The following is a 429,697-nucleotide window of genomic DNA, read 5'->3' as shown; positions in this document are numbered from 1 at the left end:
GAAAGATGGCAATGTCTTACATGCCCCTTACACAATGGCCTTCACTCTTCCAGGATCTTGTACACCATAGTGTACCCTGGGCTTCCTGTGGCTCTGTGAAGGGGTGTTTCAAAGATGAGGAGACAGAAGCACAGAGAGGTTGAGAAGCTTGCTGAGGGTCTGAGCTGGTGTCAGAGTCAAGACCAGGATTTCCGACTCCCAGTTGTCACTCACTCCTTACAGCAAGCTTCCGGTGTGAGGGGGACTTCTCCCTGCCAAGTCACCCCAGGGGCTAGCAGGTGGATGGGAGTGAGGAGGGGCTGGGAACAGCGGCCAGTTCACCCTGCTATGGGGAGTGGGGGGAGGACAGTTGGGCCTTTGGCTTCTTCCCTGATATGAGGCCTCAGGAAAAAAGCGTCCAGCAAACTTAGTGATAAACACGGAAGACAGGAATGTGGAGGCACCTGGTCAACGGGAGCGGGTCCGGCAGAGAGGAAATGGGCTGTGACAAAGAGCCACAGATTCCTGGGGAGGCCATGCTGACCTTGAGCCTCCTGGGCTGCTCAGCCTCCACGGCTCAGTCTCTGAGGCCCTTTTGTGCAAAGCAACACGGGGACTTACAAGCCCCTTTGAAAAGCAAGGCAGGTATTATTAGTATTAATTAGGTACCAGGATTATATCCCGGCCACTTAACCACGGAACCATCCAGCCCTTTTTATTTTTCTATTTTGAGATGGGGTCTCACGATATTGCTTAGGGCCTTACTAAATTGCTGAGGCTGGCTATAAACTCACAGTCCTCCTGCATCAGCCTCCCGAGCCGCTGGGATTATAGGCATGCACCATCGCACCCAGCTAGCAGATGTTGCACCCTATTGTGGCATCAGTAGGGATTGAACTATAGCTCAGAGCACAGCCCTGTAGCTCAGTGCAGACCCAAAGGTCCAATCCAGTCATCAGAGGCCAGAGCCTCAACACAGGAGGCCCCAGTGAGTGACAGGAAATCAGCCCTGGGGTGTCAGTGCTGTGCCCCAGGCTGCCCAGAGTCCTTGGACCTCTTAGTGAGTCCTGCTATGGTCAGTGGATGCTGTGGGGAAGGAGAAAGTGCACCCCTAAGAAGCCAGGCCCCATCCCAGCCCCCCAGCTACAGGGTCACCTGGTGCTGGGCCCAGGTGCACACATCTCTGCGGGGGAGGTGCACAGCAGCACTTCCGGGCTCTCCTGTGAGGTGGGGCTGAAACATATTCACAGCAGATGGTGCTGTCGCCCTCACTCCGGGATTCTCAGTCCTAATTATCTGTGCTGTCAGCCAAACAATTAGCTCTCGAAGAAAAATTGCACGGTCCATTCCCAACCATATGAAAAGGCAATTTTCCCAAGGACGAGGGACACGCAGGGCAGCCTTGCATTCGTTTCCGGATCTCGAATCCTCTGACCTAGGTCCTCTGTGGATGGCATTGGGGCGACACCACTCCTCCCGGCAGGTGGGCTCTTTCCTGTAAAGAGGAGGGGTTGGCCCATCCCCAGGAGCCCCTTCACCACGCTGTGCCACTCGGTCCCACATGCACATCCTCTTTCATCCAAACTTTAAGTTCCCTTGGAGCAGAGATTCCGTTTCCTTTTGTACCTTTGTCTATTCGCTTGTTTATTTGTCCATCATCCCTTCACTTCATTCTCACGGCTCCCAGAAGATACAAAGGAAATACTTGCTCAGGGCTGGGGACTGGCTCAGTGACAGAGTGGTTGCTTTCTGGGCTCAATCCCCAGCACAAAGGGAAGGGAGAGTCTTTTTTTTTTCTTTTTTTTTTTTTTTGGTGCCAGGGATTGAACAGGGGCACTCAACCACTGAGTCACATCCCCAGCCCTATTTTGAATTTTATTTAGAGATGGGTCTCACTGAGTTGCTTAGCACCTCACTTTTGCTGAGGCTGGCTTTGAACTCGAGATCTTCCTGCCTCAGCCTCTGGAGCCACTAGGATTACAGGCATGAGCCACTGTGCTCAGTTCTGTTCAATCTTCATGACCACTTCTGGGAGCTCTTCTGCCCTGATGTGGGGAGAGGAGGGGAGGATGGGCGGGCGAGGAGGTATCGCCAGGGGTTTGAGGACATGCACTGCCTTGGTACCAGTCTGCAGGCCTGTCTTGATGCCGCATTTCGGTTTTCTCTGCTATCTGGCTACAGGAAGGGAGCCTCCTCCGCTCCAGATAGTTGACTTTGGTGAGCAAGCCACTTGGGTTCCCGAGGCCGACCAGTAGAGAGGTGGAGCCCCCACCCATCTCCAGCAGGGTCTCCTGGGACACTGTAGAGCTGATGAGCACAGTTGTTCAGGAAAGATCTGAGGCATGAGCCAATGAACCACCACGACGCCTTCCTTAAGGGAATTGTTTTAAAAAAAAAGAGTTTTCACAGGGCTAAGGCATGGCATTTGTCACCTAGAAGGGCGACGATTTAAAGCCTGGCTCCGTGGTTCTGGTTCATCCATCACCGCACACTGTCTTGGAGAAGAAAGCAGGTGAGCTGGGCGGGGAGCTGTGTGATGGCGGTGTTGAAAGACCCTTCGGGATGACGTCACCCTTGGCCACCTTCGACAGATGGATGTGATCTCAGAGGCTGCTCAGAAAGGGGAGAGGTGGAGCGGGCCCTGCAGCAGTGGCCTCTCTCTTGTCCCACGGGTGGGAACTCACAAATCGAAAAGGAAAGGGCCGGATTGGGGCACTGTCTGGCCCATGGAGGGGCCACGAGCCTCCTTTAGAGGCAGGGGCAGAGTCTGGGGCACCTGGGGAGGAAGCCAAGAACCTGAGCAGGGGCTGGTGGGGCAGGGAGCTGGGCCTCCTCTGCCACCACCTTCCTTCCCAGGCCACGCCTCCTGTCACCTTTCCTCCCCCTTCCTCCACCCACCTGTCCTGGACACAGGCTCCCTCCGTGCCCTGAGCACTGCTCTGCTGCCAGCTCCTTGGCACAAGGGATCGTGTTTACCCTCCAAGTGGCTGGTGCCCACTCCGACTCTGCCCGCTTGACGGCAGCCCCTGCCCAGGGCCCAAGTGGGACTGGCGCCAGCGTCTGGCAGGAGACATTTCTAAATATGAGGTTGGCCCCGAGAGTCGGGTTCCCAGGCCTCCTCTGCCCTCGGAGACCCAGCCAGGATCTCCTCCAGGCGGCCAGGGAGAGGGCTGGGGGCGGCGGGATCAGGAGGCAGCCAGCTGGGGCCGCCAGCAGCCGGAAACCGGCCTGAACCCGTGGCCCTCCAGCCTCGTTAGGGGAAGAGAAAGGATTACCCAGCGCCCGAGTCTCATCAATTGCCCACAACCCTGGCAGCGGGGACAGGAAAGCCACTGCCTGCCCAAATGTGCACGGATTAAAAATACACAAATGGAATATTTTTTCTTCCCCTCTCCTCAACCCCCCGAAGCCTGGGATGCTTGTTAAAAATAGCCTTGCTGTGGCATGGATCCTCCACGACCCAGTGGCTGGCAGGAAAATTAAGGAGCCATGGGAGACAGCACTGTTAAGTGGCTACCCCTGGGGAGGGGGTGGGGAGGGCCCCGAGGGGAGGGGGTGCTTTCAAGCATCTCTGGACACACTTCCACACTGCTTGGAGATACACACACACACACACACACACATTTATGTATGTGTATATATATGTATGTATGTATATATAAGTATATATATGTAAGTATGTATTTTTAATAGATGTTCATTCATTGCATCCTCCAGTCTGAGCTTAAGGCTGAATTTATTCCAATTTAGCAACAATACAATCCAGTGTCAACAATACAATCCAGTGTCACCCAAAGAGTGCTGCATCCAGAATCGCTGTTTCCTGTCTGTAACTAGTTGGCTGTGTGACCTCAGACAAGGTGCCTGAGCTCTCTGGGCCTGTTTTCTTAACTGTAATGTGAAGCAGTGAGGTTAAATACTAAGCCGGGTCCAGTTATGGACTGTCGGGTCTTAACCTTTCATCGTCTTAAGAGCTGAGGAAAGACGTCTAAGATTTGTCCCTTGTTTCTCCCCACCGTGAAGAGATGAAGGGGATCTGTCTTTGGGTGAAGGCAGGGGTTTTCAAATCTGGAAACAGGAAGGAGAGAAGCAGTTAAGAGATGGAGACCAGCTGCACACCTTGTTGATGACGTGAACCACGGAGGAGGAGGATCGGTTTCACGTTTAAAATGTCCTGGGCTCAAATCCTTTCTTGGGCTGTCGGTAACTATGTGAACTCAGGTTATTCACTAATCATCCCTGCAAGTTGGTCCCCTCACCTGCTGTTTAGCCCACCCTCTAGAGGTCACATCTCATGGTGGTGAAGGCTTGCAACCTCTGGAATCAGGCTTGTATCTCAGCTCCACCATCTATTAGTTGTGTGGCTTTGGGTCAGCAACTTACCTTCTCTGTGCCTCAGCTTTTCATCTATAAAGTGGGAGTAAGTGGGAGGGGTGGTCGTGCTGCCTGAGCCCGCAATCCTGCCCCAACAGCCAGCTGGGCTCAGACGGTTCAGTCTGGCTTCTTCTGTGGATTTGGCTCCTGACCCTTCCTTAAGCCCCCCCACAACCCCGCAAAGTTCCTGACCTCGGCTGTCCATCATTTGTGAGCCACCCCACTGGCCTGGAGCCCTCCCCACTCACTCCCCTCTGGTCCTTATCCAGCAGCCGGGTACCTGCTAGGGCTATCTCTTCTATCCCAGGGGGATGATGTTGGGGACCAGGGACTGTCATGTATCCACATGCTCCTAATCACCTGGGGACCTCGTCCAACATGACCATCGAACTCCCAGGGACCAGGAAGGCTGTGCCACAGCAGTGGAGCTACATCTGGTTTTGTTTGTCCTTTCCTAGCTTTTCCCGATGACGTTTTATCGTCTTTGTCATTGAAGACGCACCTTCTCCTTCTTTCTCCGATGCCTGCGCCCCAGAACGGCCCGTTGTTCCCTGTTACTGAGGTTCTGTGCGGTTTGAGCGTGAGCTGCCTTTGTTGCCTTAAATCCTCTCGGTCAATCCTCCAAAATAAAGCAAGCTGGCTTGTGTTTTCCCTCTGAGCGAGGGTCCAGCGCTTTGGAAGGCTGGCGCCATCACCTCACTATAGCAACAGGATGACCTTGGTAACCCCAGCGTTCAGCGATTAAGAGTAAAAATAGGAAGCAAGTGGGTAGATGTCAGGGAGAAGCTGCCGCGGGTTTGCGCTGGACAGGCTGGGAGGGCTTGGCGCCCCCGCAGCCTCTCCTGCAGGCAACAGCGAAAACCAGCCCCTGGGAGCTGGTTCCCGTGAGCTGACAAGGAGCAGTGGGCACTTTCTTCTTTGTTTCCTGTCTCAGGGCCACTGCCACCTTTCAGACCAGCCCCAGACGTGCTGGAGGGTGGGTCCCTCGAGAACCACAGTCATAGGACACTCCAGCCAGGGGAGGCCTGCAGCTCCTGGAGGTACGGAGCACGCTCACACCACTCTCAACTCCTGCCCCAGGTGACCCTGACCCCTGACCCACACCCCACCTGCACAGGGTCTTGCCAACTTGTTCCTGGGCGGAGGTCTCAGGCCCCCCAGGATCCCACCCAGGCCTTGGTGCTGATCTGGAGAGATGGCAGGGAGGCCCAGTTCAGCTGATTCCACCCGGGGCACAGCCTATGAACCCAGGTCCTAAATCCACTGTGCACTACAGAGCCAAGTTCAAGGCCCAGCTCTGCCATCATCTGGCTGTAGGACCTTGGGTGAATCACCTCCTATCTCTGAGCCTCTGTTACATCATCTATAACATTTTTTAAATGAGTTTATGAGATCTCTTGATCCCATTTCCCTTTCGCACTCTATGCTGCCAATGGAAATAACTAGTCATCTAGCAAAACAGGTAATATATCTCACCTACGAGGACTTTTCCAGCCAACTACAAGACCCCTTCCAGGGAATGCCGACTGAATGAGGCTTTTTTTTTTTTTAATGTTTGCACGTTTCTCTTCCATTTGTGGCAAAGGATCTAAACCTGAATTTAAAAAAGAAAGAAAGAACACCTTGCACACCCCCGTCCCCAGCCTTGTTCCCCAAAACACTCTATAGGTTGAAATGCTGGACGTCATTTAACCTTGGCCGATGCCCCTGGGCCATCACCGCAGCCTCTGTCTGGGCTGAGTGCTGGTTCCTGCCCCTCAGCTTCCTCTCCTCTCTATCCCATAGACAGGCTCCCACCCGGGTTGGCACACCTGCCCAAAGCAGCTGTCCTGTCTCTGATATACAACCGGGGTGCCCTGGGCCTGGCACCCTTGGGCCTGAGTCAGAGCTGGAGGGGGTGCTACCGAGGAGGGCAGGCTTTAGCCATTTCCGCTGGTCAGAGGACTGGCCCCTTGCTTTGACCTCTGCGGCTGAGCTCTGTCTGGATGGGGGAGGTGGGGGGTCTGCTTCGGGCCCCTCCCGGCTGACACTTGTTGCATCTTAGCCCCTGGGTTTTCCCAGAGCTTTATAGACCATCCACATCACCGCAGGGGCTGGTCGAGAAAGCAAGCTCAGATTTAGGACTTCCCCCCAACTCTGTGCATCCCTGTTGTCCTCCCTTTTCCAAAAACCAGTCCCCAGTGTCACTCTGCCCTTGCCTTTTGCTGCAACCAGGCTTCCTTGTCCCTGCCTTGGGGGAGCCTCAGAGGCCTGAGGTGCCAGCAGCTCCTCTGGAGCCCAGGGACACTGGCAGAGCACCGTGTGGGCATGCACCACCTCTCCCTGCAGGTGTCAACCTCTGCCTCACTCGCCCCATCTGGGGACAAGCCAGCGTCCACCTACGCCCCTTCCACACCAGGCCCTCAGCCGCCTCTCCCCTTACCTGCCCCAGTCAGCTGCCACATTTGTCAACAACCCTGCCACCATCCCGTGGGGACGTGGGAACTTGCTGCTCAGCAATGCAGCCAGCAGAGCCTGGGGGCTGGGTCAGAGAAAAGAATTCCCGAGTTTCCCCACGGGGAGGTGGGTGGTTCTGGTAATAGTAACATCTGTGGAAAAGCCAGCTTCCAGCCACGGGAGGGCGAGGGTTCTGGAGAGGAAATGTAAAGTCACTTAGAGACCCTGTGAGGCCTGTAAGGGAGACCCTGAGGTTGACAAGAAAAAAGGCAGAAAGGGGCAGCAGAGCACAGGAGCAGGCGGGAGAATGGGCAGGGAGGCTGAGGAGGGAGGCTGAGGAGGGAGGCTGAGGAGGGAGGGGTCGGACAGCCTTCTGAGAAGCAGCTGCGGAGCCTGGAAGGGGCGGTGGTGAGGTGATGGAGCAGCTCTGCTGGACAGACGGACTTGAAATTCCCCCCAGAGGGCTGGTGGCCTCTGCAAACCACAACCCTACCTATCTCTGGGAGCAGCAGAGTGGCTCAGAAAGGAGCCAGGACTGTCGGCAAAACAGCATGAACCTAGCAAAACAAGAGCAGCCGCCGCTGCCAGGCATGTTCCGTGGGTACGTCAAAGCGGCTGTCGCAACCTCTTACCCCGTGGGGCACCTTCTTCTGCTCTGCTGTCTGGTTTTCCCGAGAGGCCGAGGGTCACACACTGTCCAGAGTTGACATCACTGCAGGAGCCAGACCAGAGGTGTGCTCAGATCTAACGTCAATGCACGGGGGTGCGGAGCCCAGGAGGATGGTGGAGGGCGGAGCCCAGACTGTCGAGGGGTGAGATTCTGCCATCTGGAGGTCCTCAGGCTGCGGACAGGCCTTAACAGGGGAATGAGGTCCAAGTGGTCCATCAGAGTGCAAGATGGCAAAGGACCTAGCAACGCCATGCCCAGCAGAGGCCGTGGTGGGATGGTGGGTGGGGGCACATCCTGGAGGCCAGTTATTATTATTTTTAGTTGTAATTGGGCACAATACCTTTGTTTTATTTATTTATTTATTTTTATGTGGTGCTAAGAATTGCACGTGCTAGGCAAGCGCTCTACCGCTGAGCCTCAACCCCTGCCCCTGGAGGCCCGTTTTAAGGGAAAGTTGAGAGAGCCTGCAAAGCTACCAGGAGGTCCCCCATGTCTTTTCTATTTTGTGGCCCCTGCAGCTGGCACAACACCTGGCCTGCAGCGGACACTCCAACCATCCTTGGTGGAACACGCTGGGTTCCCTGTGTTGGGGGCTCTGACTCCCTGTGTCTCTGGTGCGTGTGCCCCGAGTGCTTCCCTGACGTCACTGAGGGCATCTTCCAAAGGCAGCTTCCTTCCTGTTCTGTTCTACCACAGAATCCATCACAACTGCCACACGGGGTGGCTTGAGCAAGAGTTCTGGAGGTCAGAGCGGCTCAGCGGAAATCCCTTGTTCCTTCTGTCCTCCCCGAGGCTCTGTGGGAGGGACATTTCCTTGCCTCCTCAGGCTGTGAGAGGCCGCCTGGGTCCCTTGGCTCCCTCCCTCCATCCTCACGGCCAGCAGCACAGCGACTCTCTGGGGCCATCCGTAGTGACACCTCTGATCATGGCCTGGAAAGGTTCTTAGCTGTTAAGGGCTCGTGTGAGGGGGACCAGGCCACCTGGACAAGCCGGGATGATTCTCCCATCTCAAACTCCATGACTCTGAATCCCATCTGTAAAGCCCCTTTGGTCACAGAAGGCAACGTATCGTACTCACTAGTCAGGGCCACTGAGTGTGGATGTCTTTGGGGACCATTATTCTCCGCACAGCAGGAAACACATTACATTGTTCAAAATCAAATGGCACACATGGTTATAGAGCCAAAAGTTGCCTCCTGTCCCTGCCATCCACAACCTAGCTCCTTGTTAACATTTCCCGATGTTTCTAACCCAAAAGACTTTATGCCTAAACAAAAATCAATATGTATTAGTTTTCCACTTTTTAACATAACTGACCATACCATCATAGTGATCTGCACCCTGCTTTTATCAAGATACTTTTGAGATTGTCCTAGTTCAGTGTACAGAAGCATCTTTGTTCTTTTTTATGGCCGCATACTATTCTACCTTGTGGCTGTATTATAACTGATGAATCTAGTCTCCTACTAATGGGCATTAGGTTGTTTCTAATCTTGTGCCCTTACAAACAACCCTGCAATGAACAACTCTGTACCCAGCCATTTCCTGGATGTTTGTAGTATGGATTCATAAGAGTGCAAGTTCTGGGTCAAAAGATATGTGCATTACAATTTCCCAGATTTTGTTGAATTACCCTCCAAAGAGCTGAATCACTTGACACATACTCTCCCCTCCCCAGCCCTGTGTGGGTGCGAGATGTCAGTTCACTTTAACCAAAAAGCCATTTCTCGTGTCTTCCCCATCTCCCACCATGCTTATTCTGGGGTGTACCTAGCAAACCCTGTGATCTCCACTGCTTCCCATTCCCTGGGCTCTGGATAGCGAGGGGGACGAGGACTGGAGAGGAGGCTGCAGCCAGCAGCCAGCAAAGGGGCCCCCAATCAAAGACTTTACTGGGGCAGTGGCTTTGAGCACGTCCATCAGCCCAACTGTTCCTCCAACCACCCGGGCCGCTGCAGGCTTGCAAACTCACTGGTCCCTGCGCGGAGAGCACTGCACGGCTGTCTAAAGGAGGGACTGTCACCACCGACGTGTGACAAGCCCAAAGTCCACAATACGCATGCCTCATCCTCTCCTGGTGGAGCTGCTGGTGCAAACCCAGGAGCCTTCACAGGCAGGCGCAGCCAGGTGACTCAGCCACTTATTCCGGGAGACCAGGAACCCTGATGGCAGCAGCGGGTTAAGCGCTCACAAAGCCACGAGCTGCCAGGGAGCCCAAAGGTCGCCTCTCACCCAGGCACCTCCCAGCCCCACCAGGCCAGGCCCCCGGGTATCTATGCAACATGTTCCCAGAGCAAGACACTGTCCCCCTCCCTGCACCCTGGACCCTGAAATATAACCTGCCGTCACTTGACCTGGCTTCCTCTGGCCTGTGAGCACTCCAGGGCCAGAATGCGGCCCAGGGCTTGCTGCGCACCGAGAGCTCAGTAATGTGTGTTGGGTGGGTGACACTGAGGCCCAGGAGCAGCAGGGACAGCACTCCGCCTGATCAGTGGCACCCACTGACTTACCTGGGTGTTCCTAGTCCGCTAGGTGCTACCCCCTGAGTTAAGATGCTTGGGGACAGCAACACGTTCAACAGGGCTTCTTGTCCTAAATTGCTGCCCTGTTCCCAAAAGCCCACCGTTTGGAGCCACCGGTTTGGGGTCTTTCTGATACCAGGGATTGAACCCAGGATGCTTAACCACTGAGCCACATCCCCAGCCCTTTTTAAAATATTTTATTTAAAGACAGGGTCTTGCTGAGTTGCCAAGTGCCTGGCTAAGTTGCTGAGGCTATTTTGATCTCACAATCCTCCTTTCTCAGCCTCCCGAGCCCCTGGGTTACAGGCATGCGCCATTACCTGGCTGAGCCACTCATTTTAGTGAAAGCATCAACCTAGAAAGTCCCTGCCCCGCAAAGAGACGCTCCAGCTCAGTGGTCCTCTATCCCCTGGTCTGGGGTGGGGTACGGAGTGGGAAGGACGGATCCTGGCTGATGCTGACCAGGGAGGCCAGGCCAGGGGCACCGGCCCCAGAGGATGAAAACAATGGCTCAAGGGTGTCAAGATCCCAATTTTACAAATGAACCAAAACCCAGAGAGGAGCAGAAGTGACAGGGTTAAGGACAGAGAGACGAGCGAGCAGGTGAGCGAGGGAGTCCCTACTGGAGACCCAGAGGTGGTGACTCACAGGAGGCACGGGGTTCTCTGCGCAGGAGTGTCAGGGCCCAGGTCACCTCCCGGTAGCCGTAGGCAAGCTGTCCACCCGAGGCATCTGGACCAGCTGCCGTGGGTTTGCTCAGAGAGAAGCCGAGCAACGTCCTCCAGACAGCAGACGGCAGCGGGAAAACGGAAACAGCCATGAAGACGACCCTCGGCTTTTGCACAGGGCTGGCCAAGGCTCTTACAGCTTCCTCGCCGGCGCTCCTGACCCTCCAAGCCACCCTGGTAAGGACAGTCACACCCAGTCTCCTGATGTGGACACTGAGGTGCTGAGAGCTGCAGCCCAGGGTCACACGGATAACCAGGACTGCAGCTGCGTGCAGGTCTTGTGACTCCAAACTGAGTGCTGGTCACCACGCCAGGACATACCCTGCACTGCCTCAAGCCGCAGCCTCTGGCTGTGCAGAAAGCTCTCCTCCCTCACTGATTCCCTCATCAATCCTTCATGGCTTTGCTGATTGGCAGGTGGTTTTCCCGGTTTCAAAGCCAGGAGCAGAGAGCAGGAGGTGGGCGGAGTCGCTGTCTCAAAACACAGCCACAGGTTCAGCTCAGCCTCTGACCTGCTGTGGAGCTGAGAGAGGTCCCACCCCAGGGTCCTCCAATTCCACCTACCACGGATGTTAAGACCACGAATGACCTTGATGTAGGCGTTTCCCGGAAATGCACGCCAGGCCTTTCTTGAGAAGCCACAGTCCTTTGTGACAACAGAGAGCAGGGCGGAGCTGGCCTGTACTGAGGCACTCCACGAACCGTCCTCAAGATAACTCTGGGCCTCTACTGTATACAGGAGGAGCAGAAGGGTTGCATGACCTGCCCACAATCCTCACAGCTTGGCAGCAGTGGTTTCAGAATTGAGGCCAGGAAGTGAGGCCCACAGGGCATTTCTGCATTTTGCATCAAAACATGGGCAGGAACAAAAGGGAGTTGGGGACACAGTGTCGTCCCCCTACTAAGAGGCTTTATTATCTCCACTTCAAACCACCTCCTGGGCCTTCCCAGTTTTCCTTCTGAGTTTTCCTTCCTGAATTATGTGGAATGGGGGACACTCAATTGCTAGCAGCAACCAGCCTCCAGCATCTCCGTCACATCCTTCTACGAGAGCCACATCTGCGGGGGTGGCCCGTGAGGACACCTGTGTAGCACACCTGTGGGAAACACTTTGCCTGCCCACGAGGCCCACAGAAGCCACGGCTACTCCAGCTGACATCCCGTCCTCAACCTGAACATAATTAATGAACTTGCTCGTAATGGCTTCCTGTCGGAGGCTGGCTGTGCACCGTATCTGAGCGCGGTTCTCACGTACAGACCATCCGGCCTGGAGAAAATTGACTTGGAAACCGGAAAATAGGGAGGTGATTAATTGCCGGAGAAGGGACTCACTGGCAATCTCCTTTTCAGACCCTCATCCTCAAATACAATTAGAATGGAGTTTCTCTTCCCTGATGGTTTTCGGGACATGTCAATCTAATGGACTCGGGAACAGGACTTGAGACAGGCACTGTGTCCTGCCTGCCCCCTGCAAATCTCCCGGTCACTCAGCCCCTCCCGGCCATTCAGCAGGGGAGGAGCAGGCTGGCATCTCAGGGTGGCCTCCCTCCTCGGTGTCTGCAGAGAGAAGGGCAGAAGAGGGGCTAACTACCCGGGCGGGGCTCTGGTGTGTCTGCCAGGCTCACTGACGGCCTCGGCTTCCCTCGGCACCCGGCCCCTGGTCTCATGCACTCAAACCTTCTTAATGCCCAGGTCTCAGCAGGGGGCTCCCCTTTATCAACTCTGTCTTCCTGCTGCCTCTCTGACCCCCAAATGGGGGTACCGGCCTCTGCCACACTAGCCTTTCCTGTCTCCAGGTTTGTCAACATGTACCTGTCCTACACCGCCCACCAGACCCCGGGAAAATTCCCCTGAGGCTGACCTGGTAGATAGAGCACGTCAAGGCTCCGTTCCTTTCTGGGCAGCTCTGGTTCATAAAGTGAGCCTCAGGAGAGGAGGGAAAGGAAGTCATCTGTAATTGTGAAATTTCAAAAACCACGGGGGAGACCTGGAGTGAGGCTCGGGGGAAGGAATCGGGGGCAGAGGAAGCTCTGGGATGCAGCCTTGAAATGACGTCGCACAGAGAGTCAGGAGCTCCTACTGAAAAATCTGTTTTTCAAAATGCAGAAGAGTCCATTTCCAGATGTGTGCTCCAGAGAGCCCAGCCACCGTAGACCAGCCTGAACTCGTGGCTCCATACAGCCTTCTCTACTTCCTGCCCTGCCCAGGAACTCCGCGCTGTGGCTGGCCTCTCCACTCCCCATGGGCCTGCTCTGGCCTCCTGACCTGGGCTCCCACACACTGGCCAGCAGCACTGACTGCATGGCAGACTCTGGGGGGACCCATGCCCACAGTAGGCTATGTGCTCGGTGCCCAGGACAGCAAGCCAGGTGCTGCCCACCCTCCACAGCCTCTCTGCTTTGAGAAGCCCCCCCACCCCACTCTGTGCACGGCCTCTCCCCAAGTTCCCTGGTGCAACTCTGACCCTTCAAGTCTCTTCTCTTACCACCTCATAGTCTCTTGATTGGGCTGGGTGGAGGTAAGTCCCCATCTGAGACTGCAGACACCCCACCCACAGGCCAGAGGGCTAAGTCAGCAGGGCCTTCAAGGTGTGTGACTGGGACCCGCAGTAGCAGCACCTCCTGAGCCCCACCCCAGAGCTCTTGAGTGGACACCTGGTGGCGGAGCCCAGCACCCTGCTTTAGCCAGCTCACCGGGCAGCTCTGATGAAGTCTGAGAGCCACTGAGGTCCGGTGTCCTTGATGCACCCCGGCCGGGTCTGCTGAACCGAGGAACAGTTGTCCAACTAGGAAAGGAGCCGGCACCCCCACAGCTGCCCATTCTATTCTGTTGGACTCTTGGGGACCAAGAGGGTTCTAAAGAATCTCAAAGTGATCGAGAAGGAAAGTCTTCATGGCAACCTGATGTCCAGGCTGCGGGCGAGCAGCACAGAGCAGCCGGCCGCCTCTGGGTCCCTCGCCCGTCCTGCTAACTGGGTGGTTAAATTATTCAGCAACCAATTTGAGCTCAACAATGTCCCTGCCTCCCAACCAAATGATCTGCCCCTGTGTGGTAAGTGCTTTTCCAACTCAAAGCGGGCAGCGTGTCGGGATTTAGTCTGGGGAGCTCCTCCACGCCCCCCATGCCTTGAACAGCCCAGGCTCAACCCGCATCTCACCTCTGGGGCACATCTAGGGGAGGCCAGATCAAGACAGGAACGAAGAGCCAGATCCCAGCACCAACACAGACGTAGAAAATCAGATTTGCTGGGAGCAGCCCGGGAGTTCAGACGTTGAACTAGTCTCCCCAGCCATCAGCATCACTGGGTGTCTGAGAAACAAGGGACAGCCCGCCCACCTTATCCAACAGATGGGGAGGACCCTGAGGCTCACAGGGGTGACCTGGCAGTCACTGACCACCCACACCACATGGCACCCTAGCCACCCTGGCGGCCCCACAACACTCACGGCCTGGGTCTCACCCCAGCTCCCAACATGCAAGATCCTACATGACCCTCCTGAAGGCTCCCCAGCCAGCCCCACTGAGCTGGAAGCAGCTGGTGAGGCAGGGCCAGCCCCTGGTCAGCAGCCCCCCTCTACCCCTCAGCACTGTGTTCAGAGCTGGGCACAGGAGAGCCCTGGGCAAGCCTCAGGCCCCTCACTCTCAGGAGCGTAGGGTCTCTGGGGCCCCAGGGGCAGGTCCGTTGCAGAGGGGCAGGGAGCGCACCCTCTGACAGAAGCAGACGGTGCCAGGGAACAGGAGGGGGAGGTCAGGCCCTGGGCAGCGGCAGAGCTGGGCCAGGGCTTGGAGACAGGCAAAGACAAGCCAGAGCTCCCTGTTGATCTTGCTCAGAGACAGCCCCGGGAGAAACACCTGGGGGCTGGGAAATGGGTCACCGGCTCTCCCTCCTCCACTCCACCTCTCCAGAGCCCTTCTGCTGACACACAGAAAAGGTGACAATGAAACAGAGAGCTCAGAGTGCCAAGGACAAAACAAACCTGCCCACCCAGAGGGTCCAGGGGATTCTCACCAAGTGCCCGGGAAGTGTAGGACAGGAACAGACTTCCCCGAGGACACAGAAGGGGACTGCCAAGCGGAGGAGCTACCTGGGGCTCCAGGACTGCGCTGGCCATTCAAACCCAGCCCCACCCAACCTGGTCACCCTTCCCACCCCCGCATCAGTCAGAGGGGTCCCTAACAAGAAAGAACCACATTCCCGGGGGGGTCCGGGACAGAAAGCGTACTGCATGCTTGCCTGACACGTCCACCCTCCTGCTCTTCACTCCGACCTCTGCATTGCTGGACTTGTCCTAAGGTAATGGCCGCGGGTAAGTGTCTGTCATGTGACACACCTCTTCTAGGCCTGGCACCCGTTCCTGTGCCAGGCACGGTGGCGCACGCCTGTAATCCTAGCGGCTCGGGAGGCAGAGGCAGGAGGATCACAAGTTCAAAGCCAGCCTCAGCAACAGTGAGGCACTGAGCAACTCGGTGAGACCCTGTCTCTAAATAAAATACAAAAATAGCACTGGGGATATAGCTCAGTGGTTGAGTGCCCCTGAGTTCAATCCCTGGTACCAAAAATAAAACAATTAAAAAACAGGCAGTGGTGACAGGGACCCAATTCCATGAATATACTAAAAACCAGTAAATTGCACACTTGAAAAGTGTGAACCTCATCTCCGTGAGGCTGTTAAGAACACGCCCAGTTTGCTCTGTTCCTCAAGCCTGGCTCCTCTGGCTGCAGGACCACATGGCTGTGGCCTATGGAGTCGCCCAGGGCACTGGGCTAGCGCAATGGCCCCATCTCCAGTGCTGTCCAGCTATCCTGTGAGCTCTGGAGGGTTTGTGCTGCAACCTGGAAGTGGAACTCACATTCCACTCAACACCTTGCTAGGCAGAACTGCCCCCAGGTCCCCATCCCGTGACAAGGAGTGCGGGAAGGGCATTTCTGCCAAGGGTGGGAGACAGATGATGAATGCCGTGAAGATCTCTACCCACAGACACATGCAGTCCCCAGATCTGGGGCCTCTCCCCATCAATGCTGCCCCTTCCCCTCTCCCAGGAGAAGCCAAACTGTCTCCTCTTATTGGTCATTTGCTCCTGGGTACGGAGAAGAACTCCCAGGGCAGTCTCAGAAAGAAGAAACTACAAAGATTTCCAAAACATTGTTCAAAAAAAAAAAAAAAAAGATAGGGAACATTATTAGAATATATAACATGACCACCTTACACTACCTAACAGAACTCCACTAGGTGACAGGATGTGATACATGTGTGATAGGAAGTTAAAGTCTTTACAGTAGTGACAACAAGACAGATCCCACCTGCCACTCTGGGAGAGAGACGGAGGTAGAACAGGCAGAATGCACAAAGGACACTTTTAGGAGATGAGTGTAACAACCGCGGGGCCTTCCAGGAGATCAGAACCTACAAGGCGGATGGAGAAGGCTTTCCCCACCAGCCCAGCCCCGGAACGCCCACCACAAAGCTGGACATGTCAGCTTTGTGACTTCAGCCAGCTGTCCTTTTCCTCTGGCCCAAAAAGAGAAGGGAGGGAGAGAACCTGGAAAAGAAGCCTCGGGGCTACACAACAGGAACAAGAAGTCAATTGCTGAGGCCAGGGCGGGGTGGAGGGAGGGAGGGGTACAGGAGAGAGAAGAGGCCAAGTCCAGGGGTGCTCACCAGGGCTAGGGACCTGGGGGAACTCAGACCCAGGAAAAGAATCCAGAGAACCTTCCAGAGCATTGGGGTCTCAGCCTGCTGTGCTCCGGCCACTCCCACAGGCCCTGCCACAGCATTCCAGGATGTGCGAGAACCTAGAATGTTCATGAATGGCGCCGTCAGGAAGGAGGCTGCCTGATGTCATCTGCCAAGGTAAGAACACCGTGGGAGTCTGGGAAAACCAGCCCGCACTGTGCCTCGGCAATGGACCCCAGAGCTACTCCATGGGCACCGGACCCCTGAAACCCTGTGAAGCTACGGGGATCGTTCCTTCAAGTCTCACTTGCAGGCGGATGGATGCAATCCGACTCTGCAAACGTCTGTTGAGTTCCCACTCTGCAGACTGGAGAGCAAGAGCATGAAGGACAGAGCTCCAGGCCTGGACCTTCTCTCTGCGAGCTCCCAGGTCCTGGGAGGCAAACGTGGAACCCGGAGCCAAGGCAGCTATAAAGCAGCATGTCCCGGAGCAGCGGTGGCACAGGGCCAGGCGCGCGAGATGAACCTCCTGGGGACGGAGCCCAGGCGTGATGGGGAAGCTCCTGGGGGAGGTGACCCTTGAGCTGGGATTTATAAAATGACATTTCTCCAGCATGAGGTTGGGGGGCTGGCGTCAAAGAGGGCTGTAGGGAGAAGCTATGTCCTGTGGAAAGTCGTAGAGCACGACACGCGTGACAGAGCCCAGGAATGACGCGAAGGCCAGGGGAGACGTTGGAGATGAGCCTAGAGGTGCCGGCAGGGGCCAGGGCAACAAGGGCTTTGCACTGGACTTGACCCTGGGGGACGGGGGAGCCAGAGGTCGGCTCAGGACACCTTAAGAAGCTGGCTCCGCAGCCTGAGCGAGAGATGAAGGGCTGAACCAAGTTGGGGGTACAGTGGGCACTGAGGGGAGCCCACAGCCTTGGGAAGAATTTAGGATGTAGGATCCCTAAGACCAGGTGACTGGTCAAGGAGAGAAGGATGTGGAGGACCTGAGGGAGTGGCCCAGGGGGCCCAGAGCAGAGACCCACGTAGACATGACAGGGCAGCCGGTGACCGTGGGTGATAGTGGGAGGAGTGACGACAGAGGACTCCACACAGGTCCCAGGAGCCTGTGAGGCACAGGCAGGAGGATGGGAACCAGAGGGGCCACGGGAGCATGGTTTCTCCTGGGGCTGCCGTGGGCTGTTCCGCCCTAGGGGAAGGAGCCAGTGGAGAGAGACAGGCTTCAAGATGGGTGATACCAGGGTGGATAAAGTCTGGAATGTACACAGTGGGGAGCCTGGGCAGGGGACCAGGAACTGGGATGTCTGGTCTCCCTGTGCCTTATAAAACTCATAGGAGACGGTCTCCAGAGAATCCCAGCTGACAGAATTCAGGATGGCTTTTGTTTTTGTTTGTTTGTTTGTTTTTGGTACTGGGGATTGAACCCAGGGTGCTCAACCACTGAGCCGCATCCCTCCCTTTTTTTTAATAGATATACATTTATTTTATTTAGACACAGGGTCTTGCTCCGTTGCTAAGTGCCTCACTAAGTTGCTGAGGCTGGCTTTGAATTCACAATCCTCCCGCCTCAGCCTCCTGAGCCACTGGGATTACAGACGTGTGCTACCACACCTGGCCAGGATGGTTTTTGTGCAACCATTTTCATGAGGACAGAAGGCTTGGTTTCTCAAAACGTTCCCATACCTGATCTCACTGGTGCCTCTCAGTGGTTCCAATTTGACAGATCAGGAAGTTGGGTTCAGGGAGCGTGAGAGCCTCCCCAGAGGCACAGAGGGAGTGCGGCTGGGGCCAGTCCTGACCCCCAGTCTCCCGGGCTCAGGGTCTGCGGTCACCCTGCCTCCTGGCTCCCCAGTGGGACTCAATTCTCAGATCCCAGAGGACGTCCACGCTAACTCACCGCACAGTCTACTGCTAAGCATAGACTCTAATGCCCGCCTCGAATCTTCTTTAACATTGCCAGATACACTGGGTACCATGCCTAAAACAATCAGCAGGATAAACACGCTTCTTAAATATCTTTCCAGGCACACACGCTGCCCTGGGATTCTGAGGGACCTTCTCTCCTAGCTGCAGATGTCCTGTGGAGTAGAGCGGGGCTCCACCTCGGGCGCACTGGAATCCCTTGGGAAGCTCTTAGTGACACCCTAGGACAGGCTGTGCCCCACCCACAAGTCGGTACCTTGGGGTAGGCTCCCAGTGTCAGGGGCATCGGAAGCATTTGGCTCCACAGGGGGGGGCTCAAAGCCCAGTGTGGAGGGAAAGAGCCCCCCCGAGGCTCCTGGGGCAGGCCAGGGAGAGCAAGGAGGGGGAGCAGAATTCCACAGGGCTGTGAACTGAAGAAGCCCGTGGCCCGTGCGGCAGGAGGAGGGCACAAGGAGGGGCTGCTGCCCCTCCTGGAACGGCAGGTGACCTGCCCGGAACCCTGTCTCCCTCCCAGCAGCTCCGCCTTCGCAAGGCGTCCTGGACGTCCCTCCTCCTCTTGCAGAGGAAGTGATGGGGCTTGCAGGTGTGAAACGCCAGCCCCACGGTTCAGTCATCTTTAGGGAAGGGAGGACCAGATTCCCCTGCCAGAGAGGAACACCTGCGACAGAGTCACCTCTGGTCTCTCCCATGGCCAAGCCCTGCCACGGCTGGGCATCTCTTACTTTCCAGCAGCTTGCCTGCTCCCAGGGCCACAGCGTGCTCCTAGATAGGAGTGTGCCTGTTTCTCCCAGGAGACTTTGGGCGGGTATGGTCTGGGTGTCTGTGGTCACCCTAACCCCACTGTGGTGGCGTTAGGAGGCGCGGACACCAGAGGTGCCCTCGTGAGTGGGTGAGCACCTGCATTAGAGGCTGATGAGACCCAAGTTCCCCCTTCCACTGTGTGAGGGCAGTGAGAAGGCACCATCTATGGATCCAAAAGCAGGCCCTCACCAGACACCAACTCTGCCTCGGTCTTAACCTCCCACTCTCCAGAACTCTGAAAAAGAAATTTCTGGTGCTGATAAGCCACCCAGTCTCTGGTATTTTGTTACAGCAAGCCGAAACAGATGAAGTTGGAGCCCAAGGTGCCTGAGAGACAGCTAGGCCCAGGAAGGCTGGTCACTGTTGCTGCTGCTGTGCTGGTTGCTGCAGCCTAGAACATTCTGAGGGTGTCTCAGCAGAAGGCTGGCCCTTTAAGAACTGATATGGTGGAGAAGGGCGGGTGCTATCCACAAGGAGGACAGAAGGTGAGAGTCCCCAGAGTTGGAATTTGGACATTAATTTACTGTCGGGGAGACGCGAAACGCAAGGCCCAGCCCCAGCCCCGACCCCCCTGGATGCCTGTGGCTGCCGCAGGATGGACCACGTTATTAAAGACAATACCCCACAGGAACCTAAACCAAACAACCCCGGGCAACACGGGTTCAGGGAACCTTTGGCTCTATCTCCAAGGCAATTGAAAAGAGCTCAAAACAGATTAAAATATGAGATGAATTTTGAAGCCTGGGAATGAGATAAAATGAATCCTGTGACTGAGGGGCCAATATGATTATTTCATTATTTGGTTAGAAAGTTAAAATGTGCAGGAAATGTCAGATGCCTTCCCGAGACAGAGGGAGGTGAGGGACGGCGCGGGCGGCCATCCGGGGCCTGTGCTTCTAATATTAAAAAACAGATTCACCCCTGACTTGGTTTTAATCAGAAGCCCCCCTGGGGGGCCACCTGCCCGCCTGCAGGAGATCTTTTTAGGTCACACATCCCTCCCCACCACCCCTCCCCACACATCTGCCTTTTTAAAGAAGACCCTCCCCCACAACATGAAATGCCATGGCCACCCAGGTGAAGGGTCTTCCCCCCCGTCCCCCCCCCCCCCCCCCGCCAGCAGCCCCAAACTCAAACCAGAGAAGCCCCGCCTCCAGCTGCCCCCACCCCCAGCCTCTCCCTTCCTTTCCTGCCCGGCTCATTCTCGTCCCCTCTCCTGCCTGCCCAGTGTCCACACTGCCCTGCGCCCGAGTCCCACCCCCATGTCCACATGCATGTGGCTGCTCAGTTATTTATGACAAGGGTCTTATGTGCCAGCTTGCAGGCTACCAGGGCTGCTGGAGACCCAGAGGCTGCAGGTCCAGTCTGTGCCCCCAGAGAGCTGACCCCCCGTGGACGCACAGGCACGCGGGCGTGAGAAGCGGGAAGTCCGGTGTCCGTGTTCGGAATGTGGTATTTAGCCTTGAACGGATAATGGGATGAAAGAAAGGCAGCGGTGGAGAGGGCCGAGGGGAAAGTTCCGAGCAGGTAACACCCAGGGTGGCAAAGTCACAGCCCCTGGACCAACAGGAGGTGGAGGGAGGGGCCCAACCTGACCCACTGCCCGTGTGCCCAAAGCCGCAATCCAAGAAGAGAACAGAGGGGGTGGGAACAGACAAAGGTACATTTCTTAAAATAACCCAATAGGAGACAGGAAGACCCAGGAACCCGGCACCCGAGCACGCAGCCAGTGAGGAGCGGGAGGGCCTTGCAGTCTAGGGGACAAGATGGTGACTGGAACCCCTCTGGCTGCCTGCTCACCCGACACCCAGCTTGCAAGACCCTCAGTAAAGGCTCCCTTTCTCTCTACCTCTGCCTCTCAGTCCATTCTTTGGGGTTGGGGGAGGCCAGGGGGTTTGTCACACAGGAACAAGGGAATGAGGCAGGGGAGCAGGAAGGCTGCGGGCCGGAGGGCCTAGGGCACGTCTTCCCGGAGGAGGGGCCTGCCATGCGCCTGACCTCAGAGCGCTGGGGCTGGGGAAAGTACAGGAAGCCCAGGAGGGAGCATCGAAGTAAGCAAAGGTCCCTGCCAGGAAGTGCCACCCAGACCCAAGGACCCTGACGAGACAGGTCATACTCGTGTGAAGAGGCCAGACAGGAGGTGAGGGAGAAAGTTGATGCGGAGGCTGGAGATCAGACATTCCCCTGCGCCCGAGTCCCCACATTTAATTTTCTCAATAAACACAACTCTAAATGTGCAAGAATATCCAAAGGCCAGATGGTGAAAGGTCAGGGTGTGGGTGCAGCTCAGTGGTGGAGGGCTGGCCCAGCTCATGCAGGGCCCTGGATTTGACCAACCCCAGCCCCACAAAAGAGTCACCATCTCCCCCTCGCTCCCCAACTGCCCTATTTCCCACCTCAAAGGAAACCAGTGTGATGTGACTTTCCTTTATCCTTTCAAAACAATTTATTCATGTATGAGTAAATACGTATCTCTTCTATCTTTCATGAACAAACAGTAGCATACCAAATACACTGTTCTGCCATTTCCCATTTAATTATAAGTACTGTAAATCAACAGTTCTCAAAATGGAGTATGCATGAGAAGTGACCTGGCCAGCTTGCTAAAACAAGGATTGCTGGGTCCATCCCACAGTCTCTGAGTCAGGAGGTCTGAGGTGGGGCCAAGGATATACACTCCCAACAAGTTTTCAGGTGATGTGGATGCTGCTGGTCCAGGGACCACACTGTGGGAACCACTGACATAGATCATGCTACACAGATCTAGAAGGAGCTGTGTTTATTCCTGTTCAAGGCTGTGTAGTATTCCAACGTGTGGGTATACAGTCGTGTGTTTAACCAGCCCCTCCATTTTCAAACTGCTTCCAACTTTTTGCTGTTTCAAACAGTTCTGCAGGGTCTACACTTGAGCATTTGTTGTTTCACTCAGAGGAGGGAGGATTCTGGGAGAAAGCTGGGCCAAAGGGAATGTGCCCAGTTTTGACAGATACCCCCAGACCATTCTTGGAGGAAGCCTTGAATACTTATATAAGGAATTTTGAATTTTAACTAATGCAGGCTTTTGAGCAGAAGACTGATCAGAGATGTGTTTTAGGAAAACTAATCTAGCTCCATGGTGATGCCTGGTGATGTCTAAGGGGCGATGACCTCCACAGTGGAGACCCTAAGGGTGCCCCCTGAACCCTGCCCCTGGTAACCACACCTAGGGATCCCCTCCCTTGAGGGCAAAGGTGCGGAGGGTCACTCCTGTAGACTGACTCCAGAGGCTCCGTTCTGCCTTTGAAGAAGCAAACGGCCATGCGTCCTGCAGCACAAGGAGCCTAATGCTGCTGATGACCACTGACCAGGAAGGCAGGTCCTGCCCACTCTGAACCTTTGGATGAGAACTGGCTCTGGCTGGCACTGGGGCTGCAGCCTCATGAAAGACCCTGAAGCTCAGGGCCCAGCCATGCCCCACCGGGACTCCGGTCCAAAGAAATCAGAATTCTGTGACAATAAATGAAGATCATTTCAAGCAACTGAGTTTGCGGTGACTGGAGGTGTCACAGATAATGAAAACAACGTTTAGGAGAATGCTCCAAAATAGAGGTCATAACAATGAAGGTCTGAAATGAACAAGGGTCGAGGGCAGGAGAGAGGAAGGAGGATTCAGAGATATTTCAGAAGGCTCCGGCAAGCTCCTGGGGCCAAACCACGGAGCAGTCAGGGAACAGGGAGGAACAGACGCCCTTGCTCCTCATCCCCCTCTGAAAGCAGCACTTCCCTTGCACGTGGCTCTGAAATTACCTCAACACAGCCTCCCCAGGCCACCAGCTGCCACCTGCCATCTCTGGCAAGTCAGATAAGTTCCCTAATATACGTATGACATTGTTGAAATTTTTTAAAAAAAGGAAGTAGAGAGGATTTCCAATTCTAGGGAAATGGAGTAGAGTCACTTTTCCCAATTCCTTCCCCTAAGTACAACCAACCCCTCTGAACATTATACATAAAACAAACTAATAAGACTGTAAAGGGTTAAAAAAAAGTCGAGCATCAAGGAACCTTGGACTCTGAGGAATGACAGGGTGCTAAGTGTCCTGAACCTTCCTTTGGCTCCATGTATCCCAGACTTGGAGTTGAGACAGACCTCAGAGAAAAGAAACGGACATTACGTAATAATTAAAGAGTGACTCCACCAAGAAGACATAGTAATCCTAAATGTGTATGCACCAAACAACATAGCTGCAAAATGTGATGCAGATGTGATAGAACTGACAGGAGAAAGAGATAAATCCACGATTATATCCTCGTTCAACAACTGATCAAACAACTGGACAACTAGCAAGGATATAAAATCCTCCATGAAATCATCAACCAATAGAATCTAATCAACATTTATAAAGCAGTTGACCAACAATGGTAGAAGACAAGTTATTCTCGAGTGCCTGAAGATCACATGTTAAAGTAGACCATATCCTGGCCATAATACAAACCTCGATGAATTGAAAAGAATTTCAATCACACAGTTTTCTGATAACAGGAAAATCTCCAAACATTTGGAAATCGATCAACAAATTTCTAAGTAATCCCGGAGTCAAAGAGGGATCCAGATGTCCTGCAATGGTTGAATGGTTCATCTGACTATGGTATATCCATACCATGGAATAATACTTAACAATAAAAAGGGACAACTTATTGATACATGCTTCCCCCAGATGAATCTCCAGAGAATTATGCCAAGAGGAAAAACAATCCAATCCCAAAAATAGTTACTGTCCAATTCCCTTTGTGAACCATTCTTGAAGTGACAGAAGTACAGAATAATGGCTTGCAAGGGTTAAGGAGAAATTGAAGGCAAAGGAAGGAGGTGCAGGTACAGAAGGGTAACAGGAGGAAGTCCTTGTGGTGATGGAAATGTTCTGTATCTTGATTACATTTGTGTCAATACACACAGTCCCACATGGAGGATGGTTCAACTCACAATTTTCCTGCTTTGTGACAGAGTAAAAGTAGTATATATTCAGTAGAAACTGAAGCTCACGTTTTGAATTTCTATCATTTCCTGAGCTAGCCATATGCCACCCGACACTCTCTTGAGACACTGGGCAAAGGCAATGAGTCACAGTTCCCAGTGAGCCACACAATCACCAGTGGGAACATCGGACACCACAGTGCATTGTGTTACCAACCCAAGGTGTCTTCTCAGTTATGGATTAAATGTACCATCAACTACAATATTTTCAGCTTATGGTGGGTTTGTCACTGTATAGCCCCATCATCAGTCTGTATCCAGATAGTAACACTGTGCTATAAATTTACAAGATATTGCCATGGAAGGAAACTTTGACGGGGATACAGGAGCCCTCTGTATTGTTTGTCACAATTGCCTGAAAATCTGATCATCTTAAAATAAAGGGGTTAATTAAGAAAAAATACAGAATCCTTCTGAGAAGCATTGATCAAGATAACAGTGCCAACACACACACACACACATACACACACACACACACACTCCACACACCACCTGGTGTGTATCACCATTTAAGTTTGTACTCATTTTTTACGCCTGATGTAATTTTCTGCCTCTCTCAGGAGAGGCCTCCTCCAGCTCCTGTGAAGTCAGAGAGAACACCTCTGACACTCTTCCTTTGGCCCTTGAGACTCTTTCAAGGTTTGGCTCAGGAACAAGAACTGCATTTGTCATAGGCATTCAGAACCCACCAGGAAGGGAGGAGCAGGCAAGCCGCAGGAGGTGACTCAAGCTACACCAGAGGGAGGCCATGGTGTAGCTTAACCTCCTGCACCTTGCCTGCTTTTCCCCTCCTGGTGGGTTCTGAATTCATATTACAAATGCAGTGTGTTCCTATATGGGCATAGGAAAGTTATGTCCGATTCATTCTCCTGTCTTTCCCATTCCCATCCCCCTTCCCTTCTCCCCACTCCCTGTCCAATCTGGTGAACCTCCACCACACACACCCCTCCCCCACCTATTGTGAATCAGCATCCACATATCAGAGAGAACATTCGGCTTCTGGGTTTTGGGGATTTGCTTATTTCACTTAATATGATAGCCTCAGGTCCACCCATTTACCGGCAAATGCCATAATTTCATTTTTATTTATGGCTAAGTAATATTCTATTGTGTATATATACCACATTTTCTTTATCCATTCATATGTTGAAGGACATCTAGGTTTGTTCCATAGCTCAGCTATTGTGAATTGAGCTGCTATAAAAATTGATGTGGCTGTGTCACTATAGTCTGTTGATTTTAAGTCCTTTGGGTATATGCCAAAGAGTGGGAGAACTGGTCAAATGGTGGTTCCATTCCAAGTTTTCTGATAGGAATATCCACACTGCTTTTCAGAGTGGTTGCACCAATTTGAAGTCCCACCAGCAATGTATGAGTGAACCTTTTCCCCCACATCCTTGCCAACATTTATTGTTACTTGTATTCTTGATAATTGCCATTCTGACTGGAGTGAGATGGATTCTCAGTGTAGTTTTGAATTTCTCTAGTTGTGAGAGATGTTGAACATTTTTTCATATATTTGTTGACCATTCCTATCTCTTCTTTCATGAAGTGTCTGTTCGGTTCCTTTGCCCACTTATTGACAGGGTTATCTGTTTTCTGGGTGTTAAATTGGGAACACACTGCTCCTCACTGGATGCGAAGCTGTCTGTTTCCATCCTGTGGAGGTGGAAATGTCAGGGCTGCATGGGCCTGGGGACATGTCAAGTGAAACCCCTGCTCACGGAACTCCTGGCTTACAGAAAGGGAAACTGAGGCCCAAGGACAGAAGAGGACCTTCTGAGACAGCAGCAAAATTCAAATTAGATCTCAGGTCTTCTCTCAGCGTCATTCCTTAGCTTGGCTTCAGGGCCTAACATGGGGCAGGGCCACCGGAGGGCAAGCTGGGCAGGAGAACGTCCCTCCCCACACCGTTACCAGTGGAAGGTGGCAGTGGGAGCCAAGTCAGACCCAGGAATAACAGGAGCACAGACATGCAGCAGTTAGGGAGCAAGAACCTCCTCTGAAGACGCCCGACTGTCCCAATGTGGCAGCTTTCACTACTCCTAAGACACACAGATAGGTGACAATGAGTGTAGGAACCCTAGAGAGATTTTACTACCTTGGAAGACAGGCCATTAAATGCCACTATTTCTGAGGACGTTTCCATCTGTCCCCTTCTTCCACTGAGCCCCTTCATTCCCACTGTGATTTATCTACCAGCTGGCCACAGGCACCACAAGGGTTAACTGAGGGCCTACTGAATGCGAAGATCACAGAGTTCACGAGACAAGGTCCCCACCTTGGCAGGGCTCGACCCCTGATGGACCTGTGACATCTACCATCCCAGCCCAGGCTCACGGGAGCCCCTGACTACCTACTGGGTGCATCGACACACCTTCCTCACCTCCCTTGAGGTGTCCCCTTCACCTGTTGTGCCTGGAGAAAATCTGGAGCAGGAAGAGTGCTCCCCATGGGCACGTGGGAGCCTCCACCTGGCCTCTCTACCTCTACTCTCAAGCCCTTTAGTGAATTCATCAGCCACTACCTAAGCGAGCATCTGAATCCCACCCGACAACATCATCCCTCTTTGGCCAGTCTCCTGGCCCTGGCCCTCAGCTCTTCTGTAAACTATTGACAACCACAATGCCTCCATATCTGCAGGTCTTGGAAGGCCCACACTCCCTCCCCCACCTGAGAGTCCCTCTCCACTTGGGATGTCCTTGCCCTCTCCACTCTCATCTCCTCCATCCTCTCAGCAAAAGGTTCGTGGTTCTATACCCAGCTCAAATGTCTCCCTGCACTAGCTGGGGCCCTTCCTCCTGACCAGAGGCACCCGTCTATGGCTCTAGGAGCACCTCGTCACACTACATCTTATCACTTTGGGATTTTACTTTTCTGTGTCATCCACTGGATCGGGAGCTCCCCAGGAGCAAGGGCGGTGCTTTCCTCTGCCTCCCCAGAACCCCCCTCACACCTGGCTCCTAAGGAGGTTGTCATGGGATGTTTCATGACCACACGATCAGAGCCCACTCTAAAATCTTTCAGAGGAAACCACATCACCTTGAAAGACAGCAGCAGTCAAGTTGCAGGGACTCTTTGCAAAAAGAGGAGGCTTGGGGTGAAGAACTGAACAACCCATCGTCACACTGGATGGTGCAAAGAGCTCTGTGTCGGAGCCCGCGGGCCAAAGCTGCCCAGCTTTGTTCCCATCAGCAGCACGGTCCTGGGTGAGGCAGTCCCCCCACCACCACCACCTCTGGGGTCATTTGCAGCACCACTGGACATGGCTCTGAGCATTGGCAAGGCACTCTGCCATCCCCTCTGCTCTTCTGTCATCTCCACTCAGGATTATTGGCCCCTTTCCTGGAGCCCCCATTTGCATAACTAAAATCTGAAAAGGTGTCACCAATCAAGGACGGCCATTACCGCCATTCCACCTTAATATGGGACCACTGCAGCCCCATGGGGAAGTGTGCTCATGGGGGGAGTTCAGGCACATGATGGGCAGTAGGTAGACATCGGGTCAGTGGTAAGGGGCTCCTTGGAGACACGCCTTCCCTGCACTGCCCCCTTCACATGGCAGGGGCGAGGGCTGCTCGACCAGCTAGACCCCAGCAGACAGCAGGGCGGGCGCCGGCCTGCAAGAGTTAACGTTGGTGGACTATCCCGAGGGTGAGACTCAGCTCCTCTTCCTCATTCCGTGGTTCCTTTTATCTGGTATTTCTGGGCAGGACAATGAGCAGGCCGACTGGAAAGTTACAGGCCAGGGTTGCCAATCCCTGCCAAAAATGCATCAGAGTGGGCTGGAAGGAAGCTGGAGGGAGACTTGAGCCTCTTTAATTTCCTCTTCTGTTTTGCTCTGCGTGCACTCCCCAGCCCACCCCATTTGCTGTCTTTTGGCCCTTACAGCAAAGGAGCACCCTTTCCATCTCAGTGTACAGGAGCCCGGGGGCAGTCTCTCCCTCCTCCCTGGTGTGCAAGCCACATTTGGTAAAGCTCCAGCCCTGCCTTGAGAAGTAGGGGCTGCTGCTAGCCCAGGATCAACCAGGAAACCAATCCCCAGGCCCAGTGGAAAGACAGGGGCAAGCAAGGGTGGCGGATCTCTCCTTCTCTCCCTGTACACTGGAGTCGGGACACAACAGGAAGCAAAACTGGGAAGATGGTGGGTGGAAGAGAACTTCCAAACTCCCTGCCCTCCCTCAGAGAAGGGTGCTCTCAGAATGCTCCATGACCACTCACAGGGCCCCACCCTTGCCCAGAAGCTTGTGGACGTCTGCTCTCCAGGGTCTCCCTGGGCAATGCATGTATGTGACACATGCAGGTAAGTGCGGAGGAGGAAAAAGAGATCCGAATTGAAATCCTGCCAGTTACTTGACCACACTGAGCCTCAACCCCCTCCTCTTCCTGGGGACAATGTACAGGACCCGAGGAGGATCAAATCAGCCCAAGGCCAGTCCCTGCTCCAGGACTTGCATGCAGAAAATTCCTTCCTGGATCCTGGCAACTAGTTGTCATTTAGAAATGACAGACTAGGGAGCAGAAGGCTTGGCTTTGGGTCCCAGTTCTGCCATCAACCAGCTTTGTGGACTTAGGCAAGTCCGGCACCCTCTGAGATTGTCTCTCTGCCTCCCCATCTTTAGGAACAGAGCTCCTCACACTGCAGCAAGTATCAGGATCACCTGGAAGGCTTGAAGAACACAGCGGGGTGGGGCCACCCCAGAGTCCCTGTGTCAGGGAGTCAGGCTGGGCCTGGAGAAGGTGCATTCTCAATGAATTCCCAGCAGATGTTGCTGCTGCTGGCCCCGGCATCCTTGGGAAGGTGAGGCAGTCTAAGAATCTTTCCAGCTCTAACAGCTTAATGAATATTTTAAACTGATCCAATGAAGTTGTTAGTGACTGAGAGTTGTTTAATGTGTTCTTCTTGTGGCTATTTGCATTTTAAATAGAATAATGTATCCTACTGCTAAGTTGGATTTTAAAAAAAAAACCAGCACTAGAGTCTACTCAAGGAAACCACTGGGAGGGGAGAGCTTTCTGGGCCTCTCCAGCCAGCCCACGTCCAGGAGGTGTTCCCTAAAGGACAGACTTCTGGAAAACTCTAGCTTCCCACGTGATCCCAGCACTTGGTTAATTACTGTTTCAGGCACAATGTCGGAGCTGAGGACAGCCCTTGGTTGCCTGAAATCAGCCCAAGGCCAGTCCCTATTGCTGGAAGCAGAGCTGTCAGTCAGCCGATGACATTGTGGGTCCCCCCCACTCCTATCAGGGCCCTGGAGAGCAGCCTCCTGCCCAGGGTGGGAGATGGAGCCCAAGGCCTGCACCCCGGGGCAGTCACTCAGGACCGTCTTTGCAGTGTGGAGTATGTAGCCCCTCTCAGTTTCACTCCCTGCTTTTGTGTCACAGAAAGACCTGTCCAGCCAGGTGGCCAGGCTCTGTAAACGCTGCTGTCATTCTGCTAATGCTCTGGGCTTGCCTCGGGGAAGAAAACTGGCCTGCTCGTCAATTACAGAATAATGACACCCTCCTCCTGGGCCTCCCACCCGTCCCCACTCACCAGGGCCCTCCTGCCTTTGGTGCACAGAAACATGAAGAGGGCAGACATTGTTGTCTAGTGACACTCCCCATCCCCACCATGTCTCCATGTCCTTAATCTAATCTCAAACATATGAATAATGTCTTTAGGGAAAGGCCTAGACTGAGGAAAATTTTTTTAAAAAAGATTCCCAGAAAGCATCGAGGGGCCTTAGTCCCAGCCTCACCCTATATGCAGGTCACAGATGGTGGAGGAAGGGCTGCCTTGGGCAAGCCCATTCCACCAGAGCATCCCACAAAGCCCTTGGTTTTGCTAAACTGCTTACAACTGCCAAAGCCCAAGCCCAACCCCATCAGGACAGATGCTGATTAAACATGGCTGGCTAGACACGTGCATCTACTTTTACCTCCTCCCCAACCCTACTAGAATGACAATTCCAAAAAAAAAAAAATTTAGTACAAATATGCATGAATGAGAAGTACTGGACAAGAGACAAAAGCAACACAATTTTGGAAGCTAGATATCAAATGAACAAGTGGTAAATGGCTCAGGAATTCCAAAAAGCTGAATTCAAAGTCAGCAGTAGGGGAAGCTGAGAACCAACCCAATTTACACTGCAAAGCTCTCTTTACAGCTTAGAAAGTGCTGGTACCAATTCCTCTTGCAAGCAGGAGTGAAGAGGAGAGAGGTAAAATAAGGCAAATTGATTGGCATTCTGTTTGTGAAGCTGTCAGAGCCTCAGATTCTTTCCCTGATCAGCGATTGCCCCCTGTCCAGCCTGGCAAAAGACAGAGGTTATTCTTTGAAAAGGGTAAATAAAGGCTTTCTGGACCAAGAGACAACAGGCAGAGTTGAGGACAGACCTATCATGATGAAAAACAGGAGGACTCAAGAGCATTTATTTGCATCTGGCTCCAGTCCTCATCACCTGGACTCTCAGAGCACCAACTCTTAGCGCTTGCCCCTCCAGGTGGGAGGTGGGTGAACCCTTTCTGAGGACCCTCCCAAATAAGCAGACAGACTTCAAGATACTGAAGATTCCACAAGAAAAAAAAAAAGGGCCAAGAAATCATTCTCCAGTGAAGCCCCCAGTCATCAATCCCCACTGCACTCAGGAATTCTTAAATATGTGCAGATAAACAGGAATAACCAGACAACAGACGAGAACATCGAGGTTGAACATCAGAGACCAAAGCAAACAACTTGGAAGAAAAAGACACAGAGATTATGCAGGAAAAAGAAAAGTTGAAAGAAATGTATCATTAATTTCTTCAGAGAGAAAATACACAATCATAAAACAAGAACCAGAAAACCAAATCCTGTATAAAGGAAACGTCAAAGGGAATAAAAAGGATTCTTGTAAATTAAAATATGATAATGAAGCACTTGATAGTGGGATGGAAGTTAAAATAGAGGAAATCTTCCAAAAAGATGAAAAAGAGGAGGGAAAAGTCTATAAAACTAGTCCAGAAGGTCTACTGTTTAAATGAGAGTCCTAGAAAGAGGGCACAGGAAAAAGAAATAAATAACAAGAGAAAGAAAACATCTCCACGTTCCTGGAACTGAAAGACTACACTTTACATGTTGAAAATATCTGCCAAGAGCAATTATATCCCATCTATATGTGAAAAATTATATTCCATCTATATATGATATATCAAAGTATATAAGTGCATCCTACTGTCATGTATAACTAATTAAAACAAATAAGGAATTTTTTTTAAAAAAAGAAAGAAAATATCTGCCCAAGTGGGACCTTAGGAAAAAAAATATAAGCATAGCTGGGCTGGGGATGAAGGTCAATGGTAGAGCACATGCTTGGCATACACAAGGCCCTACGTTCCATCTCCAGCACCAAAAAAAACAAACAAGAAAAAAGAGAAGCAAAATGATGATGAAAATAGATCCAAAAAGTATACCATGTTCATGGATTGGGAGACTCAGTATTGAAGATATCAGTTCATTCTGACTTTATAGATTCAACTCAATTGCAACCAAAATCCCAGAAAGGAGTTTTGAATATATTGGCAAATTAATTCTAAAGTTTTTTATAGAAAAGCAAAAGATCTAGAATAGTCAATATAAGACTGAAAAAGAACATAGTTAAAGGACTCACATTGTCTAACTTCCAGACTGCCTATAAAGCTATCGTAATCAAGACAAAATAGAATTAGCAAAGCATAGACACTGCGCCACTATAACAGAATACAGAGCCAGAAACAGGTCCACAAGAAGGTATTGAACTCATCTTTGTCAGAGCAGAGATAATTTAATGAAAAAAGGATAGTCTTGTTAACAAATGATGCTAGAACCATTGAACAGCTATCTATTTGTATCTGCCTATCCATCTACCTACCTACCTATATATCTATAAATGCCCCTAGACATATACTTTATATCTTACACAAAAATAAAAATGGATCTAGGGCTTAAATTAAAATTAAAAATTAACACTTTGATGAAAACAATATAGAAAATATCTATGAACTTGGGTTTGGTGGTGAGTTTTTAAATATATCACCAATAGTGTTGAAAAAGCACAGGTGTTTAAATGAAAAAATAAGTAGGGTTTTTATTTTACAACTAAAAACTCCTGATCCATGAATGATGTTGTTAAGAGAAGGAAAAAACAAACACCAAACTGGAAGAATAGATAAATAGGATTTGTCAAAGAAAGAATATGTATCCAAAATACACAAACAAGCCTTAAGGCACAACATTGAGAAAACAAACAACCCAATTAAGAAATGAGCAAGCCAAATGCAGTGGTACACACCCATAATCCCAGTGGCTTGGGAGCTGAGGCAAGAGGATCCTGAGCCCAAAGCCATCCTCAGCAACAGCGAGGCACTAAGCAACTCAGTGAGACCCTGTCTCTAAATTTAAAAAATACAAAAATAGGGATGGGGATGTGGCTTAGTGGTTGAGTGCCCCTGAGTTCAATCCCCAGTACTGAAAGAAAGGAAGAAAGAGAGAGAGGGAAAGAAAGAGAGAGAGAGAGAGAGAGAGAGAGAGAGAGAGAAATGAGCAAGATGCCAAAAAGATATACAGATGGCAAAAAGTATAAAAAGATATTTAGCATAATTTATTACTGGAAAGTTTCAATTTAAACAACAATGAAGTACAACTACACACCTGTTGGAATGGCTAAAATCCCAAAACTAACAATACCAACTACTGTCAAGGCTATAGCACAATAAGAACTCTTAGTCATTGCTGGTGAAGGTAAAAAATAGTACAGCAACTCTGAAAGCCAAGGTAGCAAAATTTTTAAGTAAAACTAAATATAGTCTTATCCTATGACCGAACAATCATGCCCCTAGGTATGTACCCAACTGACATGAAAACTTATGCCCATATAAAACCCTATGTGTGAATGCTGATAGCAGCTTTAGTCATGAAATTTCCAAAAGTTGAAAACAACCAAGATGTTCTTCAGTAGCAAACTGGATAAACAAACTGTAGTACATCTATATAATGGTGTATTATTCAATGACAAAAAAAGAATTGATCTACCAAGCCACAAGAAGATGTGGATGAATCTTACATGTATATTGCAAAATGAAATAAGACAATTCGAAAAGGCTACATACTAAACTATTCTGATTATATTATATTCTCAAAAATGCAAAATGATAGAGATTTGTAGACCATTGGTTACCAAGGGTTCAGGAAAGGGAAGAAGATTGGATAGGTAGAGGGGTGTTTAGGTTGATGAAACTATTCTGTAGGATATTGAAATGGTGAGTAAAGACATTAGCATTTGTCAAAACGCAGAGAGTTTTATAGCACAGAATTAAACATTAATGTGTGAAAATATTTTTTAAAATCATTTAGAAGGCAGAGGAATCCCAGGATGGTACACTGAATGTGACCAAAAAATGTATTACAAATATACTAAACAAACTCTCTGAAAAGGCTGAGAATAAGGCATTGACCTTAACAGCTTTGGAAATGTGGAGTGTATAAGACTAAAGGCAAAAGGAACCGCACACAGCACTCCACTCTAGTTGATAAAGTTGCTTTCCATGAGGACATAGGCTAACGATTCCCAAATGACTACACAATTACTGGAGTTGGACAGTAAGTCATTGGATGCCCAAGGGTGGGAGCCAATTTCTTACTGTGTGAATTTTAGAAATATGTACAGATATGTGTATATACAAGAGTTAGTACATACACTCATATATCCTCATCCTACAATCTGAAAGGATCTAGAAGCAATGACACATCAATAGCAACAAGCACACACAGTGCCCAAATCCTTTTAGCATCATTCTCTAATAAAAGAAATGAGGGCTCCTTGGAGAAATGTCTGACTCAGGACCAGGGCAGAAAACATACAACAAGAGCCTGGAGCATCTTGAACTGCCAGAAAATTTTTAAATGCATACTCCCCCATACCAGTGTTGAGGATATGCCAAGGGAATAAAGGAGCCAACCAAAAAGAGCTACTAGTGGCCACAGGTAGGGCAACTTAACAACGAAGTAAATACAGTAATATGGGAGTATAATCCAAAGCATGCAATGAATATTCATGAGTCTACAGCAAAATAAATAAATAGCTGTGTGAATAAAACAAATAATAAGGAATAGATAAATCTTCAGCACAGAAGAATTGCAAATAAGGTAGGTAGATACTCCAACCTTAAGGTTGTAGAGCAAAACTCCCATTTCTTAAGTGTGAGCTATGCATGTGATTTTCTTTCAAACAGAAAATTATAGAAAGGGATGGGGATAAAAGAGTAAGTTAAAAGTGCAGAAACAGGGGCTGGGGTTATGGCTCAGCAGTAGAGCACTCACCTAGTATGTGCAAGGCCCTGGGTTCGATCCTTAGCACCACAGAAAAATAAATAAATAAAACAAAGGTATTGTGTCCAATTACAACTAAAAAAAAAAAGTGCAAAACATTATCCCAAGTCAGGTGATCAAGGTGAAATGCACAATGACAAGCACATGGCAATGTCAGAATGGAACCTTGACACGGGGTGCTGATTATGCACGACTCCTTTACCCCGTGATCACCTTCCCCAAAATGCATTCCCCCAGTGAAACACCAAATATATCTCAGTTGAGCAACGTTCTACAAAATACTTGACTGGTGCTCCTCAAAACCACCAAAGTCAGTAAAAACAAGGAAAGTCTGAAAAACTGTCAGAACCAAGAGGAGTTGAGGGAGACATTATGACTAAATGTCAGTGGTCTCCTGGAGGAGATCCTGAAACAGGAAAGAACACCAGGGGAAAACTAAGGAAATCTGAGTAACAAGTTAAATTTAGTTAATGATAATATGCCAATATTGGGTCATTTAGTGTGAAAACGTATCATACTGATGTAAGATGTTAGTAACAGGAACAAGCAGATACGAAATGAGAATGCTCTGAATAATCTTCACAATGATTCTGTAAGTTGTAACTGTTTTAAAATAAATAGTCTATTTTTTTCTTTTTTAATTCCTTTCTGGTAGCAAAAGCTAGGCATGTACAGAGGATCAAGTATTGGAATAGTTTCAGACTTCTCAAAACTAGTGAAATCTAAAAGACAATGGAAAATGCCTTCAAAACTCCCATTTCTTAAGTGTGAGCTATGAGAGAAAGGGGAAAAGAAAGAGAGAGAGAGAAATGAGCAAACTAGAATTCTCTACCCAGCCAAACTAGCAAATATGATGGTAGAATAAAGATACCTGTGGACATTCAAAATTTCAAATAGTTTATGTCGCATTTACCCCCATTTAGGAAGCTCCTGGAGGATCTGCTCCAGCAATACCTGGGGATAACCGAAAGAAAAAAGAAGGAGAAGGAGAAGAAGAAGAAGGCTTGGAATGTAGGAAATAGAAAAATTCAACACAGGAGAGAGTCAAATAATCCCAAGGATGATGATGAAAGATGATCCCAAATGACACATACGCACCAGGTATAGAGGTCAAATGGTACAGACTAGAGCACATCAGAGACAAAGAGAGATTTCTCCAAGAAATCTGAACATTTTGAGAAGATGTGTAGAGGACAGGTAGAGATTTGGCAATTGGGTTCGTAGTTATGAAATCATAAACAAAAATAATGCAAAGATCAATTCTAGGAAAAACAGTGATTCAAGAAAGGAAGAGCATCCCAGACATGCTCATGTGAGAAGAGCATTAGGTAATTATAACAAGGTAGACATTCAATATTTATCTCACCAAAATTATAAGATGAATATGTTAGGAGTTGTGTCGGGGGGTAAGTGTCAATCAGCTTTTGTTAGTTACACTGCAGTAACAAAAACGTCCCAATGGTTAACAAGAACAAAAGCTGTTTCTCACTCATGTGACACAGAAGCACAGCCATGGGCCAGTTGTGGCTGCACTGCATGTCTTGTTCATTCTAGGATCTAGGCTGAAGGATCAGATCCTCTTTGGGGACATCTCCATTTTGTCAGAAAAGGAAAAGAGTACCTCAACCAGATCACACAATGGCTCTTAAACTTCTGATCAGAAGTGGCACACGTCCCTCCACTCACATGCCACTGACCAAGCCAATCAAACAGTCACATGTAACGTCAATTCCTCCCACAGGCATGCAAGTCCAAGGGCAGTGGAAAGAGGCGTTCTATGCGTTCACAGGCAGGGGAGGATCAACAGGAACCACAGTCCAGTTACTGAATGGCTGGGTACTGCAATGCGGGGTAGAGGGCAGGTGCAATAAAAGAACTCAACTTTCACTTCCACTAGTGGGAAACCAACAGATCACGCCTAAAACTGAAAAATCGGGAAGTTGCCATGTGGGTTTGTTATTTAGAATATGGACGTAAGGATCTAAATTCAGGAGCAAGAACTGAAGATGGCTCCTTCTGAAGAGGTAAATTCGGGGGTTAGAAGATTATTTTTTTCATAAGTTGATAAACCTTTTGCTAAAACTTGTTAAAAGATGACAAGCAGTGACAGAGGGGCCAAGCGGCTCTTACTGCCTCGCTTCACTGTGCCATGGTTACTTTTCACTGTCTTTGATAGTGAGAGAGTACAGGAATCTCTTTAAAACAAAGAAAGCAAAACCACTGACCGCTCCTATTATATAACAGCACCCCTTCAAACCCCACCACCTAGCCCCACATCCTCAATAATGACACTCCTTCCTACATAAGAAAAACCTAGATTTTCCATGCTCTTTTTTTTACTCAATTCCATATACTCCAAGCCACAAAGAAAAAAGATAAGTAATAGAGAATCTGATAACAATATAATTTAAAGCCACATGATCGACTTCAGTGGCATCAATGTTATGGCTAAGGAGGAGATTCCCTCACCAGCTAACATTTAAATTCTCTCCCCACATACAGATGAGGTTAGGAGAAACTACACTAGAAGCCCTCCAAAGAAGGAGAAAACATTTACCTAAAATTTAAAGTTAAGGAATAAAGAATAGGGAGGTTCAAATTTACCAGCAAGTAAAAATCTACCTAACATGATACAGCATAAACAGCAGATCAAGAGTTCACTTTATCATTTTTTTCCCCTCTACATTCTCAAAGTGCACCTGGCACCTTGAAGGATGTGAAAATAGGAGACAGTAAACATTTTGATCATTGCCTAATAGAAAAGGCAGTTGGCTCTAGCATTTTCTTCTTAACTTAGCCAGGCCACACATGAACTTCACTGACAGGCATTTCACCACCACCGACTTCCGAAACCTGAGCAAAACCGGAGGCAACAGCATCTCCGTCTCTGACACCCAGGAATCAAATCATCAGCCTGTCAACCTTCCACTCTCCAGGCTCAAGTCAACGTAGAAGTCCCCTTCATGCATAACCCCTTATAGAATCCTCCAAAACAAAAACTGTCATAGAAAACTAATCTGATTGCAATCTTTTTTAAACCGATGGAGCTCAAGAGTGGGAGAAGCCGGGCATGTAGTGCATGCCTATAATCCCAGTGGCTGGGCTGGGGAGGCTGAGGCAGAAATATTAAAAGTTCGAAGCCAGCCTCAGCAACTTCGTGAGGCCCTAAGCAACTCAGCAAGACCCTGTTTTAAAATAGAAAATAAAAAGGGCTGGAGATGTGGCTCAGTGGTTAAGCACCCCTGGGTTCTAGGAGAACACATTGATGTCATTTTTTTTACAGTTTCAGGCATTTGGATTTTCTAAAGTTTTTTTTTTTTTTAAGAGAGAGAGAGAGAGAGAAGGAGAGAATTTTTTAATATTTTTAGTTTTCGGCAAATACAACATCTTTGTTCGTATGTGGTGCTGAGGATCGAACCCAGGCCGCACGCATGCCAGGCGAGCGCGCTACCGCTTGAGCCACATCCCCAGCCCTGGATTTTCTAAAGTTTTAAAATACATAAAGTATAGGGGAAAGAGCATGTGTAGGAATCTAGCATATTGTGTAAGCAGCAAACAGCGGAGTCTGCTCAGGGTTGTAGAGCTTGGCATATTGGAAGCCAGGCAGGAAAGCGACTCATGACTGATAAAGTCTGGACTTTAAATGTAAATATTTGAAAGGTAATTTGGAGTGGGCTCAGTGCTGGCCTGTCATGCCTTGAGGTCCTGGGTTCCACCCCAGCCCTACAGATTCTTCTTCATCATCATCGTCATCATCACCATAACCATCATCATCATCATCCTGGAGGCTGAATAATTTTAGGGGTCAGAACCGGTGGGAGGGAGGGACTCCACCTGTGTCCTTAAGGAGCTTTACATCACAAGATCCCCAATTAGAGCAGAAAAATGGAGCCAATGGGATGAAGTCAGAGAGTCTGGTGGAGGACACAGACTGGGGGACTGTTTCAATGGGGTGGTGAAGGGAGGAGGGATAGAAATAAGGAACAAAGCTCCAGCAAGGGTAAGAGTGAGCCCCACCTGGGCCTGGGTGGGGCAGCAGGCATTTACTCCATGTCCCTCCCAGGGAGTGAGCTGGGTGAGCACAGCACAGTCTTACTACAAATTGGCCTGCACTAGGACCAGCCTGGTAACCCCTGCCACTCCCACCACGCTGCAAACTGGGGGCCGGAGGACGTGAGTGGCCAGGAGACAGAAAGGCAGGGAGAGGATCATTTTTGATGGGTCAGTTTTCCCCAGCCCACTGTCACTACCCCTCACAGCTGGAGTGGTTGGACTTGGTTAGAATGCAGAGACAGACCGGGAGAGATGCCCCAGGTGGCAATGTGGGGTACAAGTCTCAGGCATGGTCGGGGGTGTGCCTCACCTCATAGCGTCATACTCACATGTACCCACATCCTTCACTGAATGGGGCTAAGGTGACAAACTTGGAGTTGACACAAGTCACAGGGGACCTGATATTATTTTGTAGGTACTTAGCTCAGTGCTAACTTCTTTCCGGTTTGCACATCTCTTTTAGTTTGAAGTCAATATTTTGGGGGGGGGTCTCAAGGATTTCGTAAGTCAATGAAACCCCTGGCAGTTCCTACCCTGGCCTGTGGTGTGTGGCTATCAGGAAGCCATCGGTGACCTCTGATGTGGCTGATTGGGATCACTGGACTCAAACACCACGGTGAGGAGCTACGGTCAGGGTTTCAGTTCCCAGTCCGGCCCGTGGGCTTGGCATAGCTCAGCAAATACAGATCCCATTTGGGGGGATGGCTAGAGACAGGGGAATGACGCCATATGAAGTCTACGTGCTCTTGCTAGTGGGAAGCTGATAACACACCCTGTGTGAGGACAGGCCTGCCCAGAAGGCATGAAGCAGCAGGAGTGGGAGGCAGTGGGGCAGGGGCAGATGTGCACAGAGAAGTAAGTGAAGCACACAAAAAGTCCCTTTAACCTCTTCCAGCCAGCAGTCCAAAAACACACAGGAAACCCTCGGTATCTGCAGAGTCGTGATTTGTGGTTTCAAACAGGCACAGCTCTGCTGGCTGCCGCCTCCTCCCTCCTCGCCAACCCGCATGGTGATCCTGCAGGCAGCCAGTGTGGCGGACACATTCCTGGGACCTCAGAGCTCTTCTCAGAGTGGCCTTTTCAGCTGCCCCGATTCTCCCCCACAGACCCTCAGCTGCACTGTTTAACCCCTTATGGCGTAGTCACTAGTCACAGCCGCCTGAACTAGGAGCAGCAACCTAACTCCGCCCTGCCTCCACCTGCCTGCAATCAGGAAGCGCTGTCCGCCTACAGGGCTTCCCACCTGCTTAACCCACTGAAGGCCCAACTCTGATCTGGGAGGCTCCACAGACCACCAGTGCTATTGTGCTGGCCTCCGGAAAACCCGTCCTTCTCACTGTCTCTACCAGTTGCCAGAATCTTCAAGGCTAGATGTTTAAAGGTGGAAAGAACAGAGGGGGGAAGCAGAGGGCAAATCCTGAGACTCCCCAGGGGAAGAACATCACCAACCCAATGTCCACTTCCTTCCATCCGTGGAAAAGGCCCTTACCCTTGCCAGTGCAATGGGTGCCGGATATCCAAGACCTGATACCTGTCAAAGGGGGATTCAAACTCAGCTACAGAGGCTGGATTTACCCACAGTGAACATAGTTTCAAACCACTAATCAGCTTGTTGTGGCTTAGATAGTAGGTGTTCCCCAAAAGCTCGAATGTGAAACAATGCAAAAAGGTTTAGAGGTGAAATGACTGAGTTATGGGAGTTTTAACCTGATCAGTGCATTAATCCGCTTATAAGGATTAGCTGATGGTAACTGTAGGCAGGTAGGGTGTGGCTGGAAGAGGTGGGTTCTTGGGGCATGACTTTGGGATTTATATCTTGTCCTTGCTGAGCAGAGTGCTCTCTCTCTCTCTCTCTCTCTCTCTCTCTCTCTCTCTCTCTCTCTCCTCCTTAGTGGCCATATCCCCCTAGCTACTTTCCTCATTCACACTCTTCCGCCATTTTGTTATGCTCACCTCAAGCCCCAAAAGAATGAAACCCACCTTCCACGGACTGAGAACTCTGCAACTGTGAGCCCCAAAATAAACTTTTCCTCCTCTAAAATTATTCTTGCTGGGTCTTTCGGTCACAGTGACGAAAAAGATGACTAAAACACAGCTGTTCTGCAAAGTCCAAGTCATAGAATGGTGGGGAATATATACAAACAACTTTGGGTGAGGGATGATGGATACAGCCTGGGTGCAGATGTGCTGGGAGAATGTCATTGGTAACCCTAATAAATCCAAGGGCTCCATGTCACCCAGTCTCTGCAAGAATGCAGGGTCCAGCAACTCACACAACTGTAAGGAAAAGTCTTACGGAATGTCATCAGATGCAGGAACCAAGTCTCCCCTGCCTCTCTGTAGCTTCAAATCTTTTTGAATCTCCCAACCCTTCATGCCCAGCATGCCCATTCTCTCTCCTTTCTCAGCCCACAGCACAGTAGAAGCCCTTAGTTCCAGCAGGACAATTCGGAAGGACTCCTTGGAGCATGAGGCTGGTATGGTGAACTTCAGCAGATGAGGTGGATTTTAATAGAAGTGAAACAAAGAATCATTCCAGATTGAGGGGCTATAATAAGCACACAGGAGGGTGAAATGTCATTTTGTGTTCAAGAACAGCATGGTAGCTGGGGTCGAGCTATGCACAGATGCACAGGGAACAAGACTGGAGACGTGATTGGAGGGTGGGCACGAAGGTCAGAAGGCTGGACGCACAGGAGGGTTTTGGTAACAAGACAAAGTGTGCCAAACAGTGATCCAGGAAGACTCACGGAGTGAATTAGAGAAGAGGCCAGGGACGGATGCCCTGCATTCCCCAGCAGGCAAGGCTCCATCTTAATAGATTCCCAAAATGAACAGGGCTTTATTTCTAGCAGACAGTTGATATGGACACTACCAGAAAACTTGGACACCTGAAAGTTAACTGTCCCATTTTAGCATCACTCAGGCTGGCTGCCCTCTCCAGCGAGTCTCTTCCCTGAACTTGGAGAAGTTGTCCAACATAAGTTTACGGGCACATCTCTTTGCTTCTATCTTTCCTCAAGCCAGAGAAACCAGAGCTGCCATGGGTCAGGGAAAGAGGGGCCTGGAGAGAGGGCTGGGCCCCTGTCACCTGCACACACACAAGGGTTAACTTGATCAGAAGTGGCAACCAGCTGGCAATGGAGTATAATAAATAATGCGGTGTGGCCAAAAGCATCGTTGCCACCCTGCACGCTGCTCTAATTGGCTGTGCAGGCTTGATTGACAGAGTTGCTTCCCTCCGCCCAATTGCAATCCCAGCCACCTGTCAAAACACCTCAGTCGCCACCCTCTCCACCCACCTCTCTGCTGAGTATCTCCACCCCCACCTCCTGAGTATCTTCACAACCAAATGATTGTGACCACTTAATCCCAATGCTACCTGGTTTTTATTTTTTTTTCCAATGAATATTCAAATCATTTCCCCAGTAAGGGAATATGTTTCTTGGGGTCAAAAATTGAGTCTGGCATTTTCACATGGACTTTCCCACAGCACCCATCCTTACTTATACTGGGCCTACAGAAAGGATGGAAGAAACTGTCGCTGAGTAAAGGATTGCTTAAAAACTCTGTAAAATACAGCAGTGCTGTGTCTGCCTTCTTCTTTTATAATGGGAATCCAAGAGAGACATTGGCTTCTTATTTTAAAAGCAAACTGATTTTAAAAGATCTGATTGCATTTAAACTGATAAACACTAGTACCAAGGAAGTGGGAGCTGGAAAAGAGATTTGTGCAACACAGTCCATCTCACAGAAGCAGCTGGGGCCTGACTGATCTGGAATGGGGAGGGGTGAAAGGGGTCTTTAGATGTGCACATGGGTGCTGAAGCCATGTTCTCTAACAGAGCTCGAAGGCTGTGCTCTCACCTATTGTTTACGGTATTAATTTGGCCTCCTGCCCCCCCCCACACACACACACACAGAGTCCTTACTGGGACTATGTCACTACTTCAACTCAACCAAGACATCAGACTTTCTAAATAATTATCCTGAAGTCTGACTGATGTGGAGGCTTCAGGCTGAAAGTAGCAGGGTAACTTCGAAGCTTCCCAAAACTGCATTTTGCCACTTATTTAGAGAGTGATATTTAGAACACTTTAAGCTTTTCTCTGTGTGTATGTGTGTGTGTGGGTTACTATGTGTATGTCTATGTGTATATCTATGTTGTCTGTGTGTCTATGTGTATCTCTGCATTGTCTGTGTGTTTGTGTGTGTCCGTATGTATGTGTGTATCTGTATTGCACGTGTACGTGTGTATGCATGTGTATGTGGGTATGTATGTGTGTGCATATTTCTCTGTGTGAATTGGGGCTGTCCATGGACCTTGTGAACACTTGAAGGCCCACACCAGCCCAGATACGTGCTTGTTGATGAGCAGGTAGAAACAGTGGACCTCAGAAACAGAAAGAGGTGGATTCAATTTCCGCCTCTGCTCCCCCCAGATGCATGACCCAGAGCTGAGCCCTTTATTTTCATGACTCTCGATTTTCTTGCCTTTAAAAGGTTTTTTGCAGAGATTAAAATAGGTATAAGCAATTATCCCAGTGTCTGGTGCAGGAAAACATCAGTCAACAGCTGTGACAGGCAGGATTTCCGTGGGGTACTCCCTGGGGTGGACGCCCCCTCACCCTCCACCAGGCCAGCTGAGGCCCCAACCTCAGCCTGCCTGTGACTGAAGAGTCCAGCTGAGGCTACTTTCTTGTTCAGTGAGGCTCTCCCCTGGTGAAAGAATTGGATCAATATGGAAAAGAAGATAACTCAAAGCAAAAGTGATCAACCATCCTCTGTAATTCTCTGTGGAACTGTACCTGGTACAGAGGCACTTGCTACATATTTATGAATGAATGAATGAATGAATGAACGAACGAACGAACTATCTGCAATTTATCTAGAGTCCCATCTCCCCCTTAGGAGATGCCCTATTCTCACCAAACTGGAGTCAGACGATTTCCCACAGAAAACATATTTCCTGTTCTTAAAGATGCCACTGCTGATGTCATATGAAGCTATGGCCACCCACTTGGGGGGAGAAGGCTGGACCGGGACCCCTGGATGAAGGAGTCTGCTGAGTTGCCCAAGCTCTTTTCTGCTTTATTTAAAATCAATAATTATTTCTAACTACAAATGGAATAGTTGTTCACATTAGAAAAAACAAAATATGTCTAGATAGGTCAAACAAGAAAATGTCAATTTCAGTATTGTTTTAATATACATTATGTTTTCACATATAGATATATTTTTATAAAAATGGATTTATTCAAAAAAGTGTCCTTTTTACTTAGTAATTGACATTGATCATCTTCCCAGAATATCCCACGTCTCCACAGAATTGATTTCCTTAGTCAGAAAAAGACCTTCATTTTTCAAAACAGCTTTTTAACACACATAACAAAAGCAAGACATAGACAAAACCCAAACAGTATTGAAGAGGTAAGTAAAGTGGACAGAGAAAGCCCTGCCCTCATGCCCAGCTGGTCCCAAGAGGCAACACAACACTTAAAGCCAATTTGGGGGATTGTTTAAAAAACTGTAATCACATCTCAGGACTCACCCACGTGAACCTTCCAACAGCTTCCTGGGGTGTGCAAATCCCCACCCACCAGGCCTGCCCTCTCTGCACCCACTTCCCCGCTGGGTGCTGTATTCTACTCTCACCAGGAGCCCTGGTTTTGCCCTCCCATACCTGACTCCAGAAGTGACAGCTTCTTCCTCCCTCCAGAGCCTGTGCCCTCCACGTGGGGAAACCCAGGCGCTGAGAGGCAATGACAGCGGCAACCCAGTAAGAGCCACACAGACCCTCGAGTCCTCTTGCTGCCCGAGGCCTTTGCACTTGACCATGAACCCTGTCGCCTGCCCTGGCGAGGGGCTCTCACATCGGCCTTCACGTGCTCCAGGGCCCAAATGCTCAAGGACACAAGGCCTGGGCAGGGAAGCTGCTGAGCCACGGCAGACACCGGGGCTCCCTCCGACTCTTCCTCTGCCAACAGCTAACTGTGTAACTAAAACCCCCAAGTTTCCCTTCCTCGACCATTAAATAAAGCGAGTGGACTGGAGCCTCAGGTCTCTCTTTATTCAGTTCCAGAAGCAAAACGATGGCCTCTGGGTGGCCGCCAGCAGGTGACAGCAGGACCCCCAGAACAGAGCTGGCTATTGAAGAAACGCCCTCTCAGTACTGCCTCTGGGCAGAAGCCCCCGCGAGATGCTGCCCATAGATGTCTCCCAGTCTCCGTCCTCCCAAAAAACCCCACGTGGTGAGAACTGCCACCCTCAGAGAGAAAAATGGGGCCTGGGAATCTGAAGGAACCACGGCTGGTAAGTGGCGTGGCCAGGACGAAAAGCCCAGGCAGTGTGACTCTCCGAACCTCCTCTGTGCAGTCTTGGGTTTTTGCTATGCGAGTCAGTCGGTGACATTTTGTATGGAATAATAAAACTATTAAATCACCCAGACGTGACTTAATGAATTCACAAGTTCACAGACATAGTACAGAAGCAGGATCTGCTCCTCGGCCTTTATCTGTCACTGCTTCATGTACCCTCCTTTCTACAGCAGCGATTCTCAAACTAGAGAGTTCCAGGGAACCTCCCGAGGCGGCTTGTTCTACTACAGATCTCCGGTGCACCCTAAGAGTTTCTGATCCAGGCGGTTTGGGTAGGATGAGGCCCGATGGTGGGCATCTCTCCTAAGTCCCAGGAGACGCTGAGGTTGCTGGTCTAGGGTGGGCCCTGCTTGGAGGGAGCCGCTGCTATAAAACCCTCTGGCTGCCTGGCTGCCCTGCCTGGAGAGGCTCGGGTGCGTAGCCAGCTCCTTTCGGTGCTAAACCCGCACAGCCTGCCAGTGGCCGGGCTGTGACCGCCTTGGTGCTCCTCTGCTCAGGGTCTGCCGCCTACCTCCCTCTCCCCTCTGCGGCTCTCAGCTCAAGGGAGAGCTTGGTCTTCTGCCCCATGAGTTGGCTTTCTGCTCCACACCAGCTGGCAAGGCTGAAAGGAAGGACGTCTAAGCAGGCACCCCTGTGGGACGAATTCCCTGGGACAGTCCTTGGACTCAGAGGGCAAGCCTGTCCCCCTTTCAAAGCACGAGACCTTCCCTTTCCACCATTTATGAGAAGGTCAAATACATACGTGCATCTACATACGATCAGTTTCTTTACTAACTTTTTAGAAAAAAAAAATTGAATTCTTATAGATGAAATGCCCTTTTTTACCCTAAAATATGGTCTTTTACAGAACTTTTTTGGTTTTGTTTTTCAAAACAACACACTGGCACACCCCCATAGAATGCAGAAGAGGATTTAAAACAGAAGTCCAGGTGCAAGCTATGGCTGTATTTCTCTGTGTGGCCTAATTCCGTGCTTGGAGTGACCAGGTATAATCAAAGGATTGCTACTTTTGGAATGAAGGCCTAAGTTAGGAGGTCTTCCACTTGAACTCTACTCCTTTCAGGGCTGCAAAAGGAGAGAACTGGTAAGAACCAGACCGCAATAGCACAGTGTCCTCACTGAGAGACTTCAAGGAGCAAAAGATAGCTCTGGAGCTGAGCCAGGTGCTGGTACACCAGAAACCCGCAAAGGAGATGAATGGGTCTTGGTGACCTCCTCGTCACCCTTCTGCTCTCTTCCTCCGTTGCCTGCATCAGGTGGTCCCAGCAGGGAAATGCAGCCAGAAGGCCACTCCACCACCTGGAAAGTCGGGAGGCCAAGGTCTGGTCTCCACTCACCTGCGGACCAGTAAGTGTGCTCCTGGCCCCTCACCTCAGCTCCAGGGATAATATTTGTTTCTGTGGACACAGAGGGAACTGGCCTGGGTGCCTGAAGAAATCACTTCAGCAAAATCTGTGAGAACCGGAAAGAGCTGGGGGCCAAATGTGCCAATGAATACGCTTCTGACGTGACAGTACCTTGGAACTTGCAAATGTTAATGACTGGGGAAGAGCTGGTATTGCCCATACACCGAGAAGCCCCTTATTCCCCGCTAGGGTGGGAGGGAATAAGACCAGAGGGGCCTGCTCAGAGTGTGGCTGCCCCTCTCCAGCTTCCTTCTGCAGAGAAAGTGAATCGGGTTGTGTACCCACACAGGCATAGAACAAAAGGGTTCCTTTCTCTTTCTTCCACGGTCCCTGTTCACTAATACCCTCTCTCTCTCTGATGATGTATATATATAAATATATTAATGTTGGAATTATGTACCTAAAGCAAAGTCTGTGGCATGTAAATTATACTTCAATAAAGCTATTAAAATATTTAAAATACTTTTATAAATGTAAAAATGTCCTTTGATTCTTCTCTAATGAAGTTCTGAATCGAAATGGAAGGAAGTTTGGTCAGGACACCTTTAAGATGATCACACACTCACACACACACACACACACACACACACACACGACTAATGCAAATGCCCCTAATTAAAAATAAATCACAAAGAGCAGAAGCTAAGAGGCACCAGGACAATCACAACCAACCCGACGTCAGTAACCTCAGACACGTGAACCAGGAACATCGGCCTCTTGAACAGCTAGGAAATGGTGTTCTTCCCAGTCCAGGGACCAGGACTCTCCCACATACCAGGAGAGGTGCAGAGCTGCCAATCTGCAGGGAGCTCTTCAACCCGCACACCTTCTGATTGAGAATTATTGAACAAAGCAGACCACAAAAAAAAAAAAAAAAAAAAAGGTGCCACTGGTGTCCCTCCCCAGCCCTGGCCTGTCTCCAGTCCCAGCAGTCCCCAGGTTGGCAAGGCCACAGTGGATTTCTGCAGCATTGCCATCACACTTGAAACGTCCTATAGGCCAGCTATTTAATTCTTGCTACACTGAAATAGGGTAGAATAGACTTCAACTTGGCATCCTTTTTTCCCTGAACTTCAAAAAGAAAAACTCCACGTGATGGTTTTTAAAATTCAGGTGCCTTGTACCTGCAAAGCCTTAAAAAAAAAAAAAAATGTCTCAGAAGTTTCTTCTCTTCCTGCTGCTCTATTTTGTTTGGTTAAATCAAGTGCTGCCAATGGCAAATGCTCTAATGACTGATTAGAGAGTGAGGTGTGGGTAGCTGGATTTTACTGGTGATTTTAGCTTGAAAGAGCAATTTCTGGAGAGCTCTCTGCCTCGTCACGGAACTCAGTGAAGCCAGAGACCAGCACATGACTCAAGCTGGAGGTGGGGGTGAGGGTGAGGGTGGGAGGCCAGGGAGGCCATCCAGGGAAGATCACATGCAGATTCAATGGGTTCATTTATTTTGATGAATCTTTTCTTTTTAATCATCCGTAATAAGACCATACTACGTTTTGCCATGCATATGATATATTTTGGAAAGGTAATGAAGTCTGGGGATAGGCAATCCAGCTCAGTTCCCAGCTATTCAATCTTTGCTTAGGTATTGCCCAAGCACTGAGCCGCCCCTCAATGTGTGTGTGTGTGTGTGTGTGTGTGTAAAAATTATGGGGCTGGCACATTAGCAAGGACAAAAATTAGCCAGGTTCTACTACTATATTGAGATTTAGAACATCAGAGTACAGTGACTACATTTTTCGTGGAGATCTTTACAGCTATTTGGAGTTATGAACCCATAATATGCAAATGCATGGGGCTAAGAAATACACATTCTTGGCAGAGACCGAAGATGTTATAATGTGTGCTGTAAACGGCGACGCGTATGTGTATAAAATCAGAGCGCACATACTAACTGGTCGATTATCCCCTCTAAAACCACGCATAAATTCTCCTGACAGGAATTGGAATTTTGCACACATCCCAAGAACGCACAGACTCTTAATGTGCTGTATGTGTGTGAAGGATGGAGTATAAAAATCAACCAAAGGGTCACTAAGCTAAGTAAGGGAGCTTTCTGATTCCCGAGCGTGACAACAAAGGGTTCCAGGGCTACATTTTCCTCCTGAGCATGATAATTATAAAATTAGGAGTAGTCGATAATATTTATTGAGTTCTGGGCTCCATGACAATCACTGTGCTGGGTGCTTTCCATCCATGATCCCATTAAAGCTAGAGGATGTGCGTGCATGGGGCCGGGGGGTAGGAGGTAGAAGTGAGTCTGTATGCATGTGTGCGTGTATGCATATGTGTGTGTGCGTGCATGTGTGCATGTGTGCGTGTGTTTTCCATTCAAAGACTTTAACGCCCTGGCCACTGAGTACTTTCCCAGGAAATGTAACACTTTGCAATGGTGAAATTGTCAGTTTGTCCATGCGATAGCATGAAGGAGAATTCAGTCCCCAGGTAACTGGTGGCAGGGGGCAGAATACCAGCACAATGATGTATCCTTTTGAAGGGGGACTACTTCAGGCCGGGAGTCCATATCCAGGTAATTGTCATTTCTCAGCAAAGAACTGAAAATTAGGGAGCTGTAGCCCAGAAGCTGAGAGGAGGTAACTAATGCCCAAAATAGAATGTTGCTGAGTCAGGTCCGCGCAGACACAGGGGCTTGGGAAATGGGAGGGAAGGAAATGAAAAGCCTTTAGTTAAACAATAGCTTTTAATGACTTCCGCACACAGGTGACTCTGCAAGGTGGCTGAATCCGGTGCATCAGAACCTCAAGGAATGAGGAATTCCTGGCAAAGCCACGGAGGGAGCACAGGGCAGGATTTCGTTTTCTATCCTGTAAGCAGAAATGTTGCTTTACCAAATAATTCACTTTTACAACCTCTCTCTGCATCTCTACCCACTGTGGCAATGCAGTCGAGGATACATCTCAGGACTCCGGGTAGACAAAGGCCAGCACATGCTTACCTCTCTTCCAGTGGCTAGAAAGCACAGGACCTGGGATTTTGCCCTCTGCCTTCTCATCTGTACTGCCCAGCTCGTGAGCAAGATATCTGTGTTCTTGGAAACTTGCTGAAATCTGAATCAGAAGATGATTTGCAAAGTGGGCACAAGCACATCTACCATCAGAGCTAACCCAGACGTAGGAAGCATTTCCCCTGCTCTTCATAAACATTCTGCAAGGCTCAAGGCTAGGAGTCTGAGATGAGCTTAACTTCATCAGGTGAAATTCTGATCTGCCACCTGCTATTCTTTCATTAAGGCACAGACTCTCAAGTGCTAGAGACAGTCGGAAAACTAACAGGCAGGATTTTCTGTGTCAATGGTTTGTATTTATTTGTAAGTTAGAACTAGGGCAGAGAAACCTTGAGATTACAAAGATGGATATAAATCCACTGGAGGAAGCTTATGCAAACTGGGGCCTTGGAGTGGGGTCCTTGGGTCTCTTCACCACATCTCACAGCCTGATCCTGACACAGGATTTACTAGCCCTCAAATCATTTCCTGTGACCTGTCCACTCACCACCCCATACACAGCAGATACAATGAAAGAGAATTTTATCCTCCACCATGGGGCACAACGATAGTCTATAGCACGTCATGTGGCCCTCATAGAAGGACAAAAATAGAACGATCCATCTGCAGAATTATAAAATATGCATAAATGCACATTTATGTAAAGACCTCTGGGAGGCCTTTACACCTGAATACAGTGACCTGGTGTGGGGTTTGTCTTTGTGTTTTTTGTTTGTTTTTGTTTCTGGGGATTGAACCCAAGGTTTCACACATACAAGTCAGGTACTCCATCCCCAGACCTTAACCTGGTAATTTCTTTGTGCTGGTAGTTGCATTTTTACAACAGTACTTAAGTGGCTCCAAAAGCAATTTCCTAAAATGCATATGAAAGAGATATTGGCCAATGAATAAAAATCCTACTTGTTTGGTGCTAGACTGAAATACATGTGCTTACTACCTGGTGAGTATACATGGTCTCTGGAATCAGAGCACTGTCATTTCCTGGCAGGTGGTACCACCTCAAGCAAATTAACTTAAACATCCCAAGCCTCAGCTCTTCATCCACTAAATGGGAATAATCACGTGGAATTGAGAGTTGCCATGAGGATTAATGGATGCCACACCCGGGAAGTGCCTGCCCGGCCCAGTTGCTCATAACATGTTCTCATCCTCCTACCCGCTCCCTTCCGGAGGGTCATCTCCAGCCTCTCATCTGCCCACTCGAGCACGCTCAGGACAGGAGAGCACCCACTACTCTTTCCCTAGCCCTCCAGCCTCCCAAGCCCCACTGCACCACGCAGCCCTCCAGCACAAGGCCTGCACACGCCCTGTGTGGATCATCATCTTCCAAACAATTTTTGATTCCTTGAAGGCAAGACCATGTCTTGGGCTTCTCCTGACCCTGTGAGGAACCCCACCCATGACAGAAGACCCCATGGGACCCCCAGTGCACCCTGTGCTCCCTGTGAGATCCCTGTTTTCCTACCTGCACACACACACAAAGCAGCAAAGATTCTTAGTGACCAGACAGTGTTCAGGGCCATCGGCCACTCTTCAGCAACTGGAGCCCTCACCTTGAAGCCCACTGAGGACTATCTACTTTCTTGGCCTGGGGGCTGCTTCAGGACGCATGCTGAGCCCCCAAGAGGGCAGGCTTCCAGGACTGTGTTCATGGGAGGCAGATCTCTGTCAGCACAAGAGGGGGACAAGGAGCGGCATACACACAGGGACAAGCGCTGGAACCTGCAGACCAGGCAGGGAGTATGTGTCTCCTTTGATCCAGCCAGGGTCCTCTCTCTGTGATGACCACCCCCCAACCCCCGTCACTGGGCTGCTCCCCCATGACTGCCCATTGTGCAAAGGGATTGCCCTGAGGGTGGGCCCTGCTCTGAACTCTGAACCCAGCCCTGATTCCCAGGGATAAAGAGGGCTTCAAAGGTCCTCAAGGTCAGAAGGCACACACCAAGGACAGATAGAGTCCTCCTAGCTGAGCCGGGGCCCCACAGGAGGACCCTGCAGAAACGCAGTGACCTTGAGAGGCAGCTGAGGGGGAACAAGGGCACAAGCTGTGGTCAGAAAACAGCCAACCAGCCCAGGGCCCCTCCCTGGCACCCTACACCCCACCTCCAATTCAAGTGGCCCAGCACTGCCCCTGGGGACTTCCCTTTTCCTTCACTGGGATTGCACCCAAGTGAACCTCCCTTCCCCAGAATGAAGTGTCTGTCCTTTGCTCCTATCAGAGTGGCCATCTGAGACCCTTACCCCCAAAGTGTGAGCGCTACCCTGCAAGCCTTTCTCTCTTTTGCACCCATCTCCACCCAGCACATAGTAGGAGCTCAAGAAACACTGGGTTAATGAGTCGAGGTTGACTGTATGATTTTTTTTTTCTAGGAAGATCATCTGAAAGTTGTTTATTATACTCTTAATCCTTAAACAACCAAGCAATTTTATTCCTTGAAGAGAACAATAACTCAGAGAACTTATTCCTGGAGTGCTAAAAATTTGCCTGTATTCAGAAAAATCAAGGATTGCTTTCATTTAAAAAATCACTGAGTGCTGCAGCAACAAAAGACTGGAAACAACCAAAATATTCATGCATAAAGGCATCAAATAGTCAAGGTAAAACAGGCAGATTGTAGTAGGTATCTCCAAGATACATTAAATAGAAAGTGGGCCAGGTGCAGTGGCACACGCCTGTAATCCCAGCAGCTCAGGAGGCTGAGGAAGGAGGATAGCGAGTTCAAAGCCAGCCTCAGTGAAAGTGAGGCGCTAAGCAACTCAGTGAGACCCTGTCTCTAAAATACAAAGTAGGGCTGGGGATGTGGCTCAGTAGTTGAGTGACCCTGAGTTCAATCCCCAGCACCTGCCCCCCCCAAAAAGTATAAAGTGGAATAAAATGTGTATGAGGTGTATGTTCTGCTTCCATTTGGTAAAAAATTAGGAACACGCACACACATGTCCACACGCACATATACACGTTTTATTGTGTTCTCGTCAAATGTCTTCAAGCCAAAGAAACCATCGGTGGCCTTGGGTAAGAGAACTCACAGCGGTGAGAAAAAGATGTTTCACTTTAAGTACCCTTTTGTACCTTTTGAATTTTAAACCCTGGAAGTGTTGACCTATTCGAAAAAATTAAATTAAAAATTCAAAGCAAACAATGTGAGGGAAAGTAATAAAAAAAAAATCTAGTTTAGGAAAACATGAAAGAGAAATTCTCATTTAAAAACAGTTCAAGGCAGACTGTTGAGTCATCTGTGAACCAGGAAGGAGACAAAACCCAGGAGCACACCCCAGGAAGGCAGGGGGCTTCCCGGGGCCTGGCATTTCTCCCCGCTGCCTCCTAGGGTGACCTTTGAAAGCGGTGTGGCCCTTCTGAGCCTCAGTTTCCTCATTTGGGGACAGCAGCCCAAGCCTGGCCCTTAGAGCACTAAGGCCCCTTTCCTGTTTGGGAGGTGGGGTCCCCAGGTGGGCACAGCCAAGTACTTGGTGACAGTGTGACTTTAAAAGGATGCATCTTAAAAAGGAGGGACAGTTTCCTTCCCCCTCTAGAAGGCTGTGGTGGGGAGATAAAACCCAATTCCCTGCTCATCTGAGCGCAGGAAGACCAGCGCCTGTGACTTCAGTTGCTGAAAATACACTGGGACACGCCCTTCCCTCCAAACACACCTGCTGCCCTGTCCCTCCCTCTTCCCACATCCTCTCTGAACAGGCCCAGTGCCCATTTATGACAGAGCTGAAAAAGTTCCTTTTTGGTGCTAATATTTCCTGTAGGGCCCCTCCTGTCTTTTATAGCTGCCAGTCCCAGCCCTCTGAGATGGCCAGGGACAAGAGGAAGTCCAGGGCTTCAACACAATGAAAACCTGTCACCGTTTTAAAGTCACAACACTCCTGCCCCATCTCCAAAGCACACTTCACAAAAGGCGGTTCCACGGTGACATCTGGACGCTGTCCATTCTCGGAGAGGCTTACTGTAGGAACTGTCCAGACACGGCTCTGAAACCGTCTGCTTTAAAACGGGAGCCCAGGTCCTCTCTGCCGCCCAAGCCTCCACTCCACACCCCACCTGCACCCTCTGCTTGTTAGCAGGTGGCTAAGGTGCCTTTCCACGTCTTTCTCTCAGGAAGGAGAGAGCACCAGAGCACAAATGGCTCTTAGAGATAACAGGACCTCAGGCCACAGATGAGGAAACTGGGGCCTTCCGTAGAATGGAATGGCTGCCCGGAAATAAACCATATACCCACTGCTGGGCTAGGACAAAAGGCAGCTCTCACAGTCCTTCAATTCCTCCCAAATTGGCTTACAATTAATACATTCCCTCCAGGGGTGGACAGCTGCTTTTCCCTGGCAATGCACTGTCCCCCCAAACAGCCCCAGCCCTCTCAACCTGTGCCCCAGGCTCCCCCTGATGTCCACTATGGCCACCACTACCCCAGGGTCCTACTAAGCACTTGAAATGTGACAAGGGTCGCATGTTGACATTACAATATTTTCAATAAGATATATTACTAAAATTCATTTTATCCGATCTTTTTTTTCACTCTTTTAAAATATGGCTACTAGAAAAAAATTATGAAGAGGGCTCACTGGCATTCCTACTAGGCCACACTGCTCTAGATCTCATTCAGCCCCTCATCAGCTGAACGGACCTGGCCACTCCTGTCTCCATGGGCAGACTTCCTCTATTCTAAAGGCCATTCGGTGTCCAGGAGAAGTACCACGCTCTCATCAGTGACCTTTCAATTAAGCTCCTAATTTCAATAAATGTGCTCCCTCCATACAAAGTGGGGAAGGGAGGGGCCCCGGCACCCCATGATGTCAGTTCTACCTACAGGTGTGCCATTGTCCCCACAGACATCATCCGTATAGACTGGGTTTTTATCCCCTGAAACCGGAGCAGCTTGGGAAGAAGGAGGGAGTCAACGAAGTCCTAGCTTTTTTTGGTATCAATTTTCTCCCTTTTCCTTGGATTCAGGAATAAAAATCGATAAAATGCATGAGTAACAGTGGCTTCCACGCAGGGATCCCTTGATCTTTATCTAAGTGACTCCCGTGTGCTAGCTCGTCTCGTTCCCTCGTCACCCTACCAAGTAGGTATCATTGCCACCACACCGACAAGGAAGCCCGGGCTGAGATGGGAAAGTGAGCAAGCCCAGGGGTCGAGTCTGGGAGTTCATCCAAACTCGCCAGACCTCACCGGCCCTTCTCAGCCTCAGTTTCCCCACACGGCACCTGCCTTTAGGCAGAAGGTGCCTCACAGTCCCAAGGAGCCACCCTCTGCTGGGATCAAAGGTACCAGTTTGAAGAGTCTTTTGCCAGCTTCTGGCTTGGGCTGCACAGGCTCAGTCCTGTGAGGTCCGCCCCTGCCCATCCCCTGCCCGGGTTCCTCTACTTGCCTCCAGGACACCAAGTGCTGCTAGCCCCTTCTACCAAGCTCCCGCCTGAGCCTCACCTCCTCGGAAAGCCACTAAAATCAGTCAGTGCCTTGTTTCTGGGGTGGGCCTCCCTGGGGTGGGCCTCCCTGCGCTGCCCTTTCTGCTCTTCTTCCTGCCCTTTGAGCCCTGGAGCCTTGGAACCCACCTCCAGCCAAGCACCCTCTCAAAGGAGACCCTGACATCCCTTAACTGAATCAGGAACAGCTCTGTGTTTTATTCATTCAGCAAAGGAGTCCCCAAGTCCCCACTACGCGCCACGCACTCTTCCAGGCCCTAGAACAAGGCAGCAAAGAGAAAAAGTAGCCGGACTCCTGAAGAAATGAGGGCTTTCCACAACAGTGATGTCCTCAACGCCATAACGGAAGGACACAGGTTCCTACTTCTACAGTTTCTCCTGCATCTCTTATTTTTAGGTCAAAGAGTGATTAGTTAATGGGGATCAATCTTTTTTTTTTATATAATGGATAAATAAAGTATGGTGCATGCTTGAAAGGATGCTACACAAACACGTTTCCAAAGAACATGAAGACATCCTTCAGTATGGTAGAGGACACTTGCAACACCATGGGCTCCCGGTCCATAACATGATGGTGCAGAGGTTAGCAGGAAGAAGCACTTCCCCCAGGGGAAACACAGTGTGCTAGGGAACAGGGAAGGACAACGGTTTTCCTTGAAGAATCAAAGGTAAAGCTATCTGGAATCTTACTATTGGATCAGGAGACTTGACGTCTTCTTTCAGAATCAGTGATTCACAGTGGGAATGTGAGTGTCAGGTCCCAAGGGAAAGGAAACCTTAGGTTAAGAAGACCACATGGGTTTTAAAAGTTTGGGGAAACAATGTCTATTGCGAGTCATATTTCATATTTATGTTTCTATGTGTTAATGAGCATAGGAACAAAAAAAGACTGGAAGGAAATACCCCAAAACCGAGGTGTTGGAGCCGTTTTTCATCTTAATTGTATACTTTTCCATATTTTCTAAATTTTCTATCATGACTCTTATTCCCTTTACAATCAGAAAATAAGCAGTAAACTGAATGCTAATAGTTTTTTAATTTCCTCATGAATCTGTTTTTATGGGCACTGTTTCAGTGGGGTTTGGAAATCATCAGGGTGTGAAGCGCGAATGAAATTCCCTGCTCCTGCAGGGCTGAGCGTGCCCCTTGGCCCTGGAGAGGAACCCTCCCTACAGCCATGCTGGCAGACAGCTGCCCACAGCTGTTCGGAGGAGGCTGCCAATGAATGGCGCTGGTGGAAAAACACAACATTCCTGACTCTCCAAGGATGGCATTATGCTTGGAACTCTTGCCCACCAAAGAAGTAAATAAACAGAGTGAGAGCGAGAGTGAGAGAGTAAGAGAGAGAAGGAGAGAGTGAGAGAGAAAGAGAGCGCACACACCAGCCTAACAAGCGAGGGGAATTTCAGCCCTGGAGGTGGGTCAGCCTGCAGAGCTCCTGAGCACATCCTATATCATCTGACAGACAGACAACCCCTGCACTAAGCCAGCCTTGACTGGGGCCCTTCTGGGCTGTGCCCCTTGAATGCCACCTCCCTTCCTGCCACGCATCAGGATGGACACACACACACACACACACACACACACACACACACTTTAATTGTGCCTCAAGGCCAAAGAGACCCAGAGGGCAAGGCCCTGGCAGCCTCTTCTTCACACAGCCTAGAGCAGTGATTAGCATCTCCACTCACCAGCTATTTACTCTGCCACGGGCCAGCCGCCACTCCAGTATTGAGGGAATAACAGGGAGCAAAACTAACAAGGCCCCTGCCCTCAGGGAGCTTACAGTCCAGTGAGAAGTCAGGCAATAGCAAGAGGAGAACCCAGATACATCCCAGATGGCACTGGGAGCTGTAAAGAATAGAGTGCAAATGATGTTTCCGTGGAGACCTAACTGACCAGGAGAGGCCAGCTGGGAGGATCTGAGGGAAGGGCAATTGGGGCAGAGAACAGTCACACCAGACACACAGGAGCTCTGTGGCACTCAGAAGTGCTCAGAAACAACAAGGGGTAGGGTGGGGCAGGGGAGTGGGGGGAGGCCAGAGGGGCAGGCAGAGGCCAGATCGGGAGTGGTCACAGAGAGTCACAGAAGACAGTGGCCTAATCTGCTTTCCAAAAGGCACCTCCCTCTGCCTGCCCCCATGTGAGCCTGGGCTGGACACAGAGAGAGCTTTTAGCTGTTGGATCCATGCTGGGTGCTCCTGGCACTCCTGGTAGAAGCCTGGCCCAAGGGCTCTCACAATGCCTGTGAAACCCTCTCTCCTCATGCACACTGCCACTACATCCTTGCCCTCCAGACATCGGCCACAGTGTCACAGAGCACAGCCAATGGCAACCAAGACGCCAATCAGACTGCTGTCCACCCGAATACCGATGCTCAACCTATGACCTTGGGTCAGCAAACACTTTGTGCCCAGGCCTTGTGCTGGACACTGGGTACATGGAAAGGAGTAGCACATAAACCCTGCCCTGAAAAGCACGAGCACATGTGCCTGTGCCAAGCTTGCCAGGCCACCCCTGTCCATGCTGCCCACCCCTGACTCCTCCTTGACATCCAGGAGTCTTCTCCCCAGGTGAAACCCTGAAATGGTTGTGATGGGCAAATCAATTCTCACCAAGAGGTGCAGGTAAGACCAGCTCAGAGGTGGGCTTGATCCACCCAGCCCCACAACCATCTCTCCCTCTGATGGGGGAGGGGATTCAGTCTCAGGAATGAAGTTGTGGCCAGCACCATGCAGACAGAGGAGGACTTGGGTACTGGTTTAAAGAGTGGGTGAGCAAGGAGGACCATTGGGACTGGCCTGGGGAGGGCTGAGGAAGATGTGAGTCCTCAACCCTCCTCCGCCAACCCTGCACAGAAGGGCCTCAGCTTTCTGTCAGGGGAAGCCACATCTAATCTGCCACTTTCAGAATCTCCTGCATAAAATTCATTGTTGTCATTATTCAGAAAAGCCAACTACCCTTCCTTTAGCAGGTTCTCAGTTCTGCCCTGGAGAACTTCACTGTGCAGAGGGGACAGTGCTGGAGAAAAGGTGCCCACCCTGGTGTCCTAAATTCCCCAGGCCTGCAGATGTCCCAAGAAACCCTGAGGGCTCACTCCACACAGGTGGGGGCTCACTAAAATATGGTGGGTATTTTTCCAGTAGAACATCATCCCAGAGAGAAGTCAGTGCTGCAAATGGTTCCAGACCCTTGAGTCTCTTCTTCCCAGGAGGGGAGGAGGGGATATAAATAGCCTGGACTCCTTCAGCCCTACACAGGCACGGATCCCACACCCCCGCCCCAGCCTCAGCCAGCTGGTCCCTCTGCACCCAAGTTCCCACAGCCTGCTAGGAGAGGGAGGACAACTGCCCACACCCGGTGGGGGTGGGGGGAAATGCCCTGATGACTGGTCTTTGGCCTTCAATGAACTACAACTGTAACCCCACCTCTCCATGCCCCTCTGTAACTGCAGTGCTGGAAAGAGACAAGGGTCCAGAAACATAACTAGGGAGTCTCTTACATCCTGGTCAACCCAGGAAGCTTGAAGTATGTTAATGCAGTGGGAGGAGTTATAGGAAGGACACTGTTCTGTCACTGTGACTTGGTTTCTCCATCTGTAAGATGAACACATAGCCAAACTATCTAGCTCATGGGGATGCAAAGAAAGTGAATGATGCTGTCAAAATGTAACACAAGATGCTGCCAAATCTTGGTTTCTTCTACAGGAGTCCTCAGCATAGCTATGGGGATATTGATTCTAATCTATTCAAGAAAGCAAAAGAATTATACTCAGTGGCACTGCATTAGCCTTGAATTCTTGATACTGCATGTCCTTGAAAGCAATAAAACTTCCAAAATGTTCTCTCTTACAAGTCATTGCTGACTAATACAGATTGACACACACCACACCCAGACCTATTTTGATTTAATAAGGTTCTGCCAGACCATACATAACATTATAGACTGAAGGCTAAGCACTGCACTAGATCATTTTGGATTGAGGGGTAAAAGCTCTCTTAGCCATTCTGTTTATCATTCTATTCCTTCCCGGCCCCTCCCTATACACACTGGTAAGAAACAAGTGGCTAAAATCTAAGGGGCCAACTCGCAGCTCTTTTTAATTAAGACACTTTGTTTGCTCAATAAAATGCAGAGTAAAAAACATTTACTGAAAACCAACTCATTGATGCTTAATAGCTGTGTCAAATACTCATAACAACATTAATTCCAACACCCCCAGATAATTGCTCATCTTTCTCATTTGGTATCCACAACAGCACAGTATTTGTGTCCAAGTGTAATTGATCCGAAATTGGGCTCCCTTTCAAAAATATCTGTAAAACCTAATTACCAGGAAAACAGAGTTCTGGCATCCTATAGAAGTGGGTGCTTCCGTGAGACAAGCTGCAAACCATCTCAGCTAATCAAGCCACATTATCTTCCCAAAGGAGTCTGAGGAATTTGGGGTAATGAGGGAGCAGGAAAAGTTGGGATAGTGTCAGACTGGACTCTGCAGTGATATCCGGATTTTGTTAAGCTGAGAACCAGGGAGGGGAAATACACCCCATTAGCTGGTGAGCAGAGATTTAGAAAACACAGATAATAAGCCCACCATGGGCCTGGGGTCTGGGGGGTGGCATTTCTGATCTCAGGCCCTACAAGGTCTTGTGAAGGGACTCTCTTCCCCCTGACCTGATACTGATATCACCTCTAGGGCTCCCGGCCTCTTACCACTGTGCAGGTCAATTTCCTTCCTTAGGCATAAGGTTGCTCATTTGTACAATGTGTGCTCCTCATAACTAGGGACTTTTTCAGTCCCCAAATTCTGTGAGCTTCTTTAAAGCAAAGAGCACCCTTTCTGCTTAGGTACTCGTGGGGGAGGGGTATAGGGAGTGGGCACCGGACCAAGGAGAATGAAGGACCAAGTGTTTCTAGCTCTCACGCAGTTTTGTACCTACTTGCAACACCCAGGTATCAGACCCGCTCTGGGAATAATGATTTCTTTCAGCCCAGGATGGACCTACCGGGGTGGTTCTACCTCGCTGCCCTGGATTAGTCAACCCGGCCAGTAAGGAATGGGGCCAAGCCACCCGACCTCAGAACCTCTTTCCCAAAGCTAGAAGTCTTAAAAGACTTCCTCTTTTACGGGGTCTTCTCTTCCCAGACCACCCCTCTTTCAGTCCCAGAAGCCTCTGAAACTCCAACCCTAGCTTTTGCCAACGGTTCAGCCAGGATCGCTGGGCAGACAGCACACTCCGCTGACCCAGCTCCCCTCGCCCTGCGCCATAGTTGCTGAGGCTTGGGTACCAGCCTCCATAGCTCTATAGATTTCAACCGTAAAAGAGCTGCCACTTCGCTTTTCTTTGGCTCCCTCCTGGACTTCCTTCTGCTGAAACCAGAATAACAAGGCAGCACAGCGTCCGGGGACAATTCGCTTTCAACCGAGCAGGAGGCAAGCACACCATTAGAAAAGACGCGCACGGTACCCACGCGTGTCGCTAAGAAGGAACCCTGAGCTGCCCCGCGCAGGCGACAGATACACTGCCAGGCTTGGCTTAACTTGACCGAGGCTTTGAGGAATTGTGTTCGTGCACCCATTTTCCCTAACTTCCCAATTTGACAGCAGCAAGGATAGTAGATCCCATCTGAACGACTCCTGGGTCCAGGACCACCACGCAGCACTCAGGCCTCAAGGCGAGGTGCGGGATCCCGCATTTCCAGCCCTTTTCTAATATTCCAGGAAAGACCGTGTGAGGTGTGGGTGCCCAACTCGCAGAAAACCGTCACTCCCCAGAATGCTTCCGCGCCTTCGCGGCAGAAGTGCGATAAAACTTTTGGCAGAAACCACCTGTGGCTGCCGACAGGCCCGCCCTGCCCGGGCCCGGAGGCGCCGCCGAGCCCGGGGCCGCACGCACCCGCAGAAGTTCCCTTCCAGCCCCGCGCGCCACTTCGCTCCGGGCCGCGGTGCCAGCCAGGAGGCGCGGCGCCCGCTTGCTGGCTGACTCTCCGCTGGCTCTCCCCTCCCTCCTTCCCTCCCTCTCTCCCTCCTCCCGCCTCCTCCGGTTGCATGGCTGCCGCACGGAGCCCCTGAATAGCCACCGCAGCCCCCCGCCTCCTGCCCAGCGAGAGCAGGGCGCCCCTGCCCCCGCCGGCGCCCTGGGGCTTGCGGACCGCTTGCCTCCTAGCAACGGCCTCGGTGACCGCTTTCGGGCGCTGGTGATGCACAGCCACCCTTCTCCGCGCCCCGCGACCTCGGCAGCTGAGGTGCGGGAGAGACCCCTGGCAGCGGTGCCCAAGACCGGCGCGCGAAGCTGCTCACCTCTGCGCGCAGCCGGCCCCGCGCGCCTCCCGCACTTGGCGCCGGGCCGCGGTGCTCGCGTCCTCCTTCGGCGCCGCTGTCCGTCCGTCCCTGCGCTCGGGAGCAGCGCCGGCCGCACCGCTGTCAGAGTCTCGTGGCGGGGCTACGCCGGCGGGTGTGGAGTCGAGCGGCGGCGGGCGCGCGGGCAGCTCCTCCCTCCCGGTGCCGCGCCTCCGCCCTCCTCGCGCCCCGCCTCCCGCTCCGCGGCTGTCAGCCCCGCGCCCCGCGCCCGGCGCCCGCGCCGCCAGCTCGGGGGGCGCACGGGGCTAAAGGGCCCGGATGTCTGCGGTCGCCTGGCGCTCGCGCCAGCCCCCTCCGCGGCGCCCCCTCCCCGCCCTGCCACACATGCACTTGCTGCGTCCCAGCCTCCTCTCCAGCTCCGTTAATTTCTATTTTGACAGTAACTGTGGCGAGTGGGCGGCCCTGCGGGGGGGCGCTCAGGACCCGCGGAGGCGGCGGGCGGGAGTCCGGCCCCAGCGCGGGGGAGGAGAAGGGGGCCAGGCAGAGCCACCAGCCGCTGGGGCTCCACCGCGTCTTTTTTCTTTCTTTCCTTTTTTCTCTTTGCCTCCTCCAGGATTTAAAGGGACAGCCCAGGCCGAGGCTAGGGGCCAGGTGGCCGCCGTTTCTCCGGTCTCCAGACGCCCTCTGCGGCCCGGCCGGACCCGCCCGCACCCGGAGCGCAGGCTAGGAACTGTCGGGTATTTTTAGGTGCACACCCGGCCCGGGACAGTGGTGCTGCAGAGCTTGGCTCAGTTGCCTGGCGCACAGCTATTTTTACAGAGTCCGATTGGGGGAGGAAATCAAACAACACAGCAACCGCTTTCCCACCCAAAAGTGGGGAGCAAGGAGTGGAGGCGAGAAGTTTCCTAAATGCTCTCGGAATTCCAGTGAGCGCAACAAGACGCTTCGCCGAAAGCGCTGGTTTGCAGCACTCCGGGGCGTCCAAATCCCTACAGGCAAACCCACCCTGAAGATCACTCGGGCCCTGGACCCCCAGCACTCTGGATCCCGCGCATAGCCACGGGCCGAGGGCCACCCGTCACGCCCCAGGACAGTCTAGGAGGCGATTTTCCGAAGCATCCAATTCCTACGCTACACCGCCTAGGGGAGGGCAGAGGGGGTCTTGGCTCCGCCCCATTTCACAAAGCTCCGCCCCCGCGGGTCCTATCTGGAGTTGAAAACCTTGGTGGGACACGCTGAGCGGTGTGGTGTAGTACATTTGGAAGGACCCATCCGAGCGAAGAGAAGAAGATCTCAGACTGACTGCAGGAGCTTGCACGTGTTCTAGCCACCAACAGGCCAGAGCACATTCGAGCTGCCTAAACCCTCTACTTTTTTGCTATCCACCACTTGGTGCTTCTGAGGATATAAAAACTTTTGGCTTGCCTGGCTGGACACCCACGGCTGCATACCTGATGCCATCGGGTCCTTTACGGACTCCCCCCTCCGACATGGGAAAGTCTGCTGTTCTCAAACTCCTACAGAGCTTGTTGATCTTAGTTGTGCGCAGGGCTCCCAGAAGAGGCCATCTCAGTGCCCGAACTCAGGCCACCTACCATTAAAAGGGCAGTGGTACTGCAAACGTCTAGTAGTGTCTTTTAATGCTGAAGACACTAGATGAAATCCTTCACGGAATTCACACAAATACACTGGTGGACCTCTTGCTTAGTACTTCTTCCTAGTCGCTGGGATTCTTTTTATCCTTTCGTTCGTGGAGTAACAACAAATGCGCTTTGCAAGGCACTATGTTGGAAGTAGAAAAGACAAAGACAAGCCTGGAATAGAATGTAAAAACAGAGAGTCAGGTAGATTATGAAAGGGGTCTGGAAGATAGAGTTTACACAATTGCATGGCTTTTAATGTGCCAGAGAGGCCTGGCTTTTCCTACTAAACAAATGTCACTCAATGGAGTTAGGACACCATCTCATCCAAACTGTTCAAAGGCCGGTAGAAGCCTTCTGTCGAAACTAAGAGATTTTCAGACTTGGGATGTGAGGTTTCCACGTTGCTAGAGATTCTAGAGTGGCAAAATAATATTTCCTGCTTTAAGCAGCCCTGGGATCCACTGCCCTCCCCAATTAAGCTGTCTCCCTGCTAAATTAGGTTGTCTGTCTCGCTTCCTTTCATTCAATGTGGAGTGCTGCTGGCCCAGCCATAAATCTGGCTGTGGCCCATACCAAGCATGGGCATATATTTAGGGAGCACCTGGAGGATTGGAACCCTGGAATGCCAAGACATCTGCAGGCCATGGGAATGTAGTTCTGGCAGTGAGGGCAGCTACAGCCCTGGAAAGGGTGTATTGTTTGAGAAAAGGGGACATGGGCACTAGGGTAAAAATGACTCTGAATTGGAAAATTTCTTCTCCTCTGTCTCAGAGTAGAGGTTCCTTGGCTGTAGATCACTGAACAGCTTGACATGTCCTGAGCTATGGATGGAGGTTTACCTTGTGTTTTAGACAAAAGTCTCAGGGTTAGTGAATTGAAGCACAATAGACAAAACTTGTATAAATTTAAGCATAGACAAGATGAAAATGGTCTGCAGCAGTGAATATGATGGAGTATTTTTAAAGAAAGCAACTACACACTGCACTTATAATTTTTGTTCAGTTGTATATCTCCCACAAGATTTAGAGCACCTTATCCATCTTGTTATCTTGAGTGCCCAACTCATGCTCAGCCCCTAACAGGTCTTTGTCAAAAGTTTAGATAAACTGAATGAGCAGAAAGTCATTTCAGAATGTTGGGATGTGGTTACACATAAGGGCCAGAGATCCAATGAACTTTGTACGGCTCATTTGTAGGTTACTTGTTCAGATATAAGTGCAACAGTAAATTTTAGTTTGCTATAGTTAATGGGATTCAACAACCAGACTCTACCACTTACCAGGCAACCTAGAAAACAGCACCTCATCCAACTCCTCAGTGCTTCCATTAGCAAATCTATAAAAAGGGCATAATAATGGGGCCCTTTTTACTTCATAAGGATGCTAGGATGGTCAGGCAAGAAAAGGTCTGGTCAAGTGTCACCCCATAGAAAACATTCATGAAGGGACCACTGTGCATCAAGTACTATGGAAAATATTATAAATCAATAGTAGATAACTGTAATAAATTTTAAAGAAATTTTCTGAGAATTGGGCTCAAATTATTTGTAGCACAAGTAGGTTGAGAGACTGCTTATGAAAAGAAAAAAAGAGATGGCGAGGAAAATTAACATTTACTGAACTCCTTCTAGAAGTAGAACTTATGATATGCATTGCTGTATGTTCCCATGAGAGCTGTGTGCAATACATTTTGCTGTGACCATGTGTAGATGAGAAATCTAATATCAACGGCAATGGGAATGACCAGGGTGCCAAGGCTGGGTGGTGACAGAGGCAGCGCTTGGACCCAGGTTTGTGAATTCAGAAGTTCAAAAGCATCTTACCTTGTGACACTGCCTCTAGGGATGAAAGAGAGTATAGACTTTAAGGAAATGGAACTGAAGAGAATTCAAGGACACCATTGTCCATGTTACACTCAGGTTGGGCGAGGTGCAGTTTATATTGAGGGCCACCTTCTGGAAAAATCCCCCCTCCCTTCCTCTCTCTCTGTTCTCTTGGTTTTTTCATTTTCATGAAATAATTTCATGAAAATTTGAAATAATTTTATATGTATAGAAAAGTTGCAAAGATGGTGTAAAGAATACCCATATACCTTCACCCAGATTCCCCAGATATTAACATTTGCCTATGTTTGCTTCTTTCTGCTGTCTAGGTACATATGATTTCTTCCTGAATCATTCGAGAATAAGCTGAAGATATGATGATCCTCCACCCACAAATTCTCCAGTGAGTATTTTCTAAGAAGAAAGACATTCCCTACCATAATAATCAAAATCAGAACATAACCAGCAACACACTATTATCTGATCTAAACAGATTTTACCAACCGAGTCACTAATGGCAAAAATGAAAATAAATACTGGCCAGGGTCCAGTGGAGGATTATAAATTGCATTCTCTTGGGAGCATATTTTCTATTGGTAAATATAATTATCATTTTTTGTTTCTTATTTTAATGGCTTTGTATTTATAGCCCATAGGGGGTCACAAAGACTCTCTCCTTGACTAAACTTCAGACAGACTTTTTGAGTCCTTTCTTTTCAAGTGGGCCCTCACCCTGGGTCCTTCTCTTGAGCCTGCCTGGTCCAGATGCAGCAAGAATCCTGCCAAGTCAGTTTAATGAGAATCTCCAACCCCTGCTATCTGATCACCTCAATATCTGCTCAAATTCCTTATCCCTGACCCTTGATATCTGCCATACATATCTGTCATATACTCTTGATGTCATCTCTTAGTAATTTTCCATCTATCCCTCCAACCCTCTTTCTTTCCTCCTTGACTTTAATACCTACATGTTTTTGTTCAGACCTATCTCTCTCACCTGTTAAAATACACTTCATTGAATAGTCTTGACCCATAACCTTTGTTACCATTTTAATAAGTGCCAGATTTTTATTTTATTATTTATTTATTTATTTTGGTACAGGGGATCAAACCCAGGGGCACTTAACCACTAAGTCACATCCCCAGCCCTTTTTATCTTTTTATTTTTCATTCTGAGATAGGGTCTCACTTCTTGCTTAGGACCTTGCTAAGTTGCTGAGGCTGGCCTTGAACTCATGATCCTCCTGCTTCATCCTCTTGAGCCACTAGGATTACAGGAGTGTACCATTGCACCTGACTCATCAGAACTATTTTTTTAACAGGGCAAAAAAAATTAAAAATACAAATAAAAGCCACTCATAATTGTCCACCAGCTATAACCAGTGTTATTGTTGAATTTTTTAAAATATGCATGTGCTATCCTAGCAATACAACTTCCTCTGTCTCCCAGAGAAGCATCCCCAGCATCCCCTAGAAAATGCTGTGGACATGGCTCTTCTACTTCCGGTCTCCCCTGCGTTCTTCTCCAGTGTCCAGTATAGCTCTTGCTACTCCCAGTTTGACCATAACCCACCTTGGCCATTTGCCCTTCACCACAGACTCTAGTTATTGTCTCCCTACATGCCCTGAAGCACCCATGAAGAAGCTTGTGTGGGCAGGCCATTCTCCTGTGCCTCCACCCTGTTCTTTTGTTTGCCACACCAGGTAGGGCCTACAAAGACTATGAATGACAGATTAAATAAAGGGTTGGAGTAGCTCAAGGGAGTCAGAATGTACACCTGGACAACATGAGTGGTGCATGAGCTGCAACTTCCTCCACATTCCATGGAAGATTGACCAGGGTTTATCCTTCCCAATGGGTCCTTTCATGGCTCACCTCTGCTTCTAATCTGGCTCCCCAACTTTCAGGAACCCTTATCCCACATGTGGTTTGATGTGATTCCACAGAAGAACCAACCCCTAACCTCAGAGAAGGACTTTCCCTGGGATCCTTTCTTTTTCCCCTGCATTTCCCCAAGCTTTGGTCAGTCAAGTTACCTTAAGTACCATGCTGGGGGTTGGGTGGTCACCAACAGACTGATCAGTGATGACCATTGGCCTCCTAAATATAGCTGAACAGCTAAGCCAGCCAGATGAGGTCCGCAGGTAAGCCCAGCCCTCAAGATCTCACAGCAGTCTGAGTTGCAGGTGTAACTCTGGATTCTTCCAGCTGTTCCACAAGTAATTGTTGAATCAAGTGTATACATGTGCATAATTCACCCCACATCCCAAGGACAATTCTCAGAGATGATTCCATCGACATCAATGAGGAGCAGAGAAACAATTGCTAAATGCCTCAAATTTTTGCAAAATATTATATAGTATTAGCTCCTTTCCTTCACCCTTCTCCAAATTATATCGTCTCATTGTCCCATGCCCCTCCTGCATGAGAATGTAGAATGAGAATCACTGAGCTACAGCTGCCCCTGGGATTTCCCTTGCTTAGTCAAGCACCAGGGCAGCGCTGTGTAATTACAAGGATGTGATTAGACCTTCAGTGGAGAGCTCTTACCCTATTCAGAGGCTGGTGGATGGAGAAGAGGAAAGCTTTTATTCAGGATATGCTGGGCACCAGGCAAATATTTGTTGCAGAGCGTCTGCCTATATACACAGTTTGATTTAAAAGTGCATTATGAAATTTATGATCCATGTGAAGTATAGTGATTTAATGATGAAGATTTAGAATAATGGTTAGAGAAGAGGTATTTACATATTTATTTATGTAAATACTATCAGTATGTGGTAAAGATTCTTCATAGTGCCCAGATTACCATCTCTTTCTGTTCAAGTTCAAAAGCCATCTTTTCAATTTCTTTCTTTCTTACTATTGTTAAACGCGCTGTTCTTCATTCATTTCACATCTGTTCATCTCCACCTTGAGAAAAGGTAGCAACTCTGTTATGCTCTTAATACCATGGTTCTTCAGAACCTGCTTGTACTGAAACAATTTAGCCCCTCTTGTTTCTGTAGTTCCCAAATACCATGTCGATGTTGTACCATCTGATCATGAATCTTGGCTTCCAAGGACTTTCTCACAGGTCGTCACTGTTTTTTGTTGACAAGGACCTCAAACGCAAGTCCTGCCCAGAGCATGCAGGAAAATGTGAGCAATCATCCAGTTTCCAGTGGTGTTAAATTTAACATTTGGAATTTTATTGTGTAATTGCAAAACAGCACATATTCCACCCATGTCTCCTCTAAACTCTTAAGGCTGTAATTACTGCATCTTAGAATGTGATCTCTTTCAGTGTTGACCAAATCCCTGGGTTCCCTATTAAATAGTATCTTTCCAAAATTCATGGCCGCCTAGAACTTGTAAATGTGACCTTATTTGTAAAGATTTGGTTTTACAGATGCTATCAAGTTAAGAGCATACTGGATTCTAGGGGTCTCTAATCAAATGATTGGTGTCCTTGTAAGGAGAGAAAAATTTGGAGACACAGAAACACACAAGGGTGAAGGCCACGTGAAGATAGAGACAGAGACTGGAGTGATGCATCTACAAGTTAAGGAACACCAAGAATTGCCAGGAACCAGGAGACAGCCATGGGAGATTCTTGCTCAGAGCCTCCCACAGGAACTAGCCCTGCTGATACCCTGATTTGAGACTCTGGTCTCCAGAACTATGAGAGAATAAATTTCTGTTAAGACACCACATTTGTGGTATTTTGTTATAGCAGCCCTCAGAAACTAATACACTTTCTACAGACTGTCACCAGTGGGAAGGATGGGCAAGAAGCCTGGGGCTAGAGTGAGAAGAAATGTCCATCTTTGATCCAGCATGGTAAGAGACCAAGCTGGAAAACATCATCAACATATCAGTTGAAGCCTTGGAAGTGGGGAGGACATTAATGAGAAAAACCCGTAGGCATATGGAGCAGCCATCTCAAAAGCCACCAGCAGAAATAGTCAATGCCACTCCCAAGGACTGCCTGGACAATGACATAAAACCTAGAGAGGGCATGGGGTGACAGCCAAGCATTGGCATATATATTCACCAAACTTCTTGTTTTACTTTACATTTTAAAATTATTAACAAGGCTGACATTTTTTTCATAAGCTCTCTGGCCATTGATGTGTGTGTGTGTGTGTGTGTGTGTGTGTGTGTACATATACATTGTAATTGCTTGTGACCTTTGCCCAATTTTGTTTGGGTGGTCCATCTTGTTTCTTCCTTATTTGTGAGAGCTCTGCACATAAGGAAGGTATGACTCTTACCTGTCATATATGTTTCAAATATGTTTCCACTTTATCATCAGCTTTTAAATTTTGTGTTTATTAATTTTCAAATATATTAATCAGACACACAATATGATATCTACATAAACTTCTCATAATACATAGTATATTTGGTTTTTAAAAGTTAAATTCCCTTTAAAACACAAGCATGTTCCTCTCCTCCCCAGGGCTAGCCACTTTTAACCTCCTTCCAAATCCTGTCCTGTGCATCTCTGTAACAATTCCTTTTGATGTACCCAGGTTTTCAATTTTGCTTAGTTCAATTTTTCATCCCTTCAAGGTGGGTGGAGAGGTTATCCAACCCGTGACGAGTGTCACATTAGAAACATCTTCTTGGCCCCCAAGATCTATAAATACTCACCCCTATTTTCTTCCAATGTATTCATGCTTTCATTTGTTTTTCCACATTGACATTCAGAAGTAACCTGGAATTTAGGTAGAGTATGTCTCAAGTATTCCTCAAGTCGGGAACTTCATCATTTTTCAAAATAAGTGAACATTAAAAATGCACATTCCAGAAGAAAGAAAAAGAATAGACCCATGCACAAAGGTCAGACTGTCTTCAAAGTTAGTCAAGAAACAGTGACTAGAGCACAGGAGAGTGGTTTGGGGAAAACAGAAGACAGGACCTCGAAGACAGGAAGTTCAGACCAGAGAGGAGATCAAGGGAGAGCCATTTCTATCTGTAGGCAAGGGGAAGAGCAGAGGGTTCGAGGAGAGTTTCTGTGCACCAGCAAGTTGCCCAAGAGTGGCAGGAGAGCTGGGTCCCCTCCTGCAGGTGCAGTGATAGGAATGTAGGTGGCAGGGCTCTGGCTCAACTCACCTGTGTGCACACGGGGTGGGGGGCAGCAGGACAGGTGGCAAGTGCACTCACTGGATTCCTCTTCAGGGGTCGTGATGGGCACCGCTGCTCCCTGGGTGGCTTCCTCTTCCCAAATAAACAATCCTATGACACAATGTCTGAAAGCCCAGAATATTTCCTGTCTCCTCTGGCCTGGCGCCCTGCTGCTGCAAACCTGGGGCCATTAGAGCCAGCCCTTCACTTCCTCTACCTTGGTCCCCAGCGCCAGGGCCCATGGAGCTCTGGGAGCTCACTGAGCCTGCCTGCTTGGCACCAGCTATACAAGACACTGAATCTTCTTCTGCCAAAGAAAACCCAGTGGCTGGGCCAGTGCCCTGGACTCACTCCAACAGGCTGGCTCAACCATGCTACCCACCTACAGGCTCTGTCCCTTCCAGGGGTCTGTTACTCCCTTTGGGGCCCTGATCTGAAGTCCTGAATAGGATCCACTGATACCAACAAGGAAGTTGTTTCCGAGGAACCATGATCTTTATTCCAAGTTGCCAATCAACAAGCAACTATGCAGAGAGAGAAAGAGGACGTGGAATTTCCCAGCCTTCAGAAATCTATCCTTTAGGGTCTCATTGATAGATCATCTGCTCTGTGACTCTTTACCAAGATTCCATGAAAACTCACCGGCCAATTGCTTTCCTGTGCTTCCGTAGGGAATGTGTATAGTGTTCTTGTAACCCCTGTTGCTTGGGAAGCAAAGAGGTTGTATTTCCGAGCCAGGCTTGGTTGATGGGTGCTGATCGCCTGATAACTATCTCAAGAAGGATGCTGAGCTGGGTGCCGTGGCACATGCCTTTAATCCCAGTGTCTAGAGAGGCTGAGGCAGGACAATCGTGAGTTCAAAGCCAGCCTCAGCAATGGCGAGGCGCTAAGCAACTCAGTGAGACCCTGTCTCTAAATAAAATACAAAATAGGGCTGGGGATGTGGTTCAGTGGTTGAGTGATTCTGAATTCAACCCCTGGTACCCCCCCCCCCAAAAAAAAAGAAAGATGCTGAGACACAGAGAACACATCAGTTGGATCCCTGTCACCAGTTAGGAAAGACAGCCCCAGTGGGTTGTGGCCAGGCACCATGCAGCTGCATCTACCAGCCCAGACTGCCATGCTGCACTGCCCTTGGTTACCCCACCTGCCTCTGATCACCACATGAACAATCTGGGTGATTTGCTCACCTTTGTTATCTTCAGTACCTTGCACAGAGCTTGCCACTGAGTAGGTGTTTAAGAAATTTTTTGTTGAATGAATGATTGTTAAGACTTCTAATCCTTCCCATAGGGTGAGAAGCAGATGCAATCTGCCTGGCCTTAGACACATAGGAGTTAGGCAACCTCATGCTCGCTCCAGCCCAGACTCCCAGAGCCCTCCACACAGGGAGACTACTCCTTCTCTGGGCACTTATGGTCTCTACGGAAATCTTATTCCTGATGACATCTTGTTTGATGATTTTTTTTTATAGCTTTATCTGTGTATCTCCAAATTAATAACATGAGGTTAAGAATTGGTAACTTCTACTTTAACTCAAACCATGCCCAGCCCACTGGTACCTGTTGGTACCCCTTGGCATTGAAAAATTTCTACTTAAATGAATGAAGCATCGTCTTCTGATTCTCTAGTACCATTTTATCTTCTGTTTTTTTACACATCATTTGTCCAGATTAATATCTGATAGTAAATAGATTTCTGTGTTATTTAAATGTATCTGATTTCCTCTTATCAAGTAGTGATCATTTTAATTGAATTTATGCATATTAATTGAATCATAGAATTCAATTTGGAATGCACCACACCACGCCAAACTTCCAGCCAAGGGTACTGACAGAGTTGCTGTCTCCTCTCTCCACTTACACATACTTATTCCTTAAGTTGATGGTAATTTTTAGAGTGAAATATTTAATACAAACAAGTTATGAAAGATCTTTTGGGGGGTAACACAGAGCAAACTATGCTCTGATATCTACTTTATATCTACTTTATGTGAGCTCTTAGACAAAACCAGCCATAAATGTGGGCAGAATTAGCAGGGCCACCCAGCCAGATTCAGGGGACTTCAAGAAGCCCATCCCCAGTGCACACACAGCCCTTCAAGGCTGGGGGTAAAGCTCAGTGCAGTGGAAGAGCACTTGCCTAGCATGCTTGAGGCCCAGGGTTTGATTCCCAGCACAAACAAGAAAAAAAAAAAAAAAAATCACCTGCAACCTAACACATGTGCCTTAGCCAAGCGTCACCAACACTACAAACAAAATAGTAAACATAGTCCATGTTCTCTCAGCAGCACTTATACTAAAATTAGAAGGATAGAGAAAAGATTCATTAATATGGCCCCTGGGCAAGGATGGTGTGCAGATTTGTGAAGCACTCCATATTAAAAGAAGAAGAAGAGGAAGACACAGTCCATGCCCTTCAACTACTTCTCTCCATGATGATCCAGAGCTTTAAACATTTTCTTGGGCTGCTGAAGCTGCAGCAAACCCTCACTGGCGTGGCATGCCATGAAACAGATTTTTCTAGAGGTTTCAAGTTTAGTCCTCCAGAGAACAGGACTTAAGATAGATTCGTGCTATTGTGTATGTTACAAAGAAAACCTCCTAAAGCATATTACATACCCATTTTTAAAACAGAAAGCCCTCAGGAGAACCTACCTCCCCTGGAGGCTGAGAGGCCTCCGTGCTTCCCACCCCCAGCACATGTTCTCACCTTCTCCATCTTGCTTCTCCTTCTTTCAAGCTCTCCCCTCCTACCTTTCCTTTTTCTAAAAGCAAGATGGTAGCAGTTGCATCTGTCCCCTCCCCCCTGCAGCCACAGCAGCTGAGAGCCACCCCCCTCCCTGCCTGCTCTGCGCCCTCTCCACTCGCCCCTGCCTCCCAGCCCTCCCTCTCCCCCTTCTCCTCTTACATCCTGCAGCCCCCAGATGCTCCCGATGCCCCTGCTTCCTGTAGCTGTCTCCATCGCTCCTGCGCTGGGAGGCTCCCAAGAGACCCAGCCACTTGGAGATCTGACGCATGTTCTTGCTCTTGGCTCCCCAGATCCCACACGGCTTATCCAGAAACACCTTTCTTTAAAAAGAACAGGAGGGCAGCCCGAAGGTCCATCAACAGATGGATGGACATGGGCTTTCGGTTGGCGGTGGGATGGGGGGACTAGAACTTCTGATCTGGAAGGCTCAGGGAGAGGAGTGCTCGGGAATGTCCCTCCCAGCCAGTGGGGGGCAAGGGTGATACTGGGAGGGCGACTCCCCAACCCGCCTCCTGCTTCTCCACTCAGAGCGATTGCAGCTAGTGGGGGAGAACGGCCATGTGACCAGGGGTGACAATGCCATGAAGCAGCGACTGCAAGGAAGATAGATACAAACGAGCAGTGAGCTCTGCTTCCAGGGCTGCACCGAGGGGCTCTCGGCTGAGTAACTGGGGCGCGCCTGCCAATTGGCAGCTGCTGACAATTTCAGAATGAGAGATGCTTCAGAGGTGCTGTCCGTCATTATGGTGATTAGGAGTTCATGTGCTGCTCGCGACCAACCCGGAGCCACCAGGTCCTGCCGCTTCTGCTTCTGTCAACAGAGGCAGTAGCTCTGATGGTGCTCTGTCGACAACATCAAAACCATTTTGGAGTTTCCTGAATGAAATATTTGAGACCTACAGAGGTTCTCCCCTACCGGCCATGAAGTGTTTCATAAAATGAATCGTCAGCTGAATTTCCAATCTGAATTCGCTGCTTGTTTAAGGTGGGGATCAACATCGTCATCTACGAGGACAGCTGGCTCTGGGGAGACCCTCCTCGCCCTCACACTCTCCAGAAATCAGCTCTTCTCCTCTCACCAGCTCATGGTGCCCAATCTAGCCTTGTTCACCTGAATAAATAAGGGTCCCGTCCCCTGACGTCACTGATGTGCTGGAGAAATACAGTGTGCAGCCCGTCCTTACTTCCTTTCTTCCTGTCTCCCTTTGGCCAGCCACCTCCACCTCCACCTCCACCTCCACCTCCAATTGTTCCACATCTTTTTCCTTAAAAACTTCCCCCACCGCCCTTCACTCTCCCTTCTGAACACTGCACACCCCCCATTTGTCCATGGTGGCTGTTTCCTTTAAGTAGAGGAACAGACAGTAATCTCTCTCTCTGATCCACCCTGTCCCCAGGGTCACAGCCAAGTTCCCCAAAGGCTCCTCTCTGCTGCTGACTCTTCCTCACTGCCCAGCCTCTGCCCAGTCACTGACCAGTCTACTGCCATCTGCCTCTACAGTGACTGTTTCCACTGGAGACATGTGACCACACCTTCCTCAGCCCCTGGAGGGCAGGAGGCTCCTACCTCTCCCTCCTCTCTCTTCCTGCCTCTCTGATCCCTCCCCGGCCCCTGCCCTCTGTACCACTCACCACTGTCCCCCTGGCCTTAATTGTGCTCCATCCTGCGTCCACACTTTCCTGCGCTGCACACTTTCCCTGGGTACCATGACACCCCCGAGTCTGCCCTTCCATCCCTAACTGACTCTTGTTACTGAGGTCCCAGAGGTCACCCTTGGATGGCCCACAGCATCTCAAACACAGCCGTCCCCTAAAGGTTATACCTGGGTCCATTTTTATTTACAAATAAAGTGTATTAGCCATTCTTAGTTTGGTTTACCCCAGAATCAGACCTCCGGATGCGGATCTAACTCCAAGGAGATTAATTGGAAGGTGACTTGTCAGTGAGGCCTCACGTGACCACTGCTCCTAAAAATCCATTCTCCGGGCTGGGGCTGGGACTCAGCGGTAGAGCACTTGCCTAGCATGAGTGAGGCCCTGGGATCGATCCTCAGCACCACATAGAAATAAATAAATAAAGATATCGTGTTCATGTACAACTAAAAAACAACAAAAAATAAAATCCATTCTCCACCCTCCACTCTGCCTCTGGTCCCACCAGAACCAGGCTCTTTTCTTGGGGTCTTTACCAGCTTCTAGCAGACTCTGTAAATTACTCATTGATGAGGTCCGTCTATGTGGTCTGTCTGCCCGACTAGGGTGCCCAGCCACAGTGCAGGCCTCATCATCTATTTTGTTTGTCAAATGTCCTGAACACTGGGCAGGAAGCCTCCCACGCCCACGTGATCAAAAGAGTGCACAGGTGAACTGCGGTGGCCTCTTTCCTGGCCCCTCGTCACACAGGTACCACATCCCGGCAGACACTGCTCCCTTCTCGTCTGAATCTCACCCAGCACGGTGCAAGTCACATGCCAGACATGAAGGAGTGTTTCCCAATCAGGTCTGAATATAAGACGGTGTGACTTCATCGCAGGTGACAGTTCCTGAGATAACGCACCCCTGAGATAAGAGCATGAACCCACACCCCCGACCCTCGTGGTCTGTCACCTCTCCCTGGGCCCCACCTCCCAGCATGTGGCCCTGAGGACTCCGTCTCTAACACGTGCTGCCCAAGTCACATATTCAGACCACAGCATTTTGTGATAGTTTTTATTTTTCTCTTCTGTCATTGAGCCATTCTAAAGATAAGTGTTGAAGAGTCATCTTGGAGTTGTAACAGAGGCACTCACTCCCTTGGAGGTTCTGGTGATGTGCTGGATGATTGGACAGTTTTTGGTGGCAGGTGGCCTCTTGGGGAACTTCTGGACTCCACACACAGCTCTGCTTCTGATGCCCACTTTGCTTCGTCATGCTTCTGTGTAGATTATTGAAGAAGAAGATGCTGGTGGCCTAACTTCCTGCCCCAGGGACCCAGCACCCCATCCCCTTCTACAAAGTCCACTGGAAGCTCCTGACTTTCCTTGTGAGCCAAGCCGAGGGACCATGCCCAGGTGGCCAGGAGTCAGAAAATAAATTCTCCAACACATCCAGGCCTCCACGGGACCCCGGGCATGTTTGGGTTCTGGCTGCCAGAGTTCTCCAGGGGACTGGAGCCCCATTTGCTGTCCCAGGTAACTGCCCGTGACCCCTCATTGGTTTCCTTCTCTTCCCTATCTTGCTTCCCTGACTCCCAACAGTGATCCTGGGAATGTCTCTGAACCACTCCTGTACTGAAATCTTTCTCTCCGCATCTGCTTCTAGAAAAACCCAACCTAAGACAAATACCCCATCACTATGTGCTACTTCTCCAAAAATGGCTCCTGGTGGATGTTTTTTACTTTATATTGGGGATTCTAATACATCTAAAACTCACACATTAGGTACCTTCGGGCCAGCGGATTACTGCAAAGTGAGGCTCCAGACAAGCAATGAGATGGTGCCAATACCCCAGAAATCTCTCTCTGGCTCCCTCCCTTTCCAATGCCTCACCTTCCCTGGACACTATCCCAATTTCTAACACCTGTGATAACCTTGCCTACCTTTGAAATCTACATAAAATGCCCTCGTTCAGTATGGACTCCTTTGGTCTGACTTCTGACACTCGACACTGTGTGTGTGGGATGCATCTCCATGAGGCTGATGGGGGCTGCAGTTCCTTCGTTTGTGCTGGATCATATTCTGTTGTGTGAAGAGACCACGGTGCGTCTTTCCATTCTACTCTTGCTTATCATTCAGGGCTATTCCAGAAAATGCTGCTGTGAACGTGCTCGCAGGCGCACCTGTGTCCACGATTCTGTTGGCCCTGTGCACTGGGGCGGTGTCATTGTTGATCTGAGGATACTTGTGATAGTAGGTAGGGGAAACAACTTTTAAGCAGAGAACCTTTCTGGGTGCCTATGGTGTGTTTCCATGCAGGCGGCAGAGCTGTAATTGTTCCTATATTACAGATGGTGAAATGAAAAGGAGACTTGTAGAGGTCTCTTGTGGCCACCAGAGCAAATGAAGACCAAACAGAAACTTGTCGTCTCATGGTTCTGGAGACCAGAAGTCCAAAATCAAGCTCTCAGCAACATTGGGTTCTTCTAGAAGCTTGGCGGGAGAATCCTGCCATGGCCCTCTCCAAGCTCCTGGTAGCCCCCGCCATCCCGGTCCGTTCTTCGGCTTATAGATGTTTCGCTCCAATCCCCGCCTCTGTCTCCAGGTCCCCTTTGCCTGTGGGTTTCTCCCCTTCTCTCCTCTTATGAGGATGCTCGTTATTGGATTTTGGGTCTTCTTAATCCCCCTAATTCTTCCTAACTTCACTTTGAGGTCCTAACCTTAGTTATGTGTACGAAGACCCTTTTCCCAGTAGGATCCTATCTCTGGGCCATTGTTCAACCCACAACAGGACCCAAGAAGCTGGAGCCCTCTGTTCCATCAGAGCTAAACTCTTGAAATCAGTAACAGTGAAGGAGCTGAGTTCGCTGAGCAGGCACCTTGGCCCAGCCAGGGAGTCTCCCAAATCAAAGCAGAAATTAACCAAACTCTTCCTAAAGGATCAGCAAAGTTTTTTTTTCATTTTGTGAACATTCCGAATGCTCCTGATCAGCTCATGCTGACCTTGTTATCATCTAAGGACTTGATCCCTACCACCCCCATTGTCCCAGGCAGTCTTCCCAAAGAAAAGTGGAGGTGGTAGAAGGAACCCCCAGGCACAGAGTGAAAATCAGGCCACTAAATGAAAAAAGAAACCCCAAAGACAAATTTGAGGACTGGGGCCTTTCTTGAAAACACACACACACACACACACAGGAATAATTGTTGCTTTACAAAATATTCTTTACTGAGGCACCTGCCCCCATCCTTCTGTCCAGACTCCTCCAGAACTCAAGATCTTTTCCTACCTTTAAAACCACATTCCCTTTGCTAACACTGGGTTTGCTCACAGCTTTTGAGGACCACAGCGACTGCCCAAAGCCAGGTCTCCTTGTCCCAGTGAGAAAGCTCCGGCGGTTCACCCATTCCTTTGCCGTGGTCTCATGAGCCACTTGCCATGGGCTCTGGTGAATACGCTGATCTCATGGCCATCCTCATCTGGAAAAAAGCAGAGCTTTTTCCTTACAAAACAAGCCTCATTCTGTCCAACCATCCTGAATCAGAAGCCTTCTGTTCTGTAACGGCAGGGACCGGGGCAGCGCGTATCCTCTCTCTTTCCCCCTCTCTCTCCAACTTTTAAATAGAACTAACTAGTTCCAACATAGTGGGAAGTCTTTCTTTGAGAGTCTTTGTGTAAATCTAAATTTATTCAGGAAGAAATCTCTATTTCTCTTGCACAACAGTGTCCGAGACTTTGATCGACTCCGGGGTTTTCATGGGCTGGAGCGTGGGATGTCCAGGCAGGGCTGGTCACAAAGGGACCACGGGACCACACAGCCACCAGCACTGACCACACCGGTAGTGTTGGGAGCTGGGTCTGACTTTAGTGACCTTCTCATCCCCCCAGTCACATCATGTCACCAGGGTCCAACCCGGCCACAGCAGCAGCAGACCCCTTCCCAGCCTGCTTTCCCATCTCTCCACTCCCCTCTGCATGGCCCCATGACCCGCCCGGGTTTCCACACCTCACGGAGCTGAAGAAGAACCTGCACATGATTGGGACATAGTTTGAGTCTCGTGGTTGGAAACCTGGCCCCCAGTCAGTGATATGACAGGGGGTGGAAACTGCCAGAGGTGGGGACTGGTGGGAGGTAATTAAGTCACTGTGGGTGCTGTCTTCGGTGGGAAGTAATGTAGTTTCCACGAGTGCTGCTTCTCATGAGAAATTACTATTGTAAAAAAGCAAATGGCTCTTTTTCACTTTCTGGCTTCCTGTCCAGCTGTGTGATCTTTTGTTCTCTCGTGTGCTCCCACCAATGTGATGCCATCTACCGTGAGGTCCTCACCACAGCTGATGCCAGTGAAAGGCCTTTAAACCCCAGAAACATGAGTGAAACAGATCTCTTTTCCTTATAAAGTATCCAGCCTCCGGTGTTTTGTTATAGCATTGGGGAAAGGACAAGAACAGGCTGTCTGGTACGGCTACACTGCACCCCCTCCTCCTGGCTATGGTGGGATGAGAAGGAAAGGAAGGAGCTCAGCCCATAAAGATCAGGTGAACCCCAGTTCTGGTGCCAACTAACTATGGGGCCTCGATCAAGTTCCCCTGCCATTCCACACTCAATTACCACCTTCTCTGCCAATCACTCCACAGTGTGGTAGTTGTGGGGCTTCAGGCAGACCTTCTGGGTTTCAAATTCTGACTATCCAACTTTCTGTCTGTGTGACTTTGGACAAGTGGCTCAACTTCTCTGTTTCTTAAACTATAAAATGGGGATGACAAAAGGCCTGCCTCACAGGGTGACTGAGGTGGAGATGAACTAACATGGTTGAGGCGTGTTGAACAGGGCCTGCCCCTGAGCAGTGCTCCATTGGCTGTGGGACGCCTGTAAAATGCTGGGTGTGGAGAAACGTGGAGAGGTGCAGAGTCAGGGGGAGAGGTACGGGGTCATTGCCTGGTGCCCACCCCCTGACATGTCTTATTTCTTGGCTTTTCCAATTCCTTTCTCTAGGGAATGCCCACTCCCCTGTGAAGTGAAGGAGGGGCCTGGCCTGGTGGGCTGTGCCAAGCCTCCGGCCCGGGACCTGAGCATGTCCTCCTCTGAGATGTTGGAACCCTCCACTTAGAACTAGGAGACCCAGGTTCCCTCCCTGAGCCTCCTGCCCGCCAGGACGTGACCTTGAGTGCGTTACTTGCTTTCCTCATCTGCCACGGGATGAACCAGAGCTTCCCTGCTCTCCCAGGGATGCTGTGAGGTTGGGTGGGAAGAAAAAAGTTCCCTACACTCAGGAGAACATCTGTGACCCTCTGGGGAGGGCCAGGGAGACTTGGAAGGTGAGACTGGATCTCTATCCAACCCCTTCCTCCCCAGCCGCCTGCCAGCGATGGATGGATGGACGGACGGACGGACGGCACCTCCACACACTGAATCAAATGCTTGCAGAGACAGCTGGAGGCTGGGAGCAGGAAGAGAATCCATAACACTCGAAGGTTTCCATCCCCAAGGGCCCTGACACCCATCCCTCAGCACTAGTGGGCTGCGAGGAGCTGGCCAGACACGTCACCAGAGAAATCATAGGGCCACCAGGAGGGTGGCCTGGGGCGGGACAGGGAATTGACTAATTCTGTGCGCTGCACTGTGCCATCGTGCACACGCCCATGGGTGGTGGTGAGGCAAAGCAGGGCAGGGAGGGACAGGGCCGATTTCCTGGGATAGAACCACAAGTCCTGCCAGATGGCTCACAGGCCTGGGGCTGGCCCCGGGGAAAACTGCAGTAGGAAAGTTTGTCTTCATGACATCCCTCCCTCCAGGCCATCGTCGTCACCATCCCCACCCCCACACCCCAACATCCTCCTCTTGCACTCTCCCCTGACAAGTCCTCTCTTCCCTCTGGAAGCCCACCTTCCCGACCTGATGGACCAGGACCTGAGCCTTTGCCTACTCCCCTGTCCTGAGGTCCAACCGTCTCTCACCAACATGCGCCATTCCAGGGTCCAGCGGTCCACCAGTCAGGTCCTCCCTTATCACAGTGGCACTGAGTGGCTCCCCCCAGGTAACAGAGTTTGAACTCCACCTGTATCAGCACTCTCTGGCCCAGGTCTGTCTTCCAAGGACAGAGCAGGTCCCTCAGAATTGGAGACTGTGCCTGGTCCTCTGTGGCCTGCACAGAGCCCAGTGGCAGCTGGACTGTGGAAGATGCTCCGTGAACACAGGAACGTGCTGGGGTTTTGTTTGTTATTTTTTACCAGTTACCTGAATGTTAGGTACCAGCAGCCATGCGGTCAAAATCTCTAAGGTTGGGTGGAATCAAGAAATTCCTGAGAATGGAGGGAATGAGATCCCTAAGGGACCTCACTCCCTCAGGCAGGGTCATGGGACCCTAGTGTTCCAGAAACAAAGCCCAGTTCAGACTGGGTCAAGGGTCTATGGGAACTCCCTGTAATATTCTGTGACTTTTCCATTAGTCTAAGAATTATTTCAAAATAACAAAGGAAGAGGAGAGGACAGACCCAGATGGTTTTACATAATTTTTATCAAAGTTGGTGGAACAAAGTGTTCCTATTGTATACAAATTCTTTCAGAGCATGGAAAAAATTTTAAGAACCAACTAACTCACCATGTGAGTTTAACATCACCTTCATTCCAAAAGCAGAAAACATCTGTACAAGTAAAGAAAAGCAAAGATCAGACTCATGCATGAACTTGCATGTAATAGTCCTGACTTAACTAAGCAAGAAATTGAATGTCCATATATGTGGTGTATGTTCGTGGTGTGTATATATACATGTTCTGCATGTGTACGTACAGGGCATAAAGACAAATATGTCAAAACTAAATAGGCTCTAATTCAGGAATGGAAGGATGGTTTAACATCAGAAAACCTTTCAATGTATGACACCATGTTAATTAATTACAGGAGAAAGTTGGTATGCTCACATCAATGCAGAAAGATCATTCAGGAAAACTAAATATACTTTAGCAGTCATTCAGGAACAAGTAGTCTTAGAAAACTAAGAACTGTAGATAATTTTTTAACAGAACAAATAGAATCTATCATGTTATTAGAATAAGAAAGCTGAATAAGTTTTGGGTAAAGGAGTTATATGATAAAAAAAAATTTGGCATTAAGAATAATATTGTAAAAGAACATTAATTATGTGTAATTTAAAATGATTTTATGTGTTTTAAAAATATTAACATGATCCTATATTTATAGAACATGTGTATTGATATGTATAGAAAACAGTTTAGAAGGCTATGTATTAGATGTTACGAGTAGTTATCTATGGACAGTAGAATTTTTGGAGATTTTTATGTATACTTGATTTTTTTGATCAATATAAACTAGTCAATATAATTTAATGTTATACCCAAACATGAGACAGACAAGTCAAGAGAACTTCTAACCCTTTCTTGAGGGAAGGTGTTAAAACATTTTTATATCGCATATTGGTACCCTATAAATAAGCTAATTATCTTTTAAAAATATAGCTAAGTTTACTTCTCAGAGAGTAACATAAAAGTTTTATAATATATTTATGTACTTATAAAAGATTTAATGATATAATTAAATTTCCAATTACTTTGTTATTATTGTATAAGTTTGTAAGAGACCATAATATAAAACTTTAGTTTGGAGATGCATCAGCTTAGTAAAATGTTCTCTTAAATCTTATATTTTAGGGCTTGGGTTGTAGCTCATTGGTGGAGCGCTTGCCTCCCAGATATGAGGCACTGGGTTCCATCCTCAGCAACACAAAAAAATAAATAAACAAAATAAAAATATTGTGTCCACCTATAACTAAAAAATAAATATTTTTAAAAATTTTATACTTTAAAGACTTATATATTTAGGAAACAGAGACACAATTGATATATAAAAATTAGAAATAATTATCATAATTACATTGATGTTTTCAAGTCAATCAAGTTTAGCTTTTAAAGAAAAGTTTGAAATTTGGAATTTAACTTAAAGTGGTATTTAAAAATAATAGTTATTGTATAATTTTGATTAGACATTAATTATTAGTAAATTTGAATTTCTTTAAAATTAGCTCTTTTTTAAATAATAAAACTTACCAGCTTAAGAAATTGATCTATATTTTGATTTACATTAGCATATTAATATTTGATCTTAGGGAAAGGCTTAAATATTTTTAATTGATTGTCCCATGTATTCATAACCAACTTAGTTACATATCAATTTGTTCTCTACCTACTCAAACTTTCCTTATCACTTACTCAGACCTTCCTGTAGATTACTATATAAAGGTTTTCCCATCCAGAAAAACCTTTTCCTTCCTAGCATCAAAGTCTCCAATATATAGACTCTTTTACCCAGAAACATTTTCTTTCTTTCCTTCTACAATTCTCCAATCTTTCTTCCCTCTCTGTAGAATCCTTTTTTTCGTTACATTCTGGAACAATCCCTGTAAATCTTTGAATCTAGACAAATTATTGTATTTTAATAAGACAAAATACTTTTTTAAAAAAGAATAAGAAAGTTGAGAGAAATTGCTATATATAAGAACAACATATAAAAGTTGATGCACTTTTATAAGTCAGTAATGAATAACTAGAAGATATGATAGAGGAAAAAGACAAGTAAAATACAGAATCTATATAGAGCTATTTTTTTTTTTTTTTTGCAAAAGAAACACATGCAAAAGCTTCAGAAAAAAATGTCCACCTTCTGGCAGTCATCTGTGGATGTGGAACAAACTTCCCTAGCCCTTAGCAACCTACAGTGGCAGTCATTTTCCTTGCCCATGTCCCTGGTGTGGGCTCAGCTGTGTCACTGTAGTATGCTGATTTTAAGTCCTTTGTATATAAATCGAGGAGTGGGATAACAGGGTCAAATGGTGGTACAGAGAGGTGTATCTTATTCATAGACATGAAGAGTTCAAATAATTTTTTTAAAATGCCAATTCTCCAAATAATCCATAATTTTAAAATTTGTTCTGAAAATGCCAAAGATGTGGTTTTATTTTATTTTCATTTTGTATATGTGCACATGCATGGAATGATGACTCCAGTCTAAAATGCATAGGAAAAAGCTAAGGAGTTAGGAATCCCATTACAGGTGAAGAGGGGGTGTGAGCACAGGCTGCCTCCTCCCCACCCCCAATCCCACTCTGTTGCAAATAACAGCAAAGGAATTTTTAAAATTTATAAACACATACTGGGAGAACAAGAGAGAATTTGGCAACAAAATTTTGGGAAGATAAAAAGCAGAGGAAAGAGTGGTAAATAATTTAGCAGTTTGCAGGTACAAGAAAACCAAGTTCTAGGTCAACAGTGGGGAGGGGGGACAATGAGATTAAATGGCAGGACGGTCAAAGGCACAGGAACCAGTTATCTCTGGAAATGAAGGTGAAGGCAGACAGGGCTCAAAGAAGTATTGGTTGAGTATGTGCAAGACCCCCACCCCCACCACCACCAGCTGTTCTCTGGAGGGATCTGCCAGGAGTTTCCAGAACAGGGACCGCCAAGCCGACTTGAGGGGAGGAGTCTCCCCCTGAAACCCAGAGTGTTGGTGAGAGTGTGCCCCACCCCAGCAACTCAGCTCCCCGCCCCTCCAGGCCGCTATTGAAAGCTGAAGGTTAGGGTGAACGCCTTCCAAATTCTGACCCTGAAGTTCTTCCAGTCTAGAATTCCATTAGCACATATCAGCTGGGGAAGAGGAATGAAGACATTTTCAGACGTGGAAGGTCTCTAAGTATTTACCTCCCTAGGAACTTACTAGGGGACACAAGGCCCTGGGACAGGAGAGAAACCAGAACTAGAGAGGCCTGGGGCACAGGGGCTCCAACAGGAAAGAGAGACCTGGTGGTGAAGGAAGGGCCGGGAGGCAGTCCACAGGCTCGGGGCTTCCAGTCCACACCGGAGCTCATCAGGAATCTCAGCCTTCCCAGAAGGTGAAATTGGGCCCTGATCACTGTGAAGGGGAACGGCAACTGGTGGTGTTGAGTTAGATGTGTGTAAATGGAAAACCAGCCAACACAAAAGCAAGATAATTATGGCCTCTAGGAACAAAAAGTTGATGGAAAAAGAAAAGTCATTGTGGTTTACTCCATGGTTCATCTAAAACAGTGTTTTTGAGAATTTTTTATTTGTTCTTTTTAGTTATACATGACAGTAGATGTATTTTGACATACTATACATACATGGAGTAAAACTTCCCATTTTGTGGCTGTACATGATGTGGAGTTACACTGGTCGTGTCTTCATATATGAACATAGGAAAGTCATGTCTGATTCATTCTATTGTCTTTCCCACCCCAAACCCCCTCCCTTATCCCCACTTCCCCCCAACCAATCTGGTGAACCTCCACTTCTCCCTCCCCACCATCTATTGTGAATCATCATACGCATATCAGAGAGAACATTTGGACTTTGGTTTTTTGGGACTGGCTTATTTCACTCACCATGATGGTCTCCAGTTCCATTCATTTACCACCAAGTACCATAATTTCATTCTTCTTTATGGCTGAGTAATATTCCATTGTATGTATGTATGTATATATATATCACATTTCCTTTATCCATTCATCTGTTGAAGGGCACCCAGATTGTTCCATAGCTTAGCTGTTGTGAATTAAGCTGCTATAAACACTGATGTGACCACATCACCATAGTAGGCTGATTTTCAGTCCTTTGGGTATATGCTGAGGAGTGGGATAACTTGTTCAAATGGTGGTTCCATTCCAAGTTTTCTGAGGACTCTCTGTACTGCTTTCCAGAGTGTTGGCATCAATTTGCAGTCTCACCAACAATGTACAAGTGTACCTTTTCCCCACGTCCTTGCCAACATTTAGTTTTACTTGTATTCCTGATAATTGCCATTCTGACTGGAGTGAGATGGAATCTCAGTGTAGTTTTAATTTGCATTTCTCTCAGTGCTAGTGATGTTGAACATTTTTTTCATATATTTGTTGACTGATCATATTTCTTCTTCTATGAAGTGTCTATTCAGTTCCTTTGCTCATTTATTGATTGGGTTATTTGTTTGGTAGTAAACAGAGTTTTTATACAGCCATATTAAATTCAAAACATAACTAACCAAAATTATAATACAACCAGATTGGAAGGAGGAGGTAAGGCAGGCTGCACACGGGTGGAAGGGGCAGAGGGGCTAATAGAATGGCGTTTAAGATCTAATGATTGCAAATGAAAAATGAATAGGCAGCAAGCAAGGTAAGTTTAGATGTATTATGCACACTTGGAAATGAGTTCTGAAAACAATCAGAGTTGAAAACAGTTGCCCCTTAGGAGGGATACATGGAAGGGGAGCTAGGGGCTATTTTTCATATCAAAACATGTAAAACGATTTAACTCTTTAAATTATGCAGATGTATAACTTCGATGAAAACAGAAACTTTTAGCACAAAATTCTTAAACTAATTGAATGATGGCAATAATATAGCCTCTTAACACACTATCAGGTTTGAAAAATTGCAAAGTGCCACGTGAGTAGAGGTATTTGATGGCTAATGAGGCACAGAAACAATTGTGCAGGTCAGTATTTATAACCCAGTTGATATTTTGAAATGTCACCGATCTGTCATTTGTGCTCAATCTTCCAAATTGTTCGTGCTTATTTAGCATAAGTTGCTCCAAAATAGAGAAAACTTTCATGCTACACACACACACACACACACACACACACACGCACACAGAGCCGAGAATAGCCAAGGCAAATGAATAATAAGATGTCAGGGGGCTTGCTTGCTCAGATATCAAGATTTCCTCGCTGAGGGCAAGGAAAGCTTTTGAAAGAGAAGAAGCAGTTATGTGAGATGAAACGCAGGAAATACATAGATATGCAGATGTTGGTGGCCTGTGCTAGACAGGCCGAGGCAGGAGCTATTTCCTTTGTGTCCCCCAGGCCCAAGGGGAAAGGGGGTAGCCCCTCAGCCTTTAGTCTCAACATGAGAAGGTTGCTCTTAATTTTAGAGGGGCCCCCAACCTCAATCTGTTGCTTTAACATTTTGCAATGTTTATTTTTCTTTGTAAGTGTTATGGGTTAAGTAAGAGGTGTCCCCAAAAAAACTCTTATGTGAGACAATGCAAGAAAGTTTAGAGCTGAAATATTGGGTTTTGAGAACCTCAATCAGTGCATTAATCCCCTGATAGGATTTAGCCGGGTGGTAACTATAGGCAGGTAGGGTGTGCCTGGAGATGGGTATTGAGGAGGGCCTTCGGGGTTAATGCTTTGTCCCTTGGTGAGGAGAGTTCTCCCACTGCTTCCTGATTGTCATGTCCTGAGCTGTTAGTGTTCCAAGGTGGGGCCTTTGACAGAGAACAGATCTCGAGGTCTCATGATTAGGAACAGCGCCCTTCCATAAAGACTCCAGAGAGTTAGCTAGTCTCTTCCACCCTATGGGGACATAACAAGAAGGCCATGAACAAGGAAGTAGGCCCTCACCAGACACAGAATCTGCCAGACCACTGACCTTGAACTTCTTCACTTCCAGAACAGCCCGAGAAGTAAATTTCTGCTGCTTCTATGCCACCCAGTTGATGGTATTTTATCACAGCAGCCCAAACAGACTTAAGAATATATAAACACAGAAAAGCAAATTGTGATGTTTTGATATAATAAGAAATATATATTTGGCCTCTGGTCCTAGTTCCTGGCACACAGATCCTCAAATCCTTGTACACTATAAAAATCTTTTGTTCTAATATTTGGTCGTTGCCCTGGTTTCTGACACAGCGCTCCTAAGACCTTTGTCATTTCCTGAGTGATAGGAGAATCTGACATGGGGCTTCTGAACCTCTTGACATTTCCTGGTGATAGGAGTATCTTTTGTCCTAATGAGGTGGTTCTTGGAGAGCCTCCGGATGGGGACTGGGAGCAGGAAAATCAACCCTGTGATTAGAGGGGTGGAACATGCAGCCCCACCCCCCAACCAGCAAGGAAGGAGGTGGAGGTGAAGGTCAAGCTGATCACCAACCAAGTCCACTGATTCCATCAGTCGTGTCAATGTAATGAAGTCTCCATTAAGCCCCAAAAGGATGGGGTTCAGAGGGATTCCAGAGAGCTCAGATGCCTGGAGGGTGGCCGGAGGGTGGCCGTAGAAGGCATGGAGGCTCCCAGCCTCTTCCCACGTCCCCTGCCCAATGTACCTCTTCCATTGGCCGTCAATCTGTATCTTTTGTAATAGATGCATAAATGGGAGTGTTTGCCTGAGTCCTGTCAGCTGTCCTAGCAAGTCCACTCAACTCAAGGAGAGGGTAGTAGGGTTTAAGCCAGTCCATAACCTGGGATTTGAAATGGGTGTCTGAAGGGCAGGGGAAGAAAACACGGGACCCAGCCCTTAGCCTGTGAGATCAAACACCATCTCCAGGGAGATAGTGTCAGAACTGAACTGGATACTGGGACACTTAGCTGGTGTCTGTGGAAGAGCAGATAGGTTGTTGGTGGGGGAACCTCACACTCAGTGTGGCCACAGGCAAGGCGCTCTGTGTCCTGAGAGTATAGTAGGTAAAAAAGTTTGTTTTTTCCTGAGACAATTAAAACTTCACAGTAGGTACCTGATATGGTTTGGATGTGAGGTATCCCCCAAAAGCTCATTGTGTGAAACAAATCAAGAAGGTTTACAGGAGAGATGATTGGATTATAAGAGCCTTGATTCAGTGAATTAATCCCCTGGTGGGAATTAACTAAGTGGTAACTGGAGGCAGGTGGGGTATGGCTGGAGGAGGTGGAGCATTGGGGGTGTGGCTATAGGGTATTCATGGGGTATAAATTTTTTGTGGTGGGTAAAGTCTCTCTCTCTGCTCTCTGATCACCATGTGAGCTGCTTCCCTCCACCACACTCTTCCATCATGATGTGCTGCCTCACCTTGAGCCCCAAGGAATGGAGAATGCTGTTTATGGATTGAGACCTCTGAAACTGTGAGCCCCCCTAGTAAACTTTTCCTCCTTTATGATGGTTCTGGTCAGATCTCTTAGTGGCAGCTGCAAAAAAGCTGATGAAAACAGTATCTTGTGTTTGATAGGCGGAGGAGGGAGGAAGAGGGAATAGGCCAGTTAGACACTACAGGTTCAGAGTCCCTGGAGCCAGGCATAGAGAGCTTCCTGGAGCTCTGGAGCGGGCGCCAAGTGGTCTCCTGTCTCAGTCCTGGAGGGGTTTCTCACCTGCCCCATCCCAGCCCTTTCTAAAGAACCCGCCCACCCACAGGCCAGATGCCACAGTTATCCTGTCCTACAGAGACTAATCAGAACACAAGTGGACACCTACTCAGGGCCACGCCCATCAGTAGAGAGGTGTCAAGGGAAAGTAGACAAGCCAAAGCCATGTGACATTTGTGAGTGAGCAGGGACTCCAAGGAAGCAGAGGGGTCTCCACTCCCCCAGGATGTTCTAGTTCCAGCCCAGCCCTGACCTTAGGTTTTAAGGGACTCGGTAAACCCCCTTTGTCTCGAGCGTGTTGGAGTGGATTTCTGTCTTTTCTACCTGGCCAGGTTCAGCTAGAACCGTCTTGGAACTCATCTATTATTTAGAGAACCACTTTGAGGAAAATCAAATGCCTGTGGACTCACGGAACTCTCTCCCTTAGCTGGAGATTGTCAGTTACCCTCTACTCATTAAAAACATAATGGCACTTGGAACGCTGTCAATTAGAATTTTGGAGCTGGAATCTGCCAGCCAGAGAGGCCATGGATTGCCAGCAGCCATAGTTATTTAGTGGCCTGGAAAGGAGACCATTTGGTTCAGACCCCCTGGCTCTCAATCCAGGCACTTTGACACATGCTTCCCCAGGGAAATGAATGTCAATCACTGCACAGTGGAGAGGTGCCCCACCAGTCCACCCTCAGGTCTAACCACATGAGGGGACACCCCAAGCCCTTGTCCTACCTCTTCACAGTCAGATGCCTCTGTCAGGAAGGAACCTGCCTAGGTTGGCCTGTGATGAGGGCTCCCTCCAAGCAGGACTCGGGTTCTTGAAATCCTACTTGCTTTCGTGCATTTAAAGTCTCAGCTGTTGCTGACCTTAGAACCCACACTTCAGTACTGAATGAAGGGGTGTGGCTGTGTGAGCTGGGGGTGGAGGACTTCTCTGAAGGGCGCTCCCACCCCTCCCAAACTGGCACAGGATGTCCGGCCGGCCGTGGTCGGCTTCCTCCACCCTGGCAGAGAATGCCAATTGAAACACCGCCAGCCTCCTGCCAAGGCTCTGGGACCACGCTCAGATCCCAGGCCCTGGGGGCAAAAGGCAGAATCGTGCCAAGTTCTCCAAAACCCAGCTCCTCCTGGGCTCTCATCCTGGAAGGGTCCTGGCCTCCTCTTTGGAAAGGGGGCATCAATCTTTGGAGGACTCCTGACAGCTGCGGAGCCTGGAAGCTGCGGTCCCGGCTCGGGCTGTCAGTCCTGCTGGCGCTCTGCGGTGGGCAGGGCGGTTCGCAGCGTCTGGAAAAGCACTTACTGGTTTGGTTGTGGTCGGTCTTTGCAGCTGAGCGGGCTCCAAGTGCCACGTCTCCGAGTGCCACTTTCTCCACCAGCTTCTGCATCCAGAACACACTTAGGAAAGGTGACCAGGTGTGCCCGCTTGCACACTTGTCTGGGTGCTGCTTTTTTGGAACTCATTGTCTGAAGCCCCTCCTCCAGCAGTCGGGGCAGATGTGATTGACAGGACGAAGGCTAATACCACAGCTTGAATGAAACTCTGCTTCAGAGAGAGATTTCACGGGTTTGTGCCGCATGGATCTGCTCTGGGGCGCCATGGGACTCCACCGCCTTCTTGGGAGAAGCGGGAAAACAAATCTCCTCTCTTATTTTGCACATGGGGAAACTGAGGCTAAGAGAAACCAGGAAGCGAATCAGGGCCAAGCTGAGAAAAGGCGCGCTGACAAGATCGTCTTCCTGACCTGGGGATTCGTACAGTCCTCAGGACACCGTGGCCATGAGCAGGGTAGAGGACTTGAGGAAACTGTGGGAATTGATTTGGGTGACCTCAAACTTAAAAATGCACCCACCTTTCATCCTGGTGGCCCCAAATCCTGGCACTAGAGACCTGAGCCCTCCCATCCCCACCCACCCCTCCCATCTAAGGCTGTGAGTCCCATTGAGAACCTTTACTGTCCCTAAATTCTCTTTGTCTTTCCTCACTCAACCAGTTTGCTAGATGCTTCTCAAGGGCAGGGATGATGACCTAGATCTGGGAAACCCCAACCCTACTGGCTTTTTCATTGTTTGCCAAACAGTGGTGTCACGTACATAGCCTCAGGGGCAGGATCAAAGAAGGCAGTCATTTGGGACTAGGGGAAAGCCTCTTGTTTTCCATAAGAACCAACCAGGGAAAAACCATTCGAGGGCTGGGGAATGAAGTGGGGCTTTCTCTCCAAGTCCCAGGAGGCGGCTCTGAGGTTAGCTTCATGCCATCAAAATGGACCCAGGGCGAGCCCGGGTCAGCTGACCCAGGTTGGCTCACCCACAGGGAGCTGCCCGGCACGTCCAGCAAGGGGATGTCCCAGCAGCTCCCTACCTGGAAGCTGCTATGTGTGCCCACCCAGAGCCCTGGCTCCCTGTGCTACCCGTCCATGTTAAATGCCGTGACTGAGACTCCAAAGCAGGGGCCACAAATCGGCCCCATCTCGGACCTTCCGTGAAGGATTTTTTCATGCTCTGTGTCCCAGAGTTTATGTCCTTGTAAAACAAAGGAATTGGACCACCTGGCCTCTGAGGGACCCTCCACCTGGTCTAGAATGACAGGGGATGTGTGGGTTTGTTTCTCCTTTGACTGCTTTTCTTTGGCCCCTTCATTGCCATTTTGCCTGGGACAGATGAGGTAATTCGCTACATCAATACCCACAAACCATCTCACCCTCCATGGGGTGGCCTCCATGCCCAAAGTCATGGGAAATCTTTGAACCCTCCAATTTCCCTTAGAAAATCAAGTAAATTTTGCACTTTTTTTCTATATTATCCTTGAGTTGCTTAAGACAGAAATTTTGATTCATAAATCTTAAAGCAACGTGGCCTTCCAGGAGTGTGCTTCATGGTCACACAACTTGAGGCTCCTGTCGTAACCTGCTGCATACATAGGAAGCATCAGTCTCCAGGTGTCTGCAGGGTCACCAGAGCTTCCAGAGCTAAACATTTGTCCTTCCATCCAACCAGAAATCCTTCATCAGATATTCTTTTCTGTTCAAATGCAAATTCCTTGGGAAGGGGCTAAAACTTGGACCAATCTGAAACAAATATAGGATTCTATGCTTGGCTCCGAGAAGCCAATTGCAGCAGGCCAGTCTGGGGCGGTTTGGGTTAGTAGGAGCTGCTGAGAACCACTGAGGACCTTGATGAACTTCAATTGAGTCAACACAGCAGTCGGACTGTGTCCTCCAGAACAAGAAGGACATGGTCTCAACACTAGACAGTCCCCCTAAGAACTGCATGCAGAGCTGGAACTGCATCCCAGAGGCACTTGGGCGAACCCAGACAGAGATCAGGATTGTTCACCGCATGAGGAATGAATGAAAGACCAGAGGGGATACCAGTGGGGATACCCAATAGTTGCTGTGAGGACGGGTTTGGATTTGTGTAGCTCCAGGGAACAGAACCAAATAATGGTCCCATGTTTTAGGAGTGCAGAGGGAAGCCCAGTACCCTGTGAGACGGAGACAGGCTGCCTTGGGAGGTAGTAAGCACTCTGGGCCTGGGAGAGTCAGGGAGGAGCTGGAGGGCCACTGGGATCCAATAAAAGAGTGCGGACCTAGATCCCCACTTCCTAGATCCCCTTCCAGCAAGGACAGCAATGGAGAATGTGGTCGGCATACAACCACCATGGTCAGCTCTTTGGGTCTGTCTCTGTCGCAAAGTGCCTCCTCCCCTGGGCACTTGCAACTCGGGTTGGGAGACACCTGACCATCAGGGCCTGTTGCAGGGGACCCTGATGGGCAGCACTTGCTTCAGAGCAGGGCTGGCCAAGGTTTTCTTGGGTTGCCACACTGGCTGCCATTTTTTCCTGAACGTCAGACTCCATCGCAGTGTCTGCATCTGAAAAACTCCTTCTGAGACAAAAGGATACTGCAAAGATGGGTCATCCCCAGACTCCAGGTGATCTTACTGTAATCATTAGCTTATACTTTACAATGAATGAATTTCCGTGAATATGAATGAATCTTAAGAAATCTTTACAGAGAACAAGTTGTTACATAGGGACCTTAAGACAGTATGGAGGGGGGAAGGCATAAGACAAGGAGGGTAAGAGATGATGGATATTTTTTTAAAAAAAGACATAATAAATTGAATTGTACACTTAAAAGGGGCAAAGTGTGTGGTATTTGAATTACATCTCAATAAAACTGTTTGTAAGATATTGAGAGAGAAAATGGAGTTGATCTAAGTTGTCCAGACCCTCCCAGGCTGTTTCAGAAAACTCCAGTACCACAGAGCAACATTAGGAACTGGCGAAACCCATCCAAGACCCTTGGCACCTCAGCAAAGCTGCCCATCCCCTTAGAGGAGGTTGAGCAGGTCGAAGGGATGGGTAAGCTGCCTGGGGGGCTCTGCTGGCCCCTCCTTCATTCCTGTGCCCTAGAATACACAGGGAGGAGCCCTCCTGCCAGACATCTCCTCAGGCCGCCATTTTGTTCTCTAAGAACTGAGGTCAGCAGACTTTCCCATGAAGGGCCCTGGAGCAGTGTGGTATCTGTTGTAAGGACCTAACCCTGCCACTAGAGTGCAAAAGCAGACCTAGACAACTCACTATGAATGGACACAACTGTGTTTCCATTAAACCTTACTTAGAAAAATAGGCAGTGGACCAGAGGTAACCCATGTATTCTAGTTTGCTGACCTCTGTGCTAGAATCCTGGGTCAACCTACTTGGAAGGTTTTCCCTATTTGTTACCCAACCAGGCATCATGTTCTCTGTCTTCCAGGCCCCGCTGGAGCAGTGGTCTATACATATTTGACATATATTTTAGTTCAACTGGGAGCAGAGATTCATAGATATGGTCCCTGCTCTCAAGAGGCCCAGCCTAGCTCAGGAGATGCCAGGTTTCTATTGTCATAACTAAAAGGCTCAGGGGTCACTCCAGGTAAACTGGGCTAACTGAGCTGCACGAAATAACCACACAAGAGACACAAATACCTTTTTCTTTGGGGTCACTGTGACAGCTCCTCTGACCTTAAGGGTCCTCAGGAAGAGAGAGAGCGAGAGCACACGCTGACCCCTTTTATTGAGGAGAAGCTATTCAAATGAGGCAAGGGGTCAGGTTTCAGGGGGCTGAGTCTATCTTCATGATGTCCACTGTCAGCAGGTTGACTGACACCTGGGTAGGCCACACCCAAGGGCACAGTAAGAGAAGGGGACACACACAAGGCACTTCCATGGAAGATTCTATCCCTAAACAGGGCAAGGGGTTATATTACAAAGGAACAGGTGAGCATAGCTTCACCCATGGGGCTGTAGCAAGACACACCCATGCACGACACACGGACTCTCGAACCCAAGAAGGGTGGGGAAAGCTCTGCCACATTTCTGTGACTGAGCGCCTCAGCACCCAGCCGAGGAGTGTGACTCAGTCACGTGAAAGGTTGGTCTCCCACAAGAAGATACGTCAAAAAGCAGGTAGTTCTCATTCAGTGGGAAAGCAGGTGCGAGATGTAGGTTCTCAGGTGTATGTTTGGGCCAAAAGCATCCCTGGCAACCTCACCAGGATTCCGATCCTTAACTCTGAGGGCACTCATGCTGGGCTAACCAACTGCCATCTATGGTCCCTTCCTGCCGTGTTGTCTTACACGTGTGCAGAGGATTTGCCTTTTTCAAGTTAATCTTGGAAACAAGGACAGATATAATCCCAGCTTGCCCCTGTGCCAGATCCAACAGGTATTGCTTTGGCTCAAAGTCACAGGAGCATGCACGAGGAAGAGTGTTGTATGGCAAAGCCTTGGCTGCGTGTGGGTTCAGACACCATGCTCCTGTGTCCCCCGCCTGCTCAGTCTATTTCAGCTTTTCCCTCGCTGGGCCTGGACATCCAAGCAAGGCTCTCTCAGCTGGGATAACCAGCCTGCCCTCCCAGTCTCGTACCTTCCCAGGCTCTGTCTGTGCGCGCCCTCTGGTGGCTCCTTGGCTGAGAAGCCAGGGAGAGCAGGCAGGGAGGAACTGCCAGGGCTTGGGCTGTGGACGTTTCTACCAGGCTCCTTCTCGCCCACAGGAACTCCAGCCTCCCCTGGGGGTTCTGGAATGCATTCAGAGCTTGCAGAAGGAGCCAAGTTCATTCCTAATCCGATACCTTTCTTTCTTTCAACTGGGATGGTTCATTCAATCCAACTGCATGAGACACCTGGCATTCCGGGTTACTTAGATAGGCTGCGGTAGTGCCCCAGGCACTTAAGATCCTCTAAGGGCACTGGGGACCCCCCAGGTGAAGAGGGAGCTGTGAATTTTCCTTTGGGGGAGTCATCCTTTGTAGCTGTCCCTGCCCCCAGTTCCTGCACCTTCAGGGTCTTCCACAGCAGGGTCTCCTGGGGAAAGGACAATCTGCTCACTGAAGGTCTCAGGATGTGTGCTACACACACCAAGAAGCGCCATCTCTCCGACTTGTGTTCTAGCTGAGAGCCACATGCCCATCAGTCTCAATGAAGGTGGCCTCAGCCAGAGGGCAGGGGCCGTGGCCCTTTCCTCTCAGCGCTGCTCTTGATGCCCACAGTGTTGGCTGTGCCACCCTTGGTCATGCTGAGATGTTGCTGAAGCCCACCTTCAATTCCAGGGCCCTGCCTTCCCAATGCCCTTTCTTTGCCACCCCCGCCCCCACGGCCCACTCTTCCGCGGGCTCCATCCTTCCTCCCCCCCGCCCACTCTCAGAATGTACTCTCTCACCTGAAAATCACGCGCTGATGCTCTTCTCCAGGACAACCTGCCTTTTCCAACCCGTGTCTTTTGCAAACGATCATTGGTCTAGGAGCCAAAGGCCGGTGCTTTCATTCCAAGCCAGCCCTCAAGGCCAGGTGACATTGGACAAGCCACTCTCCCTCAGCAACTAGGGGACTGGCTGTGGCCAGTATTTTGAAATGGCCTGCTCATTAGAATCATCCAGGAAACCTTTTAAAGTGCCATTTGTTGCTGGGAGCTGACCACAGACAGTCTGATTCATCTGGTGTGGTGAAGGACCCAGCCATCAGGGTTTGTAACAAAGTCTTGAGATGATGCTCAAGTACAGCCAAGTGGAGTTCCTGTTCAAGGCACCAGCCAACAGAGGGGTCAAGTTTGTCAGTCAGACCCTGTCCCTCCTCTGCTTAAACCTGCCAATGACTCCCTCTGCTACTCAGGGTAAAACCCAAGGTCCTTTGCACAGCCTGCCAGGCACAACAGTTGGGCCTCAGCTCCCACCTCTTCCCTCTCAACCAAAGCTGTTTCCAGGCTGCTCCTGCCTCAGGGCCTTGGCACATACTGTTGCCTCCACCTGGAACACTTTCTCAGAGAGCCAAGGCTCAATCTCGCCTCCTTCAGGTCTCTACCCAAGTGACTCCTTGTGAAAGAAGCCTCCTGGGACCACCCTGCCTCCGCCAGCAAGCCGTCCTCCCTCTCCCTGGCCCCCACCCTGCTCTGTTTCTTAGTGGTTTAGCTGCACCTGATCTGTTCTGTTTGCTGACTCTCTCTCCATGCACAGAGTAAGCTTCAGGACAGCAGGGACTCCGTTTTGCTCATGGCTGTGTCCCCAGCTCCCAAAATCATGCTGTCAAATGACAAATGATGCAGGCTTGCCTAAAAGGAAGCTGTGTTCTTAACAAAAACACCGGGGGAGTCACAGCTTCAAGCACTCAGCCTCTTTATAGGTGACGTCCAACATGGCCACAGCATATGGGGAAGTTGTCCTAAGGGGCAGTGGGAACATTCCCTGCCAGAGGCTCTCGGGGACCAGGACGCTCAGGCAACACCCGCTGCCTCTGCACCCCTGCAGCAAGAGGCCTCCGAGAGCCATCAGGAAAGCCCCCATCTCACAGGAGCACCAGCCCCAAGCTTGGGCCCAATGTCCCCTCCCTCTGAAGGTTTCCCAGAGAGGAGAGAGCACCCAGGCCCCAGCCACCGCTGCTGCCACCGCACCTGGGCAGGGGGCAGTGCCAGGAGAGCACTTCTCATTTCTGCATCTCACCGCTGGAACACTCAGTGGCTGCCCAAATGAAGTCACGTGGTTTGATGGCAGCTCTCTGGGTGTAAATGCCACCCTATCATTGTCCTCGAGACTCTTCTGAAAATAGAGCCCTTTTTTACCCAAAGCCTAATTCCGTTAATGTTCCCAAAACAAACGAAGAGTAGAAAGTATTAGTGGTGTCTGGGCTCCTCTCTGTTTAAAGACCCTTCCGCTTTGCTCCCCTGGAACCCATCAAAACCCCCAACCCCAGGAACCACACTGGGTTTACCCCTGGGAGGGGTGAAAAGGGGCGCCCAAGGGCATCTACTCATGTACCCAGGGTCCCAGCACCAAACTGGTCCCAAGGGACACAAGAGAAGCTGTGATCCTGGAGGCTAACTAGGGTCTATGACCTTGAGGGGTGGGTCAAGGACACCCATAAACAGGACAAAGCAAGATGGAGCATAATTATTAATCTCAGCATCAATGAGCGAGTTCATCCCATGAGACAGCCTGGAAGTGCTTCATCCGTTCTGGAAGAGAGAGATCAGGCTGGGCTGGGATTGTTCTGGAAGCCTGATGGCCCCACCCCAAGCCCACTTCCTCCAGGAAGCCTTCCCCACTCCACAGCTGCTCTGGCGCAGGTCTGCAGCTCTCAGGTGGCACTGAGCCATCGTCACCACAACTGCTAATGTAGGCCCACGTGGGGTCACTCCCGCGGGGCACCTGCTCTGGTTATGCGGGTGGGATTGGCTGGTTGCACGTTGGTGTCCCTCACCAAACCTCACACCCTGGAAATGGAGGACCCGTGTTGGTGTGGGCGTGGACCTCGATGGGGCCTCAGTGGGTATGGGTTCACTGAAGGACTGTCTCCTATGAGGGTACAGTGTCCTAGATGTGTGGGGCCACACTTCCTACTCCTTTGTGCCCTTACCAGTACCTCTCACAGTATCCATACCCTGCAAACACGTTGGCTAAACTAATGGAGGAAAGGAAGGTATCCGCAGAGTTGGGATCTGACTTGAGCCTTCAAGGACAAGGCAATCCAAAAAGTCCCAGAAGGAGGGGTGTTGGCCAGGACTCCAGCAGCATCTTTCTGTGATCAACCCCCCTGCTGGGGTCTCACAGATCACTCCTGGTTACAGCAGGGAGGGCCACCAGAGGCCCGATGGAGATGGTTTGCCAACTACCTCCATTCTGCATCTGCACTAGCTGTATGCACACCAAGGTCATCTTTATACCCCAGGAGGCCAGCACGGTGCCTGGCACATGGTGGTCTCCACATGGCATGCACTGAGGGGAACTGAATACCCATTGGTCTTTCCCATTGGTAAGACTGCAGCAGCCAAGACCCTGGGTTTTGGAGAAGTGTATGCAGGGGCAGGAGCCTAAGGAAAATGCCTCCTTCTGCTGGGCTCCACTCTGCAGCCTGAGGTTCTGCAGAAGCAAAAGGATTCCAAGGCTCACACAGCCACCGAGCCCTGCTGAGTACAAGCTCTAACGTCTGTTCTGAAGGCCTGTCACATATAAGACCACGAGGCCAGAGGCGTCCCCCTGCAGCTGAGCTGGGAGGAGCATAGCCCAGAGCCTCACAGCCAGCACGTGACCGAAATGAGGTGGCTGGCAGAGTGGCATCTGGGTGGGAGGCAGCATCCTAAGGACAGGAGGATGCAGACTTCAGAGTCAGGACCAGGGTGGCTAGGGTCCTCACAAAGCCTGTCCTTCGTGAGCACTAGGTTCCCAAATTTGCGAAATCTCCTGTCTGCAGGAGACTTGAATCCATGAGGAGTGTGGACTGGGAAAATCCTAAATGCAACGCAGCAGCTGCAGAAGGAGACATTAGGGTACCCCTTCCTCCTGTCCACGCCCCTCCGTCCAACAAAATGAAGAGAGACAGAGACAGAGAGAGAGAGAGAGAGACTGAAGAAAATGTCACGGCAGCAGGCCCAGTTCCTGTCTCCCCAGCCTCCCTTCTGCACTCTGCAGGAAAGTCCCTTTTGGTTCACCAGATGATGTAGGTGCTGCTGGCAAGAGACTCCTGGGAACTGGCTGCCAAGCTCCTCCAGCCCAGAAAGAGCTGTGAGCTCCTCTGGAGCAAAGCTTGTGAGCCATTTACCTCCTGCACCCCACGCACAGCAGTGGGGCCACTGGGTAGACTGTGGGGTGGAAGATCGGGCGGGCCAACCTTCATTCCAGCCTTATGGCTCAGTCACCGCTATTTCTCTCCTCTTCCGGGGTGTTCTAGTGGACGCCAGGAAGCCCCACATGGCCAGTCCAGGCCCCAGGCCACGTCCCTGCTTCTTTCCTTACTCAGAACCTCTGTTCCCTTGGGTGTGCAACGGGAACCCTAATCGTGCCCTCCTCTCACTAACTGGGGACTATTAGCATGGCACAGGGGACACTGGGCATGAAGTCCTGGAGGAAACTCCAAGGGCTCCAGGTTGATTATTGTCACTGCCTCTGCGTGGCTAGTGAAGGAGAGGGAGGGTCTGCCAGGCTGCCTGGGGCAGGGTGAGGCCTGGCTGGGATCCGCTCCTCCTCTTAACAGGACTGCAGTAAGGAGGCGGGAAGCAAGACCAGGAAGGCCACACAGCACAGGGGAGAGGGTGCACCTGGCCAGGGGAGGGCCATGGGGGACGGAGGGGACCATCTGTATTCAGGCTCAGGCCTGCAGAGTGGCTGGGGCCCAGGGGGGCAGGACAAACAGAAAGCTGTAGAACCACAAGGCTATTGGGGAGCCTCCCCCCTTGTTCCCAGATTGGGGGTGGGACAGCCCTAGAAAGGGCACTCAGTGTGGCCCAGGCTGGACTGGGGCATCATGAGCTTCCCAGAGACCTCCTGGGTCCTCAGAGGCCTGACTGCCTCCGCCTTTCTGCTAGACTCCCCCTTGCAGAGCGTGAGTGCCCTCTTTAGAGGCAGGAAGTCTGCCAAACTGAATTGAAATACTTGGTGGGGCCCCCGGGGGCTGGCTCCCCGCCTGGCACTGCTGGGAACCCAAAGGGAAGCTGGAGAGCCTTCTTGCTATCTAGGTGACCCCAGCCCCTTGTGAACATTTCAAGAAGAAATGTGGCAGGGACCGGGCAGCCACCGTGGGTGCCGCCCAGGGCAGAGTGCAAGGACCCAGAAGATCAGGAAAGTGCTTGGAGCCAGAGAAATGGGACACTGCCATGTGTTGGGGGGTGATCAGGAAAGCCTCCTAGGTGGGGGGCTGGGTGGCAGCTCTCGTGGGATGGCTCTTCGTGGTGATTCGTCCCTTGGTGGGTTTTGACTATTACCTCCCCAAACCTGTGCTTTTCTCATCTGTAAAATGGGGAAAATACACGTGGCCATGAGCGGTCCCTATGATCCAGTGAGGTCACTCGCCCAGCACTTTAAGTAGAGTGTCCGTCACAGAGCAAGCCTCAGCAACATTCGCTGTGATTAAGGATGGATGCCTTGAACTTACCAAAACAAGGGGAAGAAGGACAGGACAGGGGTGGCCCCGGGGGACAGGAGAGGTCAATCCAGTCCATCAATTTAGGTCTGAGCTACTCAAATGAACCTACCCAAGAAGTCTCTATGTCCAGGCTTCAGAGGAGAAGTGTGCTGTGGAACCAGCATCGCTCTTCAGAAAGCAAAGGGCCTGGCCCTGTCCTCCTGCTCTCAGGTCAGAGTTTCACCTGATTCTTTCAGGGTGTATTTAAGTGTGTCCTCGTCCAGGATGCTGTGCTGGGGGTTGCGGCCATCCGGAGTGCTCAGAGGATCTTCACCTTCAAGGAGTTTGCAGGTGACAAGTGGATGCACACAGATCCTATGGGGAGAGGTGGCTTCAGGGGGCCACATCTTAAATGTGGCCAGGGCACTGCTAAGGATGGGACCCCTCCACCATCCCCACCCCCACCCCCCAGGCTCTGCAGTGCTCGGGCAGGCCTGTTGCTGCTGCCGAGGTCAAGGGCAAACAGGCCACTGCTCACCCAAGTGGAAACGAGCGGTAGAGGTCTGCCGAGAAATTCCAGCACCAGGGCAGAACGTCCCCCGTCAGCCTCCCTTTACAGAATTTAAAATCCTCAGCTCAGTGGTAGAGGATTTGTTCTGTGTTCACAGAGAAGTGGTCTGTGAAGATCTGACCTTGGCTTTGACTTTCTCCCTGCTTTCCTTGAAGATCAGAGCCACAGGGGCCTTAACTCTCAATCCACTAAAAAAAAAAAAAAAAACCCCAGCTCCCTGTGGGGTTAGTGAGAGGGTGCAGTGTGTTATAGTGACAGTCGATTGAGTTATGTCTGCTATGGGAGGTACCTCAGTGACGCTGTAAGAAGGAGTCTTAGGGGTCGGGGTTGTAGTTCAGGGGTAGAGCCCTTGCCTAGCATATGTGAGACCATGGGTTCAACCACTAGCACTACCAAAAAAAAAAAAAAAAGATGGAGTCTTTTATCATCCCCATTTTACAGATGAGAAAACGGAGGCTTAGCAAGGATTAGTAACCTACCCAACACTCATATAGCTAGAAGGGAACAGAACAGGGGTATTCATCAGAGTTGTGCATCAGCATCTGGTTGTAACCACTACTGTCTGCCAGTTCCCAGCTTAGAGAAGTTATTTTAGGAAGCCCTTACAGGACTCTAAAACTTTTCTTACTGACCCTTTCTGTGTTAGAATATAGAATATAACTGGACAACTGTGATTTGTATAGAAAAGGACAAAGGTTTGTACACAGCCAAGAACTGTATCTGGTGGGGAAATATGTTTTATTTGGCTAAAATGATGTTTTTGATATTTGAATTTTTAATTTAATTGCTTTTAAAATTAAAGAAAAAAAATTGCCTCCCTTACATCCTGTTTTTACACCTTTCCCTCTTTAATTGCCTGCTTGTCCACAGAAAGTATTTGAAACTGCGGCCCCTGGTAGAGCCCACGTCCCTGTGCCCTGTGACTTCAGGGTTGGTGCCTGGGAGGCTTGTTTTAAAAGCACTCCACCTTCTGTCCCTCCGGAGATACTCTGGGGCCACCTCACCTGCACTGAGAATTTAGACCAAGTGCCCAGCAAAACCAACACACTCTCCTCCCTTCCCTACTCCAACTTGGCCTCCCCCGTTGGCCCTGCAAAGGACTCCACGATCCCAAACCAAAAACTCCTGTGTTCCCAAGGCCCAAAGTCCAGCACTAGCCCGTGGTCTTGGCCAGACCGAGGCAGCCCACGAGGCCTGGCACTGACGGAGGCCTAGTGAGCTCAGCCTGGGCTGAAGGAGGCTGCAAACCCTGGACAGTCCCTTCCCATCTCTAGAGCCTTGCGCAGCTGAGGCGGGACTCCAAGCCCAAGAGAGACGACTGGCTGATCCCCTGGGCGTCCCAAGGTCTGTGGGCACCCCTGTGTCTACATGTTCCTGGGCCCAATCTCCAGCAACCTTGTCTCACGAAACCAGGAAACAGCCTTCTAATGGGAAAACTACCATGGAGAGAGAGAGAGAGAGAGAGAGAGAGAGAGAGAGAGAGAGAGAGAAAGGGAACAAGAAAGCAAGGGAGAAATGCAGAACAAACCAGTTCAAAAGATGTGGTTTTCTTCTTGTGGCTAAATGCAAGGGCTGGGTGGTTTAAGGAAAGCTCTGAGCCGAGATTGTGGGGCAGTTAAAGACTGGGTGGGGCTGGGCAGAGTCCTGAGAACAGAGCCCGTCTGTGGAGGGTGCCCTGCCCAGGGGAGAGGCAGCAGTCGGAGGGCGGGCGTCTCCCCTCACCTGGGTGGCTGCCCTGGGCTCGGGCTTCTGGTCTCCCTGAAAAAAAGCCTTTACAAGGACAACTCACCCAGGAACTGGGCTCCGTCTGGGAGGGCAGCTGCCAGAGCCAATGCTTTGCCAGAGAAAATCCAGATACAACGTGAGCCTGCGCAGGAGCCAGAGCAGAGGCTCAGCAAACAAACGTGCATAGGAAGAGCCCTGAGATGAGGAATCAGGTTTTAATTCTGGGGCGAGGCCTCAGGGCTTGGACGGGGTCATGCGCAGCTCCAACTAGCTAAGGTTCCAGACCCCTTCTAGAGGCTGCCTTTCTGCCTGCTCCTTGGGTGCAGCAACATCAAGAGGCCTAAGAGACGGCCTGAGAATAGCTAGATCCATATGACACTATATTTGCCATACATGGGTCTAAATTCTCTCTATCATTTCATCCCCACATGTCTATAACAGTCCATGACTGCTGCTGTTTTGCAGACGGAAAGGAAATAGACACAGAAGGCTGAGTGACTGGAGGGATTGGGGGCGGGGGGGGGGCAGGCAGTGAGCGCTGTGTCTTCATCATTGATGACAGGCTGGCTCATTACAGAAAGTGAGAGGGCCCAGGACAAGGCCAATATGAGATTCCTCCCTATTCAGCCCCAACACACACACATACACAGGAGAAGCACCTCACCCTCCAGGAGGCCAATGCCCTGGCTTCCTGATCTAGAGGAGGGCGAGGGGCGTGGGGCCACCTGGTCCCTTCTACTCTGAGAGATGAGGTTCAGCACTGTCACAACCAGGTCAGACCTCAGTGCAGAGCAGCCTTTGACTACAGCCTCCACTGTGACTATAGTACCCAGGAATTGGAATTTTCTGGTAAATTGCAATTTCTGGGTATTACAAATCTTAGTGGCTTTCATTATTGTTGCTGGAAACCTCCTTAGAATGGCTGTGTGCCATCCAGGGAGGTCCCCAACAGGTCCAGAAGGTGGCCATGGGTCGGAACGCCAACGCATGTTGATTGGATATCTTTTCAGCCAGACCTCCTGGTTCCTATGGGAACTGAACAGCTGCCCCAGCTCCTGGCCCTCACCCCTGCCTCCACTCCAGGAGCCTCGAGCCTTCTCTCCTCCCAAATCACCGAGCCTACCAAAGCCAGCAGAGACATCAGAGATCACAGAAGATGCTGCAAAGTGGCATTGTTGGCACAAAGAGAACTTGGGAACCCCAGAGACCAGTGATTTGAAGCCCTTCATTTAAGCCCTCTGGAAAAAAAAAATACCTCCTAAGTGGCTTCTGTGAGGATTAAAAGGGAGTTCCACTCACATGGCCCTGAGCACAGTGTCCAGCCCAGAGATGCTGTCCATGGATGGTGTTGACCATCAATTTCCTAGACCAGCACCTGAGTTTACTGATAGAGAAATTGAGGCTAGAGAAGTGGTATTGAATAAAAAAATGTGTACCTGGCATTTCTTATTAGCCTTTGAGAGGCATTTCCTTATTTATTTTATGAAATCAGATGAAGAATCATTAGGGACCCACAGAGGTTAAGAAGTTTACTCAAGGTCATCCAAGATAGTAAGTGGTTAAGGTCAGATTCACTGGAAAATGGCCCAGAGGAGTGGCCCACAGAGGGTCTCTGCCTGCCCGGCACCCAGTAGACTCAAAAATGTGGTGAATGAATGAAAGAAGGAGTGGAGAGATGCACATGGAAGATCTGAGTTCAGACACACCATCAAAAATCTTATGGAAATGGCATCACTGATGAGTCATTCACCATCACCAAGGAGATTGGCACTAATTTTCATGGGACTATGGTAGGTCAAAGGAACTTGACCCACCAACGAAGTGTTTCTGGAGGGATCAAGGGTGTTTGCATTACAGAGGGGACCTCCCGTATTGCAGGGTACACTCAAGTCTGCTATGCTGTAGCCAGACACAAAGTCCCCTCCAGCATGCTGTCTATTCTGGGACATAAGACCACTTAGTCTTGTTTTTATCATCCCACAAGGAAGAAAGGAAAGGAGATAAGATAAGAGTAAGTTCTGGATTTGGAGGGGGAGGAGGTTGTGTCCTTGCAGGGCGTGAGTGCTGAGTGAGGGAGTGAGCAAGTGAGGGCTGGCAGAGGGAGGTTCTGGGGTGGGACTGGGCTCCATAGCTGGACCGCCCTGTCTATCTACTGACCACCTCTCTCCTCAGTGACTGGGCCACAGGAGCATTGCTCATGGAGTCTCCAGCCCCAAGGGTCCCTCTACATCTTGTCCAAAGTCTGAACCCCCCATATAAAGACAGTTAAGTTCTTAGGTATGGGACCTTCCTGAAGTCTAAAATTTGAGGTAGGCCTGACAGCACCTGCCCAGTCTTCCCCTGTGAGATACCAGAAAGAGGGATTGGGAAGTAAAGGGATCAAAAAGAAGGGGACCCAACAATGGCAAGACCCCAAAGACCAAAAAAAAAAAAAAAAGGCAGAGAAGACCGAAAAGCAGATATGAAAGCAACTGTCATGACTGACTGGGTCCTGAGCGAAAGAAAGAAAGAAGAAAAGAGAAAAAGGAAGAGGTCGGGAGAGACTTTAAAGACCTTACAAAGGTTAATCAGAATTATCATACTTTCTTTTCTTATGTTGGTAGGTTTCACCAGTGAACCTGTTTGAGCCTGGTGCTTTCTATTTTAGAAGGTCATTAATTATTGATTCAATTTATTTAAGAGATATAGGCTTATTCAAATTGTCTTTCTCTTGTGCGAGTTTCAGTAAATGGTATCTTTCAGAGAATTTATTCATTTCACTTAGGTCATAAAATTGATGAGCATAGAGTTGTTCATAATATTCTTTTTTATTAATTTTAATATCCACGGGATCTGTAGTGGTATCCCTTCTTTCATATATATTAGGAATTTGAGTCTTCTTTCTTTTTTTCTTAGCCTAGATAGAAGTGTATCAACTTTACCGATCTTTATATAGAGACAGCTTTTTTGTTCATTTTCTCTACTGATTTCCAGTTCTCAATTTCATTGATTTTTGCTCTAATTCTTATTAATTATTTTCTTCTGTTCACTTTGGATTGGATTGGATTGGATTTTCTTTTTTTTTTTAAGAGAGAGAGAGAGAGAGAATTTTAATATTTATTTCTTAGTTTTCGGCGGACACAATATCTTTGTTTGTATGTGGTGCTGAGGATGGAACCTGGCCGCACGCATGCCAGGCGAGCGCGCTACCGCTTGAGCCACATCCCCAGCCCGGATTGGATTTTCTTTTTCTGATTTCCTAAGGTGAAAGCTTAAATTGTTGATTTTAATCTTTCTTATTTTCAAGAAGCACATTCAATGCTATTAATTTTCCTCTAAGTACTGCTTTTACTGCATCCCACAAAGAATCTGAGGTGCTAAGAGGTCATCAGAGCAGAATGGCACACCCCCAACCCCACCCCCAGGGAAGTAAGCAACTACATTCTAATCTACATTCTCATCTAACTACATGACAATAGAGAAAACCATGATTCCCTCTGACCTCTGCAAGCCCACTGTCATCCAACGATTAATAAAAACTGTCATTAAAAGGAGTGTTCTAACTGCAAAAGTAACTGTGAACATAGTGATTTCCTGATCTGGCCCCCATCCCTACCTTCTACGACCTTGTCAATTGGGTTTTCTGGGGAAGCTGCAGAGATAAGAGCATGAATGATCTCAGGGACTTACTCATTAATATGATCTACTTTATTCTTCACTTGTTGGAAAATACAGAGCTTCTCCTAGACCTTCTACAGAACCAGGTATTCAAGAGGTAGGCATATTGTCCAAAGAGAGACCTTTTCCTTCCAAGAAACTTTCAGACTCCATGGCCTTCTGGATGAGATGATGCCTCAGTCTCTAGATTCTAAATCATCATTCATTTCTACAAGACTGTCTTCCACATCCTTCAAATCAGGCCTCACTCTGTCCTCTGCCCTCAGTCAAAGTCAGACCAAGTCCATATAGTGCAAGCTGGGCAGCTTGGCCAGTGTCCATCACCAAAAATTCGTCAACTTTGAGACACATCATACCTGCTAGAAAAAGGAGATAGGCTATTCTTCTAGAATAAAATGCACCCCATTTTATCTCAATTAAAATTTTTCACTCCAATAGTTCCTTTTGTCCACATCTACCTTTCTTGCATATCCCACGTACTCCTGTGACATATCCTGACTTTTAGACTGCAAGTAAATGTCTTAAAGCTTCCCGATGCCCACACTCATAAGCCATGGGCCTTGGCAAGACACGGTGACACTTCTGTATCATTAGCATGCTGGATCAGATAGGGGACAGGATTTTGTAAGTATTTTCATTTATTTGAGTAATCAAAAAAAAAATCAAGCATTTCCCACATTTCTGACATGAAATAGTTACTCAAAACACAACCATGTAAAGCGAGATGATCTCTGGCTTCAAGAAAATCACAGACCAGCAGAGACTTAGCAACTGATATAGAGTCCCACACAGTTAAGGCTCGAGGAATCCTATTTCAGCCACTCCTTGTGGTAGGCATACAACAAATATGCATTTGTTCACTAGAGGGAAGGATAGAGAGACAGGTAGACAGGTGCATACATACTTACATACACAGAGTTGGATTTATGGATAAATGGTCCTTCCTCTATTAAAACCATTAGGATCCCAAACATAAACCAAGGAGACATCTAGATGGGGCATCAAAATTTGAATTCAGAAAGTAGCCTCAAGGAATCCACCCAGGTGAAGACAAGCGATTACTAACCATTACCTCCTAAGGGGACTACAGCATTAATATTACATAAGGAGTTTTCAAAATTACAAATGATTCTCAGGCTCCATCCTTAGAGATTTTGATTCAGTGAGGGTAGTTAATTCCTGGGCACCTGGATGTTTCTTAAAGCTTTCAGTATTATTCTGATGCATCATTGAATTTGAGAGCCTTTGGGACAGAGCCCCAGAAACAAGGGTCACTTCAGCAGGAGAGAGTCAGGTAAGTACAATGGATTCAGGTAAAGAGAGAGCACCAGGAAGATAGTAAGCTTCTTGGCTCAGCTAGGGCAGAAAATAAGGCTCCCTGCACCCCTTGAACTAGACCTAAATCTGCTGGTGGGTGCCAAGAGGGTTGCACATGGTTCATATTAAAGTAACATTAAATACACTAAAAAGTGTATTTAATGCTAACATTGAAATGCTCACCTAGGTGTTCCCATCAAATCTTATAGGATAATTCTCTGCAAAGGAAAGAATCTATGGAAAAAAGAGAAAGCATCTTAATATTTTCACAGTGTAAAGTATTATTTTTCAACAGTAGAAATGTGAACGGTGATTATCTCCTTCATTAAACCCTAAAAAGTCAACACTGTGGACTCAATCAGCTTAACTCATTCTCATCTTGTCATCAGCATGTCCTGAGGCCACCAAAAAGTGGCTGATGAAGGCCTCACTTGTACTTCTCTACCAGTATCTGTCACTTTCCTGGCCTGAATAGCTCCACAAAACCCAGTTCAGAATTGCAATCCAGGAACCATCTCATGAGACACATACAAGCCTTTGAGCTTCACTTGAGAATGGACTCTATCTGGAAGCCACTGGCTTTACCCCTGGTGAGCAGAAATTCAATCCCGTCTAGGCAAACAATGAATTAGAATTCTGCAATCAGGACACAGCATTGAGCTGTGTGAGCCTTTAAGAAAATCTATTATGTGAACACTAAATTCTCCTTCATTGCTTAAATTAGAAAACTATTGTTCAGAGAAATCCACACTCTACCAAAGGGTTTTCTACCAAGCTCTTGGAAATAGGGGGCTTTTCCATGTTTTTCAGGACCAGAGCTGTAGTGTGAAATGAGGCACACCTGGGCGCTTCCAGAGACAACATTAGCATACTTACATCTTCATTTAGAATGGGCAGAGCCCTTGCAAGATAACAAAATCGCATCTGGCTAAATAGTCTCCAAGGTAAGAATCATTGAGCAACACGAACCTAATTTGTCCCTGTCATCCCAAAGCAGAGCATATCTGACACCGACGTCAGCCCTCCTTGGATCACCATCCCTGGCTTCTTTCCCAAGCTTCTGTCTGTCTCCTGAACATGCTGCTACCACTGCTTGTGACAACCTCTGTAAGCTGGCAAGAATCCAAGTTAGGCCCTGCATGGCTTACGTGTAATAGGTACCAAACGGAGATGTGCTTAGAATGCTACGCTCAGATTATGCCAGGGAACGTGGAGCCAGGTCATATAACATCAGGACGTTTGCTCCCATTAGGAAATGGAAGGTGAGAGGGGGCTGCACAATAAAAGTCTCCCCATTTCTCCTTTCAATAGACTATTCTGAAAGCAGGCTTCTTCTCAAAATTCCTCTGGAGAAAATTCAGTGTGCAGCTGGAACACATGTGTCAACTGCCACGCCTGTCTCCTTGGCTCACTGAGAAGTGACGCCTGCATGGTACCACGCTGCACAGCTCCATATATTTCTTTACCTCTCTTCCCATTTTTCTTAACCCTCCTATCCCTGGTCTTATACCTTGCAAATATAATATCAGCATATTAATTCTTGCTTAAATCTCTGCCTTCTAGAAGGTATGAGCTAAAGAAATTGACCAAGAGTGGTTCTAGAAAATAATTTTCAGGATGAATTTGAGAAGTTGAATGGCCTACCTTTCTTAAAGTAATAGGTACTTTCTTTCTGGTGGGACATGGCTGGTTATCATTCTTTAGCATTTGGTAGACTTGTGATTATTTCTATTTTCAATGTTGTTAATTGGGATAATGTGCAGGTGGAGGAATTGGAAGGTTAAGTGCCCACACCCTCCACCAATATAGAGGAAATGTTACTTATGAGGATTGTGAACTAGAGTAATTACTTATGACAGCATTAAAAAAATCATTTGAATAGCTAGGATGAGGAAGCTGGCTTATGGCTCCAAAAATCAGGTTACTTCTTTAGAATATTAAAGAAGGATTTTTATTTCGTGCAACCTCAGGGAAAATTGTATTGAAAATGAGACCCAGGATCTGATTGTAAGAGTTTCAGAACTACCATGAAGATGAAATACATAATTTTGGCAAATATTCTATGTGAAGAAATCAAAGTGCTGATAGGTAATATATAGGTATCTGAGACTAGAAGAGGAGGTATTAAGGTAGATGTTGAACTTGAACATCTAGAAACTCCAAACTCCATCAAATGCCTCCTTCACCTTTCTCAGAGAAGACTGGACTCTTCTTTGCCAAGAGAAAGCATGCTGATCTCACTTGAAGCATTTGCTTCACTAGATGATGCTTGTCCTACTCAAGACAAGACAGCTTCCAGCATCCTCACTGTCTCCAGACTGGTAGCCAGGTCAGGTCTAGGAACTCAGATGGAGATAGAACATCCCTGATCCAGGAAAAAATGGCCCAAATAAATTATTTGGGTTTTGAAAGCAACAGAAGTATAAAGACATAAAACTTCTGTTTTAATGTCTCTCTTACCTTAGAAAACCACCAGTCTTGATTATGGACAACAAATCCAAGTTGTTTGAGGAATAGAATATGTTCTATATTCCAGGAACATAGAACATATCCCAATTAACTACATTGAAAATTGAAATAATCACAAGTCTATCAAACACTATTCTGTTTCTTGGTCCATGTGATGGACAGACCCAATGGTGGTGGAGGTGTCTGTCATGTATAGGGATGTGGCCTACGAGGTGGGATCATCTGCATGGATAGACCTTCAGTCTCACATTAATGCTCACCAGATAGCCTCTGTGCATTTGGGACTCTTCACCACCATCTAGACAGGATGGCCCATTTTTCGTCTGTCATCAAATCCCTCTCCTCAGATATCTCAGTATTTGTTCAACGTGTCTATGAACAGAGCAATCAAGGTGACAAGGTCACATCAAAGTCCCAAAACAAGGACTTCTGTTCATTTACTAAATATTCAACCACAAACAAAACAAGACCAATGCTTTTTTTTAGAAAATAATTTTAAAACTAAGAAATAAAAAGTTGAAAAAATTTACATTAAAAAATATTTAAAAGACCAACGTTGGGACCTTGAAATGGCATCATTCACCACAGAGAGCAGCTCGTCACCTGGTGGCAGGTCAAGTACAGAGGAACACTTTCACTTCAGAGCAGGCAGCAACTTGTCTTTCCCAGAATTGACCCCAACCCCCAGGAGAATTTTCTTCAGCTGGAGGAGGCAGTACACACACACACACACACACACACACACACACCACAACATATGGCACAATGACAAGGCCTGGAGCATTATAACAATTTGTTGGAGAATCAGCAAAGCATGAATAGATGAATGAACACTAGTAAGTGTGTAAACCAGAGAGTGAAGGGCTTGTGTGGTGGCAAGGCCTCTCCAGCCTCTTTTCCCTAGTCCTCAACCCGGGCCAGAGGGCAGGTTCTTTCCGGAACCATCATAATCCCCCTCCGACATTTGCACATCTGCATCTCTCTGACACTCACCCCCCACTTTCAGATGTAAGCCCCTCAAATTTCTCATATTAGTAAAACACCCCGACCAATATTTTATTTTATCCTCATGTGATCTCTTATTTTATCTCGTGTGTGTGAGACACCAATGGCTCACCAGTATTCTCCCCCTCTTCCTGGGCACATGGCTGAACTTCGTTGCCCTGCCCTCTGCAATTTGGTTAGGATCAAGTGACCTAGTTCAGACAAATGGAAAATGTTGTCTTCTACCTCTGGACCCCGCACATACAAATCTCTCATGTGTGATTCTCCATTCTCATCTGACCTGTGGAGACCTTGGAGGCCCACCGTGGAGACGGCAGCTTCATAAGATGGACCGAGGCTGGAGCTCTGAGTGACCGCGTGGAGCAGGGACTCCTGCCTGACTTGCACTGGACTTGTACATAAACTTGAAAGGCTTTTATCTTGTTAAACCACCGAGGATTCATGATTAGTTGTGACAATAGCCTATCCTGAATAAAACAGGAAGACAGGTGTGTATTTGATTCAAAAGGAAATCCAAAGCCAAATCAGAAGGAGAGAAACGAATAGGCAATGTCATCTGGTTTGTAGTCAAACACATCAAGAGATTATTTCATGGATCAATGGCTTGCTGTCTATGGAACTCTAAGCATGTCATTTAACATCTCTGTGCATCCATTTTTACATCTGTTAAATGAAGGGTAAAAGAACTATCTTGCAAGTTTGTCACGGGATGAGAGATCATCTTCGTGATATGCCAGGCACAGATGCTGGCAGACAGTAGGTGCTCAGCAAACATCCCCTCTCATTGTCATTAAGTCATGGATTCACATAGGATGAAATCTCAGAGGCTGTCAGAACTGACTCTCTGCAGGCCAGCCTAGGACAGCCCCTGCCGCACGTTCTGTTTGCCTCAACCCTGCTGTGTGTTCCTGCCACAAAGACACCTTTTCATTATTAAAAGCACTTGTTAGAATTGATGTCTCTGAAATCAAGACTGACAAACCTCTTCTGAGCACTTTTTGTCAGTACATCCTTTAAGGGCTGGAGTTAGGCCCCGGGTACGATTGAACTGACACGGCCTGTTTTGTATCCCAGTAATCTACTGCACTTGGAATAAAGGCGCTGGAGGTCACACACAGTGACCAAAGCCAGCTGCCCAGTCTGCAGTTTTCAGATTCAAACTTCGCCTATTTCCAAGACAGCATGAGCTGCACAGACAGAATAAAGCATTTCAGGAAAGAGTTTTTGTGGTCTCTATTCAGGCCTGCGTCTCACTACGCCCTCTGGTGGCTGTGAATTTAATTGGGTTTGTTTGTTCCTAGCCTCCAGAATGATGGAAATTCTTACTCTGGAGCATTGGAACCTCCCCTTTGTGAAAGATGAATGGAATTTCTACCCACCAGCTCTGGGAGGAAGATCTGGGCAGCACCTGGGGAGCCTGAGGGCAGAGACCCACTTGGGGCCTCCAGAAAGGCGCACAGGGATGGAGAGGAGTGCCCCTGCAAGGAGGGAAGCCTCGGGGTTTGGGAGTGAATGCAACACCAAAGAAAGGAAGGAAGAGAAACTCAGGCTAGGAAATCTCTCCTGGCTGCAGACCACCAGCTACACCCTGGCCACTGCAGGCCACTCTTGTCTCAGAAAATACCGCCTACAAAACACGGGCAATTTGGAAACAGCACCATCTACTGTTACCACGCTGCTATTGCACTCTGCCATCTTCATGCTGCCCTGCAGGAGGCAGGGGAGGGGTGGGGTGGTCACCAACCAAGGCCCAGGCAAAGGAAATGGAGCAGGGTGGATGCCTGAAACCCTTTCCCGCTGTTGCAATGTATGATTCCCTGTGCAGAGATTCGGCTCCTTGATGGAAGCTTTTCTGGGCTCCAAAGCAGAGTGCCAATAGACCTAAAAAAGGTAACATCTTTTTATTTTTTGAAAAGATTTTTGGAAAAACTGAATTAAGCAAAAGTGAATAGCATTCTATACTGCAGAACTTAGACTCATAAGGACCCCAGGGTGCTATGAGAGCTAGCACGGGGGACTATAGGATGGCATTTCCAAACCTGACTTGAACATTATAACTTACAGATGTCCCCCAGAACCCACCTGATAAACACTTCTTTAAACAGCTGGTTACGTCAGGCCTGCTAAGTCCTGCTAGGAGGGGCAGCCTTGTGATGGGTGTCTAGTACCAGCCATACCCCGGGATCCTCCATTCTGCCTGTTCCTTTCTTTGCTTTGGGTTCCATTTCCTTTTCTGCAAAGTGAGGACTGGAGAGATCCATGGCTTCCAAACTGTTTCAAAACTTGAGCTCCACAGAGGTACTCCATTGATTCCACAACGGTCATCTAATGTCCATAAGTTAAGAAGATGTGAACATCTGATTTATTAATTTCTATATGCCTGTTTTATATTCAAAATTTACTAGCTGGGCGCAGTGGTGCACACCGGTAATCCCAGCGGCTCGGGAGGTTGAGACAGGAGGATTGCAAGTTCAAAGCCAGCCTCAGCAACAGCAAGGCGTTAAGCAACTGTCTCTAAATAAAATACAAAATAGGGCTGGGGATGTGGCTCAGTGGTCAAGTACCAAAAATGATAATAATTTACTAAAGATTTTATTTGAATAAAATAGTTTATTGGCTAAATCTGGCTCAATACCCAAAACCTCTAGGGTATTTGACCTCTCTGAACACATTTCCAGGCATCTGTGATTCCAAGCATATGAACTAGAATCCAGAGAGAACAACCTGGAATCACAAGATTCACCAGCGTGGACAGTCACCAGGCATGTCATGTGACCAAATCACAAGACCTCAGGGGAATTTTTGGACTTACACCATGTAGCCATTCAGAATAACAAGAGCAGGAATGGTGTGACTACACTGGAAATTGTTAAAGGACACATTTGGGGGACATAGGACAGGAGAAAGTGACACCTGAAAGTTGACTGTAAAAGGAAGAAGATGTTAATCCCCAAGCCCAGGTCAAAGGAACCCAAAGCCCAGGCTGGGCCAGCTCTGAGTTCAGCTGTGTCCCCCATGGCCGCCTCCACCCCACCAAATTCATATGTCGATGTCCAGATCCCAGAAGCTCAGAATATGCCCTTGTTTGGAGATGAGGTCTTCACAGAGGCAATCAAGTTAAAGTGAATTTATTATGGTGGACCCTAACCCAATATGACCAGTGTCCTTGTAAAAAGGGGAAACCTGGATACAGACATAGAGAGAAGATGACGTGAAGAGAGCCCAAGAGAGAGCGCGGCCACCCACAGGCCAGGGAGAGAGGCCGGGAAAGAGCTTCCCTCGGCCCCTTGGAGGGAACAATCCTGCTGTCCCAACTCCAGCTTCCTGCCGTCCAAGCCACCCCGTTTGTGGGGCTTAGTCACGATGGTCCTACCCCAGCCCTGAGGACAGGGGAGGCAGGGGCTGTGCTTGATTGACAGCAGGGAGTTAGATTGGCACCAGGGCGGAGGCCAGGGGCTGAGGTCACTTGTCCTTGGGTTACACACAGCTTCCTCCCCTCCTGCAGGTCCATTCTTTCCTCCTGCCCCATCCACAGTGTCACCAGGTAAGCTTCCTCAAACAGCCCTTTCCTAACCAGGCACAGTGGCACACAGCTGTAATCCCAGGGACTCAGGAGACAGAAGGATGGCAAGTTCAAAGCCAGCCTCGGCAACTTAGCAACTTAGCGAGGCCCTCAGCCATGAGACCCTCTCTCAAAATTAAAAAAATTAAAAAAGGGGGCTGGGGTTGCAGCTCAGTGGTAGAGGGCTTGCCTCACATGTGTGAGGCACTGGGTTCAATTCTCAGCACCGCATATAAATAAATGAATAAAATAAAGGTCCATCAACACTAAAAAATATTTTTAAAAAATTAAAAAGGGCTGGGGATGTGGCTCAGTGGTAAAGCACCCCTGGGTTCAGTCCTCCAGTACACACCCCCCACCACCACCAAAAAAAAAAAAAAAAAACCTTTTCTTGCTCCTTGGTTGCCCAGGGACCTATATGAATGCTTTGTCACCTGTGCAGAAGTTCAGCTACAGAGACAATGGCAATCTCTATGACTATTTCTGGAAAAAAAAGAAAATGCAAAATGGATAAACTTGAGTCTTTTTGACTCTCCCAGAAGCTGCACCGACCTCCTTTATTCCATTTCCTCTACTATGACTGGCTGGAGTTACCCAGGTCAGTGAGGACCTCCTAGGAGGGCGTCAGGACCAGCATGCCCCACGTATCTTCAAAGCTCCCTCTTCCACCAAAGGCTCCTCATGAGCAGTCAGCAGAAGAAACACTTCTAGACTCTACTGCTTCTCAAGTCAGCTCTCCCCGGCTGTGAACTTTGCTCCAGAGATATTTCTTCTTCATTCCTTCTGTGAAGTTTAGCTAAAAGGAAGGCAGACTGATTAATTAATGCCCACAGAAACTTACAACATATGTCCCAACTGAACTTCTGGGGAACACTTACCATTAAAAGGGATAATGCTTAGCCAAATGATCCCCTGGTAGATTCTTATTTCCAAATAAGAACCCATAAAGCTAAATATTGTCTCTTTCCTGCTCTGTCTCATTTGTATGCCTCAGCAGATGGAGAAAAGAAATTTATAAGTCTAGTTTCATTCCCCTTCAATAAAAAAAAAAATCAAACATTCCCCACATTTCCAACTCAAACAGTAACAAAGACACAAAGGTGTTGAGATGTGGTTGCTGCTCCAATCAAATGACAAAATAGGGTTTAAAAAGAGGTGCCATGGGTAACCCAAACTGAAACTTCCCCATCTTTAAAAATAAGCAGCATAAGAACCTTACTTATCAAAGTCTGTGGGCTTCAACCAAAGCAGAACTTGGAGGAAAATTCATAACTTTAAAATCCAAATATTAAGGAATTCCAAGGAAAATCTATTAAGTAAGAATATAACTCAGGGCAATGTGGTCAGTTTAGTTCACCATCTCTCTATACCCTCTTCTGACAACCAAGTAGACCAGCTAGGATCTCCTTCACCACAGTAAACCAATAAAACAACAACAAAATAACCTCCAACTTCTTCAATCACTTTAGGTGACAACCTATCACACCCTCAGATACGGGACAAACCCATCCAACCAGCAACAGCAGGGCTTGGTCACAAAAATGAACAAGGTCCCCCACAAATCCTCGGTCCCCTGCGCCAGCCCGTTGGAGAGCATCCTGCGCAGGAAGTGAAGTCCCCCAGCTGGACAGTGGGAGGAGGCAAAAATAACCCAGCAAGGAGGTGGGCGGGGCAAAGAGGGTGGAGCAATTTAAGTCCCTGGGAAGGCCCAGAAATAGCCGCAGAAGGACGCGCGTTCCAGCAGGAACGAGCCTCGCTCAGAGGGAAAATTACTGGAAACAGAAACCAAGGCGAGCGAGCTGAGCAGAGCGTTAGGAATAAGGGAAAGGGCTTGGATGGTGGGGAAGGAGGAGCAGGGGAGAAGGTCTTTGAAAATACCACCCACCAAAGTTCACCTGGGAGGCCCGCTGGGGTGGCGCAGGCCTGCAGTCCCAGCCCCTAGGGAAGCTGAGGCTGGAGGATCGCAGGTTCAAGGCCAACCTGGGCAACATGACCCTGTCACAAAATAAAAACTAAGAAGTGCTGGGATGCAGCTCAGTGGTAGAGCACTTGCCTCTAATGCCAGAGGGAAGGCAAGACCCACAGACTCAAGGACAGAGGGTGGAAGGTGGAGTGGGAGGCAGAAAATCTCCCTGAACCAGACTTGCAGGTTTCAAGTCATTTGAGGTTCCAACATGGGAGGTGGCCCAGCCCATCTTCTCCCATACCTGTCCAGCCAAACCTCCCAGAAGGAACCGTCTCTAAAACCTGCTTTTAGCATGAGGGAAAAAAAAAAAATTCCACCTGCTTTCTGCCAGGCACAGTGGAGCATGCCTGTAATTCCGATGGCTTGGGAGGCTGAGGCAGGAGGATTGCAAGTTTGAGGCCAACCTCAGCAACATAGCGAGACCCTATCTCAAAATAACAAAATAAAGGGGGCTGGGGATATGGCTCAGTAGTAAAGCAATCCCCAGTACAAAGGAAGGAAGAAAGGGAGGGAGGAAGGAAAAAAGGAAGGAATAGAAAGAAAACAAATCCCACCTGCTTTGTGGGTCTTGAAGAGAAAGAATGGCAGGTCTGGTGTTTTAACTCAGGAAAGCAAGAAAACCTCCACAGCCTGTCAGAGACCCTTGGACTCTGCAGCTAGAGGGAGCGCCAGGATTTAGGGTAAAGGCACAGAGCTGCGCAGTCGAGTGAGAAGCCCTGTCTGCTAACCCTTTGGCTCTGGTGGGGAAGGAGATGGGTGTGAGCCTGGGCTGGGACACTGCAGAGGTGCTCCAGGAACCTCTGGGCGGGCACAGATGGCCTTCTCCCCCATGCTGGAGGACACCAGGCTTCCCCTGCTGGGAGGCTATTCAAGGATGAACCTGAAATGGCAGCCTCAGGAGAAGAGGTGCCTCCTGCCCCAGATCTGCCTCTTCGCCACCCGACGGCTCCAGAACAATAATGAAGTCACATTGCTTCGCGGCTTGAGTGGGTGTCCAGATATTGGACACACTTTATTCTGGCATTCCTGTGGGGGCGTTTCTGGATTTGATTGGCCTCCCTGATGTGGGTGGGCCTCGCCCAACCCTCTGAAGAGCCCACAGGACAAAAGGCTCAGTAAGACAGAGCTCTGCCCACCCGACCCTGCTCGCTAGGTCACCTGCCTTTCCTGCCTTCAGACCCTCCTCGGGTTTCAAACCCACGGCTGTTGGACTGAAACCGCACCAGGGCTCCCTTGGGTACCCAGCTTGTGACTGCAGATCTGGGGACTGGTCAGTCTCCATGACCCTGTGAGCCCATTCCGTGCACTAAGTGTCTTTCTCTCCACATACACAGCCATCTCTGTTTCTCTGGAACCCCGACTGGTACAGGGAGAATAAGGATAAGTGAAGGGAGTACTCACTTCCTTGGGACTTAATGACCTGGCGAGGTGCGATGGTTGATTGGAATCATCAACTTGATTGGACTAAGAGAGGCCGATGATGGAGAGGTTTATGGGTGTGTCAGTGAAGGTGTGTCTAGGAAGGACTGGCATGTGGGACAGCCATCTGAAATGGAGACCCTCCCTAAGCATGGACAGCACCATCCAATAGGATGGAGGCTCAATTCTTGAACGGGGTCTTTGTTTTTTTTTTAATATGGTTTTTGGTTGTAGATGGACACAATACCTTATGTGGTGCCGGGGATGGAACCCAGTGCCTCCCACATGCTAGGCAAGCGCTCTACCACGAGCCACCACCTGGCCCTTGAACGGCTTCTTGATTGCTGCTGTGATCCTCTGAGGATATCGGACTCTCGCTTCTTCACTCTTCCAAAGTGGACTCTGCCAGCGAGTCTCCAGGGAGTTTCCAGAAGCCTTCCGTCTGGGACTAGGGTGGCCCCGCTGTTCCCTCTTGTTCTTCAGCCTCTCGGACTGTGCAGCTACTGGTTCTCCTAACTCTCCAGCCTGCCGACGGCCATGGTGGACTATCCACTTCTGGTCGCATAAGCCAACCCAGTACGTCCCCTCTTATAATTATACTTCCTGCTGATTCTGTTCCTCTAGAGAACCCTGGACAATACACAAGGACACTAGAGCAAGTGGCAATGTGCAGCCACATATGAAAGCTGCAAAGGCTTGGAGCTTGGACATGTCGATGGCAGATGAGATGAGGATCCTGGGGCTGCCTTGTCAGGAAGGTGAGAACGGATTTATTACGTGAGGCCAGAGACAGACGGTGAGGCAGCAGGAGCCTCGCAGCCCAGCGAGCAAATGCATACCCAGAAGCCGGGTCCTCCACGGGGAGCCCACGCTCCGCCCACTCCATGACTGGGGCCATCCATTAGGAGGCTGACTGGCTTCCTCGGGGATGGGATCATAGCTGGGGTGGGTGTTCGTCTCTGCCCTTGGCAAATGAAGCACTCAGTGGCAGCCACTGCCCGGCCAGTGAGGGGAGATTCATGTTGCTCGGTGTCCACAGCCTCCTTCTCCACCGTCATGGCCACTTTATTCACGGCTCCATTCATGGGTGGCTGGGGAGAGATGGTGACTGATGTTCACAGAGCATCTTGTTGAGTCACCTAACTATTAAGAACCTCCTCCGCAAAGAGTGCTTTCTAAGAGCGACCAGGTGGGACATGAGCGTCCTCGTCTGTGCCCATTCCCGAGGTCTACCCACATAACCTCCCCAGACTTCCTCCTCCCAATTCTTCAGTCCTGTTCTGTCTGAGTCCTTGACGTTTGACCAAACCATTTGCAACTGCTCCTGTATCAGGACAGATCCATATCATGGACTGAGTGTTTATGGCCCTCCCAAAGCTCATGTGTTGCAAGACCTCACTTTTATTGTGACCATCTTTGGAGATGGGACCTCTAAGAAATGAATGCTAAATGACATCATAAGGGTGGGGCCCCCATCCGATAGAATTATTGTTTTTTAAAAGGTCACCAAAGAGCATGTGTTCTCTCTCTCTCTCCTCCCCACCCCCCGCCCTTCCATGTACACACACCAAAGAAAAGTCCATGTAAAGACATAGGGAGGGGCTGGGGTTGTGGCTCAGCGGTAGCGTGCTTGCCTAGCATGTGTGAGGCCCTGGGTTCAAGTCTCAGCACTACATACAAATAAGTGAAAATAAAAGCCCATCAACAACTAAAAAATATTAAAAAAAAAAAGACATAGGGAGTAAGTGGCCATCTGCTAGGAAAGAAGAAAGCCTTCACCGAAACCTAAGACAACTGGCATCCTTGTCTTAGAATCCTATCCTCCAGAACTGTGGGAAAAGTGATTGCTGTTGTTTACGCCACTCAGGCTGTGGCATTTTGTTATGGCAACCCAAGTAGAAAAATACAGATACACACCCTGTGATATATTTATATAAAGGTTTAAAATATGCAATTCGACCGTATGTTGTTTAGAATACATCCATATGTAGTAATAATGTAAATGCATGCACGGGAAGGATAAACACCAAATTGAGGACAGCGGTTCCTTTGGCTGGGTAGGGTGTCAGGGGAAAAGCAATTGAGGAAGATCCAGGAAGCCTCCACTGTATTTGTTATTTTGTTTCCTAAAGAAAATGCTGCATTATTTTTTAAAGATCTTGTTGTATGTTTCACATGTATCACAATAATTTATTTTAAGGCGAGAAATGAATCCAGTGTGACCAAGGTATAGGAAGGGCCAACCTGTCACCATGATGGTGTCAGCCAGTTGGAGGATGGCGATTTGGTTACGGTGGCTTCGTTTCCCTCCGAGGGCTCATCTAAGCTCTGCAGCTCGCGGACAAGCGGGTCTTAGCTTCTATAAGCTCCGACAGCTTCCGCCTGGCCCAGAGTTTGTTCCCTGATTACTTCATGTGCCCATATCCACCATGAAAGAATACCTACAGTTACCGTAGCTACTAGGTCTTGGGTGCCTTCTGTGGGCCGACGTGGTTTTGCTTTCTACATCCATCCTTCCAAACCAGGCTCACTATTACTAATTGCATTTTGCAAACTGGGAAACTGGAGCTCAGGGATGCTCAATGATTCACTCGAGATCACACGGAAAAAAGAAAACTAAGCCCATCTACTTCCTGCCAGTTCCTTGAAGGCAGGGCCCTGACTACTCTCCTGGGGATCCCATGGCAACCAGAGGCAGTGTGAGATGAAATCACCGCAGACCCTCTGCCCTGGGCTGGGTGGTTTGGAATAGAGCCTTCCACGACAAGGCCTAGCTGCAGGGTGGCTGGGTAGGACATTCCTCTGGTGATGGCTGCACTGACGTGGCTCCCGAGAGCCCTATAAGTGCCATGGGCACCCCAGGCATAGCATTATGGCCCTGGACCACCTCTTAGCCCTGGGCCCTGACTCCCCTGAGCACTTCCCACCATCCTCCACTAGATGTCAGTGTTAGATTATTTTTCTGGTGCCTGAAGGCGACCCACTTCAAACTGTGTAAAGCCAAATAGTGCGCTGCCTAGAATTCTGTGGTGGCTTCAGAAAAAAACAAACAAACAAACTCCTGTCATCAAGGCTGTGGCATGGGAAGGAGGAGAAATAAGAACTCACACTTAATGTAGGACTTCTGCACCTCCAACAGTTCATAGGCCATCAGTAATAGCCAATGAGCCGGGAATGGTGGATCACGCCTGTAATCCCTGACACTTGGGAGGCTGAGGCAGGAGGATAGTGAGTTCAAAGCCAGCCTCAGCAACTTAGCGAGGCCCTAAGCAACTCAGCGAGACCCTGTCTGTATGTAAAATTTTTAGAAAGGGCTGGGGATGTGGATCAGTCATTAAGCACCCTGGATTCACTCCCCAGTACCTCCCCCAAAAAAATACCCAATGGTAACAACTGCACGTGCAAGACACTATTGTATGCTACTTATAAATACTAACTCACTTATTCCTCATACCAAGCTGTGAGATAAATAAAGAAGCACAGAAAGGTTAACAAAGTTACCTAATGTCACAGAGCTAGTGAATGGTGTGGTCATTTTTTTTTATCTTTCTGTCCTATTGCCATCCCTATTTTGCAGACATGGAAATCAGACCCAGAACTAGATAGCAGCAGAAGCAGAATTCAAACCTACATCTACTTGACTCTATTTGTCCTTTCTTCAAGATGTTGAGAAAACTAGTTGGAAGGTGGGGTCCTGTGTCCTTGACCTTCTGGGGGTTGCCTCGTAGACCCCATAAAGGAGGTGCAGGAGACAAGGCTGAGCTGTCCTGAACTCCCTCAAAGGAGAGGAGGAGCAGCCAAGTCTGTCATCCTTGCATGCAGTAAGGATGTCCTTTCCCTGGAGTGGACAATGGCGTGTGAGCAGCATGATGTGGGTCACATCCCGCTGGGTGTGTTGGAAGCGGTTTGTCATTCGTCACGTATTCTCCGTTCCCTCTTCTGCATCCTGCATCTGCATCACAGGTAGAGATGCCCCCCTCCATGGCCACGAGGTGTGAGCAGGAAATAAGCCCGTGGCCTCAGACCCCCAAGATGTTGGTGCTGTTTGCAATGATGCACAAACTGACCCATCCCTTCAGACTCAGCCCAAGGCACCGAGTCGAATCATTAGTCTTTAACATCTTGGTGTGATTTTGCATACAGCCAGGAATTGGGAGACATGGGAGCTTTCCTGGGGTTGGGTAACCTCCAAAGATAATGGAGGTTCCCTCCTGTGTGTGAAAGTTGCTCCTCAGGTTAGGTGAAGTCTGACTTTCTCTACTTTCAATCAGAGCTGATGTTAGTAACTTGTTTGACCAACAGAGTGGGGTGAGGTGACATTCCGGGACATCTAAGACTAAGTTGAAGGCTCTCATGCTCTTGGAACGATCACTGTTGGGAAAGCAGCTGTCATACACAAGAAGCCCAAGCTGCCACTGGTGACCGAGCACTGGGCCTTGATTTTCAGGGGAGGGGAACACAAGTCCCTCTGAGAATTTAACGAGAATCATGTATATTCTTCCAATAAAAATGCACACAGGAATTTCCATATTAAGTTTTGGGCATGATTTCAGGGGATATGGACACCCTGAAGCCCTCCGTGGCCCCCTGAGAATCTGCCTGGGACTGAGCTGGTCTTGGGGGAATAAATGAATGAATGACGTATAAAGTTGAACCTGAGGGCGGTGGAGTCATAAAGGAATGTCAGAGTTTCTCAGACCTGGGCGTGGCACAAACAAATTTTCAGTTTCTAAAGGTGGCAGTGACTGTGAAGTGGAGAATGGATGAGAACTGGGAGACCGTTGGGAAAGTACCATGATCATCCAGGGAGGGGTAGAGAAGCCCTTCTGGCTCGGCATATTCGTTCGTTCATTCATTCATTCATTCATTCAGCAAACGTTGATCAAGCCCTGAATATGGGTCCGGCAATATTTTAAGCCTTAGGAATTATTGCGGAGAACAGAGGGGTGTCAATCATGTTGTTTTGTTATCTAACTATTCTAATTAATTTACCCCTTGGCCAAATTAGGGTTCCCTTTACATTGTATTCCAAAAACAGTAATTTAATTAAATCCAAATAGCACAAGGATTTTTATAAGTCCCATCATTCCCCAGAAAGACGGTTAGGCCTTGGATGGAAGAAATAGATATCAGATGGCAGCATGAAAAGCTCCCATATTCCAGTTACACACACACACACACACACACACACACACACACACGTGCTTGCACACTGTCAAGGGAAGGAACCAAGTTCACTCCACCTGTGTTCTCCCTCGCAAGCTCCAGGCACAGGCCCGGCCCTGCAGAAGCCCCGTCGGGGGGACTCTCTGGGTCCCCCCATTTTCAGACAATCTACTCCCTACAGAAGCTCCCAGTAGCATTTAGGTCAAGATTTAGGTAGAGATTTCCAGAGAAGGTGGAGGAGAGAGGAAGCCTGGTTTAACAGCAGAGTGGAGAAAGGGAAGAGGAAGCCTTCTTCTTAGCATTTCTAAACACAGCCCCAGGCAAGACACCTCTTCAAAGTCATTCAAATACAAAAAGAAAATAGAAATCTTGTGTCGACCTTATTCCGGAGCTTATCCAAAGATGGAACTCGTCACCTTGATTCGTTCCACGTGCAGACAGCAGGTGACCTCTCCTCATCTTGTGCATGGAAAAGCTGTTCAGGACGGCAGCTGCCCCTGGTGTGGGGGTGGGTGACCTGGGGACCTGTGCTTACCTGCAAGAGGAGGAGTCGGTACCAAACCAGCAACATAAATGGCAGCACTGTGGTCAACGGCTCTGGCTTTGGCCTTCATTTCCGTCTGTAAGCGCCGGCTCTTCATCTCTACTTCCAGAGAACGTGGGGACTGTCCCACCTGCCACTGACCAGCTCTAGGACGTAGGCACTCAACCTGTCTGGGTCTTGATTTCTTTACCTGCCACAGGGGATTCGCAGCCCTGTTTCCCAACTTGTAAGCATCTCAAATAAGAATAAGGTTGTGAGTTTGAAAACTTAAAGGTATTTCTAAATGCAGGATCTGATCATGCTTCCCTCATCCTCCATGCCTCTTGTAAACCATGAATGGGGGGCTGGAGTGGAGCTCAGTGGTAGAGCGCTTGCCTACCATGTGTGAGGCACTGGGTTCAATTCTCAGCAACACACATCTATAAATAAATAGAATAAAGGTCCATCAACAACTAAAAACATATTTAAAAAAGAAAACCATGAATGAATGGTTCCCACCCCGACCCCGACACAGCACATACAATTCATTCACTCATTCAACAAACGCTTCGCGAGTATTCATTATGTGCCAGGAAGTATTCTAGGCACTGGGGAGACATCGGGAACAAAATGTTCCTCCTGGAGCTTTATATTTTAGTGAGACAAGGCAAATAAATAGAAAATATGTCAGGAGGCAAGTAATATAGAGAAAATAAGTAGATGTTGAAAGCCTGAAGTCTGAATTCTACTCTTGTAAGAGATAGATGGGGTGTGTGTGTGTGTCTGTGTGTCTGTGTGTGTCTGTGTGTGTGACAGAGGGAAAGGAGTGGGCGGGAGGAGGGGAAGAGGAGGGGAAGGCACACATAAGTATATGTGTGTGTGTGTGATTCTGGAGGTAAGAATTAGGATGGAATTGTTTTGACTTTTGGAGGAACACAGAGTCCAAGACCTACTTAGTCTATGATTCATGGGTCTGGTTTTGCCCGGACTGGGGCAGAGCGTCCAGACAAGGTGTCCTGTGGGCTTAGTCGCAGATGGCCCAGTTTGGGGACGCTGAATGAGACAGTGGCTGGAAGTTGTACCTGTCTGGGTCCCTTCCCTCTCAGAGAGGGTGAAGAGGCCCCTCTGGTGTTCCTCGTGCTCCTTCCTGTTCTCAGGATCAGCTCCTGAGAGAACGCTGGCCTGGAAGCTCCTGGGTCCCCGATCTCCCTGTCCTCTCCAGGAGGTGGGAGAGCAGACTTCTCCCAACCGGGGCCTTAGCCTGGCCTCAGCTCACCTAGGATCACCTGGGCTGGGCTGCACCCACAGATCCTGTTTCTCTGATTCTGGAAGAAGCAGCTTTTGAAAGCTTCAGGACAGAATGGACCCTCCATGTGCGATGACCATTATCTAGTCAGCTTTCTGAGGCTTATCTCCTCAGATGCAGAATGGGTATAACAGTTGCAAACTTGTAAGATGGATCGTGGGTTTCATTCATAAATAATACACTGCACTCAGAAAGATTTACTGTGTGCCAGGCACTGTGCTAACAACTTTACATGCATGATTCACAATTATTATCATTAAGCCCATTTTACTTAGTTTATTTTCTGCTGCTATAACAGAATACCAGAGGCTGGGTAATTTATAAAGGAAAGAAGTTATTTAACTCACAGTTTTGAAGGCAGAAAGTCCATAACTGGACAGCAGTGACTGGCAATGGACTCATGTGGCCTCCGTCCATGGTGGAAAAGCAGAAGGGTTAGGAGGTGCACATGGAAGACATGAGGGGTGGCTTTGCTTCATAGCAACCCACTCTCATAGTAGCTAATCCAGTCCCGTGAGAAAGTTATGAAGCCCTCTTAATGACATAATCACCTCCTAATGGCCAGCTCCAAACAGCATCACAATGGCAATCAGCTTTCAACGGGAGTTTCAGGGGGGACACACCATATTCAAACCATGGCACCATTTTACAGATAAGAAAGCTGAAGCAACAGTTTTAAGAAATTGCCCAAGGTCATGGCGCTACTATGTTGCAGAGCCAGGACTCCTAATCAGATCTGTCTCCAAAACTAGTGCGCTTAATAAATGTCTATCTAGTACATCAGTTGTAATAAGACTCTCAGTTAATAACTGCTAGGAACCAGATCATCCAAAACCTCACAGCTTAAGACAATCACCAAATTTTCACCCACAATTCCACAGGTCAACAGCAGGTCAGGCTCAGCGGACAGTCCTTCCAGTCTTTGCTGGAGTCCCTCATGCATCAGTGGTCAGTGGAAGGTTGGCCAGTGGCTCTCCTGGCATGACCATCTGTGGTCTGGGGGTCTCAGCTCTCCTCCCTGCGGGGGCTCATGCTGTGCAGGTCAGCTGGGACTTTATCCCAAAGCTGTGACATCAGCTTAAAACTCGTACACGGTGACTTTTGCTGTGTTCTCCTGTCCAAAATAAGTCAGCAGCCCAACTTGAAGAAGTGGGGAAACAGGCTCCCCTTCTTATTAGCAGGAGATGCAAAAGACACTCTCAGAGGAGAAGATACGGGGAGATGACGATGGAGTCCTGGTTGAGATCAATCCACTGCAAGGGAATTTAACAAGTAGCAGCTGGTGGCACTAATGGCTGTTAGTGGACAATGTCCACCACAGAGGCTCAAGTAATGGCTCGCTGTGTTCCCTGGAGAGTGTCTTCTAGTAATCAAGACCCTCAGCTCCAGAGCTCATCAGGAATCTGTGTCCATCTTTGGCTTGTATTGCTCTGGGATGGCATCCTTGTCCCCTGTCCCCAAGAGGTGACCAAGATGACCAGCAGCAGCTCCAGACTTCCACGTCCTGATTCAGCTCGCCCAGCTGGAGGGGAAAGTCTCTACCCACACCTCTGGGAAAGCCCTGGATCACACCACCTGCTCAGGTGGTGTCCCCAGCCCCATCCCATAGGACCTCGCCGTCACCGATGGGCCAGGTCTGACATAGGAGGGTGCCCTCCCCTGAGGAAGCTGAGGGTGCTGTGAGCAAGAGGAGGAGGAGAGGCCCTGAGAAAGCCACGTCAGTGATGTCCACTGCCGGCCTTCTCTCACCTCCCAGAGGAGCCCCTCCCTATTCCTCCAGAGCTCCTGCATCAACTGACCTGAAAGTCCTCTACTGAGGTTCAAGAGCACGTCTTTGACCTTGAGCAACATCACCTTTAAACGCCACGGTGATGTCTTAAATGACAGTATTGTGGAAGCCACTGAAAGAGAAAGATCCAGATCAGAAACTGCAGGGGGTAAAAAACCAAAAGAGAACAAAACAGGACAGACAAGTCGATCAGAGAGGAGGCTCTGCATGCAGAACACACTGGGCGCTTTCTTCCAGGCCTGGGGAACATCCGGGAATGAAGCCGCACAGAGGGCTAAAGAGAAAAGAGAACTCCTGGCCCGGCCCGGGAGGATGTCCTTACTGTTCACCTCGCGATTCCCATCTTCTGAGTCAGAGTGACCTGCCTTCACGTCCTGTTACCCCAGCGTCTCGGCTGTGCCATCTTGGCAGGGTGGCATACGAGCTCCTGTCCAACCAGGGCACTTCTGGAAGTGAGAGGGGATGCCAGTCACGACTTCCCCAGGAGCAGGGAGTGAGACTGTGGTCATTCTCTGTGTGACGATCACACGTCTAGAAGAAAACATGGAGGGGAAAACATTTGTGATGGAAGATTACTTAAGACATCAAAAGCAGGATTAGAACCGAAAGTTTTGGTAAATGAGACTTCAGCAAAAACTGGGAACTGCTCTTGAAGAGCCACAGAGGAAGAGTTTACACATCACATATGGCAAATCCAATTTTGGTTATTTTGAATCAAGTTTCTGTGAGCCTTTGGTGAGAGTCATTTGTAGAGTATGTGTATATGTGTATGGCCATATATTTTGATTTCTTTCTTCTATTTTCTTTCTTTCTTTTCTTTTTTTTTCTAGAACCAGGGATTGAACACAGGGATGCTCAACAACTGAGCCACATCCTCAGCCCCCTTTATTTTCTATTTTGAGACAGGGTCTTACTAAGTTGCTGAGGCTGGCCTCAAACTTGTGATCCTCCTGCCTCAGCCTCCCAAGTCGCTGGGATTACAGATGTATGCTGAAACACCCAGCTACTTTGATTTCTTTTGGACAGTAGTGCTACTGCAGGATCACCAAGTAGCATTATTAATCAGGATTCTCCAGAGAAATAAAACCAATAGGAGATGGCAGGAAGTATGAGTGGGTGGATAAATTGATTTTTTATATGAACTGGCTCACACAAGTATGACCCAGAAGTCCTGTAGCCCCCATCTGCAAGCTGGAAGTACTGTGAGGCTAAAGGTGGAATTCAGTCTGAGTCCAGAAACCTGAGAGCCAGGAGTTCTGATGTCTAAAGGCAGAAGATGAATGTCCCAGCTCAAAAGGGAAACAAATTTGCCCTTCCTCTGCTTTTTTGTTCCATCAGACCCTCAACAGATTGGACGAGGCCCACCTGCACTGGGGAAGGCAATCTTCTTTACTGTCTACTGACCCAGCTGCGAACTCTTACAAAACCACCCACACAGATGCTTTCAGAAATAATATTTTTCCTATCTGGGTATCTTTTAGCCCAGTCCAGCTGACACCCAAAATTCACCATTGAAGGCAGGTATTATGCTTAGCTTGTAAAAACTGCCAAGCCAGTTTTCAAATGGCTTTATCACATAACTCTCCCATCAGAGACGCACGAGGGTTCCAGTTACTCCCTATCGTCACCACTGGGACTGATGGACTTTTCTAAAAATATTTTTTTAGTTGTAGATGGACACAATATCTTTATTTATTTTTTTATGTGGTGCTGAGGATCGAACCCAGGGCCTCACACGTGCTAGACGAGCGCTCTACCACTGAGCTATGGTCCCAGCCCCGACTGATAGTGTTTTTCATTTTAGACATTCTTGTAGGTGAGCATGTTGCATTCCGTTTTTATTGTGCATTTCTCTGATGACTAAGGATGAACTTTTTCATGTGCTTATTGGCCGTTTATTTGTGGTGCTCTGTTAAAACCTTTGCAGTCTTATAATCTGGTTGCTTGCCCTTATTGAATGTGCTAGCTTTTTTTGGTATACTGTGGACACAGATCCTTTGTTCTTTGTTTAGAGAATATTTTCTCCCAGTTTGTGGCTTGTCCATTCATTTTCTTAATGGTGTCTTTTTCCTTTGATGGGTATAGGTTTTAATTTTGATAAAGCCCACCTTATCCATTTTCTATTTTTATGGTTCCTGCTTTCTGTGTTCCACTCAAATTTTTTTTTAACTATCCACAAACAGTAAAAATAGTCTCTTATAAGAAACTTCATGATTTTAGCTATTATGTTTAGGTCTATGATCCACCTTGAATTAAATCTTGAATATGGAGTGAGGTCGGGCTGAAGTCCATTTTTTTCCTATAGGAATATACGGATGTTTCAGCGCCATTTGTTGAAAACATTTTCTTTTCCCTCATTGAATGGCCTCGATGATTTAGTTTAAAAAAATCACTGGATGGTACAGGCTTAGATATATTTCTGCTCTCTGTGTTTTATTTCATTGATCTTAGTTGTCTCTGGGCCAAGATCACACTATCCTTCAGTATCGCAGCTTTATAAGTCCTGAGAACCACGTGGTTTAAGCATCCTAACTTCAGTCTTTTTCAGATTATTTAAGCTATCCTGTGTTCTTTGTGTTTCCATACAATTTTACAGTAAACCTGTCCATTTCTAACAAAATCCTGTCATGGGGTTCAGTCTCCAGAGCAACTTGGGGAAATGGATATCTTTACAATATTGAGCACCCCAATATATTTTCCTTAGCATGTCTTATATGTTTCATAATTTTTAGAATATGTGTCTTTCACTATAAGGTTTTGAGTTTTTCAAAAAATGGATATACGACTGTAAAATATGATTTCTATTTTTACTAGGGGTAAATTTTCAATCAAATAAAGAAATAAACTTTACTCATTCATTTTATCAACAAATAAAATAACCACATAACCACAAGAGATAAGGCTTTGTTAACTGCTGTTTATCCAACAGGCAGATCCGATTAGCTCCTGATCAGAGTGTCTCTTTGGCTGGATTTAAACATCCCTTAACAGGTTTCCATACCCATGTGGGACTCTCATAACATCTTTAAAAACTCATTATATCTCTCAGCCAAATTTCTCTTGCTCTCCAGGACTCCCAAGTGCACCTTCTCTAAGAAATTCCCTTTGTCAGCAGCCTGCGGCCAATGCCCAGTTAGTTAGTGCCATGCTGCCTCCCGGAGAGCCCTGTGTTTACCTGTGATTAGGTGGGCAGCGAGTAGACGTCAAAGCTCACGGGTTTACTCCCTCATAGAAACAACTGTCTGGAAGGAGGTGGCCTGGGGCTGGCAGTTCCATAAGGTCACCAGGGACCTTTCCCTCACTTACTTCTTCAACATCCTCACTTGATGATTCTCATCCTCAAGGTCACCCCTTAATCCAAAATGGCAGCTGTACATGCAACCATTTGGTCCCCACTGCACACACCAGGAAAGGCAAAAGATGAAGACTCCCTTTACGTGCTCTTCCAGATGTCCCACAGGCACTTCTACTTGGAACTCCAGGGCTGTCACCTTTATCTGGGTAGCAGATAGGCCTCCCAGCTAAGCCTCAGTCTTCAGTTACTCCTGGAGGAGGAATTGACATAGACAGGCAACCTGGGCTTCCTGATGAGATGCCCTTAAGACACCATCCTAGAATTGCCTGATTGTCTGCGTCACAAAATGTGTTTTCTGCATACTTAGTACAGTGCCCAGGGGGCGGGGGAGACTCCGAAAATGTTATTCTTTTGTATTGAGGTTTCTTACACACACATGAATATATTAATCTTAAGTGTATATCCCGATGAATCTCCACATATAAATATATCTATATAGCCACCACCCACATCAAGATATAGAACATTTCTAGAAGGCTCCTTCATGTCCCTTCCCAGCGAACTCCTCTCAGAGGTAACCACTGTTCTGATTTCTCTTGCCTCCATTACTTTTGCCTCTTGTTGAACTTCATTTGAAAGAAATCATGACACTCCACATTTTAGCTAAATCAATTAATGGGTTCTAGGATCAGGGACCACTCATTGGAGATTTTCTGTATTAGTTTTCACTTCAAATTGGTTGTTATATAAACTTCCTTTTAGAACACAGGCATGTGCCACCGAAGGGTGTTTCCATCAATGATGGACCACATGTACAGCGGAGCTCTCATAAGATCATGTCACCTGGTGATGTCATCATCATCTTGATTTGTGGAATTACTCTACAACTGCACACAACGATATTGCCTAGGAACGCCTTTCTTAGGACGTATCCCTGTGGTTAAGAAATGCATGAATGGTACTGTGGCTCATGCCTGTCATCCCAGCAGCTCGGGAGGCTGAGGCAGGAGGATCTCAAGTTCAAAGCCAGCCTCAGCAAAAGGGAGGCACTACGCAACTCAGTGAGACCCTGTCTCTAAATATAATACAAGACAGGGCTGGGGATGTGGCTCAGTGGTTGAGTGCTCCTGAGTTCAATCCCTGGTACCAAAAAAAAAAAGGAAGAAAGAAATGCGCGCATGTCAAGAGTTCATAACTGACATTCCAGAACTGTCATACAGTCCAGTTTCCTCTCCTCTGAATCCCTTTCCACAGTAATGTCCTCTCATCTGTCCTCCTTTCCAAAAGAAATATGCCTTAGACCACAGCTGCAGCCAGCCGTCTGCTGCGGTTCTAGGTGTGCCTGCACGGGGACAGTGAGGGCGGTGGAACATAAACAAAGCTGGCGACGAGATGAGCAGACTCAGGCGGCCATCTGGAACACCTGCCGCCGGCCCAGCGTGAGGCCGCGTGCCAGTCCAAACTGCCCGGCTGAAGACTCCTGCCTCTGCCACCCCCACCATTGGCAGGGAAGCAGCGCCCTGGTTGCCGGCAGTCGGCTCTTTCTCTATTGGCCAGAAACAGAAAAGTGGGCCCCGGCTTTGTTAATCAGGCGCAGCAGGATGTGGCCAGGGCTTGGCAGAGTGCGAGCTGCAGACAAAGGGCTGTCAGAGCAGGTCGGACTGACGGAGGGGTTGTCTTTGTAGCAGAAGCAGAGCTGTCCCTCCCCGATCAACATGACCCCGTTCTTCCCGGGAACCACCCCAGAAAGTCTGTCCTGCCACGTGTCAGGCTTTGGCCCCTATCAGGAAGTTGACAGGCACAAGGGGGAGGTAGGGGAGGAGCGAGGGGAGGTCCGGAGGGGCCACCACAGCCAGGATGCCATCCCACCCACGGGGAACGCAGACGTGTGGGAATGGTGGCATTGGAACCAGGTGCCATTGTCCCTCTCCCCATCAGCTTGAGGCACAGCACCCCACCCAACAGGTCCCCAGGGAATGGGGCTCAAGGCCAGTGCCAGAGGATCCAGGTGATTGTTGGACATCTGAAAATGTCCCCTGCGAGCCCTCTCAGAAAGTTCTAGCCACACACTCCCATAGGAACAGCGACTCCCTGTAAGGAACGACCCCCTCCCCGCTGTGAGTCCAATCTCGGATCTGGGAGAGGGACCGACCTCCAGGTGGACTGGATTCACAGCCTCCAAGTCGAAAATCACACAGCTCAGAGCAGACCGCGAAGCTCTCGGGATGTACTTCTTTGCCGTCTGTCCTGTTTGGGTCTACCTGTCCTGGGGTCTCCCTAGTGCCCAGAAAGCAGAGCCGAGGACCAATGCTTACATGCAAGTACCCTATGGGAGGAGGTGATTTCAGGAAGTGAAAGCCGGGTCAGGGGAGAAAAGCAGAGCAGGAGGAAGCATGGACACCAGGGTCCACTATGGATTTGGTCTAGGTAACTTGGCTGGCCGCACGGGTCCTCTGGGAATCCTATGAAACACACCCAGGATGGTCCCTCTGGGAGACGGGGGACAGCACCCGTTTACTGGTGTCTGGCCCCATAAATCAGTTTTGCCTTGTGGGGGTGGGTGTTGGCTCACCTGCACTTCCCAACTGCATAGGCAGGAGGGCACTGGGTGAGTTGCCAGGAGCCCCACAGGGCAGCACCGAGCAACCTCGGGATGGAATGTGAGAGGGTCAAGCAGGACCATCCTGCAGAGCCCCAGCTTTATACACAATGTCACTTAAAAATGTGCCTGTGGAATGTACAGATTTCACAGGTCCACCCAGTGATCCCTCGATGACATTCTGGAGTGGACAATAGATAAGTGCCTACTGTCCTATCAATACACGGGAAGAATTTTTGCAGTGTCTTCCTGTTCATTCCTGTGGAACCTGCCTTTCCTGACTAATCATCTCTCTCACTGAGCAAAAGTAGCAACGCTGTTATTACCCACAGTGCCACAGCTCCTCAGATCCGGGTGTATCCAGACACTGTAGACCTAGCGCCAGCACTTAACGCCCGTGATGGTGACATCACAGCTCAGGATGCTGCGTCATCTTTTCAGTTGCCTGCGGATCTTGGCTTCCGGTGATCCAGAGGCTGTTAGTGGCTTCACTGATGATGGATGACCACAAACTCGAGTCTTGCCAGGGTGTGCAGGAGACTGTGACCGTGACCCATTTTCAGGACATACATGTGAAACTTACCCTTTTGAACTTTATAAACTCAGAACAGCGCGTCTTCCAGCCAGGAGTTCCTTGCACTCTTGGGCTACAATCACTGCATCCTAGAAGGTGGTCTCTCTCAGGGGGGGTTTCACCCCCGCCTGCCACATCCAGCCATCAAAAGGGCCGGTAGGCAAAAGGCCTGCAGGGAGAGCCAGAGAGCAGAGTTTCCACAAGGAGGCCCGAGCAGGGAGACCAGGATGTCACCATGTGGATCAGAAGGACCTCTTGGAGGCAAGGGCGTGATGGTCCTTGGGTGACATCTCCATAGGCCATCTCCACAGGGTTGCCTTGACCTCAGTGGAATTAGGCCCTGGGTCAACCCACACAGGTTCAAGAGGTGGAACTCCTTCTGACGTCCAGTTGACCCTTGCATGGTGTGTGTTTATGCACGTGTGTGTGTGTGTGTGTGTGTGTGTGTGTGCATACACCTTGGGAGAAACTAGGCCCAGGTCCAGGCAGGTCACAGTTCATGTTTAGCAGTTCTTAGAAACTTCCAAAGAAGGAGTGGGGAGGGGTTGGCAGATCTCGAGATCCAGCTTAGCTGTGGGGGTCCCACCTGCTTTGACCCAGGACCCTGGGTATTCAGTACAGGTCTGAGGTGACACACTGTTGGTTGGGCCCTGTCACAAGCCGGTTGGAGCCCCTTTCTCTTCACCCCAGAAATGGCTAGAAGTGAGGCATAGAAGACCTGTAATGGCACGTAAGAGGGTCTGACTCACTTTCCAGCAAGTCTGCGGACTCCTGAGGATAGGGCTGCGTCTTCTGAGCACAAAGAACTCGGCTGAGAGGGTTGAACAAGCCCTTGGTCAATGAGCTGAATATCCTTCTCCCTACTGTTGCTTCCGATTGGGAACTTTTCCCCCACATATTTTATTGGTGCCTTGTAGTTGTGCATATGGTGGGGTTTGTTGTTACACATTTTGTACATGCACACGATATAACAATATAATTTGTCTGATATCATTTCCCATTATTTCCCCTTCCCTCCCCTCCTCCCTCCCCCTCGTTCCTTTGCTCTGCTCTACTGATCACCCATCGATCCTCATGAGATCCCCCACCTCCAACTCCTACCTTTCCTTTTTCCTCTCTGGCTTCCACATAGGAGAGAAAACACACCACCCCTGACCTTCTGAGTTTGGCTTATTTTGCTTAACATAATGTTCTCAAGTCCCATCTATTTTGCTGCAAATGACATAATTTTATTCTTCTTTATGGCTGAATAAAACTCCATTGTGTATACACACCACATTTTCTTTATTCATTTGTTCATTGATGGACCTGGGCTGGTTCCACAGTGGCTGCTGTGACCTGTGCTGCTATAAAGGTGTGAGTGCAGGTATCACTGTAGGATGGTGGCTTTGATTCTTCGGGACAAATGCTGAGGAGTGGCATAGCTGGGTCATCACAGGGTCTGGAACTTTTACAGTAGGTGAGGCTGATGGCAGTTAAAGCCACTCTGAAAGGGAGACTCAGGATGTCACACTACTTTGGTGTCTAGAAAGACTCTTGAGAAAAATGACAGCACTTTTTCCTGTGTTTACGAGAAAAGAAAATCAGTAAGTTGATTTCGCCAACTGAAATGAGATATAAAATGCCAATACTACTGATAAGGCTAATGCAGAGGTCTATCATCTAAGAATCATCTCTAATCACAGTGTTGGAGATCTCCAGCTCTGAGCTTCTCAAGCCTGGCTTCCCATGAGGAGCTCCTGAGAAGATTTTTTACGCTTATTTTATTTTCATTACTAGGGATTGAACCCAGAGGTAGTTAACCACTGAACTACATTCCCAGCCCTTTAAAATTTTTTTTCCTTTGGTTTTCTTTTTCTATTTTTTGTATTAGGAATTGAACCCAAGGGCACTTAACCACTGAACCACATTCCCAGCCCTTTTGTATTTTTATTTAGAGACAGGGTCTTGCTCAATTGCTTAGGGTCTCACCAAGTTGCTGGCTTTGAATTTGCAATCCTCCTGTCTCGCCTGCCAAGATGCTGGGATTATAGATGGGGATTACAGGTGTATGCCACCACACTCTGCTAATTTTTTTTTAAATCTTGAGATAGGGTCTTGCTAAATGACTGAGGCTGGCCTTGAATTTGCAACCCTCTAATCTTAACTTCCCAAATTGCTGGAATTACTAGCGTGGGCCACCGTGCATGGCTCCTAGAGAGCTTTTAAAATACACTGACTCCTTGACTTTGCCCTCAAATATTTGGATTTAACTGGTCTCTGTTGGATCTTGGACACTGTATTTTTTTAAGCTCTCTAGATGATTCCAGTGGACAACTGGGATTGAGGACCGCTGACCTAGTCCCTCCTGGCCCCTCTCCTGGCTTTATTCATGAGACGATGAGATCTAGGGGAAGAAAAGAGGAGTTGTGCAGGGTCCCAAAGCCCAGTGGCCTTGGGGGGTCAGGTGGCCAAGCCAGCTTGAGACCCTCAGCTCCTCATTCCTGTTTGGATGGTTTCTTCTTCTCCACAGCTGTGAGTGAGGGTGGCAAGGCTCTTTCTGGGTGTAGCCTCTGCTGGAGGAGAGAAGGGGAGAGAGACCGAGGGTGCTGAATGATTGAGGAGAGAAGAGGAAGAAGGTAGCTGGGTGCAGAGGCCATGGTCAAGGTTGCCCCACTTTCCAAGAGTAGAAGGCAACCACTTCACCATCCTGCACGGCTTCCCCCAGGGGAGGAAGAAAGGAGTCTCGTCCTAAGGTTACACTCCGTGGTCATTGTCACAGCCTCCCTTGTTCCCAGCTTTATGTCACTGTGAATGTGACCACAGTCCCCAAACCCAGGTACGATTCCCAGCTGCGCTGGGCTTGAACTGCTGCTTTACCCTGCCCAGGGAAAACTGCAGCTGACACAAAAACAGCCACTCCCGGGGGACGGTCATGCTGAAAGGGCCCTGTGTCTTAGAGGCTGCACAAAATACCCAATTATCCCCTGACTCCCCCAGGGAGAGAATGGAGAGGTGAGGGCTTTGAAAAGCCAGCGTCCCTCCGGGTTCCATTAGGGGGAGCCTCACACAGGCACCATTCTCCTGACAGCCCAGAAGGTCACTGGGACACAGGGACACAGAGGCAGCTCTTTGGGACTGGGAGAACAGCCTCCCTCCCTGTCCCAGCCCAACCAGGGAACCCCAGCTTTCCTTCTTAGCTACAGAAAGGAAGGCAGAGGGAGCTGATGTCGAAACTGAACATCACAGAGATGATTTCCATCCCACTCCACTGGGGCTCTGCACAAAAGCACCGGAAGTCCAAGCCAGGACGTCCTGCTCTTGCCCAGGCTTGCTCTGGGCTCTGCGAACCCCTTCCAGTTGCTCCTGCCCCACGGTCCCACTTGGTGTCCTCTCAGCAGGCTGACCATCTCCCCCTCCACCTGGGGCTGTCCCCTCTGCTGCATTACTGTGTCCTCTCTGCCACATTAACTAGTTCTCGAAGGCAGGAAGCCCCCCAGCTATTAACACAGTTCTGGGCTCACAATACATCCAACTCCATAAATATTTGCAGAGTTGATTAGCAGATATTTGGAGATAACGACATTTCCTCATCTCCAAAGTTGAATCTCTGGGCTTTTATTTCACTCCAAGAATTATTTAAGTTTTAACATAAAAAGCATTTATTCCTAAATTCCACGAGTACTTCCTGGAAGGAGTGTCTTCCAGGAGTTAAGTGTATGGAGTCCTGATGTCTGAATTTAGAGCTCCATTTCCAGCCCTTCCTACCTGGGTCACTCTGGGCAATTCATTTAGCCTTTCTAATCCTGTAAGTCCCCATCTGTAAAACAGAGATAATATTAGTGCTAGATTCTCCATCTGTTGTGACAATTAAATGATCCAATGCTGGTAATATACTTAATATGCTGTCCGGCACATAGTAAGTGCTAGATAAAAGCAAGATATTATTATTTATTGAGCCCCTACATCTTTGGGCCCAGGTTCTGGGCCCACGGAAGAGAATAAAGCAAATGTATGATTTTAAGACTTGTAATCTATGGGGAGCAGTCTTATAGAGCCCACAAACTGCAGGGCCCTAATTGGAATATAGAGACACAGACAGGGCATTTTAGGGAGGGAAGAGCAAGAAGCCCAATCAGATTCCAGGAGGAAGGGATGGCTGAGTGTCGGATGCACAGAGGACTAGAGGTGGATGGGGTGGCAGTGCAGCAATGGAAACGGCATGAACCGGGGGAAAGAAACCGATCAAGCCCCTGTGTGGGGATGGGGAATTGGCAGTTTGATGTTGCCGGAAGAAACAGAAGTCAGGAAGCAGCATGACGCTGGGCCGTTCTCTTCTTTCCCTTCTCACTGGAGTTGGTCCACAGAAGTGCCTCAGAGTGAGAGATGCAGGACGGAATACTTCCTCTGTGTCTGCCACCCATTCCCTCTATGAAGCTCGTACCTGAAGGATGAGGCGGAACCCACAGATGGAATCTACCCGGGACCTGAGACCATGCACTTGGCATTGTGTTCCATGCAAGCCCTGCACCAGGACACAGCCTGTAAAACACAATGGGGGCCCTCAATTCACAAAGCCTCTTGCCTGGGATTGCCACCCCCAACCAGGAACCCTGCTGGCCAAAGCCCTGGTAGAGGATCCATGCAAAGGCAAGCCTCCTGTCTCCCTGCATGCTCAGAGACCAGTGCAATGGTCACCTATCCTGGTCACTGTAGACCTCTCCACACACCACACTGAGGGATGAATTCACCAAGTTGGAGGACCCACACTATAGGAATGCCCTTTTATAATCTTATGCAGGGGGCGGGGCCATGCTTGCAAGCCAGGATCTGCCCTCATTACCATATAAGAAAATGGTCCAGCACCCAGGTCATACGCTTCTGGTCCTATTATACACTGCATCCTGAGGTCAGCCACTGCCAACAGGAGCGATGGATACACAGAGGTGTAAAAGAAGACAACCACACCTTTACCCTGAAGCATCAGACAATCCTGAGTCGGAATTCAGGCTCCACCTCTTACAAACTCCACAAATTAATGACCTCTCCACATCTTGGTTTCCTCCTTTGCAAAATGGACATGATAAGAATAGCAATCACACAGGAGTCTTATGGGGATTCCATGAAATCATGCATGTAAAAAAATGTGGCACATATTATATATGCAAGAGAGGTTAACTGCTATTATTGATAATATGACTGCTATTACAAGGTTTAGTGCTATAATCCAATTCATGAGTTTCATTCTGTGCCAGGTACTTCAGTAGGTATTGGAGATACTAAGGCAAATTAGCCATGGCACTTATCCTCAGGGGTACATAGTCAGTGGTGGAAGGAGATAAATAAAGGAAAAGATATCACAAATCCAGGCATAAGTACTATGGTGGAGGGAAGTACAGGAGATGTCAGAACTCAGAAGGGAGTTGAAACCAGGGTGGGGGAGGGAAGGGGCAGGCAATTAATGAATGCAGCTTGTAGACTGAATCCTAGAGAGTGCAGAGGACAAAACCAGGAAAGGATTAGGGAAATCCGGGCATGATGGCACACTCCTGTAATCCCAGTGGCTTGGGAGACTGAGGCAGGAGGATCATGCATTCAAAGCCAGCCTCGGCAACTTAGTGAGGCTTTAAGCAACTTAGAAAGACCCCATCTCTAAATAAAATATAAAAAGGACTGTGGCTGTGGCTCTGGGTTCAAATCCCAATATCCCCTCCCCCCCAAAAAAGGCTAGGGAAAAATGAACAATAGCTCAAGGAGAATGTTCTAGGTAGTGAGAATGAGGACATGATTAAGTCTACTGGCAAGTCTAGCTCACAGGCTATCCTGCCAATAAAAGAAAAATGTGGTTCGGTCAGCAGGATGCCTTCTGATTCAAAGACAGTGCCAGAGTAGCAGTTTCTATGCTCTATTAATGACCGTTGCCCACCAGACATCCACATTCCCCTTCTTCCTCACTAACACGACTCCGTGGGGCCGAGCGTGACAAATGGCCAGATAAAAATCCACTTCCCAGCCTCTCTTGCAAATGGGGACTTGCCAATGAACTGTGTGTGTGAATTCTTTCTGGATTTTTCATAATAAACAACTCAAACATGCACAAAAGTACAGAAGCTAGTGTCAGAGCCTCCATGGGCCTTCACAGAGTCGTAATAGCAATGGACACTTGGCCATTCTTGTTTTATCCATCCTTCCATCTGGGGTTTCTTTTTCCTTCCAGACTAATGTAAAGCAAAGGCCAGATGTTATATCATCTCCACTCATAAATAATTCAGTGCATCTCTCCAAGAGATGAAAACTGTCTTTATAATATGACCAACCACAATACCAGTATCATACCCAGCAGAGTCAACAATTCCTTAGGATTATCTAACACGCAGTCTGTGTTCAGTGGAGAAGTCTCCTTCATGGGACTAGCTTGGCAGGGGACAGGTGTCCCTCTGCCCTTCTTCCCATCCCTCTACTGTTACATGATATTCCAAGGGCAGAGCTCAAGTCACCACTGGATGACCATGAGCCAAGCTCAAGGGCAGAAGCCACACCCTGGGGAAGGTAAAGCTGGAAGATAGAAGCAGCTGGATCCTGTCACACACGGGGCCAGCACCTAACCTGAGACCACTGGGCTGCATTCTCTCTTGGTCTCTTTTTCTTTCTTTCTTTCCTTTTTTTGCCACTGGGGATTGAACTCAGGGGTTCTCGACCACTGAGCCCCACCCCCAGCCCTATTTTGTATTTTATTCAGAGACAGGGTCTCACTGAGTTGCTAAGTGCCTCACTGTTGCTGAGGCTGGCTTTGAACTTGCACTTCTCCTGCCTCAGCCTCCCGAGCAGCTTGGGATTACAGGTGTGTGACACTGTGCAACAAAGAAAAATTAATAGATTGTATTTTTTGAACACTTTTAGATTTGTAGGAAAATTAAGCAGAAAGTACAGAGTTCCCCAACTCCCTCTTGCCAGCCCCCACAGTTTCCCGGGTATTAACATCATGCATTTATGTGGTGCATTTGTTATAACTGGTGAGCCAATACTGATGCATTACTATTTACTAATATCTATGGTTCTTGTCAGGGTCTACTCTTGGCATATTCTATGGGTTTTGACAAACGTGCTCACCGTTACATTATCATACAGTGTCCCCAAATCTTCTGGACCATGCCTACCTGTCCCACACACCTCTGTGTGTATGTGTGCATGTGTGTGTATGTTTATATGTGCATGAGTGCATGCACACATGCCTGTGTGTGTATGCGTGCATGTGCGTATATATATATGTGTGTGTGTGTGTGTGTGGTGTGTGTGTGGGGGGTATTGGGAGTCAAACACAACCATTAGCATTTTTACTAATTTTACAGTTTTGCCTTTTCCAGAACGTTGTATTCCAGAATTATATAGTATGTAACTGTTTTAGATGGGCTTTTTTCACTTAGCAATATACATTATAGGCCTTTGGTGTCTTTTTTGTGATTTGGTAACTTTTTTTTTTTTTTGCTGAGTAACATCCCATTGTCTGGATGCACTACAGTTTGTTTATCCACTCACCTACTGAGAGACATCTTGGCTGCTTCCAAGTTTTGGCAATTACACTGTAAATATTTGCATGCAGGTTTTTCTGTGGACCTAAGTTTTCAACTCATTTGAGCATCTACTAAGGAGCCCGATGACTTGATTTTAACGTGAGAATACGCTGAGTTCCATAAGAAGCTGCCAAACTTGTTTTGTGTATGTGAGAAGAAATTTTTTTTTTAATCTTTTTTAAAGCCACTATAATTTGGATCTCTGATATGAGCAGCAAACTAACAATTCCTAACTGGTACGGTAGAAGTGTGCTTACTGCATGCTGATTGACTGGACAGAAATCCTCCACCAACACACCACATATGTTTATCTTCTCAATCAAACAGCCAGAAGAAAGTGCTCCTTCAGTTATATTGTTATCCACCGGCATTTCTTCTTTCTTGTAAGATCAGGAGAGACTGTCAAATGTGAAATAAATCTATGTCGCTCCCCTAGTCTAGCTAGCTCTTTTAGCATTAGCAAGACAAGGGAGGTTGGGCGGGTCTTGTTATTTATGCCTTGTTAAGGCGTCTTCATCAATTACTTCTTGCAAACCTTTGGTTTAACAATCTGTTCCACCTGCCTTGGCATTTCTCTGGTCTTTATGATTTCACCAAGATTGAGTGCGGTGGTTTGAGAGTTGAACCAGCAAAGTCTTTCCTAGCTGGGATTCTTGAATGCTGAAGTGAGCAAATATTCCCCACTATCATTACCCAGTAATCAAAATCATTTTAGCAACTTGATTTGGCCTCATGCTGAGCCATAGATGTGTTCTGGGGGAGCTATATATACATCATATTGTTATAAATTAATTCCTATTTTAAATGAACAGGGAAGCTCATCACAGAAGTGGATAATCCAGTGAATCCTTTTATAAAGCAAATAATTCCATTATATGAATAATCACCCTCTAATTTAGTTCTTTATGAATATGAAACATTCAGATATTGACGGTTTTCGTTTTTTCTTACATATGGAAATTATAACTGAATGTTTGGTTGACTCAGTTCCTTTCTTCTTCCTTAACATCAATAACATCTCCTCCACCTCTTCCTCCTCCTTCCTCTTCCTCTTGTTTTCCTTTTTCTTCTTCTTTATTGTTGCTTGCTGTCACTAGCAGAAAGTCATGAAATTTTAAAAATATAGAACAGTGTAGTTAGAGATTGTCCACCCCATCCATAAGAAGGCTTTTTCTGTGCTGAGGAGTCTATAGTTTCAGTGTCCACCTCCATAATGATTAACTCGCCATTTGATCTTGGGCAACTCAGCAATTACATAAGTCTCTGTGTGTCAGTTTATTCATATGTAAAATGGGAATGATGATCATGTATTACTCATTGGGTTGCTTTGATGATCACATGAGATAACATGGAGTACTACGTGCTCAGTTTATGTCAGTTACTGTGACTGCGATTAGTATAGTGCTATCATTAATGGTGCACTTAGAAGGCCCTCCCCTTAAAACACAATAAATGCCTCGCCCCCATAAAGATGGCTGCTATCCAGGACAAACAAATGGAAAATAACAAGCATTGGAAAGAATGTGGAGATATTGGAACACTTTTGCACAGTTGTAGGGATGTGAAATGGGGTAATCACTATGGAAAACAGGATACGTTTCCCTCAAAAAGCTAAAAGTAGAATCACCATATAATCCAGCTATGCCATTTCTGAGCACATATCCAAAAGAATAAACAACAGGAGTTCAAGGAGCTAGTTCTATGTTCACAATAGTCAATAGGTAGAACAACCCAAGTGTCCATCAATGTGTAAGTGGATAAAAAAAAAATATGCCATGTACATACATTGGAATATTATTCAACCTTACAAAAGGAAATTCTGACCACATGCTAAAACATGGGTGAATCTTCAGAAAGCTATGTCAAGTGAAATAAAACAGGTACCAAAGGACAGATCCTCTATGGTTTCCACCTTTGTGAGGCTCCCATAGAAGTCAACCCCACAAAGAGAGGAGCTGCGCAGGGGCTGGGGCAGGGGAGGCTGGGGAATTTCTATTTCATGGACACAGTTTCAATTTTATAAAATGAAGAGTTCTGGGGGAGATGGATGGTGGTTGATAGTAGCACAACAACGTGAAAGTGGTTAAGCCACAGCTGCACCCTTAAAATGGCTAAGATGCTCCATGTTTATGTTACGCAGAAATAAGCACAAATTTTTTTAAAATGTTTAAATAACTGTTTTTCCACAATTAGGGATTTTTCTACACCTAGGAAACGGGAACATTCCAGGTGGAAGGAGCTAGCAGGGGAGGGAGAGCGACAGTGTAGACCAGCTAGAATGTTCTGGAGGGGAATTGAGTTCTCTCTCCCTTCCCACCGCTGATGGGTGGGCCACTCAGACAGTGATTGCATTTCGCCAGGATCCCTCCAGCTAATTCCAGGGCTGAGTGGCTTCTTCAAGCACAGCCTGTTAAGATAACCACAGCTTCCAGAGATGGGCCCTGCCCAAGAAGCTGGCATTCAAAAATTATAACCCAGTTGAGAGCAGAAGGGTTCACTGGTGCCAGCTTAGTAATTAAATTACAAGGTGATTATTAGTCTGCTCAGGCAGGAAGATCACATCAGAGTACTATAAGTAGCCTAAGACTAAAACTCTTCCCAGAAAAAAAAAATTACCTGTAACTAAATTAATACCATTTTCTACCAATTATAGATGCCCTCTAGTGACTATGAGGTTGCCATGGTGACATGCCCACTGAAAGGGTATGCTGGATAAGACCTACAATAAAGGATAGCAGAAAGGGACTCTTCCACATCTTATCCCTGGGTCAAACCAAAACTGTTTTCTAGGGGTGTGGAGGGAGGGGACAGGAGAATTGTCACTAGCCTGCTTCCCCTCTCTTCTGCTGCCCTGTCAGAGGTTCTGGGCTGGTTGACCATTTCTGCCACTGCCCTACAAGGAGCTCAGCAGCCTTGGCCTGTCCCCTACATGGCTCTCTTCCCCTGGGATGGGCTCCCATTCCACGTCAGCCAAAAGGCATCTTTCCTAGTTTTTCTGCAAACTTCCTTACCTCCTCCTCCAAGCCGCCTCTCTTGACCCACTGGCAGCTCCGAGCTCTCAGACCAGATTCCATTCCATCGTTTTCATTGGCACAAAAATACACGCAAAGGCTTCTGCGTGCCCCCTTCACTCAAGTGCCGAACTGATGAAGATGAGAGAACTCCTGCAGGTGACGGAACGCCTGAGCCACACCGACACGCCTCTGCTGGCATGTGCCAGAGAGAAAGCTGGGGGGGGGCAGAACTTGGGGATCAGATCTGAAGTGAGCTGCTATTTAAAGAAACCATGCTTACTCCTTTTGTAAAAGGAACAGCCATCTCAAAGTGACTTCGGTGCCAACTTCTGCTTTCCTGTGGTAGGTGCCTATCAGGACAGGAAACCCACCTTCAGTCCTTTCTGGAATAAGCAGAGTATCAGCAAATCTGATAATCAGCATTGTCGAAACAGAAACAGAGCTGGGGTGTGCCTGGGTTCTGCGCGTGTGAGGGGAGGTGAGAGGTCAGCTCCTCATCCACTGAACCCCCAGAGGTCGAGCTGAGAGCGGGGACGGGGGTGGGAAGGCACTGGGAGCTGTGCTGAGGCCAGGAGGGGGTCACGTGGCTGGGCCACACTGTACTGTTCGTCAGAATGACCACTTATCAGCAAACTGACTTCACCTCCTGAGGTCACAGAATAAAGCATAACTGGTCCGATTTTTTTCTTCTCCTTCCCACGCAGTCTGTGCCTGGTACAACAACAAAAATAACCAAAAGATAAAACCTAGCCTGACTATATGCTAAGTGCTTTAGACTATCTCCTTCAATCCTCAGAGGAACCTGCTGCGATATGTTCTACTATTTCCCAGGTCCATAGAGGAAATGGTCACAGAGTGATTAGGTTGCCCAAGGTCAAGTGGTTATAAAGATGAAGGCAAGATTCAGCTCCTGGGCTGCTGGAGTCCAGTCTGGAGCCAGCTGCACTCCCTTTCTGGCTGGCCAGACTGCTCCTCCCTGTGCTCTTCCCCCTGGCCTACTAGTTCCCCGCCCTCAGCCCCTGCTCACCCCAGCACATTCTGTGGCCAAAGCTTGGCTCTGCCTGCTCGTCCTGCGGATCTAACCCTGACACCGTAGCTTCTACGGTTGCTTTTTCCCTGAATAATCACTGTCTGTGTTATATATCTGGCTTGCTTCACATTTGAATCTTAGACTGCCATTTCTGTTTAAAAATGCATCTGTCATTTGGGCATGGTGGTGCAAACCTGTAATCCCAGCTGCTCAGGAGGCTGAGTTTAGGAGGCCAATTTAAGGAAATCTTGTCTCAATGAAATTTAAAAAGGACTGGGGATGTAGCTTAGTGGTAGAGTGCCCCTTGGTTCAATCCACAGTACCACAAAATAATAACAATAAATGATAATAATAATAAAATACATCTGTCTTCTGAAATACCCTATGAGGTTCCTAAGCATAAATTAATGCCATTTTTTTTTTATGTACTGGTCATTCATGATCTCTTAAGAGTAAATGGGTTGTGTGCACTTCATAAGTATTAAGACTAAAAAAAAAGTTATTTAAGTGATTTTTCAAATGTCTATAAAGACCTTTCAATAACACAGAAATAAATGTGGTTTTGATTTTATTAAGTAGGATGCAAAACTCATAAGCAATGCTATCTATTATAATTATACATAGTAAGTCACTTGTCTAAAATTTTTAAAAGTTAAAAATACTAGGTGGTAAATAAGTCAAGACAGACATAAAAACTTACTCAGATTTAGCTGGCTCTATCATCATTATTTACTGAAATCATTTTCATTATTAAAAAATTAGGAAGTGTGACAAACATTCAAATTTCAGAGTTTGGCGTGTGGGCCCCAGATGTGTATGCTGTCAAATCTGTCATGGGGTGGGGGGAGGGGCAGAAAGAACATTGTGATATTGACTTTTATGTTAAAAATAGACAAAAAGTAAACTTCCCTAAGACCAAAAGGACATTTGAATCACTAATCTGTAAAAAAAAAAAAAAAAAAATAGAATTTTAAGAACATTTATGTCATCCTAGAACATCATTTAAAATGCTTCTATTGGTGAACATATTAAAAAATAAATGAATAATAGCTAAGAAAATATATTGTGGGATTAAATCCTTTTTGACAGATAAAGTAGATGAAGAGGATCACTGTTCTATGGCATAGAATCATCTGAGTCATCAAATATGCATAAACTTACACACACACACCCCTTTGAAGCCTTAATTTAAAAGAAAAAGACACCTTATTACTAAGGCACTAGTGAGAAATAACAGTGTCCCCAATGCTTCCTACACTGAAGGAGAGGTGTTTGCTGGGAGTCAGAGAAGCATACCCTGATGTCTGAGATGAGGGCTGTGGCTAAGCTTGCTGGCTCAGAGGCCCACACCACCTACCTTCTGGCTGTGTGCCCCAAAGCAAATTCTTTACCCTCTCTAGCCTCAGATTCTCCCCCAGTGTCAACTAAATGAGAAAAAGCACAAAAAGTGTTTCTCTTTCAGCCTGGCACATGGTCATTGCTCGATTAATATATTTTCTACTTTCTTTGAAAGGGGATCTAGAGGTTGCAGATGGTTCAAGGCAAAATTATTTTGTAGATATTTCAGAATAAGACTTTAGCAGATAGAAATTAAAAACCGGTTGAAGAGGGAGAATGTAAGATAGAAGAGGGAAGACATTTTTAGGAGGAGAGTCCTACCTGGAGGGTTTACAAAGGACTGACTCCTCTCCCCGTGCTTGGTCTCTTTCAGGCAGTTCTAGATGTGGGTCTTTGAATGATGAAGAATAGAAACCCACTCAACCTAGCACAAGTGAAAGGCAAAGATGAGGCTATAAGGACACGGGACAATCAGGGATTCGAGAAAGGCTCAGTCAAGCAGCCAGTGACTAAGAACTGGAAAAGTTAGGAACCAAGCTGCCCTAGACATCTCCCCCGACCTGCATCCTTCTGCTCCAGATCCCTGCACTGCTTCTTCCTCTTGCACCTGGCCCATCTGTCCAAAAGCCTAGGCCCATCACCAAGGAGCAGAAGTTGTCAGTCTCATTCTTCAGATTTTTGCAAGAGTGAATCTGATTGGTTCAGATAGAGAGAGCCAGGCCAGCCTAGCCAATGGGGCCTTTGGATCAGGGGTACAGGGCAGGTCAGTTTAGCCTTGGTTACCTCTCCTGAGGTGAGGGATTCCATTTTTCTGGAGTATGGCCTGGAAACAAGGACACTTGTGTCTTGGAGAGATGTGGAGTGTATCTTTTTCCACGCCCCTCCAGGGACAAGGCTTTGGATAGCTCTCAGGCCACTGGCCTGTGAGTTCTGACCTTTAACTCCAAGGGACCTGAGGAATGTCCAATGACTCACAGCCTTCAGACTTACTGTCCTTGAATGTTGCAAGACAAGATCTGCTTGCTTCATGTTCGTGGACTTTAGGGCTTTGTTTAATGAATATCACAAACCCTGCTCCACTGGAATGAAACAGCTTAAAATTCATCTTTGGGGCTTCTCAATGTCACAGCTTGTTTTGCCAATGAGACTGACAACTTCTTGAAAGGAGAATTTCAGACTTGGAGACAATCTTAGAGATGAGAGTCTCAGTATCTCATTTTACAGGTGTGGAAACTGAGGCCAGAGGGAGGAAATACAGCACCGCAGGACAGGGGCAGGTGGAACCTGGGACCCCATAGGTGCCTGGCCACCCCTCATGCATGGCCTGCTCCCCGTGAACACCCCTTGGTTTATTTCTCATTTCACTTTTGCTTTCCTTAAGCTTATCCTTCTCTCTTTATGGCCCTTCCTCCACCACCCATGTCACCTTCCACAGTCACTTTGCATCTGCCTTTCGGGCAATGGTCTTTGAGGTTATACAGTGGAAGCTGAGAGGAGGCATGGGTGAAATTTAACCTGGTTCTATGGCGCTGTTATCTCTCTAGGCCGACACCACAGTAACACAGCACAGACACCAGACTGGCAACCTCCTCCTCCTGCGAGGTCATCAGTCACCAAAAGGCTCAGTGAAGCCATTATTGCTCCCACCAAAACTCACTCAGGGCTTCCAGGCCAAGGCAGGGACTTGGGCCATGCTGGCCTCCTCCAGATGGGAAGATCCAGTGCCTCTAGTACTTCCCTCCTTCCAGAAGCCTACTCTGAGCTCTGCAGGCCTTAGTCCACTTTAAAGTTACCCTCATGCCATGGGGCAGTTCATCTGTCTCCTGGGTGTCAACCTGGTCTTTCAGCTCCTGCAGGCAGGTGGCTTCTCGCCCCCAGGACTCTGGTGGGTGTCCACCAGGCCTTCAATCAAGGTGAGGGGGCAAGGACACAGCTCAGTGGTAGAGCATGTGCTTAGCATGTGTGAGGCCCTGGGTTCCATCTCCAGGACACAAAAATAAAATAAATAAATGTAAGGACTAATGGGGGTGCTTTCTCCCTGGAAAGGCCCCAGAGGGAGCAGAGAGACCAAATGGGAAGAAAGGAGAAATATTTCCTTTTGCTCCTGTCTTAGGCACGTGTGATTAGGAGAAGCAAAGCTGGAAACAGAAGAAACCTTCTGGTCTCATTTCTTAGGTGTGACAAGTCAGGCGATCCTGGCTACTCAAGGCTCCGGTTACCCAGTGCCAGTGTCATTTCCCCCCAAGACCCCTACTTCCTCCACTCGGCAACCAGCAGCTTTTCCGACTCCAGATGGCAGGCTGGGTCAAGGCCAGCTACAGTGTAGGGAAGGCCAGTCTCAGATGAGGGCCACCTAAACCCTGGCCTCTTACTTGGGAACTTCAGTTTGAGGACCCACAGTCCCCATTCTAGCCAGAAACGCCCATCATCGGAGGCTGCTCTGGAGAGCTTTCAACGAGACAAAAACATCAGGGTTAGAGCAGAGGACGAAGAGGATCTTGGGAAGGTCAGTGAAGGCTTATTAGACTGGAGGTAAAGCAGAGAGCCAGCTCCGAGGACGTGAAAAGTAGGAGATCAATTTGATGGATAGCCACGTGGGATTTCAGGGCCCCGTCCAGAGAGGCAGTCTTGGGTGGGGTGACTCAGTATGGGGGTCTTCGGAAAGCAGAATGGGGAGGGGGGAGAATATAAATCAGCTGATGGGAGGGAGTGGTAGTAGGCAAAGACTAGAACTGGGCCAAGGTTCCTTGAGGACAAACCTAACTTATTTCCCACATTAGCACGGAGGCTCCACCCACCCCACTTTGGGATCCCTTCCTATGACACAGGTTCTGCTGCTCTGAGTCTACTGAAAGGAAAATTCAGGGCTCATTCTTATTGGCCTCAAAGACCTTGGGACTAGAAAGACTTGACCATTACTGAGCACCTTCCATGTGACAGGTCCAGTTGAAGTACATTATGATCACTGGTTCTCACAAGGTCAAGAAAGCTGTTGAATAAGATGCCAAAGGTCACCCCACCTGGAGGTTAAGTCAGCTTCCCAAGGTTGCAGAAGCGGGAAGGATTATGCTGGGGATTGACACCTAGGGGTCAGGCTAACTTGAGAGCCCTTGTCCATACTGCCTGGTTCACCCAGGCCCATGCCCCTCTGTGGGGCCTGCCCTCCACGGACAGTTCACATTCTACACATTGCTCAGCCTCTCCTCACCTCTGGGGGTGTGGTTTAAAGCCGGAGCAAAGCCAAGACCCAGACAATTGCATTCTTGATTCTTTGCAGATGGCGGCCTATCACACAATGTGCAGAACTGCACTGACAACGAGATAAGGAAATGAGAATTTGCTGAAAGAAGAGAATCCAGTACTATTAGTTAATATTTGGTAAACCCAGGAAATTGTCCAGATGTTAAAGCATAAAAATAACTCACTGCTGAGCCAATGAGGCATAAATGCTAAGAGGCACAACCCAGCATGAGGAGTCAGGTGTGCATAAATGCCTTCCTTTGGTGGTGGGGGAGGGCTGGGCCTGGCACCCAGACAACTGCCTTCAGATACCCACTGCGCCTTTTACCACCTCTTGGCTAAGGAGGATCTCTGCTGAAGTCTCTGGACCCACTGCCTTCCCCCACCTGGGGAGCGGGGAGCGGGGAGCTGGGCGCTGAGACACCCACCATGACCTTAGTCCAAGAATCAAATGAGCCTCCCTCCAACAGGATGTGGATGTACGTGGTGCTTTGCTTTCCACCAATGCCTGGGAGTTCAGGGTCCCAAGCCCAGAGGACAAGCTCTCCATGCTAAACAAAATCCCATCCTTCCAGCCCAGGCCAAGCCCCACCTCTTCTGGGAAGCCTGTCCCAGGCTCCTTCTGCCCTCCACATTCACCCTCTAGCCAGCCCCGGATGGCTGCACTAACCTGTCCCCCAACAACCTGCCCCCTTCTCTGTCCTGCCAAATCTCCAGGGCCTTCAGAATTAGCTTTCTTCCCTCACATTTGGAGGCTTTGTGCCCTATGGCCTTAGTGAGATACCAGCTGCTTCCTTTATCTTTGTCAAAAGTCTTAGCGATTTTTTGCTCAAGTACCACCTCCTCCAGGAAGCCTTCCCAGAGCCTCTTCCACCTGACCACCCTCCATCCTGGTTGGCTCCTCCTCCAGGGGTTCCACAGCACTTTGTGTTTATCCCTATGTGAAGCGTTGACTATCCCCTATACTTTCACTGAGGGTGGCTCTTATACTAGATTGAATTTGAGGGCACACACTGAGGATCTTATTGTATCTAATTACAACAGGAGTGCCTGGTCTATGGGGAGTGTTCACCAAATGTTATGAGAAATCATCAGTAAATGGATTTCTATACGTTCTATATATCCCAGTTCCTCCAATGCCTTCCTGACCCCCCTGCCTGGTGAAGCTACAATATCATATTTCTCTTGAAGGCCTCCGTGCCAAGTTCAGTTTTAAGCAAAACTGTGGTGATCTCTGGTTAAGGAATGACTGGATTATGCACTGCATCAAATTCTTGTAGCTACCATGTCCCAGTCTTTAGCATGGCCAATGGAAAATTAATTGGTTGCAAAGTGCATATCTAATTACAACATCCCGCCCCTGCCACAGAGATGCGCAAATGTTAATCATAACATATGCATCTCAATAACCGACGGTGGCACTTACTGCAGCATTAATAACGCCACTTGGGCCCCCCCAGTGCTTACACAAAGCTCTCTTTTATCTGCCATTAGAACAGGCTTTGCACTTCGCGCGCGGAAGTCCTCATTCTTGGAGCTTTCTTGACTCTAAAATGTAGAGTTTCCCTGCCAGCCTGCACCGCGCTTCCGCCCCCACTGTAGAGGTCGCCACCCAGGGCTGCGCCAGCGCAGGGGATCGTTGGGCGACCTGTTTCGGGGATGCTAGATTGGGCTGTCTCGGCGACTCAGGCGGCATCCCCGGCGTCCCGGCGACACCCGGCTCTCCAGGGCCCGCCATCCCGGGAAAGAAAGGCGAACTACATTACCCAGCAGGCCTCCCGCCGCTCTCTTCCCTTTCAAGTCTTTGCACGTGGCCGGAGGGGGAGGCGGGGCCTGGACGTCACTCTCCTACATTCTCTTTCCCTGTGTCAGAACCGGGATCATTTTTTTTCCTTCCTCTACTCCCTCCCCCCTACCCGCCCCTCCCTCCCTCCTTCCCTTCCCTCCCTCCCTCCCCTTTCGGCTGGATCGGTGTGCCGGGGCGCCCTATCCCCTCCGCAGCTGGGACGCGCCGAACTCGAGGCAGGAGTAGGCTCTCTGGAGCCTGGTCCCTCCCTTCCCCTTCCCTGTCCCCTTCCCCCACCCCCGACGCGGGCTTGGCGCGGCGACCAGAGGAAACCCGAGGTGAGCATCCCTCGTCCGTCCTCCTTTAGTCGTTCCAGCTTGCCGATCGATTCGGGGACCCGGGAGGAGGGCTGCGTGACGTGCGCGAGCTTATAGATAAATCCTGGAAAACCGCCCCAAACAATTAGCCCCCTTCCCCCTCCCTGCGCCTGTGCGAGCCGGGTGTCCGCACCCATCCACGGTCCCTCTCCTCCCTCTCTCTGTAGGGGACTGCACCCTACGATCTCGCCCCGTCCCTGGGTTTGTCCCATTCTCTGCCCCTTTCCCCGCCCGGTAGGGAGCCGTGGCCCTGGAGCTCCGGAGCTGAGGGGGGTTCTTGGGGAACGGTCGGTTGGAGCGGAGTCGCGTTGGAGCGGCACAGTATAGCTGCTGTCATGTGCCGGGTTCCGACCCGGGGGGAGGAAGCGAGCGAGCGTGATTCCTCTCCCTTTTGTTTTGAAGCTCGCATTTGCTGCAGCGAGCAGTTGGTTTAGTACCAGGCAAACTTGCAGCTGTTCTGACCGCGCTTCGCCGAGGTAGGGAGCGAGGTTCGGGATGGTGGCTCGGGGCTACCGGCTGCCGCACTCGGAGCTGCCGGAGGGACCCCGCGAGTGTGTCCCCACACCTCCCCTCCCTGCGGTGCTGACGGTTTGTGTCTGTGGCAGCGACCGTGTGTGAGTGTGCGCGCCGGTCCCCGCGTGCTCGAGGATGTCTGTGGATGGCCGTCGTCTAGACAGGCAGCAGATCCCTCCCTCCGTCCGCAGCCAGCCCGCGGGCCGTGGGGGGCGCGGGGGATGGGAGCAGAGGAGAAAACCGAATTGGTGGATCAACTGCGGTCGCAGCTTTGGCCATTCCCCACAGTTGGGATTCTGCTGGCTTTTATAATTATTATTTCCGTCGCCGCGGTGCGCTCGGACCTGGAGAATAGATAAGCCCGGTCGTACCGGGGTTAAGTTGACAGGTTCTGAAAAGCCAGCTCTTGGTGGAGAGTGACCCGAGAGGCTGCGGAGTGGGCTTGGCTCCCGTTCTTCAGGACAACAAGCAGGTGACTGTCTCGCCGCCGGGAATGGCGGGCGCGCGGGGGGGAGGGGGGCGGGGCGGCGACGGCGGCTCCGCTGCTGCAGAGGTCTGGGGTCCCCCGATATGGTGTGCGGGGTACCTGGAGGCACGGGAAGAGGCGACCTCTGGACCGCGCATCGGAACTGGTTGAGGTTAAATACACTCGGGGGTCCAAGTCCCTGCCCGTGCCGGGTAGGCTGTCTGGCTTCGCGGAGTTTTCGGGGCTGGGGCTGGGTGTGTGTGCGAGCCAGGAAGGGGGCGCGGCGGGCGGAGGGGAAGGATGGCTGGCGGCGCCGTGTGCGTCCCTACCCCGGGAGCGAGGCGTCGCCTCCCCCGCCCAGCTGTTTGTGTGTGTACACACTGTTCAGGCGTGGCGTGGGGGGCGGGGCACACCGCGGCGTAGTGGGGACCCGCGTGGTCGGGATCCTGCGCGGGATCGGTCCAGCCAGCCGCTGGTGGCTCGAGTTGGACTCGCTGTCAGATGTGGTTCCACGCGCGCGCGCGCTCCCGGGTTACTTGGAGAGGAAATCTGAGACTCTGGGCCGGGGGACACCCTAGGGTCGAATGTGCTCGTCAGAGGTGTGGGAGTCCCCTGCTCTCAGTACAGCCTCTGCCTCAGTGCTCCCTATGTCCCCTGACCCCTCCAGCTGTCTTCCAACCCCAAGGCGCAGGAGGCTGGTCTGGCGGGGCGGGGAGAAGCCGCGGGCGCGCGCGTCGCCGCCCCCGCCCCCTGACACGCTAGTTGACCCTTGCACCGAGACGCCCTGTGGGTGCGCGTGCCCGTCGCTGTCTTCGAGGGCCTTGGAGAGAATCCGCGCGCTCTGAGCCTTTCCGCCCCCCGACAATTCTTAAGTCTGGGGACCGTGGGGACCAAAGTCTACCCGGCCGCTGCAGCCCAGGCCCAGCCCGCTGCAGCCCGCAGCTCAGCCGGCCGCGCGCAGCTGCCCGCCATTCCCTCGCGCGCTGCGCTCCATCTCAGCGGCCCGGGATTATCTCCCCGGCTAGGGGTCCGCTCCACCCCGGAGGAAGCTGCCGACTCAGCGCCGGCTGGAGCTTCCGCAGGGTGAAAGTGACACAGCACGAGTGTCACCGTGCGGAGCTGGAGAGGAAGGAGCCGCCCAGAGTGCGGGGAGGGGCACCAGGCTGACCGCCCTGGTTCCTCCTGCCCAGGGCTGGGACTGGGCCGAAAACCTCTGGAATCTCGGCTCCCAGCAGGCCCAGGCCGTGCGAGGAAATTGCTTGAATTTCAAGACAATCCAATTATCCAGGAACAGAATGCCCCCTCAACAGATGCTAGAAGGCGGCCAGGACTGGTTTCCATGACCCCAGGAAACTCCCTCTGAGTGTTTGAAAACAGGATTCCACTTACACATAGACCACCTCATCTGTTGTGTCAAGTGTCTGTCCTGGATTAGGAACAGCTCAGAGGCAGTAATTTCGTGGTGCGTTCTGGGGTACAATGCCATGCATGATTAACAGATTGCTAGAATTACAATATGTCTCTACGACTTTCCAGGCTTAACCCTTAATTGCTCTTATTAAAAAGATGTTGAGGGAGAGGAGTACCCACCCCATTTATAGATGAGGGCACTGAGGCTCAGCAAGAGATGACTTGGCTAAGGCTTCAGTAGGGCAAGGGCAACTTTCCTCCTTTGTGTTTTTTCTTGGCAGCCTATAGCTTTTTATTTAAATTAGGACTACTTTTTATTTTTTTGAGTGGGCCCTTGATGTCTCAGGAAGTACTGAACCTGAGCAAGGGGTAAACTAACACTTTTGACTTGCTAACAGTTCCAAATGAAAATAGCCATTAAAGATCAGAAGTGTTATCACTCATCTAAGAATTTGCTGTTGAGGTATCCAGTAGATGCCAGCTTATAACAAAGGCATGTGACGTACATGTTTCTGAAACGTATGTCCATGTTCATAGGGGTGTGTTCAAGGAATCCTTATTGAATACAAGTTTTCTTCTGTAATAACCGGTTTCAACACCAACAGATTTAAAAAATGTAGATTTCCTGAGAAACCTTCTCAGGTTATTCTTCCTATCTCCCTCCCACCTCCAGGGATGGAGAAGCCCAGAGAACAGCAAAGAACTCAAACGTGCCTATGGGAATTTCTCAGTTCTTACATGTGAAGGGTCCTCAGACATAGCTCAGAGGATTTGGGGCTAATCATCTAATCAATCATTCATTTACAAATATGTATTGGGAACCTACAACTTTGAATATCTAGAAGGGCACACCAGAAAATTGATCACATGGTCTCTGCTGTGTATTAGATTTAAAAAATGCATTCTAGGGGTAGAGATAAAGGAGAGAGTTTAATCCCAGCAAATGTTTATTAAATATCTGTTTAGGCTAGATGATTCATTGTTTGGGGCACACAAAGGTGGTATAGCAGAAATAGTTAAGTTACAATGCAATAACAGAGCCCCCAGGAAGGACTAAGTCGTAAATATTTCAGAGCACTCACCTGGGATGTAGTTGGTTTCACATATGTTGGTTGCAAAAGGCCTGTCGTGCTCCTTCTTATCTTAGAACAAATGCAGAAGGCAGCAATGGCACGAAAGGCCCTTACATCCCTGTTCCGCTGGACTCCTGGCTGTTTGGAATCTCGAGGGTAGGCCCTCAGGTATGTCCTTCTGCAGAAGGTAGTCCACTGCTGGGCACTTATGGTAAAGCCACCCAACAGGTTCTTCTGAGCAATGAGGAGCTGTTGAAATGTGCGCCCTGGTTCCTCCCCAGCGCTGATATCCTGTGATTCAGTGAGAGGCCGAGCAAGGTCTCCCTCAAGCCCTGTCTAGTGTGGTGCTTTCACAGGTTGCATAGATGTTTTAGTGTGGGGCTGCCTTTATCTATTCCAGATTCACTTCTGTCATCCGTGACATTGTTCTTCACTTTTATTTCAATTTGGGGGTTCACTGCTTTGTTTTAAGGTTATACTGTTTACTGCCCCGATCAGAAAGGAAGAAGTAGGAGGTGGGTGGTTAGGATGGAGAGAGAATCCTGCGAGCAGATAGACTATGAAGTACAAATAGGCAGATTGCAGGTTTTTGTTTTGTTTTGTTTTGGTACTGGGGATTGAACCTAGGGGTACTTTACTGCTGAGCCATATCCTAGTCTTTAGTGAGGCAGGGTGTCACTGTTGAGGCTGGCCTCCAATTTGTGATCCTCCTGTCTCATCCTCCTGAAATTGTAGGCACGCACAAATTGCATATTTTGAGGATTCTCCAAACTCTCAACGGCAGTTCTGTGTAACTTACCTGATCGCCTGGTAGCTGCTTTTGAAGTGTTTGGAGAGGGGCTCTTCTCCCCACCACTGGGCTTCCTGCTCATTCTTGGGCCCTTGAATCAAGCTGCTCACTTTCAGGCTTGGATTTTCTTCTGCTGTGTTTCTGAGCTGTGTTTCTGAACAGGATAAGAACAGACCCTCCCTTGGATCCTAGGCACCCAGAGCCGGGTAGGGCCTTGCCGATGACTTAGTATGAAAGCTCAGAGAAGTGAAAAGCCTGGCCCGGGTATTCGTGAGCCCTTGGTGGAATGGGGAAAGAAAGCCTGGTTTTCATATCTCATCCCATATTGTTTCTCCATGGCAGATGCTTACTGGAAAGAAGTTGGGTCCTTATTTCCCAAAGAGCAAGAGCCCTCCATCTTCATCTTTCTCCTTGGTCTCTGGGAAGGCTCTGGAGTTCATTTGTGACTTGAGGTTGCTCTCCTTCAAGGTTGGCCTTTCCTGCCTTCTGTTCCATCTTTGGCTTCAGGAATGAATGAGAGCACGGATCTGGGAGAGGCCAAGGGCCTGGGGCTTCCCAGTGCTCCTGTTGGCTCTGTGGCTTTCTAGCCCCGTGGCCGTGTCCTCAGAATCTCCTGGAAGGGTTTGACAAGCTGTCATGTGCATTTATCTAGGAGGAGTGTCCGTAGCTGCCATTTGCTTCTCAACTGACACAAACCATGGGAGGAAGAGGGCAGGGGTGGGGGGGCTTGTGGGCACAGAGGACGAATCTACCTACGCTTGACTTGACTTTCCAGTTTGCCCGGTGCTCACACAACTCACCTCATCTGCCCTGATCGGGGGCTGTTATCTTTACCAGCACAGGAGACTGTCATCTTGGTCTTCATGTTGCAGACGAGGAAACCGAGTCTCTGTGGTTAGTGACTTGTCCAAGTCACAAATAGAAAGTCAAGCAGGGATCTGAACCCTGGTCCTCAGACTTCAAACTCTGCCCATCTGACACTGTCATGATGGTTTTGAACCTTTCAGAGTGTCTTTGTGTCTACCTTGACACATCCTGCCATGGACCTAGTTAGATCCAACTGCTGTCTTTCCCAGGGGGCAAGAGGGATGAAGGATGGGAGGCGGTTGCCATGGCGATGGTATGTAGAGTGGGGCCAGTTGGGGATGATTTCAAGGAGGAGGTGAATTTGGAAGTCAGTCTGGTTTTGTGGGATAAGAGGTTTGGAGCTGGGGCAGTGGCCCAAAAGTGATTAAGGGGAAGCTGCATGCATGGGGTGGGGGACAGAGCAGACCAAAGGGCTTTGGCTGGTCATCCTGCCGGAGCAAGAGCTTTTCAATAGTTATTGACCTCTGGTTCCCCGCCTGCTCTGTGCTAGGTTCCGGGGCTTCAACAGGGCCCAGCCCCTGCCTCAAAAAGTGCACTGTCTAGTGCAAGAGGTGCACTTTTAACTGTTCACTTCAATGTGAGCCCAGTGGTCGAGGAAAGCAGTGTGATGTGGGGCACCTGCAATCACAGAGGGCTTCCTGAAGGAGACCGCTCAGGAGCTGAATCTTAATGGAGGAGAAGGAACTAGCCAGGGGCAGGACATTCTGGGAGAAGGCTCGGCCTGCACAGAGGTGCAGAGGCCTCAGGCTGCCTGACTTTGAGAAGGAACCACATGCAGTGAGGTCAAATGCAAGGGCAGCCAGGCCGACAGCCTCAGAGCAGAGGAGCGGCGTGACCTTGGCCGTGGGTCCTGAGCAGAGCAGAGATGTGCAGCCAGGGATCAGAGAGGAGCATGACCAGGAGCCGGGCAGCCGCTGGGCTGATGAGATTCCAGATGGTGTCCAGGTCACAGGGACGGAGGCCCTGGCTGTACACCTAGGGATGGGCCAAAGGCATGTGGCACACGTGTGTGTGGAGTCAAGTCTGTGTGATTGCTTAGATTTGGGAGATGAGGGAGGTGCCCCGGAGATGCCCAGGTTTCCGGCCTCACCGACTGGGCGGATGGCAACCGAGGTGGGACCTCTGGTTGCCGGAGCGGGTCTGCTGAGGCGGGGTGAGAAGGAAGATGGTGGAGAGGGCCCTGTCTCGGGCTTGGATCGGGCATCACACAATGCAACACACTAGGGAGAAGCCCCAGGAAGAAGAGTGGGCAGGGGCCACGGTGCCCAGACAGGGGAGCCGCCTGCCACACAGTGTGACAGGAGGGGGCTACTGGGACAGTAAGAGCAGACCTCTTCCTCCCATTGTCAGAGAATCCTTTGTCACACAGCCGGCCGCTCAGGGGAGCCTGGTGGGGGGGATGCTGTGTCATGCCGGAGGCCCAGCTGGCAGGATCTGGCGACAGCGAGAGCCAGCCTCAGCTGCAAGCACTGGAGTGAGTCCGGGCAGCAGCGTTGTAGGTTTTCGACGTCCACAGGGAGCCGGGCCTTGCCTTGCCTTTGGAGCGGGAGTCCAGGGTGGGAGACGGCAGCCTCTTCCAGGAGAGGCATAGTCGGGAGACAAGCCGTGGGCATCCAGCGCCACTAAAAAGCCATCCCAGGCTGGGCCGAGAGAAGACTGCAAATGAAGCAGGAGAGAGCAGCGGCCACTCTGCTCTGGCTGCCCCCAGGCCTGGCCAGTGTTTTCATGTTGGAATTCCCAGGACCTAAAACAGTGCCCGGCGCACATTAGGTGCTCAGTGTCCCCACATGTGCCCCGGGTTAGTTGTCTGGGGCTGAGGTCCACCAGGGAAGGCTTCCCAGAACAGGCTCAGGGGGTCTTTCTGACCCCGACCTGGAGTGCTCAGTTCAACAGAAACAGGGATCAGGAGCTTCCCAACCGCCGAGCCTGGAAATGCTGCAGGAGTCACAGCTGCAAGGGGAAGCCGACCCTCCAGAGGCCAGTGGAGAGCAAGTTTGGCCAAGCCTGGGGCAGGGGGGATGTTGGGGGGCGACTACTGGTCTCAGAACCCCCAGGGGCTGAGTCCTGACAGTCCCCTCCAGGACTGGAACAGAGACCAGGAATTGGAATGAAGACCCTTTGCCTCAAAAGGGCACGGAGCCAGTTCCTGTGCTTGGAGGAAGCTTCAACTGGACGTTTGACCGTTGGCATGAGTGCCCTGGGCGGATTCCCATGGCCACTGGCCCCCCAGACCATGCCTGCTGTGTCTTCCCCATGTCTTCAGGTCCCACGGTTTCAACCTGGGAGATGTCATGGAGGCCACTGGAAGGCAGCACCCTCCCCCTTACCCTGAGCCTCAGCCTCTTCCCGGGTCCTGTCCCCAGGGGCCCCACAGCCGCAGTGAGTCGCGGCTTCTGGTCCTCTCGCCATCCTTCTGTTGCTGCCAGTCGGGCCTCAGTTTGTCAAGCTAAGACCGAGAACCGGCCCATTTCTGTCCCCACTAGCTCAGCAGAGGGAGCTTGGGAACACAGACGGCTGCGGCCCAGGCGCTCTCTAGGATGTCCTGAGCAGCTTTGGCCTCGGGCTCTTCATGTGATCCCAGAGGAGCGGCGGCAGCAGACGCAGACTCCTTCCTCCAGCATCCAGAACACATGTCAGCATATAAGTCAGTGGCCCGGGAATCCTGTGCACCAGCTGACGTTCAGTGAGTGTCTATTATGTGCCTGGCTCGGTGCAGAGCACACTCTGTGTGGCTCGCTAAATGAAAGTAACATCTGGAGGGGAGACAGAGGGGCAGACACGTGGAAATGCCAATCTGCGGTGGCGACAGTTGAACCTAAAAGTTATTCAGGAAGAATGTGTGTGGTTCATTCAGAGCGGGGTGGGGGTGGGGGAGCTGCTGTAGGGCCCAGCTGCTTCCTTATAGGGCCTTCCCTCGGGGTAGGCAAGATCCTGACGTCATCGCCAGCTGGGAACCGCAGGCCTTAGCCGTACACGTGGGGCATTTGCTGAGATATAAGTTGAAATCGTGAGATCAAGAAAGCAACCTGCGATGGAACTCACGTTGGTCTGCCCCGACCCCGGACGCTGGTCACTGTCAAGTGGTTTTGGAGCATGCAGCGGACCTGTCCCTCAGTGGCCGTCTGCAGTGTCCTGAGCTTTCTCAGGAAGCAGGGAGGCTTTCTGCTTCTGCACCTCTCTGCATCGGCCGGCTGGTTGGGCCTGTGTGGCTCACACGTTCACCAGGTGCCTGCGCAGCCGGGTGGCATCAGCTGCCTGCTGTCTGGGCACGCTCTGCCACTTCCTGCGGGACCCTGTCCTGATGGGGGCGGGTGGTGCGGTTCAGGGGTTCTGGAAAGGCACTCAGTCTCCCCTTTTCCTCCTCTGTCCACATTCTCCTGGTTTTGCCTTGATCCTTTGAGCCTAAGCCTCTTACCCGGTCAGCGTTTGGTTCAGGTCAGCGGCATCTGCAGGGCTCGCTCCGTAAACAAGGTGAGATGAGTGGCACGAACCGGGCAGGATCCCCGCCGTGCCTTCCCATCTCGGCTGGGAACAGAGTAGCCTCGTGTTAGTGCCATGTGGTCGGTGCTGGGGGAGGGGGTGAGGGGTGCTGAGCAACCAGGAGGGGCTGTACTTTAAAAAATAATAATCCAATGCACAGTAGATGTTGGGGTGCAGGTGTAGACGGAGACTTCCCTGGGAAATGGGCTCAGGGCCACAGGGTCATGGGAGTGTGTGTGTGTGAGCCACCCGAGACTCCAGACGGTCAGTCACGCTGCAGGGTGCACATGGGGTTGGTGGCTAGGGGCTCGTGCCCAAGAGGTCAGCATCTGCTCCTGTTTTGCACAGGGGGCTAGAGAGGAAAGCGTCCCCCGTGGGGACGTTTTTGCACTCAATTCAGACATGGCTCAGTTTACAAGACTCTATCTTCTGTCTCCTGTGATCCCAGTTGTAGGGTTAGGGTGGAAGTAAGGAAAGATTAAAACCCGTGGCTTGTGGGATGTCACTGGCTAAAGGTGAAAGATCATTGGACTAATGGTGGCTTTAAAAACAGGGTATTTGAACTCATAGCCAGGGGTCTAAAGGTGGGTTCTTTAGTGGATCAGTGAAAATGCCAGGACTCGTCCTAACCTACTAGGCTAACATCCACAGCCTGTTGGCTTTGTCCTCGAGTCTCTCTCCTCCTGGTTGTAGCAGGGCTGCCATTGCTCCAGTCATCATATTCTCATGTAACTATCCAAACTCAGGCAGGAAGGCGAGTCTCTCCTTAAGTGTCTTAATTTTTCAGGGAGAGAAATCTTTCTAGAATCCTCCTGCTAGGATTCCCTTCAAGTCCCATTCAAGTCTCCACTTGGCCACCACGAGGGCCAGGTGGAGAACCTGGGACAGAACCATCCAGAGGGCGGGAGGACGTGTGTCTGGTGGCCTGGGCAGCAGGAGCGGACGCCTGTGGGCCAGTGACGGAGACAGCAGTCCCCTTGACAGGCGGCTGTGGCACTGAGAGGAGTGGCTCCTGCTGTGGCTGGGGTACCTGCAGGCTGGGGAAGGTGGGGGGGGTGCCGCCGTCCCTCCCCGAGCCACCCCCACCATGTGCATGTGCAGGAGCAGCCAGGGCTCTTCCCAGCGACTCCCCTGTGCCCAGGCACCCCTCCTCTCTGCGCAGGGGCGCTCCGTCCTCTCCTCCTCCCACAGCGCCTGGGATGGCAGCCCCACCGCCTCCCCCTGCGGCAGGTGCCTCCTCTGTCCTCAGACCTTGAGGCCCTGGGCATCTCCCACAGGCTGCCGCAGCACCTGGCGGGATCCAGGCTCCGTGGCGACAGCCGGGGTGGCGATGCAGGGTGGCGATGCAGGATGAGCAGCGCTCACCCTCGACGTTGCTCCAGGTTCCACTCAGCTCAGCTTGGTGCTGGACGGTGGCCTGGTGAGGGCTTGTCGATGTCCACTTTTTCTTGCCTTAAAAACGAGGAAAGAGAATCAACTGTGTGGCCGGGCCCCGTTGTGTCCCCCCAGACAATACGATGAAGGCCGGACCCCGCGCCTCAGCCCAGCCCTCACCTGGCTCTGGCCCTTGCAGGGGCAGGAGTGTCGAGGCGGGTCCTTAGGGTGGGTCCCCGTTCACCACGATTGGCATCTTCAGAGCAGGGACTTTAGAGCCAGAGATGCCCCTGCACCAGGGAAGGCAGCGTCCAGGTGCGCACGAGAGGCCACATGGGTCAGAGTGATGCCCTCCCCGCTGGGGACCCAGAGGTGGCTGAGACCGCCATGTGAGCCGCGGGCTGGGAGGGGCGTGGGCTGCACTGTCCCCTCCAGAGTCTCTGAAGCTCGGGTGTGACTGTGTTCAGTGACAGCCTTTGAGGAGGCCATTAGGTAAAATAAAGCCATTAGGGTCGGCCCTGATCCAGTGGGACGAGTGACCTTCAAAGGAGAGGACAGGGGCTGGGAGTGGCTCAGGGCACTTGCCTAGCTGCTTGGGACCTGAGTCCCCAGAACTGCGGGAGGGGGCTGGGGTGGATGAGGGCCCAGGTGACACAGACGAGGGGCAACCACCGAGGACACGGTGACAAGCCAAGGAGAGGGGCCTCAGGAGACCAGCCCTGCCCTGCAGAGAGGACTTCAGCCTCCAGAGCTGGGGCAGCGAGTTCCCAGCCACCCTGGGGTCCTCTGCCATGGCGCCCAGGATGCCAACACACGTGGGGGCCCCGTGCTTCCTCGCCCCAGTGTGTGGGCTCCTCTGTCCCTGGGTGTCCCTCAGAGAGGCCAGCTGCACATCCCGGCCTGGACTGTCCAACCGGGGTCTGGTCTGTGAGCTGCTGTGTTGGCAGCTGTCTGTAAACACAGGGATCCTCAGGTGGCACTTCTCCCAAAGCCCTGGGAAACCCAGTGAGAACTTTAAAACCCAACATTTGTTTAATATTATGATGTTAAAGTACTGAGTGGGCACTTTACACGTATTGTCTTAACCAGCCCCACAGCCTCTGTTTTATAGATGAAAAAATGGCCGCACAGAGAGGTTAAGTAATTTACTGTAGGCCACAGAGCTAAGAGGTGGCATAGCCAACTTTGGTTCGGCTTTGCCTCTTAACCCTCATGGACGTGATTGACAGGTTAGGCTCAGGTCCCCTTGTGATGTTCTGAAAAGGCCGCTGGTCTGCACCTGGTGACTTGGGTGATCTCAGGCAAGCCACTTCACCTCTGGACGTTTTCAGTAACCTCGGGGCCCGGGTGACATAAGGTCTAAGGTCCTTGCTTCTCAGTGTGATTCCCAGTGCCCGCCCTTAGCGCAGGGATCCTCCTCAACTTGGACTGGCCTGGGCAGGAGTCCGGCCACCTTCTGCAGTTGCCCCGGAGCCGCCAGCTGGTCAGGCAGCCTCACTCCTTCCCTGGACAGTTCGTTAGGGCAGAAATCACCCCACCTGTGCCGGGCTGTGCTGGGTTTTCAGGGGGAGGGCGTGTGTGGGGACAGGATGGCTAGTGAGGTGCTGGCCATGCATTCTCCTCCTCTGGGTGCCACCCAGGAGGCTGACTGCGGCTGCAGTAGGCACAGGGAGGTGGCCTTGGGCACGGCACACTGGAGGCCCAGGCGGAGCCACAGGCCTGTGTCTTTGGTGACCTCCTGTCTCTGTTGCCCCTGGACCAGGGGAGAGCAAGGCGGGGGAGAGGGCAGGCTGGCCCCGGGATACAGATTGAACCGGTCCCTGGGCACAGAGGGGACAGACCCCACCTCCAGCAGCCCGGCTCCGGGAGCACCACGGGGCCTCATGGTTTTATTTACCTCGTTAGAGGCAGGTTGCTCAATGGGCCTTGGATAGATCTGGACTGCGGAGCCGTGGTCAGCCTTTCAGAGTCCCCGGCTTCCAGTGGCCTGCTGACCTCTGCAGCTCCAGGAGCCCCAGCCTCTGTCCCGGGTCTAGGCCTCTGGGGAAGGGGCCCTGGGGTTGGGTGGGCTGGGACCCCTCCTGCCTGCTGCCCAGCATGGGGCGGGGTGTCCACTGCTGTACCCAGCCCACGTCTCCTCCTGCCCGGCTGTTGTCAGGGTCAGCAGGGGCCATGGCTCCTGTGTTCCTGGGATGGGGGGGCGTCTGCAGGCAGATGCACCGATTCCCATGGAGACCTGCAGGGAGAAGACGCGGGGACGCACCCAGGTCACCTGCAGACAGGCCAGGGGACCCGCCTTTCTGAGCCTCTCTGGTCCTCTGGAGGGAAGTGAGTTGTGTCCAGCTTCAGGGAGCCCCCCTGGCCCTCAGGAGCTGGCTCCACAGCTGGTGTCCAGCATGTGTCTGGTGGCCTCCCAGGCCAGGTGGGGCACAGGGACAGAATGGGCCTCACCTCGTGTGTTGGCCCTCGACACGTGGCAGAGCCACGGCCCCCGCCAGGCTCTCCTCTCTGCAGTTCCACGCTGGTGCTGCCGAGAGATCTGCCGCACGCCCCCTGCAATCTGGGAGATGGAAGATTCTAGAAACTTGACCTCATCCCAGATCCAGCAGCTGGGAGGGACCCGAGGCTCTTGCCTCCTTCAAGATCTTCTCGGTGGCCTCTGGGGGACGGGGGCCCTCTGCCTCACAACCCAGGCCTGACCTGACGACAGGTTCTTAGACGGAGGCGCCTCTGAGCCACACGACCGCGTGTCCCACCTCTTCCAGGGCCACTGAGTATTCAGAGCCTCGAGTCTTGACTTTGAGTGCTGCTGTCTCTGGGTTTCTCTTGAGCCCTCCAGAACCTACCCTAGACCCCTGGACCCCCTTCTCTGCATCTCTTACCAACGTTCCTCCCCACAGGGAACACTGTGCTTGAGGTGTGGCCTGTCACCTTCCTCCATTGGAGCATATGCTTCTGTTAATGTGGCCCATGACTTACCTTTTCCAGGAGCAGCTTCTGGGTGAGAGCTACCCCTTCTTTTACCTCCTGCCGTAACAGTCTGTGGCACAGACGTTTCCCCAGCCTGGCTCTTCCCGGCCCTGATGAGCAGCCTAGGCCACTCTGCCCAGACCCTTGAGTGGTCGTCCGGGAAGCTGGGGGTCAGGGTGTGCGGAGGCAGTGAGGTTCTGGAGGGCTGGCTCACGGGGCCGGATCAAGAAGGCGCCCACCCCTGAGGGAGGGCCGGTGGCTGTTGGGACCTGTCCCCTGTGCGAGGACCACTGCTGTTTCCTTGGCCTCTCGGCCTCTGGTGTCAGCTCTCTTTGTCCAGGAAGCAGAGATAAGATTTGGCTTCTCACCTTTGCTCAGTTTGCAGGGACCCTGGGATGTGCAGGTGCTGGTGGCTTCCCTGGGCAATGGAGGGAACGATATTTCAACTGAAGGCCCTCTCGTGGCGTTTAGGAAGCATCTGGAGTGTGTGTGTGAGAGACATCAGGCTCAGCTGGGGACGAGGGACAAAGGAAAGGAAGACTCATTCCTGTTCTCAGGAGGCTTCTGCCAGTGGGGACAGGGAGCCCTGTACGTGGACAGCGGGGACGAGGAGCCCTGTACGTGGACAGTGGGGAGCACGGGCCACGGGAGCCTGGCTCAGGCTTCCTCTCTGCAGGAGGAGGTGGGCGGCGGACCCGGCCCTCCACCGGCCACTCCTGGAAGCGTGCGAGTCTGGAGCCCGTCTGTTTCTGAGCACCCAGCCTGAGGCGGTCACTCCTGAGCCACCTGTTGGTCTTGTCTGTCCTTAGCTGCCTGGACACCTTCTGGCCATGGGGGTGGGGGGACATGGCTGGCCCTCACCCTGCGTTGCCTCAGCAACATCTGACCTGGACGGGGCCTCGGGTGACCATTGGAAGGAGGAGGCAAGAGGGGGCCCGTGTCAGCCCAGGGAGGGCCGCGGAGGTCCGAGGCCTGGAGAGATGGGACCCTCGGGGCCTCTACAAACCCACTGAGCCTTGGGAGTTCCACCGTGTCCCTGCTGCGGAGGGCGAGGGGACTCAGGTGGGTCATGAACCCCAGCACAGCTGCTGGATGAGGGGTGGCCTGTGACCAGGGCCAGGCCCGCTGGTGACCTTCCCTGGGATTTGTGGACTAGCCCTGAGAGGGAAAGCCCCTTCCCTTCCTGAAGATGGAGCCCTGGTCACATCCAGTCCCATGGGGAGGAACCCCTGTGGGGACACCGTGGGGACAGAGTGCCATGCCCGCATTTGAAGAGCACTGGACTCACAGAACCACAGCTGCCGCTCTTGTCTTCTTCGGGTTTGGTGTTGCGCATGGACTGGGGTCTGCTGGCTGCCCTGGTGAAGCCCCAGAATGGCCGGGGTCAGTGGTGTGTGCAGCAGACACCTGTTTCTTCAGGATCCTGGGGACCGGAAGGCGTCACATCAAGGTGCTGCCCCTTGGGTTTCTGGTGAGGGCTCCTTCCTGGGCACAGAGGGCTGCTGCTTGCTGTCTGTGCCCAGGGACGGAGGCCACTCCCAGTGTCTGTCCCCACAGGGGCACCAGCTCCCTGGTATTAAGGCCCCAGCCCTCTGAGCCCACTGACCCCTTATTATGTCCTTAAAGTCCCCATCTCCCTGTGCATTAACAACGGGACTGGGGACTCTGACATGTGGTTGGAGGGGGCCGTGATTCAGTCTGTGACAGTCTCCCTTTCCGTGCCTAAAGAATGTCATTCATGCTGCTAAGGGGGACATAGGGTGATCTTCAGTTGATTATTTAGGAACGTGCAAAAAAAAATTAAAGCCATGTATTTGTTTAAAAGTGCATGAAAGAAAAAACCCGCGGCCAGTCCATGGAACTTGTGATTGCGTCATCGCTTAGCGGGAAGCTGAGTCTAATAAAGAGTTAATACACAGCTGATGGTGATATCACAACTGACCCGCAGGTGTGGCGGGACACGCCCAGGTCGTGAGCTGTGGGGACTGCCGCACGCCAGCCGCCTTGGCTGGGTTGATGTCACTTGGCACAGGTAGAGTTTTGAACCAGACCTGTCCAATTTTACCCCGTGGCTATTTCTTTTTACAGAGAAAGAAAAGCGGTTCCTAAATATTTATTTATGTCAGAGTTTCATACATATGATTGTGAGTACGATTGAATTCAGACAGTGACCATTACCTAAAGACCACTTTGGTGAATAGTTTTGTAAAGAATCCTTCTATGTAAGGTCCAGTGTGGTTTCAAGGCACCTGCTTTGCCAATGGAGGTTTTCAAATAGCAGCTTCTTGTCTGGGAGTTTGATCATCGGAACTTTCTCAGTTGGCACCTGAGTATCTGTTGGCACGGGAGTATCTTCAGCACGGTGACAGTTGATAGGTTTAATCGTCAGAATGTTGGTCTTAGCATCAAACACGCTGCCATAGTCAGTGTTGAGATCCATCCTCCAAACCATAATCAGCTCTCTCATCCACAAGTCGACCATGGGATGTGCTGAGAGCGGACTCTCTGTGGTGACCAAGACCTGCCGGAGGAAGAACCGCTGTGATGCGGGACTCGACATTTCTGAACCAAATGTCCTCTTCCGTCTTCTGAGTGAGGGTGACCACGTTTTCTGAATTAAAAAGCAGGGTGCGTATTTGAGTATTTGAACTCAGATCTTCTCCCAACCGTAGGCTGTTACCCAGCTTGGACTCTGGGGTCCCAGTCTCAGATTGGTTGCTGTTGCTCAAACAAATTTAAAAAAAAATTAGAATAAAAATATTAGCCCAATCTCATCTTCCTGAGACCATCTTTCCTTTTCTTGCCATTATTCCCTAAATAATACAGCGACTATTACGTTGCAGTAGGTACCATAAGTAATCTGGAGATTATTTCAAGTATATGGGCGGGTGTACGTGGGTTACATGCAGATACGGGACCATTTATATGACGACTTCAGTCTCTGTGGGTTTTGGAAGCCCCTGGGGGTCCTGGAACCAATGAATCCTGATAACTAGTCCTCCACGAACACCACGGCCTGTCATGGTTTTCGAACTTCATTTTAGCCACAAAATTCTTCAGATGTTTTCTTTTTATTTTTGATAGTAAAATAAAAAAATAAGATACAGTACTTAAGTAAATACAGGACTTAAAATATAGTCCTTATCACGTATGTTATTCCAAGAACTTTAAAACCTAACTAATGTAATCTTTGAAAAAAAAGAAATCATGGGATAACTGGTGGTCTCATCATTCACATTTTAGGGAAAAAACGAAGACAGAGTTTACAGAGAGGTTAAGTAACTTACCTAGGTCACACAGCTAATGTGTGGCAAAGCCAAAATTCAAATTTAACCGTCTGGTTCCAGAGTCCACGTTCTTATCTCTGTCCTCTGCTGCCCCTCCCTAGTGGCCTGAGGTGGAGCGTGGCTGGCTGAATAGAAGTGAGGTGGGTGTGGCCAGCATCTTCCCCCTCCACCTGTGTCTTCTTTGGGGGCTTCAGGGCTATAGGGGACAATCCCTGGAGGCAGTAAGTTCTGGCAAAGAAGCCCTGCTTAGCCTGTGTTCTTGCTGTCACAGGATGCCACAGCCTGGCTCATTTATGATGGTAGACACTCATTTGGCTCACAGTTCTGGAGGCCGGGAAGTCCAAGATCACAGGGTGGCATCTGGCGAGGGCCTTCATGCTGCATCCTAACGTGGCGGAGGGCACCACCTGGGCAAGAGAGCGTGAGGGCTTGACCTTGGAGACTCCACCCATTACAGTCAGCGTGGATCCCGTGAGGGCGGAGCCTGTGTGGCCTGAACTCCCAGCACTGTTGCAGTGGGCATCAGGTTTCTGACACGTGCAGACCCTAGCAAGCTCCCAGACTTAGAAGGGGCATGGGTTGGTTTTGTTTTCTGCAGGAGGAATCCATCCTGGTTATTGGGCAGGCCTAGAATGGGAGAGTGCTATTTTCTGGGAATGAGGACATCAGACAAATAGTTCTTATGCCCAATAAAAATGACTAAGGTCCACATGGCTTAACGGTACTGGGAGAAAGGCATATCTCAATTAACTGCAAGGCCCCCAACAAACATGAAACCAATCAGTCTATCTGCAGCCAGTTCCCTGGGCACTGGGATATTCCCAGAACAGCAACAGAATAATGCAAGGGGGACTTCACACCCTGGATGTCACTTTCCCAGCTCCGGTCGACCAACAGCCCTAAGTCACCCTGGGGGGAGTTAAGAGATGGAGGGGGCGTGGGCCTCCCTGGTTGCAGAAGGGCCCTTGAAGTCCTCCCTAGACGCAGGATAAGGTCTTGACTGGGCTCCTTCCCCGGGATGGGGAGTCTGCAGGGAGGAAGTACAGTCTCTCCTGCCCCCTGGGGCAGACAGAGGAGGTGAGGGGAACCCCTGTGTCTTGCTGCCAACGGGAGGTTGGCCTTGAACTCAGTAGTGGTCTGAAGGTGGCTTTTGTGTCCATCTCTGGGGATCTTGGGGGCAAGTTTATTCTTCGGTGTTTTAGCTGTTCTCCAGGACACTGTCTGTTCCCGTAGTGATTTCAGAGGCTTCCTGATTCCCAGGGACCCTCATGGGCCCATGGCTCCTCTGTCCTGTCTGAGGGACCTCCTGCTCTGAGAGTTGGGCTGTCCCTGTTTTCTCCCAGGTTGGCTGTGCCTGCTGCCCTGGGGCTTGGGACCCTGAGGTTGGGAGGGTGGGTTCTTCTTAGGTGCTCCCCTCCTGCTGGAGGCCACCGGCCCTGCCCCTCCCCCAGCCAGCAGCCCCCAGATGAAAGACTCTTCTGACACAGGTGCTCCTGCTCACCCTCAGCTGGACTGGGAAAAGGCCTTTTTTTCCCCCAGGGATTGAACTTAGGGGCACTCGACCACTGAGCCACATCCCCAGCCCTATTTTGTACTTTATTTAGAGACAGGTCTCACTGAGTTGCTTAGGGCCTCGCTTTTGCTGAGGCTGGCTCTGAACTCCCAATCCTCCTGCCTCAGCCTCCGGAGCTGTGGGATTCCAGATGTGCACCACTGCGCCCGGCAGGGGAAAGAAAGGGCTTTCAGAGTCTTCTCGTTGGCTGCTTTCGGGCCACTCTTGGGATCGTCCAGTTAGAGGTCTTCCTTGATCTCAGGAGCCAGCTTTTCTGAAGTGTGCTCCCGGCAACCACTCGGCCATGCTCCTGCTGGTCTCAGGCAGGACTGGAGCTGGTCATGGGCTGTCCATGTGGAAGGCAGGCGGGACCCTGGCAGGCTGGGGTGGGTGGGTGCCCTGTGTGGCCGAGGGCCTGCTGGGCCAGGGGCGGGTGGGATGTACTTTGGTGTCACAGGTCCTGGGACAGCCCCATGAGCTGGGGACAGCTGCCCTAGATGAAAGGCTCTTCTAGGCCTTGACTGAGGTCCCCCGAACCTGGCTGTCCTGTAGCTTTTCGGGGGAGCACATTTGTCCCCATGAGCCTGACAATTAACTGCTGAAGGAGAAGCAGGCACTTGGGTGAGACTGACGCTGCTTAGTTTGGCGGCTCTTTTGAAAAACAGAAGTTTGGTTCACGTTGAAGCGGCCTCGTCAGTGTATGTGGCGGCGTAGGTGGGATTCCGACAACTAGGATGTCACCTCCGCATCCAAGTACATTTCAAGAATCGTCCCCCTCACGGAGGACTGTTGGTTTTGGCAGATTGCACGACGCTCCCCTTTTGTGGCATCGGGGCTGCTGAGTCATGTTGAGTACCTTTGTGTCCTTAATTAGCCTCCGTCTTGATTTGCTTCCTGTCCTGGTGATCGCCCATGTCACCGCCTGTGTGCCTCTGGGTGATGTTTCCTGCAGGTGACAAGCCCCGCAGCTGGAGGTGCACAGCCCTCCTCAGTGACCTTCTGGGGGAGGGCGCCTAGTTTTAGGCTGTGCTCCCAGCTGTCGGGACTCTCCCGGCTCCGCCCCTGCAGGAAACAGCTGAGGAGTCGCAGGATGGCTGCACCCTGAAGTCACCCCAGCTGCCACGCGCAGGCTGTCTCCTCTGAGTCCTCCCAGCGCTCTCCTGCCCCGCGGGTGGTAGGCAGGTGTTTTCATTTCCGTTTACCAAGGTCCCTGGAGTGATTGACAGTCTCACGTGGGACTTAACAGCTGGCACCAGGACCACAGGACACATCCTTTGATTCTCAAGATGTTCTTTCTGCCTCAATAGAGTCCATCCCAGTAGCCGGGGGCGGCCCTCTGTGCTTTAGTATGGGGACAACAATGGTTCTAGGCCACTATGACGTTCAAATGAGCTGTTTCCTGCTTAGGACAATGGCTGACCCCTGGCCCACCACACATGTGAGCTCTCAGAAGTGCCGTAGAGCCACTCCCTCCTGTTGTGTGCCAGACATGGGGGCGGGGGGGGAGACAGATGGCCCATGTGGCTTGGGCCCCATCCTGAAATACAGGTACAACCTGTGCCCAGGTGACCGTCGTAGCTGGCGTGGCTGTCCTGCACTGGGCATCTCAAGGCCCATCCTCCTTCAGCAAGGCCGGTTGACCAGAAGGCCAAGGGCAGACGTGAGGCTGCTTCTAAAGCTGAATTAATGATAGTTTGCGGCCACCGTGTCCTTCAGTCAGGGATCTTGGCTGGGAGGGCAGGGAGACTCCTCGGTGGGAGGGGCAGTCTCGAAGGAAGTGGGGGGGGGATGGGCAAGGGGGACAAACTTGGCCTGGCCTGTTTGAGGAGCCCAGGAGGCCACTGGGCGGGGCAGCCATGTGCTGGGGAGAGCTCAGGCCAACGTCTGGGGCCACAGAGACCAGGTCTCGTAGGGCCAGGGGGCCAATGAGGACTTGGAGGGGCCACATGGTAAAGTAAGATGCCCTTGGAGGTTGCAAACAGCAGGACCTGAGATATTGGGGCTTGGCTGTCCCTGGGGAAGAAGGAGATTCAGCTGTCCCCACCCAGGGCGGGTCCCCAGAGCCTCCAGCCTGGCTTGCAGTTCTGGCTTGTCCAGGAGCCTCAGCCTCATACTCCTCCTGCACATTCTGGGACATTCTAGAGATCCCAGGGCTGACTGACCCCCGCCCTGTGCTAGGACCCCGTGCCTCCATCCCTTCATACGCGCGGCTGCTGGGGTTCCATCCTGGCCGAGTGCCCTCCTCCCTTGGTTCATTTTTGCACCCCACGCAGTGAGCTGAGCAGAGTAGGACTCCCCAGAGTTGGTGTCAAAGTGGCTGGAGGTAAAATCTGAAATAGGTCCTGAGACTGGCCAGCACCTCCGGGGAGGCCTTCAGAGGGGGTGGGGTCGAGATCTGCATGGCAAAGGTGGGTCCGAGGTGCGTGGGCATTGCCCTCACTGGGGCCGTGTCCTTACTTGGAGTCACGCTCCATTGCTGTTGAATCCAAGCCAAAGAGCCAGGGTGCACACGGGGGAGGGGCTGGTTCCAGCCACTGCTTGCTGAGATGTCCCTCCCACGGTTGGGTCAGCCACCCCCTTCGACATCTGCATGCAGAGGTGACAGCTAGGACAGCACCTGCTGCCTCTGGGGCCAGGCTGTTCCTTGAGGGTCTCTCCAAGGAGATGGGGCTGCCAGTTCTTTGTCTCATCCAGAATTTAGTGAAAGGGTCAATACTCAGCCCATTCATTCAATAGGTATTTTCGAGTGGCAACTATGTCCTAGGCTTCTTATCTAGGAGTTGGGGATTTATCAAGTGAAAAGAGACAAAAATTCTCGTGGTCTAGTGTTACACCAGGAGAAGTAGGTAGCTCAGGAAATACCTCCAGAATCTTCTCATAATGACTCCTGGAGTCCACCTAGGCAGTGGCTTTAGGGTCTTTAGCTTCATGACAGAGAGGCAGGAGCCCAAGCAGTGGGTGGGTGGGTGTCCGGTACTCTCCTCATGGGCAGAAGCCAGGGAAAAATGAAATTCTGCTGGAAAAGTTGAGCTTGTAAGTTGCTGTGTAAGTTGAGCATGTTTATTATATTGGGCTCACTTACCTATGACTGGCCTTTTAATAAAGCAACAAAAGTTACTGAGTCTTCTCTTTGTGTGGGAACATGGTGCTTCTTGGACAATGTGGTCCTTGCCCTAGAGACTAAGTTCAGTAATTTGCAGACAAAACCAAAGCGAGTCTATGGAAAGCCAACTTACAGGGCTGGGCCTGGGAGCACTATGCAAAGAATTCAACCAGACCGTCCTGGAGGAAGTAGATCCCCAGCAAGTTAGGAAGAGGTGAGGCAGGTGTTCTTAGAGACAGTGAACTGTGAGCCTGGCTTGCATCCATGAGACAGTATGACTGCTCTGTCACCATGGAGGTGGTGATAGGAGATGTAATAGTTTTGCATTACTATAATGAAATACCTGAGGTTACTTTATGAAGAAAAGAAGTTTACTTAGCTCACAGTTCTGGAGATTCAAGGGCATAGTGCTGGCATCAGCTTGGCTCTGGTGAAGACTTCATGGCCAAAGACAGAATGACAGGAGTGTGTATGACATGGAGATCATTGTTAGCAAATAGGAAGCCAGAGACACAACTGAATCCCACTGGCCCTTCAGAGGATAAGCCCCCTTTAGGCCATGCCCCTTTGGGCCACGCCTCCCTTTAGGCCACGCCCCTTGAAGGTCCTGCCTCCCACCTGCTCCACAAAGGACCAAGCTCCCAACATATACCCCATGTCCAGATCATGGCAAGGGCCTAGAAGCTAGAGGGCAGGGAGCAGTGTGGGTCTGTGGGGGCTTGAATGGTCTGCCTCTGGGAGTCACTGAGGGTTGGCAGCAGGGCAGGACCCTGGCCATGGACAGCAGTGGCATCCACGTTCTGATTGTCAGGACGCACATCAGTGGCAGTGAGCTGCCGCAGCACGGGGAGGGAAGGGGCACCGAATGTGACCCTGGAGGAGCCACAGGACCATGAATAAATCACTCTCTTTGAGCCTCAGTTTACCTCGTCTGTAAAGTGAAAGTAAGTTTCCGAATCCTGGCTTCTTACGTCAATTTGTTAACTTTAACAAGTTGAGTCAATGTTGAGAATATGTGGGACGTTGCTGGGGGAAAAAAAAGTGAAGCGTTAATTGAAGAAAAAATCCGACTGTCGGTGTGAGGATCCCCTTCTCACTCCGGCGTCCTGTACCTAGGAATCAGCAAGAAGTGGGAGGGAAGTCACATGCTCTGTGGGAAAATGGCAGTTTTCAAACTTCCGAGAATCGTGCAGGGGGTGGTGAGCGCCTGCTGCCCGCTGTTTGCATTTGCTCCTCGAAGTGACCTCAGAACTAGGGACCTGGACTGGGAACCCAGCCTTGAGCCCAGCCCTGCTCAAGGTCACAGGACTCCTTCTGCATTCCCGGCTCAGGCTGCCTGACAGAGTCCACCGATGGGGTGGCTCACACAGCAGAGGTCGTTTCCTCCCGGTCCTGGAGGCTGACGTCCAAGACCAAGGGTTCCACAGGGTTGGTGTCTTGGGAGGCCCCTCTGTAGCTGGCCGCTGGCACCTTCTCCCAGTGTCCTCACATGCTTTTCCCTTTGTGCACGTCTGTCCCAATCTCATCTTGGCACCAGGACACCTGTCATCTTGGCCTAGGGCCCACCCACGGGACTGCATTTGACCCTAAGTACCTCTTTAAAGGCCCTTTCTACAAATCCATCACCTTCTGAAGTGCTGGGGGTGAGGACTGCAGCACAGGAATTTGGGACGGGGACACAGTTCAGCCTGTCACTCATTCTTTCCGAATTTCCATGGTGTGCTGTTTCAAGTGGAAAGGTGGGTCCCAGGAGAAGAGGGCACCGTGACATCCCCGGGATGTCACAGACATGCTGGGGGAGGTGGGCACTGCTGAGACGCAGGACAGGGGACAGGGTAAGTGCGTGACTTGGTGCTCCCAGAACACTTGGGTTAGATTTACTTAAATAAATTCCAAAAATTAAAAACAAATAAAAAACCCTCTGGATTTCAAAAAGGACCAAAGAACTTGCTTTGTCAAAGATTTCATGACAGGTTCCCTTTAAATACCCAGCCTCATCAGTGGACTTGAAGAGTGATCAGACTTAATACCATGTGATTAAAGTGCTGCATTCTCAGAGCCTAGCATTAAAGCAGAAGAGCCAGCCTGTAATTAAAATGCTGCCAAAGTTCCTCCTCCAAAGACCAGTTCAGTGCACAGCCCTGGACAGGTGAAGCAGCCAAGGCACTTGAGCTGGGTCTCTGGGACCTTAGCTCAAGGTCAAGGTGAAACGGCATGGGACCAGTCTCCTGGAGGGCAGCACAGGCCACATGGTTCCTGCCTGGGGCTGGGCGTCCTTCCTTCGTCCTAGGAGCCAGCACTGGCTTTGATCTGTGCCAGCAGCAACCAAACCTTGTCCTCCTTTGCCTCTGTTTCTGGGGTTGGTGACTTTGGTCCCCCAGTTTGCGGGCAAGGAGACGAGACAAAAGCGTCTTGTGTGTTTTCCAAACCTCACATTAGTGATTTCAACCTGCAAGCGTTTTGCTTCCTCACCAGAGCTGCAAATGTGTGTCAAACTGATGGATTAACTCCTGGTCCTCTCTGTAAGGCGGGAGGGGCCCATGGCCTAGCACCGTGCAGGAGGCAGAGATCCAAAGGTGGCCCTTGCAAAACAAGGCGGAAAATCCCCATACCCAGGGCCGAGGAGGGGCTGAAAGGGAGGACACCGCTAACCAGGAAAGAGCACGTGTGGCGATCTGTTGGCAGGGGAGCACGTCGCACTTCTCAGAGCATCAGAGCCGATAGTTATCAGAACACTTGTTTTCTGGGGCCAAGGAAACGGGTCTGACGAGCCAGTTGCCGGTTGGGTGTTAGATTCTGAGCCGTGTCTTTCCATCATCAATATTCATGGAGAACCTACCACAAGCCAGGAGCTGAGTGTGGAGGAGCTCAACATGATCGCCTCAGGCCAGAGAGGGCCTTCTGGAGGGGAAGACTTAGTTCTGCCCTGGAGGGTCCCACAGACTAGTGGAGGAGACATTCACACAGAGTGAAGTGGACAGGCAGGGAACAGAGCCCCAGGGGCCTGGTGGCGGGTGCCTGGGGAGCCTGTCCATCTTGGGGAGTCAGCCAGGGCTCCTTATGGAAGGACTGAGGGAGTTGAGAGCAGACCACAGACCTCAGGGGAGCTGGACTGGCCAAGAGGTGGGCAGAGGAGTGGGTTCCGGCAGAAGGAACATTCTGGGTCAGGCCTGGAGGTGGGAGTGTGGGGTGGGGTCTCAGGTGGATATGAGGGTGCAGACTGAGGGGAGGCTGGAGGGAGCTGGGGACCAGCCTGGAGTGTGAGAAGCAGCGTGTGGAGGTGAGCAGGCCAGAGCTCGTCCCAGGATTTGAGCAGGAGACCCTGCGGGAGGCGCCTGGGCTGCCCAGACCACAGCCCCTTCCTCCTGGACCCGGGCTCTGAGCTTGGCTTGGCTGCTACAAGGGCTCATTCCGGTCCCTTCCGGCATCCAGGCTGCAGGATCTGTTCTTGGATTCCACTGAGAGGTCTGGAAGGCCCTCCTCCTTCAGGCCAGGCTGCTGGACAGCGGCTGCCTCTGCCCCTTCATGCCAACACAGAGCTGTTCAGAGCATGTGGGCACCTCAGCGGAACAAAGCCACGTGTGTGGGTTGCTGTTTTTGTCCACTTTTTGCCGCCGTGACCAAAAGACCTGACAAGAACAGTTTTAGAGGAGGAAAAGTCTGTCTGGTGCTCACAGTTTCAGAGGTCTCAGTCCATAGACGGCTGTCCCTGTTGCTCTGGGGCCTGAGGCCAGGCAGACCATCATGGCGGAAGGGCCTGGTGGAGGAAAGCAGCTCAGGACATGGCACCAGGAAGCAGAGAGCGCTCCACTCACTAGGGATGAATCATAAACCCCAAAGGCACAGCCCAGTGACCACCCGCCCCGGCCACACCCACCCGGTTTTAGTGCATTCAAGCAGATTAACGCACTGATCAGGAGAAGGCTCTCATAACCCAATCGTTTCACCTCTGAACTTTCTTGCGTCACCACACACTTGAGTTTTTGAGGGACAGTGCATATCCATACTGTAACAGTTACCAACAGACACCAGAAACAATGAGGGCTTAAATAAGAGATGGTTTTCCTACCTGGAATAAGCTGGCCAGAGCGGGTATGGTGGTTCCGAGGACCAGGGACTTAGGCTGCTGCTTTCTGTTTGCTCCACCATACTCTGAATGTGGCCACTTTACTCAGGGTAGCCTCATTGTCCATTATGGTTGCTGGAGTCATAACCATCACACCCACATTCTGGGCAAGAAGGAGGAACTGGGATGGATTCTTATTGGTCACCCCATCTGCAAGGGAGGCTGGGAAATGTAGTTTTCATCTAAGCACATGGTCCTGTTAGTAAGGGGAGTGGGAGAATCCACGCTGGGCAGGCGACTCCAGCCTCTGCCACGCATGTGATAAAGGTGGGCCACGGAGCCCCAGTGGTCCCTGAGGACCTGCCTCTGTGTCCCCTCTCTTATCTGCAGGGCTCAGCACCGTGACACATAGCGGATGCTGCTGCAAGAGAACCCAAGAGACCGTGGCCCAGAAAACACTGTGGTTTCAATGTGGTGTGTTCCCTGAAGGGTCACATGCCAGGAGCTGGGTTCCCAGTGTGACAGGGTTGAGGTGGTGGGACGTTGACAAGGAGGGGCCGGGTGGGAGAGGGCTAGTTACAGAGGTAACACTCTCAGCTGGGATTCATGCCATCATCTACCATAGCAACATCAAATGGACAAACTTCAATTCTGATTCGTCACCAGGGGTGCACCTGAGGGGCACAGCAGGACTAGGCAGGGGCTGGGCTCCTGGTCTCACTTCTTACTTATCCTTTCCTTATCTTTTGTGACCCCCAATCTCTCCTCTTCAAAGAGACCAATACTACCACTATGGATTGGAACCCAGGATCGGTGAGACAGCAGACAGAACAGAACAACAGAGCTGTAAGATGAGTTCTCCCCTCCCTTCCTCATGGGTTATTTGGGGAAAATTGCTGACATCATATTTTAGTCATAAATAATTCAGTATATATCAGCAAAGGACAAGAGCTCTCTTTACAAGATCTCACCACACAGCACTTAGGTAGCGCAGTTAGGTATCACAATGTAGGTAGCTTGTGTGCGTGTATGCGAGCATGTGTGTGTGCGTGCATGTGTGCGCACACGTGTGTGTGCACGTGTGTGTGTGTGTGTGTGTGTGTGTTTGTGGGGCTGGGGACTGAACCCTGGGTGCCTCACCACTGAGCTACTTCCCCATCCCTTTTTTAAAATTTTGACACAAGGTCTGGTTAAGTTGCTGAGCTGGCCTCAAACTTGGAGTCCTCTTATCTCAGCCTCCTGAGTGGCTAGGACCACAGGCATGCTGCACTGTGCCCTGCAGGTCACACTTTTATAAGAATATCTTGTTTCTCCTTTCAGGGTCTCTTCAGACATTGCAAAGAATATACTAGGTTCCCCTTTCTTACACCAAAGAGTTCTTCCGTTCCTTGCTTTTTTCCCGTAAGATACTGTTCCTCTGTATCAGCACACAGGGGTCCTCCTCATTTTTCCCAGGTGTATGATATTCTGCCCCACGGGCCGTGTGATCATTTCCTCTCCCACCCCCTATTTCTGGATGTCTGTGTGGCTTCTGTCTTTTGTTCTGAGCTGGACTCTGCAGAAGGAGCTGTCAAGAAGGCAAATCACACTTGACTCCTGGTCCCAAAGGGCCTGGACTAGATGCAGTCTCCAGAGAAATGGAGGCCCGGCACAGGAGTGGGAGAGAGGCTGGGAGGAGCTGGCTCACGTGACCGCAGGGTTGGCAAGTCCCAGAGCTGCCGCAGGGCGGGCGGGCTGGGGTTTGGGTGAAGGTTGATGTTGCCGCCTTGAATCTGAGCTCTGCTGGGCTGCAGGCAGGATTTCTGTGTCTTAGACTTTCTTTTTTTTTTTTGGTATCAGGGATTGAACCCAGAGGGCTTGACCATCCCCAGCCCTTTTGTATTTTTTATTTCGAGGCAGGGTTTCACCAACTTGCTTAGAGCCTCGCTAAGGTGCTGAGGCCGGTTTAGAACTCTCAGTCCTCCTGCCTCAGCGTCTCCAGTCACTGGGATTATGGGCGTGCGACACCAGGCTCGGGTCTGTTTCAGTCTTGAAGCAAATTTCCTTCTTTGAGAAACCTGACTTTGCTGTCAGAGGCCTTTGGCTGCACGGATGAGGACCACCCACATTATGGATGGTAAAAAGTCAATTGACTATAAATGTTAATTGCATATGAAAATACCTTCATAGCAACAGCTAAATAAATTTGACCAAGTGGTGCGCCACATTGACAAGTAAGATTAACCATCACAGAGCCCAAAAGAGTGGAAGTAAAAAGATGGTGGGAATGTAGAGAGGAGGAACCCAGGTCCTTGTGTGGCTTTATGAGGTAAAGATGAATCCTCATTTTATAACCAAGGAAGTAGGCTCAGAGAGGCTCATCAATATGCCCAAAGTTGCACAGCTAGTAGGTGGTAGAAAGATCTGACCTAGGCTAATCCAGAACAGAACCCACTGTCCTAAGTCTATTATTCTACTTTACAGGGGTGAGGTGTTTGTGCGTCACCCTGAAGGGGACAGTGGAACTGGTCCTAGAAGGAGAATGAGGTGTTGACCAGGTGGATAAAGAAGGGGATTTGGCATTTTTAAGCTCAGGGACTGAGCTCAGGACAGTCAGGGACCCCCATCCTTTTCTGTGTGGTGTGGCTACGTGGTTGGCTTGGGCTTCCTTTCAATATGGTGGCTGGCTTCCCCCAGAACACAAAAGCCACGGTTACCAGGTTTTCTTCAGCCTAGTCCTGGAGCAGGCATAATGTCACCACGCTGTATTCCTGGGCATCGGTCACACACTGGAAGTGAGGGGTTGTCCTGCCCCAGGGGATCCAGAGGCTCAGTCCACGTGATCTGTTTTATTAGACACACTAGTGACATCCTGTGTGACCTAGCCAAGGCTCGCTCCCTCTCTGATTCTCTAAAATGGGAATTGGTGGGATAGTGGAGGTGGTGCTGGTCACCTGCCTGCCCCAGAGGGCTGCTCCAGGGTCCAAATGAGGCAGGACGTGGACGGTGTGGAAGGCAGGGCTCTTGGTTCTTCCCTTGCAGGAATCCCACCTGCCTGCCAGGACCCCCCGGAGCAGGACCTGGGGTAGGGGGAAGGTCCTGGCCCCCCATCCTGAGGTGGTGCAGCTGGCTGCAGGCAGGGCCACAGGCCACCTCGAGGCTGGCCCATGCCCAGGCGCTGGCTCCTATGGAGTGTGTGGAATTCACGGGCTCCCATCCTTCCCACCTCCTCTCCTGCGCCGTTAGCACCCTTCTGTGAGGTGATTAATACTTTGGCCCCGTTGACAGCTGTCCCCAGGATGTCACAGCTGAGTGAGAGCCAGAAGTCTCCCCAGGATGTCACAGCTGAGTGACAGCCAGAAGTCCAGTTTTGTCCCACCAGCTCCAAACCCCACGTGTTCCCGTTCCCACAGAGCTGCTTGGGGAGAGACTCTTAGCAGAACTTTCCTCTCTGTGGACACTGTTGGCTTTAGTGGGGTTGATTCTCGCTCTTCTCCTGCCCCTTTGGTGGTGTTAGACCCGTGCCCTCGGATCACACTGTGCAGAGCTGAGGGGCTGGTGCAGCCACCAGGGGTCATTTTGTGAGTCCCTGTCCCCACAGGAGGCCTCACTGGGGCGAGTGGTTTTGGGGACCCTGCTTCTTGGGCTGCTCTGCTCTCCTGGGATGGTCCCTGCCCTCAGTCACGCTGTCACTAATGTCCCCTGCCTGGCCTGCATCCTTATGCTGGAGGCTTTGTGCACACGACTGTGTGTGTCCCCCATGGCAAGTGACAACAGCCACATGCATGTCCCCTGCAGGGCGCACTGCTGAGGTGAGGGCGGAGGCCAGCGAGCTGCTCTGCTGAATCCGAATCTCGGGTTTGGCCGACCCTAGACCCTGGCGCAGGCCTGGGCGGGCACCATGCTGGGGAGCAGCCGGCCTCACAGGGGAGGGGTCACCATGGATGGTCCGCCCCAACTTGGGAGGCCAGCCCCTGTCACCGTGCACCCAGGGGCGCTGCCTGCCTCGGAGGGACAGCGGGAGAGCCAGGGCCTGCCCTCCCAGGGAGTGTGGCCCTGCCGCAGCTGACCTGGGAGGTGGGCACAGGTGGCCCTTTGGCTTTGCCCGGGCCAGCTGCCAGCTCCTCACGCAGTGGGGCATTTCCCCGTCCAGGCAGAGCCAGGTGACCAAGCGCTGGCACTAGTGCTGGGAAGCCTTTCCTGAGGCGGGCCCCGTGCCCCCTCCGAGGTCCCCAGCTGTGCCCGTGGCCATGGCCCTCAGCCTGGGCGTGCTGGCTCCGTGCTCCTTCACGGTCCTTTCTCTGCAGGCTCCAGCCACCCAGTCACCAGGGACCAGGGGGTGAAAAGCCACCTCAAAGGGAAAGTCCCCTCCTCTGCAGACCCCTGTGCCAGCTGGGGTGCGCCTGTTTAGTAAGACCAAGTAGGACAGGGTTCCCCAGTGTCCCAAGGACAAGGTTTGTGGGGGACACAAAGAAAACAGAGCTCGAAAGGACCCGGGTGGGCCTGGCTGCTCCGACTGGCCTTTCCCCCTCCCCGTGGAGGCTGTGAGCCCCCCACGCCCAGGGCATCCGCCTGGTGACCCGCAGGCTCAGGGCTCGGCTTTGTGTGATTTTGGTTTTCTTTTCTGGCTTCATTCCTCGAAGGGGGAATATTCTAGAAGGGCGTGATTGGTAGTTATTATTAACAACCTGAGGGCCATTGATGTGGGACAGGTGACGCTAGAGCCCTCCGCCCTGCAAACCACAGTAGTGCCCCCGCCCGGGGAGCCCCCGCCGCCAGTTCTGAGGGAAGCGCATCAGGCGGCTCAGGAAATGCCTTCAGAGCACGGATCCGGTCAGAGGGACATCGGTTCAGCACAGGCCGAGGTCACTCGCAGGCAGAGAGGGCCCTGCCCAGGAGCCCAGTCCAGCTGTGACGTGGAGCTTGGCCAGTGGGCCTGGGGAGCGGATGGACTCCCGGGGACAAGAGCAGGAGGATGCAAGCAGAAGCTGTGGCTCTGGACAGACGCTGCTTGGCCACCTCGGTCAGGGAGCCCGGGTCAGCGGGTCCCACCGGTGCCCCTGCCCCAGGACCAGGGTGGTGGAGAGTTCCAGATGAGAGGTCAGAACCCACCTCCAGGGGAAGGGGTCTGGGGGCCCATGCTGGCCCCTTAGGATGCCGTCAGGGACAGCGCAGAGGGACCCACTGCTGAGGCCGCCCGGCTTCTCTTACCTCGATGTCCTGCCTGTTTCATCTGATCCTCTTTGGCCGGGACACCAAAGGACAGTGGCACAGCCTTCTGTGGCCCTCTCCCTACCACTTTAAAATAAAAGCTGGGGCTGGGGATGTGGCTCAAGCGGTAGCGCGCTCGCCTGGCATGCGTGCGGCCCGGGTTCGATCCTCAGCACCACATACAAACAAAGATGCTGTGTCCACCAAGAACTAAAAAATAAATATTAAAATTCTCTCTCGAAAAAAAAGTAAATAAATAAAAGCTTCACTGGGATAAAATTTATAGATCATGAGAGTCATCCTTGTAAATCAGCCGGTGGCCTCTGACGGATTCACAAGGCAGGTGGACATGCATGCCCTCCCCGGCCCAGGCAACCCGTCACCTCGGGCACCTATCAGCGCTGCTCCCTGGCCCCTCTGCCTAGGTGACCGCTGATCTGCATTCTCTACGGATTTGACTGTTCTAAACGTTCAAACCCATGCGTTCTGAATCCCAGTGGCTCGGGAGGCTGAGGCAGGAGGACCTCGAGTTCAAAGCCAGCCTCAGCCACTTAGTGAGGCCCTGAGCAACTCAGTGAGACCCTGTCTCTAATGAAGACAGCTGGGGGTGGGGCTCAGTGGCTAAGCGCCCCTGGGTTCTGTGACTGGCTCCTTTCACGAGCCTCACTCCGACGTTCCCCCGTGCCACATAAGGGAAGGGAGGGGGAACGGGAATGGAGTAGAAATGAATCCGACATAATAACTTTCCTGTGTTCATATATGAATACACGACCAGCAGCCAGTGTGACTCTATGTCACGTACATCCACAAGATGGGGTCCTGATTAGAATGATCTATACTCCACGTATGTGTAATATGTCAGAATACACTCTCCTGCCACGTACGCCTAAGAAGAACAAATAAAAAAAACAACAACTCAGGCTTACCTGTTCATCCCAGGTGTACCATCCCCTCTATATCTCTGAAGAAATGCCTGTCAGATTGTTTGCCCAGTATTAAATCTCGTTACCTGTCTTTTTATTGTTGATATAATCTGGATTATATTATGGCTAATACAGTCTGGGTACTAGTGCCTTATCAGATATGTGATTTGCAAATATTTTCTTCCTTTCCATGGATCATCTTTTCCTTTTCTTGATGATTTACTTTGAAACACAAATGTTTTTAATTTCCATGGAGTTATTATCTTTCCTAACCTACTTATCTTCAGTACTGGGAATTCAGTGCTTATTTTCAGTACGGGGCTCACACATGCCGGGCAATTGCTCCACCACTGAGCCACAACCCCTGCCCCAACCCTTTCTTAACTTTATTTGAGTTGCCCAGGCTGGCTTCAAACTTGTGATCCTCCTGCCTCGGCCTCCTTCAAGGCCGGGATGCAGGTGTTCGCCAGCCCGTGTGGCCTCTTGGTTCTTTAACTGCTTGTGCTTTGGGTGTCACAGTCGAGAAACGGTTACACCACCAAGGTCACAACAACTAATTCTGATGTTTTCTTCTAGAAAGTTCATGGTCTTAAGGCCCTTCCTTTAGCTCCCTGACCCACTTGGAAGTCGTTTCTGTGGTGGAGGGGGTTCCGGTCCATCCCTTGGCCCGTGGACGTCTAGTTGTCCAGCACCAGAGGCTGGGAAGACTCCTTCCCCTGTTGACTTGCCTTTTTTCTTTTATCTGTTTCCTACTAAGACGTAGCTCTGGGTTCTCCCTCCTACACCCTGTGACCCACCTCTCGTGCACCACCTGCCACCTGGCCCACAGTCACGGGCACCCCTGCCGCTCAGGAAGGCCCCCACGCCAGCCCGGTCCTCATCCTGGCTCCAGGGACTCTGTTCTCTGCTCTGATGGTCTCTGTGTGCCCCTCCTTGGTTCCCTGGATGTGAAGCACACAAGGCTCTGCGTGCCACCAAACCCCACACCCATGTCATCGTCCCACGCCTGTATTTCTGGCTCTCAGTCCAGATGAAGCTTCTCTGGGCCCGACCCTCCGGAGCCCCTCGCCCTGTAGGGCATCCTCGGGTTGGATAATTTCCCGGGGGAGCTGCGGTGTCTCTGGGTGACAGCGGCTCCCTGAAGTGTCCACCCATCCGTCCATCATCTGTCCACCATCCATCATCTGCCCGTCGACTGGGAAAGAAAAGGGCTGGCCGCTGGGTCCCTCCCCTGGCTGGGCTGGGCTGGGGTCCCTCTGCAGGGTGGCCTTAGGCTGACCAGGGTCCGTGCATTGCCAGAGCCTCGCGAGGGCTTGCGTCCTCTCCCCCCTGACCTTCGACGTCCCTGCTGAGGTCTCCCTCTGCAGGAGGAGGTGAGGCCGCCATGCCCCTGTGTCTTGACACCAGAAGCAAACTCAGGGGAGTCTGCTGATCCCTGGGGCCCACGACCGGCCAGCCCGAGCTGCGGGGCTCACCTTGACCCACGCTGCAGCCCGCCCCTGTATTTTCACAGGCAGACCTTGCCCTCATCTTGGGCAGGCGATTAGCAGCTGGGGGAAGTCTGATGCACGGGGCTGGCTTGGCTTCAGCCGGCTCATCTCACCTTCTAGAACCTTCTTCCCCTCTCCGCTTCTTTTCTGCTGCCCAGGCCTGGGTTGGATTTGGAGGGTGTCCCCTCCCTGCAGGCTCTCCCTGGCAATCCTCTAGCCGCTGGCACTTTCTTCCTGGGACGAGGAATAGAGTGGCGCAGTTGGGGGGGGTGCTTTCTCCCATGACAGAATGGTGGAGGGGTCCCCGTCCCGTGTGCTCCTGGGCTCCGGCAGCCGGTGGCCCCTTCCCCTCATGCACAGGACTGGACATCTGCAGAGGGCTGCATCCCGCAGGTTGTGACTGAGCCCTACTGACACACCTGGCCCGGGGCAGGTGCTATTCCGTGTCACTGAGGGGAGGTGACACATGGAATGTGTCCCCACACAGGAGTGATATGGTTCAGTGGCAAAGGGAGGGGTTTAGAACTCAGTGACAGAGGCTCCTGAGCAAAGGGAGGTCGTGAGGCCATGGCAGGGTGGACGTCGTGTCCAGGAGGACGTGGGGCCCAGGAGACGGGGTGAGCTGGAAGGTGGGTGGAGGGGCCCTTGTGGAGGGGGAGGCTGTCACTGCTGTGCTCCCTGAAGGACCTTTTGTGGGACTTGGCCTCTAAGAGGCTGTGAGGGGAGAGATGGCCAGACAGTCTCAGGAAGTGGAGGCTGGGGTCCGGGTGCAGGTTGGGGGACACCCACCCCAGAGCAGGAAGTTGGGCTCGTGCTCTTTACAGACTTTACAGACAGCCGGTGGCATCAGAGGGCCACTGAGGAAGTGTCCTGGGGCCCGAGGGTAGAGGCCCAGTGGGTGGCCAGGGACAGGAGGCCGTGGATACCCCCCAGGCCTGAGAGCTAGCTTCCGGGGACTAGGGCTGGCTTCCGGACTGCATGGCTAGCTCTGGTCACCTGCACCGCCCATCACGTCGATGCTGCCATTCAGAGCCAGCGCCTCTGCGTGCCCAGGGCTGGTCCCATGGCCACCCTCCACCCGCGTCGGTCATGGTATGGGAGAAGGGATGGAGGGAGAGGACAGTGCCTGGGAGGGAGACGCTGTCCCGCATCTGGACTCTCACACCTGCCCGGTGAGCCTCCCTGGCCTGGCCCTGGGCGACTGTCCCTGCTGGTGAGAGGGACCGGCAGTGCATTGGCCCCAGGAGACTCCCAGGCCTCCAGGAGGGCAGGAAGGATGGAGGCCGCCCGAGGGGTTCTCCTGAGCTGCAGGAAGCCGTGCACCCCGCTCTCCCCTCTCCCAGGTGTGGGGGCTGGGGTGGCCACAGCAGGCAGGAGCGCAGCCTGGCTGTCCTCGGATTCCTGGACGGGCAGGAGGGAGTGGGACTATTTTTAGAGGCGCCTGCTAGGTTTGTAATTAACAGTGTGCCCTCTGCTGCGAGCTGGCTGCGTGGTAATTAGTGTTTTAATCACCTTCCAACAAGACGTCAGGTCTGGGGGGCCTGCAGCGCCTGGCTGGCCCGGCCCATCCTCTGGGGCCCAGGCGCATGCTGGGAGGGCCAGTCTGCTTGGAGGGCTGAGGAGGGGGCAGCTGCCCAATGCCCAGTGGGGGAGGTGGCCGCAGCCGCTTGACCTGGTCGGGAGGGACAGGGGCATGTGTGTCTGGGGAAGGCAAGCCACAGGAGCCTGGGGATGAAGTTGGGGAGTGATGGGAAGAGGCGGGAGGAGCCATGCCCTGAATATTCTCCTTTTGTGGAAGTTTTGCTGAAAACATGAACGTTTTCCTAATCCTGGCCTTTTTGTAGGCTGGACCTCTACGGGTCTCTGCAGCACCTGGGTGAGAATTAGGAACCAGGCATCCCTTATCTTGTGGATAAATTTTAAAGAAAGCAGCACTCGCCACCGCCCCCACCGGCCAGGTGGCTGCAGCTTTGCCTAAGGACACATGGTTTAACAAACACATCATGGATATCTTTGTGCAGTGCACAAACTACACAACTGTGTATGGCCATCCTTTTGGGATTTAAGACTGAGTTTGGGCTCCTGATTAGGAGCAGTTTAAGATGGGAAGCCTTTTCCTGTCACTCGACTCTAACCACTCATGTATTTACACCATTCTCCTGGCAGGGTGTTGCTGCCTTTTCTGCCAAGGACTGTCAGCACTGGAGGTTGGAACCTTTATAAACACATTTCTGACAGCTCTCCCAGCTGCTGTGGACCCTGACGCTCACCATCCCCCAAGGAACTTATCAACGTGTAGCTTCCTCTGCCCCAGACTCAGGCTAGGTGCAGTTCAGAGGCCAAGAGTTTGTGTTTTTCCTAAGGTCCCCATCTGGAAGCCACAGACCTCGCCCATTGACAGGGTGACCTGCCCAGGCCCACCCCGAGTGACACTGCCCTGGTGATCTTCGGTGAAGTCCCCTACAGACACTTTGGTGTGTCTCCCTGCAGACTCCGGTTCCCTCCTGGCTCCCCCATCTCTGATAGTCTCCAAGGCCAGGAACCTGACTCGATAGCATTTTGCTTGCAAATCAGGCTTTCTGGAACCATCTATGTTTTTATTCTGTCTCAGTAGCAACAATACTTGATGGAGGTATCAGTTATCAGAGTAAAATGCGGGAAGCCTCAGCGCACAGCCCGAGGGTTTCCACAGCCGTTTCCCTGCATCACCGCGGCCCAGACCACGAGGAAGAGGCTCTTCACCCCCCGCAGGCCCCCGGGGGTTTGGAAGTGGCCCCTGCTTGGGGAACCTCCTCTGCTTCCTGGCACCTCTGTCTCCTGCAGCCTTCTCCATGGAGGGTGGAGCTGCAGGTGGGCCGGGCTGGGGGGCTCTGCGCCTGTCTTTCCAGATGTGTCTGGGGAGTCACGGTGGTGCATATGTTCAAACATGTAAAATAAACGTGCTTGTGCCAAATGGCCCCACGTTAGACGGGTCGCCAGGTTTTCGTTCCTCTCAGCAGACGGACGCGGGTCCCCATCCTGGGAATCAGCAGTCCCTCCCTCCCTCCCCAATTTGATAGAGTAAAATTGTCTCAAGGTTTCCTTTTTGCGCTTCCTTGGTGACTGAGAAGGCGTTTTAGGGCTCCCCGGCCTGGTCCACTTCTTCCTTTGTGAGTTTGGTTTCATGCGTTGTCTGTGGTCCTGCTGATATGGTCCTGTGGGTCCGTGCTTTGTCTAGTGAGTCTGAATTCGGAGGTGAGTCCTTGGTTCTCAGCTTTATACCAAACACTGTCCTCCCAACTCAGAGGCTGGGGACAAGCGGACCCTGGGGCGCTCCCGGGCCTCTGTGGACCCCTACGGAGTCCTGGAGAGGGTCAGGAAGATGCCCCTCCCCCAGCACTCACAGTGTGGGCACAGTGATGGTCACAGGTGGCTTTGGACTGTCCTGCACCCCAGCTGCATATCTGGGGACACAACACCCAGCACACCTGTGACCCCTGTGACCCCTGTGACCCGAGCGACCCACACCTCCTGTGTCCCTGGGAGGTTGGCTTCTGTCACTCTAACGAACACTGGAGACCATCAACTCATACAGAGCTGGCTCACGCAGTCTGTGGCTGGCCCCGCTGCTTTGGGACCTCAGGGGAGGCAGCATCAGGGCAGGAACACATGGCCAAGCAGACAGCTCCCCTATGGCTGGGGTGCAGGGAGGACGGGATCAAGGTGCCCGGCTCCTGTTCAAGGGCACCTTCCCAGTGACCTGGAACCTCCAACTAGCCCCAGTCTCTTAAAGATCCCCCACCACCAACGGCACCCTGGGCTGGGGACCAAGCCTGCAGGGGACATTCCAAATCCAAATCTATACGCAGGCACTTGGAGTGAGTGAAAACTGAGCTGAGTCACTTAGTAAAATAGTAACAGGCTCCAGAGCCACCGAGGGCTCGGCTGTCAATATGATGAAACCTCCCAGCCACTAACGTGGGACCCCAGGCCTTGGGAACGGCGTCTGAATCCAGGTGGCACCCCAGGGCGTGGATCAGTGGCCCCGGGGGTGGAGCCGCGTCCTCCAGGCCTGGCCGTGTCGCCGAGTGGCCGAGTGACCGTGCGACTTGGGCCAGCCTGCTCACCTTCTGGGGCCTCGCTCTTAGCAGCAAAACACGAGGCGCAAGGAGATGGACGTCTAGGTCATCCTCAGCTCTGAACGTGCAAATGCAAACTCCAGCCGTGTTTTCTTTTTCACCCAAAGATTATGACATATTTAAGACAGTTTGGCTTCGTTTTTCCCCCCCCTTAGCGTCTGGGTTACATAAAAACAAAAAAAAAACATTTGGAAATCCTATGCATATGTTTTTGCATTTCACCAAATTTCTGCCTGATTTAGTTCTGGTCTGTTTTAAGCGCGTCTGGAAAAAGGAGGACCTGGGGCAGCCCACCCTCTCCTCCGAATCTCCCTGAAGGGCGTCCTTGGGGTCTGTGGGGCCGAGGTGAGAGGACCCCGAGGCTTGTGGTGGCGGGAGGCTGGAGGAACAGCGTCTGGACGTCCGTCTCCTCCGTCTCCCTTCTCGTGGACTAAGGTGGCCGTCCCCTCTGGGAGGCTCCCCTGAGCAAGCCCCCAGGACCTCATTGCTTTGCAGGGAGCCTGAAACCCAGGGCCTTTGCTGGTGGCCTCTCCCTGAGGGCCCCACGCTCCCACTGTCCTGCCTGTGGCCCGGAGCTCACTTGCCCTGTCCCCGTTCTCGCTGCTCCCAGCCTTCCCGGCCACCTGTCCCCGTGGCCTGTCGATGGTGGGGTCTTTGGGTCCGAGTCCAGCCCCTCCCCCCCGCCCCCTCAGGTGGTCCCTCCTGGCATCCGAGTGCTCACACGGGCCTGTCTTCTGGCCCTAGACCAGGTACACTCCACTGCCTGGGGACATCTGGACCTCAGGCGTCTTGGCCCATGGGCTCCTAAGTGCAGCTGGTGATCCTCATTCCCATCCCCTGGTCACCTAACTAGTCCCCCGAGCCACAACCTGGGGCTCGCATTCTGCTTCTCCTTTCTCCCCAGCCCCATGTGCCCAGCGCGCTCCATGACACTCCATGAGCACTGCCCTGGTCATCATGCCGCCTGCCCAGTCTGCTGGATCTCCCACCTCCTCTCTCCCTGGTCCCCTTCCTCCAGCTTGGGCAGGCCCCAGCCTCCCCTGCCTGGCCTCCTCTGTCCTCTACACTGTCCCTTGCCTCCAGCATCCCCCCCCCAACCTTCCTGCATTTGATGCAAATTTAAAGCAAGGACGCCTCGGCCCTGGGTGAGAATCTCCCTGGAATCACTGTCCATCTCTTTGCCCTCCCCCACCCCAGGGGAACAGGACACCTGCAAAGATGGACTCCATCGAAGCTTGGTGGTTCCTGTCCACCTTCAGCCCTGCCGTGGGCAGGAAGGGCACTGTCCCTCTTTCCTCCCTTCCCTGAGTGCACCCCGCCCGCTGCCATCTCCCTTGATCCCCCAGCGGTTGGGGACCCATAACCTTGGCTCTCAGGGCCCGGGGCTTCTGGCCCAAGACCAGAGAGGGGCCTCTCCAGGGCACATCCGGGGGTCACAAATCACCCCAGCCTGGGGGCTTAGAACAGCAGAACCGCGTTCCTCGTCTGGGAGGTGAAGCCCGGAACCAAGACGTCACTGGAGCTAGTCCCTCCAGGGGGCGTGTGTCCCGGCCTCCCTTGGCCTCTGGGACTGCGGCCACCCTCAGTGTCCAGGCTGGAAAGAGCTTTGCTCCGACCTCCGCCTCCACCTTCACATGGCCTGTCCCATGTGGGTATCCAAATCCAGCTCTCCCTCTTCTAAGGACACTCATGGCCACTGGCTCAGGGAAGTCCCTAATCCAGTAGGACCAACTTGCTTACATTGCCAAGACCCTAATTCCCAATAAGGTCACATTCACAGGGACGTCTTTCTAGGGGTCGCACTTGAACCCACCACAGCAGGGTCAGCGTCACCAGGTGTGTGTGCTGCAGTGGGGTTGGGAGGTGTGGTTCATGCTGGGCCACCCCTGCCTGGGCGCAGCCTGGTGTCAGCTCCACCCTGGACCTGTGACCAGCAGTTGGCTGCTCCTGGGGCACTTCTCTGCTAGTGTGAGAATAAAGGACTGAAGGCACATGGGCCTTCTTTTGGAGGGGGGGGGGGGTACTGGGGATTGAACTCAGGGGCACCCCACCACTGGCCACATCCCCAGCCCTATTTTGTATTTTATTTAGAGACAGGGCCTCACTGAGTTGCTTAGTGCCTTGCTGTTGCTGAGGCTAGCTTTGAACTCGTGGTCCTCCTGCCTCAGCCTCCGAGTCACTGGGATTACAGGTGTGGACCACTGCGCCTGGCTGCACAGACCTTCTTTAAAACTCGATGGTACATCTCGGCCTCGAGGAGGAGGAGGAGGAGGAGGACCGCCTCACAGAGGCATCGTTTTCATTTTTCAACCTCTGTCCCTGTTCCTCTTTGGAAAGTCAAGCTGCGCGTCTGGACTCCACTGTTTTCCAGCCTCCTCTGCCCATTGAGCCGGCAGCCTGCTCCCATTTGCCTTATGCTGCGGTTTTTTCTGATGCCTCTGGAAGTCCATTGTTGCCCGGGGCCTCCTGACCTGCGTCCGGCCTTTGCCCGGGAGTTCCTGAGTCAGCGTTTCAAGTGGCCCAGGGCGTGGACGGGCCTGGCTGCAGAGGCCTGGGACCCTGGGCCTGCAGGTGGGGAGCAGCCTGGGCCTGGGGCTCCATATTTAGTCTGGAATCCACTCACAGCTGCTGCTCGGAGGCCACAGTGGGTGCCAGAAGGGGCGGAGAGGGCTGGCGTCCAGCCAGGGAAGCCGTGGCCGTGGGCAGTGCTGCGGAGCCGCAGGCCTGCCCAGGGGCCGGGAGGGAAGTGAGCAGATGTGTCAGAATGAGAAGGCTTGGAACTGGAGAGGGCCTCAGAGCGAAATCGTCCAGTGCCCAGTTTCTACAGAGCTGGAGACCAGGGTGACCCAAAGCAGGGACATGCCCAAGGCCACAGTTCATGGCCAAATCACTAGAATTACTGGAGACCCAGGAGGGAGTGACCAGCACTGCTGGCAGTACCCAAATTGGGAAAGACGGGTGTCTCCTTCCAGATGGCTTCCTACCTCCCCTCTGTGTCACCTCTGGTTTCCATTGGCTTCTGCCACCCCTTTCCCTCTGAAACCCACTGTGTTAGTCTTTTACACCTTAGTGTGAATTTCAGTCCTCTCCCCGGGAAACGCGGACAGTCACCCCAGAATGCGAGTCGGAGTCAGACACGGCATCGTGGGCATGTGGTCAGGGGCCTGTGGACAGAAACAGGTGGAACTCAGAAACGGAGCAAGGCCCTGGCCCTGCGTCTCCTGCAGCCCCAGGTCTAGCGCCAGTTCCTCTTCCGTCTCTCTGCCCACCGACTGTCTGGCCCCCTGTTCTATAGTCCAGACCTGCTCAGGTGCCCGTCCGATGGCCTTGCTGTTACCATTGTCCTAACAGGGCAGAGTCTCCTGCCATGCCACCTCATGGGCCTGTACCTGCTGTGTGGCCTTGGTGTCCAAGTCTCTCTGGCCTCAGCGTCCTCGTGGCTGAGATGGGGTCTATGTCTGTGATGAGTGGCAGGAGGGAGGCAGGTGCAGCGGAGGCTTAGCCTCCTGCGGTTGCCTTTTGAGGCTGTGCTGTCTTATGCTTATTGATGACTCTCTTGGGCCTATTGGCTCCTGGCTGCAAGCCTGAGAGGTGGGCGGGGCCCTGCAAACCTACTTGACAGACGTGGAAACTGAGGCTACAGTACACAAGGGCCCACTAGCCCCTTGGATCCCCAGGCCACACGCTTGCCATTGAAACATGGCTGTCCTATCTGTGGGCTTCAGGTGCAGTTCTCACCTGGGTCCTATTTAACCTGGAGCCAGGGAATAAATGATCAGAGTCCCCCCAGCGGCCAGGCACGGTCTTCCCCAGGAAGTGCCCTCCCATGCCGGAGCAGATGCGGTGGCTGGATCTGCAGAGCAGCGTGGGCAGCGGGCCAAGGGCAGGAGTACACCATTGACTGGCGGGAGGCTGTCGCAGGGCCGGCCACTGTCATCCCGAGACACGCCATGCTTGTCACTGTGAACAGTTGGAGGCTGGGTGCCGGCAGAGGGCCCTGGGGGGAGTGGACAGGAGGGCCTGGCAGTGCTGGGGACAGCAGTCAGTGGGCCCCGGGGCCCCGCAGCCCTGCGGAAGCCAGGCCTGCCGCTCCTGCTGCCCTGCTCCCAGGGAAGGGGAGAAGATGACACTGCCCAGTGTCTCAGGCTTCTTGTCCTGGAGGGCTGGCTGCTGCAGAGCAGGGCACAGTGGCAAACGGGGGGCCCAGAAATGGTTGGGCCACTGCCAGGCTGGCCGAGTCCCCGTGCTACAGCCCCTGTCCAGCCTGCAGGTGAACCGGCAGTTCGTAAATGATCCCTCCAGAGTTCTCTGCTGTCCCTGTCACCCCTGGGAACTCCATGGCCGGAGGACCGGTGGTGTGTGCCAGGTGGGAGCCGCACCCCTTAGGGCTCAGGAGGTGTCCCCTGGGTCTGTATGTCACGGATGCCTGTGCACAGAAAGCCATGGAGCGGTGGCAGGATTCAGCCTGGCTGGGTGCGGCGCGTTTGAAAGGACTCGGCCAAATCAACGCACAGTCATCTTTACTGCCGCCGTCTTTCCTGGTATTAATAATGTTGTTTAGGGTTTAGAACTTCTTCAACCCTCGGAGGTTAAAAGAAGCAAAGTTCTGTCCTCGCAGATAGGGGTGGAAGTGAGGCCTAAAGACTAGGCTGTGGGCGCCGGGGAGGGCGTCATGGTGACAGCCGGCCTTCGCCTGGGATGGGCGAGGGCCAGGGCTGGGACGCCACATCACATTCTGATCCCTTTTCTGAATATCTGGCATAAAATTATACTCCAGATGACAGAAGCCCCTGAAAAATTATTGAGGGCACCGTTTTCTCTCAACCAGATGATGCAGAACAAAGGGGTGGACGTTCCTTGTCCTATGCCACAGGTCCTGCACCCCCTCTGTCCCCCTGCCCCCCATGTGCTCCAGGCGGTGTGTTTGGGGTCCTGGAGGACCATGGCTGGTGGCCGGGGAGTTGTGCTGGTCAGTCCAGCAGAGGCACCGGCCCACGCACAGCGGGTCAGTGCTTGGGCAAATCTCTGCGGTGGCTATTTAGAGATTCTTATTTGGAACAAGAAGGCTCTCGTTTTCTGCTGGCGCTGCACCCCATGAATGGTGTAGCAGTCCTGCTTCCTCAGGGGCCCACAGTTGCTCCCGACACACCTGGGGACTTTGAGCTGGCCCAGTTGCTGTGCGTGGCCGGCAGAGGCCTCTGCGTGGTCTGTGGGACAACGTTTACTGCAGCTGTCAGGAGCGGGCGGCTGAGCAAGGCTGAGGGAGTTTCTGGAAGGAGCATCGTCCATTCTCTGGCCGACTCTTTCTCCCTCCCTCCTCGTCCCTCCACCCTGGGCTCTGCCCTTCTCACCGAGAAAGGCCCCATGCACTCCTTGGCCTTGTGGCAAAGGGGCCAGTAATCCCCCAGCCCCCGTGCACCCGGCCTCTCCACCCTGGAGCTGGCTCCTCTGAGCTCCCGTGGGGTTTATGATTTGTCTGTTTATCTGTCAGTCCTGGGAGCTGAACCTGGGCCTCCTGTGCTAGGAGGCACTTACGCTGAACTCAGCCCCAGCCCAGGGTTGGTTTTGATGCCCTGGGAAGATGAGGACACGAGGAGAGAGGCCTGGCCCTTCAGGCCGGCCTCCTCTTTAACCACCCAGGGTCAGAGGCCAAAGACAGGAGGGTCTCGCGTGGGTCTCAGTCAGGATTGGGAGACGTGGCTGCGTTAGGTATCGATTGCTGTGTCACAGACCACCCCAAAGCTGGGCGGTTTAAAACATCACAGGTGTCACCTCCGTCTGGAGTCTGGGCTCGGCTTAGACGGGTCCTCACACAGGTATCTGCAAGGCAGCCTCTTGGTGCTGCAGACAGCCATGAGGCATCCGCCTCCACGTGCCCAGGTGAGGCTGCCCATGGCAGGCAGTTCCTGGCAGGCTGCAGGACCGAGGCCTCTGCTTCTCCCTGGCATCGGCCAGAGGTTGTCCACAGCTCCTTGTCACATGGGCCTGTCCACCATGGATGCTGAGTCACTAAAGCGTGCAAGCCGAGAGGGCAATAGAGAGTAAGCAAAGTGCAGGCGACAGCCTTTCACAACCTAAAATCAGAAGTGACATCCTGTCACTGCGTCCTGTTGTTAGGACCAAGTCACTAGGTCCAGCCTGTACTCGAGGGAAGAGGTCATACAACCATCATTATCAAGAAACGTCTTGCAAAGCCGCGTACCACAGTGACATTTGACAGAAAAGCCAAGTAACCGTGGTTTAAACAAAATACTCTTTTCTTTCTTTCTCATGTCTGCAAGCAGGCGGGTAGGATTGGTGGGAAGGCTCCGTGGTCATCCGAGGCCCAGGCTCTCTCTGTCTTTCTACTTCACCGCGCTTAATGCTTGACTTCTATCCCCAACATTGTCTCGTGGTTCAAGAGAGCGGCTAGAGCTCTATTCATCACATCCGCATTCCAGGCAAGAAAGAGAGAAACCGGGAAGGGAAAAAGGCACATGCCAATTGAATCAGTAAAGAATTTCTTACTTAAAAAAAAAAGTCCTACCCCATAACTTCCCTTTCCATCTCATTGGCCACCCCTCTCCGTGAGAGAGGCTGCAGTTAGCTCAGCATGTTGTCTTCTCCGCTGTTACAAGGTGTCTGTTCACAAGGAGGAAGGACAGTGGATACTACAGATTCAACTAGAAGTTTCTGCCCCTCCCATGGGTCCATGGCCTGAGTCCAAAGCGAGTTCTACGTGGTGGGGCCTGTTCCTGGTCCATCTCCCGGGGGAGGAGCTGTGCGGGTGGACTGAGGACCAGGGGAGGGGGGAGGGCAGGTGCAGCGTGGCTGAAGCGTGGACTGGGAAGAGTGACCCCAGGTCTCCAGCCTCCACTGACCATGTGACAACAGGAAAAGGAGGAAGAAGAAGCCTTAAGGGACCCCCAGCATCTCAGAGGAGATCAATGGCCCGTCGACAGCTTACTCACCCGACGGCCAGTCCCGGGAAAGGAGGATGCTTGGGCTGGGACTTGGGGGATGGATAGGAGTTGGCTGGGCAGGGAGGTGGCCTGCTGCCTGCAGATGCAGCCCTGACCTGAAGGAGGACCTTGCCTGAGATCTTGGCCATTTCAGGTGAGGAGACCCAGCAGCCACTGCCCAGGCTGGACCTCTACCTGCAGCAGGGCCCAAGATGGAACTCTGGCCCACTCTGTGTGTGGTCCTTCAGCTGTTCCAGCCCAGCCTCTGGCCCCTCACCTGCAGCCCAGTCCTTAGACCTCCAGGGGTCATGCACTAAGCCCTAGGCCCTGCACTGGTGGGCAGGTGGCCTGGGCAGCAGGGAAGCCCCAACTGGGGACCTGGGGGAGGCTCTGCAGATCTCTTCTGCTGGGTAACCTAAAGAATGTCACAGGCATCCCCTGAACCTTGGTTGCTCTAAGTCACAAGAGACTAGCTGAAGCCACCTGACTTAGCCTGTGAACTCCTGCTCATTCATGGTCATGAAGGCCTCAGAGGCTTGGTGTGAAGGAACTCAGTGGTGTAATCGCATTAGAAGGGAAGGTGTGGCGGGCACCTCTCAGCTCTGGGGCTAAGGTGGCACGTTCCCAGGATGCTCAGAAGAGCCCTCCCTCAGCATGCCCAGAGTCTGCTGAGAGAGCCCTGGGCCGGTGGGTGCGCCCAGAGGGAGGAGCCAGGAACCCAGGGGGAGGAGCCAGGAACCCAGGGGGAGGAGCCAGGAACCCAGGGGGAGGAGCCAGGAATCCAGGGGGTGGGGCCAGTAACCCAGGGGGAGGAGCCAGGAACCCAGGGGGAGGAGCAGAACCGCTGAAGGCATCTGTTCTGTGCTGCTCAAGTCTCACGGTCAGAACTCCGGGGTTTATTTCCCTTTGGGGAAATACCTTAAAATACGTTTGTCAGCCAGGAGGACCCCTCCGGCTCCCAGCCTTCTTCCTGGGTCCTGGGGGGTCATCCAGCAGGACTCACCTGCACCCCCAGGAGTCCAGCGGATTCCAGCTCAGTGGTGACACAGGTTGCTGCTGCGTTTTCTGCAGGAGGACAGCCCCCAGCTGTCCCTGCAGGAGGGCAGCCGATGTCCTGCTGACCTTGGCGGAGGCTGGGCCCTCAGTGCGTCAGTATACCACCTGCACCGGCCAGTGCTGTGTTTGGAGGCGTGGCCCTTGGAGCCCGGGGTCTAGCCAGGTGAGCAGTAGCCAGCCTGTTAAAAATCTCTTCTTCTTATTATTTTTCTTGGTTATAGAAATGCCAAAATCTCATTTTGGGGGTAAAAATACAGAAAAGAAGAAAGGACAGAAGGCAATCCTCCTCCGCCTGTGGGACGGTGTTAGGGTTGTTTACCTGTTGTTGACAGGCCGTTTTCAAGTAGCTGAGATCCCAGTGGACATAGAAAAAGACATTTTTTCTCCCTCATATGATGCCCTGAACAGTCCGAGGTTATTTGCTGCTAGGAGCCTCCATCACAGGGAGCCAGGACAGATGTGGGAAGGAACAGGGTGTGGGGCTGAGACCAAGGCTCAGAGACAAAAGGGACTTTCAAAGGGCCATGCAGGAGAGGGGGACAGGCTTGAAGCCCATGTTCCCCTCCTCCCCAGTTACACTGGGCCGACTCCCTGTGGCACCCCCGGGCCCATGGCCTATGGCTCTGCTCACGTCATATTTGGCCTTCTCCTGGCCTCCCTGGGGGGTATCCCCAGGAAGAGGCCATATCTTGCTCACCTTGGTATCCCAGGGTCTAGGACAGCACTGAGAAGTGACAGGTGTTTGTTGTGCTCGGTGTCAAGGACAGGGCCAGAACAAGGTGCGCTTTGGAGCTCTGACCACTCCCTGTCCCAGTCCTCTCCTGGCCAATGGCCACATGCCTGTCTAGGATGTCAGGTCTTTGTCCTTGGATGGAGCTGGATGAGAGGGACAACCGCTGTCATCTCTTGTGGAATAACTGCTTCTCTCCTGTCCGCGACCTTCCTGGCCAGCCCTGAGTGGCCTCCTGCAGCTTGCCTCATATTAGTGACCCTTTACGAGGCAGGTTCCTGGTGGGACTGGAGTCCTGCTGAAATCCCAGAGCTGCCCGCCCTGTTCTGTGCCGTGCAGATGCAGGGTTTCCACAGGCCACTGGCCTCCTGTGAGTTGGGTGGACCCACTTCCAGTTCAGGAGACGGTCCTTTCAGGCCCAGGCTGGAGGGAGTGTATCAGCTCCAGTGAACTGAGACCTGCCCTCGCGAAGGCCCCGAGCCCAGTCTTTATCCAGCTCTAGGAAAAGAAAAGGAGTTTCGTGGCAGCAACAAGGACCTGATCAGTTAATCTGTGTTCATGTCAAGGGGCTGGCTCTGTAATCCCAGGCACACAAAAGAAAGGCGTTATCACCCATCTTGGCCAGCGCCCGCGAGAAGATCTACTGGTAGCTCCCGGCAGTAGGTTTGGGTGCTGAGAGTCGGTGTATAGCGGGCGTGGCTAGGGTGTCGCCAGACTGCCTGTCCATGATCTGGGGGTCACTGCTTCCCCTCACGGGCCCTTTCCCCGGGGAGAGCCGTGTGATTCCCAGAAAACACCTGGGACCTAGCGGAGTTGCAGCGGGGAGCAGCCCAAGGGAGCAGACGTGTGTCTCCGGGCAGCTGTGAACCTGTGGTCCTGCCCAGCTACTCCAGCTCCAGTTCGGGTCCCCAGGATGGCACTGAAGGAGGCCTCCCGTCACCCAACTTCACGGCCTGCTGGACAGGGCCGCATGCGCTGAGGCAGGCGTCTCACCTTCTCTAGAGTCTGAAAGACCGTTGTGGGTTTTGAAGTGAGGAAGTGTAAGACCGGCTTCTGTGAGTCGCCGGGGGTGGCCTGAGCAGGGGAAAGAAGACACGTTGGCAGGAATCTCAGGGAACCTGAGGGGATCCAGGCTCTGTGGCTGGGGGTGTGTCATGACATGACTCTGCCGTTTCCTCCCTGTGTCATCAGGGGCTGGCCCGCCTGGCTTACGGATGCTGGGACTCATACTCTCTTTACAGCCTAGTGTATCTTAAATTGGGTGCATCTTCTTCCACTGGTGCCTTCCTTTGCTGTGGCCAGATGGCAGCTTGACGGGGCCATCGCTATCCAAGCCTGTGTGCCCATGGTCACCTGCACACTACCTCGACTTCCCTCACGCTGGGTGTGTTGTGGGTTACCCTGGTGTTGAGTGTGACTGTCGTTCAATGTTCCTTCAGGAAGATCTCACCCCGATTTATTATCAACACCAAAAGCCACCACTGTGCAGAAGGGCCTGGTGGCAGAGTGGCGGCCACTTATCTGATGGGAGAAAAGCACATATTTGTTGTGGGAGGAAAGATAGCTATCTCGGTCTTTCTTAATAAGCAACAAGAATTGCCAGGCTCGTGTGCTAACCCATGCCACCCAAGGATGGGGGGGACTGCTGACTCCCTCAGAAGAGTTGCAGGGCCACACCGGGCCTGTGTCACATGGTCGGCATTCAGGGCTGTCTTGAAGGTGTGGTGGCATCGTGTAATTGGCAGGATTTTTTTTTTCCTTTTCTTTGTGGCTCATAAACTAATGGTGAGTCTTGCTTTCCAACAACTCTGCTGGTCTAATATCTGATGTTGCGTTCGCATGTTACCGTCAATTAGAACGAGCAAATCAAAAAGACCATCTGGGGCATTTCCCGTCCAGTGCTGCCCTCTGGGCCCCTGCAGCGCTTGCTTCATGATGGCGTAACTTCCTCCTTGCATTTTCTGTTTTTTCTCCTGCATCCTGGATACCAACCCTGGGTTTGAGTAAATGGATGTGTGGACGGCTGGAGGCGGGAGGGATGGAGGGTGGAGCGGTACGGGGAGGCATCCCTGTCTTTGTTGGGGCAACAGGTTCCCTTCAAGGAAGCTGCCAGCACTTCTCCTAGAATCAGTGGGAATCAGGACCCAGTGCTTTTTTTAGGTTCTGCACTAATGTACTTTGGCTTATTTGGTCCTCATCGGTTTTCACTGGCAAGGCCTCTAGGCTGCCCAGCTGGAGATCCCGATGCCAGGCAATGATCCTGGGGGCGCTCTGTGCAGAGATGTTAATTGTTTAATCGCTTTGTGAAGACACGACTCATATCACGCAGCTCACGCATTCAAAGTGTACAAGTAAATGGTCTTCAGTAGAAGCTCAGGTATGTGCATCCAGCACCACCTTTATCACCTCAGAAACATCCCGGACCCTTTCGCCATCACCCCCTTGTGCCCGTCTCCTTCCTGCCCCAGTCCTAGGCAAATACCCATCTCCTTCCTGTCTCGTAGACATGTCTGTTCTGGACAGAAGGCAATACAAGGTGGAAGGCGTAGGGTTTGTGGTCTGCAGAGCTGGGCTTCCCCACACCTCTCCAGGGAAGTCTTTGCAGCTTGTGGAGCCTCCTGTCCCCACCCATCCTGTTCCACTTCGTTCTTTTGAGCTCTTGCTCGTCACAGCTCAACCTGGTGGGAATGTGCAGTGATTGGTGGCTCGTGTCACAGGCAGTGGGACTCTGTGATACTGCAAAGACGCAGGGCACCCGGGTTACAGCAGGGCACCCCCTCCTGCCCTCAGCCACAGGGTTAAGAGGTCACTGGCAGGATGGCACTGGGCTGTGCAGCCCCCAGGGCCAGGAGGCTCAGGGCTGCCATCCAGGAACCCTGGCATGACTGGCCACCTGCAGAGGTCAGAGCTGAGGACAGTTTACTCTGTCACCCTGGGCAGGGCCCGCAGCCTTGCGCTGGAGCAGGTTCCAGGTCCCCTCCTGAAGGGGATGTGGGGCCAGGGATGGAGCAGGGAGGGAAGGGACCTCTGGGCCCCTCACTTCTGTTTAGTCAGAGTAGCCACATTTTGGAGCCATTCTATGGGGATAGACCTGTGTGCCTCAGTTTCCTGATTTGTACAAGGGGGACGAAATGGAACACGTTGTGGGATTGTCCTGCAGATCAACTTAATTTAGCACAGGCCCTGGCAGATACTAAATGCTCAGTAAATCACCTTTTCTATACTGGGAGAGAGACGTTGCTGGTTCCATTTGAAATAGAAGCTGGCTGTGGGGGATACCAGGGTGGCGGTTTGCTTTCCTGCTTTAGGAAAGGTCAGAGGGCAGCTCTTCTGAGTAGGAGCAGCAGAGGCAGCTAGGGTGCCACCTCTGGGCTCTAGGAATCAGGGATCCCGGGTTCTTGCTCACAGATCTTTGTCTTCCTGGGGCTCATAGAGGATCCAGGGAGCGCACAGGAGCCCTGGGCGGGGATCGAGTTTGGGATCCCAAGGTGGCTCTGCAGCAGCCTTCAGGCATCGTGTGGGACACAGAAAGGCCACCCAGCAGAAGAGGGCCTGCCTAAGCTGTCCAAGCGGCTTCCACTTGTGATGTGCCACCTGTCTGTATGTCCATAAGCAGCCACCAGCCACCAGCCTGCTGATACCACGGGGACAGAATGTCAGTTACCTGCTGGTCCCTTTCTGGGGACCCGTCATTGCACTCCCAGAGATTGACCGAGTGCCTACGGTGGGCCCAGCTCTGCCCTCTGGGGCCAAGGGAAGGAATAGACAGGGCCTTGGCCACTAGCAGCTCATGGTCCCGCTAGCTGGCCGAACCCACGGCAGGGCTGAGCTGGAATGTGGTGGCATTTCAGAGATGGGACATCCTGGACCCTTCTTCCTTCAAGACACGAGGAGGGGCACCGTCCCTGCACAGAACTTGGCTGTGCATGTCTTCTGTGGCTGCCACTTGGTCCAGTGTAGTCCAGTCCCATCAGGGTGACGCCATCTTCCTACAATAGCACTGTGGCCCTGCTGCCGGGCCAGGCCGAGTCCTGCTGGCCCGGAAGCCTTTCTTTCTCTCTCTGTGCAATGACTTTGAATATTTCTGTTTTGTTCTGTCATGTGTTGACGTCACATCGTAGCTCCCAGGGGACAATCCTTGTTCTTGATTTATTTCCATGTTCTCAGGGCACCCCTCGTGTTCGTGGTCTGTGGAAAAGGGTCACCTCTGCTTGCTGTCTTGTGGGAGGCTCTCAAACTCCAGTGCCGGTGAGGGCCAGGTGGGTTACCTGTGGGTGGGGGACCATGGGAGTCAGGGGGAGGCCTTAGGGAGTGCTGGGGTCTGTGGAGAACTGGAGATTGACTGGCTGGGCTGAAGGGGTCAGCACTCCTTAGCTCTAGCTGATGGTCAGTGTGGGAAGGCGGGCCGGTATTGCTAGATCTTTCCTTTTTTTGAGAAAAGGCAGAAATGTGAATTTTACATGAACTCCCTTGGTTTAGGAATGTTGGCTCAAATGTTTTCCAAATGCCTGCCAGACACACAAAACAAACCATGTCCAGACATGGCCCCAGACGGGCAGCGGCAACCTCTGGCTGGGTGGTTGCGCTGCGGTGCGGGTCTGGATAGTCGTCCAAGGCGGTGGCGTGCGGTGGCCAGTGGGCCTGGCGAGCAGCTGCGGCAGCTGTTCTGAGGGGCTGCTGTGAGCTGGGGGTCAGGCGGCTCCCAGGAGGTGAGCTTGCGCTGTCCTTGAGGACGAGCAGGGGGAGGGAGAGTGGGCTCGTCTGAGGTCCAGCAGGACGTGCTGGTACCGGAGCCCAGGCTGGACAGGCGGTGGGGCCACCGCCCCACCAAGGCCAGGCTGTGTGGACCCTGTCCTGACTCCATGCCCCGCTGGGCTTTCAGGACGGTGACTGAGGAGGCTGTTGCCAAGACGGGCAGAGCTGACGGACGCCTTGGTCACCCCCACAGGGACGCCGGAGAGGGAGCGTCACTTGAGAAGGAGGACCGGGCGTGCCAGGGCCACCGTGCTTGGAGGAGCTTTCTGGCCTTAACCCGAGGAGCTCTCGCGGGTTCAGAGCAGGACACGATTGGTCTCCCTTTCCAGCAGGCTCCCGGGTAGTTTTCTCTCTTAGCCAACAAACCAGAAGCTTCCGAAGGCAGTGGTGAGACCCACCCGCCAGGGCTTGGAAGGAAAGAATGGGTCCCCCTTGTCCACACAGGTTGGCAGAGCTGATTGGAGTACAGGAGAGGGTCAGAGGAGGCCCAAGCAGGACATGGGGAGTTCAAGGTGGGGAGACATTAGGGAGGGGTGAGGTCTGTGGAAAAACAGCTGTGGCCAGTGGACCCAGAGTCAAGGAGAGCTTCATGGAGGAATGTGTCTGGAGGTGGGTCCTGAGGGGAAGGATGCGAATCAGAGAGGCAGAGAGGCGGGAGAGGGCGCAGAAGACAGTGCGCGCCAGCAGAGGTGGTTGTGAAGCCAAGTGGTAATCCCCAGGTCTGAGTGCTTGATGGTGGCCAGCCACGCTGAGCACTTTCCTCACGGTAGACTCACCTAACTGCACAGCACCCTCCGGCCTTCCCCCGTCAGCAACCTGTTTCATGAGGAGGAAGTTGGCCAAGCGTCTGCCGGGAGCCCCATAGCACTGAGTGGCTGAGCTGGCCCAGAATCAGACCTCGTGACTGCCAGGTCCCTCTGTCTTAGGAGTGGGCAGTGAAGAAGCCCCTGACTCCTTCCAGGGATGCCGCTGGCTGGCTGGCCAGTGACCCTGAGGTCCCTGACCTGCATAGCTTCGGTCTTTTCACCTGGACACAGCAGGTGCTCAGTACTTCTTGGTTGGGATGAGTGGTCTTGAGAAGGCTCTGGAATATGGGGGGAAGTGGGTGGAGCCCTGCATCCTTGGCCGTGTGGTTCTAGAGCTGGGAGGGGGCAAGGAGAGCCGTGGTGGGAGAGCCAGGGAGGCACCCTCGCGGGAGCAATGTTCTGGGTGCTGTGCAAGGGCTGGGCGCCCCAGGCCAGTCGGCCTGTCCTGGGCTCTGGATGGAGAGAGGCATGGGAGGGAGCCGGGCCCTAAGGATCCTGCAGTCTGGTCAAGACCAGATGAAAACCCATAAAAAATTCAAGAGCCGGCGAGAGTTGGGTAACAGTGTGGAAGAGGATGGGGGGTCATGAAGCAGCTATGCTGGGGGCCAAGCGAGTGGGTGGGTGGTCAGTGCTGGGGCCCAGTGGAGGCCCGAGGAGCAGGCAGACCTGGACAGCAGGGACGGTCAGAAATAATGCCAGGGCTAGCCCCTCCCAAAGCCGGATGCCGTCCCCCAGTGGGCCCTGGCCCAGCTCTTCCTGTGTCCTCTCTCCAGGGGTAGATGCATGTCAGAAGCCCTGGGTCTGAGGTGGCACCTGGTGGAGCGCTCTGGGCCTCTCCCGGGCCTCCCCAGTCAGGCTCCTCCTGGTTGAAAGAGTCACGGCCTCTCCCTGGCTCCAGCGTCCTCTCCCCTGGGAACCAGTCCAGCTCTCAGTTGCCCGAGATGCTCTTAGGACAGAGCGGAACAGCCCGGGCCTGTGCTTTCTCCATGAAACTCTGAGGGACAGAGCAGGGCTCCCAGAGTGGGGGACGGAGGTAACGGGGCGACTCTGGGGTTCTCTGCTATTTAGGAATCTCTGTGCCTGTTAGCGATTGCAACCTGGAGGAAGGGAGGTGACTCTCAGCAGGGGTCCCTGAGGTGGCAGACTTCCGAGAACCCTATGTCCAAGCTGGCTCTTTCCAGAGGCCTCTGAGTGGCTCCCTCTGGGCCACAGTGTCCTTATCCACCCAGCAAAGAGACTAGACCGCGAGCCCTTGAGGTCTGTGACTTGGTTGTTCAGACCAGTCAGGTGGTCCTGGGCCCAGGATCCACCTTGGGGGACTCCACGCAGACGCTGATATATGCACCTGGCTCTGAGAGTCCAGCGTGGAGGTGGGCCCAGGGCACACCAGGAGGTGATAACTCAGCTGTTGAGTCCTGCCTGGTGTCTCTTCTGCCCTTGGCCCTGAGTGGACCATAGAGGAGCACTCCCCTCCTCCAGGGAGCTGAGCTGCCAGCCAGAAGTCAGGATGGAGCTGTGGCCATTCCACCATCCCGGGGCGGGATGTCTGAACCATGGACGCCGGAGGTGAGAGGTTTCCTGGATCCTGGCTCTTCACACTCTAGCCCTCTGAGCAGCAGCAGCAACCTCATCCGGAGCTGGTTAGAAATGCAGAATCTCAAACCCCACTCCTCCCTCACTGGATCTGCACTTAACACGAAGCCCTGGAACTCACGGGCACCTAGGAGCTCGGCAAGTGCCCAGCCGGCCACCTGGCCCCACTCTTGTCCCCGTGCCTCACAGATGGAAGTACGATTCTGTGGGCAAGTGAAGCAAAAGTCCCATAGTTTCCATTTGGTTAGACATTTTTTTTATTTTTATTTTTATACTGAGATCATGACCCAGGAAATTTGTCGTTTGCATGACACACCATGTGACAGTCCGGTGACAGAGGGTTAAATTGGTGGTGGCAGTGGTGGAGGAGGACATCAGATGTCCTCGACTCCTGAGGCACTAAAGGTCTCCAGCGTCACCTGCCCCCACGTGTTTCTGAGCTTCCCTGCTTCCTGGAGGTCCGGGAACTGAGACCCTTATAGGCGAGGCTCTGTGTCCCCTTCTGCATTTTTTGGCAAACGTAGTGTCGCCGAGTCATCGGGACAGCTCTGACCGGGTGGCTAGAGCACAGGGGCTGCCGACTGTGGGGCCTTGGTGTTCTCCGTCTTGTCTGGGCAGGGGTGAGGTGGGCTGCACTCGGGGAGGATTTGGCAGGGAGCAGGTTCCCGTGGCTTCCTCTGGATGGCCGTGGGCATCCTCTCCCCTGGACAGCCTGCCTCTGTCCTCCCCCACACTCTGCAGGCAGCACAGCCTCTGGGCCAGCCCTGCCCTGGGGGCCGCCGGGCAGGTAGCAAAGCAGAATTCTGGTCCTAGCTGTGTGCTCAGGGCCAAGACGCTATCGCTGTCACTGTGTGGAGGTGGGAAGGAGAGAGGGGTCCGAGTTGACCCGAGCTGTAGCCAGTGTTTGTCCCAGGCTCACCAGGAACCAGCTGCTGGCAGAGAGCCCAGGTGCACAGCGCTCTGTGGCACCAGACAGCATAGGAAGTGGCCGTGGGAAAGTGGGTGAAGATTTCCTGGGTGTGGTGGAGGCCAGGGGCGTGGGGAGTGGAGGCCAGGGGTGGCCTTGTGCCGGGTTCCCTGCCCACCCACAGCTCAGATGCTGCCTGGATGGGGAGTCGCCATCCTGCTGAGGTGCAGAGCAGATGGGTAGAGCCGGGAGCCCCGAGACTGCTGAACCCAGGAGCACTGAGCCAGCCCCCTGGTCACCTGCAGCTGGCTGGGGTCCCACCCAGGGAGGCCCAGCCCCTGGTAGCAGCCCAAAGCAGAAAATGGGATCTCTTCCTCGGCGCCCTGCGTGCGTTCCCAGAAAGGGCGTTCTGCGGGATGCTGAGGAGCAGAGGGCAAAGGCCGTGAGGAAATGGGGTGGTGTCAGGGCTGGCTCTCCCCGGGCTCCTGGGAAGGGCTGGCGGACAGCCCAGCAGACAAGTCTCATCTGGTTTGCAGGTCACCGAACCAGCCCTGGGGAGTGGAGCGGGAGGTAATGCCTCTGACGCCTGGCTGTTCTTAAAAGGATTGGCTAAATTTACAGCTCCTAATGCCATTTGTCACTAGGCAGGTGGGAAAGGATGCCGAGAGGGCTGGAAGGCTGCCGTGCATTGCCCCTGGGCCCTGGGGCCGCTCCCTGAGGTCTGCCCTACCTTCTCCTCCAGAGCAGCCCCACAGGCACTGCGAGCCTCTCCAGCTCAGAGCCAGGCGGAGGGGAGGCTGCAGGGGGAGACCTGCCCCTGTGCTTTGGGTCCAAGGAGGCCAGGCAGCTCTGGGCTCATGGGAGTGGCTCAGGGTGGGCTGTGCGGGCCTGGGTGGTGGAGAGCGTGGGGGAAGTGCCTTTCATTGGAGAACATGGGTGCTTTTCATTTTGGACTTTCGGGCTGCAGTGGCAGGCATGGAGTGTGACTGGCTGCAGCAGGAGGCTGGGGGCCCCAGGGCTGAGTTAAAATCTCTCTCTCTCTCTCTCTCTCTCTCTCTCTCTCTCTCTCTCTCTCTCTTTATATATATGGTACTGGGGATTGAACTCGGGGCATTCAACCACTGAGCCCCATCCCCAGCCCTTTTTTGTATTTTATTTAGAGACAGGGTCTCACTGAGTTGCTTAGAACCTCGCTTTTGCTGAGGCTGGCTTTGAACTCGCGATCCTCCTACCTGAGCCTCCAGAGCTGCTGGGGTTACAGGCGAGTGCCACCCCCAGCAGGTGAGGTCTCTTAACACACAGAGGTGCCACCCCCACAGGACAGCGTGACTGTCCTTCTCCCCAGATAGCCACAGATAGCCAAGCCTGGCTGCCCTCGCCTCTCAGGAATCCCCAGCACAGGAGCCCTAGCCTGTCCTGCCTGCTCAGGGCTGTCCGCCCCCCTATGGTGTCCTTTACAGCAGAGCGACCTCAGCGCTTTCCCAGTGCTGGCTGCTGGCCTTCCCCATCCGTCACCTGGCAGGGAATGCAGGCAGGGGCCCGGGGATGCTGCAGGGCTGAGTCCTGGGTTCAGCCTCCCCCGTGTGCTCTGCATCCTGAGTGGCCTCAATTAGAGGTCTCCCTGGTCCTCTATCCGCTTTCTGTCTTTTTCCCTCCTCCTCTGGCCCAACCTCCTTCACTTTCACTGAGTGTTAAAACAGAAGTCCCTGCTCACTGGTTCTCAGCTCCCAGCTGCCCGGCTCTTTGGGGCTTTCCTGTGAGTGTGGAGGACAAACGGAGCCAGGATCGACCCCAGGGCGGAGGTCAGACAGGAAGGCAGCTGTCCAGAGCATCTCTTTCCCTGGCACCCCACTAACCTGAGAAAATGCCACTCTGTCCGTCCCCAGTCTTCTTGCCTTAAAAATGTGGTAGAACTTGTGGGTATGTGCCCCCAGGCGTGGGACACGGTGACGCAGGCGGGTATTTGCACACCCATAGCCATAGCAGCTGTTCACTAGAGCCAAATGCAGAAGCACACAACACCTGCTAATGGAGGACTGAGGGGATAATCGTGGAAAGTGTGTACAACAGTGTTGTACTACTGTGTTCACCAGCCAGTGGAAACACCCCGGGGCAGCGAGAGCATCCGTGCCTGGCCCAACTTCCTCCTGCCACTCTGGCCCTCTGCTCCTCTTCTCCTGCAGAAGAGGAACAGCCTGGGACTTTTCTGCTTTGAACGTTCCCCAACCCCTTCTGAAGGAAGGGCCTTAGCTTACTGCAGGGACCCTCTGTAGAGTGTACAGGGGCGCTCCAGGAGCTGGGAGAGAGGAGGAAGGAGAGGAGGGAAGGAAGTGAGGGGTGCTGTGGGTTTGGTCACCACCGTGGGCAACTGGGGCGCCACCTACTCCAATCCCTTGAAGGACCAAATGGAATGTGCTCTTGGGCAAATGCCTTGACCTTGCTGAGTTGTCTGAGACCCAAAATGGCAGGTTTGTCCAGATTGAGGGCTGCCACGTGGGGTGTTAGCTCCTTACTCTTGCGGGTCGCAGGGGCCAGGTGAGGTACTGAGGGTGTTTCCTGTCACAGGAGCCCTGGGCAGGGGGCACTGGAGTCCTGAGGCCAGGCGTTGCTGACCACACCGCACATTGCTTGAATCTGATCGGGCAGCAGTGGCTGGTGGAGGAGGAGGGGCTGGGAAGACAGGGGGATGCCAGAGGGGCCCATGGCAGGGAGTCTTCTTTTGCCTTCTGGCCACCAAATGCTGTGGGGTTGGGATGGCTCTCGGTGCTTGCCCCTCTCTCTGCTCAGCGAGCTCCTGTGGATTTGGAGTCATTTCCATTCCCAGGCTCCCTCACATCACTGTGGGGTGGCCCTACGACTCAGTCACCCCCGAGAGAGTCCACCAGTGCAGGCCAGAGGCTGCCGCTGCAGCAGAGCCCAGCGTCTACCTCCCGGAAGCCGCTGCCTGTCGAGTTTCTGCAAAACATGTCCATTGTCAGGTGTGCCAGGAAGCCCTAGATAAAATCTGAAGCCTTCGAGGAATAATTGGCATGACCTTAGAGAAGGACTTTGCCTGCAGGTGGCTCCTTTTCAGCCCTGTCTGGACATCAGCCTTATCATTCCCGTCCAGCTCAGGCCACCTGCTCAGGACGGGCTCTGAGCCTATACTGCAGGTCTCTTTGTGCTGAGCTGGAGCCTGCTGTGTGCACTTGGGCAAATGCCTTGACCTTGCAGAGCCTTCCCTCCCTCTTCTAAGTAATACAATCAAGCCCGTTTCTCAGTGCCGTGGTGAGGGTGAGATGTGTGGAGCTTATGAAGTGCTGAGAAGAGTCTGCCACGCCATACAGGTGCAGTGAACACTTGCGTTCCAGTTATTAGAACTCACGGTATTCAGCGAGGCGCGGTGGCACGTGCCTGTAATACCAGTGGCCCAGGAGGCTGACAGGAGGATCTTGAGTTCAAAGCCAGCTCTAGCAACTTAGCGAAGCCCTGAGCAACTCGGCAAGACTCTGTCCCTAAATAAAATACAAAAAGGATGGGGGTGTGGCTCTGTGGTTAAGCACCCCTGGGTTCAATCCCTGGTACCAAAAAAAAAAAAAAAAAACAACCCAAACCTCATGGTATTCATGATCTTTTGCCTGCCTTTAAACCAGGGAACTGGACCCATTGCTAGATGGCCTGTAGGGCCCTGCTGCAGCGTTCCGTGAGTACAAGGACTGCTAGGTTTGGAAAGTGGGGGGAAGGGGAAGTGCCCCGGGTGCAGAGCGATAAATAGCACAGAGGCAGGAAGAAGGCTTCTGTCACCGCACAACAAATCGCTGCAACCTTGACGGCTTAAAACAGTATCTGCTTCTGATCTCCTGGATCTATAAGTCTGAAGCCCAGCGTCCTTTACCTCCTGGGCCCTTCTCCGTCCCCATCTCCAGCACCCTTTGGGAAGGCTGGGGAGGGTGTGGGGGTCCAGAGCCAGTCTCCACAGCACTCCTGGGCCCTGACTTCAATCCATCATAGTTAAACACTCAACCAGCTCTTGACCACTAGCTGATAGCTTTGTTCCAAAATGTGCTTGGGGCCGGGGGCGCAGTGGTGCACGCCTATAATCCCAGCAGCTCAGGAAGCTGAGGCAGGAGGATCTAGAGTTCAAAGCCAGCCTCAGCAATGGCGAGGCGCTAAGCAACTCAGTGAGACCCTGTCTCTAAATAAAATACAAAATAGGGCTGGGGATGTGCTCAGTGGTGGAGTGCCCCTGAGTTTCAATCCCCAATACCAACAACCACCACCAACGTGTATGTGCTTGGGAACCCAGGGATTTGAAATTCAAATGTTCCTTTCAGCACAGGAGGCCCTTGTTTCCTCAGGGCGGTGGTGGTTTGGTGGGAACCTTTCACTGAGTTGGGATGAAACCCCGAGCAGGCTGTCCAAGGAGATCACAGGTCTCCAGATAATAAAAGGGACACAAGATGAGATTTCAGGCCCTGCCCATGTGGCTGTGAGCCTGTGGAGGAAGGGGAGGGCCCCTACTTGGAGGTGAGGACTCTAGCTGCCTCACTCCCAGCTGAGTGAGTTCTGACTGCAGGGACGAGGGGTGAGAGAAGACAGTGGGGGTGTCCCGGAGGGCTCGGACCCCCACAGGGCTGGGTTGGCCCAGCCTGATCAGGAGGGCCCGCAGTGTCATTGGTGGACTTAGCTGGTTTCCCAGGAACGGCCGATCATGTCATCCAGAGAGCACGCCACAGGCCTGTGGGGGTGGTCCTGCTCCCCTGGAGGGTGGCCCAGGCAGCTTCCACACCAGCACAACTGGCCACGTCAGCACAGACAACACCCCACCCCACCCCCGCCCCAGGCCATTTGCATTCTGTCACTTTAAGTCAGTCACATTCCAGACATCCCAGGAGCAAGGCTGGAAAACTGCTGATAACCTGAGGCCTGGGGGCTTCAACTAATTCAGGGAAAAGTGATGGGAGGGGGAAAGTCTCTTTAGAAGGAGGCATGTTCTTGGAGGGCTTTGGTTTGTGGCTGGGGACCCCCTGCACCTCCTTAGCGAGGACATCATCAGGGACACCCGGTCTGTGGTCTGTTTATTCTGCTTTGTGGTGGATTTCGTTACGTCTGATTGGGGCGCCAGGGCCTGGGGGCTGTCTGGGTTCTCTGCTGCCTTTCCCAGGCCGTAGATCTGGTGCACAGCAACCTCATCATGGCGGCAGTTCCTGTGCGGGCCGCCTGGGCCACTTACCTGCCCTCTCTGGCCTCAGTTTCCCTCCCCACATGGTGGGATGCTCTTAAAGCTGAAGACAAGCCAGGACCCTGTCAGCTTTTCTAGCCGTTGGGAGACGAATGCCGGGACAGAGGAGATGGGGCTTCCAGGGCTCAGCCGGCAGCCTCTCACCAGCCTGTCTCTCCTCTCTCCCTCCAGCCGGCCCCACACCCCTGAGCTGGAGGGATGGAGAACTCGTCGGCAGCCTCGGCCTCCTCAGAGGCTGGGAGCAGCCGATCCCAGGAGATCGAGGAGCTGGAGCGCTTCATCGACAGCTACGTGCTGGAGTACCAGGTGCAGGGGCTGCTGACCGACAAGACGGAGGGTGACATTGAGAGCCAGAGGACGCAGTCCCACATCTCCCAGGTGAGCACTGGGGAAGGGCACTTGGCAAACTCAATGGCGTGATACAGGGGACCCTGATTCCAGGAAGTGTCCATCACCTGACCCTATAGTGCCAAGGTGTGGTTGGTCCCACCCGGAACCAACCTGGAATCCCACAGGAGAGGCCTTGGGATCTAGGTGAGAAGCCCCCTGCTCCCCAGCTGTACGTGCTTAACCCTTGAACCCTCCTCTACTCTTCCTGACCATGGGCAGCTGAGGCCCAGTCAGACGCAAGAGTCTTTGAAAATGAACTTATTGATCACATACTATCTTCTGGGCACTGTTCCCCGTTCTCTACAAGCTCATATTCTAGAAGAGATCTGGAGATGGTATGTTATTTACAGTGTGGACCATCAGAGAGCTGAACCTTGTGGACATTTTCTCTGATTTTAAATGCAAGCAGATATTGGCAGCCTAAGAAGTGAGTGTCCTGGGCCCCTCACCCAGGGTTCCACGTGTCTTATGTAGTCAGAGGCACAGGCCTTCTGACCAGAATGTCAGGTGGCACTTGCCCTTCCTGGGCCAGTCTTTTGCAGCCCTGACCTTGGATAGGAATTGACTTCAGTTGAAAGATTGTGGGCCAAGATTTGGAAGTCTTGAGTTCTCCTGAATAAAGTATAAATGTGTATCCCATGTCTCTTTGTCTAATAAATCCCCTGTAGATATTTTCTAGAGTTGATTCCAGATTTGCTTCTAGTTGCTTATGTGACCTTGGGCACCCAGTGGCAAGCCCTGCTCTGGAGAAAAGCCAAATGCAACCACCTGGTACGCTTTCTCTCTCTCTCTCTCTCTCTCTCTCTCTCTCTCTCTCTCTTTCAGTGGGGAGGAAGTTTTCAGCCCTCCAGCTTCTTAGAAAGCCAGAATGGACCCCTGGCTTTCCTTGGGTTCAGACCTGGGAGAAGGGGGCAGAAAATAGCCTTGTGGGAGAAATAGAAATAGAGGTGATGTTTCCCTCTGTGCCCTTGAGGGTTCTAAATCTCACGTCTGTAAGCCTGTCACCTGCTCATTGCCTGGCCCGCGGGGGTACATGGAGTGCCCATCCTGGGCTCCATAGGACACTCCTGGTGTCCAGGAGTGAACAAAACTGCAAAGATCTCTGTCCTCATGGAACTTAGGATCCAGTGCAGGGTGATCCTTGCCACCCTAAGGATGGAAGAGGGGTGGTGGTGAGGAAGAGCAGGAGGGTTTGGGATTTTAATTAGAGCAGCCAGAGACCATTTCACTGGAGGAGGAAAGGGCCGAGCAGGTCCCTGGGGGGAAGCACTAGGGACAGAAGGAACAGCATATGCCAAGGCTGGACTGGAAGAGGAGGCGTCCGGCCAGGGGGCGGGCATGCTGGGGCAGAGGGAGAGGAAAGCTGGGTGCAGGGCAGAGAGGCAGGCCGCGCAGGGCTGAGCCCTGGAGACACCCAACAACTGGAAAGAAGGATTACGTGGAGGAGCCCCAGAGAGTCCCAGGAGCCTGGAGGACACCCGGGGGAGTGGAGTGGGGAAGGGCGAGGGAAGGAGGTGTTCGGGGAAGCAGCAAGGTTGGGTGCTGGGAACACTGCTGCCAGCCAGCGTAAGGGGAGGGCTGGTGGCAACTGGAGAGGTCCCCGTGGAGCGGTGGAGACACAGTCTGGCTGGGGTTGGCTTGGGGATGAGCAGGAGATGGGGAGGAGACAGGCCTGTGGAACCACTGTTTGGAGGTGCCCAGCTGGAAACGCGGTGGTGTTGGGGGGAGTGAGGTCCCCCAGGAGTTTCCTTACTCATAAGTTTAAGGCATCCCCCCAGGAGTTTCAAAAGCAGTGTGCAAGGGGCTGGGAATGCGCCGAGAGAGGCATGTAGCTGGGGCCCTGCCTTCTCTGTGTCCCCAGCAGCTCATCCTGCAGCCTAAAATGACGTGTGCTGCTTAGCCAGAGGGTTTGCTCCAGGTGCTTTCAATCAGGACAGTTCAGGGGCAGAGTTCTGAACTTGACCTTGACCCAGGACTGAGCTTTCTTAGGGGACACAGGAGGGAGAAAGGTAAGGGACAGGGGAGAGTGACAGTGGTGACCAGCTGGATGCCCTGCCAGGCGAGAAGGGGAGCGGGCACCAAGCCAGACAGTGGATGCTGAAAGGTGACGGGTCAGTGGACTGGAGTCCTCGCCAGCTGAGGACTTGCTGGAGTTCTGGTGCCCGAGGCAGTGAGCTGGCAGCTAGGCGGGCTGACCCTGAGTGCGGGGTTTGAGGTTAAGGGTGAAAGGTGCAGGAGCTGGCAGGAAGGTACAGCTATGAGCACGGGACTGAGTGAGGCAGAGGGCGAACCCAACAGGAGAGGGGGTTGTGGCCGAGGGGGGTACTGAGCCAGCTCACCAATCGATCTCCAAATCCCCAAGGAAGAACCAAAGGGTGGTGGAGGGCGTGGCTTTGACCCAAGAGGCATGTGGGGAGTGGGGTGGGATGGCCCTGTGATCTACAAATGCCCTGCATGTAAGGCAGGGTCTTGTCTGAGTACGCATTAATTGATTTCTCGATTTCAACCACCTCGCTCTGCAGTTAGCAACATCCTGCCCTGGGGTGGGAGTGGAGGGAGCCAGGGTGCACTGGAAAATTTCCAAGAAGAGTCAACCTCTTCTGGTTGACTAGGGCAGGAAGGGCAGGACCAACTCTAAGAGAAGTAGCTCTCACAGCCCCCTGGAGGCATGCAGAGCTGACGTCCCCAGGAGCATCCATAGAGGATGGGGCCTGGTGCTTGGTGGCGTGAACGGCCATGTGAACCCTGGGCCTCCAGCAGGGCATCCTTGGAAGGTTCCTCCAGCCAAAGCGTGCTCTTGCAGGAGGAGGGTCCAAGGAAGCTGTGCAGTGTCATACCCAGAAATGTTTTGCCATGGTAGAGTTTTTCTTCCTTTCTTTTATTTATTTACTTGTTTGTTTGTTTTTGTACTAGGGATTGAACCTAGGGGTGCTTTACCACTGAGCTCCATCCAGACTTTTTTTTTTTTTTTTTTTTTTTTGAGACAGGGCCTCATCAAATTACTTAGGGCCTTACTAAGTTGCCCAGGCTGGCCTCCAACTTGCAATCCTCCTGCCTCAGCCTCCCAAGTGGTGCTCCACCACTTCTGGCTCCATGGTAGGGTTTCTGAGCCAATGGGGAGACAGCTTGGGAAGGAGAGCCCCACCAGTGCCTTTGCTCTGCCTGTGGGGCTGCTGGGCTTTCAGGGCAGGGCTGGTAGAGAAGCACCTGAAGCCCAGGCCCTGCACTTCTGCCTCCTGCTCCCAGGGTCAGTTGGACATGACTCACTCTTGGACACCCAGATCTGAGAGGCGGCCAAGGCAGGACTCTGGAGGGACTTTTAAACGATGTTTATTGTAAGGCAGAGTGTGGGCAACGGCACCTCTTGTTCCGGATGCAGGCTTTAAACTTTCTGCACCCTCTGAAGTTCCTGGAGAAGGCACGCGCACCGGGAGGGGTTCCAGACCAGCCTGCGTGCTGCTGGGAGGGGGACCGTTTCGGTTCTGCTCACACCAGGCCCTGCCTGTCTGCCCACACATCCACAAACATACCTGGGCACAGGTTCCAGAGGAGTGACGGCTGTGGCCAACTCTACCCAAGGCCCAGGGTTAGAGGTGTCTACCTCAGACACTTCTTTAAAAAAATTATCCCTGTGATGCAGCTTCATGGAAAATAGTTCTGTGAAAGCACTTTGCTTGTTTTTATTTAATCTGATGAATATTTTAAATGGAAGCCAAAAAATTCTTTTAAAAACCACTCAAAGAATGTCTCTGTCTGCCTGTCTGTGGTGGTGTTTTGAAGTGTCTGGGAGAGGAAAATTGTTAAGAATCTTGAGGGAGTAGAGAAGAATGTTACTCTTCAGTGGGTGAGGTCGTTTTTTTTAGGATCTGAGAGATGACAGTGGACACTATGAGATGCTTGTGAGTGGTGTCCCCATTCCTTGCCCAGCAAGGACTAGAAAGAAAAAGTAGATGGATGGGTGGATGGATAGATAGATAGATAGACAGATAAATAGATAAATGATAAATGGAGTGAGCTTCCCTTCCTTACATGAGTAGCCGCGAGGATGTATGTTTTCAGTTTCTAAACTCTTTCCCATCTGTATTTAAAATCACATTCTTATTCCACATTTCAGGATTACCTGTTCTCTAATAAATTCTAAGTCCCCACATCCTGACAATTGTCTTCACTCTGAAGGAATTATAGCTCCATTCTGCAGGAGGGAAACTGAGGCACAGTGGTGGAAAATGGCCGAATCACCCTGCTCAGTGGTGGCGGAGACCAACCTGTGCCTCACCTACCTCTGGCTCCCTGGTGGCAATGAGCTGTTGCTGATAGGATGTTGGATGGTTCATTATATTTTCTCCTGTAGAAAGAGAATTAGGACTCCCAATCTCATTAGTCATTAACTCTTCTGTTGAAGAGATTGGGATGTTGTGGTGGGAAAACCTTGGCACTCCCGGTGTTAGTAGGTGACCCGGGGAATCATTGAAAGCTTTAGAGCAGTGTTTGCAACGGCTGAGCAGAACCACTCAGGAGCTTTGAAAAACTCTGGTGCATAGGTCCCACCCAGAGATCCAGTTGGCCAGGGCACAGACTTTTTCTAAGCCCCAAGTGACTCTGATGTCCTGCTGGTGTGGACAGCCCAGTGTCTCCTTTCTGCAAGGCCAGCTACCTCCTCTAGTCTCTGGGAAGGATGGGAGGTAGGACACAGTGAAGGGCAGGCACATTTATTGGAGGTGTAGTTTCTAGAGTGTTCTCCTTAACGGATCAAATTAAGAGTCACTGAGGGTGAAGGTGCCTTCCTCTGGTCCTTTTCGATGCTGTCCAGCACCTGGAAGCCCAGGATTTGCTCTAAATATCAAAAGGATCTTTGAAAGACAGAAGGGGAGATGGAAGGGGACCAGAGCATTCACGCTGGCTCACTGTTGCCTTCTAACTTGTCTTCCTTCTCTTCTTGTGTTTCTGCTTCTATTCTGCTCCCTGTCACCTCCCCCACACTCTATCCCATTTCTGCATCTCCTCCGACCCTTGGATCCATTTTCCTGCCATCTTTGCTCACAGGAGGAAGTGCTCAATGGTGGACCACCCATGAAGGGATTAACAGAAGAAGTGAGTTTGTAGGAGGCCTGTGGGGGGCTGCGCATGGGGGTCCCTTATATATTTTTGCCTTGTTTAAGAAATTTTTTTTTTAATTTTGTTTATTTATTAATTTTTTTGTACTGGGGATTGAACCCAGGGGCACTTAACCCCTGAGGCTCTTAACCCCTTAATATCCCCAGTCCTTTTTATATTTTATTCCAAGACAGAGTCTTGCAAAGTTGCTTAGAACCGTGCTAAGTTGCTGAAGCTGGCTTTGAACTTGTGATCCTCCTGCCTCAGCCTCTCCAGCCACTGGAGTGCAGTACTGTGACACACTTGTTTTATTTTTATGTTATACAGTCATTATATGCATACATTTGCACGGTGCGCAAGAATTCAAACAGTAACAACAAAATCTCCCTTGGATCCTACCTCATTCCACTCCCTTGCCCTTCCCTAATATCAAATTGCTGAGTTAATGACCTCACCTTTTTAATGCGTTTACTGACATATACATGATTTTCAGAAATATTTTATTTCAAAATCATGTATTGTAGCCTGTGGACATGTGGTTCATTAACTCACAGTGTTCACCCAACCGTCGCTCTAGGGTGCTGCCAGCCTGGACATCTGCCGGGTTCTGTTTCCTGGCCGCCCTGCAGCCCGTGGTGTGGGATTCTCCAGGTACCCGCTTGGTGCTGGCCGTCCAGTCTAATTCTCAATTGCCCTCTGGAGATACCCAGAACTTCAGTGTATTCTGCTGGATGGACAGGCCTCTTTCTGTGCACATAAGAGGGTTTCTTTAGCTAGATACTGCGGAGTGGAATTAATTTTAATGACTATTGCCAAATTGCTCTCCAAAATGCTGCTCTGTGCACACTGCCACCAGCATGTCGGGACATCTTGCCATTTTAATTCACATCACGCTGATCTCTAGTGAGATTGAGCACTTTCAAATCTGACTGCCAGTCATTTTTTTTTCAAGTAGGTTAAAATTTATTTTACTTGTAGCAGGGTGCGGTGGCACGTGCCTGTAATCCCAGGGACTGGACAGGCTGAGGCAGGAAAATCAAAAGTTCAAGGCCAGCCTTGGCCACTTAGGGAGACCCTGTCTCAAAATGAAATAAAAAGGGCTGGGAAAGTAGCTCAGTGAGAAAGAACCCTTGAATTCAACCCCCAGTCCAAAAAAAAAAAATATTTTCTTTTTAAATTTTACTTTAAAAGCAACAGTTAGAAAAACAGATTAATGAGAAACAGAAAAGAAGTTCACTGTCATTTTATGATAAGAATTCATATAGTTTTTGTGTATTATTCTTTCTTATACACCTTTTACAAAGTTGTGCTTCTAGCATACAGGTCAATTTTACCTTGCTTTTTATTTAGAATGATCTCCTTGACATTCTCGAGTGGTGGTTTTAGTGTAGTTGTTTAGATCTTCTATTATTCTGCCAGGTACTAAGTAGTAAAATATAATTAGAGCTAATATTTATTCATTCAGGCACAGTTGTAGGCTTTCAGGACAAAGTCATGAATGGAACCAGCCATGATCGCTGCCCTCCTAAGGCCTATCTTTGGTGGGGAAGACAGGATATGGGATGTTAAAGGTGAAATATTTATGACCCAGGCAGCTGGGCTGTTGGAAGATTTGAAGGAGGTGAGGAAGTGAGGCCGCTTGGGGAGGAGTAATCCAAAAATATCTTAAATTACATTAAAAAAATCACAATAAAAATACAAAGAATTTTTGCATGTCCTTCATCCAGTGTCCCTGATTGTCAATATTTACCACATTCTCTCTCTCTCTCTCTCTCTCTCTCTCTCTCTCTATATATATATATATATATATATATATATACACACACACACACACACACCACACACACACACACAAGCCACAAGCTTGTTTTTATGGATTTCTCTGAACCATTTGGAAGTAAGTTGCAGATATTACCCCCCTTTATCCCTAAATGCTTCAATGTGTGTTTTCCAAGAACAAGGGTTTTCTCTTACATAATCATACCATGGGAAATAAACATTGATACAAAACTATCATTTAATCTATGTATCTTATATTTCACCAATTTCCCAATCAGATCCTTTATTTGAAAAAGAAGTCCCCGCTGTGACCTTGGTGGACTCCAGACCACACATTGCACTCAGTGCCGCCATTTTTCCTGGCTCTGAAGGAAACCTATTCAGCCCTTGCTCATTCTGCCATGTTTGGGCCTGGACAAGGCACTCGCCCTGCTGTGCCTCCATCCCCGTTGGCCTAGAGGAGAGAGTAAGAGCCCTCGGGGGCTATGAGGAGGAAATGTCAATCAGCGTCACAGCCTGGAAGGGGCTGGACTTAGCTCCAGCCAGGGGCCCTTGGCTACACCTGCTGCCCGTGGCCTCTCACTTATCTTCTTTCTTGCTCATGATTTCTAGAGTCACATACACAGAAGTTCAAATGTTGATGTAGTTTGAACTTGATTCTCAGATCTTAATCAACTTGGAATGTTCTTTCCTTGGATCTTGCAAGGAGGACACCTAGAGGAGATTTTCTGTTAGCTGCCGGCTGCTTGCTCAGTTCCATGTGGTTATCGATGACTCTCTCCTTTCCCTAATTTAAAGTGCTCTCCTTATCGTGTTCCCAGTTCCCGTTGTACGTTAATTGGCTTCTAGGTGCAGGGTCATCAGCCCGTCTGTTTTTCTGTTCCTGTGCTGATGCACCATGTGATGTGGCTCTCCTGTGACGTGGCCTTTGATATCTGTACCTGGGGGAATTTTAGACACTGTGAGAAGTGGGCCCTTTTGATCCTGAGGCCCCAGCCCCTTCCACCCCAGGTTTCCTTACTCTTGCTCCTCCTCCTACAGTGTTCATCACCTGTGACCACCTCCTCCCCAGCATCTGCTCAAGACTATTGCCAACCTGAAATGACTGATTGTAATTTTATTAACTGTGAAATTTTAAAATGTATGGATGAGAGTAGAGAATAATCAAATAAACATCCATTTTGAGTTCAGAATAAATACCTGTACTCATACGTTTATTAAAACTTAACTTTGTGTCTTGTTTGCTCTAGACTTTTAAATTAAGATAGATATTATCAGCTATGGTTGAGACCCTGAAACCACTTCTGTGAATTCAATGTAAACTGTTCCCATATAGAAAAATTTCCCACCGTCCTGCCTCTCTGGGCTGGGTGACCCTTGCGAGTAAGACACACCATCCCCCCAGAGGACATGGCCAGAACCGAGGCTGCAGCTTGTGAGCCTGTTGCCATCAAGGAGAAGCGCTCCCCTGCCCCTGCTCACAGGCCTGGCTTGGGCTCCCTCTTCTCTGAGAACCCTGGGCTTCTGCCTTCCTCCCCTCATGGCCCTGCAGAGAGCCTGGCCTTCCTCCTCCCCACTGCACATCCCCACCTCTGCTTGCGTTGCTGCTGGTTGACGTATCCTACCCCTCCCGCGAGGAACACGCTTTACTGTGGGAGACTTTGGTGAGCAAATGTAAAGTGCAGTCACAGCAGGGCTGTCTTGCTGGAGCTTGGAGCTGCCCTGGGTGGGCTCACCGAGGGGGGGGCGAGGTTGCAGGCACACTGGCTGCATGCTTGTCACCCTGTGAGGGGCAGGCTGACCCCAGAAGGAGCTGTGCCCGTCCTCTCTATAGGATGTCACAACAGTGCTGCACATCTGGGGTTGAAGTGTTTGGAACACCTGGAAAGGGAAAGACTTTATCTGAGAGGCCATCCTGGGATGGGACAGCAATAGTCACCTTATTCCTTGGCCAGACTTTAGCTGGAGAGGAAAACCACTCCAATGGGTAACGCAGAGGGACTTTCACAGTAGTGCAAGCTGCACAGACACACATGTAGCCATTTATGTGCATACGTATGTGTCAATCCAAAATGTGTATGTACACATCATATGCCTGTATGCATAGTGGATACATGTACATGTATTCATACATATTTCCCTTTTGTTTTGAATTTGTTTTTAGACTTACAGCTAAAGTGCAGAATAGTCCCAAGTGTTCCCTGTAACACAACTTCTAATATGAACCTCTTACATGACCACGGTACAATGATCAGCACTAAGAAATTAACAGTGGTACAATGGTGTTAACTAGAGGTTTTATTCATAGTTCATGGGTTTTGCCACTAACATCCTTTCTCCGTGCCAAGATCCAAATTTGCATTTAGTTGTCATGTGCCCTTATTCTCCTCCAATCCGATACTATCTTGGTCTTTCCTTTTCTTTCACAACCCTGATACATTTGTTATGCACCGGTCACTGATTCTGTGGGAAGTTCATTAATTTGGGTTTCCTGGTGTTTCTCGTGATTACATTGAGATTATGCATTTTGAGTACAAATACCTTAAAAGCGATGTACCCTCCCACTCTACACCATATTAGAAAGCCCAGGATGTTGACATATTTCATTTGCTCCCTTGGTTAAAGTGATGGCTGGTAGGTTTCTTGTCTTTCAATGAATAAATGTTGAGGGGGAAGATATTTTGAGACTGGAATTATCCAAACAGAGAGAATTTAATCCAGAGAACTAGTTGCCCAGAGGGTAAACAAGCTAAGAAGCTAAACTACCAGAAATTAGCACCCACAGATAGTGTTATCACCCCTTCCTGTGAGGCACAAGGAAGAGATGGTGTCACCAGAACCAGGCCCAGAGTTAAGCATCCAAGCCTGTTAGGTGGGGGCTGGAACTGGGAGGAGGCCCAGGCACGGCTAGCAATGCCATCTGACGCAGAGACGGAGACCGAGCCTGCCCCGGCTTCTCCCTCCTTCCTATCTTCTGAGTTAACCCAGCCGGAAGCAGCTGACAGGAGCCTGGGAAGGTCAGCCCCTCTGCCCTAGGGACAGGGATGGGCAAGAAGTGGATCTGCCGCCTTTGCCATCTCTCTAGAGCTGGCCACGTGCAGCCCTTAAAATGTGTCTCATCCAAACTCATGTGCTGAGTGGATTTCAAAACCTTAGTGTGGACAGAGGATTGCAAACGATTTCATTACTGATATTTTTTTATTGATTACCTGTTCGAGTGATACGTTGGGCTAAGTAAAATATACTCTTTAACTTTGCCTCTCTTTTAACCATCTGGCTGCTAGAACGTGGACTAGGTCTGCAGCTCCTATTTGTGGCTCTTGTTGCATTTGGTTTGGAAGGTGCTGCTCTAGAGCACACTTGAACTCAGTCTCCATCGTCAGCATCATACTTAAAGGTCTGTCCTGTACAAAGGTCAGGTCCTTGATCCACTGTCTGGAGAGTTGTGCCTGGACAAGGTTTTAGAAAACCAGGGCTTTGTTGGTGATAAGTCTTCCATGCTCAGTTTTGATCAGAAGCTCAGACCTGTAGGGACTGAGCGCCCTCTGCATTTTATGCATGGTCAGTGTGTAGAGTAAGGTCAGTGCTCAGCAGCACTGCAGAGACGAGCAGACGTTTAATGCCACCTTTAATGCCACCATGTGGCTGGATTGCCCTTGGTGGGAGGAGACTCCTACCCCTGTGACTTGATGCCTACATAGTATTTTATGGCTCCCGAAGTACCTTTGCCTCAACCTTGCAGAGTTGTCCAATTTTGCTGTCCCCATTTTGTGAATGACAAAATGACACGTGGGTGATCAGAGGCGTTTCAGTGGCTCTCAAACTCCTGGTGCCTCACTTGGAGAGCTTGTCAGAATGCTGGTCCTTGAACCTCACGGGGTCCAATTCAGTGGGTGGATGGTGAGGCCCAGGTTCCCTGCAGAGCAGACTTCGGGGACGTTCATGCAGGTGGTTGTCAGATCCCACTTGGGGACGCTCAAGCCCAGCTTCTGATGGCCAGTCTGGGGCTCCCCTTCCTGATGCCAAGTCTGTCATCTTTTGGAGCTGGGTATGGAATGTGCAAGAGGCCACCTTGGTGGGGAAGGATTTGCCATTGAAAATGCCAAGTTGGATTTCCTACAGCTCTGAGGCCAAGGGGCAGGGACACATGGCGGGGGGCACAGAGTGAGGTGAGCCTGTCTGTTCTGCCGTCACCGACCCCTCCTTTCTGTTCTGCAGTGGACAGCGGATTGCAGCGAGCAGCTCAACAGCAGCTGCTCCTTCTCCAGAGGGCGAGCCCCGCCACAGCAGGTAGGGAACCATCCCGAGCTCCACCTGGGGTTGACACATGTCTTGTTGGTCTGGGGCTGGCCCGGTGGCTCCTGAGAGGTCTGTGGAGCAAGCAGGACAAAGGGAGAGGGGAGGGTGCCGTCGGCACCTCTGGAACCCCCCATTCCCTGGCCCTGGTGAACGCCTCTCCCACTAACAAGTTGATTCCTAAGGTTCCTTTTTAGCAGTGTTATATATAATAACACATCTGGAAACAACCCAGATGTCCACAGAGAGGAGGGTGTCGATGCTCAGTGACATGTCCTTGCAGTGGGAGATTTTGCAGTTTGTGGATGGCTGAAGTGGAGGTGCACGCGGTGACAATGGCAGAGCCCCCAAAACACTGGGACTCAGAATTTGAGTGCCGGCTGGGCTCTTGGGAGACCCTTCTGCCCCAGGTCTGCCGAGGGCTGTGGGGAGTGAGGAGCTTGTGGGAGAAGCTCGGAGGCCTGTCCGCCTCCCCCAGCCCACAACAGTCCTGGGGCCAGACTGGAGCCGCTTCCCAGGTCCGTGGGGAGGGGGAGTGGGGGTCCTGGGTGGCTGTGTGGCTGGGAGGGAAGGGAAGCAGCTGGTCTTTGAGAGCCATCCTGATGACACTCTGCTCCTCACACCTCTGGTGGCCCAGCTGGTCTCACTGACTCCTCACCCCTCCTATGGGAGACTGTGAGGTTAGAAGTTGAAAGAGCCTCTTGCCCCCAGCCCCCGCCCAGCTTCAGACTCTGCCTTCCCAGAAAGCTGAGGGCACCTCACAGGCGCCACAGCCCCTGAGCGCACAGGTAATGCAGGGACTCGTGTTCCAGCCCACTGGCTTGGTCCAGCGTCAGTCTTCGCGCTGATAAAGCCAGGCCTTCGCCGTTCTGCTCGGGGGCCTCCGTTCTGGGTCTCCCTTGGGCTGCAGGGCGCTGCTCCCCGTGGGGTGGCGCCCTGCCCTGCCGTCCTCTCTCATCCTGAGGTTTGTGGTGTGTGTCCGGTGGTGTCTTAGGGCAGAGGTCATAATAACAGCCCTGGAGAGGAGGTCGGGGGCCCAGTGTTTGGGTTTTTGCTGTGCCGCAAATTTGGTGGCAAGTCCTTCCTCCTCAGATGTCAGCTTCCTCGTAGGAAAATCCAGGAGGGCTCATGGCCTCTGAAGGTCCTTCTAGCATCTCCATGCCACTTGCAGATGAGAAAACTGAGACCGAATAAAAATGCCACGGGGCGTCTTTACCCTGCCCTACTACAGTGGGAAGGTGTTTTGTCTCGCTTCCTCCTTGGCCAGAGTCTGTTACCCTCACTGAGGCCCCGAGCTCTTGGCCCAAGGCTTGCACATGAGTTCCTGCCCTTCATTCTGGGGTTCCCCGTAGGATGGTCCTTAACACTCGAGCAGCAAAGGTGGGCTTGGATGTGGGGACTCCAGCACCAGAGAAGGCTGTGGGGCGGGGTCGGAGCCCTTGAATGGAGAACCGGAGAGGCTGGTCAGTGAGCGCTCTCTGTTATTTGGTCAGTAGGTGTCTGGTTCTGGAATTTTCTGGCATGTGGTCTTTTTTCTCTTCCCTTTATCACCTTTTCTGGGCCATCTCCCCACCCTTTTCCTCTGGTCCCAGCACTCCTGACAGGGTCCTCAGGAGCTGAGACAAGGTCCTGTTCCCACCCACCCCTCAGCTTCACCCCTCCCTTCTGAGTGGTCCTTGCTGGGCCTATTTCAGCCACCCAGAGGAGGGTCGAGCCAGGCCGAGGGGCCAGGGCTGGGATGGGCTGCTCCAGCAGGGGTTGTGTGTGGGCTCTTCCATGCCCCAAGCCTCCTGGCACTGCAAGGACCAGCTGGCCCCAATCCCACCTCTGGGAAGCAGCCCAAGAGCTCTGGGGTGAGCAGCTTCTGCAAAATGAAGTGTCACTGAATATAAAGATGAAACCATAAAAAGCACATATTAGGTCCTTTATTGGCAGGTGGAGCTGAGACCTAGGCTCACTATGGAGGAGGAACCCCCGGCTGGAGGAGCTGGGGTCTCTGAATGTCAACCCACCCATTCCCTGACATGCCCAGAGACAAGGGCTTCTTGGGAGGGGCCCCCACAGGCCATGAGGCCACTGGCATTCCCACTACCCGTGACCTGTCCCATCATCTAATCATCTCAGGGGGAGAAGGTGCAGGAGTGTCCTAGGCCCCCAGGGACACTCACTGTGCAGCCCCGGGCTTGTGCTTGGTTGGTCTCAGGGGCGGGGCCTGCAGTTTCTGCGTTTGGAGAGCATGAGGAAAGCTGGAAATGCTGTTGTCCTGGGTCCAGCTGTCACCCACTGTGCCGTGGGAAGCTGCTTGGAGCCTAGGACATATGCAAAGGACATTTATAAGGTGGGATTTCTAAGAGCGTCATTGAGCAGCAGGGGCCTGGTGCTGGGCCCAGACAGGCTTGGTGCCATGCTCTGCCTTCAGGGGCCTCACCCTGAGTTAGAAGGATGAGAACCAGGGGTGATAAATGCCCCGCACACAGCAGGAGATGCAGGAGTCTGCAGGGTGGCCTGGAGGTCAGAAACTAGAGGTCAGAGACCAGGCAGGCTGCACTGGGAGATGAGAAGAGCCACACCCCCTGACGGGCGGCCTCGGTGGGGATCATCCTCATGGGGAGGCACAGCGTCTGGCCCCAATCGAAACGAGGTCTCCTGAGGTCAGAAGTGCCTTGTTTCAGGGACAAGAGGCCTGATGTTGAGACGTCAGGGACTGAATTAATCAGCCGCAGCGTTAGGACAGCATGAACCAGATGGAAGCTGGTTTCTTTTTTGCCATTTGCCTGGATGACATGGCAGTTGTACAGCACGGGCCACCTTCCTTCCTTCGCATTGCTCTGTCCTCTCTAGGGTGTCGCCTGGTCCATGGACCAAGCTCCTGCCCACATCCGTGCTCTGACCAATGGTCTCATCCCCAGGACATCTGACTGCCCTGCTATGGAGCTGCAGTCTCCTGAAGCTCTCTGGGGAGGGATCAGAGCTGGGCAGCATCCTGTTCATGGCCAGGCCACCAAGAAAGTTCCCAGGTAGCTGGTCCGTGACAGCTGGCCTGGCGCATCCGTCTTGCAGAGTTTCTCAGCTGGAGAGAGACTTAGGGAGCTTCCTGCTCAACAGTGCACCGCCAGGTGTGGCTCTGGCCATCCATCCTCCAAGACTCTCTTCAGCCTGGCCACTAGAGGCTAGAGCATGGGACCAACTCATGGGGACAACCTGTCCCCAAGAATACACCCAACTTCTCATTGCACAACCGCCCACCCCTGCCCCAAGCAGACACCCTCGCACTAACTCACCTCACAGACAGTGCTCAGCCAGCTGGTCAACCCCAAGACGGGAGCAAGGGCTGCTTCCATCCCCATCACCCCCGGCCTAGACACACCCCATATCAGGCACTCACAAGTGATGCTCAGGATTGGCACAGGCCTGGCCGCGCTGCCATTCCCTGGTGGGCCCTTTCCTCTGGTTGCACCAACTCTAATGATCTTTCTGGGGCCATTAGGGTCACTGGGTTCCTTTACTCACCCCCAGGCATCCATGGGAGAGAATTTATTGAGGGAGAAAACTGAGGCTAAGCCAAGACAGGGGTGTCTGGCTGCCCTGGTGCGCCCCCCCGCCACTGCCCCGCCTTGGCCATGCATGTCCAGCAAGCGGAGACTGGGGGAGAATGGAGTCCTGCCCTCTGCCCTGCCCAGGTGTGACAACATGGTGTGGGGGAGGGGTGAGTCATGGGCTGGGATGGCTTCCCTATCTGCAGTGGCCTCCTGTCCTCATTCTTTGTTATTTCAACTAATGTCTTACAGAAAAAAAATTCTCTGAATCCTTTCAGAGCCACCAGAGAGCAATGGTAGGTTGAGTCCCATAAGTGGGAGGAAGGGGACCCAAAGAGTCCAGGACAAAAATGATGGGCTATGGACAGTCCAGAAAGTGGGGTTCACCTGAACCTGCATTGTCTGGCAGCCTTAGCCCCACAGACCCATCCATCCGCTCGTCATTGGTTAGGAGGTTGGGAGAGTTGCCAGCCTTTGATGGTAACAGGGGACTGTGCGTAGGTGGGTGAGAGGAAGGCACTGGAAATGAGAGTGCACCCAGCAGAGCACTTAGGACATCTGCCAGGGCGATGGCCGGGATTTAGACTTCAAGAAAGAAACTGCAGGCAGATGAGAGGCTGGGGTCAGGAGCGAGCAGCTCTTGTCCACCTGCAAAGAGGTGCCGAGGAAGGAAACAAATGTGCATGACAGCAGCAGAGCATCTAATTAGACCTTGAGAAGGACATACTGATAAAGGCTGTGCGCAAGGTGGTGGAATCTTTGCTGGGAACCTGACGGGCGTGGCTTCTCACAGCGTTCACTCGAGGCCCTGGGAAAGATGGGGGAGTGTGAGAAATGACTGTCTTGGCTGTCGACCTGTGACCCCACCCTCCCTGGGAAGATAAGTGTGAAGTGAAGTGAAGGACAGTGAAGTGAAGTGACAGGGAAGGAGCCTTGTCCCCAGGGCTGGGGAAACCAGATATTGACCCAGGAGTGACACTGATTCCAAGCACCTCTGCAACAGAGTGAGATGCTAAGCTTCTCCAGAAGTTTCTTTAATGATCTACATTCTGAGTCTCCATGAAATGCCCAACTGGCTCCAAATTGCTGCAGGAAGAAGCACCAGATCTGCATCTTTCCTGATTTCTCTGTCCCTCCCCCACCCCAGACCTGTGTCAACCTGCAGGCTACTTGGGCAGTGCCAGCAGAGACTGGCTCAGGGGGCGGCAAGTGGCAGGAGAGCCTCAGATTCCCTGATGACCACTGGCTCCAGGACAGCTACTGGAAGGACCTTTGTGTCTGTCATCCTGCTGCTCTCCAGTAATTATAAGATTTGATTCGGTGCTGATTTTAAAAATTGTTAGTATAGTCGATACCTCAGTCAAAGTGCCTCGATTTTCAAGGAACTTCTGTGGATATGTAAGAAATGTCACGTATAAATTCATGGCACTGCTCTCTGTTCAGTGCGTGTTTACTGAGCACCTGCTGTGAGCTCAGCAGACACATGTGAGCCGGAACCCTCTAGATCATTGTTTGTAAAGGAGATTCATTAATATGAAACGGGATAGAAGTGGGCGTGTTAAATCCCCCAAAGAGATGTCGTCTTGACCACAGGAACTGCAGTCCTTCTCAAGACTGGTCCTTTGCTCCCCTTTTGGAAGGACTTGAGACTTGATCTGTGCCCTTGGGAATGGGTAGGATCTTTGACCGGGTGGAAGAGAGAAGAACTTATCCAGGACTCGAAGCTGGGCATGAGGACAACAGTTCAGGGAGACCGCAGCTAGGTTAGATGGCTCTTGTCTCGTGTTCCTCGAGTGGTGGGGGAGGAAATGGTGAGTGTAGGGGTATCTGCAGGCCAGGCTGAGGTGTTGACTGCTCTCCAGCCCAGCTCCGGTGTGTGTACCTGGCATATTTTATATTTTTCTGCAGAGTTCCATACTAATAATGTCCGGGTCCTGTATCAGGCAAGATGGCCTAATGCTCCTAAATCTCGGGAACTTTAAACAACCCTGATATCAGGACCCAGATGGGTGGAGCACTTGCCATTTTAGCCAGTCACCGTGACAGAGGGAAAAGAGCTTGGAGGATCTTGCACAGGTGGTCCACACTAGACCCAGGGGCAGTACAGGCCACCCCCACTCTCTGAGTGTCCAGAAGGAGGTGCGTGGCCTGTGCCAACCACAGCAAACTAAGACGTGCAGCCCGGCTGTGCGTCTGGAAGGGAAGAACCCTTCCTGACTAGTTGGTGGCTGACTAGAATGAGTCACACGCCCCGTGTCTAGGAGGGTTTGCAGAGGCCAGGCCTGACCTCCTCCCCTTCTCCTCCACTACATTGCGCCCACAGCTAAGCCGGTGTGCAGCGAACTCTGAAGACATTATGGCTTCCCAGAAGGCAAGAAGCCTGGCGTTCACTAGACCCAGCTTCCCAGCTTGCACTTAGGAGCTCCTCACGTGGCTCTCAAGCTGCTGGACGTTTCTGTCAGGGCAGCTCACTGCTTCAAAAGGCCTCTCAAACACTGTTAGGCAGCTCCGTTGAAAACTTCTGCCTTTGATTCAGACTCAGAACAGCTCACAACAGCAGCTGAAGGGTTGCTTTTATTCCTTTGCCCCTGGCTATTTAGTCTCTTATCCAGTCGCCCATCACAGAAAGTCTCTTCAAGCTAAATGTCCTCATTCCTGCGTGAGGGAATTCCTGTGTCCTGGTTGGTTCATCCCTGTGTATGTGTGCTGATTCTTTCACCCACGGCTCTCCTCAGCAGGTCCTCAGGCCGCCTGGCTGTGCTGGGAAGAGGTGGGGTGGTGAGGGAGGCTGTGCTTCCTGGCTGTGTGGAGGCCGGAGTGGGGAGGACGGGTGCTTCAGCCACAGTGCTAAGGAAGCCTGGGACATGACACAATGGTCCTGTCCCCTGCTGGGTCACTGGCCTAGGAGCATTAAGTGTGTGCTATACCCCCGCCCTCCCCAGACAGGCCTCCCAGAACTGGACACAGCAACCTCTGCTGCTGCTCAGCATGTGGGCCACGCTTTCTCAGAAAATGCCCTCTACCCTGGTCCTCAAGGTGCCCTCTGGATCCAGCTCACTTGGAGAAACAGGCCGCAATGCCACCCATCAATAATGGTGACTGGCTGTTATAGAGAGAGTGGTCAGCTGCTCTCCATTCATTCAGCCACTCACTGGGTGCCTGTGTGTACCGCAGGGAGGTGGATAAGCAGGCACCAGGGGTGGGCACCATGCTGTTGTGGAGGCAGCTCTGTGCTGGGGGTCAGGAGACATGGGCCCAGCCTGGGCTGTGCCTCATTTGTAATTTAGTCATGGACGCAGCAGCCTCCTCTCCCCTAGTAAAAATGGCAAGAAAAACTAGACCGAAGGTCATGCAGATGTTAAAAATACAGACCCGCAGTTCTGCTTCTGGGATCATGGAGAAGGAATTCTTTTCTGTATTCCTTTCTGCCACACACAATTAACGACTCTGCACATTTGAAATAGCACACAAACCAGAGGACTCTGGAAGTTAGAAGAGGAAGGCAGGCAGCTTGGTCCAGAAATGCCCACGGACTCCAGCACAGAAGTCCCAATAAAAGTCTGCTCTATCCAGGCAAAGGACAGGAGAAGAGTAACGTGGCAAGGTAGAAAAACCTCTGGAGGAAATTGCCTGCTCCAGCAGACACCCCAGGAAACTCTGTGGCCCCTGCCCCACCAGCCAGCCAAGACCAGTTGGAGCCCGATTCTACCAATTCTCCCAGGCCAGGCTGGTATGAAGCGCCCCACCCCCACCAGGGCGGTGCAGCCTTCACTACTGCCATCTGGTTAGGAGGCTCCCTACAGCACCCCCTGATGGCACTGAGATTGTAGGGAACCTGAATTTGCCCACCACGGTGGCCGGGAGGCCTCCTCCTTTATTTCATGGGTGGGGGACTGGGGTGCCCCTTTGTGTTGCTCTGTGACAATGAGGCCAACCCCACTGTGGGGTCTGGAGACCCATTAGGACCTGGAACACCTATCTCCACCCAGTAGTCATACAAGTACCCCTCATGGCAACAGAGTAGGCAAGTGGGTGACAGGGCCTGCTACCTCAGTCACAAGGCTGAGTCCTCGTCCGTTTGTCTCCACTGGAGTGGTATCACAAAAACCAGTTAAAACAGAAGTTTAACTGTGATTCAGACTCATAGCATGATCCTAGTTCCCATTGAAAGTCGTTTGTCATACCAAAAATCAGATTTCAAGCGGAAAGAAAAAGACAATCGATTGATGTCAACACCAAGATGCTGAATTAAACTTCATTGAAATTAAACTTTTGCCCTCGTATTACCCTCTGGGGTGCTGGGTTTGTTGTCTCCATTTGGCAAAGCATTGAAGAACAGGACCAAGATAGCGAGCAAACAGCAAGTTTATCGTAAAAGTGACAGAAATAGACTTCTCTGAAGAGAAGGGGCCCCAGAGCTGGGAACCAGGTGGGGGAGTTAGGCTTGTTCTTGTTCCAGTTTCTGCAGTTTCCTTATCTCCTCCCCTGTCCATGCTGTCCTCACCATTATGGAGTAGTGCCCCCTCTGTCCACGCATCTGTGTTAGTGTTTCTGTTGGATCCCCTCTTAGGAGCACAAGTAGAGAAGTGTCTGTCTGATTGGGTCCCCCACCTGTATCATGAGCACTTTCGTCAACCAGGAAGTTGACCTCATAGAAGCCCCTGTCCATGTTCCTTTGGTCTGGCCTGGCCCTGACCACCTCACTCCCACCTCGCTCTGGCTGCCTAAGCCCTTCTACATCTCCCTCAGCCGGAAAGACCATAGTTAAGAGGATAAAAAGACAAGCTGTAGGAAGGGAGGAAATATTTGCAAAACACATAACTGATAAAGGACTGCAGTACCAGTCCCAGGAACTCTCAAAATTTATCGTTAAAAATAATCCAGTTAGAAAATGGACAAAATACACAAAGAGAGATTTTTCACTAAAGGGGATAAACAGATGGCAAATAAACACACGGAAGGATACTTAACACCATTAGTCATTCGGGAAATACAAATTAAAACCACAGTGAGATATTGCTACGCTCTTATCACAATGGCTAAAATGACATACATACAGACATACGATAACAGCCCTGAGTGCTGGTGAGAATGCAGAGAAACGGGACCACTCATACGGGCCTAGTGGGGACGTAAAATGGTACAGCCATTCTGGAAAACAGTTTGTCAGTTTCATTAAAAAACAAAAATGAAACCTGCAAGGAGCATATGATCCAGCAATTGCACTCCTGGGTGTTTATCCCTGAGAAATGAAAACTTCTGTTCACAAAGAAACCTGTACTTAAATGTTTAGAGCAGTTTTATTTTGCAAAAACAGAAAACTGGAAGCTATTGCTGCTGTTCAGCAGGTGAGTGGTAAAACCCGGGGTGGCACTAGGTGATAGACTGGGATGACCTTGGGCAGGCAGCAACCTGCTTGAATCTGCAGACCATTACCTGATTGAAAACAAAGCTAGTCCTCAAAAGTCACATGCTCTGATTCCATTTATATAATGTGCTTTAAATGTCCAAATGATAAAAATGGGGAGCAGGCTAGTGGTTGCCAGGGATTAGGGAAAGGGGGGACGTGGGCGTGGCTTAAGAGGGCAGTGGGAGGAGCCTTAGAGAATGGAACTGTGTGGAAATGGGAGACTTGACCATCCCCATTATTTCATCAAAAGCTGGCCAGGCAACCAGCCAGAAATGGTCTCCAGTGTGGTCCAGGACAGGAACACATAATATGGCCCATTTAAAACCTAAATCACAATCCTGATTAGCAGAGAGAATGGGCAGGAAGTGTTGGGTTAAGAGAAATAGACTTGACTGCAGGATGCAGTCATTATCTCCCACCTCTCCCTGTCCCTTGGGTTTTAATTGAAAGATAAAATGGGCACAGGGAAAGAGACAGGATGAGCAGAAAGATGAGAAGCCCCAGAATGAGAGGAATGGCCTTTCCCTCCCCTGAACTCCACTCTAGTCTTTGCTGTTCTCCTGCCTTAAAGGCTCATGTACTAGAGGAGGATCAAAATGCTGGGGGATTAACTTGCGCTTTCCCATCGGCGTGTGGGGTGCTGTCCTTGGTGCTGAACACACACACACACACACACACACACACACACACACACACACACACAACTGTTTCTCCTTGGGTCCTGCCCTGATGCTCCACCTCTCCATCCACTCTGATGGGGCACATCCAAGTCGCCCTCAAAGCCTGTTTTAGTTTTGACCTGAGAGGTTTGAACTCTGGCTTACAGGAAGCCCCTGTTTGGATCCAGCAGATGACTTTGGGGTCTTTTGGTCCCTGAATGTTTTGCATCATGTAAAAACTCTAATAGTGTGTCCCTCCTGTGCTCCACTTGCCCAACTCCACACACACATACACACTCAGGAACCACCCACTTAGTCCAAATGGTTATGTGACAGATGGGGAAACAGAGCCAGGAGCCAGAGTGATGGTCATGAGGCCTCTGGAATCCTGTCTTTCCGCCCTCCCCCCCACACCGTGTTGCTACCTGGAGGTTTCCCAGATGCTGTCTCCCTGCAGCTTGCAACTCCAGTGGCAGGCATGTTATCACAAGACACCAACCATGCGCCATCTTGAATTGCTCTTTCCATTTCTGGGACTTGCTGTGCAGGGCAGGGACTACAGCTTCAGGCCTTTTGTGTCCACACAGGCAGGCCCCAGCTGGGTTGATGCCCTTATGTGGACAGGTAATAGGGGCAGAGGAGTCAGGGAAGGCATCCTTGGGGAGAAAGGAGAGAAATTGTGTCCATTGTTTAAAAAGATAGTCTTCCTGGTGAGCTCCCCTGGGAACCCTGTCCAGGAAGTGAAGAATCCACATTCACCCCAGGCTTGCCTCTAGATGGGATCTATGGAGCAACATTCTGCCCTGAGATGGAGGGAGCAGCAGAGATTGCACCTCCTGCTTTTCCGTTGCCAAGAGCTGGGCCAGTTGCTCTATGACTGATAGCATGCCAGCTTTTGGGCTTTCAGGACAGGGTCCAGGGCCAAGGGCTGCCACCCTTGCCTCAGCATGACCTTCTGCAGCACACAGGCCGGGCAAGTCTGGACTGGCATGCCCCAGAATTCTCCAGTTGGAATTTCACCCATGACACCCCTGATAATGGGGAGAGTCCTCCTGCTGTTCTGTACCCTATTTAGCCAGTTTCTGCCTCGTTTATAACACACAGCACGGCCCACAGTTGTTATCACACACACCCACACACACATGCACATGATCAAGCAAAAATCACTATGCAGCTGGGTATTCACAAGGAAAACCAGCTGTGCAGAAGAATTCACTGTTTTTCACGACCCCTGACTTGGCAAATCCCCCCTGGGCAGGGACACCCTCTCACCTTGTTGCACTCTTCTGCATGGAGACCCACATACTTAAACACAATTCCATTACCCTCTTTTCTGGTGTCTGCTGCAGGTGATGGACCCCTACATCAGCTCCACCATCCCAAGCATAGGTTCAGAGAAGCCAAATATACTACATAGGGTGGAGGTGTTCCTCCTATGGAAACCTCTGCTGTGGGGTCTGGATTTGCCTGAGGGGGTGTAACTGCATGTGTTGTGGTTAAGACAGAGACTGTGGGCCTGGCTGCCTGTGTTCCCATCTTGGGAACTAGCTCCATGAATGTGAAAGAGTTCACTGTGCCTCTATTTTATCATCAAGAAAATGGGGATAATGAAGGCGACATTGTCTTCCTAGGACAGTGAGGAGTGTGACGTGCCTGGTGGTGCTGTGTTGGTGTCTGTTACTGCCACCATCTGCATTCTTGGCCCTTCTACGAGTCTGTCCTGCCCTGAGTCGGCACGGCTGCGGGGCCCTCCGAGACTGGGCTTGTCTCCCTGGCCATGGGCAGCCTGTTCCATCTTCTTTTCCACGAGGCTTAAAGTGCTCATTATCTCTCTGTGATAGGTTCTGGGAGCGGCTCGGCTCATCCTGGCATGGGTCCCCCTAATTGCCAGTAAAAGGAGCTCTTGTGGAGGATTCGGTGGTGTTTGAGTGCTGAAAACAGTCCACTGGAAGGCTGATTGTTTGTGATCAGGCTTCTCAGAACCTTGGCTCTCAGCAACCTGGGGGCAGGGGCTGCGCGATGGCAGAGCTGGGGAGGAGATTGCCCGGGAGTCAGGGAGGAAGGGGAGATCTTTTTTCCATTGTTTAAAAGGACAACTTTCCCAGGTTATCCTGAGAGGAGGCAATGCTCAGAGAAAAGCCGCAGTCACCAAGGCCAACCGTGTAACTGCAAACCAGAGAGTGTCCCTAAGAAGCCAGCAAGGCTTTGATGGAGAGCTCTCGGGGCCTGGCCAGCTGGCCCACACTGACAGTTAATGAATGCTTTAGGTCCCAAGGATAGGATGAGTGTTGAATGGGCAGGAGGACCTACCAAAAAGTGAAGTCAGGGTTCCCACCACTGAGGGGATGACATCACTTGGGGAACAGGGTGCTAAATGACTGTTTCCCAAAGGGGGTTCCATGGAACCTTAGTTCTGCAAAATTTTCTGTGGAATAAAAAGGAAGTGTAGATAGATTAAGTTTCCAGCCAAATAAAGGTTGAGAAATAATTCATGCTATACTTCTACCTACCTGAAGAGTCAATATCTATCAAAGACCAGTGAAGACACTGAAAGGTTCTGCAATAAAAACTTAGTATCTTTTTTGCACTCAGGGGCATCTGACCACTGAGCCACATCCCCAGCCCTACTTTGTATTTTATTTAGAGACAGGGCCTCACTGAGTTGCCAACAGCACCTCGCTTTTGCTGAGGCTGGCTTTGAACGCATGGTCCTCCTGCTTTAGCCCCCAGAGCCACTGGGATTACAGGCGTGGGCCACGGCACTTGGTAAAACTTGATATTTGAACAATTCATTTCACGTTAACCTCTTAACCATCTTTCAACTCAGTGTGTTCCAAACATTTGATTAGGGAGCCTTTCGAACTCCCTCTACCCCTAAAGGTCTTTCAAACATCCAGCAAAATGAGGGCCATGTTTCTAAAAGAATATTATGGACCATTCTGCCACACTAGATGTAAACCACCACACTCCCTGCCAGTGGCCCCCACCTCCAGGTGGTTCTGATGCACACCAACATTTGGGTTTCTAGATCACCCCAGGGAGCTCTGTGGGGAACTGGCAGGAAGGGAGTGAGCCCCCCCCCGCAGTGCGTGTGAGCTGCTGGGATCCTGCAGCTGGGGCCTGAACCTGGAGGCAGCTGCAGAGCCGCAAGTGGGAAGGCCTGAACTGCACCCTGGCAGGAAGAAAGGCTGTGCAGGGGTGCGGAGGGACCTCCCCTGGCGCTGCTCAGTCAGGGTGACTGTGTAACTGGTTTACACGGCAGTGTCTGTGTGTGGGAATGTATATATGTGTGTATAGTGTGTGTGTCTGTGTGTGTGAGCATGTGTGCATATCCTAGAGTGAGAACGATCCCAGTCACTCAGAACCTAAGGCTTCAGGCTGGTGGTGCTCCTTTTACCCCTGAGGCCCAGGAAAGTTAAGAGACTAGCCTGAGACCCAGGGGACCAGCAGGTGCTCTCTCCCAACAGCCCCTTTGCCATGCCAAGGCCACAACCCACCTCTGAGTCCTTATTACCTCCTGCCTTCCTCTGGGTGCTGAGCACTGGGCCCTTCCCCTGGGAGGCCGGGCCTCTCAACCATTTTTTAGGGCTTTTGTGTTCCTGTCCTCAGGTTAAGTAAAGGCCTGGTCCTCTAGCCAATTGCTCACCCTCTCTGGAAAGCAGTTCGTGCCCACCATGAGGGTCTGGGCCGTCCAGCAGTGTGCAGTGGGAGGCTGGCGGAGGGCAGCCTGCTTGTGAGCTCTGCCCGAGCTGGAGGAAGGTGAAGAGAATTCAAAACAACACTCCCTCCCATTACGGGGCTTCTTCGCCCAGGTGCGGGTCCCGGAGCCTGCCTCTGCTTCTTTCCTAGCAGGAGACAGTAAATACAGAACAGGTATATCCGTGCTCACCTTTCCTCTCCACCCCAGACTTGTCCAGTGGCCTGTTGGGCAGGCATCAGGGTGATGCTGGCCCTGGTCTAGTCAGGTGGGTAGCATCCACTCACATTCAGAGGCACCAGGAGTTAGGACTTAAACATATGACTTTTAGGGGGACACAGTTCAGCCCATAACAATTACTAAGGAGCACTTGTGGGGTCCCAGGTTGGTCCTGAGCAGGTCTAGGTGTGGGTGATATTGGAGACCATCAGCTCACCAGCCCTGCGGCCCCCAGTACACACTCTCCAGCCTGCTGTGCAAACCGAGGCCTTCCAGCCGCCTGGTGGCTGAGTCCTGCTGTGAGCCCTTTCCATATGCTGTTCCCTTTCTTCCCCTTCCCTCTGCTTGCCGGATCCAGGAATGCTTTCCTCTCCTGCTCAGGGGAGTCCTTCCCATGCTCCTTGGGAAAGCATTAGTCTGCTGCAGTGCCTGAGTCAGAGCACAGATCCCACTGTATTGTGATTTTTCATTACGTGTGTGTCATCACACACCATCTTTGTGGACAGGGCCTGGACTTCTCTACCTTTGTGTCTTTGGTGTCTGCCCAGGTTCAGGTCCAGAGCTCATCCAGTGTGTGAGCTAGTGGCCCTGAGAAATGGTGGGTCCAGGGCCAGTCCACTCAAGGTGGATATCAATAGAATCCAGTCCTACAGAAAGGTCCCCAAAATGAAGACTGGGCACTCTACCAGGAATCTAAGAAGGAGGTCATCACACACATAGAGGAGTGTACATATCGTACATGTACAATTCAGTGGACTCTGACAAACTGAACACACCCATGTAATGAGCACCAGATGAAGAAACAATGTAACCAATCCCCAGAAAGCCCCACCCCCTCCTCTTCCATTGACCATTGGAGTTCTGTCACTGTAGGTGGGTGAGTTTGTCTTTCTTGAACTTCTTATGACTTGAAATATATACCCCAAACTCTTTTGGGTCTGGATTCTTTGGTCTCACATTTGTTTGTGGGATTTACTTATGTGGTTGCATGTTGTCTCAAAATTGTCTATTCTCACTGCTGTGTGAAATATTTCAGTCTGAATGAACCATGATTTGCTTAAACCTGACCGGCTGTTGATAGGTGTCTGGGTGGATTCCAGTTTGGAGCTGTTAGGGATAGCGCTTCTCGACCCTTTTATGTCTTTTGGGGAACATCCGTGCACATTTCCGTTGTGTCTATACCTGGGAGTGAATTCCTGGATCACAAGACAGCTTGAGTGGACACAGTACTGTCCTTACAGAGAGTGACCATGGAAACCAGACAGTCGGGGGAGGAGGGAGGAAGGATGTCAGGAACAGAGTCAGAGAGTTGGAGAATGTGTTGGGAAGATCATCAGCACAGGGCAGAGAAACCGAGTCACAGAAGCTGCATGAGCAGAGTGTCCTGTCTCTGGGGGGGGGGGGGGGATCATGTAGGAACCTGGAGGATAAGACGGCAGTGGGTTGACTTAGTGGGAAATTCAGTCACTGGTGCAGCCTCGTTTGGGCTTCTCAGGAGGTAGCCTTAACCCAGAAAATTCAGCCCCTCTGTGGACCCTCCACTGCCCCTGGCTACGTGGAGCCCCTGGCTGGCTGGAAGTGGTGATAGCTTATCAGTGGGCCATACAAGCTCCCGCTGGGTTCAGAGGCTGCAGGGAAAGCACCCTGAGACATGGGTCCCCTGTGCCTGGCCACAGCCTCCATGAAACCTTGTTGAAGTGAGGGTCTGTGCCTCCGCGGAGGCCTGCATTCGCCAGCAGCGTTCTGGTTCTTAATGGTTCACCAGCTGGACACCCACTTAGGTGGCTCTCTCTAGCCTCCAGGCCACCTAGGGTGGCCAGCCATGGGGGACAGGGGACCTCTGCCACCCTCCCAGGCTCAGGCCTTGGGGAGGCCTTCTGCCCACTTGGTTTTTGTGTCCTGGCCAAACAAATAACGTCGGTCCCTTACTCCGTCTCTTCCAGAATGGCAGCAAGGACAGCACTCTGGACATGCTGGGCACAGACATCTGGGCTGCCAACACCTTTGATTCCTTCAGGTAACATCCTCGTCCTCCTTTGTCTGCAGTGAGGGGCTCCGGCTGAGACCCCGGCTTACGTGCCCTCTGTCCTGCCTGGGCTCACAGGACGTCACTGCTGGTCGTCCCCTGATGGAGAAGTGGAGACAGATGCTGTGAAGGAGAGGAGATGAAGGAGGGCGGAGTGGAGGTTCAAACAGAGAGAAAGGAGGGAGAGCGTCAAAGGGGAAGAGAGAAAGGGCGTCAGAAGCAGAGAATCCAGGGCAGGAGGGAAGACAGAAACAGCCTGGGAGAGGGACAGAGGGGACGGAGCAGACCAAGAGCCCGGGGAGGGGCATATGTGGATGACGGACAGTGAAGCTGCAGCCCCACCCCCACCCGAGGAGCCTGGGGAAGAGCGAGGAGTGAGTGGCTCCGACAGGAAGCTTCCCAATGGGCCCGAGGAGTTGGCCAAGGGAGGTGCCCCTGAAGGGCTTGCTGGGGACGTCCTGCCTGGGGTCCACCTCTCCTGTGAGGGGTAATGGCATTGGGCCACAGATGACAGGGTTCCCTAGCTCATCGCTCCCTCAGCGCCAGAGCTGCCCAGCTTCGGGCACCCCCCAGGCCCACCCTGGCAGGGGTGCTGACTTACCCACCAGGGACGCTCCCCTGGGATGGGAGGAACCCACGGAGCTGACCCCTGCTGGCCTCATCACGTCAGAGAAGCTTTGACACCATTTTAAGCCACTTATCAGAGGCTCTGGTGACAGGATTTTGCACCCCCACTTCTCTCTAGCATTCCTCAAATGTAGACTTGAAACGAACCCCGAGGTTGCAGGGGACCCTGTGGGGTGGGTACCAGGCCCACACTCCTGTTAGGGAACATGCATTTTCCTATGGCGGGGTTCAGCAGGCCAGGGCTGGGCACCTCAGGCTCTGTGCTGAGCGGGGGTCTGGCCCCTGCCCTCAGCGAATGGGTGTCTCCCTACTTGCACCCCTCTTATGGAGGACGCTTCCTCCTGGCTCAGCCTCCTGCCTGATCCTCAGTAACCGGGCTCCTTCCCCTGCCTCTCATTTCTCACCCTCCCTCGCCCTCTAGTGGTGCCACCTGGGACCTGCAGCCTGAAAAGCTGGACTTCACCCAGTTCCACCGGAAGGTCCGACACACGCCCAAGCAGCCACTGCCACACATCGACCGCGAAGGGTAAGGGTGGCCACGGGCTCCTCCAGTAGGGTTGGGTGGAGTGGGGGCAGGAGTGTCGGTGCCTGAGTGGGGACTTTGTCCTGCCGCATGAGGACACACAGGTGGTTAATGTCCTCGGTGCTCTCCCTGTCTGGCCCCAGAATAGCAGACTCTCTCCAGAATGCCTCCAACCCTCCCAGTCCCTCCAGCCCACAATGCCTGTCCTGACCGTCCACAGAGGCCCTATTGTCCCCAACTCCGTCCAGTGGGTCTTGAACTTGAGCGTGCGTCCGTCTCACCTGGGGGCTTACTCAAACTGTGCTGGTCCCGTAGGTCTGAAGGGCGGTTGCTGGGAATTTGAATCTCTGACAGGTTCCCAGGGGGTGCTGCTGCGGCTGCCCCCACCTTGGGAGCCACTGGAGTAGTGGCAGACTTCACACTGGTGCGTCTCCGCCACCCCAGCCCCCGCCTTCCCGCCCCCCTCAGCTCCATGCATCAGTGTGGCCTTCCTTTTAAAAGGTGGGCGCAGGGCCTGGGATGCCCTTGGGACACAAAGGTGTCTCCAGCCACCCAGTGGTGTGGGACAAATGTCTGTTCCTTCTAATTCTTATTTAAGTAAAATTGAGGTAATGTAAAATCAACCGTTTGAAAGTGTGCAATTCAGTGGCATTTAGCATATTTACAGTGTTCTGCAGCCACCGCTCTGTCTAGTTCCAAAAGTTTTTCTTTTTCAATATAAAACCTCATACCCATTAAGCAATCCCTCCTCATCCCGTCCCCACCCTTGCCCAGCCCCTGGCAACCACCAATGGGCTGTTTCGAGGAAGTGGCCTTTTCTGAATCAGTGGAATCCTATGAGGCCTGTTGTGTCTGACTTTTTTCACTCAGTGTCATGTTTTTGAGAATCATCTGCCCTGGAGCATGTATCAGACTTCATTCCTTTTCATGGCTGAATACTATTCCACCACATGCTATTTGTTTACCCATTCCCCTGCTGGTGGATATTCGGGTTGTCTCCACTCTTTTGCGGATAACACTGCTGGGAACGTTCATGTCCAAGTGTCCGTTCAAGTCCCTGCTTTTTATTCTTCTGGCAGCTAACCTAGGAAGGGAATAACTAGGTCATGTGGTAGTTCTACATTTAACTCTTTGAGGAGCTTCCAGAATTTTCCAAAGCAGTGGGATATTTTTCATTCTCACGAGCAATACACAAAGGTTCCAGCTGTTTCACATCCTTGTCCTCACTTATTTCTGCTTTGGGGGGACGTCTGTTTTCGGGAGAGAGGTGGCATTTCCCTGGGCAGCTTCAGTGTCTCCCATGAAGCTGTGGCTGGTGAAGCCAGTGGGGAAACTGAGGCCCAGGGGGGGATCAGTAATGGCGTGACCTCGCAGAGTGCAGGCGCCATGGGCATGCTTTCTGGAGATTTTCAGAGTATCTGCATCCGCTCAGACAGTAACCACTTCCATAACAGGAGACATTCGGCAGGAGTGATAAGTGACCACTCAGGCGGGAAGGTTCCCCTGTGCTGAGCGGACCCTCCTGAAGCCCGAGTAGCAGGCTGCACCTGCTCCCCCCGAGGCCTGAACTCCCCCTCCAGCTTCACCCACCCCCAGCAGCTGGCCAGAGCGGCTGACAGTGACCTGGACTCGCCCCAGGACACCTGGCTCTGGTGGAATTCTGTCACTCCCAGGCACGCAGGGAGTGTGGGGCGTCATCCTGTGGCCACCTTGTGGCCAGGCCAGGAACTTTGTCCCCCTCGGAGTCCTACCATGATGGGGATGGACTCCGCGAGTCCAGTCCCCGCAGCCTCCCTCAGCAGCAGGGTCCACTCGGTTGCCAAGGCTCCCACAGCCCGTGTTTCCATGGAGGGACAGGAATTGGAGCAGGCTGTTGCTGTGGAAACCCGTTGACAGTGGTGACTCAGCCGCTCTGCAGCCACCTCCTGCCCTGCACACCTGCAGCCCTGCCGAGGCCTGGGACCCCATCAGGAGGGCCAGCACCCTCCCTGCACCCCCACTGCCCAGCCCAGGGCCGCTGAGGTGACGCCGAAAGGCCCTGCCCCAGGTGCACGGGGCTGGAGGCTGGCGTGGGCCTGGAGCCCAGTGCTCGCTGGAGAGCCCCAGGTGAATTCTGCCCAGGGTGGCCCAGGGAGGGGTGTCAGCCATTCCTGCTGGGCCCAGTCCCCAGGGCCTTCTCCCCACAGCCATGGCGCCTGCAGAGCATAGGCGACTGCGCGCAGTTGGTGCTTTCCCGGGCCAGCCCGCTGCTGCCCTGCAGATTGATGAGCTCAAAGATGGTTGGGCGATCGGCCTTGCTCCGCCTCCTCATTCGTCCAGCACTGCACGGTGCAGGGCAGAGAGAACTGGCTGCTTCTTTTCCCTCCTGACGCCCCGGCCACCCAGCCCCACCTGTCCAGCCCAGACTGCCCCTCGGGGCCTCACCGCTCCAGCTCCCTGTGCCCTTGGCCTGCTGCTCTGGGGCTCCTGCAGTGCCCTCTCGGGTCCCCGGTGGAGCCCTGGCTGCTGTGCCACTGGGCTGATTCCCCCACTAGTTGAGGGCATGTTTATCCCAGGCCCCACCCCCAGTCCAGAACCTGGCTCGGAAGCCCTTGATGGGTAGAGAGGGAAGGTTCCAGAGCCGGCCGAGGGCACACTCTGTTCTTCTCTTCCCCCCAGGCCTTGGCTGGCTTGGGCTGCCAGATTCTCTTCCTCTGGATTTCGGGGCTCGTCTGGCCACAGGCTTTAGTGACGCCTGTCTCCTACCGCCCCCTAGTGGTGCTCAGGCTCACAGCCCTAATAGGTGTGGTCAGGACCTGCTTTACCAGGCGCCCTGAGCTGTCAGAGGGAGGAATGCGTCTGGTTTATTTTTGTTGACAGCGCCCAAAAGAGAAGAGATGCTTGGTAAACATGTAAACTGATGAACCAGTGACTCAGGAATCTGAGAACTACCTTAACTGTGCAGCTGGAGAGGCTGTCCCCAGCCACTGTGCAGCCTTGTGGTGAAACTCACCATGCACCAGCCCTGAGTCACCCTGTTCCAGGTGCTTATCACACAGTGGTTAAAACACCACAGCCCAGAAAGGCAGGAGCTGAGATCTTCACTGGGACAGGTGGGGAGGCTAGGGAATGTGGAGGAACTTGCCCAAGGCCGGGGAGGCCCCAGAGTCTGTGCTCTTAACTAGTCACCTTGCATCTGCTCCACCCCATAACAAGGACAGCAGCAGAAGCAGCCATAGCACCAGTGATACATTCGCCCTATTATTTACTTTTCTTACAATTTCATTTCATTTATTACCTATGTTTACTATTTATATATGAAATGTTATATATACATGTGTATGTGTATATAGATTCTTTCACAGTATTTCAGGCCAAGTTCTAAGCGCCTAAGCACTGATCTATTAACTTAGTCTTCCAAACTCTTTTTATGATTTTAGGCAGTACCATTATCCCCATTTTACAAATGAGGACACTGAGGTAAGGAGGGCTTGCTTAAGTCACTTGCACAAGGTCACCTGGTTAGTAAGGGATGCAGCTATGGGTCAAACCCTGCAGTCTAGTGCCAGAATCTGCAAACTTCAATATGCAAGAACTAGACCTTTGGCCAGTGACTTGGGCCCAGCTCCCTGGCCTGAGGGCACGCCCACCCACGGAGCCCAAAGCAACACCAGAGCAGGCTTTCTTGGCTGTCCTGAGGTCAAACCAAGGAGGAAGGACGTTCCATTGATCTCCTGCCAACCGCTGCCAGCCTGTATCACTTTTGGAAAGTTGCTTGGTCTCTCGGTTCCCTGATTTTTCCTTCAGGGCAGTGAAGCAAGATGGAAGCACTCTTGCGGGGCGTTATGACAGACTCCGGGGTGTTCATTAGCCAAGAGTTTGGCATCTTTGCCTGGAGGGTCAAGGGTGCCCCGATTCCTCTCACCTCCCTGCAGGAGGATGTGCTGGAGGGCAGAAGACCTTCATCCCAAGGCCACTTCCTAGGCTGGTTCTGCAGGTCCCTCCTGACCGTCCTGCTGTCCTGTGGCCGGGCTGGGACACGATGCCTGATGACCCCTGCTTGCAACGCCTTTCTGTCTTTTCTGGCCTAGGTGTGGAAAAGGGAAACTGGAAGATGGGGATGGCATCAACCTGAATGACATTGAGAAGGTCCTCCCGACCTGGCAGGTAGGTGCAGGGGCAGGGTCTCTAGCCCAGCCTCTCAGTCCTGCTGTCCGCCTGGGCGGGGGTCTTGCTTCAGCAAGGGGTGAGCTGCATGTACAGCAGGGGCCGGGGGGCAGGGGCAGGTGCTCGCCGTGGACCAGGGTGTCCAATGGGACAGCGTATGTGACAGCATGCTCTTGGTGATGCCGTGGGCAGCCTGCTGGGTGGCAGGCTTGATGTCCTCTAGTTGAAATGGGCCCTGTGCCGGCAACTCAGCCAACTTGGAAGTTTGGCCGCCTTGACCTGAGGCCTCCGAGGGTGGGCACCTGCAGGGTGTTCAGGTGTGCTGCTGGGCCTCAGTGGGCCCGGGCTATCTTTAGGCTTCTGAAGAGTGGAGCTGTCCACTGTGAAGAGTCCAGCTGTCTGCTGTGCTTGCTCATTTTGTCATCGGTTGGGCTCCTTTCCCAGAATGGGGCCAGGCTCTGGGACAAAGAGGGTTGGCTCAGCAGTGGGGCGGTGAACCAGGTCTTCAGCTCCCGAGTGCTGGACTTTGAGCAGAAATAGCTGCTCCCAGGTATGGGGTGGGCCTGCTGCAGGGCAGTTAGAGTAGTAGACCCTCTGAAGGGACAGCCTGCCACTCCTGGTGACCTGCCACCAACCTCCAAGGTGTCGTCACCCTGCCCTGCTCGCTCCTGAACTTTGATGCTGTCCTACCCGTGCCCATTTGCTCTTCCTGTCCCTGTCCCCTTTCCTGTCTCTGCTCAAGCCTGGGCCCTGGCAGTGAGTCACCCCTGAGGCCGTGCTTCACTCCTGAGGGGCCTGGTGTGGGCTCTGCTCTTTTCATCCCCTCTTGGGGGTTTATTGATTTTTTTTTTTTAAAGACCTGGAGGCTTGTAGTTCTGTTGAATTTGGAAGTTCTTCATCCATCACTGCTCCTCCGTCCCCAGCCTGGGGCTCCGACTGTGTGTCCGCCCTGCTTCTTCCTGTCTTCTTGGTGTCACCAAAGCTCGGGTTATTTCTGGTACTTTAATTGTGGATAGTTCCTCTGGCTGAGTCTTCAAGTTCACGCGTCTTTTCTTTTGGTGTCCAATCTACTGTTGACCCCATCCAACGTGCTGCTCACTTTAGATCCTTATTTTTCATCTCTGGACGGTCCCCACAGACCTTTTCTCATCCCTTCCGTTTCTCATGGCTTGTCCTGTCTTTGGTGACCACCGGGGACCCATGTCTCACAGCTGCTGTAATGTCCTTCTCTGCTCATTCTATCATCTGTGTCATTTCAGTCGGTTTCTATTAATTGATTTTTTTTTCCCCTCCTGGTTGGGGATCATAGTTTTCTTTGAAGGTCTGATAATTTTATATGAGATGCCAGATCTTAGGAGCTTAACCTTGTTGGGTATTAAGTTTGGTAGTTTGTGGGTTGGTTGGTAGTCCTTTAAATATTCGGGGCTTTATTCTGGAACAGTTAAGTTACTCCGATGCAGTCTGATCCTCTTAGGACTTACTTTTAAGCTGGTCAGGGAAGAAAGACTAGTTTAGGGCCAACTTTGCACCACTGCAGAGTCAAAGGGCCCTTCTGAGATGGCTGCCTGATGCCCTGTGGCTTAGGGGGTGTTTTTTGCCCTGACTGGAGGAGCACAGACTGGTTCCATTTCTTTGGGCCTTGGAAGCATACACACGCACAAATTTATACTCAGCCGAAGACTCGAGGGCCTGCATCTTCTGGATTTCTCCTTCTGTGCGGCTCTCTCCTCTCTGGTACTCTGCCTTGGAAATTCTAGTTCCTTGGGCTCCCTGGAGTGCAGTGAGACCACCAGCTCTGCTTGGACCCCTCTCCCTGCATAGCGAACGCTAGACTCTCTTTGTACAGTGGACTGGGTCACACACAGTGGTCACCTCAATACAAAGGACATGTGGTGACCTTGTGGTGGAGAGACCTGGAGGCTCCCACTTGGCCAGGTGGTCAGGGTTAACACTTTCAGTGGTGGGATTGGTGGGTGCCTGTGCTCTGAGGCACTGCACTGAGAAAACACAACATCGTTTCTGAGACTTTTCTTCCAAGAAGGCACAGCCTGGGTGTGCTCCTGAGGAAACAGGGCTCTAAGGCTGCCTGGACGTGAAGGGCAGGACAAGGCTGAGGAAGTCTTCGCGGCCGTGGGAGCCTGGAGAGACGGATGACTAAATGCATCGCGTGCCCCTTGCTGAAGTCCTGGACAGAGGGGGGAGTCGAGATTGTGCTGGGACAGAGGACGGGAAGGGGGTCTGTGAGCCGGAGGGTGGTTTCACTTGCAGGACAGTCTCCTGACCTAGTGGCTGTGTGACGATCATGTAGGCAAGTGTCCTTGTTTTTGAGAAATACGTGCTAGAATCTTTGAAGGGTCGGGCCTCATTTCTGCAGTTTGTCCTCAGATGGTTTAGAAAAAGGTCACAGGGTGGTGTGTAGATGCAGGGAGGCAGCGAGGAGCACACCTGGTGAGGCATTAACAGGGAACGCAGGGAGATTCCCGTACTTTCCTGTGCATTTGGGGAGGGGACAGCAACAGCATGGTGTGTGAGTGAGGGCGGCGTCAGCACAGGGTCTAGATTAATCGTCACTGCTAACGTAAAGCAGCCATGGCTCTAAGGGTGACAGGGCCAAATGCTCCAAGTGACCACTTTCTCACTCCTGCCCTAAATGCCTGCAGCACTTGTTACTGATAGGACACATAAATTTGGAAAAGCACGTCTAGGTGAAGAACCAGGTGCCTTCTGCCCCAGGGCGGGTGTGCAGGTGGCCTCTGAGCCAGAGGCCTGGGAGCATCAGGGCCAGAAGAGAAACAGGTCTGACCACCTGCTCCTGTTGGGTGACTGTGTCCTGCCCCTCCAGGAAGCAGACTAGAGGGCAGAAGGGAAAGGAGAGCTGGCCACTGGCCAGGCGAGAAGCAGCGAGGTGCAGGCCACACACTGAGTCCTTGACCCAGATGAAATGTGGCCACCAACGACCAGTCAGGGAGTCTTGGGCTCATTCCTCATCTTTATTCTGCCTCCACTTCCTCCTGTGTAAGACGAGATGATAACCTTGCTACTCCATCAGATGACTGGGAAGGCCAAGCTCGAGATTCACACAATGCCCCGCATCAATGCATGCATATAATAGGCACCTGCTGTTGTTATTCTCAGGACTCAGCACTGTGAAGCAAGCCCCCACCTCTGTGGGGCCCTCTTTGTTAGGAGGTGGAAGGAGGGAGCAATTCTCACCCCCACCCCCCTCCCTGTGGATGTTTCTGGTGAAGAGGGGCATTTCTGCTAGGGGCAGGTTGGATAATGAACCACACAGTTGCCACACACAGCCACCAAGGCCACGTGTGACTCTCTTCCTGTGTGACATCCAAGGCAGCTCAGAGAAGTTGGACCAGGGCCCAGGGAATCAGACTCCCAGGTGGGCCTTGGTCTACTCCTCCAGAAGATGCAGTTGGGCCGGATCAGGGTCTGGAGGCCGTGGTGGCTGTGATGGGGAGTGGGGGGGAGTCTGGAGGGCCCCCTTCCGGCTCACAAAAACCAGGAGTCCGCGAGCGCTTTCACTTGCAGAGATGGTTCTTCTGCTAAATCAATTTTGAAAATTATTAGCTGGAGGTCTCTCTGAGCCTCCATATTCTGGGGTTTTTTCTTCATTCAAGGAGCAGTAAATCAGCAAGCACCCTTGGTGCTCCAGGGCCCATGCGTGATGCTCAGCTCTTGAGGCTGCTGGGAGAGGAGGTCATTGTCCTCGTCTCCGTCTTCAGTCTATAGCACAGAGTGGAAGGGCTTTGACCTTCACACACACACAACCCAACACGCACACACCATAGACACGCCACATACCACACACAGGCACACATATGCACACACATACACAACCACACATGGACACGCATATTGGATGTATACCACATGCTATATGTACACATACATGTGTACCACACACACAACATCACACACACACACACACACAGAGGCACACACACACCAAGGATTTTCATGAAATGTTCAGAAAAACATCAGCAGACAGGTCCCTACAGCTGTGGCACTGGGCTGAGGCCACCGGGATTTCCTGGGAAGCTTTGAGGCCCTCTGCTGCCTGGGATTCACCGGGGACCCACTGCACTCGTCGTCTCTTGCTGCATAACAAATTGCTCAAAACTTGGTTGCTTTATTATTTGGGGAGCAGCTCAGCTGGTGGTCCTGGGCCAGGGTCTCTCTCTTGCGAGGCTGATGGCCAAGGCTGTGGTCATCAGAAGGCTTGCCTGGGCTGGAGGTTCCCTCCCGTGGTGGCTGTGTCCTGTGCTGAGGCCTGGAGGCCTGTTTCTTGCCACAGGGGCCTCGTAGCAGAGCAGCTGCTTTCCCCAGAGCACAGGATGAGAGAGAAGGGGTGAGGGAGCGAACGTCCGCCCAGAAGGGAAGGCCTCTTCCCAGAGGTGGTGTTCGCCAGGCACAGGCGTGGTGGCATGGGCAGGTCCACCCCGAGGCGTGCACACCTGGAAGCCAGGATCCCTGGGGCCAGCCTAGAGGCTGGTGGCCACGCCCACTGGATCATACCCAGAAATCTGTATCTTTAAAGCATTATGGGAAATTCCAACTAAGCAGGAGTTGCCAACTGACCCTGCTCATGGCTGGACCACCCCTTGGGGGCGTTGGCATTTCATGTGGGCCCCACTAGGATGAAGGTGACAGATCTCTCCATCCCAAAACACAGCTCTCTGAGCAAAATTTCAGGTTCTAGAAAAGCACGTTGGGATGGCCTTTCTGAGTGTCCCCCAGCCCTTCTGTAGGAGTCCTGGGCCTGGGCAGGGATGAGCAAGCTCCTGAGTCTCTCCCAGGCAGAAGTCAGGGTTTGCTCCCCCACCTTCTACCTGGAGGCAAGAAGGAAAGAGGAGACGGAGTGGTGTGACCTGCGCTCACTGCCCACCCGCCCTCCACTTCCTCCCCTCAGAGGAAGAGAGCCACGAGAGTCTGTCCTTCAGCTCTGTCCATCCCTGTTCTGTCCCCCAAATCTCCTGACCCCATAGAGTCCCAGACCCCCATCTCTGGCCCTTTCTGTCCTTGTTGAAACTCTTCAGCAGACAGGAGGCTTTGCGACTCAACCCGGGACACCTGCCTGGCCCCTGCCCTGGCCCCCCACATGTCTTGTTCCTTCTTTGCTGTCTCAATGCTGTTCCCTCTGCCTGGAATCCAGCTCATCCGCTCTCTGCCTGGTGGGCTCCTCGTCCTGGCCCCGGCCACTCTGTGAGGCCCTCTCAGATGCACAGGTAGAGTCTGGGTGTCCATCTGCTGAGTTCCCCAGACTCCCCATTCCCTCTCCTATGTGATGGCTTCTGTCATGTCACAGCTGCTCGGTTTTCAGGCTTCCTGAGGGAAGGTCCCTTGTTGGCCCACCTGAGGGCCAGGGCCACATGTCACTCATCTTTGAAACCCCAGCACACGCCTTCTTGAATGGATACAGTTCAAAGTATCCTCCTAGGTGCATCTTAGAATCTGTCTGGTGGGTGAGACAGAGAGAGAGCGAGAGAGAGAGGAGAGAGAGGAGTTCTGTCTCCTGCATTGGGTCCATCTCTCTGTCTGCGGGTTTCTCTTGCTGTTTTCCAGCACAACTTTGACATCCAGCTGGCTCTGCTTTTGTTGCTGAGGTTTCTGTGATACTTCTTCTTTGACAAGATTTTCCCCTCGTCTCCTGTGTTAGGGTACTGTAGACCACCATGTTAAACAAATCTCACTGGCTTCATGCAGAGACTTTTATTTCTATCTTCCAGAAATCCTGAAGGTCTGACCATTCTTTAGGGCCTTTCCTTGGGGCCTCAAGGATCCAGCTGGATTCCATCTGTGGCCCTGTCACTCAACCATGGCATCCAGGGAGCCTGGCGGGGGCAAAGAGTGAGCTGGAGGGTCTTGCTTGGGGTCTTACATGCTTGGGCCCAGAGGTGTCAGTTTCAATCATAGCCTATTGGACAGTTAGTCACATGCCACGCCCAACTGTGGAGGGCTGCAGGAGTGGAGGTCACACGACTGTCCGGGGGGGCAGCAGATGTCTCTGCTGAATCTCCCTCTTTCCTCCACTTGCTCACTTAGCTAGTCTTTGCAGGCGAGTGCTTTGCTCAAGCCTTGTAGAGAGAGAATTGCACAAGACAGAGCTCCCCATGAGGGCATGGTCCAGGGGAGGAAATGAGACCTGGATATGGACATCCATGCTGCTCTGTTGAGGCTCTCAGTACCTGAGCAGATGCTGTGCCTTGTCCAGGTCAGAGGCCCTGTGAAGTCCTCTTCCTACATGATCCTCCTTCCTCCCCCAAACAACTGCCATCACTGAAGCCTGGGGCTGGAGTGAAGAGAAAAGTCCCCGGTGGTCCCTGGGCTTAATGCTGGTGGTAGGTCTCCTGGGAGCTCTAACTTATCTCTCAGTGGGAGTTGCACACGGGGCTCCTAGGAGTAGTGTGTGGTCCTAGGAAGTGGTGCCTTCATTGGGGTCAGATGCTGACCTCTGGATATCTGTCCAAACCCCCTTTTAGCTAAAGCACAGGGCCCTATCCCTGATTGTCCCATCTGGCTGTGTTTCCGCGGTGAGAAATGAATTCAAGGTCAAGTATCACCACGGTGCTCACCTCAGGGACTCTCATTGCTGGAGCTGCTGGGCTCAGGCCCTCGGAGCTTGCCCTGGCCCCGGGGCAGCAAGGCAGATAAATGTCCCTGTCCAGGGATCACACTTGTGCCACTGTGAGCTGCAGCTGCCGGGAATGGTCTCCCACCCACAGGAGGCATCTAGCTGGTTAGTGAGGGCTGGTGTGTCATAGTGGAGGTGTCTAGGCCAGCGGTCTGCCTCCCTGTGCAGCTGCAGGTGAATTGAGATTGGCATTGCTCCCTGAGGGCCCTGATCAGGGGAGAGCAGCAGGAGGCGATGTGGATTCAGGGTCAGTCATGGTTCCCGTGGGTGAGACCAAAAGGCAGGGCAGAAGCTGGGGTCCTGGGGAACCCTGTGAGCATGCGCGCCATCCATGGTGCAGGTCTCACCCACGTTTTGGGCATAACCATTGTGGACTGCATTTGAGTGGGGGGTGGGGGTTGGCCTGCTTGCCAGGTGGCAGTGATGGCGCACTCCCAGCCCACCACTCCTAACCCAGCTCCCAGGGAGCACGCAGATGCTGGGGTTGTTAACAGGACAGGAGGCTGCATGGCGGCCGGCCCCCACTAGAGGGCACCAATGCATCACGGCAGGCTCCACAGTCCAGCATCCACCATGAGAAGTCCGGTCTCCAGCAGCCAGAGGTGTCCTTGCCCACCTGCATCCTTATGAGTGCCCAGTGTGCAAATTGTCCCCAAAATGACTCCACTCAATGCTCAGGCCTTCCCTTGGCACAACAAGGAAGAGAATGAGGAGGTGAAGGGGGAGGCACACCCAGGTCAAAATGTTCCCCACTGTTCAGAGGCCTGACGTTCCTCTGAGCCCCTCTCCTGCCCAGGACCCGGGGCAACATGTGGCTACTCCCAGGAGCACAGCTGCATGGACAAGGGGGCTGCCTTCCCATGGAGTAGGGGTACATGTCTCATTGCCCATACCCCACAGCTGCCCCTGAGCCTGCAGGGGAGACAGCCACTGGTGTGGGGCTTGGGGGGTTGGAAGTATTGGCTTCTGTCCTCAGAAGATCAGGGCCTGGAGGCCATCCTGAGAGCGAGAGATGGACGACGCCATAATCCAAGCCAAGGCAAACTGACGGAGTTCAATGTGAAGCCAGGGTGGAGGCTGAATAGATTCTGATCTCCTTGGTACATTCCTTGCCTCACCTCTGCAGCAGGTGGTGGCCCTTCTGAGCCCCAGCCTGGCTTCTTCTTGGAGATGTGGTGACTTGAGGAGCAATTTCCCCTCGGCCCTGTGAACTCCACCTTGCCCTGCGCTCCCTCAGCCTCCTTAGCATGATGTCACTAGAGAGCCATCCGGCAGGCATGTCATTCCTTCTCTCCCTAGAATGTCCCTGCACACAGGGCCTCTAGGCCCTGCAAAAATGCTACCCCCTGACTCCACACACTGCCCTGGGTGGTTTTGTGTCTTATACAGAAGCTCAGTTGAAAGACATTGTCGGATCATCCAGTATCTTGCCCAAGGCTTCCTATCAGAGCTTATCTTGATCATTTTCCTTGAATTCTCTTTAGGCAGCATATGTCTGCTCTTTTTTGTCTGATGATAGGAACTACACAGCCCGACTCACGTCTGCTTTTGCCTTTCTGTTTTGAAATTTTGAAGCTCAATTCTGTGTCTGTTGGCAATTAATTATTAGCTCACTCTGCCTGGGTAAGGCCCATTCTCTGACCTCAAGTTACTGAGCTAGTTTAGGAGAACAATATCTGCTTTGTGAAGTGGGCCTGGCGTACACACTAATCGAGCACAACTCTGTCTAGCTGGATGTCTGGCCTCGTGGATGTGCTCAAGGCACTCCCTATGGAGGGGCCCAGAAGAAAGTCAAGTGGCTTCCTGACCTTATGAGAGTATGTTCACATAGGCCCCAAGAGAAAGGAGAAGAGGCAGCCAAGGGAGGGATCCAGGGCCACTTGGCCTTCCCCTGTTGGCCTCAGACTAAGACAGTGGACATTCTGTACACACAGATACTAAGGAACATGAGAGGCAAAGGAGCTTTCAAGATGAAAATGGTAACCAGGATTCCCCCCACCTCCCGTGCTCTGGAGTAAAAATGGTGGCAGACGCGAGAGCTGCCTCATTCCTCCTGTAGGTGGCGCTGCTGCTCTGTCACCTCAGGGATGGTGGTCCTGTCGCCCCACGCAGCATAGACGCTGCAAGTGGAGCAGCTGTAGCCAGGTTCCCAGCCCTCCGGATGGGAAGCAGTGACTTTATTGTTCCCTAGAGCTATGTCAGCGCTGTTGCCAACTCTTCTGGAAACTTCCAGGATATGCTAACGCACAGGCACAAGGATAATCCTGAAACACCCAGGAAGAGTCATGTCAGCACGGCCCCACCTTGCACCCCGGGCCCTGCTCCTCCAGGTGCTGTTTGCAGTCACCTCACGGCCCCCTGGAGGGGCGGTCTGACCTCATTCATTCAGTCCACCACTACTGACCAGGGGCACTGCTGATGGGCTGATTGAAACGCAGGTCCCGTGAGCAGACACCCTGCATCTCCTAACTTCCCCGAGTGAGAATCCAGCCATGACCATAACACAATCACACCCACCCTCACCAGCGTTCGCTGAGCGCTTTCTGTGTCCAGGAACCATGAAGGTACTTGCTTTTTCTTATCTCACTTCCTCTCTCTGTGTTCCATGCACCACATACAACATGCCCTTGGCCACATTTTACAGACATGATGTCTTTGGTCAAATGTCACCTTCTCAGGAAGCCGTGTGAACACTCCATCCCCAGATACCCCGCCCCCTCTTTATCTTTTTGTCCCCACAGTGCCCGACACACACGTTCTTTATTTAGTGTCCCCTCTTCTCCCACTAGAACATGTTTCCCATGGGCACATCCAGGGGCTCGTGAAAGATTGGTTGAATGGCTGAATGAGCCCTGATCTGCTCCTGCAGAGGGTCTTTCACCCCGTACCCTGATCCAGAACGTGTGCCTCTGCCACAGAGGACACGACAGAGCCCCATCTGAGCACCACAGCTGCCTGCGCTGTGTCTGAACTCACAACTGCGAGGCGTTCATCCGGCTGCCACGTCACAAACTGGAGAACTGAGATCAAGTCCCTCACCCCAAACATAAAGCTTAGAAGTGGGGAGCCAAGACTGGAATTCAGGTGGTCCGGCTGCTCTGTATAAACAGGGAGGATGAGGAGGAAGAGGCCCTGGAAAACTCTTTTCTAATTCTAAGTGACACCAATCACGTATACGGCAAGTTAGGAGACATGCCATTTCCTTAATAAGTATGAGCCAGAAAATGCATAGCTTGTCTTTTCTACTTCTGAAGGTGATAAAGACAGAAAAAGAAAGCAGAACGAAAAGCCCCCACTGACAGCTTTGAAAGAGGAAGAAATATGATTTTTATTATTTCTAATCAGACAGGTTTGCAAGCATCACCCCCAACCCTCCTGACCCAAGGCCTCACATGGGCCATCAAAGAGGACCGCACACCTAGGAGACCCCTCTGCCTCTCACCGCCCCTCCCACGAGTGCTTCCTCCTCAGGACAAAAATAGGCGGCCATACAATAAAGGAGACCAGAAGTTCTTCACTCCGGGGTTTCCTGTCTGAGGCCTCCAGGTAGCAGGGCCCGTTGGGAATGGGCAACGTGCTCCTCCAGACAGACCTATTGTTATTTTTGTTGCTTGTCTTTTTTTTATAGAAGTGATTATTTGGGGCAGGGGTGTGTGTGTGTGTGTGAAGACTTTTGTTGGTGACAACCAGGAAGGTCTCTTGGGAAGAGGCTACTGACTGATTCTGGACAGGTTCCCACGCAGGTCTTCCCCTCCCACCCCCAAGGGGTAGGATGCCAGGATCAGAGGTCAGAACCGCTTTCTGGGTTGGCTCCTAGGGATCCAGGGAAGTCAGACTCCCTTACATGACAGCCTCGATGATCCAGAACAGGGCTGGAGTCTTAGGGGTTGACAAACTGGGCTTCACATGCCAAGTCCAGCCTTCCAGCTACTTTTTTGCAAATAAAGATTTATTGACACACATTTGCCCAGGGGCCACACCGCATTTGTGCTGCAGTGGCAGAGCTGAGTAGCTGCATCACAGAGCCTGTCTCCTGGAAAGCCTAAAATATTTACTTCTGGCCCTTTACAGAAAAGGATTGCCAAACACTGATCTAGAATATAAACAGACCAGAGCCCTGAGAGTTCAACCAAGTGGCAAAGTTAATCCTAAAGTTAATTCACAGTAGTCATCCAAGAGTTCTTCTGCTCTACTCATGTAATTCATCCCAAGTAATTCACTCTGGGCTTTCGTTTCTTCAACTAAGTGGGAATCACTTAACTTTTTTGAATTGCATTGCCAAACTGTGCTAAGGGTCAAGGTACAAGCCAGAGCATGATGTGACGGTCATGTGTAAGCTAAAAACACACTACAAATGCAGAGGGCCTCCTTAAATGGCACCATTACAATAGGACACCAGCACAGAACGGTGAGCAGGATGGTTGAGGAACCACCCAATAGGTCCTTCCTTGAGCAGAGACTGGTGGCTTCCTGCAGCTCCCTCTGAGACTGAGGTCTACCAGGAAGACATGTGTCTGCCATCAGTCTGTGTCTGGGGCCTCCTTCCACTCACCCCTTCCTCTTTCCTGGTGGGTCCTTGGAAGGTGGGTCCGGAAAGCCTTGGGATCTAACCAAATAGGAACCCAGCTGGATGTTCTGAGCAGGGACATGTACAGTCTAAGGTTTGGGAAACCAAAGGCTAAGGTCTACCCTGTCCCCCTCCTGGCCACCAAAGGGAATTCCTGGGATTCTGCACGCCTCCCCACAGTGGCCAGAGAAAAGGTTTGTTAGAGACAGATCAGGACTTTCTCTAGTGGGTAGGACACCTGGTCCATGCCCTGCTTTGGGCTAGACCATACCCAGAATCCCTTGCTGAGTGCCAGAGGGCCCCATCAGTCAGACGGGGACAGCCTTGGGTTCAGCATGGGACAGAAAGCACTTGGGGGACAGCAGGCCCGAGGAGGACAGATGGAGGACTGCTTCCTTCAAGGCCTCAGGCCACAGCTGGGCCAAGGACATCACCCAGAAATACCCCACCCCCTGCAGGGGGAATGAGCCCAGCTTGGGAAGAAGTGCCAGCAGAGGTGCCAGGCACACAGCGCCGTGAGCAGGTCCCAGGATGGCCCAGGCAGCCCTGTCTACGATGCTCAGAGTAGGCCACCTCCTGCCCACTCCAGCAGCCCGAGGTGAGCAGGGTCACCCACCTGCAACCTTACTGCCCCTGCCCTACAGCACCTTCAAGGGGCTGGCCTCATCTGCCATTTTGGTGATGGCACCGTTGATTTGGGCCAGTCCTGGTTAGCAGGGTTGCACACTGGTCCAGCACCTGCCCACTGTGCTTTGGCAGCAGACGGAGCCGCCAAGGCTGGGGGAAGAGGAAGGTGTTGCTGAGGGTGTGAAGCAGCCTTTCTTCCTTTATTAGCCAGTGGGCCGTTTCTGGTCCTGTTCTCCTTTCTGGCAGCAGTGAGGTTGGGGGCGGAGAAGCCTGGTTATTTTCGTTCACCCCGGCTTCTGTCACTGGGAGTGGTGGTGGGGGCGGACAGGGCTACGTGCTCTCCTGCAGGCATTTGTGAATGGGCCCCGGCTCCCAGGCCGGCTGCCGGCAGGCGGCCCCCCCAGAACACGGACTCTCACTGGTTGGACAAGGTTTTTTTCTAGCATTGCAGCAGCCCGGCCGGAGGAAGCTTTCTTCTGGCCCAAGAACAATACCAGGGTCAGCCCAGGGACCTCCCTCCTACACCCTCTTCCTTCCATTGTGAGCTCCTGCACAATCCCAGGCCTCGCCGCCCCGCACAGCCAAAGGGGGGCCGGGGGTGTCGGGCCCAGGAGAGATCAGCAGCGTGTGCGACACCTCCAGCACCGCTACCTCCGCTGCTCAGGCTGGTTCTGGAGCTGGCAGATGACCACCCAGCATGCGTGAACGGCTGCTGGGTCCCTGTGCTTTGGAGGGGCTGCCAGCAGGGCAAGGCCCCTGGCTAGATGGAGCTACCCTCTCCCCGAGCCTCAGGGAATAATAGCAAGCCAGGGCCGGGAAAGGCCTAGAACCTCTGCCCACTGCCCCATTAGAAAGACAAGGAAACAGACCTGGAAAGGTAAAAAAAAAAAAAAAAAAAAAAGATTAACCACACTTTTTATGGCCCTGCTTAAAAATTATTCACACGTCCCTTCGGGCTTGCAGAAAACCCTGGACTTTCCTCCTGGATCCCTGCAGCACTTACTGTATACCTGGAGCAGGGCTGCCCCTCCACCGTCAGTGTGTACCCCGACACGTGTTCCTCCTTGCGACACATACCAGATCCTGGGAGCTGAAAACATCCTTTATTCATCTCTGCAACAGGTTCTCAAAGCGTGGTCTCCAGCCGTGTCCGCTAACAGCATCAGAACTGTCCAGAAACGCATGTCCTTGGGTCCCACTTCAGTAGTAGCCATGGGTGGCCCAGGGATCTGCATTTTAACAACCCCCCACCCCCGCTGACTCTGAGCTTCAGTTGAATTTTTTAGTGCTGGGCTGGAACCCAGGGCCTCAGGGACACTAGGCAAGGGCTCCGCCGAGGTACACCTGCAGCCTCATCTGCAGAAGGGAACATGGCTTTAGGACCTACTTGCGGCAATTGGCTTTTAATCACTCGTCGTTGGTAACTTTAGTGAGTCATTGACGTCGCCTTTCCCTGTCCCCTTCTGTCGAGGCTGAAATGGGATGTTTGCTGAGGCGGGGTGTTTACTGTTGTCTGTTTGCGTTGCTAGGTGTCAGACCCGGGTCCACACGTGCTAGGAAGTGTTCAGCCACTGAGCCACGTCCCCAGCCCACTTGGCTGGGCGGTTTTTACCATCACTTTGCTCAAGTGAAGGACAAAGAATCTGGCTCTTTTTGGCCACCCAGAGCAAGGATTTGAAAAGGCTTAGGGGTTGGGGGACTGTGTGCCCCAAATGACCTCTGGGCCCCCAAGTCCTGGGTAGACCACAGCCAGTTAGAGTTCCTGGGAGGCTCATTACCTTTGTGCAGTCAAGGTAGAAAACCTCAGCCACACGGTTCCCATGGTCAGAGCAGCCCCTGGTGGAGGTGTGGGGCAACCTTGGCCTCTCGGTGGAAGAGAGTGCTGGCCTGGGCATTATGGAGCTTCACGTCCTGCAGTGGCTGGTGGTCAGAACCTGTCAGCAGTGACCCTGAAGCACACTGGGTGGCAAGCAGCTGGCCTGGGACTAAAACAGTGGACTCAAAGCTCTGTCTGCACAGGGGGCGTCGCAAGTCGATATTAAGGTTCCACGAATAATAACAGAAGTGCAGCTGCAGGCCCGGGACCTCACTGTGGAAACACAGGACATCATGGCCGTGCCTGGAAGACACTGCTGGCCTTTCTCCCTGAGGTTCGGTGGTCGAGGTTTTTGCGCAGTGAGCCCAGAGGCAGGGAGCCCTCTCCTGGCCCTGAGCCTCACCTTCCCACCGTGAACAGGAGCGAAGGCTCCGCCGTCCTTCAAGGGCCAACTTGGATGCTCCTTGCCCACTCTTGGGACCCTTCTCGTTGGAAGATCTGTCTGGCGATAAGGCATCGTTTGTATTCTTGTGCTCTTCAAAGGCTCATTTTCCCTTTGGGTCCCCAACCCCCAGGAGACCTTCTGTCTGGCGTGATGCAGCCCGCTCCCTCCCACAAACCTCCAGGCGTGCATTCATTATGGTGGCAGCTCCAATGTCACCAGCCACTGGTCACCTACAGACCGTGTCCTTCAGTTCTCAGAGGGCTGCCAGTGTGGGGACCTCACACCCTGCCGAGACAAAGGGTCGCCAACTCTGAGGTTCAGGGCCCAGACTCCCGGGTGCTCACTGGGACCCTGTGGTTCCATGAGGCCAAGGTCTATGGCCACGATGTGGCACCTACGTTGGGTGGCCACTGGGGCATGGACCTGCGCGGTGTCTGCTACACGTGGGTGCTGAGGTGTCAGGAGGGCTGAAGCAACTGTGGCTCTGCGACATCGCTGAGGTGATCGTGTTCATCCACTTCCACCTCCTACAGCTGGGTCTCTGCCTAAACCACACTCATCTCCAATTCCTTGGTACAGTGGGTGCCATCGGTTCAGATGGGATTCAGAGGACGGAAAAGAGGGGTTGCGCTGGGGAGAGCTCCTGCCTCCACGAGGAGATGGGTCCAAAGACTGAGATCTGTCTACGCATTTTTCCATCATGGCACGTGCTTGTAGTTTGCAAAAGTTAAATAATTCTAAAGGGTCTAAAACAGAATCTGGCAGCTCTCTGCCCCCTTTCTTCCAGCTCCACTCCTCAACCCTAACTACTTTCCACTTATTTCATTGGTTTTTTTCTGGTGGCACAAACATATTTCTAAAGTGGGTTTCTGATATCTACTGTAATGTTCTTATCCTACTCTTTTTACGTTCATCAATTTTGCATAAGATATGCTGATTTCTTTATTGCGCTACATGAGGATGTTGCCTTCACACCACCGTCCTCCCTATAGGCACTGATCGCTCAGTGACAGGCTCGTGGGCTGAGGAGCTTGTCATTAGGCCACTTCATTGTTGTACGACCTTGAACCTAGATAGCATAGCCTACCACACACCTCAACCCTGCAGAGTAGCACCCTTGTGCAAGCGATGTGACAGTGACCAAAGAGTCATTGTGCAGTAAGTGCCCATATGTCACATTCTAGTTAAACATTTAGATTCATTATTGAATCCTACTTTCCTTTTCTTTTTATTTTGAAAAAAATAGACTTAACAGGAAATTACGATCATGGCACAATGAATTCTTGTGTTTCCTTTTGCCCAGATTTTCCCCAAGTGTTAACTTTTTGATGGGGAGGAGGGGATTGGGATTGAACTGGGGGGTACTCTACTACTGAGCTACATCCCAGCCCCTTTGATTTTTCACTTTGATCCAGGGTCTTTCAGCAGGGAACTTGAGACCTCCTGCCTCAGGCTCTGTTATGGTTTAGATGTGGTGTCCCCCAAAAGCTCACGTGTGAGACAAACAAGAAGGTTGGGAGGAGGAATGATTGGGTTGTAGCCTTACCCTAATCCATGAATTAATGTCTGGTGGGGTTAACTGAATGGTGACTGGAGGCAAATGGAGTGTGGCTGGAGGAGGTGGTTCACTGGGGGCATGGCTGTGGGGTGTATATTTTATATCTGGAGAGTGGAGTCTATGTCTGCTCTCTGATCACCATGTGAGCTGCTTCCCTCCACCACATTCTTCCACCATGATGTTCTGCCTCACCTCGAGCCCTAAGGCATGGAGCTGGCCTTCTATGGACTAAGACCTCTGAAACCGTGAGCCCCAAAGTAAACTTCTCCTCCTAAAATTGTTCTGGTCAGATCTTTTAGTCACAGCAGCAGAAAAGCTGCCTCCTCAGTCATGGGATTACAGGTATGTGCCATCGCGTCTAGCCAGTGTTAACATTCCACAGAGTTTTGTATCATTCTGTCTTATCATTTTTTTTTTCATAATGGCTTGAAGAATAAGTGGCAGACATGGTGAAACTTTACCCTTACATGAATGTGTTTTCATAAAATCAGACATTCTCTTACCTGACCACAGTTTAATTATCAAAGTCAAGAAATTAACACTGACTGCATAGATATTAGACAATCTAAGACTTTATTTAAATTTTGCCATTTGTCCCACTAATGTCCTTTATAAACAAAGTTTTTACGGGTTGTTATTTCTTTTTGTTGTTGTTTTCTGATTTAGAACCCAAGATCACACTTTGCTGTTAGCTGTCTTGTCTCTTTTTCTCCTTGGTGACCTTGACATTTTGCAGAATACAAGCTAGTTACTTTGTAGAGTGTCCATCAATTTGGACTTGTCTGATGTTTCTTCATGATTTCATTTAGGCACTTTTTTAAAGGAATGTCCTAGAAGGGGCACGTCTCCTTGGTGTTTCTTACCAGGAGGCACAATGACTCGATAACCTTGACCTTGACCCTCTGGTTAAGTTAGCAGTTTCCAATCCTCAGCACTATAAAATTATTATTTTCCCTTTGTAGTGAAGTATCTCACAGGATATATCCCTCCATTGTTTTTGGCAATACTTTTACCTGAGTTTTGGTGTTCATTCATGGTTGTTGCCCCAGATTTGCTGGTCAGCAACTGGTGATTCTCTAATTTTATGTACATTTCTTAGTTGATTTTCTTCTAGAAGAAAGATCTTCCCTCTCCCATTTATTGGTCTTTTTATCTATTTATTTGTTCTAGTGCATAGATTTTATTTCATTCTCAGAGTTATACTCCATTGCTGTTATTATTTATTCTGATGCTCAAATTGTCCCACATCTGACCAGCGGTAGCTCCTCCCAACTGGCTTCTGTGTATTTCTGAAATGTCCCCATTATGTAAGCACTTCCCAACTTCCTGGCACAAGGAGCTGTTCTGGGCTTATCTGACACTTCCTCTGTGCCTAGCCCCAGAACCCACTGTTATCCAAGGAGCCCTGGTATGTTTGCATGAATGGTGTTTAGAAACCAAGATCTGGCACCAGGTGTGCTCACTGCTGCCGAGTTCCCATGAGTTTTGACCCTGCTCTTCCGTTTGGAGTGCCTGGGTGCCCAGACCACAGCCTCTCTTATTCAGCTTCTCCCCAAAACAAACCTGGACTTTCTGCCTGGGAGTGGAGACTAGCGGTTAGTTGCATGGCTGCGTAGAGTGGGGAGGGGATGCCGAGTCCCATCGTCATACTTCCATCTGGTTCTGCCCCCTCCTCCCAGGACCATCCCCTGCTTTCCTGGTGCCAGTGTCTCCAGGCCCTGAGCTCCAGAGGTCTGCAGGCCATGTCAGTCTCAGCCACATTCTCTGCTGCACCTGCTACACTCAGGTGGCACCTGTCCCCGCCTTGCTGAATTGTTGGTCACTCCTGTTCACTTTCTGACTTCTCAAAGTCTGTTGAAACCTCTTTTCTTGCTCTCTGTGCTTTTATACATTTTTTTTAATTATTGGGAAAGGGGGAGTTGACATAAAAGCAAGTGGCCAACCCACCGTGTGAAGTCAAAAGCCTGATTTAGCTTGATTTTTAAAAATTAGGCACTAATAACAGGAAGAGTGGAGGGCGAGACTGAGCCTGGAGTGCTTGTCAGGAGCAGCCACAGAGCAGATGTTGTCCCCCGGGAGTCTGGTGATAAAGTGATCTGTCCTCGGGATCCAGGCAGGAGAACTGGCCTGTGGCTGAAGCCCTGGATTCGTTGTCACTGGAGTAGAGTATACAGGGGACAGTGGGACATAACTGAATGCCAGGAAGGAGGTTCTTTTCTTCCTGGTTCAGAGAGCTCTAGGAAGGTTCTCCCCTGCCCCTTCCCCCCACACACATTGGCTTTGCCAACGGGGAAATGAGCACCCAGGGCAGAGTGGGCAGAGTGAGAACCCCCAGCCAGCATCTGAGGGGCCTGGGAAAGTCCCAGGACTCACACCTGATAGAGGCCTCCCACTAGAGCCACAAGTGTTCAGAAACCCAAGGAGAAGGCTCTACTGCCCTCGCCCCCTTGGGGTTCCATTTACACCTGCCTAGCTTTGCCCTGGACCCCTCTGGGGGAAGGGCTCCACCTGAGGGTCCCTCCTCTGGGTTCCTGGGGGCAGGGCTATCCTCCAGCACCATGTCTGAGAGGGGGCCGTGCACATGGTTGGCATTCAGCCCCCTGCGGGACCTTGGAGCGGCTGCTAAGGCACCAGAGCGCGGGAGCGAGCCCAGCTTCCGAGAGCTGCTGGGAAGCCTTCAGGGCTCCAGGTCGCCGCTGGCCTCGCCTCCTCCATCTCTTCCCTGTGGCATTACTAAGAAATGTGACCCCCCGTCCCACCCCCAGGGGTCGCCTGGTCCCAGAAGGCCTCATCCAAAGTACACTCTGTCCCTGCCTTCTGCCAGTTCACATTTCAATAATCAGCACTCTGCAGTTCCTGAAACCATTTGTGGAGAACCATTTGTGGTCGCTCTGTCTCTTTACATGGGAATTCCTGCCCATTTCTGGGAATGTTAAATATGCGAGGAGCCCCCCAGGGCAGGCAGGGCAGGCTTTCTGGCCTGGGACATTGCATCTAGTGATAAAGAGGCAATAACCCAAGAGCTCACCCTGATGGACGAGGGCCGGTCAGCTCGTGGCTCTGTTAGCTACTGCTCCTGGGGGCCGGGTCACAAAGCCCTCAAGGGCAGGGACTCTGGGAACTTCCTTATTACCTGGAAGGGTTCCATTTCCAACCAGTCCCTGGCAAGGATCTGTCCTAGGAACAGGTTGTCGCCTCAGGCCCTGATGTGTGGGCCAAAGCTGGGGGTACTTGGATAGGGCTGGTGGCAAGGAGAGGCTTGGGTAAGGACAGGCTCAGGGGTAGGAGATGCCAAGGACGAGTTCCTAGACCAGCCCAAGAGAACACGGGAAACTTGGCTGCCTGGCCCCAGTGTCCAGGACAAGGAGCAGCCTGCTTCAGATGGTAGAGCAAGGAGGCAACATTTTTCCCTGGGCACGGCATCTTGAAGACCACCTAGTCACCATTCCACACCAGTCCCAACACATCATTCCAAACAGGGACACTCAGGTCCTTGATGAGGAAGTGCTGGACCCAAAGCCATTTAGCAAATCCAGCCACAGACCTGGGGCCCAGTGTCCCCAACTCACTGCTCTTCCCACACATCCCGCAGTGGCTTGTATAATGAAACTGAATGATGGGTCCTCGTGTAAGGCTCACGGGACAGCTGCCTAATAATTTGTCCTAGAATTTCCTAGGGATCCACATCAGGTAGGTGTAAAGGATTCATCACTAAAGGGTCTGTCCATGAAATGTTGTGTAGAAAGGAAATTAGAAAAAAGGAGAAAGGAAAGGAAGTGACGGAGCTGCTCCGCCTCTGCACACCTGTCCCCACTGGCATTGGACCACAAGCCCATGTAAGCTGCTGACCACAGCCCCGGCCACCAAGCCAGGGGCTCCCTGGGGCCAACTCCTGAGTCATGCTATGTCCAGAGCACAGAGAGATGGAGGGACATCCAGAAAGATGAAATATTCCTTGGGGGCTGCGACGTCACCCAGGTCCCCTGCATTGCCAGGGGGGCCTTGCCCTGGAGTGGTCTCCGTCCTCCAAAAGGTGTTCTCAGGCCGGCCGGGAGCTCCTTGTCAGGAGCTTGTGACACAGGAGCAGTCCTGCCACACCACAGTGTGGCACAGTGTGGCAAGTCCATGCGAAATTTCTCAACACACTCACACAACAGCCTCTGCCTGAAATTGTCACAAGAATGACTCCCGAGGCTGGGCATGCGGCTCAGTGGTAGAGCACCGACCTAGCATGGGTGAGGCCTGGGGTTCAGTCCCCAGTAACACCCTCCCCAGAAAAGTGATTCCGGTCCATGACTATAGAGAGAAATGGGCATCTCCCAGCGTTGGACAAAGCCTGTGTGAGCAGCGTCTGGTTCTCATTTTAAGCAAATGAAGTTGGAGCTAAATACCTGGGCCATTCATTCATTTTCTAGAAGGCCAGAGTGGAATTTAGAACATTGCCAGATGGGGAGAGCTCTCTTTTGCAGGGTCTATTTACCAGCCACGTGGTGAGGTACCTGCTCAATTTCTTCAGGAAGAAGGAGTCACAAGGTAATAGAGTGCTGTGCCAGAAAGGCTCTTTTAAGGTCACCTAGTACAGCTCCTGTCACTTTGCACTTGGCAGAACTGAAGCCCAGACAGAGCCTCCTACTCTGAGCACAGGGCTTCTGCTCTCCCCGGCCCAGAGCAGATGAGCTGGCATCTCAAGACTGTTATGGGTCAGAGGTTGTCATTCACCGCCCAAGGGCCCTGCCAGTCCAGCAGAGACTGAGTGCAAGGGAGATTTGCAGGGGAGAAGAGGAGCCGTGGGATTCCTGAGATTCCTCAGGGTACTCAGACAGACCCTAATGGATCACCCCACTCACGGGGCCCAGCTGGCCACTGGCATCCTCTGAGAAGTAGATTCTTTTTATAGAAACATAGTCATATTTGATATGCAAGTCAGTAATCTGTGATTCACTTTAAGGAATTCATTGCAAACCCCTCAGCAGAGTTGGCTGCAAAAAGCAGACAGTTCAAGAAGCCATACTTAGAAACTTTGCAGCTATGGTCCATAAATGCCACCCAAACTAACCATCGTAGCTGGCCAGGGGCTGCCCATGTGATGGACGGTTGTCCCTGTTGCACCCCTCTCAACACACACACACACACACACCAAGTAAATCCCAACATCCCATGAAAGTATTTTCCAAACGCACTAAAAATGTTAGGAACGGTTCATTCTCATCCCTGTGACCTCTAAGCCTGCTCTGTGCCCTCTGCATTATGATGGTGCTTCCCAGGGTACCCTCCAGGTCAAAGCAGAAACATTCGCTTGTCAAGCAAAGAGAAGATGTTCCTTTATATGGCCTTCCTGGCAGCACGAAGAGGGACATTGTTCCAGCAGGCTGGCGTGTGATGTGGTCAAGGAAATACACCACCCCCTCAGCGAGGTCCTTTGAGGACACTCAGGGCAGCAGCCTTGGTGGCTGGCCACACAGGTCAGGCAGGTCATCCCCCGAGGAGGCAACGCTGATTGGTTCAAGATAAGACTGTCCCACAAGTCAAATCCATAGGCGAGGGAGCCTGAGGAGGCCCACCGGGACCTTGCTGTGCTATAACAAGGACGGCCACGGGTCTGGGGAGAGAGCTCAGTGATAGAGCACTTGCCTAGACCGTGCAAGGCCCTGGGCTCAACCCCCAGTTCACACACACACAGAGGATAACCAAAGATCTCAGGGCCATTTGAAGAACCAAAAGTTAGTGACTAAGAAGTTCTTCTTTCAGTCCTACCACCAACATGGCATAGCACTCTGCCAGGCTGAGAAGCTTGGCCTCAAAGACTTAAGTCAGGATCTCTGGGCAGTGTGACCTGGGTTCCCTGAGTGAACCTACCATGTGGCTAGGGGTGAGACCCTCTGCCCTAAGGTATTAAGGTTTTGTCCCACTCCCCATTCTGTAAGGGGCTGACATCGTTTAAAAATAAGGGATTGGCCTTGTTGTCCAGACCTAAAGTGGCAGAGCTGTGACTTCTGTCTTCTTGAAGCTGATCCCACCCAGCCTCTAGTGCCGCTCATTAGTTTTTCTGTCCGATAGGTGGGATCCTCCAGAGCAGGGATGGGGTCTTTGCCACTGAATTTCTCCCAGGCAATGCTGTCTCCTGTCTCTACCCGACCCTGTCCTTTACCCCAGACAGTAAACTGTATCCTCCCGTGTTCAGACTCTCCTCCTCTGTCCCTGGCCGCCTCCCTCATTCCTGAGTTAGTCCTTGTCTCTGACCATTGCTGGGGCCTCCTAATTAGTCTGCCCTGTGTTGGGCTCATCTTCCCCATGGTCTACACAGGGGACAAATCTAGCTCTTTGACTAATTCACTCAAACCTGTCCTTGTCTGCCCAGGACAGCCAAGCTCCTGTCAGGCCAGGCTTCTCTGGTCTACCCCCACTTTCCTGTCCAGCCTAGAAGGCCATATTTCCCCCAGGCTGCACCATGTAAAACAGCCACACTGGACTCCAGTGGGCCCAGGAGTACAGAAGGGCCCAGAGTCCCTCTTCACCTGTGAGTCGTCATAACCCGGTGCCTGGCATGGGGCTGGCGACGGTGAGTGGACCGTAACAGTTAGTGAAAGCCCTCACCACAGAGAGGACCCAAAGGGCAGGCTTCTGCCCTGCCCTGCCCTTCCAAGCTGGGTGCCCTTGACTGCGTACCTGTATTTCTGGTCCCTCATATCTAGGAGGGGGATAATGAAATCTCCCACTTGCAAGCTGCCACCTCAGAAGGCCATCATGAGAGTAAGCCTGGTGGTAAATGACAAGGTGCTTTGGAAACAGGAAGGCGCTCGTCGAATCTAAGGGCTTCCACGTGGGCATCAGTAGCATCATGCGTGTAGCCACAGCACCTCCTGGGCCCCCCCCCCCCCGGGGAACCCCTTACACATGGCGCTGTGCACGTGCTTGCGAGCAGGCCAGGCAGACTGGTGGCGACACTGGCCTCTTCCCTCAGCATTTGTATAAAGAGAATCGGGTGAAGGAAACGTCTAGGAATAGACAATCTTCCTAAACTCCCCCAAAATAACTTCAGTGGAAACAATTGTGGTAACGTCCATTCTGCTGTTATTGTTTCATTCGAATGCAACATGGGAAAACCTCCCGGCATTTCCAGCTCGACTGGGAATCGACTCGACTTCCAGGGGCCTGGAAACAAAGGCATTGTGCTGGAGGGCCGCTCCGGGTGTTGGTGGCCCACTCGGGCCTGGACAATCCCAGGGCTCCTGCACAGCTTTGCCTTTCCTCTCTCTGGCCCTTTGGGGACACACTTGCTTGGGGCCTTTGTGTTTTCCCATGGACAGCTTCTGGGGGTCGTGAGCAGGAGCTTATTTTAACTGCCTGTGGGAGTGCAGAGTTCCCTCCAGGCAGTTCCACAGTCCGGAAGGCTCCAGGACACTCTGTCTCCAGTGCAGTTGGCCCCTGAGGCCCCTCTTCCCCAGGCCGCCACCTGCACACACGGGTGCTCATCTCTCCCTGCCTTGCCTTCCCACCTGCTGGATGCTGGTCTTGCTAGCCTGTCCTCCTCAAAGACACTGTCCCAGCGCCTCTGCGCCATTCCCTCTCATCACCTCTCTGACTGACAGGCATCTCTGTCCTCCTCCACCTGCCCAAGAGGCAAAGCCCTGGTCACTTTTTCCACTCCCCTGACCATTCCTGCCAACCCTCTAATGGTTGCCCCACGTTTATTAGGACAAGCCTATTTTCCTGTCATTTTCCCTCAAAAACCTCAGTTTGTTAATTGGGCAACTAAATATGATTTAATTTTTTACTTTTGTGAAACAACAAAACAAACCCCTGATAGGAAGGTCCCTTTTCCTATTTCTGGCTCACCATATACGAAGACCAGTCTCCCCGCTTGCACTGTATCCTGCCTTAAGTACCCTCCCCACTGCCTCTCTCCTCTAATTCTCCCATACCGCAGAACCTCTGTTGTTCCCCCCATTTTCTGAGACACATTCCCCAATTACCCTGCTGGAACATTCTAGAATCTTTGCTTTCTCAGAACATAGCCCCCTACTCAGCACTTCTCACACTTCCACGTGTATGCTAATAGCAATCTCAGATCTGATGAACACACCGGTTCCAATTCAGGAGGACTCGGGTGAGGCCCAAACATCTCCATCTCTAGCCAGCTCCCAGATGATGCTGATTCGGTGGTCCATGGACCACACATTGAGTAGCAGGACCCTATGACAGTGGTTCTCAAATTTTGCTGCACATTAGAACCACACAAGGGGTTTAAAAGAGATTGATTCCTGTCTTCCGTCCTAAGACATTCTGATTTTATTGGCATAGGGTACAACTCAGGCATTGGAGTTCTTCAAACCTCCCTAGTGATTATGGTGTGCTATAAAATATGGAAACCACTGTCTAGTTGTATTTAGCAAATATGGCTAAGCCTACCATTTATTTCATTTGTGCTTACTTTGTCTCCCTGATAGACCACAACCCTCTTTCAGGAAACACTTGGTCAACTGTTTGAGGATTGTTTTTGATAAATTGACTGGTTGACTATTCGGCCCTTAGTGCTTTTCTTGATTAACAAATTATTAACAATATTGAGAACACATATTGCTAGTAGGGACCCATACTAGATATGGAGGGAAATAAAAATGAGGTCTTAGATCTTTCCAGAGAATAATGAAATCTTCCCAGTGCCAGCCATGGCCAAGGAGGGTCCTGTAGGCTTGTTTTCAGGGGTTCTGGAATTGTTTTCGCCCCTTCTTTACCACTAAGGGGTAAAAAATAAACTCCCTGGCTTACTTATTCTAAAACACTTGCACTCATTTTTTTTCCCCCTTTTGGTCTGAGGCAGTGGTTCTTAAGGTTCTTAACCACCCTATAGACTTACCTGGGAAGCTTTTAAAATATCTGGTGCTGAGGATGCACCCCAGATCAGGGCATGGGTCTCTGCCGTGGTACCTGGGCATCAGGAATTTTGCAAGATATTCACCGGCTAGCCATGAGCAGCCAGGGCTGAAAGCCACCAACCTCAGGTTTTTATTGATTTATTTTATTGGGGGTTGTGGCTCAGAGGAAGAGCACTCGCCTAGCATGCATAAGGCACTGGGTTCTATCCTCAGCACCACATAAAGTAAAATAAAGACATTGTGTTCACCATATTAAAAAAAATAAAAATAAATAAATATAAACACAACCTATTTATCCCTGATGGTGGGTTGAGTTTGTCAGGTCCTTCTTTGAAAGCAGTTGGAGAGAGAGTTTGAGGATGTTGGGCACCCATCAAATGCAAGATTCTCGATGCTGGGAGGACCTAACTGCAGAGTGCTCTTGGCTCCCAGCGCATCACCAGAGCAGGGGTCTGAACGTCCCTATGTCTAGCCAGCTCCCAGGGGATGCTGATGTTGCTGGTCCATGGACCACATAACTCTGACCTGGGGATCAAAACTTTCTAAATAAAGTTTTATTGGAACACAGCCACACTTCTGTGGCTGCTTCTGCTATACAACGGCAAAATTGAGTGGTTGTGACAGAGACCATATGGCCTGCAAAGCCTAAAATATTGAGGATTTGGCTCTTTACAGGAACAGTTTGCCAACCCCTGCTCTAGAGGGTAGGCCCTGCACAGAAGCCCTAACTGCAGTTTATGCATTGACACATGTGCTGGGAATTTTTTAAACCACTTTTTTGACTCTTTGTAGTTGTTCTGTGGCCCTTCAAGCAGAGCAGAGTGTCCTGGTGGGTGTGTGGAGAATAAGTTCCCTTGGGCCAAGACATGGTTCTCCTCACTTAGCCCCGGGGATAGCAGCCCTTGGTGGCCCTGGCACCAGGCAGTCTCTTTGGGTGACTCAGTGTGTCCCACCCATGTTACTGTCTTCTCTGTGAGCTGAAGGTGGAAGGTTGGGAGCATATCGTCAAAACCCGAGGCACAGCCTGGACTGGGGATGGGTTCTGTTCCTGCCCAAGGACAAGGGATTTGGGGGAGGAGAGGCTGCAGGAGGCCCCGGAGGGAAGGCAGGCACTGGGCAAGGCCAAAGCCAAGGGAGGCAGGGGAGTGGAGGAGGCCAGGAAACGCCCAGGGGCTGAGCTTCAATATCCTGCATCCAGGCTCTCGGTGTCTCCTCCATTCCTTCCTGAGCCACCACTGTGCCTCTGAAAGTAGGTCACATCACTGTCTGCTCCAGCGACATGGAGGGAAATGTACACCAAGTAGGTCATCAGAGCTGCTGCTGCCTACTGAGTTGCCGCCAAGACCAACGGCTGCCGCATTCAAGTCACCCTGTAAAGACCCTTGGTGTGGCAGAGAGTCCTTAACAGTCCGCACAGGAGAGGTCAGCCCTGCTCTCTGGGAACGGAGCAAGTAATCGAATTCCTGCCATGGTAGAGTTCCCTGCAGTCAGGGAGAAGTGTGCATAACCAGTGTCCTCCCAGTATCTGGGTTCAGTGAAAAAAAACAAGTCGGAGGCCGTTATTTCATTTGCCAAGGATACTTGGAACAGGACTTATAATTTCCTCTTACAGTTAAAAGACAGTTCCACGTGGAATTTTTTTTTTTTTTTTTTTTTTTGCATGCAAGCCTCTTTTTAGAAATTTGTCTCTATCTTCTACTGATTTCTTCTTCTTCTTCTTGTTTTTGTTTTGTTTTGTTTTTCTGTACTAGGAATTGAACCCAGGAGCACTTAACCTCTGAGCCACATCCCCAGCCCTTTTTATATTTTATTTTACTTGAGACAGAGTCTTGCTAAGTTGCATAGGGCCTTGCTAAGTTGCTGAACTTGCAATCCCCTGCCTCAGCCTCCCAAGCAGCTGGGATTACAGGCATGTGCCACTGTGACCAGCAACTGGTTTCTTATCTTTCTTTCTACTTGGAAATTTCCATAGGACTTATAATTTCCCCTTCTTCTCCTCCTCCTCCTCCTCCTCCTCCTCCTCCTCCTCCTCCTCCTCCTCCTCCTTCTTCTTTATTTTTCTTTTTCTTTTTGAGGGGATGGGGAACAGGGTCTCACTGTGTTGCCCAGGCCGGTCTTGAACTCCTGGGCTCAAGAGATCCTCCAGCTTCATCCTCCCTAGAGGCTGAAAATACAGGTACACACCACCACCTCTGGCTTAGACCTTATGCTTTTTAATCTATGAGTTCCTTATGATTTTCAATTTTTCACAGCACACCTGCAGGGAGGTCCATTTTTTTCCCATGGTACTGTTCCTGTTAATGCTTTTCTTGACAGCGCCACTATTTAGAGTCTTGCTTGGAAGGAGGGAGACAGCATAGTCAGTTACAGGGGCCCTGAGTGTTGATGATCTCCATGCCATGATAGCCTGTGAAGTGAGCGTCCACAGTGCGTGTGGCCAGCCCTGATCATAGCTTATTTGAAACTCATTCATCATTTGTTCAGGTTCTCATTCCATTGACCAGCATTTGTTGAGCATATTCTATATGAAGTCACTTTGCAAAGTCATAGACCGGAGTCCTATTGCCAGCTAAATGGGATCCCTCCCTTGACTGCTGGGTAGGTATTTGCTATGGCCGGTGCTGGGTCTCATAACTGTCACTCTTATAAGCACTTCAGAGTAGTCTGACCATGAGTCTCACATGAAGAGGCCTTGTCATTAGAGAAATCTGAGTTGATACCTTTTCTGCGTTTCTTGAGACCCACTGTTTAATCCGATCCTCTTTTTCCTCTCTGTATAGGATGGATCTTAATAGCACCTACCTCTCAGAGCTGTTGTGAGGTTGAAATGGGTGAATACATATGAAACTCTTAACTCAATGCCGGCCTCAGTAAATGATGATCACAGTTATTATCATATGATAGCTCACAACCCATGCAGACATCATTCAGCTCCTTCTATGGTAAGCAGACTTTCTGAACACCTTCCAGGAAAGTCAGATTGCTCACTCTGTAGAGGGAGTGTATATATCAGGCAGGACTGGAGGGGAAGGAAGGAGTTTGCCGGCTAGCTTCCCTTCATTGTTGGCTGGCTCCTCCGCATGTGACCAGCTCAAGGATGCCCAAGACCTGTCTTGCCATGTCTTTTTCTTTATCTTCTCGCTGTCCTATAGCGGCCCAGGAGGTAGCTATTGAAAACAGCCAACAAGTGCAGCAAAAAGGTTTGCCCAAGTGTCCAGATTGTTCCCCCTTTTTTCACTTCTTCCCCAGCTGTCAATCTCGTCTGTCCACTGGAAGGTGTCTGTTGAGCATCTGTGACACCTAAGATGCGACTGGAGGTGAAGTAGGACCCTTAGGATCTCTGGAGTCCCCTTGCTTTTGCCTAGGTTGTGGTCCTGGTTGGGATTGACCTTTATCCCTAGCCCTCTGCACCAAGAAAGAGCATAAATCCAGGGCAGAGGGCAGGGGGCCATTGTATTCTAGAATTAATGGCCATAACCCAGTAGGGACCATTGAATGGGACCCTTGTTGGTGCCTAACTCCTGGTCCCATTTGGTCTGACCTCCCTCCATGAATCCTGCTGCCCATTCATCTCTCCATTGCCTGCCTGGAACTATTGGCCGCCATTTCTTATGTGGTCCCTCCAGAGGTATTCCCCTCGGCTCTGTGGACCCAGGGTACCCTTGGACTCTTCTCTTTGAGGGCCGGTCTAATAAAGAATTTCCCCATTTGGGTGTAGCAAATCTTTACTTCAGAACTGTCATGAATATTCCTATGTTATCTCCTTGGTTTCAGCTTCCCATCTAATCCTCACAATTAGAGGTAGGTATCAGCCTTTCCATTTTAAACGGAGGAAACTGAGGCTCAGCAAAGGGTGTGAGCAGCTCTGGTGCCCGGCCAGACCTGAGGCTGCTGCTCACCTAGGACTTGCTCAGCGGAAGTGAAGCATGTGACAAACTAGGAAGCTTGTGGAATTGAGCAATGGGTACTGGGCATCCATGGTGTCATTGCCGCAAGGCAGGCCTGAGAATGACCACCTTGGTCCTCAGAGACCTTATAGTCTGACTGAGGACTGGCTGGGGGAGCCAAGCCCTTGTTCTCTGTTTGCCTGGAGGAGAGCTAGATGTCACTAAGCGCAAAGCCTCATGCCTAGAGGCTGATCAGGCCCTGCCTCCATCTCCAACTTCTTGCAAAGCAAGAGATCATAGTCCAGTTGAAGGCCGCACACTGTAGGCCCAGGGTCATCTCTAAATGCTCTTGGTCTGCAGTGGGTAGAATGGGGATGGACCTACTCTGGCCTATCCAGGGCAGTTAGTCATCTTGACTTTTCATCCAACAAGCAGTTATGGAGGCCCATAGTATCTAAAGGCACTGTGCCAGATTCTGTAGGACCCACAAATGAAGGAAACATGGTCCTGAGCTCCTGAAAATATAGATAAATTAGCCAGGGAGGCAGCTACCTAGGCTATTTGGACTATGGAACGGAGAGCTCGGGAGTTGGTCCAATGTGCTGTGTGACTACATGGGTCAGTTCTCATGAGAACTGGGGTCAGTTTTGCAGGGCACAGGCATTGTGTTAGTGACAAAGGATGGACAGAACTCAAGAAGTGAACAGAGGTGGAAAGATGCCCCAGGTCAAGGGACCACCTGGAACAAGGAATATGTGTCCCAGGTGGGGTGACAAGCACATGGGGACAGGAAGACATGGAGTCCTTGGAGAGCTATAGCTGCCCATTCTCCAAGCTACTCCAAACCCCAGGGCAGACACGGGGTCCTGGCCAGGGCCCAGCATGCCTTCTGATGCGCTTCCATAAATAGAAGTTGAAAGTGGCTCTGCAGGCCAGCAGGGGTGGGAGCAGTGATTGCTTTTCCTCTGGCTGGGTCGCTCCCGAGACATGACATGTGCAGGGTACAGTGAGACCTAAAGGATCGCCTCCCCCAGATAAGTCAAACTCACCTCCCTGTTGGAAAGGCCTTGATACAGCCAGGAGTACTGATTGCGCCCTTCAACCCTGGCCCTCAAGTTGGTCGCCCCAGGCCTGCTCCCCCCCACCCCCACAGCCTGGGATTGGCTCCCTTGGGCCCAGCACATGCACTCTGACCTTCCTGGTCAAGCATGGGGCATGCCCAGACCCCAGGGTCGAGTGGTCATGCAGAGAAGCTCTCCCCTCCCAAAGGTCAACCCTGCAGAAAACGGCCATGGTCAAAAGAAAAAAGAAAGAGAGTAGCGGAGTCACCCTTGGAAGCCTTGTGGATGAAGGGATCGCCAAGGGCACACAGGGAAAGTGGCCAGAAAAGCTGCTTCTCTGCTTTTCAGGCAGTGGGGTGGTTCAGCTGCGGGGCCTGCCCACCTGGAGCCTGTCACAGCCCAGCTGCAGGCTGAGCAGGGAAGGGCCCAGGGATTGGCATAGGACTCACTTTCATGTGGCCTGGGGTTGGGGGACAACTTCAGTGTCAGGAGCTCTTGGCCGCAGCAGGACCATGTGGTTATGGGTCAGTGAGTGGCCACCTTTTGGTTACCAAACTAATTATATTACTCAGTGGCCCAAGAAAGGTAGGATGGTGACAGGGATGGGAGAGTCAGTGAACAAATGACCAAAAAAAATGTCCTTCAAAAGCAAAGCCCAACCAAAGCTGTGATGAAACGTCATCCACATGGAGAGAAGCTCTTTGGTTATGCATGTGCATCTGACTTTCATTCTAGGGAAGTCAGGGTTGCTGCTGACGTCTGACTTAGGCTCACACGGGCAAAGAGTTTTTGTAGCAAAATGTAGCAAAATGAGAGAAATAGTGGATTTACATTTGCTTGGAGAATAGATTCAAGCAATAATGAGAACTTGTAGTCACAATGACTCCTGAAATCCCCTTAATTGCCCACGAAGCTCGGCATACTTGCTTTGCAGTACATTCTTCATGCAGTACGTGCATATAAATGTATAATGCATGCTCTGATGAAGGGTTCGTAAGCCCTCGTGGGCTGTAGTTGGTATTTCTTTCTAGGTCTATGGAGGTGAATTTGAGGACGTTAGTTAAGCAGGTTATGACAGAACAGAGGGCCTTCTGTAGGAGAGCGCTGTGTGTTCTTCACAGAGCTGAAATGAATTCGTGGAAAGGATCGTCATTATTTTATTTCCTTTGTGAACTGATGGTGATGATAGAATGTCCTTAGGCAGAGTAAATGTAATGACTCCCCAGTTTTTGATTTTTCTAGCTTATGAAATTCAAAATCTTGAGAACTACTAATGTAGGCCAACTACTTTATTTTAACCAAAGAAACTAAACTTTTTGTGTATTGAAGGATAAACAGAAATAACCTGTGTAATTTTTTGTTCTCGGCCTTGTATCTTTCTGGACCATTCAATCTAGTTATTCTGATTGGGCTCAGATGTTGCTTTTTGATTCTCCAGTCTAAAGCATTAACCCCTTCATATATATATATATATATATTTTTTTTTTTTTTTCTTAGCACACTGTCTCTGCTGCAATCCTCCCTTTCTTTTTAGCTGTGTCCTATTGACTGTTGATTCTCCTCTCCCCCTGTGTAGAGTCGAAGCCCTTCCTTATCCATGGCCCAAGTCACCATGTCATCCCCAGTTCCCAAAAGGGCTCCTGGCACCTTGTGGGCCTCAGCCAAAAGGTGTTGCCTGAAAAATGACAGCATGCTTGAGTCCTTAGTGGAAAGCCCGTGTTTCAGCCCCCTCCTCTCCCCAGCACCAATGCGGGGCCTGGTGCTGCACGTCTGAGACCTAGAACCCAGTCAAGCTGAGAAGAGAGGCCTCGGCCCCATCGCTGCTTGTCTGTGTTGCCGCTCAGCTTCCGAAAGGCCTTGAGCCGCCTGGTGCCCAGTAGCCCAGCCCAGCCCAGCCCAGCCCGGCGGCTCCCAGCCAGTGTATCACTTGCACTTTCTCTCATATTGGAAGCAGTTCACTCTCTGAGGAATCTGTCCCTGCCCTGGGTCTTCTTCAGTTCAGAAGTGCTTCTAGGACAGCAGCTCGGGAGGCTGAGGCAGGAGGATCATGAGTTCAAAGCCAGCCTCAGCAATGACAAGGCGCTAAGCAACTCAGTGAGACCCTGTGTTTAAATAAAATACAAAATAGAGCTGGGATGTCGCTCAGTGGTCGAGCACTCCTGAGTTCAATCTCCAGTATACACGCCCCCCCCCCAAGAAAAGAAGTGCTTCCAGGACTCTAGGTAAATGTCCCTCATCTGGGGAGTGGAGAGCACCTGTCTGCCCCAATTCCATTCCCTTGTGACTGTCCCATGTCAATGAGCCACAGGAGCACCATCCTGAGGCCAAGTGGCCTGCCTCCAGAATGCCTCTGGACTCTTGGTCCTGGACCCATTCCTTGGACTAGACCATGGCCTCTTGGTCTCCTTGGGTGTTTGACAAAGTCAAAGCCACCCTTCCAGCACCCCCACACCTGCAGACACCTCTCCCTACTGCCCTGGTTGCAAACGGCAGATTGACAGTGGGAGTAGCACTTGACTGGTTTTACATAGAAAGAAACTTCTAGCATTTACCAGTTGGTTCTTAGTCCCTATCCTTTGTACGAAAGTCCTCACCTGAATTTTCTGTTCGTTCAGAAATTAACAAGTAAAATGTCTTTTGCATTTGACGTTGTCCAGAGGACTCTTCCTGATGTGGCAACCCACGGGAGACAGGAAGCAGCGAGTCCTGTTCGCCTCCCGTGACTTCAGTATCAGCCACCACACCCATGCTCTATCGTGTTGAATGATTTAGGACATTTTGGGTTGCAAATGATAGAAACCCAACTCGAAATATTTTAAAGATAAAAGGGAGAATTTGTTGACTCTTGAAACCAAAGGAAGGCTTCATAGTTGTGGGGAAGGAGGAAGGGCAGATATTTCATTCTGATTTTACACCAGAAGAGAAGAAGGCTACATGGGGTACTCTTCAATGCCGTCCTAGCGGGATCTAGTCACCTAAAGGGTTTACTAGTCAGGAGTATTTGGGGCAGTTACAGTAAGAAACAAAACTTGAAGGGCAAAGGAAAGGGGGATGTTTGCCTGGGAGTGTTTGTTAATCAGTTTTCTGTTAGTGTAACAAATGCTTGAGATAATCAGTCTGTGAAAAAGTTGATTTGGGCTCACCATTTTGGATGTTTGATCTGTGATTGGTTGGCACCTTTGCCTGGGCCTGTGGGAAGGCAGCACATGGCTGGAGGAGGAAGGGAGGAAGGCCATGCGCCCCACCACAGGGTGGAGAAAAGGAAGGGGCAGGGCCCCACTGTCCCCTTCAAGAGTATACCCTAAAAACCCTAAGATGTCCCACCAGGCCCCACCTCTGGAAGTTTCCACCACCTCCCAGTAGCACCAAGCTGGGGACCACGCCTTCGACATGGGCCCTGGGGATGGTTAAGGTCCAGACATAGCAGCTCCAAGGTCTTCTTCACAGTCCAGCAACCAGCTCCAGAGCCACAGACCTGTGCACACACAGGCCTCCTGGTGTCGAGCGGATGACGTGGACTCCCACCCAGGAGCCTGCCCAGACAAACGTCCACGTGACTTTTCGAGGGGTTGTGGACTCCTCTAGATCCTGTCCGGTTCCTAAGTCAAGGTCACGTTCTAGAACATCGTCCTGCTCACTGTGGAGCTAGCAGGCTGTGCATCCATGGGTGGGCCAAGGGTTAGGTTCAGGCTCCAGGGCACACGTGTGGAGAAAGTGGGTGACCGGGAGGCCGCAAAGGGCTCAGAGCAGACTCTGGGTCTCTTCCCTGTCTGCTTTTATCTCTGTTTTTATACTGGGATTCCAGCTAAGGTATTGTTTTTTAAAGGGTCTCGGCTGATTAAAAATAAATAAATTGAAAGAAAAAGTAGAAAACCATGTACTTAAACATGGGCGAGCCTGCCCGCCCCTGCCCCTCCCTTCTGAAACAGGTCAGCTTCTCTGAATAACCTTGCAGCCTGGAGATTCCAGGAATTTTAGAAACATTACCTGTTTATTTCTGCCTGGACGTGACCCACACATCCTGCCCACGGGGACGGAGACGTTGTAGGATAACTTCTTAGAAGCTATGAAAAAACATGACCCCCAGCAGGAGGAAGCCTCAGCTATTGAGTGGAGCTTATCTCGAGGAGCTGAGGCTGAGATTTTTATGGTCCTTTGAGTTGCCAAGTGCTGTGGTTCCTTTGTACGGTTCGCCCCTCTGGGCGCCTCTTCAGGCTGGGGCGGGAGGTCACAGGGGGATGAGAAGCCCTGAGCTCGGGGCTCTGGACTTGGCCCCAGGACCTGCCCTGGCTCCAGGGGCCTGGCAGCCTCTGGGCATGGCACAGCCTCTGGCTGGTTCTTCTGGGCCTGGGGATTCATGAGGCCCTCCTCTCCAGGTCATCTGGAATGTTCTAGAGAGAAGGAAGCCCTTAGTTTCCATGTATTTAAAACAAGCATTCTTGGGAGGGACAGGAACCTGGGGCTGGGGTCAATTTGCAAACTTATGAAGACCAGGATAGGGACTGTGAGAAGGCCGGGAGAGAGGGTCTCTATCCGGGCACAGCGGGGACAGACCAGTGTGTCAGCAGGGGAAAGGAGAGCTTGCCTGGGCAGGAGCCCCCGCTGAAGACCTCCCACCATGCCCGTGGCCTGGGCCCGGACCCTCCGTCTTCTTTTCCAGCCCCAGCACTTGCTGCTTCATGATAAAGGCCTGTGCCGAGTGCTGGGGCCGAGGTCCTGTGCAGTCGGGGAGGAACACACCAAGAGGAAGACTTCTTGAATGTGTGTAATGCTTTTTTTTTTTCTTCTTCTCTTTTTAAAGAGCTGGTGTGTGGGAAAGAGAAAGATAACAGGCCTATGAGAGGGTTAGGCTGGAGTTATTTCTACTGGACTCAGGTCCATGGTCAGTGGCCAGAGGTCAAAGATCATGGGAATACCAGGGAAATCTTCCTTGAAACTTAAGTGGACACTAGTTTTCGTGAAGCAGCGGACCATGGACTCCAGCTCTGTGGGACACTTCAAAGCCTCATGGGGACAGAAGGAGAGGGAATCAGGCACAGCCGCATCCAGGACACCCTGCCCATCACCCACCCATGGAATGGAGGGTAGAGTGACTTGGTGGCCTTTCTTTCTAGCATTTCTCTAGCTAGAGGAGGAGGTTAGGGTCCATAGGCTCCACCCCACCAACTCACTGACAAGACTCTGAGCCCCACCAGGGTTAGTTAAGCCCTCAAGGCCCTGCCTTGGAGTATGAGAGGTAAAGAATGGGGGAGTGGCCCCAGCTGAGACCCAGGAGCTCCCTCTGTGGCTGCCACCGCCAGGCAGCGCCACACGTGCTGACGCCTCAGCAGAGCCCTGGTTGGACCAAAATGAGGCTCTTGTTTCCTTCTTCCCCATTTTCCTTTCTTTTCTATCCAACAAATATTTAGTTATCACCTACTATGTGCCAGGAAGCCTTCTGGAGCTGGGTGCTGAAGCGTGGGGCTGGGTCAGCAGTGTCTTCCACAGTGAGGGGTCCATTTTGATCCCCGCCCGCTCTCTAGAGGCTCCGGTCCTTCTTCTTAGAAGCACCGTGAGGCTAGAGACCTGGGCAGCCGGGTTAGCTGTTCACTTGCCGGGGGGCCAAAAGACTCCCCATCAGACTGCAAGTCCCTGGGAGCCTGGCACCCCTGCAGAGGTGCCTCAGGATCCTGCAGTAGGGCATGGGTGGGGCCGGCCGCTCCTGCTCACTGAGGACTGTCTGACTTGGGGCAACCCCGTGTGCCACACAGGGTCCCACAGGACCACCCAGGAGGAGACAGCTGGGGATGTTGAGGGAGCAGATGGAGGTGGGGGAGGCTTCGGGCAGACCCAGGGCCAGGGTCCTATGCTGAGGATTGCAGTGTAGCCTGTGGACAGGAGGGCAGGGGGGACATGAGCTTCCTAGGGCTGTCAGAGCAAGTGACCTCAAATCCCGTGGCTTAAAGCCATGCGGGGGAGGGGGGGCTGTGGTCTCGCGGTTCTGAGACTGGAGCCACCCATCCAGGTACCAGCAGCTCCCGGGGAGAAGCCTTCCTTGCCTCCTCCCAGTGCCCCTTGGCCGGCAGCTGCAGCGCTGCGGTCCGTGTCTCCGTCTCCCTTGGCCTTCTCCCTCTGCGGCTGCCGATTCTCTGTGTCCAGATTTCCTTCTTCTGTAAAGTTACTGGATGTTGGGCCCAACTTAATCCCTCCTGTTAACCTGATTCCCTCTTCAAAGACCCGATTCCCAAATAAGGTCACACTTACAGGTACCCAGGATTAGGACTCCAATAAATCTCCTGGGGGACCGAATTCTACCTAGTGCCCAGGGTGAAAAGGATGATGTATATGGCCCCAAGCCAGGCGCAGTGGAGAGGAGTCCCAGCACTGGTCCCTGGGGTGCCAGGTGCCTCCCCTCTCGGGCAGGGCCAGGCACCCCCCACACTGGCCGTGACTGCAGCGGGTTTTCAACTTGCAGCATCTGGAGCCCGTGTGGCGTGCCTTAGGGCTCAGCTCAGGTATCACACCCTTGATGACATCTTCCCCAACCTTCTCCTTAGAGAGAAGCCCTGGGCCCTTCCTCTGGGCTCTTCAGCCTCGTCTATAAGCATGGCAGGCTTCAGCGTGTGTGTTCCCTGGAGTCCCTCAGAACCAGGACTGGGTCTTACTCATCCTGGTCTTCTCCATCTGGTCCACAAGCACACAGTCGGCCCCCAGTGTTCAGTGAGGGAAGAACAACCAAGGGTGCTGGGTTGGGTGGGTGGATAGGTGGCCAGATGTGAACTGTTCCCTGGACAGGGAGGGCTTCCTGACCGCCCACCCCATCCCCCCCTACTTCTTCCATCCCCCCCTGCCCTGCCTTGGTTTGCTCCATGGGGAAACGTGGTGTCTCGCCTCTCTCTCTCCCCAGCACCTGTGCTGTGTGAGAACCAACACTTTGCCCATTTCCCCCAGTGCCAGGTCCACAGTATTTATGGAGTGGGGAGATGAATGGAGAGGTCGTGGCTCTCAGGATGGATGGACAGGTGCCTTAGGTGGGTGGTGTGTGGAAGTCTGTGGCTGTGGAGGTTTGACACTCCCATGATGGTGGCAGCCACCAGCATCACTCCTGCTCTCTGCTAGGGGTGTCTCTCCCCGCCCACACCTGTAGACCCAAGTTTTGTTCTCTATAGTTGTCACCTCAGGGAAAGACCCTAGCTGTCCCAGCCTGGATCATTAACCATCTGGGGCTGAAGCTCTGCAGCCAGAGCTCTGCTGGGCCTGCCCTTAATCCCTCGGAAATACCCACTGCGCCAGGTTGTGAGATTGCAGCCTCAGCCTGCCCCAGAATAGGCCGATTTTACATAACATGTTTTTGCAACCTGTTCAGTAACGTGTTGCCCCTCGGCACTGCCTGCACTGCCCTGTGGTGCGGAAGCATGTGTGTGTGTGTGTGCGTGTGTGCACACACATGTGTGCATGTGTTTCACGAGTGCTGTACCAATAGGGCACGAGGAAGGAGCCTCCTCTTCATGTTCATGTAACCCGCTTATCTCCCAGGCCCACTTGGTTATAGAAAGAGGTCAGAGGTCAGACAGAGGATCTGCAGTCAGGTCTCAGGGCCCGAGGAGAATGTGCCCTGAGACCTGTAGGGAAGCTGGGGACGTGCAGGCAGGGCCTGGTGGCTGCCCAGGTGGTGGCAGAGGCATGCCTATTGCAGGCTGACCAGCTGATAGACCTGAGGGCTGGTTCTCGCTCTCATGGAGGGGAGCGCTCCTACCTGGACTGAGGTCCACCTCGGCTCTTTGAGAGCAGGAAGTGGACAGATTTGTTCAGCAAAGAACTAGAGCCAAGGCCGCTGGACTCTTAAAGTTGTCCTGACAAGCCTGGTCAGTGTCGTGCTGTCCCCTGGAGGGATGCACCCTGACTGAAAACAGGGGGGATCTCTGGTCTAAAGCCAGGACCCCACTGTCCCTGGCCAGGCCATCAGGAGCTCCTTTCCCATTCCTGTTCCTGTCGTCGGTGCCCTTGTCTAGGACAGGCCACTCTGGCCGGCCCTGTCTTACTGGTCACGTTTTAGGGCAGCTGTTTCCTTGAGATTGAGGGAGTGAGGGGCGCTTCTCATCCTGCCTGGATGATCTCCCCTGAGTCCTGGGGAAGAGTTAGGATCCGTGCTGCGGTGTGTCCAGCTCCCCATGGCTGCCCTCGGTGTGGGGGGCGGAGCCAGGATGTGGGTCAGAGCCCAGGACTCTGAGGCCCTGCTGAGGAGGCTGGCACCTCCTGGCCCCTATTATGCCAAGTGCCATGGGCAGCTCCGTCTGTCCAGCCTCAGAGCTGAGATCTCAGTCCGCCGCCAGCTCGGGAGGGAGCCTCGGCTTCCTGTCCATTGTCTACTTGGGGCACACCCAGTGTGTTCCTGAAGTGACCTGGAGAGGCTGGGAGGGAGGGAGGGAGGGAGGGAAGGAGGGAGGGAAGGGTCCGGCTGGAGCTTGCTCAGGGTGGGAGAGGGGAAGTGAGAGGGGAAGATTTGGTGTTTTTCCTTGTTTGTATTTTGTATTAAAGAAAACAAACAATATCCTTTGAGAAAACCATTAAACAAAGCACATCCTAAGTCCCCAGAGCCCTATGGTGGCAGCCTGGAGTTGGGAATTCATTCATGCCTTTTTGGCTAGATTGTTGGAGGCAAGAGACATAGGCTGGGTCGGGAAGGGCCATCACTGAATACAGTTTGAAACATGTCTTTCCCTCCCTGGTCTCAATAGGTGACTGAGCCAAGTGGCCGTAATGCCACAGTCCCTGTGTCCACAGTCCCTGTGTCCACAGTCCCTGACCAGTTGTCTCCCATTACCCTTCTGGAGAGCTCTCCTAGACTGGCCAGTCCCAGCATACTCAGGGCTGCCAGTGCTCCCCATCTCTCCCCCTGGTGGGGGCTGAGCCCTGTGAAGACAGACTAGTGGGACCTTCTCCATGGAGCCCAAATCCAGAGGTCTGTGTGCTCCCCAGGGGGTCAGGGCTGCAGCCACAGAACTGCCATCTCTCATTCTCCGCATGACCTCCCCCTGGGCTTTGGTCTCCCTGCCTGAAAAGTGAGAGTTGGGGTCAAACGGATACCCACTCACCATCCTCCAGCAGACCGGCCTCTGGCTTTCCATTGCTGTGTGTGCCCAAGTGGTAGATTCCATGTCAGGGAATGACATGTTCTCAGGTCTCCGATGCCCACGTCAGACCGCCCTCCAAGACCCCCAGGCCAGGTATCCCTGTTCTGTCCTGGGATGCTCACAGTGGGGTGGCGTGCTGTCATGTCCCTGCTGGGGCACATTTTCCCATTGCAGGTGGAGGTGGCGGGAAGGTGGTGAGAACAGAACTGGCCATCATCCCAGATTTTGCAAGTACTTCTGCCCAGGCCTGGCATTTGGCTGAATCAACCCTGCATTATAAGTCGATCTTCCCAACCTTGATGTCAATGTATAAATAGTTGGCATGAGGGCATTTTACAAAAAAAAAAAATCCTTAGAATCTTCCCCAGTCCCTCCTTCAAAGTTTAAAAAAGCATTTAACTATTTGCAGGTTTTCTCTAAATACTTCCCAGGCAATATAAGGAGAGGATTTGGGGTAAAATCGCACAGGGCAGTCTGGCCTAGGATTAGGAGATGCTCTTCCCCTGCTTGAAGCTCAGGGTTAACAGACTTTAGCTCCTGGTCCTCTCAGCAGTGCCAAGTAGAAAGAAGTATCATTTCCATTTTGTTAGAAACTGGGAGATTGGAGAAGGATCTTGTTCCATCGTACAGCCAGTGAAGCATCCCTGGTCTAAGGGGACACAAAAACAGACCTCTGGATTGGGGCATCACCAGGAGGGTCCCACCGGCCTGCCTTCCAGTGCTCAGTTCCCAACCAAGGAAGGGTTGCGGGCAGCCGCAGCCCTGGCTCCATGGCCCGGCCTGCTCTCTGCAAGACTGAACAGCTCCCTCAGCGCTCTGGACCCGGCATCCTCGCCTACGTTTGTGGGCTTGGATAGGATGAATTCTAAGGTTCCCTTGGTCCCCGCCGTTCCTTGAGTCTGCGATTCTAGCCTCCTCACCTGGTGGGGAATTCATTAAATTCTAGCATTTTCCATTCTCTGTTGGATTTGGTGGTCACAGTTAGCTGCTCCTGCCCTCCTGTCCTGGATACTTGTATGGTCAGTTCTCTGCTCTCCTGCAGAAGTTATTCACAATCCCTCTTTCCCGGTGTCACAGGGCTACCACCCGATGCCCCATGAAGTGGAGATCGCACACACCAAGAAGCTGTTCCGGAGGAGGAGAAACGATCGAAGGTAGGAGAGACCACAGTGAGCACTGGGTCTTCTTTTCCTGTGTGGGTGGCTGTGCCTTCTTCAGCCCTGGTCCGTGTTGTGCTTTTGCTTTCATTGATTGACACCCCTGAGATGAGGCTGGTAGGTTGGCGGCACGGTGGGCTTGGTTGCCAGTCGGAGATTCCCACACGGCACCGGTGGCCCAGAGACAAGACCCTTACAGGGTCCGGCAAAGCACAAACCTGCTGGCTGCGTGTTTTGAGAGATGGCCTCCAGGAGGCTCCCGGAGCTCACAAGTCCAAGGATATCTGTTTTTCCTTCTCCCTGACATGGGGAGTTGTCCCTGGGATTGCCGGCTGGCTGACACAGACAACCCAGATCAGCAATAGACAGTACTGCTGCTCCCAAACAGTGAGCCAGTGAGCAGTGAGCCAGGCTCTCCCGTGGCGCTCAGAATCCTGGGTGACCATCGGGGAACAGGAAAGGACTGATGAGGTGGTTTGGGTAAGAACAAGCAACGGAGATTGGCCGTCTGGGGAATGCAAGCGTTTGTTTGCGACAAGGCTTTCTTACTGGGAAAAGTCTTCATGCTATAGTTTAAGTGAAAAAAAAAAAATTCCAGGTGCAGAACAGTATTTATTGTGTGTGGCCATTTGTGCAAAAGGGGGAGTCGGAGTATATTTTTTGCTTGAATGTGCATAAATTATTTCTGGATGGAAATCCAAAAAAAGAAAGAACAAAAAGGCGTATGCCTGAGGAATTCAAATGATGTGTTCCCTGTAGGGAACTTATTCTTACATGAAGGTGATGTCTTGTGACTTTACCTTTCGTGAACAGAGACTGTTCTCGGAGAGATGAGGAATAGCCAGCTGACATCCCCTGATCAGAAAATGAGGAGTGCCTGCCCTCATGCTGCGTGGCCACCTCCTGGAGATGGAGGGCTGTGGCTGACCAGCGTCTCCAACCCTCCCCTCGGCATGCAGGCCCTGATCACGGGGTATGAGGTGGTGGCCACAACTCTCAGGGTGGGAGGAGGACACAGTACCCAGAGGGCTTGTCCTCCAATAGCAGATTTAGTGAGTTTGAAAACATTCACAGAAGACAGTAAATGTCCAACTAGCTGGGAGGCAGGCCGCCCTGGCTTACAAGTCGGAACCACCAGGCACTTTATGTGGAACCACCAGGCATCAAAGGGGAAACTTGAGCCTGGAGAGTTGGACCGAGCCCGGCCCCTGCTGCGGCCAGAGTACAGCTAATTGCATTGTGTGAGCTGCCTCTGCTGGGCAGAGCCGCACAGGCCACGTCCTGGCTTCTGGGTTCCCAGCAGAGTTAAAAAACAGAGAGTACCCCTAAAGGAAGAATGGGGTTCCCAAGGGCTTAAGCATGCCAGGGGGAACAGAATGTGTGTCTCAAAGGCATGGAGAGTCCCCAAGCTTCCGAATTAAACGGCTTCTTCTGGCCCAGGCAGTGGCATCCAGGTCAGCCCACATGTCCCTTTCTGGGCCAGGTCACCTTGTTCCACAGGAGTCCCCTGGACCAGGGCAGGCCTCCGGAAAGCAGCAGCATGACCCAGGAATGTAGGAAGAGCAACATGCACGACACACCAGGACTGGGGAGCTGAGCTGCACTCATAGTAGCCAATGCCCGGGGTAGGTCAGCTCACCTCGCAGAGGATGTGGGCTGGGCCAGCATCCAGAGCAAGGCAATAAAGATGATTAAAGGGATGGAAAGTATGTCCTGGAGGAGAGCTGGAAGGCTGGGGCCAGGGAAGAGGAAAGAACATCCACACTGCGAAACTCATGAAAGATTTACACAGAGGGGAAAGGGTGGCTGCCTTGTTGCTCCCCAGGACCCAAACTAGAGGAAGTCAGCTGAGACAAAAGGAGAGAGTTTTCGGGTGGACCAATGACAGACTCAAGGATCGAACGTCTCCACCATCGGGGTCAGACTGCAATTCAGGGTAGCAGATGCTCACTGAGTCAAAGCTGGTCAGGGCGCCCCACCCTCCTTCCCGTGCTGGAGCACAGTACAGCCCATCACCACCGCCTGAGTCATCCTGGAGTCCCCAGGAGATGGGGACTTCCAGGAGAGGGACAGGTAGCCATGGGGTTTAAGGATCTCATTGTCTAAAAGCAGGGGGGCCCTGAATCCTTATCAGGCCAATCCCAACCCTCCTGGTCGATTATCCTCCTGAGTGGCCTTGCTAAGCGCTGAACCTTTATGTTTGACCTTGATGGTTAGCACTTCTGTCCAGCAGGTCAGCCTACTTTGGGGCTTAAACCACAACGAGAAGGGCTTGCATTCCATGAGAATACCACACAGCAAAGGGGGAGGAGGTGATCAACATCAGGTTTGTTGTCAGAGGGACACAGCCAGCATCTGTATCATGCCTGTGATCTCACCCCTGGTTCATGGAGGGAGGTAGCCATCTCTGGCTCTCCTTGGTTTGCCTACAAGAGCCCGTGGCCTTGGCTTCCTGCAAAGTGACTTGAGTCTGGATCTGAGAGCTGAAGGCTCTGTGTAGCATGGGCACATAGCTGCAGATAGGATTGTGTGATGCCCCAAAAACCATCTTCAAGGAAGTCTGCACCATGTCCCAGTCCCAGCTGGCTCTTGGGGTGTTTCTGTGCACCCTGACTGCCTTAATTTCCCACTTGTCTCAATCAGAGGCTGTTAGAAAGCTGCATAATGTCACACCGGTGGCTCACACCCCAGAATTAGAAGCTGGATGTGAATCCCACCCGCTTTGCTCACCAGCTCTGGGATATTGGCAAATTGCTTCATATCTAGAAAGCGCGATTGCCTCTTCCGTAAAGTGCATCCACTAGTTGGGAGACTTGAAGGAGCTTGATCTTGTAAAGTGCCTTGGAATGGTCAGCCCACTCTCAGGTCAGAGGGAGGTCCGGGTGGCCAGCAAGCCTTGCCAGGCAGTATGCATAAGGGATGCTGCTCACCCACCACCCAGAGGGGGCCAGGTTTGCTTGTGAACCCAGGAAGCCTTGCCTTGTACCCCTTCCAGGGTCAGGGCACCAGGTCAGTTGTTTGCCTTCTCCTGGACCAACTTTGAAAGCTCTGTCTCCACAGTCCTGACCTCCCCAAGCCCAGCTGGCAGGCCAAGAGAGCCCCTCCACGGCAGCCATCCCCAGATTCTGCTCCCCATTTCCACAGGCTGCTTCAGGGGGCTCTGTGATAAAAATTGAGTTGTGGATGTCTCCCCACCCCACACCCATTTTGCAGGGGGAAAAAAAAAATAAGGTCTTGGACAGTTCAAAGGTTTTCTCCTTAAAAATGTTCTTGAATTTGGACAACGGATAACAACTTGTTTATTTTGGGAAGCTTGTAGAAGACAGCAGATTTCAGGCCGAGTCCTGCATTTTATCATCTAGACCCGATAAGTGAGTTCTCAGTGCATTCCCCAGAGAGCAGCAGGGCTTCAGGTGCTCTGTCCTCCAAAGAGGTGGAGACCGCTACTTGGAAGAGAGTGTACCGAGGTTCATCTGCCTCCTCCCAAAGCTCTCTGCCCCCAGAGTGCAGAGCAGAGGAGCACATTCACTAGAAGGCTGAAGTCTAGGCCCATGGCCTCTGTTGACCTTGAGTGGTGTCCTCTGGGGAGGGGACAGAGGATTTTCTCAGCCCCTCCCCTAAGACCCACCCCCAGCTCCATTTTAAGAGCTAAACAGACTAAGGAGATGCCATGGTCTGGGTTCCCTGGGAAACAGATTCCGGGATGGAGATTAGCTTTTTAAGGAATGCCTTGGAATCCATCTGTGGAAAAGAAAGGGGGAGGGGAGGGGTGCAGGATTGGGCAGAAGTTGACCTGCATTGAGGACTTCCTGGGAGTTCTCAAGTTGGGAACTCTTTAGAGTTGACCCAAGATGAAGTGACAGGGCAGGCCTTTACACCTTGTGTCCCTTGGTCATCAGATGGAGACTGCCAGGGGGAAAGGAGGTGTGACCTCAGGCTGAGCAGCTGTCTTCACCCAGTGCGGTTTCTGTAGAGGGTCGCAGGGCAGGCATACTTTCTTCCTGAAGGGGACGTGGGCGCCATCACAGCCAGCCCCACAGTGAACTGCTATTGAACTCACCAACTTGGATTGATGGGGCTGTCCTCAGTGTTAGGTGCAGTGTTCCCAAGAGCATCAGAGTACAAGGTGTGGTCCCTGCCCTCAAGGACCAGAGGTGGAACTTGTACAATGGCACACTTATTCCACAATCAGCCAGAATGTGGTGCTTGCCTGTGGAGCGTCTCGTGCTAATTCAGAGGTGGCTTAGGAAAGGAGCCATCATGGGGGGTGGTTCTGGAAGGCTTCCTGGAAGAGGTGGTGATTGAACCACTGGTGAGACTGGAGGAGGATTTGGAAGGGAGATGGGACAGCCAGGGACCACAGGAGGGTGAATTACACAGCTAGGTAGGCACTGGGGCCAGGGATCCCCACCCCTCCCAGAAGTGAGACAAACAGGCGGGACTCAGCACCCCACAGAGCTAAATAGGAGGGAGCAGTGAGAACACGCTGGCTCTGACAGTCCCCCGGCCAGGCTGTTAGGAGTCTCAGTAGACCCTGCAGCTCCAAAGCCCAGCTCTTAGCAATTACCATAAGGCAGCTAATGGAGACATTAGCGGTCCATTGCAGATGCCCATCAGTGTGACCAGGGAGGCAGGAGAGCTGTTTTCCAAATTAATTTGCTTCATTAAATGAGGTCTCAGAACGGTTAATTTAGTCCATGGCCAATCAGATGGAAGGGAAGAAGAAAAGAAGACCTTAGCCGTCCCACCCAGTGTCAATGGCTGCACTGGGCAAGAAGCAGGGGAGAGGGGTGCAGAGCTGGGCCACCTTCTGGATAGTGCAGAAGGTCACAGCTCTGTCTACCATTGACTGTGGCTAGAGCTTAGTGTTAGTGAACTCAGGATGAGTTCAAAGGCTAAGAATCAGAGCTCCGATGTCTGAGGACAGGAGTATGGATGTCCCACTCAGGAAGAGAGGGTGACGTCACCCTTCCTCTGCCTTTTTGTTCCTTTCAAGTCCTCAGACGGTGTCCATCCACATCGGTGAGGGGGGGTCTTCTGTCCTGAGTCCGCTGGTTCCAATGGGAACCTCTAAGAAACGCCCGCATGGAGTTCCCACGAACGACGTCTCCCCAGCCATCTCTGCACCCCTTAGCCCAGTCCAGTTGTCATCCAAGACTCATTTTGTCTGTCCTCCAGGATTCCTCAGAAGGGTCAGGGGCCATCTATGACCTCGTATGAGGAGTTCTCTTGTCATGACCAGTGTTGCCCCGTCCCTCAGGCGAGAAGGTGAGGACTCGAGCCCCGTCGCCGTCCGGTGACCTTCTCGCCGGCCCCTGCATCCTAGAGATGTGCCGCTGGTCAGCCGTTCTGGGCCAGCACTTGCTCCCTCGTGGAGGGCAGCCTTGGTGTTGGCAGATCTGCTTCTCCTACCAACCCCTTAATTCTACACCACCCACCTCCTCAGCAGCCTCACCCTCCCTCTGCCTTCTCACTCTAAATACAGAGAGGTCATTTTAGAGTGGTCATTAATGTGTTTGAGCCTCGTGTTGCTGCTGTGACAGCTCTGCCCGGGCTCTGGTGGACATCCCTGCCTTCCCACAACCATCCTCCTTTTCACATCTGGCCTCATGGTGAGAGCCCTGGGGGATACCCAGTGCCTCCTGAAATCTCTCTCTTCAAGTCACATCTGCCACCTGTGCTTGCCCCTGTCCTTCACACCATCAGTCACCATCAGGGTCCTTTATCCTCCAGAGGTGACTAAGTCCCCCATCTTGTTGTCCTATTCAAGTCCTCAGCAGATGCGATGATGTCCACCCACATTGGTGAGGGTGGGTCTTCCACCCAGAAGCTGATCAGTAATTACCCAGCCAGAGTCCTGCGTCTGTCCCCCAGCTCTTTCACAGGAGCCCTCTCTACCCGTGAACTCTCTACTCGCGGACTCCATACCGCAAATGCGCCTGCTTGCCAATACGCGTGCGTCACACCCAGACCTGGACCTGCGATGTTTCTGTGGTCCTTCATCGCCACGCACAGAGGGGTGACAGTTTGAGTGGTGCCACAGGCAGGGTCCCAGCTGAGGTCAAAGGAGGGGACGCTCTGTCTTCTGTTTTGACTCTCCTACTGTCAGCAAGTGTCCTTCTCATGGTCTATTTAGTCCTTTAGTGCCATGTTTGTCACGCGTGTGTGCTTTTTGTTGGTGAATCTGCTGTTAAAGATGGCCCCAAGCATAGCGCTGAAGTGCCATCTGCTGTCCCTAAGCACAAGAAGGCCATGCTGTGCCTTAGGGAGGAAATGCGCGTGACAGATGAGCTTCATTCAGCAGGAGCAGAGGGCTGCGGGCTGTGCGTTCCCCGGTGCGGATCAACAGCAGAGATTAAATTAGGATCTCGAGACAGAAACACACATACAACAAGGCTGGTGAAAATGTGACCAGAGGCCTGCGGGGACTGACCCTGTTCCTCTCCTGGGAGTAACAGTTCAGCGTTCACTCAGTGTTTGCAGTGACTTCATAGAATGTGCCGATGGTGAATGAGGAGGATTAGCTGTCCTTGTCCTTTAAAACAGGACAGAGAGATGATGAAGGTGAAAGAGCTGGTGGTTCATGACGGGATTCCAGATCTGTGTGTCTGTGGTAACTGGGAGAGGAGAGGGGGTCCAGGGGACACCTCCTGTGCTGGTCACTGCCCAGCTTGGCTTCACTGAGCGGGCCTCTGCCTCATTTGTACCATCCCGGAATGACACCGTCTCCGAAGCCCCCACAGACAGCTCAGCCCTGCAGTGACTGTCATTGCCACCCTGTCATCAGGAGCTCGGGGACCGCGAGACAGATCCATGCTCACGTTGCCCACGGTTTCTCTTTCTATCCCAGCAAGGAAATTGCCCTCATTAAGTCCCTGCTAAAGATAGATAAGAAAATGGGACGGCAAACCCCCACCTGGCAGGCGGCCCTGTCAGATTCTGAGCAAAATGAGTCAGATAGGAATTATTTTTAGGATCCTCTCCTCCCTCACGCCCACCCCCAAGCAGGCTCTCTCGGAGTGAAGAGCAGCTCATTTCTCCAAGCCACATGTCCAGGGCCATTTTGATGGAAGTAGAGCCCCCAGACACAACTAGAGAAGACCCCAGGCATCGCACAAATCACGATGGTCACAGAAACCTTTGGACAGTGCAAAGGCCTCACCCGGAGCTCCTGGGCAGAGCAAGCGGCCAGGAGCGTCCCCAGGGAGGTGGTCCATGGCTGACCCTCCTATGTGCAATGTGCCTTCCCTGGACCCCCGTCCTGCTCCTCCTGGAGCATGCTCCAGTCTGAAGACCTACTCTTAGCATCACACTTTGCAGGAACACAAGGCCCTGGGGGCCTCTCCCATGAAGGACCAACATGTCCCTGGCCCAGGATGCATGTCCACGTAAGGGCCAGAGCAGCACAGGAGGTGGCCTGCCATGCAATTTGGCAGAGCCCCTGGGTGCCAGCTCTGCCTGCTAGGCCTGGACCCCTCCCAGGCTGCATCCACTGTCGGGAAGCAGGACAGTCCTCTCCATTGGTCACTCTTCTCCCTTTTACCCAGCAATCAGAACTCATTCAGGCCCTGAAAGCCCTAAATAGTAAAGTGGGGAGACCCAGGGTCATGAAAAGTGACTGAAGAGAAGCCAGGGGTACAAGCCTGGTGACCTGGTGGGCAGGAGGGCTGTGACGAGGAAATGGATCAGAGACTGATGCCATCTCCACACTGTGTCTGGACACCCCGGCCAGTCAAGTTGGTTTAGTTACTCCAACTCAGAGGTCTTGGTCTGTCATTCTCTGAAATGCTGGACATTTGCTAACTGACTTGCAAATGCCAACCCCAACCCTTCTTCTTCTCTGGAACCCCAAGTGACTGGGGCTCCAGTACCAAGTCAACCCAGCCTTCCATGGGACAGTATGTATGGTGGGCAGTTGGGCCCTGGGCCAGGCTCACCTGCCTTCATCTCTCACCAGCCAGAGGATCTTGGGAAAATAAGGACTCTCCCCAAGCACATTCTTCTTAATGTCCTGGGGACAGGGTGCCGGTATTATGTATGAGAGCAGGTACATGGGAAGGCCTCCTCTATAAGTGCACCTCAGAAAACAATCCCACCTTCTTCCTGACAGTCACTCCAAGGACCTCCACCCTGGACTGTGGGCAGAGGATGAAAGGACGCTGGTACAGGAGTTGTGGAGTCTGGGCCCAGAGCAGCTGCCCTAGGCTCTGGAAGCACAGTTTCCCAGCTATAAAATGGGGGTGTGATTCCAGTTCCCAAGTGTGTGAGAAAGAGTGCAGGGCCAGAGACAGAGGACTCTTCCCAGAAATATTCCATTCTTTAACCACAAGATGGGAAAGACAGAAGTGAGAACACTCCAGAGGCTGGCCCGGGCCCTCGGGGTGAATAAGCAGTGTCTCTTGTATTGTAAGCCCAGCTCACATCCTCTCCAGAATGTTGGTGAGAAGAAGGCCATGTCTGCTGCTCCTGGGTACACCTTTCCTCCCCATATCTAGTCCAGATCTGGACGCTGGCACCGTGCTGGGCTGAGCCATCATGCCCCCAGTCTCTAGCTGCCTGAGATCAGATGTCATAGGAGACCATCTTACCCAAGGGTGCCTGTGCATCCGCCGATTCTGAGGGTCTTTCTGCCGGACTCGCAGGCGAGCTTGGCCCACCCCCAGCCCAGCCCAGCAGTCGCTCAGCAATTCCACAGCACTTCCAGGGGCTCGCTGTGGTTGGAGCACTCCATGAGCCTTAAACAAATAGTGATCATCCTAAGGAAGGTCGGGCTATTTTATTTCCATTTTCCAGGTGGAGAGAAGTGAAGCAACCCCAGCACTCTGGCTTCAGACCCTAGGCCCCTAACCAGCTCTCTGCCCTGAAACGCCTCTCAGTCCCTCCTCCATGTCCTCAGCCTCCCTCTCCTGGGTCTCTCACTGCCTTCTGCATATACCCCCCAATCTCTCCATAGGACACAGGGGTATTCAAGATAGCAGGTCCTCTTAGTGCAGAGCTGGCTGTCATGCTCAGAGGGACAGAGGAGAGGGATACTGTGTAACTCAGAGGCACGAATGGCTGAGGGGTGAGACTCCAGACCAGACCCCAACAAGCAGGGTCACCACCCTCCTGCCTTCTCTGTCCTGCACCAGGTCAGTCCTGCTTACAGACTCCTGTCCTCGACCAGATGACTCATGAGTGGACATATTTAGGAAGTCCTTGCAATAGACCAGAGAGTTCCCAGGTTGTGGGGCCCCACCAAGTAAGACCTGAAGGGAGGGTGGTGTGAGGTCCAGCTGGGTGGGCAGCTCTCAGTGGAGAGCCTCCGCCAGATGCCTGTTCCTCCCCAGACCCGGGAAGATAAGCCCAAGGCATGAGGGTGCCTTTCACTCCCCAAGCGCCCCTAGCAGTGACAGTGGGACAGGTTTTAAAAATACAGAGGAGCCTTCCTGCCTGGGTCAGCATTTACCCTGCAGGTTATTTCTGAGTCTTCCCAGTAACTTAATTTTAGCCATTTATTCCAATGCATGTGTCCTGGGGAAGCCACGGTGGCCTCTGTTATGGCTTAGAGTATTTTGGGAGGCCAGCCTGGTTTCCAGAAGTGATGCAGGGGCTCAATTAGGCAAGACACCAGCAAACAGAAATAAAATAACTCAGGCAGGCAGGACTCCGGTCCTCAGAGGTGGCGCCTGTATCAAATCTCACAGGAGAAGGGAGGGGAAGGGAAGGGGTCTCCTGACTCCAGAGGTGTCGTCTCTGAACTGGCAGCTTGTGTCATTCCCCCACTCATTGCACACCTGCAGGGACCTAAGTGCCCTTCGAAAGGTGAGCAAGGTGGAGCTGCCCATTCTTTCCAAGTAGACCAAACAAACAGAGCCCAGCACCCGGAGTAGAGAGGCCCTGACCGTGGCAGACTGTAGGTGTAGACTCAAGGGTAGGTGGACACTCAAGTTCACCAATAGTTCATGGGGAACTTTAAGTCACCAGCACATTAATAGCATAGAGGTTTTGAGGAACTGATAAACAGTTTATCGGTTTTCAAATAGGCCTTCAGAGGCCCCTGCCAGAGCACCCTACAGGACCCTGTGCTCCCTGTGGACACAGCCCGCCCAACCTGCCCACCCACCTTCCTACCTGCCTCCCACCTCCATCCTCACTCACCTTGTTCACTAGAATCCATCTTCTCCTGGTTCCTTCAACAGTCCAGCTGGCTCCTGTCCCCGTGCTGGCTGGTCCCTATGCCTAGGAGCCCTCTCACCTGGCCCTAGCCCTCACCAGCTCCCTCTCCCCAGCCTCCCAGGGTTGGCCTGCTGGCTCAAGCTGTGGCCAGGCTGAAAGAGTTTTCCCTGCCATCCTGGAGATACCCCGCTCACCTGGAGCAGGTGTGGCAGCTAAAGGGTTTAGGGCCGGGCAGGAGGCCTGGGAGCACGCAGGGCACTCTTCATTTGTGTCTGGGAGGGTAGGCCCACACATCCCGAGTCACCTCTGCAGGTGACAGAGGAATCCAGAACAAAAGCTGCTGCCCCCGCCAGCCTCGTCTGCGCTGACCCTTCCCTCAGGAATACCACTGCCCTTGCGTTGACTTCAAACTGTCTTTCAACGTCAAGGGGAGGATTCAGGGACAGAGGATCCAATTTCAGACTTTTGCTTGTCAGGCTGACACTGAACACAGGAAAGAACCTGTGTGTGAACTTGAAACAGATGAGAAATCTTTTTAGGGAGAAACTATACGAGATGGGGTTGTGTGAGCATTTGGACCTGGTGGCCCTAGTGGCCACAACAGGCATGTGTCCCAGACTGGCTCAGTGGCTCAGGGAGTGGGTGGCTCAGCCTCAACACCTTGAGCAGGAAACCTGGTGCCTTTGAACCCAAGTTGTAGCCATGGTGCAGAGAAGTTGGGTGGGACCCAGGCAGAGAGCAGGATTCTGGCTTTGCCTGATATCTAGGGGGTTGGAAATCCTGGGGCAGAAGTGGGCTGGTGGGGAGGGGTCATTAGGATCCCTCTAGACGGAGCATGCAAACCAGCTTCCTCCCAAGCCCCATCCTGCCCCACTGCCCCTCCTAGGACACCAGGGCAGTGTCAGGTCCCCTTTCCTGGCCAGCTCTGGTGTGTTTTGACTATGCTTAACAACTGTAAGCAATCAAGGAGTCCACCCCTCCCTCCCCACCACCCCCCATTAAGGACGAGAGAGTGAACCCAGATTCTCCAAGCAGCTCCAGGACCCCCCGATTTACCATTTCTATATCCTATCTTATGAAACGGGGTGTCTGGTTGATCTGGCCTTAGTGGGCAGCCCAGGGAAGGATGCTGCCCGCAAGCCTGCCTTGGCTGCCCGGATTTAAGGGAATGATCTAGTTTCTGGCACACTAAGAGGTTCCCGTGGCTGGGAGGTAGCCGGGCCTGGGATTTCAGATCCTAAGACCATCGCACTTGGGGCAGATCTCCTCTCTGCCTGGACCTTGACTGCCTGCAAGTCACACAACATGCGCCACCGCAGGGCCCACATTCCAGCCAAATGTGTAGGACGCCCCTTGAGGGTGCTGAATTGTCTAGACTTGGTTCAAGTCTCTTTCCTAGACGTGTCGCCTTAAGGCACCACTTCACCTCTCAGAGGCATGTGTCTTATCTATAAAAGCGCACATCTACCTTGTATCTGGCTCTGCAGATCAAATGAGATGTGGCTGGGGAAGCAGCCCGGAGCACCGAGGTCTCCACAAACACGAGGACTCCGTGCCAGGGTTTTGTTTGTATTATACACATGTTTGTAGTCGTGCATGAGCGTGTCTGGGTGTGTGTGTGTGTGTGTGTGTGGCTGCTCTAGGGACTCTGCCAGTTATCGTTGCCAGTGATAGTTTGCTGGAAACGGGGCTTGGCCTGGGTGTTTGTATTGGTTATCTGTGGCTGCATAACAAGTTACCCCAAAACTTAGAGCTTTAAACAACAAACATTCATTATCTCACCAAGAGTCAGAAATCCAGGAGCAACTTAACTGGATGGTTCTGGTTCAGGGTCTCCCCTGAGACTGTAGTCAAGCTGTCACTGAGAGACGTCACTATCTGGAGGCTCAACTGAGATTGGAGAAGACTCCAGCAGGGACAATCTGCTCCTCAGCTTGCTCACCAGGTTGTTGGCAGGTCCCAGTTCCTCACTAGATGTCAGGTGTGAGGTGAACCTCTTCACGGGCATGTTCACGGCATGCTCCTGACAGCAGCTAACTTCTCCAAAAGGATGATCTGAGAGAGGAACAGATGGGAAGACAGGCAGGCAGACAGACAGGCGGACACCAAGATGGCAACTGCAGGATATTTTTACCACCTAATCTTAGAAATGACATCCTGTCCCTTCTCCCACGTTCTGTGGGTCTCACAGACTGACCTTGCACCATGTGAGAGGAAGCTACCCAAGGGTGGGTGAGACCCCTGGGGACCATCATGAAGGCTGGCTCCCACAGCTCCTCTGCAAGTTCCTTGCGTAGTGCTCAGTCCCTTCCTGCCCAGGACTTAGTCTCCCCTTGAGGGTCTCTTGTGTGACTGCAGCCAAGTCGTAGGCCCGGTGACTTGGTTCTGCCTCCGCGTCGTCTCTGGGAAAGGTAGCGTGTGTTTGCAGCTGTGTCATTTCTCCACGGGCTTCCTGCTGTTTTAGTCAGCTTCTTCACTGTGACCAAAAGACCTGACCAGACACTGAGAGGAGGAAAAGTTCATTTTGGCTCGCGGCTTCACAGGTCTCGGTCCATCCACGGCCGACTTCACAGCTCTGGGCCCAAGGTGAGGCAGGACATCCTGGAGGAAGGGTGTAGTGGAGGAAAGCAGCTCAGGACATGGCACCAGAAAGCAGAGAGAGAGCTCCGTTCACCAGGGACAATGTAAACCCCGAAGGCACGCCCCCAGTGACCTGCCTCCTCCAACCACCCTATCTGCCTACGGTTACGGCCCCATCAATCTACATGGGTGGATTGACCCACGGAGCACATTAAAGCTCTTGGAATCTAATCATTTCACCTGAACATTCTCGCATGTCTCATGCATGAGTTTTAGGGGACACCTCATATCTAAACCATAACACTGCCAATATAATTTGGGGGCTCCAACAGCTTCTTTTTATTTTGTGGTCTCTGTTCCTTCCAGCCCAAGTTGATATAATTCTTTGGAAAACTTTATAGGTCTTTTGTAAATCCTCTTGGATTCTATGTCACTAATTAAATCCCACCCCCAAGTCTTTTTAAGACTGTCCCTTTCCTACATTGGGGAAAGGGACAATCCATACCCTTGGCGTTTTAGAAGCTCTGCTCTTTGAAAAGATCTGAGAATCACACCGTCACAATCTACAGACTCTTTGGTCCGACTGAATGATACTCTGAGGCACCGCCTCTGGTCTGGCTAAGATCTTGACAGAGGACTTCACAGTGACACCCTCCGCCTCAGCCCGGGACCCTGTTTTCTGGAGAACGCCTGGATCTGATCTTTACCCAGAAGTCATTTCCTAATTTTAGCATCATCTGCCATCTGGGAAGTCTGGGGAATCTTCAAAATTAGCAAGTTCTGGTTCCTTTTTGGTAACAGTCCTTCTTTTAACTTGTCTCTCTCCTCTCACCAGGTGACACCTCAACACCAGCTGGAAATCCCCACAGTGAGATCATGCAAGCCATTAGATAAATTCTCTATTTTTCATCTCACTACCAGAGGCAGAGTTGCTAAACTTCCTGCTGCTGCATAGCAAGAATTCCCCCTTCCTCCTGTTCCCGGTCACCTATTCCTCACTTCCCTGAAAGCCCTCACCAGTAGTGACCTTGGAACCTGTGTCTCTACTCTCCTTGTAGCACTTGAGGTTTTTACTAACACTCACCTTGAAATTATTCTGGTCCCTGCCCACTGCCGAAGTCCAAAGCCACTCCCATGTTTTAGATTTGTGCTATGGCAATACCCCACTTGCAGGCACCAAAAGTTGTATCGGTCATCTTGTGCTGTGTAACAAAGAAGCCCCAAATTAGCAGTTTAAATAACCGATATTATCTCACACAGTTTCTGAGGTTCAGAAACCCAAAAGGGATGTAGCTGGGTTGCTCTGGTTCTAACATTGTAGTCAGGCTGTTGGCCAAGACTGGAGTCATCTGAAGGGTTGGTTCGGATGGGACTGAAAGGTCCGATTTCAAGCTCACTGACGTGATTGCTGACAGGCCTTGCTCCTTGGTGGCTGTGGGATTGTAATTGGGCCTCTCTGTAGGGCGCTCATAACCGAGTAGGGAGGGGGAGGGGGAAGGGAGAGTGGAAACTGCTGGTCTCTCATAATCTAGTCTCAAAAACAACGTGCCATCCCTTGTCTCACATTGTATTAGTCACACAGACTGACCCTTTACTGGACAGGAAGGGTCTAAGCAAGGATGTAAATGCCAGGGGACTTGACCACAGGTGGTCACCTTTACCTGTTGAGTGTCTCTTCCTGTTTAACTGTTTTTTTTCCCCTTTCCACCTTTAATATTCTAGGAAAATCTACCAGTAGCTTTGAAAGGTTCAAGTTTTCAGGTTTATCCTCTCTTCTGGTTCAACTTCCAAACTTGCCAAGAAGGCCCTCCGTACCCTGCGTTCTGTTCTGTGCTCCCTCCTCCCTGCTCCCAAAAACTCTGTCGTGAAGGTGAGGTAGAATGCTTCCTCCCTGGGGAGGATTCGGGGGCCAGAGGGTGCTGCTGCCGGAGCTGTGGGACATACCTATCCCCGGGTCCCAGGGTGGTTCCAGGAAGAGGGAACCCTCCAAGGGCACAGGCTCACACACACAGTTTTCCCTAAACTCTACGACCTCAGTGACGACAAAAGGTCGGGCTTTAATGGGAAGCGTATTGAAATACCGGAATCTTCCAGAACTTGATGGAGAAGGCTTCCTTGGGTAGGTGGGAAAATGTATTGATATTAATAACACAAATAAAGAACTCTTGCCCGGCCTTTCTCAGAAAACTCCACGATCACCCTGGGATGTGGGCGGAATGAGTGCCAGTGTCCCCATTGTAAAAGTGACGTCACTGAGACCCACAAAGGCTGTGACTTACCCGAGTCCTCGCAGAGTTGAGGCTGGTTCTGGACATTTGGGTGTACAGGCTCCTTTCTACTGGGTTCTAGAACACTGGCCCTGTGCATGGGGACACTCCCTTCTCACCCTGCCAAAAAAAAGTGGTGGCCTGGAGCTGTCTTCCTGTCTGGGGAAGTGGTCCTGTTAGGATAGAAAACTGGATGTCACAGGGTTCAGTTTGAAGATGGGGAGAGGCTCCTCAGAACTAGAAATAGTCTGGGGGTGTGACGATAGACTGTGAGCTCCGACATAGCTGGACAAGGACTCCCTCTCCATCTGCCCTTTCTGATCTGTCCAAAGGCCCTTCCTCTCCACTTTGAGGGCATCCATGGGACAAGTGCCTTTGTCCCCAAGTGAAGTCATTGGGATAAGTAAAAATAATCCCTTTTACTCTAGTGGTTCTGCCCTATGCAAATGCCATAGCTCTTTGTAATGATTCAAGTTTATCAAAATTTAAATCTCAGCCATACTGGCCATGTGTGACTAATAGCCACTTCAGTGGACAGGGCAGATACAGAATATTGTCTCCATCACAGAAAGTTCTGTTCAATGGCCCCGCCTTGCAGACACCTTCCTGGGGCCCCGGAGAGCCAGCCATAGGGCAGCTGAGAGAAGAGAGAAGAGTGGAGGAGAACAGATTAGAAGGTTCTGGAGGCCAGCAAGGAAGAAGGAAACACTAGAAGGAGAAAGCATGCCCACGGGGCAGGGGGTGGCGCTTGTGGGACTCAGGCAACGTTGGCTCCCCTCAAGGTGGAGCTGCAATGGGACAGTGCCTTCCCTGCTGGGGATGCAGAGCACCTACTGTGGTGTCCTTGCTCAGGAGCTCCAAGCCCACTCTGCAGCTCACCAGGACCCCCATGAGCTGGGCAGCCTTCCCCAGACCTGGCGGGGACATCACCCAGAGAGCCGAGTGCCGAGATCTATTCATGGGTGATGCGCACAAGTCCTGTGGAATGGCAAAGGTGCCAGGAGTTTATGGGGAACGCACAGCCCTTTGTCACTGGTCCCTGCCCTTGTCACTGCAGCGGGGCTCCATGAACCTTTCATTCCTGGAGACCTCTATACAATCCTCCTCTCCAGCTGTGTCTTCCTGGTGTCTACCCAGCTCAGCTCGGGGACCTGTATGGGTTTGGTTTGTTTTTGGTGAGTGAAGGGGTGTGTGGATGGATGGAGTTTCTTAAAACAAAATCATATTTGGAAACTAACTACGTAAGCCAAAAAAAGAAGACTTCCTTAGTTTTAATCAGGTTGGGACCAGAAACCCAGCTGTCTCTACCAGTTCCCACCTGTTCCCACCTGTCATGACAGTCATCACTGAAGCCACCCTTTACAGAGCACCTGGAGTGCTGGGCAGCCCACCTGGGTCGGGGGTCAGCTCACTTTGTAAAAGACCAGAGAGTAAATATTTTAGGCTTTGTGGGCCACGGGGTCTCTGTCACAGCGACTCTGCTTTGCCACTGTAGCATAAAAGCAGTCTCAAGAATACGGAAATGAGTGACTGTGTCCCATAAAACTTTATTTGCTAAAACAAGCTATGGCTGGATCTTGCCCACAGGCTGCCACTATCCAGTCCCTGATCTAGATGATTACGAGCCCTCTGTCACCCTAGAGATGCAGTTTCTGCCCCACCTTAGAGTTGAGGAGACAAGGTACAGGGTGACCCCTCCTTCCTGTGTACTCTGAGGCAGGCCCAGGCCTGTCTGCATAGAGCGCCTGTCCCCTGGGGTTGTGTTTGGATGTGGAGGCCACCATGGGAGATCTAAAGATCCAGGGTTCCTGGGAGTAGCCAGTGGCTCCTAAGGGACAGCAACTGAACTTGGGAGGCTGTAGGAGAGAGCAGTCCCATCTCCCAGCTCCCCTGAGGTTGTGAAGGCACACCTGAGCAAGAGAGGGGGAGACCAGCAGGGCCTCACAGGCAGGAGGCAGAACTCGCCTCAGGGGTGGGGCTGAAGCCTGGACCCTGCCCCATGGAACTCTCCTGAGCCTGCCACAAGGCAGCCAGTGCCTCCAACTGTCCCCTGGAGAAGTCTGCTCTAAAGCCACCCCTTCAGCTGGAGCTCTCAAGTCCCCAGCCTAGAGCTAAGGCCACAGCCCGAAACTTCTTCAGGCACAAGAGGGACCTTGCTCACGGCAGCCCCGGCTTCCCCAGGGCTGCTGGACATAAGCTTCTCATTGGCCAACCCCCACAGCTCCCCAGCTGTGCTGGAGGGACAGGACCGCCCAGCCCCCGGCTCGGGGCTCCATCTTGCACATGGGTAGGAAAGGGCCAGCTCAGGGTCTTCTCATCCACACCCCCAGCAGAGGTCACAAGCACCCCCTTACATTGGAAGATGAGGAGGAGCAAGGAGGGAGGACAAGGGGCACCCAGGACTGTGCCCTGAACCTCCCATCAGTGCCGCCTGCCTGTTTAGATGAAACTGCACCTTCCCTGTGGCCCCTTCCAAACTGTAGCCACCGCAGGGACAGAGGGGGTGTCCCCTGACACAGACACACCTCTTGGCTGGCTCTAATGAAGTTTGCGTTACAGATAAGGGAGGGGGTGAAGGGGGCAGAGAGGCAAAGCAGAGCTCTGTGGGGACAGGCAGGATGGAAGGGAGGTGAAAATCCAGTGTGGGCCCCTGGCATGGCGCCTGGACCCCACCTGCCTATTGGGGAGCTGCAGCCTCCCTGTGTGTTAACCCTGCAGAGCCAACCTCAGGCCGAGTGGCTGAAGCAGGACTCAATGCCTCATTGCCAGCTGCTGCTCCTTCAGGAAGCCGTTGGCTGTGGGGCTGGGAGGGGGCCTTTCAGGGCAATGGCAGATTCCTAGGCCCCAAAGAGCCTCTGTCCCTGGAGAGGAGTAAGGGGACACACTTTCTGGTCCCCTAATGGGACCCTCAGTGAGCTGACCAGCCTCAGTGAGTTGATCCTGGTGGTGTTCAGAAGGTGTGCAGGGGCCAGGCAGGCACATTCCGCCCCTGAGCCCCTTGGACCCTGAAGATGAAGGAAGAATATTCTCACAGATCTGCCGGATTTTCACTTGCTCAGAGCTGAGCTGGCAGCACTATGGAAGAAGATTGCCTGGTCTCTTCCGGGCCAGACCTGTGGGGACCTCCCGGCTCTGCCTGGCCCAGCAGGCCCCCAGACTGTCTTGGAGTGCTGGCTTCTAACTGCCCCTGGGAATCAGAACCAACGCAGCCCTTCTCTGAGTCCCCCAGGCTGGGTCTCAGCCATGATAATGGCCTCGCGTCCCACCCTAAGAGTCCTCTGTGCATTGATCAGGTCTCCATTCTCATGGAAGTGGATGGCAATCTGAAGTCAAAGAAAAGTCCCCAGGGGAGTCATTTGGCAAAGCCACTAAGTATGGTGGGTCCTTCTTACTCTGAAGGCCTCCCCTGTGAGCCCAGGGTCTAAGCCAAGATGGGAGCGGCCGGCAGGGGCAAAGGCCAAGCTGACCGGAAGAGAGGCCTCAGGGCCCCTCCTGTACCCCCAGAGACAGAGAGTGGAGAGACCCTCAAGGGCTGCACCTTCCGACCATGACCGCCCACCAGAATAGGCCAGGGCCCCCTCCAGCGTTGTGTGGTCACAGAGGATGTCCAACCAACATTAAAATTATCTGAATCCCAGGATGCACTGGGGTGCGCCTGCAGCCTGTTTGTCACCAGCGCAGCATTCTGGGGGAGAGAGGGAAATTGGCTTTCAGAGGCTGACGCACTTTGCCGTGTTGGCCTCGCCCCACGGTGATCCCCAAGGAGCGGGGAGCCATGCCCTACCCCAGCCCCTGTGCAGACGGGTGAGTGGGGGGTGGAGAAGGTGGCTGTGATCTGTGAGTGCTTCTCGCAGGCCTGGGTCTGTATTTGAGGAGCCGACAGTCTTGTCAGAGAGAGGAAATGAAGATGTCTTCAAAAATCACACTTAGCAACATAGTGCTGTGTGTTTGCTGGTGTGTATGTGCGTGCGTGTGTGTGTGTGTGTGTGTGTGTGTATGTGTGTGTGTTCTAGGTGCACATGGGTGCTTCTATGTGTTATAGGCAAGTTAGTGTGTGCATGGTTGCCACGTGTTTGTGTACACAGGTGTGTGTGTGTTATTGTGAGTCTGTGTATGTCTCCATGCATGTGTGGGCAGTGTGTATGTATGTGCACAACTGTGTGTGTGCGTGCGTGCGTGTGTTGTAGTATAATAAATGCCATGAGGCCCTGGACTTCAGAGAAAGGGTTTAGCATGACCAAGCGTCTGCCTCTTCCACAGGCTGGGAAGAGGGCAGGGGAAGAGGATTTCTGGTCATAGAATGGGCACAGGCAAAGCCCCAGAGGGGGCGCCTGCAGGCCCTCTGTTCGGGGACCGTGGGCAGGCCTGCCTGACTGGGGAGTTCACCCCGAGGAGCTGTGGAGTGAGAAGAGGCAGGGAGGTGAGTCTCTGCAGGGTGCATGAAAAGCCAGCAGACAGCTGGAGCTGGTTCGCCAGGCTGTGTCTGTCTGTTGACACCTGGCAGGTGGACACACGAGCACGTGAAGGATGCTTGTCACTAGAGGGGCAGCAAGGGCCAAGGCTGGAAGGCCTGTGGCGTTAGGGTGGAGGGACAGGCAGTTCCTATTAGGGTTGGGAGAAATGAGACCAGAAGCTGCAAGTGGACCGTGGGAGGAAGTCGGAGGTTGGGAGGTGAGGACAGGGAACTTGGATGAATTCTCTGTGTCCACTGTCCGCGGGCTCGAATTCTTGTCTTGAGTCTCAGGCCCAGTGCTTACCTGTCATGCTGAAGTCTGCAGAATGCTTGATGGTGATGAAGTTTTCCTAATCAAAATAGATCATGATCAGAGTCTGAGACATCCGGGGACTGAGGTCTGGGGGGAGGGTAGGTCCTGCCGGGGAGTTCTGGCCCCTCGATACCGGGCGGAGCTGGTAAACACTCCACAAATGTTTGTGGAGGGAAGAACAGGAGAGGGCCGGGCTGGTTGTGATCCCGGATGTCGTGGGAAGTGGAAGAGTTGGAAAGGGCACACCAGGGTGGTCTGGTGGTTGGGATGGCCTCGTTCCTGGGAATGGTTGCCACGAAGCATTTTCCCTGGCTTCTCCATGGCAGCCACTGTCCCTTCCCGGAGTGTTATAGAAACCTGCAATTACTGGGCCGCCTCTGGGTGGGAGCATCCAGACTCCTCTTCTTTCTTTCTTCCAAGATACACTGAGTCAAGTCCGGGTCAGGGCAGAAAGGGGGCCTCTCTCCCACACTCTCTGCGGAGCTGTGGTTGAGGAGTTTGGGGATCAGGAAGGTGAAGGGGGCTGGACGGATGCCCGCGCCTCTCCAGGGTCAGAGGCAGCCATCCTCCTGCGCTCGGCATGCTCTGGGGCCACTCAGCAGATACCACACTGTCCCTGGGGCTTGGGGCCCCCTTCTCCCTCCAGCTCTACCAAGCGGAAGCCCAAGCTGTGGATGGAGGCTTGGGAGAGGCCTGGGAGCAGGAATGTGTGATGTGCAGCTAATGGAAAGCTCCGCCCAGCCTGCCACTCCAGGATGGCTCCGTCTTGCTCTTTCCTGTTCTTCCAATGATCTTCCTTTGGGGCGAATTTATTTCCTGGCTTCTCGCCTTTGCCTGTGTGAGTTGTGGGGGGCATGGGGAGAGAAGGAAAAACTTATAGAAGGGTGGCTCCAGATCTGAAATTTTCACAGTGGAAGGAACAATAAAATCAACCTTGTGGGTGAGGAACTTTCTGGACCCACTGCAACGTGGTCGGTGAGCCCCGCCCTCCCAGATGCCCTCCTGGAGAAGTTGACATTGGTTCATCCTCAGGCAGGAACACTGTAAGGAATGTCCTGTTGGGACAGGACAGGCCTCAAGGCTTGGCCTCCCCATCCCCAGGGGAGCATATATTCACTCCTCTGCCATCTGACTATTTGCCCCTGGACACTTGCTACACCACAGATGACCGAATGGCATTTATTCCCTGCTAACCCTGCTTTGCATGCCCAGTGTCCTTTTCCCAGGGTCCACCACGTGGCTCTGTGTCACCAGCAGACCTAGACACTACCTGATGCTCTTGTTCTTCCTTCCTAAGAAGTTGGCTCCCTCTGTAGCTTGGCCAGTTATAGTTTGGGGTCACTTTCTGCACACGGTCCTCTTGTTGACCATAGTGACCACTTCAAGGCTCATGGAGATTCTTTTGTCCAGACTCCTCCCTTTGTAGCAGCTGGGCTCCCCAGAGTCAGTCATTTCCTTTGCAGAGCTAGATTATGACCTGGGTCTCCAGCTCCGTCCCTGATAGTTCTCTGAGCATTTGACAAGGCCCCAGCCTGTCTGTCAGCAAAAAACAGAAGATTTTTGCATTCAGAACAGAAAGAAACCACAAAATGACCCAGTCTCCTCTAAGCTTCTGCACAGGTGTTCCAGGGACTGTTTGCCCCTTGCTTAGATGCCCTGGAGACGCCCTTGGCTCCGCCCCTTCTCTCCACCGCATCCAGGTTCCCGTCAGTCCCACCTTCGGAACATCAGCAGCCCCTGCCTCTTCCCACCTCTACTCCTGCCCTCTGGACCAAGGCACCTTGGGCTCTCCTGGAGACAATTCCTATAAGCTCATTGTTTCTGATTCTGCCTTTGAAAATGTCACTGTTTTGTCCAGAACCCTCCGGTCGTCCCCTGTTTCATATGGAATAATAGACAAAGTCCTTCCAGATGATATTGGCTCCTTCCCCTCTGACCTCATTATGCACTTTCCCCACCTCCCCCTGCGCTCTAGCATGCTGGCCTTCTTGGGGATCTTGACCCACCCGTCACAGCAAGCCCTGACCTCCAGGCCTTTGCTTTGAGGGGGCATTGCAGGGACTTGCTATCCCCTCTCCCTGGATTGCTCCTCTCTCCCCTCCCCCAGGTTGTTGCCCACTGCTGCTTTCTCAGTGATCCCCGTCCTAACCACTTACCTGAAAGTACAACCGGCCTGGGGGTGGGAGGGGCGCCCACCAAGCACCAGCACCCTCCCCCTCCTCCCTGGCTTCCTAGCCCACAGAACCGACCACGCTCTGGCATCCGACTTGCTACATCTGTTGTCTTTATTATTGCCTCTCCCCACTAAGCGGCCAGCTCCGCAGGGCCCGAGTGTTTTGTCAGATGGTTCCCCAGGGCCTGGACTAGTGCCTGCACCCAGTGAGTGGATGGATGCTCAGTCAGCATTTGCTGACTGAATGAATGATGGACTTGGGAGTGGCCAGCTCTGCCCAAAGGAACTTCCTTTATTTTCTCAGAGCCCCTCAGCTCTGCAGTTGTGGTCCAGCCCACTGGCAGGACTACCTCCCTCTCGAGGGTCTCCCTACAGCAGCCCAGACATAAATTGGCTAGACAACGCAGAAAGTTCCAGCATCAGAGTCCAGATTTGAAGCAAGAAGAAATGCCAGTTCCCGCCGTCCACTCTGGATGGTGGGTCACCTGTCACTAAGGCTTCTTCTCCCTCTTGGGATCCTTGGCACTGAAATTCTGAGCGTCATCATGGTAGTAGTAATTGTTCCTTGTACCCACCCCCAGCACCTGTAAAGTAGACGTGATTCTTTCTGGATTCCTCCACCCAGGGCAGGGGGAAGTGTGGGTAGAGTGAGGGTGGGCCCCAGCTACCTCCTGCTGGGGTCTGCCAGGCCTGCCCACTGTGTTGAATAAGGTCCTAGAGAGCAGGAGTGTTGGAAGGACCCTGCCAACATCAGCCCATGTCAGGTTCAGTTCTATCCCCGCTTTATGGATCAGGGAACGGAGGCAGGGAGAGGTCACAGAACTTGCCATGATCACACAGGAGGCAGAGGCAGAGCCAGGGCCTGAAGCCCAGCTCCGCATGTCTGCCCCCAGGGAGGACTGCCTCGGCCAGACAGAGGTCCTGCCCTTCCACCTCCATCGACTCCCAGACCGGGCCCCAACCTGGCGCTCTTCCTGCCCCCACCTGCCGGGCCATCCACCCGGGCCTCCATCAGCCAGCCTGTTCCCCCTCTGACCACGCCTGGCCCTTCCCTGCTGGACCTTCCTTCCTCCCTCCCAGAAACCCACCCTGGTGCTAGGCTCAGCCTGTTCTTAGCAGGCTCCGCCCCTCGAGGTCGCACTGGTTCTTCCTCAGTTTATCACAACCCCTGTCTGGTGGGGTGGCCACCATCCATCAGAACATCCCTGGCTCCTGTGGTCCACGCCTTTGGCCTGCCTTGACCGTCACCCTCTCCTGGTCTCTTCATGTCCCGAGAGAGGGCAGAAGTGTGAGCTTTCAGAGAAGTAGCCACTGCTTCCTGACCTGTCCCAGGGTCAGCTGGATGAGAATCAGAAGCAGTCAAAATCTAAGCGTTAAAAAACTACTGACAGGCTACGTACAGGGACACATACCTGTAATCCCAGTGACTCAGGAGGCTGAGGCCGGAGGATTGCAAGTGCAAAGCCAGCCTCAGCAGTTTAGTGAGGCTCTGAGCCACTTAGCAAGACGCCATCTTAAAATAAAAAATAAAAAGGATTGGGGATGGAACTTAGTGGGTTCACTCCTTAGGACCAAAACAAAACAAAAAATTACCGTCAGGTTGTAGAGATGTCCCTGTGTTGTGTCTGTAACACTTCAATAGCCACCACCCCTCTCCAGGTGAAGAGCATGGGCTCCCCCAGCTTCCTGCTTCCTAGCTGGGTGGCTTGGGCCAAGTTACTTAACCTCTCTGTACGAGTTTCATCAACTATAAAATGAGGATAATGATGTGGCCATCTACCTCGTAGAGTTGTGAAGAGGATAGGATCAGTTTGTGTTCTTCGGACAGTGCCTGGGACATAGTACCTCACAGATGTCATTTCTTGTTGTTATTATCATCATTACAAAGGGAACCGGGGACCAGACGGTGTCTCCGTGAGCCCAGCGGCACACAGCCGGGACCACAGGGTGGACTGGAGCCGGTGGCCTGTCTCTCCCTGCAGCGTCCCTGTTACTTGGCCCCTCTCTCCTCTGGTGCCGTCGCTGCCTCTGTGGGCATCTGAAGGACCACCAGCCACACGGGCTGAGGGAGAGGTGGACCCTCTGTGCCAGCCCCAGCCTCCCTCATCAGCCCACCAGCCGTGTCACCTCCTGACCAGTCCATAGTGAGAGGCCTGCCTTGTCCTCCCAGCAGAGGGAGTGGGCCGCGAGGCTGCCCCAAGAGGCTCCCCCTCGGCTGTCCTGGCCTCACCCTCCTGTTCCCTCAGGACCGCTCAGCACAGCAGGGGACACGCTGCTCTCTTTCCGAGGAACACAGCCAGTGAGGGCTGCTGGGACCCAGGACCCTGAGGCCTGACTCCCAGGCTCTGAAGTGCCCTCCTTGTCCCCAGGGCTCAGGTCCCATAGCAGGGACCCAGACATCACCTCCAGTGGAGCCAAGTCCTGACTGAGGCGAGCCAGGCAGCAAGCCCAAGAGCGCAGTGGGGTCCCTGCCTTCAGAAGGAGTGGGGACACAGGCCCAGCATGGGGACGCCCGCTGTCAGCAGCAGGAAAAGGTGCTGGGGACCCCTGAGCACTCCCTGTGGGCGGGGTGACCCGGGCAGTTCCAAGCGCTGATGCTCAAGTCTTGAGACTCCCCACGGGGCACTCCCGAGAATCCAGACCCTGGGAATGTCCCCGAGGAGCTGCAGACCTGAGGTCACCTGGAGGAGGCAGAGGCTGCCACAGGACTCCTGGGGACGGCAGCGGAGGAGACCCCTTCTGGGCTCATGCCTCCCAGTTCACACACAGGAAGTGAGAGCACCCAGCCTGGGCTCTGATTTTGTGACAGCTGTGTCCCCCGGTGGAGGGAGCTGCTCCCCAGTCCCCGCTGTGATTCAGGCACCTCCAAGGGACAGCTCATTCAGCCCTCAGAACCTTCAACTGTCTTTATCATTGTTATTCCCCTAGTTCACTCATGGGGAAACTGAGGCACAGACCATTAAAAGCCCGGGAGGGGAGGGGCAGGCATGGAGGAAGTGGTTTGAACCAGGCCCAGCTGGCTCCAGAGGCCTGCCCTCACCCTGGGCCAGGCGGGGGCTGAACCCTGTCCAAAGTGCCCAGTGAGCGGCGGGACTTGACAGAGCCCGCCAGGGACTCGGCCCCTGGGCCAGCGGATGGCTCCGCAGCCCTCCCAGCACTCTGGTGGTTTACACCATTAGGTAGTTTTAAATTATTTTCATTCTTGGTCGAATATTTAATTTTTACCCATAATGGACAGTTGGTTCAAGGCAGGAAGCATTAAAGATCACCGATATTAAAAGGCTGTTTCGTGAGGAACATGTAAGTGGTGATAATCCTGCACATTTGCCTCAGGGAGTCCTCCCGGGACCCGCGAGGCCCATCCATCTGGCCGGTGCTCTCAGACAGCGCCTGCAGCCTGCAGAGCTCGCCTGGCTCTGGAGAGAAGGCAGGGGTACCTGCCTGAGCCCACACAGGATCAAGGCCCTCCCTCCCACCCCCAGGGTGCTATTTGGGTGGAAGTGATTACCAGCACCTCCTAAAACTCTGGGTCTCATCATTTAGAAACAAAGCAAGACTACTACAAAACAAACCTGTGGATTTTTATTTTAAAAAAAAACGTGAAATTCAAGAATTTCCAACAGTGGACCACCAGTCCTGTTTTTGCTTTGTTTCTTCATTTGCCTTATATAGACAAGCCTTAGCCTGTCGTTTAGTGGGTATCTGGTGCCAAAGCCACAGGGTAATGGTGATATGTCATTTTGAAATTTCTTTGTAGACAATCCTGCTTTTGCCTTCATAGCTCATAACAAGGAACAAAGGAGAATGTAGATGGGGGAGATGGGGAAGGTTCTATTTTCCCCCTGTTCCTGAGGAGTATTAAGGATTGTATTAATAAGAACCTTATAATTCACTTCCAGGAACATCAATCTAAATACTGTTTTGAACATGAAATAACTTCTTCGTCATATGCATTTTTTTGATTCCTGAGGGTGTTTGTGAGGCAATATATTACTGAGAGAGGAGTTCTCAAGTTCAGAAGACCTGAGCATGGCTCTGTTTCCACAAGGGTAAAAACAAGAATAACAAAAACCCATCCCTTAGGCAGGCACGGTGGTACAGGCCCGTAATCCCAGTGGCTGGGAAGGCTGAGACAGGAGGATCGCGAGTTCAAAGCCTGCCTCAGCAACTTAGCGAGGCCCTAAGCAACTTAGCAAGACCCTGTCTCTAAATAAAATATAAAAAGGACTGTGGAGGATGTGGCTCAGTGGTAAAGTGCCCCTGGGTTCAATCCCCAGTAACAAAAAAAATTTTAAAAAAGAGAGAAAGGGCTGGGGATATGGCTCAAGCGGTAACGTGCTCACCTGGCATGCGCGGGTAGCTGGGTTCAATCCTCAGCACCACATAAAATAAAATAAAGATGTTGGTTCCACCGAAAACTGAAAAATAAATATTAAAAAAAATTCTCTCTCGCTCTCACTCTCACTCTCTCCTCTGTCTCTCTCTTTAAAAAAAAAAAAGAGAGAGAGAGAAAGTGACTGCTTATTGTTATTGAATGTCATAATCCCAGCGATTTGGAAGGCTGAGGTGGGAGGATCACAAGTTCAAGGCTAGTCTCTGCAACTCAGTGAGACCCTCAGCAACTTAGCTGTCTCAAAATGAAAATAAAATAATCAAAATGTCTGGGGATGTAGCTCAGTGGTAAAGTGTCCCTGGGTTCAATCCCCATTACCAAAAAATAACATACATTTTCATAACCATAACATAATGACTATCCACAGCCTTACCCTGTGTTTTCTCCAGTTATCTTAGATCATGAGGTACATTTATCCGTCACGTCTCTTCAGTATCTGTGTGTGTGTGTGTGTGTGTGTGTGTCTGTGTCTCTGTGTGTGTGTGTGTGTGTGTTGTTGGGGATGGAACCCAGCGCCTCACACGTACCAGGCAGGCATTCGAACACTGAACTGTATCTCCAGCCCTTTTTAAATTTTATTTTGCCAACTCCACTTCACATGCTGCCCAGTCTAACCTCAAACTCAGGCTCCTCGGTCTTCGAGTAGCTGGGATTACAGGTGTGTGCCACCAACACCTGGCTCCTTAGTCTTTTGACCTGGGGTGGCTCTGGTGTCTGTACTTCATGACAGTGACTTTGTTTTTGAGAATGATTAGGGATTTTGTAGAAGGGCCCTTGGGATGGATTGCTCTGCCATGTCCTTGTGATTAGACACAGGTTGCATGCACTTTAGGGGGACACGTCCTGGGCGTATCACGTCAGGGGGTACACACTGTCCTTCAACGCCGTGACTGGTGAGGCCAACCCTACTGGCCTGGTTAGGGTGGCGTCTGCCGAGTCCCTCTGCTGTAGAATTTCCCTGTGTGACTAGGAAACATCTCCGAGAGATCATTTGGAACGGGGCCAGTATTCTGTTTCTCCTCAAACCCTCACCCCGCGGCCTCTATTGATGATTTGTGCCTGAAACAATGTTTATTATCACAGTTGCCAAATGGTTTTTTAATTCCATTATTCCTCCCAAATTTCCTAGTTGGCTTTCTACCATAGGGAGAGTTGTAAGGATTGATTTGAAATTCACCCCTCCAAGCCTCAGGGCCCCAGCACCTGGGTGCCAGGGAGAGGAGGTCCTTGTCACCCATCTGAATGACTTGGGGCACGTAGGCTGAGGCCCACAGAGTGGGCATCAGAGTGAAGGTCATCAGCACCCACACACAAGCACCTTGGGTTTCGGAATGTTCTGGCCCAAGAAACCATCTTCTAGGAAGTCATGCCCCAAGATGGCCGGGCTGGGCCCGTCTGTCACCGTGCATAGAGCCGTTGGCGTCTCCCCAACCCCGACCCTGCAGTACCGTCTCACCCAGGACCCGTCAGTCCCCATCAGCCGTGGCTGAACAATGTGGCCGGAGGGAGGTCCTGCTCCAGCCAACTCCACTTCCCATTTCCTCTCCTTCCCAGGATGAAACCAACAGCCCTTCAGGGACAGCGAACCTGTCAGTAATAAAGTAGTGGAGGGGAGGCTGTGCTGAGAGGCTGGGGGGCGGGGGGGCGGCCGCGGGGCCAGACCGTGGCCAGTGTCCTGCTCTGGAGAGCCTGGAGCGCCGGGGAGCTGCACCAAACCCAACCAGCTCAGGGGCTGCCCGGCCTCCTCGGCTTCCCCTCTGTGGGGCTCACCTCTGCCTCCCCGAGGGCCTTTCTCAAGGCTGCCCAGGGCTGGGAGCCCTGCCACCAGCTGTTGAGACCCTGAGGGCAGGAAATCCGCCCTGTGGCCCCCGAGCCCCATCCATATGGGCACGTGGGCAAGGTGTCCTGGAGCCCCGCGCCAGGCCTTCCAGCTCCAAGCCTGCTGATTTCCAGCCCCAGGGCACAGCCTGGACACCTGCCTGCCCTGGAGGCCCCCAGGCTCCAGACCTTTCCATTGTGTCCCCCCCCCCATGTCTCCTTCGTCAGGGACACTCATGCTTGTGATCCCAGGGCCACAGCTTGCTTCTCTGGTAAAATGCCCTCAGGTAGCCGGAGAGTTCTACAGCTTTCCTTCCTCTCCCAAAATGTGTGTGGCTCACCGTGAGAGCCTGGGGATGGCCTTGATGGAGGAGGGTCCTCTGGGGTCCCTGCGCAGGCAGAGGGGAGCTCTTAGGTGGCTCTCCCTCCCCTTCTCTTGCCTAGTAGGCGGGACCAGGCTCACCAGGGGGACAGGAACTAGGAGGAGTGGGGCACTCCAGTGTGGATGGAATGACATCAGTGCCTGGAGAGGTGACCGCCCTGGCCACGCAGCATGGTGGGTAAAAGACAGACCTCTGTGTGGCCATGGTCTTCTCATGTAGACAAGGAGACTTGGAAGACCTGGGTCCCGCCCCCTGGTCCCCAGACCCATGTCCCCTGCAGAACATGGGGCGATTCTCCCAACCCCGCTTGCCCTCTCGGCCTCCCACCCTCTGCCAACCTGCAGGTGTCTTGGCCCCTCTCCCTCGGGAGGACTTCCCGTTCTGCAGGTCTGTCCATCTGGCCTCCCGAATGCATCAGACACCAAGTCTTGCCTCCTGCTGTTGTGTGTGGCTTTCTGAGTGACATAGCAATCCTGCCACCAGAGGTTTGGATCCTGAGGGGCTGAAAGCTGCCCTGTGGCTGCTGGAGCCCCCGCACAAAGCAGGCAGAGTGTGACAACCAGACCTGGAGGGGCAGAGGAACACCCTGAAGGCCTGGCTCCCCGGATCTCAGGAGAGACCCTCCGAGGGCCAGAATTCCAATTCCCAATGCAGTCGTGAATGAACAGCAGATAAACTGTGCTTGAGGAGGGAGCCACAGACCCCGGGTGGCCAGCCAGTGCCGAGCCTTTGATGTCCCCTGTCCTTGCCTAGCTGTCTTCCCATCTGGTGGGTCACTGTTGGCTGGTAAACCTGGGGAACCCCAGGCAGGCCGGTCAGGGGGAGCAGACGTGCACAGGGCCAGGCAGGCTTGGGTGACCAGGGTGCTCACACCCAAGAGACACTGCTGCCCGAGCTCTGGGGTCCCAGGGTCATCGCTGATTTCACACCCAGGAAACCCGTGATTCAGAAAGTCTGTGAGAAAGGAAATCGGCCTGTTCAGAAGGGTTTTGCTTTTCCCAAATGGCCTTCATCAGCCGCAGCCCGGCCAGTCAGCAGACAGACCTGGAGAAAGCCGTCCTGTCCTCTAGTCCCAAGACCAGCTTGGGTGAACAGAGGCGCCCAGCCGGGGGTGGGGGGGTCTGAGCTCCTCCTACCAGTGTAGAGTTATTTTAGGTAGCAATGAGAAATTCTTCTTGGAAGAATGCAGAGGGGTCAGATGCTGAGACAAAGTACACTGGCCCCAGAGGCCAAGACCCGGGTCAGACCCAGGACCTGGATGCGCTCCCTGCTCAACCTCTCAGAGGGGTGCAAGGTTCTCACAGGGTGTCTGGGAATTGAGTGGAAACCCCTGTGTCCCCAACAGGTAGGAACCACTCAGTATGTTCCTTACACCCAGGTACATTGATCCCCTTATCCATGGAAGACAAGTTCCAAGAGCCCCTCAACCCCACTGGGTGCCTAAAACCACAGCTGGTTCTGAATCCTGAATATACTGTTGTTGTTGTTGTTTCTATAATAAGGTTTAATTTATAAATTAGGCACAGGAAGAGATTAAGAATAATAGCTAATAATAAAATAGAACAACTGTAACAACATGCTCTAATATGACTTGTGAATATGGTCTCTCACTCTCAAAATACCTCTTGCACTGTTCTCACCCTTACGCTGATGTGAGATGCCACAAGGCCCACGCACTAGGATGAAGTGAGGTGAGTGACCAAGCACTCACCAGGCACTGTGGACCTAGCCTCTGAAGTTTGAGGTACAACAGCAAAACTAGTACAGGTTTTGTTTTCCTTCCTCACAATTCACAGATTTGTTCTTACTGTAGATCTTAACAATCTTGTCATATAGCTTTTTCTTTCCTTATTAATTCCAGAATTTTGTACCTTTTCACTGAAAGAAAGTACTTTACATCTTCCCTTTGGAAAGCCAAACTGCCAGCGTCACTACTCTTGCATTTTGGGACCGTTACTAAGTCAACTATGAGTTACTTGAACACAAGTACTGCAATATCTTGACAGTTAATCTGACAACCAAACAGCCATTAGGGAACTAACGGGTGGGTAGTGTATGCAGTATGGATACCCTGGATAAAGGGTGAGTCACATTCCAAGCGCAATGGAAGAGGGTAGGTATCACTGCGTCGTGGTACTGCTCCAGCTGGAGACTCCCTGGCAGCCACTGAGATCCAGGAGGACTTCCTGGATGGGGCAGTTATCACAGAATGGGCAGGTCATCACTACAGCCCCCTGGGCCTGTGGCTGCAAGCTCACGACAGTCCCAGGCAGCCTCCACCACCGTGGGCGGCCCTGCCTGTGAGAAGTCCCCCCATTGGTGACTCCAGCTGTCCTGTGCCTTCCCTCCACTGGTCAGTTCCCCTCACAGACAGGCTCTGCAGCTGGGCTCACTTGGGATTCAAAATGGCTCTTAGGGTCTTCTCTGCATCCCCCATCCTCCTTGCCCCAGCTTCTCCTGACTGTAGGCTGCTCTGCTGTGTGGAGATGGTGACATTAAAATAGGCAGTGGGGAGGTGGGGTCCTGGGGGATCAACTGAAGTCAGTCACTCATGGAGTGAACCAAGGCCAGCTATGATGGATGCTGGTGGCCAGACTTTGGCCTAAAGGAAGTCAAATCCTTTAAAACTCAGAACCCCATAAGATGGGTTTTCTATTTGTCCCAATTTTATACATAAAGAAGCTAATGACCAGAGAGATTAGGGAACTTGGCTAAAGTTGCACAGCAGAGTGCAGTGTGTCAGGACTTGAACTCTGAGGGTCTGGCTCCAAAGTCCATTCTTTGAATGACTATAGAGTTCTGGGAATGCCCAGACCTGCCAGCAGGCTGCAGTGAGGGTCCACAGGCTGGACCTGGGAGGCTGCAGGGCCTGTCTGGGCCAAGCGGAAGGGCGAGGGCCTTCCCCTGGAACCATGCCACCAGGTTCACGTGGAGCCTGACAACTCCCAAGGGCAGCCGCGTGCTCTTCCCATGACATCACGCTGCCTCAGAACTTTGAGGCCGAGGATTCTTGGAATGCCTGATTCACCCTGGAACAAAAATAATACTTCGTATTTATAATGTGCCTTTGTTCCCCAAAGGCTTCCCTGCGCTTTAATTCACTCTCGGCTCAGATGGGCCTCGTGATCCAGGCCGCGACGGTGCAGAAGGTGGGAGCCCACCCTAGTGAGCGCCTGGAGTGGGGACCAGCGTCCCCATCCTGCAGGGGAGCTGGGTGGTTTGGAGCCGTCTGGGCAAAGTGGGCCAAGAGCCCCGGGTTGCCTGCAGGACTGAGAGGAGGGCCTCCAAAATGCCTTGAGATCAACGAGGCCTGCGGTCCCATCCACTGTCCCCATGAACCCACTTCCCAGCCTTTGGTGCCAGCAGCAGGAGTCTGCAGTTCTCCCCATCCCCCGCTCCCAAGTGCAGCCGGGAAGCAGAGGGGCCACCCCCAAACTCAGCGCCCCCCCCCCCCCGCCCCACAGGCCCAAGCCTTAGGCAGCAGCGGGCTGCGGTGGGGAAAGGATGGTTCCCAGCACACGCGGAAGCCCAGGGGCCGCGCGTGGCTTCTGCGGTTTTCCCCAGACACGGCGGAGCCGAGGCTGGAGGCCGGATTTCCAAAGGCCCCATCCAGAACCTTCCCAGACTCTCCAGCCTCCCCACCCCTGGTGGGTCCGGCCCAAACAGCCACCTTCCCTCTGTCCATCTGGCCCATGCTTCTGCACCCCTCTCTGCCGCAGGACAGCCTGCAGCCCTTACCCAATGACTTTGCCAAGGCCTGGGGTCCTCTGGCTCAACAGCAGTGCACAGGCTGCCCCCGGCCCTCAGGACTCCGGAGCATGCCTTAGAACCTTGGAGCAGGAACACGTGGTGGAGGGCCAGACGCCCAAGTTCTAACCCACACTCTGAGGCCTGTAAATTGTATGTCCGCAGGCCAGTTTTTTTTTTTTTTTTTAATTAGGTATATAGGACAGCAGAGGGCATTTTGATTCATTGTGCACAACTGCAGCACGACTTTTCATTTCTCTGGTTGTACACGATGTAGTGTCACACCCTATGTGCAGTCCCATGTACCTAGGGCAGTGGTGTCCACCTCATTCCACCATCTTCCTGCCCCCACCCCCCTCCCTACCTCTATCTCCCTATGCCCCATCCAAGCTCCTCCATTTCTCTCATGGTCCCGCCCCCCCATTATGGATCAGCATCCACTTACAAAAGAGAACTTTCGGCCTTTGGGTTTTGGGATTGGCTTACTTCCCTTAGCAGGATATCCTCCAACTCCGTCCATTTGCCTACAAATGCCATGATTTTATTCTCTTTTAATGCTGAGTAATATTCCATTGTGTGTATAGACCTCAGTTTCTTTATTTATTCATCTACTGGAGGACATCTAGGTTGGTTCCACAGTTTAGCTATTGTGAACTGAGCTGTTTTAACGTTGATATGACTGTGTCACTATAGTGTGCTGATTTTAAGTCCTTTGGGTATAGACCAAGGAGTGGGGTAACTGGGTCAAATGGTGGTTCCGTTCTAAGTTTCCTAAGGAATCTCTGAACTGCTTTCCAGAGTGGTGGCACCAATTTGCAGTCCCAACTTTTCAATTCTCTGGTTGTACACCATGTAGTGTCATACCCTATGTGCAGTCCACATGTACCTAGGGCAGTGATGTGTGCTCAGGCAGGTTCTTTACCCTCTCTGTGCCTTGCCAAGCTCTGGGAGGTGGGGTAAACAGTAACAGCTCTCTCTTAGAAGCCAAGGAAATCCAGGTCTCTCACACCGTAAGCACCTGGTGCATGTTGGCTGTTTTCACTACTGTTACTGCGGATCCTTGAGATCTCGGGTCTAGTCCTCTTGCCTCGGGACAGCCCTCAGGGCAGGATCAGCTTCGTGACCTGTACAGGGCCCCATTTTCAGAAGGACCCAGGGTCTGATGTGTCTGTCTTAAAATTCCCAGTCGTGTTGAATAAGGAACCTATTTCATTATGCACTGGGTGCCCGGGTCACAGGGCCAGCCCTGCCTCCAGGTCCACAGAGCAGGCCAGGGCCATGTGCTCCTGTTTCCTTTCCTTCACGCCCCTTGTCCCTGTTTGTGAGCTGGATGTCTGTCTCTCTAACTGGTAGCCTAATGTCTGTCTGTCTCTCTCTGTGTGACCATGTAAATCTTAAGCTCCTTGTGGTGAGAGCCCTGTCAGACCTAGGAGATCTGGAGAAGGTTCTTCTGCATCTGCAGGAAGGGGATACTTTTGAGGGCAGATCAGAGGAGCACACAGGACAGTTTGGTGGCAGAGACAGGGATGTGCTGTGGGCAGGTTCAGATTGCGGTCACGGTAGGGGTCTGGAGGTTGGGGATGGGATCCTGGGAAGACCTGGGCCTTGAAGCCCTATGGGAGTGGGGGAGTGCTGAGAGGCGGCTTAGGGACCAGCAGCTTTTATCACATGGCCTCCAGCGTCCTTCAGAGTGTCCTCAGGTCTCCGCGGCCTTGGGCAAGCCCATTGAGTCTCCCATTAGCCTCCAGGTGAGAGGGTCTCAGAACAAGTTAACTAATGGATGCTAATGGGTGCAGCCCTCTCCCATCATCCATTCGCTCTGCAGTTGGGAGAGGTCTTTCTCTGCCTGCAGGGTGCAGAGAAGTCTCTCAGACCCTTCTGTCGGGAGCACTCCCTGGGCCAGGGAGATGTCTGATTACTGAAGCTTTTGTCCTTCCTGCAAAATACCAAAACTCCCATGGGAACTTCTGCCCCGAGTGGCAGAGACTTCAGCCCTGAGCTGTTTCCTACCCAACTCCGAGCAAACAGAGAGCTATACACTCTGATGGCTGGAGGAGAGTCAGCAGCATGGCCAGCCTTCTGCGGCCACAGGGGGGTCCCTGATGCCCTCGCTTCTCGCCTTGGGATGGGGAGGAGAGCTCTGTAGGGGTGGTCCTGGTGCAAGGGCAGTAGTCAGGAACCGGCCCCGCACACTGCTGCTGCTACCACCATGGTGACGATGATGATTCTGGCAACTACGGGGTGACTCGGTCACATACACTCTGCGGTAAAACCCCCTGTTCTCCACCAAACACCAAGATCTCGCACGGCCCTTAAATGCCACCAGAGAGCATTTTAGACAGCAAGTTAGAGCAGAAACAGAGCTAAGCAGTGTGGGTCTTGCCACCAACTCATGGAGCAACCCCAAGGGACTAAAGCAACCTCTCTGAACCTTGCTTGACTCATATCTAAAACTCTCAGATAATCCTCAAGTCACCCCTGAGGCAGCTGGGAGCAAGACTGAAGAGGTTAAATCACCCAGGCCAAGCAACCAGGAGTGGGCCAGCAGGGCCCCACCTCCCAGAGTAGGTTGCAGTCTCCCAGACGGACCCCATGAGCAGCATCCTGCAGAACAGGCAGAGTGGACTTCCATTCAGCCCTGAGAACCTAGTAGGTGCTCAATGAATACGAACTTCTAAGATCCTTGTCCCAAACCAATGCTGTGGTTCCCCTCAGCTGACTCCCTCAAGAAGGAGGAGAGTGTCCCCCTGGTTTTCCTTGTTAAGCTTCCCCATCATTCCACAAACCGGAGCTTGTGTGTGTGTGTGTGTGTGTGTGTGTGTGTGTGTGTCTACCCCACATGCTAAGCAGCCCCTCAGCTGCAGAACAGCACCTTTAAGCAGCTTGGGAGGCTGAGGCAGGAGGATTGTGAGTTCAATGCCAGCCTCAGAAACTTAGTGAGGCCCTAAGCGACTTAGTGAGATCCTGTCTCAAAATATTTTTTTAAAAAGTGGGGAGGGCTGGGGATGTGGCTACATGGTTAAGCGCCCCTGGGTTCAATCCCCAGTACCAAAAACATAAATAAAAAATTCTGCCACTAAGGCTCACAGCCAAGGGGCAGGGAAGGCCAGAGCCCGTGCAGGCGATGTCGAGGTGGGCCGGAGTGGAGGTGCCCGTGCTAGTAGTGAGCAGTCATCACTTTTCCTGAAGCAAGAAATATGAGCCCAGGCATAGCTTTAAAACCGCTTGCCCTCGGAATTTTGCTTTCAGAAAATTTTAAGCAGACCTACAAATTATGTGGTGAACTGTCCGACATTGAGAGAACCATAATAAGCCAGTGGCCCTTGGAGTATCTAGTTGGGAACGATTATGAAATAAAAAACGAACAGAGAGACGTTTGTCTCCATTTGGACCGCTGTTAAAACCATTTTTAAAAAAATGTGAAGTTATTCTCCCTACACCCACCTCCCAAAATGCAGCTGTGGTGTCCCGAGAACTTTATTATTTTTTTTATATTTAAAAAAAAAAAAAGAGCAGTGTTAGAGTCAAACAAGACATCTGATTTTAGAACCCTAGGAAGAAAGAATAAACTAAATGAAGGATGGAAAAATCCAAAACCCTGACAATCGCCATTCTCAAAGCTAAATAAATGAACAGACCAAAAACCAGAGCTGACATTACTGCTGTTGAGCAGGTGCCACCGGGAGCCCAACAATATCACTCCTGTCTCCTAAGCCGTCCCCCTCCTGAGAGAAGTCCCCAGGACAGGCTCAAGCAGGTGGTAAGCAGCAGAGAGGCCATGTGTGCCCTTGCTGCTCTCAGTGCTGCCAAGGTAGGTGTCCCGTGTGCTCCCCGACCTGGGGCCACATGTTCGTGTGTCAGAGACCAAACGCAGCCTCTTGGCCCGGCTGCTGGGAGCAACAGCAACTTGTCCCAGTCCAGCCAAACCCAAACCCACAGGTCTCATGGGGAGCAGCCAGCTGGCCCCTGAGAAGGTATCGACGAAACCCAGCGCCAGCAAATTCAGAAGAGAGAGGTACTGGTTTTGGCCGGCTCCACCAGTGACCGCTGACAAATATTTGTGAATGGCCAGAGTGCGGAAGCCGAGGTCTCCATTGTTGGGGAACGAGGCCCAGGACCAAGCCTGCCCCAGCCATCTCAGCAGCCCTCTCGGCTCCTTCCTGGGCAGAGGGCTCAGGCCTCCTGTGGTCTGAGTGGTCATTCAGCCCTGCTCTCCTGAGGGGGGGTCTCGTGGCACATGGGAGGCCGGAGGTGGCTGCCGGGTCCCATGATGAGTGGACAGGCTCAGCCCTCTGGCAGCCTCTGGGAGAGCTCTGCCGTGGCCCTTACCTCACTAAGCCTCCGTTGGCTCATCTGAACAACGGGAAGAAGGGTTCTTGATCTGACTGCTCGCAAAGAAAAGAGAGAGGCCTTGCGCCCCCTGGCCTCCAGCCATATCTGGGCTCTTCCTACAGGATCATCCCAGTACAGCACATCTGCTGGGTTGTTCTACATCCAGAGCCCCCTCTTATGAATCCAGTAGTCCTGCCTCTCTGGTCAGAAGGGGACACTTGAGGGTGCACTCCCTGGCTTCCCCTCCCACCTCGGGATGGCCCTCCACATGTGCAAAGGAGCTGCCCCCCAGCAAGAGTGAGCCCGGGAACACCCACTAATACCGGAGGACATGGCGCATTCTTGGTCACTGCTGATTTGGTAAGGCCGCTGGCTCCAGGGTCTTTTGAACCAGGAAGACGTGGAATTCCAGGTCATTCGAATTCCCAGGAAGGCACAGCCAAAGCGTGACAAGACCTAACAGATTTCTTTCTGCAATCCTTGACCACCAGCCATGTACAAACATGTCCTTCCTCTTCCAGGTGGACAGGAGTCGATTTCTTTTTTCTTCTCTCTTTGGGGACAGGGGGAGGCTGCTGGGCAGAGAGGGGAATCCCTGGCATCGCCAGTGGGAAACAAGACAATTCCAAGATAGATGCTGGGAAGGGCTCGGTCAGCCACTCTTTAGGGACATTTCTTGGGCCATAGCTACAGGCGCCACAAAAATTCTAAATAAGGATGACAAAAGTTGTAAGAATCGAACGCTATCTGCCAGGGAATTTCCAAGTTTCCCCTCTGGGCTAAAAAAAATAACCCACATTCAAAGAACAAAGATAATGGAAAGAGAAAGGGCCCGTTCGTTAAAAGTAATTGAAAAATTAAAGGAGGATGAATTCACCAAAGGCACCCTGAGGAACCGGCATGGACCCTGGGGTTCCTTTTTTTTTTTGACAGTGCTGGGAATGACCCCAGGACCTCTCCACCCGTAGCTAGGCAAGGGCTCTACCTCTGAGCCACATCCACGCCCCTCCTGGAGCTTCTGCTTCTCAGGGTGGGTGGCTCATGCTCCCTAAGGAGGGAGTGGCCCCCAGAGCTGGACGGCATTACTGTAGCTCTGGGCAATCTAGAGGCCACTGGGAGGAGCCGGACTCAATGGTCCTCTCTGCCAACAGGGGCCCAGCTCTCCCCGGGTGCCATGCTCATGGTCCTGATCCCAGTCATACCCGGGGAGTGAGCCTGAAGATTTCAGGTGTGCCAGGGAGCACAGGAGGGTTTGGGGGGATGGAGGCTTCCTCTTCCACTCCCAGTGTCCGAGCAGCAAAGTGCTTGACTGGGAATGTCCAGCAGAACCCAGTGAGTTGGAACGTGGATGATGAAGATGAAAATACCACACAGGCCTCCTGAGGGTGCCCAGTTCAGTGTAACAGACTGCACAGATCTTGTTATAATGATTATTAGAGTAGGTACAGACCACTAAAAACCCTGGGCGCTACATATATATACATACACAATGGTGAAGTCTGCCCACCTGTCTCAGCTGGCCTCTTCCGGTCTTGCTTTGCTTGGTCATTATGCAGTGGGGAGGCTAGGGACAAGGAGGACCGTCTTGTTACTGCCCAGTGGGGGCAGAGGTCCACATTCTGCACTGAGCCTTCTTTGACACCCAAAGGGGTTCCTCATGATTGCTGCAGAGATAGAGGTGGAGGGATGGATGGATGGATAGTAGATAGGAAAGAAGGAAGGACAGACACAAGAAGACTCTGAAAGATGTTTGGAAGGCAGACAGGCCAGGGACCTGGCGACCTGAGGAATGGCACCATGATGAGTTCTTTCAATTTTCTTCTTGGCTTCCTATATCCCAGACTGGGATCTAAAGAAACCAGAAACCCAGAAACACCAGGAGACATGAGCAAAGAAGCCCCAACAAAAGCTGAGTCACTCCAGCCAAAGGCCCAGGGAACGGAGCGCTCTAGGCAATAAGAAGCCCCAGAAGAAACATGGCCCCACCCACCACTTGGGGAAGACTTATGGAAGAACCTAGACTGGGCCATTAGGATGGTATCAGAGAGACCAAGTGGGATTTCCATCTTGTGGGGCGAAAGCACCTCTTGCTCTGTGCCAGTGGAGGCCACTTGGGGAGCCAAGAATTCCTACCTCTCCCTGCAGAAAGGAGGTTTCCCACCCCCGCCCCGGTCCATGCTGAGATAGTGTCTGGCCGCCTCGTGGCGAGTTGAACCCCCATTCCTGCCCAGCAATGATGAGGAGCCCCCTTCGGGTGCCAAAGAAGGCCCATTAGGGAAGGTGGATTTCTGCTCACACTGGGCGGTGACAAAGCAGTTCCCCTCACCACCACCCCCACTGCACAATGACCAGGCAGAGCAGGATTGGAGGAGGCCAGCTAGGACAGGTTGAGTCTCATCATCGTGCCCAGTGGTCCAGGTCTCAATGGAACATTGCTGGTCATACCCCCAATCAGAAAGATCTTAATGTCGAATGGAAAAGAGACGATTAACAGAGGCCAACACCAAGCTGACAGGTTAGAATTATCCACCAAAGACGTTACAGCAGGTCATCATCAAAAACGCCCCAAAGAACACCTAGGAATCTCTTCGAAACATGAAAACTCAGGTCTTGGCAAAGAAGTAGAAGATGTCAAGAAAAACCAAATGGAAGCTTAAGAGTTCCATGAAAAATCCAACGAATGGGCACAAACAGAAAGAACCATGAACCAGAGAGGTCACAGTAGAAATCACCCAGCATTAGGGACAGAGACAAGGGACTGGAAGGGAACAAACTGAGCTCCAGGGGCCTGTGGGACCGTGACAAAAAGTCTGACATCCATGCCATTGGAATCCCCCAAACAGGAGAAAGTGAGTCTCAAGCACCACTCACAGACCTGTGACTGAAGTCCTTCCTGCGGTGCTGGCGGGAAGGTAGGAAGGCGCAACCTCTCTGGAAAACGGTGGTTTCTTTAAAAACTAGATTTGTGACCACCATAGGATCCAGCGGCGGCACTGCTGGGCGTTGATCCAAGGGAGATGCAGACTCTGTGCAGAGGACCAAACTGCTCTGCAGATGTCCTTCCTCAGGTGAATGGTTAGGCACACGGCGAAGCGTCCATCCAGGACCGCCACCGAGTAATGGAGAAATAGAAATAGAAACCCGGTCCAGGCAACAACCTGGGTGGGTCTCCAGGGAATTATGCAGAGTGAAAAAAGCCAATCCCAGAAATATCTGATTCCATTTATACAACATCCTCCACAGTATAGAAGTGGAGAAGGAATACGCGGTTGCCAAAGGCCACGGATGGGGGTGGTGGGAGCGATGGGGGCGTGGCTACGAAAGGGCACCCCGAGGGCCCCTGTGCTAGGAGTTTCTGTATCTTGGCTGTCTCGCTGTCAACGTCCTGGTTGTGACATTGTGCTATGGTTGTGGAAGATGCTACCTACCGTGAGGGGGAAGTGGGCAAGCCGTGCGTTATTTCTTACAATGCATGTGCATCTAGAATTGCCTCGCAATAAAAAGTTTAATTTCGGAAAATGAAATCATGTTCATTTAGAAAACATAAATAAAAGAAGAATCCACATCTCATCTCCCAGAGATAGCCACCATTAGCATTTTTTAGTGTATCCTTCCAGATTTTTCTATGCAGATAAGTACTTGCCTTAAAGGACCCCATACTTCCATCAGCAAGAGTGAACTATTTTGCTTCATCCTTAATTACTCCACGTTCAGTTTGGGCTGTGACAGATATCATTGTGCCTAAATCCTTATGCACATCTTTGATTACTTTATTTGGATACATTACCACTTGTGGAATAACAAGGTCCAAAGGTGGGCATGTATTAGAGGCTTTTGAAACAAATTGTCAGATTTCCCACCGAAAAATTATATTAACTTCTACCCCTGATATACAATGTGCTGTAAATTACTTTTTGGGTGGAAACTAAAAGTCACATGTCTGTCCCTCCTTTGACCATTTTAATTTATCTAAAACCATGCCACTGCCTGTAATCCCAGTGGCTCTGGAGGCTGAGACAGGATGATCACGGGTTCAACAGCCACAGCAAGGCACTAAGCAACTCAGTGAGACCCCGTCTCAATAAAATACCAATAGGGCTGGGGGTATGGCTCAGTGGTCAAGTGCCCCTGAGTTCAATCCCCAGTACCAAATAAATAAATAAATGAAGCCATGCCACCAAGTGGAAAGCTTTTCAATGGAAAATTTTTTTCATTAATTTTTTAATGAGAAAGAAAGAATGCATTTAATCCCAACCCAAGAGACCCCCAAATTTTCACAGATAAAAATTTATCAAGTGCATTGAAAGTGAGTTTTTTTAAGTAATAAGCAATCACTTGAAAGTTGGTTCATAAAGTGCATTTGCAGTAAAGGCCCCTGGTACACTAGACAGGTCACATAGGAAGTGGAGACTCATTTTGGAGAAGGTGACATCTCTCTGCCAATTTCTCACCACTGCATGACTTTTGAGGGGTGTGGCTATCTTGTTCCCCACCTGCACTGCCGGTGACTTTATGGCATGGAAAACCTGGGGGTGACATTGAGGTTGAACATGAGTGCTGGGAATGGCAGGACACAGCGTCGGGTGTGGGCCTGGAAGCCGTGAGGATGCCCACCCCAACCCCACTCACCCTTTGACTTGCTTCCGGTCCACAAATCAAAAGGTTGTCATTCATCCTGGTGCAGAGCTCAGGTTTGCCTTGCTGTTCCCTCATTGGGAAAGTGTTGTCAAAATAACTGGGAGCCTCTCTGCCCCAAACCATCGTGTTAAATGTATTCATGTGCTAGGGCTGCCAGGACCAAGTGCCACCAACTGGGTGGCTAAGACAGCAGATATGGATTTCCTCTCAGTTCTAGAGGCTGGAAGTCCCGGATCAAGGTGTCAGCCAGGCTGGTTTTCCTAAGGCCTGTCTCCCTGGCCTACAGATGCCATTTTCTCCCTGTGTCCTATGTCTGTGTGCAGCACCCTGCTGTGTGTGCAGGTTTCCTCTCACTAGCCAGGCATGGTGGAACACTCCTATAATCCCAGCTACTCCCAGAGGCTGAGGCAGGAGGATCCCAAGTTCTAGGACAGCCTCAGCAACTTAGTGAGACCTCGACTCAAATTTTTAAAATAAATAAATAAAAAGAGCTGGGGGTACAGCTCAGTGGAAAAGCAGCCCTGGGTTCAATCCCCAATACCAGGAGGAGAAGAAAATAAATCTCCTCACATTATGAGGCTATCAGTCATATTGAATGAAGACCCACTGTGACATCCTCATCTGAACTTTTTAAAAAATATTTATTTGATTTTTTATTTGTTGTAATTTGTTTGATAGTAGAATATATTTTGACGTGTTATACATACATGGAGTATGACTTCCCATTGTCACGGTCGTACATGATGACATCCTCATCTTCCCTTGATCACCTCTTTAAAGGCCCTGTCTCCAGGTGGTCACATTCTGGAGGTGGTGGATGGGGTCCACAGTTGAGGTTTTTCAGGTAACCCTGCTCCCAGAGGATACAGCAGGTGGCTGGCGACAGAAGCAGGAGGGTTCACCGTGTTTTCTACTAGATCTTTCAGATTTCGTTCCCTGTGCATGTGTATTTGTGCATCTACTAAATGAATAAAATGTGGACTTTAAGTGAAAGAGGAACTCGAATCTCTCTACGCCAGCCACCTGTCTGGCCGTTCTGTCGCAAAGCCTGGTAGGTAGGAGGTTCTCAATAATTGTTTTTTGAGAGAATGAATAATGCAGCAAGGCAGTGACTTCCTCCTCTGGTGTTCAGATGCGGGGACCCTGGCTGGCCCACCAGTGACCCCCCTCTCTGTCTTTTCCCTTCCCTTTGCAGAAGACAGCAGAGACCTCCAGGGGGGAACAAGCCCCAACAGCACGGGGACCACCAGCCGGGCAGTGCCAAACACAACAGGGATCACCAGAAATCCTACCAGGGGGGCTCAGCGGCCCCCGCCTCAGGGAGGCCTAACCACCACGGCTACAGCCAGAACCGGCGCTGGTACCAGAGCAGCATGAAGCACCCTCCAGGGGACAAGGGGGAGGCAGGAGCCCACCGTAATGCCAAAGAGACCGTGGCCATCGAGAGCCCCAAACTTGAGGACACCCCAGGGGACACCAGGAACAGTGGCCTTGAAACCCCCCGCAGCCCTGACACCCTCACCCCAACAGCTCCCGAGAGGCTGCCACCACAGCCTCCGGGGGGACCAGAGGCAGAGACCAAGCACAAAGACAGTGTCCCTCCTGAGCGCGCGGGAGAGCGGCCCAGAATCACCCTGCTCCAGTCTTCCAAAGACAGGCTGCGGCGGAGGCTAAAAGAAAAGGTACCGGTAATTGACTTTTTGTTGTTCTCTTGCACCAGGGAGGACAGCGAGAGGTAGGCGCTCTGGTAGGTGGGCTCTGGCTGGAGGAGAGGGAGCTATGTGGGGGGCCTTCTGGGTGGATGTCACTGGGCCACCACAGGGCAAGCCACGGCCAGCTCTGCAGGAACCCCTCAGCCCATCCTGGGCTCCCCGCTTTTGGTCACCCCAAAGGTGCAGCTAGCACTGGGGAGAAGCCGGAGGGACATGTGCTGGGGTGGTGGGAGGGGCACAGGAGCATTTTGGGGGGTCAGAGTCCACCATGCTAAGGAACATTTGGGGACACGTGGAACTTAAGCAATAAGACAAAAGGCTGCTTCTCCCCAGTGTGAGCCCCTCACAGGCTCGGTCCCTGCCAGGAGCCAGGCAGCATGGGAGCAGGTTGGCCTCCACCCTGCCCTCCCCCACTTCATCTCCCAGCAGCCTGCGAGGGCTCAAAGGTGCAAAGCGAGGAGGCCCAGCCTCTGCGTCACACGAGTGCCAGCCTGCACTGAATGACCTGAGGACAGGGTACCAAGCCACCAGAAAAGGAATGGGGACTTGTCAGCGGTAGCATTATGTCCCTGGTGCCCAGTCCAGCCACCACTGCCCCAGCCCCTCCACACTCACCCAGGACACAGGCGCTGTCGCCGGGGAGAGGAACCCTCGCCGAGGAAGGCTGATGGCCACAGCCATCCCCGCACAGCGGGCAGAGCCTACTGAGTCCTCCTTCTGGGACATCCCCACAGCGAGATGTACTGGGCTCCTCCTCCGGTTCCTTTTGCCCGGAAGCCAGGTCCAAGTTCCACCCTCAGGCAGAATAAGGCAGGGCGCCCTCTTCCCAAATCAGCCCTTAAAGCTGAAGTGTCACACTGTGTCCCCCCTGCCCCAAAGTGCCCAGCCCTGCTCCTCCTTCCTGTGGGGACAAGGGCCACAGGCTGAGAAGAAATCCTCCCTCATTTCCTGACTTCCCAAAGTGGGCCTCCTGGCTGAGCCTCCTAGCTGATGGCCAGCGTGTGGCTTTGCCCGGAGAGCTTCCAGGACAGCTTCTAGAGCCGTGGGGGAGGATTCTGAGTTCTCCAGAGGCCTGCCAAGCAGAGCGCAGAGCAGCACGGGGGACACCGCTTGGGCTTTAGCATCCAGGCTCAGTCCTCACCCTGCTTTGGATTGGCTGGGTGACCGTAAGCAAGTCAACCACCTCTCTGAGCCCATTTTATTCTGCAAACTAGGTATAATATGCCCCCCCCCACTTGCAAAGAGACTGTGAAGATTAAATAAGACGTGTAACGCCCCTCGTGGGTTATTCAACACGCAGACCATGGTCCCTGCCGAGGGGCCCAGGTGGTCAAGGTGGGGAGGTGCGTGAACAATGGAACAGATCAGGCACTTCTGTAGTACCCATAAATGAGTTTCAGGGACTTGTCCCAGGTGAGGCCTGTCCTCAGGAGGGTGCAGGCTCAGGTCCATGAAAAAGCGTGTCTTGAGAACAGGGCAAAAGCAGGACGGGGTATCGCTGTGTGACCCCGATCCTGCCCCTGGACTGGGTTTCACATCTCAGCAGTGAAGTCGCCTGCATTCTTGGCCACCCATCTGCTGTCCTGAGTACGTACTTTTGAGATAGCTAGATGCCATCTTCCTTCTTTCCAGCCCCTAGCCTGGTCTCAGCCAGTAAAACCTCAAAGGGCGGGAGGGGTTTTGTCCTAGCCATTTTAGTGACACTGTAGAAGGTTCCTTGGTGTGTAGCATCTGTGTGCAGAGGCCCTCAGTTCCATAGGACATAAAACCAGGGAGGATTCCACAGGGAACCCTGTGCCCAGAGAACACAACCACCCCTGGGCATTGGGAACAGAAGGGTGTGGAGGACATGGGGCCAACCCTGGGCCACCTCTCACCCCTGCAGGCATTTTGTACCCTACTCGCATTCCCAGCCTGGTCTTCTGCTCTCACCTGTTTTGTTCAGATAAGATGTGTTATCATATTCCTTCTTTTTGAACCCCTCGGGGCTGAGGATATAGCTCAGTTGGTAAAATGCTTGCCTCGCATGCACAAGGTCCTGCGTTCAATCCCCAGCACCACAGAAAATAAATAAATAGATCCCATTAAATCCTTTCTGATAGGCAGACAGACAGACAGACAAAACCCCAATGTATATGAGAATCCTAGGTAGGAACTAGAACTTGCAATGTCAACTAGGGTGTCACCAAGGCCCAGAAAAACATCAGCAAAGAGCATTTGGGGCATGCGGGCCCTTGGTGGGTAAGCGTTCCCAAAGGACCTCAAGTCCTTCTTCTGGGGTGACAGCCCGCACTCCCTCAGGCCACCCGCGCCCCGCAGAAACCTCTGCTGCGCTCAGCCACGCTCGGTTTCCTCCCACATGCCCAGGATGAAGTGGCCGTGGAGACCACCAGCCCCCAGCAGAACAAGATGGACAAGCTGATCGAGATCCTGAACAGCATGCGGAACAACAGCAGCGACGTGGACGCCAAGCTCACCACCTTCATGGAGGAGGCCCAGAACTCCACCAACTCCGAGGAGATGCTGGGCGAGATCGTGAGGACCATCTACCAGAAGGCCGTGTCAGACCGCAGCTTCGCCTTCACGGCTGCCAAGCTCTGTGACAAGATGGCCCTCTTCATGGTGGAAGGGACCAAGTTCCGCAGCCTGCTCCTCAACATGCTCCAGGTAACCCGACACCAGCAGCTGCCACCCCATGCCCCCTGCCCCTCCGCGCCGTGGGTTATTACTAGAGAGGAGGCTGCAAGTTCTGACCACACTTGAACTTGTCCCAAGTTCCTTCCTCCATTGCCTGATTAATTATAGAAAATCAGAAGGCAGTCAGGGGCGAGGGATGAGCGGCCGGGTTTGTGTGTGTTTGTATGAGTGCTCCATGGTTACAAAGGACCAATATAATTTTATAGGTGCTTTTTGTTCAACCAGCATTTCCCGCTTTCTATTTTCATGATAAGAGAGACGGCGGCTGGCTCTGTGCTTTGACCTCTGCACGTCTGAGCAGACGTGAACTTGCCGTGGACCTCTCTCCTCTCCCCAGGGTCAGCCTCTCAGAGCGTGGTGGCTGTGCAGTTGTTATAGCTGGGACTGAGATGGGTTTGAGCAGAGCCTTGGGGGGGACAGGACGCAGATGGCCTGTCTGCTGACGCACGGCAGGTCCTGGGCTGAGGGAAAGCATGGCAGCCCAAGACTGCTTCGTCCTTGGTGCATTCCCACTCGATATCCCTTCAGCTTAGCTCCAGTCCTGCTCACTCCTGCCTCCGTGGAGACCAGGTCCAGCCATGATCATGGCAGTGCATGTGTGGTGGATGTGGCCTTGTGCACTTAGACTGAACCCTGTACCACTTTGTCTCACATCTATCTGCTCTTTCATTGTGGGTGGCCGTAGGTGAACTGGTGACATTGGGGATAAATGGCAGGTATCTTGGCATTGTGGCCTCACTGGGGCCATCCTTGGAGATTGGGCTGGGCAGAAGCCATCTCTCCTGCTACTTTGTATTTTAGAGATTAGTTGAGATACAAATCAAGCTGCTGGTTCAAATAAAGTCAAACAGTCACCTAGACATTGCACAGCCCAAGAGACCACACGCAGGTCATTGGTCACTCGGGTGACCACAGATCGACCATCTAAACTGCCATTCATCTGGGAGTCCAAGGGACTCCATTCACAGCTGCGCCTGGTGTAAACAAGGTAGCACGTCCACCTTCGCCTCAGCCACCTGATTTATGATTTGCCGACTTTTCGCTAAAAGCAAGAGGAGGTCACTGCTTTCTATCCACCTGCGGCCTGCCGAGCCCCACGCCTGCTGTCCGTCCTTTCTCTCCCGAGTGCCCCGGGCACTGTAACCTGAGCCTCCCTGGCCAGCCTGGGCTCCTCTGTCCAGCTCCAGGGCTGATCAGGTTCCCATTCCTGGATCGCCCGCGCTCCCCTGGTGATGAATTCCCGCATTACCTGAGGGATTTGCACATTGGGCATGTTCCTCGCAGGCCGGAATGTCCTGGGAGAGTGTGGAGGGTGACAGGCAGAGAGGCCTGTCGCCATGTACCACCAGGCACGGGGGAGCCGTGGACAAGCTCGGCCTTGCACTCGGCTTGGGGATTATTTTTTTTTTTCAAACAAGGGCCAGGGTGAAGCAAGAGTTCTAGACCATGGCGGCCAACTCCAAGTAACCCAGCCACCTCAGCGGCAGACAGTCCCAGGGCACAGGGTACCCAGGGACGCTGGCTGGCTGCAGAGGCTGCCCAAGATCAGGCATCTGTTTTAGCCACCCACGGTAAAGTGGCCTTGCCCCTAGATGTCCAGCAGAGCATCAATCCTGTGACTTCTCAGCCACCAAAGGGGCTCTGTGACCCCTGCACCCACTTCCCTGTGAGTCACAAAATCCGCTCATTGGCTCAGGAGGGCTCCGGGGGGGTCCCAGCAGGAAAGGCGCCTGTCAAGCTGAGTTTCACTCATTGACGTCCCATCCGCATCCCCTGGCTAACAGGTTCTCGTAGGGTCACTGTGCTGGGTGTTCCCTGGGTGGGAAACGCACTGACCTGACGACAGGGGACCAGCCCAGACCTGGCTGAGGCTGACAGTCGGCAGTGGGAGCCCAGCCTTGCAGTCGCCCCTCGGGGTGCACCTTGTGGTCTGGCCCTGCTGGGTGCTAGAGATAATCAGGCCACCAGAGGAGCACAAGTGACCCATCTGGGCCTTTCCCTTTCACACATCCCCAGGCCTGGCCGCTGGATGAAGCAGTCCTTAGCACACACACCTCTACACACCCCAGTTCTTACCAACTGCTTCACCCCACATTGTAACTCTGTGATAGGTCTGTCATGAGTGACATGTGACAGAGGCCTACCCTACTGATGCCACCTTGTGTCTGGGGCAGAGGTGAACCAGTAACTCCCACATTCTGCTCCTGCCACCCTGCCGCCAGGCTGAACCTCCAGCTATATCCGAAGGGACACCTTCCCCACTCCTGCCCCTGCCACCAACTAAAATTCACTGCCCCTCGCATCCCAGATACCCGGCCCTTTGCCAGGGTGACTCATACTCACACTTTAGGTGGCACTTGGGCACCGATCACCAGGGATCCTGCTGTAACCCCCTGACTCTGGGCTCCTATCACCAGAGCCACCTGACTAGCCTAAGTGTCTTCCTGTGCCAGGCAGAGGATTCGGTGGGCAGTGCCCAAAGGCAGCTCTGTCCTCTAGAGGTGTGCCATGGGGAGCGACGGGGACTCCTCCTGGGAAGCCCAGGAGCACGGCGATGCAGGGTCCCTGCTGTCATTGCCCACCTCCCAGCTCAGGAAGGCAGGGACCCCCTCTGCTCCTTTCTCTCTGTGTCCTGGTGCTGGCAGGCCTTGGTGGCCATGGGGAAATGGGTGTCAGAAGAGGAAGAAGCTTACCCCTCTCTTCTCCCAGGCCATTGGCCCATGGACAGCTGTGGTCCTGGCTAGAAGGGAACCCCTGGAGGCAGACACGACCCCCATTCTGAGCTCCAGAGCTTGTTCTCACCGTGTGACAATAGCCGTGGGCCTGGATGGAGTGTGCGGGGCTCATCCCACAGGCCACCACTCACCCCTTCACCACCCACAACCCAGCTTTCCCGCAAGCTACAGAGGAGTCCTGAGGGGTGTGACCAGAGGCTTCACCTAGGCCACCTCTGGGTTGCTGTCTTGGGAGGCCGCTGTCTGTGCTGCGCCCTGACTACACGGCCCATCCGCAGGGAGCCCAGCTGTCTGATTGGTCCTGCAGCCCAGGATGCGGCAGTGTGGAGCAGGCCTTCCGGGCAGCATAGTTCAGGGTCACTCACCACCCAGACCAGAGAGGCCCAAGAAGAGCAAGGCTCAGCACCCACCTGCGTCCCTCCTGACACCCGCGGGAGGGCCTCTCATCTGCTTCCGTTGTGTTTCTGCCGCACCTGGTTGGGTAACTCTCCTGGCAGAGAGAGGGAGACCTGGGCCCAGCGCCCTGCCCTCCCCTTCCCCGTGGGGTCTATGCTCAGCTCCAGCCACGCAAGGCCCACTTGGCTCTGCGTCTCTAGCCAGGCCCTGGTTCTGTTCTGCAGCCTCTGAGATGCTCCTCCTGTGGCCAGGTTGGCGGCCACGTCTCTGCCCAAGTTCTGAGACGCAGCTTAGTGTGCTGGCTGCAAAGGGGCCAGGCTGTGAAGTGCCCCTGAGCTCTGCTCCCAGCAGCTGTCTTTGTCCCCAGGCCTTCCTGGCCGCCTGCTCTTGCTGCCTGGCCTTCAGTGGTGGGAGCTGGCAACACAGGAGGGAGAGAGGCCACTTCTTTTGTTATTCTTCAGCAGAGGTCCGAGGGACGTCAAGCTGGGGTGCAGCCCCCACAGAGTAGGGAATGGGGTATAGGGAGAAGTCAAAGGTGCTTCGATTCTTCCCAGCCAAATCCTCTCAGGGAACTTAGAACCACTGCCCTCATGAGCCGTGACAGTGCAGTGGACCCCAAGGTCTCAGTGGACCCCTATCACCAATCCCACAGCTCAAAATCAGTCTTGGAAATTTGTTAAAATGCAGATTCCGATGCAATGTATATGTGGCAGGGCCTGAGAGTCTGCATTTCTAATAAGTTCGCAGGTGATGCTGGTGAAGCTGGTCCAGGGACCACACTTGGAAGCAGCAAGGCATTGGGACTGGTAGTTTGTAGGTAATGGGTCAGCTTCACAGATGGGTAAACTGAGGCACAATCTCTTGTCGGTGTGACTGTCCACAGTGGGGAATCCAGCCTAAGAATACTGCAAGATGACTGGTGCTGGGTCATCTTTAGGTCTGTGGGTTCTCAGGTGCTCTCCATTAGAAAACGAGGAGAGCTATTAAAACAAGCTGGCCCAGGGGTCCTACCTGACATTGAACTACATTCTCAGGGACGGGACCCCAGGGCATCCTTTCATAAAGAATCCCTCAGGTGATTCTAGGTGCAGCCAAGGTTGAGTGGCACCACTAGGGAGTTGGCCCAGAGACACCGGGACTCTCCGTCGTTGTCACTTATGGACCAGCCGGATCTGCCCAGCACACCGTAAACCAGTCACAATCTGTCAGAGAGAGAACAGGAGACCTTAGCTGCTGACACAGGGCCTCCTCCTGCTCCATGCCGTCCTCCTGAGACTCCTCCCCAAGACAGTAAGAGCCGCCTCTTTTCCCCTGCGGCCTCCATCTCTTGCCCTCCTCGGCTTCCCCTGGTCTATTCTTTCTTGGCCTCATATTGGTTGGATTGAACAGTACGTGTTTTAGAAAAGGCCTCACTTTCACCCACCTTGCCAGGCTGGGCCAGAGGCAGTGCCACCCAGTAAGGCTGGAGAAGAGATCAGCTCCCTAGCTTGGCCCACCTGGCCCCACCCGGTCGCACCAAGGCCCCCCACCTCACTATTGCAGAGGTTCCGCGCATTGACTGTTTCCAACTTCCAGGAGAACGTGGCTGCCCAGGGCAGAAGCCATCAGATATCCCCCTGGATCCTCTTGGAGGAAGGAGGAGGGCTCCGATTTCAGGGAGAAGTGAAGAATGAGTGTGCCTCTTTTTATGGGACCTTTGGAATGACAGGAATTGGAGGCCTGAGCCCCCTCCGCCCAGCACTGCCCCGTCACCGCCCCAGGCCTGCGGTTCCGTGGGTTCAGGGAGTGCTCCTTTGCTGAGATATGCTTGTGTAGTGCAAGTTCAAGCCTTCCTCTGTTGAAATGTGTGTGCCCTGTTTAGCCAAGAGGTGTCTGCATCTGAGCTATGCAGAGCGAAGTATTATTAGAGCAGGCATCAGTGTGTCTGTAACTGAACCCAGCCCTCCCTAGCAACCGTTGCCAACAACACATCTAACAGAAGGATGCGATACCTTTTTTTTTTTTTAATTTTTTTATTTGTTCTTTTTAGTTATACATGACACTAGAATGCATTTGGACATATCATACACACATGGGGTATAAGTTCCCATTTTGGTGGCTGGATATGATGTGGAGTTACACTGGTATGATTTCTTTTTTTAAGAGGAAAAAAAAAAAAAAAACTTCATCTTCACCAAGTCGTGAACACAGCAGGGCTGTTGTGAAAAGACAACGCAAAAAATCAGAATCTGGCCTGTGACCAGATTTCAAAATAGATTGCTTTCCACCAGTACCTTTGAGCAGACGACCTCTTAAAAAGCTGACCTCAAGCTGGAGAAACAGACAGACTGATCTTAGAGTTTCTGGCTAAGTCACCATTGAGCATGGGGCTTGGAGATTTCGATACAGAGAAGCTCAATGGGGTGGCAACTCTGTGGGGGTCTCTGGAAATGATTTTAGATCCAGGAGGGACACGTGGATTTTCTGGCCTGACTGCCCTTAATAGTAAATCAGAATATCGTCTCAAGTCCTGAGGGCGTATCTTACCTTAGCTGCCTGTGTCCACCCGACTCCCACCATGTCTCCCACACACTGCCCCCTTTCCTGGTCCCATGTTTGCAGGCTCAGGTAGAGGAACTGGGCTATTCCTCTAACTCTATTTGTAAGGAGAAAACATCCTCTCTCAAGGTTTTTGCAAAATCAAAAGGCATTCCCCTGTTGCAGAGTTCTGGAGTTCCTGAACTGGAGTTGCTGATAGTTCGTCTTCCGCGGAGAATGGGAAGAGAGGGACTGGCATTGATTCCTGGGGTTCCAGGCAGCTCTGAGTTGTAGGCTCCTGGAAGGCAGGAATCCTGGCTCAGTTACCTCCTGCCCCAGCTCCTCCCATCACAGCTGGTACCTAGAAGATGCTCAGTAAAGGCCTCAGTGATGGAAGAGGGTGAGGGAATCCTGGAGGAGGAGCATTTTCCTCCGTCAGTGAAGGTGGGTCCCAGCAGGAAGGCTTCCCTCTGTTGACAGATGAGAGAAGTGGTTCAGTGAGGTCCCAAGGCTCAACCAAAGTCAAGAGGCTGACCGGTCTTCTGGCTCCCATGTTACTCCCCAAATAGAGTGCAGGGTCAGAACCTTGGACAAATCAGGAATCCGTCCCATGAAGCCATCTGGGGGGCTTCAGAATCCACCCTGTAGAATCATCCCCTGGGATCCCAGCCGTCCCAGAGACTTGGGCTTTCTGGGCCTCCGGAAGGCCCCGGGGCCTGAGAGAACACCGCTGCCCATGGGCCGTGGCCCAGATCTCCTCCTCACACCCTCTCCCTCCGCTCAGACCTCCTCCTGGCTCCCGCACACCCCCACTGAGCTGGTGTGCATGCCAGGCATGGAGACTAATGTCCGTGTTGGCCCGGCCGGGCATACCCAGGGTGGAAGCGCATTGTTCTGGGCATTCCAAAGCCCACGTAAAAGACCCGGCTGTCTCCACGCGTTTCCCTCCCGGGCTGCGAAGCCAGGGGGCACGGAGTGGGGGGCTAGCAGGCGGCACACACCCTTCCCACGGGGAGGTCACGAAGGGTCATTCCAAAGCCCCCGAAAAGTCTCCTTTTTCTCAAAATAGCTGGCATCGGAGCACCCCATGAGTCATCTGTGCCCATGCCAAAGGCCATGTCAAGGGACACCAGTCATCCCATGAGCTTGAACCTCTGCGGGGCCTGTCAGGCTGTGCCGGGGCAGGGAGAGCCCATGCCCGGTTGGTGCCCGTTTGGTGCCCTTGTTTTCAACCTCTGCAGGAGCCACAGCAGGAGGTGCCGTGTGCCTCTTGGCCAGGCATGTGGTGGACACTTGCTTTGGATTGAGGGAATTCTCAGTTTCCTTCATTTCCTCCTCATAACCCATATTGAGCACCTGCAGTATACCTTGGGCTGTGGATGGCCCTGTGAAGTGTCATCTCCATTAATTTGCCCAACGCTCTGCTCCTCTTATCTCAGTGGGGGCCGGTGGGGGCACTAGCCAAGGCTTAGGCAGCCGAGTCAAGGACCCACTCGGATGTCTCAAAGGTCTATGTGGACACAACCTCTCTGACTGTTCAATAGGGAGGTGGCTCTGGGGACAAGGTGGCTTCTGAAGGTGCTAAGGCTCCCTCTGGAGCTTGAGAGTGAGTGCTCAGAGGGACAGAGGTGACAAGGACTTGAACCTGCCAGTGCATTTTGTCTTTTGAGTCAGAATAAGCAGAGGAAATAACCACCGACCCTTGGTCTGTCCTGGGGGAGTCTGGACAGAAGCCTGCTGGGCGTCCTGGCCTTGGGTGGGTGTGGGTGGCACAGGACCACCACTCTCGGCCCCAAGGAGACCAGTGAGCTTTTCTGCAAAGCCCAGAGCTCCGCCTGTGCCTCTGGCTGCCCCATCTTCTCCGGCCCCACAGGGCCCCCGACTCTCTGTGCGCATTGAACGCACACCACAGGTTTTCGTGGGTCTCAGGGGCAGCTTCCCACAGTCCACAGAGAAGCTAGAGGCCCAGGGACCGCGGGACCCTAGGACAAAGTGACTGCTTCCGGTGAAAAGTGGCCACTGTCTGTGTTGTCAGGTGTGTGGCTCTGGGGTGGGAAGGGGGTCAGTAAGACGTGCATGCAGCTTCACGAGTCGGCCAGCTGGGCCTCTGGGACACCCAGGTGGGGTGGCTTCCTGGACTCTCAGCCCTCCAGGCAGGATGTCTAGCCCTGAGGTAGCAAAGCCAAGGCCCTGGGAACCTGGCAGGGGCAGTGATGACCCTGATCTTCAGCACTCACTCATTCCCCGTTCATCGTTTGGTTTTTGCAGTGCTGGGGGTGGAACCCGGGGCCTCGCACGTGTGCTGGGCAAGCGCTCCTCCACCGAGCCACACCCGGCCCTGAACTGAGCATTTAAAACACACCTCTGCACCCAGCTCTATCCTGGAGAGGACCCCTGGGCTGTGGTCAACCGAATCAGCTGACGTGCCACGGCCCCCAGCCTGAAGGGAGCCCACCCGACATTGCTGCCCCAGGAGTGTGGCGCCCCACCCCAGCAGGGAGGCTGGGGGAAGAACAAGCCCTGCCAGGGTCCCCCTGTGCCGCTGTCTTGGAGCAGCATCTCCCCCCACCCGCCCGTGCTGATTGGGTTTGGGGTGGCCAAGGCAGGCACTGGGTGCTTACAGACCTCTGGTCTTGGCGGAGGTCTGGGACTGGAGAGGTGCCATATGCTCTGCCTCCTCCAGGAAGCCTCCCCTGATCTCCCAGCCCAGGGACCTATCCTTCCTCTGACCCGTTGGTTGCCTTGTTTAAGCTTTGCTTCTCTGAGATTTCTGTCCCCAGATATCCTAGAGACAAAGAGTATTTCTGTGCTAACTTCATGTCCCCCCACCAACCGACACACAGTAGGTGTTCAGCCAGCCTCAATTGGCTAGTTCCAAGATTTTCAGTTCAGCGGAGCAAAGAGCATCCAGTGGGCAGGGGGCAACCGAACAGGCCACAGGCCCAGAAGGGGACAGCACGGTGCATGCCCCTCCGGTCCCAGGACCGGGAGCAGGGAGCATTCCCGGGGTCAGGATGACTTCACCCTGCCTCCTGCCAGGCTGCGTCCTCTTCCCTGCACACCCTCACCCCCACCCGGCTTCACTTTCCCTGCTCAGTCCCCTGAGGAACTTGGCCGGGCGCTGCCCTGTCTGAGGCTGCCACACCGAAGCGGCCCTGCAGATAAGTAGGTTATCGGAGAAGACCAGCTCGGGTGTCCCGGGCCCCAGAGGGTCACCCCTGGCTGGCTGGCAGCTCACCCCCAGCACCTCCTCCTCCTCCTCCTCCTCCTCCTCCTCCCTCTCCGAGCCAGGCAGGCAGGAGACAGCAGATTCCTTGCCGCCGCTCAGCGAGTGGCCGGCCCCCAGCCGCCACCGGGAATCTGAGCTATGCTGAGCGGCTCCAGATCGCAGCATCTCGGCCCTGCCTGGGCACGGCGGGCCAGACCGGGCGCCTCTACCTGCCGGGCCGCCACTGGAAAGCTGGCACCGCCTGGCCGGTGGAAAAAATCTCCCTCAGGTTATGTAACTGCTCCCCACCCGGCCTGGCTCCCCAGAGGCTCCCCACCTCCGCCACAAAGGGACAGCAGCCCCGGGAAGGAAGGGACCACAGAGGGTCACTGTTCAAATGGAAGAAAACAGGGTGGAGTTATCGTCCAGGGTCCTCTGGACCCAGCCTGTGCAAGGCCCCAGGTAGACTGGACCTGCTCAGGGCAGCAAGGCCTGGCCAAGCAGGGCACAAGGAGGGCCAGGTGCGTCCCCAGAGAGCCGCCCAGGAGGGTTGGATTCCAGGGAGGAGGAGGAACGCCGGCGCCCCTCTTCCTTTCCTTCTTTTTCTTCTTTGGCATTTTTAAAAATTGTTGCAACATCAAAATTTATCATTTTAACCATTTTGAGACACAGCTCAGCAGCACCAAGGACAGTCATTATGCTTGGTACCACCCTACCCCAGGACCCCTGCACACGCCAAGCCAAAGCCCTGTACCACCAATGATAACTCCGCCTCCCCCCTCAGCCTCCATTCTGCCTCTGTCTCTGTGAATTTGTCTCCTTTCTATAGCACACAAGTGGAATCACACCAAGGTGTGTGTGTTTTTTTCCCTCTATGTCTGGCTTATGTCACTTGGCATAATGGTTTCCCCCATGGGATAGCATGGTCAGACTTTCCTTTTTCGTGGCTGAATAACAATCCACTCTGTGTCTATACCACATTTTATTCATCTATCCATCAATCCCTCAATGGATGCTTGAGTTTTCTCTGCCTTCTGGATTTTGTGTAATGCTGCTATGAACATGGGTACGTAAGTAACCGTTGATATCCCTGCTTTCAATTCTTGGAGGCATATGTTTAGATGTGGAGTTGCTGGATCATATGGAAATTTTATGTTTAACTTTTCTGAGGAATGTCCTAACTTTTCCATGACAGTATTTTTAATAGAGGAGACTTCATGAACCAAGACTAAAAGAAATGACACAAGAGAAGGAAATTAAGGGCACTGCCTTGCCTGGAGTCAAGCTGAGAGTTAAAGGCAGTCTGTAAGATGGACCAATTAGGGGCAAAAGGTTTGGGGCTTTATGAAGTAGGACCTGGGGAGCCATTGTAGGTTCTTGAGCTAGAGAGTTCTCGAGCTTATTAAAAATCATAGAACAATGTAGACTAGAAGGAAAGCTTTAGAGACTATCCAACTGAATATGCTCACATGATGGACAAGAGGTCCAGGGAGGTTAATAGAGACCGTGCTTTAGGGAGGCACGTGACGGGTTACAGGATACTAGATTTAAGTGTGTCTTTTTGAGAAGCAGGGTTCTGAGTGAACACACTGATATCTGTGTGCAGGGGTCAGGCACAGATCTGCACGTGCCCCTCGGAGACCTAAGCTGTCATGACAGGCCCCTCCCCACAGGCCTCCTGGAGCCTGCTCCTGGCCCTGGCACGGAACAGACTCGAGAAGCTGGGGTTGCCCACCACAGGGACAGAAGGCCCGTGTGGAACCCCTGTTCCTGTTCTTCAGCAGGGTCACCGTGGGCTCTGAGGGCTTCTAGAAGGTTGAGTCACCCTGAACCTCTGGCTCCCCTAGCCAGGGCTCTGAGGTCTCAGCTCCAGAGCTGTCCGCAGCCCACGGCCCACGGGCCACCTGTGAGGAGAGCGAGCAGGGACTCTGCCACGGTGCCCTGTCCTGCCCCCGACACCCCTCTCTGCACTGCGTGCGTCAGGCCTCTGTCCCCTCCCCACTGCTGGCCACGTTCTGGACGCCTGGCGCAGATGGGAGGGAGTTAGGAAGTGAATGAGTGGATGAGGGGGACACAGCGGAGAGGGAGGGGACGCCACAGCCACAGTCGTGCGGAGGTGTGTATGCCCAGTGTTCAGGGCAGCCAGATGGTCCCCACTGCAAAGTCAGAGGCCCCATCAAGGAGGCGGAAGTCCTCCCAGCCCCCCTCCAGGTGGCCACCCAGAGGTCAAGAGCACAGAGGGCATCCCAGGGCGCAGAGCGAGGAAGCAGATTCGGGGACGGGCAGGGGTCTGTGCCGTGGTCACTCCTGCATGGATTAGCACTATCCAACTCTGTGTCCTGTTTCTTCTTCCCACACTGCCTGCTGGGTGGCACCTCTGTCCAGGAGAGGTGCTAACATGCAGCCAGGAAGCCGTGCCACCGGCACAGGGCATCTGCGTGATGCTGCCCAGCACTGATTTGCCCCGGGCAGCCCCAAGTTCAGGGTCATGGCTCCCTGCATGCCCATAGGTCCCCCTCCTTTGCTGCCTCACTCCTCGAGCTCAGGGTTAAAGTCCCACAGCAGCACCAGGGCCTGGAGTTGACCTTTAGGGAGCACCGCCCCAGCCCGCCCCCCCCCTCCGCCCGCTGTCTTCACATAGTCCAGTGTCAGGGATGGGTCGGCCACTCTTGGGGGAAAAAGGAAGGGACAGCTGCTGAGAGCAACCTTCACTTAACCCTGAGGTGGTCATTCTAGGTCCCTAGAACAGATTCCGGTTCTCAGTGACAGAAGCTCAGGCGACTTGGAAACCTGGGGGCAGACAAGAGCAGTTCCCCCTGTGAAGGTCCCTTGCCCCACAAATCATCTCACCCTGGACAGGGTCCAGCCTGGGACCAAGTGTATTCCAGAGGAGCGTGCATGCACACCCAGGTCACCCACACCCAGACCTCTAAAGCAGAGAGGGCAGAGGGCCACCACTGCACTATACCATGTCCCCACTCCGTCCACTGTGCAAGGGCTGCACCACAGAAGGGTAGCTTAGGTGGCATTTGGAGACAGCCAGACTGCAACCAAAACCTACGAACACCTCTAGTGGGAACGGGTGCACCCTAGGAGAGGCGTGCTCACTCAAGTTTAGAAGCAGAGTCCTAGACTCCAGCCCACCAGGCCGCAGAGCCTTCCTTTAATGAGCTGCTACCTTAGAGTGGAAGAAATCATCAAAGATCCAGGACTCAGTGCCCAGCCCTGGCCCTGGCCCGGCCCCCAGCAGCTGGGCAACTCTGGGCAGAGCTCGCAGCCCTGCAGCCTTCCACGCCTCCATTAAGTGGTCATCCTTATCTTCTGTACCTGCCTCGTCCACCGGTCACCATGGTGAAAATCCATAAAGCTGACATTTTGTCTGTGTCCTCTGAAGACCTCCCCCCAGGATGGACTTCTGAATGTCCTGGCCTGGCCGTATGTCCTTCTCCCTGGGTGAGTCCCTTCCATTCATGGCTCCTGACAGAGGGTCTGAGCAGGGAGTGCACCAGAGAGCCCCACGCAGGCCTCTTCCACAGCCCAGGGACCTCAGGCACCTGGGACTTGAGCTGGATCCAGCAGAGTGGATGGCCCTGGGGTCCAACCACTGGAAAGTTCTCAGAGGGGCCCAGGGCACCTGTGGCGGCCATGATGGCACCCTGAGCCCGGCGCCTGTAAACACTAGGACAACAGGGACCTCTGGCCTCCACCAGATGTGTAGAGGCCTGCTGGGGGGCAAGGCCAGCTTGACTGGAGAGTGGTCAGAGGAGGGGGCAGACTCTGGAATTGGGGGGAGTGGCGGGAAGGCTTCCTGGAGGGGGCAGCAAGAAAAAGAGGCAGGATCTGGGGGAGAGAAGAAACAGGAGGAAGTACTGGGGCAAAGGCCCCTGCAGGGGGGCCCGCAGGAGGAGGAGGTCGTGTGTCACCAGCCGCGCCAAGGTTGTCAGGCACAGGGGCTCCTCAAGTGTCAGCAAGCCCAGGGGTGAGGCTGCCCGGCCAGGCCGTGACCCCGGGTCACAGTGACCACACTGGCCGTTCATCCCGCTGGCGCCGGCCTCTCCCCAGTTCAGGCCAAGACCGGATTTTCATCCAAAACTAAAACTTCTGCCTCAAGAGCTGTGAGCTTCCTGCCAGCGTCAGGCCTCTGGCAGTCTCGGGCAGGAGCAGAGAGGGCCACTGCCCTGGAATCCAGGCCAGCCTATGGAGGGCGGGGGGCGTCCCCAGGGCTTCACTGAGGCCGGTCACAGTGCCATCAGGGCATCCCAGGCCAGAGACCCTCCTGCCATCCCTCCCTGATGAGTTCCCTGCCCCACAGAAGAGGGTGAACTTGCAGGTGCCCACTCTGTGTGACCCACTCGACCCACAGTCTCCTCCGTGCCCAGAAAGGCAGCTCTGGGGGCCTCTTCCTGCAGGAGCCATTAGTCGTCAGGGAACCAGAGCAGGGCTGTGCGTCAGGCTGCCAGGCTGCGGGTGGAACAGGCCCACAGAGAAGCCCTCACTCCCATCTCGCCCTACTCTACGGAACCCCCACCAGCACATGTCTTTGGGCCCTCTTTCGGGGGTACTGGGGACACAAAAGGAGGAAGCCAGACCTTGCCTACCCCACCCCTGAGCCTCAGTGTCCCGCTGGGGAAAATGAAGGCACCGGGCAAGCTGTGGCCAGCAGGCTTGGGACTCCTTAGCTGGACCCCAGGCCCTCTGCAGCAGAGCTCCTAGCACCCTCTGTCCACCTCTCACAGCCCGTGGGTGCCTTGACCTTGTGAAGGTTACTTCCAGGTCCAGGGCTGGGCAGAGCCTGGAGCACATCAGGGGAGAGACTCAGGGCAGAGAGAGAAGATGGGGGTGGCACACAGTCTGCACCTGACAGGTGTTTATAGAAGTAGGGTTTAAAGACTGGGTCTAGGAGGACGCCCCCAGCCAGGGTGGTAGCAGGGTTGCCTGAGGCCAGATCTCCACCCTTCTCCCCCATAAATAGGGGGACTAAAAGAAGATTTCAAAGGTCACTTCCAGTTTTTTGTTGTTCCCAAGCAGACGTGCTGTGCATACAGACTGCACCTGATAAATGCCTGTGGCAGACTGCCTGGCGGATGGGTTAGCCAATGAGGAGCAGACCCCGTGCCCGGCTCTCCACCCTGAGCAGCCTGCAGTCCTGGCCTCTGCTGCCCACCCTCCTGGTCTCACCCACAGTCTGGGGCCTGCTGGCGAGGCTGAGCAACCTGCAGGGGGCGCCAGTACGCCAGGCCCGCCTCACTTGCCTGCAGCCCCTCCCCGAGTTGTGGCACCTTGAGGGTTGTCCCACGAGGAAGATTAAGCCACGTGATGATGACTGTCACCAGGCCACCTTCTTGTGTGCAATTTCCAGCCACTCCGAGAACCCAGAATTGAATCCAGAAACCTCAGGCAGGGGCTTGGTTCTCCTTCCCATTTATGCCCAGAGGCCACCGAAGGGCCCCAGAGGTTGCAGACAGACTAGGAGTCAGGTGGAGCGTGGGTCCCAGGAGCATGCCTGTCCAGAGATGCCAGCCTGTGCCCACAGAGCCCAGCTGCCCTTAGGAACGAAGGAAGATTAACAAATCCAGCAGAGACTGCATTTCTTCAATGTGTCTATCGCTCTTTATTTTCCTCCACAGCAGGTGTGAAGAGAGGCCTGGCCTCCCCCCCTGCAGTCAGAGTGGACCTGCAGCAGAGGTCAAGAGCAGGCTGTGGGGTGGTGGACAGTGAGCAGGCCATAGCCTCACTAGCCTCCACAGCCTGGGGAAGGGGCAAGCGGAGACTCCCTCTCTGTACCCTGCTCTCTGGGCACCTCCTAAGGTAGCCCAGCAGGCACTGCCTGGACCCCCAAACTGGTAGGCCTCAGGACACTAGCAGCAGGCAGCTGTGGGATCACTGTATTTCCATGCCACCAGCTTAGTGCTGGAGTGCCAGTTTGGTTGCTATAGATTTGTGGGACCTCTGGTAGGATTCTTACTGGGGTTCTTCAGCAGCCCCCTTGTTAGGAGGTTCCTAAAGTGGAAGGCGAACAGACCACAAGCCACAGAATCCTAGGCAAAGCGGCCTGAGCATCATAGGAGCCAAATCAAGAGGGTGATTCTCAGTCTGTTCTGAGGAACCCACGCAGCCAGGTAGGAAAATGGGCTCAAGTCCTTTGTGGAAACACTTATTTGAGCTGCTCATTCAGAAGGGGCTCACCATTCATCAGCTGGGGAGCAGGAGGCCAAGGCTGTGGAGTGCAGAGGGCCGGTGCAGATCCAGGGTTTGCTCCCAGCCAGGCGCGGGGGCTGGGGGGGGGGGAGGGGGGTTCCTGTCTGTCCTCACTGTGGGACTCTGAGCCCTGGTTTGTATACAGAACTACAAGAGAGGCTCTGGAGCAGAAGTCACCCGGGGTGGCCACTGGGGCTCTGGGCATGCTGGGAGAGGGGGCAGTGTACCTTAACCCTGGGAACTCTAATTTCTGCTCCCAAGCCAAGAAGTCCTCTTTTGTCACCCACAGTGGGCCTGTGAAGCAGGAAGTGGGTAGGGTCTGAGATGGAGATGAGGGTGGACCCTGAGCCTTATATACCACCAAATGCCAGCAGCCAGGGCTGCATTGTGTGTGACCAGGGGGCCCCATGGGGGGGTGGGGTGTCCTGAGGCCTAGACCCTATGGGAGCTATGAGAAGGGAAACTTCAGACCACGCTGGTCTCTGGAGAGCTGGAGTGCCCAGGAAACAGTTCCAGCCCAACTGTCCAGACCCTGGGAACACAGGGTCTGGAGCAGCCCACTCTGTTCCAGCTCTGGCACTGCCTAGCTGTGTGGCCTAGGGCAAGTTGTTGGGTCTTTCTGGGCCTCATTTCCTCATCTGTAAAGTGAGGCTAACAGATAATACCTGCTCCATGTGGGTGGACCAGGCTTGAATGGGGAGAATGACAGTGTCCACTTGAAGGCAACATAGGCCAGTGTCCAGTGTCCAGCTCCCTGCAGATGCTCTGCAAGCGCTTGTTGACCCTGGATCCTAAGTATCCATTAGACTTGGGAGGCGCGTGTGAATAGTCTCATTTTCCGTATGGGGAAGGCAAGACCTAGGGTGCTTAGGAAACACATGTAAAGTCACATGGGTGACCAGTGACAGAGCAAAGCTAGAGCCATATCCCTGGTGCCCCATGCCCTGCTTTCTCAGAATGCACTCTTGCCTGAGTGCCCTTGCTGGACAGAAGTGCACAGGGGAGGGGAGCAGGTGAGTCCAGGTACAGGCAGATGACAGGTGGCTAGGAAACAAGATAAGAGACCACAGTTGAGATGACAGAGTTGTTCAGAGCCTCCTCCCTACAGACTAAACAGTGGCCACGTGCTCTTCCCTGTCCTCTTATGACCCGACGAATCTGGACACAGGTCTACACCAGCACTCAGTGAGGGGCTGGGGTCTGCTCCTTCCCTTCCTGTCTTGGTGGGGGAGCATCTTTCCAGAGCTGTAGGCAGGCAACAAGATGGCTCCTTGTCCTGCGGGCCAGCGTGGGCTTCCCCGGTGTCCTTTCTTCTGGTCTCCAGCCCACTGCCCTGGACCGTGATTCATAAATGCAAAGAAAAGCAAACAGTTCTGTTTGTCCGACTTCTACTTGGCTGCCCCGGGGATGGAGGTGCAGCTCTGGATGAGAGCAGGCCCTGCTTTGTGGGTCTGCTGGTGCCCAGGGTGTTTGTGCACCGCCCCCCCATACAGCCTCCAAGGTCAGGAGCACATCGAGTCTCCAGTGACTGAAGTCCTGAGGAAGCAGATCATGTCTTGGGTGAGGCAGTGCCTTCTGACGCCTGTCTAGGCTGGAGGAAGGGTGGTGGCACCTTTAACGGGTCCCTTCCCTACTGTTCACAAAGCCCGAGAAGCCAAGACTGCACAGTAAGAATGAGAATAGAAACAGACAAAGACAGACAGACAGAGAGCAAGAGCCACATGCTGTCTGTGATTAAGTGGGGACTCTGGGGCGCGCAGGGAGGCAGCCTGGGTTGCTCAATCCCAAAGGAACCCTGCTAAGGTTTCCCCGGCACACAGCCCAGAGTGTCACCCGGACAAAGAGTCGCCTTGTAAAAAGCTTTCCCCACTGCTGTGGCCATGCCTTTTATTTTTAAACTTCCCCCCGCCCCACGCAATGTGACTTATCACGACCCCCACGCATTACAGTGGCTGCAGCCGAATGGGGTTAAGCCACCCAGAGCTCAGAACTAGAAAGGTCGGAGGGGGGCGGTGGGAGGGCGAGGGACACTTAATACAGCGCATTCCACACACACCTCTGCTGCCGTGGTTCATGTGTATCCTCTCCCTGTGAACTTGGCAGGGCGCTGCAGACACCTTGGCTCCTCTGCCTTATGAAGGGGAAGTTGGCGTGCGGGGCACTTGAACATACAGAGATAGTGTGCTGGGCTCCCACGCTTCCTGTCCCTCCAGCCTAGGCCCAAGAGGGAGCGGGGAGCGGGTTGAACCAGTGCCTCCCAGGGGCGAGATGGCCAGAGGCCAGCTCAGCCTAACAAGCATCTATTGAGCACCCTCTGTGTACCTAAAAGGGCAGAGTGTGAGGGTCAGGCTTGAGGAGGGGCTCAGAAGTCCTGTCTGTCCCTTCGTCCTCTCTGGGCCCCCCTCTGTCATCGCACCCCTTCCTGGCTGGCATAGCTCAGATCACGCAGAGCTCGCCAGCCAAAACACATTCTGGGGGCGGGGGGGTCACTGAAGGCAGAGACCCCCCTCCCTGCCTTCCCTGAGCTTCTCCCCTTTCTCATTGTCAGGCTCCCCAGTGACCCCAAAGGGCTTGCTTGCAAAAGTTTGTTCTCTGGACTTTGTGTTTTCCCCCATCTGCTCTACCCTCCTAGCGCCTGCTGGCTCGGCCCCAGCGCCAGCCCCTGTCTGTCCCTGCAAACACAAGTCAGCTGTGTGTGCAGACAAAGCCTGCGTCGTTGGTCACAGCGGGGGCTGGGCCTGCAGAAGGGACATTTCCAGGGAACTCTGGGGGTGGCGGCTGGAAGGGCAGCGGCGACCGTCTGATTAGCAGGGACTCGGCGTCACAGTCTAGGGCAGAGAGGGTGCAGGGACCTTGGCCGGGTCCCAGGGGCCAGTGGCTGTGGGTGGTGACCAGGGGAGGCAGCCAGGCTGGAAGAGATCTGCTGTTTGAGAAGTGGAGGAAACGGGCTGGCCAGGGGAGATAACAGCGCGCTCTCTGTGTCCGCGTCTGCGTCTGCGTCTGCCGGCGAGGGTGGCTGGAGCCAGGCGGTCTGAGGCCATATCTAGTGAGATTCTTGTTCTGGGTTGTGAAAGTGACCCGTGGAGCCAGCAGCAGGGTTCAGAGCCTGGGAGAGAAGACACGTGGCCTCAGCCTCTCTTCCCCCGTGTCCTGTTGTCTCCCTCCTTCCCTCTTAGTCAAATAGTAGCAGGAGGGCAGTGTCCTCGGGGCAGTGGAAATGGTCAAGAGGCCTGGGTCTTGGTCCCGATTGTGCCACTTGTGTGACCTATGAACTTGGATACTTCCCCTAACATTTCTGGCTGTCTCAGTCTCCTTGGCTGTAAAATGGGGATTATTTATATCTTCCCTGCATGGCCCACAGGGTGGTTGGGAAGCTCTTATGAAATAAGAGCATGAGGATAGTTTGCAAACGGTAGGGTGCACATGGATGCAGAGAGCTGTGAGGGTTCTACTGCTCTGTCCCCACTGGGACTGCCCGGTGAAGACCTGACTTAGAGGCCCCGGTTCTGAGAGGGAGAAGGGCAGGAGGAAGACCTGGGGCTGTAGGCAGCTCCTGGGAGCACAGCCAGGCCAGCCCTGCGTCCCTGGCCCTGGGGCAGGAAGGGGATCTCTCGCTGGGTGGGAGTGACTTGCTGACTCAAGGAGAAGGTGGCCTGGCCGGGGCTTGGACTTCTGGGAGACAAGGGAAGCTATATAAAGCCCCTGACCCATGAGGGTCCAGGGTCCTCGCCTGGCTGGAAGATACAGTCCAACTGATGCAGAGGGATGGGGGTAGCACCTTGAGTTCCTCTCTGAAGCCTCCATTACCCAAGGAAGCCAGGTCACCCTGTCCCCCACCCCCTCCCCATCCTGACCTGGAAATGGGCCATCTCTGGTGTGGAAACTCAGGAAGGAGCTGGCAGGGGTGACAGGACTGTGAGGCTGAGAGAAGCTGAGCTATTTAAAGCGTGCAGCGCCCAGGGGGCATGAATGCCACCCACCCCCAGGCCCTCTCAGCAGTCGGCTTGCCCTTCCTTGGCCCAGATCCTGTGCCCTCTGGTTACCCACAGGGCCACAGGTCAGATTCCCGGGACTCTGAGGAGCGCAGACCAACAGGTCCTAGGGCTGGCATGGAAGGATGGCTCAGCCTGGCCTCGGGCTTGGGTCCCTTCCTCTGAGCCTCCAAGCTGAGATGGCAGTGCCACACAGACTCCTGACCAGGCTGTGCCGTATGCATGGGGCTGAGTGCCCCATGTCGCTTAGAGGTGAAATGCCCTGCGTCTGTGGTCCCCTCCCTCCACTGACCACCCTCCCCCAGGCGCAGAGGACCAGAACCAGCAGGGCAGGAGTGGGAGGTGGGAGCACTGCTGGTCTCCTTCCTGCCCACGCCTGCCTTCCCTTTTCCTGCCTCCCACTGAACAGCCACCTGTCCTGGGTTCTAGGCTGTGAGGTGAGTGATGTCAGGTGCCATCCCTGTCCTCCCTGGGAGAAGCCTGAAGAGCAAAGGGTACCATGCAGGCCACTGCACATCAGGACCCTCTGAGAATGCCACAGAGAGGACTCCCCAGGTGCCAGTGCTTGGACCAAGCTAGTCTACACTGCAAGCTCCACCAGCATGCCCTGTGTTTGGAGTGGCTTGAACGATCCCCACTGCCCGTTCTGGGAAGGGCTGCTTCCTCATCTAAGATTGCATTCTCCCTACTATCTTGGCATCAGATTGTCCTTTCTTTTATGAAATGACGGATGGACACTATTTAAAAAGACATTCTTAGTCAAATAAAATGTTGTGACCCTTATGTCCAAGAAATCTTGGAAACCAGGGCCCTGGTTCCCAAAACAGCACAGTGCACCCAGCACCTGGCCGTTCAGGACACGAGGAGTCCACGGGTAAGGGGATCGGTGAGGAAGAGGGGTGCATCCTGGGCGGCCAGGGCCCAGGCCCCCACCCAGGGCTGCGTGCCTCTGCCTGGCAGCAGCTGCACCTTCGCAGCTGGATTCCACCCACCCCGCCGCGCTGTCCTCCTGTCTGGAGAGGCTTCCTCCCACGTGGCTGGGAATTCAAGTCCTTACTGCCTGCTGCAGGCTGCCACCAGTCCCACCCCCTGAAGGGGTTCCAGAGAAGCAGCACAGGTTGACGTCAGCAGAAAACAGCATGTGGACCACTGTCCTCTGACCCCCATCACCAAACCCTGAAGGCAGGCAGTCAGTGCCACTCCCCCCAGCCTTCCACAGCCAACCCCACGTGTACCCTGTCACCTGCATAGACCACCTGGCCCCCGCCCCCTCCATGTAGCCTGTCAGTCTCAGTGGCTCCGTGGGCATGCTGGTGGGCAGGTGGCCTCTTCCACACAGAGTCACTGTTTTATCAGCTGAGCACCACTGTGTGTCAGGCGGCATGCTAATGGGAAAACGGGAAAGGCCCTTTCCCGTTATTGGGGGCCTCGCGGTCTGATGGGGGCCTGTTACACAGGCACGCCTAGACCGCTCTGAGAATCCAGAGGGGAAAGAACTCACTCAGGGACGGCTCTCAGAGAAAGGGACACAAGACGTGAGTCTCAGTGGCTTGCTGGGGAACCAAGCAAAGAAGGGTGCAGAAGAGCTTACTCCAGGCTACCAGATAGCAAAGGCAAGAAGCAGGAAAACACATATGCAGATGAAAAGGAGGTGAAGAGTGCATGGGGTGGGGGGAGGTTGCTGAACCCAAGGAGTGGGAACCTGACCTTTGGTCCCTGGGGCACCACCAGGATTTTTTTGTTTTTGTTTTTTTGTGAGATGGTGGGTTTTATTAACACCTATCAATTGTACATATTAATGGGCTTCAGTATGATATTTTCCTAGGTGCATATACATCGGTTTTTTTTTTAATTTTTTAATATTTATTTTTTAGTTTTCGGCAGACACAACATCTTAGTTTGTATGTGGTGCTGAGGATCGAACCCGGGCCGCATGCATGCCAGGCGAGCGCACTACCACTTGAGCCACATCCCCAGCCCCATATACATGTTTTGATAATATCCTAATACCCTTCTTCCACCCTTGATACCCCAGCCTCCTCCCCAGCCATAGTAATCAATATTCTACTTTTATGTAAATTTTATTTTAGTTATCATATAAGAGACATGATACTTCCTGTGTGTCTCTCCTAACGTTACTTCACCCAACTCCATCTATTTTGCTTAACGTTACAGGATTTTGTTACCATCAAGGTTTCTGAGGAGGAAGGTGATGTCTTGTGACTGGCATGTTCAAGCCTCCCTCTGCAGTGGGCTGGGGAGGGTGTCCCTTGGGGACGTCCTAGTGGTAGCCTCCTAGGGGAGCGAGGACAGCCAGTGGCGGTAGACCTGAGGGTCAGGGCTTAGAGTGGTTGAATGTGAGAAGAAAAGGAGGGACTTGGAAGTGTGCAGCTTGGGAGCCACAGGACCCCTCCCCTGAACACGCAGCAGCACCCCGAGCAGCAGGGCCCTGGGGCAGAGTTAACACGTGTGTTTGTGTGTACGTGTACATATGAAGGAACACGTGAGCTCAGGGGATGTCCGCTGTCACCTGACACCGTCTCGGTCATTCCTGAAAAACAGACACAGGTGACAGCTCCAGGTTGCACTGTGAGGTCGCAGATGGGGCTTTTCAATCAGGGCAGTCTTCCTTCATTTCTCCCTTCTGGAAAAAACAGACAAACAATGAACTTCTTTCTCTTTCAGTTCCTTCTCCCATCCTTTCTTCCTCTCTCCCAACCTACCTCCCTCTCTCATAAAGGAAAAAAAAAAGAAAAACCTCACAGAAAGGCAGAAGAAGCCACAGAGATGGTGGTATTTCGGACTCTCAAAGACCCCAAACCCAAACTCAGCAACTACAGAACTAGAAAAAGAATTTTCAAGCCAGGCTTGGAGGCACCTGCCTCTAATCCCAACTGCCCGGGAGGCTCAGTCAGGAGGGTCACAAGTTCAAAACCAGCCTCTGCAAAAGTGAGGCACTAAGCAACTCAGTGAGACCCTGTCTCTAAATAAATAAAATACAGAATAGGCTGGGGATGTTGCTCAGTGGTTGAGTGCCCCTGAGTTCAGTCCCTGATACCCGCCCAAAAAAAGAATTTGCAGCAATTCAACCTGACCCGGGACACCCTTTCATAGTGGTCTAGAGGGCCTTCCTGTGTCAGGAGGCCCATGCTGCTCCTATGGCATTCCTGGGGGCTCCTCGCCTCTCCTCCTGGGGAGCACCTCGCCCTCACACACACCAGCCCACCCGATTCCTGCGGAAACCTGGTGCCTGGCACAGTCCACCTTTCCCTCTGAAATGGACAGAGGAGCCAGAGGCCCCATCACAAGGAAAGCAAAAGCCTTTCAAAAGTGAGAAGCCCCAAGGGAAGGAATTTGGGGATTCTTGGGAAACCACCTGGAAGTCAGGACCAGGGTGTGGCCTTGGTTTTGCCCTAAACAACCTCTGGTCTCGGGGTCAGCCCCATCAAGAGCTACCACTTACCAAATTTCCACTGCCTACTCTGGCTGCACTGGAGGAGCTTTGAAAGTGGCCAACGCCCAAGCCATACCCCCGGCCAACTGAGTCACCACCTCAGGGGCATCATCAGCGTCCAGGGCTTCCCAGGGGAGTCCAACAGGCAGCCAGACTGGGAACCCCTGCCCCCCGCATTTGGCTTGGGCCTTCTGCACACGCTGATTCTGAAGGCGACCCTTCAGTGAGGCGGCTGAGCCTGGAAGTTGAATTGCTTGTCCAAGATCCCCTCCTCCCAGAGCCCATTACTCTTCCCCCTTTGCAGGGCTGGGTGCCCTGTGCAGACCTCCGGACTGAGTGAGCGAGCCGATGGAGGTCAGAGAACTGATGGGAGAAAAGTGAAGCCCCGGCAGAAGGGTCTCTCTTAGAGCCTCCCTCCCCGGACAGGAGTGATGCCCACCCTGGGGAATGGAGGGCCATTTGCCTCTGCTTGAACCTGAGCCTCATTCAGCCGACACTTTTACTATATAAGCCCAAAGGGGAGCAGCATGAAAGGGCCTGGACTCAGAAGCCATAAGTGAGACAGTGCCTGAGGATTAAAGCAGGGCCTGGTACAGAGTCGACACTCAGTGAGTCCCAGGCTCTACAGCGACAGTTACTATTGTCGTGATGCAGTTGTTAGGGAACTGATGCCTATCGGTGACCGGTGATCATCTTAGCGCTTGCCGTTGGCACTACCCGCTCTGTGCTGGAAGAGCAGGACTCCCAGGGCACGGAATCCATGCCTGGACTTCCAGAGGGAGAGGAAGAACCTGGGCCTGGCTGTCCTCCCCAGCCCGGGCAGTGGGCCTTCCTCCTCTCCCACCATGGTCATTGCCACCCTTCCCCCACCGACCTGACTCCAGCGACACAGAAAAGCCTTCTGCTTGGGGCAGGGGTGGGCGAGATGGCCTCTGAGTCCTTTGGCCCCAGCTCAGCAGTAAATCTCCCTCCCCTCATTCTGTCACTCAGCCTGTGCCCTGCTGGGGACCACAGCCCATCCATATGGTTCGGTCGACAGCCTGGGAGGGGGCCCTGGGGCTGGGACTTTGTTTGGGGCCTCCAGACCATTGAGGCCAGGGCAGAGCGGGGGTCAGGACAACAGCAGTGCCTTTCACTGGCTCTCTGGGAGCAGCTGTGAGGTGGCCCAGGCGGGAGGCAGATGACTGAGGTTTACCCATCCTTACTATGCGGGAGGGACGCAGAGGAGGGGCCCGCGGAGAATGACAGGGGCCACATTGCCTCCTACGTTAGGTAACAAAAGAAGAAAGAAAAGGAAGAGGTGGGGGGAGGAGGGGAGAAGGGAAGCGGGAAAAGGAGGGGTGAAAGGAGGGGGGGGAGAGGGAGGGGACCCACAATTTAGAAAAGTACAAGCGGCCAGGGCTGGTCCCCGCAGTTTGGTCCCTAAGCTGCATGTGCTCTGCTGCCCGCCTTCCAGGGCCCTAAGTACTGCAGCTCCCGCAACAGCAATCACAGCAAGCCCAGTTCCTGGGTCAGCCCTCAGGGTTCCCGGGAAGGAGGAAGGGGCAGGATGCGCGTGCAGGCGTGTGAGTGTGACTGGGCTGCCTGGTCACGCATTCCAGCTCGCGGCATGCGTCTGGCTGGCTGCTCGCCGTCTGCCTCTCTTCCCAAGGATGGTTTGCAGTGCAGATTCATGGCGCCCAGCTACAAATGCTATTTTCTCCACCCCACCACGACCCCCCGGACCCGGCGCTCCACTGGCCACCCAGTTTTCCTGCACCCTCGGGACCCAGCACTGTGGAAGAGGGTGGGGAAGCTGCTGGCCATGGTCCACTGTGCTGAGGGCTACAAAGCCTGACAGTCCTGTGGGTCCGGTGTCCCCTGAGGGTGACATGGGCAGGACCTCAGCAGGTGAGGGTGGAGCCACGCACTTCTGCTGCCCAGAAAATCCTGCTTTCCAAGTCCCCAGGTGCAGGCGTGGGATGTGGCTCAGGGTAGAAGGCTTGCCCAGTGTGCATAGGCCCTGGGTTCCAGCCCTAGCACTGCAAAGGGGGGTGGTCTCCAAGTGAGTCCCACAGGGGACATTGGGGATGGCTTTCCCAAGGGAAGAGGAGGAGAGAATCCAATATTAGCAATAGCCTGGGCTGGGATCCTGCTCTGGGACGAGGTACCTGTCTTTGGGAACAGAACCTCATTCCTAGGCTCTCACTGGTAAAGCAGGCATGGTGGAGTTCTAGTCCTGCCGCACACCACCGCCTGCTCCCAGGGGACTTTGGTGAGCCAGCTCTCCTCTCTGGCCTCTGTTTCCTCACCTGTAAATAAATGGCCTGACCTGAAGCAACTGAGGGCCTTTCTGTGCCAGCAGTGTATTCTGCAACCATGCTCCTCCCATTTCCCCATGTGTCCGTAGGGCCATGAGAGGACATTTCACCCCCTGCCTGGCCACACACCTGCCTGGCAGTGGATACATTGCCAAGAAAGACTCCTGGAGCTGAAAGAGGCCGGGTGGTGGTGTGAACAGACGGTGAAGCCGTGGCATTTGTAGATGAGTCCTGAGTCTGGGAGAGGCAGAGGCATGGCTGTAAGAGTGTCAGAACACAGACCTGTTGTCCTCGGGTGAGACTCACAAGTCCCCCTTGAAGAGGTCACTGTGGGAAATGAAAAGAATCACCAGTGCTTCTGTGCAGGGTGGAGGTGAACTGTCATCCCCCTGGAGGTGCAGGCCACCAGAGGACCCAGATGCCAGTACCAGTAGCACACAATGACGTCACAGCAAGCTATAACAGAGTCCGGTTAGTGATGGCCAAAGCCCAAGCCCACCTCCCCACAGCAAGCCCTTGAGGCCTCGGGGACCTTCACTGAGCATGGGGAGGTGGCAGAGAGTGGATGAGTAATGTGGGGGCCCAGGCTGCCCACTCTCCTCTCCCAGCTGTCACTCCAGACCTCCAGCATTCCTCCTCAGCCGAGGCTGCTGACCATAGAGAAGCCCCAAGGTTTACTTGCTAGTTTCTATTTTCCTACAAGATGGCGGGCGATAACAGGCCTGGGTTCAAATTCCACCTCTATTATGTACTAATCGTGTGATCTTGGATGGAGTGCTTACTCTCTCCAAGCCCCAGTTTCCTCACTGATAAAGTGGGAGTGATAATAATAGTTTCTAGGGTTGCTGTGGGGGTTAAGTGGGATTTTTATAAAGGGTTCAGTACATTGCTGGTCCTCGATAAGCATTCATAATGCTGGCATTGGTTCAAGTGGACAGTGAGAGGAATCTGCATCTTAGTTTGATTTTCATCAGGTGTTCACTGATAAGGAAGGTCTAGCCCCATGCGAAGCTCTGGGGAGACACAATCAAGTATGAATCAGTGACATACCATGTTCATGGAGTGGGAAACTCAAGGTTACTAAGATGTCAGCCCTCCCCAAGTTGATCTTTAGGTGCAACACAGTCCTAATCAAAATGCCAGCAGGCTTCCTGGTAGAAAGTGGCGCGTTGATTCTGGAATGTATCTGGAAACTCCGAGGACCTAGGATACCTAAAGGAATCTCAAGAAAGAACAAAGTTGGAAGCAGAGGTGCAGGGCTGGTTTTTGCTCTCCCTGCCGGGGAGACGAGACATTACCGTGAGAGACCACACACATCATTCCAACAGTGCAGGGAGTGGTAACATGGGGTAACACAGATGCTGGAGCCTGCCTGTCCCCTGGCTTAGAATGTCAGCTTCCCCACCTGCCAGAGGATGATCTTGGGCAGGGAACTTTTCACCCCTCAATGCCCCGGGTATCTGTCCTATAAAATGGAATAACTGCAGTTCCACTGCTGTGGGGCCATTATGAAAATTAGGCAAATTAATACCCTGACAAGCTCCACTCTGCCAACAGAGCCAAGATCAGTCCAGTGCTCGGGTTGAATTAGAACTCCTCGTCTAGTGGGGGGAATGAGACCTATATGCAGATGTGAGTAAGACCCTCAGTGATGCTCTGAAGGGGTTCAGCGTCACCTGCGTTGGCAGGTGTGAAAATGTAGAACCAGGCACAGTTTGTCTGTCTGAGAAGTCCTTGGTGCCTGGCGCTGTCCACCTGTGCTGGAGAGGGGATGGAAATGGGATGAGGACAGAGTCCCTGCACCCAACACCGCACACGTGGAGAAGGCAAGGCCGTAGGTGACAGCCACCCTTCCCTAAGGGCAGAAGCAGGCACTGAGGACCCACAGCTTTCCGAGTCCAGCCCCCACCTTCTCTGAGACCCAGACTGGGAGGCTGCTTGCCCAGGGTCACTCGACCAAAGGTTAAACCCAGAGGAAGCTTCCGGCAGAACAGGAGGGAACAAAGATCTGATAGCCAGGGGCTGGGAGGTGCTGCCCGGGGCCTCAGAAGGCTGTTTCTGGAGTGCCGCATTCCAGGGGGTGTTGCGGGTAGGGGACACCACCTCGTGAGTCACCCATGGGCAGGCCGCCAAGTTTGACAGGATGCCCTGCAAAGCCCTTTGGCCCGGGCCCAGCTCAGCAGCCCCCTCCCCACCCCCGCCCCCGGACACACACATCCCACCAGTCTTGGGGACGTTTCCTGAAAGACTAAGAAGGAGCCGGGAGCTGAGGGGCCGCTGGGCCGCCCTCCCAGGGTCTGTCACAGAGAGGCAGACGTGCGAGGGGAGGACGTGACCGGCAGCTCTCATTCTCCGAGGCCGGGGATTTCAGAGGAACGCAGCCAAGTCCTGCTCTGAAGTTCCCACTTCAGGCCCCGCCCGGCTGGAGCCAAGGGCGCCTGCAGTCGCCACCTTAGGGATCAGAGAGGCCCAGCGCAGGCGGCTGTGTGGGGGGACACGTCCGCCCGAGGCTCCGTGAGCTAGCTCACCTCCTGGTGTTCCTGTCACCTCCTCCTGTGGCTGGCTGCCCTCCCCATCCCTGGCTTCCCTCAGCCCCCTCACCTGTCCATCTTCTCCTGGGACAGCCACTCAGAATGTCACGTCTGTCTTTGAAGCAGACCAGGGCCAAAGGGGAGACGCTACCAAACCTACACAGTGGCCCAAGCCCCCAGGGGGTAACACCAGCGGAAACAGGGACACCTGTCCCCTGAGAGCTCCACAGGCACACTCTGGACAGATGAGGGAACAGCCCTGGGAGGGGACACAGTCTGCTCACAGACCTACTGTGGACAAGGCCAGAGCAGGGTGAAAGGTCTGGAGCTCCTCAGCCCCTTACTCTCCCCAAATCGTTGTTGTGGTTTTACTCCATTTTCTTCTTTTTTATTTTCTTCCTCCTCTAAGAAAAAAGCAAGCTCCGGACAGACCAGCAGGACAGGCAGAGACTCCGAGAAAAGAGGAGAGCAAGCTGTCACCCAGGGTCCGCTGCCTCCCAGCCCACCCGAGTCCCCATACTGGGTGGACACTGTCCCTCTGCCCCACCCAGCCCCAGGGCCCCAGGTCAGCAGCCAGGAGATTCAGGAATGTGTCTGTGGCCTGTCCTGAGAGCCCAGGGACCAGCACCCTAGTCCCTGCGTCCCCCTTCCCCTTCCCTCCCAGAACCTGCCTTGTGACCCTGTGGCTCTGATCCTCCTGCAGAACCTATTGGTATCCCTTTCACTTCAGGGAGTTCCCAGGGCTCCTCTCCGTGGCTTTGGTTACCTGCTGTTCCTAGTCTCCTTTCAGGGGTCTGGTCCCATCACTAAACTTCAGGCAGCTTTGTTCCTGTGACCTTCTGTCATTATTTGTTAAGGGCCTACTGTGTGCTCGGCCTGGACAATGAAGGGATTCAGCAAAACAGACCACACAGCTTGTCCTCGCAGAATTTGCATTCTAGTGAGAAGGGGAGCCATGAACCTAGAGGCCACAGATCAGTAAAGTAAATTAAATAAGTCTGCAGGGTATCTACACAGCTCCAGGGGAACATCTCAGACAGAAACCCTGTGCAAAGGCCCTGAGGCAGCGGAGGGCCTGCCCCTGGTGGAGGAACAGCAAAGCAGCCAGGGGCTGGAAGTGGGAGGAGGTCTGGTAATGGAGAGGGGGCAGGATCGCTGGCTGTCATGAGGACTTGTGGTAGCTCTAAGAGGGATGGGATGTGTCAGGGTTTTGGTACAGGAAGGCCAGATCTGACTTGGGATTTAATAGGATCACTCTGCTGCTGGGTTGAGAGTATCTGAAAGGGTTGGGTGGATATGGGGGAACAAGTTTGAAGGCTTTAAGAGGTGCTGGGGGGCTGATCAGGGTGGGGAGACAGATCAGAATCTGGGTCTACTTGGAAGACAGTGAGAGGATGAGCTAAAGGGTTGGATGTAGGTAGAAGAGGATGTTGGGGTCCAGGATGACCCAAGATTTGGAGCCTGGACAATTGGTAAGAGGAGGTTACCCCTGAGATGGGGTTGTGACGAGTCAAGAGCAGGTCACAGAGGGGGGGACCGGGAGCCCGCTAGACGCACACCAAGGACAGAATAGAGAGAAGGTGAGCAGGCTGAGCAGGCAGCTGGTAGACCTGGTAGAAACCCCCTGGGAGCCGGTGGATGCGTTCAGCCTGGAGCCTGGGCGAGATCTCCAGGGAGCGGCCGGAGGTGGTAGAGGACAGTCGCTTTAGCACAGGAGCCGTGTTTTCAGGGGTCTGAAGGGATGGTGGTCTGTACCCCAGCAGGAACAGGAGGAGAGGGGCGGCAGCTCCTACCCCTCCAGGACCCTTTCCCAGGCTGCCCCAAAGAGAGCACAGGAGGCCGTTAATTACCCTTAGAAGTGGGGGGTCTCTCCTGAGGAGCACAGGGAGGGTGGACGGCGGCCCCCGCGGCCGACAAACCTCTTGACATTTCATGGGAAAATGGTGTCATTTTATCATCTTACTCCTTGGTGAGTCTTAAACTTCAGCTTCAGGAAAACTGACTGAGAGGCGAGGCTGGGCGCCTCGGGCTATCTGGACTCCCCGTGGCTTTATGTAACTCCGACCTCTCCCACAGCCATTTACAACTCTGGTTTCTGTCGTTGGGGTGCCAGGAAGGTTAAGTAGTTAGCACCCACTATATATCGTGCTCTCTGACAAAATGCTCCCTGCCTCCACGCTATCTCAGAAAACAGAATGCAGCTGGTCCTCCACATCCTCGGGTTCCACGTCTGCGGAACCAACCAACCACAGACCAAAAGTATTCAGAAAACAAAACAAAAAAAAAATTTCCAGAATGTTCTAAAAAACAAAACTGAAATGTACCGTGCACTGAGTGCTATACTGAATCCGTGCAATGAAGCAGTGCATAGGCAGGCGTTAGGTTGGGTATCGTAAGGAATCTTGAGGTGATTTCAAGTGTGTTAGAGGATGTGTGTAGGTTATATGCAAATACCGTGCCGTTTTCTATAAAGGATACCGAGGAAGGACTGTGCCTTAGAGGGTGGGCGATGGTCTCCTGGGTAGCCACAGGCCTCAAAGGACTGCTTCCAGGCCCCTCATCCCTTTTTTTTTTTTTTTTTGTACCAGAGATTGAACCCAGAGACTAGTAACCACTGAGCCCCATCCCCAACCCTTTTTTTTTTTAGTTTTTATTTCTAGACAGGGTCTCACTCCGTTGCTTCGGGCCTACGTTGCTGAGGCTGGCTTTGAATTTGCGATCCTCCTGCCTCAGGCTCCTGAGGCTCTGGGATTGCTTATTTTTCTCTTTATAAATAGCTGAGCTGAGGTTCATCTGCATTTGTTTACTTTTCCCTATAAAAATTGCTCCCAAACACTTTTTTTGAGGTCACCGTGCAAACACCTGAGCCGGGGAAAAAAAAAATGGGAGGAGTTCAAGATGGCAGCCTCCCACGGCCAGCTCCGTGAGACAGGAGTGTCATTTCTCCGGGAAAATGCGGAATTCTTTTCTGGAAGAGACTGATTCCCAAACGGGAATCTGCAGACCACAAGGACTGTGTTTCTTAGCCCAGACTTACAGAGAGCTCCTGAGAGGGTCTTCCAGCCACCCCATGCCAGCCCAGTCCTGGCAGCCAGACCAAAAATGAAGAGAAACAGAGCTGTGGGCCCTCTGCACTTGGTACCTTCTCTCCTGCTCTGCAGTTTCCTCCCCACTTCTCCAGAGAGCCAGAGGATCTCAGGATCCTTCAGGCCTGGTGGCTGTGGCCCCAAGGGTGTGTTTCAGCCCCCAGAGCAGAGCCACGGGCATCCTTCCCCATTCACCCCTTCCCCCCCACCAGCTGCTCCTTCCACAGATTCATTCCTCCCCACTAGGTACGAAGTAAGGGTGAGCCTCCGAGATGCGTCATGTCACCCTGGCAAGGACTCCCTGAGCATCCAGACAAAAGTGTTGGAAAGACGGGATGCAGGGGAGCCTGGTCCCAGGGCCGCGGGAAACTCAAGAGCTAAGACCTGGCTAAACCCCAACCCTGCAAACCAGCTCCCAGGGGGCCTCTGGGTGGGGGAGGAGCCTTGGGGTCAGCAGGGAACGTGTTTGGCCAGAGCACCCAGAGACAGAGGATCTGGCTAAGCGAGGGTTTGATATTTCAGCAGCCAGCTGCTCAAGGTGCCGGGCAGAGGGGACCCAGAAGCAGAAGGGAGTCCGGGGATATCCTTCCCAGGACAGCTTTTAAAAATAGGAGAGTTTTACAAACCATTGAGGAGGATTGAAAGCAGGTGGGATTGAAGCAGATGCCCTCTGGAGAGGCCTGTCAGACCCAAGTTTGTCAGAACTCTGTAGGTTTTATGATCAGCAGATCTCAGGATGCAGCTTAGGGTGTTCTTTCCCCCAAGCCCCTTGTGGGTGCAGCACCTGACCCGGGGGGCCCAAACATCGGTGGAGGGAGGAATGAAGGAGGGTGATGGGCACGTGGGCAGGCAGGTGAGCGGCTGGGTGTACAGATGCTCGTAGACTCGGATTCCGTAATAGAGCATGGAATCATAAGTGGTTCGTTTTGCCTTCACTTCCTGTGATAATAGGTGTTGTCTCACCTTAGGAGCGGAGCTAGGGTCTAGAAGCAGGTGGCATGACTCCGGGCCAGGTATTGTGATCCTGAGCTAGCAACGTTACCTTTTCCTTGAGGGACAGATGTCAGATCATGACATGGTCGCTAGTGGGAGGCTCCTCCGAGGTCTTGGAATGCTATTCTAAGAGCCCAAGTGGTCACCTTGTTCCCAGGAGTGTTTTAAGGGAGTCTCCAGATTAAAGAAAGCCTACAGTAAATTCTTCCACTTAATGAAGATGTCTGTTGTGGGTTTAAAAAAAAAATCCCTCCTTAGTTGTATCTTATTTTATTTTGGTTTCTTCAAATGGCTTATAAAGAGGTGCCTGGATTCCCCAGGCTCCTTCAGATGAGTGGTCCTGATTTCCCCAAGAGCTTATTCATCTGGAAAATATAACTAGACCTCTTCCTCTGCCCAGAATCAAGTTCAACACTAGGGTACACGTCCCTTGTTCTTTTTTTTTTCTTTGTCGCCAGCCTGATCACGAAGAGTACTGGGTGGGGAAGAATTTCAGTCCCCTACATGAGCATCATCCCTCCGCCCCTGGGCCTGGGGCCCACACCTTCAGCCAGGTGCCATCTTCGCGCACTAGAAGGCGCGAAGTGCGGGGGGGGGGGGGGGGGTACTGTTAGGGCAGAGCAGGGGCAGCAACCCCTGGAAACTCGGTTTGAAAATGGCGAGCATATAACCATTCTGCATGATTTGGGATCAGTGCAGGTCTGTGTGCGGGACAAAGCTGTGAGCTAGGACAGAAAGCAAAGCCACCAACATGGATGCTGTCGTAAGGAAGTGGCCATCTGACTTCTGGTGCTGCCCCCACACAACCCTGCCCTGCATGCACCAGCACGTGTCCCCCTCAGCCACCCGAGCTCCCTGGGGAGAAGCTGAGATGAGGCCTACCTCTCACACTTGGGTTCTGGAATGTTCCTCAGGGCACTCCTCCTGCAGTCCCCGGGGTTACTGTTGTGAACACACTTGTGCAATGAGCGTCCTTTCCGAGCCTCGCTGCCCAAGGAGTCTGGGTGGGAGACCCACAGTTTCCTCCAGCCACTTTTAGAGTGGCTGAAACCAGATGTGCCCAGTCCGAGCCAAATGACCTTCATGTCCTTGTCAGAGTCCCCTGGGACCTCAAGGCCTCCTGAAATTGCTGCCCCCCCGCATTAAAAAATTCCCATAGTGAACCCCAGTAAGGCCTACCCTAGCCCTAGTTTTCCTGCCTGCAGACCCCACCCATCTCAAGCCCTGTTTCTCTCAAACAAGGGCAGGTTCTGATCCTCTGATCCACACCAATGTGATTTTTAATGGAATTTAAAAATTTTTTTTAGTTGTAGATGGACACAGTTGATTGGCTGATTTATTGTTTATGTGTGGTGCTAAGGGTCAAACCCAGAGCCTCACACCTGCAAGGCAATGCTCTACCACTGAGCCACAGCCCCTTTAATGGATTTTTTAATCTCATGATTTAACTGGGAATTGGGAGAAAGAGCCATGTCCTAACAGTGTCCTACTGACAGGGTGACATCAGGCTCCCACCATTCCAGGGTGGGAGATGCTTCCCCGAGGATGGGAGGAGGTCACTTTCAGGTGTCCTTCCCACCACTCCACGGAGGCCTGCATTTGTGCCCTTACGAGTGGCCTCTCCCCGGTGGAACAGGAACCAGCATTTAGAGCTCACAGTTCCTGCTGGGGCTCACCGAGGCCAAGCCACCTGCCCACGCTCACCAGGACTCTGCACTGTCTTGGATGTTGTTGGGCTCCACATGCCCCAGGATTGCATGTAGGAAGCAGAGCCTCTGCTGTGGGCGAAGCCCCTGTCCAGGCCTCTCCACTCCTCTGTCCACCGAGCATCCCTCGTCACCTAGGTAGCACTTCCTGTGTCTGCAGCAGAGACAGCACCATCAGGGACAGGCAGGCGGGACCGGAGGTGGCAGACACAACTGTTCCCTCCTGCTGCCTGTCCCTCCTGCAAACCTGTGAAGGAGCTGGCGTTATTTTTATCCGGGGACACTGGTGTGGGCGGTATTTGTCAGCATCATCTGGTAAACGCAGTTGAATTATCTGTTGTCTAAGGCAACCCCAAATAAGTGAGTTAAGCATGCAAAGCTGCTCACATTTAAAAATACAGCGAGGAGCCGGGCACAGTGGCGCACGCCTATCATCCCAGCAGCTCGGGAGGCTGACGCAGGAGGATCATGAGCTTAGAGCTGGCCTCGGCAACTTAGCAAGGCCCCAAGCAACTTAGACCCTGTCTCAAAATAAAAAAATTTAAGAGGGCTGGGGACGTGGCTCAGTGGTTAGGCACCCCTGGGTTCAATGCCTGGTACCAAGAAATTTAAAAAAATACAAATATAGTGAGACTGATGACAGGTCCCTTGTTCATGGTGCTGCGTCACAACCAATCACCAAACTGTCAGTTCCAGGGCCTGAGCTGGATTTTTACCCTCTTAGATTTTGGCTTCGTCACACATAAGAACTTGTGTCTTTTTGAAAACCATAATTCTGTGTCTGTTACCCATGTGGTCACAATCTGTGGATTAGACTCAGGGGTCAGGTTATCTACCTTCAATACTGGGTGTATGTTGAGTCCAACAAAGCAGCCCCTAGAAGGTTCTGAAGACAGTTTTAGTGTCCCCTCAAGGGCTTCGCATAACAGTTCCTTACCAGATGTGCTGCCCAACCTTTCTTAAGGGCTTCTGATTCCATTTTCTGTTACTATAGCAAAATGCCACAGGCTGAGTAATTTATGTAGAAAAAAAAAAAGTTTATTGACCTCACAGTTCTGGAGGCTAGAAGTCCAAGATCAGGCAGCAGCATCTGGCAAGGACCTCATACTGCATCACAACGTGACAGAAAGTGACACGGTTTTCTTAATGAGTGAGTATGGAAGAGCAAAAACCTGAGGGACGGACTGGCTTTTTAACATCCTGCTCTCCCAGTTAACTATATTCTTATGAGAAAGGCATTAATGCCTCCTAGGGACCTCATCACCTCTTGAAGACCCTCATCCCAACACTGAAGTGAGATTTGGCAGTCAATTTCAGCCTGAGTTTCAGAAAGGACAGGCTGCATTCAGACCATACAGCATGCAGGGCTCAGGGTGATGGTGCCCCCAGGAGACACTTGGCAATTCTGGAGACATTTTTGCCTTAAAAAGTATCTAGAAAACAGGTGAGAGTAGACAGGGGCTTCTACTGGCCTCCAGTTGGTAGAGACCTCCAGTGCACTAGGTAACCCCCCACCCCCCCGCAAAAAAAAGAATGATCTGGCCCCAAAGATCAGTAGTGCCAAGAGACGAGCAGCCTGCCATGATCCTGGGGCAGATGCAGCCTTTCTCACCACCCAGCCTGTGATCTGACCAAGGTGCCCGGGTCAGAAAGACTGGGTGAAGGAAGGGGGCAGTGCCCGCCAGCCACCATGAGTCACGTGGATCAGCTCACAGAGTATTTATCTTGCCGTTTACCTTCTAGGAGGCCGGGACGAGCCGGATTTTAAAGGGCTGATAAGCAAGGTGTGGTCTCAGGCCACACAGACGAACCACCCAGTTTTGTAGAGCACTCTTGGTTCCCGAGGTGATTTGGTATCTTATGGCTTCACTCGGTCTCCACAACAAATCATGGGCTTGATGGGACAAGGGTCATCGGCCCCATTTTGCAGATGAGCAGACTAAGCCCAGTGAGGCCCCTTGGCCCTGGCCTTGAAGCTCCCGCCAAGGGCTCTCCTGGGCTCCCCACCTCAGAGCTCCCACTTCTCTCGGGTTATGCCGACCCCACGTTGGTGAGGAATCTGTCCTTTCTCCCGTCTACCTCGATACAGGTGGACACCTGAATGGTCAGCCCCCCACTTCCCCAAGGAGCCAGGGTCGTCTTGTGTTGTGTCCTCCCTGATGTTTTACTGAGACCAAGCTCAGATCTAGCAGGGAAGGTACCCACCAGTACAGGGACCCGAAGGCCACCTCCCCTGTACCCTGGCACAGCCACTGCCCTGGAGCCTCCCTTTCACTTATTCACTGAGCAGATGCACGGGGAGGGCCAGCGAGGTCTTGGTGGGCGAGTGAACAGACACAGGCCTCCACCCTCCTGGGCTGGCAGCCCGCGCGGGAGCCGCAGTCCCCAAGCACAAAGAGCCACCAGTGTGTGACTTCAGTCGGACTGTGCTGTGTGTCGTGTGGGACAGCAAATGAGATGGATGCAGTGATGGCCAGTGACCAGAGCTGAGGACAGCCTCGAGAAGGCCAGGGCTGGGGAGGAGAAGCCACCAGGCCAAGGCTGGCCAGGGAGCCAGCTCTCAGGGCCAGAGGAGTGTCCCCGCCCTGTAATGGAAGCTTCAGGGTCACACGTGGAGTCTTCTTGCCCGGCTCTTCCAGTGTTTCACAGTTAGTTCAGCCATCCCTAGGCGTCCACTCAAATCAATTGAACAGGAGGCCCAAATGGCCCCTGTACACCCAGCTGTGCTCTCTGCCAGGTCCATGGGAAAGGCAGAGAGGAATGAGACACCCGAGAGGCCTGTCATCCAGCCCAGGAAATAAAATATGCATGCACAACGGGGCTGGGTGTCAGCTGCCCTGGAGGTCTGCCCCCCACACCACCTCTGGTCAGCCCGCCCTTGTCCTGCCCCCTGAGTCACCTGTGTCAATCGCCACCCACCCTTTTCCCTCTGCTCTGCAGAGACACCTTCCTCCAGCCTGAACTGAGGTCCCAGCAAACCCTCAGCAGGGAAGGGGACATTAACCAGCTGTCACTTCCTACGTGGCAGGATGGCCTCTGTGTCCCTGGGCACCGACTTAGGAAGGCCGGGGAGGCAGGGGGAACAAAGGGTCGCTGAGTGCCTTCCTGGGCAGGCGATTGGGATTCTTATTGTGCTGGTGCCATTACCCTTTCTTAGATGGGGTCTGGGAGACTAGGATCTTGGGCCTTGCCTAGGGCCAGGGGCTACACGAGAGTGAACAGAGGGTCCCTTCTAGGTATGTCGGGCTTTCAAGCCCATCATGCCCGGTTGGACACACCAGGGTCTTCATGCATTTTTAGCAGCACTTATTTTTTCCAAACTCAGTCTCAGGTGTGTCCCCAGCCACGGCCTCTGCCTGGGATCTGCGAGCTCCAATCTGCCCACCTCACCCGTCCCCACAGGGGGGTCCTTGGGAACCACACAAGGAGCCCATGTGCTCTTCACAGACGAGCACACAGCTCACAGAGATGGCCTGAGCGCCTTCTGCAGGGCCCCACGTCTGCCAGGCTGCACAGAGCAGACGTCCCAAGTCTGGCTGCTCAGGACCAAACAGAAGGGCCTGTCGCAACAGAGGTGCTGCTCAGGTGAAGCTGGTGCCAACAGCACCCGTCCATGTCTTTGCAGAAAATGACAGGCCCCACCCTTGCTTCTGCACCTCTGTCTCCATATGGTGTCCAGAGACAGGTCACAAAGGGCGTCCCCAGTTCCCAGATGCACTTGCTTACCCTCCCCAAGCCCACTGGACTTTGTGTCTTCCTCCTCTTTCCTGGCTTCCCCCCACTGTTCCTCTGTGTCCCTCACCCATGCCTGTTCCTTAACGGCCACCCAGGAAACATTTGGGGACAGGGCTTGGAAAAAGATCCACACACCCCACTGCAGCTTCCTCAAGGGATAACGCCCTGTAAAATGTTAAAGCGACTTTTTAAAATTTTGTATTTGTTTGAATTAGTTATACATGAAGTAGAATGCATTTATGCACTTTGATGTACCATACATAGATGGGATATAATTTCTCATTTTTCTGGGAGTGCATGTTGCAGAATCATATTGGTCATGCAGTCACATATGTACATACAGTAATAATGTCTGTTTCATTTTACTATCTCTCCTATCCCCACATCCCCTCCCCTCTCCTCCCATCACTTCCCTCTACCTAATCTAAGGTAATGCTATTCTTCCTTAGTGCCCCCTGCCTTATTGTGAAGTAGCATCTGCATATTGGTTTTGTGGGATTGGCTTATTTCGCTTAGCATGATATTCTCCAACTCCAACCATTTACTGGCAAATGCCCTAATTTCACTCTTCTTTAAAGCTGAGTAATATTCCACTGAGTATATATACCACATTTTCTTTATCCATTCATCTATTGAGAGACACCTAGATTGGTTTCATAGTCTAGCTATTGTGAATTGAACTGCTATAAACATTGATGTGGCTGTGTCCCTGTAGTATGCTGATTTTAAGTCCTTTGGGTATAGACCGAGGACTGGGATAGCTGGGTCAAATGGAGGTTACATTCCCAGTTTTCTAAGGAATCTCCATACTGCTTTCCATAGTGGTTGCACCAATTTGCAGTCCCACCAGCAGTGTATGAGCATGCCTTTTCCCTCCATCTTACTGCTTTTGGTGTTGATTCATTCTTATTTTTCTAGGGCTTTGAGATGTAGTGTTAGGTCACCTATTTGTTGACTTTTCATTCTCTTAATAAATCACTCAATTCAATAAACTTTCCTCTTAATACTGCCTTCATAGTATCCCAGAGATTTTGATATGTTGTATCAGTGTTCTCATTTACCTCTAAGAATTTTTTTATTCCATCCTTGATTTCTTCTACTATCCATTCATCATTCAATTGTGTATTATATAATCTCCATTTGTTACAGTAGCTTCTATTTTTTATTTTATCATTGATTTCTAATTTCATTCCATTGTGATCTGATAGAATGCAAGGTATTATCTCTGTTTTTTGTTTGTTTTTGTTTTTTGTTTTTTTTGTTTTTGTTTTTGTTTTTGTATTTACTAAGAGCTGCTTTGTGGCATAAGATGTGGTCTGTTTTAAAGAAGGAGTCTTGTGCTGCTGGGAAGAAAGTGTATTTGCTCATTGATGGATGAAATATTCTATATATGTCTGTTGTCTAAATTATTGATTGTGTTATTTAGTTCTATAGTTTCCTTATTTAGTTTTTGTTTGGAAGATGTATCCAGTAATGAGAGAGGTGTGTTAAAGTCACCCAGTATTATAGTATTGTGGTCTATTTGACTCTTCAAATTGAAAAGAGTTTGTTTGATGAACATATAGATGCTCCATTGTTTGGGGCATAAATATTTATAATTGTTATGTCCTGCTTATATATACTTCCCCTAAGAAGTATGAAATGTCCTTCTTTGTCTCTTCTGATTAACTTTGGTTTGAAGTCTACTTTATCTGAGATGAGAATGGAAACCCCTGCTTGTTTACGTAATCCATATGAGTGATGAGTTTTTTCCCATCTTTTTACCTTCAGCCTGTGGATGTCTTTGCCCATGAGGTGAGTTTCTTGAAGACAGCATATTGTTGGGTCTTGTTTTTAATCCAATCTGCCAGTCTATGTCTTTTAAAAGAATATTTAGGGGCTGTGTATGTGGCTCAGTGGCAGAGTGCTTGCCTAGCATGCAGGAGGCACTGGGTTCGATCCTCAGCACTACATAGAAATAAAATAAAGACATCATGTCCACCTAAACTTAAAAAACTAATTATTAAAAAAAGAATATTTATTTAGTTGTAGATGAACACACAGGATCTATTTAGTTTCATGTGGTGCTAAGGATTGAACCCAGTGCCTCACACATAGGAGGCAAGCGCTGTACCACCGAGTTAAAGCCCCAGCCCCAATATATGTCTTTTGATTGATGAGTTTAGGCCATTAACATTCAAGGTTATGATTGAGATATGATTTGTATTCCCTGTCATTTTGATTTATTTCTGGTTTTTGATTTGTCTTGGTTTCTCATTTGTTTGACTGTCCCTTTAGTGTAGATCCTCCCTTTGCTGGTTTTCACTTTTTTTTTTTTAACTTCATCCTCATGGAGTATTTGTTGAGAATGTTCTATAGTGTAGGCTTTACAGTTGTGAATTCTTTTAATTTGTGTTTACCATGGAAGGTTTTAATTTCATCTTCAAATCTGAAACTTAATTTTGCTGGATATAAAATTCTTGGTTGACATCTATTTTCTTTCAGAGCTTGAAATATATTATTTCAGGACCTCCTAGCTTTGGGGGTCTGCGTTGAGAAATCTGTTGAGATCCAAATTGGTTTTCCCCCATACGTAATTTGATTTTTTTTTCTCTCAGAGCCTTTAAGATTTTATCTTTATTCTCTGTGTTAGTCATTCCCATTATAATGTGTCTTGGTGTGGGTCTGCTGTAATTTTGTACATTTGGGGTCCTGTAAGCCTCTTGTGTTTGATTTTCCACTCCATTCTTCAGGTTTCTGCTATTATATCATCGAAAAGATTGTGCATTCCTTTGGTTTGTATCTCTGCTCCTTCATCTATTGGGATAACTCTTAAATTTGGGCTTTTCATGTTATCCCATAATTCTTGGATGTTCTGTTCATGGATTCTTACCATCTTCTCTGCATGGTCAACTCTACTTTCAAGATCATATATTTTGTCTTCACTGGCTGAGGTTCTGTCTTCCAAGTGGTCTAGTCTGTTGATGATGTTTTCTATTGAATTTATAATTTGGTTTACTGATTCTTTCATTTCAAGGATTTCTGCTTGGTTTTTTATTTGTTTGTTTGACGATCTCTCACTCTTTATTGAAGTGGTCTTTCACTTCCTATATTTTTTCTTTGATTTTTACTCCTTATACTATCCTTTACTTCGCATATCAGCTTAACTATGTACAATCTGAACTCCTCCTTGGACATTTCTTCGAATGTGTTATCAGTGGCTTCTGTTGTTGAAGCATCTTGGTTTGTTTGGGGCGCTTTAGTCCCTTGTTTTTTCATGTTGTTAGTGTGTTTTCCCATCCAGAAGTAGGGATCTAAGGCAGGATAAATTCTACCCTGTAGATGCCTAGTGTCCCTGAAGGCTTCCAGTTCTCTGTCTTTACTGGTGAGACCACTATGAACAGCACCCAGGGTACACAATATATAGCCTTGAACCTAATAGCTCCCACTAAGGCGTCTACTGCTTTCTCGCATTAAATCAAAAGGATGAGTCCAATAGCGACTTAGAGTACAAACTATAGAGGCTCTTGTGGTGGTAAACCCGCTGGCATCCAGGCCCTGGCTGATGTCCCCAAATGGGTGCAGCCACATGCAACCAAACCTGGAGTCTCCCTGAAGCAGTGCTCTAGACCGTGGTAGCCGCAGTAGTGGTGGTGGTGGTTGGCATCAGGCAGGGGGTCAGCAGGGGCAGCGGCTGTAACGGCAGCTATGGGGCAGCATCCCCAGGGATCTCCAGGGGTGAGCAGCAGTGTCGGCCTCAGGTGCACCCAGGGCAGCGGTTTCTTCTGTGGCAGCAGCACCCAGAAAGAAGACCTCCAGGCGACCTCAGGCTGGCAGCAGCAATAACGTAGAGGTGCAGGCGGCAGTTGATTGACAGGAGACTTCTGGTTCAGCAGCAGCGACCACAGAGGTAGCCTCGGAATTCACATCTGAGGTAACGGAGTCTGTGCCCAGAGAAGAGACCTCCGGGCACAGCAGCAGTATCTGCGGCAGCTTAATGTGACTTTTGAACGCTTCATCTGTGGCAAAAGTCAAAGTCATGGGTGGATTGGGGCTTCAGGCTGACTCATTCTGGAATCTCCACCATAGGCTGATTCTTTTCGTGAGCATTTCAAGGGGTTTTCTCAAATTCTATAAATAGTTTAATAACACCTGCATAATCACCTATTTTAACTCCAGCCCTCCGAATGATCTCAGCAGTGATCAGGCTGCTCGTTGAATGTTAGGATTTCCAAAACCCATCAGTTTCCAGTGGCTTCCGGAGCGTGGCCTGTGGGCCCATCCCAGAGCAGTGAGATCCCACACAGCATGTCCGCATCGTGTCCTCTTAGTTGAACCTGGTCCAGGTAGATCTCTGCAGGCGGTCTCCAGGAAGCTCCAAAAAGCTGTGTCAGTAGATTCTGGCCCCAGCTCCCAATTCCTCACACAGGACAGGACATTTGCGTGCGGTGTACTTCCGTTTCTCACTTTGCAGAGCAGGCCCTAGTAACTCTTTTCTATTAAGGGAGGGTTTCACAATCTGTATCATCATCCCATTGCCTCATTGGCCCTGGGTACCCGTTGGATGGTCTCTTTCCATCTTACAGATGGGGCACAGGCACCGAATGCCATCGGCTAGACTCCCTGCCTTTATTTTGCAATTGGTTTCCTCAGATGAGGCCAAAGTGGGCACCCCCGCCCCGCCCTGTCTCCGTAGAGAGCCGTGCATCATGGCTAACACCTGCCTGTACTGGGTCAAGCCCTGGTGACCTACTTCCATGCCCTCAGCCACTCTCCTGGCAATATGGCAGTCAGGCAGGGAGGAATTCTCATTCTACAGAGAAACAGCATCCCAGCTCTCTCTTCAGGATGGAGGTGAATGGCGATCCTGTCTATGTGGGGGGTCTTTTCAAACAGGACACCTTCTGAGGGGTACAGAGAACACCAGAGGCAGAATCAGAAACCTGGGTTCAAGTCCATCCACCTCGGGAGGTGGTGAGACCAAAGTAGCTCATCCTTCAGGGAGATGCCATGGGGTAGAGCCGGTAAAGTACAGGAAGGTGTCACGTGGGTGCACACTCATGCCAGGTGGGCCGCAGGTGAGACCAGGCTGTGAAGCGCCTGATTCCTGAGGCCTGCTCAGGTGCATGGACTTCAGCCCCTAGCCCCTGAACTGGTGAGCTGCACCTGTGTCTTCCCTGAGCCCGAGTCCAGGGACACTTTGCTGTGAGGACTTCCTGTTCATCCCCTGGTCTTCCCCATCTGTCAGACCCTCCAGCCCCTCCCTTCCTGCCCAGCTGAAGGAAAACTTCCAGCCCCTTCTGAGGGTTTCTCAAGGCCACAGCCGCAGCAGGTGCCGGCTCCCCTTGCCTGAGAATGAGGCTTCACGCCTGCGGAAGTGTGAGACAGAGTTCCCACTGAATCAGCCTGATTTCTCAGCTTCTCCCACTGTACCCCAGCACTGCTCCCCGCCCCCTCCCGCAGAGCAGCAGGCTGAGCCTACCTGACCTGATTTTGCCAACAGAAATATTCTGGGTTCTCACAGCCTAAAAAGCTTGGGGAAATGTCTCCGGAATGATCTAGACTCAACTGGAAGTGGCTGACGGCTGTTCCCAGCCAGTGTGTGCCCTTGGCCTAAAGCTAGGTGCCAGGATGAAAGCATCCCCAAGCCCAGTGTCCCGAACCACCAGTCACAGAGACTGTCTTTAGCAGTAGTTTTTATTATCATTAATTGTTAAAAGATAGGCTTGAGAGCACGCTTTTCATGCCTATTGGTTAGATTCAAGAGTATTGTTCTACTGTGACTTCTGGGTGGGACAGAAAGGACAGCAGGGACACCAGCACATAGGGAATTTGGCAGGAAGCTCAGGAGAGTTTGGGGCATGACAGCCACCTCTGGTCCCAGGCAGGGTCTGTGTTCACCCTTGGGCGGAGGTGACTCTGTCTTCCGTCTAGGGATCTACAGAACTCACTGCCTCCGTTCACAACGGTCCCATGACCCAGGCCTGGCCAATCAGAGAGCCCCATCTCCACAGGGATTGGTCTGAGGGATGGTCACAGGAGGAGCAGGGCCAGTCACAACCCTTCCCTGAGATTTGAGGAGAGAACCTCTGTCTTCCTTTTGGCCTGTGAGCCATGTTGAGAGCCTGGACTGCTGACAGCCCCCTTTTCCATGGCAAAGGGAGACCCTGCCTGCGGCAGGAGAGAAAGTGGTGAACTTATGGATAAGTCCAACCCCAGAGAGGCAGAGGTAGAGGCATCCTGTGGCCCCCGGAGCTGGCTCTGTGGCCTCCCCCTAAGCCAGTTCAGTCCCCGGGTGCCTGAGCTAGATTGAGAAGGTTCCGTCAGAGGCAGCAGAGAATCCTGCGTCCAGAGGCAGAGCAGAGAGAAGCACTGGAGTGACCAGGAATTGGCATCATGTGATGAGCATCTGGGTCATGGACCAGGGACACTTAGGGAAAGATCCAAACCTACAGTGAGAAAAGACGTACCCAAACCCAGGCAGTGGCCCAGGGTCCAGCAGACCTCAGAACTTGAGGCAGGCAACCAGTCCTGGGGCAGAGGACCGTGCTCACCGGGTCCTATGGGGCATCTCTCCCAGACAGGATGGGCAGACATAGAAGATGACTGCCGGTCAGATCCAGAGCTGAGGCATGGTGGGTCCCAGGGCCAGGCCTTAGCCCAGCAGGCTGAAGCAAGACTGTCAGCTACCACCAGAAGGTGGCTGTGATGGCCAGCTATGAGTGCAGCCCAGGGACATGTCTGCCAGGAGGGCGCAGCCAGGTCTGGGGCAGGCTTTGGTGGGCAGAGTGACTCAGGAGACAACTCAGAAGGTCTCCCTGCCACTTGTTAAACACCTACTACCTACTGTGTGCCAGTACATTGCACGTGTGACTCACTGAAACCAAGGAGGTCTCCCTGACCCGGTCACTCAGAGGCCACGACGTGGGCAGTCCTTCCTTAGTGCTGCTCCGAGTGGGTGTGTGAGAGGCGGGCCTGAGGAGCCCTGCCAGAGACAGGGTGCTGGCCGGAGTGCCCTTCCCCCTCCTCCACCCCTGATCCCCCCACCACGGAAGCGCTGCCTCTCCCCAGCTCTGCCCACTCCAGGCTCAGGAGTCCTCGTCACCTTATGCAGGAACCTGGAACCCGTCATGGAAGAGGAGCCTATTACTGAACCCCTTAGTTTTCTTTTGGTCCCAAGTCACAGACACCAACTTGAGGTGGCTTAACATCCCTGAATCCTTTCTCTTAAGGATTCAGAGGTGTTTCATGGGGCCCCAGAGTCCCAAGAAAATCCAGGAAAGGGAACATTCAGGATCCTCTCTGGGCCAGGAGTGACCTGCTGTGTAAAAATGTCCCCAGGTCCCACACTCCTGAGCAGCTCTAGGCTTGGGAATCCCCCTGCCTGAATCACTGCGGTGCCAACCTGTGCCAAGAAAGGACCACAGTGGCTACTTTGAGAAGGAGGCTCTTCCCTGGGACCCCCCAAATGATGATGACTTGGGTGGGGCAAGTAGCAGGCCCTGTGCTGGGTGAAGGGGACAGAGTGAGGAGGCCTTATGGAGGAGGCGCAGGGGAGCCTGCATTTGGGTCTCCAAGCATCTCAGAGCAGGACAGTCTGACTGACGGGGAGATCGGGGCTGGAGAGAAACAAGATCCAAGTCACAGGTGATTTCATGGCCTTACTTGAAGCAACCCTGAAAAGGGTTCAAAACAAAACAAAACAAAAAAACCCTGGGAAGTGAAATGAGAAGTCACAAATAAGAGGAAAGAAGAATTGGGCAAGCTTACTCACCGCCTGTGCTCAAGTTTTAGATTTATAAAGAAGGGCAGCTGCCTGGGCTTTAGAGAAGAGAAGTCTGGTCCCTCACCTCCATCCAGGCCCCACACATTCCCTGAGCACCTGTCATGTGCCAGGTCCCATTCTAGGGACACGGCAATGGATACAAGGTCCACACCCCTGGGATGTCCCTTCACAGGTCATCCACAAACACTGACCCCCAATAGCAGGTGATAAGGGTTAGGAGGGAAAGGAGAGCAGGAGCCGCTCTTATAATGAGGTGGTCCGGGGACCTCCCGAGGAGCCACACGGGATCAGACTCTGAAGGAGGGAAAGGTTTGAGCCACGTAAGGGGTGGGGGGAAGCATCCTTGATTTGGAAATTGCTTTCCTCTTCCTAATATAAATAATTCTATCACATCCTCCTTTTAAGCCCCGCAACCCGTTACCTGGGAGAATGGCCGGGATCCACTGCTGGGGAGCTGCCCCCGGCTCCCCCACTGCCCACCTCTCCCACGCTGCATCCCAACTTTTCAAGGCAAAGGAAGCCTCCTGCCCCCACCACCCCCTCCTCAGAGGGCAGCAGCAGCCGCCTCTCCCGACAGGAGCATGCCAAAGTCAAGTTTGGACGGGCAGGTCTCCCTCCGTCATTTGTTTTAAAAGAGGGAGAGGAGAGCAATGGTGTACCCGCGGGGATGGGGTCTGCCTGCCCACTTCAGGGAGTGCAAAAATACACTGTGGTCCTCGTGCCTCGGCCCCTCCCTCCTCTGCAGCAGCATCCATCTCCCTGCCGTGGCCGCCGGCTGCCCGCTGCCCGCAGGGGCTGGGCAGGGGATGTTTTCCCCCTCTGCCTGTACACAGCTGTTTTTGGCTTGGCCACAGGACTCCTCTACGCCAGAGTCCATGTGGTTATCCAGGGCGGGAAGAATTTCCCAGAATGCCTTGAGAAACCTGAGACACTGAATGGCTTTCAGGGCTTATTGATGTGGCCGGTGCAGGAAATAGCAGTACGTCAATAAATAGTTTTAGGCAGGAAACAGGGCTTAAATGGTAGCCTTAAAGTTTGGGGAAAGGCAGTAAGGGATACTGGGAGGGAGCCTGCCAGTCAGATGAGAACCGACAGCCAAATACCAGACTTTGAAATGGCTGCCACTGGTCTGAGGCCCTGCTGCTTTTGGATGCAAAAGGCTGGGGTCGGGGGCGGAGCAGGAGACCCAGGAATGGCGAGTTTCAGTTGGCAGAAAGGGACTCCTCGTTCAGAGGGAAAGCTGGCGATCTCTAGCTCCTGCATCAAGAGGAGGCACGCAGGCTGGGTTGGTGATCTCCAGGCTAGGCCCATTCACACCCGTCTCCCCACCTTTCTGGTGCAAATCACTGCTAGCTGCCAGATGGTCCCAAAAGGTCCATGTCCTCCTCAAAGAAAGGGAGGAAAGAGGTCACCATCGTCAGTAACTGGTTTTTTTTTTTTTTTCTGATAATAAAAAGAAATGGGTTACAGAAAGAGAAATGCAGAAAATAATAAAAAGTAAAAAAATAGGACCTGGGGTTGTGGCTCAGTGGTAGAGTGCTTGCCTTGCATGTGTGAGGCACTGAGTTCAATCCTCAGCACCACATAAAAATAAATAAAGGTATTGTGCCCCTCTACAACTAAAAAAGAAATTTTAAGTAAAAAATAAAGATCATACTCTGATGAATAAATAAAAAATAAAGATCATTCATAATTCCGCTATTAAGAAACAACTACTATTAAAAACACTTTAAATATTTCTCATTTTTAAAAAATCTTAATCATGAATGAGATGGTAGAGTACATGCAGTTTTGGGGTTGCTCTTTTCATTAAGCATTATGTAAACATTTTCTCATCCTTTTATAAACTTGTCATAAGCATGATTTTCAGTGAATCCATGGATCATCGTTTACTTAGCCATCCCCCTGGTCTTGAAGCTTAGGTTATTGAATTTTTAATGTGCATTAAGCTTATTTTTTTCTGTGACTTTTAATTGTTTCTTTATGATAATCACCCAAAGGTGCAACTATCAGGTCAAACCATAATAAACTCTTTGTTTTCTCTAATGAACTTCTGATCTTCTCCTCCCTTGTTGTGGGTTAGCATCCGCATATCAGAGAAAACATTTAGCCTTTGGTTCTTTGGAATTGGCTTGTTTCGCTTAGCATGACATTCTCCATTTCCATCCATTTACCAGCAAATGCCATAATTTCATTCTTCTTTATGGCTGAGTAATATTCCATTGTGTATATATTACCACATTTTGTTTATCCATTCATTTGTTGTAGAGCACCTGGGTTTGTTCGATAGCTTGGCTCTTGCGAATTGAGCTGCTATAAACATTGAAATGGCTGTGTCTCTGTAGTATGCTGATTTTAAGTCCTCTGGGTATAGACTGAGGAGTGGGATAACTAAGTTAAATGTTGGTTCCATTCCAAGTTTTCTAAGGAATCTCCATACTGCTTTCCAGGGTGATTGCACCAGTTTGCAGTCCTGCCAGCAATGTATAAATGAACCTCTTTCCCCACATCCTTGCCAACATTTAATGTTATTTGTATTCTTGATAATTGCCATTCTGACTGGAGTGAGATGGAATCTCAGTGTAGTTTTATTTGTATTTCTCTAATTGCTAGAGACGTTGAACACTTTTTCATATATTTGTTGGCCATTTGTATTTCTTCTTCTGTGAAGTGCTTGGAGAACCACCATCTTTACAAAGCTTATCACTGGGAATATTATGTGTTTCTTTACTTGTTCAAACCATCACTCAAAAGCTTCAGCTTAGTCTTTGCAGTTTTCTTCATGGAGGAATTTCACTATCTTGTTGCTTTTACAGATAAGCTTTTGTACATTAAAATGAGGCACTGGTCAATGTGGCTATGAAGAAAGCTGTTGATTTTGTATATCAATTTTTATGTAAATATTCTTTTAATTACTAACTTCTGATTAATTTTCATCTTTATTAGAGGGTTTTCCTGGATTTTTCATACATATAATCTATTTTTTTTCTTTCTTTTTTTTTGGTACCAGGGATTGAACCCAGGGACACTTAACCACTAAGCCACATCCTCAGCCCTTTTTACATTTTATTTAGAGACAGGGTCTCACGGAGTTTCTTAGGGCCTTATTAAGTTGCTGAGGCTGGCTTTGAACTCTCCATCCTCCTGCCTCAGCCTCCTGAGCCACTGGGCCTGGCTAATCTAATAATTTTATTTCCTCTGTTCCAAGGATCATTGAGAGTCATTAGTCATTGTTGCTGTTTCTTAATCAGATCTATTGATGTGATGTATTACTTTATAGATTTCCTGATACTAAATCATTCTTGTCTTCCTAGGATAAAAATCTACTTGGTTATATTGGATTCATTTCCTAGTATTTTACTTGAGACCTTGACGTCTATTCACATTAGAGGGATTAGCCTATAGGCATCCTTGTTCACAATCTACTGTCAGGAGTTTGGGTCAGAGGGACCTGGTTGGAAAGTGTATCTTTTCCTGATTCTGAGTCTGTTTCCAAAGGAGAGCAGTTATCTAATTCTTTGAAAGTTTGAATGAATTTACCTATAAAAGTCATATATTTAAAGACTTTAAAAAGGTAATTATTTCATAACTTTTCATTTTATGATTTTTTTCATCTATTCTGGATTTTTCCTTTTTAAAGTAAAATTTGATGATCTTTATTTTTCTGAAAAATCACCCATTCCATTATTTTTTTTTCAAAATCAACAGAATCATATGCATTTTTCACATCTTATTTTACTTCTATTGCTTCTTAATTTTATATATAGCTTCCTTTCTCTAATTAATTAATTTCCAGCTTTATCTGGGTTATGTCCTTTTCTGTATTTCCCTAGCTGTTGTTTTATTTGTTTGGCTGGGTTTTTGTTTTGTTTTGTTTGTTGAATTTTTTTCCCTGGTACTGGGGTTAAGCCCAGGGATACTCCACCACTGAGCTACGTCTCCAGCCCTTTTGAATTTTTTTTTTTTTTTTTTAAGTTTTGAGACAGGGTCTCACCAAATTGCCCAGGCTGGCCTCCAACTCAGGATCCTCCCTCCTCAACCTCCCAAGACACTGACATTCTAGGTGTGCGCCACTGGCTCAGCAGTTTTTTAACTTTTTGAGTTGCATGTTTGGAGTAACACTGTCAGACAGACAAATAGTGGGATCAACATGTGTTATTTGAAATTTAATAATACATTTTATTTAACCCAGTACACCCCAAATTTCAATGAGTTCTAAGCCTTTTTAAGATATGAGACATTTTATGTTCTTATTTTTATATAAATCTCTGAAAAACCCTGCCTATTTTACATTTACAGAACGTGTCAGTTTGGTTACCCACATTATAAGCACCCAATAATCATACATATCTAGATTTTATCATATTGGAAAACAGAGGTCTAAGTGATACATTTTTTTCCTTTATTTAATAGCCAAAAATAGTTAAAACTATAAATTGACCCCTTATCATAACTTTGGCCACATCCTACCAGTTTTTATGGCTCTTTGTTTCCTAAATAATCTATTGAATATTTGATTATTTCTTATTCCATCTTTATTTAAGAGGATACCTTTTAAATACATAAGTAATCGGTGTGGTTTTTTTTTTAAGTTGTTGCTAATTCTTGGTCCCAGTGTCTAACCCATACAATTTCTATGTTTTGAAAATTATAGTGGAATCACAGTTCACTATAAGGTTGCTTTAATTTAGACTTATTAATTCTATTATTTAAATAATTCTACTATTTAAATCATCTTGCCCATTTCACCAATAATAGAATGTTAGTGGTTTCATTTCCCAGTACAATTTTTTCCTTTATTTATTTTTCTTTTCTCTCTTCTCTCTTTCATTTTCTGTTTTCAGTTCTACTAACAATCTACTAGTGTTTGAACATTTTTTTAAAATGTACTTTAACTTATATTTCTATGATTATCACACTTAGGCTTCATTTATTTTTCATCCCCTTCTCACAAATATTTACCAGTTGTCAGTAATGTTGGATTATTAAATCACTACTACTATGAAAATATTATTTATTTTTAAAATTAAGTATCAGCCAGGCATAATCACTTGAGCCCAGGAGCTTGAGACCCACCTGGGAAGCAGAGTAAGGCCCTGTTTCCAAAATTAATAATGAGGATGGGGGCTAGGGATGTGGCTCAAGCGGTAGCTGCGCTCACCTGGCATGCGTGCGGCCCTGGGTTCGATCCTTAGCACCACATACAAATAAAATAAAGATGCTGTGTCCACCGAAAACTAAAAAAGAAAACAATAAATATTTTTAAAAAATAATAATGAGGATGTGAGGACGATCTGGCTTTTATACCTGTCACCCCATTGATCTCCAGGGTTGGTACCCCATCGCTAGGTAGATGTCTTGCTCCTTCAACATTCCATGTGTGTCCCTCCTGAAGCTGTGTGCTCGGTGGAAGAGGACGACCTTCCGCAATAGAGGAGGACTTTTCTTTGACCAAGGGCATCCCAGTAGCTGTGCTTTCCTGCTAAAACCTCCAAACAATCTGGGTCCAAAACTAATAATGAAGTTTAAAAAAAAAAAAAAAAAAAAGTTTGTTAAAATAAAAAATCTTCTCTTACAAAGATTATGTCTAGTTTTTTATTCACTCTATAACCAAAATAGTTACTTTTTTTTTTTTTTTTTTTGTACCAGGGATTGAACCCAGGGGAACTTAACCACTGAGCCACATCCCCAGCTCTTTTTCACATTTTAAATGAGCATCTCACTGAGTTGCTTATGGCCTCACTAAGTTGCTGAGGCTGATTCTGTCTTGCAATCCTCTTGCCTCAGCCTCTCTGGCCACTGGGATTACAGGCATGTACCTCTGCACCCAGCTATAATTACTAATTTTGACTGAACTTCATGCATCTACCTGATTTGTTTCGATTTTCTCTTCCCATTCCTCTGTACTATGATTTCCTCAGACTTGAGTCATAAATTTTGTTGGCTGGAACATGCATTCAAGTAAGATAAAAGTTTCAACCAACTTTATCGTTCCAATCCTCATTGTGTAGCTGGGTAGGGTTAGCTTACACTCACACTGTTATGCAACCAAACTCCAAGATTTTTTCATCTTGCAAAACTGAAACTCTGTACCCATTAAATGACTCCCCCTGCCTCCAACCCTAGGCATTCTTTCTGTTCTGAGTTGGACTACTCTAGATACTTGTTCCTGTCAGAATCCTAGCCTCTTTGAAGGCTCTGCTTTCCAGTTGAGAGTAGTAACTCCTGCCTCTGAACTCCAAAGTCCCTTTACTGGAACCCTTGATGGCTTTTAATACCATCTCTCTTGTATCATAGTTAACAGGGAACCTGCCTTAGCCTAGCCCCTAGGCCAGCCCCTGGCAGGTAGCACAGTAATACTCTAAGGAGGGAGAATGAGTGAGTGAATGAATGCATGCTTCAGTTTTCCTACTGTCTTCTAGACCCTTTGCAGGAGGGGCTGTACTTGTGTTTCTAGCCAGCGGCCAGGGCTAAAAATGGGCCTGGGTAACCAGTTGCTGGCCCTGTTGGCAGGGGCGTGTTATCGTTACCCTCCCTGGTGGGAGACAGTGTAGCCACAGGGAGTTGAAAGAGGGAGGGGAGCAGTCCAAGAAGGGTGTCATCCCGATCCCATCCCCCCTCCTCAGTCTTGGGGTCACGAAGGCAAGACTTAAGGGCCTCTGGGAAGGAGGGTGGTGACCTGCAGCATGCCTGGGCAATATTGGGAAAAGATGAATCTGTGCCCCAACACAGCGACACCTGGAGAAGAGGTGTAGAAGCTACCAGTCAAGGTGGTCCCGCTGCCCCAGAGAGTCCACAGGTCACCCACCCCATCCTCATTTAAGACATGGGGTTTGCCTGCTGCCCAGGACTGGCTCTTGGATAGCAGGTTCTGTGGCACAGCGGGTTGTGCCCGGGCCCCTCGCTGACACAGTCTTTTGTGCCCCCACAGAAGGACTTCACAGTGCGCGAGGAGCTGCAGCAACAGGACGTGGAGCGCTGGCTCGGCTTCATCACCTTCCTGTGCGAGGTGTTCGGCACCATGCGCAGCAGCACAGGCGAGCCCTTCCGCGTGCTGGTGTGCCCCATCTACACGTGCCTCAGGGAGGTAAGAGCCATAGGCCCCGCCTCCGCCGGGCCACGCCCCGACAGGCCACGCCCCCAGGCCCCACCCCTGGCTGGCAGCGCCCGGGCCACGCCCCCGGCTCGCAGAAATGGCAGCTCTGGCAAGAAGCGCTAGAAAGCTGCAGGGTTGCATAGCTTATAAATGCTTTGGTAAGGAGAGACAGACGTCATTCCCCATGCCTCTACATCGAAAGCCAGGTTTTCGTTTATTAGGTTTACCTAAAGAATTACTTTAACTCAGACTTCACACTGGCCACAGAGAGGAGGCCTAGGGTATTATTTCAATGAATTTTCTATAAAGAACATATTTGCTTCTACATTTCATCTGAAAAAGGAATAAATAAGAATAACCAGGGCTGGGAGTGTGACTGAGCAGTAGAGTGCTTGCCTAGCATATGCAAGGCCCTGGGTTGGGTCCCTAGGAAAGGAAAAAACAAATATATATATATATATATATATATATATATATATATATATATATATAAATTTTGAAGAAGCAAGAACTTCATGGGGCACTTGTCCTACAGAGTATTATAACACATTTTATAAGGTAATTCTGACCGTTCTCAGGATAAATTTGAAAGGGGACAAAAGTGGAAGCTTGAAGCCCAATTGGGATTGCTTGGGACCCGTTTGTATCAACAGGGTGAGGTTGGGGGCTATGAATACAGCCCTGAGAAAGAGGAGGGAGAGGGGTGTTTGAGTCCTAGTTGTATTTTTGAGTTAGAGCCAACAGGACATGCTATTGGAGATGGAGAAAGACACTAACAAGTTCTCTATTTACCCACCTGGTGGCAACATTTTCAGGAAGAGCAAATGCTGGAAGAGAAACAGTATGGGGATGAGAACCAGGACTCAGTTTCGGGACATTGTATTTGGGTCTCCTGTTGAGCACCCTTGGGGAGCTGTCCAAGGTTGATGGACAGAAGGGTTTGAAGCTTTGGAAGGGGTCACAGGGAGATAGGGGGTTCACTCGGGTTAAGTGTCCATGTGCACCTGGTGCTGGAGATGGATGGAGTCACTCAGAAAGAGGGTCTAGATGGGGAGAGGGGCGGGGTCAGTAGAGGGGGCGAAGGAGGAATGGCCAGGGCGGTAGGAGGCAAACCAGGAGGGTGAGGTGTCAAGAAGAGTCCAGAAGAGTCCATGAGAACCATCACAGCGGCCCTCTGACGGGAGGTTCTGCAAGTCCCTTACTTCTGGAATGCTGTCCCCTCCCACCCTAGCAGCCCTCTGCTACCACCAGGATACTGGGAGGCACAGGTTCTAGAGAGCCAAAGGACCAACACAGAGAAGTGTCCTGGCTTTGGCCACAAGGAGGTCATGGGGACCTGGGTGTCAGTGGAGGAGAGGATGGGTGCATGGTGAGCCCTTCTGGAAGTCCGCGCAGGGCCGCGCCGGGGGCGGGGGCGGGGGGGGGGGGGGCAGCAGGGAAAGGGCTCTGGTTGGCTGAAGGGGAGGGGTGGAGTCCAGGGACATGTTTGTGTTTTTGAATGGAAGAAGATAACAGAGCAATTCGAGCAGAGGCAGAGTTGTGTTTATGGTGTTTTCGGAGCATCTGTTTATAGGACCATAGAGTGCTCATTCCAGCCTAAAACAGAGCGTGCAGGTCCCTCTGGGACACTTGATAAGCCAGCAAGCCTCTGCCACTGTACAGGAAGAACCCTGTTTCTTCACAAATGTTCTTGAATTCAGACTTGTTTCCCAAGTCCCACCGTCGACCTCTCCGGGCTAGTTCATGGTCAAGGGCCTTGGCCCAGCAAGCAGCACCCACAGGGCTGGCAGCTTTGCCTTCCGTGTCCCTTTGGGTTGAGTTGAGGCAGGGAACTTCCTGGATGGCCTCTGGGGTCCTCCCATCCTTGCCTGCATTGCCCTGTGCCTCTGGCAAGCCACCTCAAGACAGGGACAGTGCTGTTCTAGGGCAGTGACCTGAATTGCCCCGTCAGGTTTCTTCTGTGTGATCTTAACACACCCCACCCCCATTCCGTGTCGTTGTCACCTGCTCCCTCAGCAGGAAGCAGGGCAGGGCTGTAGCTGAGCACTGGCCTGGCTACCGGGACACTTTTCACACCATCTGAGGTAGTGCAAACTTTCTGGCATGAGGTGCCAAAGGTATCAGGAGACCTACACAGACAAGAACAGAGAGCCCTTCCAAATGCACATTTGTTTAATGGATTAAACTTTTGGGGCATAGTTTGAAAAACAGAGACCCAGATCATGCTCATGGCAAACTTGAAGAGTAAATAAATCATTCATGCCATTCACCATTTTGTAAAAGAAGAAAACAGAGCCCCAAGGTAGAGCAGGCTCCCTGAGTCAGGCTACCCGGAGGTTCAAATCCGAGCTCTGCGGTTTTTTAACTGTGCCATCCTGGGGGAGAGTTTACCTGCTCTGAGCTTTCCTCATCTGCATAGAGGCTCATTCTGCTTTTTCTGCAAGGGTTTGGGGAAGAGGGGTTAGCATGGAGAGGGAGCACTAGGCCAAGTCGCTGGGCACGGAAGGAAGAACCTAGAGGCCTTATTCTGGGGCCTTCAGCTCTCAGAGAGCAGGGCTCCTCCCGGCTGATGGGGCTCAGGGACCGAGCAAATGCCTAAGCTTAAAGAGAACGTGGGCTGAGGGCCTTGACCATGGACAAGGCCAAACCATGCTAGGGCTGCCTGGAGTTCTTGAACTCCCACTCCACGACTCAGCTTCCCCAGAATGGGGCCTTAAGAAAAGGTGAGGATAGGGCTGGGCGCATTGGCACACACCTGTAATTCCAGCAATTCGGAAAGCTAAAGCAGGAGGATTGCAAGTTCGAGGCCAGCCTCACAACTTAGCAAGACCCTTTCTCAAAGTAAAAAGGGCTGGGTGTGAGGCTCAGTGGTAGAGCTCTTGCCTACTGTTTGCAAAAGCCTGGGTTCAATCCCAGTACTTAAAAAAAAAAAAAAATGAGAACATTAGGAGGTGTCCTAGGGATCTTGACAATCCCTTTGGAGAACCTGAGACCTCTCTCAGCTCCTTGGAGTCCCTGGCTTAGAGTCAGTTTTACCAAGCTTATGCCCATGCCTGACCACAGGCTCTGAGCAGGCTGAGGCCGCTCGGGGTGTTTCCATAGCCAAAGGCCCTGTTGCAGGCCCCCCTTGTGCTGGGGAAGCTTGGGCTTTCCCCTGGCGCCATGGAGAGATCTGACCCCAAATCTGCAGCACCCACTCTGCCTACCTAACTCCCAGAATCACCCCCGCCCATATTCCTAGCTGCCCACTGGACCACCCCATGTCTTGCCTAACCTTGGGCTCCTCCAACAAGGTGGGAGAACTGCACCCCAAAGCCCCTGTGCCCAGTGCAGGCCCTCCCGTGCGCCCAGACCCACCCTTCCTGCCTCCATGCAGCACACAGGTCCCTGAACTCCTCTAATTGCCCTTTGTCATGGACATGGGCCACAGCTCCAGTCCCTGCTTCTCCCCACCCCATGGCCTCTGTTCTTTCCCACTGTCCCTGAGTCACACCCAGGGCACCATCTCCAAGAGAAGGGTCTCCTAGAGCAAGCCTAGGGGACAGAAAATGTCCTTGTGACCTGCCCCAGTCACCTTTGTCCCTGGGCCTGGAGCCAGGCCATGTGCTCAGCCCCCAGGCCTGTCGGCTTGGATGACACCAGCCCTCAGAGTCCCTGCCCCAAGACAAGTCCCCTGGGCACTTCTTCCCCACCCTGACTTGGTCAATTATCTGCTCAAGCCTGAAACCTTGGAGTCATCTCTGCATCTGTCTTCCTGGCCCTGACACTTCCTGCTGGGCCCAGCCAAAGTCACCTCTTCTGTGGTGCTCCCCTGGCCCAGCCCACAGGACAGCTCCCAGGCAGCTCCCTCGTGGGGAACCCACCCCATCCTTGCCACGTCCTTGGAACATTGGCTGATGGTTCCATCTAATTGTGATAACAGCGCCTCTCGCCCTGTGGAAAGCACAGTCCAAAGCTTGTGCACCAACCCGCAGATTATCACCCCCATTTTCCAAAGGAAAACAGAGAGATCAGGCAACTTGCTAAGAGCCACACAGCAAGTTTGTGTTTGAGCCTCTTATGTGACCTATGGTTTGTGAATATCTTCTCCATAGACTGTCTCTCACTCTGGTGATGAGTCTCTTTTGCTGTGCAGAGGTTTTTTAGTTTGACATAAGCCTATTTGTCTGTTTTCCTTTTGTTAACTGTACTTTTGAGATCCTATCCCCAAATCATTGCCAAAACAATGTCAAGAAGCTTGGTCTCTATGTTTTGAAGTAACTGTATAGCGGGAAGTCTTACATTTAAGTCTTTATAATTTAAGTCTTTATAATAAAGTTCAAGCTGATGTTTGCATGTGGTGTGAGATAAGGGTCCAGTTCATCTGTGTGTGACATTCAGTTTTCCCAGCACCACTTATTGAAGAGACTGTCTTTTCCCCATGGTGTATTCTTGGCACCCTTGTTGAAAAACAGTTGACTATAAATGTGTGGATGTATTTCTGGGCCCTCTTTGCTATACCATAAAATTTATGTCTGTTTCCATGCCAATGCTATACTGGTTAGACTACTATAGCTTTGTAATGTATTTTGAAGTTAGAAAAGGCGACGCTTCCATCTTTGTTCTTCTCCCAACACTGCTTTGGCTCTTTGGAGTCTTTTATGGTTCTAGAATTTTAGAATATTTTAGTCTTTCCATAAAAATATGTTGTTGGAATTCTTATAAGGATCCCATTAAATCTGTAGATCACTTTGGGTTTGTGGACGTTCTCATGATATCTCAGAATGTTCCTAATTAATTGAAGATCTGGAACAAGACAAGGGTATTCAACATAGTCTGGAAGTCCTAGCCATAGGAATTAGGGAACAAGAAGAAGGGAAAGGTACCCAAATCATTAAGGAAGAACCAAAATTGTCTCCGACTGCAGGCAACAATGATCTTATATCTAAAAAACTGTTAAAGACTCCCTTCAAAAAACTATTGCAATGAATAAATTCAATAAAGTCACAGGATACAAAATTAAATACCAAAATCAGTTACATTTCTATGTACTAACAACGAACTATCCCACAGGGAAATAAAGAACACAATCCATTTACAATAGCTTCAAAAAGAATAAACTACTTAGGAATGAACTTAACTTAGGAAGTAAAAGACACAGAAAACCACAGAACATTGATGGAAGAAATTACAAAAGACACAAAGACATCCTGTGAGCTCTTTCTTTATATTTTATTTCTTCTTTTTAGATAGGCATGACAGTAGAGTGTGTTTCGACATGTTATACATGCACGGAGTATAACTTATTCTAATTAGGGTCCCATTCTGTGATCGCACATGATGTGGAGTCTCACTGGTCGTGTATCCATAGATGAACACAGGAGAGTTAAGTCCGACTCATTCCACTGGGTTTCCTATTGCCATCCCCCTTGCTTCCCTTATTCCCCTTTATCTAATCCAGTGAACTTCTATTCTTCCCCCACCCCCTTAGCAACCACATATCAGAGCATTTGGACTTTTAATCATTTGAGAGTTCATTTTGGAACTGGCTTATTTCACTTAGCACAATGATCTCCAATTCTATCCATTTACCAGTAAATGCCATAATTTCACTCTTCCATAAGGCTGATTAATATTCCATTGTATGTAACACATTATCTTTATCCATTCATCTGCTGAAGGACACCTAGATTGGTTCCATAGCTTAGCATGCTGATTTTAAGCCCTTTGGTTATATACCATGGAGTGGGGTAACTGGGTGAACTGGTGGTTCCATTCCAAGTTTTCTGAGGAATCTCTGTACTGTTTTCCAGAGTGATTGCACCATTTGCAGTCCCACCAGCAATGTATGAGGGTACCTTGTCCCCACATCCTCACCAACATTTATTGTTACTTGTATTCTTGATAATTGCCATTCTGACTGGAGTAGGATAAAATCTCAGTGTAGTTTTAATTTGTATTTCTCTAATTGCTAAAGATGTTGAACACTTTTTTTCATATATTTGTTGACCATTCTTATCTCTTCTCCTGTGAAGTGTCTGTTCAGTTCCTTTGCCTATTTACTGATTGGGTTTCTGGATGTTCTCATGATATCACAGAGTGTTCCTAATTAATTGAAGATCTGGAACAAGACAGCTTTTTTGGTGTTATGTTTTTGACTTCTCTATATATCCTGGAGATTAATGCTCTATCTGAGGTGCAGGTGGCAAAGACTTTTTCCCATTCCGGTATATATAAATAAATAAATATAAATATAGATAGAGAGAGAGAGATTGATTTTTTTTTTTTTTGGTGGGGGGAAGGTACTGGGGATTGAACCCAGTACCTCGTGCACACAAAGCAAACACTGTACCCACGGAGCTCTAGCCCCAGCCCTGATTTTCTCTCATTCTGTAGGCTCCCTGTTTGCATTCTTGATTGTTTCCTTTGCTGTGAAGAAGATTTTTAATTTGATTCCATCCCATTTATTGGTTGTTGATTTTACCACTTGTGCTTTAGGAGTCCTGTTGAGGAAGTTGGTTCGTAAGCCAACATGATGGAAAGTTGGGCCTACATTTTCTTCTAGTAGGCGCAGGGTCTCTGGTCTAACACTTAGGTCCATGATCCACTTTAAGTTGAATTTTGTGCAGGGTGAGAGGGGTTAAATTTCATTCTGCTACATATTTCCAGTTTTCCCAGCACCATTCGTTGAAGAGACTTTCTTTTCTCCAATGTATGTTTTTGGTGCCTTTGTCTAGTATGAGATAACCGTATTTATGTGGGTTTGTCTCTGCGTCTTCTATTCAGTGCCATTGGTTTACATATCTGTTTTGGTGCCAATACCATGCTGTTTTTGTTACTGTAGCTCTGTAGTATAATTTAAGGTCTGGTATTGTGATGTCTCCTGCATTACATTTCTTGCTAAGCCTTGCTTTGGCTATTCTGGGCCTCTTGTTTTTCCAAATGAATTTCATGCTTGCTTTTTCTGTTTCTATGAAGAATGTCATTGGGATTTAAATAAAGAGCTTTGGATAGTATGGCCATTTTGACAACACTAATTCTTTATCCAAGAACATAAGAGATCTTTCTATCTTCTAAGTTCTTATTTTCTTTCTTTTCTCTAGTTTTCACTGTAGCGATCTTTCACCTCTTTTGTTCGATTGATACCCAAGTTTTTTTGTTCTTTGTTTTTTTTTTTTTTTGAGGCTATTGTGAATGGGATAGTTTTCCTAATTTCTCTTTCAGTTGATTCATCACTAATGTATAGGAACACATTTGATTTATGGGTATTGATTTCATATCCTGCTACTTTGCTGAATTTGAATTTGTTCATGAGTTCTAGAAGTTGTCTGGTGGAGTTTTTTGGGTCTTCTGAATATAGAATCTTCTTCTCAGTAAATAGGGATAGTTTGAGCTCTTCTTTTTCTAGACTATCCCTTTCTTTCTTTTGCCTCATTGCTTTGTCTAGAGTTTCAAGGATCATGTTGAATAGAAGTGGTGAAAGAGAGCACCCTGTCTTGTTCCAGCTTTTAGAGGGAATGCTGTGAGCTCTTTTTTTTTGGGGGGGTGGGGGGGGAGGCGGTTACAGGGATTGAACTCAGGGGCACTCCTGCACTGAGCCACATCCCCAGCCCTATTTTGTATTTTATTTAGAGACAGGGTCTCACTGAGTTGCTTAGTGCCTGGCTTTTGCTGAGGCTGGCTTTGAACTTGTGATCCTCCTGCCTCAACCTCCCAAACTGCTGGGGTTACAGCCGTGCACCAGCACATCCACATCAGACCCTGAGCTCTTTTTAACAGCATTCTCAGGACACTTCCATCCTGCCCAGGTCCTCAGGCAAACTGTGACCATGAAAGTACCACACCCGGGGGGCTGGAATTGCTGTCTGTGGCCCAACTTGAGAGTGTCGCTTTTCCTGGAGACAGCTAGTTTCCCTGAAGCTGTGGCTCTGGTTGATCCACCACCTTTGTTTCCTGACCCTCCAACCCTCTTTACCTGTGCTCCTTGGTCACCTCTGGGCCCAGTTCTGCCCCCTGGAGTTACCACAGAATGCTTCTCTCTGGGCCCCTTACTTTAAGAGCCTGGTTGAAGATTCCTCAGGAAGGGGAATTTTCAGTGAATCTTTGAGAACCTGTTTCTCTGCACTTTTCTCTCATCCTTTCTCCTCCTCCACCCAAATCCTACCTACCCTCTGTCCATCCATTCCCCCAGCTCATCTCTACCCATAATTCCTCCTAGCCAGAGGTCAGAGTGGAGCAAAGAGGAAGGACTCTCATCCCTCTGCATCCAGCTCCTGCCAGCACCGACCTCTCCCTCCCCTACCCCGCCCAGGAAACCCCATTCACCCCTCCCTGCCCTTCCTTAGAAGGTGGCTCTGAGAGGTGTCTCCCTCCAAGGGTGCCCCCAGAGACACAGCAGCGCAGCCCGCTGGGCTTCTGGAGGAGGTGGGAAGTCTCCGCAGGCCCAGCCGCCCAGGGAGGAGAATGCAGAGGCCAGCAAGTCAGGCTCCTCAGGAAATGAAATTGCTCCTGCAACAATGAGAGAGCGACTTTTTTACCGTTTTGCGTGAGCATGCATTCAATTGCTCACATTGTTTTGGCTCCGGGGGAAATCTGACCTCGGAAAAGGCTGAGATGCAGTGGGTGTGGGTGGAAAGGCTTTCTGTTCCGCAGGGCTGAGAGTCAAGCAGAACAGTCTTCAGGGGTGCCTTTCCAGGAGGAACCCGCTTCGGCCTTCCCCAGAGCATGGGATGGAGCCCAGGCAGGGCCTGCTTTGGCCAGAAGTGGCCGAGGTACACGGTGCCCTGGGCAGTGAGGGAGTCAGGGAGCTGAGACTTGCTGGCTGGATCCATGGGAAATGATCCTGGACCCTGTGCTTCGGGGAGCTTTTACAAAATTACAAATTCCCAGAACACCCGCTCCCCGACCCTCCCCGCCCTGCCCTGCTCAGCCAATAAACCAAACTTCCTGGGGATGGGGCTGATGGCGGATGTAAACTTTCCAAGTGATTCCAGCCTGCAGCCAAGGTCAAGTAACAGGAGCTGCCCCATCTTAGGTGCATTTAGCGTGCACCCAGTGACAAGCCAAAAACCTTGTGGGAAGGGCCCCGCCTTGTGAACTGGGACCTGGCTGTGGGACTTTAACCCAATTCTGTCTTCTTTCTGAATCTCAAGTTTCTTCTCTGTACCCCAGGAATAATGGGAGTCATGCTCACCTTGTGGGTTTGTTGAAGGCTTAAAATAAGTGAGATGTTCATGTAATGCAAGGGGTGCGTGGCCGCCCCCTCGGTGAGTTGTCACATTGTGTGCTGCTGTCAGTGCAAGTGGTATCCCAGACGTGACTCCAGAGAAGTATGGCATCACAGGGGGCCCCAGAAAGCAAGGCCTTTTCTTCTCTGGGCATCCAAAGCCCCCTACAGTCAAACACAGCCCCAACCCCACTAGCCAAACTGCTCCAGCTGTGTTTCTGGGGTCAGCCTTGGGCTGTCCTGCCCTGAGCAGTCTTCTCCTCCTGGCTCGTGCCCACCTTTGTGCCAGGCTTGCTCACCACCGCCTTCTGCCCTGCCCTGATTGACTCCTCTTATGCTGTAGCACTAGGGGCCACACAGGGCTGTTGGCATCTGACTCAGGACATGTCCTCTCCCTAGGTGGCTGCATTAATGCCTTTTGAGTCCTTCCTGGTTGATTTTAAGGTATCTTTCATTGATACCTGGAGGACAAGCCGATTCTCAGTGGTCACAGAACCCTGACTACACTTCGCTGAGGATTCAGTGCTCATTTCCCCCCCCACTACTGGGGATTGAAGCTAGAGCTTCCCACACTGAGCTACATCCCCTGTCCTTTTTTAAATTTAATTTTAATTTTGAGACAGTCTTGTTAAGTTGCCCAGGCTGCCCTTGAACTTGTGATCTGCTGCCTCACTCAGCCTCCCTGTGAGTAGCTGGAATTACAGGCATGCACCACCATGCCTAGCTCTGTGCTGAGTCTCGAAGCAGTGATTTCCTTCCTTCATATTGAACTTCAAAGTTTCCTAGTTGTACTAGAAGGAGGGAGTGTTGTGATCCCCACCCCCAGCCTATCCACTTGGCAACCACATCCCTAGAAATTACACAGCCATGAGCTCTTATGAGCTGGATGAAGCAGGGTGTGTAGGCAGTGGGCAGCTGGTGGGGACCAAGAAGAGGCAGGGCTGGGGCCTTGGGAAAAGAGGGTTATGGACAGGCATAAAGGGAAAGGAGAGAAGCCTCCAGAAGGTTTGGACCCAGGTGTGGGGGGCAGAGTAAGCATGCCCTGCCTGTAAAAAACTACCTGATGGGTGAGTCATGAGCCAGCTCTGGCTCCATTTTGATGGTTGCAGAATGACACCAAGAGCCTCTGAAAGTTTTAAGCCAGAAAGCAACACCATGGAAGGCACAAAAGAGAGTTTATGTATTCATTCAACGAACAGAGGAAATGCTACTTCCTTGTTGAACTGAAAAGTCTGCTAGACACATTTCTTGCTAGAAATGCGCTGAGATAACAAAGTCACCTAATTCTGGAGCCAGAGGACCCTCAGGTGATTTAAACACTGTGGAAAATGCAGTGCTCCAAATCAGGGCAGGAGTGGGGGGCTGGGAAGAAGGAAGGGGGGAGCTGAAGGACATCAGAGCAGAAAGCAACTCCCAGCACCTAGTCTTCTGAATCTGTTCTTACTGTAACCATCAAACAAAAAGACTCGGCAGGAGGGGAGGGCTGAAACCAAGCTTGGAAAATCAGGAGACTTTCTCCAGGAACAGTTTCTTCCAGACCTAATCTTAGCCACAGACCCCACAGTTCCTCTGAGCATGAGGAGCCAGGTACCTAGGCCCTGGGCACTAGTTTAGCACCAGAGTCTCAGTAGGTCCTACAGCTGCTGCTGTGAATCCTCAGGCTTAAGCAACCATTCCTGTAACTGTTGAAATAACCCCCACCAGTTTAGTCTGATCCGGAGCTGTTCTCAAAGCGATTTGTTCACATGCAGCCAAATCACTTATTGATGTGATGCTGACCTGATCAGACCCCCCCTTACCCAAAACACACACACACACACACACACACACACACACACACACACACTGAGCTAGCCCAGTCTGAGACTACACAGGATCCTGGACCTCGGCAAGGTAAAGCTGAACCCCCCCTCCCCACCCCCACCCTATAACTGTTCTGCTTCCTTAGCCAGACTGAAACGTGAAATTTGAAGCCCGTGCTCCCCTTAGCAACCATGGTAACACAGGATCTGATAGAGAGCCTGGAGTTATAAAAATACCAGCTTCTACCAGACACTGGTTTCCAAAGGGAAACCAGTCTCCAAGCCAGAACCATTTTTAAACAGTTCTGAAACTCAAGAGATTGCCAAGCAAGCCACTTTCAGCATAGCTTGGGCAGGACCCCTCTCTGGCTCTCTTCTGGGGGTGGTGGGGGCGGGCTTGGGTGTAGTCTCTGTAGATTGAGAACCACGCGGGAATCAAGGAGTCCTAGGAGGGTATAGGCTGGGGCAGTTTTTCCTAGTAAACACCAACTATTTGCATTGTTTAAAAGTTCGTTTGAATGGCGGAGCCCCAGTGACCCTGCCCTTCCAGTGCCCTCCCAGGACATCCGTCCACAGCCCCGTCCATCCCAGTCACAGAGGGGGAATACTTGGCCCTTCTCCCCTTCCTAGAAAACCTTTTTAATTCACATGACCATTTTGCAGCAGGAACTCTAAATTTAAAGCCTCGGATGCAGAGGTAAGGGGTGGAGCTTTGCAAACCTTCCCACTCCACAAAAAGGGCCGGGTGTCCCGCGCCCAGCCCTTGCCCTGCCCCGGGGCGGGCTCGGCCGCTGGCCTTGGGGTGGGGACTCCCCTACACACCCGGGCGGGCGGGGGCAGGGGCGCCTCCGCCCCGCCTCCGCCACTTGCCCAGAGCGACAGCCCTCCCCGCCGCCCCTCTGCGCTCCTCCTCCTGCCTCTTATCTCCCCGGGCCAGGCCTTGTAATTTTGAAAAAGTCTAACTCGGTAATTAATGTCTGAACTGCAAGAGGCCCCTGCTTCTGCAGAGCCAGCTGGGGACAGGGACAGGGAGGAACTAAAGGGGGGAGGGGGTGCAGATTTTTTTGTAAATGGTCCCTTGGCCTGAACGCCAGATAATAGGACTGTATGTTGTTGGAGTTGTGCGTTGAGATACACATCTAGGGACATTCACGTGCATCTGCAGACGTTAGGTCCTTTGGGTTAAAGCCACACACAATAGAATACCATCCTTCCTGCTGGCTCTCCAAGGCTATTTCCTAGCTGACTGATGGCAGAGTCCAAGAACTTGGGAACACAGGGGGCCAGGCAGGGGCACTTTCTGAAGGCAGCTGGGTAGAGAGATTGACTGGGAGGGACAGAGAGTGTGTATATGTTTAAAGATAATAAAACAACCAGGGTGTGGTGGTGTATGCCTGTAATCCCAGCTACCCAGGAGGGTGAAGCAGGAGGATTGCAAATTTGAGGCCAGCCTGAGCAATTTAGAGATCCTCTCTCAAAATAAAAAAGGCCAAGGATGTAGCTTGGTGGTTTCATGGTAGAGTGCTTGCGCAGCATGTATGAGGCCTTGGGTTCAAATCCCCAATACCTCAAAAAGAAATAATAAAAATAAAGATAATAAACCAGGCTCTCTCTATGGAGGTTTTAAAAAGATGGCCATCAGGAACTTCAGGTGACACAAATCAATGAGTAAAGCTTGTGTGTTTGCCACTGGTTGGAGAGCATGAATGTGACCCCCAGCCACCTCCCTAACCCCGTCCCAGGACCACCTCCTCCCCACCCAGCCTTCACGCTCTGGCTGGGGAACCAGTTCCCCCATCCCCAGCCATTGGGTGTCAAGTGCAGGCCCTGGGCAGGAGCAGCTGTGCCTGTCCTACAGAGCTCCTGCCTCCTGGGGGAAAGGAAGAAGCAACTCCCTACACTGAGCTGGTGGCACCCAAGCGCACACACCACCCTCCCAGCTGAGCTGATCTTTCTTCTTAAACCCGCCCGGGCTCTCAGACCGTACAGATCAAATTTAGCTTGAGTGGATGATAGTGGGTGGCCTCAGTTCTCAGTCAGATGTGGATAGCGTTTGGGAAGCACCTGTCCAGTGTGGGCAAGACGCAGTTAGGAACCACCTGTCCCCTCGTTTCTGTCCACCTCAGGACCCAGCTAGAATCCAGTTCCTCATTGAGGCGCCATTATCACAGCTGCCCGCACTGACCAGTAGATCACAGGTGGCCTTGGTCAAGATCAGCCCTTGTTGTAGCCCTAAAATGGGGTACTGGGAAAAGAAGTGGGGCTTTGGAGGCAGATACAATCAGGCAGCAAGCCTCTGTGGCCCTCAGGTTTCTTGCAGGGGTTGAAAAATAAATTAATATAATTTAGGAGATTTGCTAATTACAAACCGACTTCCTTCCTTGTATCTCCTTGTCTGAGGGACACACCAGCTTTGAAAAACAAAGTCATAAAATAAAGGGATCAGTCAGCAGCATATTTAATTGTAGAAAATGAAGTGCTTTGGGGAAGGGGGTGCTAGTGACTGAACCCAGGACCTCACCCGGGCCAGACATGCACTCTACCACCAAGCCTCCTCCCTAGCCCTGCAGTGCTTCTAAATGAGAAAAAAATGTTAAGGATTCAGTAAAATGAGTCTCTGGGGGTTTGCACTTGCTGCTCCTCAGGGGAAATGCCATTTTTTTTAGATATCCTGGAATCCTTAGATGTCAGTTCCTCAGAAGGGACCTCCCTGACCACACCCACCTCAGCCTGCTGCCCCAACAGCTTTTTTCCCCCTTTTCGCAGTACTAATAACTGGCATTACCTTAAGAGTTTTCTTTGTTAATCTACTTGTCTTCTGTCTCCCCAGCTAGCATAGAAATTCTGTAGAGGCTGGGAATGTGACTATATATCCCAGGCTTAGAATGGTGCCTGACATATAGTAGGTGATCAATAAATACTTGACTAAAGAAATAGAGTGTCTAGACTGAGCTGAGCAGGAGACAGTAGTCAGCCTTTCTGAAATTAATCTGGGGAGGCTTCTCTGAGGCCAATCCAGAGTCTTTGCAGAAACCAGGTGAGGGAGTTGGGTAGGGCTGGCTGGGAGTGGTCCCTGGAGACGAGCTCAGAACCCAAGAAGGAAGAGAAACCCTCCCTCCAGATCAAACTATTTGTGCCCACAGTAAGAGTGAACCAGTGCAAAAGTGCTCTCGGTCCATGGAGTTGCCTGGGTTCGGACCCACGTTTGGCTCTGGTTGGGTGGTCTTGTCTCAACGGCGGGCCACTGAGCTTCATGGGAGATTTAATCCATCTGTCCAAAGTCAGATCTCAAGAGCCACAATCACTGGAAGAAGTCAGGGTGGTCTTCATACAGAGTTTCCTAGATCAAGAGCCCATGGGAGGGATTATTGAGGGGGCACGGAGTGAGCACCTGTTGTATGCCAGCACCTTCAGCTGGGCCTGGGGAGTGGGTGGTTACAAGACCTACACTCCTGTGCCTACCACTGGTGAGAGAAGGGGGCTGTCCAGGGAACAGGTGGATGCCAGGAGGGTCAAGGATGAAGGGGGAGGTAAGAGGAGGTGAAAGGGTGGGGAGGCTGAGAGAAGACACTCAGTCACAAACACCGAAACTTCCCAGCCCTTAGGAATCACACCAGAATCTCAGCTATGGAGCCACAGTCCAGGGCAAGATCAAGTAAGCCATACCCAGATGTTACTTTTTCTAGTACCCATTTAAAAAATCAACAGGTGAAATTAATTTCATGTAATCTAATATATCCAAATAGTTATCATTTCAACATCTAACCAATATTAAAAAGTATTAAGATTTTTTTTTTCTTGCAATACTAGGGATTGAACTCAGGTCCTCAAGCATGCCAGGCGAGCATTTTACCACTGAGCCACATCCCCAACCCAATGAGATCACTTTTATATTCTTTTTACTCTTTTTCTTTTCTTTTTTTTTTTTTTCTTTCTTTTTTCGCTTAACTAAGGCTTTGAAATCCAGTGTGCATTTCACACCAAAGACCCCTCCAGCCAGACCGGGCGGGTTCCAAGTGTGAAAGACCACATCTCACTGTTGGCTCCTGGGTTGGCCAGCACAGGTCTGCAGGCTAGCTCCCAGGGTCAGCAGGCTCTGGGGACAGTTCTGAAACCCCAGAGACTAAAAAACCACTTTTGATAACTTCCCCATTTCTGAGTACCCCACAGGAAAGGGAGGCAGCACAAGTTGAAGCCTAAAGCTCACAGCCAGCGGGCGAGGGTGGCTGATTGGTCAGAGAGCTTGGTGGCAGGATCTGCAAAAGGCGAGCCTTTAGATCCTGCAATGAATAGAGAGGCAGAAAAGCAGCAGAAGAGAAGGGTAGAGGCCGGGGTGGCAGAGTGCACTGCAGGGAGAACAGAACCCCTAGCTGGAGGAGCGGCACTGGGCAGGAGCGGGCAGCTGCTAGCTGCTCCTCACGGTGCCCAGGCAGACATGGCGGCCCAGTGCGTGGAAGGCACAATTAGCTCATTCTTTCGTTGCCCTTTTGATTACACAGGACTACCATTTCTGTAATTAAGACCTTCTCCCTTACTCAGAGGTATTGAAACATAAAAGTATTTGCTGAATCTGGTTTCCCAGGGTTAAAAGCCAGACTTAGGAAATGCAAACACACTTGTGGAAATGCAAACACACAGGCAGTGACTAATTAGCCTTAATTAAGGCTGAAGCCCTGCTTAAAACAATTAGCTTTGGGACTTGAACGGTAGGTACAGCCCCAGTTTTGCTAATTGTCCTTCCCTGATAGCTGGGATGTGACCAGTCTTGGGGGAAGGGACTTAGGGATTTGGGTCTGGACTGGACTGTGTTCCGCTGGGTTTGGAAATGTTAGTCAGGGAGAGTTTGAGGTGTGGGGAAGGGCAGGGAGGATGTGGTTTGGGCAAGGGGAGTCAAGAGGCTGCCCCGGGCTTGGCCGTGCGCCATGGGAAGTCTCAGCAGCTACTACTGGCCACACCGAGGTGGCTTGCCTGGCCGGAGCTGAGGGCGTGGGCCAAATGTTAGCTGACTGGAAAGCAATTAGCCGAGGTGGGGCTGGCTGGGAAAATACCTGGAATCCCAGGGCCGGAGTCGAGACTTGCTTGGCAAAGGCTGCGGGCTGCAGGCTCGCGGGGGTCTGGGAAGTGAGGGGGGGCCCAATGAGCTGCAAGTCTTTCTTGCCTGTTGCTGATGGGGAGCAGTGGATTATGATGTGGGGGATCCTGCAGCCCTCTGGGAAAGACGCCTTTTCCCTTGATCACTCTTTCCTCTCTCCACCTGCCCCCATCCCTGCGCAGATCTGGACTTTTCTCGGGCCCGCCTGGGGCGGTTGGATGGCTGCCCCCTTCCATAGGTGGGAGGCCTGTAGGTGTACCACCAGGGACTTTCACGCTGGGAAACGAGGGGTGGAGAGAGAAATGTACACTCAAGGGAAAAATTGCTCAGGAGGGGTAGGGGAGGTCCTGAGGAGGACCCTCTCCCCAGAAAACTGTGTGTATTCAAGCTTGCCTGGTCACCTGAAGCCTGCCTTCTGCAGGGGGCTTCCCATGAAGGACCCCTGCTCCAGCAGCAGAATTGCAGGTTTTCATACAGGCGAGTGGGAAGGTCTTGGTTGCTCAGAGGGGCCTTCCAGGCCACCGTCAAAGCCGTCGTGTACAGGATGCCAAGTGTAGGCCCCAAAGCCCCTGACACCTCTCCCCCGCCCCTTTGTCTCTTCTCCCTTCCTTTCCATAGATGGGGTCAGCAAACTCCTCCTCTAAAAAGCCAGGTAGTAAAGATTTTAGGCTTTGCCTTTTTTTTTTTTTAATTTGTTCTAATTAGTTATACATGACAGCAGAATGCATTTCGATTCATTGTACACAAATGGAGCCCAACCTGTCATTTCTCTGGTTGTATGCCATGTGGAGTGGGGACAGGGGAAGGATAGAGGGTAGGCGTTGCCTTTTAAATAATCAGAGTCAAGTGTAACCACATCCCTGTGCCGTGTGTCGCAGCGGGCAGCAGTGTGAAGCCAGACATGAGAGTGGTTTCTATCCAGGTGGCTCAAGCCGCCCTCAGAGCGCAGAAGCAGCCTAGACAGTATGTAAATGAAGGAGGGTGACTCTGTTCTCGCAAGACCTTATTTATGGACACTGAAATGTGAATTTCATATCATTTGAGTGTGTTACAATATATTCTTCTTTTGTTCCTCACCCTTCTCAACTCTTTAAAAAAAATGTAAAAATTGTTCTTAGCTCTGGGGCTATAGAAAGCAAGCCATGCGCAGATTGCACAGTGCCCTGGAGTATACACCAACCCCCATCAAGATCTGTGGTTCTTAACTGGGAAATTCCCCTCCAGATGATTCTGAGGCACAGTCAAGTCTGAGAATCACTGTCATAGGGAGAATTTGCAGGTACCTCTCCTTCCGGGAGAGGACCGAGTACCCTGATCTAGTCTGACCTCCACTCCTCCCTGCCCCCATTTTACAGATTACAAAACCAAGGCCCAGAGGTGACATCGCTCTGTCACATGAATCCAGGCAGAGACTTTGATGCAAATCTGGGTAGTTTTCTATCTCTAGCCGCCTTCAGAGTGTGGTCTTGCCAGCTCACACTGCCTGGGGCCCTAGCCAAGACACAGGAAGTATGTATATGTCCCCAGGAGCCCCAAACGGCAGGGCTCCAATGACTCACTTCCCACGAGTGGAGCTGGTGCCCGCTGAGCCATCCTCAGACTGTCCGTCAGCTCCTCCAGACCTGCCCACCCTGTGCTATGGACTCCCACCCAGCAGAGCTGAAGTGAGAGGGGAGCACAAAGCCCCTCCAAGAGAAGGAAAAGTGGAAAGAATGAGAGCAGGGACCTCGGACCCACAGTACTGCACTAATGGTACCAGCTGCTGGGCAAGCTCCTACCCCCCTCCCGCCCCTGCCTCTCGGTACCAGGCATTGAACCCAGAGGCACTTAACCACTGAGCCACATTTCCAGCCAGTTTTATTTTTTATTTTGAGACAGGGTCTCACTGTGTTGCTTCAGCCTCACTGAACTGCTGAGGCTGGCTTTGAACTTGGAATCATCATGCCTCAGCCTCCAGAGTCCCTGGGATCACAGGCATGCATCACCAGGGCCCCATTTTCCATCAATCAAATGGAACTATTTACCTGTACCTAGTGCAAATGCTCTACCACTGAGCTACATCCCCAGCCCCATTCTTTATATTTTATTTAGAGACAGAGTCTCACTGAGTTGCTTAGCACCTCATTGTTGCTGAGGCTGGCTTTGAACTCGTGATGCTCCTGTCTCAGCCTGCTGAGCCTCTGGGATTACAGGCGTGCCCCACCTTACCTGACTTCCCCAGCCCTTTTTTTAAGTTTGCTTTTGAGGCAGGGTCTTGCTAAATTGCCAAAGCTGGCCTTGAACTTAGGATCCTTGTGCCTCAGGCTCCTGAATAGCTGGGATTACAGGAGATCGCCAAAGTGTCCAGCTATGGTGGAAATTTTTATCTTATCTTTATTGGCCACCTTGGCCTTATGCCTTAACCACAGAGCTACCCAGCCACACAGCCTGAGCAGCTACATAAAAAGGAACATGATCCTCTGGTGACATGTGAGACCATGGCTGTGTTGATGAACTGATGGAAGCAGTCCCCCATCAATTTCCAGTGACAATTTAGGTTGGGGTACATAACGTTCGTGTACCTGGGGCCTTTGGGTGGCCACCAGGGTCTAAGAACACACTGAAACTGATTGCAGACTTCTGTGAACCTGTGTAGATGTGTGTTTTTCTGGGAGAGGTGCCAAAGTTTCATTAGATCTTCAAAGGGGTCCATGCTCCCACAAAAGGCAAACCCAGGGCTAGGGGTGTCAGTGGTAGAGTGCCTGCTTAGCATGCATGAGGCCCAAAGGAGTGAAAGAGTAGGAAATTTTGACAGTACTTCCTGAATTTAAGAATCAGCTTCCTGACCCCAAGGTGCCTGAGGCACATTGGAGATCATCTCATTCAGATCTGGGCTTCTGTTCTCAGCCCGAAGGACTGTGAGGAGCATTCCTGCCCCACCCCCTGATTCCCAGAATCCCATGATGCTCCATCAGGGAAACAGCAAAGTCGAGCAGCCAGGAAGAGGTGAGGCTCTCAGAGCTGCCTCCAGGTGAGCAAAGACTCGGGAAGGAACCACCCAAAGCACCAGTGTGTTTGCTTCAGATTTCAGGCCAGCGGTGCAGTTTTAGAGTGGACAAAACCAGGTTCTGGTGTAAACAAAATGGCATTGTCTCTAGAAAGAGCTGGCAAAAGGAAGGGACCCAAGAGGACTCTGGGGTCCAACTAAGGTTCCATTTCTCACCCCAGGAGCTGGGAAGCGACGGCCTTCCTTTTGTGAAAATTCATCCAAATACTTAGACTGTGGACGCCTTTTTTATTTTTATTTTTTTGCACATCACACTTCAAGAAAAAGTTTTCTCAAAAATGTTCAACTGAGACAAGTAGAAAGACAATATAAAATCACCCCCCCACCCCCCGGGGACTTTTCTATATAATTTTGCAACAAAGTTAACACATAGTTTGAAGAAAGGGTCATTTATATATAAACACAATTATAGAGGAAGATTTTAAAATAATCCTAAAGCCAGATTTAAGTAGCTTTCTTCTTAACCCACACTGCTATCTAAATCTACTGACACGACTTTGACTTGCTTTAATTATCTTACGGCCTACAAACTATCCCTCAGCTTCACGGCTACAGTGGACAGGCCTTGGTCTGGCCTATTTTGAGTAGTCCATCCACCAGGGTGGTGGCTCTGCTCAGCCACCCCCAATCCAGTGCTGCCTGTCCTCTGCCCTCTCTCCTTCCCAAGGGCTTCCCTCTGATGAGTTTCTCTTTTCTCTCCCACATTGTTGCCAAAGTCTCAGTCCTTGTCCCAGATGCCAATCTAATAATGAGGACATGGTTTTGAGAAACAGGAAAAAGAAGGTTCATTGTTTTGCTAGCAAAGGAGAAAGACACAGGACTCCTGTCCCACAGGCTGGGATTCTGCCCATCAGCTGGAACAGGGGGCTTTTAAAGAGGTGACTCAAGGGCGACATTCCTCGTGTCCTGAGCTGTAATTCATTTGTTAATTTGGGAGATGGGCATTTCTGAGATCTGCTGGTGCCATCCCCAGACCGGATGACTTTTTCCTGTGGTGGGTATGTACTGGGGACAGATGACTCTGCCTAGGATGGGGAAGAAAGGTAATCCTGTTTCCACGGAGATTAGGGATGGGGAGAGATCAGGGAGGAGCAGAAAGAGCGGAAGAGAAAGAATCATGGCCATTTTAAAAATAAGTTGAGGTGGCCGAGCAGCAAGGGCTGTATTCAAAGTGTCCCACTGTTACATCATCATACATGTCCCTCTCTCTGGTGATTTGTTCTCATAAGCCTATCGTGGAGGAGAAACCTTCCCTTAACCCCACATTCCCCTCCAGAAGCTACCTCCCTTCCATCTTCCTTTAAAGACAGAATTTTCAAAACAACAGTCTCCTCACCCACTGTCTCCCTAGATGACTTCTGCCCCGCCGTACCAACCAAGGGACCTTGACAGGTCCCTGTCAAGACTGACATACGAGTTGAGCATCCCATATCTGAAAATCCAAAATCCATAGTACTCCAAAATCCAAAATTTTTTAAGTGCCTACGTGACATTACGAATGGAAAATTCCATACTGTGAAACTTTTCCCCATGCACAGAATTACTAAAAATGTTGTATGAGGTTACCTTCAGCCTACAAGTATAAGTGTACATGAAACATAAATGAATTTCGTGTTTAGACTTGGGACCCATCCCCAGGATATATCTCATTATGAATATGTAAATACTCCAAAATCCAAAAAAGCAGCTGAAATCCAAAACACTTCTGGTCCCAGAATTTGGGATAAAAAATACTCCTCCCGTGTTAAGAACTCTGCAGGCCTCTGCAGGCCTCACCTCCACTGTCATAGTTCAAAAGCAGCTAAAGGTAGAATGTAAATGAATGACAAGGAGTGACTATTACAACAAAAAAAATTATATATTAATTTCATACAATTTTTATGTCACCAAATGTTATCCTTCTTTTGCATTTTTTTTAACCGTTCAAAAATATAAGAGTCATTTTTAGCTCCCTAGACCATGTGCCCATACAAAAACTAGCCCACAGTGGAACTTGGGGCTTGGGCTGTCGGTTACTGACCCCTGATGTAGAGTGGGGTTCCCAGCTGAGGGCATTTGGCAATGTCTGAAGGCATTTTGCAGGTATCCAGTGGGAGGAGGTCAGGGGTGCTGTTGATATCCTCTCGTGCACAGGAATTATGTTCTTTGTGATTGACAAAATGTCACTCACACTGAGGGTGAGCAACTCTGGTCTAAATGACCTCATGGGGTCTCAAGGCCTTCAATGCCATCTTGTGCTAAGGACCCTTGCTTCTCCCTAGTTTAATCAAACTGCATAAAGTTTGTTTTTCCTTTTTCCATCTTTTGCCTATTTCTTCCAGCCAGCTGGGGTCCAGGCAGGGTCCCTGGGCGAGACTGGTGACATTCCCACTGCCTGGAATGCCCTCCCTCCCCTTCTCCACAACCCACTCTCGCTGCTCTACAAAGGTCTCTTCTCCGGGAAGCCTTCCCTGAGCCTCCTCTCCCCACACAAGTGAAAAGAGTTCTGCCTGTCACGACAGCACCCTCGACCCGTGTCACACGCAGCCCACTTAGTAACCAGAGCTCGCTGCGTGCCAGATACTGTTCTGAACTCATCTCGGAGGTTATCTGGCTTCATCTTGCAGCAACCCTCCTAGAAAGGTGATATTACCTTGCCCACATTGCAGATGAGGAAACTGAGACCCAGAGAAGTGACCCCTTTGTTGCACAATGTGACAAGTGGCTGACTGAGTCAGGGTTAGAATGGGGCAGATCTCCTTTTACCACCTTGGTTCCAAGCACTGGTCTGCTGAGGCAGCATTCACCTTCACTGCTGGACTGACTGACCTGTAAAGACAGATCCAAGCCTCTTTTTTGAATGAACGAATGAGAAATGAACAACTGAATGAATGAAAAGCTGCTACTGTCCTTACGTGTGTTGAACCAGGACCTGCTAGACTCCAAGCCTCTTTGCTGTTGGGGACTGCATCCCAGGGAACAGAGGTCCTTCTGGGTTGCCTCGCACCCAGCCAGCGTATGCCCTTTCAAACCCAATCTTCAGCTCTTTTTCGAGAGAGACAGCTGGATTGGGCACGATGGGGCACATCTGTAATCCCTGCGACTGGGGAGTCTGAGGCAGGAGGATCGTGAGATCAAAGCTGGCCTCGGCAATTTAGCAAGGCCCTAAGCAACTTAGAGAGACTCTGTCTCAAAAAATAAAAAGGGCTAGAGATGTGGCTCTGTGGTCAATCCCCGGTCCCCCCCACCCCCCCCCCCAAAAAAAAAAAGAAGAAGAAAAGAAAAGAAAGAGCCAGCTGGATATGAGGTCCTGTGTGAGCAGCTTGAAGCAAAATCTAGATAAGAGCTAGAGCTAGGTGGAACCAGAGAGTCCCCCTAGGGCTAGCAAGCCTTGTGCCACAGGCGTGAGGGAGGAGCCTGGGGTAAGCTTCAAGGAGGAGAGGGAGGACAAGGGAAGAAGAGGAGTGGGGGAGGGGAGGGGGGGAGGGGAGGAGGAGGGTCTTGCAGTTGGTCTCAAAGGACCTGGAAGAAGGAGCCAGGGTGGGAAAGGGAGGCTGAGGAGGGCAGAGGACAGGACAGTTCCACGGACCTGTGAACCCATGAACTTGGCTGCCCAGGAGGTGTGGAAGAGGAGGGAGCCCAGTGCGGGGCCAGGGGGGAGGGGGCCGTGGAGCAGGAATGCCAGGCTCAGCACTTGATCTCCTTGCAGCCGGTGAGCTGAACACAGAAAGAATGCATGGGGAATACAGAATACTGACTCACATTCTCATTCACCCAAAAAGATCATCTCAATTTAGAAAGTGTTGCCCCATTATTAAGATTTATATTCTGTTAAGGGTAAGGCTCTAAAACCAAACAAACTTCCAGGTGCCAATTAAAGACCCTTATCTCCAGGTCTCTTAGACTTGGCAGAGCCCTTACCAAATCCCTCCTGACACCCCCAAGCAGCCCCAGGCCCTTTGCTCAGCCCAGGCCTGTCTGCCCCTCTGTTGGGTGGCTGCCACTCGGAGCACAATGCTTATTATGCCTGTAGCCTATTATTCTGGGAACATCAACAGAGCTTACTTGTCCCGGGCCCAGCTGTCCCTGCCCAGTTGGTCCTTGGTTACTGCCTTTTGCGCTAACCCACCACTGAACCAGCTGAGCTCCTTCACCCAAGGGACAGAGCTCTGGCCAGCTTCTGCACTGTGGCCTCACGCTCCAGCCCTGGAAGATGGCGCCTTTGTCTGGGAACCAATCTACTGCGGGCATTTATTCTTTTTCCTTTTGTCTTTTGTACCAGGAATTGAATCCAGGGGTGCTTAACCCTGAGCCACATCTCCAGCCCTTTTGATTTAGAGACATGTCTCACTGAGTTGCTTAGGACCTCTCTAATTTGCTGAGGCTGGCTTTGTACTTGCCATCCTCCTGCCTCAGCCTCCCCAGCCGCTGGGATTACACACGTGTGTCACTGGGCCCAGCAGGCGTTTGTTCTTGAATACAGCTTGTCAGTTCTGCCTGGGGAAGAGGACACAGCTTAAGCCAGGGTGTCTTCAGAATTCCACACTTGGTGGCAACAGAATGGGCCAGTATTTTACTTCTCCAACTCCTTGAGGCCCCTTGCTGGTCACTTCTGGCCTCCCGACTTACACTCCCAGTGGAGTCTGAGATTGGTCTCTGCCTCCTGCATCCTGGTGTTTATGGAGGGTACCACAAAGAAATTCTAAGGAGCTTCTGCCCACGCTCAGGGAGAGGAGGGTTGGCACAGCCTGCAGACCCTCTTAGACCTCCTTCTGTGAGCAGGGTGGGGTGAGGGGCTCTCTTCGCTGCAGCCTCCTTGGGGTTACTTCTGGCTGCAGAGTGTCACCCCTCTGTCCACACTCGCTTCCCCGCCATCTTTTTTCTCAGGAAATCAATCCATTCGGCTTTATGAAAGGAACCTCTTGCACCCCCAGGAGTGCCCTGACTTTCCTGACTTGGATGGATTGACACAAGGGAGGACCCATGGAGCATGTGAAAGGAGGCCTGGGGCAGTACCCTCCAGGCCTGGGGACTTGGTGGCTGGACAGCAATGCAATGGCCTCCAGGAAGCTCACCCAGAGCAGGAGAGGTCAGTTTGCAAGTGCAGCCTGGCCTTGTGAGCTAGCTGGCCAGCTGGCTCCTGGCACTCAGCTAGACCTGTTAGGAAATCAGAGAGACGCTCTGTCCCTCTAGCAGGCGCCACTCCTCGCTTGCCACTGCCCGCTCCTTTCGGGTGCTGACTCTGGAGCCAGGCTGGCGGCCGGGTGCCCCTGCCACAGGCCCTGTGCCCGCCCGGGAAGCCTACACTCTCGCTTGGCTAGTGTCCTCAGCCCAGTCCGCTGATAAGGCCAGCCGGCTATCAGTGGCCATCTCGGGCGGGCAGGAGGGCAGGGGACGCTCAGGGAAGGATTCCAGACTGTTTCCTTCTTGCGTTGAGCTCCAACGCCCTTATCTCCTTTCCTGCCAGGCGGGGGCTCCTCGCTGCTCACCCAAAAGAAAACCCGGCCCAAGACCCAAACCCCTACCCACCTGAAGGTGGAAGGCCTGCCCCTGATTGCATTCACTCCACCTGGCCACTGAGCTATTAGTTTAGTACCTGACCCTGCAGAGGGGCCGGGGTGGGGAGGAGAGGATGTCCAGGGAGTAGGGCTGCCCTCGTGGCTGTTTTTGAAGCTCCTGGACCTGTCAGTCAACGAGATGCTTCTTAAAGAAGAAACTACCAGGGACTGGGCAGAAGCCAACTGCAGGCCCTTGGGGTGGGCTGGAGGCCAGCAGAGGTTACTATGGGATGGTGTGGAACAAAGGAGACTGCATGGCACAGCCCCTGCCGTGGGTGTCCTGCAGCCTGTGAAGAAGGCAGGAAGCCACTTTGTAGCATACAGGAATATGGGGACAATTGTGAGAATATGGAAATATAGAACATGGGACAAGTGGGTCTCCAAGAGGTCAACTGATGGCCCCGTTCATGAGGCTCTTCACCGTTGGCTCTGAAGGCAGAAGCCCGGCCTTCCACTTCCCCAGGCTTGCCTCTGTCCCTCAGAAGGGCACTGTAACCCATGACGTCCAGACCCGCGGCTGGTGATGCCTCCTGGAGGCAGGGGCCTGGCCCTGTTGACCTCTCAAGGTCCTGTTCCAGCCCAGCAGTCACTGACTCTACAGGCAAGTTGCTATGGGAACTATAACCTTGAATTTCCTGGCTCTGGGGCTGTGAAAATCACAACCTGAACCTTCCGTTGATGTGGGTTTTTCGATTAATTTCCTGTTTGATTGTTTACTTTAGAGAGCGGAAAATGCCTTCGCAGGCCGCTAGTTCCCTCTGCTGAGAGACTTGTTCACCCTCCCCTCAAAGCCAGCAAGGTCAAGTCCAGGCCTCAAGTGGGTGGAGATGGGGGGGCGGGAGCCCCTGCAGGGAGCAGGCCCAGCTGGGAGCAGAGGGCAGCACAGGCCTCCCCTGCCCTGTCCTGGTCTTCTCCTCCCTGGCCACGGTCCCCGCCTGACTGGATATCCCTGAATTCCCACTCAGGCCCTATGAGGGGAGCCTGCCCACCAGCCCAGCGCCCAGGCCTGGCCCCCAGACCCTGCCTCGCCCCCAGGGAGCTGTGTACGTCCAGACAGACACAAACTGCAGTCTTTCCTTCAGAAGTAGCAAGAGGAGCATGGTGTCCTGGAAGCCCCCGGCTGGGCTGCCTGCAGGAGGTGGGAGAGTCGCTGCTTTTGCACCGTCTCTCCTTCAACAGGGCCAGCAGATAGCACTGGACACTGTGCCCAGTGCCGTGACTCCATCCTGGTCCTGCTCTATTCCTGGGAGCCAGGTGAGGAGAAGTCAGGTGTGGCCTGTGGCTTAGGTGTCCTGGTCTCCTGAAGGGACAGCCACCCCTCACCAGGGGCAGGGGCTCTTGGCAGCCTTCAGAGACATCCTGCTCAACCCTCAGAGGAGGAATGCAGGAGCCCGGGAAGGGAAGGGAAGAGGAAGTGGATAGTGGGCTGTCACTGGCTGGTCCCCGGGGTCTTGAGAGCACTCTCAGCCTTCCAGAAGCCTCCCCTTGTCCAGGGGGCCAGGGCAGGCTTGAGGACTGGGTGACAGGTGAAAGCTGGACCTTCCTAGGAGGACCAGATGCGCACTCACCCCGCCTCCCTGCCTCTCTGCTCAGCCTCATGCTGTGACTCCCTGGGAGGCAGAATAAGCCACTTTGGTTCTGAAGCCAGACCAGAGCTGGGTTCAGACTGTGTCTTCTCCTGGGGAAGTCAGTTTGCTCCGAGCCTCAGCTCTGGCCGCTCTACCAGGAAGACGGTTCTGTGGTCTCTAGCTCAGAGGGTCCGGTGTAGGATAAAATGGGTTTTTAAATATACACAAAGCCCTAGAGCAAGCACCAAAAGGGGAAAACCAGATGAAAACGAGGAGCCCGAAGGGGGTGGGAAGGGGCCAGCCCAGAGCTGCCCCAGGTGTCTTGTGTCCACCTGAGAGGGGATGTGGGGAGGTTGGGGCGGTGAGCACACAAGCCACAGTGGGCTGTCAGAGCTTCTAGAAGGCACTAGAGGAGAGGCTGAGGTGTTGAGTGCAGACACAGCTGACTTCCCTGCGTTTCACGCCCAACCCCCAGGTGCTGGGAATTGAGGGCCGCAGGGCCTGTGAACAGAATTCCCCTCCCATCTGGGACTCTGACCCGGAGCGCAGCCCCCAAAGGAGCCACTGGAGCGGTGGGCCCTGCCTCTGGCTCCAGTGTCTGCAGAAGGAGTCAGCGTGTGCTCTGAGGCCCAGATTACGTTTCCACTCCCTCGGGCCAGCTGTGGGATGAAGTATTCCCCCATGTGACATTTACTGCCGCCACTTTGTACAGGGCAGTTTGCAAGCTCTGCAGGAAGGAGGCTAATTATTCCCCCTGGGGCGCCTGGTCCGCAGTTAGGGTGCCTGCCCGCCTGCTCGCCTTAGTAGGAGGCTGGCAGCCAGGCCGCAGGGCACAGGCCCGGACCACAGTCCAGGTCAGGATCCTGCCTTTCCCTGGCATCTGAGCCCAGCCACTGTACCAGGACTCCTGTTAGACGAGTGGGAACGTGACAGGTGGAGGGTCTCTGTGGTGCAGGCGGGCTCAGAGCAAGGATGACCAGAAGTGAACTTGAGACGAGACACAGTCTGAACCCAGGTCTGGTCTGGCTTCAAAGTCAAGTGAACATGGGCAACCTGATCTTTTCCTGGAGCACCTATGTCCACAGTCCCCGGCCTCTCCCCCGCCTCAGAGGGGCGACGTCCCTGCTCTTATCTCAGGTTGATCCGTGCCCTTGGTCCTGCCCTCTCCTGGCTCTGCCCTTGCTCCTCCACTGAGCATTTAAGCAGGCCTCAGCCTCTCTTGCCAGGATGAGCAGCCCCACTGACCCTGTGGAAGCTTCTCTCTTTCTTTTGGCATCTACCCTGTCCTTCCATGGGCAAGCTAGGGAGGGAGGGAGGAGAAAAGAGAGACCAAAAGGAAAAGAAAGCAAAGGTGTTTCTCTCTGCCTGCCCTTCTGACCCCTGCCATGCTCTGAAGTCATCAGGGCAAAGGTTGCCCTCCCTCTTCTCATCACCCAATCCAGGGGACTTTGGTCCTTGTTCATGTCACTTGACCTCACAGAGCGTTTGACGCTGTTGGCCTAGTGCTTCCTGGACCTCTCTTGGCTTCCATGATGTCACTTCCTCCTGCTGGGCTGTGCTCTTGACCTTTCTTCTCCTCCTCCTCTAGGGCTTTCTCCTCTCACCCTTGAGGTGTTTCGCGGTTTTCAGGGTTGCAGCCCCGCCCTCCTCTCTTTTCATCCCATGTGTTCTGCAAGTCAACTCATTCACACCCTTGGCTTCCCTGACCCTGGGCACGGAGGACCTCAGATGGCCACTCTCCCACTGATCATCCCCCCTGATCATCCCCAAGGACCACGATTGCCAGCACTGATCCCATGGCCTTCCCAGTACCTGGATGGCATCCCCATGCATCCAGCTGACCAGCCCCCAGGCCAGCGTGGCGTGGCTGCTGCACTCTGCCTGCTTCCTTGCTCTCACGCCTGCCTTCACCACGTTCCTCCTCTGTGCCTGCCTCGACTCAGGCCACCGGGATTTCACAAGGGGCCTCCAATCCCCATAGCCCTTTCCCAGCTCCACTTTATCCTCCACTCTGTATAAGACAGGATCTTTTTTGTTTGGTTGATTTGGGGGTTTTCCCTCCATTTTCCCTTGTCTTTCCTTTTTTTAAATTATTGCATTACGATTATACATATTCGCGGAATTTGTTGTTAACGCTTTGCATGTACAAGCAATATAATCTGGTCAATTTCATTCTCCAGTACCTCCCTTCCACTGACCTCTATTCTACTGGTTCCCCAAGAAAGGATTTTTTTTTCTCTTGGTGCTGGAGATCAAACCCAAGTCCTCACGTGTGCAAGCACCTTAGCACTGAGTCATATCCCCAGCCCAAGGAAAGGTCTTTTCTAAAGTGCAATTGTTTATCATATTGCCGTCCAGTTTAAAATCATTCAATGATTCTCCAGCCCCTTGGGATAAAATCAGGTCAGGCCCAATGGCACACATTTGTAATCCCAGCTAGTCAGGAGGCTGGATTGTAAGTTCAAGTTCAAGACCAGTCTGGACAATTTAGTGAGAAACTGTCTCACAATAATAAAAAGGGCTGGGGATGTGGCTAGGTGGTAGAACACTTGTCTAGCATGTGTGAGGCCCTGGGTTTAATTCCCAGTACTGGGAAAAGAGAAAAAAAAAAAACAAAACCCAAACTCATTAGCATAGCATGTAGAGCCATTCAGGATGTGGCCCTTGCCTTCTTTATCATTATATTCTTCCCCTCCCCTCACCCAGGACCATGTATTTTAGGAACCTTGGAGTACTGGTGCACTAAAGCTCTGTGCTTTCTCACATTTTTAGCTTATGCACATATTTCTGGAGGTTCCCCCCCACATTCTATCCCACGCTCCAACCCCATATGCCTAACAAAAGCCTCTGGATTTCCCCCTACAAACTGTAAATTATAAGTCTTATTCTTGTTGTCTCTGTACTCACACCACGTTTAGCACATGGTAGATATTCCATAAATGTTGTTGAAAGGATAGGTATGTGGGTGGAGTGATGGATGGATGGATAGATGGATGGATGGAAAGATGGATGAGTAGGTGAGTAGGTGGATGGATGGATGGCCAGACAGATGGGTGAGAGCATAGATGGATAAAAGAATGGCTGTATGGATGGGTAGGTAAATGGTCACCAACACAGACATAGGATAGATAAAATGAATTCAATTTTGTGAAGACCCAGGTGATTATTGTCAATGGAATTAAGAATTATGAGCTCTAACCAGCAAAATAAGGTTTAGCTAATCTGGGAGAAATTAAAATCAGTGTCTAAGGAAGAGGATGCTGACCAAGGACTCTTGAGCTCCTTCTAGCTCTGCTCAGACGCGCTGTCTGTCTGGCTTGTGCAAGAGACTTAACTACTGAGCCTTGGTTTCTCTGTCTATTAAGTAGAGATAATAATGCCTGTGGCCTTTGCTTGTCTCCACAAGAGTGTCATGAGGGTAAACAGGATGGTGCACACAAAGTGTGTTGAGATCTGCGGGGAAGATCTGTCTATAAAGATAGAGATGTAATAGAGGTAATAACACCTTGCATTTGAATCAGGTTTTGCACTTTTCAAAGCTCTTTCACATACATTATCTCCGTTGACTCTCAAAATAATTCTAGGCAAGAATTATCCCCCTTCTCAGGTGAGGACACTGAGGCACAGTGTGAGTAAATGGCGCACCCAGGGTTACTCCTGGTGAGTGACGACGGGCCTTCTGACTCCAAGCCTGCTGCACATTTTCTATGATGACCTTTCTTGGGTAGATCACCTACTTCCCTGCTTCCCTGAACAAAGAACCAGGCATAACTGACCCTATTCTTGAAGGCTCAAGGTCATTACCATGAGCATGAGTTCCTGTGCTGACCTATAGGCTCGACTATAGATGCAGGTTTGGGGCAATAGAGATGCAGGGCAAATGGGCCCTGGCTGCCTGATGGCCCTCCTGAGATATAGGTGTCCCTGTGCTGTCTCTGCTCTCCCTTTTTCTCTCTCCTCTGGACTCTGACTCCTTCAACACCTTCAGCTTGCCCGGCCAAGCCCTGACCCCTCTCTCCACCCAGAGGTCCATCAGAGCACTCTGGTGGGCTTTGTTCTCCAGCACAGTAGCCAACCCCAGGCGCTCTCTCACCCACCTGCTCCTGCCCCTTCTTTCCTTGCCCCAGCCCACCTGTGCCCCCACCAAAGGAGGAGGCTCCTGGGGGCAGGATCCAAGCTGAGCTTTTGATGCAGAGCCTTAGGCAGCCCGTGCCTGTTCTACCAGGGCCACAGAATGTGCTGCTGGTGAGCTGGGTGGTCAGGAAGAGCCGGCCAGCAGGCCTTGGGCTGACCCCCTTCACTGGTAGGGCCGGGAGTGGGGATCTCCAGGGCCCGTCCCTGCCTGTGCAGCAAGGAGCCCATGGGTCCTTCCATCAGCACCCTCTTTCCCTTCTTGTCAGGTGGCCTCCCAAACAGCCAGCCTGGTTCCATCCTGGGCACGCCTTGGGCAGTGTGCCCGTGCCCCGTGGCCCTTCCCTGAGGACTCTGGATGCTCTTTCTCCCTAGTTGATGTGGGGCCTCCCACAGCCCAACGAGATCACCTTGGCTTCTCCCCGAGGGAGGATATGATGGGTGTGCCCACAACAAGTCTCCGGCAGAGACAATAGGACAGGAATGCATTCGCTTCCGAACAAACACTGTGTGGGCTCGCACAATTGCCTTGGATTCTCATCCAAGAAACACACTTCACTGCGCGAGGGCGCGGGAGGCTTGCCTGCCCCAGCCCGCCCCCATCCCTCTCTGTGCCAGATACTCGGATGAGGGGGCTTCCTCCTCCACCCCATGCCTTGGGGCTCCCAGAGTGGGCAGCCCTGGTCCTCCATCAGTGCAGCCCCTCTTCTGAAGGGTGGTGGTACTGGGGATTGAACCCAGGGATGCTTTATGTCTGAGCTACACCAGACGTAAGGTCTTTTTAATTTTGTATTTGGAGACAGAGTCTGGTCACTGAGTTGCTTTGAATTGGCAATCCTCCTGCCTTAACCTCTCCAAGTCGCTGGGATTACAAGTGGGTCTTACCACACCGACTACCTTTTTTTTAATAACCATTTTCTTGATGGTGGTAAAGCACAAAATTGCACCATTTTAACCACTTTCAAATACGTATTTCTATGGCGTTAAGTCCATGGACATGGTCATGCAACCATTTCTACCGTCCATCTCCAGAATTCTCTCATCTTCCCCAAACACCAACGCCCCCGTCCCCTCCCCAACTTCCTGGCAGCCACCAGCGACTTTCTAGTTCTATGAACTTGACTCTTCTGAACCTCATGTAAGTGGAGGCATTCAGCCATTTGTTGTCCCTCTGTGCCTGGCTTCTTTCATTTAGTGTGCTGTCATGAAGTTTCATGCAAGTGGTGGCATGTCAGGTGTCCTTCCCTTTTAAGGCTGAATAACACTCTACCGTGTGGACAGACTGCTTGTTTCTTCATTCATCCATCCGCCCACGCTCCGGAGCTCCACTTTGGGGCTATGATCAATAATGCATCTATGAGCATTAAGATGCCAGTACGATGTCTGTTCAAGAAGCCACTTTCTTCTTTTTCTCCAGTGCTGGGGATGGAACCCAGGCCCTTGTGCACACTAGGCAAGTGCTCTACCCCTGGCCACACCCCAGCCACAAGAGGCCACTTTTTGAGACCGGTGTTTGAGTTAAAGCAGTCGCCTCCTGAAGATCTCAAGGAGAGCATTCATAAATGAGAGAGCTATTGGTCCCCTCAACACACCAACAGGGGTTCACTTAGGAAAAGAAATGGGACCCAGAACAGGAAGTTTGGACCAGAATGGATGAGAGGAAAGGTCCTGCCCTTGGGATGACGCCCACAAAGGGCAAGTCCAGTAGAGAGTCCTGGGAAGCCACTGATGTGCCAGAAGCTGTTGAACCTGAGGGGCACTGAAAGGGGTCCTGGGGAGGGAGCCCTGTGGCTCTGTGTCAGGCTCCCTGGGTGAGGCAGGTTGGCCTCTTGTTTTACCAAATAGTGGCCAGTGGGACTTCCTGGTGTGCACCCAGGTCAGCAAAGTTCCCTTGGGGTCAGAGGAGGAGGCTGGAGAAGTCACACTCCTATCAGCCCTGGAGTCTGAGAGTCCACTCTCGAGAGGTGGCACTGAGTGGCCACATCTGCTTTGGAGGGGAAGGCAAGACCTGGTCTGCAGCCACAGGCTCCCTTCACGAAATCTCTGCACTCCAGCATCTGTGGAGTCAAAGGAAAATAGAAAACCCCCATCACTCCTGACTTCCTTGAGAAAGCCCAGCAGGGCCGAGCACACCGTGTGATTCTTGGCTTCATTCGGACTTTCCCAAACAACCAAGGAAGAGATAAGGGTGGAGCCCAGGACCTGCCCACAGCGCCACTTGAGAGTCGTAGGCAGGCTGTCCCCTGCCCTGGCAGTCAGAGACCCAGAGCCCTGCCAGGGAGGGAGCAGGGCAGCAGCCCCAGAAGCATGCCTGAGGGGACTTTGGCATTGCAGAGGGGACATGATGCAGTCACAAAGAAGAGGGGAAGAGAAGAGAAAGAAGAAGAGGAATATGGAACGCAGAGGAGCCTCTTCAGTCAAGTCAGGAGGAGCAGAAGGCCACAGGCCCTGGGCAGTAGCAGAAGCGAGGAGCCAGACACTGGCTCATCTGGGCAGAACTCTCGGCTGACAGAACCTTGAGGCTGCTTGAGGCTCTCCGTGCAGCACGGACAGAAGCCTGAAGGGCCCATTTCCAGGAGAGACAACCACATTTGACTCTGTTGACTGCTTGTCCAGCTCTGGCTCTTTGAGGAATTTCCCATCATGCTCCTTCACTTGTTCCTACACCTCAGCATCTGGCAGGCCCCAGGGGAGGTAGGAGACCCCTAAGAGGCTCCTCTCAGGACAGCCCAGGTGCACCTCCACTCACCACGAGAAGCCTCCATCTGTCCCCCAGTCCCCAGGCACATCCTGAGCCCACCTTCCTACCTTCCCACCAGCCCCAGGTTCTCCCCCTCTCCCCCAGCCGCCACCACCCACTCTGGGTCAAGAGTTCCCTCTCCCAGATACCTCACCTTCCCCCCTTTTTTTGTGATTTTTACCATTTTAGGGACTTTTCTCCTTCTAGGCACCAGAGGAAACGTGTAAGGGAAGTCGACCACAGCAGGCAGTTCCAGGGACCCCCAGAGTTCACACTGGGCCACGCCTTCCCTGGGGAGGACGTGGGGCCAGGCCCACCTTTCCCTCCAGCCCCATCCCTGATAGTCGCAGGACCCCCTTCCCACGAGGCCTTGGGACCTGCCCCTGGTGGAGAGGACTAGGTGGATGCTGGCCCAGGTGACTCAGGGAGCACAGCTGAAATGTGAGCCCCACCCCTGACTCCCAGAACCCGCGTCCTGGGCTTCACTCTGACCTCCTGAGTCCTCCAGATAAGGGAGACCCTTCCCGGGTGGCCCCTGAGCTCCCCCCAGGCACTGGCCAGTTGGAGCCACCCTGAAGGATCTGCAGCTCTGGGTCTGGAGACAAGAAATTCCAGAAGCAGACAGCAGTGGGGAGGGCAGGGACAGCTGAGTGCTGTGGCATAGTCCTCTGTGCAGATGTGTCATGGACGTCCAAGTTACCTTCTGCCTTTTGCTCTAACAATAGTGCAGCGAATAGTGTGTGTGTGTGGGGGGGTGGATCATATGGCATGTGTGGGGAACATGTGCAAAAGAAATTCCTAGAAGTACTATCACTGGGTCAGAAGAAGTGAACACGTGGGACATTAATAATTGTCACCAAATTGCCAGCTATGAAGCTCTACCAGCTCGTATCTCCACATCCACGGTGTGTTTGGGTGAGGGAGGTGTATGGGGTGACAGTACCCATGTCCCCCTGAGGTTCACCATTCCCAGGACGGTGCCTTGCAGACCCTCTGCTTACAGGGCTCTTTCCATCCCTCTTACAGCTCTGGCAGCTGGGTGGGTCATCTCCCTGCCTCCCAATGTGTTTGCTAGCAGCTATTTACCACGTGCTTACTGTGCACCAGACACGGTGCCAGGTTCTGGGACAGCAGTGGCCAACAAAGGCCCTGCCCTGGTGGAGCTTCCCTTCTTGTGGAGGGAGCCAGACAAGTGTCCCGGGAGGAAGTGGTGAGGATGCTCTGATGCTGGGGGAAGACCCCGCTGAGCCCTGAAAAGGGAGGGGGAGTGAAGTCTGCGGTTGTGGCGTGGCTGAGAATTCCTGGGGACCAGAGTGTGAAGTCCAGAGCTGGAGATGTGGACATGCTACAAATGGAGGCACTCTGGAAATATTACTGTAAGTGGAAGAAGCCAATCACAAAAGACCACACATTGTATGATTTCATTTATGGGAAATATCCAGCATAGGCAAATCCAGAGAGACAGAAAGTAGATTAGGAGTTATCAAGGGTTGGAATGGGGTGGGAATGGGGAATGACTGACTACTAATGGGTACAGATTTCTTTTTGGAATGATTAAAATATTCTGGAATTAAATAGTGGTGGGAGTTGCATAACTCTTGACATCCTAAAACCCACATAATTATTGCTTTTAAGTGATGATTTTTAGCCGGGTGTGGTGGCACACGCCTATAATCCCAGCTGCTTTGGAGGCTGAGGCAGGAGGATCACAAGTTCAAAGCCAGCCCCGGCAATTTAGCAAGGCCCTAAGCAACTCAGCAAGACCCTGTCTCTAAATAAAATATGAAATGGGGCTGGGGATGTGACTCAGTGGTCGAGTGCCCCTGAGTTCGATCCCCAGTACCCCTCCACAAAATGGTGAATTTTGTGTTATATGAATTATACCTAAATTTCAAATGAGAAGGATTGAGAGAAAGAGCCAAACAGGTAGAGGGAACCCTGGCCAGGGGCGTGGCCAGGCTGGCCACTGAGCAGCCTGGCTGTGACCTGGGTTTCTCTGGTAAGTGCCTGCAGCCTTGATTGTGGACATGGGCCGCGTCGGGCCAGTGGAGGAGAGGTTTGATTGCTGGGCGTCCTCCGTGGCCAGGGCCCAGAGCTTCTGACCCAGCAGCTAAGCTTCCTCACACACAGGGGAGTCGCTGATTGAACATCCCTAAGCTAATTTTATTTCCCTGAGAATTTCCACTGCCCAGCTGTTAACTGGATGATCCCAGCACACTGGCTGTCCTCTCTGTGAGGGCCGCTCCTCACGGCATCCTGACCTGCCCTGGGCTCCCTACTACATGGTGACCGCTTCCTCCACCGGCTTGAAGCCCAGCAAAGAAGTCAGTGCTCCCGGTCCCCTTGTCTTTCTGCCTTCTGACTTTCATGAGCACTCACTCCAGCCCAGCCTTGGAGATACTGTCACCAGTGACATCAGGACCGGGTCTGGAATGAGCAGGGCAGGGCAGCCCATGTGCCCCCTGAGTGGTCTCCCCTCTGCTGTCTCCTCTCAGCTCCTGCAGTCTCAGGACGTGAAGGAAGACGCGGTCCTCTGCTGCTCTATGGAGGTAAGCAGTGCGGCCCCACTGCACACCACAGCTGGGGCGGGGCACAGGGTCACTGGTGCATCCACTAGTCCAGGGGAAATGCCTTGCTGAGCAGTGCTGATGGGGGTGACCTGAGTGAGCATGGAATTTCTGCACTCAGGATTGTCACCCTGAGCCACGTGAGTGCTGATGGTGAGAGCAGCCCGCTGCAGGCAGGAGCCTGGTTCTCTAGGGCGGCAGACACCCTGCTCCCATGACCACCTTCCTTGATTCAGGCGTGCCACACTGATGACTTACTTAAGGAACTCCACACAACTCCCTTTGCATTGGTGGCTCGGGGCCGGGGGAGGTGCCTCATGCTTAAATCCCCCATATTGGCTCCGCCACCTTGGGAGTCGCCACTCCATGTGTGGCCACTGCTCACTGAAACACTCCCTCTGGGTTCTTCCTTTGGAGCCTGGCTCTGATCCCATCCCTGGGGTGGATCTTGGCCTTCTGCAAATAGCCCAGAGTCACTCAGAGTGGAGCACTGGGAGGAGGGGGCTTGCAGGGCGAGGACCCAGCCTGGCAGCACTAATGAGCACACCTCTCAGGAGGCTCTGCCCAGGCTGAAATGCCGCACCCAAGGAGCTCAGGAGACAGAGGTGCCAGGAGCCTAGACCGTCCAGGGGGCAGTTCATTTGTTGAGTCCCAGATGGTGCCTGGAGAGACTGGGGAAAGAAGGCGGGTCCTTACCTCAGACGGCTCCCGGGCTGGTTGGGGACAGACACACGCGGTGGGTGGACGAGGTGTGAGCACCGAGCACACACCCTGGACAACCCAGGGAGTCAGTGGCGGGGTGCGGAGGTCAAGGGTGGCTCTGTGACGGAGGCAGAGCCTTGACCATGGAGGCTCAAAGCCGGGTTGGGGCAGCGATGGGGACAGAGATCATAGGCGGCTGCTTTTCAGGATTGTAGGGCTCCCGGGATCCTCCAGCTGGCCGTCCACCCCGGTTCGTATTTCTCTCCCCTTTGCCATAAGTGTAGGCAGAGAGCGGTTCTGGAGCTGGGCGGTGGGAGGCGGCAGGAGAGAAGGGGAAAGAGAGCAACGGGAGGCTACTCGCTCTCGGGTTCCACGTGGACACATGCAGCTAAGAATGACTGAGCTCTTTTCCAAAGAGACACCAAGTGGATGTGAACACACTGCCACCTGATCACTCAAGGGATCAGTTCACGGGGCCACTCGAAGCTGTGGCTCCAGTCAGGGAAGGCTTCCTGTAGGAGGGGAGGTTCTAGGCGGGAAAGAGGTGCTCTGGAAACTGCTCTCAGGCCTGGCAGCAGGCGATTCTCTGGTTCCTCTCGTGCCCGCTGCAGGCGGTATTCAATGTGAGCGCTCCTGTTTGGAGAGCTCCCAGTTCCACCTGGGCCTGCACGTCCCTAAGACTCTCCAGCTATTTCTTGTCCCTACCCCCAGCCCACCTAACCGAGGCCGGGGGGCACATGGGGTCCCAAACCCTGCCCTAACTGACACTCCTCTGCCCACAGCTGCAGAGTACAGGCCGGCTGCTGGAGGAACAGCTGCCCGAGATGATGACGGAGCTCCTGGCCAGCGCCCGAGACAAGATGCTGTGCCCCTCGGAGTCCATGCTGACGCGGTCACTGCTCCTAGAGGTCATCGAGCTCCATGCCAACAGCTGGAACCCTCTGACGCCCCCCATTACACAGTACTACAACAGAACCATCCAGAAACTGACAGCCTGACAGCCGGGGGGCCTGGCGGGCAGCCCACGGGCAGCTGGGGCCCTGGCGCACAGGGCCAGATGGACAGGCGGGAGGACAGGGGTGGCCCTGGCGGGAGAAAGAAATGGGCAGGAAGGCAGGCAGAGTCGGTGGCCAGTCTGGAGCCAGCAGGGGAAGGGATCAGATCCCTGAGAGGAGCGTCCCCTCCCTCCCAGGTCCCCCGCCCCAACCCGAGCATGCCCGTAGCTCACACCAATAAGGGAAGCATGTGTCTTTTTCCTGGTGGCCCTGGCCCTCGCCCATCCTCTCTCCTGCCCCTCCCACCCCCTGCCACTCCACCCATCCCCCCGCCCAGCTTTTTGGCGGGGTCTGTCCCTGCCGCTGCTCAAGAGCCTCCAGCAGCCTTGCACACCAGGACACTGCGTGGGTCAGAAAGGACCTCAGAAGGCTGAAGAAGTGGGTCGAGTCAGGCTCCCATTGTTCCTGCGTGCTGTCAGCCGCAGTCGCCAACTGGCAGCAGGGACGTGTAGCAGATGTCCGGGAGGACAAAGGCAGGCACCGTCCCCACCAGCCGCCCGTCACTGCGGGCCTTTGTCAGCCTGGCCGAGCTGGGGGCGGCACTTTTCTCTAACCTTCACGCTCCACCCTCCCGACTCGGGTTCCCCCAGCCCCAGCCCCAGGCCGAGGGGGTCGAGGGGGTCGGCCGGCAGCAGGAGGGAGCTGGAGCCCGCGGCTCAGCTTGCACCCTTTTATTTTATTGTGTTTTATTTTTCAAAAGTCAGTTGCTTTGAAGTCTCTCCTCTCAATGAAAAAGCCCTCGATGTGATCACACAGTCAGCCCGCGAGGACCCCCTGATTAGCTGCAGATCAAACCCGGCCCCCTCTGGAAGGATTCTAGCCACAAACAGCTTGCCAGTAGCCAATTAGGGTAATTGGAAACTTCTGCCCCGGCGGGGGTCCCCGCTGGAATCCTCTGTTCCTCAGCCCCTGGCCGGCAGCCCCTGTGCTGTCTCTCTCAAAGGGCTGATGCTGTCGCCCCTGGACTGAGTTAGACCCAGTCCTGGCCTGGGGCAGGGGCGGGGGCGGGCTGCCTTGCGGTGAACGTGGCCGGGGAACAGGACTGGCAAACTAAAACCAAAACGCACAGCTTGTCCCAGGCTCATCCTGGGGGGAACAGGGAGCAGGGGGCCGCCTTGCTCTCCAGGACTTGGAAGGGTGGCTCGTGGGCTAGACGGCTGCCCCAGCCTCCTCCCCAGCAAGACCCAGAAGCCCAGCCCTCCAGGGTCTTGGGAAGGGGGGAATTCATCCAGTCAGGACAGGGACAGTCCGGTAACTGTCCTGGAAACAAGGCTGGGGTTTCTTGGAAGTCCCTCCATCCAGAGGAACGGCTTCCATCTTTGATGGCTAGAGAGGAGGACGAGGTCGTCTCTGGGGTATGGAGCCCATATTTTGATAAGGCCCCAGGAGATGCCAGCAGAGCCCAGCAGCATCCGACCTGCTCCTGGGTGGAGGCTGGCCAAGCCCTAGGTCAGACTGGAGGCTCTTTCTGGCCTCCAGGTTCAAATCAGATCGAGTGGGAAGGGAAGGGTGGGGGAGGTTTCTCCTGATTGTTCCTGAGGCTAGGGAGGCCGAGTGGGTGGGTCCAAGAAGTTCCCCAGTTCTCCCTGATTTACCCTCTGCAGTCGGGCTTCCAGCTCCAAGACAGGAGCCTGCGCCAGTCCCCAGAAAGAGCCTGTTGGGAGCAAATTATGGGGGACACAGGTTTTCTCTGCCAAGAGGCTCGTGCTCCCCAGGCCCCGGCCCCGCCCCCTTCCTCCCGCCCCTCCTTCCCAGGCTGCTGTTACTGCCCGGTGTCCTTCCCCAGCCCTTAGGCGCAGGGACCTCAGAAGCCCCACCGGAGGCTTGAGGGAAGAGCCAGGCTGATTTGGGATATAGCTCAGCTGGTAGAGTGCTTGCTTCGCCTGCACAGGCTCTGGGTTCAGTCCCCAGCACCACACACACAAAAAAAAGAAACACAGAAACGTATAAATGATTTGGGGATGCTCAGAGAGGACACCAGGGAAATCATGCTCTCCGGAGCGTGAAGTCTGGCAGCCTCAGCCAGGCAAGCTACTCTCCTGCAGCGGCGGAGAGCCCACGTGTGCTGAGATGGCTTCCCTCAGGTGTGGTGTGTGTGTGTGTGTGTGTGTGTGTGTGTGTGTGTATCTGCTGAGAATGAAGCAGGGTCCCCGAGAGGCCGGGAGTGGGGGCCTAGGTCCAGTGGAAGCAGGTCCACCCCTCGCTGGGCTCCCGGAGGGGCTCTTCATGAAGGAGGCTCCCAGACACTGTGGCGGGGCTGGTGTCCCCTGCGGAGGCAGAGACAGGCAGCATCGCAGGCACCATGGGTCGAATGCGCGTCCCTCTGAACGGCCTGTCGGGGCCTCGCCTCAGAGCCAGCCCCTTCTTGCCCGGGAAGAGCAGTGTGAAGAAGTGAGATATAAATATGTATACATATATAAATATATTTTTAATTACGTGTCGTGTCACGGTGGCTCTAGACAAACCGTTTGCCTAGTTTCTTCCATGGCTTGAAAGCGCTTCCTGGCCAATCCGTAACACTTTCGGCTGTTTTTCTAAATGCAGGTTGCTGCTACTTTTTCAGACATAGAAGGAAAACATTTTTAAATTTTTTTTTTAAAGAAACAACAGCAAAGCCTAAAACGTCAGAGTCTGGGCAGCTTCCCACGGGAGACTACTCAGACAGGGACAGGGGACAGAAGCAGGTGCCCCACAGCGCCCTGCCCCTCCCCAGGCCAGCGGCCCCTCTACTGCAAGAGGAAGGTCACCTGCAGCTGGCCTCTGAGTGTCTGACGGGAGGGAGGACTGGCCACTGCGTCGCCGTGGCCTGTGCTGCTCCCCTATTGCCCGCGGTTCTTGGCGCTCGTAGGAGGCCCGGGAACAGCCATCTGATGTCGGTCCTCGTCTCCGCCCCGCCTGTCAGGATGAGTTAGTCACCGTGTTCCTCTCGGGCGGCCTGCTTGCCACCCTCCTGCTGCCCACGGCCTGGTGGCTTTGCCTGAGCTCTGGGACGGCAACCCCAGGAGGGCTCCCAACCGTCCTCCCTGGGGAAGAACATGCACCCCCAAACCCAGTTTGTCGTCTGTCCTTCCTTAACCAGTCTGTAAACCTTCACAGTTTGGGGATCGTCCTGTCCATCTGTGTAAATGTAAATGTTGACGCAGTCGGTATTTATTCTCATTTTTATTTTATTTTATTTTCTCTGCGGGGCGGAGGGGGAGGGACTGCACCGAGGCTCCCGCCCCAGGCAGCTGAAGGGGCGGGGCCCAGACAGCCCGGGCTGCCAGCAGGAGCCGCCCCCTGGGGCCACCCCAGACAGTGGCCTGAGGAAGCCCAGTCCCAGGCTGTTATCTGGCATCAGAAGCCGACCAGCGTTCCTTGTCCCACACGCGCTTGGCCTGGCCTTGGTGTGGCGTCCCTCAGCTGCTGGGCACTCTGTTGGGAAATCTCTGACGGGGCCTTTGAAGATGCAGATCAGAGCAAAAACAGCTCTGCTCGGGACACGGGACACTAGCCCAGAAGGCTGGCCACCTCACCTGAGCCAGCTGGGGGCCCCACCACAGGACCTACCTCCCCAGGCGGAGCAGGGCCTGGGGCCTCCGGCCAGAGCTGCAGTGGAAACCTGCCTGCGCCCCGCCCACCTCCATCTGTATGTCCTGCTTTTCAGCTGAACCCAAACTACAAGTGGGTTTAAAAAAAAAAATAAACAATACCAAACACCCCAAATGCCCTGAATCTGTGCTCTTTGTAAGTTCAGCAAAGGCAGCCGCTCCCAAAGGTCCAGGCAGCAACTAAGGGCAAGGCTGGCTCCAGGGCCGGGGGACGGGTGGCAGCGACTTCTGCCCCAGAGCTGGGCACTGTGCAGAGTGGGAGCGCTCCCTGGAGGTGGGGGCTCCCCCATTCCAGCTTTGACTTGCTGCCGTCTAGCAAACCACTCCTCAAACCTGCCCCGGGAAAGGTCCCTATGGCATTTGGCATCCTGAGACTTGGGCCTTGCAGCTTCCAAGAGTCCAGCACCAGTTGGTCAAATAAGTCCTCATCCAAGGGTCCTAGAAAGATTTCTGATCCCCTGATGACATGTCCCTCAGTTTGCACAGTCTCCCTCTGACAAAGCAGTGGGGACCTGGCCCGTGGTAACAGCTCCCGTGGGTTCTTTCTGGCGGGAACCTGCCAGTCTTACCGCTCCTCTGGTGGTGATTACAGCATCTGCCCCTTGGTCTTCCCTGGCTGAGCCTGGTGAGGCCTTGGTGAGATTGGGTCATTGCCTTGTCTTGAGTCATGCCCTTCCATGAACCGCATGGGGACAGCCAGAGTACAGGAAAATAATTTCTTTCTTTATTTTTATGTATTTATTTATTTATTTATTTTTTGTACCAAGGATTGGACCCAGGGCCACTCTATCATCTATTTACTTATTTATTTTGAGATAGGATCTGCTAAGTTGCTGAGGCTGGCCTTGAATTTGCAATCCTCCTGCCTCAGCCTCTCGAGTTGCTGGGTTTACAGCCTTGTGTCACTGTGCCTGAATGGGAAATAACATTTTAATTGCACAGATGAGATATTTGTCAATTTCTTTTTTCTTTTCTTTTTTTTTTACAAAATGCAAAAGAGTAAGAGCAGAGATTGGAGATCAAAATGAAAAGTGTTTGAAGGTAGCAAAGAGGATGGGAAGAGGAGGTCATACTAAGGAGGTCATCCAAACAGAAACCCTTTTCCGAGTGACTTAGTCTTGCCTCAGAAGTTTCTGAATTACTGGCTCCTATGAACCCCAGCATCCAAATGATAAATGCTTCATTCTGTACTTCACCCCCATCTCTGCTGATGTGTGTTCTCTGTTTTGAAAATAGTTATGTGTACACTGGATCTATAGGAAGGGGGGAGGAGAAAACTTTATTTAGGGTGAACAAACCAGAACATGAACACACACACACACCATAAGACTTATAAGGGCCTTTTAAGAACCCAGGCAGCCAGGCGTGCTGACGCATCCCTATAGTCCCAGTGACTCAGGAAGCTGAAATAGGAGGATCACAAGTTCAAAGCCAGCCTCAACAATTTAGGGAGGCTGTAAGCAACTTAGCAAAACCTTGTCTCAAAAATAAATAAATAAATAAATAGGAGAGGAGATGTAGCTAGCTCTGCGGTAAAGTGCCCTGGGTTTAATCCTTTGTACCAAAAAATAAAATAAGAACCAAGCCGGGGACAGTGGCACACACCTGTAATCCCAGCAGCTCAGGAGGCTGAGGCAGGAGGATGGCAAGTTCAAAGCCAGCCTTAGCAACTTAGAGAGGCTCTAAGCAACTGAGCAAGACCCTGTCTCTAAATAAAACATTTGAAAAGGGCTGGGGATGTGACGCAGTATTAAACACTCCTGGGGTCAATTCCTTGTACCAAAAAATAAAAACCAAGCAAGGCAAAGAAAGACCGAGTGAACAGTGAGTGCAAAGGGCGGAGGCGGCCAGGCCTTAGTAAATGGCCTCGTCCCCTACCGGGGGCTTCAGAGCCTCCGCACACTGTCTCAGCTGGTCTGGTGGAGCAGGAAGGGAGCTGGTGTGGGTGCTGGTGTTTGCTTGTTTGTTTTGTTGGAACCCAGGGCCTTGTACATGCTGGACAAGAGCTCGGCGTCTGAGCTGCACCCCCCGCCCCCTGTCCAGACACATGGCTTTGATTCCTGTTCCGCAGATGAGCCAAGGCTAGACAGTGTGAGAGCCAGGGTGCCCGTGAGAGCCAAGTGCCCTTTCCACCAGCCCAGAGTCCTCCTGCCCCTCCTTTCTCTGTCCCCTTTAGAGCACACCCCAGGGAGCCCGCCGGTCAACCAGCGGACAGCTGCCTGCTGAGGCTGGCTGGACAGGCTGCTGGGCTTCCCTCTGTACTTGGGGAAACCAGGGCCAAGAGGTGAGGGCTGGGCCCATGGGGCACTCCCGCAGTTTGCCATCATAAGAGTGACGCATCCTGGTGGGTTTCAGCTGCCTCCAGGCCAGCGGCTCTCAGGTGGATATGGAGTGAGGGACACCCTCCCAGGGGACCGTGTCAAGGGACACCGTCAATATTCAACTGACAGCTTCTTCAAACTGCAACTAACACAGGACAGACGACACCAACACTTCCCAGTTCTGGCCTTAGGGAGCCCTCCCCTTGCCAGTACTGGGTCTCGGGAAGGCAGAGGGCAAACTTCATCTTGGCATGCCCTACCCTGGGTAGGGTAAGGGACAGGATGGCCGGGAGCTGCCATCGGCCTCTCCAGGAACCAAGCACAGTGATAAACTGTCTCAAGCCGTGCAGGATGAATGTCTGGGAACAGCAGGTCATGCCGCTGCCTTCCTCGACTTGCAGAGCTGTGGCCTGTCATCTTGGATGACAGGAGGCCGCCCGCATAGTCACCGCGAGAGTGTGGGATAAAATATGCCGTGGATGCGGGCTGCCTCATGTCTTCATGGGCCCTCGGCACGTTTTGCCTTCATAGGCCTCTTCCTTAGTTAAAAAAAAAAAAATAGCATAAAAATTAAACTTTATTTTTTAATTAGTGTTGTGTGGATATGCTGGGTGTTGGGGTCCACTGTGGTATAGTCATGTACTCAGCCCTTCATATATATGTATTTTTTAAGACAGTCTGGCTAAGTTGTCCAGGGTGGCCCCAGCCTCCAAGTCTCTGGGATCACAGGCGTGCGCCACTGTGCCCGGGGACAGTCCAGGTTTAAAGACACTTGTCGACATACACAGAACCTTACAATCCCGTGAGCTCTCAGGCCTTGCTTCTGGTGGCTTGGGGTGTCGAAGTCACAGTGAGGAGTTGGCTGTGAACAGTCCCACCCCAGCCGCGGCTCAGTGCCAGGGGTGTCAGCCTCAGTAATCAGCATTGGGTTCCTGTGACCCTCGGGGAAACGTCAGCTTTCTTGGTTAAGTGAAAATTGTGCAGGCGGCTCTGGGAAGACCGTCCCTCTGAGCTGAATTGGGAGGAGGCCTCTTGCAGAACCCACAGCCCCCGTGGGCTGTAGATGACACCCTGAGAACTAGCTCTTGCTTGGAGGGAGTCGGGGTGTCCCAGGGTCTAGAAGCTTCTTCGGATCCCTATTCCTGGCATCAGGCCACCTGCCACTCAGACACAAGGCAGCAGGCAGCCACCTCCAGCACCTCCAACTCCCAGGGTCAGGCAGGGGCTCAAGTCAGGGCTCCTGGATGGCTGGTGTCAAAGCAGAACACGCAGGAACACAGAGGTACCTTAGAAACTTGAGGTGCCTCTTGGAGGAGGTCACAGAGGCCCCACCTTCGCTGCTCCCTGGGGCTGCAGGTGATGCGGGTCCTGCTACAGTTAGGATGGCTGTGGTCCCAGTGGCCTGGCCACATGCCTCTGCTCACCAAGGGCCTCCTTCTGGAAGTCTGGCTCATCCTCAGTTGGTAGGGAAAGGTCTGGACAGACAGGAAGGAGATATCAGAGAGGAACCTGTTCCCCAGGGGCCAGGGCTCCAGTCAGCAGGAGGCGCCTGGTCAGCAAAGACTGTGGCTCAGGAGACCCAGGAGGACAGGAAGAGTGGAAGGGACCCAGAGCTGCCCAGAAGCAGAGGAGGCAGCCTCCAGCAGTGGCGGTGAGGGTGGGGCCTGGTGCCTCAGGGAATGCCCCCACGACCCCCACCTGGAGGCTCTGCGAGGCAGGGGCAGCTGGGCCACCTCCTTCCTCCTGGCCCAGCTCTTGCTCTCCATCTACAGAGGCTGCTCTGCCCTCTTCCCCAGCTGACCCCCAAACGCTCCAGGCTGCAGTCAGAGCCACCCTCCCATTTTACAGATGAGGACATGAGGCCTCTATAGGGAAGGGACCTGCCCAGGGTCACAGTGGACAGTGGACATTCATGGGTGTCCCAGGGTCACAGTGGACAGTGGACATTCATGGGTGTGTCCTGTTCAGCTCTTTCATCCCCTCATGACAAGCCCCGAAGGCAGGCACCTCCTCCAAGTCACCTAGGGGAGAACCCAGGCTGGGACTGAGATAAGTCAGTGTGGCCCAGGCCCTTCCACAGAACAGGAGGGGCAGGATTCCTACAGGGTCCCCGCTGCCTCCTAAGCCCTTGCTGGTGGCCCTGCCCCTCAAACCTGTGTTCCCCGCACACAGTGATAAAATCGCCTAAGTGCACTCAGTGACGTCTGCCTTGTGCCATGTCAACTCAAAACAGCAAGACACGTCACTCAGTATCTCTGTGCTTTAGTTCCTCTCACAAAGATGGTGACACTAATATTCCCATTCCCCTACTGTTGGGAGATTTGAATAATAGTGCACGTCCTCTGAGTCCTGCACAGACCACAGCCTTGCTGGCTGTGCATGTCTCTTGATCTTCCAGGTGATATTCATTCAATAGAGCCTGCCCACTGTCCCCCAGCACCCCTAGAACTGGGGTTGGGGTGGGGTTTGTCTGAACTCCTGAGCATTCTGGAGCTGAGACTCAGGGTGGGGTGTCACGGGCCCCACCGAGGTGTGGACAAATGTGCTGCAGAGCTGCCCGCACATGGCTCCCGCCAAGCACCACCAGGAGACCCACACAGGTGTCACACGCCAACCCAGCTGAGGACCTAAGACCAGGCTGGCAGGGGAGGCAGGCATATGAAATGGGACATCTATGAGGTCCTGTGGGTGACCACACAGAGCTGCAGTCCTGGGGATGGAGCCATTAATCCCTGGGGACAGGCCTCTATCAAGGCAGTGGCCTGGGAATCCAGTCTCCTGAAGTGGCCTGATGGGGGTCAGCCTCGGGGTGACTGTTTGCAAACCAAGCAAGCAGATGGGGGCCTGTTACCAGAACAGCCAAAATTAGGGAAGATGAATTCTGGGAGCCAACTAAGAGGGAGAGAAACAGGGAGAAGCAGCAGGAAAACGGTTAACGATCGGGGAGGGGGCAGCCTCCATGGGGGAGAGGACAGACCCAGGACGGTCTCAGAATCAGAGATGCTCTCTGCCTCCCAGGCACCAGGCCTGGTGCAGAAGGCGGCATGTGCCACACGCTTGGTTTTCTGAGCCTTTCCTACCTCTTTACACAGAAAAGATTTTTTTTTTTTTAAGTAGAAGCCTTTCTACAGGGGATCACCCACATCCCCGACTTCTCAAACCCAGGGACCATGTGTTTCACCTTCTTGATGACTCAGGGTCATTTTGACAACACTAATTAGTAGACTGGACTGTAATACAGGGTTAGCCGCGGGGATCAGCATGGCATGTCCTGTCTGCTTTGCTTTTTTAATTACTGGATCTGCATTTTACAGTTTTTCTGCCTCCTCTCTCATCATAAAACTCTTCTTATTACTCTCAATATGCTTGTCGTGGCCTGAGGAGCAAGACCACCGAACTCGTCAGAACTATTTGTCAGGTAGGAGAGGAGAGGACCTGAGTGAGGGCCAGGAAGGCATTCTAGTTTTGTTTTGTTTCTTTTTGGGGGGGAGGGTGGGGGTACTGGGGATTGAACTCAGAGGCACTCGACCACTGAGCCACATCCCCAGCCCTATTTTGTATTTTACTTAGAGACAGGGTCTCACTGAGTTGCTTAGTGCCTCACATTTTTTTTTTTAGAGAGAGAATTTTTTATTATTTATTTATTTTTTTTTTTTAGTTTTCGGCGGACACAACATCTTTGTTTGTATGTGTTGCTGAGGATCGAACCCGGGCCGCACGCATGCCAGGCGAGCGCGCTACCACTTGAGCCACATCCCCAGCCCCAGCACCTCACTTTTGCTGAGGCTGGCTTTGAACTCTCAATCCTCTGGCCTTGGCCTCCTGAGCCACTGGGATTACAGGCCAGTGCCACCGCGCCTGGCTCAGAGAGGCATTCTTATCAGCAAGAGGTAGTGAGCTCTACTGCATGAGCGGATGTTTTAAACCACTGTGCTCAGAAGCACTGGACCCACCAGAAAGGTTTGACTGACTTAGAATTAGTCCTGTTCCTGGGTATGACACTCCTGCAGTCCTACGAGGCTGAGGGGGGAGGCCGAGTTTTCCAGGGATAGAAGCTGAGCCTCAGAGGGTCAGGGAGGATGGAGATCAGGGAGTCGGGATGATTCTCATGACCACCAGCTTGGGCAACAGGTAAGGCCACACGGGCACCTCCTATCATCGGAGCCGTGGAGAGAAGAGACTCCACTGGATTGGAGGCCATAGGACCCCAACTCTAGCCCCGGTTCCCTAAGAACCAGCTGGTGCCCACGAAAGTGTGGATTCTTTGAGTCTCCGTTTACCCACTGGTCAAAGATAGCCGGTCTGTTAGCTTTCAAGGTGTGTCTTGTGATGATTGAGTCATCTTTGCTAATTAGCAGGAAAGAATGGGGCTGGGGGGTGCTGAACAACGCTTGCTCTGCCTGAGCCTGCCCTGGCCCCCAGATTCCCTCGATCCCCCTATCTGATCCTCCCTTATGACGCACCACCACCCCAATCTAGTCCATTCCTGTGCTGACCACCCAGGAAGGCTCTGACACTTCCAGTCAGCGAAACAAGATTCTAAGGCCCTTGACAAAAGGGTCCAGTAATAAAGACGACCCTCAGAGGTAAAGGTCTTTCCAGGAGCATAGGGTCTTGTGGCCCGTCTTAACCTTCGAGGCTCCATTCATGGGGTGGGGGGCTGCAGCCCAGGAGGGGCTCACCCTCCGGGCTGGGCTGGGAAGGAAACCAGCGTCTGTGGACAGCGGAACCTACCATTCTTCAGCGGGGGTTATCTTTGGCACCTCCTTGCCCTGTGCTGGGCAGCTTCTCCCAGGCTTTGCCTGCTCCTTCCCTGGCACCCAGGGCTGGCGGGCCACGAGAGCTGAGAGTCCCATGGGATCCGTGGAAGGCCTGGGTCCCACCAGGAGGGAAGGCAAAGCCGGGTCCTGCGGAAGACATCCTGCAGTGTGTCCCCTGCACCGCCCCCCCCCACCCCGCCAGCTGGCCGGGCTGCCCAGCAGCAGTGACCCCTGCCTGCCCAAAGTCCCTTTGCATTCTGGGGTGGGGCATCAGGAGAGGCCCCCATTCTTCTCACCGGAGCCCCGTGCTCTTCGCTGGAGCCCAGCTTGGCCGCGTTCCTGGGCTGCTGCCGTATCGATTCTGCAGGCTCCCTTTGTGCTGGGGATATCAATTTAGCGGGTTCCCGGGATGGCTGTGTTTTAACCTCTCACCCTGGTCTAGACTCCGTCGGCTCCTGCTGTCCCTCAGCCAGGAGGAGATGGAGGCCCCGGGCCTCTCGGGCAGGCTCTGGAGCCAGCGGATTTCCAGGAACCCAGACTGGGATCACCCGGTGGCTCCGCGGCCCCGCCAACCTGCCTCCCTCCAAACCGGCCGGTGAATTATTAAAGATGCAATTTCCTTTCATCTTTCCAGTAAAATCGCTCCTGGTGCCGTGCTCCACTGCCTTCCTGTCACTGGCCCGGCTGGGGTCTGGGCAGCGCCCCTCATTCACCCCGCTCCTTCCCCACGCCCGGGCCTTCCTAGGAAGGTGGATGGAGGCTGAGGCCTTCCTAAAAGGGTCCAGAAAACCCTGGAATCATGAGAAATGGGTGAGTGGCAGAGAAGATTTGGGATAATAGAATCTTGGAGCCCAGAGAGGTGTGGCAACTAACCCAGGGAAGCACAGCGAGAGGCTGACAGAGCGAGGGATGGAACCCAGGTCCTGTTCCCAGACGAGGGTTTCCCCTTGTTCTGCACCAGCCTCAAGAGTCCCAGAGGTGTCTCTCTCCGTGAGCCCCTCACGCCTTCCCCAGGCAGCTCCTCCATGGTATTGATCAGGTCTTAGAGTGTGATTTACAGTCGTTGCCTAATATTTACTCTCGAGTCCCCACCATGCCGTGGTGCTTAGCCCAACGTGAAGCCGAGATCATTACTGCCCTCTCGTCAGTACTTGTTGTTTCAGGTGTTACTGTTTACTGTTTGCGGTCATCCCAAAGGGGCCATGGAACAGGCAGCTCCATGTGGTCCTGACCAGAGCCCTCAGAGCCTTGCTCTGCATCGGCCCTCCCCAGACGTCCCTTCCCAGTGACCCAGAAGAGGCCCCAGTGCCTTCCTTCCTCCCCAGCTCATGCGAGCTCTGCTCTGAGACGACGGTGGAGTGTGGGGACTTGGGCAGGTGTCTTGGTGTCCACTGAGACAGCATGCTGCGGGCCCAGCCTTGAGTCACGCTCTAGAGGCTCCTGACGCCCACTGTCTTTGGCCCAGGGCTCAAGGTCTGCCCAGGCACCCATTCCCTGCACCCAGCCAGGTAGAACCTAGAGGCACCCTCGAGGACTCGACTCCTCCCCTCCATCAGACCAGGCTGCTGTGGACAGTGGCCTCCGGGCCTCTGCTCTGTGGCCAGACAGAGGCCCCTTTACTCCAGGCTCCCAGAAGAGGTGTGGCCGAGCACAGCAGGTGGAAACCCTCGCTGGCCCCTTCACCTCGGGAACAGGCTCCCCAGACTCTGCTAAGATCAGGTCCGTTCACTGCCCATCGCCCCGGCTCCCTCCAGCCTGGCCAACTGCACAGGACAACACCCTCGCTCCCTCACAGCGTCAAGTCCAGGCGCTCTGGACCCTCTCCCAAACCCTCCTTTCTTCCCCTGGCCTCTGAGAAGGGCCCAGCAGGCCCAGCAAAGACCTTCCTATGCTCAGGCCCCTCAACCTCCAGGAAGGGCAGAGGGGCAGTGGTTGGCAGGCCACACGCCTGAGTCCAGAGCCTGCTCCAGCCCTCACCCGCCATGCCACTGCAGGTGGGCCACTGAACTTCTCTGTGCCTCTGTTTTCTTGTCTGCAAAAGGGGTTGACGACAATAAAGTGGTGGCTCCTTCAGAGGATTGCTGTAACTGAGCTACTTCTAGAAAACGACACAAAGCAGCTCAGCGATTGCCTGGGAATGGAGGGGAAGGTCAGGAGGGAGAGATTACAAAGGGTTCTGAGCAAACTGTGGGGGGTAATGGATTTGTTCATTATCTTAATTACAGTGATGATTTATGCATATATGCATGTGTTAAAATGTATCAGGTGGCCTACTTTAAATATGTGTGATTTATTGTATGTCGACGCTCACCCAACAATGCTGTTTAAAACATGGCATGAGCTAATACAGCTGGGGAGTCACTTAGCAGAGACTCTCTGGCTATTAAGTGCAGTGGTGTCACGCCCTGGCAGCCCTCGCAACCGCCCACCCCACTCCCAGGACTCCTGCTCTGGGGCATCAGCTCCTCAGGTTCCCAGGGAGCCGCCACTCCACTTCTTGCTGGCCATGTGCACACACTGTCAGACTCAGAAGTTCCTCGGTAGCTGTCGCTAGTCACTGTCCCATCCCGGCCTCTCTTATGCCACTCCACATCCTTCCCCCAC

General features: G+C 52.0%; 1 protein-coding gene and 1 non-coding gene across 5 annotated transcripts; both read left to right on the top strand.

Moving 5' to 3' along the window:
- Nucleotides 1-71,896: 71,896 nt before the first annotated feature.
- Nucleotides 71,897-72,004, top strand: LOC114103404 (U6 spliceosomal RNA). The gene has a single exon (XR_003584665.1). It is a non-coding gene; the product is annotated as a U6 spliceosomal RNA (small nuclear RNA).
- Nucleotides 72,005-150,522: 78,518 nt separating this feature from the next.
- Ctif (cap binding complex dependent translation initiation factor) lies at nucleotides 150,523-419,565 on the top strand. 4 transcript variants are annotated; one of them, XM_071602776.1, is made up of 12 exons: nucleotides 150,524-150,726; nucleotides 209,618-209,824; nucleotides 220,928-220,999; nucleotides 236,470-236,543; nucleotides 237,601-237,705; nucleotides 241,773-241,848; nucleotides 281,522-281,598; nucleotides 324,052-324,544; nucleotides 326,936-327,235; nucleotides 378,813-378,968; nucleotides 414,594-414,647; nucleotides 416,150-419,565. In XM_071602776.1, exons 2-12 carry the CDS (start codon nucleotides 209,645-209,647, stop codon nucleotides 416,363-416,365), a joined length of 1,803 nt encoding a protein of 600 aa, XP_071458877.1. In that variant the 5' UTR covers nucleotides 150,524-150,726; nucleotides 209,618-209,644; the 3' UTR covers nucleotides 416,366-419,565. The 4 variants fall into 4 exon arrangements, with proteins under 4 accessions (XP_071458879.1, XP_071458877.1, XP_071458878.1 ...); XM_071602777.1 differs by having other exon boundaries at nucleotides 150,526-150,726; nucleotides 324,052-324,538; XM_071602779.1 differs by lacking the exons at nucleotides 150,524-150,726; nucleotides 209,618-209,824 and adding exons at nucleotides 212,490-212,692; nucleotides 214,880-214,927.
- The last annotated feature ends 10,132 nt before the right edge of the window (nucleotides 419,566-429,697 follow it).

This window comes from Marmota flaviventris, chromosome 16 (genome assembly GCF_047511675.1).
Source record: "Marmota flaviventris isolate mMarFla1 chromosome 16, mMarFla1.hap1, whole genome shotgun sequence".
NCBI classification, from domain to species: domain Eukaryota; kingdom Metazoa; phylum Chordata; class Mammalia; order Rodentia; family Sciuridae; genus Marmota; species Marmota flaviventris.
The sequence above is the reverse complement of the archived record's forward strand: the minus strand, read 5'-3'. Positions and strand labels throughout refer to the sequence as shown.

Coding starts and splice junctions, on each gene's coding strand:
- Ctif (XM_071602776.1), top strand. CDS start 209,645: ATGGAGAACTCGTCGGCAGCCTCGGCCTCCTCAGAGGCTGGGAGCAGC. Junction 221,000..236,469: donor GGCGAGCCCCGCCACAGCAG/GTAGGGAACCAT, acceptor CGTCTCTTCCAG/AATGGCAGCAAGGACAGCAC. Junction 241,849..281,521: donor AGGTCCTCCCGACCTGGCAG/GTAGGTGCAGGG, acceptor CCGGTGTCACAG/GGCTACCACCCGATGCCCCA.